The sequence below is a fragment of the Semicossyphus pulcher genome, unplaced genomic scaffold (assembly GCF_022749685.1).
Source record: "Semicossyphus pulcher isolate SPU_LCO1_2020_fin unplaced genomic scaffold, fSemPul1.0.p SCAF_3, whole genome shotgun sequence".
NCBI classification, from domain to species: Eukaryota; Metazoa; Chordata; class Actinopteri; order Labriformes; family Labridae; genus Semicossyphus; species Semicossyphus pulcher.
In genome coordinates this window covers 9,455,687-10,032,402 of record NW_027211704.1, presented here as the reverse complement: position 1 = coordinate 10,032,402, position 576,716 = coordinate 9,455,687, and the positions used below count along the sequence as shown (strand labels likewise).

The window sequence follows — 576,716 nt, the reverse complement described above, 5'->3', positions numbered from 1 at the left end:
GATGGCGTAATTTCCCCCCTTTTTTTACCCTATACTGCTCATTTTCAGAGCCACAAAGGAGCTTAGTCTAAGCAGTTGAAGAGCCGCCCTAAGCCGTAAAGTGTGCCTGCAGCGTCCATTATACGAAGCCGTTAAAGGGATGCTGTGTCAGTGAAGCGTCTGTCCGCCACGCGAGGGGACAGCTGACCCAAAAACACTCCTATTGTGTTAAGCTGTGTTTAACCTCATCCTCTGTGAGTGTGTGTGTGTGCCTATCAAAGTTTTTGTGTGCTTAGGAGTCTGCTGTTGTCTTTAAGCTATTCTTAAGGGCTCAGACTCTGTATGTGCGTGTTCAAGCTCTTTAAACCCCTCCTAACAATGGCTTTTACTTTTTTGTGTGAGCGGGGGACGGGAGGGGGGCTTTATGCGTTCATGTTTGTGTTCTTGCTAAACAGCTTGCAAATTAGTTGCATGTTTTTATGGGGCACTTTAAGGACGTCACGATTACGATTCTACATCACAAATTTAGGATGATCTTTGATTGATGAAATCAAAAGCAGGATCGACAGTTCACTCAATTTTTTCTCACGTACCTGCTCGCGTCCTAATAAAAAAATAAACTGTAATAATACTTTAAAGAAGACGCAGCATAGCTTAGCATTAGCCTGCAGCTGCACTTGTGGAGACACCAGGGGGTATATGAAGCAGGATCAGGTGTTATCAAGGTAACTTCAGGGTCAACTCCAAGTTTTCAGTTCTACGAAGCTGGTTCACTTCTTACCGGTGTAGATCACCATGGTAACTAATGCTGAACACCTAACCAGCTCCAGAGCAGGTTATGTTCGAGATAAGAGATCAAGCTGAACTAATCACCACCCACTGACCAATCAGGGCTCTTGATTCAGAAGCTCTGTGAGCAGATCTTGAGAGGGAGAGAGAGACTGGTAAAACACTTCCTCTTTACCGTTAGATTTTCTGAAAGATATTCATCGAGCTTCAGTGTACATCTACAACAGAGACTGATAAAAATAATGAATATATGACAGTAAGCCTTCATACTGCTCTAATTTATGGTTTTATATTTATTTTTATTTGCTTCGTAGTTTGATATTGCTGGGCTGAAATAATAAGACTAAATCTGTCATTAATGCAACAAAAATACATCTGTGCAACTTATTAATCTCAAGTAACAAATGAGTGTTATAATAAATATATCATGCTCTAATGATGGAGCAGTGATATTATAATATTTGTACATTTATACAGTTTGTGTTTTTTCTGTTATTTGTCCTTCCTGCATTCAGCAGCTGCAGCTGAGTGGACTTTAGTCTGGGTTATGTGTAACTTCTTCACATGTTTCTAAAATCATAGTTTGCTCTGAGTTTGTAAAATGTGCCGATCAGCTGACGACAGACTTGCCCGTGTTTAGATTGGTCGTTTGCTCCAAACAACGCCCCTTTAATGTGAACGCGCTCGTAGAAACCCTGGGCTGATTTATGGAGTTCGTCGTGTGACTGCTCAGCGCGATCTCCTTTGTCAGGTTAAGTGAAGCCAGATCAGGAAAAGAGCCCCTGGGTGTGTTGAACTCGCTTCATAGTGTAGGCCCCAGGGTCACTGGTGGAGTCCCAGATGACAGAGAAACAACAGAAACCAGTAAAGGAAAAGTCTGCTTTCCACAACATTTTAACAACTGTGGACACTAAATATGATTTTAACCCACTTTCTGAAAAGACAATATTCCTGCTAATCTTGTTAGAGGCCAATATTTGCATGTAGTGGTACATATTGATTCTAACCCCAGGCCTATAAACTGCCGTCTGTTTCATTTATTTACAACACAGAGAACTGCTGTAAACAGGCGAGAGGCCTCGTGTCACTAACTGCCTTAATAATCCTAAAATAGGCCTACACACATGCACCAACAGGACCCTATGGACATGCATTAGTGGAGAGATGTCAGAGTGAGGGGGGCTGCATGTGGGGGATTCGGTGCCTTGCTCGAGGACACCTCTACGGGGCACAGGATGATATAACCAGCCACCCTGCGGTTCCCAAGCCAAGTCCCTACAGACTGAGCTACCGTCTACTACAAATAAACTACAGCCTTTCACCTGAATGTCCTTTTTACATGTCCAAGGACTGCTCCCAACACCTGAATAATATCTGCACATCTCACATTGTTTGATCAGAAAAAGCTACAGTCATAAGGCCTCAATTGGAATATCCACACAGAGCATGTAAATGTATTTAGTGACATGATCGTCTGTGCTAGAATAAGGAATTTGGAGAAACATCTCTAGTCTACTTTGATTTAACCGGTCCATGCTTTAATTAACAAACATGTGCCATGTGTTTGAGATGTTTTTTCCTGCACGCCGCAGCCTGTTTAGTATTTCCATGCTTGTTATGACTGTGACTGTGCATCCAAGCCTGCTCCCTCACTGAAAAACTGCCCTTAAGAGTTGAGAGTGGCACATTTGACACCTTGCCCAGCGTGTGAGCAGCAGATTGGCGCTGAAATCACCTCTTTGTCTGGCAGATAGCTCCGTCTGTCTGGGGCACTGCTGTTGCTTCAGCAGGCTGTTTGTTAGATAAGTGGCATTATCACAAGAGTGACAACAGGACAATAAAGAGGAGCTTTACAAGTGAAATAACTGAGTTTTTGGACTCAAGATGTGGATGTTTAAGTTGATATGAAAACTTCTTTGCAAACGGATGCTGATTCACACGTCCTGCAATAGTTGATGAATTTAAATGTAATATTTGCACTCTTTTAGCTCAGTTTTCTGGTCCATCCATAGCGTTTTCACAGGCAGAATTAACAAATGCCAGGTTAACACTACAACATAATCAAGCTGATTCCCCCCTTCTGATTAAAGTCAGCAAAGTCCTGATGTTTTGATGCTTCTAACGATGATCTCTCCAGATGTTCCTGTCGTGTGAGGGATGTTAAGTGTGATTTTACTTCCCCAGACCTGCTCGGAAGAAAGTTGGGACTGCACCAATTTCAGATATTAAACATATTCAATATTTATGATCTGATATCCTGTTGTGTTGGGGGAACCCCGCGGACAGCCGGGCACGCTCTCTGTGGATCGTCACGTGGACACAAACGATAGCCAATCGGAAAGCGAGCTGACTGAAGGAGGAAGCACAACAACCGCAGCCGTGGCGACAAAAGCAAACATGAAGCAACATGTACAGCCCATGTTCACGCCGTCTCCACCACTTCATCCACAGTTTATTCTTTTTTATATCATCACCAATTCCTCCTGCCCGTCGTCTGCCATGTTTTTTTACTCTAAAGTCTCGTTTGACCGCGTGTGATTTAGTGAGATTTCCAGCTGTGAGAGTCGGACTCTGGTTGTTGGTGAATGAATCTGTTAGTGTGGGCCAAGCTGAATGTAGCATGAGACAGAGGCCTTACCTTTCCACTGCAAAGAATGGATGCTGTGTTTTCACGTGGTTAAAAACACCAGTGTTATCTGATGAATGTCAAAACAACTGTAACAGAGAGAGAAACACAATCTAATGGAGACCTGAGCACAGTCAGACTTCACTTTAATCGACCCCTTTTAAAACATATTAGCCAAACAGAAGCTAATGGAGAGAGGCGATATAATTCACTCTCATGCACTTTCAGTTAGCGAGCAGCGAGGTCAGCATTCAACTGTAAACTGTGAGTACAATTGTTGAGTGTTCCACGATGTTCCTTACATGTATTGACAATGTGTTTTTCTTTCATGCATTTCTTTATGAAGCTCTTACAGAGTCCTTATGTTCTGTAAAGCCTCCGTCTGCTGCAGATGTACTTACTGTTGCTGCTTTAGATGATTCTGCTCTAAAGACCTTTAACCTTACTTTTCATAATGTTTATAATATATCAGACATAATTTAATCATATCAGTGAAGCTTCTGAACATTTATTTTGACGGCTAAAAGTTCCAGGATGTGTTTAGCGTCATATCAATCAAGCTGAGTGTGGAGCGACCCTGGAACACCTCTGCTAATGGACTCATTTATACATTTTTAAAACAATGAGTTGATTAAATGTTGTGTTCTCGCTCATCAATATCACTCATTGTGACGAACCTTTTTGCCCGTGACAGGGCAAAAACTCCAGCTTTTAAAAGCACACAAAACAAACAGGTCTTATGTATCGGGCAAAGTGGGACATTAGCAAACACTTGCGCTCGGTTGTAATTGAGCTCCATACATCACGCTCAGAGAGGAATGGATGGCTCGTGGAGGAAAACACACCTATCTCACCCCTTCAGGAGACCTTCAGTAATGAGTCTGCTTTGATTTTATTATACCATTGCTCTTTCTCTTCACCTCTGTCCTGCTCATTTTATCCTGCACAGACAGAGGGGACGCCAGGGAGGGAGAAACAGGTGAGGGGAGGGGGGTGCGATAAAGAGGCGTAGAGGAGGCCGGTAAAAAGGAAGCCAAGGAGAGTAAAGGTGCATCTCAGGCTGAATCCAAACCGTAGACGGAGGAGAGAGTTAGTTTGTGAAGTAAAGTTTTAAGCTTTAAGTTTGGCATTCTTGTTTTTTTGGAGCCATAATGGACCATATTTGGAGGAAAGTGTTTCTAACGTGGTGAAAAGGTCGCTGTATTAGCAACTTGTCAATCACAGCATCCCCTGTGTTGTGGTCTCTGTGACTCTAAATGGCAGCATCACTGACTAAATGAACATCATGCTGTGTTGAAGAAGACTTGAAACTAGAGACTGAGACCATCAGCTCATTAGGAAAATGTTTACTGAGGGAATAAATCAAGAGAAAAGGAGGAGCATTTTCTCATAGACACAAAAAGACGGCGGGTTTAAGGCACTTCTACATGGTTTTACTTCCACGACCTACAATATATAGTCTTTGAATCACACTATTATGTACTTGTCTTAAGACATGTAACTTTTTGTACTTTAACACCACACATCCATACCACTACAGATTTTAGAGCCCTTTAAATGTTGACTTTTGGATGCTCTGCTAACTCCAGTCTAGTTAGAAAATTCCCAGTTTTATTTACGCCCCCACGTGACCCTCATCCAGACATACAACAAACACCCAGCAGCATTTTAACTCAACATGAATAACTAACTTCAGGCTCTGCTGACCTTGTTGTCAATGATAGCTGCTGTCAACACGCTTTGGCGGGATGTTATTATTTGCGTGTCCAACAGCGTTCTCAGCCCTAAACGGAGCGTGATCTTTTTGGCTTGAAGAACGAGTGCCTGGCTGCACGGTGGTGCCGTGGTTAGCTCTGTCGCCTCACAGCTAGAAGGTTCCTAGTTCTGTAGTGGGCCTTTCTGTGTGGAGTTTGCATGTTCTCCCCGTGCATGTGTTGGTTCCCTCTGGGTACTCCGGTTTCCTCCCACAGTCCAAAGATATGCTCGTTAGGTGCGCTGGTGACTTTAAAATTGTCTGTAGGTCCGAATGTGAACGTTAAAGGCTGTCTGTATCTATGAGTCAGCCATGTGATTGATGGGCGAGCAATCCAGGTGTAACCCCGCCTCTCGCACCAGTGACAGCTGGGATAGGCTCCAACCCCCGACGACCCTGAATAGGATAAGCGGTATAGAAAATGAATGGATGGATGGATGGATGGAACTAGTGCCTGATTCTGTCTGACCCTATTGAAACCAGCATTTCAGGCATGTCGTAGTGTGCAGAGATGAGCTCTGAAATGAGGCAAAATGCTTGCTTTAGTTTTAAAATATGTTAACGTTAAATGTATTGTACTTCCCTGAGTTGGGTGTGAGCTGTACACGGGCTTTACTGAGTCTAACGATACTGAAACATATTCACTTCAAGCCCTTTAATTATATCAAAGACCACATTTAAAACCAATATTAGCATGCATCTGTGTTTGGAGGAATTCTCTGGATAAAGACATCTCAACACATTCCTTACATCCACTGCACACCTGGTTTTTATACCCATCCCCCTTATCTGCCTGCACTGTACCTGGATCTCAGTGAGGAAGTGTAAAGATAAGAAGAGCTGCTGCATGTTTCTTAAAACATGGCACTTCCCAGGTCAGAGCAGTTGATCTTACAGGTTTAACTCAGGACAAAATAATATGTGTTGCATTAAGCTGCTCCCCCCCTTTTTACAGATACAGATCGTGTGATACCAGGTGTAAATGGGAGGAAACTATGAGCAAGAAGAATGTAATAAAGAGGGAAACAGATTAGTGAGGGAATAAAACATCTTCAGAGTGAAAGATTGTTTTCCCCTCAGGTTAAAAGGACCGTAGAGGAAAACGTTGAATATTTTTATCAATGTTCAGACAAAAACCAGAGCAAAGCTGGGTTTAAATAAACCACAATACAAACAGAAACTACAGCTGATAGCGCAAACACAGAGGAAGGAAACATTGTACATTTTCTCTCATGAAACAATATGACTGAATACAACAAAGAGACGTTTGTTTCTCACCCTTTGCACAATCTGAGGATGGATCCACGAGGAAGCCATCGAGCACTTCCCTTTTCATTTTTAATGCTTCAATCAGATGTGATGCAACGCACATGTAACGCAGCCATGGAGGAGCAGCTTTCATTGATTTCTAAGAGAGTATTCCCTCAATGACTGATGGCCTTACCTCATGACCAAAGGCTGCAGTATAAAGATATACATTAAGATTGCACACACGTGAAGTTTGGCTAAGTCATATAAGAGATCAAGACAGATACTATAGATATTCAGCTTATTCTGTTGATATCTGCAGGAAATGCACGGCGTAAACTGCCAAATTTCAAGGAACAAAATCTTTTCAAACTGGATATAATGCTTTGGAACGGTGTCCTTAATTCTTCAAACTAAAAATAAGGAGGGGAGAGGATTTGGGTTCTCGGGGTGAGGATGCAGGAAGAGAGAGAGACGTGAGAGAAGGGATGGCAAACGCTCGCTATGATATTTGAAGTTCAGTTCATTACCAAGAAAAAAAAGAGGCAGGTTTAAAGAATAAAGCATGTTACCAGAGCACATTCCTCTTTGTTATGCCAATGACACAGACCTAGATTACACCCGGGCGTTTGAAGACGTGCCAAGGAAGTGCGAAGGTACAAAGAAGCCAGATTTTCATTCACACACATTTGCACACGCTCACACAGAAATTGTTGGCAGTCACTCATTCTGGCTTGGATCCTCTTAGAGGGGAGAAAATAAGCCAAACCTTTCATCTCAGTAAACATTTGCTATTTTAGAAGTCAGCGTCTTGCATACTGTGTGTGTGTGTGTGTGTGTGTACGCTGTGTGTGTACGCTGTGTGTGTACGCTGTGTGTGTGTGTGTGTGTGTGTGTGTGTGTGTTGGAGAGCATATTGTGTCAGGAGGTTTAAAGAGAATGATATTCAGGGTGGAAAAGTTAATCCCAACCTCAACTGTATTAGTCACACTTCTTGCTTTTCATCCACAGACGCACACAAACACGCACACACACACAGGGTGCAGTGCACAGGTGACTCTTGGTTGCCCCCTCCTGATCATCTCCGTGGCACTTTCACAATGTCTGTCAGGAACAAGCGTAGCGTCTTTTGTCTCTCTGTGTGATGACATTTTCATTATTCATGCTGCAGTCAGGAAAAAGCAGGCTGTCATTAAGACTGAAATTAAGACACTGCACTTTGCTCATCTATTAATTAGACTGCTGCCTTAACTGGAGAGTAACAATGTTAGTTCTGATATGCACACTGACTGTCTCACATAAAAGTTAGGCGACAGAAATGATGATCTGCAGCTGGGTTTAAAAATCGGACAAATTAGAAACATGGAAAAAAAATACATTATTTAACCCACCGGGCAGCGCCCGCCATTTTATATCCTTGTTAGGGCTCTTTCACACCTAAAGTCTGTTTGTTTGGTCCGAATCAAAGACCAAAATGTTACAAAGTTGCATTTTAGCTTGAGTTTGGTTTGTGTTCACACCAAAGGACCAGAGGACCAAAGGTTTGGTCAGAATTACTACATGGCAAAACTCCCTGAAGTAAACAAAGAGAGAGAGAGCGCACAGTGATCAATCACACTCGACACGATCGCAGACTTTAATGTTTTGTTGTCTGAGGTTTTTTTTTCTTTTAACCGACATTGTTCCACAGCTCAACAGTTTCAACAAGCATTTGTGAAATAGTTTGGTCAGCCCATATTTCTATTTCCTCGTCACTCCCCCACGTCTGTCCTCTACTCATCTCGCTGCCTGGCTCTGCCAGTGTCGCTGCCAGTGTCAGCACCCGTTACCAACCCACTATGCGCAGTTACTTTGGTTTGCCTCCTGTATTTGGTCCTACTTTAAGTCTGTTTTACATTCTCACCTGAATTAAACCGGACCGTGGTTCGTGTGGAAACGGACCAAGACCGTCTTTTATAGTGGACCATGTTCTGGTTGTTTGGTCCGCACCAGAGTTCGATTCCGGCGTTCACACCAACCTAAACGAACCGCACAGAGGGGACCAACGCTCCAGGGTTCGGTTCAGTCGGACCAAACAAGGCTGGTGTGAACCCGCCCATAGTGTATCAAAGCACAGAAAATAGTCCAAGCTTTGCGTTACACAACTTGAAGGTGTTTTCAATAACCAGAACACGAATAGACATTGTAAGTCTTTGTTTCTTTTTGCTGGTTTCCTTTGCAAATGGGGGGCAGGCTAAGGCATCGTGGCACACTTTACTTGCTCAAAATCACATCACATGACTATCCAGCTGTTGCTGTGAGAGACGGACGCTGTTGTCCTGGAGCAGTGTGATCAAGAGTCTTTATAGCAAGAAATTGTTTGTTCTTACAACTTAGCTTTAAAGGGATGAAGTTTGGGACATTTCTCTTTTATTTTGAAAGGCCAGTGTTAACCACAGAAGGATCTGTTTTGCTGTCAGACTCGGGAAGTAAAGATGAAAAAATGTGATGGATCAAAGACAGTATTTGTTTTAAAATTTCAAAACATTTTGGCAGCGTTACATCAGTTTGGACTCTGACTCAGTGTAAAAAGCTGCAAACGATGCATCAAATAAAAGATTAAGAAACTCTCGTCCATTTCTTCCTGTTTTTGAGATTGAACTTTTGGATGCATGAGTTCTCTTCTGGCTGTAATGAAAGATATTGTTGACGCCACATGATGTAGAGGAACACTGTACTTCCTGTAAGTGATTGGTGTCTCGGCCTTGTACCTGACACATCTCCTCCTTCCAGCTGCTGTCTGTTCAGAGTGATTGATGGAGCCACACATTAAACTCTGCTTTGGGGAGCCTTGTGCAGCAAGGATCTTTGAAAACAGGCAAGTGGGCAGCTGTTCAGACCTATTACCCAGCCTGTTCTCATACCCAACTTGGCAAATGCGACCACCATGGTCAGGAGCCCAACGCCTGAAAATATGACCTTGTAGTTACCCCTCTTGGAGGCGGGATGGAACAGAAGTAACACAGGTAAATTTATTTCAACCCACCCTTTGTACATTAGCCTTTATGTATCTCTATGCTTGCCTCGATCATTTAGCTGCTGTATTACCCTGCATTTACTTGGTGGGGAATATTTAAACAAGACTAGATCAAAACCTAGTATGTGCTGCGGACGTAGGTGAGGACAGCGGACGAGCAGCCCTGCCTACTCCCCGAACAAAGTATCCAGAGCCGTATAGACAGAGAGTCGCGTCAGTGGAGGTCCAATATGCTCCATAATCCGCCATTGCGATGTCGCAACTCTCTCTCTCTACGGCTCTTAAAGTACCGTCACTCACTCACTCACTCACTCAGTCACATACAGACCCGTGTGTAGGGCTGACCCCGGCGCTCAGCCAAAAAGAAAGTTCCTGATCAGCATAAAGTTTCTACACTTTGAGCATCAAAGCACAACACATCTTCTTTGCAGCGTCCATATCGTTTCCAAATTACAACTTAAAGCTCATGGACACGCCAACGTTGGCAAAACAACCTTCTAGCTCAGGGAATCGGACTATGCGGCATTAATCAGTTTTACTGCTGTTGTATCTCTGGAACAATGAAGAACAACATTAAATTTTAACACTCACACAGTCGTAAAAATGGTAAACACATTGTAGACATTGCTGATCCTGCACATGGTTCAACAGGAAGTCGTTGTCCGTGACAGTGCCAGCAGCATTACAGTGATGTAAGGTTATTTGGGCGCTCTGGCGGTGTATTGTGTTATGGTGGACGCGCAGAAATGTTTCACACCTGCCTGTATGTACGATATATACTTTGTAGCACAGCCAGGAAGCGTCGGGGTTCACTACCAAACGCTGCTCTTCAGGACACAAGGTGATCTTTCTCTGTGCAGTCTTTCCCTGTCCAAGGCCAGCTCTGTCTACCTCCCCGGATTATTCGCAGTGTTTGTTGTCAGAGTCTTTTAAAGCATCTGGTGAAATGCCAAAGTTGCATTCTCAAGCTGCTCGGCTGAAAGACTGAAAAGAAGGAGACAAACAAAAAGGCACACAAAGGCAGAATGACGGGGATGATGTGACTGTGGTCGCTATTTTCAAGGAAAGAGAGACGCTTTCTTGCAGATGACTCGGGGCTCGTGTGACATTTTTCTGTCTGTGAATAAAAGCATCAATCCAACATGTTTACTGGATCAATCTGAATATGTGCTTTCAAAGCTCACTCACATTCCTAAACACTGATACAAAAACATGGATTACATTAAATGATGTCTTTACAAAACAAAGGTTTCCAAACAAAGGCCTTTCCAAAGACAGTTAAGTGAAATTAAACCTCAAGTTAAGTCAGGAAAGACTTAGACAAAAGAGCTCACGGACATAGACCACCTTAGTGTTCCAGAGCCTCAGAGCCATTACTTCAAATGCTGTCTCCATCCATTGATCTGGCGCAGCCGGAGGGAGGAGGGTTTCCAGCTGTGGGACCTCAGAATTTCATCTTTGCTGTTTGCAGTGTTGCTGTTAGCTTCATCAATGGCCAAAATGAGTTTCCACTGCAGGGCGTCAGGGCTCAGCCTTAGAGGTAGGGTAAGGAGCTCAGACATCCGGAGGGAGGTTGGAGTAGAGCTGCTACTCCTTCACATTGACAGAATCCAGTTGAGGTGGTTCGGGGCATCTGAGTAGGATGCCTCCTGAGACCCCGGAGCAGACCCAGAGCTCGCTGGAGGGATTATATATCCAAGCTGGCCTGGGAATGCCTCGAAAACCCCAGGAGGAGCTGGAAAACGTAGCTGAGGAGAGGTACATTTGGGTCACCTTGCTCAGCCTGCTGCCACCGCGAACTGAGCGGAAGAAAATGGATGGATGGACGGATATAAATATCAAACAATGATAGCCAGTTTCACTGTGGTAGATTCACCTTCAATAAAAATCATGATGTGGCATAAGAAAGTTTCTATCCCTTGCACATTGATATTCAAACAGCTTTGGAACTGGCCTCCAGCTGCAGGGCAGGAGAACACATCATGAATCTGAAGAGCTGCGATTCGCTCGGGTTAACAGCAGCAGCCATGCAGCTTAAGGTATGTATGTTAAATGGGGATTAAACATTGATGTGTTCTTTTTTTGATATTTACATTGAATTGAACTACTAACCTTTGATTCCATCCAGAAACAAAAACAAAACAAACAGCGTTACAATCAATCTGTCAGCTGTTCCTCACTGCTGTGAGAGACCAAATGATCTAAAGATCGCCTCAGGCTTTTCTCTCTCTCTCTCTCTCTCTCTCTGTCTCTCTCTCTCTCTCTCTCTCACACACACACACACACACACACACACACACACACAGGGAGAGTCATCAGTAGAAAACAGCAAAAAAAACTGAGTTATGACCCCATTAATGGGCCACACAGGCCAATGCACACACAGACACACACACGCAAACAAACAACGCTGGGTGGAAATAATTCTTCTGTTTGTTTAATTATCACACCATCAAATTGCCACTACAGGGGCCATTCATCTGTCACTGGCATTAACTTATGAGTGTGTGTTTGTGCTTAGTAATGTCTGTCTTTGTGAGTTGGTGTGTGTGTGTGTGTGTGTGTGTGTGTGTGTGTGTGAGGTATCAGCTGGCCCAGTCAGCTGGTTGCTGCTGCAGGCTGACAGATAAGAAAGCAGTCCTCCAGCTAAATCCACTGCGCCCAGTCTGCGTTTATAGAAATGATTTTTGTGGCCTGTTTGACAAAGTAACTTAGTGAGTGTGTTTGCTAACACACTAACAACAGATGTTCTTAAACAGGTCGACCTATCACTGCTGTGTTCTCAAACAGTGCCTGCTCGATATGTCCCTTCGTTAACATGAACACGGGCACTGTAGTTTAGTGTGAGTCACTCCTAAATGTGCCATCGTGCACTACATACTGTATTTTCACTTATTAATCCACCACAAAAAGTAGTTCCCAAAAAAATGCATGATTTACTCCAGCTTGCTCATAACTACAGCGCCCTGCTGTGGCAGGAAATTGCTTTGAGATGTATAGAAGTATAGATAACTGCATGTTTCGGACCCAAAGCCTCAGTATGGATGTTTGATATATCTGCAGCTGCTGCTGACACGAGTGATGTGGTGGTTTTATAAAAAGATTTACAGACAGGGGTGTGTCTTCCTGGATTTTAATTGTCATTCTTACAAGCACGCTTATACCCACCTTCGTATTATATACGTGCAAGATTAGTCAGATCTATTGGTCAGAAAGAGTTCATCCCTGAAGCAGAGCATGCTGAGCATGGTGAGCAGCTGCAGCATATGAACAGGTTCACTTTAATCCTATGAAAACAGACCTCTGGCTCGCAGCTGCAGATCACTGTTCTTGTCATGGTTTTAGTTATACACCTGCAATATTCATTCTGCTTGCCTGCAATATTCTGTTTTCTAATTCTCCTGTCATTTCAGACCCGGTCATCCTCATCTCTCAGCTCCCCTCAACCATAGTTCACTCACCCCGCCTCCTCTCCAGCTCCACCTCCTACAACTCCTACCTCATCTAGACAAGTCCCTGCACCTGTAGTCTCACCTCACCTGCTCCTCATTCCCTAATCACTCCCCACACTATTTAACATGTGCTTCCCCACTCACCCTCTGCCAGATTGTCATAGTGTCTCGTACCTATACCTTCCAGCGTTTTGTATCCTGCCTGATTATCTGTTTTTGATCCTGTTTTCGACCCTGCCTGTTTCCCGACTCTGCCTCAGCCTGATCCCTCATACTTGGTTTGCCTGCCTGGATATTTCTCCTTGTAAACTGTTTACTGTTTCATTAAAGAAACTATTTTTTGTGAACTCTGGTCTCTGAGTCGTGCATTTGGGTTTATTTTTGGTTCTGACTTGTGACAGTTCTGTATAATCCTATATAAATTGATCTAAAATAAAAACTAATGGCCGAAGCCTTCATTCTTTCTGCGCCTCAAAGCTTAAACTTCTGTTTTTAGTGTCCTCAGTTTGTACCTTCCATGATGATTTCTGCACATTCCTTTACTTGCAGTTTCAGCATGGTGAAAACGCGCGGGGGCGAGTGGGGGCGGCAGTGATCTGGCGGCGGGAGATTGTTGTTTGCATAATCCAGTTTTATTTGATCTAAAATAAATGTATTTTAGATATGCAGGAACTTACATAACCTTTAGCTTGAGCTTTTGGGGATCTGAAGCATTTGAAGAAACTCCAAAACATGGGATTAAAATTAGAAAATACATACCGATGTAGGCACTGTACTTCTATTTCAGATGAATCAAAACATCTTCTGCTCACTGCTCATGAAAATGAGAATCTCTCAAAGGTCAAATTACTTAGTGTGAGGAGTGTTTAGAAAAATGTTTCTTAACTCACATTTGCTTTGGATGAACGTGTTCTGTGCAACTATTTAGCTAAATATGAGAAGGAATCACAGTTATCTTTAAAATTAAAAAACAATTTCAATATTTGCAATAAATTTTAATTAACTTTTATAACCTTTTAGTCATTTCTTCAAAATATCCCAAGAACAGCCACCAGAAAAAGCCAGAACACTATATAAGCACTGGAGGACCATTTCTACTGCAGAGTTCAAAGGGTTAAGGAGACTCATACGTCTGTCAATTTCTATCACAAAGTAGGTCAAAGGTTAAGTTCCCTTTTTAAAGTTACTTGCAGTATATGGACACATGGACCAATGAAAGCAGGCACACCTTTCTAAACTCACTATAGAAAGAGAACAAGAGGTCAAAGGGCGAGATTGGACATGTCCTTCGCAAGTGCCTTCCTCATTTCCGTCACTAGAAACGTAGAAGGGTGTGAAGAAGCATTAGATAGTATTTATATTAATATATATATTGCACATGTGCACTAAAGAAAGCAGACGTGCCGCTTGTTACGCCAACAAATTCTCAGTCCTCTCCTGTATATGAGGTTCGTCATTTAGAGACCTCAAAAAGAAGCCTATAGCTCCCACTTCTTTTTCCCCACATCCCTTCCCCTTTACATACTCCCAGTCGGCAATCATCTGCTTCCTCCCAGGCCCACAATAAGCAGGCGGCGACATCAATTAGCCCCCTTTTAGCACAGGGGCCGTCGGGGACGCTTAACAATGGCCAGTGCAGAGAGATTAGTGCTTTTTCTGGCTTAGCTTTCTCAGTCGATCCTACTGGGGAGATTCTAACCGGACGCTAAAAGGCAGCTAGCCCCAGATGGCTGATCGTACGAGGGTGATGCAAGCCCCATTACAGTAATCCAAATGCTGAGTCTATTGTGGTCAGACTGCAAAAGGCAGGCCATTAGAGAGAGAGAGAGAGAGAGGGAAATGCAAAGAGAGAAAAGTTGAGAGAGAAAGGGATGGAGAGGAAGTGAAGAATACGTTACAAGAGAAAGAATGCAGGTTAAAGGGGGATAAAAAAGAATTGGCAATGAAGAAAGTCAAATAAAAAGGTTAAAATGAGAGGATGGAATAAAGAAGATAAAGATATAAAGAGGGAGGTACTGGGAAGAGGATGGGACAAGGCTCATTGGGTAAAGACAGAGACGAAGCACGGAGGACATATCGAAAAAGGTGCTGATATAAAATAGAAAAGGAGCGATGATAGAAACGGGAAATAAAAAAGAAGGATAACAGCTAAAAGAGGGCAGGAAAACATACAAGAGAAAGAAGAATGCAGAACAAGTGAACAATAACAGAAAGAGAGAAAGGTGTGAGGTTATTTGTGGGAGGTAAAGGGAGAGAGATCAAACATAAAGCAGGAACATGATGTTAAATTATCAACAATTATTCTTTCGGCACATTTTGTTCTTCATATTCTCAGCTGTAATAACACCGCACTTTGCCTTATGTAATATACGTAGGCCTATATAAGATATTTTAATTCCAAGCAGCACCTTTAAATCCTCCCTACGGAGCCCGGGAGGGGACATTGGGGGAAATAATTTAAGGCATTACAGCCCGTTTCACAGCTGCCGTCTGATCAATCAGTCAATCAAATTGTATTTGTATGGTGCCAAATCATAACCAAAGTTATCTCGAGACACTTTACAAAAAGAGCAGGTGACCGTCCTCTGTTATGTTAGTTAGAGAGAGACCCAACATGAATCCACCATGAGTAGCACTTAGCAACATTCGGCAGCAGTGGCAGAAAACGTCCTTTAACAGGCAGAAACCTCGAGCAGAACCAGGCTCGGCTGGATGGGCCGACTCAGTAGTTTAAATACAACACGATATTTGTGTAACATGCAAACTAAGCTGTGGAGGTAGCAGTAGACCAGTGGCTCCCTTTGAGGCCTCCCAAAATAGGCCCAGTTTCAGAAATACCAGAATTCCTCTCACTGAGCAGGTAAACATGGCTGAACACTGACACAGGGAGAGGAAGATGGAGCGATACAGTCAGAGGGTTTAGAAATAAAGATGTAACATCAGATGATAAGACAATAAGATCTAGTAAAGACATGGATTCAATCCAGAGATGAAACAGTCTCACTAAGATTGGGCTTTGTGAAAGGATGTTCGAAGATTATCAGCCGACTACAACGTGAAATGTATCTTCTGTCCGCATGTTTAGGAGTTGTATTTATCTCTGACGGTGTGTGTTTCACAAAATGGCTTTTCCCTCCATTCTGGGCAAACAAAGCGGCTCAACACAGTGTGACTAACGCTGAATGGAGGGATGGAGGGAGAGAAAGAGAAAACGAGGCACTTTTCTTGTCGGGATGAAAATGTACGTTCCAGCGATTAGACGTAGACAGATGTGAACAATCAGTGAGACGAATCGGGGGAAAATCTGCCCCCGGAGCCATCTTTCTCCTACCACACACACACACACACATGCAGACATACAAATACACTTTTATCTCTTTCACATGTTCACTTATCCAAATCCCACACAAAGGCGACACACTGAAACAAACAAACAATCTTTGTTTCTCTCGAGCTGCGGTTTTCACTGACAGAAGTGCGCAGAGGAGCAGAGGAGGGGCTCGGCAGCTCGGACACGTTAAGACGCTGGTTTGTTGAAACTTTCTACAATCCCACATAAAGAAAAGACTCCTAAAATATTACAAAAAAAACCCTTTTCGTTTATCTTGTGAGAAATAGCTCATCAATTAAAAGGCTCCAATATTATCGAAACATCTTTTGCGCATTCTGTTCCCATCTGTCTCCAGGATAAACACAAACAGACAAATGAGAAACAAACCATCCATATGTTCTGCCTCATTCTAATCAAAACCCCAGTTTTGCTTCGCTTCACTTAAAAAGAAGTTAAAAAACTTTCCTTTCAAAGACAAAGTCAGACAAAACAATCCAATTATAAATGGATCTGGTGTAAAACGGCGAACACGATACTGTGAGCGTCTTCTTCTGAAATACAGGAGAGACATCAAAAGCGAGGATGTGATCACATTAAAGTGAAACCAAGGTACTGTGATGATAGCAGAGAAGGCCTGTGCTTGTATGAAACCTGTGTAATCATCCAAGAGTCGCTCTATGAAGCAGGAAAAGTCATTTTTCTGAAATAACAGCTTATTGGTCGAACAAAAAGCATCAATTTGACTCAGTTTAACTTAGTTTCCCTCTTTTCTCCGTCTCCTGAATGTCTCCCTCTGGGTGCCTGGCATTCCCTCTCTGGCCTCCCAATCTGCACCCTAAAACACAAACATTAACCATCCATCCATCATCTATATCCTACAGGGTCGCAGGGGGCCTGGAGCCTATCCCAACTGTCATTGAGCGAGAGGCGGGGTTACACCTGGACTGATCGCCGGTCAATCTCACATGTGGCTGCATTCATACTGCAGCTAAAAGTGTCCCAATTCTCCCCCCCACATGTGACGGATCAGATTTTTTCAAATCAGAGTGAACAGCAAAAAGTTGCGTGATGTCACATTTCTTAAAAACTGGGCAACTTGAATATGCGGGACTTAATCGGAATCCAAAACATGCGACCTGAATGCAACTTGTATTTGAACACGTTGCCTTGGTAATATGCACATTTCCAGGAGTGATTCTAAAGAAGAACATGAAGAAGACTTTTTCTGCTTGACTTGAGTCTGTGGTGGCGAGTGCTATCCTGTGTGCTGTTGTATGCAGGCTGAGGGTAGCTGACCGCCAACACACTGAACAAACTGATCATCAAGGCCAGTGACGTTGTGGGGGTGGAGCTGGACTCTCTGACGGGGGTGTCAGACAGGAGGATGCTGTCCAAAGTACCGGATATCAGTGTCTCCCACCCACTCCATGATGTGCTGGTTAAGCACAGAAGCATGTTCAGTCAAAGAGTCATTCCCCTGAGATGCACCACAGAACGCCACAGGAAGTCATTCCTGCCTGTGGCCATCAGATTCTACAACTCCTCCCTCTGAGTGTCTGACACACAGGCACCTGTTTTAAACTGTGCACTGAACTCTTACTGTACATATAAGCTGGATGATGTGAAATAATTCAACTCTGCAATATGTTGATCTTGTCCGTTCTGCCCGTCTCTGATGGAGATGTCGCTTACTTGCACAAAAGTTTTTGCACATCCAAAGTCCCAACGCCCGAGAGCCATCCATGTTTTACAGAAAACGAATGTTACGGTCACATTCTTTTTTTTTTTTTTTAAGATTATTTTTTTTGCATTTTGCCTTTATTATACAGGAAAGCTGAAGAGAGACAGGAAATGGGGGGAGTAGAGAGCGGGGGAAAACATGCACCAAATGGATCAGCAGACCGGGAGGACTGCAGCCTCTAGATACGGGGCGCCTGCTCTCCCAACTGAGCTAAACCAGCACCCTGTCACATGCTAACATAGATATAAAAAGTGACCCCAAAAAAAATCAAATATGAGCCCCAAATCGGAAATGAGCATGAAGGCCTTTTTGAGACAGACAACCTTTCACGCTCACATTAACACCTACAGGCAAATTTAGAGCCACCGATGAACCTAACGAGCATGTCTTTGGACTGTGGGAGGAAGCCGGAGTACCCGGAGGGGACCCACGCGTGCATGTGGAGAACACGCAAACTCCACACAGAAAGGCCCACCATGTCTGAACAGGGACTCAAACTAGAAACCACAGTGCAGTCCCAAACGTTACCCATCACAGATTGAGCTGATATCAGGCGTGCAGTACATGAGTGTGAGTTAATGAGGACTCTGGAATATTTAAACGAGGAATGGGACGCACTTTAAGAGATCACCAGTTTTTGTGTTCTACATTATGGCAGGTCGCTGCTGTTTTTAACAGATCATTAAATTGATGAAGGACTTTAGTCGGTTTGTGTGCTAAAGTTAGAGGTACCCAGGCTCTCACCTTGGCTTTTGGCTTGAATGACGAAGCAACATTCTGAAGGTGATTTGAAAGAGATTTTTAAGTAACACACTGACAGGGAGAGACAGTTATTTGCCCCAACGTCGTACATGATTAAAATCTCTATTAGCCAGTTCTCCGTGCATTTGACATGAAATCAGAGAGAATCAGAAGCCTGGACGAGAGGACAGAAGATGGGAATCAAGGGCAGAGTGGAAAAACCACAGTGGGGATGAGATGGGAAAAAGAAGGCTAATTTTTGTGCTGAAACAAAATATCAGAATTAAAATAAGTGGCCTCTAAAAAGAGAAATGTTTAAAGTTGGTGCCAAAAGATTGAAAATATGAACTACATTTTGAGGAGGCAGAGAGACAGGGAGACGGGGAGCAGAATTGCGTCGGACACTTTATTTCATCCGGCATTAAAGTGAGGGTGTTAGCTAGTTTGGGACCTTGATCCGTGTGTAACGTTTTCAAAGGCCTGAGTGTGAGACGAGTTTGACTGACAGACAGAATCATTGACGAGACGACTGAGCCGTGTTCGTCTCCTCTTTTATCCTCCTTTCTTCTTTTATGACTGAGCTATTCTCTGTTATGTCTTTCTTCCCCCCGCTGCTTTCTCACCTCTTTTTAAACTCGTCTTATCTCGCCCATCCTGTCCCACCCTCTTTTAAGACTCTGAGTCTCTGTGTTATTCTTTCATAACCACGGCCATTCTCTTTTTTTTATTATTATTCTTTTCTGTAATTTTAGGACTATTTCTCTTCCAAGGCTATTGTAACATACGCACAGGTTTCAGCCCAAATGAGCACACGCTGCACTTTTTATACAAATTTTTCATTTGTGCAACTATTTTTCTTCTTATGAATAAAGATAATGAATTATTTTTTTGTCTGTTTCAATTGTCTCTACATAAAAATATTGGATTCATCCTCAAAAACAATTGTTTTGAGCTTGCTTTTAAATTTACACACTTCTTTCAGTCGCACAAACCAACAACCTCCTGCTCTACCATTGGTCAGAACACATGGGGCTTTTTGAGCTACAAGCCAAGCTGTCGCTAACTTTACCCAATTTACAGTCGCAGGCGAGGGAAAAACGCTGCAAATCCAGTCAAAACAACGGAAGTGCTCCGGGCCTGTAGGCGGCGCTCAGTGTAACAGGTTTATTATTGACATGAGAGAGAGAGAGAGGCGAGACAGTGTTTGTTGAGAAACAGATCCTGATTGACAGATAGCTTTGCTAAAGTAACCACTGCTGAGTTTACAACTCTGCCCGGTGTTGGGCTCTGAGCACAGTGAAGTGTTGGTGTTAACTCCTCTAACTATAGCTCAGGGGCTGTGGGAGTTTGGAGTTAGAGCTTCACTGTAAATATCCTGGCTTCTGTAATGTTAACGTTACTCCCTGTCGTCAAACTCTACCATCGTTCCCCTCTGACTCTCTAGCACTGGACCCCCTGCACCGGACCTGACACCTCCGAACTCCCAGCGGTCTGAAACTCCTGTGCTAGTTTGAGGCGTGAACACTAACACACCCCTGTGCTCAGCACCGGTCAGGGTCAGCTGATAGTACCGCTAGCTGCACGGCTAACATAGATCCATAGCTAACAGAAGCTACACTTAGCTCTTGCTCTTAGCTGTTACACAGGGCGCCCGCTACAGGCCTGGAGCTCTTCCGTTGTGATTCTTTTCTTTTGCATCTGTTTCCTGGGTTTGTGTTTCTGACTTTGCATCGTTTCTGTATTTGCAGCATCTTTGATGTTAATGCATGTTTTTTTTCCATTATTGCATTTGTTTTTCAATTTGCTTCTGATTTTCCAGCCTGTTTCTTCTGATTGAAAACGTTGCAGCGCGACTGCCCTCGTCAGCCCCCTTACTCATTAGCTGACTAAAATCCTTCATCCAGTTGAATGATTTAAGTGACAGTGATGTGATTTGAAAAGGTAAGAAAGTCGTAGGCTAGAAATGTATTCATGCCCTGCTGACAGTGCTAATGGAGGTTCTGATAAACGTGAGTCTTAGAGGTAAAAAATGACTCGCTTGTAGGCTGATGAAGGAGCTGTGTGTGGCACTGAACCAAGGCAAAAATGGAGGAATAGTCCAAGCTTCAAGTTGGAAAGCCAAATCTTATTTGACTGCCAACATTCTTAGTCTTTTACAGCCCTACTGAGCACACTGATAGATACCAGAGGTTGTTAGAGTACTTTAGGAACTTGAAATTTTCAAATGCGTGTTATAAAACAAGACAATAAGTGCCAGAACATTTTTACTTCTGCAATCACAAACTTTTTTACAGCCGTCTTTACTGTCAGAGAGAACAACGGTACGACTCCACGGTGGCATTCATTTCTAGAATGAGTAAAACTTGTATTTGTGACAGCTGTATGTTTAATCTGCAGGTTGATTTCCTGCTTTTTGCAGAGCGAGAGAAGTCGGGAGCGATTAGAAAGCGTGTGTAGTTTTCTACCTCACTGCTTCCTCATTAAGAACACATTCTACACTACAAAAAGGCCTCAGGGTACACACACACTAAAAGTGACCCAGACACACACACAAGAACTATCTCAGATCTTGTGTCGTTTTCTATATTCTGCGTTAATAAAAGATTGGCGGGCTAATAGTCAGAGAGCCAGCGGAGGAGAAGAGGATGAGAGAGAGAAAGAAACTGAGAAAGAAAACGAGAGAGAGAGAGAGAGAGAGATCTATTCCTGTGTCGTCTCGGCGGGAGCCCCCCAAAGTAGAAACTCATTAACTACTGCTTCTCCGAGAGCGATATTACAATTGGCGTGACTAAAAAGGCAAACAATTTAAATTGTTAATGCCCAGCAATCAGCCGGAGGGGGGAGACGGGCGGGAGGGAGGGTGAACGCACAGTAAGAGAGGAGGAGGGAGGGCAGGGGGAGACACATGTGGTTGGTATAAGACTGTTCAGAGGGGAAACAAGGGATCGGGAGCAAAGAACGCTGACATTGTGGCAGTATTTACTGCTTTGCTTTACTATTAAGGTGAAGATTTTAAAGCAGTATGAAAGGATGTTTCCAGCATTTCTTTTAACATGGGCCTATTTTCTTTCTTACACATTTTGAGGTCTAAAGAACGAACTGGGTACAAAAAGGCTGTAATGTCTGCAGCGTAATCCAAGAGTGCAAAAGGGCCTGATCAAAGTACATCCTCCTTAAAGTTCTTGTTTTTTCCACTCACATGCTCAGATTGTTATTCTAGGTGTCTGACAACATTACAGAAAGGATCCCTAGAGAGATACACGTTTTTGTTACAGAGGAAGGTGATTTATTTTTAACCGGAAACGGATGTTAAATCACTCTCTTCAAACACACCAGACTCCACTGAGAAAAACATTTTACCTGGCAGAGCACAGGAGTTGCCGGTCTACCGCTGCCTCGATCGGTTTGCTCATGCTATTGTGCATTATGCAACTTTTGTGTTAGATCAGAATTAAACTTTTACATCACCTAGCGCCGGTTTAGCTCAGCGGTTAAATCGGCGACCACATACAGAGGCTACAGTCCTCAATGCGGCGGGCCCGAATTCAAATCCCACCCTCGGCCCTTTGCCGTGTCATCCCCCACTCTCTCTTCCCCTGTTTCTGACACTATCCACTGTCCTCTCTGTCATAAAAGGCCCAAAAAATAATCTTAAAAAAAACAACAACTTTTAAATCACCAACAGTTACACAACAACACAAAAAACCCAACTGATCGAGGCAGCGGCAGACCGGCACCTTCTGTATTCTGCTCAGAAAAAATGGTGTTTTGGACAATGGAGTCTGGTGGCTTCAAGGGGAGTGATGTAACAGCTGTTTAATGTTTGTCTACTTGACACACTGACTCTGTGAACCCTCAGCAGAGATCAAAATAACAATCTCTGATACACAAATACGCTAAAAGAGCACCACCAGTGTTCTCGAATGCTGCTCGAGTTCTATGACACAGCAGTCCAAGCCAACGTATCATTATTATATAGCCTAAGGTGTGAGCTTATCGTCTGATGGAGATCCTGCTTCTGTGTCCAAACACTGCCACTGCTCGCTTTGCAGGTCTAATTCCATCTGAGGCACGTTTCTCTGATGCAGCAGCACAGTCAGCATCAGTAATATCTTATTGATTTACTCGCTCTGCAGACCTCTTTCAAAATAAAATGTTATTTCTTGTCTTCCTCAGCTGCTAAACACTTATTGCTGTTTACATTTTTGTACTGAGATCTGTTACAGTATTCTCTTTTATGAAGCACTTGGTATATGCCATTTATCCTTCACCTCTTAGAAGATTTTTTTTTCCAGTACAAACCTGAATCACTGCTTAACAACTCTTACACCAGATTTAGGCCGAATTCAAAATAACTTTGGGAACACTTGTTTACCAGTCGGGACGTCACAGTAAAGACATTTTTACACTGGTTAATGAACTTCTATTACAGATTACACCTTACATTTAAAAAGACTGTTCATGACACTTAATATCCGTAAAGGCCTGCATTCACACGCAACATTTGGTGAGGCCAAAGATACTGGAGGAGGAGCGATCTGAGGAAGAAGAAGCTAATGATTCCACCTTCCTGCCATTCTTTCAGACTGTGCTTTATTTTCCCCTTGTCCTTAGAGGGTGTTGTTTGTCTACTGACTGCTTGAATCCGTGTGAATGCACTGACGCCGTTTCGCCTCTGTTACTACCTCCGATTAGCGATGGGGACGAATACTCGAGTACTCATTGTTGACGTCATTATTCGAGTAACGTTAGACTACTAGCGCACCTGCGCATGCGTTGTTTTCGGCTAAAGTAGTTCAACTTGGTTACGTGCACATGTCAGCCGTGACCAGGAAAAGTGATATCTGGAAGTACCTTGACAAGAAAGCCGGCGATAACGTAACCACATGCGCTTAAAGCACAAGGAGAAGCCAGCGGAGACAGACAACAGGCAGTCTCGCATCACATTATTTGCTAGCCCTGTTAGCTAACGTTGTTGTGATGAAACCAGAGTGGAGAACATTTGCCTGCTAAAAACAAACATGGTGACTGGAGATATTTGCTCCCATTAAGTGCTGTGAAAGGAGAAGGCTTCCGTGAGGTGATGGCGTTTGTTTAGCCGGAGTACAAGCCACCATCACGCCGGACAACAGCTACGAGAGCGGAAACAATGTATGAGGAACACGTCAGTTTGATCAGTAAGCCTGTTTTTATTATTATCATCATTGTTAAGTTGAACGTATTATTCACGGCTCATTGCGTGATGTTATTTGTTTTATTTTTCAAGGGAAACTGCAGCTAAAACTGCCATAAATTAAGATAACTTAATATTGATTTAAACTTGGAGTGTTTGACTCGGCTGTTAAAAAATATTTATAATTTGCGAGTACTCGAATATTGTGATTACTAGAAATGCCCATCCCTACCTCCGATGTCGGCTCAGATGCGGAACGATATCGCCCTATCATTCCGCCTGCGTGCACGTCATATAAAGGTATAAAGGTGTAACAGAGGCTGAATAATCCCACCTTGAACTGGCAGTGTACAAAGGGGTTACAGCTTAAAGTCAAAGGCCAAACTATGAGCATGGGTTGTCAATTTCACACAAACACGTTGATAAATTTGCACTTCCAGTTTATGTTACAGGAAACGAAACTTGTCTGTGGCACATGGCCTTTTGCTCTGTGTGTCGGCTCATATTTGAGGGTCATTTGAGCCAACAAAGAAAAACGATCACAGCATCTTTACTTTTATACTGAAGAAAAATTTCAAGCAAGCATACGTAATAGAAAATGTTCAGAATCTATCACAATACAATACCTGGGCTTACAGCTCAAACCTCATTACACGCCTTCTTTCTGAAGGACAAACTCCCCCGGAGAACACAGAAAAAGAGCACAGTTGTGGTTTATTATGAAAGTCCTCACAGGGATCCTTCAATTACACTGCAGTACCTGACTCGCTCCCAGCTCTCTCCTCCTATGGAGCAATTGATATAGCCATGAAATACTTACTTTACAGGCATTATTCCAGAGCTTTGTATTAAAACCGCCCTCAAAGGCCGACAAGCGGCACATTAAAGCTCGCAGAGAAATCAGAGCGAAAGAAGGTCACGTCAGCGGGAGGAAAGAAAATCCTCTCGTCTTTCACACTGGAGAGGAAGGAAGGAAATAGCCAGTTTGTCTTCCTCTATGGAATAGAAATCTGAAGCTGAAGTGGCTGGAAGTGGTTTTTTAGCAGTGATTGTCAACCTTTGAGGAAGAATCTACCTTTAGTTCAATGTGATGGAAGTAAACATCGGAATTGTGTTTGTTTTGTTGTGACCCAACTCCTCTTATCTTTCACAACCGTCAAAAAAATGCCAGTCATGACAGATATTGTCAGCAGATTGACTTCATACCTCTTTTTCCGAGTCACAGGAGAAGAGAGTTTCTGTACTCATTAAAATTTCTACAAGATTCTCTCATCTCGGCTCTAAAATCACGGCCCTCTCACACACCCAAAGGCCCCGACTTTGCCGTTAGTGTGAAGGAGCCAAAAACAGATTGAGATGAAGAGATGTAGAGACAGATAGATGTTACTGAGACTCTATTTGATCTGAGACATTCAAAGAGAAGTCTTGGAGGACAGCGCTGAGAAGTGAGAGAGCGAGGCTGCGAAAAGGCAAATGGTGAGACAGAGAGCGCAAGCGTGTGCGTCAGGATGTGTGTGTGTTTGTGTGCTTCTTTGGCATGAGATTGACTGTCAGAAACAAACAGACACGGAGGGTGTTTGTGTGCTTGGCTGGATACATCTGAAGATGAAATTGAGAAACTTGGGGAAAGAGATTGAGGACAACAAGAAGCAACATAAAAAGAAGACTTAAACCTTTCAGGCAACGATCTAAGAATAAAAAGACTAACCTGGTGAATATGCATGTGATGGGGCTGCAGCTGCACAGCTGTAATAACAACATTAAACACTAGCTAAGTGGAATGGTTTGCACAGATATACATCGACCAGCCATAACTTTACGACCACTGACAGGTCAAGTGAATAACACTGATTATCTCGTTCCAATGGCACCTGTCAGTGGGTGGATATGTTCGGCAGCAAGTGAACATTTTGTCCTTGAAGTTGGAAGCAGGAACAATGGGCACATGTAAGGATATGAGCAACTTTGATGGCTAGACGATGTGATGGTCAGAGCATCTCCAAACCTGCAGCTCTTGTGGAGTGTTCCCTGGCTGTAGTGGTCAGCACCCACCAAACGGTGGGGAAGCGGCTCTAGAGTAAATAAAACATGAGCTCCTTGAGCCGCAGAATCACTTTCTTTAAGTTTGCAGACTTGCAAGAAGGGAGATTTCAAAAGGAATGGCAGGGAACTGATGAAGCAGAGGCCGAGATTCCATTTAGTCGTTTAGTGCGCAGTATGAAACTCACAAAAAACTAGATCCTACATTCGACGTAATGCAACACAATGGCATTCCTTATCAGACTTTCCACAAGAGGTGTATTCTCACGTTTTTAAATTGACATCAACCAGTTTGCACTGCAGTCTTTTCATTTATTTAAAATCTCCAAATCCAAGCTAACCCTTTTTAGCTTTGATTCAAATGCTTAAAAAATGCTCTCTTGTACAAGAAAAATGTACTGGGATATGAACATAAGAGGTTTGCGTTACAATGAATACAAGTTTTCATTCACAGATACACACAGAGCAGATTTTTCAGACGACAGATGTAATAAAAAATAAACCCCTAAATGCAGAAGCAATGACTTGACAAACGACATAGACTGAATGTTTAAACGCATCACCAAGAGCATGATGGGACATTTAGGAGAGGACAGGGTGGGGAGGGGAGGGGTCCGGGATCCAATCATTGCTGGATTGATTTTCCACGAAACCAAGAGAAACAATTACAGGCCTGAGCGCAGCGTGGGGAGTTAAGAGACGTTACAAGAAGCAGGGATGCGCTATCGACCCGGGCTCATTCCCACACATTGATAAACACTTTGCATTAAAAGGTGCTAAATTGCTCTTGTCTGCGGCGGAGTGATGCCTTGTGGGTAAGTAATAATAAACACGACAATGTTGAGAGAGTGACTGGTGGAACACTGCGCTGATAGGGACAATCACAAGTCTAAACGGGAGGCTTCGGTAACAAGCAGAGGGAGGGAATGAAAAATGGATGAAGGGATCAATAGGAAGAGGGAACAGAATTAAAAACAAAATAGGCCCGGCGTGGAAAGCAGCATTTAAAGGCAAAGTGCTTCGCCTCCGCCGACTTTGTCTGGGTGACAGGACTGCAGATGGTTGGTGGAAAGTGTCCAAGGACATATAAAACTTGATTTTCAAATCAGCAGTTATTTTGAGCCTAAATTTGAATGGTGGTGATGTTGCATTAAATTAGAGTTTCCTGGAAAACACTGTTATTCTGAACAAGAATGGTATCATGCGATAAGATGGCTCTTCAAACCACTCATTAAAGAGTAAACTTTTTCTGCATTGGTTTGAGCGTTGGAATGTGAATCATGATGGGTGAATTAATAAAACATTAAGTCCTCGGGATACTGGGCTTTAAAAATAAATAGATTTTAATACAATAAGATGACTCACAGCTCTTGGGGCATCCTAAAAACTACTCTAAAACATCTTCTCGTTTGATATGTACTCATAGTTGTCAATTAAGAATCCTTCAAACCAACCAGGGTTGTCTAAACTATTAAAACTTTTGTCATACTTATTCCATTTTACATTGGATAGTGTTGTAAAGTGCCAAAGCTACTACAAACAGATCTATAATCTGATTTTCAACCAAAGGCTGCAAAGTAAGCTAGCAAGAGCAGCTGTTGTTGAACCACCTCGACAGGGAGTGCCAGTGATTAATTTTAAACCCTACAAGCCACATGTTTGTGTCTGTGCTGAGGTTTCTAACATCTCATGCTCCCCAGAGGAAACATCCTTTGTTCAAGGTTCAAGATTCAAGATGTTTATTGTCACTCCGGTTATACGAGTACAATGAAATTCTCATGCTAGGAGGCTCCAATTAAAAGGGTTAATATTAGATAGGAGATGTGGATATCTTTTGTTTCAATTCATGAAACCAAAATCTAAAAAAAAACATTGATTGCAGACAGCGTTCCTGCTTGAATAGGCTAAGATTTAGGTTTAGATTTATTCTGACACCAAAGCACAACAGCTCTGACAGGATGCTTTAAGCCAGTGGTTCTCAACTGGTGGGTCGAAGGTTTCTTTTGACGTGCGTGCAATAGTAGTTTATTCACACCCCATGTATCCACTAATTGGGTAATCCCAGCTACAGTTATATTCTTGAAACTTGATGAGCCCGACAGTAGTTGCATTTATCTGGCCGTTTTTAGCATATTTCTCTGTATGAGTTAACCTACAAGGTAAATGACTAATGAGCAGGTAATTTGGATTACAATATGACATACGCATTAGTAAAGGCACCGTCTTTGTCTGCACAACACAATAATATTGACATATAGAATTACATTTAGAATACACTTATACATGCACATTACTATTAACCTTACTATCACTTGCATTAGCATGCGGCTAGCGGACTTTATGCTAATACAGCCTGTATAGTACAACTGAACACGTTACCACGGCAATATAAACTTAAGGCACCAAAATATATCAGCAGTCCGCTCACATGTTTCTGAACGCACACGTGGCAACTGTTTACAATATAGCTCGACACATGTGGACAGAACAACAACTTAGGTGCTGATTGGCTAATACCTGCCACCTGGGACAGATGACTAAATTACAATAACACAGAAGTCCTTCATAACAATTGTACTTCTGATTAACCTTTAGCCCCATTGGGAGGCGAGTGCAACCCTGACGTAGCTTTAGCTTTGCAGAGTATTTGTAAAATACTGATCAAAGCCTTTGAGTTATTGACAATCTTTGACACTCTTTTCTCTTCCTGCCCTTACTCTTGATCGTCATTGAAATCTATTGTAGCAGCTGTGAATTCAAGTGGTCAACATTTTCAGATATTGTACCAGTGGAGTGCACCATTTATGTAGCTGTATCGATCTGCCTTTGCATTTCTCTCAGTCAGTGTAAATTATTTTAATAAATGTGTTTGTGCTTGTGCCTAACATGACCACATTTCAGGATACGAGCATAAAAGTGTCCAAACAATCTGCTTCCAGTTGCAGCTCTTTATCCGTCTATTTCTGTTTATTTCCTACTTTTATCCCTCTCATCTTCCTGCCCGTCATTCTATTCCCCCACTCGTACTATCACCTTCATTTGTCTTCTGGTCTGTACTTGTTGTTGCTCTCTCAGTGTGTGGGGAAATGTGTGTGTGTGTGTTTGTAACCCTGTCAGTCTGCCCACTTCAAGTCTCCAGTGACAGTCTGTATTAGCGAGGCTCGCCTTCATTAAAGAGAGATAGAATGAGACAGAGAGATGCCGAAACAGAACGACGAGACAAACATGAAACGGGAGACGCGGAGGGAGGAAACGGGAGGCATGAATACAGATAGAGAGAAAGAGATGGAGCAGAGAAAAGAGGGAAAGAAGCAGGAAACAGAGGTGGTTTACAAGGTCCAAGTCACCTCTATCCTCGCATTTGCTCCTCTCCCATTCTTTCATTTCCTGTCCTCCCTCCTACATGAATCTTTGAATCTTCTGCATGGCGGTGTTCCCATCACCCTTTCTATTTCTGTTTATTTTTGCCCCCTTATTCCCACCTCTTCCAAAAAGCAGTGCAGAGCTGCAAGGCAATTTTGGAGTAGAGTTGGAATTGGGAGTCATGTGAGGGCTACATTCTACAAATGTAATCTTTACAAGCAAAACATAAAAGAAACTGTGTATTGCCACATTTAATTCACCCCACAGACCCAGTGAAAGAATCTTATGTGCTCGTTTTACTGGCTCAAAAACACGGATTCTTGAGTGTGTCGGCTTTAAATGGAGAGGATGAGGTCTTGGAACATGGCAACCTGTGCTTTTTATGCATCTATAATACCATTATATTATGACCACCGACAGGTTAAGTGAATAACATTGATTATCTCGTTACCTTGAAGTTGATGTGTTGGAAGCAGGAAAAAATGGGCAAGCGTAAGGATGCGAGCAACTTTGACAAGGACCAAACTGTGATGGATAGATCACTGGGTCAGAGCTGGGGGTCAAAACTGCAGCTTTTGTGGGGTGTTCCCGGTGTGGTCCGATCCAACAGAAGAGCTACTGAAGCTCAAACTGCTGGAAAAGTGAATGCTGGTTCTTATAGAAAGGTGTCAGAACACACAGAGCATTACAGTTTGTTGCGTATGGGGCTGCGTAGCTCAGGGTGCCCATGCTGACCCCTGTCCACCGCCGAAAGTGCCTACAATGGGCACGTGAGCATCAGAACTGGACCAAGAGCGATGGAAGAAGGTGTCCGGGTCTGATTAACATCATGTGGATGGCCGGGTGCGTGTGCGTCTCTTACCTGGAGAAGACATGGCACCAGGATGCACTATGGGAAGAAGGCGAGCCGGTGGAGGCAGTGTGATGCTTTGGGCAATGTTCTGCTGGGAAACCTCGGGTCCTGCCATTCATGTGGATGTTTGACACATACCACCTACCTAAACATATTCCCCAATGGCAGTGGCCTCCTTCAGCAGGATAATGCGCCCTGCCACACTGCAACAATGGTTCAGGAATGCTTTGAGGTGTTGACTCGACCTCCAAATTCCCCAGATCTCAATCCAATCGAGCGTCTGTGGGATGTGCTGGACAAACAAGTCCGATCCATGGAGGTCCCACCTCGCTGGAGTAACATATTCACAACCCCCCCCCCCCCCCCCCCCGTCTGCCCCTGCACACAGTCATTATATCAGTTTTAGATACTTATATTACTTCAGGAATTGATTTGACTAGAGGTGAACTGAACTCTGTTGCTATTATCCGTTCTGTGTGCCCCTTTAAAGCCGACGTTTTATCCTTGGAACATTATTCAGACAAAGAACCCTCACTCTGTAACCGCTCTGATGTTTGCCGTCTAACCAGACCAGCAGGATCTCGTCGAGTTAGTTCCAACAGTTAAGCTTTCCTGATATGAAATCAATGTTTCAAACTCATCAGCTTCAAAGCTCTAAATGAGGACCTCGGGTATTTGGAGAAAGGAGCTCATGAAAAATGAGTAAAAGTACGTGTGTCTGATTCAAATTTAATGTATCAGCAGTTCGTCTCATTCTCAGGTTGTAGCAACAAGTTGTCTTTTTCACAACCTTTTCAACCTTATCCCTTTTACCCCCTTCCTTCTTCCTGCTCTCATATCTCCTGGCACCTCCACCACCCCCCTCCGTTACCATCCGAACCAATCTCACACAGGGAAATTGTGTAGCAGTCCCGGCTCAGCCAATGATGGTAGGCATTAGATTTGGAAGAGAATTTGACCTCCCCAGGGCCGCTTGTGACAACAGGTGGGTTCAAGGTTATGGGAGTTATCAGACACACACACATAAACACATAGAGACGCACACAGACTGAAGCAGGAGGTGCAGGATGCCCTGGCTTCCTGCCCGAAAATCAAAGACCAAATTAGATTTAAAGGAGGAGAAGAGGGACAATGGGAGGGTATCCTGTGGAGGACGGTGGCTCTGTGTGATACACAAATCTTCCTCTAAACCAGATCATCAATATCTTCTAATTGAGTATCATCAGGGTCATGACAGACATGCTCCCCTCACAATCGTTGTGTTGATTCACAGGACCAAACTTACTTCTTTAATACTCGACTCCATATTAACTGGAGGGACTAAAACACATCTTTAAAGCGCCTTCATCTCTTTGCCGTAAAAAGAGACTGGCCTTTGATACATGACTGTGGTTCTTTGCTTTATACGTCTGATTCGATTTGTGTGAGTAAAACCTGTGTATGACCTCTGAACTGTTCAACAAGAACACATTCACCACTCAGGGACCGAACATGTTTGAATGTTTTAAGACGTTTTTGTGTATTTCTGGTTTGACCTTCGTCTCTCTCGCTGCACCTCAACGTCCCTGCCTAAAAACTGATGAATCTGTCTCTTTAGTCTGACGTTCTTGTTGGCTTCACCCTCAGCAAGAGCCTTTTCATGTGTCACTGACAGATTTTTAAATACCTGAACAAAGAAATAACTCAATAACTGTCATTTCATTTGATGTATTTATTGCGATAAAATGTTTAGCTCTTAATGACTCAAAAGTTTTCAAAAAACCTAATTAACTCCCGCTCACATTTTCCTCGTCAACTTTTCCATTAAAACTCTCCTGACATGACTGTGAATGGAGAAAGCATTAAAACGATAATTTATTCCAAGTCTCTATTTAAGTTGAATGTGTGCCTGCTGATCCAGAAGCTTTCTCTTTCATTTAAAACACATTATGCAAATAACACGACCTGATCAATGAGTGTTTTAGTCGTGGAAGATTGACTGACCATCTGTGGCTCAGGATGGGTGTGTGTGCGTGTTCTTTAGCTATGAATGATGTGTACATTTCAATGTTTGCTTTGAAATTGTGTCACAGAAGTATAACAGAGAGGAAAAGTGATTGCAGGCATTATAAAAATGTTTTCTTCTGTATTCAGACTTATCAGTCTCATTAGAGTGAACGTGCTAGCTGCTTTAGCACAGCGCTGCCCTGAGCTGACAGCAGCATGGTGACAGACCAACAGTTTATTGTTGAGTTGGTACTGTTTTGCAACAACAGTGGACGACGGCACTTCTCTGTAAAGCAAGTCACAACTACAGAGCCAGGGGGATGAAAGATGGAGAGACACGGTGATCGTCCGGAACAAAGTGGCTCAAAAGTCTGCCAAGTTAAACAACAACTGAGGCGGAGCAATGATGCTGATTTTAAGATCATGGTTATCAATGAACAGAGTCATTAAACAGCTGTCAGGCAGCCAAGAAATATGGTGTCACAGAGGATGATGTACGAAGACAGTGAGCCCAAAAAGATGGTGTTAAAAATGTTAACAGTCTTAGCTAACTGATGCTGACAGAGAAAATGGTACCGTGGTCCTCAAAGCGGCCGCTTTCAAGACACTGACAGGAGAGAGAGAGTGTGTTACTGAAAAACAGAACGAAAGTCGGCCGTTACCCGAGCTGTGATGCAGCTGTTTCAGGACTGCTCTATAAACAGGCCTCACTTTGATGGTTAATGACTTGATGAAGTTTTACAAGGCATTTTATTTCATTTAAATGTCAAACGTTTTTGTAAAAGATGTTGAAAACATGATTATATTTAAAAGGTGAAACAATTATTTTTTAATATTTGATAATCTGGGTGTGCAATGCAAGATCAGTGATGCTGGGGGAAAAGTCAGGGGATCTTTAAGGTCATTGACCTTCATCCTCTGGGGAACATTGTTGTTCAGATATTTCACTCTAAAACGTCTCCAGATGGTGCAGAATACAAAAGACCCCTCCTCGCAGGCGTTTGTGAAATCATCATTTATTATAATAATAAAATAACTTGCCTTTCTTTGTTTCTGCCTGCACAAAATGCAAAGAAATGTACTTTAAATTGGTGAAGAACTCATGCCTTTTACATGATAGCCTTTGTATAGGCAGCTGAGTATAAAGAGGCAGAATGTACACTGGGTTGGCAGTTGGGGACGATGGATCAAATGAAGACTGGACTTTCACCCAGGAGAGATGAGCTAATTGGGAGACCAGAAGTCGTAAGTTACATAACAGAGGATATGTATTTCACTGCTTGCTTTTAAGTTTCCTTTATGCATCGTAACCAAACAGGATCTTTTTTCTTAACAAGACCGAGTCCAAACATAACCCGAGACTTCCAAACTAAAGGAAGGTTAAGGACAGAAATATTGCTTTGGCTAGAATAAAACCTCAATGTTAATTTCTTGATTTAAAGTAACATCGGTTTGACTGGCAGACAAAGGAGAAGGAAAGTGTAACACTCACCAACACAGAGGCTACACTGTCTTATAGCACAGTTTAAAGGGAGTAGAGACAGGACACACACACAAACACACACACACATCCAAACTATAGGTATCATGTGCACAATAACTTTCACCCTCTCACACAAACACAGCTCACCCGTTAGCAGCTTTGACTCTCAGCTGTAATAACTCCCCCCTCACACATCAAAGACTGACATCACCTCAGGATGGAGGAGCACAAGGTTGTGTTTTTCTTTGTGTGTGTGTGTGTGTGTGTGTGTGCGTGTGCGTTAAGAGGCCTTAACAGCCACAGAATGTGTGTGTTTTCCACTCATGGCTGCTTGCCTGCAGATAAATGCGAGACGTATCCCTGAGGATGAAGCTGTGTGCGATCGTGTGTGTCTGTGTTTGTGTGTTTGAGAGAAAAGAAGAAATACTTTGTTCTGTAATAACTTTGACTCCAAACCTTTCTCTGTCTCACTTTCAAAGGATCAAAGGATGTGTGCTGTGCCCTCCTGCCTGAGCTCTCACTGATTCAGACAGCAGCTTATAGATCACTGTACACAGACACACACACACGCACAAATCCTTGTGCGTAATGCACAGAGAGTTATTACAAATAGTTCCTTGAAAGTCCTGAAAGATGGTTTGAAAGCAATGAAACATATTTCGGATAGGAGTTTTTGTTACTGAAAGTTTAACAGAAAATGCAAAATAATAGAAACGAGATTTTCTTGCAAAATTGTAAGCACTAGAAGTCTGATATCTTTGCTTCAAAACACATTTAAAAAGATGTTTTGACGTTGCATGTCAAAAACAGGAGTTATGGTTTACAACAGTGCATGATATATTAAAGATTCTTGCATTTCTTTGGGGATACAAAGTCAAAGAAGCGCATCAGTGAGATGATTACTAGCTATTTATCTCGCATAGCTATAAATTACAAAGAGGAAAGTCTAGAGCTGTTAGAAGCTGGAGATATACTGGATTTTAACTACGCGTTCCTTTGCCACATGTTCCCTGCGTCTGTTTGGACCGTCGTCTGTGCACAACCTCAAAAAAATTAACGCTACACTGACAGAAGATGCAGTTTGCCCATGAACAGTAGAGGCAGAGGGGATGTGACAGGGTCAACAATAGCAGGGACAACAATAGCAGAAAGTTCTGAAGACAAGCTGATAGACCAAGTCCACGATTATCCACATCTGTTTGATGTGTCATTTCCAGTGCACAGAGACAAACACGCCTGTCAACAGCTGGAGATGGATAAGCTCCATTTTAGAAGTCGACATGGAAACCTGCAAAACTAAATGGAAACAAGTCCGGGACCGTTACGTCCGTGCATGGAGGAACATGTTAACATAACAGTAACCTCCTTGAGTGCCACCAGGTCTGCTGTTTACAACATCTACACCACCGGTAGATGCATAGGACCTGAGCTCTCTGGTGTGCCCTCTAGAGGTATCCTCCAGTAACACGCATAGTGCATAGACAAGTGTGTGAACAATTCATGTTCATGATGTAGAAGGTTAGGGCTGGGTTTAAAAAAAAAATATCTTTAAAAATATGATCGCTCACGTTTCCGAGCGCTCCTGAACGCAGCATGACTCAGCGCATGTCCCCGAAACACGGCAGCGAGGGAGACATGCCCGGACTTGTTTACTGCACCTACTGCGTAGACATCAGTGATGGTGTGGTTTTGTTCTTCGTGCTATGAGATCTTGTTGCCAAATCTTGCGCAAGTTGAAGCCCAGTTAGTTTGGGAAAACTCGGGACCTTGTGAATCGGAATGGAATCTGATTGAAAAATCCTTATCGATACCCAGCCCTACAGACAGTTGTGTCTGCGAACACAACGTTAAAAAGCGAGTATATCTCTGGCCTTATAAAGTTTAGATGGAAGCTGTGTTGTTACGGATGATGTACAGTGTAATGATGTTGTAACAGAATGGACCCTGGCAGGACCTGTCTCACCCCTTACAGTGAGACAAGTCCCCTTTACATTATCTTACACCTCTGCTTCTCATTTGCCAAGAGAATTACCCATCACTGTCCTCATGTCTCACCTGTAATTACCTGATAGAGTCTTTGAACAGATGTGATGTCTCAATTAGCATGGACGGTTTGTACTTCTGTGTTTCAAGGCCAATTTGTTACTCTGGCTGATAGAATGCGAGTAAAAAGGGGTTTTGGAGAGCAGCTTTTAAGTGGACTTGGCTGCAGCCGTGCACATCTGTTTGTATGGCAGCAGGTCTGTTTCATACACACTTCAAATATCAATCAGTTTCCATTACTGCAGCCAGCCTCCCATATTTACAGAGTGCTCTGCAGTTATTCAAACTGACACAGTCCATACGAGTGACTGATTGAGGGTGTCCTTCATATTTTTTACCTTGTCGCTTTGTGATGGGAAAAAAAACCTGTAAACTCTGCTGTCTCATTACTGGAGACTGTAATCAATCTGAGAGGAGAGAACAGAATGAGCCGTCGGAGGAGAAAATATCAAGGAATCAATAAGAAGGAAACGAGTTTTGAATCCTTATTTTTTTTTTTTTAAAGGTAGTTTTTCATCCAGGGAAAGTTAACTCAATACAGGTGCACTCGATCAGAGAGGTCGACTTACGTATTATAGATCAACATCAGTTAGGGGAAGGTGGGGGTCACCACTGGGGGGATTACATTACCTTAAATCTTCTGTGATAATCTGTTACAGGTTTAAAATAATAAGCTTCATTGAGCTGGTTATTACAGACACAGAACATAAATATAAAAATTGCCAGCCTCGATTAAAGGCGTTCTGTTTCAGCTGTTGAGCACCTGTCCATCTGTCTACAGTGAGTGGCAGTTTCAAATAGGGGCGGTTGTGGTAGAGTCGGTTGTCTCTCGATCAGAAGGTTGGTGGTTCGATCCCTGACTGCTACAGTGATATGTTGAAGTGTCCTTGGGCAAGACGCTGAACCCCAAATTGCTCTGATTGGAGATTGGAACTTAGAGGTGGGAAGACTAGAAAAGCGCTATATAAGTACAGTCCATTTTACATTTACATGGGCTGAAATCTGTCTTACTACAGCACAATGACCCAAAATGAAGAGATGTTACTGAGATTTAATGACAAACAGGCTGAAAGGATGCTGAAATAACTACATCATGATGCAGGTTTGTAAAAAGTCTGAATTTTGTCAAGTCTTCCCGCATGACGAAAAGAGAGCTACTTTAAAAAGCTCGTTTTTTGAATGGAGTTTGCTTCTACCATTTCTGAGGAAGTGTCAGGACGTCAGGAGAATCTCGATGCTGAAAGGCTTTTGCGACACAGCTTCACACAAGTTGAAAATGAAATCAGCTCTTTTGAATTTTGCAAATGACACAAATTTGGGTGATTCATGTCAGTTGCAGGAAATTTGCATTTTTTTACAACATTTTTCGAGAGAAAACTTGTAAATGAAGCCCGTTCAACCCAAATGGATGTTTGCATGTTTGCATTTTCTTTTCCCTTGTTTTTTTTTTATGTGGTTGAAATTTGAGTTTGGATTAAAATGTAACTTTTTTATTATCCTCTGAACAATGGAAGAAAGGAATATGAAGTGAACTCTTCATTTGTAGATGACTGATTTAGCTGGGTGAACCCAAAATCTAATGAGATTTAATGACAATAAACAGGTTGAAAGGACGCTGAAGTAACTACATCATGATGCAGGTTCGTAAAAAGGAAAATGTCTTGCTTTGTCGTGTCAGTCTTCTTAACGAGACAACAACTTTTAAAATGCTTCTTTCTGAATGGAGTTTGGGCTGCAGAATCTCAAATTTGGCGCTCAAGTTGAAAAATCTCACATAAATTCACGTTAAATACAAATCTTGGTACAGACAGGCTCCAGTACGTCCAAAACTCATCAGTGGAGGTGGACATCAGCCTCATCCACCTCCACTGGCTCCCTGTCAAGTCACCTAATCCTCATCCTCACCTACAAGTCTCTCCATGCCCTCGCCCCCCAGTAACCTAAAGGACCTCCTCCATTACCTACACCTCATCCCGGAGTCTGCGGTCCTCAGATACAGGCCTGCTCTCCATCCCTCCGAGCTGTTGGGGACCGAGCCTTCAGTGTTGCGGCCCCCACCCTCTGGAGCTCTCTGCCTTTTGCCTATGATTCACCACCTTCCCCTGATACAGTGCTAGTTTTATTTATCTCTTTCTGCCTTATTTGTTTGCTTATTTTGTTTTGTTGTCTGTTCTTATTTACTCTGTAAAGCGGCCTTGGGTCCCATGAAAGGCGCTATAAGTCTAAGTTATTATTGTTATTATTAGACTTTTATGTGATCGTATCACAAATTTACCATCATATGATACTTTATCTACTTCTCAAACCAACAAACTGCTTTTACAGATGAAAATAAAAGAAGTAGATTATGTGGCACAAGATGTTTTCTACTTTTCAACCTATAAAACGTCATGTTCAGGGGCAGGTGTGGATACGTTAAAGCTCATGAGAGATACTTCACGAGGCATCAGATTTTTAAGCTGTTGATAGCTCTCTATAATATTCTTTATTACTGTGTTGGAAGTTCAGCCAGAGCGATAAAAGACAACACACTTTTCCTTCTCCTCAGTGCAGCTGAGACACTGCAGTGAGTTTGCGAGTCTCCTTGGAGTGAAGCTTTTCTGGGTTACACAGACATTGAGGGATTACGTTTCCCTCGTGCCAAGACTTTAAAATCCCAGTTGTTATTAATAAACCCCTGGAACCCACGGGACAACCCCCACCCCCCCCTAAACCGCCTGCTCTCCTATAATTGACTCATTAATTGACTCATTTAAATCTGTCTAATTATTTAATCAATTAAATTCAATTTAGCTGATTGCACACTTCCCATTTAGATTCAAGAGCGCGGTCTTTAGAGGCGGTGGAGGTGAAGAAAGAGAGCAGAGAACTGACGAATAAATGTGTTTCGTGGTAATAACCAGTAATGTGCGGGCTAATTACTGGAGTAAATTGATCATTTTGTCTTAATTGATTTAAGCTTGTTAAAAGGGCACGACGCCAGCTTCGTTAGAGCGCCGTGAGCACTTTATCTGGATGACGGTAATTGGAGGTGAATGTTCTCGTTTCTTGTCTTTCTCTGCCCGAACTAAGCGTGCAACACATCAATCATAACTAATGGACAAGTACGATAAACCTGTAATAGAGAAATCTAGAAAGAGGTGGTTCTGTCTGAGCTGAGACAACTCATTTAAACTCTCACAAGACATTTTCACCTTGAAAAACATCCATTCTCTCACCGTAACCCGATGTTATTTCACACATGTATTGCTTGATATGCAGTTTTTGACAGTCAGAAACCATCCGATGTCTGCTTTTGTTCTCTACTCTCGTTTACGCTGCAGCTTGTTCTGTTCTAACGAAGGGTAACACCATGTGTAGATCATTGTGAGAGCGCAGGCCACGCTGATTTTCACACTGCATGTACACAGAGAAGGAGGAACGCATTCGAGGAAAGAGACAACCCAATGCAAAAGTCTGTGTGCGTACCGAGATGACAACTCAGCAGCAGCGTAAAGAGCAGCTATAACAAGGCATCAAGTCAAGCTCCTTTTGGCTCTGCTCAGGTGTAATCCAAACTCTGAAATCCAATTTATAAAATCTAATAAGAATTTGCTTAAACAGTTTCCTTGCCAGGAGGGAGAAACGATATTTAACCAAACACACCGTACAAACAAGCAGCACATTTCAGCACCATGGACAGAGACCGGGGTTTAATTATCATTCGTTAACATCTAAGAAATGACATTTTCCCTTAAACATACATCCATTCTCTCGGCATAACTTGACGTAATGTTGCACACAGGTGGTGCTTGATATATGATATTAAAGATTGTTTAAAACCAGCCTTTCACTGTGTTTCCTTCAGGACAGGTAAGCTGCCTAACTCTCTCCACTCTGTGATTTTGCCTTTTTTATTTTGTTCAAAAAATAAAACTCCCTATGCATTTGATCATGCAGCCCTACTACTTATAATGAACCTGTAACATGATTTTGAAAATAGCTGAGGTACCTTAAGAAGTCCAGCTAGATGCTTTGATAGTACATGTAACATCTCTACGAACCAAAAGTGTCTTGTCTCCCACTGAAACAGGGGTTTATGTTTGAAAGCATTCAACTTTATCTGATCCCAGCCTTAATTTCAACTATTAAAGCAGCAGTCTGTTAGATCTGAAGACAGATATCAGCTCTTTTCATACATACAGTTTATCACTGAATAAAACAACGGAGGCATATCGCCTCCATATGTAACACAACAGCATCAACGTCCAGCATGACATATAACAAACAAGTCACATCGATCCTCACTGGAGGGGAGAAGAACAAATGAGCGATTGAACATCAGATAGTTTCAGTTTTTCTCTTTGAGGATGTCCTAACCTGCTCTGAAAGAAAGTTCTAAGACTTCCCTCAGAGTGAGGTCAGAGAGTTATTCAATGAAGAATTCAGGACATGAATCTGGAGTAACGTGTGGCGGGCGAGTTTGAAATAGAATTTTTCATTGCTTTCACCATCAAAAACAAAGTTTGATCCGACCCGGAGAAGCGGCAGAAAACTTTGTGGACGACTACTGGTGTAAAATGGGCCTTCTTTTAATTAAAGGTATAATAAGTAGGATTTTCCTAGAAAAATTAAATATAGACTTTTTAAAAATTTAATATAATATAAATCATCACTATTGGGCCTCTATACATGTGTGTTGGCAAATGTGTGTGCAGACCCTTATGAGAGCCTTCCCTCTGCATCTATTCTGTTGTTTTGCTTTGCATGGGACGTTTTCAGGAGGGGCGCTGTTGTGGTTCCCTGAGCCAATCAGAGCATCTAAGTGAGTGTGGGGGTGGTTCTAATTAGCAACTGGGCCCCATTCAGACCGGCGAACATGGCGAAAGAGCGATGCAGAGTTGGCCTTCTTTCTGTTGGGCAGGTAGGTCCCTCAAACTGGGTAGGACAAGCTAACCGGCCGTTAGCATGCTAGCGCAAAGGTTACCGTGATGCTGTCGGTGTTAGCTCGGCGGCGTGGGCGTGTTCTCGCACGGGAGTCAGCTTGAATGTGTTGTTGACAAAATGCAAGGAAAAATCCGACTTACTATACCTCTAACAGTTGAGTTTGCTGACCCTTTAAGATAAATTTATTGCTTAGTAGAGGGAGGTATTTTACTAAACCGAAACCCAAAAGCAGTTATTAGAATCTAAACTTAGCAGAAACATCTCCCTTCACTCGAAACAGTTCATATAACAACATTAGTGAAGAGTTAGCTCTCAGTGTGTGCACACAGTAATACAGCTAGTAAAATACACCAAGTGACAAATACCAGCACAGTTAAAAAGAGTCATTCTGAGGTGAAACTCAATGAACGAGTATTAACTCATCCTCCAGTGAGAACCTGGCTGAGCCCTGCAGGGGAACACTGAGGTTTTGTTCCACATCCTCTCTGAAATTCAAGGCAGCCTGTCCTGCAGAAAAGCTATTTTAGAGAGCACTTAGGATTAGATTGGCCGATGGTGGCAGTCAACCTATTTCCTCACAAAGGAGACGGGAGAGGAAAGTAGTGTTTTCAAAAGTTTCAGGGAACCTTTTCCTGCCACTGCAGCATCGGGTCCAGATTTGTGTCAGATTGCCATCCTTCCATTTAGCTTCACCATTTATGTCCAGAAATGGATCTTTGGGGGAGAGGAGTGTGTGATATAGAGAAAAAGGGGAGAGAGAAAGAGGGGAGAATTGCAGGGTTTCAGAGTGAAGATGATGACACTGCGAAAGACCTAAGACAACCGTGTGTGTGTGTGTGTGTGTGTGAGAGTGTGTGCGCTGTCTTCCTGCCCATCCAGCCATGGAATGTCAGATATAGAAGAAGATATGGCTCTGCAGGGGATGGCTGCTACCTTGTGTGTGTGTGTGTGTGTGTGTGTGTGTGTGTGTGTGGTTTAGGATATTACACTGCAGGGGACAATCCTAAACTTCAGTATCTATCATTAAATCCTCCTTGAGTCTCTACACACACACACACACACAGACTTACACACACCCCTCTTTTCAAACTTTCATAGTCTATGCTGAAGGGTGCAAACTTTTGCCCTGAACTAAAAAAAAAAACTGCAGAAGAAGAAAGTTCTCTGAATGCAGAATATTGCTCTGAGGTTTCTGCAGAGCTCGACCATTAGTCAGTTTCAGATAATTACACAAGAAGAATATTACATATTCATGGAGCTTCCTCATCATGCAGCAGTGCATTCACATTTAATAAAAGGAGAAATGATAATGTACATTTTGTAGCTTCTTGATTTTCCTATCGCGTGCTCATGAACGCTGTCTTCTCACAATTCAGAGCACGAAGGAAATGGAGCTGTAGTCTGGTTGTAGAAAACAATAAAAGGGACAGTAAAGTCCTCTGCTTAACGGAAACAGTTTTGTTTCTGTGCTTGGAATTTATGAAACCCACACGAAAGTCTGTGTGGCAACTTAGCAGGTATAAAGTCCAGCTTCTTTTTGCACTGCTTAGGTCGAGTCCAAACTCTTTAATCCAATAAAACTAATCCAATTAAAAGTTGCAGAAACTGTTTCCTTGAGGAGGGAGAAACAATATTTAACCCAAAACAAAAGAAACACAAAGAGAGAGAGCAATTAAAATAAATGCCTTACATCTAGTTTGTTGCACATTTCAGCACCATGGACAGCGACCAGGAGTTTAATTCTTAGTTACATATAAGAAACAACATTTTCACTTAAAAATACATCCATTCACTCAGCATAACCTGATGCTTGATATTTTGTTTTGACACAAACAAAGCCTCCACTCAGCGAACAAACTGCTGTCGTAAATGTGATGAAAAAGTTATATTAGTTTTATTAAATTGGTTGTTTTCAAGGTATCATCTTTTTGCATCTTTAAGATGTAGCAGGTCACAGTGTTGTGTTATTTATATATGTAAATACAGAGACGCGCTCCTGCATGTGCAACCCATTGTTTCCTCTAAATTCTCTGCAGGTCTCAAAGGGTTAGCTCGTTTATTAAATATTAATCGAGGTAAGGAGATTCACTCATTTGAATATTGACTGCTTGTTTATCATTTGCGCACTGGAAAAACAATAATCCGGTTAAATCAACATCAGCTGTTTTATAGAAAATGTAATTTTCTTAGCTTCCTTCACAAACACACAAACACACGTACCTGCACCTATGGAGACAAACACATACACAAACACCTGGAGTCTCTTGGGAGCAACTCAGCTCCAGCATAGGACTTCAATCATGCAACATGACGCGCTCCACAAGGAAACACACACTCCAAATCCCTGCAGGACCGAGCCTGCGGCGGTACAACCAGGAGGCTGCTGCTGATTTTGATTCAACTCCTCTTTATTTAAATCCTCAGAGACGCTCACCTGCATCTCTGCTGGCAACCGAGAGGCCTCGTCTGCACTACAAAAGACTTCTCAGCAAAGAGCTCGGGGAAGAACCGGGCTGAATAAACCAATATACAGCCTGCTGTGGATTTCATATTTATTTATCAACAGAGCGGCGTGAAGCCCGCAGAGATTCAACCTGCACACTGCAGCAGAGCGGCTCAGAGTCTTGCTCAAGGGCAGCTGCTGAAGGGAAGACAGAGGACATGAGAGGTCATGTGATCGCACCTTAAGTTTGAGTTTAAAGAAATACTTTGTTTACTTTAGACTGTAGCAGGTTTATTGTACAGTGTGGGTGCCAGGTGAGAGATTTTATGCAGCATCAGCAGATGTCTGTTTGTATCTTGTTACCTTATTTGTCCAACAATAACTGACCAAAAGATTTAATCACTTATATCTGATATTAAAGAGCATGCATACCCTTAAAGAAAAAAGGTCACAGTGTGTGGGCCCAGCAAATCTTCAGGAGTCTAATGCGACTGCAGTGCACTTTACATCCTCTCTAATAAAGAGTGTGTCCTTATTCAGATTCAGATTCAAACAGTAGAACATTCACGATGGTTTTTAGGGAGAAAATACATTATTTACTTTTTAATAAAATTAGAAAATGACAGAAGCATTTTCCTGAAATCAAACAGTTTGCGGCGCAGCGACAGTATAAACACAGACGCCGTACTCTGCGCAGACACTCAGAGATCCACCTGTCTATCACCCTCTACCCAGACTGATCAAAGAACAACGCACACATTCAATATTTATAACAATGCTGAAAAAGCAATGGCTTAGAGCCATGCTGGGAGAGAGAGAGAGAGATGGGGGAAGAATGGAGGAGAAAAATAACCTATTATCTAATTAAAAGAAGGACTGGAAAGAGAAAGGGGAAGAAAGCGATTCAGAGGATCAATAAGGAATGAAGGTACAGAGGGAAGGACGGGCTGCAAGAAGAGGAATAAAAAGTGAGGTGGCAGAAATAGTGAAAGAGAGAGAGGTTGAGCGAGGATGAGCTGGAGAGGAGAGAGAGAACGTGACATTGACATACTGAGAATTCTATACCTGCTGGAGAATACAGAATGCACCTAGGGGAATTCACACAGACATACTGTATATGAAATAAGAGACCCCCACAATGGGCATGTGTTTGTGTGAATGCTCTCTCTCAAACGCACACACACACACACACACACACACACACACAGAACCATCAAAGAAAAGCACTGCTCAATGAAAAATATGAGACTAGATGAAAAACATGCTGTAAACATTTTTCTATCAGTTTTGTCCTTCAAGCTACATTCAATTACACAATGTATTTCCCTTTGTGCGTCATGAAAGTTATGAAGATAACTTTGTGTCACAAACACACAACATGAAGACTTAATTGGGGCCGAAATGTAGCCCCCCTCCCCTGGCCTCTCCCCCCCGCAACCCAACCCCGCCCATGGAAGAGTTAACATCTAGTTCAGGTGATGTGAGTTTTGGTTAATTTAGAGCAATAATACCTTTGCTATGCATAAAGTATATCTGTCACACACACACACACACACACACACACACACACACACACACACTCACACAAATATGTGCATAATGACTCCATGCTCTGCTCTCATTGGTCGCAGGTGTTGCCTCTAAATGAGTGTAAATGAAAGCCATTAATCGTCGCTGCAGGCGAAGCTGAGAGAGAGTGATTAGCAACAACACAGAGAGACTCTGCGGCAGAGAAACGACTGCAGGTACGATGGAGGGATGGATGGAGGGAGGAAGGAAAGGTTGCTTACATGAATTTTAACCAATTAAAGAAGTTGGAGAGAAAATGCTGTTTTTACTGATGGATGTATTGAAGGCGGGGCACGACAAACAAGGTTAGCTTCAATGCTAATGGATGGACGTCTTACTTTGTTTTGCTGTAAGCACTGATGAAGAGACGTTAACCTTTTGAATAGCTGTAAAAATCCACAGAGGATCATTGCAATTTATTGCAAACCAGACTTATTGTCATGTTGGGTTGTGATAAAACTCTACATGACAACTTAATCTATGAGATCTGGGAACTCTTCATTGTTGTTGTTACTTTACTCGATTATTTTTGCTTCCATGCTGTCTCATAACCTGAAGCTTCTACGACAGTTTCCACTCTTGTGTGTATATGCATGTTACAAGTGAGCCGTGTCCTATAACGGGGGTAACGAAACAAGAGGTCGTTGGCTAATGTCGGATTAGTTCACTGCAAATCATGAAATTCCCTCAGGATGTTCCACAAACGATCAGAAATTTCAGGAAGTCAAATATAAGTCCCAAAATATAATCATAAATATAAATCTAATCGTATTCCCAAATGCATTTGAGACCTAGTAGGCTTTCCACCAACTCCAATTTAAACCCAACCACTGCGATATCAGACACTCAGAGGTGCTTTGAATGACAAAGAAGAAAGAAAGGTTCAGTGGACGGGTCAAACATTAAAGAGACCGGGATTCAAGTCCTGTGTGAAACAAAAAGTCAGCGTGATCTGTTTCCTTAAATAAACCAAGTTGTTTTCATGCCAAAGCCGAACCAGAGAGATTGTTTCACGTTCACCGTCTGCAGGGAGCTTATTCATCGTCACTTGGCTCTATTGAAAACACACTTAACAGTTGCAGCTACAGCAGCTGAAGCACACCGCTGAGCATCCGATTGACAGACTTAGCGCCAAAAATACAGTAGGACTCCTCCGAGTCATCTCAAAGGACAACATGCAGACGTGATTACAGCTTTTCAGAGAGATTCCTGACACTTTCGTCGGATATTATCCCCAATATCTGCAACAACTTAAAGCACCTGTGAGGAGTTTTTCACTGGTTATGAAAGAGGCTGAAATTAATTCTGATGACTCTATATGAGCTGCAAAAGCAAACCAGACCAGCAGCCACAAGACTGATCATGTCTATATAGTTATTTTTAATGCCTGAAACTGCTGTCTTACCCCTTCAGATATTGGCTTCTTGGTATGTTCAAATACTAATAATGAAAGACCCCTGTAATTGTTACATTAAACATAAAGACATGGATGGAATGATCCACCGAAGAGAAAGTTAGGACTCACTTAAGCAACAGGCCTGACCAGACCGCAGGAGTAATGGGAGGAAGGAGGGCTGTGGATGGATTATTTGGTCTGGGTCTCGGAGAGGACGATTAGCAACAACTCAAAGTAATGAGCAACTGACAAATTGCACGAGTCATACTGGTAAATACTGGAAGGGGGGAGGGCAGGTGGAAGGTTGCAGGTAGAGAGAGAGAAGGAGGAAATCATTACGAGGCTGGAGGTTAAGATGGATCGAGGAAAAGATGAATTAATGCAAAGACACATTGAGGGAGAGATAGATTAAGGCGGAGACAGATTGAGAGGGAGATAAATGAATGTACATATATTACATTCATTATGTAATAACATTCAATAATTGTCCACCGGCTCATCAGACAGGGCAGAAGATACATAGATACATATTGTTGGCATCAGAAGGTGAGAAGACGAGGACCCTGGCATCCCACGCTGCGATCCCTGCTGTGTCAGTATCACACGTCCACTCCACTTAACGGCCTCCTCCATCACAGACCAACCGTCATCAAGGTGACACCGCGAGGCTGCCAGTGCCATACCCTCGGAGACTTTACACGCTATGCCAACATGGCGAGGCGCAGGGACTCGATAAGCGCAGGGCAGACGCAGCAAAGTTTTGTTTTTTCAGTCGGATTAAAGGAAAGAAACGAACAAACACCTAATCATATTAAATGTTTGATTGAGCTAAAAAGAAAAGAAAAAAGTTACCACTGTCAGTCTTTAAATATTTACCTTTGATTGCCTGGCAGCGGTCGGACGGCTCGCTGGCTTCGGGGCCAAATTCTACAAAGTTGATGAGTTGCAGCGACTTTAACTCGGCTCGTGTCAACAGTAGATTCTCTGCAGGGCTTAAATCTTTGCTCTCTGCGTGTGTGTATGAGTGTGTTTGAGAGAGTGTGACTGACTGAGTAATAGAGGAGACGAGAGGTATTTGCCAGTCCATCAGCCAACAGTAACAGACTTGATATTGGCTACACAGTGATGTCAGTGCTGCTGACTTTACTGAAATCAAGCAGAATCCAACAGAATTGTCCAACAGGCTCAACGTTAAGTTTAAAAAGTAACATAAAAACCATCTCTGTGCTGATTGGCTGATTGCATGGACCAATAACAGCCCACATTATTATTCAGACTCCTTCTAACTAGAAAACTAACTGAGCCAGTTGAGGTGGTTCGGCGTCTCATTAGGATGCCTCCTGAGCGCCTCCCTGTGGAGGTTTTCTGGGCACATCCAACTGAGAGGAGACCCCGGGGGCAGACCCAGAGCTCCCTGGAGGGATTATATATAATCCCACCTGGCCTGGGGACACCTCAGGATCCCCCAGGAGGAGCTGGAAAATGTTAAAGAGAGGGACAGCTGGGCTAACTTGCTAAGCCTGCTGCCACCTCGACCCGACCCTGGATAAGTGAAAGAACATGGATGAATGGACGGACTTGCGAGCATTAATGTAGTAAAGATTATAGACAGCAGAAGTCATGGGCAAAACAGAAACACCCCAAAACTCAAGATAAAGACACTTAACACTTGATTATATCCTTAAAGTCCCCCAAATGTTGGAGTTAACCAGATATTCAAAGAAAGCCCTTAAAATCTTGACATGATTTTGTACACAAGCTAAACCATCTTGGATAATATTTTATTGAGCAAGTCAGGACATGAGGGAGCAAGAGATGAGCAATAAAGACTCGAATTGGGGATCTTGTGGTTCATGTTTTCGCTGGTTATGAAACAGACTGAAATTAATTCTGATGACCTGCAAAAGCAAATCAGACTATCAGCGACAAGATTGATTATTTCTATATAGTTATTTTTAATGCTTGAAACTGCTGGTGGGGGGGTTAGGGTTAGCGATTAAATGCTTTTGTTTATTTTCCAGGACAGAAATTTAAAGTGAGTGATACATATGACTATTAAAGAAAGCAGGATGAGATTTATTGTTAAAAACCACTTCAGCTTTTACAGGGCAAAATCAGCAAAGGGATAAGAGGTACGGCTTTGTCCACAGGGGGCGCCAACATTCCTCACAGGAGCTTTAAAGTTCTAACCTCTAAAACACTGAACAAGAATAAAAATGACATATTCTTAAAACACTGAACAAGGGGGGAGTGAGGTTTGAGGATGAGGAAATCAGAATGTCAAGATTTAAAAACTACCCCATCGTCTTATCCTCTTCTTACGATCAAACTTATACGTATTTTAACGTTGCACCACATGAAGAGACCATACAGCAACTCTCAGTGGTATAAATGTTAAGAAGGAATCAGAAACACGTCAGCATGATGCTACATAACACCAAAAATACATCCTTTAAAATGACTATAAACTTAACTTATTCTTCATGCTGGGAGGATTCATCACAGGACTTCTCAGCCAGACATTAAAGTTAACTTTAAGAAAGTGACAGGTTACTCTGCAGTCCTCCATTTGACTCCAGGGAGCAGAAAGCACTCAGTTTTGTACTCTTAAAAAGAAGAGGCCGAGCTAACCTCTGCCTGCAGGCGATACTCAAACTCTACAGTGTATTCTGCTTCCTTCAGGCCATGCCCCAACCCCTGTCTTACCTCGTGGTGACCTGTTCGCAGCTCCACTCCGCTCTCGGCTCCTCTCTGGTGTCCAGCAGTGGAAGAAAAGAGGTGTTTGTAGGATGTGTGAGCTGCCTGGATCCCTTGAAACTGAATGAACAGGCTGCATGGAGGTGGATCCACACACCTTCACCAACTCAACACCACTTCCTGTTTGATTTCCTGACATGTGATTGACCCTACCAATCAGAGCAAAGGGAGATAGCACTAAGGTAAACAAGTGCGTCTCTGTGGTTCTGTTTCAATATGTTTTTAATCTCTCTCTCTTGTGAAACTTCCTCTTTCACAAAATCATGTTTATTTTACTGTTTAACCCTTAAAAATATAAATGATATGCTTGTGCTTACATGAGTGTTTTCACTTATTTTACTGTCATTTTTAAAGTGTTTAATGCCTCACAATCTGCACAAGTGAAGCTAAAAGATTCTGTCAGTCAATGACCATAAAATAATGCAAGTATAAAAGTGTCATAAATTAAAAAATGAAGACAAAACACATTGATCCAAACCAAATATAATCACAGAAACATTAACTAATTATTGAGATACTATTTAAGTTATTTAAACATTTTTTAAGCTCTTTACATGTTGTCACATTTACGAGCAGAGTGATCACTGTCACAGTTTCAATAGTTTGATCTGCAATTTAAAAACGTTGCCTACATTAAGCGAGTGACGCATGCTTTTATCTCAACGCGTTTGGACTTCTGTAATGCTCTTTATGTTGGCTTTAACCAGACCTCCCTTGCACACTTACAGTTAGTCTAAAATGCTGCTGCTCTTCTCTTAAAGGGATAGTTCCGATTTTTGGACACCAAGTTGTATGAAATACTTGCCAGTAGTGTCGTAGATTCAAAGCTATTGGCTCACTCACCGAGTCCCGTGGTCAGACTTCTCGCTAGTTCTGAACGTAGAAGAAGTAGTTCCGGCGAGATGCCAGGGTCATGAAAGTTTTACTCGACAAAAACAACACGCAGGTCAATGGTGATCCATTGTAAACACAGAATCATCGTCCTAGAATTTCATATACTGCGCCCTTTTTATGGCACTATTTTCTCTCTTTAACAATCCAGTATCACTACGCCTGCTGCAGGCCAGTTTCTCAGGTAAGCCGACCTAGAAGCTGTTTCACGTCGATTCCGACTGATTCGTGTCATCGTTGAAGTAAACATGTTGGACTATGAAAGTGATGAGGAAGATTTACCTTTAACAACGGCTCCAACGGGATATCTGAATGAACCTGACTGATGCTGAACTTCGTCACATGGATATAGAACAGGCAGAGAGAGAAAGGAGAGAAGCTGTGAAGCAGAAGATGCCTCCCCACCCCACAGACTCACAGTATTAGTATCACCTCTCTCTTACCTGGGGTGCGGTTTTTCTTCTGTCCTGGACGTGTAGAGACGTAATCTTCTGCTATCTAAGTTTTTTTTACCCTAATCGCCTTGGCACCTTTGTTCAAACTGCAACAAGCCAAAGTTCTCTTAGGGCACGATCCGTTTGTATTACTCCAGCCAGGAAAATTCTCACCATTTAGACATGTATTTTCCTCTGTGACAACAAACGTTGTTCTCTTAGAAACAGCTAATGGATCACCTCACCTGAGAAACCGGCCTGCAGCAGGTGTAGTGATACTGGATTTGTCAGGAGAGTAGTAGGCGCAGTATATGAAAGCCTTGGATGATGATTTAGTGTTGAAAATGGATCACCATTGCCTCGGTGTTGTTTTTGTAGGGTAAAACTTTTTGGTTTCATGACCCTGGCATCTCACCGGAACTACTTCTTCTACGTTCGGAACCGGACAGAACTCCGACCACGGGTCTCGGTTAGTAAGCTAATAGCTTTGCATCCACGACACTATATCCACCCATCCTGGCCTCCCTCCACTGGCTCTCTGTTCAGATTTTATTGTTCCTTTCTAAATCTTTAAATGGGCTGGCACCTCGACACATCTCTGACCTCCTGCAAGTTTATACCCCCTCGAGGTGTTTGAGGTCCACCGATCAGCTGCTTCTTGTCGTTCTGAAGAACACACTGAAAACCAGGGGTGACCACGCCTTTTCTGCAGTGGCCCCTAAATTGTGGAATGAGCTACCCCCCATTTAAGGATGGCCAACTGTGTGAGTCTTTAAATGCTGGTGAAAGAGTTTAAAGTAATTCAGAGTCACTATCTGCACTGTCTGATTAACAGTGTACTGTGTGCTTCTGTCTTCCCTCTGGCTGCATTAAGCATGCTGGTCAGCCAGTCAATCACCCTCCTGCCAGCACTCCAGTCACGTTCAAAAGACCAAACTGCAGAATAAAGATGCTTTCATTCAAAGTGTATAGACAGCTGCACTTAGAAAGACAGATGGACTTGACTCATGGATAAAAGTTTGGGTTATTTCTTCTCTCTTTTTTTGCCCGGTCGGTAAATAGGCCGAGAAAAAACAATGTTTGATGTTTGCCCTGTCAATATGGCTGCTGCTTGATAACCACACAGGCGAGGCAGGAGGCACTCGGCTGTGATCCTCCAACGGGATCGGGGGGGGGGAAACAAAGTGGACCAGGAAGAGCTCACGCTGTGACGGTGATGAGAGGTAAACATGAGAGGATGGAGGCAGCTTTTATTAGAGCAGAGCAGGTCAGAAAAGCACTTCTGAGGCATGCAAACAAAACGCACATGATGTCAAGTGACGCACGTCTTTTAGTAGTACAAATATAAACTGGTTACACACTCACAAAAACATCCTTGCTGAGGTAAGCATGCCTGGGGGATCTGCAGAAAGAAAACTGTCAATGTATTCAATCCTTACAGGAGGATCATGTTAGCACTGGTGTTTGTGAGTTTGTTTTTCCATGAGGCTCATCTGCATAGCAAGGAGCCAATTTTGCATAATAGCTGATTTCAAATACATGCAAACAGTATTTAGCTATTTGCTTTGCAGCGCAGTTTGGGATGCATCTCACTCTTAGCGATTTCCTTGACAAATAAATGGTTTATTCTGTCTCATTTGTGCAGATTTAGCAGCTGAAAAAGCTGCCTAACGCTTTGACAACTCAGCCCTGAATGTCTGTGCTGGTGCATAGATCCATATCAACCTTCATATCGCCTCGGTGCATGACTCTTCAGAGTGATGCAAAGGTTGTGGCCCCCCAAAAAGTCGGCATCAACTTAAGTCCAGAAAATGTTTTATTTAAAATTGGATTTGATGATATTTGAAGGTCAGATAATGTCTAGACATCATAATTAAAACTGGGTTGAAGTTGGTTGAAAATAAAGCAATGGACCATCAGAGGGAGCACGCAGCATAAGACAAGGCTAACATAAAGGTGAGTATGGATTGATGTAACTTAACTTATTTTCAGTCCATTCCAGATGCCCGTTTTCGAAAGGCGTGAATGCAGAAACACAAAGAAAGGACAGAAACAGACGAATAAATAAATCTTTCAGTCTGAAAACACTGAGACCTCATCAGCATGCAAATTCTTCCAAATAGCCTGACATATTGATAAACACTCAAAAGGCTGTGAAAAAGGGGCTTATCAGGACCTTGGTCTGCAGCGCTGAGACCAGTTTAAAGAGTACAAAGCCTCTCAAAGGTTAATGAGATTCCTCAATCCACAAAAACGCCTTTAAAGAAAGCCAAAGTGAAGTGGTGACGATGACTGAGCCGAGAGTTTGCAGGAGACGAAAGACAGTACATGCTGGAGTTAAAATATCTGTCAATTAATTATTGTTTTATTATTTTGCAAGCTAAATATTCTGAAGGGAAAATACATTACACTACACTTTGAAGAGAATTATATGAAGATTTTGAGACATCAAGATATACTAACCTGTTCTGGTTTAACACAATGAGTCTGGTGTTTCTTCTGTCTTCGCAATCATTTCATCAACCCTCTAGACCCCATAGCGCCCCGCAGCGGCCGTCATTTTAAAGTTATTTTTTAATGTATCAAGAATGGAAAATAAAGTCATGAGCTTTGCATTGTAGATACGTTAAATTGTCACAGATCAACCGGAACCGAAATACACATTGTTACGTTGAAGTCTGTTTGTTTTTTTGCAGGTTTCCATCCGTTTTTTTTACAGATCTAAAAATGGCTCTGCTGACTAAGCGTCCCCGTATTTACAATCTTATGGAAGCCGTAAGATCATTTTGTGAGTCACATCCTGAACCATCGTGCACAATGGAAAGAGATGAAGATGTGAGTTTTTTGCTCCAAATCACATAAGTCACTTAACAGCGGGATCTACCCGGTTTTCCGGTGGGCTGTGCGCCCCCGTCGGTAGGGAGGACCGACCGGGCCGCAGCGACTTTTCCTCGTATATAAATTTGGTGATTTGTTTCTGAGACAAGTTGCCAAAGACACTACACATTGCTATTGTCTGTTTAACATTGTTTTTGAGATAGAGCTGTTTGTTTGGATTAAGAAGGAAAACATTCTAGTTAACATTATATTTAGGATCTAAATAAAACGTTTTCTTGACTTGAAACGACACAAGTGAAAAGTTTAAAGTGTTTCATATTAAGAGGGACAGCTGTAAAAACTCAGCAGGTCATTAACATCAGATTGTGGATCATCATAATGTGGACTGATTTTAATGGCTTGGTGCTGTATTGAATCCCTTCACCTTGACAAAGGGTGCTCCAATCAGCTGTGAGTGTGACGTCAAACAAAGTTCGCTCCACAAGTGAGTGAGGAGGGTCCAGTTTAAGAAGGGCCTTCTTTTTCTTCTTTGAGTTTTAATGGATGTTTGCAAACGGTGGGGGCATGAACTGAAGGAATCGTGCATTGTTGTAAGCACTTTCTTGATTTAAAGTGACACAATAACAGCAACAGCACTGAGCAGATATCCATCGTAATGCCGACGATAGCGCTTCTGTAACTGCTTTTGCAACCGCCTTGCAGATATTTTGTGGTCACATGAGGCTTTGGCGCTGCAGGAATCCCATCGTTCCTTTAATGTTGAAACACAATAGCACACGTGTGTGAAAGCATGACGATCAAATTCAGATCTGCAGATTGAAAGCGTGTGTCTGTATCTTCAGGCTAAGTCCCGCCCTGGTTAAAGTGATCAGCGCTGCCTGTATGAGACGACACAGCTGGACTCTATAATACCCTGAAAGTATTTTAATTTGTCTCGTGTACCTGCTCGATGAAATCTAATTGTGCAGTCCCTGCTGGTCAGTGCAGCCTGACCCCCCTCTGCTCGTCCCGCTGTGACCATAATCACAGATCTCTTACATCTCCATATCATCCAGTTATGTCCAGTGGCGTCGTTCTTCACACAACACTCGCACGGATTTAATTGAAGTCTTTCAAGTGGAGAAAACACAATCATTAACCCGGCTGACCTTCAAGTTTCTCTTTCATCTCATCTCATTTTCTTTCATCGTTTCTGAGCTGTTCGTTTCGTTGTTCTAGCATCTTTTCCTTCGTACTTCAGTCACTTCTCTTCTCGTTATTCTCCACACAGATGAAGAAAAAACGCAGAAACACAAATACTCCACATTCCTCCCTGCAGACGTTATCGTTTTGCCACCTTAAAGCCTGTAATTTGTGAGGAAATATTCCGTTTTGTCCTTTAAGTGGCACGTTGCATCTCTCCCGGGCCTCGGATGTGATAAGCGCTGCCTCTTAATAACAATCGCTTTCCTCTTTAGCTGGGTTTATTTTGACAAACAGCGCGTCTCAAACTTGCAAACAGATGTGACCTTAACCAAGCGCTGGGCGGATTCGTGTATTCGATTAGGTTTAAATGAAAAAGTCATTCATGCTGGTTTTGAAAGGAGAGAGAGAGAAAGAGTGAAAGGCAGCTAGTCTTATTTCATGAGTGCAAATTCAATGAATTTGTTTCTCTTTTCTCTTCATGTGTCATTATTTTTGTTTACCTTTAAAAATTCTTCATACATTTGAATATTTATAAGGTTATACAAACTGACATCCTAAAGATGCACTTGTAGGTTGGATGGTGATAAACATGCAGATAGCAATAGGCTGTCAAATAGACCTTGGTATTTGCAGTTGAAAGACACGCGGTGCCTTTGTCAGCATGTGCAGGTCGAGCGATGACCTTTGGGCAAGGATAAACACTTCACACCTCATTCATATACAGCTGCAGAGCAAGATTTACCTACAGTATCATCCCATGACACACAGTATAACCTGATTCAGCTCTGAGAGTCACTAGCACAATTTATATCAGTAAATAATACAACTTTACAAGCTCTTTAACATGGATGTTTATTCTGACGTATTTCATTTGTAGTGTGTGAATTTTATCTGTTTCATCTTTGCTGTGTTTATTATATTTAAATTAGGAATGTGTACTTTAACCGGTTAACCGTTAACTGACCGTTTTTGAAGGGTTAATACTACCAGTTAAATGATTAGATCCATACATACATATATATTTGGGAAACACATGTTTTGTTGTCGTCAGCTGAGCTGAGCCTGAGAGGAGAGCAAAATGAAACGAGCAGAAAAAAGCAGCTTGTGGGACTATTTCACTGACAACAATGTTGTAAATTATGCAATGCAGTATAAATACAATGCAATGCAATACCACATGCGAAGCGAACATCCACCAGCATCCCGACCAGCAGGTCCGGCGCAAGTTTCTCAACCAACTCTGCACTCCATGCCAGCAGGCAGGAAACGCGATGCGTGGCTGTCTGAGGGGATAAATCAGCAGTCCTCCTAACACAGAATATGGCAGCCAGACGCACAGCCTTGCGACTGCACGAATTGCTGCGATGGAGACCTGGGGAGTCGCTGGGAAAGTGTCTGCCTGGGTCTCAGACTTTTATCCAATCCTAAAAGTACATTTTAATCTTGTGTGTTAACCGGTTATTAACCGTTAAGATTGTCAGTTAACTGGTAAAAAAAGTGTCTTTTTCACAGCGCTCCACCAGGAGCAACTTATTTTGGCCGTTTCTGTCTACCGGAGCTGTACGATAAGACGAACAAACAGGAGGCTAACGCAATACCAACCGAAAAGCCTGTTTGTGGGAGCAGATCGGCCGGACACTAAATGTTGCTGCTAACTGTTGTACTTTTATCGCCTTATGCGTTGTAAGCTTGTTGTTAGCTCTGTAGTAAGTTAAACTTATTGTTGTCATAGAAACAAATACTGCGTGCATCATCCCAGCTGTCTCCAGCGCCCTGCCAGTGCATTTCTGACAGAAAAAGGTCCTTTAGAGGCAACAGTCTCTCTAGCACACTATTTTTACCGTACGCCTGAAACAAACTTTCAACATGCACAAACAGAACAGTAAAAACAATAAGAATGTGGCTGAAAATATGAATACTTTAACGACTTCACAGTGTTAGTTAGAAAACACACACAGACACACTAAAGCTGTGAGCTGCAGCTCTGTGTGCTACAGAGAGGTGACCGCTTCCCTTCCCGCTGTGAGGCCTCGAGAAGAGACCAATGAATATTTAAACATCTAATATATCTCTCACACACACACACACACACACGCGCACACACAGACACAGACACATACACACACACAAACACATTATAAATTAATGGGTAGATTCTTGTTAGTGTAGTGACCCAAGTCAGTATCGATGGACTGTATCATCTGTGCGTTCGTGTGTGTGTGTGTGTGTGTGTGTGTGAGATACAGGTGACAGCTAAGGTCACTGATTTGATAAACGCAGTCTGCTGCAAAATGACAACAGTAATTGTATGGATGCGCGCCATCACACACACACACACAAACATGCACACACACATGTTGATATATTAAATGTGTATATGTATTCATATAGGGATGTGTATAAACTGATGACAACCACAACAACATTTATGGCACATAAATGGCTCAGAATAATGTTTACTGGAAGACCGTATATAAAGCCTGTCAGTGTACTTTTGATCATAAAATAGGATCAATAATTAGTTTTAGGATTGACTAAGGTACTTTTTGTGTACACCTAGTGTCGAGTGTGAAGTATAAACAAAACGGAAGATGACCCAGATGCAGAATATGCAGATTTAGTCCATCAAAAAAGTCAAAATCCAAAAGGCAAAACAAAAGACTAACTCTGTCCAAGGGGTGCAAACAATATCCAACGGGAAAACACGGTACAACAAAACACGTGACGAGGTTGAGGAGCAGGGTTGTGAGAAAGACAAAAGGAACAAAGAAACAAGGAAAACAGAGATTACATACACGTGAAGGGTTGTGCGAACAATCTCTTATAGTGTGTTGAAGGTCTTTGTGAATTTTATCTGATGTTTTATCTTTGTTGTGTTTATTATATTTAAATCGATATCTTATATTCAGCTGTAAAGCACTTTGTGACCGGTCTGTAAAAGGTTCTGCATTGATGAACTTTGCTTGCATCACCGGCTTACTTTGATTTTCTTTCATTTAATGCAATAACATTTTTTTTTTCTTTTCCCATGAAAGTAACCTGGCTTGACACAAAAACTACTTGTCTAAGGCGAGGAAACACATCATCCATTGTTCCCCACCGCCACCCCGAGAGGACTATATTAGGCCACGTGTCCACATAGCGCCTTTTTCTGAGCACCAGCGTCTTTTTTCACAGCACTCAAGCTTTTTTTTCCGACAATTGAAGCTGTAATTAGATTCTGTATTACTTTATATGTTTCATTCACAAATATGATTTAATGTACTCCTTAACAGCAGTCCCTCAAAGCAATATATCAACAAAATCAGGCACGAATCCTAAGCGGTTTAAAGTAAAACAAGAAATTGAACAAATGTTGAAGATGAGGAACGTATAAAGTTTTACTATCCAGTAACTGGCAGAGAACCCTATTTTTTTTAAAGAAACTCACACACACACACACACACACACACACACACACACTGACACCCTTGCTAATGAGAGCCAGAGGGTGAGCTATCTCTCCCTCGTCCTCCATGCTCAGCTGCAAACAGGATAAACATGGACTTACCCACAATCCTCGGAGGAACCAGACGACCTTTCCTAACTTTACTGCTGAGCGGCTGGCTTTGTGTCTGTGTGTGTGTGTGTGTGTGTGTGTGTGTGTGTGTGTGTGTGTGTTTGTACGGTATGCGCCAGTTCAAGTTCATGACATTATTAACTGTAATGGGCTAATTGTCCTGGACCAGGATATCCGACACACTCCTCACAACATTATGAGCATAAAAACAACAAAGACAACACAGAGTATATTCAATAAAACTACAGGAAGTAAACAAAGCTGTATGTATGTTTTTTTTTAGGGATTTCATCATTTCTAGTTGTTATTTTGTCCTTGCAATATTTGTAATGATCTGCCTTAAATGTTTCAATGCTAAGTTTGAAAATGCAGCGGCCTGGTCAAAAATAGAGACGTTGTTTGTGACTGTTTGCCAGGTTAAGGATGTGATCAGGTCTTGTTGGACAGGACAATCACGGGAGAGTAATGATTCATTCTGACCTGGTGTGTGTGTGTATATGTTTATGTATGTGTATGTGTGTCCGTCCTGCCAACCTTGAGCTGAGGAATGACTCTATAATCGTTGCTCTGCTCTGCACCCATCTACCCTGCTAGCATTAGTTATTACACACACACACGCAGCACACCATCATTCAGGAATACACATGAGTAATTACACACACGCACACATGCATGCATGCGCAGCTATCCATATTACCCAGGATTAGACTGACAAACACGTCTCCATTTTGCCTGTATCTCATGATCATAATTCACAGCATGATGGATAGAAAGGCACACGCACGCGCACACACACACACACACACACACACACACACACACACACAGGCGTTCAGTATTTTAATATTGTTATGGGCTCAGCAGCAACCTGTCACTGGTCGTGAGTGTTGTGCAACATCAAAAGATCACTGTCACTGGTCTCTCTCCTCACAGACGTGTAGCAGGTTAGGTCTGTAATAATAAAAGGTCAGTTATATATACTTTTAAAAATCATATGGTCCAGTTTGATTTTGGAACATATTTTGTATTTAACATTTTGGACCTGGAAAAGCTTCACACAATCTAAAACATAAAGATAATACAAAAGGGTTCGGAGGCTGAGATGTCAGACTGCTTAAAGTGCTGAAAAGCCGAAACCAATGACTGTATATATAGATGGACGACGTGTCTCCATCTGATCTTATTGTACGGAATTGATGCCAAAATAGCCCCTGTGATAGGTGCTGCGATGGTGATGTCATTTGGAGCCAGAGTCTGCGCAGTAGTGATCGGCGTAGCCACTTCCGCTAACCAAAACACACACTTAACCCACTGAAAAAACAGCAAGGATCCCGCACGCCGGCGTGTTTAACAGCAGAACAGCTTCTTTGTGTTGGTCTGAGGTTAAAGTTCTCAAATATGTAAGCTTCAATGACTGTAGTGATTGTTTTAGTTATATTTCCTCTCTCCGTTCCTCCTCTACTCTGCTAATCCAGAACAGATCGGCTGCAGGAGCTGGATTTGTCAACAGAGCTGTCAATCATCATTTTTACAGCATCAAGTAACTAATATGAAATATACTTGTCAGAAAAATCACTTGGAAGTAAATCAGCATGATATGAACTAACTCTAATGACAGAAACCATGTTTAAGAAAAACATATTTGGCGTGTATTTTATAGTTTGACTCATGTCCCATCTGTTAACATGGAGGAGGCGGACTGTCATGTCGTCCATCTTTTTATACAGTATATGGCCGAAACCCACAAATCCATCCAGTAAGACAACTACTGGTTGACCCTCAAAGGTTCTTGCAGCAACAGAGCACACACTCCCCCTGTGTGTGTGGGCGGCGGTGGGTGTATCTGACCCTGCCATGTCGCAGTGTTAAATGTTAAAGTGATGAGGCAGTGATTGATCCGGCCTCTCCTGATCAATCGACATGTAGTGATAAATGAGTCGACGTCCTGGCGCCTCACTGATCTGACCTGCTGGGTGTCACTGTAAACTGTCCTGGTTTCATTCTCTTTATTTTACAAGACTGTGTGCTTAGTATGTAGACTTCATATATCCTTTTTCATGTAGGCCTACACTGTCCTACGTCAGCAGTATGTTAAGCAGATTGGGATTGAGGTGATTGAAGGACACCCCCCCTCTGGACAGGAAGGACTGTCTAATGAGGTCATCACGGCCTGTCAGCGAATCACAGCCCTGTGTGACAGCCAATCGTTCAATCAGATACATTTATGACGGCTTAATCAGACCAAGCTCACACTCTTGGCCTGTGTGTGTGTGTGTGTATAGTCTGTGCTGCTGTACACTATCAACGTAGCTTGTTGTTTTATTATTTTTAGAAGCATTTAGACCAAAAGTGAAGCAGATTTTCGCTTCACGGTCATTTGGGTTTGTCAGTACCCGATCCATTCTGCACATGCGCAAAGTTAGTGCATGCGTTGAATTGAACCTCTTTTACGACACTGCCCGATCTGTTCCACGCATGTGTCGCTGTGGGAGTCTCGAGCAGGGTTGCTAGGTCCACAGTTTGTTTCCGCGGGATACGGTATGATAAGGAGGAGAGAGAACAGATTTATTGTATTGTAGTGCTAATATTGTGTTGTTAATAAAGTAAAAAAGTAAAAAAATAAATAAATAATTAAAACGTCAAATGTCTGGCAGGAATAAATATGCGCATGTGCAGGACGGATCAAGCAGCCAGGACAGATCGGGTACAGACAGGGTTCATGGTTTAACACACCCTGGGAATGTTGACCCCTTCACATATGTCAAAAGCTTTGAAACTGGCAAAATGGGCAAAAATACTTCAATCTTGCTGCAGATTTATACAAATTAAAAATTCCTGCTTTTTGGCATTTTATGAAAGCATGCTGAACAGATTAAGTGACACTTGGGGGGATGGAGTGTCTCCCTGGGACAGGTTCTGGAGTCACATAAAGGTGGACAATTTATCTGGTTAGGATGCCAATTTTTTTTTTTTTTTGAGGGACCCTGGTAACATTGTGATATGCTATCATTACTGCTGTTTATTCACTCATATCTGCTGCCCTGTTTGTGTTCCCTTGAACCTTGAATATGCATCCGTGCACCCATGACAGTATAACTGTATGTCTGTGCCAAGACTGTAAAAATCAATAAGAAAATTTTAATTCCAAAAAAAAAAAAAAATTCATGCTTTTTTTTTGGTTGTTTCCTGAAGACAAGACAAAGAAGAAAAACTGGTTTAATGGAGTTCCACATTCAACTTGACACACGCACACGTGATTCACATCAAGTCATTTGCAGTGAACACTTCAGAGTTTAAGACTGACATTGCTTGTGGATGTGGATGTGTTAACTGTTGTAAATTGATTTTGAAGTGTGAGAAGTGGAAGGACTTATTTGTTTGCTGATAAGTTCTTTAATATAACTTTTGCTTATGTATTTGTATTTGGTGAGTAATGGACGTGTTTTCTTCAGCTGACTTCTTCCTTTATTTTTGTATTTATTTATTTTTTCTTATTTCCTTGTTTTTATTTCCTCCTCCTCACTGCTACCTCAACATTCCTCTTCCTCTCTCTACACCTCTCCCTCTCCCTCTCCTACTCTCACCATGTCTTGCAGGCTTGTCATGAGTCTGTCGATCTGTCAAACAGTCACACTTTTGGTGGCGACAAATCGTCCAATCAGACTGCTCGGTGACAGCTCCCTGCACAGTGCAGCGCCCTACCAGACGGGCCGACTGTTAGGTGTGTGTTTGTGTGTGTGCAAATGTGTGTGTGAGAGTGAGCGTGAGAGTTAGTGTGAAAAAGTGTTTTGTGTTACTTTGTGTGTGTGTGTGTTTACAGTATGAGTGAGGAAAAATGTGCTGTTTAGTTCTCTATATGTGTGTGTGCCTGTTTCCCACATGTCCACAGGTAACAGTTGAGATAAAGTGGGTCACAGTCTGGGTTTATTTCAGGTATTATCTCATACGACAGCAGTGCTGCCATGTTTTAATGAGCCCGGCCCCACAGAGAGACTAAATCTGGAACCTGCACTGGAAACCTTTTTTTTTAAGGGGGTGAGGAGGTGTTGGAGGTGTGTTGGTTTGCGTTTGCTGCTGAGTGCTTGTTACCGTTTGCTGTGGTTTTCCTGCACTACATTTACCAGAGATCACCTGTCAATCAAACGGTGGCAGCAGTACACAGGTACACTTTTCTCCCTGGACTGTTTGTCACTGTAGCTGAGTTATTGTTTCTCTTCACTTGTTTATTCATTCACTGCAGAGAAACCAGAAGCTTAAAATATTCTGGTGCGCTGTGACGCAAATTTGCTATTTTTATTTCCTTTGGAGATCTAAAAAAGGTGCCATGGGATATAAAGTCGATATCTTATTGACATAATATATTATCATATAAAAGCTGGTGTTCAATAACAGCTAGGGGAAAGTGCAAACACAGGCAGGTAACTCATACGCTTCAGGAAAAAGAAAACTTTGAGAGGGGCTAAAATTACTAATAGCCAACAATATGAGCTCTTCAAAATCCGCACATTTCCTCATTACTTCCTACAGAAGAGGATTTTTGGCATTATTATGCCACAGAACGAGATTTTCTTTGTGAGGTTACCAGAGTTGTAAAAAAACCTGAGAGAACTGGAGAAGAAAATGAGAAACTCATCACTTTCTCGCACACCTCTAGAGCGGAAGAGTGAGCAGAGGGGAACAACACAAACCGGGGTTACTTAAAAGATGTGGTCTTCACATCAGTAAAGCCCACTGTCTTCGATGCAGGAAAAGCCAACAACAGTCTTCACGCCCATGCACGGGCCGCCACAAGTAAATAAATGCATGACAAACACTGAGCGAGCTAACAAGCCAGGTATTGATAGCACGGACACAGATAGATGCTAATTAGAGCTAACAGTGTGAAGTGTAAAAACTGTGTGTCAGACTTGTTAATACAATAAAGCGCACAGCAAGAGATTATTCGTCTGATATTTACATGAACAAATCTACAAAAGGCTCAAACACGGCCCAGAGGTTACGTTCAGTGACTGAATTAGCGGAGGTGACACCTAGCAGACAGCTAGTAGCTCCCAGCTGTCACTCAAAGAGGCCACGCCCCTAATCATGCATCACTTTAAGCCTTAATATAATGTAAACACGTGCGTTATATAAATATTCTCCCCGCACAGTTGTCATGAAGAGAGAAATGAGCTATAGAGACCCAAACTGTTTTTCGTACCAGGCTGTAAACATGTTTATTTCTGCTGTAAAGTTTTAACATGGGTCTCTATGGGGACTGACTCAGTGCTGGAGGCAGCCTCAAGTGGACAAGAGAGGAACTGCAGCTTTTGGAACTTCTGCCTTAACTTCTACCAACATTTACATCTTCTAACCTTGAGGACAAAAATAGTTTGTGGAAGCCAAACAAACGTCAGCTATACAGCAGCAGGGACAAATATAAACATATGCGCGATGATATGCATTTTAAAGGCAAATGACCTGTTTTGATGTTTAAGTTGAAAGGCTGGTTGTTGACGCTTTACTATTTTTCACTGCAGCACGGCTGGTTGACAAAGATCAAACACCGGCACTCATGTTTGCACTGCATACATTTTCAATGCAGCACAAATAAAAGGCAGAGTAACAGGATAAAACAACACCCAGAAGAGTTTATGCATGCATTATCATTGTGTAAGTGGAGTAAATCTAAATGCATCACACCCTGATACAACAGCAACAACATCACACAGCGGAAATACAGTTTGTAATGAATGAACCGCGGTGGGATTAAAGGCTGAACACATGCAGAATGTTAAGCGTGATCGAGGTGTGAGATGATATGCAAACAACTGAAGTTATTTCCCAAAAGTGTTTAATACATTCACCTGTATATTTACTTCAAACTCGCAGAGAATCAGCTCTATAAAAGGTGTCATTTTATCCCAGACAGAAAGGCACATTAGTGATTATGATTTGCATAAAAGCATAAATACATGAATAGTTTATGTGTTTTGTTTTGTGACATTTTCAGATAAAGAGCTTTGAATATTTTTCTTTATTTTTAAACAAATAAGGTTTGTGCCATAGCGTGCAAGCAGCAGGGTGCGTTCAGGTAACGTGCTAGCTTTGTAAAAGTGCAATTTAAAGAAAATGAAGCTGAGACAAAAGTAAGAGGAGAAACAATAATGCACATCCATCCCTGAGCGGTTTTGCAGGATGGGAGCGATGTGAATAATACATAGTGGCCTTTAGAAACACGAGGTCTCACTCAGTTTAACAGCTGATCTCACCCTCTGAGAGACGTGTCAGATGGTGCAACATCACAACACCAGATGAGGAAATTTAAATATAGTGTTACTCTGCTGAACTTGCACATGCACATCTGTCACTTTAAGTTTTGCATAAGCTATTGTATTGCTCTATCATTGTACCTTTGTATAGTGACAATAAAGTTCACTGTGATGACGAATGTGTTCATCTCTCCAGTAGAGTCCAAAAAGGTTCCAGTGGGAAACGATGCCCACGTGGACTGACACAGTTCTGGAGGCTCATGATGGCCTCATACCTCATAAGGCTGTGTTCAGATTCATCTCTATTTAAAGATTCTACATAAAAATGTAGACTGTAGGCGCCCGACGGGATTTTAGTACAGGAAGTGTTCTGGTTACCGCCTGTCATCCGAATCCCGTATCAGCAGGCTGTGGCAGGAAAAAGAGTCCGTATGAAGAGCAAAAACAGGCAGAAGGTAATCCGTCAAGTTCAGCTAACAATCTGCTCAAAAACAACTATTTAAACTTGATGAAATCAGCGTTTAGATGTCCTGACTTCCTCGAATGCATCAGAGATGATCGCTCTGACCTCCGTTCAACAAACTTCTCATTTTAAAGTCGTTTTCTTCTCCTCTTGAGGACCTGACAAAGCTTCATTTTGACTTGTTACTAATCTGCATCATGATGTTGCTATTCCAGCAAACTTAAGAGCCGTTAATTAAAGTCAATCACAAAAAAATCTGTGTAACTCACTATTTACAGTGAAACTGAGACTCAGCACAAACAGATGAACGGGCGCTCCTCCGGGGGATGGAATGAACCGACAGTGTTTATTTTGCAGCCATATCTGGAGGGGAGAATTTCACTCCCACAGGATATATCATTTTCAAAAGATAGCCGATGTGTTCCGAGATTGTGTTCAGATAGTCAACAGCAGGGGGCGCTCAGTGGTTCACCTGGAAGAGCATACACCATTTATGATTGAGGTCTAAGTGCAGCAGCCTGTTTAATCACACACAGGCGCTTTGCTGCGTGCAAACTCAAGGCATGTTCCTTGAATTTGGACACATGCCTCGCTCTCTCTCCTCTGCATAGCCTTTGTATCTACAGCTGTTTGAATGTAAAGGCAACAAATGTCCTAAAAAAAACCCTGCATGGAAAAACACAGCACCCTTGTTCATCTTGATGAAGAGGAGTTGCCATTGCAGAGAGCTCTGGTCATTCGCCACAAAAAGTGCCTCAAATTTTGGCTCACAGAATTAACTCCCACCACTCTCTCCTCCCTCTCCTCGTCATCTGTCGTCTGTTATTGGTGTTTTGACACAGTTGGAAAAACCTCTGCCACCAGGCTGACATCCGTCTGGTTTCCCTCCAGGATAACAGCTTTACTGATCGCTGCCCGATGGAGGGATGGAGAGAGGGAAACAGGGAAAGAAGGACAGAAAGTGGGCAAGACTTGAGTCATGCAAAGGCAGGAAATGATGGATAACATGAGGAGAGGCGGAAGGGGAAAAAAGGGAGAGTACAGGATTTTGGAAGTTGGATGAGAGACAAACACAAGGAGAGGGGAAGAGGAAAAAAGATGGACAGATGTCCGGGTGATTGCAAGCAGAAGCAGAGATGGCAACTTAGAGGAAAAGGCAGACGGAGGAAGGTTAAGAGAATGAAAAAGAGGATAAAAGAAATGTTGATAAAAAAAAGAAAGTGTGAAGATATACTGTACGTAAGAAGATAAATATGTGGGAAGATGCAACAGAGGGAGGTGAAAAGAGAGCTGAGAAAGATACAGTGATTTAAATACACAGGAAAAGAAGAAGTGATGGAGAGATTGAGGAAAAAGACAGGAAACAGTGGCAGTTAAAAAGAGAACCACTGGATGGAAAAAAAAGGCTGATGAGGGGAAGGATAGAGACTTGAAGGGGAAGGAATTTTTCAAAAAGGAACATGAGGGAAAAGCTTTCGCTCCTCCTCCATCCCGATGAAGGGAGCGCGGCGGGCTGTCCGCTGTAAGCAGTTAGGAAGCTGATAACTTGCTGTAATCTGTCACAACACTCATTACTGTCTACCTCCAACACCCTGAGACAGAGAGAGGGATGGAGGGAGGAGGAGGGAGGAGGGAGGGAAGGAGAGGAGGAAATGAAAGGGAAGAGGGAAGAAAAGAAGGAAGTGGGGATGAGAACAAGGGAATGATGATGGAGGATGGAGTTCAGGAGTGTGTGTGTGTGTGTGTTTATTCTGACTGGACTGGACTCTGTGTGTATTCCCCTGATCAGCCTGAGCTGCAGCTGACTGCGAGCCACGCAGCCGCTCTGTGCTGGATTTCAACACTCAGCAGATGCCAGCGCAGGAACGCCACGGCTTAGTGTAACAATGCCGCCCCCTATTGGTCACTGTGAGTACAACAACATGTTTGTGCAGAGGATAAGATGAGGAAGAAATCAGCTTGGCATGAAGCGTCAGTGATGTTTCAATAAGTTGATGAGGGAGGCTGTAGAAGGATTTTTTTTAACTCTTTTTCTTTTATGTTTTAAAACCAGAATCCACATTAACATGACAGGTGTATAATGTTAAATATCATATAATGTTGATATTTTTTTTGCACATAGGTTATGTGAATATTTTTTAAATTACAGGAAAAAACTAAACTTTATTATGTAATTTTTTTTGCGTCTTTTTTAGTCATAATATTGGCCATCTTTCGGGTAATAAACATGCATCAGCTATCAGACTTAACTTATTTGCCACTGATGAGTAAATGAGTGATTTATATAACTTTTAAAGCTGGCTGCTTGTGTCTCCTGTCTTGCCTGACTCGCCTCTAAAAAATGCAAAAATAAGGCATGGGTTGCAAAAACACTTCAATATCCTGTCCTTGAAGCTGCTGCACTGACAGTAATTTGGTCCCAATATACATGTAAAGAGTATATTATGCAAACAAAACGTATCCCCTCCATTAAAAAAATACAAGGCAAAAAAAAGAAGAGATTTATCCACATTTCCTTCCTCAATTCTGTCTTTTTCTCCCACCTTTCACTCACCTCCTCCTCCCCTCAGCTCCTTTCCTTCCCCTTCCTTCCTTCATTCCCTCATTCAACCTTTATTTAAATCTCGAGGGCATGCCCTCATTATCGTTTTCAATGATGTTGAGAGTACAACAAAACAGAATACACATGCACAAACAGAACAACAACACAATTAACAACAGTTACATACAGAGGCAGAGGAGTTTCAACAAGAGCTTCGAGTCTTTTTAAACAAACAACAACCACAGAAAGACAGTGTGAGTCAGTACAGTGAGCTTATTTACCTCTGGCGGTAGTTAATTAAAAATCACAAACAATGGCGCCTGGTTATTTATTTATTTATATAAAGTTATTAAGCAACTTCTTATCAGACCTAACCTTGCAAACCAAACCTAAACAAACTGGAAGTGTGCCAGCTTGAAGTTGTTGTTGTTGTTGCAGGTGCATGCTCTTTCCACTAAGCAGAAATGGGCGTTGCTTTCGTGATGCTGTAGTTTCTCAAATGCATCTTTTTATATGTTTTTACGCTGACATCAGTGTTCTGCAAAATCCTCACTTCAGAAGTCGACTCTAAACTCACACTGTTCTCATGTGTTTGAGAGGAGAAGAGGCCAAAACATAGGAGGATAAAACATGTGTGGACAAGGCCACCCCGTATGACATCATTGCAACATAACGTAACTATCTATCCATTATCTGTACTGCTCGTCCTGTTCAGGGTACATGCATTTATCTCCTTGGAAAATACCTAAGACCCGAAGTGTTCATATGATCTCTGTTGAGGTATCCTTCTCCTCTGTTCATCCCTGCGAGGGAGGTCAAAGGCCAGCTCAGAGCAGAAGCGCATCAGCTGGTAGGGACTCTCTTCCTCTTCAAAGAAACTTCAGGAGAATAAAAGGAGGGTTTAAAGGACACTTCACTGTCCTTTACCACCGGAAAACACGATAAATATACACTTGTATTTCTATTTTTATACATGTAATGGCCCACCTTTTGAAACCGCAGTGACATTTCACAGACTAAATACCACAACAGCCAGGTCTATTAATGCAAACACTCACTGCACATCCTTCTCTAAATAGTATATTTAAAGTTCTGAACTGGATGGTGATAACGCGAGTTAGACTTAATGTAATTTATATCACATGGACAGTTTTCTTAATGCTGTGGACGCCTCGTTAACGGAGATAAAAGAAGCAAAAATGTTATAGAATATTAAAATTGTTGAAATCAATCAATCAAACACCACAAATGGAGACAAAACACAAAGACAATCACAGCAGAGAGAGGATTAATATGAGCCTCACTTCTACAACACTTTCTTCTTCACTTCTCTCGGCTTTTATCTTCATGGAAACAGCTTCACAAACAACACAGACACAACAGAAAGCAGACAGCATCCCGCCGCAGGTGATGCTTTATGGTGAAGAAGAGAAAAGAAGACCCAGAATTAAAGATCAAAATCGAGAACTGGAGATCGCAACATTTGTCCTTTGATTACTTTGGCGCCCCCCACCCACCTTCACACCCGCGCTCCCTGCTTTGATACTCAGAGCTCCTCCACTTCCAGCTCCACCTCCTCCTCTCACTTTGGTTTGCATTGCTGTGAAGGCCTTACACATCACTTCCAACTGGGTCAGATATGAGACGGGGGAGGGAGGAGGGGGGAGAAGAGGGGGAGGAAGTAGTGTCTCTCTTTCAGCAACTCTTGTTGCCTTCATGTCGTATCAACTTGTTCATGTCAGCTGTCATCTCTCTCATCTCTCACTACTGCTGCATGTATGGTATTACCACACATAAACAGAGCTAAAGAAGGAGAAGACGTGTGTGTGTGTGTGTGTGTGTGTGTGTGTGTGTGTGTGTACACAATGGTGGCTTTCTTCTTCAAAAATAGAGTCAGGATGGTAAATGCAGTAGAAAGTATCTCACTCAGGACTTTAGTTCGGTTGAAACGAACCCTGGAGCGTTTACCCCCTTGGTGCGGTTCGTGTAGGCAGGTAGGAACAACGCAATCCCACTAGGTTGCGCACTAAAACAACCGACATTGTGATATACATTTAATCCGTTACACTTAATGCAAAGTGGGACGGATGTAGTTTTGTTTACAATACAAATGTGATCACCAAGATCGTGATGTTCACGTTTTTAAGTGTGCGCACAGTTAACAGGCTGTTTGCACTGCTTGTTGCGGCTGCACTTCTTCTCATTAATTTTATCCCTGACGTGGTGATGGAGAAGAAATGGGCCTGTCATTTGGTTTTATTGTGTTGTTGTTGCTGGGCGCTGTCCGGTGCTGCCCGGTGCTGAAGCCTCTCACCTTGACACGTGAAACTTTTTTATCCTAGCCTTTAGTCTGCTGTTTTAAGCTTCTAGCGACAGCTCCCACTTGGCTTTTGTTGAGATATTTTGGTTCGCTTTAAATTTTGCCTTGTGAAACCGAAGCGAACCGAAGTGAAAATGAACCACACTAACCAAAACAAACAGACTATAGGTTTGAAAAGGCCCCGAGTGTGCTGAAGGGTTCTCACTCAGTTTGGGCATTTTTGTTACCAGATGAACCAAATGATGGTTCAAACCAATGACTGTATATACAGATGGACAACGCGTCTCCATCTGCTCCCATTGTACGAAATTGATGCCAAAATAGCCCCTGTGATTGGCGCTGCCATCTTGCGATGGCGACGTCATATGGAGCCAGAGTCTGCGCAGTAGAGATCGGCGAGTGAAGCGGCCGTAGCCACTTCCGCTAACCCAAACACACACTTAACTTACCGCAAAAACAGCAAGGATCCCGCACGGCGGCGTGTTTAACAGCAGAACAGCTTCTCTGTGTTGGTCTGAGGTTAACGTTCACAGGTGTGGAAACTTCAATGACTGTAGTGATTGTTTTAGTTACGTTTCCACTCGCAGATCGTCCTCCGCTCTGCTCACCCGGAACTGATCGGCTGCAGGAGCCGAATTTGTGAACAGAGCTGTCAATCATCATTTTGACAGCATCAAATAACTAATTAAAAATAAACTTGTCAGAAAAATGAACACTTGGACGTAAATCAGCATGATAAGAACTAACTATAATGACAGACACCATGTTTGAGAAAAATGTATCGGACGTGTATTTTGATTTTATAGTTTGACTCATGTCCCATCTGTTAACATGGAGGAGGCGGGCTTTATGACCTATACTGCAGCCAGTCAGCAGGTGGCGCCCGTAATGTTTTGGCTTCACTTTTAGGGAGCTGTCATGTCGTCCATCTTTTTATACGGTCTTTGGTTCAAACATTAGCAGCTGTAAGAGTCAGTGCCAAGAACATCCACTGCTTTCATCTCCTTTGAAACCATCACAACTCACAGTTTTGGGGTGCCAATTAAAAGTTTAAAATGCAAACTCACACTCTGGTCCAGATGGTTAGAAGTAACAATTCTCTGCCCTCATAGTGCAGAAAGCTCTCAGCGGGTTCCCCTGGGGAATCATTTAGCTGCTGTGCTCCAGTTATTGTTTTGATGGGCTGTTGAGGTCCAGTGGTATGAAAGGTGTCCAGCTGGAGATCAGGATGATGGAGGCGAAAAACAAAGTGGACTGGTCTTTCTGTAAGTTAAATCAACTCTATAGAACGTTACTTGTGCAATACAGGTCTGTTAATTTACTAATATACATTCATTAGAACTAATTTACAGCCAAATCGTAACATTTTCCTGATTAAGTAGTTCCGGGGCCTAAACATTACTGTAATGTCAATCACCTTTTAATTATTGGACTGGTATTTTGTGTGTTACATGACGGCCTCCACTGAGGCTCCTGTAGGCTTACTTGAATGTGACATGTAGTGTAAAAGCAGCGTTGAGTGGTCGCAAGAGCGTTACATAGTACAGTCCATTAACATTTACCATTTTATTGTTTCCTGCTTAATACCTCTCTTTAAATTCAAACATTTAAAATTAACATTCTGGTGACATAATAATAATAATAATCTTTTTTTATATAGCACTTTTCAAAACAAGCACTTCCAAAGTGCTTCACAGTTAATAACAGAAATGCTTAATAGCAGCATGAAGACCAAAAGTTGAATACAATTAAAATGCAATTTATAATGATGGATGAAGATACTCCACACCAATAAAAATAATAATAATAAAATAATTAAAAGGCAAATGATATGCATTAAAAATCCTGCTGAGCCCCTCTGGAAGCATAATGATGTTACCACTGCAGGTCTAATGGGAGTAACAATACAAATCAAGCACAAAAAGGTAGACTCTCCGGACATGCTGGTGGCTCTGTGAGGCTTCACTTAGTTAGCTATTTGCTAATTAATTTTAGCATGCTAATATGCATAAGTAGTAATTGTAATGTGCTGATGTTCAGCAGGTAATGTTTACCAGGCTCACCATCGTAGTTACAAGTGTTAGCATGCTAACATTTCCTAGCACTTTAGTGTAGTACAGCTAAAGGACGTTTCATTAATTTGTTAGCTGTTACCCAAATTGCTTGATGATGGTGCAAGATGAAAATGGGATTAGCCGATAAATCTGTTATCAACACCTCTCTCCGAATAAGAAAGGTGAACCTCACGGTGCTGCTAAAGTAAAAGCTGGGGGATCCCCGAAGTCGCCTGGGAGCTGTTACCATCTGTAAAAAAGGATTGTGTCGATCCATCGTGTAAATGTTCAGATATTTCACAGGAGAATCGAACACCTTGACCTGTCGGCAGCCCTCTAGATGAAGAGTGAGCAGATCACTGAAGTCATTAGGATTCATCCTCGGGGAAACATGAGTGCCAGTAAGAAATTGAATGACAATCCATCCTAAAGTTAGACTAGGCTGTGTCCAATGGTTTACCCACTGACCAAAAGACACATAAGCATACAGAGCCATCTCGCCTTAAATGTGAACTGTGGGGGAAAACCATCTAATTTTCTCTCCACATTTCTTTCCTCAATCCTGTTTCTCCTCCCCCTTATACTAATCTCTTCCTCCGCTCAGCTCCTCTTCTCCCTCCACCTTTCTAGTCGCATCCTTTTTTTTCCTTTGCTCATCTCCTCTGCTTCCTTCCTTCCCACCTGTCCTCTCGTTTCCTCTCATCCCACTCCATCCCTTTTCCTCCCATGAGAATTTCTCCCTCAGGAGGCGGCTGGAGATAATCCCAAATATCTTTTTTTTGAAGTGGGGAAGAGAAGCAGCGGCCCTCGCCTTCAAAACAAACCCTCTCTTCCTCTCTTCTTCCTCATTTCCTTCGCTCCTGTTTGTTGGCAGACTTCCCCCTCACACCTCCATAAACACGCTATGGCTTTGTATTTATCATCATCACCCTCTCCACTGACCAGTAGAGCAGAGTCATTGCAGAGCTGTGCGTGTGTGTGTGTGTGTGTGTGTGTGTGTGTGTGTTTGCTGGGGCGGCACTTTGGGGATCACTGCTTTGAGAAGCTGGACGTTTAGCACCGAGTGGGCAGAGGAAGCTGTAATGAGGCCTCGTAATAAAACAGATAACACTGTTTGATTCTGCACCGCTCCTCCATCTCCACTAGCTAATGCTCCTTTTAAAATTTTAATTGCACCATCCCGCTCGGCGAAACTACCCATTTTCTTTACAAAAAGAGACAACAAAAATCTCCCACAGCGGCAGAGAACAAAGCACAAACAGGCTTCCCGCTTTGCTCCCGTTTCATGTTTTAATAAACTCATAAAAAGAAATATTTAGCGTCCAACAACAGGGAGACGCACTGCCTCCCAGAGCAGGAGAATCTCCTCGGCATGAAATTGTTAAATGTGCTCTAAATAAGACGGCAATGAAACGGAAAATGACTGGCTGGTATCTGTGGTGGGTGGGAAAAGAGACGGAGGGTACGGCTCAGGCGGATTCTGGAGGAGGTGATAAGGAGAATTGGGTGGAGAGGGAAGAAGAGGAGATGAGAGAGTGATGTGGAAGGAGAAGAAGGCAGAAGGAGGGATAATGCAAAAGTGTAGGGAGAGAAAAGAGGAGGAAGCGCAGGAAGAAGATTGGACAGAGGAAGGTAAAAGATTGAGGATACTGAGGGAGATGAGAAGAAAAGAAGGTAAGCGACGAGGAAAGGATAAGACAAAACTGAGTTAGCACATTTGAGGGAAAAAAGAGAATTACAGAGAAGAAGAGAAAAGAGGAAACAAAAAAGCAGGAGGGGAAAAGGATGAGAGAAGAACATCGAAGCTTAGAGGAAGATGTGATCAGGTAAGAGAGGAAGAATGGGCGAGAACATGAGGACAAACAGGATTAGACGGCAGATGAAAGAAAATATGCAGACGAGATCTGGGGAGGAGGGAAGTAGAGTAAAACGGAGGAAAAGTGGAAGAGTTGTAAGGCAGGAGAAGGTAAGGAGGAGAGGAAGTATAGCAGGATTGGAAGAGAGGATATAGCAAACACAATGGATTTGCATGGCAGAGTTAGAGACCTCCAAATCCCCTGAAGAAAACAACACAGTGAGGCGGAGAGAGGCGCAGCCCTGCATGAGGGGAGATAGAGGTAAACCGCGCTGGATTCTCACTCTCAGCCAGAACCAGCCTACATCCTCTGCACTCTCCCTGGCCCCCGAACCAACACTGTTACCCTGCTCCGCTTCCAAAAGCACACACCATGCAGCAGCGGCGGCGTAATCCAAATTCCAAAAGCATATAATTAGAAGAGTTAAATTGGGAACGGGAACTGTTGAGCGCGGAGCTGGGCGGCTGCTGTTTTTTTTTTTAGGAAATGCCAAATCGCCTCATGTTGTGAAGTTTAGGAAACCAGATTTTGTGGAGTTTCCTTTACTGCTCGCACTGTGAAATCCTGGAAGAAAAACAAGTTAAATATATTTCTTTGACGAGGAAGTTTGTAGATTTATGCTGTAAAATTAATCTGTGGAATCCAACAGTTAAATCTGCTCGTATGATGGAAATAACACTTGGACTGAAAATGTACCTCAGCGAGGAGCCAAATTATTCCAGGAAGGCTGCTGGAGTGATAATCATCACCTGCAGACTACAAGAGTTGTGATGTGGGATTTGTTATTTTGGGCTCTGCTTTCCCTGTTGCTTCAGCTGAGCATCCCACACAGCCAGAGCTGCCTATAGGCCGTGTAGGCCCCCTGAGCTTTGGTTCTATATTTCACATACTTTATTTTTTTATTTCAGACACATGGGTCCACGTCAGCATAAAAAAAGACACAATACAGATAATAAAAGACAAAGACAACAAAAGAAATAAAACACAGCACATCAGGGTCCCATTTTTGTGTCACAGGCACTTTCAATTGTGGTCAAAAGCTGGATTCATTGTTTGGATTTAGAAGAAAATGATCATTTATGTGAAGGTTCTCAGTGAACTTCAGTGCCGTTGTAGAATTATTCTTGGGTCTAGAAGGTTAATATTCTTTCTCTAACAGAGAATGAGCTAGAATAAATTGAAGAGGTTGATTTTTACTGCACAGAGGTGGATTATCTTGGCATCCCTGGAACAAATCTTTACACACAATGAAACAAGAATACATTTTTATAATGTTGTGACACTTTTGAGAAGACAGAATCAACTTCCATCAACCCAAAACAGCACACGTCACTCCACTGCTCATATCCCTCCACTCGCATCAAATTCTAAACCCTGTTGCTCGCTTACAAAACAGCAACAAAAACGGCTCCTGCCTACCTGAACGCCCTCATCCAGGTCTGCGCTCCGTCACGCCCACTACGCTCTGCCAATGAAAGGCGCCTGGTACTCCCATCACAACAGGGCTCTAACGCCTGGATCCCACAGGATCCGTCTCCGGCGCATCCCCAGAAGCGTCTCTCCGCTCTGCTCCGCTAAAAATACGCGCCGATGACGGACTGCGGCGCGTGCTGTGGAATCATGAGCATTGACTTGAAAGGCCACGATCGACCTGGAGGTCGTGGCATTCACGGATCCTGTGGAATTTGAGGGCAAGTCCCTAACTAGACTCTTCTCTCTTCTTCTCTCATCAAACTTTGAAGGGATAGTTCAGGTTTTTTGAAGTGGGATTGTATGAGGTGCTTATCAGTACACATTTAGTCATTTCCATAATATTCAATTTTCTTTTATTTCTTGTCTCTTCTACAAACCGCTGACCCAAACAGCTGTGGTGATACCGTGCGCTGCATGCGTAGGTATACAGGGCCGTTGTGCAGAGTGAGACTGGCTGTCTGACGTCAATGAGAAGTGTTGAGAAAGAACTAAAGTACAGCGTGCACTTCAACTGAAATATTTGTTTGTATGTAGGACTCTTTTAAGTGGCAAAAGTACGTGGTACTCTTGACCCCGTCTGCTTAGCTTAGCTTCCGGCCAGCTTCTCCTAACAGGAGCCGTGCTGACTGTTATCTACTGTAAGTAGTACACAATGTTACAATTTCATTTAGCAGACGCTTTTATCCAAAGCAACGTTCATCTGAGAGTTAATACAACACAAGCAACGATCAAGACAGGAGGGAACGAAGTCAGTAAGTGCCAACAAACAGCTTCAAGTGTGATCGGACGCAGGTGTGCAAGAATTTTAACTTTTAGCTGCTTAGTACTCCTCACACCGATGTCAAAACACTCACTGCCCAAAATGTATCCTCTTAATTTACTAATAACTATGCACACTGAAGCTGCTAATCTTGTTTAGTTTGTTTAAACCAACCCTCATATTTCAATGACTCACTCACACAAAGTTACAGATTTGATCCGGGCCTGTTCTCCTGTTTCAGCAGAGGATGTTTTACTTCTTTCACATGATGATAAATCACAGGAAACCTCTTAGATTACTTACTGCACGGCAGCTAAAGTGGGAAGAAAACTGTTACTGTTACTTATGAAGAAAAATATATAGAGAGGTATTCGCTTTAAAAACAACACAATAAAATCAGTCACAGGGATGCATTATGCATGAGGCTCCATTAAGAAAGTATGTGGATAAATGTGAGAGGAGGTGAACCTAACAGTTGCAGCTAAGTTTCACATCACTTTACATTTTAAATAAATACATAATGCATGAGCGAGCGTGACTTCCTGTTTGTTTGTTTCCTTATGGATGGTTTATATTTAAACAGATTTAGATGTCGCATATAGGTCTTTCTACATTGTGTTTTGTAGACGTTCAAGTGAGTACGAAAGTAAAGTGTATGAGCTACGTCACCAATTTAACTTCCACGCAGAGCAAACCTGTAAGCAACACAACAGGCCTCGATGAAGAGCTACGCAACATGTCTGCCACTAATATGACTCCTCTTCGACTCTTCAAGCTTCTAATTGGCTCAGATTCTGCTTTATGAACACACAAACAGACACACACACAGCTCCAGAGGGAGACACACAAACACACCTGTATACTCGAGTAAATCATGCAAGGCAAGGATGCAGTTCAAGCATGCATTTTCACTTACACACATGTGGTCTCTAGATAAAAAAATCCAGATACGGCAACTCAAATGTTCAAACACCAAGGGCTAATTTCACTAAAGGTTTGCGCAGCTTTTGCGTCGCTAAACCTGCAAATGACACAAAAAGACTCCGCCTAATTGTCGAAGCACCTCAAAGTGCGCTGCAGAGCAAACAGCGCCTCTGTGCTCCGGTGCCGTTTGCACGTATTTAAATGAGTCACTATGCAGACATTCGGGGAAAATTTGCCCCCCTTCAATGCAAATAGAACTCGTGGCAAAAAGCGTCTAATTCACAAACAGCAGCGCTAACAGCACCGCGCAGTTACAGTGGAAATATTACCGTCTGCAGAGAGCTGGTGGTAACTGCAGCGTTGTCACGCTCCTCAGAGTTTAAAGGGATCATGACGACAACTCCACCGTTTGTGTGAACAAAAAATGTGTTTTTCTGTTAATTAATTCTGTTAAAAATATTTTGTCACTATTATTTATGATCAGCTGACAATCAACTCCAGCACACGTGCACACTTTGTCCACATTTGTAGAGACAGTCTGGAGCTGTTTATAGAGGTTATCTGGACGAGCTGCTGTTGCGCGCTCGTTTCAAAAATGCAGCGAGAGTGAAACTAGTAAACACCTGTCGAGTCGGGGCTTCACAATAAACTGTAAAAGAGCTGCCCCCTCCTCTCCCTGCTCATCAGCAATCTGTGCGTGGAGTTGAGACTCGTCAGTGTGGAGCTCAGTTAATGCCTGAGAGCGCAGCACCGCGCAGCAGAGACGGGAGATGCAGACAGCTTCTCTCTACAATCAGACACAAAACAAGAGCAAACTGAACGGATGTGCAAAACTTCATGGACGTGTTTGTGCTTGAATATCATCAATGTAATTTGCTTTGTGAATCTGACCTTGAGATGGAGCAGATAGCGAGGGCAAATGATGGAGCTATCAGCGGCCGCAATTCTTTCTTAGTGAATTACTCCCCAAATGTTTCTTAAAGGGATTTTACACAGGGGCTTACTCGTTGTCATTACGCGTCAAAATGTAGTTACTTAGTTACTTAAGCTTGAGAAGGTTAGTACATTTTTTAAAACACACCATGATGTTTTTTCTCAACCTCACCAAGAACTTTTGGTACCTAAATATGACCAAACTGCAACAGTTCTGCAACTTTAGACCTGTGTTGATGTCTAAAAGTGATAAAAAATAGGACGTGTTTATCAGCCAGCTTTATTTAAAAAATGCGACTTGATTTTTTCCAATTTATTATAACTTAATTGATTTCCAGAGAGTCAAAATGGACACTGAAGAATAGATCAGGAAAAAGAGATTTTAATCTCAAAAGACTTCCTGGTTAAGTAAGGGTTAAATTGGAATGAATAAATGGGTTAATATTATAATATTATACATTTTTTAAGCTTACTTCCACAGACCAACCTGCTGTATTTGATGACTTTAGACTGTGAGACAGACACACACATGCTTGCACGCTCACCAACACACACTTGGCTTACAGCAAACCTCATGCATATGAAGGCGTGTTGGCATGAGCAGCCTGAAGGGGAACGTTAGCTCCTTATGCCCATGTCTCGTTCCGATCCCCCAGGGAGCAAAAAGACTCACCGACGCCCAACACACCCACACACATAGGCAGGCATACACACACACATGCAGGCAGACATACAGAGGGTGGGGGTGGGGGTGGGGATGCTGTGTATAGAGAGAAAGAGGAACACACAATCTTGATGCCAAATGTGTTGATGGATTTATCTAGAAGCCAGGTACACACACGCATGTACACACAAACGCACAATATGAGGGCAGCACGGCAGAGCCTGTGGCACAGAAGCCCTGGCACCATTACCCAGAAGTCTTGGCGTGCCAGTACCCATCATCCTTTGCTCAAATCTTGAGCCCAGAAGGTAAAAGAAAAAAGATGGTGGAACGAGAGGAGAAAAAAGACAGAATGATAAATGAAGAGGTGGATGGAGAAGGGAAAATTGAGCTTAAAATTAATTGATGGAAAATGAAAAGAAAAAAAATGACGCATGAGAAGGAAATGTGCACAATGCCTGTAGTTTAGACAAATACATACTAGAAGCACACTATAATATGTCACAACTGCAAAACAGTTGGTCCATACTGTAGCTTATTTTCCAACTCAAGCAGGTAAGGCAAGTTTATTCCTACACTGTAACATCGCTCAACGACGACGTCAATCATAGTGCTTTACATAAGACATGAAAGGCCTTGGGAAAATGAAACATACAGCAAGATATCAAGAAAATCAAAGACTCATTTATGTAAAAATCACAGCACATGCATTTAAAGGGAGGAGAGACTTTCCCAGTTTGAGTGGGTTAACAGGTTTGTCACAGTGGTTTGGTGTTTGTTACTAACCTCATTGTGTTCTCTCTTTGTTTCTCCACATGCTGCTGAGTCACCTGCTCAAAAGGCTGCTTCTTCTTCTTCTTCTTGTTTAATGGCAGGTTGCAACCAGCATTTAAGGTGCATTACCGCCACCTACTGTGCTGGAGGAAGGGCCAGGGTTACCTATTTCTCAATGGGTGAGGGGGGAGTCTTCTTCTTCTTTGGTGCTTCACGGCAGCCGACATCCATAAAGTTTTTCCTCATTTTCCAGTTATTTTAAATCCGTTTACTAAGTGCAGTCGCCAAAATCCACTTTCTAAAACATTTATTCTCTACTCACCCCATCGTCCGTAAGCTTCTCATCATTTCCTGTCTCTGGTGTGTGTATGGTATTCTGCGCATGTTACCATTATATACTCCACTGTCTCTATGTTATTGCAATGACTACAAAACTCTGTGGGATGTTTTCCTATGTTATTTGAAGTGTGCTACAAGTTGCTGTGCCCTATCTTCAGTTTGCCAATAGGGTGAGAGGGAGTTGAGGTGAAGCAGGCTTTTATTTTGAAACAGGAAATGGAAGAAGCCAACTACCTGTGCTGGGAAAGGGGAACTCTGAGTCACAAAAGACTCTTAAAAACTGTCAAATTGTGAATTTTATCAGCTTCTGGTGATATTTATCTTCTCAGGATGTTCATTAGTTTAACTTCTACTTTGTTATTATTTATTGTTGGATTCATTTTGGGTCTTTTAAAGTGTATAAAGTTTTGTTCCCCCTCCCCTTTGTGTTCGTGTAGGTCAGCCTGTAGGTATATATTCCCTCTCTTTTTGGTTCACTTTTTTGGTTAAGTTTGTTCCGTTCAAGTTGTGATTTAAGACTTGTTTAAAAACATTTACGACTTGGTTTCATCAACTTGAATATGTGGTTTGGCTAAAGGAAGCCTTCTCCTGTCGTCTGCTTCTACACGGACAGGAAAAAGACTCACAGTGACAGTGTAAGGTAAGAAATAAACACACAAAATGTATCAGAAGAGCAGTTTTGTTGCATTCACACACTGTTAGGTCAAAGATCTGATCCACATCCTGCACAGCAAACATCCTATGTCACTGCCTTGTCTACAAAGTGTTGCTGTGAAACTGTCTCAGGCCTTTGCTGCTGTTGGCTCAGTTTTTAATCTCAGCGAGCAGACGAGCCAGACAGAGCCGTCCAATTCAAGGCCTCGGCCACTGACTCATCTGCTGCCTCGCAGCAAAACTGCCGTCTGCTGTGATTGCTGTCTTTTCTCCTCCTCATCATCGTCTCTTTGTTCATGTTTTCTTTTACCTGTTTTCTTACTGACTGCACATCAGACGTCTCGTGTCGAGGAGAGCTCATCAGAGGTGTTTTCATATTTAGTTTGCCCCATCACGGTGTCTTGTCTTGCTGTGCTAGTTCACTTTTAGTTTTACTTGTTGAAATGATGTCAACGTAGACCTTAATGGAGACTCGAATGCGTCATAGATCAGAGACTGATTCAAGTTTAATTTGTGAATAAGGTTTTTTCTCACCACAGTCTCAGGTTGTTGATTTTTCTGCTTTGGTATCAAAAAGTTTGACTGTTTGAAACTTGCAGTTAAAGATGTGTTTAAGGGCCAACAGTCAATTTCTAGTAAAGGTTAAATTAAAATCAGTAAAAAAGTTGACTTTTGACTAATTGTCTAATTGTCAAAAGCATATCAGCACAGCAATATTTGCATTTGCTTTATCTCCTATTAAAATATAGCTTAATAGAGATATGGCTCTTTATTTAATCAAGCAGCAACCTCCAGGAAGTGCCAAAAACGTTTCGGCAAAAACTAAGTAAAAAGTTTATTTTTAATTTGATGCTGTCAAAAGGTTGATTGACAGCTCTGTTGACAAATCGGGCTCCTGCAGCTGATCTGTTCCAGATTAGCAGAGCAGAGGAGGAACGGCGAGAGGACACGTAACTAAAACAATCACTACAATCATTGAAGTTTACATATCTGTGAACGTTAACCTCAGACCGACACAAAGAAGCTGTTCTGCTGTTAAACACGCCGGCGTGCGGGATCCTTGCTGTTTTTTTGATAAGTTAAGTGTGTGTTTTGGTTAGTGGAAGTGGCTACGGTGGCGCCACCCACCATTCTCTACTGCGCAGACTCAGGCTCCAAATGATGTCACCATTGTAAGATGGTTAGTGCCCGTTACAGGGGCTATTTTGGCATCATTTCCATACAATGAGAGCAGATGGAGACGCTTCGTCCATCTTTATATACAGTCATTGGTCAGTCCCCATAGAGCCACATGTTAAAATGTCTATAGCTCATTTCTCTCTTCATGACAACCGTACAGGAAGAATCTTCTGCACCTGTTTACATTATATTAAGGCTTAAAGTGATGCAGCATTAGGGGCGTGGCCTCTTTGAGTGACAGGTGGGAGCTGCTAGGTGTCACCTCAGCTAATTCAGTCACTGAACTTAACCTTTTGGGCCGTGTTTGTGCTGTTGGAGCCTTTTGGAGATTTGTTCATGTCAGACAAATCATCTGTCGTTGTGCGCTTTATTGGACTAACAGACCGCCCAAGATACACACACCGACTCTCACAAAGAGGGCGAACCTGATCTCAAGTATCCTTATCCAGCCAATAACTTCTTATAGATGTGTGTTTTGGATAAAGTTACAACCTTCATTGGGAATTGCATGTGACTATGAGCAACACAACACAGCCTGCACACAACACATCAAAGCTGTTTGTTGGGTCAAAGCTGTGCACGAGTATAATGCAATAACACAATGATTTCAGCCTTCAATACCACACAAGGGCTCCATTATCATCAGACAGACTTTCTATGTATCCTGTGATAATACTGCTGCCATTAACTATTTGCCAAACACCATTTAAATCTACATGCGCACGGATCACAAAGCAGTTAAAGTAATGAGGCCGACTACACCTGCAAGCACTCACACAAAGGTAGAAAAGTGATGAGCATGTCTACCTACGCAAACATACACACACATCCAGTGTCACCCTGCCCTTGTGCACCGATGCGTGCACAGACTCGGGCGGTTAGCTTTCATTAAAAACAGATTTAATTACCCGGTATCTTAATTGAAATGACACACGGCAACCCAGAGAAAGAAACACAGGCTGCAGAAAGAGAAGTGAAAGTGACAAGACAAAAGCAGGAGAGAGCAACAGGGGAAGAAAGATTTAGAAAAAGACGCCTGCTGTTTTAATTTGAAAGTAATATCTGTCTCATTAAAAGCCCTCCTGATATATCTGCTTGGGCTCTTTTCAAGACCTTGGTGAAGCTGCCTGGGATCATTACGGTGACAGCAGGCAGACACCGTGCACTGATTATGAGCGTGTTCTCCTGAATCATGAGCACTTACAGTTTCTCAGGTCATCGTTTAAAGGAGTCTGCTGACACTGTGCTCAGACAGGTGGAGACGCAGAGAGATTTTACCTCCTGAGGAGAGTCAGAAAAGCTTTCCTCTGTTCATTATTAAGAACTTAATCAGGTCTTTCTTTCCCGCACAGCATCACTTTATTGTCGAATATGGAGCTCTATTTCTTTCTTTGTCTGGCAGTTCTCTACTCTGTCATGACAACAAAATAAGTATATTGTTTTCTCTTTGGTTTTTGACCGTAATCTTGAAATACTTTATATATTTACAAATGTGTGTTTCTGTTACTTTAAAGCTCCTGTGAAGAACTTTGTGTCGATGTCGGCAACTCCTGTTGACAAAGCGGGAACTCTTACCTCTTTGCGGATCTTGTCCTGCGCATGTGTAAGTCGTGTTTTCTAGCTCTGCTTCCGCAGAGTGCTGTTAATCTCCTCGTCTGACACCGACCCAGCAGTGACAGGCATTAAAGTTTACTATAAAGAAATATTCAATCATCTCGCTGATGGTCTCGTTGCCTTTTTGTGGGTCATAGAGACATCAGGATTAATTTCAGTCTGTAAAAACTGTCCTATTTCAACTGTTTTTCATCCAACTTCCCTTTAACTAGCATGAATTATAAGCTATCAAACTAAGCATCTGAACCCTCCAAAATAAAAGGAGAAAAAAAAGCTGTCTGGCCATTGAGTGAAATCCAGCTACAAACCTTTGCGTTGAATCAATTTCAAGTCAGTAAGCTGTACATTCAAAGACGGAACATGACAGCACTCTCGACTTCCTGTAAGAACTATATACTACATGCTACATATTGCATACTGCGTTCGGCGGTAGTATGGAGGAGCTTTTTAAATTAATTTTGCAGTATGCTACGCCAGGCAGAAGTAAACAATAACCGCCGTTTCTTTAGCTAAAGCGCCCCTTCTGCTGAAATGCTGCTGCTGTCCGTCATTTCAGCTGCCGCTGTGACGTTCCAGCGCTTTGCATTGTGGGATACAGTAGGCGAGGTAGTCTGGTTCGATGCATACCAGAGATTTTTTCTGAATCAGTACGACATCCAGGTATTTTTGGCACACTGCACATTTTGCTTCTCTTTGCATACTACATTTTGGCCAAATCAGTACGTACTGCTAGTATAGTATGGCATTTCCAACACAGCATTTCTCTCTTTAGGAGAGAATCAGGAAGTGCAATCACTCACTCATTACCACCTGTGTCTGCTGCTCCTCAGCTATATGCGCAGCTGGATTAAGGCAGTGGCTGCTTCTCAAGTGTCTTAAACTGCATCCATGCATCCCAGTCTTTTCTTTGCATCTTAGTCCCCTTAGTCTTGTGTCTTAAAAGGCATGAGACGTTCTTTCCTCTGAAGCGTCGCGCGAAACAACGTCCGTTTGTGATGATGGCCTCAGCCAATCACGGCTGTATCAGCTGCCAGTCGGCTTGTAGCTGTTTGTGTGTTTTTAGGTGAGCATCTTCCTCTCACCGGTATGAAACTCCGGTGATGTTGTGAAGTTTCACATCAGTCCGATCAGCTGCAGCGTCCAATCAATAACTGATATCCTATAAGGGGGTGTGTCAGCCAGTAAAAGAGTTCAGTGGAGGCTGCTCTCCTCCTGAGCTGGCCCAACAGTTGTGTTGTGCAGGGCCCCGTAAAAAAAACCAGCTTTGAGACGGCACTAAATATATCGCGTATTTATGAGAGATGTAATTTTTCACCATCAACAGTTGACAATTTAAATATGTCAAAACAAAAAATAGAAGATTGAAATCAGATTTATCTGCTCATTTTGCTTAAAACCAAGTAGCACAAGTTAGCATGTGTAAATGCTAACAGTGACCGTGATCAACGTTACACCTGTCAAACATCGGCTTGTTCATGACAGTAAAACCTTTAATTTATGACTCAACCTCCCTCGCTTAACCATTAATCTCACTTCTTAATACACCCCTCTGACATCTGTTTGGTTTTAGAGTTTTAAACCCTGTGGTGTGGTTTTATTTTCTCTACATCTAAATATTTGTTGAGACGGAGCAGCTATAGCTGCAGAATTGAGATTATTGTGAGATTGTTTTTCAGAAGTCTGTATTGTCATCACAGTGTGCCTCCTGGGGATTAGGAGGAACTGTCAGGCTAATTTAAATCCAAAATACTTAAACAAATGCCCTTCAGTTAGCGATCCTAAAAGACAGCACGAGAGGAGAAGAAAATAAAGAAGCAGATTAGCATTTAAATGAGCAGGTGAGTCCACATCGCACGCCCCATCTCATTCTGTTCTCCAGCAGGTGGATGGAGTGTTTTCATAGGGATCCATTTCTTCAAAAGGAAGCAGGAAGCTGAACAAAACAAGCGCTCCTCCTGCCAAAGAGGACTCTGCCGCCAGACAGCACAAACTCCTCTTGGCTGCAGCTCAACATTCCTGAAGCAGTTTATTAAAAGATGGAAATATAAAACTCGAATTAAGCCAAATCATTGTTGTGTGACTGCGTGTGTGCGTGCGCGTGTGCATGTGTGGAAAGATAATAAAATAGCATTTTCATTGTTTTACCTTCAGAATAGTTAAAGAGGTTTGTGTAACTTAAACAATAACAGTGTTTTTGGATCTCGGATGTTTGCAGATGTCCTCATTTATTCTCCAAAGCTGAATCTCCTATTAGAGCTACAACGGGTGTTTTTATAATGCAGTTTAGTGTTACCAGGGGATGAATAAACATTTGCTCGAAATAGTAGAGGCTGATGGACATTAAGTGCTCTCACAGGTAATCAGCGTAGAATACAAAAATCCTGCAGACAGAAATGAGCTGTTAGTGATCGAGGTTAGGAGGCCTCTAGGTTTGACGGTCTTTTCTTTAATTCATGAATGAAGACCTGAAGAAGCCTCACGAGGTCAGGCTTCCAGAGTAAATGTGCCCTGAAGCAACTAGTGTATCAATCAGGTTGATGATATTAACATCTGTTATCTCACACAGGCCGCCAGTGTTCCCACCATTCCCCATTACCTGACCTTCCCTGCCCACCTGCACACCTGTAGAAATTTAATGTGGAAATTTACAAGAAAAACAAACAATGGAGCAGGAAAGACGCAGCTTTTGGCCACAGCTGCCTTGTGCGTGCAGTGGTTTGTGTTCTCAATCTGTGGCGATTGAGGCCCTAACATTAGCTTGGTTAGCATTACATGCTAGCTGGAGGCATTTCCTTTCCCCAATCTCTCATCAGTTGGCTAAGCACTTACTGCCACCATGCTAACAGTTTGTCCTGGAAGCCAGCGTCAAATGAATGCGTCACGTTGAGTAGAACACAATGACAGCAGCCTTCTTCATTATTACTTTAAACTCAGTTTGCATGAGGAGGTTTAAATAGTTAAACTTCAGTAGTTGGTGCATAAACATAACCAAACTGTGACATTGCTCATGCATTAGTTAAGTGCTCCTGCCTGTGTAGCTGCTGTGGCAACAAAAAGTAGCGTGTATTGATCAAGTTTGCGGCCTGTGAATTGGTATTAATAACTATTACAAATAAAAGATCCCGACCAGTATTTAGTTACTTACTCGCAGCACCTCTGACTGATTTCCAGTGTCCCTCGTGACCACATTAGAAACCAGTGTTTAGGACCTCAAGACAATCACTTAAAATATAACATGCAGCTGAAGCCACTTTGTTCAAGAAGCGAACAGACACAATGTGTTCACACCCTCCAGAGCTCAGAGCGATGATGTCCCAGAGCTGTTGTGCACAAAGCACAGATTAATTACAACCTCTCTGTTACATTTAGCTAGCTTCATAGCAGATACTGTGATGAATAAGTTTTCCCTGTGTGAGGGCAGCTTCAATGAAACTGTGTGAAGATGCCTCATGCAGCTTTTAAGCCAACAGATAATAGAATTCACAGTTCTGCTTGTTTGTAGTTACATCATGTTAACCACTGATTAAGTTGTTTGTGTTTGACCTCTGATAGTTGGGGACTACTCAACCTCTAAATATTTCAGTCCTGTAGATTTTGTACGTGTAAGCATCGGCATCGGCGTCATGTAAAGTTTTGGAAAAGGTGAAGGGTCCTGACCTTTGCTCTCTCTCCTGTCTTTCATGGACTCTGCATGTAACAATCATCCATGCAAGAGAGCTCTTCCTCTGCCCTTGGAAGCGTCGTCAGTGGAGGAAAGTTTTTCATTGTTACTGGTTTGCAGACACAACGAGTCCCCAGATCACACACACACACACACACACACACACGCTCGCACGCATGCAAAAACACACTACTTCTCTCTGTATGTCTGGGGGTCAGAGCAGCTGTGTACTTAGGTACGGTGACCTCTGACCTCTCTGTCTCTGTATATCTCATCAGCTTCCTAAATCATTGTACTGTGGGAACACACACACACACACACTCACACGAGTGTAGCCTCTGACACCTCTTGTCTCCAACTCCTTACTGTATTGGCTGACCTGATTCATTATATAGTGACCCTCACAAATTATACATTTCTCACACACACACACACACATGCACACGCACACATACAATTTATTTTCCTCCTCTTTTTAAATGAGATCTTTTTTAAACTTTAACTGATACTGTTGCACCTTTGTTTGATTTATTATTTACAATCAACAAAGCGTCCTGTCAAACTTCTGTAAAATTTACAACGCTCCTAAATAATGCAAATGGAATGAATATATGTTCTCCGTTAGCATCATTGCATTGTCCATTCATAGTTTAGATTCATAGTTTTGCTCCTAGTCAGTTTCACTGAGCCTTCTACCTGCAGGATCTCTTTTTCTGAGCCTCTAACACATCATTGTAGTCATGCATCTCATCAGGCACCATAAGGACCTTTTAGCTATTCAGGTTGAATTCAAATGTTCGCCCTCCAGACGTCAGTGGTATGCACTGTGACACATCCACAGCTATAATGTCATGTCTCTAAGGGCATAAGACCACAGGGGAATGTTGTAACCCATGCCATGGCTAAGACCAGAGTATATCACGGCCGAGACTGAGACAATATTTTAGAGATTGAGATCAATTCGAGATTAAGACCAAGGCAGGTCCAAACCAGTGGAAATGACCAGTGCTAGTCCCACAATGCATGCCTCACTTACTCTGTGAAACATGCAAACCATAGGTGCTCAAATTGAAACAAAAGTCCCAAACAAAAGAGTAAAAAAGTTTGAAAAGTAATTATGATTACTTTTGTGTTAGCCCATAACGGATTTTCAGGTCTTAGGGATGATGATGTTGAATGTTATTATTTTAGTCATCTCTGTTTACAGATTCTACAGAGGATCAAGTGCTCTGTTTTCCATTTGTACGCTTGTAGTCCGAGTTATATTGACCAGTCACATATCAGCAGGCTGCGGGGTATGCAGGAAAAACAGTCTGTGAGGAGAGCAAAAGCAGGCAGAACGTAATGTGCCGTAATGACATCCTGGCTCCCATCAGCGTCATCTGATGATGATTTAGCTTCCAATTAATCTCTATAAACATACATCTGCGTGCTAACAGCTAACAATCTGTTCTAGATCTAAAATTCAACTTGAGATTAATTCCCTTGACGCGGTCTGGGAAGCCGTTCAGCATTCAGATTTCCCGCATCTCAAAATGAGCGTCTCAAACCAATACTCTGAATGCAAAGAACAGCCTTCAACCTTCTGATTTTCCTTCACTAGCTTGCTCATGGATAATCAAACAAGGTCACAGCTCAAGTATTTCATGTCAAAAATCCACTGCACATAAAAAAGTGATGAGATTAAGATTTCAGCAGGTCGGGCCTGTTAATTCTGAACGAGGTGTTTATATCAAACTTTTATCTGAACGCTAGACTCGATGTCATCATAGCAACATGGAATAAGGGAGAGGCAGAGGGTACAGCTGAGAGCATTTATGTTGATGCTCTCTATTCTCCACTTGGCCATGTCCTTTTGGTCACTGCTCATGCCTTGAAGCACTGAACAATTCTAAGCCCTTTCAGGCAGATGTTCTGATGAAATAAAGTTCATTCTTGCCGATGCCTTCCTGAGCAATCTGTGTTTCATGGTAAGAGATACCAAGGACAAGGACCGTCTGCAAGAAGAGCCTTGGTCCTCCAGAACAATAAGGGGGTGTTACACTGAGAGACCATGATTATGCAAGTGTGTAAACTGAGTGATCAGTTTTTTTCAGTGCACTTTATTTCCTCCCTTTCTGTGCTTATTTTGAAGGGAAACAAAATGGAGCTTTGTGTTAATGACGGAAAGATAAATGAGCTTCTCTTTTATACAAAACAAGCGAAGCAACAATCGACAATCTAAGCCAAGGACAGAAAAAAAAAACTTCAAAGTTTAAGAAAAAACAAGAAGATAAATGTTTTTTTCCCATCATTTTGCAAAACAAGGGACTTAATGTCTTTTTTTGTTGTATCCATTGTTCCTTATTTTTTTTTATGGGAAGCTCGGCTGGATTAGGTAGCGTCAAATAGTGATACCAATGGCTCAAAAGTGTGATATGCAGAACTTTCCCATGGGCTCTTGGTCTTTCCAGGGTTTCCCCCCTGTATCGGGTTTTGACACATAAATCCACAGGGACGACAAAAGCAGCAACTCTGATTCTCCTCTTCCTTGTACTTAAAAGATGAGCCTAAACATCCTGCAAAGGCCCCTTATTTCAGACAATTCAACTTTTATCTGAAGCATCATAGTAAGCTTCAAACTCAAAGACAAAGTCACTGAACCTGCCATCTTTTATCACGTTTCGGGGTGATGTGATTGAGTCTGTATCGTCTTATAAAGACCCAGGATTCTAAATTGATGATTCACCATCTTTTAAGCTTCATATTCAGCAACTCGTAAAGAAGTTGAAGCTGCATCGGGGCTTTTATTTCAGAAATAAGTTGTGTTTTTCTTTGCTGCTACTTTCATGACCCCGATTGACTCAGAGATGTTTTATATATGCATGCTTCTCAATGCCTTCACTCTCTGGATACAGTACTGACATGTCCTTGTTCAATTCTTAACTCGCTTCCCTCTTTTTTATGTAATTCTATTCATCTGAAAAATGCTGGAAGCTACAGTCTCTGCTCTGTGACCCATTCACCATTTGCGATCTGTCCCCAAACTGCGTCTTGAAATGGGGCAAAGGTTCTTTCAGGTCTGCTGCTCCTGCCGCTTGGAGTCTGCTGCAGGAGGATTTGGGTCTGAGGTTGCTGATGTCTTTTTAAAAGTAGATAGAAGGCGTTGGAGCAGATGCATCAGGTTGCAGATGCTTTGACTAAAGACTTTCTGCTATGTGACCCAGGACATGTTGACTTGTGTTTGTAATTGTTGTAGCTTTGTTAAAATGTGCTGCTGCCCGTCTTGGCCATGGACACTCGTACAACGCCTACATCTGCTTCAATCCAGCTGATGATATAACAGCAAACCCTCATTCACGACCCTTATTCTGAGATACTTGAACTTTTGGTAGCAGCTTGCTCCTAACCCGAGGTTGGCAGTTTGTTTTAAAGCAGACTTCGATGGCCTCAGGCAGCAAAGCCCTGAGCACACCCAGGAGGCTGAGCAGAGAAACACAACAGGAGTGAACACAAAGAAAGAAAACCATGAGCTTTATTGATCCCCAGGAGAGACTAAGAACACAGATATGTTGACAATTAGGCGGATAGCAAATAAATCAAAGTTAGAAAGCCATGTGATGGATCCAATGCTCTTGTACGTCTCTACCATGTCTGCTATCTTTCTCTGAATAATTGTTAGCGGTGCATCATGTTTCAGAGCTTTCTGTCAAACCTTACAACAAACAAACACTGGCTGAGTCATCAGAGAACTCTTGGAGGTGACAAGTTCCCTGAAGTTAGAGAAGAAAGTGTGAATAGAAAGTGTGCCAGCCAATTCGTAGCCACGCAGTGGTTTTATTCTTCACATTTCCAGCTGGTGCTTACATATTTACTTTCTCCTCTTCATCCTCTGTGGCAGTGGTTCCCAACTTTTTTTCCTTGGAGCGCCCCCTGCTTGAAGAAAGGCTGAACCCCCCCAGCCTGCACACACATGCACCAAAACAATAAAGTGATTCATTCCAAATCTTTATAGGCAAAAATTTACACCAGTCAGCCTATAGTTCACAGAGGTGTGGCCTACAAAGTAGCTACTATGTTTGAATGAGGACCAAAAATACATATATTTTAATAGTTAAACAGACTTTTCATTATAAAGTAAGCGCTTTTTTTAAGGATTTTATTAAACGTGCAAATCTAATATTGACAATCTCAGTGCAGACTAAGCCTTGCGCACCCCCATCTTTGGCGCCCCCCTGAGGGGAGCCCGGACCCCAGGTTGGGAACCACTACCCTGCGTGACATAAGGCTTCAATGAGCTCTCTCCATTGCACTTTGCCCTTGGCAGCATGTTAGGCCACTCCCCATGACCATTTATTTACTTTGTCCATGGAAACGGCAATAAAAGCAGCCATAAAAGCGGGAATTCCTTATGCCTTTTCTGACAACTACATCAATGCATACCTTTAGAAATGCTCATGGCAGCCAGTATATTATTATTCCTGCTGTTATGTTTAAGGTACTTGGGCTTGAACAGCAAGCCATACTTCTTGCTGTGGTTGACTTCAAGCTTGTTCGGCCCAAACTGTGGTTAACATTTTGGCTCATAGGTGCCCATAGGTGTGGGTGTGAGACACCAATGAACCTAACCAGCATGTCTTTGGACTGTGGGAGGATGACTGATTATCCCAAACTGGAAATTACTCAAATCAATCTTCATACTTTTACATTCTGTGCAGGAACCCTGTGTTTGAGACGGTACCATTCGACTGGGCATTCTGCTGCCCGCCAGTAAGGGAGTCTGTCATTCAAAATGTTGAGAATGAATCATAATAAATCAAACATCAACAGCTCATCCCTGTCACTCTGTCACACTAATAATTATCTCTCACCCCACTCTGTCCTTTCCATCTCTCCTTTCTTTCATTTGAAAGCACTCTCTTCCTCCTGCTTTGTGTTCTCCTCACATCCCTCCCTCTAAACTCTTCCCTCTCTCGTCCTTCCCTTCCCTCCCCCGGCTGGATCAGCAGCAACTCTCAACTTCCCTCTGCTTTTTCCCCTCCAAAGCCAATCTCTCTGTTCACTGTTCTAATTAGAGCGTTCACTCCCAGTGACTCTGCCCCAAACCTCGACTCTGCTCGATGGGAGTTCTCCGTGTTCAATAATGGATGAGAGCCGGTGAAGGACCTTTGTGTTTGGGAGTGCACGAGTGTGTGTGTGTGTGTGTGTGTGTGTGTGTCTGTGTGTGTGTGTGTGTGTGTGTGTGTGTGTGTGTGTGTGTGGGTTTGTGTGTGAGAGTGAGAGCGATCCAGTGTGTGTAAACAAGCAAGAGAGACACAGAAGGAATGGCTTTTTTTTATATGTGTGTATCTGTTTCTATGTGTGTGCGTGTGTGTGCTCTTTGCCGTGGTACTTGATCTTTGTCATCCAGCCGACCGCCTGGAGGACCCCTTCATCTGAGCCAGTAACCCATCATTCTAGCCAGGCATCTCAACGGGCACCATGGGGCCCTCTAGTCATTTAGCCTGGAGCAATGGGCCACAAGCAGGCAGCAACCTCCAGGGCTGAGAATTGAAGCCATGCGCAAGTACCAAAAAGCTGCAGTTCCTCTCTTGTCCACTAGAGGCTGTCTCCAGCAGTGAGTCATTCCCCATAGAGCCCCATGTTAAACTTTACAGCAGAAATAAACATGTTTACAGCCTGACACTCTTTATATAACTCACCTGTTTACATTATATTAAGGCTTAAAGTGATGCATCACTAGGGGCGTGGCCTTTTTGAGTGACAGGTGGGAGCTGCTAGCTGTCTGCTAGGTGTCACCTCAGCTGATTCAGTCACTGAACGTAACCTCTGGGCCGTGTTTGTGCTGTTGGAGCCTTTTGGAGATTTGTTCATTTAGATATCAGACAAATCATCTCTCTTGCTGTGCGCTTTATTGGACTGACAGACCGTCCAACAAGTCTGACACGCAGTTTTTACACTCATTATTTTATTTATATGTTAGCACTAATTAGCAGCTATCTGTAGCCCCTTATACACTGCCAGTTCAAGGCTCCGTCTTCTATGTAAAACGCACAGAGGCTGAATGGTGGGACTAAGTCGTTCCACCTCTGCATCAGAGGTAGTAACAGGGGCAAAACGGTGTCTGTGTAAACAAGAACAGCGCCATGTGTGTGGGTTTGTTTACACCTCGTTCACATTTTGCTTGTGTGCGGAGCGCTTTGTAAAAACACACACTGGGGCGGCTTTACACCGGCGTTGCTAAGTCCAATGTAAAATTGCAAAGCCCGCATGACGATGGCGCTTCGAACGGCACTGAGGCGGAACCGCAGTGTAAAAAGGGCTTGTGTCTGTGCTTACCAGACCTGGCTTGTTAACTCGTCACCCAATGTGTTAAGAAATTAAATGTTCAATGAAAAAAATAAACAACTTTGGTCAGCTACCACCACAACTAAAATGTTATTATTGTTGGCTTTCCCTGTAGAGAAGACGGGATGCCTGAAAAGGTAACCAGTTGTAAGTTTATCCGCCATTCTCTCTACTACCAGAGTTGTGGGCGAGCAGCGAATTCACTACGTTCTACAAACTCTCTCAGCTTCTCTAGTCTGATGCAAAAAAACGACGGTCAGCAACCATCACAAATAGAATAGCAATCTATGTGAAATACTGATTATAACAAGCCAATTGGGCTAAGCTATTTTAGCTTCTCTCTAGCTCCACCCTCTCATCCAAATATGGTCACGTCCGGCTCCAAAATTACAAGCCTATATGCAAACCCAAGGCTTCAAAAACACAGTCGACAAACCATTGCATGAGTCAAACCAGCTGACGCACAACTTCCACCTGATGTTTTTCTCTAATGTGAGGCCCCTGCAGTCTCTGACCCAGAGAGCTGATGTGTTTTTGTTCGACAAAGTGTCTGCGCTCTGGAGGCAGGAGATGGAAACGGAGAGCAGGCAACACGAGGTGAAAGCTTCATTAGGATGATCATTAAATATAGATCAGCTCATTCCACAGATCAAAATAGAGACAGAGCAGGCGAGGCCGTAAACTGCGCTGGAGACGAGAGGGAGGGGAGGTGGGGATGGGGGCTGTATTTTTCACAGCGAATCACATGGTGGGAAACAGTCTCACAGGAAATTTCCCTACGTCCTCATCTGTCTAGATTTAAAGATTTGTGCGAGTCAATATTTGAGGGGATGCCGCAGCAGCTGCAAACTGGTTTATAATATTTGCTTTCATTTCCTTTTGTCTTGATTATGTTTTGTAGTTTGACGCTGAAAGCAGCTTCTTGGATCCCCTCCCGCAACAACAGCTTGTGTGTCAGAGTATTTTTTTGTACACGAGGATCTTCACATAAACACACACAGGGCTGTCTGAGAGCTGTTTGTCATGAGGAGGTGACTTTGGTCAGACTGTGTCCTGTCTGGATCTGGAAGGACACACTGTTATTCCCAATGACACACATGCACATGCACACACACACACACACACACACACACACACACACACACCTCTCTTTGTCTCTTAGTGTGTCTGGGCCAGCAGGACGGAGTCACCCTTGAATGGCAATGACAGAAATGTGTCCTTCTGTCCACCTCTTTGTTTACGTCCTCTCCTTTCACTTGTTATTAAGTATATCATGATTGAGTTACAGAAAATGTTCCATGACCGGAATCAGACGATTAGATTATCACCAGCAAGGGGGGAAATAAAGTTAAGGACTTCGGGTCGCATACGAATAAAGGACAATGTTAAGATTTTATCCTCAGCAGAGTGCCTTTGTCACGTTTGGTGGTACAAGCAGGAGGGAGGACACAAACGCAGATGGTTACGGGCTGACTGGAGCTACAATTATGGATTACTGTGTATAAGATGGGGAGGTATAGGCGGGTAGAAAAACTGGTAGGCAGGCCGGTCCAGGAGCGGGTATGAAAATTCCAGCAACAAAAGACAGCAACAATGCTTAGCAATGAGCCAGTGCAACGTGCAACTTTTCTGGACACTTTCCTCAATATTGTTTTAATGTACCGCTGACGCCAGGTGAAGTAGTACAAAGCATGCAAATGTTCATACGGTTGTGGACATTTGGGTCAAACAAAAACGGGACTTTCATTGGAGGTAAGAGCCCTGTGTGAACCCAATATCATCTTTCATAAAGTCAAGTAAGTAAGTAATGTACGTTAGATATGTGAGGTAGGTACCGTAAAACAACTAATAGCCTGGGCTTTTATTTGCTTCAGGCTATGAACTCACCCTGTCTTTATTTGGGACAGGCGTCTATACGAGACAGGCCTTTAATTATTTTCCTACAAAACTCTTGCACAGACAATTGTAACAATTATAAAATTGTTGATTTAAACCAGTAAGAATTTACCTTAATACACAATTAGGCTTTTGAATAACTTGAGACGCGTCTAACCCCAAGCTGACACACAGCTGAACTGAACGGGAGACGAGAGAGACCCCTGTTAAAATACTGACCTACGAGTGCTGCCTAATATTAGTGCATGTTCTGTTTGTTATTTAATGCATACAATAAACTGTAAAAACAGGCCTAAATCTAAAATAGCTGATCACACCTTGATGTGTTTCTTAAACTTAACCAAGTAGTGTTTGTGTCTACATCTAGTCAGAAAGACTGTTTCATGTCAGCAATGTATGAGGAAGAAAGAAATCAGACCTTAGGACAGATACCAAATGGTCGGGAACCTGGAAACAGGTGTCACCTTGTCTACGTGAGAAGCTAATGGGTCACAGAGACAAAGCGTCCTTATTTGATGACCACGGATGGAAACACGTTGGACTTTTGTAGCATAATGCACTAAAAAGTCTTGTGACCCAAGACATAGACAGGTGGGGTTTAATCAATTCAGCTTGTGTTTTCTTCAGGAATCAGTTTCGTCATGTCACTTGTTCTTTAAATAAAGCTGACTACATCTGCAGCTCTTTGTCCTCTGTCCGTCTCCCTCTTATTCTTTATCCTTCCATCCCAAGACACTAAAAGGATTTCTCCTTCCCTGCACCCCCCTCCTCTCAAACCACCTTCTCGTCTTTCACCTCTTACCCCCTCTCCTTCCACGCGGACCTCCTCGGTTTTCTCCTTCCCCTTCTTATGTTTAACCGGTCCCACCTTCTCTTCTTCCCTCGATCCCATTAACATCCCTCCTTCCCTCCCATATTCTCTTGTTTTTATATCATCCCTCACAGTTTTCCATCCATGCTCGTCTCCTTTCCTAACGTGCATCTTCTTCATATTCTTCCTCATTTCCTCCCGTACCTCCTCCTCCCTCATCATCGTCCTGTTTCTCCGCTCGAGTGTCTGTTTCAGGTGTTTGCCGACCACCTCGTGTCCTTCTTTAAGTGCTCTATAAATAAACTTGACTCCTTGTGTCTTTTCTTTCCTTCTCCTCCCTGCATCATCCCTCCATCATCTCCCCTCCTCCGCCTCCTCCTCTCTGACCTCTTGTCAGTCAGCTCTGTCCTCAGCCAGCTGGCTCGTCAGCACTAATGAAAATCCTTTACACTTTATTAACCAGGACTAATGAAGCACCCCACCAGTCACAGTGTGTGTCTATGTGTGTGTGTGGACATGTAACAGGGTCTAAATCTCAGGTGAATGTGTGAGTATGTGGATATTTGTATTTTGTGCTTGTGTGCGAGATCGAAGGTGTGATGTTTATGTGTGTTTTTGTGTCCATTTTTTCTGACATTACCCGCTACGATCACGTGCCACCTTTTCGCACTTAGCGAGACATTTCAAATTTGGCTTTTTAAGAGGTTAATGAGAATAAATAACGACGTAGATAGATCAGACCCTGTACTTCTAAATAACAGAGCAGAGAAAACTAAACAACAAGCAATCAATAATGAACACACAAAACTATAAATGCACACTGCACACAGGCCACACACATCCATTCATCTTTCTAAAACACACACACACACACGCACACACACAACGGTTCAGAGGATCCTTACGGGACGGTGAGGATTTGGCAGCTTCTAAAAGGTTATGTCAAAAAACATGATCTCATTGAGGCCACATGTGCGTGTGCGTGTTGTTCAGATTGATGTGTGATGTCAGGTCTTGGTCAGAGGTCTCTCTCTCTCTCTCTGGCATGGACACACACACACACACACACACACACACACACACACCCACACACACACACAGAGGATCTGACAGGATCTTGGCTGGCATTAAACTGTCACCAGGCGCTGAGCCAGGTGGACGCAGCCTCTGCAGCCGCCCCGCTGCCTGGATGATGTCTGAACGATGGAAAAACAAGAGAGATGGAGGAGTGGGAGAAAAAGATGATGGACATGTTCATGTGGACAGATTTGAACACCTAGATAACGTGATGAGATCGGGTGTTTGTGGAATGGTAGATGTCAGACTTGAGACTTTCATACAGCCCGGGGCTAATCATCATACTTTTAGTATCATTAGAATAGAACACAATATATTGTCTACTTTTTGCATGCACGTGTGCAGATATATGCCACATAAAACACAGGGTAACACATTTACACAACGTTAAAACGCTTAAAACAACATATAAAACCGTAATAAAAAACAGATACAATAGAGCTACATTAAAGGAGGGCAGCAGGTTCTTAATGGTGGATATTAAAGGGATGTTCAATAATAATATGAAGTGCCGTGTGCAGTACGGGGTGGCAGGCTGACTTTAAAGAGTCAGACATTGGACAGGCTTTCTATGATGATGGGAGATATGGGTTTGTCTGCAGCCTGTAATAATCATACCATACATATATATATATATCCATTTTATGCAACTTCAAACTGCTTTTTCAGTCAAATTTAAAAAAAATACTGTTTCTTTTATGTCAGAACATTAACTTGAGAGGATCGGTCGCTCATTACTTTACAGATTTATTCAAAAATATTACCAAAATAATAAGTCTGTCTCATAAATAAATGCACCAAAGATGTCCTGGGAGACTGCTGAGATAACAGGTTTTGTGTGTGACCTTAAATTCCATTAAACTGCTCTAACGCCTGGATCCCACAGGATCTGTGCCCGACGCGTTCTGTCTGCACCGCGATTCTGGTCCTTCAGACAGCGCAAGCCCTCGTCCACAGGAAGCGTGTCTAATCCGCAGCGCAGCGGCTCTGGCCTAAGCAGCTGGATTCGGGAGATCACAAGATAACATCAATGTTAGCAGAGCAACACACAAACAACAGTTTGCATTCCGAGGTTGATTATCTGCTCATTCTGTGATTTTTGTGCTTTTACCATGGCTGAGTATACAACTAAAAGTGTTCTTTTTTCCAAGATTTCAGTGTGTACGGGAGACTGTACCGGTCTGTACATGGTGTTTTGTGTTGATGGATGCTCCATGCTGTTTTCATGTGTGACTTCCTGTTCGGAACGAGCTGCTCTGTTCAGCTTGACGCGTGCTTGAAGCGGCCTCCGTCAAAAATAGTGCGTATCTTTAGCGGAGCAGAGCGGAGAGATGCTTCTGGGACGTGCCGGAGACGGACTGCAGCGCGTGCTGTGGAATCACTTGCATTGACTTGAATGGGCGCGATCGATTCCGGAGGTCGCAGCACACGGAACGCGCCGGAGACGGATCCTGTGGAATTTGAGGGTAAAACTGGTGTGAAAACATTTGTAAAGTCAGAGCGTTTTACAGAGAAAAAATGGGAAGCATTTCAGGTATTACAAAGTATTAAGATGTTGTGTAGTTTAGTTTTTCTTTAGTCGTGTAGTTTTAAAATTCACACAAAAAGTTTTGCTCAGAGCTCCGAGTAATGTTTGGTCGTTCAAGAACAGTGGAGACTCAGAAAGTGGAAGGTCAGAAGACAGTTGAAACAAAGTTTAGGGCTGCACACGCTTACAGAAACATCAAAGCCACTTTCTGTAAAACCTTCTTCTGGACATTAAAATGCATGCTGGGAGTTGAGGTTTCTTGCTGTTAAACTTAATGACAGCAGGTGGATGAGTACAGGATGTTTTTTCTAATCATAGAGCTCAATAGTCCATCTATAGGATGGAAACACATTATTATGTATGGAACCATGGAGGCGTCTGTGTTTGTGTGCTTGCGCATCATCCGTGCAGGTAAGGCCTGGAGGGCAGCAGACATTATGGAGGGTTAACAGAGTCCATTAAGCCTTCTGTCACACAGGGAGGAACACACACTGCTGTTATACGGCTGTTTATTTGATTAACATGGAAAGACTCCCCTCCCACACACACACAAACACGCACACACACGCAGAGGCACACTGAGAGCATTATCTCTGTCATTATCTTTCTGCTGTGCATAAAGAGCTCAAGTGGAACTGTACACTCCGGAGGTAATAGCTTTCAAATGATGTAATGTCATTTAATATTTCTGTTTATCATCCTTTCATATATAAGCCCTGGTGTGTCGCTTGTTGAAAGTGTTGACACAAAATGGTGTATGGAGAGAAATTAAAGCAGAATTACACGGATGGATTAAAGGAGGAACTTTTTTAACATCTACACAGGATAACACACACACCAGGAGATTAAATACACACCGTGACGTCACCTGAGGACTAGCGTAGCCACTTTTTTAGGTTAAGCTTTCCGACCAAGCTACAATAACTGAGGCAGTGCTCCGACTCTGACTACAGGAGGATCGGGCCGAGGTTTATCCTGTCTTGACAATCAGGAAAGAATCTGGTTGGAGGTGTGCTGGTTTAGCTCAGTTGATAGAGCAGGAGCCCATCAGTGTACAGAGGCTGTAGTCCTTGACCAGCCACAGGCTCGACTCCCGCCCTCGGCCCTTTGCTGCATATCACCCCCCTCTATCTTCTCCCAATACTTCCTGTCTCCGATGTTCATCTGAGATTATCTGTGCTGGGTTAGACATCCAATCATAAACCTCCTGAATGTATTTCAGACACCTCAGAACTGTCCAGATAACATCAAACATGTTAGATATTTAGGATTTGAAATATGGATGCCAATGATTCGAAGCAATGGAAAACATGCTAGCACTGAGGCTAACGTTAGCTAGCATGCTGCAGGTACAATCTTACCTCCAGGTCTTGCTGAATAAATAACCTATGGTGACCTGGTGTCCGCAAACACTCCTCACCTGGAATTGACAAAAACAGTGATGCTTAACAGGACTTTTTACATGTTTACACATATATGTACACTTACTCGTCTACTACATTGAGGAACAAAGGCGTCGGGATAGATATTTTTCAGACTTTTGACTGACCACGATTCTTCTTCTTCTTCTTTGCGTGACCAGGTTATATCGCCGCCTGTTGGTGTGGCATTCTTATGACAGCGTAACTGCGTTTTTGTTTGGTTATAAAAAATCCATGTCCATTCTTATGTGGACGGGGTTTTCTTTGGGAATGAAGGAGGCAAAAATGAGGTGTACGTGTAGACATGGCCTAAAAGAGACAATAAATAAGCTTGAAGATAAAACCTAAAAGCTCTTGTGACAGATTGTAGTCGGTCTGTTGTTTACATTTGCTTCCCTGTGAGATCACGTGAGATCATACGAGATCACGTGAGGTGCTCTGTCTTAATGTCGTGTTGTGTGTGATATGCTTTATTTGTAATTTCGCCATGTGTTAAATTAAATTAGCAGAATATCTGTGAAGCTTTATCCTGTGAGTGATGCTGCAAGATTTTTAATTGGTTACAATTTAAAACTCTTTTAGTTTGTGCTCGGCCTGAGGGGGCAGAATAAAGAGGGTAAAATAAATGGATACTGTAACAGCCGGGGCTGATGGGTAAAGTGTGTAATTTGGCGCAAACCGACAGTTAATTGAAAACTTAGTATTTTTTTTCTTTAATTAGTCTGAAATTGAAATCCAGATACCATTAAGAAAACTTAAATATGGAAAATATGAAGATACAATCAATCCTCTCCGCAGACAGTACCTCTCAAAGCACACACACACACACACACACACACACACACACACACAACCTGTTTCTCAGATCTCTCCGGGCCCTTATCTCCCTCCCTCTTTCAGCCTTTTATAGACTGATTTAAATTAACATCTGCTGCTACACCGGGAAAAAAAACTGAGCCTGGAGGATTCATTTCAATTAGAAAAGAAAAAAAAGGATGGCTTAATTCATTTAGAGAGAGGTGAACTCTGAAAACTGGGTCGCCCTGACCACCTGTGAGGAAGTGAAGACAGAAAAACAAGTCTATTTAATGACAAAAAACATTTATCCAGGTATTAAGCCTCATAATGCTTCTTACACAGCATGTAGCAGGGGATTGATTTACTCATTTCTGGAGCTGCCGTTTTTTGTAATCAATTGATACCTGGAGAAAGATTTGATTCATGATGGGAATACGCTGAAAGTCTCCAGTTAAGACAGTTACTCTGCTCACAGACATTTTGTTTCTAATAAAAAAGGATGATACTTGATGCAGACTGTTAATGATGTTAAATTGTTGGATTAAATGACAAAAACAAGACAATTTTCACTGTAAGATTTTCAAACTCCCGGCCTAAGGGGGTTGAAACAGGAAGGGTTAAAGGGAAAGTGCCTACAAGGCAAAGGGGGACATTTAAATGACACCACTCTTATAGCTGTTTCAGTCACAGCAGACAGTTAGAAAGCTGTGTAAAACCCACTGTGCACATCCTGTGCAGCACCGAGACACTGTATAAAAAGATGGACGACCTCCTCTCATTGTACTGAAGCCAAAATATCCCCGAGGCGGGCGCTGCCATCGTGCGCAGGTGGCATGGTTTGGAGCCAGACTGCGCACTAGAGATTGGTGGGTGAGCTGCTGTAACCATGTCCCGCCCCTTCCCCAAACCAAAACACACATGTAACAAAAAAACAGAAAAAATCGGGCACGTTTAACGGCGTGTTTAACAGCAGATATTCACGCTTATGGAAAGTTCACTGACTGTAGTGTAAGTGTAAGTTACGTCTCCTCTCGCCGTTCCTCCTCTACTCTGCTGCTCGGGAACAGAACGCTGCAGGAGCCCAATTTGTCAACAGAGCTGTCAATCATGAGGTCACGCCCCCTTTTTAAAGGATCAAATAACTCATTAAAAGTAAAGTTGTCATAAAAATAAATACATGGACGTAAATCAGCATGATAAGAAGTAATTATAACGACAGAAACCATGTTTGGGAAAAATGTATTTGACGTGTATTTTGATTTTATAGTTTGACTCATGTCCCATCTGTTAACATGGAGGAGGCGGGCTTTATGACCTATACCGCAGCCGGTCAGCAGGGGGCGATAGAGAGAGTTTGTCTTCACTTTTAGTGAGCTGTTATGTCATCCATCTTTTTATACAGACTATGGCGGCGCCAAACAGCTGTGAGAGACGAGCGAGTGAACATCTAGGCCCTCTTCCAAGTAAAGCACCAATGGCTGTGTGAGATTATATTGCCTGGATCCCTTATTATACATATTTTTATGTTCAATAATGTAATTATAAACACAGATGCATTAATGAGACCATGACTGTACATCCCCTCTCCTCTAATCTGCATAGGTGGGCGTCTAGAGTTCAAACTGTACATATGGAAGCATAATGTGGACCCTTCGTGTGTTTCCTCCTCTGCCTCGGCCATCCCACCCCCACAACCCCCCCCCCCCGAACAATCAGCCTCCCACTCAGAGCCTTCCTCACTTATACGTTCCTCATCTCACTTGTGTGTGTGTTGACACATTTGGTGTAACATTAATCCTTCTGGCACACCTACGCCGCTCTTTGGCTGATTATTAAAGTGTCACATCACATTTGGCTCCGGCGTCCGGGGGTGACGAGGCTTTGAAGGATTACAAACAGGAGCTTAAATACAAACACAAGCAAACACGGCGTGATGTACGTACACGTACAAAGTAGTGACACATTTTTCTTTTTGTTTGTTACCTTCTGCAGAATTGTGGATGGTCATATCTCCTTTCAGACTGACTCACAGTTTTCCTGCTGAATGTATGAGGAATCTGTTTGTTCCATTCTTTTCTTCTCTGTACATAGACACGGCGGCAATCAGTCCAATGCAGGCAAACAAATCAGGAGGAAGATAAAATAGTCCAGCACAAGGCAAGGTTGAGTAGAGCCCAAAGTCCCCAAATTAGTTGGGATAAACAATGGAAAATTCTGGAACGCCATGCACAAAGCTACACTGGGGAGTTGAAGCTAATTGGGCACCGGTGAGGACAAGCAGGGCACAAGTGAAAAACCAACATGGCAGGAAAATAGAACCTGGAATAACCATAATAACCATGTTTCAGGTGTGGAAGCAGAAGTAAATCACTTTAAAATGACCGTCCATGTAGCCTGTGTGTTCGATAATAGGTCAGGTCAAAATAAGAAATAGACAGGTCCACATTCTACTTGAAGATATTTGCAGGTAAGAGGTCGCTTCCTGTACTTGATGTGCAGGACTTGGATATTATATCAGGCCTTAAAACCTCACAGTTACGTAGTGTAAAATCACAATGAAACAAACATGTTGAACATTTCCATAAGGGTCAGAAAAAGAGGACACATTTCAAATCGCACACGCACAAATAAGAGCGCAGATGCTTTTGCGACCTGAAGCTTCGCAGAGGAATAAAGGTTCTTCTGTGTAAGCCTGTGGAATCTGTCACTTTCTTTCTCTTTGTCTTTTACACTTCCTACACACACAGGGAAGAACTAGATTTCATCTGAAACCCATTTCACACATATAACACACACGTGTGCCACACAAACACGCAGACAAAGGCAGCAGATGCCTGGAAACCTTACATGGCCTTGAATTATGTGAGCAGGTTTCAGGGTGTTTGTGTGAAAGCTGTTACGATGTGTCCTTCTCACCCAACGCCTGTGGCAGGAACACCTGCTACACTTTGTTCAGGTCCATCTGGAGGCCACACACACACACACACACACACACACACACACAGACAGACAGACATTTTCATAGAGACACACAGAATTCTTTTCAGATTCGGTCACAATAGTGATGTCTCTCTGAATTACTTCTTTACCTTGAGGAGTTTTAGCTGCCGTGCGGTCTTCACGGCAGCGGCAGGTAGTGGGAAGGAGTTCAGTCTGTGGCAGGAAAATGAACATTACCATGATCTTTATTACACACGTTAAGTAACAGTGTCTCCATCTGTTTCAGGTAAAAATGTTATTTAAGGTGTATCAAGTATCTATTACTAAGGTAGCTTACGCTGGTCTTACACCACACGACTTTTAAAGGAGAGGAGGCGCGCTCCCTTCATCACCATAGTTTGATTTAGATCAAAAACTGTCGTAGCTGTCTTAGGTAGTCCAATCAAACAATCAATACCATCGATATTTTCAAGGCTTTTTTTGTCTTGGCAAGTGCAAATAGTAACATTCATTGATATGGACATTGTAACCAACCAATAGGGGTGCTCTCTCCGGCACCAGACAGGAAGCAGCAAACCAGGTAGATAAACATGGAGGGGACTTCTGGGAAGAGCGCTGTCACCATGTCCTCACTGAATGTTAGGCAACAGTTGGATGCTCGCTTGCTGTTAGGACACTGTGTTAGAGCCAGGGCCATTAGCTCCTCTAAACCAGGGGTTCCCGACCCCCCGGTCCGCGGACTGGTACCGGGCCGTAGGTTGTTTAGTACCGAGTCAGAACCGTCACATGGGCTGTGTGAAGTGTGCGACCGCACAGGGCCTCGCGCCTCTAAAGACACTTCAAAAGTCGCCAAATTCAGCTGGAAAAAGCGCAGACCTGGCAACCCTGGCTTCGCATCCCATAAAACTTTGATCATGAAGCCTGATGCCCCTCTAAAGCTCTGTGTTTGAAATTTATGAACTACACAGCATATGAGCATATAACAGCCTGTGGAGACAAAGTTTATACTTTAAGTGTGCGCAGAAATACGGACGGATCGCAACGTTATTGATTCAGGTATGAGCATCAAATCACACACAAATCTGCATCATATCTGCTCCTCTCCTAACTTCTGTCTCCTCCCCACGCAGCATGATAACTCCCCTCTGGCTCATCTCAATCACAACATGTGAAGACGTATTTTATGCTTTATAAAGGGGTTTCACGGAAATATGGGGCCGATCGCGACCCAGTAAGTCAGGGGCAGAGCCTGAAAAACACACACAGATCGATGTCATCACTGCGCTGCATGGTTATAAACTCCTCACTGCTGGATCACATTATAAATTCGGATAAACTGCTAGGATCACACTATGGATCATCTGTCTCTGACCCATGCCGTCCCTCTCGTCGGCTTGTCCCGTATTAAAAACTTAGACACAGTCTCCTCACTGAATAAATACAGACACGATCATTCTGTATTTCTGTGCGTGTGACCGTTATTTATGCGCATGCATGTCAATGAGCAGAGCTGATTCCCAAGGACAGGTAAGAATACCTTACCCCCTCCCCCAAATCAAAAAGGTTGCTCTAAACCAATGAAAGTTGGAAGCAGAAAATTCCACTATAGCAGCGCTCTAGCTTGTAATGCTAACCCAGCTAATCAATGCAGATAGCACGAACCACTACACACAGCTGTGGACACAAGCTGCTTCTGTTTCTGCTCGATTGTTTGTTTTTCTTCTTGTAAATTCCCACCAGGTGCATGATGGGAAATGATTTCAACAGGAATCTATAGTTTAGACTGAATGAAATTGTCCAGTGCAGCTTTCATTTTGTTATAAAACTAGTAACAGGCCATTTATTAATATCACATTTCATTTAATATGATATGGTATGGTGCGTTTTCCACTATATTACTATACTTCCAGGAATATATGGTCACATTTTGTATAGAGAAGGGGCCATGTTGACTTTTCTCTGACTGATTTGCACAAAGGCTCTTGACAAAATGATCACAGTTGAAATAATTTATTAATTTTTTCAAGTCACTAAGCTTAATCAGATGTGTAAATGAACTGCAAACTCACACATACACTCAGCTTCAAGTTACAATAAAAAGATCAGTTGTATATTAAAAAGAAAACTGTGAAGCTTTGTGTTTTCCAGAATGACAGAATGAGACCCAAACACATCATTCTATTATATGAAAATACAGCTTAACCCAGCTCGTGTCTGGACTAATTGCAGAGTAATAAGTGTCGACAAATATGAAAAATGTTCCCTCTGCTGTGTGCGTGTGTGTTCATTAGATTTGAGCCGCGGCGCAGCAGCGATCTGCGGTTCAGAGAGGAAAAGGAACAAATACGAGCAACAGCAGGAGGCCTGTCGGTAATTGTGTGTTTATGTTTTATACAAAAGCACAGCGTGATGACAATGTGTGGGAACGTGTCTGTGTGTGTGTGTGTGTGTGTGTGTGTGTGTGTAAAGACGTATTCTGCAGCAGCCCCACATGAAGCCAGCGTGTGTTCCCTCCCATGTGTCAAAAGGTTTCATACAGCAATAATGGACGCTGTTTGCCTTGTATTATCACAACTAGCCTTAAGGCCTGAACACACACACAGACACACACACACACAGACTGAAAGACAGCCTGGGTGAACATAGTAATATCTTGCCACCCTGCAGGTAGACCGGTTTCCTACATGGTGTTTTCATCTTAGAACAAAGAGTCAGAGAGGAGGCCGGGAGGGGACCGTTAGGGAGGAGGAGGGAGACGAGTGACAACAGAGACGGATGGGAAGGAGAGGAGATAAGGGAAGGGAACAGGAACATATGAGGTTTTCATAGGGGGGTACAAAAGGGAACAGAAGAGGAAATCGTAAATAAACACTGAAAAGAAACTTGTATTCCAATTTATGCAAATAATAGCCCAACAAATTAAGTCCCTAATCACATTTAAGGGGGTTGTTAGGGGGGTTAAGGGGGGTTGCATTGTTATTCATATGCAACCCACGTAATGATGACCCAATTGGGTCCCAACCCTTGCAGTATTAAACCCTGAAACCTACTGCTCCAGCTGTCAAGCAAGTGGGAATTGAGCACTCGGGCTGGCTGTCGTGGGCGATGGATGGGTCAAGAAACGCTGGACTTTGGTGCCCAAAAAAAGAACAAAATAGACAGTTTCACATTAGAGGTCTTTATGGGTCCACCTAAACCCTAGGACACGGGATCCAAACTGGGAACCGGACGGGTTCGGGTTCGGGACTTGTTCTAATAACCCCAATGACCTGGCCGAGCGAGTGCTCCAGCTGCTTTTGATCAGGAGGTGAAGGGTCAGATCGCAGGTCAGACTCAGACAACACGGATGATAACAAAATAGAAATGCTAACGTTAGCAGCCGTGGCGAAGAGTAATCGTTAAGTTCTAAACGAGCTGCACGTTTGGCATCCATCTGCATGACAGCAAGTGGGTTTTTAAGCTGGAATAACTAGTGGATTAGCATGGGTGTTTTTATCAACACGACATGGACAGCAGGAAACCTGAATGCGTTTCATGAACTTTCTTGGTGAGGATGGATTATATGCGCAACCAGGCACAGGGGAGAGACTATGTCCATTAGGTAGGACTAGGTAGGTTGTTTTGACAGCTTACTAATGGTAACTTGCTAATAGCAGCTGTGAAGTCGTGCTGACCGGGTCTGTTTCACCTGTCTGGGTTGGGTTTGACAAATTTCTCGTTTTTGCACAGGTCTGTGTCCCAGCTTTCAAATAATACACCAATCCCGTTTGGTTCCGGGTCCTACATTTCCAGGTCGCTTTGGGTTCAGGCACCACATTTTGGACCAGTGAAGACCTCTACTTCACACAAACCACAGTTCAGTCAGACAACTCACACTTGCGATTGTTTGAAACATTTATTGCGGCAGCAGAACATAGCTTGCGCTTGACGTCTCGTCTCCAACCTCATCACTCTTGCAGATTTATTTGACATGCAGAAATTTGAGGAGTGATGAGATGACATCTTAAAGCCCTCTAACCAGAGCCTGCAGGTGGATGCTGGAGTGGTGGTGGGGCTGAAAGTATGAGCTCTGTGCTGGTGCAGGCCAGCGGTGGCAATGATAGAGCAGAGGGAGAGACCGGAAATCCTGCAGCTTAAATAGACCGCCACATTGGGAGGAAGTGTTTGTCAGGTGATTGTCAGCTCCTGCCTAAACTAACTCACAGGCATTGTTTTATTTTTCTAAAAGACCTAGAAAGAGACGCTAAAAAGAAGCTGCTTATGCGCTAAGATTTGCAGCTGCTGCGTGGTTTCAAAGTCGCTCCATGTCAGGACATCTTTCACTGTCATATAAACTTTTGGTAAGTCTTTGAGTTGGCACAACAAAAAAAGTCTGGGTATCTTTGAGCAACCACACCGCAATATGGGGAAAAGTTGAATAAAATTTTAATGTAGAATTTATTTAACTGAATGAGGAGACAAGAGAAGACGATGGGGGAGAGAGTGGAGGGAATAGGCAGGAGGAGATAAAGTTCTTATCTTCTTTCACAGTCACAAGTTCCAGTTGTTATCGACTCCTTGTCATCACTGTTGGTACAAACAGATTTATTACCATACCAAGCAGAACTCAAAGTTTAAGATGAAAGTTTTGAAAGTGAAGCCCATTTCACAGCCTGATAGCACGCAAACGTGTGTCTTCAGATACACACCTGCCATTTCTCAGGTGTACTGCTGAGACTACCTGAATGCAGAATGCTCATTGTTGTGTGAAACCCTGCAGCACAGCTTGTATAGATATGTCGTTTGTCTGAGTACATCGCTAGTCAGAGCTGTTTGGATATCAGGGTCAAGATGACACTTTGACTCGCAGATAAAGACACCATTCACAGAGGCAGACGTGCTTTATCACAGGAGCATGTGGCGTGTGTGGGCTGCTTTATAGCACACTTTTACACGTTGAAATGAAATGTGAACCACTTGAGGAAAATTCTCAAGTATATACAGATACATAACCTTATCTATTGCAAATACCCAACATTGCATTTTTCTTACAAGAGACCTTTTGGTGTTGTGTTGTTAAAAAAACCCTCAGGGAGGAGCGTGGGGTGGGTGCAGAAGAGTTTCTCAGTATAATAGCAGAATCTATCGCTGTATCTGTTTGGTGAGTGAGGGTTACAAACATTCGTCAACTTATTGTTTCATACAGGGGTCAAGACTCGGTGTCCCGGGTGAAGGTCATTCTTCATTCATCACCAGCTGCCATAAGACCTGAACTATAGCTCGTTCTGCTATGTCACCTGAACTCCACGAGCTAGGTGGGGGGCGCCTCTGTTGATGGGGCAGCAGAGGGGATGAAGCTGTTCCTGTGTCGGGAAGTTTTAGTTCTGATTAATCTTTACAGAGTCTGTAGAAATGTAGAACGTGGATTTTCGGCAAGTGTTCTGTTTGAACTATGCTTGTATCTAAGTCATATTGATCAATCATGTATCAGCAGGCTGTGGCGTATATGTGGCGTATTAATCTCTATAAACAGACATCTGCATGTAAGTTTGGCTTACAATCTGTCCTAGATCTAAAATTTAACTTGAGATGAGTTCCCTTGTTGCTGTGTCGTGAAAGCCGTTCAGATTTCCTGACTTCCTCGAATGCATCACATCGATCTGAGCTCTGTTCAACAAACGAGCATTTTAAAAGTAGTTTTCTTCTCCTCTTGAGGACAGACCTGACAAAGCTTGAAGTTTTAATTCTTACAAATCTGCATCATGATGTTGGAATTTCGGCAAAGGTAAGAGCCGTTAATAACAAGTAAATCACGAGAAAAAGGTTTCTCTTTCTGTAACAATGCAGCACGCGGAAAGGAAGTATTGACGGGAAGTCGTTTATCGCTTACCGCCCGGCATGTTCATGTGTCCCCAGAGGCTATATCGTCTCAGACTATAGCCGATGGGATCCGAGATTGGGTTCTGACCGCAGAGGGGAGGGTCTCAAAGAGACTGTGAGAGGGGTCGGCCACAGTCTCACCTGAACGCCTCAGGGTCCTGGAGGTGTACAGGAAAGATGGCAGATTGCAGCCAGAGCAGATGATAAGCTGCAGCCTGCCCTTGTCCTTGGCAGTGGCAGCAGCACACCAGACAGTGATGGAGCAGATAATGATGGCGGTGTACAAGTGCACCATCATTGTCTTTGGCAGGTTGAACTGCTTCAGCTGCCGCAGGAAGTACATCCTCTGCTGTCCCTTTTTGATGAGGGAGCCGATGTTCAGCCTTCACTTGAGGTCCTGGCTGATGATAGTCCCCAGGAAGTGGGAAGACTCCATGCTTGAAACAGTGGAGTCACTGATGGTGATGGGGGCAGGTGTGGCTGCTTTCTTCCTAAAAACCACAACCATCGCCACCGTCTTCAGAGCATTAAGCTCCAGGTTGTTGTCACCACACCAGTTTCACCAGATGGTCAACCTGTAGGCGGACTCGTCCCCACCAGAGATGAGTCCAATGAGGGTCGTCTGTGAACTTCAGGAGCTTGATGCACTGATGACTCACACGATACACATTTAGCTTCTGCTTGAGACCCACCAGACACACACACACACACACACACACACACAAAGATAAAGGATTATACCCTCTGTTTCAGAGACAGTTTGTTTTGGAGGAGGAGGCGTGTTCACTGGCGTGTGTTTATGTTTGTCTTCCCTCATCCTTCCACCTATCCATCTATCTGTCTGTCTGTGCGTTCATCCACCCTTCCCCTTAATGATCTGTGAAGAAGAGGAGTGTCGGGAGGAAGGGAAAATGAAGGAAGACAAGGGGGATGTGTTATAAAATAAGGCCCCAGAGGTTAACAAGCAAAATCTCAAAACGACATTGTGTGTCGATTAAAAAAAACATCACTGCTTCCATTTTGTTCACTTAGAAATATAGATGTGCGGTTAGTCTAAAAAAGCAAAAGCTTTATTTAAAATTGTTGAGAACAGACACAGAAAGAAGAATGAAGCTCAGACGCTCTCGGGTCATTAACAGACAGGCACCGGTCATTACCTGCAGAGCCGCAGAGCCGCCGACTGGCTCAGTGAAAAGGTTGATGGATGACATTAACGCAGCAAAGATCTCACATCAGGCGTTTGTAAATGCAACTGTTTGTCTTCATGTGATCCCTGGTGTGGCAAGACATCAATAAAACATCTCTAGTGGGGTTTTCACACGTTACATTTGACACTTTAAGGTTCCTCTCTGCCATTACAGGAGAAACAAAACGGCTTCCGCTTTAAATAGCTTCAGTTATTGTGACTTTAATAATCATAAACTTACTGTAATTAATTGTTGTTTCATATTTTATTGAGAGAACATCTCACGTGACTCGTAGGCGATGCTAACTTGAGCTTTATTTAGCATGAAGCTGGCGCAGGTCCTTTTCAAGTTTCCCTCGTTAATCTGCAAATGTGTGCAACAATGTGCTGCACATCCAAACACAGATATCAGGAGCTGTTGTGGTAAAAGTATGTATTTTTCGGCAATCTTTTATTCTGATGCTGCAGTGTCGAAAAGATGCATGCACAGGCCAGAACATGTTCAAATATGAAGGATGACAAGATTAGGTCAAAGTGGCTGACCGCATCAGGTCAGTGTGCGCTTTGGTTGGCAATGTGTTACAAGGACTGTCCTTATGAGGCCGATGACAACGTGTTTGAAAGAAGGTGCGTGCTGCGGACGTAGGTGAGGACAGCAGACGAGCAGTGGAGGAGCAGCTCCACCTACTCCCTAAACAAAGTATCCAGAGCCATATAGACAGAGAGTCGCGTCAGTGGAGGTCCAATATGCTCCATGATCGGCCATTGCGATGTTGCGACTCTCTCTCTGTACGGCTCTGAAAGTACCGTCACAGTCAGTCAGCCGAAAACACACAAATAAGAGAACAGCGCTCTCTGAAACATTTTGGTGAAAGTTTGGTTTCTTTGCTGAATAAATGTGCAGCAAAAAAAACGTTAAAGGTCCCTTCCTCTAAATATCGCTGTAACAAAAACCCGGTAAGTGGTTCATCTTAACTTCACTCCAAAATCTTTCTTACTTGACAAACCGCACTTGTTGTAACCCACACTTCTCTTTAGTTAACTCAAATCATGGAGGTCTATATGAGTCATTATCCGTGTGTCTAACGAGCCGACAGCCTGTCTGAATGAGCTCTCTGTATAATTTGCAGTTCTGTCCGTCTCTATTTCCTGCCAGCGGTGGTCGAGTGTCACGGCTGTTAAACAGCAGACAAATAACGGAGCTGAGGGAGCGGGTCAGACGGGAGGAGAAGGAGCTCAAAGGAAGTGATTAAAGCTGACTTTCAAAGAAGGTGGACGAGATGAATCGTTTTATTTTCTTTACCTGTCATTATATTAAGAAACTTTCTCAATATTTCTACTTAGTGTCTCAATATTTTAAGGCGACAGCGGCGTGCAGCCAAGACCCTATTTGCACAGAATTTCCTCTGACATGTGAGAGAGTTTGACTCATGTTAAACCGTTTATTTTCGTGTTGCATTTCCACGGTTTCATGTGTTTTTAATTCTTCATCAGCGAGACTTCATGGCCATCACCCTCACCAGGACCATGATTTGCAAAATACACTGTAATCAAAGGGAGAATCTGCTGGAGCCAACAAAACACTGTTTGTCTTCTCAAGCAAGAGGACGAGAAGAAAGATACCAAGACGGAGGGAGAAAAATTGTGAACATTCCTCTGCTGCATTTTTCTTTTTCCAGCCCACAGTGAAAACAAATGGGGAGAGAAGGAGAGAGAAATCACTCTCTCGATGTGAAACCTTTAGCAGAGCGTACAGAGAGAGAGGGGGAGCAGCAGTGAGGACGACTCGGAGAGAGAGAACATCCTTCACCGCGTTTCTGCCGTACGAACCCACAGAGAGAGGAAATGAAAAGCAGGAGGAGGCAGCCATCGTACCAACATCTCATTCCTCCTCCTCTCATCATCTTGGCGGGGCTGTTTGAAGGACCGTCCTTGCAGCTGAAAGGTCAAAGGTTAAATGTGAAGTGTGTGCGTGAAGACGCTTGTCCTTTTAAAAGCGTCCAAATCAAGGGCAAACACGCTATGACCCACATGACTTTACAACCACAACATTAGCTGAAAAAACATCAACAACGAACGAGCTGCAAATAATAATTCCTTCTTTCTTGGTGTTTCAGGACTTCTGCTGAACAGTCTGATGTTTTTAAGAGATCTTATCGAGCAAAGAACATGATTCATTTAAATGTCTTCACTTTAAATTTATAATAACTGTTGTTTTTTCGGGGCGCCGGTTTAGCTCAGCGGTTTAATCGTTCGCCTGATGTACAGAGGCTACAGTCCTTGATGTGGGGTTTGACTCCCTTTTGCCGCATATCATCCCCACTCTCTCTCTTCTGACAGTATCCACTGTCCTCACTGTATCAATAAAGAAACTGTTGTTTTCTAAAGTGTTAGGATGAAATTCATTAGCTTAAGATTGACACTATAACATTGGAAAGTGCTATAGTACGAAAGCCTTAGCGGACATGCATCCATACATTTAATTTACTCCATTTTCCTGTGATAACGAGTCATTTCCGGTGAGATCTCGACTTACTTTTCTCGTTATCTTGAGATAACAGCGCTGCAGCGCCGTAACGTCAGGTGATCATAACTCCTCAGAGCTGCAAGAGCACAAAACAATCATAGAAACAGGCTTTACTTACCTCATTAGTGCGGGCGAGGGCAGCATGGCACCTGGTCTGTAATAGCACAGTGACCAGCCTGTTGCTCTGTTTTCTACATCGACAAAAAAAAAGCATTCTGTTATCATGAGAAAACCAGTTTTGTTATGTCGAGATAACGAGATAAATAAGTCGAGATCTGGAGAAAACAACTGAAAGTAAATGTGAATGAAACGTATGGATGCATGTCCGCTTAGGGCTTCTGTACAACCAGCATAAATCTGAAAACTTCACATCCACACAGTGATTTTTTTATCTCCACCTCTTGACGTGTGTTGCACTTAGCTTTCCCACTCCTCTGTAACTTCCCTGCCTCTGAACAAAACATTTATGCCAAAAGTAACACATTTATTTTCTCTCCGTTCAGAGAAAACTGTAGGAAGAAAGCAGGATGTATCCTTTATTAAATATTCAGAAGCTCGGCGGCCCCGTGTTTAAGTGCACAGCTTTTTAGGCCGAATTTGCATCCGGCAAAGAGAAAATTGAGAGGGATTGAAGAGTGAGGGGAGGAAGAAGAAGAAGAAGAGAGAGAATACAATACAAAGGAAGAGAAGAAGAAGAAAGGAAGATTAGTTATTCATGGGAAGAAATGGGAAGACTTTAAATGAGTGTGAGAAATAGAGAGAATGTGGCAGGAGAGTGAAGAAAAACTACATGAAAACTTAGAAAGTAAAGAGGAAAAAACACTTTTTAGTAAAGTTTTCTCCTATTAAATTGAAATAAATAATGAAATATAGGGCGAGGAAAGGGACTAGAGTGACTAGAAAGAGGGTGAAGAGTGGGTCAGAGAAGTAAGGAGAGAAAAAAGAGGGATAAATAGCCAGAGAGCGAGCAGCTTGTGTCTAAGCTCTGCATTGATTTGACAGTTCTATTATGAAGAAGGATGAGAGGTAGAAAAGTGGAATTTGAGCAGATCACTCTTTTCTCTCTCCCCCCCGCTCGCCCTCTCTCGCACTCCTTCCCCTTCGTTCTCCCTCTCTATTTCCCGGGTATTTTCCTCTCCTCTCTTTATTCTCCCTCTCCGTCGCTCCCGCGTGCCTGCCACCCTATAAATGAAAAAGGAGAGCTCTAATCTTTCGCCCCCTTCTGGATGATTACCATTTTATCTTTCAATTACCAATAATCCCTCTCATACCTCACCTCCCTCTCTATCTCCGTCTCACCCCCGAGTTTCTCTCTCCATTTTCCCTCCCGACTTTCTTCACCGTTCTCAGTTTTGGTCCTTTCTCCATTTTTAAAGAGGAAATAAAAACTCTTTGAGTTCTTCGTTTGAACCCTTCTACTTCGTATTTTCAGGTGAAGTAAAAACGCTAAGTACAATGTGCATCATTGATTTAAATTTGAGATAAAACTTCCTTTAGAGTAACAAGGTGGAAAATGTTCAAAAGGTTTAGTTTCGCCATAAATTAGCTTGAAGAATGAGGTTATTTTAGATGTCTAAAGCGACTATATCACTGATATTTTATCAGCATTTAACTGACAATAACTCAGTGTGCACAGAAGCTATTTTGGCTGCGTTTGAAATATAAGACAGATTGAACAGTTTTGTTCCTATAGTGTGTGGAGAGCAACGATATGTGCCAAACAGCACACCACACACTAACAGATTCATTCACCAACAACCAGAGTCAGACTCTCACAGCTGGAAATCTCACTAAATCTCTCGCGCTCAAACGAGACTTTAGAGTAAACAAACATGGCCGACGACGGGCAGGAAGAATTGGTGATGATAGAAAAAAGAACAAACTGTGGATGAAGTGGTGGAGACGGCGTGAACATGGGCTGTACATGTTACTTTATGCTGCACGTTTGCTTTAGTCGCCATGGCCGTGGTTGTTGTGCTTCCTCCTTCAGTCAGCTCGCTTCCTGATTGGCTATCGTTTGGTTCCATGTGACGATCCACAGAGAGCGTGCTCGGCCGTCCTCGGGGTTCCCCCCACACAACGGGATATCAGATCGTAAATACTGGACATGTTTCATATTTGAAATCGGTGTGGCCATGACGGCCTTCCGAGCAGATCGGGGGAAGTAAAATCTCTCTGAACATCGCTCAGGAACATCTGGAGAGATCATCTTTAGAACCTTTGGAACATCTAGTGGAGGGAATCAGTAGTTTTTCAGTAACCACCTTTTTTTTTTTTTTAGCAGTTTTCATAGTTTATTAAAACTTACAAAAGACTTTTTAATGTATGAATAATTAACGTATAAACTCTAACTCTTAGAATGACACTGTTACATTGCTTAAAGGTCCGGGCCTGATCTTAATCATCGATCAGGTAAATATTCAGCCATGGCTTTTCAAATCTATTCTTGCTGGCAGTCCTCTACGTAAACAAATCCTCTCTCTAAGTAAAACTCACGAGATTTCAGAGCGAGATCTTACTCTTTAAAAAAATTACGATCACTGTAGGGATAATTTCCGTCATGTTGTCGGACACCTGGAGTAACAATCTGAGCCTGTCTGCGGCCAAAAACAAGCACTTTTAGTGGACGCACTTTGATCTGGGGCGCAGTTGCCCCAGGGGATTATGTTGTATCGCGGCTACGGCGTTGACTATCAACTGGACTGATTCCAAAAGTTTTTGTTCCTATGAGTCATTTCGACACACACATTTGTATAAATAGGGCCCACGTTTTAAAAATACCAAACATCTCCTTTAACTGCCTCCTAACAAAACAGCTGTGTAAAACTCCTGCTTCACACCGGGAGCGGCTCCGTTTATGGGTCAACCTTTTCTTCCCAGACGCCCTGAATGCAAAGCAGTCTGCAGCTTTAACGTTATAAACCTGTGAATGTCGTATTTTTCCACTGTTTTGGTGATTTGTCTGCAAAGAAAAAGAAGCAAAAACTCAACAACAGTACCTTCAGACTGCCCCACTTCCACCTGTGATGCTTCAAGATGTTCTCCGAGCATCATTTCGGAGGTGTTAATCCTGCAGCTTTTCAAATTACACTCGGATAACCACAATGCATTGAATGGGTGTAGTCAAAGGAGAGTCGCACAGGTGCGGCACTTTTTTACTTCAGACGATTCATGCTGAGCTACTTTAGAGTTACATGAACAGTGACATCACGTCTGTCCGTCCTGCTTTTCTCTTTCCTTTTCCTTTGTTGTTTCCTCCTCCTGTTAATTCCACCTTCTCTCTTTCCCTTTTCCTCTTCCCTCCCTCCGTCTCTCTCTGAAGGCCTCAGGTGACCCCATGTGATGCATTTTCCCTCCAGGTGTCTGGTTCATAGATTAAACCGACTTACAGTTTCCCTCGCTGACTTCCCCACCACACACACATGCACACACACACACACACACACACACACCCACTCTCCTCCATGTTTCCAACTTGGACCGACCTATGCTTCACCTCACTTCAAAGGCGAGAGGAGCTGCAATTACCGACCAAAGTATCTCGTCTCATCCAGACTTAAAGCCCAGCTGAACGGGATCCCCGGCGTGTTTGAGTGTGTTCGAGTTTGTGTGTGACGGTGCAGTAAGTCTGTGTGTGTGTATGTTGTGTTCATGTACAGCTATACTTCTAAGGACCAAAAACACTCAAGGAACAGACACCTGAAGGAAGTTTAAATCTGAAATGCGACCTTCCACGTGTTGTTCTCCTCCCATAAGTAACAGATGAATGAAGATAAAAGCCACTCAGTTGAACCTGACTGCCTTAAACTTCTGCAAATAAAAACTACATTTAAGAAGAGGACTGAAAGCATGCCGACGTGTCGGTTCGGTTAGTTCATCCTTTTTAATGGAAAACAGCGAGGGGGAGCAGCAAACATCAGGCTGAGATACTCCGGCTTTAAGCAGGGTGACATGCACTGTGCGTCACTTTTAGGGGGGAAGTAAAAGTTTGTCTGCGAATTCGGCAGATTTCTGACACAGGAAGGGGTAATAGTCATAATCATAAAAGACAGAATCTGCACAAATCTTTCTTGTGAATATAAAACACTCACCGTTCTTAACAGATGGCTGTAAAAAGGAAAAAGGGTCTGCGTCTTCCATTTCTGCAGCACAGTGCACCCCTCCTCTGTTTATTAGTAGGCTCTAAAAGATTATAACTTAAGACAGCAGATGGAAAACCAGTTAGATCCTGGCCTGTATTTGATATTTTGACCCTTTTTTATAGTTTATTATTTGTCCTTTGGAGTCTTTCTGCACATCTGTAACCGTTTATGGGCACAGGGAAACTCCCCCTAAATGTGCTGTGCATGATATAGCTCCAAATAACTATCTGATATTTGGGTATATAAAGGCCTTCTCTCGTCAAGTTTTGACAAGCAAACAAAACTGTAAAATGTTGTTTATAAACCTAATAAGCCAAAGGAGTCTAAAGGCGACCTCACTTCTGATTGTAACTTTACACAGAGATGATTCTGTTTGTAACTTTACGGCTTGCACGGCTGCAACCGCGACGAGATTGGGGGGTAGTAGGCTTAGAGATTATTATAATACCCCAAAGCATCATGTTTTCATAAATCTAACCGAGTAGTTTGGTGCCTAAATTTAACCAAACAGCGACTGTACAGTTTTGTTCTGAAAGACAGTCACAGATTACACGTGTAAAGCACTGTTTGGACCCAAATGCAGCACTCTAGAGAGCAGGGGTCGTTGGTAATAATCGTCACTTGGGGCTAAAGCAGGTACTGGAACAAACATAGCACATATAAAGCCTTAGAACCGGAAGAGTCCTTGGTGGCGATGGTACCATGAAGGAGCAGGCAGGAGACGTGGTCAGGGAAGCAGTGGGTCCAGAACCAGTTAAGCACTCAATAGAAGCCAACGAACCAGCAGGGAGCAGGCGGACTATAAATCGTGGGGCCAGGCGGAGATTCATGGGTAATCCCATGACAGACAGCCAAAAGAAGGCGGACAACAGGGAATAAGTCCGGGAATGAGTGCGTAAGAGGCTCGCATGATTGCCCGAAGAACAAATCTGGCAATGAGCGCGAGAGCAGGAGGGGCTTATATATCTGATTGATTACCGATCAGACGCAGCTGCTTGCACAGGTGAACTGAGTGAGCTGAGGAGGTGGGCGTGGCAGGCAGATTAGGGCTGGTGAGCGGTGAAGCAGAACTGAGACAATATGTGTGATCAGAATGACCTTGGGCAAACCCTGGTGTGCCTGAGTAGAGCTGATTCATTCACCTGAGGACTCTGCAGAAAGACAAGTCATGATCACATAAACATTTCCTGTATGAAACACATCAGCTACTTTTCCTGCCTTACAAACGTGTTCTTTAAAAACCTGTTCTTCTCCCTCCTGTTATAAAACTTTTTTCTCTGGGGTTTGGTTTGTGGACGTGTTGGCACCAGTTCTGAAAGCACCATCACTACAGATGCCCTTCAGCTCCAGCCTATCACTATCATTTCAGATCACAGACACCGTGATGTAGAACCATGCGGATGGAGTATAATGCGGGCTAACTTGCAGTGATTATATGCTACATGGATAATGACGGGGTGGGAATGCAAATGACGGATCAACACTGCTCTGTACGCTGCAGGTGCCTCTGTGCGGGAGGCGGAGTGTGTGCGTGATTGTCTGCTTGGGAATTTAAGTGTGTGTGTGTTTCTGCAACAAGTGATTATGCGCATCACATGTGTGTGTATATTGTGCGTGCATGTTTAAACGCATGCATGTGTGCGTTCAGATGATCCTGACACCCTTGTCTCTCGGTTAAATGAGGTGTGAAGATGAATGTTGCTGCTGCTCAAATGCTGCCATGAAGATGACGATCATGATGATACTGATGTTGATGATAGGGATCACTCAGTCTGCGTGCGAGAGTGTGTGTGTATGCGTGACTGTAGCTGATGGGAGATAGCGTATATATATGTGTGGATCGAGGAGGCGACGCCGGGGCCGAGTGAGGCTCCATGGTAACTCATAAAGCATGTCTGATGGAGAGTGCCCCGCTTCTAGAAGCATCACAACCCAGCACACTCAATCATTGAATAAACTGCAGATGCTCTCGATTGGACGCCGTGTGCCCTTGTGCTTCAATAATGCAGAGGAAATTGAGTTATTTCATGAACTGATGAGAGTAAAGCTCGGTGTAATTAAAGGTTCTCGGGGAACAAATACGAGCCTGGTTGCAGTCTTTATTTGATCCACTATTTAATTAAAAACACGGAGAATCATTCATCAGTACCACTCGTGTGTGGAAAGCATGTTTAATAGGTACAATAGCAACGAGAAGAGGGGGCAGAGCACTCAGACTCCAATGGAAATAATAGTTACCAGGCAGCAGGCATTGAGTCCTTTTATATTGTCTATTTCTGTTTAGTTCACATTGTTATAACCCCGTCATGATGTGCAGCTGACTGTCAGATAAGTACGCAGTGCAGTTATATCTGAAGGAAATTAAATGATTTAATGGCGGATGAAGAACTGTCCTGTGAGGCCTTGGGCAGAGAGGTACAGTCTGACATTACATCAAGATGGGTGCAGTGGTCTCCTTGGCGCAGCAGGTTTAAACACAGAAGAGGACTTTCCAGACAGGGCAGGAAGGTAACGGTGAAGTGGTCTATCAGGCATGTATTGAGCAATAGAAGTTTAGATCAAAACAAACCAAAGACTGCACGCTCCAGCTGTGTCTGCAGCTTGGCAGAGTTGAGCTCATTCCCCTCTTGCCGGACATCGTGCAGCCCAGTTGGAGTCGTTCCTCTTCCTCTAAAGCCAGTTGCTGCTTCGCTCAGCAGCCTCTGATACAACCTTTACGGCTCGTCCTTGAACCCCCGTCCTCTTCAGGAGCCTGGTTGTTGACGTGGCGACAAACGCTCTACACCAGGGATCTCCAACCCTGCTCCTGGAGAGCTACCTTCCTGCATGTTTTAGGTTTCTCCGTACTCTAACACACCTGGTTTGAATGATCTGCTCGTTATCAACCAACTGAAGCGTCTCAGGGGATTGGTAACGAGCAAATCATTGGAATCAGGTGTGTAGCTCTCCAGGAGCAGGGTTGGAGACCTGTGCTCTACACCCAATGTCTAGACGCCAGCTGCGTTGTTTTGCCTCGGCTGCTGTGACTGTGTGCTTCAGGCTTTTGCGTTCACACACTTCACCAACAGAAAATGGTTATCGATGAACTGTCACTGTTGTACTCTGCACAGAGAAACAAAAAGAAGACCGGAGGGGTATGGATTCCTGACATTCTCCAAAGAGTTTTGAAAATAAATTTGCAACTAATTCTCACTCCGAACATGTCAAATTCGGCAGCTTTGTCTGTAACTCTAAGCTTGAAAATGTGACTGTCTAGGTTCCCTTTGCATCAGTTTTGCACATGCAGGGTTCCTCGACCAAGTTGCAAAGAAACGTTACCGTTTTATCACTTTTGGACGTGCAACAATCGTTAAAACATGTTGAACGTTGTGGCACGGTTGCAGTTCGGTTATGTTTAGGTGTATTTCACAAAGCAGTATAGTTCTTGACTACCTTAAGCAGGACTATGGTGCAATGAATTCTGGGTAAATTAAGACTTTTTTCTAAACAAAAAAAAGGTGAAACAATGAAAAAAAAAAACTGATATTGAAAAAAATTTCAGCAACAGTAAACAGTGTTAATCCGACCGTTGAAAGGATCACCAAAGACATTCAAAATTTGGTGCTATTGGTCAGCAGGTGTCACTGATTGTTTCCATGGTAACATGGGTCTTAGAGCTGACTTAGCCTGGGGGTAAGGTGTCTAATTTTTTTCATCTTTGTGAAACCGGCCCCAGACTTCCTCATTCCTTTTGTTCTTTCTGGCCAGACCTCCAGACTGCCACAGTTTTGTTAATTATCATGGCATCATTTTTGTTAATATAAGTTCTTTATCTTTTTTTAAACTTGTACTCAGGTATGACGTCCTTCTTCATGTTACTGGTCACATGGTAGCCAGACATTTCCTCTGTTGTGGCTGTAACAGGTTGTGACAAAAACCTTTTGTTGAGGCCTGTTTTTAGTCTTTTTTTTCATAATTTTTGTTATTCTAGGTTTCATAAATATATCAATGTCAATATTTAACACAGATTTTAGGTAAAACTTTTAAAAACGTATCCTTCAGATGTCCAATGAGGCACCTCGTTTTGACCCACATGCAGCTGGCTGTCCTACAATCAATTAGCCCACATACTGTAAGTGAACGCAATCAGGGGCCCGTGTGCAGCAGCAGGATCATTGCTCACACAGGCCCCTCTTGTAACTCAGCTTGGCCCCATTAACCCCCACACATGCACGCACACACATGCACGCACACAGACACACATACACACACACACACACATCAGGCCTGTGTGGAGCCAGTGGACAAACACATCCCATCAGACTGGTGTGTGTCCCACATCAACACGCTGGCTGGATGCCTGGTTCCCTTTCCCCTCATTCACTCTCTCTCCCATCCTTCCTCTCTCACTTCTCTTTGTCCTGGCAGCTACTTCCACTCCTCCTCCTGCTCCTCTTCTTTCTCTCTCTTCCTTTCTCCCCTGCTTCATCTTCTCCTTCTTTCACTTTCTTTCCTCTCTAACTCCTCTTTCCTCCTCCTCTTTCTACCCTCTCGTCTCTTGTAAAGAAGCTGCTTATATTTTCTGAAAGTCCTTGAGACTCTGATATATCAGATAAAAGAAAATGATCCCACGACAGCCCAACAAAGCCGTGAAACACAAGCTGAAGTGTGTACGTGTGTGTGTGTGTGTGTGTGTGTGTGTGTGTAAAATCTACCTCTCTTTCAAGAGACGCCCACTGCGAGCATAAAAGTGATCTGTTGTCTAGACAAGTCCTTATATCAGACGTTACAGACTTTCTGAATAGCAAGTACACACACACACACACACACACACACACACACACACACACACACACACACACACACTGTATTTAAAGATATATGGCCATGGCTGCTATAAATTAAAGAACTTTACCTGAATAAATAAAGTAAATAAAAGTTTAATCCCAGCAGAATAGAAAAGTCACTGAAGTGATGCATTCACTGTTATTTAAAAGTGTAGGAAACGGCAGAACTGTCAACACATCAGCATGATATTAAACCAGCACAGATTGTTTCATTGTCGGATTATAATTTGTGGACATGAACTGACATTCGAGCTGAACCTCCATGACTGTCTGTGCGCTCTAAAAGGTCAAAATGTATTTAAAGGAAATTAAAGTAATGATAACTTATTCACCAAAATAGCTATAATATACTCCACTAAGTATTTTTTCTATAGCTTTCATGCTTATCACACAGTCCTCCTCAGCAGATGGGGCTTTTATAGAAAGAAGCATTGTACTGGCTTGTGAAGCAGGAGGATAATTAATAATACAAAAGGAGAATTTAGACCTAAACTTGAAACTCACAGGAGCACAGCAGGTGCCACTGAAGTCATGCAGGTGTTATAGCTTACATGCTGGTCATTGTGTCAGAAGCTACCTCCAGTATATTCTTGAATACCTCTCTTAGTAAGATATAACGTTTTTCTGTTAAAGAAGTCTGCAGCCGTATACTCTCCACTATGAGTGCTTATGATACATGCATACATTTAGTGGTATCATGGCGCCATCTAGAGGAAGCTTTTATGTGTGTTTTTCTTTTTTTGGAACAAACTCTTTGCATTGTGCGCCAAATTAACACACAAGTGAGATTCATGACGTTTTAATACAGCCAATAAAAAACACTAGTCATATAAAAGCACCCAAAACCATCTTTAAACCTCATTATAACTATGAACAATAACAGCGTTTAAACTGTGTGTTATTTAAATGAAAAGATGTTCTGTATTTTGTTTATGAAGCTCTCTGACTATTTTAAATGACTGGTAAAATCCTCATTTTGGGGGGATTTCTTCAGAGCATACAAAGCAAGCAGAACGGGATATCTATGAAGATTGCTAAACATGAAGAGTGGGTGTCAACTCCTAATAAATCATACTTAAATATTATTCTTTCTTTTGCAAACCTAAAATATTATTTATTAAAAAATAAAATATTGAGTCCATCCAGTATCTATTACGCTTATCCTGTTCAGAGTCGCGTAGGGCTGAAGCCTATCCCAGCTGTCACTGGGCGAGAGGCGGGGTTACACCTGGACACTTCACTTGGACACTTCACCTGTCAATCACAGGTCTGACATCGTGACAGACAACCGTTCACCCTAACATTCATACAGGCAATTTAGAGTCACCAATGAACCTAACGAGCACGTCTTTGGACTGTGGGAGGAAGCCGTAGTGCCCGGAGGAAGCCCACGCATGCACCCTAAGTCTGTTCCGGGATTCGAACCAGGAACCTTCCAGCTGTGAGGCGACAGCACTAACCACTGACTTCTATTAAAACACATCTCTGTGCTTTGCACTTGTCTCGCTGCTACCATGATATCACGCCAGAGAGTATAATCATGACTGACGTTACACCTGCTGAGCATCAGCATGATAGCTTCATCATTCTGAGCTTGCTAGAATACTGATGTTAGCGTTTACCTTTAAGTACCGCTGAGTCAAAGTACGGCCCCAGAGAGCAGCTAGCATTTGGAATCTTTATTACAGGTTTATTAAAACAACATAATGTTAATCATGATTATAATTTACAGTGTGTCATAAAAAATATTAATTTTCAAGAAATCAAGATACTGTTGGAGGCTCAGCATTCAGGAGAAGTGTTGTGTCGTACCCTTAGTGAATCCTGTCACCTGTCTGTCCGCGGGACAGATGTTGGGACAAACAGTAACAGTAGGAAACTGTGCTTTAAGAGGAAATAAAGGATGGATGCATTGAGGTTTCATTGACTTCCTTTATTGTCTGAGCAGACGGCACATGGTCAAACAAACAAGCAAAACTTGCATGATCCGAAACCACTGGGCTGAACTGCTGAACTCAATATATCATCTTAAAAAGTAGGATTAGGAAAAGTTGTTCGTTCAGGCTCAGATTTGTTAATTTGTTTATGAAATCAGGTTTTTTGTCTGAAAATGAGTGTTTGGTAGTTGATGAAGAAAATATAGTCAACACAGTGTCACTGCCATGCCACACCAACATTCATCATTCACTCATTAGCTTCTAAATCACGATATATCTAGAGCTGCATGCATTCTCTGACAACTTGTTCTACAAAATGTTCTTTTTCATGTTGAGGAATAAAAATGTTTAAATGGCCACAGAGACGCAGAAGAATACAATCATGTGACGACAAACTCGCTCTCCAAACTCATTTGTTTACAGTTTTCTAACACATAATGTTACAAAATTATGACACAACTTTTAAAGTAAAATCTTTGAAAAATATATATTTTCAGTTCTCACTGACCGGCATACAAGCTGAAAGAATCTGTAGGACACACATTCATTATTCCCCACTGATGCCGATGATTGAACACAAGATGAGTCGGTGTTTACTGGTTAGGCTACCCACGTTTAGGCCTTGGTTTACGGGGGGTTCCAGAAGCTTCTGGTTTCTAAAATTGTGGTTTGACCGACCAACTACTGCCGTTCTGTTTCAGCTGTGGAGCGCCTCTCCATCTGTCTCCGTAATCTGGCAAGTCACACGTGAGATTTAATGACAATAAACAGGCTGAAAGGACGCTGACATAACAACATCATGATGGTCACGTAAAATGTAAGAATGTATGTTTGATTTGACACTGATGCAACATAGGGACTTCACTTGGTCTGTAATAGCACCGTGCGAAACATTTGCTTCTCTTGCGTCCTGAACACTCCTAAATACTTCTGGATCTTTCCAACTTTTTGGACTTGTGGGAGCTGAAAGAGGCGAACAATCCAATCAGGCAATTGGCAGTTCTTAGCCGATATAAAGTTATTTTTGGATTGTATTTTAGCATATTTAGAGGCTCAAACTAAACTTACCTCTATGCATTGGCACCATTCAATTTAATACTTTCTAAATTCATTTTCATTCGTTTGCTCTGCTTTCCTTGCCTATCATTTATGACTTTGTTGTCTACATTTCATACAACTGTGCAAATTGTCTAACTGCTAATTACTGACTTGATATTGGAGACTACTATCGGTGACAAAACCACCAAGTTTGTGCGAGACTGTTCATCAATTGAAGTAATAGTTCTGCACGAACACAGCGTGGATCCCTCTGTAGACTGGAGAGAAGTTATAGATCAGAGCTCGCTCCTCCTCAGCAGAACTGGAGAATTGATGCTTGCTCTTCATGGCTGAAGGAGACAAGAGACAGGAAGGGGGAAAAAAAACAGTTGCACACGTCAAGGGTTTCATGAACAGCTGCTATTTTGCATCAGTAGGAATGAGGGTTAAATGTCATGACTTCAGTGACAAAGCATTTTGCAGATAACGTGCTAGGAAGAATACTGTGACATCACACATTGCATGATCTTTGGTTTGCGAGGCCAATGCCTTACCACGTGGCCACCACGCCTGTAAATTAATGACAATCAGCATCCCTCCATTGAAGTCTGCTCTGTTAATCGCCTGACATACAGTACAGGGTCCTGTGGGAATCCCTTAGATGTTCACTTACTCTGTAGATCACACATGCCGTCAGTTTCGTTTCAAGTAAGTATGCAAGCATGGCGGCCACACTCATCAGATCTTTGTTGACTAAGGACACAAGTTTCTATCACATTTCAGCGGAATAAGGGACCTTGGATTTTGCAGATATTCTCCAAAGAAACATGCAAACAGTTAGTGCTTTTAGCATCCTCACATGGAAACAGATGAATATTCATCACAGAAGTCACTTTGAGCCTATGATCACTGATACTTTAGAGCAACGTCTTGCAGGTTAGCCACTTTAGAAACTTCCCTTATTATGCCTGAATACAGTAAATAAGCGTTTTGGTTGGGAGATTAATGCCTGTCACACAGCTGGAGGTACTGAGGGAATGTATGACTTATTAAATGGATATATTAAGGCATGGATGGGGATCGAACCCATGATCTTTGGTTTACGAGACCAACGCCTTACCACTTGGCCACCACGCCTGGGAGGCAACTGTCTCAAGTGTGTTCTGTTGTACTGAGGACAGCAGTGCTTGAGGACCTTTACTCTTTAAACTCACACTGAACATACATGTCTCATAACTTTTTGGATAATGATGGTAACCTGACATACAGTTGAGGTTTGAAAAATGTGAGATGCCTCACATTTTTCAAACTCCACATGCCATCACATACCATTTCATCTTTGTGTGCAAGCATAGGTTTCACAGGTTCAAAGATGAAATCTGTTCTGAGGCATGGATGGGGGTCGAACCCATGATCTTTGGTTTACGAGACCAACGCCTTACCACTTGGCCACCACGCCCTTTTTTTCACCCTAAGGGCATCTTAACACTGTTCTTCCGCTTATCTGTTCTGTTTAAAAGGTAAAGCACTTTGGTAGTAACAGAAGAAATTCAACATCTGTGTAAATGGGGGAGTCGACAGGACGGGGCAGGGCTCTGTATGCTGTTTACACATCACGCCCCTTCTGCTCCCCGACCCTGGTTCACTGTATTCCTAGTTTCAATGTACAGACAAAAAAAACAGCAGAATGTAGTGATTTCTTTGGACCCTTATTGCAGAATACAGGCTAACACCTTCTTTAATTCTGCTCAGAAATATGAAAATTAAAAAGCAGTTGGAAAACAAACAGTTACCTTCAGAGACGAAGAAGCTGGCGGTGTAGAAGCTGGCTCTGACAGCAGACGTGGTGTGAATCATCCCCGGCTTATCGATCCACTCGAAGGGGCTTTTCTCTGGATGCCACTGCACGGCGTAAAACGGGTAGTGTTTGGCTGAGGGAAACCAAAAACACTGTCAGAACACAAACATCTACAAAATAAACTTCTATAAATCTTAAGTACGAACATTACAACTATCAAGATTATACCTAATATCTTGATGTCTTCTGAATCTGAATTATCATCACACACATTTTGATTATCACATAGCTCAGCTCTGTTAGTGGGCGACGGTGCCACCTGGTGGATAGTTGTGAACTTACAGTAGTTTGTAGTGTGTTTTTGCCCTTATGTTTTCGTGTTTATGGCAGTTGCATAGTGACCAACACAATATCATGATGCTCAGACTGCAGAGTAATGAGTGCTGCCTGTTACCTTCCATGGTAGAGATGAACTCTCTCTTCCCATCAGTGTTGGTGGACAGAATCCTGTAGAACTTCCTCAGCTTGTAGTTTTGGCTGTAGTTCTGTTGGTTGAAAAGGCAGGACATCCATGTTAATATTGTTAATAATAGGGTTGTATTATGCTATGGGGTAAGTAGAAACATGACGAGATGGCCGACTCTCAAGGTTGAATGTTGAATATCTAGCGTTACAGATGTTTAAAAAAGACGAAAGGGGAAACAAATTATCTTTAAGCTTAATACAAGTAATCATCACGCATTATGAGTAATCGTCACGTGATGCTAGTTATGATTGCTAGCCCGCTAGCTACCTGTTGCTAGGCGACGGGAGCTCAATTGGTGACGCAAGGCTAAGGGCCTAACCCTACACAGGTTACAGATGACTCTTCCTTCGTAGACCACGTCCTTTCAAGGATGCAGAATGAACTGAGACGCAATGAACTATAGCTTGCTGTTAAAGGACACTCCTTCCTGATACAGGGTCACTGGAAATCCTTATTTCACCAGCAAAGGGATGTTATGGTGCGTTCCATTTACCTCGGAAATCGGAACACGGAATGGCGTCACACCCGAGTTGCGCTCTAGCTCCAGCCATTATTAGCAATACCAGTTGATAACAACGCATTATGCGGTATTTTGCGCATACAAACACCATAACAACATGTCCACAGATAGAAGTTGGACATGTGAGTACGGCTGATTTAATTGAGACACAAATAAGACAGAAGTGATAATAAAACAGCTTTCATTTACTGTTGATGCACAGAGATTTGAGGTCAGGGTTGGTAAGGTTCCTACGACTTTCAGAGTCAGAAATCCTGCACTTGAAATTTCAGACTGGGAATTCAGAAATTCCAACTTCTGAGTTCAAATGGAATGCACCATTAGGTGCCTTACCACTTGGCCACCACGCCATCTGATATCTATTGGCCAACATCAGAATCAGGATCTGCTCATCCTTCTTAGATGTGACCTCTTCAACACCATACATCTGGACAGTGTACAAACATGTTTCTGCTACGAATATTTGAGATAACAATAATGGAGAGCAATGCCTGACATACTTTGGAGCGTGCTGTGGAAAATGTCATTGAAATTCAGTCATTCCCTCGATTAAACATGTTATCTCTTATTGTAAAGATACACCTTTTTAGCCTTCTAAACCAGAAACTGCTGTTAGCTATGTCACTCTTTGTCTTAGTTTGTTTGTGTTATAGTTTATGTCTAATCCTTCATAACACCAAAGACCAACAGCAGTTGCGTTCTGCAAGAAAAATAATACTGTTCTTGTGCTTTGAAGAGAACGATGTAATGACTCTTCCCGCTAGTTATTTAGACTCCAATGTATGTAAACTTAGGAAACTGAACTGGAACAGGACAAACAGGATAAAACATTAATAACACAAACAGCCTGCAGGAGGTGGCAGAAAAAAAGAGGGGAAAAAAGAAAGGGAGCAGAAGATACCTTCATAGACAGACTCCAGCTGTGGAAGTTGGAGGTGATGTTCTCATTGCACAGAGACTGCATCAGGTCTTTGGGAAAACTCTGGAACAGACGGCTGGAGTTGGCCGCTGGAGGAAAGACAGAATTGAGGTTCAGACTAGAAGATCACACAACAAAGCTGATAGGAAGTTACATTTAATTTTCAATGTTAATTAGAAAAGGCTTTATTATTGGAATCAGGTTTAGGTGTATTTGTAAGATGTTGATCAGTGCTTTCTGTGTTGGCTCCACCCATTTGTCTGTTTTGACACCACGACTGATGGAGGTGGGAGTGATGTAGGGATCACTGTTTGATGGGACATATCAGTAGGAATAATTGCTCTTTTGTAATTTTCTAGAAGGATTCCTATAATGGGAATCCCCACCTCGTTGTGAAAAGTAAAACATTTCTTGATCCCACTTTGTTGTAGATAATCTGTAAGAAGTCAAAGGGAGTTGATGTGTGAACACAGCAGGTAATAGTCAGGAACATTCACCGTGAGCAGAGTGATGGCATTTATATCACGTGACCGGTGTGAAACCAGAAGAGCGGCACGTAACAGGATGATTTAAAACAACTGAGGTTCAAGACAACAAAGACGTCTGCAGACTGGCAGCAGAGGCATTTTATGGTGGAACAGGATCAGTCACTTTGTAACAGAATGAGGCCATATGAGAGAGCTCAACTGTCACATGATCCTGCTGTAAGGAATGTGGACATGTTGTTTAAAAGGGGAGGATACCTGATGTGAAATCGAGAGGTAGAGCCACAGACTTGGTGTCAGTGAGGGTGAGCAGGTTCTTTTTGGCTGTGAGGACGGTCAGCTGCTGGAAGCCCTGACACGTGCCCCAGATGGGGAAGAAGTCCCCGGCATCGTTGGCCTGCAGGAGAGAAGAGGGGCAGGAATGAGACGGGAACAGTGAGGAAGGTTAAAGTGACTGTGAATCTTGCAGGTATTGGCTGGTCGCAGAAATAAAAAACATCTACTTGATTTGATTGACAGGCTATTTTTCCTCTCCATCCCTTGTAGGATGGTTGAGAGCAACATCTTACATAAAGGTGTGTGACTACTTTAGTTTAAAAAAGAAAAAAGGGGAATCTATCCTTAATTAAGAGGAAAATTAAATCATGTCTTACCTTCAAAGCCAAGTCATAGAAGATCCTGGCAGCTTGAGTGAACTGTGACCTCTCAATATCTACATCTCCTCCCGGCAGCAACAACCTGAGGAAACACTTCAACGTGAGACATTCGGACTACGTACATAGTGTACAGGAACAGATCATATCTGTGCCTCACGAAAATGTTTCTTTTTCTATTTATATGGAGCTACAAGACAAACTGAAAGGAGGAAAGGAGAGAGGGCTGACACTCACCCGTTTATTGAGCTGAATATCTTGGTGTACTCTTCTTCTGTGCGATTGATTCTGAAACACAAAAAAAGGACAGAAAGAAACAAAAGATGAAGCTACATCTGTTAACTTTCCAAGACAGGAGAATGTTCAATCACAATGTGATGCAAATGAAGGTGAAACGAAAAAGTTACCAATGGAAAAGGCTGTCGTTATAGAACTCGACATACTGCCCTCATCCACAGGCTCCACCCACATGAAACCACCTCCAGCACCATGAGTGAAAGTGCTGGCAGTCAGATGGGGTTTGAGATTTTAACAGAGGAAATACCAGGAATATTTTGCTCTTTAGTTAATTTTCTAGCAGGCTTTCTATAAAGGAACACCCACATCAACTGTCTAAAAAAATATATATAAGTGTTGTGGCTAATGTAGACTTACTCACCTTGATAAGTATAATTACGGTCTGAGATTATGCTATGCACAATGCTCTTAAGGGAAAAGTACAGTAGGCTTCACATGTAAATGATGTATGCTCACCACTGACGCAGATTACTTTACGGTCAGTAGAATCTCTAGGTGGGAAGGAAAGCTACTTTTACACTAGAAACAAACTCTTCTGCGTTCACCTGATTCAGCAACTCATTCGCTTAGGCTCCGCCCATATGATGCCACATTCACCACCATGACTACTGGGGTCAGACAGGGTGTCTGGTTAAACCAAAAGCACTAGTGAGTACAATTGAGAACTCTGTAATACATCTAGTGTGAGTTCCATGATGGATTTTATATAGAAACTTCAATAATTTAAGTTCGGGCCTCAAAGCTTGGTCTCATGGTTACATAGCAAAGACCTAATGTATATGAAGGTGCACAACACTATTTTGAAGCAGTGTAACTTCATAGGCAGACACATTATGCACAGAGTAGGATCATAGGCTTTACTTAGAAACCAACTTTTTAGTGAAACAATACCTGATGTGATTAAGTGACTCATTTGCACAGGCTCCGCCCACATGAAATGACATTGGCACTATGACTGAAAGTGCTGGGAGTCTGATGAGGCTCATAATATGAAACTACTTGTAAGAAATGCTACATTGCATGTAGGGTTCAAACTTGCTGTTAAGCAAGTTGAAAACATTTAATTTGAGAAAAAGTCTAAAGATAAATAACTGGGATAAAGGAGACAAAAGTTACCAATTGAAAAGGCTGTCGTTATAGAACTCGACATACTGACCTCATCCACAGGCTCCGCCCCCCTTGAAACCACCTCCAGCCCCATGAGTGAAAGTGCTGGCAGTCAGATGGGGTTCGAGATTTTAACAGAGGAAATACCAGGAATAATTTGCTCTTTAGTTAATTTTCTAGCAGGCTTTCTTTAAAGGAAAGCCCACATCAACTGTCAAAAAAAATAAGTGCAGTAGCTAATATAGATCATAGTTGCAATGATAAGTATAACTATGGTCTGAGATTATGCTATGCACTATGCTCTTGAGGGAAAAGTACAGTAGGCTTCACATGTAAATGATGTATGCTCTAGAGATGTCAACTCTCGTTCACTTCAGTGACCCGGATCTTCGGATCTCGTTCAGCTGAACGATTCGTTCATTACATTCGTTCACCAGGTCGTTCAGTGACATTTCCAGTTTACCCGTAACTCACTCACTCGTTCATGAACCACACGGCTCCCATTGCATTACTGGTCTTCTTGTTCAATCATCACAATATAACAGTTACTTGGCCCAACTATATTAAAAAGAAAATATTATAATATTTATATAAAAATAAACATTCATGTGTTATCTCATCTTGCTGTTGTGTCAGTTTATTTTTGAGCTGTTGTAATACTGTTTCTAGTATTGTACTTTACTTTATTTCAGACACATAAGTCCCTATCTGTACAAAACACAATACATAAAATAAAAGACGAAGACTACAACTTCATTGTGCTTTACACAAAGTTACCAATGGAAAAGGCTGTCGTTATAGAACTCGACATACTGACCTCATCCACAGGCTCCGCCCACATGAAACCACCTCCAGCCCCATGAGTGAAAGTGCTGGCAGTCAGATGGGGTTCGAGATTTTAACAGAGGAAATACCAGGAATAATTTGCTCTTTAGTTAATTTTCTAGTAGGCTTTCTATAAAGGAAAGCCCACATCAACTGTCCAAAAAAATAAAATGTTGAAGTAGCTAATATAGACCATAGTCGCAATGATAAGTATAACTATGGTCTGAGATTATGCTATGCACAATGCTCTTGAGGGAAAAGTACAGTAGGCTTCACATGTAAATGATGTATGCTCCCCACTGAAGCAGATTACTTTACGGTCAGTAGAATCTCTAGGTCGGTGCAAGGAAAGCTACTTTACACTAGAAACAAACTCTTCTGCCAATTCAATTTATGATACAACTCTGTATGACTACAGAGATGTCAACAAAAGAGCAACAAACTTGGCGGAGGGTTATAACGTTGCTCACCGTCAGCACTATGTTGGTGACATGATTCTGCTGCACGTGACTTAGCATAGCGGAGTTGCAGTTGAAAAAGCTACCTGTGGTAGTTTGGCATAAAGGGGAGTGGATCTAGGGCAGGTAGAGAAAGTTGGGCACAACTACGACGCCTACGACTCGGTTCCCTTCGTTCCCTTCAAAGAGCTGTTCAAAAGAATCGAATGAAATACAGATACTTTATTCTAGGTCAGATACTGACCTAGACAGATACTGGATAGTTTTTTCTGCTTAGATCTCTGTATTACTGCCAGGATATTAAGGATATCTTAGCTAACAAGAACAAATAAATGTCCAACACTGGCTTTGTGTTTGTGTTTCACGGGATTCATTCTGATCCGGAAAGCTTTATAAGATTTCATTCACTTGGTAATCTGAACCCTTCTATTGTTGCTGGGTTTTATTGTTGTGGGTCACATGTTTTATCAAAGCACACAGAGCATTTCAAAGGAGGAAATGCTCCTTTGATACCAGCCAGAAAAAGTAGTTTCTCTGCGTTCATCAGACACAACTTCACTTCATTAGCGTCAGAATCAGCCGGACAACACTGTAAAATACCTCTGAAGATCTCTGGAAACGAGGCAGTACTGTGGGGCTAATGGGGTCAACAACAAAGGGACCCTTGGCCCCTCTAAAAGAGCTCAATCTGACCTCAGTCCTACATCTAACAGGTGTAGTCTGACTTTTTTTCACTGCGGTTCTGCCTCAGCGCCGTACCGAAGCTCAGCCGTCATGCAGCCTTTGCCATTTTACACTGGACCAAGCAATGCTGGCGTAAAGCCACCCAAGTGTTTGTTTTTACACAGCGTTCTAGCGCTGTGGAAACAAAACATGCATGGGGTGTAAACAGAAAGTGCGTGCTTCAAATACACATACACAGTGCTGTTCCGCCCTGCCGGCTCTGCTGTTTACACAGACGCTGTTACGCCTGTGTTACCACCTCAGATGCCAGCTCAGAGGTGGAACGACTTCGCCCTGTCATTACGCCTCTGTATGTTTTACATAGAAGACGAAACAAAACAGGTGCAATAATCCCGCCTTGAACTGGTAATGTAAAAGGGGCTTTATTTTACCTGATGGGTACGACCCTGGCCCCCGCTCCCTCCAGGTATTTTACATAACAGGCAGCGATGTAAGAGGGGGCAGGAGCAAACTGGTCTCCTGGGAGATTCTCCTGAGCCAGCACACCTGGGGGGCACAGACGACAGAAAGCACAGCACAGAGAGGATTAAGAAGAGGAGGGGGCTGAAAATCTACACACACTCACCTCTGAAGAGATCTAATCCCCTAACATGTTCTCACTCGCCCTTTCCACTGACACGAGCGTCTCTCTAATACTGTTTCTAGAAAGGTCTGGAACATTGCATCAAGACTCACATGTTGCACAAATCAGCATTAACCCCACCTGAAAAAGATGCAACTGTATTTATTATTGATAGCCTTTTTATGTTTTTATTTTGTCCTAACTCCCAGGACAGAACTTTTCCCACACAGAATATATCCAACTATATAATGCAGGTAGTATTTAATTAAACATAACATTGAGAAGACACAAACACAGCTGCTTTAAAAAAGGCCAACACCTGAGTGATGCAACACTTTGGTAACAACCTAACTGCTTGGTATGACAGCGCACTTGTTAACTTAAACATGGTGTAAGATCTGACCTCAATGATGCAGCACGTTTGCTCAACACATCATAATGTGTCAATGTTCTCTTATTCTTATCAGTAAAATCCTCTTGGTTGAAAAAAAGGAAGTGTAATACAGAACTCTTGTTCACATCAACGCTAATATTAGTTATGGTGGATGATTAAAGGTAATTTACTGTGACTAGTCATTGTGTTGTTTTAAAGTAAAGTGTAACAGTGGAAGCGGATACACTGTAGTTTGCACATGTCAGGCTGTAACTAACGCACATTGAAACCTCTTTAGCTCGTTGTGTTGTATATTTATTTGTGTGTCATGTTTCCTTGTATCTATTGTGTTTTATATTACATTTTTATAATGTGTATTATATTGATGTGGTACACGTCATTAAGGTCATTTTAATCTATCCTCATTACTTATTGTTATTATTTGATGTTTGTCTCTTCCTTGTTACTGTATATTTACTGTGTATTTGTTATTCCTGTGCTCACCTGCTGCTGTAACACATTCATTCTCCACTTCCTCCTTCTTGTTCAAATCTTCATTATGAGCCCAAGATAATTTAAATGGCCAAAAATACTTTTACTAGGTGTAATTTTTGTTATGTTCACAGTATCCTGAAATAATTGTACAGAATATTTCGGGGAGTGAATTGGTCTGGCTGATCAGTTTTCAATGAAGAACAGAAGCCTACAGAAACATGCTCCATATATTAGTATGAAACATGCACTGCGTTTAAATATTTCAGTCATGTCATAAGAGCACGCGCACACAACAGGGACACGTACACATACACCTTTTCTCGAACATTCTCAATGAGAATTACATAATAGATGTCATAATCGGACGAATAGCATTAAAGCCGGTCTCTCTACAAAGAAAAGACGGGCTAAAATATCTCTTCATGCGGGTCAATCTTACCGATGATCGGTCGGTAGTTGAGCTGCTGGTTTCTCCCCGCAACGCACGCGAGAAAGGCGGTCAGCACCGCGAACACAGCCGGCCGACACATCCAAACCCCCGCGCAGGATTCTACACAGAGGACCGGTGCAGGTTGAGGATGAACAGAATTTAAAAAAAAGAAACAGAGCTGCTGATAAAATAAAAGAGACAGAATAAAGAGGGATGGTGAGAGAGAGGCTCAGGTTTACTGAGTAACGATCCGAGCGCAGATGCAGCCTCCTGCCTGGTGATGCTGTGATCAGATGGTGATCCTCCTCTCCTGCTGTCCTCCTTTGATCTCTCTCTTCACCTCCGCGCGGCTAACAGGAGATTCAAGTCAGTCACGTGTGGAACTCCCCCATAGACCTACGTCAGCTAGAGAGGCCTCCTCTTTTTCGCACCTCCTCTATAGAGATGCACCAGACAGATCAGACTCCCTACCTGTCTATACAAAGACTCGTCCACAGCTCAGGTTAAATACCCCAGTTTCACATACGTACAGATCTAGAGTGGGCGTGTCTTGCTCCATAGATCTGTAAGGTGTCTTCTTACCAATAATTATCAATGAAAACATTTAATGGCTGTTCTGCAGCAGACAAACAGTGTTCAGTTGTCGCTGCATGGAGGAATCTGTGTAGCTATCTCCTAGCATCTAATTGATGGGTTTAAAGGGACACCTCCTTCTTACATAGAAAAACATCAACTAGAGACGCTTTTCCTTACGTAGCCCAGCAGAGGAATTATTTTCATTATTTAATGTTAACAGAAGATCTGCTGTTGTTTCTGCAATGATTTACAGACCTTTTTGGCACTTTAAGCTCATTGTTTGGACTATATTTGGAGTGAGATGTTTAATCTCAAGTTGCTTTGCAAAAAAACAACAACATTACAAATAAATGTAATATTACTCTCTCATTGTGAAGTCAAGAAATATAGATATATAGATATAACTTCTAACAAGAATGTGAATGTTTGAGGTCAAAGGTCACCTTGTAACAAGATGATTAATTGTACCACTGGAGTGAGGGGTCATGGATTAAAAAGCAGCCTTTGTGAGAGAAGCTTAAACTCTTCTGCTTTAATATTATTCTGTCCCAGCTTATCACAGCGCTGCAGCTGCTGGGAGAAGAAACAACTCCAAGCTTTTTATTTATTTACTTATTTTTGCAACATGGCATCTTTGTAAAAGAAAAATCGGTGCTATTACTTCTTTGTGCGTTTTTGCAGATGCTGCATCTCTGCTGGAGCTCTTTAAACTTCACAGGTTCTGCTGACGAAACATTTCTCATCGGAAACATGTTTGTTGTAACGTGTCAGTGTGTCAGCAGGTCCTGTCACTGTAGAAGCAAGACACGTCGTGTTGTCTGAAATGTTCTTTTCTTATCAGATTACATTTCTTATCACTATTAAATGTGTGCTTTTAGTGTGTGTGTGTGTGTGTGTGTGTGTGTGTGTGTAATAAGGCAGTACAGTAGCATGCACCATCAAAGTTATTCTCCAGCTTGTCCTTTGAGTAACGGTCATTATGAAGAGAGAGAGAGACTGCATGAGAGAGAATGTGTGTGCATGGGATCATTTAAAGTTCTGAGTGAGCACTGCAGTAAGTTGAAGGTGTTTCACAGCGTGTGTGTATATGTTTGTGTGTTAAGTAGATGATGTCAGCAGATTGTGATGCAGGTACCTCATGGATCAGTGACTTGAGCTACAGCACATTGCAGAGGGACATACTGCGCTGCACCTCTACTGAGGAACCACAAGAGGGCACACTCCTCCCAGTCTTAGTGTCTGTGGGACGTGAGATGTACAAGTGTGTATACAGTATGTGTGTGCCCTGAAAACAGATATTAAATAAATGCACAATCATCAGGGAAGTGAGAAGATTGTTGGTGTCAGAGGTGTTCTGATTTCCAGTTTTGGTTTGAGTATTATAGAAAGTCTGAGCAGGCTTTGATTAAATGAAGGAAAAACAGTTCACATGTAGAGCAAAAGAGGCGGACTGCATCGGCAGCTTGTTGTTTAAGACGTTCCTGATGAGGTATCAAAATACAGCCGAGCTTCCGACACTCACCCCAGTTCAAAACGTTGTGCATGTGTGCAAGAGAAAAAGAGGGACTCATACATTCAAGGACAACATGTGGGTTTGTGATTGCGTGTGTGTTTACGCGTGTCTCTTCTGCCATCTTGTATGAATGAAGTCCAGCCCACAGCTGAAACGTGCTCCTGCTGCGCCTCTGGGCAGTTCAATTTGTACCGGAGAAAAAAAAAATCTCTCTTCAATTTGTAATCACCAAATCATAAAGAGCCCATTCTTCCCCCTCAGCTGTGATGTCACACTGACACACGGAAGCTCCTGAGACTCGATTTGTGTCCTCCTTAAAATATGTGCACATTGTTCTGCTTTAGAATACTAAAGAGGAAAGAAATAGGAAACATATTTTTTGTGTTATTAAAGATCCAAAATGACAGCGTAAAGGAACACTCGCAGGTATGAAAACACCTGACACATCAGCAATCCTGCAGCTCTGCAGGTCACTAGCTGGAGAGGACTGCAGAATATGAAAGCAGCAACAGAGCAACATATGTTAATCTGAAGTAGGTAGAAACCGAACCAGAGCTACAAAGAGAACGGGTATTGGACAGAAACATGACCTCGGATTAATGCTGCTGTTGCCTTGTGTCTGTTAGACGTGTCACCAATGATGATTCAGGCTCTGTAGTTAGCAGCTTGTTTTGACCTCTTCTCATGGTGTCGGAATAACTGGTCAGAATTGCACATCCACATTTAGTTGTTAATTGGTATTAGGATAAAAATTGGTTGCTGTCCAGGTAGAGTGATCTGGATAAGTTCTGAGCAATAAAATAAAACACACATTATTTGTATCATCTGTGTTGTTTTCATATTGTGACCTTAAGCTCATGAACACAACGAAGTCAGAAAAAAGGCTTTCAAACCCGGAAATAAGACCATCAGAGGAGAATATAAGTGCAACACTAAACTACCATTGCTTGGGTAAAAAGAAAAAAATGCCACAATCAAAGAAAAGGCGGAAAATCTAGAGTCACAGAGATGAGGCAGACACAATGAAGTGTAAAAAAAAAAGGGACTAATTGTGCACACTTTTGGAGCATCTCTTTTCAAAGACCTTTGTGGTTTTGCACCAGGTTGATCATGCGAAAAGTGACTGGAGGTTGTTGTGAGAGAGTCCGAGAGTGAAGCTCAAATCCAGCATATTTTGCTCCCTCTGCGCACCTGGCCAATCGTTGTGTGCAGCCGTGGCTTTGCTTCTCAGATTGATGGTTTGAAAAGAAAAAACAGAAGTCAAACACCCAATTCTTATAGTGGAAACGTGAGGGGGGTTTAAGACACTGTTCAACCCTCTGACGCCAAATGAAGTAGAACTTATGAGCAACGCGTCTATAGGAGACATTGTTTTATTGTTCTCTGATTTATGTAAACAGGTATGTGTAAATATTTGCTGACATATTCACGTTGACCACTAGATGGTGGTATGTACCAACTCTGTGGGGTGACTGGTCAGGTGATGTTAGTCAGGTGTTTGAGGTCAAAGGTGAGCAGGAAGTTTTAATTGAGCCCACATTTTGCAGCACATGGTTCTTACTGTAAGCATCGATAACTTATCAGGACTATAATCAGACAGAAATGATCCGGATCAATCACCTGTTGCATCTTATCATCATCACCACGGTAATACTTGTTGTCTATATCAGTCACCATGCTTGTACAATCAGGAACATAAGCCAAAGATCTCTCTCTGTTTTGGGTGAGTCCAGGACATTTATTTCACCTGTGCAGGTGACTTAGTTGACTGATAGTTACAACCATGCAATCACAATCACTTTTCTAACATGATACATTTCATCATCTGTGGTACATGTAGTTTTCGAGCAGTTTAAAGGGCAGAAAGTCGGATTTGCTGATATGTTCTTTCCTCCAACATATTCGCAGGTATTTAAAAGTTTATAGCAAAGCAAAAACAAACCCAGTTGCCTTCAGAAGTTCTTCCTGACCTTCTCTTTGAGGTTCATTCACATTCATGTCACATCATGTTTTTTTTTAGCTTCAGGATTAGTCATTTCATTGAGAAGAAATAAATCCTTGAACATTGAAATGCATGACCAGATAACCCACTCTGAATGGATGAACAAAGACATTTTAGCGTCCTCATCTTGCAATCTGCTCTCCGGAGTTTTAATCAGTGTGATTTATTCTTAGAAGACAGCGCTGGGGGTTTGTCTCGGTGACGCTTCTGCAGGAACAAGATCATCACCTCTCCATCAGTGTTAGCATGGGGTGAAGGTGAGGTGAACACACGACCAGCCTGATGGATGGAAGGTGTGATAATCAGCGCAGTGGTGATAGGTAGTAATCAGAGCGACAGGAGAGAGGAGCGCCACACCCACATGACACATACAGGCAGGCCCTGCATTTCAAATCACATGCTTCTTCTTTTTTCTGCTATACATACTGCAACCTCTCTTAGGAAGTATATTTTAAATGATTAATTCATGCTTGAACTTTGATTCTCTTGCTTATACATCCTTCACAGTCCACAGCGCATCTCTCTCTGCTTTCTGCATCTCAGTCGATGTGACAAATCTCCGCTGTGCAGTGCATTGTGGGTTAGTATCGCAGAAAAAGCAGCTGCCTTTCATATGGTGAAGTGCGACTGGATGCGGTAGGACATTCTGGTAGTTTTGAGTGCATATATTAGGACCACAGTGACAGGGACCTATTAGTTTCTGAAGTACTGTTCTGAAGACTGGAATTTAGCATTTTGGCCGCCTTGTTTTTTGGGGTTTGAAGTGACTATATTTGGACGACTGGTTGGTTATCATTGACTCTAAGTGGGAGTAACATCGACTAAATGAACATCATGCTGTGTTGAAGAAGACTTGATTAAACTGATTAGGAAAATGTTTACTGAGGGAATAAATCAAGAGAGAAGTAGGACCATTTTCCCATCACAATTAAGCCGTTTTCCCGCTGGCCAAAAAACCAGCTAACACCCGGCTTTTTTGCTAAATTCAGACCCGGGTTAAATGACTCTACAGTAGACCCGGGTAATTATTGCCTCCGCTCCGACCTGTGTCGACTCGCTAAACTCCTCCCCCTTTCCGGCGTGATGCTATGCTCCGTCGGTAACTTCTGCGACTCCTCGTCATCTCAGCTACAAATTCCGCCCATCTCCGTCCGAGCAGCGCTCGAACATCGTTCAAAATTTGTTGGCGCTGAGTTTGATACACATACTGAATTAATAATAGATACAATAAAGACCTAACCACTGTAACATCTCACTGTTTACTATGTCTCCAGCGCATCAGACGTAGACGCAGCAGAAAAGAGACTGACAGGAGTATACTTCACTGGCAATGGGAACAGAGACAATCTGCATTTATAAGTGGTTCTTCCCATGTCTGAAAAACCTGCGTCAACGCGCTAAATGTAGGTGGGAAAGGGGTATTAGATTTCTTTTCGCAACCAGAGTATTCGCCCCCTACATGCCAGTAGAAGAACTGCAGGTGTAAGGCACATCCGCATTGGCTTTGCTTTTGAAACTTAGAGGCTGCGTCCAATTCTTACATACAGTCTTTGATCTAGACATTCAATATATTTTATTTCAAGCTTAAATACTGTGAATGGAAGTGAAAATGCAGGAAGCACAAAAGTAAAGAGAACGGTGGCCATGAGAGCACAACACAAGGTCAACAGGCTGAAGCTTTCATCACACGGGACCGGGAAGGACATTCAGTGCTGTGTGAACTGTAATCATCACCTTGTGGTTCTACACTCCACCTGTCAGTCACTGTATTAAGATAAAGGTGGCAGTAAAACAACAAACCAAGACATGCACGTTTAAATCTGCTGTGTGTAGAGTGTCACGCGTCTAAGTACCAAAACATCAGAGATAAGCAGACACTCTCCTGCTCTGATAAACTGCTTTCATTCAACTATTTATCTCAGGCACTTTATGTAAGCTTCATAACTTTTCTCCATGTTACTTATCTAATATTTCATTGCTCTTTTTTTATATATTGCTTCTCTGAGGTGCTTGTGCATCTCAGCAAATCTTATTATATTCATGTTTCTACTGAACGGGGGAGTATCATGAAGGACATTATTGCCTTTTATAAGCAGGGCGCTGAAAACTGCAGATTCAGCTTTGATAAACGAGCGGAGTAATGGAACAAACATATATTGTTCATATTAGTGTGCTTTCTTTGTTGGAGCGCTGATTCATCAGGGGATTGCAGGTCAAAATGAAACTAATGAAATTTGGAAGTGTTTGGAAGAGTATCTTTTTAAAATTCATGACTTTTCATCCTGTCTAAACAAGTTAAAAATATATTGGAAAAATATATTGGAAAGGAGACACAGGGAGGGAGGGGGAGTTAAATACAGTTTATCTTCGGCCATGTCCGCACGTACAAGGGTACTTTTCAAAACGTAGCTTTTTCTCTGCATTTTGGTCATTCGTCCACACACAAAAAACGTTGTTTAAGGTCACTGATCTGTTGTAAAACTCCGGCCAGGATGAAGACATGTAGATGGGGTAGACCGTGTTTTTGGCTCATGTCAGGCTGTGCACCATTATCTCCTTTGTGAGGTGTCACAAATGAGGCGACATTCCTTGCAAAATGACGGACGTGACAAAAACAGTGATGCTTCAAACCGTGCTAACAGGACTTTTTACATATTTACTTATATATGTACAGTTAATCGTCCACTATATTGAGGAACAAAGGCATCCGGATATATATTTTTTCATTTGAGTGACAGCGATTATTCTTCTTCTTCTTCTTCTTTGCATGACTGGGTTATATCGCCACCTGTTGGTGTGGCATTCTCATGACAGCATTTCTGTTGTGTTTTCTTGTTTTTCGTTTGGACCGCTGACTGTATGGTTTGGATGGGGAGGTTTTTATAACCATGCTTGTCTGGTTGGGTTTTTTTTGGAAAGGAAGGAGGCAAAAACTCTGTTTTCAATAATACCCTTGTACGTGTAGACATGGCCTTAATAACTATTCCTGTATGCATAGATTAAATCTTAATAAAAGAGTATTTGAAAAAGGAAATACGGCTCCATCTGAGGTCAAATGCCATCAATATGAAGAGTTGACAGATTATTAGATCATCACTTTAATTTGTATAGGAAACTAAAACCAACCACCGTTGGCCTCACACCAAAGGACGTTTCTAGTGATTACACTGTTGCAGACAGTTTTGCTGTCAGATAGAATCATAAGAGTTTAGAACTGAGGCTCACTCCGATCATCTGTTAAAACTCATAAAACTGAGTCTGAGCTGTCATATGTCTGTTTTTCTATAAGTCTATAAATATTACCAGAAGTTTAATGTATCTGCCCATGCAAGTATTGGAGTTTTCACTAACCAATAGGAATGCTCTCTCCAACACCAGACAGGAAGCAGCAGACCGTGTAGATAGTAAACATGGAGGGAGCTCCGGGGAGGGCTGCTGTTGCTGTGTCCTCACTGAATGTGATGAGAAAGTTCTCACACGAGTGACCTGCCAGCTCTTTATGCTTACCCAGTTAAAGGAGCAATCCCCCCCGGAAAAAGCCACTGTCAGTCAAAGCTGGTGTTCTCTGTAATCAATAGAAGCAATAATATTTGAAATTGGTGCCATAGCTGTGGAGAAAGTTGTACAAACAGCTCGTGGTTTCGCCCATTCTACATTCCTACAACACCCAGCGTGCATTGCACCTCTCCCTCTGAAAGGAATGACCCAGCGAGAGACGCTGGAGTGAAGAGCGGTACAGAATCAGAAATATGACGAGAATATACCGGTGGATCATCTAAAGAATCTTCAGGTCTGCAGTCTACATTTCAAACCTGACAATTTTTGAGACATGACATCAGAGGCGGGTGTCAAATCTTCCTCAAGTCTGTGACAAAGCTGTCTTTAGGTGTGAGAGGGTGTCAGACTTCAATCTTAAAAAAGAAAAAAGTTGTTCAGACTCTTTTCAAAGTCTTCTAGTGAATGGTAGACATCAGTACACACAGCCGTGGTCCACTCACACAGGTGGTTTCACTCACTGCTCTTTGCCTTCTCAGGACGGATTGACTGACATCACCGGCTGTGTCCAAAATGGTGCACTCATTCATTACTTCATCTATTTTTCTGTCAGTGCAATAAGCAATGGTAAAGTGGTGCTAGGTTATTGAACATCAGTTGTACACTACTTTTACAATATATCATTGAGTACAATAGGGTGTAATATGTCTCACTAAACATTCAGACAGCACTAGAACATGGTGAACTCTTTATAGCAAATGATTTCAACTTGCTCTTGTTGCTGTTTGATCATACACTTTCTCATGGCAGACATTTTAACGGTTGTAGCAAGAACAGCAGGGGTGAAACAAACTGTTATGGCTCTGATGCATCTCAGACACCTGTTGCAGGTGATCAGCGTGTTGCATTTTAACAATGAGTTGTCCCGTGTCGTGTCCCCATCAGTGGCCTTAAGGTTCCTAAAATCATTTTGTGTACAAAACATTTTGTATAACTTGGTTCCAACTTTTGATTTGTCATGTTTAGACTGAGGTGAATGTCCACTTTTTATAAGTGGATCTTCTGGATCTTCACTACAACCTGCTGCATGCTCAGCTACGTGAGCTTAGATAGTGTACGCTTAATGTTATTCAGCCTCCAAACGAACCTAAATATGTCTCTAAATTTACGTAGAAATCAAATGTTTAGTCTTGATAAGCACATTTAAAAAAAAAAAAAAAGACTGAACTGAAAATGAACCCAGAGAAGGAGAGATGATTTGACACAAAGAGGAAAACATAGTGAGGGACATGGAGAGAGAGAGAGAGAGAGAGAGAGAGAGAGAAGTAAAGAAAATAAAGTAGAGGCAGCCAGGGAGAGAGATGGAGAGAGAGCTGGAGTGACACAAGAGGCAAATATAGAGAGACAGGAGGAAAAGAATGAAAGAGAGAGAGAGAGAGAGAGGGTTGACTGGACTCTGTTAGCACAGAGTGAGGGAGTAACAGAGAAACACAGGGAGAGAGAGAGCGACCATTGGTGCCGCAGCGGGACCGACTGTCACACGGACTGTCAGCGGGGTCGTTAGAGAGCAGCCGCTGCTCGCCGTTAACCTACACACACGCACCACACACACATACACACACATACACACAACAGGAGGGAACCAAAGAGGAGGAAGAACATAAGGAGAAGAAGAAGAAACAGGGGGATCGTTATATTTTCCGTGGCTGCTGCCCGTCTGTCGCCTGCGTGTCACCACCTCCTCCGGACAGGATCTACTGCCCTCTCCATCATTACTCCTCTTCATCACCCCTCACCATCATCACCCTCATCCTCCTCCTCATCACCCAGACCTCTCCTCCACTTCCTCCTCTCCTTCATCACCATGCCGGGTTGGCGCAGGAACCTCACTTTCTGTCTGCAGCGGATGCACGAGGAAGGTAGGAAAGCAAAACTAATTCATGTGCAATTGTGTTTTACGCTTGCACGTGCGTGTGCGAGTGTGTGTTTGCACGCGGTGTTGGGCTCTCTCGCTGTGCTGAAATGTGAGCAGTTTGTTTGTGCAGACACTCTGAATCTTTGCAGTTTCTGCTTCATGCGTTTGGAGTTTTCTGGATCACTGGGAGTGCGCGCGCGCGTTGTTTGCGCACGTGTTCTATGTGCTGATTGAGAAGCACCTGCAGCTGTGGTAATTGCGTGTGTGTTTGTGTGTGTGTGTGTGTGTGTGTGTGTGTGTGTGTGTGTTTGTGGTCTGTGTGTGTGCGTGGACACGCTTGATCTGCTGGAGCCGCGCGCTGTGCGCACACGTGTCACCACTGGTTTGTTCCGCCGTTTCAGCAGAGATTGCGCGAGGCTACTGATGCTGGCAGGTCAGGGTGCGCGCGTGTGTGTGTGTTTGTGTGCGATGTAGTGTGTGAGAGTGAAAGAGAGAGAGAGAGAGAGAGAGAAACGGAGAGAGATGCTGCGTGTTGGTCCTGCAGCATGAGCGCGGGAGGAGGCAGACAGTGATGATGTTGGTCAGCATCAGTGTGCGCGTGCGTGCGTGATTGTGCGCATATGTGAGTGTGTACAGACGAGAAAGTGTCGCATGTGAAACGGAGACAGAGCGGTGTTGACAATGGTATGGGTGAGAGAGATTTCTACATTGATAACATCCTGCTGTGTTGCTCTGTGGCTGCACGAGGTCCTGTTCAAATTAAACTGCTGAGCGAGAGAGCCACAGAGTATAATTTGGTCTCATTTATTGTTCTCTGTTTTGTGAAGAAAAAATCCACTAAAGTTGAGCAACTGTTGTCAATTTTTGTGAGCAAATGGGTAAACAAAATCTTCATTGTATCATAGTATTTCGCTTTAAACAGCTACTTTAAATTTTAGCTCAAATATCTACTCTTAATGAAAGAAAAGAAACGATCTGCTCTTTGGTGTCTGATTTCAGTTAATGGACAAAGAGCATCTTTAAAGATCACTTTTGTTTGTCACTTCTGGAGTAAGTCATTGTAGAAAATAAAAGACAAATGTATGTCTTGATAGTTAATGCACACATTCTCGGACTTTTATTTTTAAAGCTGATTATTTACGCTAGTTTGACCCAGTTGTCTTGGTTTGAAACCACCTGTGACTTCCCCCATGTCTCTGAGTAGCTCAGCATGATCTCGATGTGCTGTGTGAATTACAGACACATGACTTAAAGGCTTAATGATAATGTTTATCTAAAGGGTGTGACTCACCGCTGCACTGAAACTATAATGTTCCCTAGTTTCTCTTTACTTTTATAACCTTGAGTTTAGGTATACCTGAGCAGTGCTAACATCTGCAGACTGCAGTGATTAATGTCTTCTTACTGCAGGCAGAACTTTAGTGTGTGGTGCTGACTTACAATCCAAGGGAAAACTAAACGACCCTTCAAAACAAAAGCAGAACACTGTTACCAACTAAAAGTGTATACAAAATAACCGGACGCTCTGTGTAGCATTTGACGTCTTTCTAGACACTTCTGTACACATTGTGTGCACAATGAATCTTAATGCTACAACTCTGTGTGAGCAGTTTGTTTCCTTTTCTTCACACACTCACAGCATGATGATTTTATGAGTCTATATAGCCCGAGCTCCAACACCATCCCCGTCTTTAGGATCAATGTAGAAGCATCATGAGACACGTATCAGTTACAGATAGATGTAATATTCAGGTATGCACTTGTGTGTGACCCGGCAGGATCTGTGAAAACCAGAAGTTGCAGCTTTCAACAGACCAGTTTAGGTGATTTATTCCTGAACAAGCTTCTACCAGGATTTCCTCACCACATCTGCTGTTTCCATAATGTAACAACAGCTATGAACGATTGATGCAAGCTCTTTTCAAGCTCTTTACCCCATCATGTCTGTTGTTGCTGTTAGCGCACAGTGTTGGCATTGTAGCAGTTATCTCTGGTGAAAAGGGGAAAGTTTGAAGTAGGTTAAAAGGAAATGCCTTGCTAGTGGCCTGCACAAACCTCTACACAAGGACATACGTGGCCAAAAGCTGCTTCTGTTTCTGCTCCATTGTTAGTATTGCCACCAAGAGCATGATGGGACATAACCTAAACCGAGTAAATTTTTAAGCTTACACGTGCTCTGCACTTATGAATGTTTCCAGACATTGTCCGGCTGGGCTGCATGTGTGAACCAATGACTGTATAGATGGACGACACGTCTCCATCTGCTCTCATTGTACGAAAGTGATGCCAAAATAGCTCCCGTGATAGGCGCTGCCATCTTGCGATGGTGACGTCATTTGGAGCCACAGACTGCGCAGCAGAGATCAGTGGTTGGCGCCGCTGTAGCTGAAAGAGGTTGAAGAAGAAGGATCATTCATGAGGGCCGATGCCGAAATTGCTTGCTAACCCTAATCCCGTCCGAGTGGGGCAATCTCCCGCTGTAAGGGACATGTGTGAAAGGGCAACTCTGGCAAATTTCAAGGGCAGACTATCTTGAAATTTTCTGGAAATTATCAGGAGTGCATGTGTGAAAGGGGCTCTGGTTAAAAACCCAGTCTATGCAAAAGCTCAAAGATGTAGGAGAGAGTCAGAATTTAGTCTTTTAAAAGTTATTGTTTTTGTTACCCCCAAAGAATGTCTATATATATATATATATAGCCGCTTTCCCACTGCTCAAAAAACCTGCTAACACCCGCTAGCACCCGGCTTTCTTGCTTAATGGGAAAGGTTACAATCGGCATTCAGACTCGGGTCAAATGACTCTGCAGTAGACCCGGGTAATTATCGCCTCGGCTCCGATCGGGAACACAAAACCCGTGTCAACACACTAATCTCCGCCCCCTCTCTGGCATGATGCTATGCTCCGTCAGCAACCTCTGCGACTCCTCGTCATCTCAGCTACAAATTCCGCCCGTCTTCGTCAGAGCAGCGCTCGAACATCGTTCTAAATTTGTCGGTGTCGAGTTTGATAAACAGACTGAATACTCATAGATACAATAAAGACCTAACCAGCGTAACATCTTCACTGCTTACTATCACTATCTCCGGCGCATTTGTGACGTCAGACGGTGACGCAGCAGTAAAGAGACCGACAGGAGTATACTCCACTGGCAATGGGAAAAGAGACAATCGGCCCTTATTAGTGGGTCTTCCCGGGTCTGAAAAATCTGCGTCAACGCGTTAATTTTGAACAATCTTTCCTCTCCAGCCTCTTTGTCTTTTAGCTTTAAACTTTTTAATTCACAAATGTACCCACTTTATCAGACTCTTCTTCCTCATGCCTCACTGTTGTTCTGCTGTAAAAGATGGATCTGCTTTGTAAATACATTTATGTGTTTTGTTGTGTAGTGTTCACTGCTGCAGTATGCATTATAAAAAGACAAGTGATAAAGTCCATCATTATACTTGCAGACCATGCACCCATCACCCTGTGAGGATGTTTATCTGCTTATTGAAAATCCTCTGCATGTTTACCTCATCTGGTGTGTGTGTGTGTGTGTGTGTGTGTGTGACAGAGAGAGAGAGAGAGAGAGAGAGAGAGAGGTGGTGCATGGCTAAGTGAGAATAGATGTCGAGGTTTAGTGTTTGCGTGTGTTCAATGTTAAGGCTATATTTATGTGTAGAGGTGTTTGCTTATGCTGAGTGTGTGTGCGCGTGTGTGTGTGTGTGTGTGTGTGAGACGGAGAGAGAGAGAAAGAGAGGGGGGCAACACTGAGGGAGAATGATGTTTGTTTGTGTGAGTGTGTGAGAGAGAGCCAGAGGTGTGAGACACAGAGAGAGACAGTGTGAGATAGCGTGTGTGTGCGTGTGTGTGTAACATAGAGAGAGATTTTTAATCAGTATGCTGGATACACAGTGACCCTGCTGTCCACTGATAACGGCCTTATGGACACATGAATGGCAGTTTGACACTCCTAATTGTACCAGTCCTTCATTTTTAATGGGGACACTTCCCAGAATGCACTTTGTCAAAATCTGTGTAATAAAGGTTAGTACATCCTCTTCTTCATTAAGCGCCACATGGATGCTGCTGAGCAAGGCACTGAAGCCCCGGCTGCTGTGCAGGAGGAGTGCATCATAACTCCAAGGCCAGGAGTGAACAGAAAGTGACGTTAAGACGGCGACGTAACGATCAGTGCTCCTGCCCTCCTTCAATAAATGAAATTAATTGGATCAACCTTGTTCCTCCTGATTCAACAATAAAACAGACATCTAAAATGAAATAAAAGACACAGAAGGACAGAGTCGAGGGAGATGACCTTCAATCCAACTGTTTGTCTGGTTTTGACGAACATCTGTCCTTCGAAGAAGAAAAACATGTCTGGTAGGCTGGAAGACCAGAAAGTTTGATTGCTGGTGTTTAACATGTTTTAGTTTCAACTTAACTGCACAACACATTTTATGTCACCAGAAGAAGCAGAAAGCAATTCACTTGCTTTCATGCATTTGAGGCTAAATAATTCACTTATTACAACTAAAACAGAAAGTAATTAGGGGCATTTTAATACATATTACAGATTTTGGGATAGATAGATTACAGGAAATAACGGGAGGGTAATAACATGCAACAAAGATCCTCAGCAGGACTCAAACTAGTGATATTGTTGTTCATGTTAGCACCTGTAGAATGGAACATTACACTTTAGATCAGCTTACAGAGAGAGTGATAACACATATGATAAAAAAAGGTCACGTTTTCCATATCGCAATATTTTGTGTGGTGATATTGGATTGATATCAGGAGGCCAAGTATTGATCTTTTATTATACAACTTATTTTGATAGTATTATATATCCAAATTAAGATTCTTAGGTCTAAAATAAGGGGGAAATGCTTTTCCGGTCCAACAGATGATGTCTGTCTATTGTTGGATCAGCAGAGGTGGGAAATAGATTAAAAGAAACATGGAGGGATCATTGGGCCTCATGCAGCAACAGTCTCTTAAATTTTGTCTTGATTTTCTGTTAAGAGAAAAAATAAGAGAAGTCAGCCGCGGGACGCACGGTTACTGAAATAAAATAAAAGAGTGGTTTGATATGAAGATGGAATCTGAAACAGCTCGGCAGCCATTCATCCATCTCATATTAGATCTGAGCGATCTCTCAAAGTGCGCTCGCTGCGTAAGGCTGGATGGCCAAATCATCTAACAGCAGTATGTAAGCCATTCAGGAGCAGATAAGCATCCAAAATTGGGATCAATGGACCGATAGTACCTCTTCAGCCCAAAATAAATAATCCAATCAATCCCTTAAAAACATATAATAATCTAAATTTGATTATATGATGCATTTTTCATGTTTCTCAGTTGTAAAACGTATATTTCCGTGTATTGGACAAACAATTTGTGGACTTTGAAAACTGGAGGTTTTTATTCTTATCTTGGTAAGAGGGCTCGCCACCAATCGTAAAAATGTTCTCTTACCAAAGAGAAGAGCAAAGATAAGAAAACATTGGTGAATCCTGGAAACCAATGGGTACGAACAAAATAAGAAAAAATCGTGGATAAGATCAAAAATAAGAGAACATTTGTTTGTATATGGCTTCTTGCATGAGGCCCAGTGTTTGATTTATATTTAAGTCATTTCCATCCAGTTTCCGAAGAGGCTGCATCACTTTTGTGCAACTTGCATTCTTTAAAACACCTGTAATAGTTTTGTCTGAGCTCCACTTTAACTGAGAACTTCATCTTTTTATATAAAAAAGGAGATTATAATTTTTCCTTCGATAGTTGAACAATGTCACAAAACATGTGATCCCTCTCAGCTTATGGCACATTGTTTTAAATACAGTGATATATCATAGTGACCTATTGTGATAATATGGAATCATAGATAGATCGAGTACTTAGATTGCTGCAGCAGCAACATAAGAAAGACCTCCTGTATCTTTCTGTGGAACAGCAGGGGTGAAGAAGTCTGCTGCTGAAGTCGCTCTTCAGATTCTCCAGCATGTTGTGAAGAGGGTGGGAGTCATTTTCCATAATAGTCAACAGCTTCTCCAGTATTCTGGCCTCGACCGCCTCGACCGCCTCTTCCAGTCTGACGAGCTGCAGGCCCACAACAGACTCTGCCTTCTTAATGAGTTTGTTCGGTCTGTCGGCGTCCTTTGCTGTGATGCATCCCAGCACACGATGGAACAGACTGGTAAAACATGCGGAGCGTTTTGCTGCCGACGTTAGAGGGCCTGAGCCTCCTCAGGAAGTGTTTGTGTGTTGAGTGAAAAGGAACATTTCTAAGAAACTTTGCCGCTGCTGATCAAAACATCTCATTCCCCTGGTGAAGGACGGTTATGGATAAGCAACCCTGTGTGCGTGTGTGCGTCACTCATCCATCAAGCAGACGATGTTGAGAAATCAAAGGGTAAAAAATAATAATGGCCTCCGTGATCTGCATGTGAAACTGCAGGAGAACGAGGAGGAAAAGAGAGCGAGAGAGGACAAAAAAAAGGGGAATGAAATCAGACCCCGGGTGAGAGAGACCTGAGAGGGGGAGTCATGAGAGACCCAGATAAAAACAGAGGAGAGTGTGAAGGAGAAAGATAGAAGGCCCGTTCTCTCGTCCTTATCAGCCGAAGGAGAAGATCCCATTAATCAGGAGACGAGGAGATCAAATAATGTGCCGGTTAGCGCAGAGCGGGCCTGCCATTGTATGTGTGGGTGTGTAATAAACTGCGAGTCTGATTTAGCTCCAACCCCGAACCCCTTTTAATAAGGCTTAGTTGTGTTATCGCTGATGGACGGGGGAGAGGAGTGAGAGGAGGAGGTCAGAGGAGGAGACGAGGGAGGATAAAAGAGGAGGAGGAGAGGAAACGGGAGTCAGAGTGCAGAACATTTAACATCAGGGCACCATTACTGTGTTTATTTACAGACATTAGTTTAATGACCAAATGAGGCTGTTAGAAGGAAAATAAGCAGCACTGATCTACTGGCATCTACAGTCTAGGAAGGAAGAATAGAGATGTTGAGAAGTTTTAGAAGCACGTACAAGTTTATTCTAACGTTTAATTTATCATATTATATCATATATAATATCTGTCGATATCTGACACTCGGGTAGAGCAAGTTGTCTCCTCAGTGCACGGTTGATACTTTGATCCCAGAGCTGTTGCGACGCTTTATTTGGCTAAAATACTGAACCACAGCACCTTGCATGTTGTCCCGCTGCCATTGGTGTCGATGTGGGGAGTGAGTCTCTGCCTATCTCGGTGTCTTGTTCATGAGTGAGGGCAACATAGACCATGAGATTGACAAGTCGGATAGGTGCAGCTTCAGCAGTAATGCGGACGCTGTACCGGACCGTCGTGGCTCTCGAGCTCTCGATTTACCAGTCGATCTACGTTCCAACCCTCACCTGCGGTCACAAGTTTTGGGTAGTGACCGAAAGAATGAGACCGCGGTTACAAGTGGCCGGAATGAGTTTCCTCCGGAGGGTGTCTGGGCTCAGGCTTAGAGAGAGGGTAAGGAGCTCGGACATCCGGGGGGAGCTCGGAGTAGAGCCGCTTCTCCTTCGCATCAAAAGGAGCCAGTTGAGGTGGTTCGGGCGTCTGATTAGGATGCCTCCTGGGCGCCTCCCTGTGGAGGTTTTCTGGGCAAGTCCACCTGGGAGGAGACCCTGAGGCAGACCCAGACCCACTTTGTTTTCATTCACTTTTTTCATTCAGTGTTTAGATTTTTTGAAATGTAAATACAGTGGAAACCTTTCATAATGATCACATCGGTCCAGGTCAGATTTATCAGAAGTGAATTATTATCATCACCATTTTTTTCTTTAATTAACCTTAATGTATCACATTAATAAAGAAATTAAAGAAATGAAAAGCTTCTTTATTCACTGCATTTTGCTGACAGATTCAGAACAGCGTTTTCAAACATATGTCAAGGTCGCGTTACGTGAGCGGGCTTTATCTATCCACTCGACGAGAGCGACTTCAACCACAGGTGCTTTTCATGTTTGTTTGCTGTCTCCATCACGAGCAGCCGGGAACATTTCTTTTTCAGTGGGAATGGTTAAATGGACTGCACTTGTAAAGCGCTTTTCTGGTCTTCCTACCACTCAAAGTGCTTTTACACTACATGTCACATTCACACACTGATGGCTTCAGTGCCAATCTCCAATCAGGATGTATGCACATTCATACTCGATGGCTACGCCTACAGGAGCAATTAAGGGTTCTGTGTCTTGCCCAAGGACACTTTGACATGTGACTGTAGCAGTCAGGGATCGAACCCCCAACTAAGGGCGTAGAATTGGGTAGGGATGGTAGAGACACGTACCCAATAATATCCAAATTACACTTGTTGCATTTACAACCAGCAAAGGAGTCGTTTAGGCTATATGAGACAGCTGCCACTCTCTGTCACTGTAAACAAGGACTCCAGTCTACAGTTCATACACTTCACTCAACTGGAAATAGTCAAGCTGAACATTGTTAGGCTACAAATAAGAAAAGCCACCAAGGATGAAGTTTATTTTCCTCATAATGTGGAGTGATGTTAATGACTCTGCCTCACTGGTATTTATGTAGCTTTTGTTATTTGTGTGACCTGAAACCATGGTTACGCACATTTCCTGCCTCCGGCCGGAGTGAGGGAGGTTTGTCTCAAAGCTCTGCGCTACATTTAATCCCTTCACCTAAACGAAGGGCGCTCCGCTCGGCTGTGAGTGTGACGCTAAACGGAGTTCACTCCGCGATGGAGTGGGAGTGGGGAGGGTCCGGTTTGGGAAAGGCCCACCTCTCTCACTCTCTCTCTCTCTCGCTCCCTGGGTGACTGCAGTTTGTCTAAGTATTATAAATAATAATATTAATTAATATCACTGCTCTAACGTCTTTAGGTACAGTGCAATCTCGGATCCCATCGGCTATAGAGACGATATAGCCTCTGGGGACACCGGTGAACGTGCTGGGCGGGAAGCGATAATCGACCCGCGTGCTGCATCGTTACAGAAAGAGAAACGTTTTCTTGTAATTTATTTGTTATTAACGGATCTCGAAATTTCAACATGATGCAGATTTATGAGAAGTAAAAATTCAAGCAGCAGTTGTCGTCCCCTCCACTGTTACAATGAAAACTACGCCCTTGCCCCCAACCTTCCGATTGAGAGACGACCAACTCTACCGCTGAGCCACGTTGTTGATTGAGTCAACTACACAAGCAGGTTTCTCTGCTTCTTCACGTTGGCTAATTTTGGCAGTTTGTCCTTAGTTTCAAGAAGACAATGTTTTAAATCATGACAGAAAAAATGTGCACGGAGCACCAGATTTGTATATGAATGATTCTGAATGATTCTGTCCCAAACAGATTCCCTCTTCAAGATGTTTTACTGTATTTGTGTTTTGTTCTGCTGGTCGGACAAAAGCCATCTGAGATCCATTTTTTTGGCCCTGAGAACTCGTGTTTGTGCCTTTTTTCACTTCAGCCTGACAGTTTTTAGTCTGATCAATATCTGTAGTGTGAAAATAAAATGACAGCACGAATCAATGATGAAAATAATTGTTGGTTGCAGCCGTACAGCGCTTGACACCACGGTGCCTCTGAGCCTCGGCGGCTGTTGACAATAGCAGAGATGCTTTTGACTTTTCATCAATGATCCAGACGTTTGTGTGAAAGTGATTCAACAACAAGAGTCTTATTTTAACCTGTTGATGCAGAGCACGGCTGAACACAGACAGCTGACATGTCCTGTGTCAGGACTCTTTGATCGTTTAATCAAACTTTAGTGGTTCACAAACTTTTTCTACAGGGCCACATATGTCATCGACACATAAACATACATCCATTTACACTAACACGCGCTGTCAGACACGTGCTGCTCCTCCGTATCTTTTGACATGTCATACATGCACAATCGTATTGTTGACAAAAGGGACAGCCTTGAGTTTGCTGGCTGTTGCTTCATCAATCATGTGAAACCACTGAGGGTCGTATTAATTCCTCAGCTGTTGTGTGCAGCTTTTCACATGAAGCAGCTCTGTGAGCTACTTTATAAGAGGCGAGTTGAGCATTTGATGGCAGCAATGTAACTTTATTGAAGCCACTCTGTTTGGTACGACAGATGACAATAGGGCTGAACCATAAACTGTTTAACAATCGCCGCAGCGATGCGCGCATGTGCAACTGTTGCAGCGCAGGATGTGCGACAGTAAGACAAATCGACTGAACATGTAAAGCTGCTACTTTGCTGCTTGTTGCAAAAGGAAGACTCGCCATTTTCTGTTTTCTTACAGCTTGTTTACAGAAAAAGTCTGTCTGATATATTAGTGCAGCTCTTCAGCAGAGCACAAAGTGACCTGACCGCTGTGCAGCAGTCTGTGTGTCACCTGCCCTTAAACTGTACACAAGCACCCGACACTGCTGCTACTGTCACACGCAATGTCGGCTGGATGATCGAGGCGTTCAGTTACGCGAGGCGGTGTAGTGTATTCCCATTATGGGTGGCACCTCAGCGCGTTGCTCGTTAATACTGCGGCCACATAAACGGAACGTTCACGGAGCAAACATGCCACAGAGTGTTAATTCAGCGCACACCGCGTAACACGGGGGGGCTATAAAAAGGTACTTTGAGCTACTGTTGTGACCAAGTCATCTTTGCTCAAGTCCCAAGTCAGTCTCAAGTAATTTGGTCCAAGTCTCAAGCAAGTCTTGAGTCATTTTTTCTTGGGCAAGTTAAGTCAAGTCGAGTCCTTAGTTAAGGCGAGTCAAGTCCCAATCAAGTCACTTTTTTCCCACCCAAGCTCCAGCACTCTTACCTGCAGTAACCGGTCTTTATAAAGAGAAAAGTCAAGGTGATAGTAGCTCGTCTAATAATGATATTATTGGCCAATTTATATAACCTGTTCAAAAAGTGTGACAATGAATTGTATCTGTATTATCTTGGCACAGACGCAGCCATGATGATGGTCTGGTCTAAGACTGTATTGAGTGGTAACGAGTACGACTGATGAGGCTTCTATTTGGGGAAAAAACATCAGGTAGCAGGGTTCTCTGATGTTGCATGTTGCCATAGCGAGGAGTTTGAGTGACAGCCAGTCATCCAATCATGACAATCACATACCGGGGAGCTTTTTGAGTCGTCCAATCATGATTCCCAGTTTGTGCTGCAAACATACTTGATAGTTAGACAGAAACTTGACAACATTGAATTTTATCATTTTATATTTAACAGCTAACATTCACACTCAAGTCACCTGAGTCATCATGCCTCAAGTCCAAGTCAAGTCTCAAGTCCTTAACTTGTAAGTCCAAGTTAAGTCGCAAGTCATCAAAACAGTGACTTGAGTCGACTTGTGTCCAAGTCACCAAGTCTCAAGTCCACATCTCTGCTTTGAGTCACACGTGACTGTGGCCTCTTGATTACTCACTGTTGTACAGGTGAAGCCGAGGGAGAAATCTCGTAGATGTGATGTATAGATTCATCGTCAGCCTTATGTTTACCTGGCAGCCCTTTCACATAACTAATCGTGTTTTGCTAACAGCTCAGGACTGCGTGCATAGTTTTTATTGAGCCTTGCCGCGCCCCTCTTGTCAGTACTCTGGGCCCTCCCAGTATGGGAATCACTGCCTTAGCAGATGACTGTTGATTTTCCCGTTTTGTATGAACGTCTGAAAATGCCAAATGCAGCACATTTTGCTTTGCGTGTTGCATCAGCTACATGCAGGAACAGAAAGCAATCTGGTTATTTTGTACTTCGAATAAATAGATGCAACTTTTGCAAAAAGAAAAAATGCAATCAGCAAAGTTGTTTGAGCAGCTCAGAGCGGCTTCAGATAATGTGGGTTTGTTTGAGCTTGTTCTAACAAATCAGGGTCAAAACGTCTGCTGCAAAACAAACACTCGCTGTCAGATCAGCGAAGGATCTTGTTGTGGGGCAGCTCCAAGTTGTACAAAGTGATACTCGGAAAGAAAGTGACTGTTGTAGACATCCAATTGTCTTCAGTTCACTTCTGCAAAAACAGATTCAGACACATTTTTCTCCAAATCCAAAGTGCAGAAAATATATCTTTATAGAAAGAGGAGTGTGTGCACAATTTAACATCCATGTGTGAGTCCCTCGACGTAAAACAGGGATACAGTAAGTTGTTTAGCTACTTTTCTTCAGCAGAATGCATCACTCCCCGTGCATGAGTTATACATGACTCTCTGCCCTGAAACCAGCAGAGTGCAGCTCAGACCGCCCGTCATGTAGCCTCAGGCGCAAGGTTTCATCCTGTTCGTCCCTGTAGTGTCTCCTCAGTGAGGCGGCAGCTGAAAAACACAATGTCCATGAATATCTGGGATGTTTGTGTCGAGCCTTACACCTGAAGGGATGTTTTAACATGAGTCTGTGAAAGCTGCAGCAGTGAGAGGAAAAATGACATGTTTGTCTTATAAAATGAGTCAAGGACAAAGTTGTTATTTCACTTTTACTTTGAAGTGAAAGTGCACAGTAGACAGTTTTAATTGACGTCTTCTTACTGCGTTTGAGTGAGAGTCAGCCCTGTAACCACAGCAGTGTTACTTCCCAAGTTTATGTATATAATGTACCTGCTTTCCAATGTTCTGATCTGCTTTTTCTGTGTTTGAGCTCCAGGTTAGTGTTGGCAAACGGTTTGTGAAGGTGAGCGAGCGACTCTTCCTTTTATCCAGGAAAGCAAGAGTAGACTGGAGGATCTGCTGTGAAATTCATGTCAGTTTCTTGCTCAAACCTCCTCCCCTACAGGGTTTTTGTGACCGTGTAAAAGTGTCATAATACTGCGAGAGGCCAGTTGTTTTTTAACCGTCACATGGGGAAGTCCTCTGGTGAATGTAAACGGGTTGTTTTTCCATTAAGTTGGTGCACTTGCAAGAGAAAGATTACAAAAAGAATTGTTTGAATCGATGCAGCTTGATACCATCTTTCATTAGGCCCTTGCTACCTGGTAAACACACACACGCACCAACACACTCCCAGTTTATAACTTCAGCTTTCCATTAAGAACTTGGTGAGCCTAAGATAAGGAAACCCTGATGTAATCAAATCTATTTTGGGAGACTTTCAAGACTTTAACTGTTTGAAGAGCTGAAAAACAGTGTTGTTTTGCTGAAGATGAAGGATTATATGTCCATCCTAGGGGTGGGCGGTATACCGTCACCGGTGTCACGTTCTGCCAAGACATTTTGCAATACCGTCAATACCGTGCTAAACACAAACGTTTTAGTTACGCGAGTCGGCTTTTCAGTGAATGTGTCCCCGTTATTAGCCGAACCTCGCCCCGGTGCTGTTTAACGCTGTGGCCACATGAACGGACCGTTCACGGAGCAGAGGTGCTGCGCACACACACGGCACAAGGTTGTGCGTTTGGGGACAGGTGGTAGGATGCGCGAGTTCCGTTTCCAAAAGACACAGACATGAAAAAAAAAAAAGCCATGATATACCGTGAAACCGCCAGAATATAAAAAAATACCGCGATCCAGCACAAGTCCATCTCTGAACCAGTGACCGGGCTTTCAGAGAACACTGGAAACAGGTTTTAGTTGCAGCACAATTAAACCTGTAGATGGACTACCATGGGCGGCTGTTGGAGACATATTTATATATTCCTGTTCAAATGAATTTCAAAATAACATTATAATAGCTGCAGCCTTTTCTTTTTAATGTCTTTTATGTACATTTGTACATTCATTGATAAAGTTACCGGGTGAAAGATAGCACACAACGTCCAAAACTTAGCTTTAAATTTTAGGTTTGATAGTTTTTCAAGATAATCCAAGAAATGACATCACAATAAGAAATACTCCAATGTAAACACCGTGTTTCTGTTGCATCTTAACTCTTGAGAATCCATCAACAACCAATTCAAATAACTTCTGTAGTGTTATAAAATGTTTTGTTCATGTTTCTACATTCAGAATATTTTTTTTATCGGTACGTTTTGTGTTTTATTTAGAAAAATGTGATGTAAAAACAAGTTAGATTTATGTATTCTTTTTTATTTGACACAATTTTCTACTTTACTCAATTATTATTGGGTTTTTTAACTTCCATAACCTTTTATCTTCTATCTAGATTTCAGGGATATGAAGCATTTAAAGAAATGACATCACAATATGTAAAAATACCACTGTAAGCACTGTTTGGCAAATTCTATTGCAGAGTTTGAAGGGCCTCAAGGCGTGTGATAAGACGATGTCTAAATTTGGTGCCTCCTAGTGGGCATAAATGTCACTACACGAAGCAGGATACTAAGTTTAGTTATTTTAATCACATTTGATGCCATTTGGTGCTAACGTCACAGTGCTCCTGCGTCCTTCAGTAGCTCAATGTCACAGTGAGGGTTACAGCGTTTATCGACTGTGAGGTTGAGAGGTAAGGAGGCAAATGTAAGTGACAGGAAATATTTGAGTGTCAAATGTAAAATAATTCTCTGTATTATGAGCCCTAATCTCTTTTGTAGTCGGTGTGTCTGTAAAGTGTAATCGCGTTAATGTGGACCCTGAAGAAAAGCCGTTACCTTGGCATTTTCTGATGAGAAAACATGTCCTGACAAAAATAGCTGTGTGTGTGTGTGTGTGTGTGTGTGTGTGTGTGTGTGTGTGTGTGTGTGTGTGTGTGTGTGTGTAGCAGGCATGTAGCCGTAGGTTAGCAGTGGGCGAGCGCGGTAACGCTGCTTCAGTCATAATAGGATCTGACGATGAGTCATGCACAGCAGAAACAACAAACGCTCGTCTCCTCCTCCTCCTCTCATCTCCTCGTCCTCTTCATCGTTTCATCTCAGGCTTCATTTTCTTTATTTCTTTTCCCCGTCTCCTTTGATTTCCTCTTTTCTTTTTCTGTCTCTCTTTTATTGTCTCTCCGCCTCCTCATCTCTCTTTTCACGTCTCATCACGCATCATTTCCTCTTGCATCTTAAATGTTTGCTGTGCTTCCTGTCTTCTTCCTGCCTCCTCTCTTCTTCTTGCGGCTTTTCCTCCTCTGGCGGCTCATTTTCCTTTTCTTAAACTTTATTTCTTTTTTTTTTATTGCTTCTCCTTTAATCCCTGTCACTTTGATAATTTTCTATTTGTCTTTCATCCCCTTTCTCCTTTTGTTTTTTCTTGCCTCTCCCCTTTAAATATCTCCACTCTTTTTCCTCCTTTTCAGTCGTCTCAAGGATAATATTGTGGTTATTTTCCAAAATCTGCTTGCCGGTTTGTGTATTTTCTTTGCAGCCGAATACATTTTTCACTCGGGGGGCCATAGATTACCCATCATCGAATTCATCACGATATATTAGCGGCCCTAAGTTTGATTAATTGTCTGATGTAGGCACCAATTTATCAACTTTAGGTCCTCAGATATTTAAAGATAAATCCAGTCAACGGTAAATGATGGTCCTGAGAGTCCTCTTGTGGAATAAAATATATATCTGTAGATAAAACTTTCTAACCTTAACAAAAAAAAGAACTGTATGCCACTCACTGAATTATGCAAACAGTTTTTTCCACAAGTTTTGCAGGAAACTTTGCAGGAGAAACAGACGTGTGTACACTCACACACGATAACGTCTCCTCTCTGCAGCGTACAAGCATGCACATCTGATCCGTTCTCACTCTGCATGTTGGTTTTAATTAAAGAAAACAAGTAGGTTGTTGCATTGCTTACATCACAATTTATCTAACACAGACACAAGCACCGTCTGACACAATCACGTCTCCTTCCCTCAGCGTCACAAGAGACAATTATGTAAAGATGAGGCAATTATCTCCTGTTATACACACGCCTGCATCTTAATGTGGAGAACAACGCGCTGACAGCGAGCTGCTCGCTGGTGTCGTCCCCCGTGGTCGGTCAGATTCGTATATATTCAACACAAACGCACTGCAGATCGTTTCTCATTATGCAGACCCACACACATGCCTGGTTGATGTGAAGGTACAGCTGACCCCGTGTTTGTCTCTCTGCCATTTCTCGATTAAACTCTTTTGTTCTCGCCATCGGCAGATCGCTTTCCGAGGGTCTCCGGCGTGCGAACGAGCCGCGCACCTCCGAGCCTCTTGCAAAAAAGAGCGACTGCAATTTCGCTTCATGATCCTTCGGCCTCCTCGAAACCTACTCGAGTCATATCGTCGAATCTCACAAGCGCATTGGTGTCGGCAGGTTTGCTTTTATTTCACCCTGTGCTTTCTGCGGAGGTATGTGGTTTCATTCACCAAACCGAGATTAGCCCTCGCGCCGCCGACGAGAGATTTATGAGCCTCAGAATGAAATTTCTGTCAGCGCGAGAGCCAGACGGCAGTTTTTTTTTTAAAAGCATTGTTCCATGCCGAAAGTCTGCTTTAACCGTCTCTCTCCATTAGTTTCACACACATTCGAAGATGTGCGGGGTGCACACTGGAGCCTGTAGAAGTCTCTCATTTGCTGCATCATCAAGGTCATCAACTTAATGTGACTGCCTCCTCTCTCCCTCTTCTGCTTTTGTGTCTGCTGCATCCTTCTTTTCCACCACGCTGTGCCTTAATTTAGCTCCATTTCTTCACATTTTTCAGGAAGTTATGCAGCAAATTGTGTCGGAGACAACTGTCATGGGACGAGGGTTAAACCAGATTTGGGGTTACATGGCTACATGGCACTGCTCGGCCACCAGAGTATCTCTATTAATCAAACTCTGTTATCTTTTCACCCTGTGCCACTGCTGCTCCACCTCTCTATCTCCGCATCTGCCTCTTTTTTTTATTTTTATTGGTGCTTTCTCTCACACACGCACTCTACAGCCATTCCTTTCTCCCCTTCCTCATTTCTGCTGCATAACAAACACCCCCGTGCTCTCCGTCCTCTGAACCTCTTCCACACAAACGCGCACATCCAATCTCCAGCACACCATATATTGTTGTGCTTCTCAGTCTATCTGCATCTCTGCTGTCATTATCTGCTTGCAGAGGCAATCATTTGTCTTGAGCGCCGCGCTTCATCTGGGATCCTGTGCATTCATCCTCGCTGCATCCTAAATTTAAATCCCTGCAAGCCCTGCTGCACCGCCAAACCGCTGCCCTGCTGCACCCTCCTGTACCCTTTCTGTTTAACTGCAATATCCTACACTTTACAGTGCTTTCCTGCAGTGCCCTCCATAGCAGCTCCCTGATCTAACGGCCCCAGCTCTGATCCTCTAACTGCTCTTTCATGTTATGTTTCCACACCCTGTTATCTGATTAACCTTCTATTCTCGTATGAAATCGTTCCGCTCTAATCTGCTGTTTCCGCTCCTCTGCTCTGTCGTACCCTGATGTATCAACCACTGCTCCACGTGCGAGCAGATTCAGCGGTTACAAAGTGTGGATGCTTAGGATACAGTATGTAATGCATTCTGTTGTGAGAGATGGTGATGGTGATGGCGAAGACGGATTGATATCATGCATACTTATCTCCACTCTGTCCCAGGTGCTTGGCTTATATTATGTACACACCCACTTGGCATTTGGCAACCAATCAATGACAAATGACAGCCTGCGACCATCATCACATTCATTAACTCTGGGTCTCACACCGGATGCAGGCTGCGATCATAGGTGTCAAAGGTAGATGCTTTATATGCTAATCCTCCAGCTCAACCTCTGCCCCCCTGCTTTCAGCCCGCCTTCATCCGGAGAATGTTGGTGTCGGATGTAACGCACATTTCCAGGGAGAGTGGGCTGTCTGCCCTGAAACACCAGGCCGCACATACAGTATATCTACTGTGGTAACCACCTCTCTCTTGAGATCAGATATGTAAACTGTTTATTCACCACTTGAGGAACATGAGGAAATGTTTTGAACGTGTCTGCAAAGTTGCGAAAGGCTCGTACCGAATAAGTTGCAAAACTAAAAATGATATGTATTTCATTATCTTTCTACAGTAAACTGGTTATACCAACTAAATAAAGTTCCTTAACTTTAATGAAGTACAAGAAAGAACAACTTCCTTGACTGGAAATATAACTCCAGTACCCAAGCAGAACTTTATTTTTCTATACCACGTATATGGCGCATGGTAAAAGGACTGTACTTATATGGTGCCTTTCTAGTCTTGTGGCCATGTCACTTTCACCCATTCACACACTGTTGGCAGAGGCTGCTACCTAAAGTGTCCAACTGTCAGTCAGTCATCACATTCATATCCATTGGCGAAGTCACCGGGAGCACTTTGGGGTTCAGTGTCTTGCCCAAGGACACGTTGACATGTAGACTGAGGGAGCTGGGGATCAAACCTCCTACCTTCAGATTGAAAGAAGACCGCTGAGCCACAGCTGCCAAACAAATTAGTATATAAAAATGACATTTAGCTGACGGCCTTTTATATCCCTCTACCTTCAATTCCCAGCAATTAAGTCAAGTTTGGACATTCACATTCACACATTTGGTGAAAGATAAAACGGATGCTGCTCTCACACCTTCAGTCCGTTTGTTTGGTCCAAATCAAAGACCAAATTGTTACAATGTGACATTTTGCCTTGAGTTTGGTTTGTGTTCACACGGCAGCTTTTACCAGCGAACCAAAAGTTATGATGCGCTTCAGAATTTCCATGTGAGAAAGCTCCCTGAAGTAAACAGAGAAGGAGAGAACAAGAAGCGAGAGAATTACAGACTTTGTTTTGTTGTCAGAGTTTTAACTGACATTGTTCCACAGCTCGGTTCAGTTCCGCTCTCCTTTAGTTTTTCAATGAACAGTTTGAACACCTCCGTGTTCTTCAACGAGCATTTGTGAAATTGTTTGGTCAGCCCTCACCTCTTCGTTCCCCCACGTCTGTCCTCTACGCATCCTGCTACCATGCTGCGTGGCTGTCTCTGTAAGTGTCAGCACCGATTAACAACCCATGATGCACTGTGTTTTGGTTTGCTTCCTGCATTAGGTCCTACTTTAAGTCGGATTATGTCCTCACTTGAATCGAACCGGACTGTGGTTCGTTTAGAAACGGACAGAGTGCTGTCTTTTCTGGCGAACCATGGTCCGGTTGTTTGGTTGGCGCACCAGAGTTCGAATGTGTGTTCTCAACTGTGCAAACGAACCGGACTTTGGGAATAAAGTTTGAATGCACGCTAGGAGTTCACTATCAAGCAGAAAACTTTGTCCCTACACAACAGTTCATATGCTATCCTACAAAGACCCTACAACTGTCCGCTGCTTTCACATTCCCAGTTGACACATACGGATGCTCTGTGATAGCACCCTTTTATCTGTGTAGCTTCTGTTTCAAGAAACTCTCTAGCATCTACTTTAAGGTCTGTTTTCTACCTTCCTCCAAAGTGAAACATTTAGTATGTTTAGGCCCCGGTCTCCTGGGTGCAGGTCCCGCATTGTTTGAATTATCCATCGCCCTTCACTTCTTCTTCTTCCCACATGCTGGGCAGCCGGAGCAGTTGCTCTGAGAAGTAATATTGCTGTAAATGGGTCCAAATTGGCTCGCGATTACCTGGTTATAGTGCATTACCTTTTGTAGGTATGAGTATGAAGGGTGAATGAGAACAGCCTGTTGGACTCGAGGGTTGATCACATGTCCAAAAACCGATCCATGAAGAAAATTAGTAACAGGTTGTAAAATGAATATTTGGTGCATTAGGATTTCTGAAGACCGTTTTATGGCTACATATCCCCACCACTTTTCTGCTATCCCCTCTCCATTACACTCCGAAATCCTGCTGCAAGTTCCACTACATAAGCCAGAGCTCAGCAATATCACAGAGGATAAGAGAATTGAGTTTTCGTGGTGGGGGTGGAGGGGTGAATGTGGGGGTGAGGAGAATGCCAGAGAGAGAGAGAGAGAGAGAGAGAGCCAGGGAGAAATGGGAAAAGGAATGAGCTTAAGAAAGAGAGAGAGAGAGAGAGAGTGGTGAGGGAGAGTGTGATGGGGTAAAAGAAAAAAAGAGATAATTGAATTTTAAAATGCCCTTTTATCGATCCACCAGCCGAGCGATACAGCTGCATTCCAAATGCGTCAAATCTCAGCATTACCTCAGCCTCGGTCTCCCCTGGTAAAGACAAAACAACATCAAAACTATGAAGTCATAAAAAAGCAGAGCAACAACAGAGGGAGAGAGAGAGAGATCAGAAGCGGGCAGCATTTCAAGAGATGGAGTGAATGGATGCTCACTTCCCCTCAGCAGCTATAAGCAAGGTGCCTACACGCAGGGCACTTAGACCTACATCTCCAAGAGTGCAACAAGAAGCAGTGAAAGAGATTTCAACGGGCAGCTTCCTGTTGTGGTCACTTGATTTGACTTGTGTAGGTTTGCTCCAAACAAGGTTCAAACACGTTCACACAAAACTTTCTAGTAAGCTAACTGAGGGAACATTCATGTCTGCTTCACACAGATTGATTGTGCAGGATTAAACCTTCACTTCTGCGCTGTTGCCTACTCTGTCGTCTGTTGTGCACCTTCCCAGAATTATAACTACAAGTCGCAGTGACTTTGACTACAAGGGTTGTGATTGAAACTAGCGGGGAAACCATAGTTTGGTGTGACAACAAGCGTTTTGGTATGCAATTGCGCGGTGTCGTAGACAAACTGGTGCAAAAGTATCACTGCTTGGAAAGGTTTTTATTTTTTTTTAATAACGGATATCAGAACTCTTTCCTCATGTGCAGTTGCGGAAACACAGGAGCTGCGAAACCCGCAAAAATGAAATCCCCCTTTCAGCACCATGGAAAGCGTCACTTGGTCAGGCGTGACAAAACACTTCTTTACAAACGTCAATATTGAATATAATTAAGTCAAACTCAAATAGGCTAGCACAACATGCTGTCAGGCTAGACTTATCGGGCTAACAAAACAGTCTGCTCTGATGACGAACTGTGACTGTGATTGCGTGTCTCCGGGCAGGGAGGGAGGAAACCCCCGGTCCATTTGCTGACATGAACTGCAGGCTATTTAACGTGGAATCCTCTTTCACACTTTTCGCTCCCGTGACACTTGAGTTTGTGGAATTCCTTGAGGATTATGGGACTGGTTGCGGCCTCATTAGCGAGAGTCATGAGTACAGTGAGAAGTTTGTCGTCTCCATATGGAATGTGCTCGTCTTCATCAGCTGGCCAGTGGGACGGATTTAGAGCAGCTGCAGAAAAAATAACACCGTTGTCATCCAGCCTGCGCTCAATGTCGTCGGCCCGTTGCAGCTCTTTCTTTTGATTTATGTTTAAAATGTTTTTCTTAAGTTATTTTATGGCCAATTGGAGAAGTAGCATTTATCACTAAGAGAGGGGCATATCTTTTTGTCCCCAATGGGGATGACAATAATTCAGCGGAAGCAGGGATATAATGACCAGAGGGGGGAAATCCCCCCCAACCACCTTACAACAGTGTTGGTCACTTTACAGGCTTAGTCTCAAGTATAAACCACAATTAACTAAGAGTTTTGTCTTCCATTCTTTTCACAACTATCTCTGCCACTTTCATTTGGTTAATGAAGTGCAACACCATGAATGCCTCTCAAGGCGGTCTGCAGCTGTACCCACTCTTAAACGGTTATTGCATGTCTCTTTATGACTGCAGGATTTTCACCTCCATGAATGTTTCTACTTTGCAGATCTATCAATTATTCTGTTCTCCATCATCCTTTTAAAACACAGCATATAAAATATTTAATTACAGGCATACCCCGGCAAGTTAAATCACTCCAAACAGCAAATGTTACAACTTTACAGCTGTACAACTTAGTTCCTGCCCTCCAGGGGGATAATAATCGAACTTCACTTTAGCCAACTCTATAATTGGCGTGTTCCGTATGAACACAACTTTACTGAATGCCCCCATTTTCGTGTTGAATAGACGTCATCATTTACTCTTATTTTAAGGGTAAATTTGGTTTGCTCAAGCCGGTGGCAATGAGATGGGCTTTAATATCTGCAACATATTCTTTTAGGACTAACGCAAAGCTTGTTTTTGGATTGACAGGTTCAGATTGTAAGCAACAAAAAGGTCTCTCTCTGTAGAGATCAGTTTGAGTAATCGTCTTAGAACATTTCTCTGTTTAAAAGCCACCAGACTCCACACACAAAAATGATAATCTTTCCTTGCAGAACACAGAGGGTTGCTGGTCGAGGTCGGCTGAAATCTGCAACTGTTATTAAAACTGTAATTGTCACTATTCTAACAGGACAGGTAACCACAGTATCCTGGCTGTTCAATACAGAACGAAGCGAGCCTGTGAAGCAGCGCTCGGTAAACCCCGTCTGCATCAGAAAAGCTCTAAAGAAGAATTACATCAGCCTGTTTCCACCAGATAAAGACGAGAAAAACAGCCGAGGAACTCCTCAAGGAAAGACGTCTCGAAGGAGACAAAGAAAAACAGGAATACATGAAGGAGAGGATATTTACGGTTTCTATCCAACTGTCAAACAAACTTCCAAAATACACCAAATTGAAATGTGGCTTTGCTGAGGTTTAGGAGGATAAATCAGCTTCTGACATGCAGCCACGAGACAAATGGGAAGCCTGTGAGCGATTTATTACTACAGGGAAAGATGAATTAGCATTCAGATAATGTTAGTCATAATTCATACTCTCATCTGAAATGAAAACACATTTACTGGTTATGTTTCTAATGTCTCAACTAATGGCCGCTTAACCACGAGGGAGACTGATGCCTCACAGATAATCTTTGAGCGAGGCCAGCGGCTCTTCTGAATCCTCACCAGCTAAATTGAACAATTCATCAAACGCACATTAATCACATACATTCTTTATTTCAGGCACGCTTGTTTATTTGATTTCACTAAAGAAAGTTGTATTGATTTTCCTTTCCCCCCATTGAAATTCAGCTCTCGGGTAGAGTACATTGTGTTGGGTGTGAGTGTGTGTGTGTGTGTGTGGTTTGTTTTGTGTGTGTGTGTGTTGATTGTGTTCGGTCTGAAGAGCACACAGTCTGCAGCCAGCCTGCGTGGATCAGCTTTTTATATCCTTAAATGTCCTGAAACTGCATCCAAACTTTGTTTATCTCTGCGGCCGCAAAGTAGCACTCTTGCTATCTGTGCGAGTGTGTGTGTGTGTGTGCGCGAACATGTGTGCGGCTGTTGCTCTTTTTGGACGAGATAGTGCGAGATGAGAGTGAATGTGTGATTATCTGTGTGTATTTGTGGCCCCTTCTGCTCTGCAGTTTTAGCTGGCTGACCTACAGACAGACAGGGCAGCTCTGCAGAGAGTCATGCCTTATGGCCTTTTATTCAACACTGTGTGCGTGCGTGTGTGTGTGTGTGTGTGTACATAATTTAGTGTTGTGCATGTGTCGTGTATGTGTGTGTGTGTGTGTGTGTTAGAACCTGGGTGTGTTTAGTCATACCGGAGTGGATGTGTGTCTTTTGATGAATGTGCAGTTCATGCATGTGACTTTGTTGAGTGTGATGTCCTCATGTCTGTCTTTGTGTGTGCGTGTGTGTGTGTCTGTCTGCGTGTGTATGAATGTTCACGATGTATTTCTGTATCACAAACCGACCCTTTCAAGTCTTTTTAAGCAGTAGGTTTGCATCTGTAGCCGCACATGGTTCAGTCACGTGTTCAAGAAAACCCCGTCTCGAATGAAAACGTTCCCTCTTCCGACTCGACCCTTTGCTAAATAAAAGCGTGCTTTATTCTGAGACACAATATTTTCTGCCGAACATTTGGCATCACCATCTGCTTGTCTAAATAGAAATCAAACCACGCACAGTTAGTTTCCTCATTTGGCTTCCCCCCTTTGCACAAATGCCCATCGACAGTATCAGTATTGGAGCCACTTGTGCTGATGCTATCTGCTCTGCGAGTAGTGAGTGGCCTGGTGGATGCAGATAAGTGCCGTCTCATCCCACAGTCTCCGGTTAATTCCCCGCATCGGATCACATAGATGTTACTCTGGTTTAACCCTCACAGGAAAGAGAAACAAATGTAAAGGTATGACGGAGTATTAGGGCCACGTTAAAGAAAAAGAAGAGAGAGATTACGAGAAAAAACATTATTATTGTTAGCCTAAATATTATAAATATCAGTAGAGCAGCCAGCTGCTTTCACTAAAATGAGGAATGTGTGAAGCAACACTTCACAGTGAACAACTTGTGAAATTCTGCTTGTAAATGATTGCACCAGAGGCTTAACACAACTTGAGCCGGAGCTATATTTATTGAACACACCCATGTAGCATGGAAGCATAGCACACATGTGCCTCGCGAGAACATGCGAGATCTCCTGCCTAGTCATGCTCTCCTGCCTAGTCATGCTCTCCTGCCTAGTACTGCTCAAGCACACTAAACAGGTTAATTTAGTGGTTTTACTGGTTTTACACACAGGGTGCTTATACTTTGGAGAGGAACAGACCCACGGATGAGTCAGCTCCCGGTTACAACCACATGATCAATAAACACTGAAGGAATCCAACCCGAAAAACAAGCTGAGGAAAAGTTAAGCTAAGGCTAGCAGCCGTGTGGCTCAGAGCCCCTCCCCTCCTGATTTTAGAAGACAAACTTATAACTGTTTAAAAAAGAAAACTTGTTAACTTTATTTTAAAGTTTCACTAATTAACCGCCTGGTCACCATCATTACCGAAAATTACAGCATTATCTTTTTATATATCATGATAAATATCCCTATTTTGATAGTGTTTGCCATATTGCCCAGCCCTAACTGAGAACCATATTCCTCCCATCTGGTGCACTGGAAAAAAGAATAATTTTAAATATGCCTTTAATTTCCATTTCCAGGACCACATTTTTATTTCTTCTTCTTACTTTACTTCTGTAAAAGTTCCACCACGTGTTGCCCACCCCCCACAGCAAACTGGAAGCCCTGCCTGCAGCGATGGAAGCCGCCTGTGTTTCTGCAGATGCTGCCTGCAGCTTGATGTCATTGCCAGCACACTGTTCTGCGGCTCTGGATCCACTGATGTCGGGCTCATAGTCCCGCTTCCAGTTTGATTCTGCCTCAGCTGGTGGGGTTTTGCCGTTGCGCATCAGAGAGTTTTATCAGAAAGTTTTGTGTCTTCCTTTGAGACTCTTTGCCTTCTTTTGTTTGTGTTTTTGGTCTTGTACTTCTCTGCCTTGTTCTTTCTCTTTTTGGTTTGTTGTCATTTCATAAATATTACCTCTACAGGGGGGTTGGTTCTCTTTTGGGATATTTTAGTAAGTCTTTTAAAAAGTTGAATGAATCGACAAGAATACACTGATCCAATTCAGTCAAGGTGCTCCTCAAGTACAGCACTTCCTCTTGTAATCCATGTGCTTCCTGCTGATACTTCCTGTTAACTTGTGATTCGTTAACCATTTATGTTTAAATTCTGACAATGAATGCAAGAATGGAAATAAGCCAAGGACTCTCACATGCACCAGAACTGTGCTGGTTTAATGAACAGAATGTAAGATATATACTATGGCTGTCAAAGTTAACGCAATTATAACAAGTTAACGCACAATCCTTTTAATGCCACTATTTATTTTGGGAAATCAGGAAGAGGTGCAGCAGTGATGTAGCAAGCAGAAACAAACCTCCGTGAGCAGAAATGGTTAAAGAAAAGGGTCTTTTAAATGGCAAGTTCAGCCTCAAAGCCCTGCTAGATGGTTCTCTGGACAAGACAACAGTTATTTGTATTTACTGTCGATGTGAGCGGAGTTACCACCGGAGCACGTCGAGTCTTAAATACCACTTGCTGGCCAAGAACACAGCTGATGCAGAGCCACAGGTTGTGACAAATGTCTTTAAGTGATTAAACTTAATAGAATGATTGTTTTATCTCCTCCTGCAGACTCAATGACTTGCCCGTCTGTTGTTGCTTGTTGGGCTTCAGTTTGCCATGTTCTGCTTTCAGCATATTGTTTGAGCGTGCAGTACCTTTGAGGTTATTCTGTAGAATATTCTGGACAGTATTTGTCATTGTTTTGGAATGTTGCAGTAATAATAAACATACATTTGCATAAAGGAAGCATATTTGTCCATGTTGATAAGACTATTATAAACTTGAAAAAATATCTCTTTAAGGTACATTTACAACAGGTAAAAAATGTGCCATTAATTTGTGATTAAATATTTTAACCAATTGACAGCTCTAAAATATACACAATAAGGAAAAGAAAAACATGTTACAGACTCTGGGTTTAACCTCTAGCTTAACGGTTCTTCCACATCAGGCTGATCAAAGAGCCTTTTTATTTGAATGTCGGTGTATTCGTTAAATCAAAGTCTATAAAAAGGAAGCCTCCTTTGTTGATGCTGGCTCTTGTTGCGTTGGTTTAACTGCTTATGCAGATTTCAGGCACTTTCTTAATTAGGTTTCAGTTAATTGCACGCCCACACGCAGCTTATAAGTCAATTATTGGCTAAACTGATGGTGGGCTGTGAAAAGGAGAAACACATCACACTTTAGTACGCACACACACACACACACCACCAAACCCCCATAAAGCCTCCCTGCCTGCTTCTCCTCGACTCTCGCACATGCTGCCAAAAACGTAATTTCCATGGTGCTGAATGTGAAATTGGCTCGTCTGTGTTGTTATTGTGCTTATTTAAGTCTTTATTTTTAGTGAAGTGATTTCTATTTTATTTAATGTCCAATCTACAACTCAGCATTCGCAAAACACAATTTGTAGTTTTTTACAGGATGATAGATTTGTGGCATCTTGAGAGTCCTCTGAAGATGCATTTAATTACGAAGCAACCAGCCGAAAACTCGGTGTGAGAATACACCACTGTGCAGTCGGTTAAATACTTCAAGTTGTGTTTGCCAAGTAAAGAGTGATGGTTTGGTTGTGAAGACTGCAGCTGAGTCTTAAAAAACAAGCTGCATTGTTAGTCAGTGTTTGACTAAATTAGGGTGACACTTAAAGGCTTTCTGCTGAGGATTAAAACAGTGATTTTTACATCTGCTTTTATTCCTTCCACCATCTGTTTCTAAAGTCTGCCAGCTTTAGCTCATTTTTCCCTGGGAGAACAACAGTCTTTTCCTCCTCTGTGCCATAAAGCATTACACTGACGACGTTACATTTCTGGCGTTTCCACTCAGGCTTTTTGTATGTGCAAGTTGGAAATGTGTCTGTCCGCATACGTATCATACTACGTTCTGTGCCTGCAACATAAAAGCCAAACAAACGATAAAAAACATAAAATATTGGAGTCACACGTTTGACAGGTTGTAAAAAGAATAAACTCTTTTTATTTAAAGGGACAGGCACCTATTTAATGTGTCCGCACGAGCTGCAGCTAAGCTTGCACTGAACTTCACACCACCTCCTGATCCCTTTACCGTCTGATAGCGCATCGAACCGAGCATGAAGAGGTGAAAGCGCAGATATTATGTGGGTGTGTTTTTTTGGCCTATGGCCTGATGTTATCTCACAGCTGTGGTTGTTGCTCTGCATGGGTTGGTTTTTACTTTACAAGGAGAGAAAGAAGGAAAATGTGTTTTTCTTCACCGCCCCTACAGGCACGAGTCTCGTCTGATGGGAGAGATTTGGATCAACAACTGCAGCTCAAATGTGCGGGGAGAAAAAGGCAAATTCCCAGATTTGTTTTTTATCTGCAGGTGATGGACCTGTTTACATGTCAGGCTGGTGATGTTAGATAGGAGGAAAGGGAATCAGATAACAGAGAAAAGATAAAGCACAAAGGGGGATCCATCTGGATCAGTCTGCCAGGAGGAAATGTAAACTCTGACCACCAAGTTTGATTTCTTATCCATGACGAAGTCCTGACCCAGAGTGTAAAGGTTTAAACCAAACCCTAATCCTTATTGAGAACTGAACCATTGGTCGACCAGTGTTTGAGTCACGAGTCACGTTTGACTTTACATCATCACTCTGTGAGATTCAAGTGTAAAAGCATACGTGCAGGTTTATCAGAATCACTTTATAGCAGTAAGAATTTCGAGGGACTAAGAAATATTATGAGAACAGAAATTGCTGAGCCTTTTCACAATTTTTCCATACAATTTTACACTTATTAAAGTGATAATCTTGAGGATCTCAGTTTTGTTCTCTTTGGCGCCACCTATGGCGATAAACGGTAATTGCGGGAGCACACTTCCCAGATATCCAGACAGTGCTGCATGTGTGACGCCCACGGTTGGCTCCGGTTGTAACTCTCGATTTTCCTCGCTGACGGTCTCTTTCCTTTTTAGACTGTTTGCCTTCATCTGAGCGTCCAATTTGTTTCTTTTTCTTTGGATTTTCACTTATTTTTGAAGTTGTATCTGTAGTCATCGATCTTTTCTTTGTTTGTTCAGCCATAGTAGATTACTGTTTACTCGCAACACTTGCAGAGACCGGAAAAGCAGCCGCTTAGCTCCGCCTACCCTCTCTGGCAGACCAACCACTGCTGGGTGATGGAAAACGCGTCACTAACTGGGATCCATTTGTTTAATTCAATAAACACTTGGGATACCCATTATCACACGCCTCCCACACACTCATTTTCACACTTACAAGTGATATTCTGACACTCCCGGCTGTGTCTACAATATGGAATAGAATCAGGGAAACCAAAAGGTAACTGACCAATGATCACGCCTGATGGGCTGTGTTGGACTCTCTATGTGTTTATTTATGTGTGTGTTTATTTGTGCGTAGTTGTGTGTGTTTAGCTGCCAGGTCCAGCCTGTCGTCACCCTGTCAGCTCCGCTCTCCACACCTCACATCTTCCTCTGAAAGATCATTTCTCTGTCACATCCACTGGCTTCAGCTCACAGAGGACAGAACATCCCAAAACCTCAGCTGAACCTCTTCATAATAAATCTATAAAGGAGCGCTCAAGTGGATTTCTAAACCACAGAGAAAACTCTTTTATACATTTAAGCACATCTTTTAAAAAATGTTTTCTAGGCATTCTGTTGACGCATTGGTTCACAAACGGTGTGAGAGGGTTCAAGAGTGTTGCTGAAGGACGCTAACAGAACAATTGAGCAGTTGTGGACTTGCTCAAGAAATTCAACTAACACTTAAAGTTAAGGTTTTGTGTTTTTCACTACAAATAAACATTTAAAATAGTTTTGAATGACAAAAAAATGTACATTTTAAAATATTGGGCATTGAACAATGATCAGCAGCTGATATAAAACCAAAGACATCAAGCCTACTGGGGGACTACTCCAAAGCGCTGTGTAAAGTCTGGCCCACACTTAAAGATGTTTAAAATCTATGTGTAAAATGTAAGAGATCCCTCACATGATGACTAATAATAAAAGGTTGAACAGTTTTGTTCCTATAGTGTGTAACGAGCAAAGATATGAGCCAAACAGCACTCCACACACTAACAGATTAATTCCTCAACAGCTAGAGTCCGACTCTCACAGCTGGAAATCTCACTAAATCTCTCGCGGTCAAACGAGACTTCAGAGTAAACAGACATGGCCGACGACGGCCAGGAAGAAATGGCGATGATAGAACAAAGAACAAACTGTGGATGAAGTGGTGAAGACGGCGTGAACATGGGCTGTATATGTTACTTTATGCTCCCTGTTGCTTTTGCTGCCATGGCTGCGGTTGTTGCTTCCTTCCATCGACTGCTCGCTTCCTGATTGGCTATCGTTCGGTTCCACGTGATAATCCACAGAGAGCGTCTTCGGCTGTCCTCGGGGTTCCTCCCACACAACAGGATATCAGATCATAAATACTGAACATGATTTGAAACCGTTACGGCCACAACGTTCTTCCGAGCAGATCGGGGGAAGTAAAACGACTTTTAACATCCCTCACACCACAGGAACATCTGGAGAGACCATCTTTAGAAGCATCAAGAAATCAGGACTTTTCTTATATTTGTCTGAAGGGGGGAATGGGGCCCAAAATCAGCTTGATTATCTTGTAGTGTATACCCCGTCTAAGAGATGCCTTCTACCCTTGATGACGATGCTCTCGAATTTGTCTCAAGGACTCTGCTAGCATGTGTTGTCCAAAAAAGGGCGTCCCTGAACAGTTAGATGACCTGAAACAATATATTTGAATGTAAACAGTTTGTAATCTCCAAAACTGTTCACGTTGCATGCAATTATTGACTGCCCAACACTGTCTAAAAAGCTTTTTATCTCCCCCAAAAACCACAAAGCTTCTGTCCACACACCATCACTCTGATAAACACGGTGTCAATAACAAACTCGACGCCATCGACTATCTCAGCCCCTCTTCCAGTACAGAATACTAACAAGGGCACAGCATCGCTCGCCTTCCTCGCCGACAAGGACTCTGTCGCAACGCACCAACAATCAGCTGTGTACTCCTCCTCTTCAACTTCACCGAGCTGAAGGAGCTCACCTTCGAGACCAGCGATAAGCTCACCTCCCCTTCATAGCTCCGCTTCCATCAACATCAACTCAGCGAGGATGGTGGAGAGCTTCAAGTGCCTCCACATCATCCCGGACGATAAACTGAGCTTTGATCATAACCTCACGGACATCAAAAAACACTCCAACACAGACTCTGCTTTGTGAGAACTTTGAGCTCTCTCAGCCACAGACTTATCTCCTGAAATAGTTGGTTTCTCCTCTTCCAGCCTCCCTTGGCATTCCCACCAACCAGAGAGCAACGACCACAGCGAACAAACCCTGCCACCCTGAGAACCCAAGCCCCCTCAATGTTCAGCATTGCGCTTTTAACAGGACAAAAGAGTCCACCAAAGATTTGACCTCAAAGGCGTTTTCTCTTTTTGTCTCTGTTGTACTTTTGGCATCGTTCAGCACAAAGCCCTGCAGTGCAGCGAGCCACTGCAGCTGATGTGCAGACGTTTCATGATGGAGCTTTGAATATGACAATCACTGTGACTTCATTTACCAAAACAGTAATTTGTTGGTAAGGCATACTGACAGCTCCACACAGGACTCTGACACACGGAGCTGTGAGAGTGTCACGCAGCGTTCTGAATCATAATACATTCTGATTTTATAATTGAACACACGTCCGACAGATTAATACCCGCTGAGAGGGGTTTCTCCTGGCCTGTTGGATCGCTCCGGTTTCACCAACAATGAGACGCCAGACTGCTGTCAGGGCATGTATTAGGAGTGAGTGTGTGTGTGTGTTTGTTAGATAAATTTAGAGAGAGACAGTAAAGTGGAACACGGTGTCTGTGTCTGTTTGTAACTGACAGTATTTGCCTCTTCATGTGAGAGAGACTGTGTTCATTTGCGCCAGTAGGCAGGGTTTGTGTGTGTGTGTGTGTGTGTGTGTGTGGTGTATCAGTTCCAGTTCACCTCTCTGTCTGCAGTCACAGCTCACCTGTTTTTGAAGCATCGACTCGAACAGAAACAGTTTTTTTTTACTGTTTATGTGTAATGATTTCAATTATTTTTTGGACACTTGGAGGACACTTCTCAAATAACAGTTATGTGATGAAGCCTTTAAAACTGAACCGTGAAGAGGATGGATGGGAATGACAAACGGTGGGAGAGAGGTGGAATTGGTACTACTGGTAGACCGACAAGAAAGACAAAGGGGCATGAAAGCAGACGGGAGTTACAGGAGGAAACGGACAAAACTGAAAACTCTTCACTGGATGGCGATCAATTTTTTTTTTGCCATTTCCTTTTCAGTGACTTATCTTGTTTGCCATGTTTGCTTGTGTCTGATTTGTCAATCGCTGGATGCAAACATTGAGCCTGGTTCAAATTCTCTCGTTCTCGTTTTTTGTTCATTTGAATTATTATTGTGCAAACCTTTTAGCGTGACATTCTGCCATTTGGATAAACTTTATTTTTTAATAAGAAGGCTGCATCTTTTTTTTGCAACAGAGCAGTAATTGCTTTTAATAACAGTTCTATAATCATATATCCACAGACTGTATAAGAAGTTGTTATAAACACATGGTTTATGGACTGCTGGTGTGGAGCCGTGAGTTTGTCATAATGATTTGTCGCCATGTTGGTTATTTACAGCCAGAAGTGATTATAAATTATAATTTAGACATATGTAAAAATCAGTCTCTGTTCAGTAGTAATTAATGTGGAAATGACCCAAACAGACCCAAACTGTTTTTTGTACCAGGCTGTAATGTTGGACATTTTAACATGGGGCTCTATGGGGACTCACTCACTGCTGGAGACAGCCTCAAGTGGACAAGAGAGGAACTGCAGTTTTTGTCCCTCATGGTCACTTCTGGCTCAAAGAAACAAAATTGCAATGACTAAAATGCCAAACTCATGGCTTCAAAACAATTGGATGTTCAAAAACCAAATGGTGACCATCAAAACTCAACTAGTTGGTAGGCAAAGGTGGATGACACCGCTTTCCCACTGGTCAAAAAACCCGGCTTTTTTGCTTAACGGGAAAGGCTACGATCGGCATTCAGACTATCGGTCTACTGCAGAGTCACTTGACCCGGGTAATTATTACCTCGGCTCCGATCGGCATTGATGGGAACACAAAATCCGTGTCGACATGCTAATCTCCACCCCCTTTCCAGCGCGATGCTATGCTCCGTCTGTAACTTCTGCGACTCCTTGTAATTGTCCCGTCCCGTCCGTCTCCGTCCGAGCAGCGCTCGAACATCGTTCCAAATTTGTCGGCGCTGAGTTTGATAAACAGACTGAATGAGTAATAGATACAATAAAGACCTAACCGCCGTAACATCTTCACTGTTTGCTAACCCTGTTTTTGGTGCATTTGTGATGTCAGACGGTGACGCAGCAGAAAAGATCAACAGGAGTATACTTCAGTGGGAATGGGAAAAAGAGACGATCAACATCTATAAGCAGGTCATCCCAGATCTAAAAAACCTGCGTCAATATGCTAATTTTAGGTGCGAAACGGGTATGCGTTAAATGGACAGGCATTTGTGTCAAGTTTGGACAGAAACATTATTTAGCAGATGGGCCCGACTTGGATCTGAATTAATTCAGCTTCAAGAGAGAAGGAATGACGGAGACGAGTCACAGGGGTGATCGAAGCAGCAAAATGAGACGTTTCAAGTAGCAGGGAGTAGAAAGGCATTAGAGGGAGGGAAAGAAGCAAGAAGAAGGTGGAGAAGAGAAGGAAGAGAGAATAACAGGAGCCAATCCCATGTCATCAGTACTTCAAAGTAGCCACAGCAGCAGGGAAACGGACTTCAGCTGAAAGGACGGTCACCTCCATCTGAACCTGTCTCTGTCGGCTACTCTCTAACATTAGAGTCATTTTAGCTTCAGCTGTTATCCACAGTTACTCACCAGCAGTCTCCACCACAGCTATCATCCACGGCAGGAAGTGTTTCCTGTGAAATCAATCAGAGCTGCTCGGCTGTGACCAGCGGAAGCTTTATCAAATAATTACACAGCTTTGGTTCTCACTGGGCCATACCTTCCTCGTGTAGTACGTTCAGATCAAGAGAAATGTGGTGGGTGAAATCCCTAAATTACATTTATGCAGTATCACTGAATTTAACTTGAGGAAGCAATTTGGAAGTCTGGTCTTTTTGGTGGCACCTGTGTGAAAAGCCGTATTTGAAGGTGCGTTTTTGGACCCGAAGATCTAAACAGCTTCCTCGCATGCTTTCGTCTTTTGAACATCAATTTTATTCCTTAGTGTAGCAGTTTGTTTTAGTGAAATTAATTTCAGTTTGCATTATATTTCTTTTTTGGGGTTTTCCTTTATCTTCCTACCTGCGTAATTTAGAGTCAGTGTGTGCGTGGGCGTAATGACGTAGGCATGTGCGTGTGACGTGCGCCCTCTGGTCGAATAAAATTTCAACAAGGCCGAAGTTAACCGTTAAGTCACACTCTGCAGTATCATGTTCTTTTGTGATTTGGGTGCGACCAAACTAATGTGTTATGTTCTTTGTTAAATGGACTCGTCCTGTGTCAGTCCTGCAGAGATTGAGGTAGCTAATTTAAGTTTTTAATGAGTTTTGTCCTGAAAATTAAAGGCTAATGCTAGCATACTAAGTTAGCGTTGTTGCTAGGCAAAAAGCTCCGTCATCCTTCGTTGATGGTGCACGTTTGCTCTTTTATCAGGGGAAGATGATCGTCGCAGACCCACAACACACACAGCTCACTGATATCTGTACTTCTGTCTGTCACCACAGCGGCTGAAATGTGCCACATGTGCCACACCTGGGCTCCACACCACAGACACACAAACAATGGTTTCAAATGTTCTAACTCGAACATCCTTTGGAAAAGGCCAACAGTAACAGGATACAGCACAGCTTTCCAGACAGACCCAGGCTATAAAGTTTCTTATTAAAATCTGGTCAAATGTAAAAGAGCTCACAGGATGTGGTATCATTTGTGTAATTTGTAGATCATGACCTACAACCAGCAGTAAAGCACATCTACATATGGAAACCTTTTACGCTTTAATTGGGGAAAAAATGGAATAAAAATGTGATGCAGTGTTACCGTTTCATCCCACCAGCACATGTCACCGCTAACTCTTATTGGTGACGCACCTTCCAACCAGATCAGTATCATATTTGTACCTTCCTTTAAGAGAATCACCACGTCGGTGAGATCTAAAACCCAAGAAAAACAAAGGATGTTACAGGACTATGTTCTTGTCGTCCTCACCGGAGTGTTCTGTGATGTGAAGCGGGGACTCTCAAACAGCGTGTCACTCTCTTTTCATCATTTGATTTCATGCTTTCTCTTTTGAGGTGAGAAATTTAATAAGGCCCTCAGAGTGTGTTTGCTGCAGCTGCACAGTTTGCATTTATTTTCCTCTCTTCTTTTCTCCTCTGCCTCCTTCCCGTGTGGAAACACAATCAAACAAAACCCCAAACACTTGCCAGGAACGTAATTTATTTTTCAAGGGTGGCGAAAAAATCACCTCTCTATATTCTTTTACATTTCAGTCTGTGTTTGCGTTTTTATTTGAAGAGTCGCCTCCTTCTCATCCCGTTTAATTGCTGATTTGGAGTCTTTAGAGTTTGTATCTCCGGGGGTTTTCTTCAGTTCCTTATTCATTTGCTGTAAATTGGGAAACTTTGACTACAAATTAAACAATCTATCACACAGAACAATGTTTGTTTCAGTGTTTGAGGATGAAGTCAGAAGCTTTCAGAAATAACTCGTCTTGGGAAAACGATAATCTCTATAAACATTAATCTGCATATGAAGGCAAAAACTAAAGGTGTCAGAAACCTGAAATCTTAGCTACCAAATTTTGTCAGTTTGTAATTCATTTGTAGTCTGAGTAGTGTCATTTATTAGTATAAAACTGCTTGGGGCATTATATCTGCTTGAAGGATCATTTATTTACTTTGTTTAAGTTCGTGCCCTGGGATTGACTGGTGACCTGTCCAGGTGTAACCCCACCCTCTCTCCCCGTCGCAACCCTGAACAGGATAAGTGGTAAAGATAATGAATGGAAGGATGGATTGATGTTTAAGTTAGTGACTTTTTGGTTTTAGACCTTCTAATTAGAGTGCCTCGTTATTAACATGGAGTCAAAACTGACAAGTTGCATAGCATCCTGCTGAACATGAAGCAGGGTTGATTTGAAATTATTTCAGTGTTTATTTGTTGATAATTCAGCGGTTGAAATTTTGTTTAACTGATTGATTTTATTATTATTGTGTCATTCATAAACAGTATGCCCAGCCCAAAGAGGGCTTACGAGACAATAAGAAAGAGACCAGAAACCGAAAATAAAAACAAAGATAACAGAATTAATATTAAAGCAATAAACCACCCTGACGTTACTTCTAAGCTCTAGAAACAAAAGTGGCCAACTGAAAGACATTAAAATTAAAGCTCCTGTGAGGATTTTTTCACTGGTTATGAAACGTAATGAAATTAATTCTGACACATTTATAAGACCTACAAAAGCAAACCAGACCATCAGGGACAAGACTGATTATTTCTATATAGTTATTTTTAATGCCTGAAACTGCTGGCGGGGGGGTAGGTGTCAGACGAAGCGATTAACTGCACGCTGCCTTTGTTTACATTTTCCAGGGCAGAAATTTAAAGTGAGTGGTACATATGTTAAAGAAAGCAGGATGAGATTTCTGTTGAAAACCACCACTGAAGCATGTAAAGGACTAAATAAGCAAAGATATAAGCGGTGAGGCTTCGTCCACAGGGGGCGCCAAAATCAACACAGACCAGAAGTTCCACACAGGAGCTTTAAACAAACAATCCGCCCTGTCATCGTCAGTGCACCTAAACATTTGAGGATTTTGAACATTCAGTTCATTCATCAAAGATGCTCTTAACTTGTCATAAAAAGGACATTACAAAAAGAAAATGTGATTCATTCTCAACTGAACTATTATTGATTTTATGCCCATCTTGATCTATTTTTCATCACTGACATAACATTATTCCAGACTGTAAACCTAATTAAAAATACACATCGATTCAATGATAGTTTCTCTGAAGCTCGATGTTGATTCAGTGTCGACTCTCTGGGCTACAAGTTTCAGCTGGATGTCCGTGTGGAGAGCAAAGGAGGTGGAACACCTTGCCCAAAATACCGAACCCATCGTTTAGCTTTATTAATCCCTATAGCAGCTAACTGAATAAGTTAAGTTGGGTGTATCATTTGTCTGTGAAATCAAACTCCATTCTTAAGTCTCAAATTGCATGTCAGACTGTAAACAATGACCAGCAGACTCTAAGGAGGAAGTCGTGGGCCTGATAGCTGTTCTCTGGATGATTGCTGGCTACAACAGAAGTATTGGAAGATGAAAATCTGTGTCAGATGAAAGCTGATGGGCTCTGAGATTTGGAAAGTGGCAAATATTTCTGCTTTCTGTGATGTTTTGCTTTTAAAAATTAAAGATTTTATCAGCTAACTTCAGTCCAGCCAGTCGAGGTATCAGGCTTCAAAAGACTCATATCAGGAAAGCGTTACTTTCAGACCGGTCCAACCTTCAAACATCCTGCATCATCTGCCATTACTCAAACCATTACTCTTTCAGATTTTACAGCACTCTTTCTATCCTGTGCATGTGGATGTTGTTAATCTCTGAAAAAATACGCTTTTTTTCTGTGTCTAGCTGCCTCTATCTCCTTATTCAAGCAGCCTTATCTGAATCACGAGCCCGTCCCAGGGTGAGAGAGCTGTAAACATAAGGAACAGGAGGTGCGTGTTTTATAGTCCTGCCGCTGTGTGAGGAGCTCATTCTGATGTGATCATCCATCCTGTTTGGAGGAAAGCTTTAAAAAAAGACAGAGATATGTGATTAAGTCATATTTCTCCGTCCCAGGACACGACTGCTTCGACTCGGGAGCGTTTTGATGATCTGAACCAGACAACGAAGAGCCAATCGTCAACAGCCATGCTAGCAGCTCTGTGAGGCTGTTCCTCTGTACAGTGCTGCTTTGAACTCAATGCTAATGTCAGTCATCACGTTGATATTAACCTTGGCTCTGGTCTGTTGTTGTGGATCTAATGAAACATTTAAAATCCTGCAGTAACGGCAACGTGGATACTTTGCCTGTGGTATTGTGCGAGAAGCTGGCAAGGAAATGACACAGTGCTCATGGTACTCATGGTGTAATTGTTGTGGACCTTTGTTGATATGGCAGTATATACATAGCTACTTTAACTCCATCCACTGGTTTGTCGACTGCCTTTTTGAGGCCTTGAGTTTTTGTTCATTGCAATGTTGCTTCCCTGGAGCCAGATGTACACATATTTGGACGAGGGGCTGATGCTTCAGAGGAGAGCTAAACAGTCTATGCTAATTAATTTGCTGGCAAATGAACTAGCTAACCTTCCTGTTTCCCACCAAATTAGATTCCATCTGTGGCTGTAGCTTGCTGGAGTTATTCAGTTATTATACTGAAGATGCTAAGAGAGCTTGTGGAGGGTAGCTGACTTGCCGCTCTACCAATTCTCCTGTGAGAGAGCAACACTAACCAGGTAGAAGAGCCGGAAAAAAGACAACAACAATCCTGACTCCCAACCACGGGCAGCCACAAATAATTCAATGTATTACAAAATAGTGCTCAAACGAGTTAACAAGCCAGGTATGGTGAGCACAGACACAGACAGCTGCTAATTAGTGCTAACATATAAAAAAAATAATGAGTGTAAAAACTGTGTGTCAGACATGTTGGACGGTCTGTTAGTCCAATAAAGCGCACAGCAAGACAGATTATTTGTAAACACAAACACGGCCCAGAGGTTACATTCAGTGACTGAATTAGCTGAGGTGACACCTAGCAGACAGCTAGCAGCTCCCACCTGTCACTCAAAGAGGCCACGCCCCTAATGATGCATCACTTTAAGCCCTTATATAATGTAAACAGGGGAGTTATATTGTTAAAAAGGTCAGATTAAAGCCAGGACCCCCTCCTCAAAAATATAGTAAAAGTCTTCAAAAAAGGCTCAGCAGACGAGCAGGCAATGGAGACTGGCAGAATCTGATGCAAAGATTGTTTATTCCTGTACAGACATTCTATACAAGCAAATATCTTGACTCAGTCCTCCATCCCTTTTAGAAATCTAATCAATCCTAAATCTGGAATCATTGAAATTTCAAGTACTTCTTCATTTGCATAATGCTGACTCAGCAGGATGACCTCAGTTCCTAGGGGCTTTCCAAGGCCGCCTTATCGTCTCGAGGCCCTATAAGGTGCTACACGTGATGTCAGGCACAGCTACAAGGCTGCCTTATCTTGCAGGTGCAACACTTGTTGTCAGAAAACATATCATCAGATTCCGTAGGCTGTTAACTTTTTAAAATTAAAGCATTTGATCCTGAACACATTTTTACCAGAATACACGTATTTTCACACATAATATGATTTACTTCACACTCAAGTTGACCATGAAGTTTCAAAATTTTTCCAACAATATGAAGATTCTCCCCGTACGGTTGTCATGAAGAGAGAAATGAGCTATAGAGACCGAAACAGTTTTTTGTACCAGGCTGTAAACATGTTTATTTCTGCTGTAAAGTTTTAACATGGGGCTCTATGGGGACTGACTCACAGCTGGAGACAGCCTCAAGTGGACAAGAGAGGAACTACAGCAGCTTCAGGCACTTTTGCATTGGCTTCTTTTTCAGCCCTGCAGGTCATTTAATTCTCTGCTCTCAACAGTTTCAACACCTCAGACTCTTCCTCTCATGTGTCTTTCTTTTGAAAATGTTTTCAAAAGCTTCCCATAAATGTTTTTTCTCACTGTTATTCGTTGGTTACTTAAAAAAAATAGTAATAAAAAGAAGTGAAGAGAAAAGAACGATAGAACTTTGTTACTGAAATTGCAGAGCAGCATGGATGCTTTGTTGAGACCGCTCGATAAAGTCTTGCAAAGAAAACTGTGTGTGTGTGTGTGTGTGCGCGCGGTACCAGGCCACAGTGATTCGAGGAGTCGTGGTGTGATTTCCGATGAAACGACCTCAATTATCATTAAATTCCCCTGCTGCCATTTATCAGACAATAGGTGAGGGAGAGCGTGCGGGAGCGTGTGTGCGTACGTTTGTGTGCCTCTTAGTCTATAAAAAGATTCTTTACCCCCAACCTGCCCGTCATCTTTTCAGTCCTTTGTCATTCATGTCCCCCTCTGTTCCAACCTGTCAATACACTCCGTCACTCCAATAAACGTCCATCTTTACCGCTTCCTTTCTTATTATCCAAACTGTCACAAATTTTAACTCTGCTCCAATCTTCTGAGATTTTCACTGCTCTTTAATCTTTGAAACATGAACCAATCCCCCCCTTCTTCCTTTACTCCCCCCTCTCTCTGTCCTTCCATGAACTCATTTCAACTATAAAAACATCAACGAAAAATTGCATAATAAATAATTACTTGGAAAGTACTAATACATTTTGAACCATTTGAACTCTGCAATAGAAATGAGCCCTACAGTGCATATTGTTATTTCTGCTCGTGATGCAACTGAAACGCTTCTTTGTCCATCAACTGATGAAAGAGCAGAGTGTAAAGGAGTTTTAACAACTGAATACAGTAGAATCTTCCTTAACCTGCTACCATTAAAAAATGTACAGCCTTAATGTTATCTAAGTTTTCTTAGTTATGCTTTTGATATCACGGTTTTAACTTCAGATTATTTTAAACAGGATTATGCAAACAACGATCTCCCGCAGCCAGATTGCGACGGCGGCGGCTGAGTGTTTTCAAGGCTTTCTCTATTATCCCTGTGGGAGACAAATTGTTTTTGCAATCAGCAGTGAAACGTAACATCCATCAGGCCGACAATAAATGCAACATAAGAATAAGTAAAAGTATAATGGATAATGAGTGTACAAAAATGGCATAAACACATACCGCATTGGTCCGAATAGAAGAAGATCTTTTGGACCCCCCCCTTTCTCTGTTAGCATCTTTTAGCTAAGACTGTTAGCATTTTTAAGACAGTCCTTTTGGGCTCACCGTCTACAGACAATACCCTCTGTGACACCGTATTTCTTGGCTGCCTGACAGTTGTTTAATGACTCTGCTGCATTGATAACCATTATCTAAAAATCAGCATTATAGCTCCGCCTGAGTTGTTCGTTAACTTGGCTTTTGAGCCACTTTGTTTCGGACGATCCCTGTGTCTCTCCATCTTTCATCCCCCTAGCTCTGTAGCTGTGAGTGATGGCTGGCCTCAGTCATGAGGGGTACACTCGCTTGACAGAGAAGGAGCGCCGTCTGCTGTTGTGATCGTTTATTGGCCTTTAAAAGTCTCGACCCGTATATAAGAAGATCCTACTTTTTCAGATGTGTTTCAAGAAAAAAACGGTATATTCAGACCATTAAGTTAATTGGTCATTAAAAAAGTTGAAACTCCATGAACAAAGGATGACTGCGGTCAGCCAGGATTGAGCGGGTCTTCTTTAAAGTCCCTTTTATGTACATGCGTGTAGGTCATTTTCACCACTTTTTAAACCGAACATAACTATGTAATTAACAAACGTACAACACAATGGCGTGAGAGATAGAAGTCTTAGGTCCTGATCAGACAGAGCACGTTCAAGTAGTTGGGGGCTGCTTTTGTGTTGCTGAGCGCCTCGTGTTTTTCTGCTCTGTGCGCCTCACGCTTTTGGGGAAACGCTCTGAGCGCCTCGAGTTGAAAAAACTTTCACTCAAAGCAGAAAAGCATCCACACGTCATTGCAGTTTTTTTTCATTGTCCAGTTGGACGAATGGAGAGGCGGGCCTTCTGTGGGGGTGACTGTCAGTTTACAAGATAACGGTTAGGTCAATGACCGCTAATAATTCGGTGGTTGCCTTAACGACAGTAAGCTGCTCTTTTTTTAACTGTAGGCTTCATCAGAAAAGGCAGTGCGGCACACCTCGCATTTTACAGCCTGCAAAAGTGCTCTGTCTGATCGGGACCTGAGCCCTCTGTTTCCAAAAGAATGAAGGCTCTAGCTTTTACAGTTTCCAAAAAAAAGAACCAGTCCGTTTTATAAAGTTAAAAATGTGGGTTTTTTTGTAAATCCCGAGACAGACTTCATCTCCTGCGTCTTGAATTCATTATATCTCGTCCTCACTCAGGCATACATTAAATGTTGCAGCACTGCAGTGCAGCTGGATGTACTGATGTGGTGTTGCAGTAAGTGATTAATGTGCTATTATGGAGCTACGGAACACACAGTCCCAGTGTCACCTTATTCTCAGGTTGCTTTATTCAGTTAATGAGGTTCATATTGATGAAACAAGTTTCCCTGTTACTGCAGTAAAGGAGTGTGGGGCTAATGGGAATCTATGAGGACACAACAAACAAAGTGTACAGACACAAGCACCTGTTACATAAATAAACACACACCACACAAAAACAACATTATTTTCACTTTATTGTTCTCACCTCACACACGCATGAGGACACACACAAACATTACACATGATGCTGTCGTCAGGATGCTGTGCTCTTTGTCATGATGCCACGTTGTATCATCTGTTGTCAGGGTGAAAAAGGCAAGTGGGCTGCGGTTTGTGTGTGTGTGTGTGCTGGGATAAGCCCATGTTTCCCTTTAGGCCCCACAAGTTAAACTTATCCTCAGAAGAGCATATTGTGTTCAATGAGAGACTCATGGATTTTAGCTTAAAGGACAATTACAGTAATTGTCTCCAGAAACATGACATCATTGGTCAGTTATTGAAAAAAATAAATGTGTGTTTCTGCTTTAAATGTAGTATAAAAGGCAGTGTGTAGTTGTACGTATGTTGTCACTGCACACACGTTTGTGTCAATGCACCAGTAGAGGTATGCAGTCTGGCTTTTCTACCTTGTGTCATATATGTGGTATTGAAAAATGTTAAAGCAATCACACAGAAAATATGAAGAAGACGACCTTGGTGTCCTCAGTGACTGTGACAGTGTTATAGAAAAGATTGGAGCAGACTGTTGAGCATAGAGAGACTTTAAAGGCTGGAGGTCGTATCGAACACGATATCGCAGAAACGCCTTGAGGGAATTTCTTCAAATATGGCACAATTGTTCACTTGGACTCAAGGATGAAGCGATTATATTTTGCTGGTCAAAGGTCACTGTGATCTCATTTCCATCCCATTCTTGTGAACACGATATCTCAGGAATGCCTTGAAGGAATTTCTTTGAATGTGGCACAAACGTCTACTTGGACTCAAGGATGAACCGAGTATATTTTGGTCAAAGGTCAAAGGTCAAGATCACTTTGACCTCACAAAACACATTTGTGGCCATAACTCAAGAATTAATACGCTAATTATGGCAAAATTTCACACACATTTCTAATAGGTTATAAATGATGAACTGATGACATTTTATACCCAAAAGATGAAGGGTCGACTCCACTGTGACAGCATAATGCTTCACACACGGGCTTATCCCAGTAATACTAGTTATAGCAGACTAGCGAGGGTTCTGACAGATACAAAGACCTCGGCTCATAATGCTGAGGATCACTACATTGCAGCTTCAGAAGTGAGGGAATAAATTGGATTTTGCTGAAAGTCTTATTGAAGTTTCTCATCACAAAGCAGCAAAAACAATCCTGCTCAGGTTTGATCACGTCATAACAAGTATTTTCTTTTTGTTTTTGTCGAGAATCACAAGAAATTTACTTCTTTTAATTTACTTTACTTGCTCGATACAAACGCTGCCCTGAAAGTTGAAAAGTATCGATAGCAGTTTCAGAATAAAAGTTTAAACTGGAGATTCTGCTTTGGGAAAAAAGCCAAAAAAGTAGGATCAAGATTGTTTGTGTATTAATTTGTATGTTTGTCCTGAATAGCAGTGGACAGCAACTTCATATGGCAGCAGCAGGCAGATTCCAGTGTCAGCCATGCATGAGCACACAGCTGCAGGGAGGACACGCACAAACATAAACATACACACACACACACACACACACAGATACACAAACACAAACAGATGCAGACACACTGAGTGATGCATACAGATGACTTGCATTTGTAAAAACACGGACACACACACACACACTGCGGCCCACACACTCATGGTTGCCTCGATATTCTAATCTGTGATGACGTTAGCAAACAAACGGCGTGACAGAGACTGAAAAGGTAAAGAGAGAGAGAGAGGATGGGAAGCACAGGATAACATGATACTGTGAAAAGAGAGATCTGTCCCACATACTATACCGCTGACGAACAGAGGAACAGAAAAAGACCAGAGGAGAGATGTGATACAGGGAGGAAGGAGAGGAAATGGGATGCAGTCCTTACGAGGCCTGCACGACATGAGGGAAATCTGTGCGATGGCGAGATGACGGGCCGTAAAGAAACACTGAATTGTGCATATCAGCTGTGACTTAAAGTTCATATGTCTGTCTACTTTAAAACGCATATCTACCCTTTAAGCCTGAGCAGTAAACCCTCACGCCATCAAATATGAAGAAAGAAAGCAACACCTCCGCTAGGCCTATGTGTGCAAAATCCTCTCAGGATATGTGACTGAAAATACAAGCAACTCTACAAACAAATAAGCACACGACAGTGATGTTTTCCTTGTCACAGTCATGCTCAGTTTGACATTTAGTAGTTGGCTGGACAAACACACTTTCCACGTCACTGATTTTGCTGTGAACTCTGGGCAGACATGCCGACTCACGCGCAATTTGGCCTTCAAACGTCCGCATCAGAGCCTTCATGCACGGGATGATTTGACATTGGGACAGCCCTACGCACTCGCACTAATGTTTAAATAATGTTTATAGGAGTGTTTTGTATATTTTTGGTCTGTAATGCAGGTTTGTTTCCTTTCAGTATCCGTCATGAGGTCGTAGGGTAACTTTCATGTGTGATGGTAACCCCTGGGGCAAATGGGGAGCATAGAAACTTGTTCTTTTTGCAGTAGAGGGTCGCTCAGTCTTTCTCCTCCATGAAGTCTGCTTCTTGTGTGCAGAGAAAATAGGCTAATTATGCGCCGAGCTCTGTGCCATACACGCCTTTTTTGTTCTGGCATACGACTTTCATCTTGGAACTTTCAAGCTTTTTCTCGGAATATTATTCTTCTCCTCCGGCTGGGGTAAGGAGCTCAGACATCCGGAAGGAGCTTGGAGTAGAGCCGCTACTCCTTCGCCTTGAAACAAGCCAGTTGAGGTGGTTCGGTTATCTTATTAGGATGCCTCCTGGGCGCCTCCCTGTGGAGGTTTTCCGGGCTGTTCCAACTGGGAGGAGACTCCGGGGTAGACCCAGAGCTTATTGGAGGGATTACATATCCCACCTGGCCTGGGAACGCCTCGGAATCCAGGGGGAGCTGGAAAATGTAACTCGGGAGAGGGATGTCTTGGCTAACTTGCTTAGCCTGCTGGCTCTGCGACCCGACCCTGGATAAACGGAAGAGGATGGATGGATGGATCCTCCTGTACCGAATACACCATTGTAAAAATAAGTCCTTCAATAAGTGCTTTTCTTTTTTACCACAAGATCTTTGTCAACTTCCCCCGCTCTTCTCTCCTTCCTCAGCCTTCGTGTTAGCTAACCTGACTTTTAATCTTCTTTTTGTGACAGTGTCAAGAGGCCCTTGTTTTACCTAAAGGATTAGACATGGTCCTCCAGAGTCAGATTTTATTCTTAGCTATAGGATCTATTAATCTATCTGAGTCTGCAGATCTGAGCTTCATAAGATGAGTCTTTAAATCTAAAAACCTATCGCAGAAGATTAACCCTGTCCTATGAGACTTCCTTTTGTCCAGCCGGGTGACTTCCTGCCATCTCAGTGAGATGAAGAGCATATGCTCATGCTCCACGGGCCCAAGGGTGACATGGAAATAGAAAGAAATGGGCGCCATATTGAAACACAGAAACCAACGCTCTTAATCCCTCCATGTAATAAACCCTTTTGATTTATGGAACAACACGACTGTTCGTCTGTTGCCAACCTCAGGCTGAAGTTGTAAGGATTCAGCTATGTCATCTTCTGGTGTTTAATAAGCCTCATGGGGGCTGTTTATTATACTTACATGCATATTGTTTATTACACTCTTATTACGTGAATGATGTGACTGTTCTGGCCAGCTCCAGTATCAAACAGAAGATTTTACATTATGTGACACTTGTGATGATGAAGGACGAGAGAGACTTGTACTCGGAGGGAAACAAAGACAACAAGACACAGAGGAGGATCCTAAAGCTCTTATCTTGTTATTTCTGATGTGCTTGTACTTTGTTGCTTTTATCTTTTGCTTTTCTTTTTTTTATCCGTTTGTTGTTCTCTTGATCTCAGTAAAGCGCGTTCTGATAACCTGTTTGATAAAAGCACTTAAGGAATGATTCAGGCTTGGCTTGTAGACGAGAACAAGGGAAGAGGAGAGACGTAAGGACAGATAGAAGGGGAGAGTCACAAAGGTAACATCAGATAAGGATTGAAGTAGGAGGGTTTCAGGATGGATGGTTCACAATTCAGCACAATAGACAGCTGTTTTACGTTTTCAGGTAAAAAAAACAGACATCAAAGAGCTTATTAATCATCCAGAAACAAGACTCAAATGAATGCTAAAGTTGCTTGTATCTGTAGGAGGTTTAACTGGGTTAATAATTGTTATCTCTCTAACTTATTCCACTAAAATCTGCAAACTGTAAACTACCCTAACTACCTCGGGTACTCCGGCTTCCTCTCGCAGTCCAAAGACATACTCGTTAGGTTCATTGGTGACTCTAAAATTGCCTGTAGGTGTTAATGTGAGCGTGGAAGGTGTCTATGTGTCAGCCCTGTGATTGACAGGTGACCTGTCCAGGTGCAACCCCGCCTCTCGCCCAATGACAGCTGGGATAGGCTCCAGCCCCCCTGCAACCCTGAACAGGATAAATGGATGAATGAAGGGAATGAAGTACTTGAATGCCCTCATTTGTGCCCAGAGTTCACCGCCTGCCCTAAAGACAGTTCCTTTCTTCCACTACAGTCCAGTTGGTGACGGTTATGCAGGTCTAAGCAGGTTTGCAACCACCAATAAACAACAGTAGAAGAAGAATAAACAATCTAAACTTGAAAACAGGAGTAAAAAAGATGAGCGAAAAGATCTGGCCCCCTTCAAAGAGCCACTTTCCATCACTGGTAGCAAATGAGCTTTACTCTTTTTTTGGGTGGCATAATTCAACCTGCTCGATTCAAATACCCTAATGAAGGAGAGCCAACAGTAAACTATTTTTACAGTGTTTTTGGTTAAACTTGTGACAAGTCAAATGTCCGGTAGTAGCAAAACAGCTTCCCTTTATATAGCTTTTTACTTGGGTTCAGTCTGACGATACACAATGCACTGCCTGTGAAAGACGTGCTAAGTTAATTTGGAATACTTTACTAGACTCGCTTGATGCTTGTTCTCAGACCTTCTAACCTGTCATAACAGAACAAGCTGAAGTGAAACTGTTGATTGAACAATGCTGAGACTTAACAAGTCCCTATAAGCCCTATTAGTGAGCTGGCAGACCAGTGGCTATCTAAAGGGAACGCTGCCATTGTTTGTGTTTAGACACCTGGTCGTAAAAAGTAAAGAATGTCCTCTGTGAGAAAGGTCCATTCATAACCTGACGAGTCATTCTTCTCAGCTGTTGCTCCACAGGCTGTTATTGTATTTATAAAAGCATTAATCCAAAGTGGCCTTTGCAGCAGGGTGTCACATCTATCTACAGATATGGCTCCCCCTGGTCTGGGGTCTTACATAAAAAATAATAGGTAGCTTAAATGGCACTCTTGTGTTTTGAATTTGGAAAATCCTCAATACTTCGGCTTAAACTTAAAATCCCAAACTTATAGAGTCTGCCCTGAAGTTCTGCCCCTGAGAGAACATTTGTTGAACTGAGACTCACATCTGCGCCGCTTAATGTAACAGTCCAACTGCTCCAGTGGAGCCGATCAGTGTCTGACAGTCTGAGACTGCGGCAGGACCAGTCCCAGGTGTCAGCGCTGAGTGAATGGGAAACCAGATGGTGCAAAAAAAAAAAAGAAATAAAAAAGAAAGCATCCGCAGCCAGTTTCCCCCTGATATCGTTTCTTAAAAAAAAGAGAGAAAAGTGTAGAAAATAAGAGGAAAAACTTCATTAAGGATCCTCTGAGAGGCTGACTTTGATGTTAGAAATCGTTTTGTCAGAGACTGAGCGGCTGTGTTCGGCTGGATATCTCTGTTTGGGAGGCAACGCTTTAAACACAGACAAGACACAAGTGATGCAACTCTTTGTGCGTGTGTGTGCGTGTGTGTCCACACAAATACAAGCTTGGTTAGTTTACAAAAATGTGAGCCGCATACATTCAGGCTGATCTCATCGGCTCATAATCCTTTGAGAATTAATGCACTATAAATTGTAAGTAACACATTTAATTACAAGCTTATTTGGACCCATCTGCAGCAATATTAGATGCTCAGAGCAACTGCTCCAGCTGTGGGAAGTCAGGTGATGTAGTATCAGGAGATCAATATATAGACAACTTAGGGGGGGCAGAACGGGGCAATGCAGGGCTCGACATTAGCGCTGGACGGTGTGTTTGTAACCTCCCCGGGCCAGTAGATGAAGCATTTAACTGGCCTGGTGTGCCAGAAGAATCCACAAGCCCACATTGTACACAATATAGTAGCCCTCTCGAGATTCACAGTCCCGGGGGATGGGACTAATAACTTTTTACGCAGAATCAGACAGTAATCTCCATCCGATGTCAGCATCACTGCAGGCACTTTGGCTCTTGCTGTCAACAACACGTTACACGCTAGTCGCTGCACTCGCAACAGAGCAACAGAACATGCTAATTGATCTTAGCAAGCTACCGCGGACTAGTAAAATGTTTGTATAACCACCTACTCCTGGTCAAATGCCAGGAAAAAGGGCAACAGTTGGAAAAAAAAGTAGAGTGCACTGGTCACATTCTGCCGCACAAAGTACAAGCACAGTTTTCGTACACACGAGGGAGATTTACTTCTGTGTGTCACCTGCAGGGAAACTGGTGTGCGCGACGCTCCTGCCGTCACAGATGTGCCTGAGGCAAACAGGCAGTTATGTGAGGTGGCTGTAAGTGTGTGTATTCCCGTTTTCAGCGGCACCTCGTCCTGGTGCAAGTTAACGCTTTGTCTCCATAAATGGACCATTCACGGAGTGGACGTGCCGCGGACTGTTTACTTTTAACGGCTACACCTGCAGCGCACACACAGCATGAGGTTGTGTGTGTGCCGACAAAGTAGGAGACTTGAAAAAATGTGTTATTAATAAACAGACGACCCCTTGAACGGCCGTTTGAGACACCAAATAAAGCAACATATTTCTAGACCAGGGGTGAAAACGGGTTGGACATTTGTAGGATTACATCGTCATAACTGTGCGTAGCTTTTCGTAAGAGATTATACAAACTGTTGCATGAGGATCCTCTATACAGTATCTCAGTTTGTGTTTGTAAAAGACTGAACACAGCTGCACCAGCAGTGTGTTTCTGCAAGTGTGAGTGTGTGAAATAGAAATAAAAGAAGTGACACGATTGACCCCTCGTAAAAGTTATAGCCAGGGGAGAGGCAACCTTCATGCTCCGTCCCTTTTACTGTCACTGTCTTCAATCTCACACACACACACACACACACACACCCACACAGAAACACAAAGACAGACACGCTTGGTGTCACACAGCTAATTAAGAACCAGTGATCGGCCAGTTTTGTTCTTGCTAATGTGCATTTTTATTGCCGTCCTCTTCTAAATCACATGCCTGGGCAGTTTAGTGGCAGTATAACTTCAAGCACGCAGCCCATATGTTGTGATTAAAGTCCCCTTCAAATAAACACATCCAGAGATCAGACCAATACACTAATGAATTACACATTAAGACAGTGACTCAAAGGCAGGCAGCATCTTTCTTCTTTTCATCATAGGTGAATAATTCCCCAGCAGAGGACGATTAAATAAGATGGAATAATGCTTTATCGCATGATGTGAATTATTAAGGACATCCTGAAAACGATGACACACTCGTATGTACACATTTTGTTGTGTTGTTTTTTATCCATTGTATATTCAGTACCTGGTTTTAAAAGTGATAAAAAAGAAACATTTTTCATATCTTCATTTTATGATTGTGAGCACAACTTTTTTTATCATTTAAAAAAAGATGCAGATTTTTTAAAATTTTGTCTAAAAGTGTGCAGCTAAACAATCATTTAACCAAAATGAAATGTTGTTAAAAAATTGCAGAAATGTGACTGATATCTGGAACTATTTTGTAAAAGAATAAGTTGACAAGACTACGGAAATCCTATATGGACATGCATCCATACATTCGCTCTGTTTTCCTGTGATAACAGGTTATTTCCTGTTGTTTTCTCAAGATCTCAACTATCTATCTCGTTATCTCGAGTTTGCAACACTGCTGCACCACCGTAATGTCAGATGATCATAACTCGTATCTCTAGAGCTGCAAAAGCATAAAACAAGCATAGAAAGAGGCTTAACTTCCTTCATTACCGTGGGCAAAGGCAGCATGGCATGTCCTGCTCTGTAATATCACAGTGACCAGCCTGTTGTTATGCCTCCGCGCCGGAGAAAAGCATTATGTTTTCGAGGCGTCCGTACGTCTGTCCCATTCTTGTGAACACGATTTCTCAGAAACACCTTGAAGGAATTTCTTAAAATTTTGCACAACTGTTCACTTTGAGTCAAGGATGAGCTGATTAGATTTTGGTGGTCAAAGGTCAAGGTCACTGTGACCTCTCAAAACACGTTTCTGCTTATAATGCAATAATTCCAATGCTAATTATAATAGAAGTTGGCACAAATGTCCTCTTGGTCTCATGAATGATGCGATTTGATTTTGGTGGTCAAAGGTCAAGGTCTCTGTGACCTTATGTGGATTCTATTCTTGTGAACGCGATATCTTCGGAACACCTGGAGGAAATTTCTTCAAATTTAGCAAAACTGTTCACTTTGAGTCAAGGATGAGCTGATTAGATTTTGGTGGTCAAAGGTCAAGGTCACCGTGATCTCCTGTGAAAATGATCCCGTTATCACGTGAAAACCAGCTTTGTTATCTCGAGATAACGAGACATATGAGTCGAAATCTCGAGAAAACAACTAAATAACACATCCCATATACAGAGGCTACAGTCCTGCGATGCGACGGCCCCAGGTTCAACTCCCATCCACGGCCCTTTGCTGAGTGTCATAGAAAGAAAAAAATGTTATCACGGGAAAACCAGCATCGTTATCTCGAGACAACGAGATAAATAAGTTGAAGTCTTGAGAAAACAATCGAAAATGACTTATCACAGAGACAAAATCAAATGTATGGATGCTTGACCACTTAGGGCTTCAGTACAAGACAAGACATTTGATTCTTGTTTTTGGTCCTTTTAAGCTGATATGGAAAAATGTATGAAACAGCTCAAATTGAGATCCCATGTTTCCTCTCTTATTTCATACAGTGTATTGTTCTATTGAAGATATGTACAAATGAGACAGTACATCTTCTATTTTCAGATAAATGGGACCTTAATTTACTGAATACATATGCTGTATTTAAAAAGACCGTCTTGGATGACTATAAACCACTCACCATTCAGCTGAAGAGGTGAGTTCATTACCAAGTGTTAGTTCTTTGTAAAGCGCCTCACTTTAAGCCTGCAATCATGTTATAATAGAAGCTGTCAGTTTGTTCTCGCTGTTGTTGATGTTGGTTATCTCATAAGCTCTTTCTGTCAGTGCGGACAGTTTAGTCGATAAAAAGCTTGGACAGTTTGTCACTATCTGCCAAAAGTGTCATCAGTAAACAAGTTTGTGTTCTCTCACGGGGGAAGCCGGCCGCTTCATCTGTGGAACGTGAGGTCACGGTTTGTTCTGGAGTTTGTGATGTTCTTGACTGTTCCTGCTCGCGGTTTATCACTTGATACCATCTGTTCTGGAAGTCTCTGTTCTTAATAAGACTTGAACCTAATTATTAAAAGAGATTTAAAATTAAATTGGCTGCCATCTCAGGAAAGAGGCAGGAGGAAGAGGAGGATCAAGAGACACGGAACAGGATGTTAAGTGAAGATGACGACACTTTCAAATCATCTCATATAAAGTGTTTATTTTGTGACAACTTTAAAACTTCATCTGAAGATTTTTAAGTTTTCTCGCTCCTTTCTTTCAACATCTTCGTCTCTGGCTTTAAGATCTCTTTAAAGAGACTCACATTAAGTTTTCTTCGCATACCAGAATTAAAGATTCAACATTATATTTGATGTGTGGAGAGAAATTTGCTCAAAGCTTTACAGGGAGTTAAAACGTTCCACCACTCAGAGCTTCGGCTTTATAGGACGAGCCTTAAGGCATGTTAACACGACTGATTAATCTGGAGGATTAGGTGGCAGCCCCTTTTCCAGGAAACTGTTTATATATGCAGATTGTGTTTTAAAGTGAATTGTCCCTTCTGGGCCTCTGTCTCAGGCCCATATGTTTCATCATCTGCTCCACCGTTGGTGTCAGATGAAGCTATAGAATCATTAGCATCGGGCGCTCTGGTCTTAAAGTGATCGTTTGGTTTTGAAGGATATAAACACTTAACTTTCATTTCTTTTTATTTCATCACTTCTGGTAATAAAGATGGTGGCTCCATAAGTAATGGCGCACTATAAAGATGAGAAGAGCAGTTCTTAAGCCGATTAGCCATAACATTATGACCACCTGCCTAATGTTGTGTAGGTTCCCATTTTGCCGCCAAAACAGCCCTGACCCATCGGGGCATGGACTCCACTACACCTCTGAAGGTGTGCTGAGGAATCTGGCACCAAGTCGTGAGCAACAGATCCTTTAAGTCCTGTAAGCTGCGAGGTGGGGCCTCCATGGATCGACTTGCTTGTCCAGCACATCCCACAAATGCTCGATTGGATTGAGATCTGGGGAATTTGGAGGCCAAATCAACACCTTGAACTCGTTGTCGTGTTCCTCAAACATTTCCTGAACCATCTCTGCAATGTGGCAGGGCGCATTATCCTGCTGAAAGAGGCCAATGCCATTAGGGAATATCGTTTCCATGAGGGGGTGTACTTGGTCTGCAACAATGTTTAGGTAGGTGGTACGTGTCAAAGTAACATCCACATGAACGGCAGGACCCAAGGTTTCCCAGCAGAACATTGCCCAAAGCATCACACCGCCCCCGCTGGCTTGCCTTCTTCCCACAGTGCATCCTGGTGCCATGTCTTCCCCAGGTAAGCGACACACACGCACCCGGCCATCCACAAATATGGCTTTCTGCTGGCTCTAAAAGGCAGGATGGCGATGCCCATGGAATCAAGGCTTCAAAAAGCTACATTCATTATCTACATTCATTTATCTGGCTAATGTTTGTCCTGTTAGAGGTCACACAGCCTCCACATTTTAAACAAGATAAAACATCCCACTTCAACCACATGCTCATACTGAGAGAGATGTATGAGGCCTGCTAAAGAGGCTTGGAAATCTTGATTGGGATATTAATGAGTGACGCCTTGAGCTAAGAGTTAATTTGACTCCAGTGGACTGCTATTAAAATAAGTGTAGGAAGTTAAAGCTGCTTTAATTCTGTGTTTAGATTAGAAAAAGACATTGATGTAAGACTGTGACCGAGTACTTAATCTGAAAAATTTCCATAACCATTGATGCCAAAAAAAGATCAGAATTAACTTCTAAAAGTACACGCGAGTCTGTGATGTTGCTGTGGGTGTTTCAAACTCCTAATCTCTCTCTGTACAGCATGTTAATGTCGTAGCACAAAATGCTAATATGCTACATGTTTGAAAAGTTGCTCACATAGCACAAGCACTCCTTATCAGTCTGGTTTTGTTCCCCTCTGGAGCTGGTGGGGGCCGGCGGGTTGAGGTCGGACGGAGGTTCGAACATCTCTTCACATCCGCCAGCGTCTCCTCCGAGCGGAGTCTAGTTTTTAAAGAGCGTCTTTGTAAAGAACGGACACACTTTGTCCCCCGAAGACGTCTGCTGGACTTGGAACAGCCGTGCATGGACTTTATTCTGATAACGATACACACGTCTTCCACTGTGTTCGAGTCAGTTTGCACCCTGCATTGTGTAGCCAGAGCTTGCTGTCACTCAAAATGATCCCTGTCAGACTGTTGGTCTAATTGTTTTGGTCTGGATCCAAGTGGCGGCCGCTTGCTGCTGTCATGAGCCTAAATGAACTGAGCTGAAGGTGAAATCCACTGCAGGCTTTGAAACAAAGTATGAACACAGAAACATGGGACGTTTCATGGATGTTGTGTATTTAGTATTATGTTTTAATTATTATTATCTGTTTAATTTGTATTCTTATCTGCATCATATCATTCAGCAAAAGGTGTCATCATTGTTGATTGATGGGGACCTTGTCGGAGAAATTTGTCTCTGTTTTTACAGTCGTTCAACACGATGCTTACTGCTGCCATATGCAGTTAGGCGAACCAGGAAATTGCCCAGGCCCATGGGTCTCACATGACCTCAAAAATACAATAACGTGGATTAAAAGAAATTAAAACAGTGTCCTGTACTAGTGTGATATCTGTCTGATCAGGCAAAGAGTTGAAGAGCAGAAACAACTGGACTTATAGATGATCTATTGGAGCGACGTTTGCGAGCTGGTTAAAGCAGGCAACTCGTGTTGCACTGATTTCACACTTGACAGGCGTCATTCTCCATCACCTGACACCTCCCAATTTGGCGCTCTATTTAAGCTGCAAGATTTCCGGTCCAGCACCAATACTTTGTCATACTTTCAGCCCCACCATTACCCCAGCATCCACCTGCAGGCTTGGGCTCGGGGGTTTAAGACATTATCTCATCACTCCTCACATTTCTGCATGTAAAATAAATCTGCGAGGAGTGATGAGGTCGGAGTTGTCTGACTGAAAAGTTAAACAACTGTTATTTCTTTTCTTTAGCCCTCCTCGGTTAGAGGAGTGTAAACCGACTTCAGTGTGTCCGTCTGCTTCACTGACAATCACTTTACGAAAGCAGAGAAAGCACTCTGGGCCATCCAAAGCCAGACGGCATCAATGTTCCTTCACTGCTGAATCCTCTGTTGCTGTCAGAGCTCATCGACGTGAGCGCTCGCATCGATACTGAGCTCTCACACATGACACACAGCCAGGAAGCACACTGACAGGCAAGAAATGTGCATTTAAACAGCCTTTACTGAAGTGTCCTGCAAACGTACACAACATGCATCCAACCTGTAGTAAACAAATAACACACACACATTATGGGCTGCTATAAACAGTGGAGAATTGTACATTAATTCATTACCACAGCAGTGCAGTTATAGGTATAGCTCCAAACACACATTAATAATGCATACACACACATTGTGCACAAATAAGCCACAAACATACATAAAATATAAATGAATGCAGCCCCGGTCACTCTACAGTCTTACACATGCGCGCGCACACACACACACACACACACACACACACACACACACATACACACACACTGTTTGTTGATTGGCATTGGCTGCTGCGCCGCTGACAACCACGGACATCCATTTGCATACAGCACAGGGGCGATGCACCTTTCCCTCGCTCTGCTCCGCGGTGGGATGATTGGCAGCGGCTCGAGCGCTGCCAGACGCTGAAATGCGACTCTGCTTTAACTGAATTCAAAGGAACCGCCGGCCCCGACGCCTCTGAGGGCTCCAAAGCTCCACTCAATTTCACCTTTTGCTTAGATCCTATTTTTCTGACTGACATTTCTCAATGTGACCCGTACCTGATGCCAGTTTGATTGATGCTTCCTAAATTGACTGACACGGAGAAAAAAACACATTTGGACCTTTGTTAGGGAAACAAATAAATGTGCAGCACAAGTGCTTATGTCGAGGCAGCACAATTTCCTTTAGGCTGTTTGAACGTCGATCAAACGTTCCTGCTGACAACTTTCGCACTGTTACAGGCCGTGTCACTTTTTTAGATCTTGGTGGCTTTCAACCCGGAAACAAACTGGTGAAACCATTATTGCATCAGATTTCTGAAGAAACAAGAGGATGTTTGTTTTGAGAGGGGGAGTTCTCTACCGATAATTCGGCTCAGTGTTAAGGGGCCAGTTTGCCGATTTTCAACCTCTGAGCCATTGCCTGCAGCAAAAACGGTAGTATTTCACTCCTCTCGCTGGGCCATTCCTTTCAGAGGGAGGGTCGCAATGCACGCTGGGTGTTGTAGGAATGTAGAATGGGCGAAACTACAAGCTGTTTGTACAACTTTCACCACAGCTATGGCGGCAATTTCAAATATTATTGCTTCTATCGATTACAGAGAACACCAGCTTTGACTGACTGTGGCTTTTTCCGGGGGTGGAATTGCTCCTTTAAAGCCTTGAGAAGAGTAACATATGAGGAAAACCTAACCTTAAGATATATTAGCACCTCAAACAAAGCTAAGCTAAGTTAGTGGCCACTGAAATCGCTGCCTAAGGATGTGCTTAGCTTACCTAATGAACACTCTCGAGGCTATAGAGGCGGGGTTGTACCTGGACAGATCACCTGTCAGTCACAGGGCTGACACACAGAGAAAGACAACCTTTCACGTTCACATTCACACCTACGGGCAATTTAGAGTCACCAATGAACCTAACGAGCATGTCTGTGGACTGTGGAAGGAAGCCGGAGTACCCTGAGGGAACCCACGCATGCATCGCGAACCGGGGTTCGAACCAGGAACCTTCTAAATGTGAGGCGACAACTGAGGAGTATTTCTGAACTTAAGTATTTCTGAAAATATTTTTCAGTTCCTCAGTGATTACAAAAGTCTGTTAGTCATCTTGTTTGGCGAAAAATTAGATCTTGATGATTTGTTTCTGGTGGTTGATAATTAAGAAATAACACAAAAGGTACAATTAGTGACGCACAGGGGAGCTTTTCAATCAGTCGTAGATTGTTGTAATGCAGGACAGATGTGCAAAGATGTGTGTTACAGCGCAGATATTAAAATGTTAAAAACCGCACAGATTAATAAAACACAATTTCTCAGTGCCACAAAAACATTCTTCCCTCTTCAGTCGTGAGCTGAACTCCCTCCTCGCCGCACATTTCATCTCCTCCCCGTCTCCGCTTCCCGCTGTCAGAGTAATAAGGAGAAAAAAAGAAACAATAATCCAATCAACTAAAAAAAAAACACGACTAATACACTGAAAATGGACTGAAACAGTGTGAGAGTGCGTTTATATATTTATTTCTGAGCGTTACATCACTCCTCCGAGCCCCCGCGGGCGGCTCAATTAGCATAATAATTAAGCTGGAGCTGTAATGCACGGTTTGTTCCTATACTGCTGCACACTGCAGTTGGTTTTGAAGTTTCAACCTCCACACACACTCCCCCCCTCCCTCCCCTGTATGAGAAATTACCATGCATTTAGACAATGGGAATGAATTAACAGAGAGCTAATTTCTCCCAGACTCCTGCATGTGTGACTGGTTATCAGGAGTGTGTGAGTACACCTCTGAGACTGTGTGTGTGTGTGCGTGCACTCCTCACTTTCTCATTACAAGCAGTGATTGACTCAGACGGAAAGAGAGAGAGAGAGAGGGGGTAGTGCGAGACTAAGTAGAAGTTGAGAGAAAGAGAGGGGGAGGATGTGGAGGGGGAGACTGGTGAGGGGGGGGGTAGATTAGGAAAACTTTCATTATGAAATTGAGAAAGAGGATTCAATCAGAACTCATTTAAAAACTAATGTTACTCTTCTCCTCCGTCACCCGCCCCCTCATCTCTCTCCCTATCAGGGATGTTTGCGCGGATTGACATGATTTATAGTGAACAGCAATCACTGCATAATGATGTTCGCAGTAATGAATTGATTAGCATTTAAATAGCCAAGAGAGCGCGGTGCAGTGAGGACTCAGACTATTAGGGGTTAAAGTTCAGACTGAGTTTGATGTGATTGTCATAAAGGAGGAGGAGAGCCGTGAAGTCCTCTAGTCCTGACAGTTTTGGGCTCTCATCTGAGTCACTGACTTCTTATTACTCCTCGTAATGTTGCAGTGTGTTCGGCAGCTTTGGTCTGCGGCCCAAATCTTCAAAATACGATGCTGTAGGTCCCCCTCCAGGACCATTTCTGGATGCTTTCATGGAGCTTATTGTATTTATGTGGCGCAGAAATCAGGTGACACGGTATGAGGAGTGTGAAAGTCCACTTGGAGTGGCGGCCAGAGATGATGGATCGGTCAAGCAAACATTAGAGTTTCAGCCAGAGATTTGGTGTTTGATTTCTGCAAGAAAGCAATTGCCAGTGTTGACTTCTGTTTTGAGTTCTGTTTGGCTGACCGCCGGGGTCAGCCTTACACATGGGTCTGTATGTGACGGTACTTTCAGAGCCAAATAAAGTTAAAAAAAACAACAACAGCCCAGGAAACACTTCAAAATAAAGGCATTGTGTACAAACGAGGGGAGTCAGAATTCCAGATCGGGCTTTTACTTTGAAAAAGCGTACTGGAGGTGTTGCCCTACTTTACTCTCCATGCCTGCAACTTTTACTACAGGAAGAGATGTTAATGTTGCTGTCAGAGATCAATAGGACTCACCTGATACAGTCAGCCACACACTAGGTTTTGACTTAGTCTTGTTCAATAAAAAGTTATGTCACTTCTTTACGCATGTTGAAACTTATTTAAACCCAAACCATGAAAGACCTTATTTTTGTGCTTAAAACTGTGACAGTTTTTGACCGTTAGCAACAAAATTGTGATTGTTGGACGTCCAAAAGTCATAAAATATGACAAAGCTTTATTTTGAAAATCTAACCATAAGATGCTTATATATTATTGCCAGCTTCACTGCTTTACTTTGAAAGTCCAACCAGACTTCACATATTAATCATTGCCTACTTGACAGTGATCCAGACCATTTTTTCCTCTTCCCATGATCGATACCGAGTACTCCTCTGATACCAAAATACAGCTCTGGAAAAAATTAAGAGTCCTCTCCAAATGTTCCTCAAATCAGCATCTCTCTCTTCATGTCATGGCGAACCCAATGTGGATGTGAACCCCATCGAAAACCTCCTGAATGTGATCAAGAGGAAGATGGACCGTCACAAGCCATCGAACAAAGCAGAGCTGCTCCAAGAGCGGCCTAACGTCACCCGACAGCACCGTAATAATAAACTAAAAAAAGTAGTGTAGTCTAGTCTCATGAAGTTTCATGAATGTAAATGTGACTGTAGCTGAGATTACCCAATCAGTGCATACATGGGGTGTGAAAAACTACTGCTGCACGCCTGTCATAGTAAACCCATGTCCTTCAAAATAAAAGCGCAGCAAAGACTTTTTGCCACAACTTTTTTTTAAAGCACCCACTGTAAACAGCTCTGCGACCCACTTTTGGGTCCCGACCCACCAGTTGAGAACCATGGCTCTATACCACATGTTAGACAGTATCCGAGGACGATACAACTCCTCACTCTAACATGCAAACACGATGCTGGACTGATCCCTACATCGTCGTATTTTGAAGCTTAGACGCCTCTGACCAAGCTGCTGTATTTAAGTGAGAAACCACTCTGCTGACATTTCAGGACGACCTGACTTTCATCCAGAGCAGTTTGAAAATGATTAAGACTGTATGAAAGTGATATTTGCTTTTTACTGAATATTAATTAAATGGAAATAAAACTGACTTTGAATGTCATCTCACTGGGATGTTTAAATGTTTCCTCTGAAGTTTGAATGAATCAGAACTTCATTAAAGTGACTCACGTTACTAATGGCTGATTAAATTCAGGAGTTATAATTAGGTCTGATTAATCTGTCGGCCTGATTTATTGGACGAACCAAACCATGAACTGTTTGTTCTACAGGTTACAAAGTGAGTTTACACATCTTAATTCAGGACGCACAAAATAATTAACTCAACTTATATTAAAGTTGGCAGTGAAATATTGGTAGAGGCTTCATTTAAAACGTTAAAATCCTCTGATGGGACATTCTGCAAAGCAAATCATTTTGTTTTTGACACTTTTTTCTTTGACTTAGGTTATAAAAAAGAAAGTAAAAGAGGTAATAAGTAAGTTCTTCTTGAGGAGGAAAGAGACTCAGGTGTTAAATGGAGCTAAAGGTTCATTGAAGCGAACGCAGACTGCTACAAAATAAGAAGCGTCCTCACCTGATTGAGAAAACTCTGCTCTGAATATAAAGAAGCAGTGACACACTTCCCGCTGACCTTAAAGCTGTTTTCTTGTCTGAGGTTGTAATTTGAATGTTTGAGTGCTTGTGCATGCTCGTGTGTTCCTTGAAGCAGAGCAAAGGCCGCTTAGCTTGTAATTCTCCTTTAATAACAGTAATCTTGCCACAGCTCTGCTCTGCATCAATAGTCATTGCGCCATTATTCTGACAAAGTCGGGCAGGAAAAGGACGATGTGACAGGAAAGAGCGAATGCTCTGCAGTTTGCAGACAAAATGAGCCGTCATTTCGCTGACTCGATATCCTCCAGTTCGTCTGCCGTATCGATGCGGCCATGAGGGGATGTCATTGATTGTCGATTTCACTCCCTCACACACTCTCACATTCTTGCGCCTCTGTAACACAAACCCTGTCGATCTATTTCACGTGCATGCTGACAAGCTCACACTTTCTCTGATCCTTTTAGGTTTAGTCCCCATCAAAATCTCTCTTGAATTATTCCACCCAGTTTCTTTGTCTCTTTCTTCCTATCTCTAACCACCGAGGCTGACAAAATCTCTTCATGCCCGACCTAATACAACCAACGTATAGCAGTACGTCTTTAGTGGATGGACAATGTGGGCATTTCCAATCGAATCCACTGTTTTTGTTCATGTAAATGCATCACTGTGTTATGTTCAGAGGCTGGGTTAAGGTGAATGTAGGTAACACCTGGCCCACGCTTAACAGATGTTGAAAATATGAGAGACCCCACACATAACGATACACAGTATAATCATTGTAAAACAGTTTTGTTCATTCACCAACAACCAGAGTCTGACTGTCAAAACTGGAAATCTCACTGAATCTCTCGCGGTCAAACGAGACTAAACAAACATGGTGGACGACGGGCAGGAAGAATTGGCGATGATAGTTTTTGGGCTTTTTACTGAAAATTCAGGAAGAAAAACAGAACAAACTGTGGATGAAGTAGTGGAGACGGCGTGCACACGGGCTGTACATGTTACTTCATGCTTCACGTTTGCGGCCTTCCGAGCAGATCGGGGTACGTAAAATCACTCTTAACATCCCTCACACCACAGGAACATCTGGAGAGATCATCTATAGAAACATCAAACAATCGGGACTTTGCTTACTATTGTCTGAAGGGGGGAATCAGGCCCAAAATCGGCCTGATTATCTTGTCGTGTGTACCCAGCTTAAGAGGATGTGGTGATTCATAAATGTCAACCAGACGAGAAATCACTCATCAATCATTGCTCTCTTTACAAAACATTTCTGTAACTGTAAAAAAGACCTGAGGGTGCTAAAAAAAAGAAGCAGAAAAATGTCTGATGAATTTTGATGGTCAAGAAGAACCTCCTCGTCCTCCTTACAGTGCCTCTATGATTTAGCAACTGAAAAAAATAGCTTTCATTGAAACCGACCTTAAGTAAGAGACAGGAAATGACCTGCAATCTTCAGTAACAGTGTCAGAAGCTTTCGGTCGCCTAATCTTCCACTCCAATCAACCTTTGCCTTGGTGAGAATCTGCCTTTAACAACCTGCTTGTGTCCCTGGGAGACGAGCACTTTCATTGAAGTTGGAGAAATGGTGACAGACAGATTTGGGTTGTTTAAAACCTGCTAAAAAGTTTGTGTTATGAGGAAGAAATTATTTAATCACAGTCGTTGCAGTTTTCTAAAAGTGTATTTTATAGAAAAAGAGGATCCTGTCACTGAATCAGACGGACTGTAATGAGGATTTCTCTCCTCTTCTTTCTCGTATGTTCTGTCCGTCCCCGTCCTCGCCTCCTCCTCCACATTGTCATTGATATCTTCTCTTCACACGACCACTCGCTCTCTTCTGATAAAACCGTTAATTCCGGAGAGTCAGCAAAGATTTCCCCTTTTTTTTCTGTCAATGGACATTTTCTTCTTGCTGATGTGAGCACTCTGCCCTGTGTGTGTGTGTGAGAGAGGGAGAGAGAACTGATGTGATCGTCTGGAATTCAGTGAAATGTGTGTGTGAGTGTCAATCTGTAACGCACACATGAGCGTGTGTGTCTGTTTGTGTGATAGCCAAGCAGCTGAGGGAGATGGCAGCCTGCCTGTCTCTGTTAGCATCTTTACTTTGCCAAGGCCGCTCTGGCTCACAGCCTACAGCACACAGGCACACACACACACATACTGACACTCTGACACACATCAGTACACACGCACACATTCAGAGATGTCTATGCAAAACTTCACTCTGACATGAGCACACATCAACATTCACTAGCAATAACAGACTGTGACATAAACATGCACACACCTGTCATCGGCATACACACACACACACATGCAACCTTACACATTATGTAACGACAAGAAACTGTCAATTTTACTTGTCACGTCAGGTAAATTAGTGCAAGAATGTAACTTAACTTGTTAGAACTGGAGATGCTTTTGATTTGAATCATTGACCCCGGCCTCGAATCACCAGTTCCTCTGGATCAGGTACAAACACCTGTGAATGGGACAACAAAGAAGTTTGTTTCAAGCATACCCTGGTGTTTAAATCTCCTGTAAGGAATTTTTGGTGGTTATGACACAGAATGAAATTCATTCTGACACATCTATATGACCTACAAAAGCCCAACAGTGACAAGATGCATTATTTCTATATAGATATCTTTAATGCCTGCAACTGCTGCCGCAGGGTTGGTGTCAGACGAGGAGAATAACAGGACGTGGGCAAAACAGCCTGTGTTTACATTTTCCATGGCAAAGAGATATGTTTAATGCAAACCTTTTGTCATATTTGCTCAAACTGTCACTTTAAACATGCAGTAGTACATGAGAGAGATAATCTGTAAAAAAAACAATCACGTTCCCCTGGCTCCTCCTACTGCTCCTAATGGAAACACAACAACCAATCAGAGCTGAGCAGTCTCTCAGGCTGCTGTCAATCACATGCTGCGCAGCAGCACTCCTCCGCGCATGCTCACACGGTCAAGCTCAATTTCTTCAGTGTGCGCAGCGTCAGCCGGTTTGTGTCTACAAAGGCACAAACAAACAACCAAAAACAAACAAACAACCACCAGGAATGAAAAAACTGCCCATACCTCCATTGCCAACTAGGCTTACACTACAAAGACCGTTAAACCGATGAAGAGAAATGAGGAAAAGCAAGCTAAAAAGAAAGAGTTGGACCGAGACAGAAATGAAACAAGAGTAAACATTGGAGCCCCAGGTGGAGAGAGCTACGGGACCTGAAAGGATGCAAAAGCGAAGCTGAGTTAGACAGTTCTGCTCGACAGGTAATTACCCCAGCTTCATTTCTGCTGTATTTGTTTCACATTGCTAAGATGTCTGCGGTTACTGTGACGTTGTGTTACGTTGGTGTTGCAGTGGGGCTAATGTTAGCTTGTTCTCAATGTGGCTGCTGTTCAGCGTTGTTTCATGGCGGTGTAGCTGAAAATATGTGTATACATGTTTGTGAAGTGCCCAGGCAGTGTTACCGTTTCAGACTTCCTCCTGATAGTTCTGTATGCCTATGCTCTCATGGCTAAATGTTCACATCAGTGAGTTACTGCTTAGTTGGCTCTGTTTTTTCCACACTCTCTGTTAGCAAACTAAGTGCTGGTGGTTTTGCCTCTGGTTTGATATCTGCTTCGATAGTTTTGTTGGTGTAATACAACGGCTTCGGTTGTTGTCATTTAACATTTTTATTGTATATCTAGCTCCTTCAGTTGCTGTGGTTACTAGCCTGCGTGTGCATTATAGCCTCCTCTGCGAGGAGGGCTTTGGAGGCAGGACTGAGCGCCTCGGCGAGAGAGGGGGAGGGACCTGGAGGTTGTAATCTTTCCAATTTTGAAGCAAAGTCAGCTCTCTTCTCCATCTTGCCTACTGCAGCTTTACGTGTTCAAAGAAAGCAAAAGGAGAATTTTTACCAGAAACCACAACTAATACATGTACAGGACAGGATCAGCAGAGAGATAAGAGGTACGTCTTTGTGGACAAGGGGCGCCAAAATTAAACTGTAGTGCAGCAGACCCAGCTAGAAATGTTTTGTTCTAAAAACGTTCTGAGAATGTTAAACGCAATTTTCTGGTAATGTTTTGAGCAGGAAGTTTTTATTTGGTTCCCAGAATGTTCCTTTTAATAGCAGGAGAACGTTTTCTGAAAATATGTTCAGAAAGTTGCAGTGAGAATGTTTAAATCACATTTCAGGAACGTTTTATAAATCATGTTCTGACAGTTCAGGCCGTACTAACATCCTAAAAAGATCCTCAGAATGTTGCAGTAAGCATGTGCTACCTTTGTTTTCATGTAACATTGAGCAAATGTTTTATAAATGGCACTCTGACATCCCAGGCCTCAATAACATCCTGAAAATATCTTCAGAATGCAGTTAAAGCGGTTTGTCTCAGTTTAAGTTTTAACGTTACAAGAACATTATTTGAAATGATAAACGTTCTTTGAATATTAGATTAAAACGTTTTTCTTTCAAATGTAATTAGAACTTGTAGGTAATGTTAGCCAATGTTATGGGAACGTTCCCTGCTAGCTGGGGAGGTTAAGTTTGTAAATATAGCCTTTTCTTTTCTCAGTGTAGACCCTGGCAGCCATTTTTGAGTTCTAAGGGTTAAAGAAATGATCAAATGATTATTGCGGTTAAACTACCACTTGCTCTCGTACCAACAGCCTGTAACTACTGACACACTTTTATCAAAGTTTTTCAAAAGGCAGTTTTGGCTGCTCTGCCTGCGAATGAAAACACACTTAGCGAGATTAAATGGAACACGGTATATTGAATTTCAGAGGCTTTTGATATTCTCTGTGAATACGCTTTCACACCCCACATTCAGTTTCACTGTCGGCTCCACAGGATGTAATCATGCAGTCTGGAATAGCTTTAAAAACAGGGATTAGCTCCAGCAAAGCCTCAGTCTGGCTCCGACAATTGACTGCAGCAGCATTCAGAGAAGAGCAGCTGAAAACAGGCGGCAACATCAAACAGTCCACCGTGACCTGAACTGGATCCCAGTCCTCCCACACAGGTCCACTGAACTGGATCAAAAGTGGAACATTGGGTTTAGTTCAGCCACACAGATGAGAAAAGTAGTCGCATACAGAACATAACTCTGTATGGAAAATAGTGCTCATGGTTGGTGTTTAAGTTTATCTATTATGAAAGTATGCTGTGTTAAATACCTGACCCCCACCAGAGGGAACAGATGATTCTCTTATTCTCCCTCTGTTTTCTTTTGTTGTGGTTTGTTCCACAACTCCTCACAATGACATGCTAAGTGGTTGGCTTGGTTAAAATCCTATAACATGTCAACTATAAGTTAGTTTAACCCTCTTCTAAATCAGTCTGTATGACTGTTTGCAGATGATGTTGTCCTGTTGGCTTCATCAAACTGGGGCCTCCAGCAGGCATCAGGGCGGTTTGCAGCTGAGTGTGAAGTGGTTGGGATGAGAGTCAGCACCTCCAAGTCTGACGCCATGGTTCTCTGCCGTAAAATGGTGGATTGCCCCCTCTGGGTGGGGAGTGAGTCTCTGCCTCATGCGAAGGAGTTTTAGTATCTCGGGGACTTGTTCACGAGTGAGGGTAAAACGGATGGTGAGATTGACAGGCGGATCGGTGCTCCTTCGCATCAAAAGGATTCAGTTGAGGTGGTTTGGGTAACTGGTTAGGATGCCTCCTGGCGTCTCACTTTGGAGGTTTTCTCGTCCAACTGGGAGGAGACCCAGAGCATGCTGGAGGGATTATATATCCCGTCTGGCCTGGGAACACCTCAAAATGGAGCTGGAAAAAGTTGCTGGGGAGAGGGTCACCTTGCTAAGCCTGCTGCCACCGGGACCCGGCCCCGGATAAGTGGAAGAAAATGAATGGATGGATGGGTGACTTGTGTACCTCTTAAGTTTGCATTATGCAACATTTACAACATTCATGTAGAATGACAGGAAGAGACAAAAGCCGGATGAATGATTCTACTGAGAAAAACATTGCATCACATTGCCATTTTATTACAACTTATAATGTTTCCAGAGCTTCAACTGAATTCAGTTTTTTATTTTATTTGATAGGACGGTAATAGAGTCAGAAATATGGAAAGAGAAAGTGGGGATGACGTGCAGCAAAGGGCCGAGGATCGGAGTCGAACCCGGGGCCACTGCGCCAGGGACTGAGCCTCTGAACATGGGACGCGTGATTTAACCGCTGAGGTCAAACGGTGCCCCAGCATCTGCTGTTCTTAAAAATGATCACATGGTCGTTCGCGTTTCCAGATAACTAGAAACTGTGTGTCAAACTTGATCAGCGTCGTTGTCCAACGTTTGTCACGTAGGCATGTGTGTGCGTGTGAGAGAGAGAGAGAGAGCATGAGTCTGACGGGGATTTGGCGTTGAGGCGTGCTCGGCTGCTGCCATCATCCTGTCGGCTGTTGGAGGGTGAAATAGCAGAATCACCTTCAGGTAATCATAACGTTGCTTCCTACACTGCACCCAGCGCTGCAGTGGTCCTGCCAGGCTGTGTGTGTGTGTGTGTGTGTGTGCACTCATGTGTTGGACTTGCACCCTGGTACTGCGGTATTCGTTCCTGCCAAGCCACAGCTTTCTGTGTGTGTGTGTGTGTGTGTGTGTGTGTGTGTGTGTGTGTGTGTGTGTGTGAGAGAGAGAGAGAGAGAGAGAGGCAGAGAGTGAGCGATATAAAGGAAATAGGAAGAGGGGGAGACAAAGCACCATGGAGGAAGAGAAAGAGGGAACGGTGCAGAGAAGTAATTAGTGAAAAGAAAGATGAGGATAGACTGTTTTGTTTGAGTGTGTGAGAAAAAGAAAGAGAGACAGAGAGAGAGAGAGAGAGAGAGACATGTAGGTTGTGTAAAATGCAGAAGGAAGAGAGAAAGTGTCAAAGTGTATAAGACAAAGCAAGAGAACAATCTACTGTGTGTGTGTGTGTGTGTGTGTGTGTGTGTACCCTCTGCAGTACAGGGATAACCTCCTCCTGTACTCCTCTGAATGGGATTCAGTAAACCAGGTCTTATCACACACAAACATACAAACACACACATTCTGACACTGACAAAAGCATGCGTGTTAACCCGAGTCCTGACTGCTTTCCCTGCAGACCCCACAGGTCTACTCACCGTCCGGCCGGTCGTCAAATACAGCAGCTCGGTCGGCGGCCACACTCGTCAAAATCTGACTGTTCTCGTGTCATTTCTCTACGCTGGCTTATTTTTTAATGCAGTTTAAAAGTCGCTTGATAAAAGTTGACTTATTTTTAAGATGAGTTATATACAGAGATTATGTAACTATGCAACATTAGTACTTAGAACCAAAGTGATCTTTTTCCTGAAACTAACCAAGCAGTTTGGGGTCCTTAAAATGATCAAACTGCAACCGTTTGGCTACTTCTATATGATTGTTGCACGTCCAAAAGTCATAAAATGTTTAATGTTTTATATTTATTAGGGGTGCAACGATTAGTCGACAAAAATCGATGACAAAATTAGTTGCCAACTAATTTAATTGTCGATAATTAGTTCATCATCGTGCGTGTTTTCCATGCTGTGCTCAGACGTAACATTGAGTTTGCTGAGGGGTGAGCCGTCTCGCATCCTTACTATCTCTGCTGAGAGCTGTAAAGCAACCGGGAAGCGACAGGTAAACAAAACATGGTAAAATGTGGGCGGCCGATGAGACACCATCTCGTCCTAAAACTTGTAAAGTCTGGGAGCATTTCACCCTCAACGCCAGTGTTGCCAGATCTGATTGACAGTTTGGAGACCAATTCCAACTCAAAACCAGCCCAAATCAGAAACCTGTGTAAAAAGGTAAAATCATTACATACGCAATAGAAAACAGATCACGAGCATATAAAGCTTCATGTCTGTGTCAAATATCCAAAGATAAAATGTTGGAGAAAAGAGTGCAGATAGACAATCAATTACACAAATTGGCGTTGTGGCGAAACCACAATAAAGTGATCAAATACTGCCATGAAATGTGACACCAGAATCCAAACTGAAACTGCCAAAATCAAATATAAATAAATAAAAAAGAATAAATAAATGAATGTGCCATTAAATGCACCAAAAATATTTAAAAATCAGTTATTATTTAGGTATTAATGAATGATCAAATGTGACTTACATTGGTATGTCACATTGTCGATGATAATGAAATCAAAGTAAATAGGTCCTCCTTTATTCACAGGATTGAATACAACTCATGTCAATCAAATGGGTAAACAAAGAGTGAGTGGAAACAACCAAATCTTTGTTTGTTCAAAATCCCACCAAATGTTGACAGAAGCGTCCCACAATGCATCTACCAGCTTAACACTATCTTCCCCAGCCCAATCTGGCAACACTGCTCAACGCTGCAAAGAAAAGGATCGCCTGCAGGATTTGTAAACCTTGTTTATCACGAGAGCACGTCGGTAAGGTTTATTTTACAGAAATATTTTTGAATGAAGTACTCATGTTTATTGTCTTTATTGTTAGTTAGCACACGCATAAAAGAACCACCAACTCCAACTAAATAAGAGCTGTTAAGTCACCGTGCGACTCGTTATCTGATTAATCGATTAATGGTTTCAATAATCGATGACTAGCCGACTGTTAAAACAGTCTTTAGTTGCCGACCTAGTGTTTACTAATGCTAACTTGTGACCTGCAAAGTGACCTTATAATGGGACCTAGATAGTCACATTTTGATGCTTCTGGCCGCAGAGTAATGTTTTGTCGTGTCTCTCAGGTGCTTTATTCTATCATCCCAGTTTTTCATGAGTTTGTCAATACTGTATAATTACACCCCCCCCCCCATCACTCTTGTTCTCTATTTCCTACACACATGCACACCGACACACTGACTCACAGTCGGAGTCTGCAGCAGTAAAGAGAAGTCTCTGCCTTCAGGATTAGTTGTGGTAATATCTCCACAAAGGCTGAGAAATGGAAAGCTCTTCTGAGGGAAAGTTACCGTGAACACTCCCCCCCCAAACCCAAATCACTCATTCCTGAGTGTAAGGAAAATGTAGAGAGAGGGAGGAGACGGAAAGAGAGAGAGAGAGAGACCTGGCTTTTTTTTCTATACATAGAAAACAGCACCTGCAGTACCCTTCAGCACACAGAAATATAGGATGTCAGCTAATAAGTGAGTGAAGGAGTGATGAAGAAGGAGCGGTACACCGCTGAAGGAGAAATATTGCAGGGGCAGCTCACTGACTGAGCAGTCACACTGTCAAAGTAAGGACTCTCCCACATGGCTCCACACATGAGCCTCATGAAAGTATTAGCCCCTGAATAAAAGGCTTCACCAATTGGCACATTATCTTGTGTCCGTGTAGCGGAGGAAAGAGAATGTGACAAATGCGTCCCTGGGAAGTAAGCCTTTGATCACCGCACCCAGAGACAGAGAGTGAGAGAAGCAGGAGAAAGAAGGTTAGCCTGTTTGAAATGCAAACCACCAAACACACTGTAAGCTCAATAAGGCTGCAGAATTAAAGGCTGTGATGAGAGAGTGAACACACGGAGAGGAGAAATAGACTGAAATAAAGAAGGAATACCGTTTCCCTTTGGAGCTTGTCCTGCATCCCCATGTAGAAAGAAAGATGGAGGGAGGGAGGAGGAAATGAAAGGAAGAGCCGAGGGGTGAGCATAAATACAAAACCATGAAAGTCACAATAAGCCGGTGCAGAATTTAAGACACAATAAATGGATGGAGGAATGAAGTAATGATTTTTTTTGGGAGCTGGATGGAAAAACAGCCAAACAATTAAATGCAAAAACAAGGAAAATAAAATACGAATCTGAATAATTGAAGATCGTTTAGAAAAGAAGGACAAAGAGAGTCACAGACGGGATGGTCAGAGGCTGACTCCCACAGCCTCCATGGCCAATAATCCTCTCAACACTGAAAGTATTAAATGAGAGAAAGAAGCCAGGAGCATAAAACCTCATTGAAATGCAAAACCGTAAAAACATAAACCTCGCTAATGAAAGTGAATTCAACACAGCGGTAATTCTGCTCTGAGTACAGCTTCGGCGCTTCGTGCTAATTGGTTGGTAAATAATTTGGAATTTATGATCCTCAAAAACGTCCCAGTTTTGTCTCAACTGTGAGATGAAAATTCTTTGATATTGTTTAATTAGAATTATGACGGCACAACGAGGCAGAGAAGTAATTAAAAACACCTCTGCCTGTCATCCTCTCACAGCCGTGTTATAGTAACAACAAGTGACACTGAAATGTGTTAAATGTTCTGTTAGGGAAGCTCTTTTAAAATTGGTCATTAAGGGCAGTTATTGAGATGAATGCTTTGAAAGTGTGCGGCTGTGCTGCAAAAAGTTCTCCTATTGTTCAGCACACTTTTTGTTCAGTGTTTACCATAGACTGTATAAAAAGATGGACGACATGACAGCTCCCTAAAAGTGAAGCCAAACCCTCTCTATCGCCCCCTGCTGACTGACTGCAGTATAGGCCATAAAGCCCACCTCCTCCATGTTAACAGATGGGACATGAGTCAAACTATAAAATCAAATAAATTTTTCTCGAACATGGTTTCTGTCATTATAGTTAGTTCTTATCATGCTGATTTACATCCAAGTGTTCATTTTTCTAAAAGTTTATTTTTAATTAGTTATTTGATGCTGTCAAAATGATGATTGACAGCTCTGTTGACCAATACGGCTCGTGCAGCCGATCAGTTCCTGATTAGCAGAGTAGAGAAGTATAGACGAGAGGAGACAAACAATCACAAAAGCCATTGACATTCTCATACCTGTGAACGTTAACCTCAGACCAACACAAAGAAGCTATTCTGCTGTTAAACACTCCGGCGTGCGGGATCCTTGCTGCTTTTTCGGTAAGTTAAGTGTGTGTTCTGGTTAGCTGAAGTGGCTACAGCCGCTTCACCCGCCGATCTCTACTGCGCAGACTCTGTATGACTTCTCCATCGCAAGATGGCAGCGCCTATCACGGGGGCTATTTTGGCATCCCTTTCGTACAATGGGAGCAGATGGAGACGCGTCGTCCTTTATGACCTATACTGCAGCCAGTCAGCAGGGGGCGATAGAAACGGTTTGGCTTCACTTTTAAGGGGGCTGTCATGTCATCTATCTTTTTATACAGTCTGTGGTTGAACCTCCTGCTGTTGCATTACCTCTCTGCACACTTCACTGGTTAAAAATGTTTCACATGAGCGTGGAGAGCAACAACAGAGAGGGAGGGGGAGTGAATGAGAGGGATGTGGGTTATTAACCTGCACAGAGTCACTGTATAAAGCCAAAAGAAGACCGGCCAGTGCTCCAAAATCTGAATCAAATCCATCAGCATAAATATTTCAGCAGCCGCCTGATCACTCTCTGCTCTATTTGTAATATTTATCTACAAAGCCTCTCAGCTGGGGTGGAAACCTGTGGGATTATAAAGCAGAACACCTCTACTGATAAGATGAAGAATTAAGTTAACATTTATTTTACACTCAACCTCAGAAAATGAGAATTAATTCCCCAGTTAAATATCATAAGCTATACGTTATCAGGTAATACCCAGAAACTATGATACACCGAGACCTAATGATTTAAAGGAAAAGACACTGAATAATGTTAGAGTGGCATTTCTGGAAAACTTCAGGATGGGCCGTCCATCTGTTGGCCGGCAAGGACACCACCAGCAGTGTGAGAGAAAAATACGCGGACACAATTAACCTGCCGGCCTCAGCTCACTTCATGTTGGAACAGCCCAACTGATAAGAGGTTACAAGGTCCCAAATTGGGCAGCATGCTACCTAAACTGTAAGTGGTGCCACTTCAACACCTCCCCAGCCCATACGGGTGGATTTGTCCTTGTGATTTCAGTGGTCAAGTGGGAATTAATCAAATCAAGGCAGAAAAGGGGGAGTCGAATGAAATAAAATGGATAATAAAAGAGCAGGAAAGTGAAAAGATGGAGCAGAAAAAGAGTGATGCTTGAAGGTCAAACATTTCCGATTCAAAAAACGTTGTTACCATGGATGACCTCGGTGCCTCTCTAATAGCTGCAGCAGAGATAATATCAACTTTAACCCTTAATGAAGAGAAGAGCGTGGACAGCTGAGCAGCAGCAGGCGGATTGGAGTAAGAGGGGAGTTAGATGGGCCAGTCCATTACTGTTGCAGTGGGTTTAACAAAGTAAACAAAAGTTTGGGTCACATGGAGAAAAAAACCAAAACCCAAATACATAAAAATGAGACTTTTGTTTTAAAAGTTTGCCGCGTTGTTTTGATAACTTAATCTAAGGAACATACTGTTTTGGAAACCAGTCATCCTTGGTTACCGCTACATTAAATGTTAGTGTCCCATTGTTCATGGGAGAGAATGATGCGGCGATGAGCAGTGATGGAGACGTACAGATTGTTCTATTAATTATGGATACACTGAGCGATGAGCCGTGCGCTCTGTCGCCTCCGTGATGCCGATGTTTGGAAGACAGAAGGTGTTACCGTTTGTGTTGGATCTCATCAGGCAATCTGCACGCTGATGTAGAGTCAATGAATAATTAACGGCAGATGTTCGCGTCGGTCCCAGCTGTGGTTTTCCTGACTTCCACGGAGGTTCAGGCGGAACCGGAGCTGGAAGTTTGCTCCTACTTTCCTTTGTGTTTTTGGCAGAAAAACAACAGATGGCAAATACATCTAAAGTTTCTGGGAAAATTGGGACTTAGTGAGAGTACGCTCGATTTAAAATGTTTAATGGGCTGTGCTTATCTGGTGCATGTTTATTCTTCTGACCACTCAAGTGCTTCACACACATTCACCCATCCACACAAACACACTGACGGCACTGCCTTTGGGAGACATTTGGGTTAAATGACTTGCCAAAAGACACTGGAGGATCTTGCCAATCTTCCAATGAGTGGACGACCTGATCGACCTACTGAGCTAACGATGCCCCTATTTAGAAAAAATCGAATTAAGGAAACTTAAAGAGATTCAGTATCAAGGAGAAACAATGGAGGTGCTAACATTATTGAAGGGATAGTTTGGATTTTTGGACACCAAGTTGTACAAAATACTTGCTAGTAGTGTGTTGGGTGCAAAGCTATTAGCTTACTCACCGAGTCACTGTAGTGATACTGGATTTGTCGAGAGAGAAAATAGTGCCAAAAGAACGGGGCAGTATATGAAATCCTAGGACGATGAAATGTGTTAGCATGGATCACCATTGCCTGCGTGTTGTTTTTGTAGGGTAAAACATTTTGGTTTCACGACCCTGGCATCTCACCGGGACTACTTCTTCTATGTTCAGAACCGGCCAGAACTCTGGCGAGTAAGCTAACAGCTTTGCATCTGCTTGGTGTCCAAAAATCCGAACTATCACTTTAAGGTACCCTTGTTCATCCCATTCTCATTGTCAAGTGTCAAATACCAAAGCTTTGTCACAGCCCTCGGGGTCTCATAAAGACGCACAATACCCTCTAGGACGTTTCCATCTTTGCATTTGTTTTGGACTTGTGCATGTGTTTCTGAATTTGCAGCCTGTTTCTGCTAACTGGTGTTGTATGGGCCGTTGCAGCGCGATTGTCTTTGTCTGCCAACGTACTATAGAGTCAGAATTGTACGCATTAGGCTTTCACCTAACTGTAACATAAACACTTCCGCAGTGCAGTATTAGAACCAGCTGTTAGTGACGTGATAGAAAGATGAAGAAGAACGTTGCATTATTGTTTAACACCTGTTTTTTAACACTTTTTTTTTGGCTTTAACCTAACAAAACAGACGCTTGATGTTTACCAGGTGTAAACAAACCCCACCGTGTGCTTCTGTATGACACATAACGGTATTCGTATGAGACGCTAAAAGGTGTTTGTATTTGATAACCTGGGATGAAAACTTTGCCCATGCAGGAAAGGACATGCTACTTCTGTTACTTTGTGCGTCCTGTTATTTCTGTTGCTTTTAACCAAAACATGTTGCATGAAATAAGTGTTACAGAATAGTTTTATAGCATCAACTAGACGTTGACTGTTAGACCGTTATCGGTGTCTGCTCACCCTGGGACAGCTCCAGCATCAGCAGAGTGGTCTCATGAAGACGTGTAGGCAGCCAGTCAGTATAATGGAGGCAGAGGCTGTCTCTTTATTTTAATGTAATTCATGGTATATAAATGCAAATGGCTCTAAAGTTTAAGGTCAGCACAGCATCTGAGCTACATAACATATGACACACTCCGTCAGCCTGTAAGCCTGTTGCAGTGTGTGTGTTGTATTATTAAAGCGCTTTTTGCAGCCTGTTACTATCACTGATACAGACAGCCCCGGGGCTGCAGTGTGTTTTGGAGCAGATGGAGAGGGGATGGAAGGGTGGAAGGAGGGGAAAGGTGGAAAAATGGAAAGAAAAATGCAGATATTTCCAAATACCTCCAGGGCAGGGGGTCTACTAAAAGAGAACATAGCAAGGTACAAAGAAAGGTAAGGTTAAAGATAGCTTGAGGCTGTGCTGCTTCTAGGAGGGATGGAGGGATGAAGAAAAGAAATATGGAACATACAGAACAGAGATATTACGGGTAAAATGAAGGTTAAGAATAAGTCAGAGGATGAAAAACAGAATGTAAGAACAGATTAAGGGAGAATAGAAGGGGCGGAAGCAGTGCAGGTTGAGAGAGAGCGAAGAGGGAGGGATGGAAAAGAGAGAGGTGGACAGAAATTAATATTTAAAGAGAGAAGAAGGGAGAGGAAATGTAAACAGAAGGGAGGATAAAGAACAAATACAGGGCGGAAAGGAAGGGCAAGAGAGAAGAGAGGAAGGAAATGAAAATAGCCTCAGCTTGTGTGTCCCGGAGAGATGAAGGGAAACATGTTTGTAATTGTTGCAGGTTCAGCAGAAGAAGGAGAGAAAAAGGGATGAATGGAAAGAAACACGTCAGAAAGAAGGAGGGCTGGAGGCAAAGCGTGTCTGTCGTGTTTAACGTGGCCTGGCTCATTCTTCAATAAAGCAGTTTGTGTATCTGTCAGAGCCGAGGGCTATGCTGTACATCACAGAGGGAAGAGAGATACAGTGTGAGCAGACAGACAGTGTGAGCAGACAGACACAGAGCAGCAGCAGCAGCAGCAGCTCGTGGAGCTGAATGAAGCAGGAAGGTGCGAGCGTTTGTCTGTTTGTCTCTGGGGAATCTTTAAGTGCTCACATTCAATCTGCTTCAACCCGAGCTACTGGGAATACACAACACACACTCTTTAAAATGCATAAGTAGTGTCCACGGGGCTGTGATGAAATCATTGTCAGATTACCTCATGTAACAGGATTTACTGTTCAGAATATTTTACACTGCGTTTATGTGGGTTTTTGAAGTGTTGGATAAACACTGCAAACCATTTAATAACATCACCATTATAAAATCGCTAATGATCAGTTTATCCGAAAATAATTGACACATTAGCTGCAGTGGGTAGGTTCTGACACATAGAGGAAGTAAAGCCAACAGAAGTGCAGTTTGTAAAATAAAAGACTTGCTATACTTCCCAATGTAACCACTGCCATTTTCCTTTTGGTGAGGGCATTTAAACCTTAACATTAAACCCATTATACTTCATATTTAGGCATGTCACCTTTAGGAAACTTTAGGAACACAGAAAACTTGGTAAAATTGCCTCCTTCAAAATAAAAGACTTTAAAAACCATATATCTTATAAAAGATAGGATATACACCCACCGGCCGCTTCATTAGGTACAAAAAATCAGCCATAAGATTTACTTTCATGTATCCTTTAATGTACAGGCTTTTTTCTAAGCTGTAGTAGAGGTGTTAATTCAATGATATTTCAGCGTCAAGGTCATTCCTGGTGCTGGGGCCGTACTGAGCTGCATTATATTCAGAGGTGTTTCTAATACTCTGGCCTCTCAATATGATTTAGTTCACACTAGAGATAGACCGATATGGTTTTTTCAGGGCCGATACCGATTATTAGTAGTCAAGGAGGCCGATAACCATTATTTGGAGCCGATATTCATTTGCAGTAAAAGTGAAAATATTGGCGTCAAAACTTTGAATTAATACAAACTCCAACACTTAACTTTGTTTAAATGCCTTTAAGCATGTGTTTATTAAACAAACAAACAAAAAGCACAGGGAGTTCCCAGGGTCAGCAGCATCTCTTATAAAGTTAACTGAAAATTTAAATAAATAAATAAATAACTTCCTGAAGTTTTATAAAGTAAATAAAACAAAGTTAAATAAAATTTGCAAAGAAATTAACTCTTATCGGCTGTCGGATTAAAAAAAAAAAAAAGGCCGATGCCGATATGCGTCAAAATGCCGAATATCGGCGCCGATAATCGGCCCGGCCAATAATCGGTCTATCCCTAGTTCACACCACCTTTAACAATGGCCTCAGTAATAAACATCATTGAATTTACACACTTCCAACTCTCAACAAAACAAAAGTCAACAAAAACTAAACCTAATGAAAGCAGAATCCATGGCAGTGCTGTTGTATTGAACTGCATTAGATTGTAAAGGTGTACCTAATGACGTGGCCGGTGAGTGTATATCTCGAATGAAAGGCGCAAAGGTGAAAAAGGAGCAGTTCTAATGGCAGAGATAACATCTCATGAAAGCTCATTTAATGATCTAATTACATGCAAAGTGGGTGGATAGAGAATGTAACAATGACATTTAATTACATGGGAGTTCAGCTGTTCATTGAATTGTAGGTTTTTAAATGAGATGTTTCTGACCTTGAGAAACGGATGAAGATCATCTGATCTGTACTAAAGCTGCAGAAAAACACTAAATGGTTTTATTGTGAGGTTAGTTTTGTCTTGAATCTTAATTGAAATAATTTTGGGGCTGCAGTGGTTAGCGCTGCTGCCTCACAGCTAGAAAGTTCCTGGTTTGAATCCCAGTTCAGAAGTTGGGGCCTTTCTGTGTGGAGTTTGCATGTCCTCTTTGTGCATGCGTGGATTCCCTCCGGGTATTCCGGCTTCCTCTCACAGTCCAAAGACATGCTCGTTATAGGTTCAGTGGTTACTCTAAATTCCCCGTAGGTGTGAATGAGCGTGGAAGGTCGTCTGTCTCTATGTGTCAACCCTGTGATTGACAGGTGTCCAGGTGTAACCCCGCCTCTCACCCAATGACAGCTGGGATAGGCTCCAGCCCCCCTGCGACCCTGAACAGGATAAGCGGTACAGCTAATGGATGGAGTTACTCTCCCTTAGTTCCTCATTTGCTTCTGAGCTTTATCCCTTACACACACACACACACACACACGAGCACACACAAATCCTGTCTTGCACCATATACCCAGTACCTTAATAAGTACTAACACACATTATGAGCTCTGGTCCCTGGTGCTCTGTTCTGTCGGTGGGTTTGGTAAATGGTTCAGTGACTGAGAACTTCTTCACACAGCAGGATGTAATTACAATTCCCCTGTGTGTGTGTGTGTGTGTGTGTGTGTGTGCGTGTGCGTGTGCGTGCGTGTGTATGTGTGTCTGAAACATTGATTAAGACTGCAGCAGAAATAGAGCTTCTTATATGAATTGATTTGTACGCTTCACTCTGCTCTTTCTCTCGCTCTCTGACTCCTACTCTTTCTTTATCTCTCTCCTCCCCTAAGCCCCCCTTTCTTCCTCTTCTACTACTCCCCCAGATCTGCCTGTATCTTTAGCTCCATCTCTCTTCTTCTTCACTTTTATTCAGTCAGCAGGAATGTAGAGAGTAAAGTGGTCTTTTTAAGTTTAAACCAGGCGGATGTTTGTTAACTTGCACTGTCATGTAATCCCACTCATCTTTGCACTTTGGGTTACAAACCTTGCGCGCTTCCAGGTAGCGCTGAATATTTGTGGCACCAAGTTATCTGAGACCTGTGTGTAACGCCTAATTGACAGCTTCTTGTGGATGAAGCATCACCTCAGTGCTCACCTAACAAATCTTTTAGAGTTTGTTATGCAACAGGTTTTTAGTGGGACACATTAAAAACATGTTCTCACTCCAAACGTGTCATAACAGCTTGGTCAGTACCTGGCCTTACGCTTCAAATTCGGATGTCGTTATACTCTTTCAGCATGAACCAGCGATGCAGAATCATGTGATGCAGAGTTTTCTAAAATTACATTCAATTTTAGTTGTTCGTTGTGTTGTTGCTGTTGATCCCCTCACATTGCTTTAATTTCAAGCTTTAGTTCCACCTTGTTTCTGGATTTTTGCTGACTCTGTCTTTGTGCGCGGTGAGCCGTAATGAAGTCAGCAGAGCAGAACATGTTTTTATAAATGCAGCTTATGTCTGATGAGCTGCTGTCACTGAGCTGGAGTGATGTTTCCTCATTTGTTTATCTGATGAGCTCTATGAGGTTTGTGGTGCCGTCTTGCTCCTGTAAAGCGGTGCCATTTTGTAATTTGCTCTCCTCTTTTCTCATGACCTTCAAACATTTCTGAGTGGAACTATTTGTCCAAATTAGAGAAAACAGAAGGTCAGGAGACATTCTATAGGGAGGAGGTCATGGTTTATGGATGTGTCCGACACAGGACTTTCACCCAGAAGCTCTTTGTATTCTGTTCGACACCAGACCAGATGTAGAGTTCTAATATGCTTGTCTTTTTATCAGGATGCCACACTATGACATATTGCAAGGGTTAGCATTTGCTATTGTATGCTAACACTTAGCTCGTGCTCTTAGCTGTTACACCGAGCGCCCCCCTACAGGTCAGGAGCTCTTCCGTTGTGTTGACTTGATTTGCAGCGTTTCTGTGCGCGTTTTTTTGACTTTGCCTCGTTTCTGTATTTGCAGCGCGTTTGATGTGAATGTATTTGTTCGCACAGTTTGTTAATTTGCAGCGCGTCTCCGTCGTTGCATACGTGCTATTGTACGGCTAACTTAGATCCGTAGGCGAGGGAAGCAACACTTAGCTGTAACACCGAGCGCCCCCTACAGGTCTGGAGCACTTCTGTTGAGTTGACTGGATTTGCAGCGCTTTTTCTTTTGCAGGTGTTTTCTAGGTTTGCATCATTTCTGTATTTGCAGCGCGTTTCCGTTGTGACATTCGTTTCGGACTTTGCATGTGTTTCTGAATTTGCAACCTGTTTCTACTAATGAAAACTGTTTGGGTCGACGTACTGTTGCCACGCCTTGATATTTCCTCATCTTTAAGACAGTCAAAAGAAAAGAAATGACAGGAAGTTTAAGAGGCTTATTTTGTAAATCAATGTCTATTAAATGCATGTTGGAGTTTTACTGCACATCCGAAAGAAAGTTATATAAAACCTCATGTTGTATGTTATCAGACACATTTGAATTCCAGTTGCCAAATAGCTTCATATCATATTTGTAGATATATCGGAAATCTGTTGCTCTGTAATTGAGTGAGTGGAGAGTAGCTTCACTTGGTGATTCATATTCACATTTCTCCAGAGAGGTTGATTGATGGCGGCTGTCTCTGCTTCATCAGGTATGAAACAAAGTGTGGAGAGCGGGCGGGCCGGGGCCACGCCGCTCTGTCAATCAGTCGAGTAACGAGGAGGCAACGGTGCTGATGGAGCTCGCGGCCTGGGGGTTAAGTTTAGAATTCAGGGGTTAAAGGTCGACATTATCACTCCTGTAAGAAAATTCAGTCGGTAAGAAAAACAGGAAACATAAAAGAGAGTTTGCAGGGATTTCACTCCCTTATGAATCGCAAGGGCACAAGTTAATAAATGTAATTTAATGTGACTAATTTGACAACTTAATTTCATCAACTTTACACCATTAGCCAGGTCAGAGGTCACTTCTTTTGCCGCTGGATCTCATTTTTCATGACTCAGAAATCGGCTGCAGACTCGGCTCGCTTCAGTTATGTTACTGTGAATATAAATGAGCGTTGGTTTGCTGTTTGTCTGCTCATTCGTACGGTCCAGCTCACCGTCTGATGAGCGAGTCTGCAGAAAGTTTTCTCCCCGCATTTGTCACGCTCTTGAACATGAACTCTCTCATCGACGCTCACTCCTTTCTACAAATTACTTTCCTCCATCAGAGACACTTTACTTTCATCTAATTTTCCTTTCAATTTCAGTGCACAGATATTCATATTTGACTGCTTCTCTGGGTATTAATAACAGTACTTGTATCATATTTTCAGACTCTTTCATCTCTGCTCTTTTGTTTTGTGTGTTCGTCCGCTATCTGTGCCTCTTGTTTGTTCTGTGCTTAGTTTGTAAAATACCCAACATGGTTTTATTGTCTCTCTTGCAAAAGTTAGTCCTTTTTTTTCTCCATCTCTTTCCAGCAGGGAAAATTAATATTAACATTTTCTCTATTCATCCATTACTAAGCACCAGATGTGATTACTGTACAGACGGTGAAACGAGGAGACTTATTTTAATTAGACTCATTTTAAGCAGCGCACTGAAATAGAATTGTTCTTGTTTACTGGTTGGATGTTTATGTGCAGTTAGGCTGGATGCTGACCATCTTCACTTTAAAGGCTGAAGGAGAGCGTGCCAAACAACAGGCTGTTTAGGGTTTGGAACAACATATATTGAGGATGCTGGAGGGGATGGAGAGACTGACACTGACTTGTCGACCTGACCGCACGTGTTAGCAACTGTTAGGAAGTGGTTATGGATACCTGTAGTTTAGAATGCCTTGACAAATAATTTAGTACAGTGTACACTATAATTATAGCTGTATAATAACTATGTAATAATTACAATGTGAGAGGGGGACTCCCTCCCCGGGGTCTGGTTGACTGGGTCATGCATTTGTCAGCAAGGCTTGGCGTGGTAGTCGGTGTTACACGGTGTTCCGGCACCCACCAATTGCATATAGCCATGGTTCTCTGGTTGGTTGTGGAGTAGTTTTCAGTGGGCTTGAAAAAAAAAATAGTTGCAGCAAAAAGTCTAAGCTGCGCTTATATTTTGAAAGACATGTGTTTGTAATGACATGCGTGCAGCAGAAGTATCTTTTATTCACACTCCGTGTATCGACACAGTTACATGTGCAGTACGTTTCTGAAACTTAATGCGCCCTTTTTAGTTTATTTCTGTTTAAAAAGGCGGCTAATTGAATGAATCGAGAGTGAATATTTTCCTCTTACGCTCCCACTTATCATTTTGGTTGACTATTATACTGTTGGGTTTTGTGATGTTGACATACCGTGATGTTTCGTTCCATCTCAAGTCCAAACTGCACCATTTTTCATTAAAGACATTTCTGTGGTAAAATTATTGGCTCACGATTTGTCATTAGGGAGGTGGCGGTGGGTCCTGATACTAGACCAGCTGAGAACCACTGGTTTAGAGCGTAACCGCTGCGCAACAATCAGAAAATAAAGCTTAAAGCTTTGGTACCTTTCATAACTGTCAAACCTTAAACCAACTGAGAGCATGGGATCTCGTCTGCGCAGTTTAGATGCGCAGAGGGTTAAAATAGCGTTGATCTGATAGCAAGGTTTCTTTTGCTGATTACCGTGATTTTAACAGATCGTAGAGGGTCGTTTAACGGATCGTAGTTTGTAGATCACAGTGTGTCGTTCTGTGTGGAGAAGATGAGGTGTGTCGCTGGGACTTTAATGCCTCAGAAACACAGGAAGCGTACCTACTGTCATCAATGACTTTTTTTTATGTCCGGTGTTCGGTATTAACCGGTGGGAAAATGTCCCCACCGTGGCATCCCTAGCAGCAACACCTCCTGACAGTTCGGGTGCTGACGTAGTTGGGCCCAGTAAGAAAGATGTAGCTCTGGTAAACACTCCCAACTGCCCCACCCTGCAACCCCAGTACAAATCACCTTCCTCACAACAACATGGACAAACACCCACTCATGGCTAGGTGTGCATTCACACATAAACCCTCTCATTTCACTCTCTACTCTCTCAAGGCCGTTGAACAGAACGTTTATTTTCTTCTTCCTTTTTTATCCCTCTTTCCATTTATTTGTTCTTTGTCGTCTCTGTTGTTTGTTTTTGTTTCCTTGATTTCTGCTTTGGTAACATCTTTTCACTTTGTTATTCTTTATTGTCCTCATGCACCATGTTTTTATGTGTTGTACTGTGCTACACTTTTATTGCCTTCACATTTTCTTAACCAGAAGAGTCCCGTGTTCCTTTTGCAGTACCTTCATGACTTAATTCAAAACATGCAGTGTGGTTTGAAAAAAAGACCAAAGTCATTTTGAAATGTGCTCTGTAATATTCTCTACTTGTATTTTTTGGGGGGAAACTGGAGGAAATTGCTTTCCTTGGTAGGAATTGTTTTTACTGTTTCTGTCCCTGAGGTCCAAACCGAATCAGGCCGAGGAGCTTTCACGGCTCTGCTCCGTCTCCGGTGAACTTATTGGAAAGAGATCGAAATTTAAAAAGCTGCACTTTGTCGCTCTCTCTCTATCCATCATTTCTTCTTTTCTATTTCATCGTTTGAAGGCAGCTTTTAAATCATTATATTATCCTATTTAAAGGACTTGTGTCTGTCTGTATTCTGCTCTCTTGCTCCAAAATATATTAAAACACGCTTATTGTGGAGCAAGTTAAATATTAGACAATTGAAGTTTATATAGCTACAATCTGAAAAGCAATGAGAGGCAGTGGTTAAAGACAAACTAACCTTAAAATGCATGCTTCAGATTTAGTCTAAAAGGATATAAACTGCTTATTGTTTAATCATCTGTGCATAAACACGGCGGTTTGGTTTGTTTACCGCCGCTGAGCGTCCAAACATGATGGTGACTTTGTGCCGGCTGCTTCAGTCTGCTGCTTCTGCTCCATCACTGACAGTGACTGAGTGCCTCGACTCCGGCCTCTGATGAAGCACGCCGACTACTTTTGTGAATGAAACCTGTTCCTGTGTGTGTGTGTGTGGAGGCACCAGAGGCAATATACAGAGAGGCGAGGTGTGAGGAAATGGAGAGAGAAGAAGAATGGAGAGAGAGTGAGAGAAAATAACTTATTGGTGTTGCTGGTCGTTTTCAACAAAATTGAAAATCGTGATAACTGCAGTGTGTGAGACATGGTTCCATGTTGTATTTATGTGTGTGTGTGTGTGTGTGTGTGTGTGTGTGTGTGTGTGTGTGTGTGAGGGAAAGAAATGGGCAGACACACGGAAAAAACAGAAGACTATAAAGACGGAGAGATAGAGAGGAGGAAACTAAAAGTGAGAGATTTTTCACATCACCTGCTGTCACGTCACATCTCCTGTGCCACCACAAAGAATAACATTTTAGTATAAAGTAAGTGATATGTTTTGTCCTGTCATTATAACTGACCATTAGATGTCTGAACCTCTTATTTATAACGTAGTGATGGTCACTTCTACTGGAGCTTTTCTATGTTTTCTGTTTTCATATCCCTCCACCGGCTCCCTTATTGCTCCCTGTTGCTCGCTTACAAAACAGCAACAAAAACAGCTCCTGCTTACCTGAACGCCCTCATCCAGGTCTACACTCCCTCCCGCCCACTATGCTCCACCAATGAAAGGTTCCTGGTACTCCCATCACAACAGGGCCCTAAGTCTCTAACTAGACTCTTCTCCTCTGTAGTCCCCCGGTGGTGGAATGAGTCACCAAACTCCATTCGGTCCGCAGAGTCCCTTTGACCTTTAGGAAGAAGCTAAAGACCCTATTGATGATGATAATGATGACGTTGTTTATGATGATGATGCTTCTATACACCCTGTGCATTGCCTTTCCAGTGTCCGATCACACTTGAAGCTGGTTGTTGGCACTTACAGACTTTGTTCCCTCCTGTCTCGATCGTTGCTTGTGTTGTATTAACTCTCAGATGTACGTCGCTTTGGACAAAAGCGTCTGCTCAATGAAATTGTCACATTGTAATTTAACTTTTACAAATAGTCATTTTAACCCAAACAATGATGTTTCATGAGTTATTTGCCTAAACAACCAACACATGTAAAGCTTTGTCAGGTTAGAAAATGCTTTATTTATTTTATTTATTTATTTTGAAATATTACTAATAATGATGTTGTTGTTGTCCTGATAGGGACAACACTTCTGCAAATATTTAGAATGTAAACACTTTGTTGCACTAATTCACAAGTGTGAATTATTTTAATTTTAACCTAAGGCTCTTACACTCTGTCTTTTATACTCTTTATCATTTGCCTAGCTTAAGAATTGTAAGTAACTCTTTGTGTAATAAGGGTTGAAGCATTTGAGTGACTAAAGCCGTTTTCTCACTTTCACACCCGCTAACACCCAGCCTTTTTGCTTAATGGGAAAGGTTACAATCGGCATTCAGACCCGGGTCAAATGACTCTGCAGTAGACCCGGGTAATTATCGCCTCGGCTCCGATCGGCATTGATGGTAACACAAAACCTGTGTCGACACGCTAATCTCCGTAACTTCTGCGACTCCTTGTCATCTCAGCTACAAATTCCGACCGTCTCCGTCTGGGCAGCGCTCGAACATCGTTCCAGATTTGTCGATGCCGAGTTTGATAAACAGACTGAATGAGTAATAGATACAATAAAGACCTAACCACTGTAACATCTTCACTGTTTACTAACCCTGTTTCGGGTGCGTTTGTGACGTCAGACGGTGACGCAGCAGAAAAGAGACCGACAGAAGTATACTTCACTGGCAATGGGAACAGAGACAATCAGCCTTTACAAGTGGGTCTTCTCGTGTCTGGAAAACCCGCGTTCAACACGCTAAAATTTAGATGGGTGTATGAGTGCTCTCTTTTTGGACAGTTGTAGGTTTAAAGGTTTGAAATTCCCTCCCTATGTTTCCTTTCCGCACAGAACCGAGACTGCTGATCAATTAGTTTCGGTACAAAAGCCCCGAAACAAACTTCCTCTCGGACAATAAATGTTCCCCGTACAGAAAATGAACCATAGTGGAGGCAGAACTGACAGCAGGAAGATTTGTGTGCAAACTTCCTGTTCACATTAACATTTAGACTTTTCTCTGCTATTAATGTCCCTGATTTAATGTCCATACCTGTTTTTGCTCCCTGAGAGAAGCACATACGTATCCCCGTCTACAGCACAAGTACCTGCAATAATGATACTGGCTAATGGAGTGGAAAGCTTCCTGTGCACTAAGAGCTTCTCTCCAGGTTAATGAGCTGTGCGTGTGTGTGTGTGTGTGTGATTGAGAGAGGACCGGTTAAACTCCATCCTCTGGGTATAATAGGAATAAATTAAGATAAGAACAGCCCATTGTTTCAGCAGGATGCATTATGGTTTATGTATATGACTGCTGATTTAGCTACTGCAGCACGGGGAGCGAAGGGAGAGGAGAGGAGGAGGAGGGCAGGGGATGACCAAGGGGAGTTGAGATCGGAAGTGTGTATCTCCAATTAATTTGAGAGCGGGGCTGAGTTTGTGCCAGACTGGTCGCTGTTTGACTTGGACGTTTAGGGGCCTTATTAAATGTCTGTACAATTAAGAATCTGGCTCGCGGACAATCTGTTGGATTTGTGTCATGTCAGAAATCTTGGTCGGCTCTCGTGTCGTTTGAGCAGCTCCGCAATCTGTTTCCCACATCGCCCCTGCCAACAGATCCGTTTTAAACAGTAGTAAGCTTGTTGTAATATTATTGGAGTACAAGAGACCGTGCTGTGATATAACACTTAAGTCCTCTGCAGATCAGAGCGACCATATTGTCTGCATCTTTCAGCCATCTGTGGCTCCATATTTTCAGTCTCTCCTCCCTTTTTTTTGTTTGTAGTAGGATTACACAAAACTTTGCTTCCTTTCGCTCTGTCCTCTAACATTATTAAGGATGAGATTGTCTACAATAAACTTTACTTATGTAATTGTCAAGGGACAGAACCAACTAGGGGTTTTATGCTAATATACCCTATGATCAATTTAACCGTTACAGTGTGAGCATAAAAACTGAAAGATCTGAGAGTGCACAAAAGCTTTCGCCCAATTTTACTCTGCAAAACTGCAACTGGACTTGGTTGAAGTTCTTGAAGATGTTTCCTCTCATCTAAAAGGCTTCTTCAGTTCACGGATGCCCTGCAAAAAAAAACTGTTAAGCCCCAGTATACTGCCCGACAACTCTTAGCCAACCAAGGGCCTAATTCACGGAAGGATTGCATGGCTTTTGCGCCCGCGAAATCTGTGCAAATGACACTCTGCCTAATTCTCCAAGCGCACGCAAAGGGTTAAATGCAACCCAAAGTGCGCTGCAGAGCAAACGGCGTCTCTGTGCTCCGGTGCTGTTTGTGGGTATTTAAATGAGTCATTATGCAGATGTTCAGGGCAAATTTGGCCTCTTTCTATGCAAATGAGCCTCGTGGCTAAATCGAGCTGCTAACTGTGGGATCGCTCAAGAGATGAAGCTGTGTTACAGACGGTGAAACTAGTCAAACACCAGTTGAGTCTGAGCTTTGCAATAAACTGTTAAAGAGCTGTCCCCTCCTCTCCCCGCTCATCATCGATATGTGCGTGGAGTTGAGCTCCATCAGTGTGGAGCTCAGCTTGCCTGAGGGGGCTTTCAGATTAGGGACCCGGGCACAGATGCGAGTACACTTGACCCCAAAGTCCAGTTTGTTTGATAAGTGTGGACACTGTGTATCGTACTCGGGTACGGTTCGTTGAGCCGTGCCCATGTCCACTTGAAAAGGTGGTCTCGAGTGCGGTTCATGTGCACTCGGGTACAGTACGCATCAGGTGTGAAAGCTAACCGTACCAAACCACAGAAGTGGACTGCTTTTTAGAATGTCTCCTCCGCGTATGCGCGCCACCGCCGATCTCATCCTCTGAACTGCACGGCCATGGCTGATCCCGTAGGAATGTAGGTGAGAGGGACGTTCTTGAGAATTTCTCCAGAATATGAATAATAGAAGGCACAGTGAGAGGGTCTGCTCCACTGTATGGCCTTGGGATCATGCGATTCACACGCTTTCCGACACTGGAACGACAACATAAACAATGTTACGTATTTGATGATACTCTTCTTCTTCTCCTTGTTTTTGAGGTGCAATACCGCCACCCTTTGCTTTGGAGTCCTACCACAAGTGTACTCGGGTACGGAACAAAATTATTAATGTACGAGCTGACCAGCAGGGAAGAGGGGTGTGGCAACCGTACGAAGCAATTGCACCTGATGTGAAAACGCCCTGAGAGCGCAGCCCCACGCAGCAGAGAGTGGAGGTGCAGACAGCTCCTCTTCACTATCAGACGCAAAACAAGAGCAAACTGCACGGATCTTCAAAACTTTATGGGCGTGTTTGCGCTTGAATATCATCAGGGTAATTTGTGAATCAGTCCTTCATGGTGCTATCAGCGGCTGCAATTCATTCTTAGTGAATTCCCTACAAGTGATGCCAAATTGGTTATAAGTAATATTGTACAAAATGTATTCATGAGCAAATTTTTAAGTCAAAAACCCTAAGGGCTTCTTTGACCTTTGACCCCAAAACTGACATTAGACAGTTTGTTACATCATTGGCATTTTAATGTCATTAAACACGCAGGGATAAAGTCGGCCACTTCATAAAGTGTGAAAACCGCTGGCAGGTTCCCAACATAGACCACAGTGTCTTGTGTGTTCTGCCATGTTTCTGAGTCTGATTTGTAGTTACTGTTTATAAAGTTTTTTTCCCTCTAAAGCAAGAGTAAAATTAGACTATGAAACTTTAACACAAGATCAAATAGAAGCCAACACATTCACTATTCATAACTTACAAAATGTACACAGTACTGCATTTAGACTTTGGACGCAAAATAGGCTAAATGACTACTTCAGCCGAGGTCAGCCCTCTCAGACATGCCATGACTTCACCCTCCACATCCTCCTCTGATTCGCTCCGGTGTTTTGCTCTGGTGATGTTAGAAATGAAGTAAGTCATTTGAAACAGCTCTGGACGACTGTGTCAGCAGAGTAAGAGGACTTACTAGAGGAATTACTGAAATCAAAATTAGATTACGTGAGGATTCAATGCCTGGAATGGTTGAAGAAAACATGTTTGCCTGATCTCATGTCTGTCTGTGTTCGCTTCATACAAGTGAAATAAAAGCAAAACATGCAATCATGTCAGACAATGCTGCTGTTGTTAACGTCTCTGCATTGCTCGCAATTTTGTGTCTGTACTCATGGCAACTGTGTGTGTGTGTGTGTGTGTTTATCTGTGTAAGTAGCTCTGGTCCATTAGTGACGGCTGCTGTAAACAGCTGTGTGTTTTGGTCTCAGGTGGAGGCTGAAGTGGTTGCCAGGCTCTACGTCGAACCCCAGGGAGCTCAGGGTTTCTGTACGGAGCGTTTGTGCATGTGGTCCTGTTTGTGCATGCGCTCTTGTCTTCTTCGAACGGTTCTCATGTCCCCTAGCACATAATACAATCTTAAATGGGACTCCGGTTTTTTGTTGCTTTTGATTGGACAGTTTGAAGTGATAAAGGCATGCTGCTGGGACTTTGAGCAGTTCCACACTGTAGTTTGTATGAATTATATTCTTCTGAAAGAAATAGTGCTCCTCCTTCCGAAGAGAGAGTGAGCTGAGTCACTGCTACAGACTCTGAATTGAGCGTGGTTTTGTGTTGTTGTTGCTGCGCTTGTTTCCCACTTGATTGTCAGTTTCTCCTCCTGCGTCTCGACCACCACTTCCTGTTTTCGCAGGGACACGCAGATGTTTGTTGTGTGAGGCTGGAGTTTCAGCTGGAGACTCTCAGTGTATTCCTTATGATAACATTAAAAGCCTTGATCCTACTTTTTATCCCTTATCAGGCACATACTGACTGGAGTGAAGGAGCTGTAGAGAGATAAAACCAGCGACTGCAACGTTCAGAGAAGAATTGTGAATGTCTAATTCTTTTCTATCTTTATCCTCCTTTTAAAGAACATTAAATGAAAAAAATGTGACAGGTTATTTTCTACCACTTTGAAGCAGAATGAAGCTGCCTCACTGCACGATGCAAATCTTTATCAAAGCTTTCCACTGTTACAGTAGCAGTAGCTGTTTCCAGTCCGGTCTCCCAGTCCTGCTGTGTTTTTCAGAGTGGTAAAAATATCCAGGAGCAGGCGGGGGATTCTGGGTAATGGTCTCACTTGTAGTCCTGTCCATCTGTATCCCAAAGGCAGCTGGGAAACAGTCTCATGGACTTCTCTCTAAAAGGAACAGCTGTGTTTTTATCTATCTGTGAGGAGAGCGAGAGTGACATGACGTGTGTGTCTGCTGAGGCTTTCCTTGGTTATTCTCTCTGTTTATTCTGGGACCCCCTCTGGGATGTGGGTCACATGAACACGAGGCCCCCCTGGGGAGAAGAAAAGAGGGAAACAGACAGGTCTGAGTCCTGCTGCTGTTATTCATGTTAATGCTGTAGTTATATCAGTATAAATAGGTGAATATCAGCCTGTTGAGAGGAGCAAATGTACATCACCACAAGAGGGCACCACCGTCACGCCATATGTGAGAAAGCAGTGGAGCTGTTGAGGGGAATAGGAGCGACACAGGAGGGAGGCGAGAGGAAGAGGAGAAGGGAGAAAAGACAAAAGGAGAGGTGCAAAAATTTGAGAGAGACACGAAAGAGGGAGGATAGACGTAGGAGACAAAAAGATGAGGAGAGAGAAAGAAGGAGGGAGGAAGGTAAGAGTAGGAGAGGAAAAGGGGAGAAGAGATGAAGGTAAAGAGAAAGAAAGATTTGCCCTACTTATTGTGAATAATTTCCAGTTAATCTGAATATTACTCATATTTATTCTGACTGCTGTGAATATAGTTCACTTTGATGTCCAGACTCAGCACAGGAGGAATGTGGCATCAACACAAACACAACTGACATCATGCTTTCTCTCCACTGCACATCTTATTCTAACCCAAATCCTGTGAGCAAGTCATAAACCTCAGAAAGCCATATGTATTGAGTGTATAGAAGTGTGCAAATGCTGTGATATAGTCCTATACTCTGTGTTAGGTTGGCATTATTACTGCCTTGTAGTCTGTAGTTGGCTTACTTTAGTTTCTGTATGTGTAAGTGACCATTAAGAGTACACACACACACAAACACACACACACACACACACACACACAGAAGAAACAGACAGACCTCTTTCCCTGTGTCTGCTTTTCCTGCCAAAACCATTTGTCATATTTTCATTACAGCCTCCTCCACACGTCTCCACCTTCTCCGCCCTGTCTCCTTATTATTTACATTATATTTCACCACTTTTATATTATTTCTGTCTTTTCTCTTTGTAGACAGAACACATACACTGGCTGTTCTGTGTGTCGATACAAAGACGCCGTCTTCCGTTCACCAGTCAGCTGTCACCTTTAGCTTGGTGCTATTTTTGTTCCAATGCTTGAGATGTTCTTCTCTCCTTTTATTGATTCTCAAACCCTTTGACCCTTATCAAGTGGTCAGAACACTAAGTTTAAAAAAGGGAATGTATCTGAATTATTGCTATACCGCTTATTAAACCATTACCATTTTCTCTTTTCCTCTCATGTTAACCAAACTCCCACTCTTCTTCATCAACAGTCAGACCATGCATTAAATATCAAAGTTATTATAGTATTGTTTAATGCACTCCACTGTGAGCTGCAGTCGTTGGTAACAGGAATAGCTTTACATTGCTGGAGATGTGCTAGTTTGCTTTCTTTCCAAGAGTGTCATGTCTGTGTGTTAAACTAGAAGCTGGACCCAGAAGGTGATTGGCTTAGCTCTGCACAAAGACAGGAAGTGTAGGTTGTAGGTAAGTGTAGTTTGGCTGCAGAGTTAGAAACAAGCATCAGGTCAATGTGTGCATTTGTGGGCAATGTGTTACAAAAACTGTCCTCATGACACTGATGACAACGTGTTTAAAAGCAGGTGCGTGCTGCAGATTTAGGCGAGGACAGCAGACAAGCAGCGCGGAGGAGCAGCCCCGCCTACTCCCCGAACAAAAGTATCCAGAGCCGCATAGACAGAGAGTCGCGTCAGTGGAGGTTCAATATGCTCCATTATCCGCCTTTGTGATGTCGCAACTCTCTCTCTGTACGGCTCTGAAAGTACTGTCACTCATTCACTCACTCACTCACTCACTCACTCACTCACTCTCTCAGTCAGTTACTCAGTCAGTCGCATACAGACCCATTTGTCGGGCTGACCCTGGCGGTCAGCCAAAAACACACACCTCTCTCAGCTCTGTTCTAACTCTCACTCTACTGCAAAGGTCAACAGTTTTTGTGTTCAATGTACCAAGGTTAATATACAAAGCTTTAGGTTTCACAGTTGTGTAGGTGGTTTAACAATTTATTTGTCTTTGCAAACAACACTTTGCTTTCATGATCCATAATTAATGCACAGCCATGAGAGTGCTATCGACCCCCTTATCTCTCTGATCTCTTACTCAGCTGGTTTCCCAGAATGTAAAACTTTCTTTATTACATTTCTTTATCATTCTTTACATTTCCTGCAGCTGAAACACAACTGTTCACAGGCTACATGCTTTTATTGTGAAATAACCACAGCTTCCTGTTAGTCAGCATAATGTCAGCAGCTGCTAGCTCCTCACATATAGAAACGTTTATTAACTGTTGGCCCTTTCTTGGCTGTAGTTCAGTGTTTAACAGTGCAGGAAGGTTTGATATTGGAACAAATGAAGAGGTCTATAGACTCAGCAGACATCAGACAACCTGTGTGATTTCAGCACCTGCCCTTCTCTTTGACACCTCTCACACTGATTGAAGCAACAAAAATAACACAAAAATGTAAAAGAATATATCACTGAACTGTAGTTACCTTCATAACCACTAGGGTGTGCTGTCTTATTAGCAAGGAAAAATCAATACCTACAGTCTCACTACTAGAGTTCAAGTAGCCCTGCTGTTTAATTGCAGTTAACTCCTTAGACTTAATGAGAATATTTAAAGGCACAAGATGTAACAGATTTAAGTAGACGTCATTCTGCAACTGCCAAAGCAACCACCACATTAAAAATAGTCAGAGATTAAGGTTATATGATGCATTGCATCTTATATAAAATAAGTCTGTCAGGTCAAGTGACTCAGTGTTTGCAGTTCTGAAGTATTTTATTTAGATTGTAGTTTTGGAAGATAAGAAATATAAATGTTCGGCGACCTGACACAATGCCAGGCGAGAAAAAAAATCTACTTTCAGACTCTAATTGACGAAATATAAAAGACACACATTTCTAAACTTATATATAAATGTGTCACTTCCCATTTCTTTTCAAATAGAGACAAATGTAACACTTTTTTTACCACCTAAATATGTCTAAGAGCTGATTAACACTTTAAACAGGTGGCTGATTACCTTCCACCTACCTCGTAAAGCAGAGTTAGCAACGTCTCAGTTCTAGAAATAGACACATTGTTTGGCGTCATTCAATGTCAAACTCTGCACGAACTTCTCGCTCTTACAGATAAATCAGGGAGAATGCAATAAACAGAAAACAAGAGGGAAAAAAGCTTCCAGATTTCAGTGTGAACCATGTTTTATTCATATCGTAACACAAACAGGAATTTGTCACCAGTGTTTGGCAGGTGCCTGGCGTCAGTTTGCAGCCCGGCTTTAGGCTGCGTCTGAGCTCAGGGTGATGAATCGTTCAGCAGGGCATCATAACCTCCTTTAGTGTAATGAAGGTGAGTATTTCACATTATATTCACATTACGCTCAGACATAAATTCAGACGACAACATTAGAATACGGATGTTAGGCCTCAGGTTAATCTGCTGCAGGAGCACACGCTCAGTGATGACTGGTAAGAGGTGTTATGGAGGTGCACAGACATTGATAGGACATAAAAAATATGGAAGTATTAATGACATCATCATCAGGCTTTTTATGTTTGAGACTTCAGATGTTTACAGAAAGCTTTTGTTTTAATGTGAGGTTAGGGGATGTGAGAGATGTGGCCGTTATCCAGGCGGCAGGGAGGAACTAATGGAAAATGCAATTGAGTTGCATTGTGGGAATTTGCTTTGGGAGTTTGACACATATTGGGGACTATGGCCGGAAATATACTTGCTTTTTATCTTTGTATTCGTGTACACACCCATCTGCGTCAAATACTTGTCTTTGCACTACGCATGTTACTGGAGGATAGCTCTAGAGGGCAGACCAGAGAGCTCGGGCTGTTTGCAACTACCGAACGTGCTGGATGTAAACACACATGGCGACCCTCGAGGAGGTTACTGTTTTGTTAAATCTGAGATTATGGTAGAAAAAGCGACAGCTTTTGCATGTTTGGTGGACAGAACACACTGTCTGCACCGTCCCCACTCTCCAACATGTTCCTCTGTGCACAGACTTAACAGCCCCAGACTTGTTTCCATTTAGTTTTGCAGGTTCCATGGGAATGGAACTTATCTGTCTCCAGCTGTTTTGACAGCCATGCTCGTCGCTGTGCAGAGGCAATGACACATCGTACAGATGTGGATAATCGTGGACTTGGTCTATCAGCTTGTCTTCAGAACTTCCTGCCAACGTTGTCCCTGCTGCTGTGTTGACCCTGTCACATCCCCTCTGCCTCTACACCGCCCCTACTCTTCATGTACATACTTCATCTCGCGTGTGCGTAGTGTTACTTTTTGAGGACGTGCACAGGTGACGCTTCAAGCAAACGCAGAGAACGTGTGGCAGCCATCATGCACACGTGAACATGTAGTCAAAAGCACTTAAATCTCCGGCTTAAGAGTCAGGGTATGCTGCATCAGTTTCAACCATTGTTTTTCTGTCTCTAGCAAGTTTCATAACCGTACAGTTTAAAGAACAATAGACATTACAGCATCATACGAACACGCCCCCCTCCTCGCATATCAAACAGTAATGTTAGCTAGAAATGAGGACCACATGTCAGGTTCCCTACGCCTTGTATCCTTTAACAGTGCAGCATAATCCTCTGGGTTAAAGCATTTGAGCTTTCACCCTGTGTTTGACAGCACAGGACACTTGCCGCCGCGTGGATATGATAAGCATATGAACAAATAAACCATAGTTCATGCTCAGTCTCAAATGGCTATTCCCTGCAGGCTGTAAAATACCTCAAATCTCTGCAGGAAAAAACATGTCTCAGCTTCCCCACTGTGGGTCTGATGTGACAGCCCCACCAGGACTTTTGGGTATCTGGAGCTTCATTGACCCAAAAATGTTTCGGCTGTCGAGTTTGTTAATGTTTTTCAGCTCAGGAGAGCTCTACGGGGTAAACAGTCTCAATCTGCTGCAGTCTGACTTGGAAAACTTTAAACTGTTTCAACCAGATATATTGCATATGCTTGCTAAATGATGTAGTTGGTCATAGAATTGAAGTCTCTGAATTTCACCTTTAAATTGGATGATTGCTCAAAAATTCCTGGACCAGCAGGAATCCTGGATTCACTCCCCCGTGGCCTGAAGTAATCACCACACAGCAGGAGGCGAGTCTGGGCCAAGTGAAGAAATAGCTCTGTATTTAAGCTTAATCATCCCAGAACAGACTGACAAGACGAGACCAGAGTGGTGATGGCGTACAGAGGAGTGCCGGAGTGGGCATTTGTATTTGTGTATGTGTGTTTCTGAGTGTGTGTGTGTGCGCATAGTAGTGTGGGAGCTCCCAAGGGAGTTGAGGCGAGCCAAGACCCGGTGTGTGATCATCATCGCCGCGGGACAGTGAGAGGAGCGCACGGCTTATTAAGGGGATCGCCACAGGAGGGCGAGTCAATCACAGAGCCAGCTGGAGATTCCTCAAAGCAGTGAGGAGCAGAGAGAGAGAGAGAATGAGGGAGGACGACTGACACGGAAGCTGAGAGAGTTTGACAAACTGCAGACAATGATCATAGAGAGGAGGACAGAGGAGGCAGACAGCAGGATAAAAATATGATGATGGCATCAGATGGTTAAATAAATATCAAATCAGGAACTACATAATGGGATCAGACTGTTTGAAATCTAAAAATGGCCGCTCATTCTAGACACAAAGGGGGATTAAAAATAGCTTTGGAGATGCACCTTGTAATGTTTCTCCCTGAACACAAACATGTCTGGATCTCGGCCTTCATGAGAGACAGAACCAGCGTGTCTGTCTGGATCTCGATGCCTTCGCTTGTGTGGTTTGATGACATGAAAGCCATGCACAATGATGCTTAATAGATCATAGGAATCGACATTTCGGGAATGGCGTTTCTATTTTAGCATCTTTCTTTGGTTTCTACAGGTGACAAAGCATCCGTACATGTCCAGCGGAAAGCTGAAGTTGCTATTTTAATCAAACAAGCCTTTGAGCGAGCACCGACAAACAGCCGACAGACAAAGTTAAGACTAGCTGGTGAGAGAAGTTTAACATTTTGAATGCAAGACAGCGGGTACGAGATAACCAGAGCTAAAAGCTTTAACTATAGACTGAAAGGAGCAAAACATTAAATAATCATTCCCTCTAAATCCAGAAGGGGGCGACTCCACTGGTTGCAAGTCTGATTGTATAGAAGTCTATAAATCAGTCGTGAAAATGGTCCTACCTCTCTCCTGATTTATTCCCTCAGTAAACATTTTCCTAATAAGTTAATGGCCTCAGTCTCTAATTTCAAGTCTTCTTCAATACAGCATGATGTTCATTAGTGAATGATGAGTCAAATCAGAGCAGGGTATGAAAAGCAGGAGGTGCTTTAGGGCGTGGATTACTTGGGATTTACAAGACAATACAGCAATGACCTGAATAATGTGTTCTGCATTCGGTTGTACTAAAATACAATCTGAAGAGTGTATTTTGTTTCCCAAGCCTGTTTTTTGCTACCCAATTAATATCACTGTTTACATTAACTAGATGAGAGCAACCCATCCGGGAACTTTGCCCAAAAGTCGCGGCAAGAAAAGTTATATTATGACTGGTGACAGGCAGACTACAGCTCCTGCAGTTATAAACACAGCGATCGCTGCAGGGATACCAGTAGGGAACAAAACACCAGGACCCATGGTATACCACTTTAATGCTCTCTGCAGGCAGCCTGAAGCCTGAAGCTCTTCTTTTACCCTCTTTGCCCTTTGTGGAAGTCAAGAAACTCTTTTAGGTTTTTTTTTTTAACAAAAAAATCGACGCAGAAGCTTAAAGACGTGGTACTGCAAGTGATTTTCTAATCTGCCACCAGAACTTTAACAGCGCTTGCTTTGACCCAAAAGGGGGGCATGGTTGTTCTGGCGAATGGGAAATGACGTTTGGCTGCTCTCATCTAATCAGATACACCTTGGTAACCAAGCTAGCGTGAGTATAAGCTGATAACTTAGCATTAGCTAACTCTGCTGTCTGCTTAAGCGCCACGAAACCAGGATGGCGACGGCCAACTTGGTGAACTCGAGGTCCACAAAGAAGTGAGTGATTTCCTGGTGGCTACCTACACTTTTGGCTGACCGCCGGGGTCAGCCCTACACATGGGTCTGTATGTGACTGACTGACTGAGTAGGCCTAACTGACTGAGTGGTGGATCATGGAGCATATTGGACCTCCACTGACGTGACTCTCTGTCTGTACGGCTCTGGATACTTTGTTCGGAGAGTGGCGGGGCTGCTCGTCCGCTGCTTGTCCGCTGTCCTCACCTACGTCCGCAGCGCACACCTGCTTTCAAACACGTTGATCGGCCTCATAAGGACAGTCCTTGCAACACATTGCCCACAAAAGCGCACATTGACCTGATGCGGTCAGCCACATACTAGGTTTTGACCTAGTCTTGTTATATGACTCTAACAAAAGCAATAACATCTTAATGAGTAAATTATAAGTAAGAGCTGCATGTTTTTAGTGATTTAAGACGAATCGAGTCCCTGAGGGGCCTCAATAAATACAACAATACAATACAATACATGTATAACAAACATATAATCATTATTAAAACAGTCAGTCTACAATCAAAGGAACATGCAGAACTATCTGTTACCAGGACACAGTGTCTTTGAGCGTCACTGCAGATCTGGGGAGTTCAAGTGTATCTCCCTGCTGCTCAATGCGAGTCACTCCCGTTAGAGACGTGACCAAAATACATAAACTTGAAAGAAAGAATATGAACTGGAAAAACTCAGACTGATTGTACATGAAATCAAAGATGGAACAAGCTCTTGACTAAAATCAAATTCGCCCCCTTCTGAGCTACGAAGAGAATTAAAATTCAACAAAAGTCCCCGAGCCCAGAACAGCGGCTTTCTTACACTTCTGAATGTGTTCAACTCCACACACCAGAGTTTGTGCAGACTTGTGTGTTTCCTTCTTTTTAATTCAGGGAGGAAAAATGATTGTATGCGTATGTGTGTGTGTGTGTGTGTGTGTGTGTGTGTGTGTGTGTGTGGTGCAGGTGGCTCAGCAGACAGAAGAGGAAATGGAAAAAAGCACCAGAACTGCTCAGGGAGAAACAGTCTCATTTTTTCTCTACCACAATTTATTTTTGGCAGAAGTAAAATTGATTTAGCGAAAGAGTTGGAAGAAACCAATTAAAAAAGAGCAAAAGTTCTTAAAAATATATATTTTTTCTGTAATTAAATATACAAAATGACAGCAACAGTGAATGTAGAATAAAACCATGAGACAAAACAACTTCCTTTCAACCCAACAAGTTATTCCACTTGTCTTTTTCCAGAGTAGCATTCAAACACACACAACGCAAAGATTCATGTCCACCAGTAACTCAGAGGCCGTGTCAGAGACCACCTGTGTGTGTGTTGTGTTTGTGTGTGTCTGTGTGTGCCGTGATAGCAGCTTAGTGCAGCCTGGGGAAACGGCGATATCTGGAGGACTTGCAGGAGGTGACAGGCTTTCTAATTAACTTCATGCTGGGTTGTTGTACAGGCTAATTAATTAACACAATGACCTGAAGACTTCGGGTGTGTGTTTGTGTGGGCGTGTAAGAAGAAAACATGTATTAACCGTTGACTGTGTGTGTTTCTGCTTTTGTTGTGTGTTCTGAGGCAGACGAACAGCTGCGTATCAGAAGCTTTAGGATTAATGTTTGCACAGAGGCAATGCACAGGGTGTAGAGAAGCATCATCATCCTCCCTCACCTTCTCAGCCGCTGAAACACTCATTCACGCCTTCGTCACCTCACAACTGGACTATTGCGATAGCATCCTTGATGGCGCATCCTCCAAAATCCTCAACAAACTGCACTACACCCAGAACTCTGCCGCCCGTCTGCTCACCCACTCTCGCACCAGAGACCACATCACCCGTCTCCTTCAACACCCATCCAATTCAAAATCCTACTAATCACCTACAAGGCATTTCACAACCTTGCCTCCTCCGACCTCACTGACCTCTTTCACCAATACTCTCCCACACGCAACCTGAGATCTACTGATGCCAACCTCCTCACCCGAACCAAACACCGGACCTGGGGCGGACAGAGCCTTTTCCATTGCTGCTCCCTCCCTCTGGAACTCTCTCCACCAACACCTCAGAAACTTTCCCTCACTCCCGTCCCTCAAAACTGCACTCAAACCCACCTATCATCGTCAATATCAACGTCACCATTAAGGTCAGAGGTGTTCATGAACGAGCTGGGTCTTTAGCGTCTTCTTACTCGATATGGAGTTTGGTAGGTCGTTCCACCACAGGGTGACTACAGAGGAGAAGAGTCTAGTTAGCGACTTAGGGCCCTGTTGTGATGGGAGTACCAGGCGCCTTTCATTGGCAGAGCGTAGTGGGCGGGAGGGAGTGTAGACCCGGATGAGGGCTGTCTTGTGAGCGAGCAACAGGGAGCAATAAGGGAGCCAGTGGAGTGACACGTGCTGTTTTGGGTTGGTTGAGGACAAGTCGTAGCGCCTTAAACCAACATAAATCAGTAGATATTTGTTCTAGAAATTTCCAGTGCAAAAATCTGCCCACACAGTGAAAGACAGGAGGCATCCGATCCCTTTTTTAACGATCCTTTTTATCATGTTTGAACCCAGAAACTGTCTTTCCTTATTCGTTGGTAAAAACACTCATAATGCATAAGATGTTTTATTACTCTCCACAATATTCTGGATTTTAAAGAAGAAGGTTTCTTGTAAAATTCAACTAGAAACTTTGAGAATGATTTCTTAGGAGAACTTTTTGGAGTCGGAGAACATGTTATAATTTTTGCAATAAGAAAGACATCAACGTGACTGACAGCACGCGCTGGTGATTACATTTTCTTGTATCTTTTAGTTTTATTTCCAGGTCTTTTTCCACAGCTGTTATTGCATTTTAATACTTCATGTCTTCCTATTCTTTCAAAAATGAGTGATAGCAAGATATATTGTGCTTTTATAAAGGCGGATAAAGTGACTAGTTATGCTTTATTTTTATAAATGTGGCTTTATGAGATATCACCAAATGTGTTTATACTCTGACAGAGAGACACGGGGTGGAGAAGTGAAGGAGAGACCGAACATTAAAGCTGACGGAGGAAAATGTGAGAGGAGGAAAACCTCAGCTGTAAAAAAAAGTGTGACAAAAGGAGAACACAGAGGGAAGAGGGAGAGTTGGCATGAAAGCCACGTGTTAATCCTGCAAATATTGTAGAATCGTGTCTCGCCCGAAGCTGATGAATTTTGGATTAAGAAGCCACGGAGCTGAAAGCGACGCAGCTCCTGTTGTATCTTCTGTGTGTTTCTATCAGTGTGGAAACAAACTCGCCTCCAGTCACACACCAACAGTTAAAACATACACATAAATTAAGCTGCATGTGTGTGTATGGTAATTTGTAGCTGCTTAGTGTGTATCAATTGGGTCTTTAGCTGTATCTTATGAGGGGAACACACTACCTGATTCCCCCCTTTAGACAAAAATAAGACAAGTCCTGATGTTAAGAGTGATTTTACTTCCCCAGATCTGCTCGGAAGAACGCTGTGGCTGCACCGATTTCACATCTTAAATATTAAACATGTTCAATATTCACTCTGTGGATCGTCACGTGGAACCAAACGACAGCCAATCAGGAAGCGAGCTGACTGAAGAAAGAAGCACAACAACTGCAGCCATGGCGACAAAAGCAAACGTGCAGCATAAAGTAACATGTACAGCCCATGTTCACGCCGTCTCCACCGCTTCATCCACAGTTTGTTCTTTGTTCTATCATCGCCAATTCTTCCTGCCCGTCATCCGCCATGTTTGTTGACTCTAAAGTCTCGTTTGAGCGCGAGAGATTCAGTGAGATTTCCAGCTGTGAGAGTCGGACTCTGGTGTGCTGTTTGGCTCATAGCGTTGCTCTCCTCCTCTTGATGTGCACGAATTATCCACCGCAGCAAATAATTAATCCGTCAAACAAACAGAAGAAGCAGGACAAATGTGATGTTTTGAAATGCACAGGTACATGTTTCATGTACGTTTACAGGTTGTATTAAACACACACACACACACACACACACACACACACACACACACACACACACATATTTACACACAAACAATCTGTCTCTCTCTCTCTTTAACACACACACAAACATCACTCTGTGCTGATTCATGGCTTATTGCTTTTTGACACTTAGCTTTTACATTAGTTAGACTTAATCCATCCATTTGCATCACTGGCCTCGATGACTCACTCTTTGGGTATCCTCATTGTGTGTGTGTGTGTGTGTGTGTGTGTGTGTGTGTGTGTGTGTGTGTGTGTGTGTGTGTGTGTGTGACAGACAGCCTGACATTATCTCTGCTGCACACACCACCCTGCTCCACTCGTGACCCATTTAATTTCCTCTGCACACCTCCGCTGACACATTCCCTTCACCCGTGGCAACGCGCGACTCCAGTGTGTTACATGTGTGTTACAGAGTTTGTGTGTGTAGTTGTGTTAGAGCGGGGAATGTGCTCTGACAGATATCTGCATATTTAAGACGTAAAGTTTAACATGTCGCTGAAGCTTGACTGTTGACGTGGATGTACCTGACTGAGAGGCTGCGTGTGTGTGTGTCTCTTTATGCTTGTGTGTAGTCATGAGGAGGAATTAGCATCAGTTTGGCAGAGGTTTACTCTGTGCACGCCTGAGCCAAAGACTCCCTGTAACATCAAATACACATTTTAAAACGTGCTCTTGCAGATGGAGCCGAGTTGCAGAGACCGTTCAACAAACATGCTGTGATAGAACGGCTGAATCAGCCGCTTTCTTACCAGCTAATGTGAACTATTGGTTTTATCGCACCCTGCAGTCATTAATTATCACCCATATGACCCAAAAAACGCTTTTGATCCTACTTCAGAAGTAGTTTTACTCTTTTTCTGTCGGTGTCTGCTTGTTTCGCACATGGTTTCAATACAGTACCAATGGGTGTCTCCTGCTGATTGTATCCCACACCTGCTGGAAAACATAATGCATTTCCCATCCTCCTCGTCAGCTACCAACATCCCTCGGTCCTCTCTTCACTATCTCCTTTTTTTTCTCAGCGTGCCACATTTTTTATATCAGATCCAAACGGAGAGAAAAACCGACTGATATTTCTGGAACACGGCCTGTTTTTTACGTCCTCCTTTGATAACCCTCAGCGTGTGTATGCGCTCGTTCCTCTGTAATGTACTCATACGTCACTCAGGGAGAAGGAGCGAGAAATCTCCAGCATTCTCCGGGAATCTGTGCTGTACGTGTGTGTGCGTTTGTTGGTTTATGCAACCCAGAAGAATTAAGAGAGACCGGCGGAGAGAAAGTGTTTGCTCTGCAGTTCGCAGGTTTAATTCGTCCTCCTCCTCCTGTTTTTTTCCCCGTCCCTCGTTCTACTTCTCTTCTTCCTTACATTCCCCTCCGATCTCATTTCTTATTCCCACTGTCTCTCTTACTGCTCCGTTCCTCTCTTTGAAAAATGTACCTGTACTAGAGTTTGTGCGTGTGTGTGTCTGTGACTAATCGTCTCATTTTTTCCGCGATGCAGTGCAGAGGTAAACCTTTGTACAAGTCACCCCAGCTTTGGCTTGACTCATCAACACTACAAATGTTCTATTACCGCCGGTGCTACATGCATTCATCAAGAGCCTCTCCTCCAGTGGCTCTGCAGAAAGCGTTTCACTGGAGAACTCTTATAAAACAAATGGACGACGTGTTTGTTTAGTTACAGGAGAGGCCCGAATGTTCCTCACAGGGACAGGCCATAAGTAAGTCTGCAATATACCTGGGACACTTTGATTACTCGTCCAGAAAGTCATCAGCATCAGAGGAGCCGGTCTGCAGCTTTTGGTTCATTGAGAGTGTAGAACCTGCCTCAGCACCAGTCGGTGATAGAAATCACATCAGTGCAGGAGCAGAGAAATGGAAGCCAGGAAAGCATCAGGACAAGCCATTTCATCTGCCACGAGCAAAATAAGACGGGCTGAAAACATCACAACCTTTTGCAGCATGTTCTCCATTAAAGTAGCCATGAGATTAAATGATCTGAGTGGTGTGAAGACGACAAACCACAATGGCTTGTATATCCACAGTACTTGCTCTTCAGGTTTCCCATTCTGAATGATGAATAGAGACTTCTGCTTGTATGGAGACATATTTTCTCTCATGCAGTTGCAGAAAGCACGTGCTACTTGGCCGTCTGCTGTGGTTTCTATGTTGTGTTCAAGTGCATTCTTTACACAGATACAGGCAACGTGACAAAGCGCAGCAGTCAGCTGTGTCTGGGGCTTAAGGCTGTCAAACTCAAAGGTACAATCTCGAAGTTTTTCTTGTAAATAAATGTCTGTTAAGTCACTATGAGGTAACACAATGGTGATTGAGCCTGTGGCCCACTGATGAAAGCCTTTACGTTTGCAGTATAGTACTATTATGGACTGGGTGTCTGTGGCGTCATTCAAGGAAAAAAATCACAAGCGGCGCCCAGTTAGTGTCGTGTTTTCCATCACCCAGCAGTGGTTGGTCTGCCAGAGAGGGTAGGCGGAGCTAAGCGGCTGCATTTCCGGTCTCAGTAAACAGTAATCTACTATGGCTGAACAAACAAAGAAAAGATCGATGACTACAGATACAACTTCAAAAATAGTCTTAAAAGGAAAGTGACCGTCAGTGAGGAAAATCAAGAGTTACAACCGGAGCCAACCGTGGATGTATGGTTAAATTGCAAAGTGTCCCCCCGCAATTACCAATTATCGCCAAAGGTGCCGCCGAAGAGTACGCAACTGAAATCTTCGAGAATAGACCTGGAGGTATACTTAATTTTAACTATGCATTCGCGTGCGCATGATTGCTGCTAGGCTTTACCTGCGTCTGTTTGTACGTGAATGCAACATTAAAAAGCAAGTATATCTCTGGTCTTACAGTTAGAAAGTGTCTTTGAGTAATTTACAACAGCTCCAGAAGAGCCATTGGCTTCTCATTTAAAGTGTTAATCTCAAAGCTTTGTTCTATTTGGCGGCACCTTTTGGTGATAAAAGGCAATTAAGTGAGCAAACGTCCAAGATACCCACACGTCTACAGTTTGCTCCCTTTGACATGGTTGTAACTCTTGATTTTCCTCGCTGACGGTCGCTTTCCTTTTTAGTTTGCCTTCATCTGAGCGTCAAATTTGTTTCTTTTTCTTTGGATTTTCACTTATTGTTGAAATTGTATCTGTAGTCATCGCTCTTTTCTTTGTTCGATCAGCCATAGTAGATTACTGTTTACTCGCAACACTTGCAGAGACCGGAAGAGCAGCCGCTTAGCTCCGCCCACCCTCTCTGGCAGTACAACAAATACCTTGAATTGACTTATCACATAAAGGTTCAAAGAGTCTGAATCATCCATAAAGTCAACAGGCACATTCACAAAGCCGCTTTCAACACTTCCAGTGAAAGAAAGTTTGACGTTAATTAGTTCATGCCTGAATCTACCCCAGGAACCTCATGCAAATGTGCCCAAGGTGACTAGAAACACAGCAGCCTGTCACTCCATCACGTCCCTGTAGTTTGCATACATTATAATTAAGTACTTAGAGCACAATCCTGCCCGTTAAACTGACACCATTGCTTGACAGGACTGCTGAGGCTGAGCCAGGACAACAAAAGCTGAGGAGAGGAGTGGGAGAGATGATGGACAAGGGATGGAAGAGAATATTTTGTGAACAATAAAGCCTTGTAAGAATAATTTGGGCCTTTTGTTGGTTATGTAATGATATTTTTTTCAGGGTTTGGATGCCAACCGAGCAAGTTACACTTAAAATTACTTTGACACTTTTTCTTTATCAGAGTAACAATGCCAGCGAGTTTTCTTAAGTCTGAAGGACCTTTTCAGGAAACGTAACCCTTGCTCATTGAAACTGTGATGACTTTGGGATAAAATGGATTACACACTTAGCATTCATGTCTGTTCAGAGAAAGATCATGGACCCACGTACAATACACAGACACATGCCTGACATGTTGAGCAAAGGGAGATTTATTGTGGGCAAACTGGGGACATAAAAGGACAGCAGGTAAACAAGCATTAAGCCGTCAACCAGAGGCTGAGAGATGGGCCAGAAGTGCAGGGGACACGCAGTGAAAGCCCAGCTAAGAATCAATCACCGAGATGTCTGAAGCAACAATCTTATCTGGATCGGAGTGACCAGGATGTAGATATCCCATCATTCCCTCTGTAGGATCAGCTAATCCATCTTACTATTGTGCGTTTTTTCAAGCAACCTTGGAGTGGATCATCCTGCAGATACAGGCTCTTTAAGATGACTAAATCTGGGTTACTAGTGCTCTAAATGGCACTACATAGCATAATGTAGGCTAGCTGTACTTATATTTACTGGCTAAATATAGAACATGTGGTAGAACAGCCAGCATGTGATCCATCAGCGTGTATTAATCTCTACTGATTTAATACAAACAAACATAAGTAATGACATAAGAAAACAGACTCGGGACCGGTCGTTATAGATGAGGTTATCAACCTGAGTGACTAAAATTAAACATTTCCTGTTGAGTCTAGGTCCTATGATCTAGACAACATGAACTCTCATCTGCAATAATGAATGTGATTGTTTGTAACTACTTTTGACTGTGTTGTAATAAGAAAAGATAATAGGAAAATTTTGTATAAAATAAATTTTGTCGCCAAACAGCTAGAAGGTTCCTGGTTCGAATCCCGGTTCAGACGTAGTGGGTCTTTCTGTGTGGAGTTTGCATGTTCTCCCCATGTGTGTGTGGGTTCCCTCCGGGTACTCCAGTTTCCTCCCACAGTCCAAAGACATGCTCGTTAGGTTCATTGGTGACTCTAAAATTGCCTGTAGGTGTGACTGTGAGAGTGAAAGGTTGTCTGTCTCTGTGTGTCAGCCCTGTGATTGACAGGTGATCTGTCCAGGTGTAACTCTGATTGATGGATGGATTGACAGCTCATTTTATGGGGCCTTTTTGTCGTACAGATTATCTCTAATCTGATATCTGCAGATGAGTGTAGAATCTGTTGAGAGGGACAAGGAACAATCTGGTTTCCTGTTTGTCATGTGACACTAGGGAACATGTTAGAGAGACAGACTCACAAGCAACTGTTTGAGTCTAGGGCACAATTTGAACAATTGTTCTCACCTGGCCAAACCACCTGTCATTGTATGGGATGGTTCGGTCAGTCAACCCACCGTCCAGTTTGAGTGACTCTGTGGAAAAGTGGAACCTTGAAATGGGTCGTGAGTTTGTTTCTCGTGATTTGCCAACATGACATGAGGCAGTTCTGATGAGCCTGGCTCCTCTTCGCACCAGAAAGCAAAGTGAATTTACAATCAGGAAAATCAGATTCAAAGTTAACCAAGAAGTGCCTCGCTGACGTCTGCTGAGAGCCTCAGAAATCAACGTGCCTGTGAACGCTTTTTGCTTTTCATCTTGTGAAAGGAATCATAGATGATACCAACACTTAGAACTCTGTCTGCTGTGTTTAAAAATACCTTTTATTGTCTTAAATTTAGGTCCTGTCTTTCATCAGGCTGAGTCACAAGTCTGTTTAAAGACGTCGCCTCTGGAGTTTTGTGTTGCTTTTGATTATCCTTTGACTGACTTTGTTGTATCTCTGTAGTTTAATCTGTGCACAAATTGCTGTTTCATACAACTCTGCATTATTGCACGTCTCCACAGCTGTGCAGAAGTGTTTCTCTTTATGTGTTTGTGTGTGTGGGAGGCATGAATTGGGAGCATTAATAGTCTAATTGCGCCATAAGGAGGAGGGAATGATGGAAATATCTGGCATTAATGACAGGTACGTGTCCCATAAACAGTTATGCTTTTATAGAGACTGACTCCTTCAGGCTGTGCACTTTATGCAACCAGTGCACCGACTCATCGCTACACGTGTTCTTCATATTGTGACCCCATGAGAGAAACATGTCTGTTAAGAAAATGCTGTTTTCTTTTAGTAATTATCTTCGTCTTTGTTTTTGTTATCACAGGTAGAGAATGTGACATTTAAAGGGCAAGGAAAACCAACATCCTAATGAGGATGTTCTTCTTGTTTTTTCTTGTCATGATTTCAAATCAGCCTTTGAGCTTTAATACATTTAACTGTTTTTCTACCCCGTCACTTATGCCAAAATTCTTCTATTTATACATTCATAGAGTTTGTACAAAACATCAGATCTGTCTAAATAACTCTCAGACGAAGCAAACAAGTCAGTGGATTTGGATGAGGAGAAATAATGTAAATTTTTGTGGCTCTGGGCTGTCAGAGCTAACTGTTGAGCTGCCCCGAGGGGCCTGTGGGGGCCATTAGGAGCCGTGTGGTAGAGTAGGTAGTATCAGCAATGTCAATACCTGTTGCTCGCATTAACAGAGCCTGGTTCTGTTGAAGGTGGCGATGCTGCTTGGGTTGTGGTGACCGCTAAGGGTCCTGTGGAAGGTTGATTATAAGTATCAGTTTTAGTTTCTTCACTGAGTGCTTATATTTATCATTCGGGCAAAAGTGTCTTGTGTTAATTAAAACCCAGCTCTGTACTGTAAGCATAAATGTGGTTACAGCAGTCTGGTTATGAGATACTCACTCTAAAGATTAAATATGGTTGGTAGAAGTTTGTAGTCTGGTCCCCAAGTTTAAGTTTTCATGGTATGATAATTAATAAATAAAAGATGAGGCATTTTGTCACTCAAATCCGATGTGGTCGTGTAGTATGAAACTTTTCAGTGCCGTCCCAAACACTTACAGTATATCAGTCTACATCAGCCTCGTGTCTTACAAGCTATACGTATGCCGGGCCAAATAGTCAGATATTACAACATTCTTAGTGCAACATCCTTGGTGTTTCAAGTCATTTCACTGATGTTTTAAATTCTATCATATAACTTTCGGTTATTGGTATCTGCAGATAATGGCTTGAAAATGACATATCGGCATCGGCAGATACGCACTGCCTGTACAAAGTTATCAACTATATACAAATGAAGACTAAAAAGTCACAGAAACTTGAGCCAATGAATGGAAGTTAAACAACTTTCACAACTCTCAACTAGCTAACCGTTAGCTCACATTCTCGTCATTTTACCGGACTTAACAACATCGAACACGTTGAAAATACACTCGCGGCCAGAACCGAGGCTAACAGAGTTCAACATAAATATCAGTGCAAAACTGACTTACATATTCATGGACGCACACACGATAAAAAGAGTCGGTCTGCGATCACTGATGTGTCCGTAGTAGGTGCAGTAAACAAGTCCGGGCATGTCTCCCTCACTGCCGTGTTTCGGGGGGAAGCTGCATTCAGGTGCGCTCAGAAATGTGATTGATCAGACACGTGAACTTTTGTACACTGCCTCTTCCGTCAAGCGTGAAGAAGGGTACAAGATGTCTGCGATATGGCAGTTTTTGGCCACTAAAACAAGAGTAAGCATGATATCAATTCCACTACAGGGGAGACTTGATGTTCTCTGCAATGAGGTGGAAAAAATCATGTGACTAATATATCTGTATCGAAATCGGCAATCTGCAAATAGGGTTGGAAAATATAGGCATTACGGCAAAAAATCCAATATCATGCATCACTAAACTGGATGATGAGAGATGATTACTGTCTGCTGGTGAGCTAAAGTGAGTGTCACTTGGGCTCAATAATTTATCTCTTGGCTAGAACTTCGTGGACAATTAGCGCTGAAGGGTGAGACTGGGTTTGTAAAGTTTACATCCTGCCATGCTGTTGCTGTTCCTACGTTGCTTTGTGTATGATGACGCAGCTTCAAAACAAAAGTGCAGAGATTCAACAGACAAAAGGCAAGACGACTCTGGGTCTCCTTGGCTGATCAAACTGTCGCTTTAAGTGAGTAACCAAAAAGGAGGACTCATTCTAATGTAAAGAACTGTTAGATTTACCCGATAGCAGTCAGCCTCCTTTATATGACTAATCTAAGCACCCACAGCCCATTAAGCTGGCTGCCTGCCGGCTCTTTTTGAACTGAGCTGGACTCAGCTCTAGAACTACACCTACATCTGTATCAAAGGAATAACCACCTTCTTCGTCACCCTTTGCCATCTCATTATGAGATCTTTTTTTACAGTCCTAAAAATTCTCAGGTGGGAGCTTCAAAGTGAAACCAGTCCCTTTGTTACTGGGAAGCTAACGTCTCCATTGGATCAGCTCGATCTTAAATGTGTCGCTTAAATATAGAACAGTATTTGCCTTTTTAATGTCTTTCACACTGGGGTTAATATCGAATAGAAATATTCTTATTATGAAGCTTTAATCAGGTATAAATGAATCACTCAGATTAAGCCTTAATGTGTCCATGCATATGTTCAAAGTTTAAGTCATTAAGCTGAACTGCTGTGATTAATTCACACGCCCACTCGGTGAGACTGTTTCATAACCAGTTCATGTAGAGTACCAGTGACGCGATCTCACACACACACACACACACACACACACACACACACTTTATATATCTTGCGGTGAAACTTTGAACATCCTCCTGGCATCAGAAAATTATCCCTTTAAACCCCTTTAAGTGAATTAATGAAACAACGCCAAGTTAGTGGAGTCTGCGTGTGTGTGAATGTGTGTGTGTGTGTGTGTGTGTGTGAGCAGAGGGTGGGCGGGTGCTTTTTTTGTTTCCCTCATTATGAGGATCCACCAAAATAGATTAATGAGGAGGAAGTGTATAAAGCCTGTGAGTAACTTCCTAATTTAAGGTTCAAGGTCAACGACAGTTTACGCCTGTAAACTTAAGAGTAACCACTCACAGATGGTCGTCTAAAAACAGCCACAACTCCAAAAGTCCCAATATGAAACGCGAGTATATTATGATTATTACAGAGATGTTTGCTGCCCATGTTGAAACCGGGACATTTTAAAGATATCTGTCGGGACAACCCAGGATAAAACAGGACGTCTGGTCGCCGATGTCAATACTGAACCAAGGCAAGGACCTAAATCCAAGACTCAGAAACAGGATGCAAAGTTAGTCAGTTTAATCAAAGCAGAGTTCATTTCACAGGATGTTAAACAGGCAAAGGAATCCAAAACGACAGGCCAAATTCAAAGTCCAAAAAAAACAAGTCTTAACGAACACAAGGGAACAAAACGAACTGGCACAGAAGGAGGGGGACACAGAGACTATTCACTCGAGATGAGTGGAGACAATTAGACGCAGGTGAAACACATCAGAGGGGGGCAGGTAATCACACAGGCGGGAAACACAGGAGGGCAGGAAGCGGAGCTGTGTCTCAGTTTAGAGGCTGCATCCTTCGAAAGACGCAGGCTACGGAGGATGCATCTTTCGTAGCCTGCCGAACTGAAATGAGACTGTCTGGTCTGCAGAGGATTTCCTGTTTGCCAGCTGTTCCCGCCCTTTCCCTTGCGTCACTAAACGCTGCTCCTGTCGCCTAGCAACAGGTAGCTAGCTGGCTAACTAGCTATCATAACTAACTTCACATCCCGTTAAAGATCATTTGTTTCAAGGCCCCTTTATATATATTTTTAACATTTGTATCTCTTACTATTTGACTGAGTTGAAACCAAAAACGTTTACATTTGAAGTGTACTCCTCAGCTGCTTCAGAGTCCGCCATCTCGTTTGAATTGGCGCGCAATGACTCTCAGGATATGCTGGGCCGTGAAGGATGCACCCGAAAGATCCTTCGTGGCCCCGGGGAAAGGAGGACGATATTGTCGGGCGTATCTGAAGGACAGCCTTCGACGTGCCGCTGTGACACAATCGGCCTTCTAAGGATGCAGCCCCTGAATAGGGACGCGGCAAACGTGAGTTCCAAAATAAAACAGGAAACACAAGACATGAGACATGAGGGTAACAAAGGGAACTGAAGACTGGCTGTTAATCCCTATGATTAATATGTGAAGACCGAGATTTTAAAACCAGTTTGGGTATGATGTGTTTGGTGCGGGGCTGAGGAACAGAAAGAAATGTTGAGAGTACTTTACTGTTATCAGTGATCGGAGGAGACTGACATCTTTTTACGTGTAAAGTTGGCTCATTTACAAAGTAACTTGCCTACTCAGTAGCCACACATTTAGTGGTGAAAGAATGTCATCTTCAGATTATTAATCCTTTCAAGATGCTCTTTGAGTGTAAGATGTCATTAGGAAGGAATTAAGACAAAATTAAGCCCCCAAAGCAGACTCAAACTGCTTTGTGGGCAGGCAGGATGCTCCTGCCGTGGTACACTTTAATTTCCGCTTACCACACTGCAGCAGTCAGGAAGAAACAACTGGTTTTAGGTCTATGAATCCGCTGACGGAGCCGAATGCTGAATTGAGTCTATTTCTGTCTTTCTGACTCCTGCAGAGTCTATAAGACTTTGAAAGTTGCTCTACAGTGAGCTGAGGACGGTCGTCTCACAGCTCGGGGTGTCTGACTGTCTGCTGCTGACCTCGTTTTCAGACAGTGTACAGTTTCACTCAAATTCTACATGTTGAGGTTGGTTTGATAAAGATAAATATTACAGTCACACGATTTTCTGTTCATATGTATCTCGTTCTAGTTTTTTGCAGGCACAGTCATTTCACGGAGGTGTGTTTAAGGGACATCAAACCCATATAGGTTATAAGGTGGGAAACCCCACACACGATAACTTCCTCCTTTTAGAAGCAGCTAACTTAAGAAACTCGGACCTTTTAATAATGTTCAGGGGGGGACTTTTGATTTCCTGCTAGCAATCAATTTCTTCAGCTTTTCAGAGGGAGAAAACTTCCCTGCAGGATCGTACCGCCTGTATGGATCGTTTCAGGTCAGTAATTATAGCTATAGACCTGTGGTGCACACTCTCAGCCCTGCAGAATGTGTGTGTGTGTGTGTGTGTGTGGGCAAGGGCAAAAGGCTGAGTTGGTAGAATATAGTGTGCACTTTTTTGTCATTTTGTGTGTGTGAGAGAGCTAAGCAGATGTGTCCACAGTGTGTGTTGTCCTACCTACCTTGTTAAACAGTGTGTGTGTGTGTGTGTGTGTGTGTGTGTGTGTGTGTGTGTGTGTGTGTGTGAGAGAGACCTCTCCTCTACAGGAGATGATGAGCTTATTATGGAGAGACACGAAACAGAGATTAAAGAGCAGATGAGAAAAGGCGGAGGGATGGAAAGAGGTGAGGAGGACGGAGAGAGAAAAGTAGAGGGATGTTGAAACGCAGACTAAGAGGGGCAGATATGATGGAGGGGTGAGGAGAGATGGGGAGGGAGGATTGTGTAAGGGTCAAGGTAATGGGTCGAGTGGGAGGGATGGGAGGAAAGACAATGAAAGAAAGAGGGATAAATGAAAGAAGGACAGAAGAAAGGTAAGGAAAGGCATGGAAGACAAAAGTTATGTTCTTTTCCAAAACAATACAGCCTTCTGAATCTGGGGGCAGCTGTGGCTCAGTGGTTGAGTTGGTCGTCCCTCAATTGGAAGGTCGGGGGTTTGATCCCTGACTGCGACAGTCACATGTCAAATACCCCTTTCCTACCTAAATTTAGTTGACGCAGGTTTTAGACCTGGGAAGACCTGCTTATAGATGCCGATTGTCTCTGTTCCCATTGCCAGTGAAGTATACTCCTGTCGGTCTCTTTTCTGCTGCGTCACCGTCTGACGTCACAAACCGACAGAAACAGGGTTAGTAAACAGTGAAGATGTTACGGTGGTTAGGTCTTTATTGTATCTATGAGTATTCAGTCTGTTTATCAAACTCGGCAGCGACAAATTTGGAACGATGTTCGAGCGCTGCTCGGACGGAGACGGGCGGATTTTGTGGCTGAGATGACAAGGAGTCGCAGGAGTTACCGACGGGCAAGGCATCACACCGGAAAGGGGGCGGAGATTAGCGTGTCAACACGGGTTTTGTGTTCCCAAGTACAGAGGTGATAATTACCTGGGTTTACTGCAGACTCATTTGACCCGGGTCTGAATGCTGATTGTAGCCTTTCCCATGTAGCGAAAAAAAATGCGTGTTAGCGGGTTTTTTTGACCAGTGGGAAAGCGGCTAAAGTGTCCTTGGTTCAAGACACTGAACCCCAAATTGCTCCCGGAGTCATAACCTTTAGGTAGTGGATGATCCCTGATTAGAGACGGGCATAGTCGCCTTTGCCATCAGTGTGTGAGTGTGAAAGGGTGAATGTGAAATTTAGTGTAAAAGTGCTTTGAGTGGTCGTGTGCAAAGTGCATTATAAGTACAGTCCGTTTACCATTTTAGCATATTCTAATGAAGCGATAAAAGACTGATGTAACTATGGATCCAAATCTCAAATTAAAGGAACAAGTCAACTAAAAAGAGAGACCTCATTGAAACTCAGTGAACTTTCTATGGATGCAGGCACGACATTATAAGTATGCTCCATCCTTTCTGTCTTGTTGTATTGCGGGGAAACAATCTTAAAGAGTCTGGATTAAATTGTATTCAATACGGTCATTGTAGGATACTGTAGAAACATCGTCTTGAACAAGATTGTAACCTGCTATAAAATCCACAAGAATGTCTTTTTTATGAGATTGTACCCTTTTGATGCTTTACCTTTGGGTGGTCACTTTCTCTGTGAAAGCCACAGCTTAGTGGAACGCCGAATCAGATGACAAAAAGAGTTGCAGCTGGGTGGCTTTAAAGTCAAACTGAAAAGTCTGATAAAAGCTATTCAACTCTTTAACCATGTAGGGTTTATTACTAACCATTGCTTGATGGCAAATGGCACAAATATGATGTAGGTGGCTCTCTGTGGCCACAACGTTCTATCCCCACTCTGTGAGCCTTTGCTCACTGTTGCGACCAGTGTTGGGTAACGTTACTTTTAAAAGGAACTCGTTACGTTGCTGCGTTACCTCCTGAGAAAAGCAACACGTTAGATTACGTTTGCGTTACCAATATTTAAAAGTTACCCCTTTGCGACTCTAACGTCATTGCATAGCCTCGTTTATGGCCCATAATCTGTAACTCTGCAGCCTAATAATGGGAATGATAGACACAATGCAGCTGGGCAGAGGCATACAGTATAAGGCGCAGCTGTTTCCATGACAACAACACAACCCGGGCTCTTGATGCGGAGCTGCAGATAGTATCTGCAGATGCTACTTCAGAAGTCAGGCTCTTCACGGCTGACGAGCACTTATCCTCCCGGCACAACTTACATTTCACCGTCATGTTGTTCTCGTCCCTTTTAGCAGAACATTCAAAATAGTGTGAATATTTCAACAAAGTAAAGTCCTCTCTGCCATCTCGCTAGCTGAATTAGCTAGCTACGCATGCGCACTGACACAGCGGTGTTTACCTTCTGCTGGTACGCAGCTACCTGCCAAGAAGGAGGAGAGAAACAGAAACAGTGCTTCAGAGATTTTCTGTTTTTGTGGCGACAAATGGAAATACAGCTTTTTTTTCTGAGTAACGGACTGCGTTTGATGGAAAAGTAACTAAAAAACAGATAACTTGAGTTGCAAAATTAACGCGTTATGTTGCTCATTACAACAAAAAAGTGATCTGAGTACTCCACATCCAGATTCCTTCACTCTATTTGCCCGGCAAAGACATTCGACTCCACCAGCTCAATTTAAACTAACGATGGAACTGGAGTGTAATGTGAGTTGACAAATGTGGCTGATATCACGTCAACATGCCGGGGTCAGCGGTGGCTGCTGCTGCTGCTGCTTTTAACAGCACCAGCTGCAAAGGAGATTCAGCGGGGCACACTCATACACCAACCAGACACCCAGTCCTCATGATTTGTTGCTATTCATGTTATTTTGGGGCTTTTAGAAGTGAAAAAAATCTGCGTTCACAGAGGACTTGAGTTTAACTCTAGTCTCCAAATTTCGGGGCTTTTTTGAAGCCACTGACTTTGCATTTCCTTCTTTATCCTTGCTTTTAATTACTACATATGTGTGTGTGTGTGTGTGTGTGTGTGTGTGTGTGTTTTGATGTTCTGTTCTGCAGCTTTGTTTTATGTCCTTTGTGTTGTGTAGTTTGTTCAGTGCTGTTGTATCACTGCGTGTTTTGCCAGGGGACTGCAGATGAAAATGAGCTTTTAGCTTATTCTGGCACATCAGACTGTAACATATTAGTTTTACATTGCACACGGTCCCTTTTGAATAAAATGAATAGAATAAAAACATAAGTTAAAGAACAGATGGAGGGATAAACAAAGGAAGAAATGTAAGGAAGAGATAAGACGGAACAAAGAGGGCACCTGGAGGGAGGGAGACGTGGATTGATGAAGGAGTTAGCCGCGGTTGCTGTTGTGGAAAGAGACAAAGTGTGTTTGTGTGTGTGTGTGTGTGCGTGACTGAATGAAAAAGAATGTGTGCGTGTTTGTGTGAGAGAAAGAGAAATAATGAAGCATAAACTGCAGAGAGAGGGAAAAACAGCACCACGCTGTGTCTTTTAAAAAATAAAGAATATGTTGCTTCTTTTTTTCTCTGGAAGTAGCAGCGGAGAGTTTTGGAGGTTTGATGTAGGAGGTGGCGAGGTGGGGGTGCACAGAGAGACAGTCACAGAGAGAGAGAGTGAGAGAGAGAGAGAGAGCGGGGTGGGGGGGGTGTCAATGTGCTGCCTCTCCCTTTCTCCCTCTCCTCCCTTCTCCCTCAGTGTCTCACTTCTCTCTTCGCTTCGTTCATCTGATTTTTCGATGCGCTGGAAGGAAAGGAAAGAGGGAAGGAAAGGAAAAAGAAGGGAAGGAGCAGAATATGATGAGCAATTAGCTGCTGCATTGTAAAGCGAGAGAAACATTGGAGGTGAAGAAGAAGAAGAGCAGGCTGAGGAGAGGAAGCAGAGAGAAAGGGGTGTGGAAGGGGAGGGAATTTGGAAAGAGCCACTCTCCTGGAAGGACGCGAGAAGAGAGGGAGACGAGGAACAAGTGAGGCAGACTGCAAAAGTTGTCAAGATTCCCGAAAAGAGAAAGAACGCAGAGTTAGACGAGAAGAGGAAGAGAGAGGGACGGGAAACGAGACAAAGGAGGGAGAGAAAGAAAGAAGGAGATAAAAGAGCAGACAGAGCTGCAGCTGACTCGTGAGGCTCGGTCGCCCGTCCGTCACCCAGTATGGACAAAGTGGAGCGAGTGATGAAGATGGTGAAGAGGATGTCCCCGAGGAAGAAGAGGAGAGAAGGAGGAGGGGGGAGAGGGGGAGGACCGGGAGAGCTGGAGAGCCCGGACACTCTGTGTGACGAACTCTGCCGCTTCAGCCTCTGCATCAGCGGTGAGAGCTCGCACTGCCACGTGTGTGTGTGTGTGTGTGTGTGTGTGTTTGAAGTTGTATGTGTATTCATGGATGATGCCATAGCAGTTGATGGGTGTGTGTTCACGATTCATACAGAGTAAATAGTGTGTTTGTGTAGATGGTGTTTATTGGACTTCCATTGCCTGCATTCCATGTGAGCAGAAGGCTCTATAGTTAACATATTCTTTATGCACTCTTTAAAAGGGAGGCATATGCTTTTGTGCACTGCTGAGAGTCTGGATCTTTATGTGTTCTTGATCTTGAAGTCTCGATCCGCTTTAATAATCATTTGAGCAGAAGACATCAAACGATCCATACGTTGTCCTCCTAACCGACCTCTCTAATGTAAAACAAGCCCACAGGAAGTGCCCTTAAGTTACAAAAGTCAAAACTTCTAGTGAGAAGCAACAGGAGTTCGGAGACAGGAAACACTGCGTGCTTGCTCTCTGGGTCCTGAGATGTTGAAGCTACAAAGTCAATCTGAGCTTTGTCAAACGTTTCTGGCTTCATGCACCGACGAGCAGCTTTCATAGGAATGAACGAGGCCCGGAGTCCAACCCTGTATCCAGTGAGCCCTAAAGCACACTCTATTGTCCATTTGACTCTAAATGGGACCATTATTGACTAAATGAACATCATGCTGTTTTGAAGAAGATTTGAAACTACAGATTGAGACCATAAACTCATGAGGAAAATGTTTACTAAGGGAACAAATCAAGAGAGAAGTAGGCTAGCATCCATACAATCATGACTTCTTTTTGCAGCCAGCTGGCCATTAGAAAGAGTGCATGTTTAAGGGCCTGATCAGACAGAGTGGGCCCTTTTACAGCCTGCAAAACGCGAGGCGCACAGCATCGCCTTTTTTGTTGAAGCCTACAGTTAAAAAAAGAGCAGCTCGCTGCGCCCTTTTTTTTCTACTGTTGTTAAGGCAACCACCGAATCATAGCTGTCATTAACCTAACCGTTATATCGTCTACTGACAGAAGGCCTCTCCTTTCATCCGATTGGACAATCTGAAAAAACGCCCATGACGTCGGGCGCTTTCTGCTTTGAGTTGAAGTTTTTTCAACTTGAGGCGCTCAGAGCGTTTTCTCAAAAGTGCGAGGCACACAGAGCGGACAAATGCGAGGCGCTCGGCAATGCAAAGCAGCGCGCAAAAAGCGTCCTCATTGAAAACAATGACAAAAAAGCCCCCCCCCCCAGCTGCTAGAATGCATTCTGTCTGATCAGGCCCTAAGGCACCTTCTGTTGCTTCACTTTTCAAACCAAGACGCTACGTCCACCTCTTATTCAGGCTATGATTCAGACGCGACTGCATCAGCCTGTTCAAGACGTGCCCACAGAGGTGTTTCACAGTGTCCAACCACGACAAATTAAATGAGTAATTTTCACCTCCAAATAAGTATTTTTAGAATAATGCCTTCACTGGGGCTCCGTGTATGATTTGCACCATCTGTGTTCCTGCCCCTGGTGATGTTACTGCAGCTTCTCTTTATGTGATGAAATCCTGAGTGAATTCTCACCACATCTGATGTTAAAATTGGTGAGGGATAAGAAATATTCCAACACTAATTGGGCTCTTTTTGAAGGCAAACAATCCACCACCTTGACCAGTGCGCCACAAACGGACCTGTTCCTTTATCAACTTTGTTTATTGTGAATGTAACTCAGGAGTCTCATTGCTACGATGTCCAAGAAGCTTCCTCCTGCGACGATGTTTAGTTGTTTGTTTGCCATGTTCAGCTGCATTAATGACTTAGTGCTAGCACTTAATTAGCTCTGAGCTGGCTAGTGTTGATGCTACACTTTGTGAGGTACCTCATGTTCTTCAAAGACTTTGGAAAGTGCTTCACAGAGAGTTCAGATTTTTTAGGTTTATTTTTTAACATGCTTTGATCGCACACAAACAGCTCAGTGAGGAGAGCGAGAGGGCCGGGGAGAGAGTGGGGGGGGGGTACACAGTAGTAAACGTACATGTGAGAGAGACAGAGAGAGAGAGAGAGAGAGAGAGAGAGAGAGGGAGTGTGCCTCACTCCCCCTCCCATATATCCTTTCATCAAACAATCTTTCTAATCACTCAGCAGAAACTGCAGCAGCCAGACTTCAAACGGCATCAAACAGCCATCAGAGAATCAAACATTCGACTGCAGGCGGGGAAAGGTCACTTTGAAAACAAGAGCCACACGAGCATATCAAAATCCCAGTGCCCCCCCCTTTGTTCCAGCACGACTGATGATGCTTTTTCTTCATACATGACATGTGCCCTCTGTTCAATGCTTTCATGTAACCAAGCTTACAACAACAGAAGCATTAAGCGTTTAGTATGTCTGGTACGAATCCAGCTATGTTAACTCAATGGCGTCGCGTCTGCACCAAGGCTTTGCTGCGTCCTCCACGTTACTTCAAAACAGAGATCCTTTCAGAAGTGGAGAGTCTTCTCTTCCGGATAACCTTCCTCAAATCATGTTGATTTAGGCTTTTCCTGTGAGCTTTGTGCTTTTACTACAGGCTACGTTGTTTAATGAGATGTAGCTGTTTTAAAAACCAGATACAGTATAGCGCTCTTATTTCTGACTTCCTGTCTGGTTCATCGGTTCTTCTTCTTTGCTTTTTCCATTCTACCATAGTTTTGCGGTTAGTCCACATTCAGATGTATTTATCTACCTGTTTTTACAGAGGTTGCCAGATAATGTACTTCAGAGCCACTTAAAACTTGCTGAGAAAATAGGTAACTGGGAATGTTGAGTCAAAAGGTGTTTCACAATCCAGCGGCCGAATTCGAAGGCTCCTTCAGATGCGACTGACAAATGCATCCTCCGTTTCCCCGGCCCACCGTATTCGTGATGCATTGTGCGCTAATTCAAATGAAATGGCGTCTTTTAAACCACCAAGGAATACAGTTTAAAATGTAAAAGTTTTTGGTTTCAACTCAATCGAATAGCAAGTGTTACACATGCAACACCCGTTTGGTGTTGCAAGGGTAGACCAGACCGTCTCATTTCAGTTTCAGTCGTCCTCTGTGGACCTCCTCCTTCGAAGGCTGCAGCCCGTGGATTGAGACGCAGCTAAAGTCCTGCTGGTAGGAGTTAAAAAGCACAGAAATCAAAGAAAAAACAGTTAAAGTCCAGAACTTCTCTACCTCAGCTCCTGTTGTCAAAATAACATTATGGTTCTGGGAGTAAACAATAAAAGTTTTACCCTTCTCGCACATGAGAGGGATGTTTTATCTCACCGTTTTTTCCAAATGAATAATGCAGCTGAAACGTTCGGGCTCCTGTGAGAGTACAGACTGAGTTGTAACAGCACTCAAACTGTACTGGAGCTTGTATCTCAGACCGTTGTTATGACCAGCTCGTTTCGGCCATAACAAGAAAGGGAGGTCCACATGGTAAGCTTGCTTTAAAGAATAATGTATTTAAAAACAAAAATCAATTCATTACCCAAAAAAAGATATCAGGAGTTTGGCTGTCCAGGGAGGGAGAGCGACAGAAGCCCACGGAAACCTGGCTTTTATGCACTTCCACCCAGGTGCAGCCGGGCAGCTATTCCATGTGGGCGTCGTCTCCAAGATGCCAAACCTCTGCAACACGAGAAAAACAGCAACAGGCAGGGAAACAAACAAGGCCGGGCCCATCACACCATCCTGTACAGGTGGTCTGGAGGACGGTTACTTGGTTACCTTCCTGGATGGAAATATTTGCAGACCCATCAGTTGGTTTTGCGTGGACATTAGTGTCATCTGAAGACGGGCTTCTGTTGTCATGGCTTTCTATTTCTGATAAACACGCCTGCATGAAAACACATGTGTTTTATAATTAAGTGTTGGCACAATGCATTGGTCAATCTGCGGTGTGAAAATATTAATTAACCTATGACAGTGCCACTCAGTCTCTGTTGTTAACTACAGATTAAATGGGACTCTTCATTCCAAACTAGCTGTTAAACACATACTGTATGCTTAAAGACACTTGAGTAATCTGAAGGGAGAAAATTATGCAGGAGCTTTAACCCCTAAAAAACCCGATGTGCATGTGTACGAGTGTGTCTATGTGTCTTAGGTAAACACTAAATTTGGGGATTACTGGCTATGTGTAAAACATGTGAAAATGAAGGAATCCTGTTTAATATGAACCCTGCTTTGATCCCAGGCTGGACTGTTATATCTGTCTAAAAGAATGCTTTTCTCTTGACAAAATGGCGCAGGGTGCCAAAAATGAACCTCAATAAAACTACCAACCATCATCCTGTGCGAAATTTGAATGAGCACCGAGGATGTGCCCTGCAGCAAAAATTCAAATCTACCTCAGGCGACTTGCTTGAAAGCAGCACAGGTAGAAAAAAAAAGCAGCACATGCAATCGGAGGGAAACACACAGTGTCAGTCAGTGAGCTGAGATATAAATAGAAAACAATGTGCTCAAGTGCAGGGGCATGATGTTAACAAGCAGCAAACAAATTAATCACTTTAGTGTTAGCACTTCAAATGTAAGGTTAATTTAGAAAAAGATTGTAGATCGTACTCTTTGTAACGTTTAAAGTGGACTTGCATATATCAGAGAGATGAAAGAAAAGTTATGAAAAAGTGGAAAAAAAACTATTATGAGTATTATGAATTTGTAAGAAAAACAAGAGATCTAATTCCTTTAAGATATGTCCTGGAAAAGACATTGTTTCCTAATGTAGCTTGTGTTAAGATCTAATCATGAAAGGTCAGTTCTCACTCTGAACTCTTTAAATGCAGAAGCTTGGTAATTTGCCCAATGCTTCAAAAGACGACCACCTAGTTACCCTTCTATTATCACTGATGCTGCTCTTGAGCATATTATTTTAATGTGCTAACAATCTCAGGTGACGCAATATGAGGAGCAGAAGTGTCCACATGGGGGGCGCTGGTTTGGCTCAGTTGGTGGAGCAGGAGCCCCATGTGCAGAGGCCGCAGTCCTCGTCGCACTGGACTGCCGATGATTTGGTGCATGTCATCCCCCCTGTTCTCTCCTATCCACGTTTCCTGTCTATCTCCGGCTGTCCTGTCGAATAAAGGCAAGAAGCCAAAAAGATAATCTTTAAAAAAAAAAAAAGTCAGGGTCAAAAAGAGGAAGGACTTTCAACCAGGAGACTTTGGAAAGGCACTTTGGTTAGCACTGTCTCCTCATAGCAAGAAAGGTTTCAAATCCCATCTCAGCCGACAGGGGCCTTTCTGTATGCATGCGTGAGTTCCCTTCAGGTGCTCCGGCTTCCTCCTATAGTCCAAAGACATGCTGGTTAGGCTCATCGGTGGCTCTAAAATTACCCGTAGGCTTCAAACCCAACAAGACCCTTAACAGGATAAGCGGTTGGGACAGTGGTTGGAAGGACTGGGGTTGGATTTACTGTATGAAACTAGTCAATGTTGACTTATTTTTTTAAGTTATGTTACTCACATACAATAGTACTTATTTAAACCCAAATCATGATCTTTTCCCTAAACCTAGCCAAGTAGTTTTTGTACCTACACTGAAACAAACTGTTTTAATTATTGTTGCAAGCAAACAAAATTCTTACTTGACGATGCTTGACTATTACCACAATCTTGACTCAGTTATTTTGAAGTCTAAATGGAACTATAAGTATTTATGTTTCATTGCATGTTAAGTGTACAGTATACCTGGGTTGTAGTGTCAAAAGTGCTACAGATAATATAGCAGGTGTGTGTGTGAGAGATGGTTGGAGTATAAACCAATCTCCGAGCCACTGATATTTCCAAACTCTATTCTAACCTACATTTACCCCAGAGCTGCTGAGCCTCTGCATTATTTCCATGAGAGCCAATTTCCATCTCGAATCTGCTTCTTGTAATTGTGCCTCACCCCTCTGAAATTATCAGCTCCACGCTGAATCTCCAGCTGAAATTCTGCAGCATCCGGCTGATGATGCAAACGAGATGTGTGATCGGGAAGGGAAATTACCCACAGCCGGCAGCGCAATCCTGCTCAGCAGTCAAACCTTCACCTTCACTGCAGCTGGAGACAAACAAAGCGCTCGGTATATTTCAGAGTTTAGGCATGTTCAGGGTGATACACAGAGGCATTTAACTGACACGCTGTGACCTTTTGGTTAACCTCTCTGATACTCTTCAGCATATCAAAACGACACACAGAGTAAACACGTTAATATGGAAGCTTTTATTGGCTTAAACACAGACTGCAGCTGAGACAACATAGACTGACCATTACTCATCCAGGTGACAGCTTGATGTTAGACATGGAATCCCTGCAGGAAGTGACCAATGACACCAACTACTTGATGGAAAAACTACCTTCTTGATAAAAGCTTTTTGAGAATGTAGATAAACTCTTGCTGGTTGAAACCTTGTTCAAGTAAAGGACGTTTATCTTAGTGAGATCCAGGAGCCTTTGGCTGTCAGACTAACTGGTCTGTCCGCGATGGAACCAAATGGCAGCCATCTTGCCGAGGTCCAGTTTTAAACTGGTTTTGGTGAAAGAGGCTTGTGTTATATTTTTAATCCTTGTATTGTTACATAAATGACTTTGATTTATTCAAGTGAGTATGGGACAAGTGTGCCTGTGTATAATAAACAAAAAAATGATTATTATATATCCAAGATAACATACTATGTTTTTCATCATGAAGATAAAGTGCAGACAATAACTCCGTGAAGCTTTTTTATGTTGCGTTTGTTCTCTTTGCATCGTTTTTGTTTCCTGCAGTGCGTTAATGTAGTTTGTGCTCCCGGAAGCTTTTTGTTGTGACCTAGAAATATTTGTTCTTATTTAAGCGGATGAAAGCTTTTGACAGGAAATTCTACGATTATTTCAGCTGTTTTTTAAATGATCCCTTGTGAGTAATCCTGTCATTTCATTTGTACTGTGCTTGTACAGACAACAGAGCATTATTTGCTTTAATTATTTTAAGCAACATACGACGTCATCAGCCTGCGTGCGGAGGTGACGCAGTCAGTCGTGGTCTTTGTTGTTATGGAGTCTGCCGAATGCAAGGGGCCGGATGCTGTGTTGAAAAAGGAAACAAAAAAAGCCCCATGTGCTGCAGCAGTACAAAGACAGAATAGCAAGTAAGATAATACAATTAATAAACTGAAAGATAACAATGATTGTCTGTTCATGGGTGCTGAATTTCCATTGCTGTATTCTTTTTTAGCATTTTAGTTTATTTTTTTTTAGCATTTTAGCATTTAGTTTAGTATCCTTGTCTCATTTGTGTCAGTGTAAAGGTTCTGGTGTATTTTCCAGCTGCACGGTGGTACAGTGGTTAGCGCTGTCGCCTCAGAACTAGAAGGTTCCTGGTTCGAGTCCCAAATCGAAGCGGGCCTCTCTGTGTGGAGTTTGCAAGTCCTCCCCGTGCTTGCGTGGGCTCCCTCTGAGTACTCCGGCTTCCTCCCGCAGTCCAAAGACATGCTCGGAGGTTCATTGGTGGCTCTAAAATTGCCCGTAGGTGTGTATGTGAGCATGAATGGTTGTCTGTCAGCCCTGTGATTGACACGTAACAACTCCCCTCTCGCCCAACGACAGCTGGGATAGGCTCCAGCCCTCTGCGACCCTGAACAGGATAAGCGGTATAGATAATGGATTGTGTATTTCCCTTATAAAACAAATATGCTGGCATCAAACTGCCGTCATGAAGGAGAACATTTCCATTCTAACCGTGCCATCGTCTGTAAAAACAAAAGAATAATAGACCATGCAGGTGAGTTTGGAGATGAATTTGCTTTTGCTGTGGTGTGAAATTAGTTCGCTGGCTTGTTTATCGCAGCTGAAGTGGGTAAAGACCTGTTGGCAGGAAAAATGAGTGGATGCACATCAAAAGAAATGCAGATGGAGGAAAAATGTCATCTGTCTGTTAAAAGCCTCTCACAAAGGCTGAAGAGGCATAAGAGGTAGCTAAAAGGCTACATCAGCATTAAACGCGCAGCAGAGAGGGCAGATAACTGAATATGCGGAGAAGAAAAAAACTGATGACAGAAAGGGAAGGGGCAGGCAGTGAAATGTGACATTAGAAACCTGCAACAAATGGGTAAATAACATCGTCTGCAGTCCCCAGCCAGAGGTCAGTACATACATTCAACCTTCCATCTTTCATGGTCTGTATTCTATGATTTAATATTTCGATAAATATAGTCAGTAAAGTGAATATAATAAAAAAGTATTTATAGATTAAGAAAAAGCCTGAACCAATTAAGAACCCATCAATTATTTAAAGACCAGTGGAAATCTAGGACTTTTCCAACCATGTCTGCTAAAGTCAGTTAAAGGTTCAAAGGCTGCTGAGGGGAAACAACATTTAACAGAATCCCAGGACAACAGCAGTACGAGTTATGAGGTCAACATGTGGTTCTAGAGATACTTTACTCTTCACCAAGAAAAACAAATTCTCTTCTGGTCCATTTCCTGTTCATGTAACTCATGGATTGGATACGATCTTGACTTCTGTTTTAACAGATATCACCATTAGCAGATTGCTCTAGTAGTTGTTTAGCTTTAAAAATTATTATAAAATAGTCAAATATCTGCCGTGATACAATCCTGTGGTCCACTTGGAACAACATTTTCATGGAGTTCTTGGTTTGGTTTGCCCTAAACCTACCGAGCCGTAGAGATGGGGGAGGACAGCACACATTAGATCAGCTAGTTTCCCCTCAGGTTTCTAGAAAAGAAACTATCATATTAAAAGCAGTTAGAAGTGGGTTAAATTCAAATTCAGATCATAGACTGTATAAAAAGATGTACAACGCTTCTCCACCTCCTCTCGTTGTACTCATTTGAAGCCAAAATACCACCGAGGCAGGTGCTGCCATCTTGCACCGGTGACGTTATTTGGAGCCAGAATGTGTGCGGTAGAGATTGGCGGGTGGAGCCACAGTAACGATGTCCTACCCCTTCCTCTACCCAAAACACACACTGACCTTGTGGCCTTGACATGTTGGAGCCCTCAGGTGGGCTCAGTCTGCAGCAGAGCAGCTTCTTGTGAGAAGAGCTGTCAATCATGAAGCCACACCCCCTTTTTACAGCATCAAATAACTAATTAAAAATAAACTTGTCAGAAAAATGGACATAAATCAGCATGATAAGAATTAACTATAATGACAGAAACCACGTTTGAAAAAAATGTATTTGAGGTGTATTTTGATTTTATAGTTTGACTCATGTCCCATCTGTTAACATGGAGGAGGCGGGCTTTATGACCTATACTGCAGCCGGTCAGCAGGGGGCGATAGAGAGGGTTTGGCTTCACTTTTAGGGAGCTGTCATGTCGGCCATCTTTTGATACATGATATGGTTCAGAAGTTTAGAATGTTGATTGGAGTTTAAATTTCTGCCCCAACAAAGCTCTTATTTAGTAAAGACTTTATTTCCACTTTTGGAAGAACGAGACACCTGACTGTTGTTGTTGCTCATTTAGCAAAGATGCATGAAATCATATGTTTATCTTTCAAGCCATCGAAATATAATATTTATACAGTTCCTCTTAATTGCACCTTGAGTTTGTTGTTGTAATTAAGGCCAGGGATAGTGTGCAGCACGTATTAAAATCTACTTAACGAGAGAGCTGCATTACTGTGGGCAGGATGCTGCATCTTTACTGTTTAGCATATTTTAGTGTATTTTTAGGGGCAACTTTCTGCAGCTGGAGTGACCCAGTTTTGCCTCAGGGATCAACACAGCTCATCATATCTTCTTACTTATCTTATTGGCTGCATCTGTAAATACACTGATAGCAGCGTTATCATGTTATCTTTACAGTTAGAGAATAGCACAGTTCATACAGCATTAGACGGCTTACAGTGTGGAACAGCAGTTATGGAGATACAATCTGATAACTTGTGTGTGTAAATTAAGCTCTCATCTGATCTGTTTGTTAGAGGTGGCCAAAACATTTTGGATTGTTCGGACATGAAACGTCACTCAACCCTTCAAATGCAAACATTACTGAGCAGAGACCGACAGCTCCTGATTTGTGCTCTTATTTTGTTCGATCCCGCTCATTTGATGGAAGATTTCTTTAGGTACCCATGTTGGCTAATCTGCTCCTACAGGTTTAAATTCATTTTGTAAGTAATGATGCCAAACACACTTGTTGAAAGAACCCATTATAACCTATTGCACTGAAGTTATCCACTTTAATCTCACCTAATTTAAACTAATTACCCAAACCTAATTTCACAGAGCTGTAACCAAAACTAACCGTGTTTAAGTCTAACCTGGACACCAACACAATGCAGACAAAATGCACATACTGTTCTAACTTGAGCGTCTTTTAGTAAAAAAAAAAAATAATAATAATAAGTGAAAAATTTGTTTCAGGCCACAACACGTTCTAACATTGCTCTGCACGGCCTGATATGCATGAACCCAATTTCAGCTGCCACACTCCACTGCTCTAAGTGGTAATTTCATTGCTTCGAATTAACACAAAGTCGTGTGAGCATAAAACATTAGGTTTTCCTCCTCAGAAAATAAACACTGTTACCGAGTTAGCTCTAGTTTCTAAACAAACTACAGCCAAGGGGAGGAATTGATTCAACTTTTGGAAAACTAGGAGCTTGCAACTAAATTCATGTTGGTTTCTTGGTTGTCAAAACAAAAGGAAGTAAACAATTACTATCTGCTCGCAGTTCTTTTAGGCAGATTTACTCCCTCCTGATCATTCAAGGAGACATCTTGTCTGGGACCCTGACTGTTAACGCAGTGCGGACGAGATTATCAGATCCAGTCTTAAAGGGATAGTTCTGATTTTTGGACACCAAATTGTATAATACTTGCTAGAAGTGTACTGGATGCAAAGCTATTAGCTTACTCACCGAGTCCCGTGGTTGGAGTTCTGGCCTGCTGTTATCGTTAGTGTTGGTGTTATGAATCTTATTTTATTACCTTTTCTACTATTTCTCCTCTATTCTGTGTTTGTTTCCTTCTTTGCGGTTGTTTTCCTCTGTGTGTATGCTATAAAAAACTTTGGAACAACTGTGTAAAGTGCTATATGAATAAAGTAGATTTGATAAAACCGACACACCAGCCAGTTATAAATGCGGCTCCACCTCTCTGTGGAGAATAGAGTTTACCATGCTGACTGCGTCTCCCAAAATATTTCCTCATCCAGACGTGTTGAGTCGTCTGCTTTTGTGTTTTCTTACTGTCATAACCCGACACACAGGCCGCGACAGAGACGGTAAAATAAGCAAGTTATTTATTACAATCTTGAGATAAGATGAGATAAGATACTACTTCATTCAACCCCAGAGGGGAAACTCAGGTGTTGCAGCAGTACAAAGATAGAATAGTAAGTAAGATAGTAAAAAACATAAACTAAAAGATAACAATGATTGTGAAATGTGTGAATTATCAGTAGAGTACATGTGGGTCCATTTTCTTCCGCCTATCCGGGGTTGGGTCACAGTGGCAGCGGGCTATGAAAGGTGACCCAGGCGTCCCTCACCGCCAACCTCCGAAGGTAACTCATTTCAGCCGCTTGGATCCGCGATCCCATTCTTTTGTTCACTACCCAAAGCTCGTGACCACAGGCGAACACTGTTTTCCAGCAGAGAGCCATGTCCTCAGACTTGGAGGTGCTGCGGGTATGTGAGTATAACGTAGTGGATGGTGTTGGAGAGTGCACTGACACAACAGACTAAATCAAAGAGAACAGGTGCAGACGCCGGACAGATAGAGAGAGAGAGAGTCAAGCAGGAAGCTGGGCTTTTGTATCCCGTGGAGCGATGGGCCCAGCTGCTCCAGATCTTGGAGGATACGTCAATCAGTTCCTCTGGCACCTCAAAGAAAACATGCACATTATTATCTATATCTGACACAAGCGTAGTGTAGCAGGGGCTGTCACATGACTGCAAAGCACTCCCACATTTTGTTTATATTTGCTTCCTGAGATCTTGCGAGGTGGTACATTGCTCCCGCTGGCACACATGATAATCTTAATAATCATCACTTATAGTCCTCGCTGAATGTCTCCTGTCTCTTCTCGTCTTACTGTCTGGAATCACTTTTATATCCACATCAGGTTTGTACAGTCTCGACAGTCTAACCAAACTGACAGCAGCGATACATCACGTCTCGTGGATGTGGTGATATCCGTCTCTGTGGTTATAACACAGGAACGTCCTCCTGGTATTCAGGCCTGAATATCAGATGTTTGCTGGCTGCTGTGTCTGTCTGCGTGTGCGCTCATGAGACACATTTAGCAGCTAAAATTAGGTGTTAAATCCTCCTTTTCTTTCACTCTCTCATCTTCCACCCCCGGTCCTCTTTCCAGCTCCATCCTTTGCTCTCTCTCTCTCCCTCTCCTGTCGCTCTGCCTCTCCTTTTCGCTCTCTCTGTCGCCCTCTCTCCCTCAAACACTTTGCCCTCAATCTTTCCCTCTCCCTCTCTCTCTCTGGATGATACTACAGTTGTGTGGGTGGATGTTTCATTCCTTTTCCTCTCTTCCTCCAGCACGAGAACCCTCTAACCTGCTAACTGCAGCTCCTGATGCTGCTGCTGTTTTTGAGTCTCAACCAGCATTTGGATGCGTGTAAAGCAACATCACAACATGTTTCATTTAAAAGTAATAATATACAATTATAAATTATTAATCACACCCCGTGTTTTAATGTATTTGTAATTTAATCTCATATTTATTCTGCCACCACCAGCAGGGTTTGATAGATGTTTTGTTACTAATAGTATCCCCCACTGACACATTTCCATACCGTTTGCATATTAACTGACATCGTTACATGTCAGATTTGTGACCTTGTAAACATGCACAGGCATTTCTAATGCATTGATTTATTTAAGAATGATCCCCATCAGTTATTACGCAAGTATTCTTCCCAGGGTCCGTTAGAAAACAAGACAAAACATTTAAGAACACATAGCAGACAACCTTCAACACAGAGAATCGAATGTTATCTTTTTAGAACAAAATTCTCTACATGTAGATAAAAAAATGTTTCTGTGGTCAGCTAACTGCTGAGTAAGCTTGCTATTACACTTGCTATCGATCTGAAGCTAGTGCGTCCCCTAATAGAAAGATTCTGGATGTTAATGTTCAAGATGCTAGCGTTAGATTGCTGAGTTACTGTGGTGCATGTTCAAAGACACTAGTACTACTAATGCTAATACTAAAACTAATATAACATAGTAATAGAAGAGGGCCAACACGATTGTTGGTGCAAGTTTAATGTTTTTTGTGTCCCCTCACTAGTAGGCCTGGGATGACTTCTACAGCTCCATAAAAATGTAATGGTGCGTTCCATTTACCTCGGAAGTCGGAACTGGGAATGATGATCAAACCCGAGTTGACCGCGTTCCAGTACAACAAATCGGAAAACCAAGTTGGGCGCCTCCAATAAAACAGTTGTTGTGCTTGCTCTCTTGGAATACAGACAACGACAGAACAAACATGAGGTCCACAACATGTCCACAGATAGAAATTGGACAGTACTGTGTGTAACACAAATAAGGCAGAAAGGCTAATTAACAGGAGCTATATGTGCGGATAGCTCTAGCCTGGTTAGCCATTACAATACCAGTGGATAGGTACGCATTATGCAATATTTTGCGCATACAAACACCATAACAACATGTGCACAGATAGAAGTTGGACAGTACGGCTGATTAAATGAGACACACATAAGACAGAAGTGATAATAAACAGTTAATACTACTGCTTTCATTTACTGTTGATGCATGTAGATTGAGGATGGGGTTGGTGAGGTTCCTCCGACTTTCCGAGTCAGGAAACCGACCTCAGGGTGGCGTTTCGGTTGAAATTTCCGACTGGGAACTCAGCATCTCTCTAGGAGAAATGTTCTTTACAATGAAACAAAAATTGTACACAAACACAAAACTGTGCCAATGTGGTCTATTAGACTGAATCACCTCAACATCATGCATTCACTTCCTGGTTGACTATCAGCAGAGTTTAGACAGAGACAACACAGTCTCTTGGGTTCAGCTGTAACTGTAAGATTTAAGGATAAACAGAGAAACACGGTCGTCTGACCTTTCTGACACTTCGGCTGTATCACTTTGTTAACCTCCTTGATAAACCAAATCTACCCATCAGCGACATCCCAACACAATCATCAGTCTGAAGCATGACGGACATCAGCTAGACTTCCTGACACTTTGAAACCACAGACGTATTATAAAACCAAAGCGTCTCTGTTTGACTAACGTTCATTTTAAGTGAGTGTAAGCTGGCCAGCCTCAGTGCTCTACAGAAAGTAACATTAGCATTTCTAATGCCTCTCTTATTAGACTAAATCCAGAGGACTCGCAGTGGAAATATGCAAATCCTGACCCGTCTCCACTTTTTTTTGTTTTGTTGTTGTTGTTGCCCTGCATTCTGTACCCAAAGCATTAGTTTAGTTCCCTGATGAGATTTCTCTCCACCATTAAATTGATTGAATCTGCAAATCCCCAGTGGTTTTCGACCAGGAAGTTATTGTGAAAAAAAGTTGTGATTTGTTCCGTAGTGTGATTTTCTCATTATCATAGCAAGCCTTTAGTGGCGAGGGTTAGGCAAACAATATTGCGACTTTGGAGACCAGAGTTTGCATTGCAATAACCACGAGTAAGCTCTTTTCCTTTTCCATCCAAGATCTATTTGTCTTTTGACTAAATGTTGGAAAATTGTGGATAAAAGAATGCGTACATTGTGTTAGAAGACAATGAAGCAGCTGGATTTGTTAGATCACACGATAATTGGGAAATCACGCAATAACATCAATGTTAAACAGAGCAACAAACAAACAACAGTTCAGTTTGCACCTCCGAGGTCGATTATCTGCTCATTTGGAGATCATTCCATGATTTTTGTGCTTCTACCACGGCTGAGTACACTACTTAATTAAAGTGTTCTTTTTTTCAAGTTTTCAGTGTGTTGTTATGAAAACGGAAAAAACGGGAGTCTGTACCGGTCTGTTCATGGTGTTTTATTTTGAAATGACCGGATGCTGTATGCTGTTTTCGTGTGTGACTTCCTTGTTTGGAACGAGCTGCTCTGTTCAGCTTGACGCGTGCTTGAAGCGGCCTCCGTCAAAAACAGACCTGGCGTGTATCTTTAGCGGGGCAGAGCAGAGAGACGCTTCTGGCACGCGCTGGAGACAGACCGTGCCGGAAACGGATCCTGTGGAATATGAGGGTTACGTGTTAGTGTAATGTTCGTGCACGGACTTGTTTTCCATTGCTGACCTAATCCCACAGAGATTTAACACGTAAACGCAAACACGTTTAAAGAAATCCACGAGTCGAGAAGTCCAAATGTTCTCATAAGCAGAGCTTCACACTCCATTTGAGAGATCTGTCTTCTTTCTCCACTTTGCGGTTATCTATCCTCCTAAAATCTGTGCACAGCAGCATATAACTCCCCATTTTCTGCCAGAGGTTGAAAACTCATCTAAGCAAGACGAACCTCTCATCTCCCTCTCCCCACTGACTCCCATATCCCCGTCTCCTCCACTCAGCGTAATTGATCTCAAGAAATCCCATCTACCTTTCTACTTCTTCTCTGTGCGTTTTGCACTGCGACTCATTTCGGTGAATGTAGGAAGTGAAACTCATTTCCGATTTGTAAGAAACCGTCCTCTCGGAGCATTAACAAGTCTGAGATGTTATTATTTATGGCTGTTTTCAGAGTGAAATCTTCTCTGTAAACAGTTTGGTCTAGTTTACTGACCTGTTTGGAGACTTTAAGATTGTTAAAACTCTACTTTGTCTCATATTAGTTTTTTAGCTCAGCATAAATAAACATTATTACCAGCTGAACGTTTGGCCTGGCAGCAACTCTTCGCACACTGAAGTGTGGATTATACACCTCTGCAAAGCTTCATTTGATCGAGCTAGATTCACGTTGCTCTAGATTAACGGTGCTGATTCCAGACACACAGTATTTGGATCAGTTAGGCAACACTTGGAGAATAGTCCTCAGGAATCTAAATCAACTGTAGTCAGCCAAACTTCATTACAACTGCAGAGACAAATGCTTCGCTACAGCTACTCTCACCATAAGTACTTCCTGAAAGGACACTCTGAGACACTTTGAGGTGAAATAGCTCCTAAGTATCGGGGCTGAGGAATGAGTCTACTCTGAACACCAGAGGAGGGAAATTGCAGCAGAGTGCATCCATCAGAGAGTCCATCCATCAGAGAGTCCATCATACTTAACCTGAGTTACTCACTGATGTGTTTGTGTCACGCATTTCTGATAATCTCATCAGAGAGCAGGTTGCAAAAAACACTTTTGAGTCTGTGTGACTTTAGTTTGGAAAGTAGGGATAGTTTGAATTTGTTAGAGACGGGAGGTTCGACTCCAGTTTGTATCTTTGAGTAACTCAAGTCAGTTACTCAGAGCTTGAATCCCACACCGGCCCAAGCGCCCGTGGAGCAAGCGCACTAGAGACTTCCCTCGACCGATCGGGCTAACTTCCGGTTTAGCACTCCGCTAACATTAATGGAGATTAAATTTAATCGTGCAGCTCTTCTAGACCTTCTGATGTGACTGAATTGATCTATTTCTGATAGTAAAGTGAGTCATTTCGCAAAGTTTATGGCACTCGTTCTCCCAATGTGTGCGGAAATTGTGCTTTTTGTGCTGCCGAGCAGGTGCTGAGTGAGTGAACTCAAGTCAGACCTTCAACTGAGGGCAGGGAGCGAGCTCCGGGCACCGGACTGCGGGAGCGAGTACTGAGTTGAAACAAAGTGGTTGTGTTTCCCACAGGGCGAGGCTTATACAGTGATCTCGCCTCTAATTCACAGTTTGCAGTGGCTAGTAGCGGGTAGGAGGGGTGAGTCAGTGAACGACTTAGTGGAGATGAGGACTTGTGACATACTTCATTAATCCCCGAGGGGAAATTCGATGTTTTCACTCTGTTAGTACAAGCATGCTATACACAAAGAGACCTGAAATACACACACGCACAAACAGGACTCTATGGATATAGACACCTCGACATTGCCCAGGAAAGGAACTTGCACCGCTCCAGCTACCAGCCCTAATTTCACAGGACTGGAACCGGACACCCTCCGGTTCCCAGGCCAAGTCCCTGCAGACCGAGCTACCGTCTACCCCAAAGTAAAAAGAGTCCTTTGACAATTAACTCATGACTCACACATCACTAGAGTTTGTGATGCAGGGTTTATCTGCGTTCGCTGGGGAAGCTGGTGTTATTGTAGCAAAGTACACTTTCTAGAGGACATTTTTACACTCAAAGACTTTTATCAGCAGAGGCTTACTTTTGTTTTTGCACTGGCCCCCTTGAAACCACTGAGGCTCTATAATTTGGTGGCCAAAGTACATTTGTTTGGTGAAAATGTATGTAAAGAAGAGAGAGAAAAGGCAATTTTAACGCTAACTATTCTCCCCAAATGCTGAACAATTTTCTACTTACAGCAACCATGAAAACACAATGTGGCAGCGCTGACATTAGCGGCACTATCAGATTCAAAACAGCAGTAAGGGTGCACTTGTATTGCTCTTTATATCAGAGAACAACCAACGCCACACAGAACATTGGTTTAGTATCATTCTGCAAATCAGGAGTTGTTTTCAACGGCAAAACTTGCTGACCAAACTTGCAAACACTTGCAGTCTGTAGCTCTCATGAAAGCTCTGTACAGGTCGAGCAATGGATAAGTGGAGGCACGGAGAGAATACAGATTATTTGATTATTGTGATTCAGCTAAATCAGAACTACTGTCTTCCCAAACTCTCTGAAGCTGCACTGGAAATGCCTCAACGCTATATTATATAATCAGCACCAGCAGTTCCTCTCTTTAGCTCAGTTGGATGTTGTTCGGCTGTTTTTCTCCTTTGATTAAGCCCTTGCCAGGAACTCTCAGCTGTCGGAGGGAATGGCCACTTGTCTGGATGGGTACTTGACGGGGCCGATGCTGTGGAGGTTGAGCGGTGATTGCTGGCAGCTCGCGGGGAGAAAAGAGAGCAGCTATCTGCTTATAACAAGTCCGGCCAAGTCAGCGGGCTCTGACAACAAAATTGGCAATTTGCTTCCACTCTGAAGCGTCTGGGTCAAGAGGTCGATTGCCTTGCAGACGCTCCTGATAGACTCAAGATAACCAAGCCATTCGCCACTGTCCGGTGACTCCTGCAGGCGTGAGCATTAAAAACCAGGCCATACACGATCAATATCTGGGAAGTGATATCTCTGAAAACATTTAGGGACATGCTCTGATGCCTGTAATTAAATCCACAAAACCTTTTGGGTGCTTTGAGAGCATGTTTCACCGGAGAACGCATTAATTGTTGTGCAGAGTTCGCTGGATTTGAGATCCTCCATCTGCTTTCTTTATTAGAGTCTGACCGTTCTCATTTGATCAATCAGCAAAATTGGCAATTTTCCTTCCTTTCAGCTGGAGAGGTTGATTCATTTCACCTCCCGTGCTGGAGCTGATGGAGTTGACCCATGCGCGACCAGCTACAGTGACTGAGAGGTGGAGTGCTGCCGTACATTAGACGTGTTGATGGTTACTCAATTTGATGCCTGATGCAAAAGCACCGGACCCTTACGTAAGGTTTTAATTGAAGTGTCTCAGTTTATGGTTAAAATAACACCAAAGAATTGTAACTTTTCCAACCTCATAAAGATCCTCAAATCAATTTCATCAAAATTTTTTAGAAAGCCTGCAACTCTGTCACGGTGTGCACCTCTCCACCTGGAGTTGTCTTCCTAGTTACCATATCGCATCTTGCTTCGTCTGTCTCTCTCTCCACCACCTGTCAGTCTTCTTGACAAGCCATCCATCCTGAGTTTGAGCTACCTCACACCGTGAGAGATTGACAAGTCAGACTGTTGGGTGGCATCGTCATGATTATTTAGGGTAAGGGACTAATGATGTACGGAATCCTAAGCAGTTTCTATCATTTGGAAACTTGCCTGTTGCAATTTTACAAGTGTTATTTTGCGTCTTTTACACACTTTGAAGCATTTACCACACAATCAAAGTCAGCCAGAATAACTCGGTCAAACACAATAATTAGTAATTGTCCTAAACAGAACTGGAGAGAAAGATCATAAGATAGCGATGGAGAGGACAAAAGAGCGAGTTTGAAAGGAATGTGCAGAGTCAGAGTTTCCTTCTATGCTGCTTAATCATCCCGTTCACTCGCTATCTACCTCGTATGCTGTGTTCAGACCAAAAGCAAAGCACATTTTTGCCTTGTGCCAGGTTGATGCTGGAATGATTCATGTTTATTCGACTGGTTAAACTCAATCCGTGAACATGCTCCTTTTAATATTTGCCTTAATACCAAAGGCTGTCGTATCCGGGCTCATAACATCAACCATAGGTGCACACAGCTCGGATAGTCTCACAACCTCTTCCAGGAAGTGGTCTGGATTAAGGCTGCTTTCACACCTAAAGTCCGTTTGTTTGGTCCGAATCAAAGACCAAATTGTTACAATGTTGCATTTTGCCTAAAGTTTGGTTTGTGTTCAGCTTTTACCAGAGGACCAAAAGATATGATGCGTGAGGAAACTGCTCTCTGATTGGTCAGAATTTCCACGTGGGAAAACTCCCTGAAGTAAACAAAGAGAGAGAGCGCACACTGATCAATCACACTCAACACAATTGCCGATTTTAATGTTTTGTTGTCAGAGTTTTTTTTACTTTTAACCGACATTGTCCCACAGTTCGATCAGTTCCTTTCTCCTTCAGCTTTTCACTGAACAGTTTGAATACCTCCGTGTTCTTCGACAAGCATTTGTGAAGCCCATATTTCTATTTCCTCGTCGCTCCCCTACGTCTGTCCTCTACTCATCTCGCTGCCTGGCTACATGACTGTCTCTGCAAGTGTCAACATCCGTTAACAACCCACAATGCACTGTGTTTTGGTATGCTTCCTGTATTAGGTCCTACTTTAACTCTGTTTATGTTCTCACCTGAATCGAACCGGAACGTGGTTTATTTGGAAACGGGCCGAGTCCCGTCTTTTCTAGCGGACCATGGTTCGGTTGTTAGTTAGAATGCGCGTTCACACCTGTCTAAACGAACCGGACTTTTTAGGGTAAAGTCCGAAAGTCGGGATCAAAGCTGTCAGGTGTGAAAGCACCCTAACTTCACTCCATAGTTTGATGATCTGTTAGCTTGGTCAGGCTCAGTTTAGCTCGGTACAATTTCTAGGATAGATGACCGTTAAACTACTGCTTTGTTTCAGCTGTGGAGCCTCCTCCAATTTGTCTTCAGTGATAGAAGTCTGACTGTATCTAGCAAGTCAAACGTCGGCTGTAGGTTTACTACAGAGCTATGAACCCAAAATAAAGAGATTCTGATGATTTTTAATTAGAATAGGCAGGTCAAACGTATTTTAAAATAAAACCACTGTACATCATGATGCAGATTTGTAAAGTCTGAGAATATGAATTCCCTGGTGCTGATCCGTGTCTGCGTCTTTGCACTGACACAACAAGGTCAGAGATCAGAAGCCTGCATAAAAACACACACACAATAGCACTTACACACATTTTCCCACACATACTGACACACAGGAAGCCTCGTCATGGCCTAACGTTTAAACAGAGAGTGTTTAAAGGCAGATATGTGCAGCATGGCAGAGGGAGGAGGCAGGCGCTCGATTCAGAAGCTGTTTAAACCTTGATCTACTGGGGGGAGAGGAATGTTCTGCCATCGGTGGAGAGGCCTCTCTTCCTGTCTCTCCCTCCGTGTGTCTCTTTCTCCTTGATGCTATTTGGAGCATGAGGAACATCATGTGTTCTGTTAGAGCCTTTACATCAGCCCGTGCTGTCATTGGCAGGAAAACTTGTGCCTCCCGCACCGCTCTGTTTTTATTTCATTATTAAATCTTCTTAGGTTGGCTACATCATTATTTCTTTATTTAAAAAGTTGCACTCTTACTGTACATGTTTAACAGAGTGTGTGTGACTTTTGTTGAAGTTGGTGAGCCGGAAACAAAGCAAGGACATTTCTGTGTTTATCCACTGAGAAATGGAGGAAGTTATTCTTCAGTGGGAGTGTAAGAACAAGATATAAAACCCAAGGTCACCTGCACGCACTTCTATATGACTGCAGTAGATGTAAGACTTATAAAGGAAGCTGCAATGACAGAAGTGTTCCCTCACAAATATGGGATTAGTTCACATTTTTCCGAGCAGGTTGCCAGATTTTTTTAAACATATAAAAGTTATTTTTGAGATGTGGATGTAAATTTTGTATGAGCTGGAAAAATCAATGCGTGAGCTTCTGAGGGTTGTGGAATGATGTGACTTTGTTGAGGACATGCAGAGCTCAGAAGAGTCTCACTGTTGTCTTTGTTTCAATCTGGAATAAGACAAAGAAAACACATGTAACAGCCGAGATTTTGCACGATTATTCCAGCATCAGTGTTGCCAGATTGGGCTTCTTTTGATTACCTTGGGCTGGGGAAAATAGCGTTGGGCTGGTAGATGAATTTTGGTATCATATGTATCTAACATTTTATCTTCGGTTACTTGACGCAGATATGAAGCTTTGAGTGCTTATGGCCTGTTTTCTATGCATATGTAATGTTTTAGGGTTCCTGGCAAGGTTATGATTTGGGCTGCTTTTTATTGAATTGGGCTGGAAACTGTCAACCTGATCTGGCAACACTGTCCAGTATCTGACTGGTCAGATCAGACTTGACCTCTAATAGAATGTGACGGTGAAATATTTTAAACGTTTTCAAGTTGTTATTGAAATGACTGCCGGTCATGTGATCAAAGTGAGGCAATACAAACAGGAACTGCAGCATGAATCTGCAATGAGCTGACTTTAAGTTCGAGAACCACAATAAATAAACCATAAAACTTAAGTAGAATGTGTTTAGTACAAAGTGCAGTATGAGAAAATAAATATTTAAATATTCTTGTATTAGCTCTGAATGATGAGTTTTGAATTCAGTGTCAGTTTTGGCAGCTATTTTAAATTTAGTCTTAGTCTTCTGACAAACCTGCTTTTTAGTTGTACTCACATTTTTGTCATCCTTTATAGTTTTAGTCATAAAAAGTCACAATTGAGTCAAAACTCTTTAATGTAATTCAATCAGCCTAATACAGGTTTAATCTGCTGTAAAGTTCTGCACGGTTCATATAGATCCCCAGCTGAGGTGATATGTATGTGCAGTTACAGTAGCACATGCTGCACATTCCTCTCTCGCCTTATTTGCAGCAGCAGTGTTTGTTTTTACTGTAATAACTTTTATGTATTCATCATCGCCTCTCAGTCTCACTGAAGCAGGCAGCCGGTAATCGCTTTGATATGTGCGGAAGAGGCGTCAAATGAGGCGTAACATGTCCCCTTTTTCTGTGAGCGCGCTCAGAGCCTGAAGCAGAAAGCCGGCGTTAACAGAGAAGGTTCATAACCACCTTCGTGATACCTGTTATCTCTAACTGCTGCTTGAGGCTTTGTTGAGCCAGCCTGGGTATGTTGAACTTGCGTCGCAGTTGCTCTGTTTTTGCGTAGATGCCGTCATGTTGTCCTCAAGCTGCCGCTTTCATCGCCTGCTCGTCAATGTCTCGTCTCCATCATGGAAAAAGTTCTCGTCATGTATTTAGAGACTTTCCAACTGCTTTGCTACTAAGTATCACACAAGTATTTCACTCAAGTTCAGACTATTCTGTCAAAATGTTCAAGGACAAAATTGAGTCATCTCCAGGCAGAGAAATGAAGCGAATCACCAGTGATCATCTTTGAAAAGTGTTATCATTCCCCAAATGACTTAAATTACACACCGCTCTTAAACAGAACCATCACACGGTTAAATCTACTACTTCATCGTTCCGTGGGAACAGGAACATTTTACCCTGAGCACTGACACGACGTACTGTAACATTAACAAAAGGTTGGATTTAGTGAGAGGGAGGAGAGAGGAGCAAAAAAGTAGAGACGATTATTTCTGGATGGGAGGAGCGTGGGAGGGAAGAGGCAGAAAAGATGATCTCTGTCCTTCTCTCGCTTCGTCTCGTTTCCCCCCTTGAAGAAGAGGACGTGAATGGAGAGCGGGTGGCACAAATAGCGCAGATTGTCGCGTGGATTTCGTCCTCCATACAAATTATCAAACTTAAGAGAGAGATGATGTGTTGTATGGCTCACATTGTGCGCTGTCAAATTTAGGGAAATTGCCCTCCAGCAGTTCCTCTCATGTGGAGGCCTGCTGCGACAGGCTGCGTGTCCGCTGGGAGCCTCGCTTCATTTCTTTATCTGGTTATTCTTTCTAATGGAAAGACACACATACTTACACTGAGCTCTGAACACGACTGTAGAAGTTGGCTTTTATTGCAGCTTATGGTAAAACAGTCAAACTTTGGAAATATGCTTTTTAACAGCAGTGAAGTGGCTGCAGAGCCTCAACTGTTACTAACTGCGAGTTGTTCTTTAAGCTTAAACGTGTAGAAGTCCTGTGTAAATAAAAGAGCAACAAATGGAAGTTAAAGTAGAGAAAGTTTATACATTGCCTGAACATATCCAGCAGCTCCATCTGCCGTCATTGTGTAATAAAGCATCTTCTTTTATTTGATTTAAGTCAAAGGTGTGCCAAGGCTAGTTGTGGTAGTTTTAACCTGCTGTCACTTAAAGGTATAATCTCGAAGATTCTAATCTAAATAAACGTCAATGGTGATTGAGCATGTGGCCCACTGATGAAAGCCTTTGCATTCGCAGTATTATTATTATATAGACTGTGTGTCTTCGGCGACTTTCGTGGAAAAAAATCACGAGCAGCGCCCAGTTAGTGATACGTTTTCCATCAAGCAGCAGTGGTTGGTCTGCCAGAGAGGGTAGGCAGAGCTAAGTGGCTGCTTTTCCGGTCTCTGCAAGTGTTGCGAGTAAACAGTAATCTACTATGGCTGAACAAACAAAGAAAAGAGATCGATGACTACAGATACAACTTGATGATACAACTTCAAAAATAAGTGAAAATCCAAAGAAAGAGAAACAAATTGGACGCTCAGATGAAGGCAAACAGTCTAAAAATGAAAGCGACCGTCAGCGAGGAAAATCAAGAGTTACAACCGTGATTAAGGGTGTCCTCGCTAAAGGTGTCGCCAAAGAGAACACAACTGAAATCTTCGAGATTAGACTTTAAGTTAGCTCTGAAAGCTAACTTAGTAAAGAGCCATGCATTAGTTAATGAGCAACTAAAAATTGTTGTGCTGATTATCTTAAAAATGATGGAACAGTCCAAGCTGTACAATATGTATGTGACATAGTACGAGTGACGTAGTGATGCAAAGGCAAAGTCCTTATGGGGTGGCTTTATGTGGGTCAAACAATGACTTAAGCTCTTTTTACATTGTGATTCCGCCACGGCGTCGAATCTCCACTGTTAGCCGCAGTGTTTTTTACACTCAGTTACAGCGCAAATGGTGCGTGACGTGTAAACAAACAATGCAGGCTTCATATACACACAAGGCGCTGTTCCGCCCTGTCAGCTCGACCTTTGACACTCATGCTGTTGAAAGCCTGCTGCGTCCTATGCAAGCGCTGTAGGGTTTTGTGTGTCCATATCTGAAAACCTTGGATGGGGATGCTTTGCATGGATCCACCAGCTTTCTGAACTTCATCTGAACATCATCTATGTTCAAATGCAGTCTCCAAAGTTCTTCTGAATGGTATATGTGTACCGACGCCAAATTTAATATATCAAGTTGAATGCTATTAAAAAAGGACAATTGAAGTTCAGCTGTAGGGTAACTATTGTGTCTTTGTAGTTATATAATTAAATGTGGCCCATGAGATAAAATCATATGTGTATCATAACTGACGCACACGGCTGATACTACAAATCCCAGAATGCACTGCAAAAGGGGGCGCGCCAATCACGACCTGCGAGCACCGGCTGTGTGAGTTGGCGTTTCTGCGCGACATAACAAAGCATCTCACTCCGCTAAACCTCCGGCTTCGGGAACAGGACCGTCACAGACTTGTACGATGCAGTGAGAGCTGCCGAGCGGCGCCTGTGGGAGACTCAGATGCAGCAAGGAAACTTTTCATGCCACCAGACAGTGACAAACCTGGTGTCAACCGCTGTGTTCCCAACCGCGCATTTTGCTGATACATTGTTTTAATTTGAACTGCTCAGTAATCTGTTTGTAGTTGACGTGGAAAGAGCACCTGTAAACAGAGTGCAGAGTGTCCACAGCTCAGAACCTGACCCCAAACATGAATGAACCTGCGGCCAAGACAAGATGCCTGTAACCTCGAGGTAGACTGCTTATGGTTGATGTATTTTCACAATTTCACCAGATTGATCGCATTTTAAATATTCTCATTTTCTTGATGGTCTTATGCATAAAAAAAACCCAGAATATTTCAGATTTTCCTGAGAAAAAATAGTTTTCTGGCTGTTTTTGATGCAAAACTTTTTTGGAAATGACTCAGTGAAAAACTGCTGATAGAGAAATTAATGATGCTGATGTGTCCCTCATTTTTTGATACACTTGGTTTGTTCTGAATTCTATAAGATGTCTTTGAGGTGGTTAAGTTCATATTTCTTTATGACTAATTACTCAAAATACCTCTGATAAAAAACTTAAGTCTGTTGTCCAAAAAATGAATACCCTGTTCGGCCCTCGTCTTAGGCCCAGTTTCTAATTTCAGCCCCCTCGTCTGATTAAGTTTGAGACCCCTGAATTAGACACTGTGTTTTCTGCATACTCCATATTATTCCCTGTGCTCCGACTGAATATTCTCCATAACAACGATGATCCACTAAAAGATACTCCAACATTAAGAAATAGACCCTGTCTCCTAAGTGGATGCGATCACTTTCCCCACCTACAAAAACAGCTACTGAATCATTATAGTATCACTAAGCAGAGAAGTTTTCTTTCAGCTAAAACTTACTCTCTTCCATCTCAGCATCAAAGTACATTTTCTCCTGATTTGTCTGCCTTTTAAATGTGAACTGTCCTTTCTTTGTATGTATTTACTGTTATTTTTCTGTGCCTTTATTGCAAACCCCGTCTGCATGTCAAATATCAGTTGTGGGACACAAATTGGGGCCATCGTGGGGACGTCTGCAGTCCCTCAGCTCTGCTTATGCTCAGATGTGTTTGGAGGAAAACAGTCTGAGACTCAGAAGGGAAGTTAAAACAGAAACGATGCTGGTGTCACCGTTCACTGCTCGCTGTGGGATCAACACAGCAGCTGCTGTATCTTTCTGTAGCACCACGGGCCCGGGGAGAGTGCTGGTCTGCTGTTGCATTGTGGGACTGCAGCAGCAGTGGGTGCTGTTGCTTTTGGTTGCATCAGATGTTTAAACGGCAACGAAATGTTTAGAGAAGAGGGGAGACGTTTGGAGGGTGGGTGGGAAAGAGGGAATAAGAGAAAAGGAAGAGGATGGGGAAAGAAGGGGGTGGACGATGGCAGGGGAGAGAAAAGGGAATACAAAAGTTGAGATGGAGGACGAATTTAAGAAACAGGGGATGATGAGAGGAAGGAAGGACAAACGAACATGCAGGGGAGCCGAAGAAGAGGAAGGTGGATGTAAGTTAACAAAGGAAGGAGGGAGAATAAGATTAAGGAGGACAGGAAGCAGAAGAGGGAAAGTAAATAAGGAGGTAATGATTATAATAAAGAAGAAGTATTAATCATTTCGATGATTGACAACAGAGGTAAAGAAGAGATTGAATTAGAGGGAGAAAAATCAATTCGCTCCCAAGACGCAGCTTTGCCATGCTTGTATTAATATTCATATTTCTGTAATATTTGCTCTCCTGCACATCTGTCTCCGGCTCACGTCGTCTACATGTTTGTGTAACTCGTGTTTGTTCTCGGCTGTTTGCTGTGCTTCCTTCTGCCTCTGAGATGTTTTGATCCCGCTGTGTTGTTGTACAAAGTGAAGGTGAAATAACTGTTTGAATGTGTAGAATTGCTGCATCCATCAATGTGTTATAATTTGTAACTGACATAATATGAAAGCTTGCTGCAGCGTCTTCTGTCACTGAGCCACAAAAAACTTGCAAAGGTTTTTAAATTAAACTCTTAAACCCTGAAACATTTACTAAATAATGATCCTTGGATATGTATTTGTGAAAGGCCTTTGTGTCCTTTGTCCAAAATGTCAGTGCAGCTAAACACTTTTTCACTTTTCAGACGAAAACAAACAAAATATTTTACAATTTGCACATCAAAAACAGCAGCTAACCGAAGCTATACAAAGGTTGTTCAATCATTTCTGAAAAGACAAACAAAGCACTAGTTTTTGATGACCAGGTGAGAAAGTGTGCACAGATGTTACAGTAAAGTTTTGTTTGTCTGAGGGCGTTTTCCCATTAGGATTGCTGCGTACCGTAGCCGAGTACACTTGCGGTAGGACAAAAACAAGGAGAAGAAGAAGAGTATCATCAACTACGTAACATTGTTTATGTTGCGTTCCAGTGTAGAAAAGCACACAAATCACATGATCCCAAGCCCATACAATGGAGCCGACCTTCTCACTGTGCCAACTATTACTCATATTTTGAAAAAAATCTCAAGAACGACCCTCTCACCTACATTCCTATGGTATCAGCCATGGCCGTGCAGTTCAGAGGATGAGCTTTAAGTGTGTTTAACTTTCAGGCAAACTGAATGTAAGGAATCTGTCCTCTTGCGACCGAGCTTGTGAGGGGAAAGAGAAGCACCATTAAAACCAGTTGTTTTTGGGTAAAGCAAAAGTTATTTATGAACAAAGAAGTAAAAATGGTAACAATAACAAAAAGTGAGGCAATATGTAACTGACAGGGCCTGTGGATGCTGCTCAAATCAATAAACCAGCAGAACAAAAGGAGGACTCTTAACTCCTCGAGTTGAAAACGCTAGCTTGCTAGAGTGAAACAGAAAAGGGAAATAAAACCTAAGGCGGGGTACACACTACAAGATGTTGATATTGGGCCTGATCCCCCCCCCTTCAGACAAAAGTCAGCAAATTCCTGATTTTCTGATCGTTCTAAAGATGATCTCTCCAGATGTTCCTGTGGTGTGAGGGATGTTAAGAGCCTGGCTGCACCAATTTCAAATATTAATCATGTTCAATATTAACGATCTGATATCCTGTTGTGTGGGGGGGACCCCGAGGACAGCCGAGCACGCTCTCTGTGGATCGTCACGTGGAACCAAACGATAGCCAATCAGGAAGGGAGCTGCCTGAAGGAGGAAGCACAACGGCTGCAGCCATGGCTACAAAAGCAAACGTGCAGCATAAAGTAACATTTACAGCCCATGTTCACGCCGTCTCCACCGCTTCATCCGCAGTTTGTTCTTTTTTCTATCATCACCAACTCTTCCTGCCCGTCTTCCGCCATGTTTGTTTACTCTAAAGTCTCATTTGAGCGCGAGAGATTTAGTGAGATTTCCCGCTGTGAGAGTCGGACTCTGGTTGGAATTAATCTGTTGGTGTGTGATGATATCGTTGCTCTCCACACACTACAGAAGCAAAACTGTTAGTGTGGGCCAGCTTTAACTACATTAACCAACCAAAGCAAACAAAAGTGGAACAGCAGCCCTAAACCTAGTGTATCTAATAAGTTAATTATCCCGCGTGAGCGTGTGTGACCCTAAAATAAACTAATACCTGGCCCAGTCTGGCCTTGGCAACCGCCTATATCGCCTCTGCCTTGAGCCGGCCCTGCTGTACACCAATCAAGCTGCTCCAGCCGGCAGCACAATTGGATAAAAATACCCGGCCTTGAGGACACACCCCGCAGCCACACACTTCCACAGAACACTTCGAAAGGAGGGTAGTCACACACAGGGATGGGGCTATGCGGCGTCAGCTGTAACAGTCCTTTGATGATAAATATGTCAATCAGTAGGTTGGTCAAATATCTAAATAACATAAAGCTTACCTGACATTGACCTCTAGTGCGTGTGTCAATTATGACTCCTGCATGACAGAACGTTTCCTTTAACAGCAACTTTCCATCACCTATTACAAACTAGTTTTTTTGCCTTCTTCTTAACCGTAATCACAGCACACTGAGAGACCAGGTAATGCTCATGACAGTAGCACAAATAACAGACACTCTGTTAGTGGCAGTTTTGGAATGTAGTGGCAGCTGATGCAAAACTTTGTGATGTCACAAAACCCCTCAACGTATCCTGTTAAAAGGAAGGACAAAGAACATATTTGTAGTCGAGTTTTGAATATTTGTTTGGGGTGTCACATCTGTGTTTTTATTGATACTACCACTGGAGGGTGCAAGAGAGAGCGTGAGGGAGAGGAAATCTACACACTCTCTCTTTCTCTCTCCCTCTCTCCTTCTGTCAAGAAATGAAGAGTGCCAAGCAGCTTTGGGATTCCCTCTCCTCATTATCAACCTACACACACGCACACACACATTTACTCTGTCACACACACGCATACATGCTCTCAGATTCCCCAACTTCCTTTTCACTCTCCTCTCTTCCTGCCCATTATCACTCTCCGCGCTCCCCACGTCTAAATAATAAAACACGGCTGTGACTTCTCGTCTTAATGGTTCACTTAAGACCTTTTAAACTCTGAACTTCCTGCTCAGCGACTCTCTGCGGAGTGCAGGGCGAGTTAGACTTAAAATAATTTAATTTGCCACGTACGATAAATGAGCATCAGTTTTATCTTGTTGGCTTGTAACAGAGTTCCAGCTCATGCTTGTGTCTGTATCTTTCATATTAGAATATTTAATATGCAAACCTTCTGCTTCAGCTTAGAAACAAATCCTTAATAAGTAGACCGGGGAGAGTCAGTGGGCAGAGCATGAGGCAGCACCAATATACCAGTAACTCCTCAGCAGGGTGAACAGAATGAATGCAATATTTTAGAAAACTTTTATGACTTTATAGACCTCTGTTGGCCAGCAATAACAATTGCAACAGTATTGTTATGCTTTCTGAAATGCAGGGCAGCAAAAATCTTTCCAGTAGGTGGAAATTTTGTATTCATATTTCATATGTAGAAGCTGGAAGAGTAAATATTAAATCACTGACACAGCCGAGCAAACCTGCAGATACTTTTTCATTTTGTGCAACGAGGAAAATCTAATCTGTTTTGACTGAATTATTTGTGCTATAATGTTGTTTGTTTTTTTGCTGACCGCTGAGGTCAGCCCTATACATGGGTCTGTATGTGACTGAGTGACTGAGTGAGTGAGTGACAGTACTTTCAGAGCCATAGAGAGAGAGAGTTGCGACATCGCAATGGTGCATCGTGGAGCATATTGGACCGCCACTGACGCAACTCTCTGTCTACATGGCTCTAGATATTTTGTTCGGGGAGTAGGCGGGGCTGGTCCTCTGGTGCTCGTCCGCAGCGCGCAGCTGATTTCAAACACGTCGTCATCAGCCTCAATAAGGACAGTCCTTGTAACACAGAGATGAAAGATGAACAGATATTAACACCTGAACGGCAAGTGAGAGGGAGGAGAAGTCTGACTATAAACTGTTTTCTGTCCTGTCTTTATCTGTGTTTGTCTTGTGACTTATGAACAGGTGAGAAAAAAGTAAATTTTCTTTTCACAAAAACAGGTAAAAACAACATTTACTTTAGTTCTTTGTTTTTCAGAGTCAATAGGAAAAAAATCTGTTCTTGTAATTCTCATTTTGGCCACAGAGGGCTTCTTATTCTGATGACGATACGGCCTCTGGGTAGCAAGCGGTTTGCATAAACGACTTCCTTTCCTGTTTACAGAAAAAGAAACACATTTTCTTGTGACTGACTTTAATTAATGGCTCTTAAATTTGCCAAAATAACAACATCATGATGCAGATTATTATGAAGTCAAAATGAAGCTTTGTCAGGTCTGTCCTCAAGAGGAGAAGAAAACTACTTAAAAATGAGAAGTTTGTTAAACGGAGGTCAGAGCGATCTGATGCATTCGAGGAAGTCAGGGAAATCTAAACGCTGAACAGTTTTCAAGACACGGAGTCAAGCAGATTTGTCTCAAGTTGAATTTTAGATCTAGAACAGATTGTTAGCTGAACTTACATGCAGATGTCTGTTTATAGAGATCAATAAGAAGCTAAATCGCCGTCAGAGCACACTGATGGGAGCCGGGTTGTCATTACAGCGCATTACGTTCTGCCTGCTTTTGCTCTCCTCACAGCCTGTCGTCCCTAAAATCCACATCCCTGTCTAATTAGAGATTACCCATCCTCTGAATGGTACTGAAAACACAGAAATTGGTGCATACACACCAAGGCTGAACTAAATTATACACGAGTTGTTCTGTGCTGTTTCCTTGCCGGACCAAGTTCATTAATAACTTAGATGATCTTCTTTTAGGCAGCTTCACAGAGACACTTAAAAACTTTTATTTTCTACCTGCTAAAATTTTTCCCTGTTTTCACCGATGCAAAAATCGATCCAAGAAAACTTTTAAAATATGTTTTTCCCACCCCACCTGTTTCACAGATTAAGGAAAACATGCTGAAAAAAAAACTCTTTTTGAGTTATATTTAGAGGACAGAAAACTATTTTTATTAGAAAAAGAATCACCAGATGTTTTTACTCTCTCACCTGTCTGTCAGGGCTTCTGTCAGATAAAATTAAACTTTTGGACCGCCGGGGTCAGCCCTACACACTGACTGATTGACTGATTGACTGAGTGACGGTACTTTCAGAGCCATAGAGAGAGAGCTGCTACATCGCAATGGCGGATCATGGAGCATATTGTACCTCCACTGACGCGACTCTCTATCTACATGGCTCTGGATACTTAGTTCGGGGATTAGGCGGAGCTGCTCTTCCGCTGCTCGTCCGCTGTCCTCACCTATGTCCACAGCGCGCAGCTGCTTTCAAACACATCGGCCTCATAAGGACAGTCCTTGTATCACATTGCCCACAGAAGCGCACATTGACCTGATGCGGTCAGCCACATACTAGTCTTGTTTTAACCAGAAACATGAGGTATACAAAAATATAAGAAACCATTCATGTATTTATAAACAAAAACAAAATAAACAATAGAAACTCAGTTCTTCTGTCCAACGTCCCATGACTCACAGATCAATATTCTCCATGTGCTTCAGATCCAGTCTCAGTGCAGCCTCCGTATTTGACTGACACGATGATGTCACAGAACTGGGTGGGGCTAAATCCATCATCGCTGCTTCCTATTGGCTGTTGAACTGGTTCTTGATTCCAAATATATAATATAAGTGATGCTTTTTATGTGTCAAGATCTGAAGATGTGGCCTAGATTCAAGACACACACACACACACACACACGAACAAACACATGCGCACACAGATACACACAACAAATCTAGACCACACTTACATGCACATTCACACAATTCACTACTCGACATCCCAGATGCACACATACACACTAAAGGCATGCACATACACACATTCACACACACAGCACATTGGCAGTAAACAGATGCACCCTCATGCATGTATGCAGATGCTTACATGCATGAGGGTGCATGTGCATACACTCGAATACATGCGTGTATGTGGGTGTCTGCACACTCTAAGCCTCTTTCTCTGAGATTAGCTCTAATTTCCATTCCTGCCAGAACCGAAGAGGCAGAGCGGCAAAAGAAGAAAGGGAACGATGAAAGGGGGATGACCCCAAAACAGTTATTTTATAAAAAGAGACGGAAAGAGTCGAGGGAAAGGCGGCAAACACAGATGGGATGTTAGAAATGTTTAAAGGGGAGAAGAAAGTAAAGGAATGAAAAGACAAATAATGTTCTACATTTAGTCGTTCCCAGATGTGAGGTCAACAGTTCAAAATCTGTCACGAAAATGTTTAGAACACCTAGACACTTTTTAAATCTATTCATTTGCTTATTTACAATAAAGGTTTTTCTGTAGAAAGAAGTCTTCCTACATCCTGGGTGGTGTGTGTTTGTGTGTGTGTGTTTCACACAGAAGATTAAGCTAATGAGAGCAGAGCAGAGTTAATCCAGCAACAACACTCGTTCCCTGACGCCTTATACGGACCTCACACTAGCTTGTGTGTGTGTGTGCGCGCACTGAGTTTGTAATGCTATAGTGTTAGTACCAGTCGCCTGAGCGTCTATTTCTTTCTTTCTCTCTCGTAGGATATGTGTGTGAGTCCTCATTGAGCTTCTAGGGAGCAAACAGCTTTGTAATTACAATCTGCAAATGATTGGACAGCACGGAGAACCTAATTACTGCAAGATAATCAATAAGATAAACACAGCATGCAAACTAGGACCCCACGCTCGAACAGTTACGGGATTTTGTTCCAATAGTTTGGTTGTTTTTTTTTGGTCCACTGGATCTAAAATAAAACTATAATAGCTCGAGCCTCCGTTTTTTTTAAGCCAGGAGTTCAGTCTTTCAGACATATGCTGTACTTTTGTAGATGAAGTCATTGTGATCTGTTACATGAGGTGTAAAACGTGGTTGAAATCAGAGGGTGAGCAGGGCCACGATCGGGCTGCTGTTTTCGCCATCCCAATGGTCTCCATAATTAATTTGGATTTGTGCGTTTATTTCTCAAGATCCGCTGAGAATACAAGTCCAACTTTTCTATTTTTTTATGACACAGTCAATACTTTTATCAATTATAATGGTTTTTGACCTTCATGCACTTTTAGCTTAGGTTGTACAGATTATAGGGATATGACGCATTTGAAGATACTCCAAGAATTGACATCACAATAAGCATAACTACCAAAGTATGCACTGGCGAACTCTTATTCACAGTCCTAAGGGAAGGGCTGGGTTTAAAATTCTCATTTGAATGACCCAATATCGATTCATAAAACACGAGATCTTTAAAAATATGTGTAGAAACGTGTCTGATCACTCACATTTCTGAGCGCAGCACGACTCAGCACATCCCCATCGAAACACGGCAGCGAGGGAGACATGCCCGGACTTGTTTACTGCACCTACAACGGAAACATCAGTGATCCCAGACAGACTGCGTCCATGAATATACAAGTTATTTTTGCACTGATGTTTATGTTACTATCTGTTAGCGTCAGCTTTGGCCGCGAGTGTAGTTTGGGCACGTTGTTATACAGTATGCCTTTACGCATAACTCTTGTGTGGTTTTGCCCTTCGCGCTATGAGATCTCGTGGCCAAGTCTGGCATGAGTTTAACCCCAGTCTGTTTAATCAAAACCATGAGCCAGATGTACAGATTAAAAATAAAAAAAATGGAAAAAAGTTCATAAGCTCATAAGCTATATTTGCCAAATAGCCAGAATAAATAACCTTAAAGTAAATGTATTAGCTAAAAGTCACCAGACAGAATGAATCCATGCTGGTGGTAATCTGTGTAACCCTGCAGACGTACCTCACACTTTATTGCATTATGTGTGGTACTCAGTATTCATATTGGCTTCTTCTTTACCCTGTGGACGACGCTGCTGTGATGATTTATTAAACACGCTCTGCTCTGTTAGTCGCTCTTCTCTTCAGCTGCATTGTGTGTCAAACTGTTACTGCTTATGTGAGAGCTGCTGCGCTGTGATTCAGTTGCAGCATTTCAACTTCAAGAGATATTTCACATTTGCTTTATGCTGTACATTTAGAGAGAGCTAGAGACGGTTACTCTTCAAATACAAAGCCATCAACATTTGACTGTTGAATTGTGCTTTAACTCGCCTGTATTTAACACTCTGAAAACAGAGCTTTGGAGTCCAGCTCGCACCAGCGTGGTGAAAGACATCTCTGGTTTTGCTGCTTGTGTACTTTGCTGTGTGGACCAATTAATTGAACAAGCTTGGTATTACAGTGGCTCGGTGCTCCGCACATCTGCACTCTGTGTGTGTTGAAGGGTGATAAAGTGTACTAGCTACGCAGCAGTGGTGTGATTAATAACTCTGCTGAACACACACACATGCATGCACGCACGCACACTCACACACACACACACACACACACACACGAGACTCTAATAAGAAGCAGAAAATGATGCCGTTGCATTCTGCAAAGCCTGTGTGTGTTTTTAAACCTCTTTCATCCACTTCTTCTTCCTCTGTCTGTTTGAAGTTGCCTAGTTCAGTTTCAATCCAACAGCCCAGAACATTTTTACCAAAGCTTTGAAAAAGGAAGTAGCATGGTGTTGTTATAGCCTCCCAGCACTTCTTAAGTTAGGCCTCTTTAGGTCTGACTATGGACTGCATATAAGAAGTGAAAAGTAGCCACCATGACTTCACACTGAAGCCTTAAAGTTTGCAGAATTTACTTTATTTAGACAGAAGGATGGAGCTGGAGATGGGGGAGGGGTTAGTGAATAAGTATATCAAAGTTATACTGTCAATGGTAGTTACTTATCTGGTTATTTGTTGGACTTTTAGTAATAATATTCAAGAATTTCATTATAATACATGTCACTGCTGGGTGTCTTGTTGGACTTTTGCAGAAAAAATCACAAGCGGTGACCAGTTGGTTGGTCTGCCAGAGAGGGTAGGCGGAGCTAAGCGGCTGCTTTTCCGGTCTCCGGATAAGTAAACAGTAATCTACTATGGCTGAACAAACACAGACAAGATCGATGACCACAGATACAACTTCAAAAATAAGTGAAAATCCAAAGAAAAAGAAACTAATTCGACGCCCAGATGAAGGCAAACTGTCTAAAAAGGAAAGTGACCATCAGCGGGGAAAATCAAGAGTTACAATCGGAGCCAACCGTAGATGTCACACATGCGACCTTGTCTGGATATCTGGGAAGTTTTCTCCCGCAATTACCCTTTATCACCTCTAGGTGACGCCAAAGAGAACAGTATCATGACGCTAAGAGAGCTTATATAATGTAGCGTACTCACCCAAGCATGCACAAAGTGGGAGAGTGGGAGAGAGACTGGCAGGTGTACGAAACAAACTGGGTAACTTAACACTAATCGCAGGTGGACTCCCGGTCTGCCAATAATTTAGTGCATGTCATCCCTCTGTGTCTGCTCCCAACATTTCCTGTCCCTCTTCAGCTGTCCTATAAATAAAGGTAAAAGCCCAAAAAATAATTTCATCTTCCCTGCTGGGAAAAGCCAACAACAGTCCTGACACCAACGCACGGGCCACCACAAATATGTCGTTGTATGACAAACATTGAACGAGCTCACTAAAAACCTTGAGTACAATGAAGCACACAAGTCATATAATTCACCTAATATTTGACCAGTTCAGTGACTGAATTAGCTGAGGTGACACCTAGCAGGCAGCTAGCAGCTCCCACCTGTCACTCAAAGAGGTTTGTATCAGGCTGTAAACATGTTTATTTCTGCTGTAAAGTTTTAACATGGGGCTCTATGGGGACTGACTCACTGCTGGAGACAGCCTCAAGTGGCCACACGAGGAACTGCAGCTTTCAGTCCTGGAGATTGCCACTTCGGTTTGACCAGGATCTTCCCCGCTCATCAAATCCAAATTTGAAATTTCCTAAACATAACCAAACATCAACACAGCAGACAGAATGCAAGAACAATCTCTGACTTCTTCTGCTGCTTCACCAGTTAACTCAGTTTTTTCAATTTCTGGACTTTTCAATTCTGTATTTTTGTTCTCTCCCTCTGTGTTGTCCCTCTCTCCCCCTCAGCCAGTAAAACATTTAGTGTTTGCGTGTTGTTGTGTAGGCAGCTGTTTGTGTGTGGATGTTTTTCCATCAGTGCGCTCTGCTCATTTTAATGTGTCTGTATTTCTGTGTTTGTGTGTCTGTCGGTGTGTGTGTGTGCGCGCGTGTGCGTGGGTGTCATATTTGCCTGCAGTTTTTGGAGGATGTGTGTATGAATGTGCTTATGTGACGCACAATCTGTGTGTGCGTGTGTGTTACCGATAAGAAGTCAAAGACAACAGTTTATGACTTGATACTGTGAGTCCCTTTTGTTTTGATATATATATATATGATTATTGATTTGTTGTATGTATGTGTGTTTGTGCAGGTATGCATTTGTGTGTGTGTGTGAGTCATGCACAGTGTGTGTGCATGTGTAAAATGAAGTGGCGGAGGTGCCAGGGAATGAAAAAGACAGAATCATAAATATTGATCCGTTTCTCTGCTGATGGATTGAAATGCCAAAAAAAAAACTTGTATCTCCCTCCAGATCCTGCAGAAAGCTTCTATCTCCTCTGGGTCAGTGTTTTCTCTTCTGTCTGTTTGGACTCTGTTGTGCTCATTTAGGTCAGTGGTTTTATAGACGAGCAGCCAGATGAGTGTTAAGCGGATGCAGAAGAGGCATCAGGTGCAGTGCAGCTGACGGCTACCAGATGGCTCCAAAAATGTGAAACCCATTATAAAAAGGTCAAACTCTCTTCAAAATGCATTTATTTATTTCTTACTCATCATGGCCTCAATTAGCGGCTTCACTTCTCTCAGTAACTGTGCAGAAAAGTTATTGCCTTAATTACAAAGTTATCTAATTTGTTCCGGGTTACGTCCTCTGGCCGTTCGGTCTTGATTGACAGGTTGTTTTTCTTGCTCACTGATTTGCACAGATCTTGCTCTCCTCTCTTTCAATAATAGACCGTTAATTTGTATTTGGAAGCAGTTTGTGGTGAAGCAGCTTCATTGATAAGCTTTAAGTGATCCTGTGTGACATGTGTGAGAGAAGCTGTGTGACGTGGGTGTTGGTTTATTTATAAAGGAAGTGGAAGTGTTTGATGACATTTTAAGTGACATTTAAAAGAAACATGGGCCATCACATGCATAATGCACTCCAACCTGACTGCTTGATGTGTCTAAACCCGTGTTGTTAGTCATACTGCTGTCCTCCTCAGACAAATCATGTTATTATTTTAAAGTAACTCAGTAAATTGTGATATCAAAAGACTACTACTCAGTTTTATTGTATTTACTCTGTCCTGCACGTACAGTTAGCCATGTCCCAGTTAAAGGCCTGAATGCTTTGAAGGAAGTGAGCAAATGCTGCCTGTATTTTATTGACAACAATCATCCTCAGGAGGAAGCACGTAAATACCATCCCTCTGATATGACTCTAAGCATGTCATTATACTGAAAGACTGTAAATTAACCCATTTATTTCAGCATCTTGCACTCCTCACCATTACACTATTGTCTCACGTAGATTTGTACATATTAGTTTAATATGACCTCAACAACTACCGGCCGATCTCCAACCTTCCTTTCCTGAGCAAAATCCTCATCCACCTCCACTGGCTCCCTGTCGAGTCACCTATAAAATCCCCCTCCTCACCTACAAGTCTCTCCATTCCCCCGCCCCCCAGTACCTAAAGGACCTCCTCCATCCCTACACCCCATCATCTCTGGCCTTTAATTCACCACCTTCCCCTGTTTACAGTGCTAGTTTTATTTATCTCTTTCTGCCTTATTTGTTTGCTTGTTTTGTACAGTTGTTCGTGTTTACTCTGTGGCCTTGGCTCCCATGAAAGGCGCTATATAAGTCTAAGTTATTATTATTATCCAATGTTTAAATGCTTGTACAGAGCAAAGTCAACCAGTGCTTATCTTCGCTTGTATGTATCTCTATGTAGGCAGGGCTAGGATGGCTTTATGGAGCAGGATTTTAGGGGGGTTAGCGAGGTAAGTTCAGGGTTCATATGCACCACCTATTCACCAATAAACTGTCTTGGAAAAAGGCATCCCCATTGGAAGACCCTTCTTACTTTTTACCATATAGTTTGCTCTTCATATATAAAACATGCTGCTCTTGACTCGATGTGCACAGTTTGTCAGAAGCTGCAAACTACCCATTATGTGAACACGCTCATGAGTTGACTTGATGTGTTCAAAACCACTTTTGCGACCGCTTAGCATGAATACTTCATTAGGTTTTGTCAACCCAGATAGCAAAAAGATATCCAGGGTATGTTGTTCCTGCTTTGCAGTACAAGCTGGTCTCTGAAGACCTGGACACTGTATGGCCGTTATAACCCTCCTACTACCCTGCGAAGGTGTAGGTCAATGTAGTGCTGCAGCTGCACAACAAAGGGAGACCTCTGACCTCTGAAAACAGATTGAATAGAGAAGCTAAGCTTGGACGGACAGAGCAAATATTTATATAAAATATGAAAGCTGAAAAATAGACATGATGCACCTAAAATAGGTTGTTGCTATGTGGGTGTAGGTCACAGCCTCACCACTGCACTGACTCCCCTCAGCATCTTCTTCTCAAACAGCTGCGTCCTCACCAGACGCTGGACAATCAGCAGCATGTCGTGTTTCACGCTGAAAAAACAGAATGAAAACATGTTCTAGGAAAAAGTCGAGCATAGTGTATAAACACATAAACACACCCTCTCCCCGTCTCTTCCTTCATCTTCCTTCCCGCTCCCTGCTCTGCACTCTTTCTTTAGCCGTTACCTGTCATCGCTCCTTTCCTTCCTCTCTCCGTGACACCTCTCATCTGTTCCTCCTTTCATCCTCCTCTCCTCTCTTCTGTGGGCTGTAATCTCCGTCTCCCCTCTCATCACACCGAAACTAAACAGCTTTATTCTGCGCTTCACTTTTCCCCTCTCCTTTTTCCATTTTTTTTCCTCTCTGTGTGCTCCTCTCCTCTTGTTCCTCTTCTCCACCTCCTGCCTCTTCTCGATGTTCACTTCACTTCCTCTTTTTTTCTCCATTCTTCCCTGTTCCTCCTCCCTTCCTCCCTACGCTTCCTTTTTCAACGCTCCTCCACCTCCACAGCCGTTGACTCCTCATCTGTCTATTCTTCTCTTCCTCTGCTGAGCCCAGCCATTTGCTGCTTTGATCTCTCTGTTATTTAGCTTTAGCGTACCCTTTACCCCCCCCCCAACCCCCCTCCACCCCCTCAACACTGTTACCATGACACTGAAAGAGAGAGAGGGATTTATTTATCGAGCGCAAGAAGAATTTGGAGCCCTGCAAGAGATGATTTGGAGTGAGGGAGGTTAAATTGAGCGAAAAAGGAGCGCAAAGAGATTATTGTTGGGGGGCGAGAGACAGAGATGGCAGCATAGAGAGAGAGAAAGATTGCAAGCAGCAAACCTGAGCAGGAAAAAAGTTGTATTATATATTATATATATATATTGTTTTTTTCTACATAAAAAAGTTAAGTATAGTACATTGGAATGAGCTGTTAATCACTGAAGAAAGTGAGAACATTATATTGTAGGTGGAAAATAAAGAAGACAAAGGGAGAGTAGTTTTTGCGGATTGAGTCCAAGGTCTGAACGTGTCTGTAGAAAACACAGCCTTTACACTCGTTTGAACGGAGCACACCCGTCAGTGCTGACAGGTCTTTCAGCAAAAAGTTGTTTTGTTCCAACATACTGTAACGACATCCTTCAAGGCACTTCAGTGGCGATCTGCGTACATGCAAGAGCACACAATCCAGGTAGAGTCCTTGGCATTCTGAATGCTGTATGTACATCACCGTCGTCAGCACAAACGACACAATGACTTCTTTGAGATCATTTTCCTGAGAAGTCATTAAGTAGAAGCTTGGTAAGAGGCCCCATTCTTCACATTATGAACGTCTAGTGTCATTTTTGCTTGTGCAGGGCTCCATGGTTGAGTTAGCAATAATACATTTGCAATTGTTTGGCTGGACTTTCAAAAGTAAGCTGTGAAGTTATCAATGATGAATAAACTCTTACTGGTTAGACTTTCACAATAAAGCTTGTTAAGAAAAACGCTGACGTCTTTGACGAACGAATGGTTAACGTTATAAGATGGCCCCAGTTTAGTTACGTTTAGTGTTACGCTTAGGCAGCCCTATGGGGCTAACAGCTATTCCCAAGCTGACCCAGAAACAACCATGTAAAACACCTTGAAACACTAAAATACATGGGGTTTATTAAAGGATAATCAAACAACCAAATCATTACCAGAGGCCAACAAAATCAACAGAACACAACAACACAAAATCCCTGCTGAGAGGCAGAACTCCAGAAGCCTCTCCTGTCAGTGTCTTAAAGACCCCCTCTGGTGAAAATCCAGTGTTTAACCTTGTAAACATCTCCGTGTGATGTTTTTCATGTGCTACCAGACATATCAGGGACAGTATAGGCAGTGGCTGAACAACACATTTTCAGATTGGCAGGTTTGAGACGGCACTAAGGAGCCAATCCCGTTAACAGACGGGGTGACGCTATGCATATCGTTATGTGCAACCTATGGCAGCCACTTTGGCGATGCGTGAGCCAGCTGTAACCGTCATCGTAATTATTGCAAACTCACTACTGACCACTAACGTTACTACTACTAATTACTACATTTCAAGCTAGCTAAGGTTCAACAAGTTGCCGCTAAACGATGACAGAGAAGTGTTTTGTTGGTGGAGGGGGTGGTTTAAAATGTACATAGTGGGCGGGGTCTATGCATTTTTAATAAGGGAGAAGGAGGAGATGCCTTGGGAGAATTTTTACAAGGTAATTAAACATATTTTACAGAAAAAACACATTTCAAGCAGAACATTTTATATGTCTTAAAACATGACTGGAGCCACTCTTTAAAGCTGATGTGAGGACACTTTGGCTGATCATGAAAAAGACCTTTAAAAGCAAACAGACCTTCAGCCTTTGTTTACATTTTCCACTGCCAAGTTTCACTGTGAGTGACTGTTAAAAGTAAGGAGGAGATTTTTTTCATCAGAAAACACGACTTAGACATGTACAGGACAAAAGATCAGCACGGTGATAAGATGTAGGCCTACTGCTTGTCCACGGGGGGCGCCAAGATCGACACAGAATTACCAAAACAGGAGCTTTAAAGCTCCTGTGAGGAGTTTTTCCACTGGTTATGAAACAGACTAAAATTTATTCTGGTTACTCTAAATGAGCTACAAAAGCAAACAAGACCATCAGAGACAAGATTGATTATTTCTATATGGTTATTTTTAATGCCTGAAACTGGTGGCGGGGGGGAGGTGTCAGACGAAGCGATTAACTGCACGCTGACTTTTACATTTTCCATGGCAAAAAGTTAAAGTGAGTCATACATATGACTGTTAAAGAAAGCAGGAGGAGATTTTTTGTTAAAAACCACCACTTAAGCATGTACAGGACAATATCAGCAAAGAGATAAGAGGTACGGCTTTGTCCACAGGGGGCGCCAAAGTCAACGCAAACTGAAAGTTCCTCACAGGAGCTTTAATCGAACTCATGTCTCCTGGATAAAAAACCTTGTGTCAGTCATCCATCGCCCAAGACGACCACCTCGAGCAGACTATTGTATCTTCACAAGTCACATGACTTTAACAGGACATCAAATCCATAAGCTAGAGTAGAGTGTACAGAACATACGCTACACAGTGTGCATCATATTTGCATTTTGCAACCCATCCAAGATGTTTAAGTCCAATTGACTGACCAACCAACCAACATTATCTGTTCTTGTGACTTACAGAAGCATGAAACAAGCAGCTTATCCTCTAAAGGGAAAGACAGACATAAAAGATGAAGAGAAAAATAAAGTGTGAAATAATTCCTCAAAGGGAGAATAAACATGAAAAGAGTGTGACAGAGAAGAAAAAGACACCACAGTGAAAGAAAGCATCAAGAAGACAAGTGGAAGAAGGAGAGGCAGCAAACAGGAACACACACAGCGAGAGTACGAGTGAATGAGAGAGAGGAAGATAGGGAGAGAGTGAAGCAGCTCAATTTTATACGACTTCCCACACAGAAAGAGAGAGAACAACAAGAGTGAGAGACAGAGGTGAAGGAGAGAGAGGCAGAGGGGTACTGTGTAACCACTTCTCCCGCTCTCTCTCTCTCTCTCTTTCCTGTCTTCACCATGTGACCGGCCAACGCTCCAATACCGCTCTTTTCCACTCTCTCTCTCTCTCTGCCATCCTTCACTCGGCTCACACCATGTCTGACTGAGGAGGAAGGAGAGGAGGAGAGGGAAAAGCAGGAAGAAAGACACAGAGAAAGAGAAGAGAGTGAGAGGATGTTCTCCGTTTCGCTCAAGTGCCGCTTAGGGGTCATCAGGCGCCGAATCAAGGGTACAGTGTGTGTGTGTGTCTTAGAGAGAGTGTTGCCAACTCTGCTGTCCGCTGCTGTGTGTGTGATCATTCATTCATTTTCATGAGTGTGTAAGTAGGTGCAGAGCTTTTATCTGTATATATTATTAAGTGCCTGTGTCTTATGAGTGTATTTTTATGTGCAACAGATTTAAATGTGTCTGTGTGAGTCCCTGCAAGTGTAAATTCATGCATGTGTGTGCCACGAGGAAAGTATGACGTCCGCCTCCCGCTGATGTTACTATTTTATTCTCATCTGTCCTCCTTTCCTCCCTCTTCTTCTTCTTCTTCTACTTTTATCTTTTCCAGTGTTTGTTTCAGAGGCTGAATGTCCACAGGAAGCCTCATAAACTCTGAATGATGTTTTGTTTCAGACTGAAGTGAGAAATCTTATTCTCCCCTCAGTGAGTCGATTTGATTTCTTGATGTGAGTAAACAGGGCGGCTCGGCTGGCGTCGGGAGGTATAAACCACTTTGAGTTCTCTTTCTGCACAGCGAGCCATGTGATCAGCTCCACAACAGGTGGGCTTCCTGCCTGTGTGTGAAGCGATATCGAATGCCTCTTCATGTGCATGTCTGTAATATGGAAACGTCTTTTTAGATCCTGTTAAGGCAAGCGGATTTTATCGTGCTCGTTTTGGTGAATGAAGTTCAGCCGCAGCTTGTTTGATGTTCCATTTTTAACAGCTGCACATTTGTTGCTCTAAAAACAAAGTGACTGGAGAGAAGTTAAAATGAAACAACAGACACATTTCGATGCAGGGTTAATGTGTGACTCAGTCCAAAATTATTTTTGTCTTAGCCTGAAGCTCAGTGACATAACTCGGTCTTCATGCGTGCTACCAGAAAAGAGACAACTTATTTTCTTGTTTTGGGCACAGTAACTAATGATTTCAAATGGTCTCAGTGGTTATTTAGAGGGAAACACTTTCATCTTAGACCTGCTAAGTAGGTATATGTGTAACAAGGGAGCAAAGCCTTTCATCAATGCGGACGTGCCTTTAACCTGCATTCTATCTAATAGCCAGCAGGTCAGTCTCCACTGGTCACAGAAACATTTTCCTAATGAGCTTATTGTCTCAGTCTCTATTCAAGTCTTCAACACAGCATGATCATTTAGTCAATGATGCTCCCATTGAGAGTCGCATAGACCATAAAGCAGGGGATACTTAAAGGCAGGGCTAGCTGTGATTGACGCTACCATGGCGACCTGTCACCCAGGATAGAAACACAACAATCTCGGAGCTATAGTCTGACGACGAGGTCGCCTCTGGGGACAACGGTGAACATGGCGATAAACGACTTCCAGTCAAGATTTTTTTCACGTGTTGCATTGTTTACAGAAAAAGAACCAGATTTTCTTGTGATTGACTTTAATTAACGGCTCTTAAGTTTGCTTAAGTTGATGCTTGTTGATTTGTAACAAGTCAACATGAAGCTTTGTCAGGTCTGAGGGGAAGAAAACTACTTTAAAATGCTCGTTTGTTGTTTGATTGAGGTCAGAGCGATCATGTCTGATGCATTCGAGGAAGTTGGGAAATCTAAACGCTGAGCGGCTTTTGTTACACAAGGTCAAGGAATTTATTTTAAGTTGAATGTTTGATCTAGAACGCTTTGTTAGCTGAACTTGCTGCAGATGTCTGTTTATAGAGATTAATAAGAAGCTAAATCTTTGACGTTGATGCTGATGGGAGCCGGATGATTTACGGTCCGCCTGCTTTTGCTCTCCTCACGGATTGTGTTTTCCTGCATACGCCGCAGCCGGCTGATACGTGATTGGCCAATATTACTCACTAGGAGCGCACTACAAACGGAAACCAGAACACTTGCCGTCCCTAAAATCCACGTCCCTGATTATGTCTTTACAGATTAGAGACGTAGTCCTGCTTATCAACCCAAATATGGTCACTTCTGGTGCAAAAACTGCAAAAATGCTGAGCTTGATGCTTCAAAAGGTTACCAAACCAGCGGGTGGCTGTTTCCACTTCTTTCATCACTGTATATTTTATATATTGTGTTGGAAATAACTGTGCCAGCCCGTGTGTGTGTGTAAGAGAGACAGAGAGAGTCGGCCTTTAAGTGAGCTCGCTTGATAAGTTTCAGCTCATAAACTTTTATGAGAGAGAATATATGAAGCCCATCACTCCTGTTTTATTAAACAAATGCACTCAGTTCTGTGAAATGAAGCAAAGGAGGATGTTTAGTATTTATCAGAGGAGAACTCGTTTCCACTTCAGTGTCAACATTGAATTTGTGATTTGCAAACCTCCACCCTTAAAAAAACAACTACTTGATTGTGTTCCAGGGGAAATTTAGTGAAACTTTCTAAAAGTGGTGACAAAATTTAACAACCTTTCAGACACAAGAAGACAACACGACATCAAGTAAACATTAATATTATAATTAGTATCGTGAAGCTGCACCACACATCGGTGCTTTGAGCCCTGATTTAAATGAGCTGACACTTTCGGTAGAGGTTTTCAGGAAGCTTCTTCCACAGGAGCTAAGGGCTGCTTCACCTTGATCCTGATGAGTGAATGTGTCTCTAACAACCTGAAGGGTCTGGATGCTTCATAGCATAAATCAGTTTTTAATCCGTTAGCCAATTTAATGCTTTATAGTGCCGCAGACGTCTGACTTCTCTGTCACCGCTTAAAAATGAAATAAGTCTTGTTGAAGGGTCACAGAAGAAAACTTAGATCCAAATAAATGACTCCAAGAAAATGGCCCCTACTTGAGTTATTTCAACAAGACTGAACACCTTAAACAACATTTTTTCATATAAAGAATGCATTCAAAGCAACTTCACTGCTGACCCAAAGCTAGTATTGGTTTAAAGGAGCAATCCACCCCTGGAAAAAGTCACTGTCAGTCAAAGCATTTGAAATTGAGGCCATAGCTGTGGAGAAAGTTGTACAAACAGCTTGTGGTTTCGCCCATTCTACATTCCTACAACACCCAGCGTGCATTGCTGGAGTGAAATACTACCGTTTCCGCTGCAGGCAATGGCTCAAAGTGGTACAGAATCCGAAACACAACGGATCTACCCATGGATCGTCTAAAAAATCTTCAGGTCTGCGGTCTACATTTCAAACCTGACGTTTTTTGAACAAGACATGACATCAGAGGCGGGCGTCCTAGATTGCGGCTGTGGCTCAGTGGTAGAGTCGGTCCCCCTCAATCTGAAGGTTGGGGGTTCGATACCTGACTGCTTCAGACTGTTACATATTGAAGTGTCCTTGGGCAAGACACTGGACCCCAAATTGCATTGTATGAATGGACATAGATCTGATTGGAGATTGGCACTTAAGCCTTAGCCAGTGTGCAAATGGATGAATGTGGCATGTATTGTAAAAGCAGCTTTGAGTGGCGATATGTAAGTACAGTCCATTTACCATGTAGTTTAGCGAGCTCCCTGGCCTCCGCCAGATGACGCGTTTTACGTAGTCTGGCGAAGGTTTCCCATCGGCCCATTGGAGAAGGATAGCGTACTCTAAAGGAACTTTTTTTTCCTACCATAATGGCATTAGCTCCCTATAGTAGCATGATAGGACTGAGGTTGAAAATCGGCGAACTGGCCCTTTAATATTTAATGTCTTGAGCTATGAAGAGTTTGCTGTAAAGCATCGTGAACAAGCAACCTTCCAGTCACACTGCAGGGTCGGTTAGAAGAGACCCATTAGCAATGTTGTTCCTGTTATTTTCATCAGGTTTGAGATGATGTTCAACTCACACTGATGAGGTGCTCTTATCTGTGTCTCTCTGTGTGAAGTTTGCAGCCCTGGTTACTCATATCTACAATCAATATATCATCCAAATCTTTTTTTTTAAAACTTAACTTCACTGTTTTCAGCACAAAAGCATTCCAGTAACCCCCCATCTTATAGGACTCTTGTTTTTAGCTGTTTTATCACAGACAGTGAATAAAACTCATGTCATGCAATCGTATATTCTGCCATTGTGTTCTTATGGAAAGGTTATAGTGGAAATATACAACTGTGGACCCTGTGGGAGGCTCTCAAGGACCCCTTAAGGTCCCCATAACACCACTTTGAGAACCACTGTCCTGTTGTTGAGTCCTCTGTGTGTGTACAGTGGTTCAACATGTTCTTCTTTTAGTCTCTTAAGTGTTTACATACGAGCTGTCAGTCTTTAGTGTAGGTGAGCGTTGACCACAGTGTTTGCGGAGCAGCAGGTACAGCAGCACTCTACCTGCTGCTCATTAGCACAGCACGGTGCTGCTGTATGTGGGTTAGTGTGTGCCGTGTGTAATGTTTCATGTATGACAGAAGAGAGTGAATTATACGAGTGTGTGTGTGTGTGTGTGTGTGTGTGTGTGTGTGAGAGAGAGGGAGCCAGATGTATGGCTGGTTGGGGAGCTTGAGGCCAGTTTTTCGTGTGCGTCTGCGTTTGTTGTCGTTGTGTGTGTGTGTGTGTGTTTGTATGTGTGTGTTGACTGATCTCGGAATCTCTGCAAGCTGCTGGGACCATTAAATCTCTCTCTCTCTCTCTCTCTCTCTCTCTCTCTCTCTCTCTCTCTCTCTCTCTCTCTCTCCATGCTTACTGACTTTCATTATAAATGAGGCCACAGCTCACAGTATGTGGCATATTTGTGTGTATGTGTGTGTGTTAGTATAGTGGGTTTAAATGGCTGAACGAGCAGGTGACACAAGCGTGTGCGTCCATACGGTCTGCGTGTAAAGTGAGTGAAGAACATGTTTGTGTGTGAGTCTGTGTTTGGGCATGTTTTGCCATATGACTGAGATATGTGTCATTAAACACTCCACAGTTTGACAGACTGTGTTTGTGTGTGTGTGCGTACAGATGAATGGTGTTGGGTCTCGAATGAGAGGTAAGTGTGTAACCGAGGAAGCTGCCGCTGATCATTAGTTGTTGCATTTTTAGTTTTTCAGCGTTTTTCTGAAGTTTCATCAGTAGCAGCCGCGTCACAGACACAAATCACTGCTTTGCATTTTCCGCGGCTCTAAAGATACACACAGATTACATAACCCGAGTGACAGACACATCAGGGTTTTCTCTTCTGATGCTTGTGTGGTTGAAGGTGCGACATTTTGCGAACTGATGCTTCCTGTCTGTGCAGCAGCTGTTTACAGCCCGTATTCGTGTTAATATTTCAGCTGTGACTTTTCGTGTCCATAGTTAATATGTTTGGAGGAAAGGTAAAGGTCAGGTGATGTAGTGTCGTGAGCTATGAAGTCAATCAAACAGACGCTTACCCAGGAGACTGAGGTTCCTTGTGCTGTTTGAAACCAAAAGTCAATTTGACTACTTTTAGGTTGTAACATTGCACATTAACCGAATCCATCTAACCCAATTAGTACACCCGTTTCAACCCCGAACACTATCTTTGTTTCTATATCTAGACCTCTCAGATCCTCAGACTAAGCCCTGTTTACCATCTGATGATCAAAGCGAAAGCTTCTCTGTAGCTGCACCAAGGCTCTGCAATAATCTACCTCAAAATATAAGAACAGCCAAATCTCTTCTCTCCTTTAAGAGATATCTTAGATATCTAAAGATTTGCACTTTCTGTTGCATAAATGTCTAAGAGGTTTTGTTTTGCAGACTTTGGACAGAGGTACACAAGCCCTTTTTCCCTCTTTCTAAACTTTATGCTAAGCTAAGTTTGTTAGCTGCCAGTAGCTTGCTCTTAAACTTACAGACAGTAAAGGGCCAGTTCACCGATTTTCAACCTCAGTCCTCTCATGCTATTATGGGGAGCTAATGCCATTATGGTCTGAAAAAAATGCAGTTTGGCTCTGTGCCTTTAGAAGACGCTATCTGCTTCTCCAATGTACGTAAAACGAGTCATCTGGCGGAGGCCAAGGAGCTGGCTAAACTACACTTCCTCAATCTAGGACGCCCGCCTCCGATGTCATGTCTCGTCTAAAATGTCAGGTTTGAAATGTAGACTGCAGACCCTAAGATTGTTTAGACGATCCGTCGGTATATTCTTGGCGTATTTCTGATTCTGTATCACTCTGAGTCGTTGCCTGCAGCGTAAACGGTAGTATTTCACTCCAGCGCCTCTCGCTGGGCTGTTCCTTTCAGAGGGAGGGGTAGAATGCACGCTGGGTGTTGTAGGAATGTAGAATGGGCAAAACCACGAGCAAGTCTCTCCACAGCTATGGCGCCAATTTTAAATATTATTACTTCTATCGATTACAGAGAACACCAGCTTTGACTGACAGTGGCTTTTTCCAGGGGTGGATTGCTCCTTTAAGGAGGAATCAATCCTTCCACTAAACACTCTCAACTCTGAAGATGACTGTCATTACTTGCACAAGGGTGCTCGTAACCAAAAGCATTTTAGGTACAAGACTTGTACTCATATCTCCCTGCAACCCAGCAACATTCAGCATGTTTAAAGAATCATATTTATTTTGTTATCATGATGTAAAGTCTTATTTTTATCGCTAATGTTTTGTCTTTAAAAACGTATCTTCATTGGCAGCGCAACACCGCATATAGCATGCTGCCCTTATTAACCTGGGCTGCCGGTAAGCTGGTGTAATTGGAAACTGGATTCCACTGAGTGTGTGTGTGTGTGTGTGCTTGTGATTGTAAAGGAGATGAGATATGAGAAAGATGTGCTCAGCAAACTGTCCCTGGGTGAAATACCTTACTAAATGAGGTAGAGGTTGCTTGTGCGGAGAATTCCCGTGTGCAGGATTCCTCACTGAGTAGTAGGTGCAGAAATCAATAGAACAGGGGTATTGCTGTGTGCATTAGATAAGAGGTGAACACGGTTCACAGAGCTAAACGGCTGAGGTGTACCACTTTAAAGTCTATCTGAATGAGTGTCTTCTCAGCTTCTCCGTCTGTGTGATCTTTCCAGGGTCATGGGAATCCTTCATTACATGTTCCCTGGGTTTAAGTGGTGGTGGCTGTTACAGTGAAAACTTAAGCTTTATCTGCGTAGTGGGAAGAGCTGCTTGTGGGTGTTTCTGTATTAACAGTACAGTACAGACTGCACATCTCCAAATCCATTTTGGAACACTGTGCTTCATATTTGGAAAGAAAAAACAAACAGCACTTCTGCATGTTGGCGGAGAGCGATGTTACTCACAATAGAGAAACTGCAGAGATATTTCCAGAAAGTGTTTCATGCATGACCTAAGGATCCTTCTGAGTTCTGGCCAGCAGTGGGTGGAGTGCAGATGGAGATCTCCGCTCAGACATGTTGCTCACTTGCTTCTTGTTTGGATAAAGAGTTTCATTGAATTCCTCGGTGATTCATCGCTCTCTGTAGGAGGAGACTTCCCTGCAGTGATTACAACAGAACATTTTATTTATTCAATCTGCTGAAGTTCAGCCCGAGCCCGTGGTGAGCTCCAACCTAAACTTTCTTCATCAAACTTTTAAACTTGTTGCGAACAGTCTGACTCCACCCAGAGATCTGGGGCCGTGTGTCTTTTCCTTTGAACCCGACAGGAGATGTTGAGTAATAATGTAAAAGGCTTTTATTTGACACCTCTGTTCTCGCCTCATACTGTTTAGTCTCACCGCAATTGCGTGATTCGCTTTTAAGCTCCACAGTGTTCGCACACGGTGACCAGACATGCCTTTAAAGTGTTGTTAGCACTGCAGACTCAGAGGAGGGATCCCGGAGGTTGCCGATTGCAGCAGCAGGCCGCAGCAATGAGCAGACCCATCTAATGCAACAGTTACATCATTTCAGTGCCAACTGCTGTGAGACAAAACACACCTCTGTAGCCTGTTTCAGATGATAGGAAAGGGATTTAAATTGATGAGAAAAGGGAAAATGTAATTGGAACATCAGCGCAAGATTGGAACTTAAAGCTTCCCCGAGCCAACCCTGGATTTGATTTAATATGGCACCCAGGTGTAAGAGACTGACATTTAATATGATTTAATATAATATAATATCACAAAAAGAGAGACTTGCTACATTGTACTGTCAGCCCGCTCTCCCCATCCCAGCTACCAGCTACATCCCAGTACTTCGGTTCCCCTCTAACATCGTTTCTGGGCGCTGTCCGTCCTCCAGCTCATTGTTTTCCCTGTAGCAATATAGAGAATTCAGGTCACCACACACTTTATATAGAGTCCTTCAGTCCTTTATATATTCCAAAGGGAGATGCTGTTATAGCAGCCAAAAAAGGGAGGAGGAAAGTACACTCAAGGAGGGAAGAAATACAACACGGACTCCAATGAAAAACTAGTTAAAACAAAAATAAATCAAGGGATGTGACTTAAATTCGTATGACATTTGGACCACTATATAATGCAAATATATTTAAGTATCTAGATGTCATGTATTCCAACAGTAAACTGCACTGGGATAGTTATTTAATGTTGTCAGTATGAACTCAGAAACCTCTACACTTCAGTTTTTTAAGAAGAAATGTCGGCTGAAATTTCACGCAGCTTCGTTCATTTATCAGCAGGTCAGGGTCTCAGGATCTGATTGTGCTTCTATCATCCTTGGGGGAACAGAACACCCACTGGTGAACCCAGGACTGCCCTGCTTTATTGGGTTGGTCACACTGCTTTAGCTCCTCTGCAGGAACTGTCTGCTGTTTGACTGTATTTCTTCCTCCAAGCAGAGGCTTCGGCTGGAAGCGTGACTGGATAAAAAGGCTCTGCTGCTGTTAACAGAGCGGTCAGCTGTGTCTCCAGGTCCATGATCTGCTAGAATTGAGCACACGGACCAAAAAAAAAAAAAGATCCTCTTCCACACATAATTCAGTTTTCTGCCTGTGGCGCTGTCCCTGGTGCTGATCTCTGGCCTTCAGACGCTCTCTGTGGTACTGAACTTGTTGTAAAGTACACACACAGAATTTCCTGCTCTACAATCATCTGAAAGTTTAAATTTTTCAGCACGTTATTTGCATAAAGTCACCCCTCACATTGCTCTCTCCACACTTCTTGCTGTGGGCATTTTTCTACATTGTATTTTCATCCACAATATATGCACAAAAGACCAAAATGTAATTCTTCATGAGTCTAGAGGAAGTCAGTGTTTTATTCCATTTAATTCTCTGAGAGACGAGAGTGGCTGGCTGCAGATAGATCACAGGGTGGCCTAACCGCTCCTGATAAAATGAAAAGGTTTCCGTTTCAAATAAAATCCCCTCCAGTGTCTTCCGCCTTCCCGCTATGAACTCCTTTCCGCTATCTGGTAAACCAGGGATCAGCAATCATCGCTCCATAGCACTTGTTGCTAGGTAACTTGTAATCTTTAGCCAGCTATTTTAACTTTCAAAGAGGCAGCAAAAACAAACAGACCAAAAAAACAAAATGTCAGGGTTGTTCTTTCTTTCTGGGCGAGCCTGGCTGAAAGCATGTTCGTAACATATTATAATATTAATATGATATGCTGTTTATCCCTGCAGGTTAATTCTGTTTTTATCTGCTCCCCTCGAGGGACGCTGTGGCGCAAGACTTGATACAGAACCTCTCATTAGCACCTCTGCAGCTCGTAGGGATTGAGCGTCCTGTAACTCAGCTGCAGTCTGATGGCTGTGACAGGTTTAAACAGAATTATATAAGAACACTTCACTTACTAGTCACAGAAGCCACTTGGAAATAAAATATTTCCTCATGCTGAGTTAAATATCATCACAAGGCCCGAGCTTTTTGATCTTCAGAGTGTTTTACAAACCCCCAGGTCTATGTCATTCAACATTAACAACACGCCTGCTATATTTGGAATGAAATGTCCCATAGTCTTGTTAACTCATTACACCATTTGTATGAGAGGATGTTGTGTGTATAAACAGAAGTGGCAACAGATTGGCCTCTCAGTTAAACTGACCCAAACAACAGCTGACAAAATGTCCTCCGGCATGACAGCGAATCCTCTGCCAGCTCACTCCTCCTAGTGTCCTTCTGTGTGAGAGCCCTGGAAAATATACCAGAGGGAGCATCAAAGGTTTCACAGGATTTTCTTTGAAGATTTATAGTCGCAAATACAATACATGTAATCTGCCACTGTCTATCCCCGGCTGAATCTGAGGGTTTAGCTGTTGGTATAAGAGGAGACAGCAGGAGCAGCATCAAAGCCCCGAGAACCCGATACAGAACCAAGCGGGACGCCTCGCTCCCTCGAGAGGGGCCTCCACAGATGTCTCTCTCTCTGTCTCTTTCTCTCTGTCTAACACATTCACACTCTCTTTTTGTCTCTCTCTCTTTCTCAAAGTCAAACACATATGAAGACACGAAGGCATATTTTTGAGGAAATGGCACTGTTGAAGAAAAAGCAGATCTAATTCACTCTGCAGTGGAGCGGCCCTGTCTCCTGAAATTACATGAATTTAAAACTGCTTCACAAAGACATTTGCTTTCAACATAATGAAGAAATGTTTAACGTACCTTGCATGTCAAAAAAAGTGTTCCCTGACGTCCTAACATAGATTGGCATCTTGTAGATTTGGCGCTTAATAAAAAGCGTCTCCTTGAAATCAAAACACTTTAACATTTTAGAAAATTGATTTTAAACCTTCCAAATCCTTTTTGTTCTTTGTTTGAAATAACCATATAATTTAATATAGTTGCCATCTGTTTGTTTTTATTTTATTTATTTATTTTTAAATCTCCCTGTTAATTTTTTAATGGCCTCTTATTTAGCTGATCTCGACTTTTTATACCTCTTTGTTGTTTAACATGTATTTGCTTTTATAATTGCCTTTACGTCATTGTAAATAAGTGCCCCTAAATAACCTCTCATGTATATGTATATAGGTAGGTTGATTGATTGATATAATTTGTTTTCCAGCAAAATAAGCAATCTTGTAATACACTACACTCGACTGGGTACCTCAAGACTATTCAGCATTAATTGACTTGACACATTACATGTTTTTATTAACTTCTAACCAACCAACGAAAGTGCTATTTGTGCCTGTACCACAGCCTGGAGGTTTCATCTTCCCCAGTCACTTCCTTCCTAATCCAGCTGGCATCATAACTGTTTCATTTACTCTCAGAAACATTGGAAACTTAAACATAATCCAGGCTCTATTTACACTGTCTCAACAGCATAATAAGAAAGCAGTTAGTGACACAAGCATCATTTCAGCACACAGAATTGAGTGGAGACAAAAATTCAGAACGAGGCCGTAGATCTCTCTCCGACTTGAGTGAGATTCTGGCCAGGATGATACTCAGCCTGTATGAGAGGCGAAGATTAAACAGACCCCAAACTGTTGAAGGAAACAAAGGAAAATGCCCTCTGATACACAGGCTGGTTCTGAATTTACAAATGAAACTCATTAACAGTTTGATGAATGGAGACTTAGGCTGTAATTCTGTATCCAACACATGAACATCTTCACACAGATGCACAAAGTAGCCAGAGCCCAAATGAGCTGAAAGAGGTTTGAAATTGCAGGAAATAAAGAGGAGAAATGTGTTCTGTTTCTCACATATTCAGGACAATTAGCACTAAAACCCATCTGAGCAGTGTTTTAAGATGTAATTGAACCTGCAATTTAACCCACTTTAAAGCCTTTCATGCTATAAGCGGAGTAGAGTTACGCTTCCTTTTGTCTGTGAAAACGAGGAAGATGATCACCAGCTAAGTGCTGCCACGTCTCTGAGGGCCGATTTGGAAAATAACTAACAGTCACTCAAAGTTATTCTATAAATCTAGCAGGCTGGAAAAGTTGTCCATTGTCCGGAGTTTTATCCCGTCTATGTCCCTAAAATAAGGAACTAATTGGACGCTGGTTTAGCGCCGTTGGTAGAGCGGGCGCCCCATTTACAGAGGCTACAGTCCTCGACGCAGTTCAACCCCTGCCCTCAGCTCTTTGCTGGATATCATTCCCCACTCTCTCCTCCCAATATTCCCTGTCTATCTTCAGCTGTCCTGTCAATTAAGGCTAAATGGCCAATTATTATCTGTGATGTTATTTTGTTTATTTTAATGCGTTTGATTGGTTGTGTGTCTTGTCTCTGCTCTTATTTCTTCAGCTGGAATGAGCTCTGTCTTGCAAAAAAGTAATTCATATTCATACATTCCTGATATGTGTTAAATGTTCCACTGTTCAATTTTAAATTCACTAAGGTCCAGTGTTGCCAGATGTACGATAACTATCGTATTTGTTCGATCATTTTGCCCTCTTTATGATGTACAATCAATAATGCCAAATAGACGATAATTTTGCCCTTTATAAAGAAACCTGCAATAACAGTTCAGCGATGCTTCCGTCAGTCTTTGCATCTCGGCGCGAGCGCGGCTTGCTAGCAGTTTCCCCGAATGTGCTAAGAGTGTGCGAGAATTTATGCGGGGATGTCTATGGCTATTTCAAAAATAGCACCGGGCGTGTGGCACAGCTAAGAGTTTCAAGAATTCTGTCATGTTGAGCCATCACAGACCTGCTGGCTCTCTCTGCACCAAGTTGTCAAGCGAATGTGCACGCAGTGGGACGATCTGAGTCTTTTGATCTGAGTCTTTTCCTCGCTAACCAGTGTAGATATGGTGCTTTTATTTTGAAGGGTAATAACGGAAGGAATGATTGTGTAATGGGCTGCAATTGACTCTGTTGTGTGAAGCATACAGTTGCCGTCTTGTACAAAGGAGGGGACCTCCATGTTGTTACATTAATATGGTCCGCAGAGCATAATTTGGCAATTCAGTGTGGTATTTTGACACTTTATTGTTTTTGTTTTTTTCATATGTACGATAGTTTTTGGTGAAATACAATAATTTTAAAGCTGCAGTACTTAGTACTGTATATTTAGTCAGGCAACACTGCTAAGGTCCAATTCCAAGAACTGTTCGTCAACACTGCTGACTAAAATCCAAGAGAGCTTGCTTGACCTTTGTCCATGTTTCAGATTCAGATGTTTTGGATAACCGTAAACGATCTCAGTAATGTGTTTCTTGAAACAGTCTCTAACATATAAATTAAAAGTTGGCCCGAATGCGTTAGTTTAGGTTGCTTTAATGAATCTGAACAACTGGCTTTGCTGGAGCTTGATATGTCATCATAAATAGTTTGACGGGAACCTGCTGAGTGGAGCCTTTCTGCTCCAAAAGCCTCAACTGGCCTGGTTGGACCCATTTCAGTCATTCTTTGTATTAATGAACCCCAGGAACAGCTGTGCTGGAGTCAGTCCATCTGGAGTGAGACTGAAAGTGCCGGAAAAAGAGGGTGTTTCATAACTGCTAGAACTTTCTTAAAAAATATATATGTTTATTAAAATTTGGTTTTATGATGATCATAAAACTATACATCCCATAGGCACTGCCATACTACTCTGTGTTCACTGTTAAATTGAGCTTTGGGAGGATGGATAAAAGATCATCATGGGGTGCACATGTGAGAAGGAGAAGTGTTTGGAACACCAATACTTTATATCTGTACAGGGATTTACCTTGTATCATTTGTGTGACATATTTGTGTTTATCCCCTGAAAGCAGACCTCATCATCTCATCATCCTTACTTCTACAACTGATACTCACACAGAGATTAGTCACATGAAGCAAGTTACAGTGAGTATGACCTGTGTTGGGATGTGTAGAGATGAAGAGTATTTTCAACTCTGTTGTTCAGTCAACTGCTCTTTCGGCAGCTTGGCTTTTTGTTTTGTGTACTTGGAAAAGGCCAACAATGGTGTCCCCTACAGAGTCCTGTTAGTGGTACTGTGGGGAGATGGGATAGAGTTGTGTCTGTATCCTCAGCACAAAGTCAAACACATCCCCTGTGGTTGTTGGCCTTGACCAGGGCTGTCCCTGTCACCAGGGACCTCAAAACTGCATGTTTTTGCAGAAGGGTCTCTGTGGCTTCATCAAGCTGTGACCTTTAGCAGGCACTGGGGCGGTTTTCAGCCAACTTTTGCTTAGTGGGAAAGGTTACAATCAGCATTCAGATCCAGGTCGAATGACTCTGAAGTAGACCCAGGTAATTATCGCCTCGCCTCCAATCGGCATTGATGGGAACACAAAACCTGTATCGACACGCTAATCTCCGCCCCCTTTCCAGCGCGATGCTATGCTCCTTCGGTAACTTCGGCGACTCCTAGTCATCTCAGCTACAAATTCCGCCCGTCTTCGTCCGACTGTTTTGGGTAGTGACCAGAGGAATGAGATACAAGCAGCAGAAATGAGTTCCCTCCTCGGGGGGTCTGAGCCGCTGCTCCTTTGCATTGAAAGGAGCAGACGGAGGTGGGTCATGCTTCTGATCAGGATGTCTCCTAGTCGCCTTCTGGAGGTTCTCCAGGCCACTGGATAGACACAAAGCCTGCTGGAGGGATTGTATATCGCATCTGACCTAGGAGTGTCTCAGGATCCCCCAAGAGGACATACAAAGGTTGCTTGGAAGAAGGACGTCTGGGCTGACTTGCTGAGCCTGCTGCCTTATCCAAGCGGGTCCCAGATAAGCGGAGGAAAATGGATGGCTGGACGGTTGGAGTAAATTGCAGGTTTGTTTACACTTGCTTCAGTTTAGCAGCTTAACGGCAATTATCAGGACTGACGGACCCCGGGGGAGAGCTCTTGTCAATGAAAAACTTGAGTTTACTAAACTCACATTAAAGAAAGAGTGGCCATGCAGAAATCAGAATAACTCGCTGTATGTTTGAATGATTATCTGAGCAGAAATACCCAGACAATCTGTTCTCTAAAACTCTCAGTATTCAGTGGTGCCCTTGACAACAGAACACTTCAGATCTTACATGTCATACATACCAATGATCCCCACTTTTGAATAATACCTCTGACAATTCCTGTGATCTGCAACACTCATGTTCTTAACTTCAATCACATCCCAGGGACACAGGGACACAGAGACAGTGAGACGGGTAAAGTATCTTAGACGGAGACTTTGAAACATGACACACTAGCTAGGAAAGGACGTTTGAGTTTCTGTCTCTGCGTGCTTTTCTTCTTACTTTGTGTCTAGAAAGAATGAGGGCATGAAAGAGTCGGTGTGTTTCTGTGTCTAATACGCCCCACTTATATTGGAAGTTTTCAGGAGGTAACATCCCGGGTTTGGTGGGTGAATAGAATGAAATGAACAGCACAACGACAGCTTTATGGAAAGATAGTTAAAGCAATGAGCAAACATTGACAGCTATCACTACTTTTGCAATGATTGTTCTTTAAGTGCTGCGCTCATTGTGACTTTAAAACCCAAGCAAACATGATGCAAAATCCTGATCATCATTATCTAAATGTTCTGATCCCTCAGCAAGCCCCAGAGAGCTCAGAGCAGACACTTAACGGAGTGAAGTCATTAGACTCTGACACACCCCGGTCTCCTGTTTAAGCCGACTGTACAAGTGACACGCCGATGCACTGCCACCGCCTGCTCCCGGTGGAACACATTAACACGTAAGTTAAATGAGGAGAGCATGAACGAGATGCCGGGGTGTGATGCTTACCAAATGTACAATGTGGTGGTGATTTGCCCGAGGGCGCTTGTACTCGTTCGCCGTCTGTAACCTCCTGAAATAAAACCCTGAAATAAATATAAATCCAGAGAGGCGTGTAGAAAAACTTCCCATGCGCACGGCTTTCCCTGCAGATCTTTTTTTTGGATCAGATACACATCTCTGAGTTTCACCAGAAAGAAATCATCCATCCTAAATCTTTAACGAGTTGCTGGTTCTTAAAAGCTAAAGGCCTCAAGGGTGCAAAAGACTTATTTTTTACCCTCCACTTTCAATTAGTCAACGTGTTGCCTCCGAAGTTGTCACTCAATGTAATGAACTGTCATCTAACCTGAGGCTGTGGCAATCAGCTGGTGCTGAAGTGACTGAAACTGAATCTATAATTTCACAACACTTCCCATTGCTGTCGTTCTGATTTTCCTTTAGTGACACGTTTCACCCTGATGGCCCCAGTTTCACACGGTGAGGGGGGTTGTCTGGATCAAGCACTGGATTGATTGAAAAGTTGGTGATTGGCTCCCATGTAGGTAAGAAAGTAAAGGCGGCTTTATTGAGGTTTCTTGGCCTTCCTTAAGGTGCAATGTCCTCGTATTCCGCCAGAAAATGAAAAGTGAAACGATGGCCCTGACATATTGTCGGTAATCGGGATGTATTGACCGAGGCCATGCGGTTGTTTCTGGTCAGTTAGCGTATAGCATTTTGATGATACAAGCCTTGAACCAATTAGCTGTCAATCTCAGGGCTATTGCGTCTATTGTGCGCATTGATTAAGCCTCTCGTGGTGCCAATATTGTAGAGCTTCCTGTATAGCCAGCGGATAACCAATATTGAATATATGTGCCAAGACCTCCGAAACCAGGCGCTGGTTATTGATTACTGTCAGACTTGAGATGCAAGCTATTTCCCTGCATAAGCACACAGATTGCAATTGGTCAAAACTACTCGACTGCACATTAAAACTCTCGTCCTTGCCTACAGCGTCTGCATTCATAATTAGATTCCTGTTCATGAAGATCATGTACTCCCTAAAACACACAAGGGTAAACAAGGGTGTGTTTTCTGGAGGGTAGATTGGTGAATTTGGAGAGGTTAGCGTGGGGGGGGTTAGGGTTAGGGTTAGGGTGGCACAGCATCAGCATGAATAGACACACAGGTAGAACCAAAGAGGAGGTGGAGTGCTTGGACGAGGGCTCTCCTTACTTCAATATTTATTCATTTATTCATGATGCTGCCTGCAGATATCCATAGACGCTCAAGAGAGGACTAGCTATTTGGGGGGACGGCAATCTTGAAAACCCCTCAGACACTTATGACAGGGGTATTCATGGTGGGTACATAGTTTAATCAGCGAGAATTCACTTTGCCTTTGCCTTTTATATCTGTCTATGCATTTATTTAAGTGTAGTCGCAGCTTCAGCTGCAGGGGAAGATAGAAAGAGTGAGGATAAGGCAGAAGAAAGAGAGAGAGAAAAGAGGAAGGGCCAGGTGTTTGTGATCTGCATGAAGACAGCATTGTGTCTGTTGATTTACTGTGTGAAATTTAAGGGTTTAACAGTGGCGATGTCGAATGAGCTCTAACGGCACCCAATAGGAAGCTTGGTGAGTAGTTACGTTGATCTAGATCTCTAGATGGATTTGAAACAGATAACATGAAAGATTTAAGAAGGTCTGAACTTTTCCCCGGTACACCTTTTGCTAAGCTCTATTTGCAGAAAAATGTTGGATTTAGTAATGAAAGACAGACGCAGCTTGACTCTGTATCGCATTTGTTGATGCAAGAACATGAAAGGCTTAGCCTAAAGTAATTTGCCTGTGTTTACCTTGGCTATCTCTGGAGTTGAACCCTAACCCCGTCACTGTCAGTGCTTTGTACTACCCTTTGAGATGCAAAGGAATCGCATAGTCACGCTCTGTGAAGCGGAGCCCAGAGGGTATCTTGTGTAGTTGCTCGGCTGGATTAAAGTTATGAGTCTAGTAAAGCGGGCCGAGCATTACATTTTCTGTCTGCTTGCTCTCGGATTCAAGAGGATTTCATCGGTAAGCTGCGACTCATCTGTGAATCTTTGCAGTGTCTCTGCAGCACTTTAGAGCATTCACTTCTTTTACAACTCTCATGTTTGTAAAGCAAATGGGCGTATTATGGGGGACGTAGAGGTTTGGAGAATAAAAGCAGGCTCATCATCACATTGTAGATGGTTAAATAGTCATTAAGCAGTTCATATGACTGTGACATAGTGAGACTTTAAGGAATGAAAAACAGCACGATCACTGCGATATAAGCTTCTGTTTAAGATTTTCTTTCCTCCGTCCACAGCACAAGTCCTTCTAGGTTTATGATTATTGCTCAATAAGAGGAAAATGAACATCTGCCACTGAGGTAGAAAACGTCAGCATTTCAGCCATAAGAGCTTCATACAGCTTCCAACATGTTTTTCCATGAGTTAAGACAAAAGCAGATCTTTAACAGGCTTAGATCTGCCTCAGCTTTCATACAGCTTTCAAGCTGTGTTAGAGCTATGTCGCCAAACTGCTGTGGCAATGTTCTCATTAGCCACTTTAATGGAGGTCACAGGTCTCAGGATCTCTGCTCAATTAAATCAAGGTCAGGATTGAAAAGGTAGGCGTCTTTGGAACATTTTTTACTGCTAACATTCGGCAGTTAGTTTTGACACAAGCTGCCTTTCTTTTTCCCTCAACTCATCAAATATTGAATCTTAGTCAATGGTTCCAATCTAGGTTCCCCCTTCGGCACCATTTCTGGACATTGTCCTTCTTCCTGAATTGGATCTTCCTTTCGCAACTAATTGTCCTTACGATTAAAGTTGGGGGTTGCTGAATTGATCAAACCGTAGACTGTATAACAGAAGTAGACGTAGCCTTTGTGACAGCCCCCATATGGTGCAGAAACATAACTAAAAGTGCGACCATTTTCCATTCTTACCGGACATTTCTGTTTTTGCATGTCTTTGTATTTTATATTTTTTACAGTATCAACAAGTGTCACACATCCACAGAATCAGCACAACCTCAGCTAACTGTATATGTCAGTCTTTAGAGAGTTCATTACACTATAATAGAGGATATCAGCCTATAATAAACAAATAACCAAAAAACGAACTTACATCTGTGCCTATTTTATTGAAAACCACACTGCAGACCATATGATCGAAAAAAAAACTTGACGCTGAAAATTGCACACGTGTGTTAGGATTGTTCTAGAAGTGATTTGAAGCTTCTAGCTCCTACTGTTCATGAGTTATGCCCATTCTTTTGGGCAGAGTCTTCAGGCGTTTTTAGCATCTTGTTTTTTCCCTGCCAGAGCATTTCCTTATCGGGCGCAGAGTCGTCTGATTTTTCGTCCACATCTCAAAAATCAACTGCTTGGGCTTGTTGGAAAGCTCATTTTCTCCAGTTAACGTGCAAAAAGCAGAAGTCTCTCTGTCAAACTATTGAAAAGTCACGACGCTCTAAATACGACATGACATTTGGACCCGCACACGGGCCCGTGGGTCTCTTAACCACACAACTATTGTTCCACCTCTCAGACTATAATGTGAACTGTTTCTCAGCCGTGTTTGATGAGTTGGGAGTGAGAAAATGTTGACACTAGAAGCTTCCCTCTTGAATAACTGAACAGACGCATGTATGTTTGTTGACGACCACAGTGTCTTCAGCATTCATACTGGCATTTTTCTTTGATCAAAGCTGAATTCATATGTAAATTCCTTCACTTCTTTATGCAGCTCGTCTTCCTTCATAATGGAGGGTTTGATGCCCCTGTGTTTGCCTGAAGGAAACACCACTGCCTTCCTGTTCCAGGCTCATTTCATTTGTCACAGCTTGGATTAATTCCATCCTCGGGCCTCTTCAGATGACTTGTTTTCTGTTACAGCGCGGAGACTCTGGAAGATTCACTTAAAAGCTTCCGTTTCAGCAATTACTGTATTAGTGCGGATAACAAGGGTAGGATTGCAGTTAATGTCCAGAGTGCTGAGTTTATGTGCTTTCTGTTTAGTGTGATTGTTTCACAGAGAGGAATCGAGACACATCATGACTTATGGAGTATTTTTAGATGCCTCACATACGCATTTTTAAGGGATGCATGTAATCCTGGATTGTCAGGAAATGTTCTACAGACCTTCATGATTCCTGATTGTGCGTCCTGTAGCCCTGTAGTGAGCCACCTTTTTTACTGGTGGTGATGGAAATGTCTCAAAAAGTCTTGGCTGGAAAGCTGCAACATTTGGTAATCACTTGAATTTCCATCTAGTGGTCGCATTAGATCAGATCAAATTTATCACTGTTTACGAAACAGACTGAAGTGAATGACGATGCCTCTATATTTCCATATAGTTATTATTTTAGAGTTGCATGTTTTACTTTTAAAAGAAAGAAAGCACGATCAGATTTTTCATCAGAAAACACGACTTACACAATGTACAGGACATAATCAGCAAAGAGCTAACATGCACCGCTTTGTCCACAGGGGGCGCCAACGTCAACACCAAATGAAAGTTCCTCACAGTAGCTTTAAATTTTCCACTGCTTTAGCTAATGACTCTCAGCTGTGTTTAGAGCTAATTAGAAACTGTTAGAATGCTGACTTTATGAGGTAGAACGGGAGAACATTTCACCTGATATTAACCTGCATTTTCTTTGTAGGCGTTTTTTCATGCTGACATCAGTTAGTTCAAACCACTGTTCTCCCAAAGCCATCAGCATGGCTGCAGACTCATCATCTTGCTCACCTCTCAAGACTATAGAAGACTTTCTCTACACATCTACTGGTCAAATACAGTTAATTATAAGGATTATAATGCAAAAAGACATTAACAAATATTACCCATAAAAGTTGTTGTGGAATTTTGCAACTCAGGTGAACTCATGATTGGAAGGATTGAAGCCCAGGAGAGGTTGATGTCTTAAGCTGAAGTATTCTCTGCTTTAAGTCACCTCAACTCCTCTCGCGCTCAGTTATTTAACTCACAGTTTTCTGTCTATGCAAAAGTTACCTTAAGATAGTACGTGTAGCTGTACAAGCAGTGACTACAGCACCTCTATGTCTGGGACTTCCTTGAAACAGAGCTTCACTTATACCCAAAAGATACAAGTTAGTGTAGTTTAGACAAAACACCACATAATGGATCCAACATGAGGCAGGAATTGTGGAGCTAGGGTCACAGATGTGTAGTCCTTTATGCAATCCCTCTACAATACTGATAACAATAATGCAACATTGGAAATAACTGCATAAATGTTCCATTTGAGTAATAAGCTCTGATTTACAGATACAAAGTAAATTTAGCTTCATTCAGCTGCCTGATTGGACCACACTGCGACTCTCTGCGATACATGGATTTTTCTATTTGGTTTCATGTTGAGCTCATTTGATTCAGACATTTTCACATTGTGTGACTCCGCTCTCAACACTTTCCCTCTGCTCTCAGAATGTACTCATTTAGTCTCACGTGGAGATCCAGTCCAACTTAAATGTGTTACAAAACGTGTCATGTAGGTTGGACTGCAGGAGTTAAAGAATCAAGGACGGCAACTATTTATATTTGATTAAAGTGTAACTGCACCCACAGGTCTGACCATAACTCCACCCACTGCACAATTTTGAAAAATGCTCAAAGTGGGCTGAGAGGGGGGTGGAAGGGCGTGGGTGAATCCGGCAGCTATATGACATCCCCTCCCTTTTTTTTTAAAGATTATTTTTTTGGCCTTTGGCTTTATTTATAGAACAACTTGAAGATAGGAAAATGTTGGGAGTAGAGAGTGGGGGATGACATGCACCAAATGATCGGCAGACCGGGAGTCAAACCTGCAATCAGTGCGACGAGGACTGTAGCCTCTGTACATGGGGCGCCTGCTATACCAACTGAGCTAAAGAGCGCCCCAAATAGTACTGCATTTCTAATCATGAAGTTCCTGAAAAAAGTTTCTTTTCTAACTTCAACTAGGTAGCTTCTCTTTCTATTTATAAATGTATTTATCTCCATCTTATTCACAGCCTCTGTCGTCATCATGCAGCACACTTGGATAAACAAGAAAGGTATTAGTCACAGTGACACCTTGAGCACCCTCTCAAACACACATTATATAAGGCTTTTTGTTTATTTGTCTTACAGTGTTTAGGAGGAAAGTTAGAGGAGCTGATTTCAGGTGGAAAGCAGAGCGTGATGTGGACAAAAACAGAACGTTGGAGGCTCAGCGGCCCTGAGTGTATTCAGGTTATGTTCTCTCTCACCCACCTGAAACTTGGAAAGGTTTCGCTGGCTCCAGGTGAAGTTTGTCCACACTGACCGAGAACAAACACGCCTGCCTGGAGCTCTTCTCTCACCTTTCACACACACACACACACACTAACACACCTGACACAGAGGGAAGCTCCTACAGCCCCGCTCAGCTGACGCTGTCATAATTTTGATATTAACTTGAGCAGGAAAAAAAATGGCAGCAGATTTTAATTTGCCCAACACCCACCTCAGGGTCCTGACTCTGCATGTACGCTGTTATATTCACAGGAAGCATTTCTTTGTGCAGCCATATGTCGGATCAAGCTCCTTCATTAAACTTAGACTGAACGTTTCACTCTTTGTCAGTTTAAACACGACACTGACTGGCATTAGGAGCCTTCAGTGTGCAGTGTATTATGGGGGATGTGTTTCCAGAACCTGATTGTGCTTTTGTGTTTAAAATGGAGGCCCACACAGTGTCAGCAGAGCTTAGCCTCCTTAAACTGCTGCTGCTGCTGCTGCTCAGTAAGACCCGAGCAGCAGGAGCACTCTGCTGTGGCTTGGTACATTATACATAGTGTCAAAACACACACACACACACACACACACAGACACTGAGCATTTGACGAGATATATTATTGATAGTGTCAGCGCAGTGTGAAACTCACTATTTTATTCATTGTATGCGACATATGACACACACTGGCACTGAATGTTATTCATAATACCATGATAAATACAGTGTATCAGCACACACACACACACACACACACAGAGAGAGAGAGAGAGAGAGAGAGAGAGAGAGTATAAGAGCGCGTGATTAGAGCAGATCTGGTTGAATGGTGATTATGTGTCTGTGTTGAAGCTTTTTATTCATCTCATATTGTAAAGAGCCGTTTGCAGCAGCAGCAGCAGCTCTGATTTCAGGCTCCTGTGTGTGATATGCACCATATTTAAATCTGCAATTATGCAAAAATGAATTCAACAACAGTTCTTTACAAAATAGCAAAAGATACAGAGGTATAAGCAGGGAAGACATCTAGAAACAGTCGCTCAAATATTCTGACAGTACCGTGGATGTCCATAATCTCAATCAATATGATTGCCACTAGACAGCAGCAGAGATCACATGTTAATGACCACAAGGTTTCATCATTTAAAATTGAATATAGCCAGATTAAGATTGCCTTCATCAGACCAAAGTTAAATTATTCATGGATTCCAAAGAACACAATCCTGAATGGGTGGTGGTAATCTTTGCAGAGGAGGCAAAGAAAGAAAGGTCTGCAGAACAACATACAGTACACGCACCATACGACCACATATTGGCTTCTACCCTCTTATACGAACCCACAGGAGCGTTTTTCTAAATTAAGGCCCCGTCCATGGCGGGAAGCACGCCTCATCACTTAAGTTACCATAAAATACAAGGAACAGGAGATTAATGTTGTTAAACTGCTGCGGTTTGCTAAGATTTAGACCCTAAAACTACTTTGTGTTTCGGGCTAAATGCAACACTTCTCACGTGAGTTATATTACATACTTGGATTTCATAACCTACATGATAAAATATGACACCCCCCACTAAACTTTGAGGAGATCTTCTGTCAGACTTGCAGATTCCATATGCACAGCGTTACGGCATCTGAAATCTTGACAGGCCTCCCGTGCATAGTTACGGTTGCTAACGTAGGATCGGACATTGGCCGTTCAAGGGAGGAGCTTAGCGAAGGGTCAATTAGACTAAAATGTGACTTTTCATTGACTAAAGCTGCTAAAATGTTTTCGTCGACTAAATTTATAAAGTGCAAGAACGACTAAAATGTTCCTGAAACTAATAAACATTTTCATATACAGACTTTCATATACAGAAATAGCTGCCAAAATGAGAACTGCTCCTGGATGAGAATCCTGTTTGTTTCACCCACCCGCCCACACTTGAACCCAAGCCGTATAGGATTCCTCTTTATACTACATCATCTGACTTCAGCCTTTTCTCCCGTAATCAAAATAAGGCACATTTTCTTTGCACAGAACTGTAAAATAAAAATACTACATTGCTGTACAGTAGTTTAACGTTCCAACAGGACAGGACAAACACTATTAGCTTCTACTGCTCGCTGCTGTTGTTGTAATATCCACACAGTGTTAAGTTGTGACTGGAAGACAGGCAGCGACACAATGAGCAAACTTAATCATCACATTTGTATAATTTTACATATTCAATTATTTGCATGCTCAGGGTCAGTCATAGTTCATCCTAATTATGTGCCCTGATTTGAGTCAGAGACAGATGGTGAAACAAAGAACTTAAAGTTGTGTCTGTGTACGTTTGCATAATCACCATTTATAATTCGGGTACACATGTTTACTTGTTTGCTCGAGGTAAGAGAGAGCGAGTCTCACACCACTGAGAGTTGAGGAGGAGAGAGGGAGAGCACAGAAGGGAGGAGCAACGAGCCAAGTTTACTTCCTGTTTTTTCTTTGTGGGTTTGTTTTGGGTTTTTTTGCATAAAAACACAATTAAAATGTTTGTTTTATAAGGTCAGATTTCTTTGATGGTTCCCTGTATCCTGTGAACTCAATATCTAAGGGAGGCCTTGAGGAATTATGACACACTTTCACACAAATGTCTAATTAGATAAAATGATTACCCTTTTTTTTGCAAATAGGTTAAAGGTCAACTTCACTATGACATCATAATCTACTGAAAAAAACATGTTTCAGGACATTATTCCTGTCTTATCCCTGTGAACGCGATATCTCCGAAATATGACAGCATATTAGGGTCATTGTAATAAATAAAAAAGATAAAATAATAATAAAAAAAAAAATTTTTTTTAAAACTGAGCCGGAGGAGAAGAGTAATAAACTCAAAAATATCCCAAACCAAAGTTGTAAAATTGCCAGAAAAAAATTGGAAGATTTGCAAGAATAAACTAGCAAATTTCTGAAATTATAAATTCATGAATTCAAGAATCCTCTCTGGACACCCACCCAAGTGAGTAACACACTTAATATAGTTGCCAGCCACAACCTCCGGGTGGTTGTTTGTAGTACAAGCCTCCATCCACACAACAAAACAACTGAAACCACTGATTTAAAGTAGCTTTGTATATTTTTGGTCCGTAATGGGGCAGCTGTGGCAGAGTCGTTCGTCTCTCAATTGGAAGGTTGGGGGTTCGATCCCTGCTACAGTCACATGTTGAAGTGTCCTTGGGCAAGACACTGAACCCCAAATTGCTCCTTGTGGCATAGCCATCGGGTATGACTGCATAGACCCTGATTGGAAATTGGCGCTTAGGTCATTGCTATCAGTTAGGAATGTGTGTGTGAATGTGACATGTAGGCTAGTATAAAAGCGCTTTGAGTGGTCGGAAGAGAAAAGCACTATATAAGTACAGTACCATTTACCATTTACCAATGCAGGTTTGTTTGCTTTTAGTAGGCGTCATGAGGTCATGGGGTAACTTCCATGTGTGATGGTAACCCCTGGGGCAAACGGGGAGCATAGAAACGTGTGTTTTTGCAGCAGAGGGTCGCTCAGTCTTTCTCCTCTATGAAGTCTGCTTCTTGTGTGCAGAGAGGCTAAATGTGCTCTGAGCTCCGTGTCATGCACGCCTGTGTGAGCAGCAGAGCCAGCAGGGCAGAGAAGAGAAACAGGTGAATGGAGAGAGAGGGGGCCGTGAACCACAACTTTCTTGGGTGACTTACAAATTGCCTATAAACAATATTTTTTGTTTTTATCAAATGTATGACTTTATTTTCTCACAATTACCTTTGTTTTTCTTACAATGGCCCTTACCGAAACACCTCGAGGGAATATTTTCAAGTTTTGCACGACTTAAGACTGAAGTAGTTTTTATTTTCAGAGGTCAAAGGTCAAGGTCAATGGGGCATCATTTCTGTCCAAATCCTGTGAACTAGTATCTTAGCAAAATCTGGAGGGAATTTTATTCCATGTGGTTTATTTTAGTCTTTTTATCTGTCTGACAGAAGGACGCCATTAACAATCATTTAGTGGACAATCTCGACTCGCACTACAGAGAGAATACCTGTTTGTTCTGCTGTTGTGAGAAGAGTCTACTGACAATCACATCCCTGCGTTCTTTCATTCTGTGTCACTCTGTGGGAAACCCCGCCCTGGTTGTAAACTTCAACTTCACTGGTCGGCGGAGGCACAAAGCCCCAAGATGGTAATTGAATGAAAGTTTGATGAAATGTCACCAAGTAGGGATGGATTGCAACTGAACTTTGTACCGACATGGCACACAGTAAGAACATCCTGGGGACTATGTGCAACATTTTGGATCATAAGAACCGGTAGAGATTAGAGAGAGAGGATGGTGATGGTTTATCAATTGGTATAGATCTCCTCTCATCATATCTTCATCTCTCCTTTCCTTTCCTTTTCTCTTTTTCTCCGTCTCTTACTCTCCTGTCCTTCTCAGCACATTTCTCCTTTCATCCTTCCTTTTAAAATATCCTTCTCCTATTCAACATAATGCATTAAACCTTTCATCCTTTCTTCTGTGCTCATTTTTTTTCTCCATGCATTTATCTCTTTTCCTCTCCTTTTATTCTTGAATCATCTTTGCTCTCCATGACACTCTCGCTTTCTTCCCTGTATTCCCTTTCATTTCTTCTTCCACTCTCTGTGCCATCAGTGCCCTCTGCTGATTGATGGCAGCCTCGCATTCAATTGTGGAGGCTGAGCAGTTATTCATTTTACAATTTTTTTGTCCAACCTGTTCTGCGCTTTTAGCAAGGCTTCAGTAGGTGTCGATCAGCGTCAGACTATAGTTCCAGCCCTTCTTTTCCCTGCAGCTATTCCATCAAAACTCTGAGGAGTAAAACTTATTTTCCTTGTGAATCTCTTTGTGTTAAAGTGCTCGTTCTATTTACTTAAGAAAGCCCACAGAGCAGAGGTGGGATAAGGGCTGAAGATATTGCACATGGCACAAATTATCTCAATCCATGTACACAAAACAGATTGTACCTTATAGATGAACGTATTTTTAAAACCTCTTCCCTGAAACCAGATTGACCTGATTAAGTGAATGTTGGTCAGACAAGTTTTACATCGATTGAAAAGCCCTTTAATCATTATGCTGCCCTCCTCGGCATCAATATTACGACAGCTGACATATTGACACTTCCATGCATCCCTAAAAATGTCAATACATCGTCTCACATTAGCACCTAACATCAATCAAACTAATGTCAATCTTTGTTTGCACTGATTACATTCACTGACGCTCAATGGGTGAATTCTGCAGAAATGAAAGATTTATTCATGAGCAGAAATAAAACAGAAGCAAACAGGTATCAGGCGGTGACTGAATATAAAGATGGACGACACGTCTCCAACTCCTCTCATTGTACAAAAGTGAAGCCTAACTCCCCCCGGAGCGGGCGCTGCCATCTTGCTCACTTGTGTCCAGAGTGTGTGCAGCAGAGATCGGCGACGTCCCGCCCCTTCCTCTAGCCAAAACACACATTGACCTGGTGGCCTTGACGTGTTGGAGCCCTCAGGTGGGCTCAGTCTGCAGCAGAACAGCTTCTTGTGTCGGTCTGAAGCAGATATTCACGCTTATGGAAAGTTCACTGACTGTAGTGTTAGTGTTGGTTACGTCTCCTCTCGCCGTTCCTCCTCTACTCTGCTGCTCGTGAACAGAACGCTGAAGGAGCCAGAGCTGTCAATCATGAGGTCACATCCCCTTTTTATAGCATCAAATAACTAATTAAAAGTTGGAGGTCACTTTTAGGCCACTTAAACCCCGAGAGCAGAAGGAAGCAGCCCGTCCCTCTCAAAGCAATACATCATATCTCTGTCTGCTTTAGTTGAGTGTCCACAGCTGATCTCATAGCGCTGATCTGGCCCTGGTTCTCAGGGGACCAGGGTCAGCTACAGGTGTGCTGAACCTCACTGCAGACTCTGCACCAATCACTGTCTCCTCTCAGACATGAACTTGTGTGACCTGAAGACATACAGCACGACTTCTGGTGACTTATGTGAAGCTTAGTTCATTGTTTTCACTGCGACACAGAGGAGGAAACTCTGCTCTGCTGTGAAAACGCTCCACTCTTGAACTGCCTGTCATTCCTCCGTCAGTTCGCAGGGGCTCCACTCTCCTTAGCCCCTGTCACGTACATGATCTTTCTGATTTAGGAAACAAATGTTCTCATTTGCATCTAGTGTCGCCATTACAGTTGTCTTTAATTCCCCGTGGAAGCCTTAACACCTCCCTCAGGGGGACGCAATATGTTATTTTAAACACACCATTACCTGCGGATACAGACAGACAAAAGGAAAGGGAAGAAGAAGACGGGGAGGGCTGCCGTGTTGGTTCTGATCAGATGATCAAACTCTCCTCAGAAGCCTCAGAGGCGAGGAGATGTTCAGCCTGCTGCGCGCGTGTGTGTGTGTGCCTGTGTATGTGATGAATGTTTGATTGTGTCAGGGGAGATTTCTGACATATCTGGAGCGTAGTCAGACGACATCCTGCTCATTAGAGGAAAAGGAAGGTGAGAGATGGATGAGGAAGAAAGCGAGGGGGAGGACAGACAAACAGATGGATGGATAGACAGATAGCCTTTAAAAGAAGTAATTACCAAAATATGATAAAAGTGGGGTGAGGTGTTTGAACGTAAGGAGATGATCATTAATGAAAAAGAGGGATGATGAAGGAAACGTGGATTTAAAAGTCTCTGTCAGGCCTTGAATGAAGCGCGTACACAATCCTTCTGTTCAGTCTAATAATAATCACAATAATTCTATAATTGCAGTGATTGCAATTTAGTATAATTATGATAATTCTGCAATGATGGCAGTGCAGCTTTCAGAGGAACCGGGGGAAGCCGAGTCAGAGGAAACAGCAGAGCGCAGTCATGAATCACAGAGTGTTTCATCGCTCCCTCCTTAAAGATTCATGGTGTATTTTTGGAGAGGCAGATATGAGTCACAAGTTGTTCATTTGCGAGCGAGCTGTGAAAAAAAGGCGCTCCTGAATGGAGCTGAGCCAACAGTAAGCCTGCGTCTTTGTATCGGGAGAGGAGGCTCGCAGAGGCCGCGCCGTGACTTTACGACTTCAAACAAACTCCAGCAGATCTCATTTCTCCGCGCGGACACTTTTCTTATTCAGCACTAAGACGCTCTGAAAGGCCCGTTTGATATTTCAGGAGTTTAATTTGCTTTCCAAAGCTGCTTTACATCTTTACTGAGAAGATGCTCCTTTTCTGAACCTCGCCAGCCGACTGTGAGATCGACCTCATAGAGCCAGGCGTTCTGCGTTATTCTTCAGTGATAGTGGCTTTACATCTTTGCTCACAACAATTTCACTCTGAACAAACACAACCTGCTCTCTTTTTGTCCTCATTTAGCACCACAGGTAACTAACAGACATGCTTAAGAATACGTTTTGATTTACATATTTAAACAATGCTCAGTAGAAGTGCAAGTAGAAGAACTAACCGAGGCCTCATCCTGACCTGACTCTGTGCTGAAGATGACTCATCCTAATTTACCCACGCAGTTTTTCCAAGAACACTTATTAAAAATACATTATAACTAAAAGTGACGGAGAACACATTTATTATTTAATCAAGGTTATTAATTCAGAACTTAACCTGTATTTAGTAAAGTCACTTGGTGATGACACCTCGGTTCAGACATAGTGGGCCTTTTTGTGTGGAGTTTACATGTTCTCCCCCGTGCATGCGTGGGTTCCCTCCGGGTACTCCGGCTTCCTCCCACAGTCCAGAGACATGCTTGTTAGGTTCACTGGTGACTCTTAAATTGCCCGTAGGTGTGAATGTGAGCGTGAAAGGTCGTCTATGTGTCAGCCCTGTGATTGACAGGCGACTGGTCCAGGTGTAACCCCGCCACTGACCACCAGGGTCAGCCCTATGTAGGTCTGTATGTGACTGAGTGAGTTAGTGAGTGAGTGACGGTACTTTCAGAGCTGTACAGAGAGAGAGTTGCGACATCGCAATGGAAGATAATGGAGCATATTGGACCTTCACTGACGCAACTCTTTGTCTATACGGCTCTGGATACTTTTTCAGGGAGTTGGCGGAGCTGCTCGTCCGCCGCTGCTCGTCCGCCGCTGCTCGTCCGCCGCTCGTCCGCCGCTCGTCCGCCGCTCGTCCGCTGTCCTTACCTTTGCCACATCCTCATCAACCTCATAAGGACAGTCCTTGTAACACATTGCCCACTTTTTGAAAATCTCCAGTTGCTTGATTGTTATCACTAACTTCACAGCTTTATTTTGAAAGTTTAACTCAAAATTGCAGATTTATTATTGCCTTCTTAACCGTGGAGCCCTGCACGTGCCAAACTGGTGCTAGAGTGGTATCTATGTTGTCATATTTTGAAGCTCAGGGCATCAAACCAAGCTGCAGTATTTGATGAGTCAGGATTGAGAGCATGTTCCTAGGTAGTCCTAGATCCATGTGAATATGGCTTTATGAAACCAGGAGCAATGTTTCTTCTCCTGGACCAGGTAAAGTGACAAAGAACACCTAACAAAGTTTGTAAAGCAGAGACAGCAACCCCAACATCACCCTCACAGCTGCTTTCACTTCCTCTGCCGTCAGCCTCCATCACCCAACCAGCAGCGACTGCACCGTGTCATGACGGAGAGATGAAGGCGAGCCCGGCCCCCGAGGACACAAACTGCTTTAACTTCACTTCATTACAGACTCACAGAGGTGAATGCTCTCACACCGCATTAGCTTAATAAACGGATGCTGGCCCTGTCTGAGGTCAGCCGTGCATACACGTCATGGCTTATTATGGATGAGGCTGTAAACCGTGTGGGAAAGCTCTGTTTGTTTCAGGCCACAGAGTCTGTCCAGCTGATTCTCGCTGTTGCTCAAACAGAAGGATCGGTTAATGGCTGGAGTGTAAAGTTCATAGGGTCGGAGAGGAGTAGGTCGTCAGGGTTAGAACGACTCGAATCCAAAATGTTCTGACTAAACTTTTTTAACCGCCTTAAACATTCGAGTTTCATCTCTTTTCTCGAGCTTCCACTGCGACAGTTTGCCTTGTTTTGACTGTACGTCCTTTATATTTTAGCTCCATTTGTTCTGTATTTCCAGCATTTTATTTGCAGTATTTCATGCTGTATTTTGCACCACATGTTGGAAGACATTCCCCCCATCTAGAGGTATTTTATAACATGTTATTCTCTATGAAATCAGCAGCAATAATTTGGCAAAACAAAAAGAAGAGTAAAAGTTTCTGCAGCGATTTTCAAACTTTCCAGGTTTAACATGAGATGTTCTGTTAGTCTGAACTCATCACATCTGTACGGTCATCCAGCTGGAACTAATTGAATTCCTGGATGATAAATAACATTATTCAGCAAGTTGGCTGCTCTCCTGAGGAAGCTGTCACTATTATTTTGCATTATATTAAAGAAAATCAAGGTTTTAGTCGTTTCCAGGAGCCAGCTGCAGACTATTATTTTTATATTTCCTGACGCTGGCACCAGGAAATAACCTCCTTACCTTTAACGGTTTGCTCAACGGCACACTCGGCGTCGTGGTCCCGTTTTCAGCACACATTTCTTTCCCGGTTAAGACCCATTATAACAACTTTCCACGTCTTTGTCGCCCAGCTCTATTTACTAAACTGTCAATTTCTGGTTGAGTTCTTTTGTACGGCCCACCAGAGACAGCCAGTGATCAAATAAATCTCAAAAAACATAACAACAAACCTCCATCAGTCTTTGTTTCCTCTCTTGCTCTGGTTCATTATTTGGTCCCTCTGCTCGGCTCCCATTCATCAGGTTCTGATTAACAGGATGTATCCACAGTTTCAGTACAACACAATGTACAGTACAAGAAACCTTTCCTTGTACATGGGGCTGCAAGGTCGGGCAGTTTTCTCCATGTGCATGCGTGGGTTCCCTCCGGGTGCTCTCCCACAGTCCAAAGACATGCTCGTTAAGTTCATTTGTGGCTCTAAATTGCCCGTAGGTGTGAATGTGAGCGTGAAAAGTTAGGCTCCTTCAAGATTAGAATCGATCTCGTTGCCAAGCACATCGCATGATGGTTGGATTGTTGTCTGTCTTGCTCTGAAAACCCGACTGCGCCAGGCTTTGAAGTCTCGTGGGAGCGAGGTGGTCGCAGTTTTCAGGTGTAGGCGCCGCAGTTGCTCTCCAGCGACTGCACAACTCCGTGCATGATGGGAAACGTTTTGTTCTGGTTTGAGTGAAGCGCCTATTGGCGGAAAAAAGCTTTGACACCCCCCACAAGGAAGTGATGAGACTTCTGTCTTATTCATTGTGTCAGTGTCAGACAGACACCAAACGCCTCATGAATGCTGTCTTACTGAACTTATCTGCAATGGCCTTTATATCGAAATAACTATCAAAACCCCTGAATAAAATATAATGAGAACATTATATTAAGTCCAATAAAAATAATAATAATAACAACAACAACAGCAGCAAGTGAAGACTTTATTAACCTCAATTTACAGTGAGGTGTTGGTATTATAGACGCTTGACGAGGCGAGCAACAAACAACAAAGAAGTGGCCGACTTTATGACTCTTCCGCCGACTGCAATCGGTTACTCTCGCTTGCTGTCGAGGCGAGCCGGCAGTCATCTCGAATGAGCCTGCTGTCTCTCTCCATAAGTGTTACCTGCGACCTGTCCAGGTGTAACCCCGCCTCTCGCCCAGTGACAGCTGGGATAGGCTCCAGCTCCCCCGCAAACCCTGAACAGGATAAGCGGTACAGATGATGGAGGGAATCAAGTACATAAATCCTGCTTTCAGGTTTAATTCCACTAAAGTGTGTCGACCAGTTTGGGTGTAGTTCCACAAACAACCCTCATAATTAGCTTTGCACTAACTTACTGTTATTATTTCACTGATATTTTTGTTTTTAACCGTTATTTACCAAAGAGATACTTCAATAGCGAGTGATCGTGTGTGATCCGACTCTCGTTGCTGGAGTTACAGGTTCCTTTGTAGTTTTTTACTAGTCGAAAGCAAAAATGAAAGCGCTCCAGAAGAAGTTGCGCATCAGACGGTCTCTGGAACTCGCTTCAAATGTTGTTTTCATTATCAGATCATCATCTAAAAATGTAGGATATTGATATATATATATATATATATATTCCTTATTTTTATTCCTTTTTTTATGTAAAAGCTGAAAATAATGAGCCCCATGTATCTTACCCAGCATGCTTCATTAGCTGCAGCATAACTCTCGTGTGTCCGTGATCCTAATTAAGACTAGCAGAGCTCACAAGGAATTCTTTATTTCTGTGTGTGTGTGTGTGTGTGTGTGTGCCTTCTCATCTATGGGATCCTTATTAACCGTGGCACGACATCTGCAGCCAGCATGCACGTATTTTGTGTGTCTGTTGTGTATGCGGACACTCAGGGCCGCACTTCTGTGTACATGTTCTCCCCCGTGCATGCGTGGGTTCCCTCCAGCTTCCTCCCACAGTCCAGAGACATGCTCGTTAGGTTCATCAGTGACTCTAAAATTGCTCGTGGGTGTGAGTGTGAGCGTGAAAGGTTGTCGCTCTTTGTGCGTGTCAGCCCTGTGATTGACTGGTGACCTGTCCAGGTGTAACCCCGCCTCTCGCCCAATGACAGCTGGGATAGGCTCCAGCCTCACTGCGACCCTGAGCGGGATAGGCGGTGTAGATAATGGATGGATGGAAACATGGATACAAAAATGTGCAAATGAAAGATACTCATATATCAAACATTTGGTGCAGCTGAATGCTGAATGCATTTTGGTTGTTGTATTATATTCATATTTTTACGATGAAGCAAAAGAAACCTGATTGCTGACAATGCATCGTGTCATCTCTGACTGAAACAGGAAGTAAGAGTTGTAGAAGATTAAAGTGAAATTATTCAGATTATTCATGTGTCCTTGTCGTGGCCTGATAGAAGATTTGCTTCACTTCAGCGTAGCTGCAGTCGAACACCTTCAAGTCAGCAGATCTGTAATCCATTATTCACGGTGTAGTCGGAGGGAATCTCAAATCAAGACAAACTGGAGCTCATTTCAGACTCGAACATTTTAGACTCATGTTACCGCGGTGACCATTATCCCTGCTGCAGGGAAATTACTCTCATTCCTCTGAAATATAGATGGCCCAGTTACACTTACCTATTCATTCATGTCCAGCTCACAACCAGCATCACGGTTTAGAAAGAAGATAGACAGATCAGAGATGAGGAAGGATAAAGAAGTATGATGAGGGCGAGAATGACTTAAGCCTTTAATCGCAGGCTCTGCTTGTTAAACGATGAGCAGCTTTTGAAGGTAGACGCAGACTTGCGGAGCTGAATAAATCTTGTGATGTGTCTTTGCTGCGGGCCTCGGTCTTTCAGATGTTACTGTTGCTGCTCGATAACTCAGCATGTGGTCTTTAGAGCCTTCAGGGGATGCTGTGGAGAGGCACGGGAAGCTTGTATTACTCAGCCTGTCCGTCAGTGTCCATGTGATTTTCAATAAGGCTTTCAGCCTGCACAAGTTCTCTCACCGGGAGACAAAACAAGTTTATCTGAATTAAGTCAGAGTCAGAGGAGGAAAATACCTGTGTCTGTTTCCCTATATAACATAGCATAGACTGTCGTTCATGAAGCACAAAACTGGATCACAGGTGGTTGGGCTGCAGATACGATATCTTGAACCCACCGACTTTTCTCACAGGGTTTCAACACAATTGATGTCAGAATGCAGCGAATAAGAAGAATTTGTTTCCAAAAATGCTCCTCTTTGTCTGGAAGTTGGTCCGTTTTGCATCGTTGAGCTTTTGGCAAACTGTTTGTTGGACATAGCACGTAACGGCAAGTTATCAAAGCTCGTAACTCAGCTAGTTTAACTTCATGTTTCCCACAGAGGAGCTTCTGTTTGTGGTGGTGACTGACTGCGGTGTTTATCACACAAAGGAAGTAGCGGACTTGCCGCTCACTCGCGAGTTGCTGACACGTACCGGGTACCTTCTCATCACTACCGTCTGCTGTAATCTCTCAGGGGAAAAGCCAACAACTTCGGACTCCTGTTTACTGACCGATGATTAAATAAATGTTTGATAAACACTGAACAGGCTAACAAGTCAGCTATAGCGAGCATGGTTTATCTGCTACTTAGTGCTAAAAATATATCAATACAATAACGCTAGCATTCAACTCAGAGAAAAGCTCCCTAAAAGGCTCCAACAAGACAAACAGGTGAAGTTAACAGCCAGCAGGATCCACCTGTCAATCAAGTGACCACGCCCCTGTAATTTAAGGCTTAATATAATTAAAACGAGTGTGTTATAAAAAAAATTCACCCCCCGTACAGTTATCTTGAACAGTTTAGTTAGCTAGTTTTTTGTACCAGGCTGTAAACATTATTTCTGCTGTAAAAATTTCCCATCTGCCGTGATGTTATTTTCTTCTGGAGCCTCAAGTGGACACTTAAGGAACTGCAGTTTTTTTGCACTTCCGCATTGGCTTCGTTTTCCAACACCGGTCATTGCGGCTTGGTTGGAATCGACCAGACTTCTCCTCTGTTTGTCAGGAGGGGTGAAGAGGTTATAAATAATCTCAGAGTTCCAGTCGTCCCAGCCCTGCCTGAGAAACACTTTCATTTGCTACACCTGTGTTTGTTAACAAGTGTCTGGCCGATTGATCGTATCTCAGGCTCCACTTGTTGATTAGCTTACACCAGGGGTTCTTGATTGTCCCAGGAAATAAATCACACAGACTGACTGAGAGGCTGTGCAGGAAGTTGTTGGAGCTGGGACCTGTCAGTTGAAATTAGTTGTGTTTTTCCGTGTGTGTGTGTGTGCGTGCGTGTGTTAGTGTGTATGATGAACATTTTGCTCCTGTCAGCTGATGTCCCCAGCAGAGGTTGCAGTTTCGATTTGCAGTAATCAACCTGACACACCAGGTGGGACGGAGTTAATCACCCTGACAGAGACAAAAAAAACACACACAGGGGCATTCGATCCGAGTTTGTCCTGCTGAACAAGGTGCTGGTGGAGGAAGAGTTATGAGAGAGGGACAGATAGACAGAGAGAGAGAGAGAGAGGAATGATATCAAGGGCATCGGGAATAAACAGCAGACCGTATTGTGCAGGATAAACATGAACAGAAAGCTGTTCTGGGTTGACTGTGCAAGTGAAAAAAAAAATAAAAATCCTGCCTCCACATCATCTGCTCGCTTCTCTCCAATCATGCAATGACTCATTCAGTGGCCCCGTGCAGCTCGATGGGAACAGAAAGGCACTGACAGCAATAGCTCAGCACTTGTTCACCATCAGAAGGTAAAAGGACTCAGCACAAAGGCCACTGGCTCCAGAGACGCACTCATGCATCACCGTACAGGCTGAAAACCATCAGCTGAAGGGAATGAATGGAAACATCACTACAATGTCACTGCAAGATGTGTGGACCTGACGCAGACACACAATGGGTGAGATAGCAGCTGTTTGTGTGCAGCTCTGCCTCCTCGGGATGAGGGGTAATACGCGACAAGGTGTCCATTGTTAGGAATTCATGGATGACGTGTCGTTCAACTTGGATGTTGAGTCAGTAAATGCCTGATTATGGAGGCTTTAAAGAGCATTTTCCCTTACATGCCATGGTCACTTTCTAAAGAAAAAAACCACAATCATTCGCCATCGAAGCTGAATCTCTTTCCCAGGTTTTCACCCGACAGTTTGACTGATACCTGAACACATCATTCCCATCCCATAATGTTCTGATTCAATGGAAACGCTGTTCACTGCTCCAGTAAACAGAACGGGTCTCAGCTACGACTTGGCAACGGGAGATATTACTCATCCTCTCAGCTTGTAACACTTCTGCTCAACTATTAGCCAGAGAGCTAATGGTATGCTAGCAAGATTCAAAGTCTTCTGACAAATTCAAAATACTGTAAAACGGGGCCACGTCATTCTCCCCCAATCAACATCAAGATTTTCACCAACAAAAGGTCGGCCATGTTTACTGTCAGCTGCGGCTGTGACTGATTGTATCAGTAAGTTCAGCGGGGAAGTGTACTTCCTGCAGCTTGTGTGTTACAGCCGTCATCCTGTGGCGTTCAGAGGTACTGAAGGACGACACACGGTGTCTAAGATGACAAAAGTTTCTCCCTAGTCGGAGACATAAAACTGTCGTGAGTTCCTCGTAGCTGTAGTTAGGGGTTGGCTTGTTAACAAGGTGCATAAATAGTAAACAGAGGCGTCCCTAGTGCAAAGGTTTCTCAATTTAAAATTACAGGCTGATACTTTGCCAGTGCATATATTCGGTGAACTACAGTTTAACTGGAACCACTTACAAGCTGAATTGACACCCAAAAACTTGTGTAATTCTCATAATTCCAGAGCAAACAAGTGTTTTGTCCAGCACTTATGCTGATGCAGGAGGTATTATATCGTTTATGTGAAAGTAAAGGGTGTGAGAGCAGGAGTGATGGATAAGAAGATACCGGAACAACCTCACCTTGCAGTTTATCTTCGGGTGAGCTGAGCATGCGTTCTGTGTTTCTGCACTCTGTGCAAACCTGTGCATTTACATACGGCTCATTCACAGCGCTGGGGTGTGAAATACCTCGGGGGAACACAGGCATGTTGGACTCATGAAATAAACATGAGAGGTGCTTTAAAAAAAAAAAAAAAATCATCTTGCATCTGTCACGTCAGCCTTATTGAACTGAGATCGAGCCATGACTCAAAGAGCGGGTCACCAGCAGGACAGCCCAGAGAGATTCCTCCGTAGAAGAGAAGACGGCATCAGAGAAACGGGAAGATGGAAGCTGTGTTTAAAGTCAGCTTGTAATCACTGTGACTGTGACGGTGGTGATGACTTTGATGGTGAAATAATAGTGAACGCCTCGGGGACATGCTTCTGACTAATGTTTGCTTTTTTAATTTCATCATGAGTGTTGATGAGGGTCATGATTGTGATCATGAGCATGAAGATGACGGAATGATAATGATTCTGACGCGAGCGCTCTGGCAGCTGAACAGTTTAGCTTGCCTGTTATGTATGCTAAAGTCTGCTGCCAGTGTGAATGCTGCTGATGAAGGCTGACGCTAATGAGGCGGAACAGGAGACGTGTGTTTGCTTCAGCTGTCCGAGGATGAGAGGCATGAATATTACAGATAAAATGAAGATGCTCCTGAACCAGTTTAAGCCTCTTAACCAGATGCTGAGTGGAGCTTAAGTGCACTTTCAAACAGAAGCACGGTGTTATGTTCCTTATGGTTGCTGTTTGTTTGTCATGGCCCAGTGGCAACAGGAAGTAAGGAGCTCAAGGAACCAAATGTAGGTCCTTTCAGGCATTCTTGTTTACTATTTCAACCACATGTGAGCAAAGATTTTGTAACTTACGCCTCGATCCCACAGGATCCGTGTCTTGGGCGTTCCGTCTGTGCCGCGGTTCTGGTCCGTCAGACGGCGCGAGCCCTCGGCCACAGGAACCGTGTCTGATCCGCAGCGCAGAGGAGCGCTGGCCCAAGCAGCTGGATTCACGAGATGACAAGATGGCGGGAGAACTACATTATAGCGCGAGAAATGCAAAATCACACGATAACATCAATGTTAAACAGAGCAACACACAAACAACAGTTTAGTTTGCACCTCCAAGGTTGATTGTCTGCTCCATGGGAGATCATTCTGTGATTTTTGTGCTTCTACCATGGCTGAGTACACTACTTAATTAAAGTGTTCTTTTTTCAAGATTTCACTGTGTTGTTGTGAAAAAACGGGAGTCTGTACCGGTCTGTACATGGTGTTTTATTTTGAAATGACCGGACACTGTATGCTGTTGTTGTATGTGACTTCCTGTTTGGAACGAGCTGCTCTGTTCAGCTTGACGCGTGTTTGAAGCGTCAAAAATAGACCCGGCGCGTATCTTTGGAGGAGCAGAGCGGAGAGACGCTTCTGGGACGCGCTGGAGACCGATCGCGGCGCGCGCTGTGGGATCACAAGCATTGACTTGAATGGGCGCAATCGACTCCGGAAGTCGCGGCGCACACGTAACGCGCTGGAGACGGATCCTGTGGAATTTGAGGGTTAGAGAGATTAAAGTTTAAAAGAGTGCACGCTTTGTTCAATACAGTCATCAAGTTTTTCATTGTGATTAAGTGCTTTACATCCATCCGTTCCTTGTTTTTCCTTTCCTGCACCACAGTGAATATGACTGCAGACTGTTGGTTAATATAACAGTTGGGATGATCCCTCTTTCACACATTCCCTGTCATGTTTAGTGAACCATGTGCACAGGAGCCATGCGAGATTGTAAGCGTGCAGTTTGAGGTCACGCTCTGAGAGATGATAAAAACCAGCAGGAGTCCGAGCTAGCAGACTTCCTCATCCTTTCTCTCAGAGGAGAGTTCACTTCTGATGCCTCAGTGTTGACGCAGGGGAAGATGAAAAGACCTTTTTCCCTCAGATGGTGAAACTTGTTCCGACTCTGCTCTTGGTGACCGGCTGCACGTTAATATTTCCAGTCGAAGCCTGTTGGCGTTTAATGAAAAGAACTGAGGAACTTTGAAGCAGAATTAAAACAACACGTGGCACAATGTAGACTAAATGTACTGATTGCATCATGGAGGATGAATAATGGATGAACGCTCATATTCCGTCTGTCAGTCAAAAAAATGCTCCTGAGTGTGGACACAACAATGTGAACACATGTGCAGTCTAATGTAACATAATGCAATATCCCTGCAACAAACAGTCACTCTGTGAGGCTTATAAGACTGAGTCAGAGAGCTGTTGATTCATCTCGGCAGGATATCTTAAGCAATTATGCTGCCAGTCGTTTTGTGTTCAATCATGATGAAAGGAAAGGAGCTGGAAATCTGTGCTATAGCAAAAACACAATAAGGCCGTGATGTTAATTAGGCAAACTGGTGAGTGAAATAAGTAAAAAATATCTCAGAATACCTTTGCCGTACGTTTCCATTTTTCAAACTGCATCTCAAATCCTTTTGCTTAATTGACCTGAGTTATTACGTGATGTAAGCGTGACTCTTTGGTCACATGACGACAAACAGTTGGGTTGAGGAAATTCATGAAGCTCGACAACCCAAAAGAGGAAGCTGACTCAGGAGACTCAGATGCCTTAAGTTGAAGTAATTATATGTCTTGATTAAGGAGAAGTGACAGATCAATACAATCGGAGCTGTAGTGTAACGTCAAGTCTAACAGACCATTCCTCACGCTCAGTATTTATCCTTTCAGATGTGGTTGTGTCTATGTACTCTACTCCATATAAGAATATCCCTAACGCTAATTGGTTCAAACTAAGGATAGCAATGTAAGCAGTCTTACCTATATGGACAGGCACATGTTGAGGCGGGGAGTGAGTGAGTGAGTCTTTCACTCGGAAGGTCGGAGGTTCGATCCCCAGCTCCCTCAGGCTACATGTCGAAGTGTCCTTTGCTCCCTGTGGCATGATAACTGATTGACAGTTGGGCACTTTACGTAGCAGCCTCTGCCATCAATGTATGAATGTGTGAATGTGACATGTAGTGTAAAAGCAGCTTTGAGTGGTCGCTAGACTAGACTAGAAAAAAATTGTACTATGTGTGTCTTGAACTGATGTCAACAACAACAACAGCATTCAACAATGAATTTATGAGTGTTAGGAGGTTATTCTGTCCCTGGAGAGATCTCTGACCCTAAGCTTAACCTCTGAGTCCATTTGGGCCTCAGTGGATGTTTCACAAGGAACCCTGAAGCACGTGGACGGCCAGAGAAAAGGTCAACGATGGGCTGCAAAATAAACTGTGATTTTACTTTATTTGCAATATAAACATGCCCGAAAAACACATCGCAAAACACTGCCAGAAACGCAACAAATAAGAATAAACATTTTATGCAGATTCTTTGGATTTATTGGTGTCAATTTGGAGACGACTGCAAGGTTAGCTGGAATGATGAAGAGTGTGGAAACAGTGAGTGGAGAAGAACAGCACTTCTGTTTTTTTAAGTTCTTATTAGTACTTTGGTACATTTGCAACAAACATATTTTACATCACGAAAATAATTAGCAATAATTAGCTTTCGTGGTGTAAAGACGCAACTCTCCCTTCTTCACAACTCAAGCAGCCCTGAGGGGAAACACATCCTACCTAATTTTCATCCATAATTTAGGACCAGTGATGCAAGTGGATGTGAACATTAAGTGGTACACATAGTGCTAATAAACCTGAATATTACCCCAGGTACATTGTTAAGTGTCTCTAAACTAATCTGCTACCAGCCAAAGATACACACACCTTTAACACGTCTTACTTTTGTTCTATATTGCATAATCCATCATTTGGATTGGTTGTCACTGGTGTGCCGTGGTGGATATCTAATCAAAACAATCTGCGGTAGCTTCTGTGTTTTGTCTTCTGCTCACCTCAGATATTTCACCGCTGACACATGAAGACTTGATAGGATTTCTTCCCCCAGAGAAAAACTTGTGAAACTTTCTCAGTGACAGTTTCTGTAGCCGAGCGCGGCAGTGCCTCAGCATGTGAAAGACAGACGCCTGGTGACTATAGTTTTTTTTTATAACCTTTATGTTACCCGGGCGGTGTTGATGGAAAACACTCGCTTGTTTACAGCGATGCCCTGCTTTATAACTTCACGGTGGAGCTGCCTGGTGCGACTGCAGCCCTGCACTGTTTGACAGCTCGGAGGATGAAAAAGCCTGTTCATTCCAATCTGCCAGCAATGTACAGGTCTGTGGAAGCAGCCATATATTCTCCCTCTGCTGCAAAGGAAAGGCCGTACAAAGAGCCTGAGAGTTCGGCTTCAGGCACATTTTGACCTCCAGAATCACCCACTATAGTGACGGGTATGTTGTTGGGATTCTAAAGGGGAGAAATGCTTTGGAGAGATTAAATAAGCAATTCTATTTTATATCACATTATGCATTTGGTGCAGTGAAGCTACCGTCTTAAACACAACATGATTGGATTTCCCTTTTTTATATAGTTGTCTGCAAATTCAAACTTTGCAACAAAACACATGAGCAGGAATAAATATTTTAAGCTGCACAAACCTGTTCTTAAATTTTGATATTAATGCATATTCATATAAAAGAGTACAGGCTTGCAGACTCTGTAAAAAATTGAAGTTCACATCAGAGCCTTTAAGCACTTGCTGATGGTGCAGTGACACCGTTCTAAGCTCCTGTGCGCTCAGCAGGACTTCTTGAGTCAGTAGATCGGGGTTTAGCCCGTCTGTAACCGTGTGAAGGTACTGACAACCTGTCCAGGCTGGGATGTTTAAGTTTCAGCCTCCTGTGACCCTGTGAGGCAGATAAGGGAGAAAAGAAGAGAAGGAAATGAATGGGAGGCTCTGACTGGTGGCAGACAACACAGGGGTAAGTGTAGTCGCTGTCCGTGGTGCTGAAGTTCTGTATTTAGCCTGATGGGTCTAATAGCTGTTATCTATCTATCTTTGTTTCCTTCTTTATTAGATTTTCTTTTTGGCAAAGAGCCTGATGTCAATCTCCCCTTAAAGACATAATAAGTAGGATTTTCCTGGAAAAATAAAATATAGACTTTTACAAATATAATATAATATAATATAAATCATCACTTAAGGGCCTCTATACATGTGTGTTGGTGAGTGTGTGTGCAGACCCTTGTGAGACCCTTCCCTCTGCATCTATTCTGTTGTTTTGCTTTGCACGGGACATTTTCAGGAGGGGCGCTGTTGTGGTTCCCTGAGCCAATCACAGCGTATAGGTGAGTGTGGGAGTGGTTCATATTAGCAACTGGGTCCCATTCAGAACGGCGAACATGGCGAGAGAGCGATCCAGAGTTGGCCTTCTTTCTGTTAGACAGGTAGGTGTCTTAAACCGGGTAGGACAAGCTAACCGTGATGCTGTCAGTTTTAGCTCGGCAGGGTGGGCGTGTTCTCGCACGAGAGAGTTAGAGTGAGCTTCTGGTGATGAAGAGCCCAGGAGGAGGCGCCCAGTTTGAATGTGTTGTTGACGAAATGCAAGAAAAAATCCTACTTATTACACCTTTAACTTTAAATGCAGTTAAGTTGTGCTGGGGATCAGGAATCTCCCCATGTTTGTTTGGTTTGTTCCGCAATCATACAAACATAACCTGATATGAAAAATACTTGAAGCCTGATGTAGCTTAATCTGTGGATTTGGGTGGATATTGAATGCAACTCTGTGTGAATGTCTTGCATTAGCATGTACTTACGCTCTGGCAAAAGTTCTGTCCTGAAGTCCATACTTTTGCATGCTCGGCTTTCTTTGCAGATTCATCAGCCCGTTATTTCATCAGTCTCAGCAGAAGTCATCCGTCACCACATATGTCTGGACTCTGATTTCTCCTGCTGCTGCTCAGGGCAGAAGCCCTTCCATTACAAAAACCTCTCAGTAGAGTAATAGCCAAAGATTTTCTGACAAGATGTATTATCATATTATCTGATCACAATGACTTATTATCCTAAAATCATTGCTTTACTCTCCTGATAGATGAAATGTTCACAGTCCAAACTTGACTTGATATGATACAGAATGTCTTTAAAGCTACTCAGGTGTAACATTTTCACTACATTCATTTGTTCATTCTCATTTCGGCTCACCTACAGCCTTCAAGGATCCTGGATGAAGCTCTCATTAGCAGGTGGAATTGCTGACTCTCTGCTTTAAGGTTGTTTGGGGGTGTGTTAACATAGTAGGCCTTGTGGTTCACTTAATAAGGCTGATAGAGAATTCAGATTAAAGCTGCAGCTCTTCACTTTTACTTTATTGTCAAATCGGTGTGAATACCTTTGAGCTGCACTGCGCTATTTGCACTTCTATGGAAGTTTCTTGCACAGAGATGACTTTTTACAGTGGCGCTACATTTGGTCATGTTCAGCTTGACAGGCCCTGCACAATTTGGTAGTTAAATGCATCATTGGTACATTTTTTTTGTCGCTGCAAACTCGCCTAGTCCCAAACTTCTGCTTGAGAGAGAGCATGCAGAATTTGTGCAAAGTGTAGGATATCTTTGGCTTCAGCTATACGGACTCATGCAGGATGTTTCGCTGCATTTCCGTCAATGTATGCTGGGATATGCTCAAGCCCCAACTCACTTCCCAATCCTAAGCGGCTCTGAAGAGGAAGTCTTGGGTGTGTAGGATGGACGGATGATGGGACGAATTTGTGCATTGAGGGAGAGAGTGTTTCATGTCACTTCAAGCGACATCGGTCACCTTATGATCACCAGCCGACAGGGGAGCCGAGAAATAAGTCACGATCTGGTGGGTTTCAGCGCTGCGAGCTTTCATCTTTTGGCTACACTTGGCCTTCACGCACACACACACATTCCGGTTTCACACACACATATACAAGCCCACAAGATACAGACTCTGAAGAGAAAAAAGAACTAGGGCATCAAAAGTCCCGAAGGCTTTGAGCTACAATTTTTTGCATAATCAGGAGAGGAGCTGAGAGGAGGGGGGGGATGCTGTAATTAAATTAGTGCATAAAGAAAATGAGGAGGAGAACATGTGAGAACGCGGATATGAGCTCTGTCAGAACAGAACCAGACTGAGAACAGAACTGATTAAAGTCGATTAAAGAGACAGGTTCTTATTCCGGTTTTCTTCTGAGTAGTGTTAAAAACACACACACACACACACACACACTCTGCAACACAGGCAGCCTACAGTTCAGCTGGTGTCAACAGGGAGGGGGTTCCTCTGAGAGAGATAGAGGAGGAGGAGAGAGAGAGAGAGAGAGAGGGCGAAAGAGAGAGAGAGAGAGGTGCACGCAGACAGAAGTTCTTCCTCCTCCGCTCTTCCATGAGGAGACACTTATCCGTCCAGTCTGGAGCCGCTTTGGGGGAAAATGCTTTTTCTTCAGACTATATTGAAGAGAAGGCTGCTGCTCAAAGGTAAACAGAAAGAAATCTGTATTTATGTTCGTTATTGAACTTATTCTGCGCTCATTAACGCAACTTGGAGCTCACAAACCGCTCCAGGCTACTTTCCCTCCTCTGCTCGGCTGCTGACATCGATCACCGTCTGATTGATCTCTCTCGTGCTTGACGCTTCCGTTTTTGCGGGCTGAAGACGGATCCATATCCCCCGGATCAGAGCTGCATGCTGTGTCAGTCAGACAGCTCAGGCAGGAGACATACCGTTACACAGCGGCGTGTCTGTATGTGAGAGGGCGATCTTTGACGCGCGTGGGTTACAGGTTAGGCTAGTGTCATCACCTCCGAAAACACTTCAAGTAGCAGACACCTCCACCTCAGTGCGCACAAACAAGTCTTCGCAAGCTTTGCATTTGTTGCTAATGCGCTTTAAAGTATTGTTAGCATGCTGAATTGTGGTTTAAGTTTGCTTTGTTCTTTCTCGGATTATCTTTGTGGATGATGATGACGTTGAAATGTTTGTCTTGCTTTACGTGCTTTTATTTTGCTGAATCTTATTAGTCTAATGTTCTAATCAGACTCCAATAAGTGTCTTAGTGCTAAACAGAGATATAGATTACACTGATTGTTCTTTTTCAATGTTTTGCAAAGATTTTGGGCTGTTCATATTGCTCATATTTTGATGTATGACAGCGTTTTGTTGCCTCCTCATTGTTGATTGATAGATTAATAACTGCAGTTGCTGCAGCATTATGCAATTTGTTCTAATTTTTGCTTCACTCAATTAAGAACCTGATGATGAAACATGTTTGACCATGGTTACAGACCTCAGACAATATTGAAAGTTTTTTTAAATCCTACTTTAAATGATCTCTTTCTTCTACACACATGTGGTGTTCACACCTGAGCTAGACTGTTAATTGATAGCGGCCTCAAAGGAGTTTCGATAGTGTGTCATTATTAATTTACACCATCTATTCTTCTTATGATTCCTGCAGCTGATCTTGCAGTCTGTATGTAGCGTCGCTCCAGTCGCCTCTGCCTGTGTTTGGATGAGAGAAATGTGCAGTTTTCCCTTTTTCCTCCTCCTGCTGATTTATTTATGAAGTTGGGGATCTACTGCTTTGAAGTGCAGCCTGGAGACGCAGTGGAGAGGGAGGCAAATGGGGACAAAACGCCGCCTATCGGCCTGTCAGGATCCGCACTGCAGCCGCCCTGGGATTCCTATCACAATAACAACAACCTGAATACTCAGAGGAAGGGCCACTTAAAGTTCCTTATATTACCACGCAGTGACGGAGATGAATCACTGTCATATTTGTTGCATCTGTTTGGCGTTAAGAGATGAAAGTGTCCCACTTCCAGCAGATCAGTGTGTTTCAAAAGCTTCCAAGTGTCCAAGTGACTTCTGACAGCTGAAGGGAACTAATCTGACATGTCACTGCAGCCGGGCGCTCAGCATGCAGGAAACACACACTGAATCTGCAGCTTCATCACTGCGAAACATGTAACACCCGCTGGTGTGGCCTACATGTAGCCAATGGGCTCCTGGATTGTGTTGTTAAGACGCCATGACACAGCGATCTGTATTTTTCCGGGGGACAGAGCCGTCATTTCTATCCTCCTGCGTCTCCAGCTCCTACATGAATACATTACATATAGCCTAAAAGGCTCCTCGAGCTCAATGTTTGTTTCCACTGACATCTAAAGACCTGAGAACAGGAAACAAGGTAAATGTGTCTGCTAACAGGTCACACTTGTGTTTCACAGATTTACAGACTTTACACCCGTACCATTTTATTATCTGCCGAACTATTTTAACCTGGTAACACATCACCTGTAAGTCAGCTTTAAGACCTTTCCATTCTTTTAGTCCTTTTTTAATCCTAAGCCTTTTGGTGTTTAAAGGGAAAGTTGACAGCCTCTACTTTCTCAGGCCGTTGTAAATATTGCACAGACGAACATCCGAACCACTTGCTGCTCAGCGAGAAATGTTAACGCTGCAAGGCCCGACCCCCAAAGTTCCTATACTTTTTTTTAAAAGTACTACCCCTGGAGCAGGAACCTTTTGAAGGTAAAATAAAGACCCCAGAACTTAATTTAGAACCAGGTCCCTCGTGTGGGAACACGATGTGTAACTCCAAAAGTACCTAGTCCCAGGGGAAATCTCCTGCAGGGGAAACACAGCTTTAGTTTGCTGCGACTCTAGCAGCACTCACTCTTAAAAACATTGAAGTGCAAGTTTGTTGAAATCGTTATATTGACACATTGGAACACACAAACATTGCAAAAAAAAAGAGAAATGGATTCAGATAAAACATTTAAGTGATATATATATAAGTATCTCTCCCACGGGGGAATCGTACAAAAGGGGAGAGGGCAAAGGAAGGAACCACAGACTGAAACTTTAAGTGGGAGGAGCTATGATCTTTAACATACATTCTGGAGTCTAGAAGTCCTATTAGTCAAATATAACCACATAGATTTCTGTAATAAAAACAACAACACAGCAAGAGGAGGCCTGACCCCATACCATTTATACACTAATATCAGAGCTGCACACACACAGGACGTGTGTGTGACAAGCAGGACTCACTGTAGTGACTTTTAAGACTCTGCAGGCTGACACATTTGCTTCAGTAAAGTTCAGTGACATTAAAGTGAAAAGGTCGACGGTCAGAGCGACAGCCGAGACTGTACGCAGAGTTAAAAACCATCTCCGCACAGCTTTAGACACGTCTACGCAAACAGAAGTGCAACATTTTCCCCCACATCACCGTGTGAACAAAGCATAGCGCTGTACAAAACTCCGAGACAAACAGTAAGAGTGCAAGTGCATCAATCTCATCCTGATCGAAACACATCTACAGCATGCTGTTGCACCTGTTGGTGTTTGAAACCACCTGCTGTTTACTGAACATATGTAATGTCATATTTACATCCCTCTATAAAAAGGAAGGTCAAAGGTCAAGATTAGGATCAGAAGGTTAGTTTTTTGTTGTTTTCCTCCTGCCAACATGAAGAACTTGAACCCAGCTTGACCTCGTGTCACCGCGCCGCTCCGAGTCAGAGCTGTTCCTTTGTTCAGACTCAAAAACACGCCAAGTCCCCGTAGTCATCGTGCAGAAGCTGGGCTCAGTCCGAGCTGCGGCTCTGCTTTGTACTGCTGCAGGGGCTACAGGTTGCCTGTGATTTTTCTCTACAGAGGCAAAGTCTCTCTGAAGCTGAATAATTCCAGAGCCTGCAGGTTTGCCTGTGAAGTGACATCAAACCCATTACACAGTGAACCTCGGGGGATGACTAACCAATGGTGGCTTTGAAAACGCCGTCTCTTCTCTCCAGGCAGCTGATGGTTGTTCTGCAGATTAGCTGCCCGTCCACCGGGAGCCTCTCGCTGCTCGCCCCGCCTGCTCGGTCTTCAGTTTCACAGCAGGCTCCGGAGGGACAGAACTCTGACTCTCAGACTTAATAAGAGCTGGTTAACACTTTCCTAAAAACGTGCAAAAAATCCTGAAAACCAAATGGTTTGAGGACAGCTTAATGGGTTAATTACATTTGTGAAGCCTTTTTAAAATTCTGGGGGGTTTAGGCAAGAAATTTGTATGAAAAAAATGACTTTAATAACTGAACATTTTCAGCAAAGACAGCATGGAATAATAAGACATAAGATAGATATTAGAAAAGGAAATAAAAGAAGTAGCTACATTTTTTTGTACTCACATTTTTATTCAAACACTTTGGACCACATGAGAGCAGCACTGGGTCGCATGAGCTATACATAAATTCAAACGTAGCCAAGTTTGAAAGTTATGACTCACATTGTCTGAGTTTGCGTGCAACTACATTTTAGGCTTTGCACCTGCTGAAATAGTTCCAGCTATGAGTTTACTGTTTAAAGTTTACACCTCGCCCTTAACAGGTGTAATGTCTTCAAAATAGCGCCCCATGTGGCGGTTAACTAGAAGTGCCTTTTTTGTCACTCTTGAGGAAACATCATGGACTGGATTAATGTAATAACTTCTGTTGGATTTTCGTTTCACATGAGACTTAAAGTTTAATGTTGAAGATCTCTTTGGCGGCACCTATGGCGATACACTGTAATTGCGGGAGCACACTTCCCAGATATGCAGACAGTGTCACGTGTGTGACGTCCACAGTTGGCTCCGGTTGTAACTCTTGATTTTCCTTGCTGACGGTCGCTTTGCTTTTCAGACTGTTTGCTTCATCTGAGTGTCGAATTTGTTTCTTTTTCTTTGGATTTTGACTTATTTTTGGCTGACAGCCAGGTTCAGCCCTACACACGGGTCTGTATGTGACTGAATGACTGTGACGGTACTTTCAGAGCCGTAGAGAGAGAGAGTTGCGACATCGCAATGGTGGATCATGGAGCATATTGGACCTCCACTGACGCGACTCTCTGTTTCACACGCCTCTGGATACTTTGTTCGGGGAGTAGACAGGCTGCTCGTCCGCTGCTCATCCGTTGTCCTCACCTACATCCGCAGAGTGCAGCTGCTTTCTAACACGTTGTCATAGGCCTCATAAGGACAGTCCTTGTGACACATTGCCCACAAAAGCGCACATTGAACTGATGCGGTCTGCCACATACTAGGTTTTGACCTAGTCTAGTTGAAGTTGTATCTTCATCGATCTTTTCTTTGTTTGTTCAGCCATAGCCATACTGTTTACTCGCAACAGTTGCAGAGACCGGAAAAGCAGCCGCTTAGCAATCACCATCGTGTTATCTAACTCGGCGATAGATGGTGACTTTTTAAAAAATATCTTTTAACCTTTTTCGCCTAAATGAAATGTGAGAGTGGGGACTATATCGCTCTCTCTATCACCTGACTTGCACATGCTGGATGGTCGGAGCAGTTTCTCTGAGAGTCGAATATTGCAGCAGATTGTCTTACGATAAAGAGGCTTGCACGTTAATTAGAATGCATTACTTTCAGTAGGTATAATAAGTGTATGAGAGCATTGTGATGCAGCATGTCGGCTAGTTATGAGACATTTACTTGGCTCTAAAGTTGTTCTACGGTAAAGCATCAAGCATGCGTGAAAGAGGGACCTCCAGTCAGATATAAGAATGACAGCAGAATGACAGCGGTTGTACTTGTGGTTGAGCTGTAGACTTGAAGCGAGCCGCTTGAATAATTCAGCAGCAGAAATGGGCTGATTGACGACGGAGCCGAGTGTCCGGCCGTCTGAATCTAAGTGGAAGCTGAGCTGAGATGACTAACGCGCCTCAGAATTACGCTCCTCGTTTAATTTTTTTTTTTGGTGCATAAATCCTCTTGAAGAGTTTGAAACTTCTCCCTCACTCCCTTCACATCGTTCAACGACTGTAATAACCATTACAGCCTCCTCTCTCCATCCTTCTCCTTCTCTTTGTCTCCTTCCACAAAGTAATGGCTTCCCCATTTCTCCCCTCGCACTCGTTCTGTTCCCCTCCATCACGTAACCCATTTCTGTCCGTCATTTCCAACTGTATCATCATTTATTCTCTCTTTCCGTCCTGCTGACTCCGATATATACTATTCAGTTACATTACACATTACACTCAGTAATGGCCTCTTGTGGAAAACAGAACTGATGATGCCATTCGAATGTTTAAATCATAACTTCTCGATATAAAACCTTGTGGAAGCATTTTCCCAAACTCTGTTCCCGTTTTCTTTTCTCTCTTCATCCACCTCTCCGCATTTTTCTCTTCCTCCGTTCCCCCTCTCTTCCTGTCTACCCCTCTTCCTCTCTCTCCCTCTGTTGCTCCTCTCAGCAATGCAGATGTGCTTTCTTTGATTTTGTCACCAGAGATTAATTAGTACTTTATTAGGAGTCCTATTTATACCTCCAGCCGAGAGAGAGAGAGAGAGAGAGAGAGACCACGAGAGAGAGAGCGAGACGAGGAGGGGAGGGGAGGGTGTGTGGGAGTGATAGACCGAGGCAGAAATGGAAGGGAACGTGATGAAAGATGGAAAAAAGAGAAAGTGAAAGAGGGAAGAGGAGGGAAGAGGCGCATGCAGTGCAGAAAGGGAGAGGCAGCGAGAGGAAAAAACAAGAACAGGAATGAAAAGAGTCAACAGACACTGAGGGGAGACAGACAGAGACGGTGTAACAATAGAGAGGGGGAAAAAATGACAAAAGGAATAGAGAAAAAAAAAACATCCGGAAAGAGGAAGATAGACAGGAAGTGGGGATGAAAGGCGGTGAGAACAACAAGTCCTCCAAAACTAAACAACGAAACAGGTCATTAGTCTCACGTAGGAATCAGGATGTGAAGCTCAGCCTTGCGTGTCCCAGAACATCTTACAGCGGAAATGTGTCGACTGAATATATATTTCAGGCAGGAGGAATGTTTCCTCACACGATGTAATCAGGAAGAAGAAGAAGCACTGCTGCAAGAGTCATTTTCCCTGTGAGGGCAGTCTGGGAAAGATGGACTGCAGAAAGGTGTAAAGGTGAGGAGAGAGAGGAAGGGATCAAGGGATCTGGGTGGAATATAGTGAGAGAGACAAAGAAATGAATGAAAGGGAAGAGGTGTGAGACGAGTGAAGGTGGAAGACGGAGGTGCAGGACGAAGAGCCGTGAAGAAAGGAATGCTGTGAGGGAAAGACGAGAGTGACAGAAAGAGGAAGAGACGGATAAAGAGACGTGGTGATGAGTGCAGATAAATATAGTATGATGCAAGGTGATAGTACGTTAAAAATAAGAACAATACCTGCAGGATTACAAACTAGAACTTTTATCAGATATCTCCGTAAACGGAAAACATTGGATCCTGAATCCCAAATCAATATGAATAGCGCAAATAATATCCCAAAACTGTATCAAATGAAGATTATTTCCCCACATTTTGAGTCCAACTTTGGCTTGGAGGATGTCTGGAAGGTCTATAATACAGGAGCCTTTAACCTTGCATTATTGCATTTGCAGCAGATTGAGCTATAAACATTCTATATAACTTAAGTACGCTACTAAATATCACGTTAATATCTGTGTCATACCCTAGATCTATTCAGAGAAGGTCCTGCAGAGTCAGTATTGCACATCAGCAGAGATGTGGACTTGAGTCGTGGTGTCTTGGACTCGAGTCGACTCAAGTCACTGTTTTGATGACTTGTGACTTGACTTGAGGCATGATGACTCGGATGACTTGCGTGTGTTCATAAGTTTGAATGTTAGCTGATAAATAAATATATTAAATATAAAATGATATAATTCAATGTTGTCAAGTTTCTGTCTAACTATCAAGTATGTTTGCAGCACAAACTGGGAATCATGATTGGACGACTCAAAGAGCTCCCTGGTATGTGATTGTCATGATTGGATGACTGGCTGTCAGTCAAACTCCTCGCTATTGCAACACGCAACATGAAAGCCCCCAAAGAGAAGCCTCATCAGTCGTACTCGTTACCACTCAATACGGTCTCAGACCAGACCATCATCATGCGTCTGTGCCAAGATAATACAGATACAATTCATTGTCATACTTTTTGAACAGGTTATATAAATTGGCCAATAATATCATTATTAGACGAGCTACTAATACCTTGACTTTTCTCTTTATAAAGGCTGGATAGTACAGGTAAGAGTGCTGGATCTTGGGTGGACAAAAAGTTGACTTGCCTTAACTAAGGACTCGACTTGACTTGACTTGCCCAAGAAAAAATGACTTGCTTGAGACTTGGACCAAATGACTTGAGACTGACTTGGGTTTGAGCAAAGATGACTTGGTCACAACACTGCAGATCAGTGAAATGATCTTCTCTCTTCGCCAGATCTACAATCATGATTGTTCTAATGGATGTGTTACAGGAATCATATGTGGATCACTTCAGCACCTATGATGGGTCAGATCTCCCTGTAAACATCACGGACATGTGATGAATCAATAAACCTGTATACCATTAGATAATTCGGTGCTTTTGTCTGGTGCTTGTTGATGAGGAGAGAAAGAAAGGGAGTGATGACGGGTGTTAGATTGTAGAGTGTAAAAGACATTCAACTATGTGACCAAACCCTCCAAAAATCCAACAATCTGGCGAACAATCTGGATTATTGAACAGCGAAAACAGAGAATGAGCCCGTTCCCTCACATTCAAACTCCCTCTGGCACTTTAAACTCGTTCTGCCTCCGAATCCCTGCAGAGCTTCAGGCTTTGAGACAAAACTGACAAACATGTGAAGAAGAAGTTTGTGTTATTGATTTGTTGTTGAATAAAATCCAAATGAAGCTGCACAATCTGTGCCAGCCAGGAGGCAGAGAGGGAGCACTTCTAACTCCTCAGGGTTTCTCTAAACTAGCTGAGAGCAGACGTCATCTTCTGCTACTCGTCACTCCAGTGTTTCTTATTGGTTTACAACAGCTGCAGTGCTTTCTGCACTACAGCCTATGCAACCTATCCTTATGGTAATTAATGAAAAGGTCACAAAATGATTACAACAATATTATGGTCAGTCACCACAAATTGCAAAGTCAGAAGGTCTAGAATTCGAGTCCCATGCAACGTCACCGTTACATCCTTGATGCACCATATTCTAACTGAAACCACAACAACCAAACCTTTTGTAGATTAAGGCACCCAAACTAATTGTTAAAGTTTGTGGTTTAGGCTAAAGTTATACGTACGTGTTGACGTTTGGCGTAACACGTGACACGATCCTAGTCTCCTAATTTGCACCACCTACAACGCAATGTGGTCGCGCTGACTAGCACCAACAGGCCTTGGTGGTGCAGGTATGAAACATTCTTCTAAAGTGAAGCACTTGCACACCATTATATTTCATATTCCTGGGAAGACCTGCTGTGAGAGTGGATTGGTCCATTGAATGTCTGTTATCAGGTAGTAGAGGTAGAGAGGTTTTGGTTTTCTCCATCTGAAGCCTTCTAATGTCAGCGATAACAATATTCTGATAATAACTGAAACAGGTGTTTCAGAACAGTATTGTCATCTTCTTTGTCGTACAACAACTAAAGAAACATCTTTCTTATCATTTCTTTTATTTGAACATTCATCGAATGTGTCGTCTTTGTTGTTTGATGTCTTTTGAAGTTGTTGTCAGACTCTGTTTCATATCGACTACAATGTTGTAATCATCTTTGAGCGCTCGCCTGCTGTGCGATGGGTTACTTACAGCTATAGCTGCAAATGCAAGTGAATGGAGCTGAAACCCCCGTCCAGGTGTAGCAGAAGGAAAGTCATTATGAATCAGAGGTAGAGCTGAAGTAGTTTTCCCAGTGGTTCTCTGTACTGTCAAACACTCATTTAGAAGGTGCCTGTTAAAAGGTTGAATTTAGGTTGAGCTCAGCGGCCGTGGCCAAGTTAACTCAATGAAAATGGACTGAAGTGATTTGTCCGCCATCTGTTTCCCCAACAGGCACACGGTTAGCACGCTGTTCACCTTGCTTACACCATGTCCGAACAGCAAACAGGCTTTGCTCTATTACTTTTCTTGTTGATGGTTGTTTCTGCGCGGCTGGAGAAACAATGGAAGAATCAGTTGTGTCGATGGGAGGAAAAATGGTAACATTACTGTCCTACATAGTTAGCCTGCTACCTCGATACATCTGTGAAATATAGGAAGAGAAAAATGGGCAAAACACGTATCGCAAAAAGTTTACCGTAGAGGATTAAGTGAGGGTTAAACTTTACAGTGTCTTTTTCTTACCTGAGCTCACGTACCTGTGTCTTTCTGTGTTTCTCTCTGGCTGCAAGACAAATTCCCCGTTGGGGAGAATCGAGTTAAAGTTACATTCAAGATTAGATATTTAATAATGAAAACTACAGAAGAGAGACAACAACGTCGTCCACAACAAACAATTGCCATGATGCTTTTTTGGCTGACATTTCACCTCTGTGCCATCATCATATTGATGAATGACTTTTGATTGAGGGAGCCGACTGCAGGCTGTTGAGACGTGCCAACACTAAAATGTTCACCATCTGTCAGGAACAAGCTGCAGCAGGACATTTAGTTCCACAGGTTTGGCAGAGTGGAGGAGGACTGGCTGCAGGTCGCACTTTAGGAACAAACAACAGAAGCGACATTTATTTCTTATGTATATCAGCAGAACTGCCTGTTCGGTGCTGCTGTGTACTCTCATTGATGCCTGCTGCAAGTACTGAGAGAGGATGAGCTAGAGAGTGATGGTTGAGTTCAAGTACAGACAATAAAAGCTGCGAGGGAATACAAGGAGAGAAGACAAAGCACAAAGAAAAGAAAGCGCAAAACAATGTTGTAGGAGTAGGGCAACCAAATGTTAGGTGATGAAGAGAGTGTCAGTCTACCAAGTTTTCATTGGTCGGGTTGTGAAAAACATAAACTCCACGAAGGAGGTGCACATTGTCTGTTGTCTGAGCGCCTGTTAGATCTATCTGTAGTGTTACCGGCTGAGTCTTCCCCTTTTCAGGAACCTTGCGTCTTGTGCTCAGTGGCGTAACGTGCCCACTCCGGGCCCCAATGCGAGGCTAAAAGCTGCCCTGCCACTGCATCATAATGTTCTGCCTGCTCGTCAGTTTGCGATGTGCCTCCCCCGGGTCTTTTCCCCACCCTTAGGAACAGATTGCTGTTATAATAATAGCCTCATTCTCACATTAGATTTAGTTTGAATACATTTGGAAGAATGTTATAAACATACATCATGAATGTAAGTGACTGTCTCATATACCTGTTTCTGCACATTTACAACTTCAGCACCTCGGACAGCGCCTGAAAGCTCAGCAGGTGCTGTCCTCTAGTGTTTTTTTCCTCATGGCAAGTGAATACAGCATGATTAATGCAAAGATTAGCCATCAGTGACCCTGTGCGCTGCTCAATCTAATCATAGGTTTTTATAGGCAGTTAGTATTTCCTGTTTAAGTAGGAGGATATACTGTGGACACATCTCGTGTTATGTGCTGTTAAGTCAGTCAGCAGAAAGGGTTAACAAAAGCTCACTTTCAAGCGGATTTTTTCAGAAGGCGGTGTTACGTGTTACAACTATTCTCTAGTTATAAATCCAGTTAGTTGCTAAGAGCTAGGCTTAAGCTAACAGAATCAGCCTATAAACCAGCATTCTACCAACCACAGTTTTGAGGACTGTTTGGTTTTTCCTACACATTTATCATCATTACTGCTTCTGCCGTTTGCATTGACGTTGGAAAAAATATATATCCTAAATGTTATATATATATATATATATATATATACTTATATATTATTATGTTTTAAATATTCTTGTAGCACAGTGACCTTGAAATTAAGCCATTTTTTAAAGAGTAACTGCACGCTTAAACATGTTTTTTGAGTTGTAATCTAAATGATATTGCTGTACTGTGATGAAACGCATCAATGCTGGTGTTAATATTGACAGTTCTTACCAAATTTATAAAACTCTGTATCTCATGGGTTGGAAATGGCTCAAACACGCCAACTACTGTTTTACAGCAGCCCTGAACCTTGCCAGCCTATAGTGACATAGAGTCGACTGTTTGAGACAAAGTTACATCATGAAACTTATAAATAAAAAAAGAATGTTAATGCCTGTCAATCAGAGGTGGGCCCCCCCCCCCCCGAACCCGTCTTACAGGGGGAGCCTGTGAAACATTTTCAAATACATTCTGATCGAGACCCATCGTTCAGTAGAGTTTAAATTATTTTTGCTTGCACATTGTACATTAGCCTTCTAGCTAACGTTACGTTACCACTCAGAGACTGGGCCCATTCTCTCTGCAGAAATCAGAAATAACTGTAACAGGCTGCACACGTAGTCAGCACATGCGCACTTGCATTGCCTCGTCTCCGAAAGCTCTGGCTTCAGCCATTAGTGGGACTGGAGCCAACGGCTCGAACCGATAGGGCTCGTGACCATCACGGTCCTCCACCACACTAATGTGCTCTTAAGGGGACTCTGGAGGGGAGGAGTCCTCCACCTCAAAAGAGCCCTCTGTGGTTTATGTGCCTTGTGACTCTGTGTCGCTCTCCATTTTTCTCTGGCCAGGGGAGGGGACGTCACTGAGCTGCCGGACACACCCACCCCCCTCCAACCTTCCTCTCAGCCCCTTGCCCACTTTGAGCATTTTTCAAAATTGTGCAGTGGGTGGAGTTATGGTCAGACCTGTGGGTGCAGTTACACTTTAAATTCCATCCATCCATTATCTATACTGCTTATTCTGTTCAGGGTTGCTGGAGCCGATCTCAGCTGTCATTGGACGTGAGGCACGGTTACAGCCTGGACTGATCACCAGTCAATCACAGGGACAACCTTTCACGCTCACATTCACACCTCCGGGCAATTCTCCACAGTCAACATTGGCTTTAAGACTACTTGTCGACTAGGAAAATCTTTAGTCAGGGGCAGCGATTCATACTGCTGCTGTCTTGGCCAAAACTCACTCGTAAAAGAGAATTTGTATCTCAGTGGGAATATTCCTGGTAAAATGTAGGTTAAACGGATAAAAAAAAGGTTAGAGGAGATAAAGAAAACAAGCCAGGTAGACATGAGAGAGAAAGAGAAGTATAAATGAAGGGTTAAAAGAAAAATAAATGGAGTGAAACACTCTCTGCTTCTGTCAGCATGCAGAGTGACAGAGAGGGGGAAGGACGAGAATAACTGACAGAGGTTAAAAGAAGAAAAACAGCCCCCAGGACATGAGAAGGAGAGAGAGAGAAAAACAGCAAGCAAGAGGGAGGAGAAACAGAATACGAATTGAATGAAAGAGAGAGAAAGAGAGAGAGAGAGAGAGAGAAATCAGGGGAATGATGACAGGTAGTGTTGCATTTTAAGGCAAAGACCGAACACAGTGACAAGTGCCAGTTTTTGTTTGGTGCTACAAGGCAGATAAAGGCCGGGCTGACACTTCCAAGAAGCCCTTTCAGGAACCTTTCAAAAAACATTGTTTGGCCTTTCTCAGCTCCCGTAGTTGGCTGCCAGTGACAACAATGAGTCCACGGGAAAAATATGAAAGCTAACAAATAAAAGTCAAAGGACAAAGAGAGCAAAAGAGCGAGGGACAAAAAGAAGGAGAGACACAGGCTTCACACTCTCGGTACGCTGGCCTCATTATGTCAAGGCAGGGTTAAAAGGGAGCAAAAGAGGGAAGACGAAGGGAGAAGAATATTTAGGGAGGATACAGGACCTAAGAAATCTATGAACTGATACTTCTGTACCATATGTGTAAGAATAATGAGTGTTGTCTCTGAGATGTTAAGGCACATGTAGCCAAACATTATCTTTATCATGCTGTTGTCATGCCTTCATGCAGAGGCACTATGCAGTCCCTCCAGGTTTCAGCAGTATGTTCTGTTTTGTAACACATCACACATCCACTGTGAGCGGCTGGAACCATCGCTGCAATGAAACCATCCATAGGCTGAGCGAGGTGTTGGTCTTCTGACTTCCCATTCTGTCAATGTCTGTGTCAAGATACCAAATGTACCAAAGAAAATGTGTAAAAACTAAATGACACTAAAGTCAATGAAATGCTCATTTCTCACTGCACGTGCATAATTCACTGCCGTCAACATGTGCAAAGGAGAATCTGCACATTATTCATTACATTTACGCCATTCTACTTGCTATATCTGCTGCTGCGGCGGTATAAACCCATTGATAAGAGACAGGCGATAATATCTCACTGTGCAGTGAAAGATGCCCTTAGATATTTATACAACATTGAAGACCTCAGGGAAAAGTGGCAGGTCAAGGAAAAGGGACTGGTTATGTCTTTGCGTCGTCTTTCAATCCCTCCAAATCTTTTGATTGTCTCATACGAGGAAGTCCTCGAGAGACTATCTTCACATTTTGAAATATCCAGTTTGGTTCAGTGATGTTGGTCAAGATTTTTCCTTTAACCTGTGAAAACTAGTCGACATAGCAGAGTATGCTTTAGGTGTTGGCTACCTTGTGATTAAGAAGTTGCTACCATGGCTGTTTGTCTTTTGGTTAGCCAGCTTTACACGTGTTAAAAGCTACAAAACTTAAATGAAAGCGGCCTTGAAACAAATTATCTTTAAAATAATAGGTTACGTGACGTAAGTTATGCTTGCTAGTTAGCCCGCTAGCTACCTGTTGCTATGCGACAGGAGCAGTGTTTGGTGGAGCAAGGGTAAGAGGGGGAATAACTGGTGACGCAAACAGGAAATCCTCTGTAGACCACAGTCTCATTTCAGATCGGCTTTAGCGTCTACACAGGCTATGAATGACTCATCCTTGGTAGAGGGCCTCCTTTGAAGGATGCAGCCCTGAATTGAGACACAGCTGTTTAATCACCAGGCTAGCCCTAGCGTTTGCTGGTTCAAAAACCAAGACAGTGACTGTCTAAATGCAAAACTTGAGGCTTCTAAACAGTACTCAGCTTCCTATATACAGTCTATGGTATAAGGTTTTCAGCCAGTGAGACTCTGGTCTTTACAAAAGTTGTTACATCCTTGATTTTATCTTTAATTACAATGATGGTCATAAACAGAAGACGCGTGCTGCTCTCAGTCGCTGCCGTGGAAAGCTGCCTTAAATAAAAGTATGTTTTATGCATTTAACACTCAGTCTGTGCGTCTTAAACACACTTGCTCTGGTAGTAAAGGTGCTGCACAAAAGTATAAATTACCAGCTCCTTCTCTTCATTAAAGCTCTCTGTGTAAAACATCCACCTTAACAAGACACAATGAAAAAAAACGGCTCTGTGTGTAATTCAAATTTGGCAGCCTGAATCCAGCAGGAGGAAAGAGAGAGAAAAGGCAGTAAAAAGGAAGAAGAGCAGAGGGAGATATGAGAGAGTGAATTATGAGAGGGCTGACAGGTAGGGGGGCTGGCACGGCAGAAAGCTGTGATTCCACCGAGGAAGAGCGGGAAGCAGATTTGGGGTTAATTTGCATTTCAAACTCGCCCGACATCCAGCCGGCGATGCCAGAGACCTCCTGATTTGCACACTCCTCCTCTACTCTGTCTCTTCTTTTTTTATCTCTCTATCTCATCCATCTCCATCTCCTTTCCCTCCGATTTCCTGTGTTTTTATCTGTCTATTTTCTACCTTTCTTGCAGATTGGATTAGTTTTTTTGGCGTTTCATTCTTTATATCTATATGTGTCATCCCTCCCCTTACTTCTAACTTTCTTTATCTCTTTCATTTATTCCAATTGCCTACATTTCCTTTTTTTAGTGTCTCCAGCCCTCTTTTATAGAAATCAGTGAAAGATATTTAAATCTTCTGCTGCTTGCTGTTGTGCTCGGACAGCAGGCATGATCAGACACACCACGCTACAGGTAGCAATCAGCCAAACTAGTTTTTCTTGTGTGTCCCGCACCGTTGGCACTAGTCGGCCATCGTCTGCAGCTTTTTAAGCAATTGAGCTTGTTGAAACACCGGCCCAGTCCGGCGGTGAAAGAAACACTCTAATTGGCTGGTAAGTGAATCAGTGCATTAGAAGGGAAACGGAGAAAGCAAGCAGACGACTAGCTCTTCCTTCTTCTCCTAGCAAAACACCAAGGGCTGAAACACCAGTGCCATTTCCTCCCTTTTGTCTCAAATTTTTAAATAAGAAGTGATTTAGGGCGTGTCTGACGCACTTTTGCTAGTTAGACGGCGCACGATCTGGGCACAAACCTTTGTGTCGGTCTCGGTAGATTTTGGCCCGTGCGTGGCTCGAGCAGGAATCTCCCTGAGGTGAGGCAGATGTGCGTGGAAGCAGCGATGAGCTTGTCCACGTCTTCCTGCACTTCTCAGCAGATCGGTAACAAACCGAACCAGAATCATGATTTAAAGAGACGAGGGAATCAAAGCTTGCAGTCTGACCCTTAAACAACGTATTTTCACTGTATACAGATACACTGCTTTTTCCTTATGAGTAGAAACGCTGCTGTGCGTCCCTGTGTGAGTGACAAGCAGACTCGTGTTGTGAACTTTCCAATGTATGTCCATAATGCAGCCTTCAAATAGCAAACACAGACTGGGCCATAGACTTTAGACTTTAGAACAGGTTTTTGTTGGTCTAAGGCGCAGTCGCTTTGTGCGTCCCCAAGATAGCAACGCGCCACCTGTTTGCCTGACCACACCTCATTTCAAAACCAACACGCCCACAGGCGCTAATGGTGGCTCAAGATCACTTGCTATTTACACAACGTGGGCTCCGGGCCTAAAAGTGATGCTGTCTCATTTCCTTTATCTTGACCTTCTTCTCTCATGTTTCTCTTTGTTTTCTTTCCTTGACCTCACTCCCCCTCCTCCTTACTTTCTCCCTGTCCTCCTTTAACTCAGTCGTCCTTTTCCTTCCGTTGGATTGTTGTCAGACAGTTTCATAGTCTCCATCTGTCCTCATTTGTGTCCTGCAGTGCAGAGAGCTATTAGAGTGATAGAGTGAAGGCGCACAGCAGGGGGAGATATAGACTCAGGGAGGAGGGAAGGAATTAGGGAATTAGAGGGAGTGAAAAGCAGGAAGAGCTACAGTAAAGTTAAAAAGAGACAGAGAGGCAGAGATAGGTACAACTGAGTGTGACATATCTGGTGACGCCCTGTTCCATTACAGAGTTTTTAGATGGCTTGTAATTCTGTATTTTGTCTCTTTTTTGATTTAATTTTGTTTTTTTTATCCTTTTAAAACTTAATTTCTGGACAAGTCATTTTTCAGTTTATCTAAATGGTGTATTCAAACGATGCCATGTGCTGCAAGTGCATGTGTGCAGATCAGAGAGCTGATTTTGATATGTGTGTGTGTCTGCACGTGTGTACATACATGGTCTCTGCATGTCTAGACACACTGACACGTGTGTGCATAACTTTTCTTAATCAGCTGCCTTCTTCGTGTGTCTGCTTGGCGTGTGTGAAGGAGTTGTTCCATGTGCAAAAGTGCATGTGTGTGTGCGCACATGCCTGAATGTGTGTGTCTGTGTGTGTTTTCTGCACTGAGCCACAGGAGGCCAGCGTTTGCCACTTCAAAGTACTTACCCATAATCCTCGGAGTGTGGATTCATTTGCACTTGAAACCAACAGATTGGGAGAGAGAGAGGAGGGAAAGAAGAGCGAGAGAGGAGAGCAAACGAGCATGGAGGCAAGATGAGAAACACTCTGACCGTGTGCAACATTGAATGTGATCTCAAGTGTCTTGAGACTGTGTGTGTGTGTTTGTTTGCGTGTGTGTGTCTGGAGGAGCAAGCTGACATGAGTCATTTTCTTGACTGCTTATTTCGCCTCCTTCCACCTCTGCCTCTCTCTCTCTCTCGCTCTCTCGCTCCATCTTTTTTTTTCTTTTCAGAGCCTTGAGGAAAGCTCTCACAGGGAGGCCATAACACACACTCACTAATGCGGCACACACACACTCTTTTGACCGACCCACTTATACACACACAAATATGCACACTCACACATCACACTTAATCAGTCACAGACAGAGGCAGACAAATATGTAGCTGCATGCGTGCAACATGCACAAAACACATTTCTTGAGACAGGAGCAGAGATGTACAAACATAAGACACACATGAACATACATTCAGAAGCAAATCTCTCTCAGCATTCAGGTTTTCTAGGTACCCCTCTAGCTTCTGTCCTCTAGCTTATCATTCTGGTGTGGTGCTGAAGTCAGGTGACGTTGTATGAAGAGCATGAACGTCCTCTTGCATGGCAGTCGGGGGTGAAACAAACGTGATTTTCACCAAGGAAGCCAGGGTTTGATTCTTGCGTGAAAGCAATCGTCAATGCTGACTACTACTAACATAACCTAACAAATGTATGTATGTAATGTAACATGCATGAGTTATTTAACCAGTAGCTTGAGGCTGGTGCGAAAGCATGGACAAAACTTCAGTGTGCATTGTTCTTTTGAATGCAAAAAAAAAAGAAAATCGCAGTTGGTTCGCGGTGGCAGCAGGCTAAGGAAGTTAGCTCAGACGTCCCTCTCCCTAGCAACATTTTCCTGCTCCTCCTGGTAGATCCCGTGCCGTTCCCAGGCCAGGTGGGATATGTAATCCCTCCAGCGAGCTCTGGGTCTACCCCTGGGGTCTCCTCGCAGTTGGACGTGCCTAAACCACCTCAACCGGCTCCTTTCGCTGTGAAGGAGTAGCAGCTCTACTCCGAGCTCCCTCCGGATGTCCGAGCTCCTTACCCTATCTCTAACTCTGAGTCCAGACACCCTGCGGAAGAAAATCGTTCCGGCCGCTTCTATCCTCATTCTTTCGGTCATTATCCAAAGCTCATGACCACAGGTGAGGGTTGCATTGAGATCGACGGATAAATTGAGAGCTTTGCCTCATGGGACAGCTGCTTCTTCACCAAGATGGTCCGCTACAACCCGTCTGTCAATCTCACAATCCATTTTCAACTCCTTCGTTTGGGGCAGTAGCTCTCTCCCCAACCTAAGAGAGCAATCCACTGTTTTCCAGCAGAGAACCACGGCCTCAGGCTTGGAGGTGCTGACTCTCATCCCAAAAGTTTCCCACTTGGCTGCAAACCGCAAGAATAAAAGCAAGCAAAATAATCGTTTGGTTGCCTTTTGATTAAAGTTGACTTCTTTGCAGATGATACCACAGTTTACCTCTTGGTAGACTACCCAGTAAAAGTCCTGCAAGAGTTTTACACTCTTAACATTTATTATTTAGAGTGGAGCTGAGATCTTGTGTGTGCTCAGACACACTTAATCTGAGTTTAGTTTTTGGACTGATACAAGCAAACAAGCCTGGCTGCAGTATTTTTTCAGGCAAAATGAAGATTTAATAACACGTGCATCTGTTGGTTGCTTAGTTTTTGGGCCTCAGACACAACAGAATAATTAGTGTCTCCAAAGAGTTTGTGTAAATGTCACAAGAGATTCATCACAGACTTGTTTTGACTTGAATGACAGGAAGCATATCGTCATGTTTGTGATGTTATTTAGGATTAGACGCTCTAAATTCGGCGGATGAAACCGATGATGCATTTTCTAAATGCTCATTAGTTCAACACCCCAGACAGAAGAGGCAAGGACATCCTGCCGTCTCAGGCACACTGAGTTAATTTTGTGACTGATTGTGTTAAAAAAAAAAAACATACATTTGCTTTTTATCACCTCAAAAACATCCGTGTTCCTGTGGTGGCATGTTCGTTTAGATATGAAGCATGGACCGCAACAGAACTGAAGTAAGTCCTGCAGGTATTTTTAGTTATCAGCCTCCCTCACTGGGTTTTATCTGTGAGCAGCTGTTACGAGAAGCAGCTCGGATAACTAGTTTCAGATTCGCATCTGTCAGCACCAGTAGGAGGAGTTTGTAATGACAAAAAATTATGCAAAACTAGAGATGACATCACTCTTTGGTTGGTCATTGCTCGGTTAGAAGCCTGGACACTCTTGTAAGTAAAGCTAAGAAGGGCTTTGCTCACGTAACAGGTGTGGAGCTCTAAATAGCGTTTTTGTAGAAAAATCTGAGCATTTGTACGTATCAATCAATCAATTAAATTTTATTTTATAGTTCAAAATCACAACAAAAGTCATCTCAGGACTCTTTACACTTAGAGCAAGTGTCTGTGTTACATTATTTACAGAGACTCAACGTGATTCCACCAAGTTACAGCAAATGAATCCATTATGTTTTAGCTTACAACTAAGATCGACACAGAAGCTGTTTGAAAAGGGAAGTTATGCAATCACTGTATATAGTGCGACCCAGTCTCACAGCACTTTGTGAAATAGGCAAGAAAATGTAATACACTGATTCTTGTAGGACAAGTATTCTGCCTTTTTCAATATCAGAATATGATGCTGATTCAATAGGACATATATTGTGTGACTGCAACATAAAATTCTGTTTTTCTATTGTAACAGTCAGTATGACTTTATAACATACTTGCATGGTAGCTATCAAGGCTTTCTGGTGAAAAGCTTTTTCTCTTTCAACAAGGAGACCTCTGCTTGTGTCCCGTTTCTTAGCCCAAACCATCATCTTCTGCTGAATCCAACTGTAACAAAAACATCAAGCTTTGGTGCCTGAATCTAACAAAATAAAGAGTTGCAATTTCACTATGTTAAGGCACCAAAACTACCGAAACGTCCTTACCAAGAAACAATGCAACAAGAAATCTAGTTAAACCGCGTTACATGCCCTACTGGTCCAATTGTAAGACCAGAAATACATCTGAAAAAGTGGGATCCACTGATATTCGGCGTCTAGACTTTTAAAGGCCAGTACGTTGACATCAGCAGACGCTGCCACTTATCTGTGAAGCGAGGCCAGCCGTCACTCACAACTGCAGAGCCAGGGGAATGAAAGATGGAGAGACACGGTGATCGTCCGGAACAAGTAAACCTACTTGGCAATAGACTTGATTTTGATTTAAGATCATGGTCATCAATGCAGCAGAATCACTAAACAGCTGTCAAGCCGCCAAGAAATACGGTGTCACAGAGGGTGATGTCTGAAGACAACGAGGCCTAAAAGATGGTCTTAAAAATGCTAACAGGCTTAGCTAACAGATGCTAACAGAGAAAATCGTACCATGGTCCTAGTAGTGTCATTAGTTGGTACTTTGCGCTGACCTGGGGGAATTCTTGATGTACCTGGTTCTATGAATGAACATTTCTTGCCTATTTCACAAACTGCGACTGAGTTACTGTACGAGTGAATGTGCAGCAGTCGTCTCCCTGTAGTCAGGTTGCTCTTATATTCAGCATGTGTCGGATAATGTGTTGAGGAGGCAGCAGGACCTTGAGATATACTCAACCTGACTCAGAAGCATACTTTACTTCACACATTAAAGAAATCAAGCTGCGCTTTAAGTCCTTCAGAATGCACAGATTCCATTTGCACAGTGGCGTGCGTTGGTGGCCTCGACTGTTCGCTGATTTGTGGCCAGACGAGACTGAGCGCGGTGACTCAGAGCCGCTGCTGATGTAAAAGATGTGATGTTGAGCTGTTTGGGATGAATCTGGGTCAGGCAGCGCGGGGCGAGAGACCCTCACGATGAACTGACCATGAGGGGAGAGAGAGAGAGAGAGTAATAAGTAGGGTTATTAGCGTCTCAGCCCCCCCTCAGCTAGACAGATTAGTCAGTGTGTGCGTGTGCGTGCAAGCATGTCAGATATGCTTGTATTTACTGTTTGTGTGTGTGTGCCTTTGTGTTTTGCTTTGATGATTTTAGACAGTGGGAGAGGAAAAGAAACTAAAGCAGCTACCTAAATGAGCAGAGAGAGAGAGAGATGGGAAAGAAAGGACGAGAGTGGTGCAGGAATAAAAGGAGAGGGAGAGAGGATTTTGGTTTGAAGGAGAGCAGCGTTGTTTATGTTAATGGTGCAGGCAGAAAGAATAGCTCCTGTGTAAAGTGAACTCTGATGTACGTATGCATACATCCATTAAATAGTGTTCCATTAATGTTGTGTCTCTTATTGAGGAATTGTCTGTTTCTAATGAGTTCTTTGCAACCATTTCTCCTAACACTGGTTTTAATTTACATTACTTATATACTCTGTAGGAAACATTTCAGCCCGAGGAAATGTTTATATTGAACGAATGTGCAAACTGTGTCTGCAAAAGTATTTCATTTGTATGTCTTCTTGTGGCAACTTAGACGTTATTATAGTTCCGTTATAGTTATTCATCGTAAATGACGTTTGCCATGTGCTGAAGCTGCTGTGGATCAAATTGTCAGAAAGATGTGAATGAAACTCTGGAGAGAAGCTGGAGGAGGAGGGGTGGGACGTCTAGAACTAGTCAAGCCTCTTCCTGCTGGTCTCTCCATCTCTCTACACTTTATGCACCTTTACACACACTTTGGGGGAACCCAGGACTCTTAAAGGGATAGTTTGGTTTGTTTGAAGTGGGGTTGTATGAGATACTTATCAATAGTAAGTGTACATACAGTGGATGCGGGTCAGCACGGCCCCCGTGTTTAGAAACCGGCGGGGAAGCTAGGCTATATGCAGCTGCAGATATGGTCAATTTTCACACATCGGCGCAGGTGTGTAGCTGTCTCAGTGTTGCGCCTGGAGTGTTGATGTCTAGTCGACCGCTATCTAACACCATTGTAGCTCACAGTATATAACACTTCACGACATGAAGGAAAACAATGTCCTCTGGTCCCCACCGTGAACGGCACTTTGTCGTTTCCGTAATATTGTATTTTCTTTTGTTTGTTGTCTTTTCTACAAACAGCTGATCCGACACCGCACGCTGCAGGCGTAGTAACACGTATGTGTTGCGGTCCGCACAAAATAGTGCCGAATAAAGAGGCGCATGTGCAGTAGTCGAATTATAGTCTGTAACGTTTGCTTGGTACACCGTCGAACACAGTGAGAACAGCATGCACAAAACTTTACAGACACTCTGCTGTCCTCCATGTTGCCATGTTTTACTCACTGAATGGCTTTGAACCTTGGGCTTATCAACATAACCGTACTGAACAATGAAGAGATGTGCAGTGTTATTAAGTGCCATCTGGAGATATTTAGTCTCTGGCGGCAGTACTAGCTGAACTGCACAAACTCAGACATTCAAGACAACATGTTGGATGAACAGAGCAGCTTGCTCAGCTCTGCTCGATGCTTTGTTGAGATTTTGGAGCAGTGTTAAAATGAGCATGGCTGAACCGGCAAAACCTCTCTCTCTTTGCCTTTTCTCTTAAATATGGAATAAACACTCCCGTTCTCTCTCTTTCGTCTCTCTCATCCTTCTCCCGCTCTCTGATTCTCACTTTCCAAAAACTCTCAGCATCTCTCCATTTATTTCTCATATTTTCTATCGCTCCCCTCAAACACTCGCACACACTTTCTCTCCCCTAAGCTCATCCTATCCTTCCTCTCTCTCTCCCTCTCTCTCTCTCTCTCGGGGGGGCTGAGCGGTCGTAACGTAAGCGCCCGTCATCTCTTATCATCGCCACTGTGTTCCCAGAGAGCTCGGCAGTCCACATCTCTCCCTCTGTCTCTTTCTCTCTCTGTCTTCTTCTTGTTCTCCTTTAGTGGCTGTCTGTCTCTCTTTCCTCTCCTCTGTGGATGTAACTCCAGTTCAGAAAAGTCCATGTCTGCTGTCATGTTTTGTGGTCTGAAGAGGGACGTCGGGGCAAACAGTGTTGGTGAGTGATGAACCCATGAGGGGGATTCTTTCAGTGATCCGATTGCAGTCTGTTGCTTTTAGGTAATCATCTGTATATTGCTGTTATGCTGCGTTTGTTCTGGACTACACTTCCCAGGAATCACCTGTCAATCAAATATTGGCATGGAGGTCCTGTGGCGTCTTACTGCTCGGATGTTCTGCTGATGAAATGTAGGTGGTGATCTGTGTTTTTATTATGTTGTGTCTTTTTCTTTTTGTATTTTTTCCTCAAACCAACGAAGCTTTCAGAAATGCAAGACGTGTGTTGGTCAAGTCCCAAAGAGAGTTCCCTTGTTGGGAAAAGATTTAAGACTCACTGTGCATGAAAAGGCTGCTAACGCACGCTTGCTAATAGCAGAAGTTCTTGCACAACATTCTGTGAAAAGATGGTAAAATATGTCTCGCTGAAAAAGAGAAAATGTCTTTATTTCACATGCAGGGTTTTGTTTCCATCATCATGCAAGCATCAGGAGACCAAAAGCAGCTTCAATCCAATCCAAGCAAACAGCCTTGTTACGTGTTGCACAACAATGACCAAAACCATAATGATGCACATGTAAGCTAGACGTCAGGTGTCACAGATTGAATGCAGGTTAAAACACGAGTTATGCAAAGAGAGAAGCGAAACACTTCGAGCTGAAAGCATTTAAAAATAAGTCGGTTTCGATTCTACAATCAGGAAACAGCCGTGCAAACCTCCCTGTGCATTTCCGCTTACATATTTCTACCCGAAGCCATCTGAACTCAGGATGCCTTCTTGTTGTTTGATGTCTTACCTTCAGGTCTGTGAGGTTGAAGAGTTCAAATGCAAAGGAAATGTGTTGCATTCATCACGACTTCGTGTCTGTTTATCCGCTTGGATTGCTGCGGATAGAGATGCTTTGGTCCCTGTTAAACTTCCTAAATGCCTCCAGTGGTAAAGAGCAGCTGTTACTGCTGCTACCAACAATATATTTGTCTGCTTATGCATTTAAAGAACCAAAGAAAAGCTTTGTTCAGCTTCCTGCTTTGGAGTTATGATCAACTTTGATCCCCCACTGAGAGAAATCCACGTCATTCACTACAGCAGCTTTAGAGTTTAGTAGCATATTGATATTTATTCAAGTGAGCTTGGGGACTAAGATTAGCATAGCCTGCTGTGTTTATTAGCTATAGTAATGGTTTGCTAGCTGTACAGATTACCATCTATTGTGCCTTTAGTTTAAAATATTCCTGTTTTAATTCACACTGACTTTCCAAAACTTAAATACATGATGTATTATGCAGCGCAAACACATTGACGTATTTTACACACCTAGTCAGGCTGCAAACGAGCAAATACGACAGCAGCACAGACCTGATTATATTATGTTCCTTGATAATACACTGCACTGTAATAGGGTCGGAGAGATGCATCAGGGGTATTAATAAGGTGAGCTGCATTCTATTTCACGCACCAACGAGCCTAGTGGGAGCTTTATTGTCTGCGATGGCCTCAGAGACTAACTAAGCTGATAGCAGAGCAGGGGATGTGCAGAAGCGCCGCTCTTATTTCTTTTAGGTTTATGTCGACGAAGACACTTTAGGGGTCTCGCTTTTCACCGCATGCTTTGTTAAACTACTTCTGCTCTTTGGCTTCGTCCTCAGGAGGGACTGATTGGAAGTCGAGCAGCTCGCAGAGAGGAGAACAGCAGGTTAAGACGTGTTTAAGATGATTTGAGTTTGAATGTCAGATTTCTTCCATGCTTTTTTTTTTCTGGGTACGTCTCTTAAAAGAATCTGCATTTCTCGTGTTGTCTGTGATTGATTTAATCTTTGGGAGCAGAAATGAAGAATAAATGAATAATGAGGGTTTTATCACCGCCTCGGCTCTCTGCCCGCTGCGTTGATCCACTTCATTTTCTGGGCATTACCGAGCTGACCGCAGTGAGAATTTAATAGGGGGCTGCTGCGAGGAAGCGAGTGTGTTGGATGTTATCATCAGCTGTGCATGACGCGTGCAGTTTCCTCTGCTGTTCCCCACAAACTGCGTTTGGCTCAGCATGTTGTAACCATAATCCTGCAGGAGGGCGTCTGTTCTGTGGGTACGAGCGTGACGGGGCTGCAGGGAAACAGCGCGGGCAGACGAGAACTCTTTCAACTTAGTCTCACTATAGATAACACGTGATTGGTTGCACTTGAATGCATCATCTAAAGAAGTGTAGGATGTTTTCAAGGCAGCAGAAATACACATTTCTCCCAATGCATTCATCTCATCTGTGTCATTTTACGTTTGAACTCTGCAAAAGAAATGAGTCCACCAGCGCCGATGTTTTTTATACTGTGATATAATTTCTTTAAGTATCTTCAGATGCTTCATATCTATAAAAACTGAACGACCTAAAGGTTATGCAAGTTTTGTAATGTGTGCTGTAGCTGTAATAGTTTTAAATCGGTTGAACAGGATTATGCAAAATGTTCTCCCACAGCCAGACTGCTGTTGCCCCCTACTGCACATGCATTTCACCATGTTTTACACGGTATATAACTACATATAATGATGTTATCAGCAAAGGTACAACATGATGATGCAAAAAAACATCTTACTAGCTGTGCACAAGTGCATCACGGCAGAAGATATGGCATCTGCTTCAACCCACACCATGTGGCTTATTCATGAAGAGACTGTCTTTCACTAAAAGACCCACTTACGTCTCATTCTCATCCTTCTCTCCGTCTCCCTTCGCCGGTCCTCCGCTGAACCTCGTCGGCAGAGTAACCTGAGCATCCTGTCAGATCCGTTGCGTAGAACTGTTCGCGGAAGGAAACTAAATGTAACTTCAAAGGAGTTTTTGAAGTTTTTTTTTCCCCGCTGCCCTACACCTGCCAAGATGTTTTCTCCTCACGCTGCTCCTCTTCAGGTGTGATCCACATCTCCTTTTCAGAACTTTCTTTTGTTTGTCAAGTTTTCAGGAAGATTTGCCTCCAATTACAGAGGCTTTGGTGACATTTGATGTGTTGGAAGGAGGAAGTTGGAAGTAAAACTGATGCACAAAACTAAAAAGTCAGCCTTTTTTTGGATTGTTATTTTTGGTTCGGTTCTTTCACAGCAAACATGGTCCACGTTTGCATACCTCCTGGTGACTGCGATTAACAGAACTTGGACTGAACAATTGAATATGTAAAGTGACGGTGCCTACAGGATGTTCTGCCCAGTAGCAATCACAATTACTTCCTGCGTCTAACTGCTTAAAGTTTAGTCTGAAAGTCTGAGTGCTGTGGGCTGTTCAAACCCCATGTTTATACCAAAATGTGTAGCAGTATCGACTTTACAGGTTTGCAAAGTGATGTTTTATTGTAGTCTGTAAGTCTGCAGGTCAGTTGCTTCAGTATAACTTGCACAGACTATCAGAGTTAAAGTGATGTTTGTGAGCAAGTCACACTAGGTACAAATGCGGTGTTCAGTCTACAAGTCAAGAGGGTGGACATTTGAAATCCAGCAAAGAGTGTGGTGCACCAGACATTTAGGGTGCCTTCACACCTGACAGCTTTGGTCCGTCCAGGTCATTTTGACAGGTGAGAAACCGCATTCAAACTCCAAACGGACCAAACCAGTGGACCACGGTCTGCCAGAAAACGGTCTGGTACGATTCAGGTGAGAGCATAATCAGACTTAAAGTAGGACCATATACAGGAAGCAAACCAAAACAAAGTTGTTGACTCAAGCAGAGACAGCGACGCAGCCAGGCAGCAGGATGAGTGGAGGACAGACGTGGGGGAGCGACGAGGTGAGGGCTCTGATAGAAATATGGGCTGACCAACAGGTAGTCAAACTGTTCAGTGATAAACTAAAGGCGAGTGGAACTGATCGATCAGTGGAACAATGTTGGTTAAAAGTAAAAAAAAATAACCAACCAATAACCAAGTCTGTGATTCTCTCTCTTCTTGTTCTCTCTCTTTCCCACGTGTAAATTCTGACCAATCAGAGAGCAGTTTCCGCGTGCATCTAAAACTTTTGGTCCGTTGGTAAAAGCTGCCAAGTGAACAAAAACCAAACTCGAAGCAAAATGCAACTTTGTAACAATTTGTTCTTTGATTCGGATCAAGCAGACGGACTTTAGGTGTGAAAGCATTCTTAATGTAAGAGACCAGAGGTCATGTCCTTCTACAGGTCTGTTAACAATGCCCATCCAAGACAAACTACAGCATCAGCCTTTTCAGCAAGTGCACAAAACAGCTATAACCCGTCAAACATGACTTAAGTCTGTTATAGGAGAACGTTAGTTGATGTTAGAGTGCAGTCCTCGTTGGGAGAAACAAAATGTATTATATAATCTGCAAATCGTATGCATGTGTGATAATTACATATAAAGTAAAGCACAAATCTAAAACAAATTCAACATGAAGCTTGTTTCAAGTATTCGACTTGTTTCACGCCACAATGGAGTCTTAAGAATACACTCATGTTCCCATTTTCCGGCTGATCCTCCTCCAGCGAGGGAGCACTTTGTGTCATCGGCTTTGTGAAAGTTTTCCCAAAGTAAAGTTCAGAGCTTTGAGAGAGGAGGTAAAGAGGGGGAAAAAGAGAGGAGAGAAAACAAGAGATCATTAGAGCCAAAGCGGTGGTGACACCCCTCTTCGACCCCCTGCCCACCCCTCAACCAGATCCATACAGGCTGCAATTAACCACAACAGAGAAAGCATTTAGCGTGCTAATTACTGCTTGTTTCCTCCATCGATGCTCTATATGTGTGGGTGGGAGATGGATGTTTGTGTGTGTGTGTGTGTGTGTGTGGATAAATGGGGTGTGAAAAAAAATGATGCAAGGGGTGACAGAGTTTGTTAGTGTGTGTGCAAAATAAAATATAGTTTACATGTTTTATTTGTGCAATCCTGTATTTGGTTTTTTTCTGTTTATTTATCCTGCATGCTGTACTCAGCTTGGGGTATACAGGGTTCAAGTTTGTGTGTGTGTGTGTGTGTGTGTGTGTGTGTGTGTGTGTGTGTGTGTGTGTTTGCATTCTGTATGAGCATGTGTGTTAGCTACAGTCACTCTGTCTGCCAGCCTTGTCTCGGACAATAACTAATTACACATCTCCACCGCCTTCAGCATCATAATGACCGCAATCAGATGCTCTGGCATTCAGTAATTCAGAGGCTGTGTGTGTGGGTGTGTGGGTGTGTGTGTGTCATAAACACACAGACAAACAGACTTCTTTAACACTGATGTGCATTTTGGAAAATATGTTATGGTCCCATTTAAAGTAAAGCAAATGTGAATGCAGGCTAACTGTAATTGTCATTCAGGATTGAGGTCATGCATTTTCACCCCTTTATCCAAATATGGTCACATCCAGGGGCGTGACATGGGGTGGCAATCATGAAATCTGATTGGCTACCCCATATGCCAACCAAAATCCTGAACTATGATTCGCTCTTTGCCCTGTCAGATGCGGGGCTTATGTTCAAACCAACTTTTTGGCTGGCTAGTAGCTTTTGTGGCATTTTAATGAAGTACTTTTTTTTGTTGGTTCTTTAAAATGACTTTGGAAAGACATCATCAAGAATGGAGGATTTCTAAAGTTAAACTCTGCTTGTGTTAATTTCTAAATTCAAAACCTATTCAAACAAATATAAGATTTATACCTCAATGTTAGTAGTTATATGATTAGTGGAGACAGAAATTGTAAATAAATGCCATCGGGGCATGTGTGTGCGCACCTGTACTTTATGCCCACCTGCATAAGTCAGTGCCACAAATGGGCCACCCCAGTCAAAAAAAGTCTAGACACGCCCCTGGTCACATCTGGCTTCAAAAAAACAAAATGGTGACAGCCAAAACGCTGAAGTTTTGAATTAGCCAGCTAGCGACTTAGCCATGGTCATAGACTGTATGACTTTGATAACTTAGCGTTTGCTAACCCTTCACTCCTTCGAGCCGGAACCACTGTTCCGAATATGGTCACTTGTTGTCCGAAAAACACAAGATGGTGACGGACGAGGTGTTAAACTTTAGCTTCACGTCCACAAACCACTGGTTGAAACCAAAGTGGCTAGTCCGCTAGTGATGTGCGAGTCATGAGTCAGTCATTTGAAACGAGCGACTCTTTTTACTCTTTTTACTCTTTCATCGCCACTAACTCGTTCACTGACTCAACCCTCCTAGCCACTGCAAACTGAATTTGAGGGGAGACCACCGTATAAGTCTCGCTCATGCTTGTTTCAACTCAGTACTCGCTCCCTGCCCTGAGCTGAAGGTCTGACTCCAGTTACACGAATCACTCACTCAGTCTCCCAACCCGGCAGGGCACAAAAAGCTTTTTTTCCCCACACAAAATCATGGGAAAACGAGCGTCACAAACCTGCGAAACGACTCGCTTAATAAGGACCAACAACAACAAGGGTCTAGGAGAGCTGCACGATTAAATTTAATCTCCATTAATGTTAGCGGAGTGCTAAACCAGAAGCTAGCTTAATCTGTCAAGGGAAGTCTCTAGTTCGTATGCTCTATGGGCGCTTGGTCTGGTGTGGGATTGAAGCTCTTGGTAACTGACTCGAGTGACTTGAAGACCCAACACTCTTTAGTGAGTGACTCATACAAACTTAAGTTAGAAAAAAGAGTCGAACTTCCCATCTCTAATGTCCGCCCTTCATATGCTCTGCATGTATCTAAGATGCTGTCGAAATTGAAGTTGAGCAAGAAAAGTTTATGTAAGAAGAAACTTTGGACTAAGTAATTATTGATTAGACGTGTTGTGACACCTTTTTCTGAGAAATACTGTTTGTTTTTAGAATCAGAGGATTCTTCATGCAGGTGTTTCTGCCAATCTCTCTGTATTGTACCTTTAAACGAACAGGTGCGTCTGTTTTTATCTGAAGTCTTCAGCAGCTCGCTCGCTCTCTTCTATTGTGACGCCTACCTGCTGGTTCTCTGAATAGCCGTTGATTATAATGGTGTGTCGGCTTAAATACCTTATTCAACAAAATGAAGCGGGCTGAGTGCGTTACTCCTTTCAATTCAGCGCCTTTAAATGGCATCTTGTGTTTTCTTTCTTGTGCTCAGATAAGCCTCGCTGAGCATCGCTGCTCTTTTTTTTCCAGCCGCGGCGTGCTTCACTTTTAATACAGACGTTAGCACCTGGCAACTGCCCAACACAAACACAGCTCGCTCCTGAAGTCTCAGCACATTCAACTGTATTATGCTTATTAACACAGACAACACAATAAGAAAAGGGAGCATTATTATGTTAATTCCCACCATTGTGCACAGTGCGAGCAGCTAATAGACGTTCATTCAGACTAATGATTGTTTGGAGATTTTTATTAAGTGTTTTCTGTTTTCACATTATGAAGATTTTTTTCTGTCTTCCAAGTCCTGATTTGTGCTCAGATGAAAACACACTTACAAGCAGTCAGAGAGAGGAGGGAACGAGTGCTGCTGCTGTAATAAAAATGCATCAATGTTTTTGTTGTTACGGGAGAAACCCAGGCGAGCTGACAAGGTTCACAAAGTATAAAAGTGCAGCTTTAAATCCTTTTAGTTTGTTGCTTCGCAGTTATAAAAGCAAGGTGTTGCTCACTCTTTCTCCCGAGGCATTCACATTGTCTGCACCTTTGGGTTCTTGAACTCAGAAATTGATCTAAAAGGAGCAACAAACAAAGATGACACTCCTGAATTTTAAGGTCAAGGTCCGTAGTCGGCTATTTGCAGCCACTTTGTTATTTTAACACAACAGAATAAATATGTGGAAAACTATCACAGTTCAAGTTTAAAGCAGATTCCTTTATTCTTTTTTTTTTTTTTTTTTAAGATTTTTTTTTGGCCTTTGGCTTTATTTATATAACAGCTGAAGATAGACAGGAAGTGTTGGGAGTAGAGAGTGGGGGAGTGACATGCACCAAATGATCGGCAGACCGGGAGTCGAACCTGCGATCAGTGCGACGAGGACTGTAGCCTCTGTACATGGGGCGCCTGCTCTACCAACTGAGCCAAACAGCACCCAAGACGCCTTTATTCTTAAAGGTATAATAAGTAGGATTTTTCCTTGCATTTTGTCAACAACACATTCAAACTGGGCCCCTCCTCCTGGGCTCTTCGTCACCAGAAACTCACTCTCACTCTCTCGTGCGAGAACACGCCCACCCCGCCCGAGCTAACACCGACAGCATCACGGTTACCGTTGCGCTAGAATACTAACTGCCAGTTACCTTTGCCTACCCGGTTTGAGGCACCTACCTGTCCAACAGAAAGAAGGCCAACTCTGCATCGCTCTTTCGCCATGTTCGCCGGTCTGAATGGGGCCCAGTAGCTTATTTTAACCACTCCCACACTCACCTATACGCTGTGATTGGCTCGGGGAACCACAACAGCGCCCCTCCTGAAAATGTCCCGTGCAAAGCAAGTCAACAGAATAGATGCAGAGGGAAGGGTCTCACAAGGGTCTGCACACACACTCACCAACACACATGTATAGAGGCCCATAAGTGATGATTTATATTATATTATATTTGTAAAAGTCTGTATTTTATTTGTCTAGGAAAATCCTACTTATTATACCTTTAAACCCAGGCCCTATTTTTACATAACCTGTAAAAAGTTTTGGAAAGCTCCAGTAGATCGCTCCAGCCAGCAGCTAGGAACCAGGCTGTAGTGACAGCAACGTAATCTTTCAGGTCAAATATAAACATACTAACAAAACGATCAAGGCTGCTGTCTGTCTGCTGCAAGGTATTACAATTACTGCCTTTGTCAATGTAGCAGCTGCTTCTTGTTTAGAAGAATGGATCCTACCTTTACAAGAAGTCTAGTTCTGTAACGATCCGATGTTAAACACTTCTCAGCCAGTTGGTGGCATAATATATTGAATTTAACAGCTCGACCCTGCTGGGCCTTAATAACAGTTGGCTCATACTCCATCAACTGACTGTGCAGAACATTGTGTAATGTGTCATACACGTTAAGTATGCTTCCAGCTCTTTAAAACCTAGCTAATTCTTCTGCATGTTGCACAGCAGGAAAAGAAGAATTTAACTGGATAAATGGACACTTCATCATCCAACCAAAACTGCATTTTGTGTAACGTATCAATAACACAAACTCATGAAATTAAATACGCTTATTTAGCGTACCTTTCAAGCTACTACTTGTTGATTAGAATTAGCTAGCTCACTGAGACAGCACACTACTGCAAAACCATTAACTTACCTTTAATATCAGTAAGTTATTCCCCTGTCCAGTCGCTCGATCCTTTTAACTTAAATTGTTGGCAACAGTTCGAGGTCTGTTTTCCGAGCCACCATAAATGTTACTTCCCATACTTTTGGTGTCTATTTTTCCTTTTTATGTTCCCATAATCACAAACATAACACGACAACAACACACACACTTATCTAGAGTGGCACTGTCTCATCTGCACAACAGTCCTGCTGTCTTTGTGTGTGTGTGTGCGTGTGCACGTGTGCGTCACATCCAACATAATGAGATGAATCTGAGATAACAACACAGGTCCGCCCACACACACACACACATCCCTGCCTCATACTGAGAGAATGCATGTGTGTTCATGTGTGTACGCCTGTGGGTGTGTCTTTTTTGCTGCAATGCTGTAAATATAGAATACTTTCTGAACAGTGTGGCCGTGCATGGAGGCAACATGTGCGAATGCCTTGCCAGTGTTTGGCCCTACAGTTGCATTAACATGCACACTTTTTGTGCATATTGGCAATGAGTCTGTATGCTTTTGTTCCTAAAATAAGCATGCAGTAAAGGCTGTGTGTCCTGTGCGTGCGTCACTGTATCCAGAAGAGTCCTCAGTCCTGATGGTTAGTGTAAGGTCAGCGCGGCTGCAGCGAGCACAGCAGCGCCCTCTGGCAGAGTGTGTGTTTGTGAATCAAAGAGACAGATAAATAGAGAACAGCCATTGTGTGTTTGAATGTGTTTGTGTAATTATGTGATATTGTCCTCAGTATCAGTCAGACCACACTCGTGTCTTTCCTCTTTCGTTTGTGTGAAACTGTGTGTGTGTGTGTGTGTGTGTGTGTGTGTGGCCTTGAGCTCTGTCTCTCTCTGTCTGTCTGGCCCGCTGTTTGTCTAGTTGGTTTTTTTCGTGACCTAAAGGGAAAATGTGGAATAACTTGATGTGTATGCATGTCAGTGTTTCCGCTGTGCGTGTGTGCGTGTGTGCGTGTGTTTTCAGACTCACTGGTAATTTGAGAGGACGGTTTTCCTGGTGCAAAGGTACGGTGGCCCTTAAGGACAAAACAGATGGTGAAGGCATGAATATTAAAGGAACACTCCAACTCTTTTTGACAGGAGTAAGCTGGATAGATTAACATTAATATCATCTGCTTATAATAGAGAGGTAATTTCAGATTCAGATTTAGCTCTTAAGGACAAGGGAATCCACCTTTAGGCACTTCCAAATTGCCTTGTACATGATAATCTTCTAGACATGAGTACATTATTCAATAACCAGTGTTTTTCAGAGGTATGAAAGTGTGCACCATGAGGACAGTGTGACTAGAAGAACAGGGGAAAGGACACAGAGGGAGCTGACTGTTTAATCCTGCTTTTATTTGTTGCGCTAGGCTAAGCTAAAGCTCAGGGAGGTTAAAGCATTTTAATGCAATTTATTCAACTACCATTTGATGTTATATTTGTTGAAATTATCTTTATAGCCTGACGGCAATCAGAGAGTCAAAGGCACAGGCCTTGAATAAGTCTATCCAATCGTTTCCTGGGCTGACCTACCCACCTGCAGGCCCTCATGCCTGTGCACTCGATGAATAAAAGGCGAGTCTTTCACAAGCTGAAGTTGTGAGTTAGTAGCATAAGAGTAGCAGAGGAAGGTTTTTGGATACTGTAAGAGATGACAATGATTTTCTGCAATTCTCTTTCCAAAGCTGTCATATGCTCATCCTCAGTCCAGTCATGAGGAGTTATAGCCATTCATCTGTAACTGTGGAATGACTTTAGGATTGTATTTCCATTGCATACTTTCAAACTCTCGTTAACGCTTGCTGGTTTCTCCAAGTTTGCCTTCTCCGACTTAGATTTATCTGCCTTGTGATCTTTTTCATGATAGGAAAACATTTCCCTTGCTACTGTAATCCGTGTACCCCCATATATAAAAGCACAAACATCAGGACTAATCCCCGGGCTTTTCAGCTCAGTCTGCAGGCTGCTGTGAACGACTCAGCAGGCTTCTGAGAGTTGACCAATCAGAAGAAAGCTTGCTTGTAGGGGCGGGGTTTCTTAACGGGACAGAGCTGACTGAGTTGATTCAGGTAGAGGCTGCATGAGGGCCTGCACAGAGCAACAGCGTGAAAAAAAATGATGAGTTTTTTAAGACTGAAAATTATGTAAAGCTACTCCACAGGTATCACAGCGTGAAATATAAAGCTTGAAATAAGCATAATACCCTCCCTTTAAGGTGATGTCCTGCACCACCTTACTGGACAGATGATTCCAGCAGTGTTTACTCTATATGCTGTACTTTAAGCAGCGGAAAGAGGGTGTTGAAATGTTCAGTGATTCACAACTTCTATTAACAGCTTATTCTTGTTTAAGCCGCTGTGAGGAGTTTTTTGATGACACTGAAATTTATTCTGATGACTATTTGACCTGCAAAAGCAAACAAGACCATCAGCGGCAAGATTGATTATTTCTATCTAGTTATTTGTAATGCCTGAAACTCTGGCAGGGGGTAAGTGTCAGACAAAGCGATAAACTGCACGCTGCCTTTGTTTACATTTTCCAGGGCAAAGGTTTAAAGTGAGTGATGACTGTTAAAGGGGGGGTATTATGCCAATTTCACGCTTCATATTTCACTCTGTGATACCTGTGGAGTAGCTTACAGTTATAAAAACTCAGCATTTTTCTCACACTGGTGCTCTGTGCAGGCCCTCATACAGCCTCTGCCTGAAATGACTCAGTCAGCTCTGTCCCTTTAAGAAACCCACCCCGACAAGTTTGCTTTCTTCTGAATGGCCAGCTCTCTAAAGCCTACCCAGGGACAGAAGTCAGTGTTTGAGGCACGCCTCCTACCCTGTGGCCATGTTACAGAGTTTTCAGTTAAAGAGTAAATGTCGCTATTTCGATTTGAACTGAATGTCTGGTGCTCGCTGATGTCTCTCCTTCACAGCTGAAAGAAACACTTTCTCCAACACATGCTTAACCAACATGACGAGCAGAGCCGTTGAGCAGAGTGGCAAAAAAAAGTCAGAGGCAAACTGAGCTGCCGGGTGGGCGTGTCCTTGAACTGTGCCAGGAGCAGGAAGTTCTGCTGTGTCTCGGACAGATGCCCATAGAGTTCCTCTTCTTTGTGACATCACAAAGTGAAGCGTCCGGAGAAGTCTGTCTGAAACCGAGCATTCACAGCAGCCTGCAGACTGAGACTTTTTTAGCAGGGGATTACTACAACATACATCTACCTACAGATTTGAAACTTTACCCTCGTTTAGTTTGAACCTCCAACATTGTAACATTATATATATGTCTTAAATGTGAAACAGCATCGTACCCCCTTTTTAAAAAAAGCAGGATGAGATTTCTGTCAAAAACCACCACTTAAGCATGCACAGGACAAAATCAACAAAGAGATTAGTGGTGTGGCTTTGTCCACAGGGGGCGCCAAAATCAACACAAACTGAAAGTTCCTCACAGCAGCTTTAACAGATAAACACTGCGTCACACAAGTCTTGACCTACTTTGTTTGCTCCTCTGTTTGGTGCCATGCATTTGAAGAGGGGTTTCTTCTTAGCTATGATCTCAGTTAAGCTAGCATTGCGTCAGTACATTACCATGTGTGAAACATACCAACATGTTGCTTTGGTAGTTTTCTATTACATCGTCCGATCCACAAAATGTCCCAGGTGATTTTGCTTTTAGAAGATATCCAGACATTTAGCAACATTTCAGTGATGGTCTGATGGCATTTTTCAGTCCATAGATTCTTTCTGACCTCTCTTTGTACCTGTATGAGGGGAATCTACAGGAGCATCGTGTTGTGCAGTTTGGTGAAGAGAACCCGAATCTGCTGCAGGATTATAAATAAGGAGGCAGAGAGGAAGTTTACAGCAGTCACGTCTCTTTCAATTTCAGGTGTAGGCAGCCGGCACGGAGGGCAAGGAGATTGTGTGTGCGTGCGTGCGTGCATGTGTGTGTGAGTGAGTGATTAAACTATACACGTATGTGCGTGTTTGTGCAAAGGTTTGCTGAAAGCTTGAGGGGATCCTGCGAGTTCTTACAGAGCGGTGTCTGTTAGTATTCCCTTCATGCATGCGTGCACACACGTAGACAAAAATGCACACACGCACACACACACACACACACACAGGCCTAGCAGGTGTTTCTGTATAAAGCTTTTAATCTGACTGGTGAAATTTTTCACCCACATCCCCGTAAAACAAGCAGAAGACGCTGCACCTGTAGTTGGTTCTGCAGCTTCCACAGGTATGTGTGTGTTTGTCAGGAGATTAATTATTGCTCTGTAAGAAGTGTGTCAGGTAAAGAAATCCAATTTTTAAGGTGTGCCTGCTGAAGTGCTGCTGCTCATTTTTCATAGAAGGAAAATGATTGGGTCATCTCCCAGGTGTGGTTAGGGATGCTACAGTGAAGTAAATACAGTCATGGCAGCAGGTGTTCCTGATAACACTGTAGCAGAGCATCACAGCTGAGCAGATGATGGTCCGGTGATAATAATGTATCATATTCTTTGATTCTCTGATTAAAAGATGCATTCTTTGAGTCTATTTTCATCCCGGCTGAAAAGTGACTGTATCGGTATCAATCAGTGTCCGACAAAGCATGATTTAGCTCTTACTTACTGAGGTACCACCAACAGCGTTTTTACTGTTACTGCGTGGTGAGCCTGCACTTTGAAAATGTACAAAGAGTAGTTGGATCTGTATGATGACATCCTTCCTGTCAGCCCGCCTCGCCTGTGAAGTCATTACTGTCTCTGCTTGAAAAGATGCTGTCCCTGTAAGCATTATGCCCGAGCTGCTGCTGCTGCAGGTGGAAAATCTGGCCTGATGCCGCGTCTATAACTCAACCTGTTCAGTAAGCCGACAGCGCCAGCAGTCATTAGCCTAATCACATTCAAATTATTCACCAGCACGCGCTAATTTATCAGGCAGAGCCGGAGAACGGAGAGAAAAGGCAGCTGAAAAGAGACCTGAAAAAGGAAAATGTGTCAGACTCGAGCTGGTGTGTATCCATTCAGAAAAAAATATTAGTATTAACAGATCATGCAGTCTGCTTCCAAAAGCCTGTTGTGACAAACATGTTTGCAGTGTGCTGATATCTCAACCACCAAAAAACTCTGGCACGAGAGATTTGTGTGTTTGGAGGATTCAATCCGCCGGGAGGAAAATAATGTGACTAAAGCAGTTTGTCTTACATCCAGCCACAGAGACGGAGACGGCCAAGCTGCCCCGGGCCTTCTTTATGTCTCAATGTGTGTGTATGTGTGTGTGTGTAAGTCACTGTTTGTATAACAGTATATAGGACCTGTATTTGTACACACATTAGTCTATGCAGTGTGTTTCTGTGTGTGCACATGCAGGTGTACATTTTGGTGCCTAAATCCTGTTGGGTATGCATCACTCTGCTGTGCGTGTTAATGTGTGTGCATGCTTTTCTGTTTATGTGTGTTTGTGTCTGCGTGAGTGTTGACGAGCAGCCTCTGGGGTCCATTACGCCTGTGACAGCCCCCACAGCAGGAACGCTGCCAGCCAGATAACTAATGAACGCAGTTTAAAGAAAAAATTGAATCCACAACTTGTGAATTATTAAAGCTATTACACCTCTGTGAAGATCGCTAAACTCCGAAACACGACAACAACGACCTCCTTTCCTCCGTCACTGCCGCGGAGAGGCGTGATTTCTAAGCATTAGCTGAGGGAAGGCATGCATATTTCAGAGGGGAAAGAGTTGACAGGAAAATGTGTCACGTATGGAAACCGGTGGAAAACACTTTTCAATTTGAAGTTGTTGGTAGGTAGGAAAGTGCGTGTTGTTTGGCCGAATAGAGATGTGTTATGGCAAATATCTGGCAATATGATACTTGACCTGGCCTTCCAAAGGCTTTCCTGTTGCTCGCAAAAATATACTTGGAAGTGAGATACTAAAAGTTTACAATTCCTTTTTTTTTATTGGTGTAAAAAAAAAAGAAATAAACAAACAAAACCAACTGTAACAATTCTTAACGGCTATTTTACAACCTGCTGTGAAAGGATAAGGTTAGGACTCGTCACAGGGCAAATAAGTGAGTGAAAAATCTGCACGCTGACAGTTTGAATGAGTGAAAACACTAGTTACGCTTAATGATGTCCTGCATACAGCAGCTTGAGTCATAAAAAACGAACTATTGCAGCTTCTCGGCTTCTGTGAAACGGAGACTTGAAAGAGAGCTCGTGGAGCAGAGTATAATTTAAAGAAGAATTAAAGGCGCAGCGTAATGGACGGAGGATTTTACAGGACACTCTGCATTTTAACGCCCTTTCTAACTTCTCTCCTCTGTTGATAGTAAGCTGGTTTAAATGCTGCGCGAGGTGCTGAAAAGCATTAAAAAAATACACATTTATTCCTCAAACCAGGCAGAGACAGGAACGTTGAAGCCGTGGTGTAATCGTCCCTGATTATAATGCAACTTAATGACACTTCTGGAGTAGGGCATGAAAGTAGCTGAGAATCGGTTTATGAATTGTTAACGTCTCCCCACCCCTCTGATGGAGCAGAGGTTGTAAAGTAGGACACATCCTCTCCCCCCCCCAAAGGGCCCAAACAACAACAGGCTCAGCTCCACAGCTGCTGTCAAACTCAGTTAAAGAGTGCGGCTTTGCAAAATACTTAATATCCTGCATATAATATAAATGAGACTCTAAAATGTGTGCAACAGAATCTAATAGTGCTCAAGAATAAATGCTCCTGACTCCTTTACAGCTAAAATTATGAACTCTTAAACACATTGTGATAAAATGTTCGGAGAATAAAATAATTCATCACCTAAAATGTGTTCCAGAGAGGCTCAAGCTTGCACTGCTGAAGAAAAGGAAAGTAATAGCAGCATAAACTGAACTAGAGCCATAAACTGAACATGAGAAGAAGTATATAAGACTGTAAGTGGACAAAGCTGTTGGACTGCTGTGTTGATGCCTTGATTTGCATATTTTGTCCATCCCAGAAGTGACCGGATTTGGATGAGAGGGTGACGCAGGACAGGAGCCTGCTGGCCATCAGAAACAATGCAGAGTTAAGGTTGTTCCCCACTGGCTTCAATTTTCAGACTCTGCATCCACAGACCTACTGACAGGGATTTGAACAGTGCCTCCTACAGGCATCACTCCATATAAACACCTCAATCAGAATTAAAACGCCCAAACTGATTGAAATTTAAATCACTTGCAGAGGTTTTAAACCTTTTCATAAACCCATCAAATTAAAAATTGTTCCATGTAAACGATTTGACCCGATCACATCCTGACTGCGTTCTTCTGAGCATGCCCTCCGTCTTGACGCTAATGCGTGTTTCACAAGATAGCAGCATCCAAGTTAAACTGGACAACCTCAGAGAGCATAGTTTGGACGGCTGGATACGGCTGATACATTGACGGCTGATACGTTGCTGTCACGCTGTCGTTTGCTTAAAGGGGACATATTTTAGCTATGCAATCAATTCTCTATTATTCTAATGTGTTTTTGAATCTCGTTGGTAAAGTTTGTTTTCTTTTATAAATTGTCTACATATATTAAGCCTCTCCTTCCTCCTGAAACAAACAAGCTGTTTTGCCATTCAAAGGTTACACCTTAGCCACGATTAGCTGACAGTATTTGGAGTGACCGCGTAGCCCCTCCCCCACCTGTGCGATCCCATGTGGGGGAGCGGCCGGACTGCACTGTCACTCCAAAGTTGTAGAAAACATGGCTGCTCTAGGATTGGTTGTTCGGCCTTATATGTACGAGCCAGAATCGCCAGGAGGTATCGGAATTTTATGACGACTTGACTGGCGGGTGAATGACGATTGACCGATTTCAGCGAAAGCAAGGATCTACTTAGAAACCTGCAGCTGTTCTGAGCGGCCCATTTCAATGTTATTGTAAAAATAAAGAAGGAATTTTGGGAAAACACACAGAATTATGCAGTTTTCATTGTGAACAATAAACACCCAAAAATGTGAAACCCATGCAAAATATGAGAACATCCAATTAAAAGATATGGCCCCCTTTAATGGCAACACAACAACGGCAACTACTGCACTGAACAGACGATAGATCTCCATCTTGAGCTGATATAAAACGCGTCGAACCGAATGCATAATGTCACACAGTTGTTCCCCCATTCACCCCATGTAAACAGTTGACCCAAAATCTCTTCAATCGGAATGACAAAGAAATGTGCATGTTAACCCTGCTGCTGTTCGAGTGCAGCTCTGCTGTTTGCTTCTATGTTCTCTGCCTTGTTTCAGAAGATTCACATGCATGAGTGTTTCCAAAAAGCAATAATGACTTCTTGCAGCCTGTGCCGTTAATTCAGCACTTTTAAACAGACACATGTGGAGATCTGAAAAGAACTGAATTTATAACTTAATCAAATATTAAAATCCTCACCCGTCTCTGCCAGACACTATAAACCAGGACATCTGTTCCCCCCTGTGACACGTAACAATGACGGCCTCTGTTTCACCGTCCAAGCACTTCATCACTACTTCACAATTGGCCTCGCTGTGTCCTTACAAATGCGTCAGACTAAACAGACTGAGGAGGAGAATCTTTCCGAAACGTAATCGTCTTACAAGGCGTGTGTACAGGGTGCATTGCACTTGTGATAGAGCTAAGTAGATTATACTTGAGGGAGGTTTTTGGATGTATTTACATAGCATTTATGTACAATTCTTGCAGATTTTACACTTGTCAGGGTGGAAACACCCTAGAAACAGCTTTTACAGAGAGCTCTTAAGGCGAGGAGAGCCACTGTGGATGCACCTGTTCAGGAAACCTGGATCTGAAGTGTTTAAGAAAACATTAAGGATGAACAGGTGCGTCATTACAGGCACTTGGAGCAGCGTTAATCAGGCTCACTGCTGCACTTTGTTAGCCTCACGTGATGTGCTAACACTAAAGAGAAGACCTGTCACTGTAGGAAACTTCAAGGCGGCCATGTTTGACTGTTTGTTTAATGGCCAATTTCTGGCCTTATTCAGCCTGTTACAGGTTTAAAAAACAGCAGAAAGTGAGTTAGAGAACTATTATGTTCATCAGTAGCATCGTGTGGGGGGACCGTGGAGAATTGGATGAGGGGTGTGTAGAGGAGGAAGATGTGATTCATGAGGATAGAAGGAGGAGAAATGCACTCAGGAATCAGTGACTCTTGCCACACACACGATCCGTTCTTTTTGTTTGTTTCATGCTTTGGAGGGAGAACAAAGTCTGACACTTCAGATGGTGGGTGTTTATGGATGAAGGTGATGGAAGCCTGTAACACTCTCTGTACTCTCGCTAAGATCTCCAAGCAGCTTATGTCACAGGTGTCACTTGTCAGTGTTGTTGCGTATTTGGTGGAGAAAAACCATGATCCTATTATATTAATATTATAACAGAAAGTAAATGCAGTAGTTTGACCTCTGACCCTTCAATGTTCTCGATCATGCGTTGGTCTGAAGTTGCTCAACGTCCTCTTGGATCCATATTCTTTTTCAGCCTGTCTGTCTACAGTTTTGAGGAAATATTGTTGCTTTAACACTTTAGAAACCACAAAATAAACTAATCAGAAGTTTACTGATGTTTCCTAACCTTTTGTTGTGTCTCTCTTCTCTGCAGATGACGGGCCGTATGGGAAAACAAAGGATATCTCTGGTCCGGAGCACAACATGACCTCGAGAAGACACAGTATACCAGGTATACCAATATCTATCTAGCTATCCATCCATCCACGGTAATGAAATCTCATCTCAGATCTTTCTGACACTGATTCCTGAAGCAGAGTTCAGCAACCACAGCATATTCTCAACAGGGTCACAAAAAACATCAGGATCTGATGGCAGGGTGACCTAATGACTGTGTCCCTGAGTGAAAAGTGGTCTGACAAACATTTGATTGTAATGTTTTAAAATTGATTTAATTTATGTTGCCACTAATGTGCTGAAGTTTAGCCTCCGATGCTGTTTATCGTCGCCTTAAAATATGGATATATACCCGCAGGGGAAACTGCTTCAAATAAGTAATCCTGACTTAAAGCTCCTGTGAGGAACTTTCAGTTTGTTGACTTTGGCGCCCCCTGTGGACAAAGCCGTACCTCTTTGCTGATTTTTTTCCACACAGAACTCTGTGACGGCTGCAGAAGTACATTTTTCCGTGGTTCTGAATCTCACACCGCCACACCTGTTTTACCTGCACCCGGCACTAATGCTTTCTTCTTTTTTTGTAATTTAAGCTTTCAGATGAGCTGCAGCCACCGTCTGGCGGCAGTACCACATTAATAAAAGGCATTGGGAAAAACAATGGAAAAAATATATTCGAAGAGGAGATAGTAGTCGCATTAACTTTTTTGAACTTTAATGACTATTTGAATATTCAGAATTAATGACCCATCCCCAGCCTGCGCACCACCCTGCCCCCCCCCCCCCCCCGTGGTGTAACATTGACAATAAAACAGTGAATTACATCTGGTCAGTATCTGTCCTTAATATGCTGCCAGTAAGAATTTCATGTCCTCACAGTTTCAGAATGAAAACAGTGCCTTATTTTTTATCTCCGTGTCCCATAATGAAAATAATGCACTGTTTGAATTATGTTTTGGTTTCTAGGCTCTTTTCTTCTCAGCTTTTTATCTTTAACACATCAAATAACCCATTTCTGTTCATCTCCTGAAGCAGCTTCTGCTGCCTTCTTATCACCTCGTCCAAATCCTGCCATTGAGTTTCCCGCACTCTCTCTCTCTGACTCTATTTCCTTTTCTATCCCTGTTTCTTTTGTAGTTTTCCCTCTCCTCTTTATCAGTCTTCCCTGCACAGTTACGTAACTCCATGCTCAGCCCCAGTGTCACCTTCCTTCAAAGACATACAATCACACGTCTTTCACTTCTCGTAAACACTTTCCTGTTGCCTCTGATTCCTGTTTCTATTACGCGACTACAACTCCATAAGCATGTATTGTAACGTGTCTGTGTATGAGATGGATAATGTCTGCGCTCATTATCATAAAAAGGTATCAAACTTTCCTCAGCATAATAGAATTCATTTCAGTGTTTCCTCCTGTGAGGTGTAAAACTCTGCTCCCCGAGCATCAGGATGAAGTGGTAGATTAAACTTTATGGGTCCCAGCGCGCTCCGCTCTGCATGTCTGAGGGAAAACTCATTTTGTGATGGATTCAGCTCAGAAAATATTCACGCCATCAAACTACAAGTGTTAAAGTGTTGGTGCTTTTATGCAAATATGTTTAGTACAAGGACTAATGAATGAATGAGTGCCTTTCTGCAGATAATGTGTGTGTGTGTGTTCCTGTTTGAATATGTGTGTGTTGTAATACCCACCAGAGATAACTGTGGTGTGCAGCACCTCACGGATCCGCTGTGTCGCCTCAGGGATTTACCTAATCTAGCCATCTATCACACCCAGGCCTCCTCTCACCTGTGTGTGTGCGTGTGTGTATGTGTGTGTGTGTGTGTGTGTGTGTGTGTGTGTGTGTGTGACTGAAGACACAGAGACAGAATGAGATACAGCTATTTATCTGCAACACTCATGCAGCAATGCTTCCTGTTCGTGCGCGTGTGTGTGCATTTGTAAATGAGACAGATACGTGTTATCGATCGGCACATCTTAAATGTTTTATTTAACGACATGTGACCCACTCGTTTACCAACCAAGGCTCTTCCGCTTCTTTGAAGCGAATGTCTCAAACGTGATGTGAACTCTCATGTCGTTACACGATCGTACCTGCAAACACCTCTCGCTTTGCTGCTACATTTCATTACTCATCTTATAGCATATTGCACTTTTGAAACAAACATCATCAACATGATTCGTTCCCTAACAGCTGCTGTAAGCGTTATCTTTAAAGTGGCTGCCACAGATGTGTTACAAAAACAAAGTGTCAATGAAATGAGAAATGTATCATCGTAATCTGCAGCCACTCACAGTGTTATACAGGGCATTATAGAGAGGTTTGGCTCATTGTCACTGTACGCAACCTCAGCAACAGACTACAGACAGAGACAGGTTTGTCCCAGACCGCTTTGTCACATAACTCTAGACCAAGACTAGCAGCAACGCAAAGTTTCAAAAGTAAACGGCAGTAAGAGACAGGTGGTTGAACATTTAGCAGGCAAAGAGCCACACATTTCCCTTAACAGTGCAGGGACGACTGCAGAGACCAAATAGACAGCTACTAATTATAACTTGACTGTTACCGCTTCTACTTTACAAAGGTTAGCACACATGACTTTAGTCCTAAACTTCGATCTCTTATCTGTTAAATAGTCACCTTTATATCATCAAAGGTCGAGTTTTGGTCTCTGCTTTAATATGTTAAAAAATGAAAATAGATTTTCACTTTAAACTGGATGATTACACCAGGGCCTGTTTTGCGTACCTGAGCTCCCATAGATCAGAGTAGTGTTCCTGTCAGACACAGGTAAAATATCAACATGCCGGCCTGTGCTCGGGCTAATGAAAGAGTTTGTTCTTCAAAAAGTTTCTTCAATTGTCTGGAAGTCGTTCTGTTGTACAGCTTCTGACCCCGTGCAAACCACTGAAGTTTTTGGCAACTAAATCCAGCAGCACAAGTGATTTATACATGGATTGGAAACGCAAGTTGCACAAGGCAGCAGCAACATTGGTGGTGTCAGATTTATTTTAATCATAATTCAAAGAAAGTGTGAAAAACGTCCTTTCTTCTATTAGCATACATAGGCTAAAGTTTATATATTAGCCGTCCTGTGGTGTCCGTTTCTCCCCCCTTACTTCCACAGGTGGTACACAGTTGACTAAACTACTCAAAATTCAATGAAAGTGGTGATCAGCAATTGTCTATGTTCAAATGCCTCGTGTGGAGGATATCATAACACCTTGAAGCAATGAAATGTAAAACACAATATTTATGATTGATGAAAAAGTCAGATTTGACCCGAACACAGCAGGAGGGCTAGTATATACTATGAACACTAAACACGACTTGTTGTGCCATCACAGTCTTATCAGATGTCTTACATTGTCTGTGTTTAATTCCTCCTTTAAATGCGGGTTGATAATTTGCACCCAGCCTGATTACATTAAATGTCAGGTAACTCTGCACACTGTGACAGAGAGACTAATCTTCTTTGTGAACTTTTGTCACGAACTCTAAACTACACAGCAGCAGGAGGATGAAGGTGAGCTGAACTCTGCAGCTCCCAAGTCAACCCATTAAGTTGTTTACCTCACAGAGACTCGACTGCGGCTGAGAGGAGCTGGGCCGCTGCAGTTAGATGTTAGAAAAGAGGTTGCAACTAATTTTTTCCGGATATTGTGCTGCCTTTGTTTAAACAGCAGTTTAATTAAGTGTTCAGGGAGTAGAGAACTGTGCAAGAGGTTTTTGTCCTCTTTTTGAAAGGAGTCAGATCGGTCCACCATTTTTTTTAAGCCTCTTAACACAGTCCACAGAGATTCCCCTTCAGAGAGTTCACTGGAAGGTTGTCGTTTTACATCAGTTACTGACTGTCAAAATTTAAATGTTAAATGTTAAATTAAAAGTGATAAAAAGGAACACGTTACATAATTTAAAAGGCCATTTTTAGATATTCTTTAGATACATTTTTAAAGAAAAAAGTAGAGTGAGTGTGATACTCACATTTTGTTTAGGATTACACTTTGTTGCATCTGTTTTCAGGTATTCCTGACATTTGTTTGATGCTACTTTTTAGTAGCATTGAGGTCCCTTAGGCCGGAGATATACTTGCTTTTTAACCTTGTCTTCACGTACGCTAATGTAATTGTGCACATACTTGTCTATGCACTCCACGTGTTACTGGAGGATACCTCTAGAGGGCTGTACCTACCGTATGTGTGGGATGTAAACAACAGACATGGAGACACTCGAGGAGGTTACGATGTTCATTCTGAGATCACGGCAGAAACTGCGACAGCTTTCGTGTGTTTGGTAGACAGAACACACCGTCTGCACCGTCCCCACTCCAACATGTTCCTCCCTCCGTGCACGGACGTAACAGTCCAGGACTCAGTCTCCAGCTGTTTTGACAGGCATGTTTGTCTCTGTGCAGTGGCAGTGACACATCGTACAGATGTGGATAACTGAGGACTTGGTCTATCAGCTTGTCTTTCTGACATTGTTGTCCCTGCTGCTGTGTTGACCCTGTCACATCCCCTCTGCCTCTACCCTACTGTTCATGTGTATTCTGCATCTTGCGGCCACATAGCATTCATTTTTGAGGACCTGCACAGCAGACGCTCCAAACAGATGCAGGGCACATGGGGCAGCCATCATGCGTAGTTAAAAGCGAGTATATCTCCGGCTTTATAGTTTCTGTTTGTGCCAATAAAAAAAAAGCCCCCTTGTGACCCCGCACAGGATAAGCAGTATAGATAATGGATGAAGAAAGAACAGCCTGCGATAGATGATTTATATGATATACTCTGAAGCGTGGTGTGACATGTTGCTGTTACTGATGATGATTAAAGCCTTTCTGTTTCTCCTGTCAGGAACTTTTCAAGTGGAATGATTGTAGATGAGGCTTTATAAATGTTCTTATCTAAAGTTTGTCTTGTCTGATGTTCACATTTACTCTTTAGAAATGTCAGCTTACTGTCTTATAACGAGTGGACGGAGGATCTGTGTCTTATTCAAGGACACACAGCAGCAAACGTCTTGAGATTTCTCTTCCTTGTATCTCGGCCTGCCGGATATGGACGGTCAGATATCAGCCACTAACCTCTTATCTCTCTGCTGTGTTTCGTGTGTTTGAGTGTGTGTGTGTATACGTCTTTGTACACATGTCTTTGCATGGCCACGTCCACCTCCTGTGTTCTGTGTGTGTATTCGTCTTTATGTGTGTTTTTGGTTAGAAGCTCTGCGGGGGGTAACCATGGTGGAGCTGGTGAAGAAAGAAGGCAGCACACTGGGCCTCACTATCTCAGGGGGAACAGACAAGGACGGGAAGCCGCGGGTGTCGAACCTACGGCCCGGAGGACTGGCGGCCAGGTGCGTGCAACACCAACAAAGAAGTCTAGGGATAAATACACTCCGACTTTCTTGATATTCTGTAATTATACATCCCATTTCTGTGCAGGAGTGACCAGCTAAATGTTGGTGACTACATCAAGTCAGTGAACGGCATCAATCTGACCAAACTGCGGCACGAAGAGATAATCAGCTTACTGAAGAACGTAGGAGAGAGAGTCCTGCTGGAGGTGGAGTATGAACTGCCCCCTACAGGTACAGAGTAGTTCACCTCCATATTACACTGTTACTGTATGTTCTCTAAGGACAGGCGTGCATTTCAAAGTAAACTATTTCTGGTGGTGTAATTATATAGAACAATATGTTGTTCCTACAGTTTTCATTTGTCTTCATGAAATCATTATTCTCCATTAGCCAAATGAAGTGATCAAAACCTTAACTGATGTGATTATAGAGCAACAGAAGTACATTAATCGAGGAAATGCACTTTAATTGCCTCATTTTCTCTCCTTCTCTTTATTCCACCAGCACCAGACAGCAGCTCAGGGGTTATATCAAAGACAATCGACATCTGTTTGCACAAAGAGGGGAGCAGCTTTGGCTTCGTCATGAGAGGTAACCACCAGGAAAATGAGACAATTACTGCATGTTTGGAGAACTGTGGGAATAGTGAAGACAGACGAGACAGCAACCTGGAGTGATGTTGCTGAATGCAGAGACTGCTGTAGACATTACCTTGTTTATTTGTGCAGTCGAAAGATAGACTGTATAAAAAGATGTCCGACATGACAGCTCAAACTCTCTCTATCGCCCCCTGCTGACCGGCTGCAGTATAGGTCATAAAGCCCGCCTCCTCCATGTTAACAGATGGGAAATGAGTCAAACTATAAAATCAAAATACACATCAATTTTTCTCAAACATGGTTTCTGTCATTATAGTAAGTTCTTATCATGCTGGTTTATGTCCAAGTGTTATTTGAAGCTACAAAAAGGGGGTGTGACCTCATGATTGACAGCTCAAATCGTGCTCCTGCAGCGTTCTGTTCCCGTGTAGGGGAGGAACGGCGAGAGGAGTCGTAACTAACACTAACACTACAGTCATTGAGCTTTCCATGAGCATGAATATCTGCTTCAGACCAACACAAGAAGCGGTTGTGCTGCAGACTGAGCCCACCTGAGGGCTCCAACACGTCCAGGCCACAAGGTCAATGTGTGTTTTGGGTACAATGATAGGAGGTGGAGATGTGTCGTCCATCTTTATATATAGTTACTGAGTGTAAAAGGAAAGAAAAGTAAGAAAAATGTCACTTATCTTACATCGAACACTTATGACTAATGATTAACAGAAAGGCAATGCATCCTGGTATGAGTCTGGTGTTTATTGTCATCAACTCTAATATGTAACTCATACTCTAACTCTGATAATCTCTACACTCTCTGTAGGTGGTACACACGAGGACTGGCACAAGTCTCGCCCCCTGGTGGTCACTTACGTCAGGCCAGGAGGTCCTGCAGACAGGTGACACTGACTGCACGCTCATGCAACCATAAATCAATGTACATGTGCATAAAGGTTCAAACTCACACAAAGCCACATGCAAACTCACAGAAACAAACATATTCACACACATGTATTCATAATGAAACACAGCAAAGAAACAAACACGGAGAGAAGGAACATATAGGTCTCGTGTGGGGGTTAAAAGGTCAAAGGTGCCATAAAAAAAGGGTCTGGAAAATGTTTAAAATCCCACGAAGCCGTGAAATAATCAGCAGCACAGCTCGGCCAGTTCCAGTCAGAGTCTGGGACATTTTTTCGGTTCCTTCATGTGAATAAACCCCGAGGATAACAGTGTCATTTCTTGTGACTGTCACTGGTGTGCTGACAGTTATGTGTTACTCACGGCTGCAGCAGCATGAATCACCTCATATCCCTTTAATGTTGTCATCCCGTGTCTGTCTCAGTCCTCATGTTTTAGAAATAATCCACGACGCGCTCGTGTAAATGTCAGCTTTGTGACTGTTTAACTGATCAGCAGGGATTCAGCCTCCTGAAGATCTGATGAGAGAAGTCTTTCACATTCTTACTGTGAAGATACTCCTCTGCAAAGGAAACGATGCCGCTAACATTTCTATTTTATATGAGCGGAATTACGAAAGCAGTTTCTACATGATATGAATTTATAGGGTGAAATCTACAGAAGCAGGGCCTACAATCTATACATTGATACATTTCTGATTTGGTCAAATAACTGTTAAACTTCCTGACTCGACTTTGGCCTGATTGGACGGTAGAACTTCTGGTTATAATTGGTTGTTTGGCTATTTTCAGTTGTGAGTATGATGTAAAATTGGGGCCAGCAGCATGGCTTCTTCTCTCTGCAGGAGGGAAATATTCTGATTAATTTTGTCCCAATGAAGGAAATGCACATTCATTTTACTTGATTCATTTCTGCTCTGCTACATGAGTATTTATCAACCATGAAAAGCAGACCAACTGCAGAGTAAGAGTCTGTATCTGTGGCTCTCTCTCATTCCCAGCTTGTAAAATACAGCGGCATGTTCAGTGACCCAACACTGTCCCCTCTGTCATTTACTCTGGACGCTTATTGAAGTCAGGTGTCTTAGTATGCAAAGTGCAAAAGCCCACTTTGAGTGTTGGTCTTATTATATGGATGGGTCAAACAAACAGGAGACTGAGGCTCGATCCCGTGTGACACCAACCGTCAATGTTAAATTATTCTGATGCACATTAGCATTGGAGGACACAGTACAAAACTTCATTAACTTGAGTCAAAGTACAGATACTCCTGCTCAAATATTCCTCCAAAACAAGTGAACGTTGCTTTTTTGTAGGCCATGATGAAGTTTGCGAATCATTCTTCATTTCAAAAACCTCAAACATGAGCTTAAGATACGGCCATGGGTGCCCAGGTGGAGAATCGTCATCCTTCTCAGCCGTAGCCGTCATTGAGGACTTTAAGCAGTGACGGCTGAGGGACGGCTACAGTGCCCGTGAAACCTTCCAACGGGTTGCTGTAGTGGTAGAAATCTAATGTCACTGAGCAACGATTTGATCTGGCAACGCATGACAGAAAAAACTGTCAAATATACTAATAATCCATGCAACAACTAAGGTACATAAACGAAATGACAGTGTCAAATAATTACTGCTTACTCTGTGATGTTGTAATGACTACGGCAAACCAGTCTTTCTCCCGTAGTAGACAGCTGGGCTACAATGACAGGAAGTGCACAACGTTGAACTTAATTTTTTCCGAATGCCGTAGCCGTCCCTTCAACCGTCACTGCTTAAAGTCCCTATTAGCACAATTAAATGAACTGCCTGATCTGACTGATGTTTGCTCTGCAAACACAGAACACTACACGAACACAGTTTGTTGTCTTTTGGATTTAGAAAAGAAAAGAAAATTCATCAGCGCAACTTCAGAGCAAAAGTAACAAGAACATTCATAGAAATGAGTCAAAAGTACAATATTCGCCTTTCAGATGTAGTGGAGTAAAAGTCATGAGTTTCCCCAAACAATAATACTCAAGTAAAGTACAAATACTCAAAAAATTTACTTAAGTACAGTACTCAAGTACATTTACTTCCTTACTGTCCACCCATGCACATTAGTAATGTAAGTTACACAAGTTAAGTTAACATATTACCTAACAATCTGGGACCCTATCAGCTAGTCTGATGACAATATATCCTTTGGGAGCAACGGTGAACATGTCGGGTGTTCTGGTTTAGCCAGCGGTACCGATAAATGACTTCCAGCCAAGACCTCCTTTTCCGTGCGCTGCATTGTTCACAGTCCAGTTAGCATCTTGAGAAGCATTGTGTGTTCAGATCAAAAGTGAGGTGAATTTGGCCCCCCCAGCAAAATAAACGGTTCACTACATGTTACTTTAATTAACTGGTCTTAAGTTTGTTGAAATAACAACATCATGATGCAGATTAGTAACAAGTAAACATGAAGCTTTGTCAGGTCCTCAAGAGGAGACGAAAACGACTTTAAAATGACAAGTTTGTTGAACGGAGGTCAGATCCATCCTTTCTGATGCATTTGAGAAGGTCGGGAAATCTGAATGCTGACCAGCTTTTGTGACACGGCGTCAAGCAGATTTGTCTCAAGTTGAATTTTAGATCGTTAGCTGAACCTGCTGCAGATGTCTGTTTATAGAGATTAATAAGAAGCTAAATCGTTGTCATATGACGCTGATGAAGGATTACGTTCTGCCTGCTTTTGCTCTCCACATGGACTGTTTTTCCTGTATACACCGCAGCCTGCTGATACGTGATTGGTCATGACTACTCGGACAACAAACGTGCCACAAACGGACACCAAAACACTTCCTGTGCTATAATCTGGTCTTGCGCCTACAATTACAATAAACATAATAATAAAATAGAAATTATAGAAAGCAAATAAACACCAGTTGCCCAACTGTGAAGAAATGTAAGTGCAGGGGTCCGTTTCACAAAGAAGGTTCAACAAACTCAGAGTCTAACCCTGGACTCTGAGTTGATCTACTCTGAGATAGGAAACTCTGAGTTTTCGGTTCCAGAACAGCTGATCAGAGTTAGTTCAATCAACTCTGAGTAGGTTCACCCAGAGTTAAGTGCGTGCACGCTGACTGTAAAAAGCCAGCATTAATGGAGCCCCGACACCACGATTCACCATGGCAACGGTACACAAAAAGAGGTCCTCCTACGTCACACCAGCGGAGCTCGAAATCCTCATGCGGACGTTCAGCGAAAACGAGCATGTTTTTAGAAAAATAAAGTAACACGGCTGCAGCTGCAAAAGAGAGAGAAGCGGCGTGGGAAGAAACTGCTGCTCGAGTAAATTTGCAAGTTTGAACTGGTCTATTTATTTAATACTTAATCACGACCGGAAGCTAAAATTTATATTAATTTAGGAGCAATCCAGCGGGAGAAAAACGTAAATGGAAGCACTTCAATCATATTTTCAATATTAAACAGATTAAATATCATTCAGTGGCTGTTTTAATGTGCATTAGCTTTATCCCTAACATGATGCTGACTTCACATACATTATAATTCATGTTGATTAAACTGAATGTGTTAGTTTAAAAAAAAAAAAATCCAATAACTAACGGCGTCTTATCTGAGCGCTCTCGGCAGTGGTGGTGGAAAATCTTAAAATGATGACTTTGACACAGATTTGTCTTTTGATTTTTTTTATCATAAATATAAAAGACTTTTGCAAAGCGGTCAGAGCAGCACAGAGACGCAACGTTTCTTCTTTTAATTCGATAACCGCTCAAACACACGCGTGAGACGGGCTGAATGAATGAGGAAGTCGAATGAGGGTTTTATATTCTAGAGGGAGGAGACAGAGCGAAACTCTGAGTTTCCTGAAGAAAACCTGCTCACAAGCAGGTTAGGTTCATAGAGTCTGTCACTACAGTAACTGACCGAGAGCTTAAGTTACCTCTCTCTGTGAAACAGGCTAGAGTTACCCCTCTTTCTCTGGTTTGAGTTACCTCCCTTTGTGAAACGGAAAACTCAGAGTTTCCCTCATTTCAGGGTTAACAGACTCAGAGTTTTCAATAAACCTGCTTTGTGAAACGGACCCCAGGTGAGTATGAAATAGCTGTACTTGGATAATCAACTCTTACAATTTATTAAGAAACGTTATGTTGCATTACTTCTTTAATTTGTTACCAATCCACAAATCTCACCATTACTAAAGTCCCATTTTGAACAGCACGTTGTTCTCTGCTGTTACTCCAGACATGATAGGAAAAGCTAAAAAAGATAACATATAACCCGCCTCTTTGATCACAATGCAGCTTCAGACAGTTCAAGCTTTAGAACTGGGAAATGCTATTTTTACTCCAGACGCAACTCTGTGTGAGAGAATCGCATGCAGCAGAAAATGAGGGCACATGCAGAACAACAGGAAGGAAGTACGCAGTTATAATTTCCTCACGTTAGAAATGATACGAATGCTTGCTGGAGATTTTTGACACCACTTAAGGGCTGGGGAAAGAGTTGTGTTATTGTGTATTTGTATAAAAATCTACTGCCGAAAACCATCGTTTTTAAATTATCCATGGCCTCCTTCGAGCATCTCCTCCATCGGTGCACACACAGGTCCACAGACTGCAACAAGACTGAGATTAAATTCTTACTATTCAGTTATTTTGCCCAGAAGCTCATCTAACGCCATTCTAAAGGAAATCATCTTGAAAATGTGGGTCAGTGCAGAGAAACGAATGAGATATTCTGCTGCTTTATATCCCATTTATATGCCAATTGGAGAAAACTTAATCCACAGCAGCACACAGTCCCAGGAGTGCCTGCGATTTTAGCTTCACCCGCTGGGAATTAAAGCAACAACTCTGAAAGTGCTAGAGAGTCGTGATGTTTTATGCAGGACCACAAAGGAAGTGCTTTCACTGCATCATCATATGAGCAGAAGAAAGACACAGAGAGCCTGCAGGACTCTGAGAAGGTGCAATGCCAGAGAAGTCCGCGAGATTTAGTTCCAATAAAGCTTGATGGTGCACCTCGGGTGTCTTTTTCTTTCTTGTGTGAAAAACTGGTCAAATTTAGTTGTTTGTCCCTCAGAAGTCGAATGTAACAACATATCACAATATTTTTCTATGTTCATCAATATTGATATTTATGACACTATATAATATAATAATGAGGCCGCCAATTTGAAGAGTAAACTGCGAAAGACATAAGCCTGAAGAAACTATTGATTTAACACAACACACAAAACATTAAATAAACCAGCTTACAGTTAAAAACCTTCGTCCGATGCTTTTAAACTGACACTGATCATAAAAATAAACTTTATTCATATAGATCCTTTCAAAACAAAAATCTAAAGTGCTTTACAATAAAAAACAGCTTTACTTAGAACAGGGGTGGGCAACCCTGCTCCTGGAGAGCTACCTTCCTGCATGTTTTAGGTTTCTCCGTACTCTAACACACCTGATTTGAATGATCTGCTCGTTATCAACCAACTGAAGCGTCTCAGGGGATTGGTAACGAGCGAAACATTAGAATCAGGTGTGTTAGATTGCGGAGAAACCTAAAACATGCAGGAAGATGGCCCTCCAGGAGCAGGGTTGCCCACCCCTGACATAGAAACACAGAGCGCCCCCTACAGGCCTGTACCACTTTTGCAGCGTTTTTCTTTTGCACATGTTTTCTGGGTTTGTGTGTTTTTGACTTTGCATCGTTTCGGTATTTGCAGCACGTTTGATGTTAATGCCTTTGTTTCAGCCTTTTGCAATGTCCAAAGTTTATCATGTGAATTTTATCCTGATCTTAAGTCACAATAGGGCCATATGAGCATATTGACTTTTGAGTAACAAGAGCAACTTTTTCTTAGTGAAAAAAAACATTACTTTTCTGTCTATGGCCACACGTACACGGGTACTTTTCAAAATGTAGCTTTTTCTCTGCGTTTTTGGTCATTTGACCACACACAAACGCCGTTTTAGGTCACTGAAAACAGAACTTTTGTAAAACTCTGAACAGGGTGAAGACTTTTAGAAACTTCGTTTCCGCGGAGACGTGTAGAGGTCGTAAACAGCATTTTTGGCTCGTGACACCAGGCTGTGCGCCGCTATCTCCTTTGTGAGGCATCACACATGAGGCGACAATCCTTGCAAAATGACGACCGTGACAAAAACTGATGCGTAACAGGACTTTTTACATGTTAACACATATATGTACACTTACTCATCTACTACATTGAGGAATAAAGCCGTCGGGATCGATTTTCAGACTTTTGACTGGCCGCGATTCCTCTTTTTCTTTGCATGACCGGGTTAAATCCCCGATGAACATCCAAGAGCACGCCAAGTTATCACTTTTTCCTGAAAGACTTTGATTTGACTCCACACGTTGTTTTTTAAACTTGTGAAGCATTTCTAACATATTTCCCTCTTCTAACCTAATTCCAGCCAAAATAAAGCCTGTCAGTGTCTGCTTAGCTTGCATCATGTTGTTGAGAAGGCTTCAGGGCTATCATTGCATACTTTACTTCTTCTGGCTGGTTTAATGACAGCTCTTTATAACTCACACTCTGGCATCGTGCATAAAGTATCTATCAGAGCCTGCACACAGCCCTGTGCATGAAAATTTAAAAAGGTGCAGATCTATTTGGAGAACTAAATAATTGCCTGAAATGTGCCATTGAGGGCTTTTGGAATATTGAGCGTCTAATATGTAAAGGTGCTTCTGAAATTCAGGGACTTTTTGAAAATTACCCTGACTTAAATAGAACAAGATCACATGACGTGATGTTTAATCTGAAGATGCTGATTACTGTGCAGCACAGCAGTATCGTCTGTCATCTTGGTGCTGTTTCTGTGTCTGTCCTCCATCTGAACTCGATGAGAAGAGATACTGCAAAAATCTGAGACAGATGAGAGGAGAGAAAGAAGAGGAGGATAAGATCAGAAAGATGGAGAAGAAAAGAAGTCTGGAACAAGTAGGACAGCATGGAAATTAGTCAGAAGAAGAAAAGAAGATGTTTAGAAATAAGGCTTTATAGAAGGAATAAGTAAGGAGAGGATGGAGACGCTTCCACATGGAGAGTAAGAGGGAAGGAGGGAAGAGATAAATAAGATGTTAGAGGAGGTTCAGACGATAAGACGGGTCGACAGCTGCGGCTGGAGGCATATTACTTTTTCTCTGGTGTCTGTCCGTCCGTCTCGTTAATGTTAACGCAATATCTCAGAAACGCTCAGAGGGAATCTCTTCACATTTGACATTAAAGCTCCACTTAGACTGAAGGATGAACTGATCAGATTTTTGGGGTCAAAGGTCACTGTGACCTCACGTCCATCCCATTTTTTGTAAACCCGATATTTTATCCCGATAGCAACTCCTGGATAGAATTTATTTCTCTCTGGTTCATTATGATATTGTAGTTTTCTCTTCTAAGAGAACAATGCCGTCCACAATCAAGTCGTGGACAATCCCCACTCGCTCTACCTTTGGTATACCTGTTGGTTCTGCTGTCCTGTGAGGGGTGCACAGAGAATGGCATGCTGAGTGAGTGAAAGAGTGTTTAATGTTGTAACCTCGAAGATCTCAATTTCGTTCTCTTTGGCGTCACCTATGGAGACAAAACGGTAATTGCGGGAGCACACTTCCCAGATATCCAGACAGTGTTGCTTGTGTGACTTCCACGGTTGGCTCTGGTTGTAACTCTTGATTTTCCTCGCTGACGTTCGCTTTCCTTTTCAGACTGTTTGCTTCATCTGAGCGTCCAATTTGTTTCTTTTTCTTTGGATTTTCACTTATTGTTGAAGTTGTATCTGTAGTCATCGATCTTTTCTTTGTTTGTTCAGCCATAGTAGATTACTGTTTACTAGCAACACTTGCAGAGATCAGAAAAGCAGCCGCTTAGCTCCGCCTACCCTCTCTGGCAGACCGACCACTGCTGGGTGATGGAAAACGTGTCAATAACTGGGCGAATGTCCCTACACACACCCAGTCTGTTATATTGCAAATGCAAATGCTTTCATCAGTGGGCCATAGGCTCAATCACCATTGTGTTACCTCATTTGGCGATAGATAGTGACTTAACGAGATTATACCTTTAAAGAGTGACATCAGGAAGGATAATAATTCTGCAATCGGATCACAGGAAAAGTCACAGGCCGGCTTTGTTTGTCTCTGTTTATATCCAAGGTTAGCATCGTCTGTGGGCCGAGTGTGACTCCTGCCGGCCCTGTGTATTCAGTGTGCACCCTTGTTGTCTATTTTTGACTGGCAGTTTTGTTCAGGCCATTGATGATCTGTTTTTCGGTGGCTGTGGTTGAGCATTATATAATAGGTAAGCATTAGGTAACGCTTCAGGGCTGTCATTTAGCATTGCATTCATAGCTCTGTAATAAATAGGCACCTCTCAGTTAACGCTGCATGTGTATGCTAACTGCTTGATGTAGATAGCAAAGCCTCCTTTAACTCACCTTTTTGTGACCCTGTTGAAAGTATTTATTTTCAGATGGCTTCTGCTTCCTCATCTGACTCAGACAACTCAAACATGTAGCTGCACTACACTGATTGATGTGCAATCGTTGTGTGTGGAGCCAGGAACATATCAATGAAAATGTGATCGGACACGCGCACACACTCTTAAGAAACTAGATTTTGTAATAGTTATGGAGGTTTACAGTATATTCACACTGATGTTTGTGGATGCTTGAGTATTTCAAATCAAATTTCAAGAGCTTACACGGCTGATGTTGTCATTTTGTCTGTCTATGTGTGTGTATGTTCAGAGAGGGCACGTTGCGTCCTGGTGATCGTCTCCTCAGTGTGGACGGCGTTCCGCTGCACAACGCCAACCACAGCGACGCCCTCAGCGTGTTGGCTCAGTGCGGACAGGAAGCTCTGTTCCAGATAGAGTATGATGTCACTATCATGGGTGAGTGACCGCACACCCACACACACACACACATACACACACACACACACACATATTGAGATACCAGAGTAAGACATGGATTAAAGCTTGAGGCGAAAGTTTCTTGAATTTACTAAAATGCCAGAGAAATTAAGAATCAGATGCGTGTGTTGATGTTTTGGCATGCGCCGCCTCAGGCTCAGCTCTGCCTCCTTTCTGTTAAAAACTGCTCAATTTGACTTACCCATAATGCATTGCAATGATCCCCTGGTCTTAATATCTCACGGTTGTTGCTTTCAAATGTCTTTTTGCCTGAAGCTCCTTACTCTTATGTTGGTGATACAGATATTGAAAGGCACTGTTGTGTTACAGTTAAAGCACAGAAGCATCAGATCACAGAAAAGAGCAAAATCATTCAAATGTATTATTTGTTCCCCAAACAGACACAGTAACGAACGCATCCGGTCCACTATTAGTGGAAATCGCCAAGTCTCCAGGAGCAACGCTGGGTATCACGCTGACGTCAGCCAACCATCGAAACAAGCCGGTCATCGTCATTGACCGGATTAAACCTGGCAGCGTGGTGGACAGGTACACACGGCACACAACTTTTATTTTAAACAATGAGGGTGTTGTTAATAGAGATTGAGAGATTGCCATTCTAGCACATGGTCTGTCTGATCTAAAATGAGGTGGAGGATTTTAAGAGTACCAACGTTTGGCTCGTCCTCCTCTTGTTTTGGCCATAAAATATGACCCCCGTTTCAAAACAATCACTGAATGTAGTTAGAAAGTTTTGTTTTTGAATGACCGCAAGGGTCAGCGCTACACATGGGTCTGTATGTGACTGACTGAGTCACTGAGTAACGGTACTTTCATAGCTGTAGAGAAAGAGAGTTGCGACATCGCAATGGTGGATCATGGAGCATATTAGACCTCCACTGACACAACTCTCTCTGTCTATACGGCTCTGGATACTTTGTTCGGGAGTAGGCAGGGCTGCTCGTCCGCTGTCCTCACCTACGTCGCACCTGCTTTCAAACACGTTGACATCGGCCTCATAAGGAGAGTCCTTGTAACACTTGATGCAGTCAGCCACCTACTAGGTTTTGACCTAGTCTTGATGTTAGGAATCAGTGAGGTCCGACTTGTTAAAAAAAAACCGCTGGAGCATCACATACGTCATAATTCCATTCAGAAACTTTGAGCACTGAATGAGGTCATTGGTCAAAAAATGTTTGGGAAACACTGCAGCTGATCAACATGGTCAGGGAATGACTCACAAAAATATAAAATATGATGAAATTGCAAAAATACTCTGAAGTGGGGGGTTCCATGTTGCTTTCAGTGATGACTAAGCTGTCAGCGTGGGTTAAAGCATCAGCAAGTGGACTCTCTGGGTGCTGTTGCCCTGGGTTTAAACTCTCAGGCAGGCTCTCAGTTTGGTGGAGATTGTTCACTTTTACAGCTTCTCTCACTAAATACAAAATAAACCAAAGGCTCACAGTGAGGACGGCAACATACTGAAGAAGGACGCCACACAAAGACAAACTTTTCATTCGCAAAAAGGTTCAAATGATCATCACTGAAGTAAGGGAAAAGGAAAGGAGCTGGAGACCCCGGCCAAAATGAACAAAAGAGGGTAGATGCTGGGCCAGCCACGCAATGCACCATCGTTCCCAGCACCTCCCCCTAAACTAACTATAAACAGGAGAAACTATCATAAAACTTAAACAACAAACTAAAACAACAAAAACCCAGCAATCTAAAACATGCGGGGGGGAAGACCTGTGTGGAAGAAGAAAGAAAGTTAGGAGGAAACAAAAGAAAACCCTCCTCACCACGAGGTTGCTGTCTGCGTGTGTGCCTGCCTTCCCCCCCACTCTGCTCTCCCTGCACCTCTATATCTCCTCCCCCTCCCTGAGCTCTCACTGCACTCAGGTGCACAGCAGGCAGAAGGAGAGACAGGGAGGGAGAGAGAGAGAGAGAGAGAGAGAGAGAGAGAGAGAGAGAAAACAAAAATGAAACTGGCCACAGGAAACATATGCAACCTGAGAGAAATACCTGCAGGCACTACTCAGGGCTGAAACAACACAGAACTCTGGAGAGAAAATGAGCTCTCAAACTGATAAACTCAGATTCACAGGTGATTGCATTTAACGAGGCTTATGATAAGGAAATGTTTGGTTAGTGCATCTATAGAACAGCTATTTGCCCAGTAAGTATATGTTCATTATGGAAAGCGCAACTGAGTTATCCGCCTGATTGCTCTAAACGTCTACGAATGCAGGAAGTAGAAGTTAAATCAGTTTCTCGGTTGAAGAAGCTCTGACTTCATTATGTCCCCTCCCACTCCTCAAACTGAACATATGCAGTTCGGTTACAGCTATGTAACGATTGCATATGTATGCAGAATATGTTCTCTCTCTCTCTCTCTCTCTCTCTCTCTCTCTCTCTCTCTCTAAGACATGCAGACACACACACATAAACTGTGTCCGGCCCCATCGCTAACACAGACAGTAGGAGACGGGATATTGCCCTCGAGCTTCAGTCTGGCTCTAAAATATACATGAAGCACTTGAACTTTGTGTCAGCGCTGAAACGAGCTCTAAAATAACCTCAGTCTGCTGGACCGGCTCACTGAGCGGGCCTGAGCACTGTCACTATTCATTCCCACAAGGGTACAAATTCATGTTTAATATTTAAACCGCAGTATGAAATGCAGACTCACCTGGTTCACTGCCTCTGCAGCATCTGACCACGTGCAGCCTGCAGATGATTTTCAAACAGCAGAGCAACTATGATGATGTCATTATGTATTTCTCCTGCGTTTTGTTGTCTCTCTGTGTCTGACCAGATGTGGAGCGTTGCATGCTGGGGATCACCTGCTGTCCATAGACGGGACGTCGACAGAGCACTGCACAGTCCTCGAGGCAACGCAGCTACTAGCGAGCACAACGGAACTGGTGAAATTAGAAATGCTCCCCTCCCATCAAACACGGCTAACTGGGAAACAGCACGACACAGGTGGGTGAACCAGATGTGTGTCTTTCAAAATAAGAGTCCGACAAGTCTGCAAATCAAAAGCTGCCCTCTGTTGTCTTCTCGATTTTGACAAAGTAAGAGACAAAATTGTAAATGTCTACATTCATATCCTGCAAGTGGTTTGACAAGTATACACAGCATGTTGATCTGGATGTCACTTAGTTCATGTAAAGGTGCCATTTAGATCACTAAAGGCCTATTTGTATTAGACTATTATAGTCCAACAATGTCTTTACTAATGCCAGGCTTACAGCAAGCAACGTTTTAAGCAGTGTTGCTGTTCAGAACATATCTTTATGTTGGATTAAGTCCAACCTGGCTGTGACGGCCTACAGTCTTTTTCTTGTCTTGAAGTTCTGATAAAATCCGACATATTTAAAATGTTACTTTTTGCACATGAAAATAGCACGTATTAGATACAAAGCCCTCACATTTAGTATCAGTGGATATATAACCAATGAGTGGGTATGTAGGCAATCTCGGATCCCATCGGCTATAGTCTGAGGCTATAGTTCCTTTTCCGCGTGCTGCATTGTTACAGAAAGAGAAAACGTTTTCTTGTGATTTACTTTAACAAGTATTACCTTTGCCGAAATTTCAACATCATGATGCAGATTTGTAAGAAATAAAAATTCAGGCGTTGTCAGGTCTGTCATCAAGAGGAGAAGAAAACTTTTAAAATGCTCGTTTGTTGAACGGAGGTCGGATCGATGTGATGCATTCAAGGAAGTCGGGAAATCTGAAAGCGGAATTCATCTCAAGTTAAATTTTAGATCTAGAACCGATTGTTAGCTGAACTTACATGCAGATGTCTGTTTATAGAGATTAATAAGAAGCTAAATCGTCGTCAGATGACGCTGATGGGAGCCGGGATATCATTAGGGCGGATTACGTTCCACCTGCTTTTGCTCTCCTCACGGGCTGTTTTTCCTGCATACGCCGCAGCCTGCTGATACGTGATTGGTCAATATTACTCGGACTACAAGCGTAATTCGAACAGAACACAGGAAATCCACGTCCCTGCCTACAGATTCAACATGTAAATAGAGATTAGCATGTAGTTAGAGGCTCTTTCCACGATACCCCACGGGCTCTAATAACGGACCTGCACAGGGAAATTATAAAGCTGAAACAAAAACACAGAAAAATACATAAAACATAAAAAGCACACAAGAGGACTGTAAAATACATTTTAAGGCATAAAAAAAAATACAATAATAAGACAATAAAAGAACACAGAAAGACAGGGACCAAACAACATGCTGGGTTAAAAGTCAAAGAATAAGATGAACTTTTAAGACGTGCTCTAAAAGCTGGTACGGTGGGGGCTATTCTAACGTGGGGGGTAGCGGTGATGATGGGGAATAATCCCAACAAGAATCTAGTAGTCGACTTGTAATTAGTTGCCCTGCAGAATACCAAGTCTTTGCAGAATCTTATAGACTTTAATTAAAAAGTTCTCAGATGTGAGAGTCAGACTTTAGTGTTCAAACTCTCTAAGCTACCTTTGACCCCACTCACTGACTCTGCAACTGTCTGCCGGCTTCTGTTCCTCTGCGCCTACATCAAAACCCTTCATTCTAAACAAGTGGTTTGAATGGATGTAACAGCTGTTTTAATTGCAACTATTTTTGCTGAGAATTTCTGCCGTGCGACTGGTTAAACCACTTTTGCACTAAAGAATACGGCCTTTTGGAGTTAAAGCCAGCTTCAGCTTGGACCACAACCAGCAGAGCAGAAGCCTATGTTGCAGATCGGACATGGATAGGCGCATCCAAATGAAACAAGAACACAAAGTGTCATCATGACATAATAAAAGAGCACAATAATTATCCTCCAATCACTCACACATTATTTTGGGGGGAAATTGTTTACCATCTGCACTGCTGTCAACCAGATGGTGTGTTTAGTTTCTGTGGCCAAATTCAGATTCATGTTTTCTTTGACACCTTGTGATGTCCTCCACAGCAGCTGCTCACTGTTTGATCAGACTGTCAGATATGTGACGACACAGCTCTGCAGTGAGGAGATTTACACTCCTCTGCTGCTGATTAAGCGGCTGTGTGTGTGTGTGTGTGTGTGTGTGTGTGAGAGAGAGAGAGAGGGAGAGATAGAGAGAGCATATGACCTCATTTGAGTAGATGTATTTGTCATTTGTCAGTTTCATATCTGCGTTTGTGTGTGTGTGTGTGTGTGTGTGTGTGTGTGTGTGTGTGTGTGTGTGTGTGTTTGTGTGTGTCTGATCTTAAAGTTAATGACTGTGATAATCTGTTGATGAGATTGGAGCTTTTGGCTGTCAGTCTGTTTCTCACAGCCAGCTCATCAGGCTCAGTGCGCGTGCATGTGTGTGTCTGTGTGTGCATATGTGTGTGTGGTTGGGGTCGGTAGGGGGGGGTCTTAATAATCTCTTTTTAACCAAAACTTCTGAGCCAACTTCCTGCTAACCTGCAAATATTTAATCTCTAAAATCTGATTTTTAAACTTTCATCTTCATTGGTGTCGTTCTGTTAAAAACAGGTGATTGTGTTGGACAGAAGAAGTGTTAATGTGAGATGCAGCAGCTGAACCAACTTGAAACTAAGTATAGAAACTGGTTGCTACAGGACAAACGATGTGTATGTATTACATTTTGCAAGATCATACTCTGTGTCGTACGACTGCGTATTAGGGCCAAAAGAAACAGAGCCAGATGAGAAGAGTAATATTCAGAGAAGAAACTCAAAAGTTCAGAGATTAAAGTTGTAAATTTGCCAAAAAACATGGGAGAAACAAAAACTTGTAAAATCATGTTTATAGAAACCTTTTTGAGCCGCGACCCCCCCAAAAAAAGCGAGCCCCCTCTCTCTCCATTCACCTGTTTCTCCTCTCTGCACTGTTGGCTCTGCTGCTCACACAGGCATGCATGACTCGGAGCTCGGCGCATATTTAGCACACACAAGAAGCAGGCTTCATCGAGGGGAAAGACTGAGCGACCCTCTGCTGCCAAAACACACGTTTCCATGCTCCCCGTTTGCCCCAGGGGTCACCATCACACATGGAAGTTACCCTACGACCTCATGACGCCTACTGAGAGGAAACAAACCTGCATTACAGACAAAAATAAACAAAACTAACGTTTGTTGTTTGGATGGAGGCTTAGACAACAAACAACCACCCCAAGGTCGTGGCTGACGGCTATATTAAGGATGTTAAGCGCTCAGGTGTCCAGAGCAAATTTAACACTTCTTTCTGGCAAATTTACAACTTTAATCTCTTCTTCACCTGCTCCGTTTTTTTTAAAACAATGGCCCCTTATACATCATAGTAGTGTCGTGCTCCTGGCATGCCAATTTAGTTTGGGTTTTTTTTGCATTTTCAATGTCTTTCTTGGGATTCTAGGGATATTAAACATTTGAAAATACTCCCACAAATGAAAAAACCCTTAAAAAGACACTGGTGGACAATTTCTATTGCAGAAATCAAAGGATTACATTTCTGAGCTTCATGTCATCACACCTTCTTCGGCAGTTAAATGAGAGACCCAGAATTAGGTCACAGTAAAAACCCCGACAAGGATTTCTCGACGTTAAGTTGCGCATTTAGCAGACCGAAGAAGACAAAGATTTCACTCATCCCGGGGTCGCTCTTAATGCTGCTCTTTCTCCTGCGACACAGATTGATGTGGGGTTTTTTTTTTTGCTTCGGCAGCAACTCTGCTCTTAATTAGCTGAAGGAGTGTTTCTTCACCCGCAGCCGAGTGACGGCTTCTCATCTGCAGAATTAGTGCCAGTGGATTTACAGGAGAAACGTTGATTCCTGCAGCTGCTTTATTATCCAGGTTAATGCCCACAGCTGAGGGGTTAAGTATGACGAGTGTACATTCACATATACGCAGAGTCACACGCATGTAGAAGCTGTGATAAAGCCGCGGGTATTGTACGTCAGACAAGCACGAGCACTTTTGTTGTCTGGTTGGCGGGAAAAATCTGTTTGTGTGTTTCTTAATGCTGCATTTTTCTTTGACCTGAGACTTCAGAGGGAGGGTGGGGAAGTCAGGATTATACAAAGAGGATGACAGACACAAAATAGAGGCAAATTGAAGACGGAAATAGACTCAGCCTCACTTCTACTTTCTACTGAATTTGTGGGGCGGGAGCTTCATCGCAGCGTGATAACGACAGGAAGAGAGTTGAAAAGAGAAGCGGCAGATCAATGAAAGCTGAGTGACAGCGAGTGTGAAAGCAGGATGGTATTTAATTAAAGTCATTACACCTCTCCTGCTTGCTGTCAGACGCTGCTTACAGGCTGACACCTCCTCCTCTCCTCTCCTCATCTCCTCTCCTCCTCCACTCGCAACTCGTTTCATCTCCATCACCTCTTTTCTACTCTGCTCTTTTCATGTTTCCTTGCCCTCCTTTCTCATCTCCTCTCCTCCCCTCTTATTTGATCTCGTCCCCATTTATCTACTTTTGTCTTATCATTTCTTTTTGTTCCTTTTTTCTCCTTTTGTTCTCTCTCCTACTCAAATTTTTTGTTCTCACTTCCACTTCGTCAATGGCCCCACTCTTCTGACCATCAAGGTACCACTGTAGTCAGATTTGCACATGCAGGGCTTCACTGCAAGTACCAAAGATAAATGTGAAACATCTTGTTAGATTTTCTAAATAAAGTTAGCTATAATAACTAATAGAGACAGACCAATTTGGGAATACTGATAGCAATTTTAGAGAGGAAAATTTTACTGATAACCCATGTGGTCCATCTGCTATCGCCTGCGCACAACAAAACCTCTGTGGGAAGTTACCAATTTGATCAGGGCTTGCAGGATGTAAGGCAGATACAAGTAAGGAGGCAGGATATCTGGCCAAAGTTGGTGAAATGAGTATACTTTTCACAACACTTAACACTTCACAAGGTTTATTCACTAAATAGTATATCACCGTTTTCATTGAATGCATGATTATGACATAATGAGGAAGAAAAGCTGCTATAAAAGTGGCGCCGCTTGCCTGGTGCACGTCGCAAGGTATCCCAGCATGCAGCGAATCAGCTGCTTGCATACACAATGAATGGGGACGAATTTCCGGCTGTATGCGTTTGCGTTCAGTGGGTACACACCATCAGTCAGACCGTTTAAATGAGAAGCGATGATGAAAAGTAACCTTCAGATGCTGTGTCCTCATCGTTCTTTTACTGTTTGGATGATCTGCTGAAATTGAAAGTGTTAATTTTACCTGAAGCAAACAGGTGAAAAGAGGGGTCATATATTCTCAAGGGAGAGAAAACGGTTTTACTAAAACGAGACTCAAATGTTTTGAGTTTTCGTCGACTGAAACTATAATGGGTAAAAATGACTAAAATGTGACTAAACTCGCCTTCACATTCTGAATTTATACGCAGATATTTGTTGCTGTGGATAAATTTAACTTCCGAGCTTGAATGAAATTTCTATTGTTGCTTTAATACGGATTTTGCATCATTACGACGTGTAAAAAGGTCTGCAGGAAGCTGCTTCCTTCAACTTGATGAAAGAATATGTACGCATTATTTTACATTGTCAACCAATTGTGCAAACCCTCATCCGTCCATCGCCCCTGCCTGCCATCCTAATCATACTTTCACATGAGTTATATTATGACAAATAGATTCAACGTCAAATTGACACAATAAGATACAGGACAGCGTTCAGAAATGACACTATAGGGTACCTATAGCTTCATATTCTGAAGGGTTAGGCCTCTGACCAATATGAGAGGAATAACGAGCAACAAAAATCAATGAAGTTCATTTTAAGAAAGTACACGAAGCTTCATGTTAGCTGACCGTGCACACACGCACACACACACTCGAAAGGTCGCCATCTCATCTCACGTCTCCCTCATTTATCACAATGAAGCAAATTCATTCTTCCCTTCGTCTAATCAGGATTGTGTGACCGTCTGCGTAGGTGTGTGTGTGTGTGTGTGTATGTGTGTGTGTGTGTGTGTGTGTGTGTGTGTGTTAGGACGTGAACACAGCTCATTAGGATCCCGATGCCATGCAGGAGACCTCGCGGTCATCCTTCAGCTGCTTTATTAATGGAAACTCTGATTAGAGGTTTTGCAGTTGTGTGTGTGCGACTTTGATTGTGTGCATTCATACGTCTTCTATTTATTATTTTAGGTATGTGCTGTCTTTGTGTGTGTGCATCTATCAGCGTGACTGCAGCCAGCAGATCTGCCTCTGCTGCGTATTTCTGCAGCCATAATGACTTTATTTTTACTCAGGGAGGATTAGAGGGGAGAATGTTTCCACATTTCTCAGATATCACCCCGAGGCTGCCCCAACACTTTTGCTCCTCAGACCCCCCGCCAACAGAGCGCTTCAGATAAGATGACTCACATGTCGAGGAAACAAAAGCTCTGCAGGATGGATGTGGCAGCACGGGGCAGCTTAGGATCGACTTCAGAGCTGAGATCAGTGTGTGTGGAGGAATTACACACGGAGCCGTGTAGGTTGTCACAATTTAACCTTGATTGTGCGATGATGCTCGCAGTGGGAGTTTCCCCAGAAGAGGTTTCCCCCCCGACATCTGAAGGTTACTCTTTAACAGATGGAGACTCATCAGTTGTGTTGTTGGATAATTGGAAGTGATTTGCTTATGATTTACAGAATCCTATTTAATTTTACTTTTCTAAATACTGGCAGGTGTTTGTTTTGTCTCTATCCAAGTTATTCCCAGCTCAGCGATACGGTCCATGGATAATGAGCGACTCCCGCTTATTTCATTCTTTGAATCAGCTCCTGCAAGACTTTGTGCTGTGCTACAGGTGTCTTACCTTTTTCAAGAGATCTTAGGGAAGTAAATGAAGTGAGAACACATTCTGTCACACCTTTAAAAGTGTTATCTGCCTTTGCTGCCGAGGGATCAGAGCATGGTCTGGAGAATTTGCCTTGTATAATGTGGGTTACAGAAGCATTCTGGGCTGGGTTATTTATTCCTTTTTTACCAAAGCTGGAGTGTTGAAAAACTCTGACACTGAACAATTATCCAACAGGAACAAGGTCAGGCAACTTTTATTGAACAACTATGAACAGAACTCTAGATATGGAGCTTTAAACTCTCAGATCGCCTGGCTAACGCTAAGCTAAGTTGGTTTGTCAGTGCTATCTCAGGTACTTCTTCTCGTAGCCCTCCAATCCTCTGTGGGAGAGGGCAGAAATCTGATCGTATTTTTCCATTTACAGTGAAGTTTGTCATCTTAGGAAATATGCATATTCACTTTGCTGATGAGAATTACATGAGGAAATTCACACACATTATCGAGGCTGCTGTTAAAACGTGCGCTCAGGTGTTTTTAGCGCTTATATAATTGCTAATATTGAGGGTTAGGCTAAACTTGGGATTTACGTGAGTCAAAAACTCACAGTAACAAAATCATTTATGCGTGTTCCAGTGAAGGTTCAGAAGTCGGACCACCCCCACTCCTGGGACCCCTGTGTCAACTACTGTCACACTGCAAACTCCACCCTCTGCAACACAAGCTCCACCCTCAACAAGTCGTGGACGGCCTCGAATAACAACACCATCAACAGCCTCGACTACTGCAAGTGTAAGAGCACGGACATAGGCTTTCTTTCTTTCCTTCTTCCTCTTCTGATATTGTAGTGATTAAACACTGACTGTCTTTTCTCTCTCTCTTTCTGCAGCTCTGGTATCTGCCAGTTTCTCTCCCGGCTCGACCACCACATCGGGCCCCAGCAGCCAGAGCTCCAGCACCCTGCCCCGGCCTACAGTTCCCATGAGTCCACGAAACTCGCTGCTCAAACGACGGCAGAGGAAGAAAGAGCACAAAAGCTCCTGTAAGCTGTTTCTGTCTGAACAATGATATATTTCTTTAGTAGGGAACAGGATGATAAATTCATGTGTGTGTATCTGTGTGCGTTCAGTGTCCCTGGCGTCCAGCTCGGTGGGTCCGGGTGGTCAGGTGGTCCATGTAGAGACCAGTGAGGTCGTCCTTACAGGCGACCCACTCAATGGCTTCGGTGTCCAGCTGCAGGGGGGGATATTCGCCACAGAAACACTGTCCGCTCCACCGCTTATCAGATTCATAGAGCCCGACAGCTCTGCAGAGAGGTGAGAACACACATTTACACATGAGTACACCACACATTATGTCTTTGTGTTCCAGCGTGTCTGTTCCTGTGATGTTTGGCCTTTTTGCACGAAAACCTTGGGCAGAGATGCAAAGCTTGTCTTTGGAATTAAACTGAGACTTTTATTTTGAAACTTCAACAACTGAACTCTACTCGACGCATGTCTTTTAGTGATGGGCAATTTGTAAGGGCGATCAGGAAAGAATACGCAGAACTCTATGATAAGGTTTGGACTTGTTTACTCCACATGGATAGATCTTACAGCCTATAGCACTCAGGGGAAATGAACGCAACAACAGCTGTCAGTCTGCGGTTTTTAGCTTGCAGGCCGGATATGAAAACATTTCAGATATCTTTCTTACTGTTGTCACAGCCTGGCTCATGGCTGGACAAAGAAGGGGAGACATGAGTTAAAGTAAAAATAGTTCTATTTGACATAACTAAAGGAAAAACTCAGCATTAAAGCAAACTTAAGACAAGCAAACCAAACATGGTGGAAGCCAGGGAGAAAGATTGACCACCAGCTAATATGGTAAGAAGCCAGGTCATGTGAGCCAACTAACCTGATGACCCGACTTTGGATGCGAGCTCCCAGAGGGTCGTCACACTGCGCAATACAACAACCTCTCACTGGAGGAGGTTGGTCATCTAACTACTAAAAGTTAAGAGAGAAACAAGTTGAGCTAAAGAAGAGTGTCAGCTCAGCTCGTAGCCCCCGAAGACCCACCAAAGAGCTGCAAAGAAACTGTTTTTGAATTGTGAATTTGTGTAGAAACAATGAACTCATCGTAAGGCACTCTGTTATTTTTTTAAAGGACAACTTTATGTTTGTGTTTTTGCTGTTATTTACTTTGAACAACAAAAGTTTAGAGGCATTATCCAATTATATATACCACATGAAATAATGATACTGATCAAGATAGAAGCAAATTTGCATGGTTATATACAGTATATTACCATTAGCCATATTGCCCTGCACCGTTGGCTGAGGTTGCTAATATTACATATTACCTAATATACCAGTTAAAAACACAGTGCCTGGAATTGCACGTATGTACAACATCCTGTTTGAATGTATGTACCTGAAGTAGCCTTAGAAGGTCCTGCAGTGTACTTCATACTTTGTACTTCAGTGTAGCATCATGTGCTGCAGGGGTGTTATTTAGAGGCTTTGACATGTGCTTACTTTAAAGCAGCCATACTCAGGCTTCCTGTGTGTGTCTGAGTGTTGGTGTTTGTGTGTGTGTGTGTGTGTGTGTGTGTGTGTGTGTGTGTGTGTGTGTGTGTGAACTGATGTTGGTAGTGTATTTGCAGCTCTGTGCGATGTGTGTGTGGGTGGGGGTATGGACATTTTTAAGCATTTACTGTATACGAGCGTAGGTGGCCTCTTAATATATACATGTGTGCATGTGTGCGTGTTCAGTCCTCTGTGTTTCCATTTTTTCATTCATGCATATGTCCGAACAGCTTCTCCGAGCCTCTCTGTATGAACTCTTGGTTGTTTGCATTGCATGTGCATATGTGTGTGTGCTGATTTATGTTGCTGTCATATTAACAGCCTCTCTAAGTGCTGGGTGTGTTTCTGCACCCCTAGGCCACACTCCCCTCTCCATTAGCGCCCACGCTAACAACACTAATTAGTTAGTTTCCCCGCGCCCACGCTGGAGGAATCGATAAGTACCTTCCTTCCTGTTTGAAAGGCAGAATCCAAATAAACCCTGTCACACCGCCCTCAATTACACTTAACCGCAACTTATAGCCTTTAAAACCATACGCATGTGCAGCTACGTCCTCTTTGACCTTCATCAGCGTGCATTAGTACTGCTAGAACTTTCTCTTTAAATCCTGTTTAGTATAATGTTGAATATATGTGTGTGCATGTATGTTGCTAAATCATTCAAACATCTTACTGCTTATGTTAAATAAATAATCTATAATTTAGAGGCACCCTGATTCTGAATTTACTGTGAAAACTGTTGCAACAAAAGGGAGAAAAAGTGCAACAGAGAAACCGAGGAAGAAAAATGTGAAACAGCAGGGACACTGAGAGAGGGACGATCGTGCTGGCAGGCCATTTAATCCTCAGTAGATCATAATGAAGACGCCTGACTGTATATTAATACAGGTCACCCACTCATGGCTTAATGGAGGATATATCAACTGTGTGTCTGTGTGTGCGTGTGTGTCACACGCAGACAAGTGGGAATCCTAACTGCCCCGCTATGAACTGCATTTATGTGAGGTCTAGTTAAAGTGAGACGGATCACTTCATCTTCATTTCCTCCTGTCAGAAGTCTCCTTGGTGCACAGAGGGATCACTACCATAATCATTTAGCAGCATGTAATAATGTGGCTCTCATATTAGTTCAGTGCAGTTGTTCTAAACTACAGTCATAACCCTTGACCCTTAAACCATCCAAAAAAGCTTTCACAGTCACATAAACCACTCTTTCCTAATGTAGCCGTTGAAGTGACTGCTCTGACTTTCCATCATGCTGTATTCCCTGCCATGATTGTGCTGGTCTGATGTAGAGACACTGGGCCTTTCCATCAAGGGTCACTTCCAGGTCATCCAAAACCAAGGTCAAAGGTTCAAAAGGTTCAGCTACTTTACTCTTTACAGTCGAGAGCACTGTCTCATATTAATGGTAACAGGATGTGGCTGCACGGTGGTGCAGCGGTTAGCGCTGTAGCCTCACAGCTAGAAGGTTTCTGGTTCGAATCCCGGTTCGGATGTAGGGGGCCTTTATTTGTGGAGTTTGCATGTTCTCCCCGTGCATGCATGGGTTCCCTCCGGGTTCTCCGGCTTCCTCCCACAGTCCAAAGACATGCTTGTTAGGTTCATTGGTGACTCTAAAATTGCCTAACTGTAGATGGTAAATGGTGACCACTCAGAGCTGCTTTTACACTACATATTCACACACACTGATGGTAAAGGCCTGAGCACTAATCTCCAATCAGATCTATGCCCATTCATACTCGATGGCAATGCCGCTATGCGATCTGGGTTCAGTGTCTTGCCCAAGGACACGTGACTGTTGCAGGGATCGAACCCCCAACCTTCCAATTGAGAGATGACCGACTGTACCACTGAGCTACAGCCGCCCCAATGTGAGCGTGAAAGGTTTGTCTCTATGTAGTGATCAGTCCAGGTGTAACCCCGCCTCTCACCCAATAAAAGCTGGCATTAGCTCCAGCCCCCCCCCCCACGACCCTGAACAGAATAAGCGTGCTGTATAGATGCTGGATGGATGTAGATATGCTGAAGGGTGACTATTTCTTCAAACTCCCAAATCCTGAAGTGTACCACACCTTCATGCAAGCTAATGCACACTCTTGCATGTACCACAGGCCCTTTCATCAGCATAGGGGAAATTATTTCAGCACCTAGCAGACCACTCATGTACATTTCAACACCAAGGACTAAATAAACATAGGATTTTCTCCAGCAGAGCTACTGATCAGTTCTCGCCCCTGTGCTTTAAGTGTCACAGTGTTAAACTTAGTTAACTGTTAGCTTGAAAAAGTGTGTTAGCTGGTGAAGATCCCTGCTTGGATTTTTTTTTCAAAAGAGTTTGGAATGATTTGTGCATTTGTTTGATTTTGATGTCAGAATCTTCTGCATTTGTTTCAGTTTTAAGGTTGTGAACTTTACTAAATGTTCAAGAAAAGTCAAACCTGTGTTTATTGGAGAACCTAAAACAGTCCGCCAACGTAGTAGCTTCACATGTCTTTATGAGTGTCTAAGATTGCTAACTCAGGTAAGTTAGCAGCAGAAGGATTGTGGATTTGTTAACAGTCGTGCTAAGTAGGCCTATAACTGAAGTGACTTGAAATGCAGTCACATTTATGAATAACACAAGAGGCTTCACCTCCGAAATTGCTCAAATGCACAGACCAATATCTCAAAAGACTGAATAACTCTTTCATAGTACCTCTGTTACGAAGGGAATGTATTTACATAATTTACGACTTTAATAATAAACTCTAATGTGCTCTACTTTCACTCCAGCACTAAATGTGGGGAGAGGATGTTTTGGAAAATAAGAATCTTCTAAATCTAAACAATAGAAGTGAGAAACACAGCGGCTAAAAATAATGTGATGTGTAACACAGCAGTGGGCTCTGTGTCAGCTCCTCGGTGACATCATGGTACACACTCAAAAAGCCACAGGTGGTGTTGTCTCCTTCTGCTGTAATAAACCCTTAAAAACCAAAGACCTGGCTCAGACTGATTTATACCTGATTCACCTCTCCAAACAACTGTAATGGGACTGCAAGGTTACATCACAGAATTTCAAAAGAGTGTTGATGGATATCATCATGGTTTCTCTTGTAGGTGTGGCCTGCTGCAGGTGGGAGACCGCCTCCTGTCAATCAATGGGATCCCAACAGAAGACGGAACACTAGAGGAGGCCAATCAGCTTCTCCGAGACGCAGCGCTGACCAATAAGGTCTCACTGGAGATTGAGTTCGATGTAGCAGGTTAGTGAAGTTGGAAGTCATGAATTATTACCATGTTTCTGCTATAAGGAGCTGCTTTACTACCCTCTGTTGTGACAGTGAAACTTTATTAACACTCATGATAAACTACAGTTGCAACACCTGTTGTTGTTACATCAACAGGTGTCAGACATCCATTGTGGTTGTGGCACCATTAAAGCAAATGGAGCAGCTGGCATTTAGCAGTTTTGTTAGAAATTGAATGACACAGCACAGACAGATAAACGGGTCATCTCTGCTGACAGTTTGTCTCCGTGCAGACAGGACAGAATAATACCAGCTCTTCACTGCAGGCCACAAACCCCATGTACATGCTTTTCATGAAGATGAAACAACCACAGTGACATCCAACAAGTTCAAAGCTGTGTGTTTATACAATTTAACCTCACAAACAGATGAAGCTTTAATCATTAATGTTTTTGAAAGGACGAATGTGATGATTTTAATTTTAAAGTAAATATGCTGATTTATTTCATGGTCGATCTGTAGGCAGAAGCAGTCTCCTAGTTTTCATTAAAACTGTAACTTTAAAGCTTTTGGACAATCATTCTAAAAATGAGTTCAAAGTTAGCCAAATATTTCACTAGGTTCAATCATTAGTTTTTAGAAAACAACATAGACACCATTAAATAAAACAATTTTTCACTAGAAGATAAGAACATTTTCATTCAGGGAAACGTCTCTCTTGGTAACCTCCACAAAAGCTTGCATTTTTAGCTTGGGGAGCTTTTAATATGTTTTTATCTATTCAATAAAAAGCTATTTCAGATATAAGTTTACTATAAGAACTTTGGTATTGTTTTACTAAAACACTGAACATAAACTTTTAATAATGAACGTCAATGAAATCAATGCATCAATAGGTAATGTACTCCTTTATTGTACCTTCTACAGTGTGAGACCAGTCTTTTACCTTTTCAGATCATGTTGAATTTGTTTACAAAAAGACTCTTCCTGCTGCGTAACTTAAGCAACTTTGAGGCTAGCAAATGCACTTTAAATAGAGTATCACTCCTTGAAAGTATACTCCCTTTTAACATCGCATTGTGGTATGAGCACCTGAGCGTCAAAAGAAAGGCAAAGCTTTCAGGTAGCAGAACAATAACAGGCTGCAAACAAACCAATCTGTCCCACCATCACGGGAAGGTCCAACGCCTGAGTGGGAAAATTCTTAAGGACCGCAGCCGTCCACTAAACCACCAGTTCCAGCTTCTGCCCTCAGGATAAAGATGCAGAGTAATCAGTGAGGACACTTTAAAGTCAGCCTGCTACCTCGTACTGCACATAGCACTTTATATTATTATTGAACACCCCTTTAATATCCATCTTTAACAACTATATATGTGTCTAAATGTGTTACCCTGTGTTTTGTGTGATATATATTTGCACACGTGCATGCAAAAAAAAGATAATAAAGTTTGTTCTATTCTTCTATTTTTTTTTACACTATTGAGAACAATATTTATTTTATTTCATAATAAGAGACACTTTGATTAGTTTTCACTTGATTTCAGGGCTGTAGCTCTCTGGAGGAACTAATTATGTGTTTTTACACTGTTGTAGTATTACATTACATTACATTGCATCATTTAATACGTTAATTTCTCCAGCAAATTATGAAATAAGCATTTAATCAGAGATAAATGATGGAGAGAAAATAGAGTTTCTTATCATTAACCCTGAAAGCAGATGCAGCAAAGTCCCACCCGTCAATTTCAGAACGTTCAAGTGTAGAAACTTTTTGAATTTGGTTATTTTTCACTTTTTGTGGCTTTCAGGCAACACTTGAAATTAATTCACTTTGATACACAAAGTTGTTGCAAAGAACAAAGAAGAAATTTTGACTGTGTGCAGTTCGATTTCGTCTTTTCTCGCTTTAAGAAATAAAAGTTTGATGTCACGTCTGCAGAGTCACTGAACGAAAAGAGCTTCTCTTTGTGTTTACAGGAGTCTGCAGTTTGGAGCTGATCTAAATAGGTCGTTAAAAAGTCCTAAGTATCTGCTCCGTTCACATCTTAAACTCTCCATGTTCCTGGATGACGGTTGTTTCTCTGCTGGAGTTCACATTATGAGTGTTATGACTCATGCAGACAAACAGTTTGGATTTTAAGCTGCTGTTTGCCCTGCAGAGGAGACATTCAGAGGAGATAAGAGCAAGAGCTAAATGTCTTGTAATTAAAAATGCTAAGCAGGATGAAAATAACTATCTGTTGCTGTTTTTAAATTAAAGGCTTCTCTGCATGTGTTACACTCACAGAGTCCGTGGTGCCTAGTAGTGGTACGTTCCACGTCAAGCTGCCAAAGAAGAGAGGAGTGGAGCTGGGGCTCACCATCAGCGGTACACACACACACACACACACACACACACCAAACAAAGTTCATGGGATCTATGTTTTTGTTTTGAAATGCTGCTGGCAGAGTGTTTAAATGTCATGAGAGCACCCAAACACACACACATATATATCTCTTAAGGTAACTGTAGCCTGCGGGAACACTCAGCTATAAACACAACAATGTTTATAAGACAGTTTAGATACCAGGGCACTTTTTCACAGTCTGTTTTCATTCCGATGACATCAGTATCAAGCCACTGACCTTATTCTATCAGCGAGAGACGTTCTTTGCACCTGATATACATCCACAGGGCTTTACAGGGACGTAGAAATACATTTAAAACAAGACCATAAGTAGATATTCAAACTGCATTCAACAGACACTAAAAACAACCAACAACAAGAAATTGCATTTAAAAGACAGTGAAAACAAAAGGTATCTGTAATTGATTTGTGTTTAATAATAAAACGTTTTGTCTAATTTATTGAGAATCTGTCAGACACAATAATTGATGATGTTTTTGGGTGAGTTTGACAGGCATGCTTATCTTTATCTTTTGGCCCGAGGCTGTTTTTCACGCTCTGGTCTCACCTGCATAGTTCTGATTAAAGAAAATCTTAATGCTACAAAACTTTTCTTCCCACCTTGTGGCAACACTCTCTGTTTGACCCCTTCCTGTTTTTAACATAGCAGTGCTGCCGTGCACAAAGCCAGGTCCGTATTTGAATGGTTTTCCCAGTTTGGAGTGGAAGAGCATGACTGGTCTGCACTGAAATCCTGACCTCAAATCCATCTTGAGCCAGACCTCATCGGACAAACAGGAGCAAATCCCTGCAGACAAGTTCCATCGTCTTGTGCAAAGACGTCCCAGTAGAGAGGAGGCTGTCACAGCAGCAGATTAATGCTCCTGCTTTCAGAATGAGTGGCTCAATTAGTCATTCAGATATCATGTTTGTGTGTCCACAAAGTGTTCTTATAGACTTCATTTGGATTGATAAAGTCTTAAATAGAATCCCTCACTGCAAAGTTTGAGTGTTTCTGTCCAAAGAAGGGTTAACACTTTCACTTCAGGCAGATTAACCCACATCCCATGTTAATTATTGTTAGTCTGGAGAGTGTGTACACTGTGTGTGCCAACATATACATGTATTACATCAAGCAGCATGAGCTGGGTGGCAGGTGGACTGTTGAACCTGGAACGCTTTTAAATATTTGGAGTAAAGAAATTTAAACACATCAGTAACTATTACAGATATAAATACATCAGTACTACGAAGACTGTGAAGCACTTTCTCACATCCTTTCAGCAGAAATGCTCACTAAAGAAGAAAAAGTTCATCCCTGATTAATACACATATGCCGTTTGTAAAACAAAACTCTTCTGTAGTTCTTGCACTCATAAAAATGCACACATCATTAGTGAATAAAGTTTAATCAGTGTCAAGACATCTGAGAGTTTTTAGTTTTACTCCATGACGCCACATTAATGCACATTCTCTCCTTTTTCCTAGTGTAAACTTTTGCACACTGCCTGAACAATATCTTGCACATTCCTGTGCAAACTGTACAGTTTTAGTACAGCTTAAAAATAGATGTATTGTACATATACTGGGCTGCACGGTGGTGCAGTGGTTAGTGCTGTTGCCTCACAGCTAGAAGGTTCAGGGGGGGGAATTTGCATGTTCTCCTCGTGCATGCGTGGGTTCCCTCCAGCTACTCCAGCTTCCTCCCACAGTCCAAATACTTCCTCATAAATTGCCCGTAGGTGTGAATTTGAGTGTGAAAGTGTTGTCTCTCTCTCTGTGTGTGTCAGCCCTGTGATTGACTGGGTTATCAGTCCAGGCGTAACCCCGCCTCTCGCCCAATGACGGCTGGGATAGGCTCCAGCCCCCCCCCCCCGACCCTAAACACTACTAGCTTGAGATTTCTTATTTTATTTGAGGTTTATTGTCATGCACCAAAATTCCTACTTGGCAACAAACATGATTCTGTTTGAAAAACAGGCTGTAAGAACTGTAACAGTCTCTGACACAGAAAACGGTGCAATGGGGACATCTTCTGGATAGAAGTATTCACAGCTCAAAGTCTCAAGGATCTCACAGGGCAAAAGAGATGAGCTGATTTAACCCACATTTACCAGCATGCAGGGACAGCTCTGCTCCTGATAATTGTATAACTCTTGAAATGTTATATGACGAATACATTACCCAAAATATTAAAGCTTCTTGTTTGGTAGTCCCTTCCTTTTTATTAACAGTTTCATATTTAGGGTGCTGGGATTATATTTGTTTGTATACTGTTATATATTTGGTTGTGTGAGATGATATACTTTGCGTTGCTGCTGCTCAGTGTGATGTCGTCTTCCTCCACAGCCAGTAAGAAGCAGGGAGAGCCCCTCATCATCTCTGACATCAAGAAGGGCAGCATGGCTCACAGGTACATGTTCAACTCTGGTCTATTCTACACTCTGTTGTCCACATATTACTAATTAGTTCTCAGTATTCCTGCTATAAAACAAGTGCCGCCTCATACTGTGCAATATCGTCATCATCTAGTTTGGCTTCCAGTCTGGTGGGCACAGCGTTTGTTGGAGCTGATCATATCGGGTTCCACCTTTGTTCCTCTCTTTGTCTCCTTCAGAACAGGAACTCTGGAGCCCGGTGATAAGCTGCTGGCCATCGACAACATCAGACTGGAGAACTGTTCCAGAGACGACGCAGAGCAGATCCTGCAGCAGTGCGAGGAGCTGGTCAAACTAAAGATACGGAAGGATGAAGACAACTCAGGTACACGTGTGCATTTTTTTATTTAAGTCTTAAAAGTCTTTCTGTTCAAAGCAGGTTGATATTTGTTTTAAATGTTTTTAAATAATGTCCAATAGTTCAGGAGGCATCACTTACAGGGGGTGCAGTAACATGGTTTAACCACAGGGTGGTGCTGTTGTCCAACACACATGAACTCCTGCAGCTGTTTTAAAATGGCCATCTCAAGTACATTAAGATACACCTTTATAAATTCTAAACAGAAACAATTTAAAAAGAAAAGAATAATTCATAAATACAATTAAAAAGGAAGAAATTAAGAAGTTTTTAGGAAATAGTAAAAAAAAAATTGCATCCTGCTGCTTGGTGATCTTAATACATGAACCACAAACATGTAGTAACCTCGAATTTAATCCAGCTAAAGACTCTTGTTACATTTTACCAATCATAAGCCGCCATCTTGGATTTGTGAGTTAAATGAAAATGCAAAAGTTGTTGCAAAGAGATGTCAGCCTGTTCCACTGCGCGTTTGATTTGATATGATTATGTAATCATGATAGATTATGACTCAGAGGGTATGTTCACATGCACGCACACACACACACACACACACACACACTTACCGACCTTACCAACAGTTCACTATCATTCAACGGTGACCAAGAGTGGACTTCTGTTTCTGATCATTTAAAAAGCAAAAATAGATTTTTTAAAGAGTATTACATCAAATGCACACACACACACACACACGCATACACACGCACGCACGCACACACACTCACACACACACACGGGGAGTAAAATGCAGAGATTATATTTTCATGCTACGTGATGACGAGGCTGACTTCTCCCTGGTTACCATGGAAACTGTGTCTTCCTCACCAGTGTTTTCTTGAGAAGAGTTTTGACCTACTTCTGTGGAAAAATGTGTGTGTGTGTGTGTGTGTGTGTGTGTGTGTGTGTGTGTGTGTGCGTATGCATTTCAAATGAGCACGTAAACAGATTATGCGGTATCATCTAGTAAGCTGAAGTTTTTGAGTGTTTGTGTATGTGATTAACAAGATGCATATCATTTAATCCTTGGAATTTAAACATTAGAATAACCTCAGTGTGTGTGCGTGTGTGTGTGTGTGTGTGTGTGTGTGTGTGTGTGTGTGTGTATGTGTGTCTCAGATGAGCAGGAGACGTCAGGCAGCATCATCTACACAGTGGAGCTGAAGCGGTACGGAGGCCCGCTGGGTATCACCATCTCAGGCACCGAGGAGCCTTTTGACCCTATCACTATATCGGGCCTAACCAAGAGAGGCCTGGCCGAGAGGTACAGCACTCTCACACACACACACACACACACACACATACTCACACACAAACACTCTTTTCTCTGTCACACACCATCTTTGCTTTAAAATCTGGGTTGCGTGTTTGCATTGGGTAAAGCACTACAGTTACAGCGGGGTAAACACTACAAGATAATCAAGCTGATTTTGGGCCTGATTCCCCCTTCAGACAAAAGTCAGCAAAGTCCTGATGTTTTGATGCTTCTAAAGATGATCTCTCCAGATGTTCCTGTGGTGTGAGGGATGTTAAGAGTGATTTTACTTCCCCCGATATGCTCGTCGTGGCCGCACCAATTTCAAATAATAAACATGTTCAATATTTACGATCTGATATCCTGTTGTGTGGGGGGAACCCCGAGGACAGCCGAGCACGCTCTCTGTGGATCTTCACATGGAACCAAACGATAGCCAATCAGGAAGTAAGCTGACGGAAGAAGGAAGCACAACAACCGCAGCCATGGCAGCAAAAGCAAACGTGAAGCATAAAGTAACATGTACAGCCCATGTTCACGCCGTCTCCAACACTTCATTCACAGTGTGTTCTTTTTTCTATCATCACCAATTCTTCCTGCCTGTCGTCCACCATGTTTGTTTACTCTAAAGTCTCGTTTGACTGTGAGAGATTTAGTGAGATTTCCAGCTGTGAGAGTCGGACTGTGTAGAGTGCTGTTTGGGTCATATTGTTGCTCTCCACACACTATAGGAACAAGACTGTTCAATCTATCATTATTTGTCATCATGTATGGGCTCTCTCTCATTTTACACATCTGTTAAGACTTTAAACCTCTTTTTAATGTGGGCCCGGCTTCAGTAAATAAGTAAAACTTTATTTATGTAGCGCTTATAAAACACCAGCTTACAAAGGTTACAAAAGCCACATTTTGTTTTTAAATTTGAATGTGGGTAGACAGAAGAGTCAGCCGAGATTAGATTAGATGATCAGAGTTGTTGTTAGATGATCAGGATGTAAAGTAGACTTTTCATCCACTCTGATCATCTAATCACGGAGTGGGAGGTTGGGATATAACCGCGGTGAGGTCATGCAGCGCTTTATGTGTAAGTAACAGCATCTTGTCGTATGTTCTGGATGTTACAGGAAGCCATTTGAGGGACACAAGAACAGGGGAGATATGGGACTGATGGCTGGTTGTAGTTAATAATCTGGCAGCTGTAAACGATTGACTGAGGCATGTGTAAAGGGAATTACAATAATCTAGTCAGGAGAAAATTAAAGTGTGAATGACTGGTCAAAGATGATTTGTAGCAGTAGATTTAGTATTTGGTTGAAACGGGTCTGTAAACAGTAGTGGTGATGAGCCAGCATGAGTCGTCATCTGCTTCCAGTCAGAGCCTGCAGAGCATCCCACACAGCATGAAGCATGTCACCCGCAGCTTTAAGGTGTTCATGTGGGTGTTCACTATGTTCTTTGTGGAGCAGGTGAGCTGAGTGAGCTCACACAAACAGGCTGCAACCCTTCAACCAACACCAATCCAATCACTTTGACCCAAAACACAAAGTTATTCTATGTAGATTTGTTAAACATTTTTTATGTTAGTGGTTCCTAAATTTACCTGAGCACATGTGATTTCCAATCTTCACCTTTATATCTGTACATGTATGTGCGCAGGAGTAAGTCACATAGTAGATGGTTAATCAGAAGAAACAGCCCTGACAGTGACAGTCCAATCTGCGGTCGAAATATCCTTTGGTGTCAAAGGTCATAACTGTAGATCAAAGGTCATGACATTTTGTCTATTTACTCCCTGGAGGGCAGAAGCGGCTTCAGAAACACAGTTGAAAGGTCAATCCTGTTTAAAACAAAGCTTTGTCACGAGAGAAGAAATGATTATCCTTCATGTTTAAAGCAAACAGACCATCAGGAAGAAGATTGATTATTTCTGTAACGGTTTTTTAATCGCTGTTACCATGGCCACCAGGTTGATGTCAGACCAGGAGATTTGCAGAACGCTGCCTGGAGGTGTCTTTGTTTACATTTTCTACTGTAAAGATTCTCAGTGTGTAATATGTTTGAGTGTTAAAAGTAAGCAGGATGAGAGTTTGTGTCAGAAAACATGAGGTAAGACGTATCACTTTGTCCACAGAGGAGCCAAGATCAACATGAAATGAAAGTTTCTTTTCTTAAAGATAAACAATATATCTCTTTTGTCAGGATTTTTTGTTATCATGGGAACAACATGCAGAAACTTAAACTGAGACAGAAGAAAGAACCGTCTTCGGCTGTCTAATTTAGTCCTCCCTGCCAGCGGGGTAAAAACCTTATTAGGAGAAATAATAGAGAAGAAGCCTGGGGCAATAAATAGAGGGATTCCCCAACGGCAGCCGAGTGAGCAGCAGGTGCTGTGTGACACGGACTGATGACAGATGAGATAATGAGGAACATGAAGTGGTGGAGGGATGGAATTGCAGCGAGAGTCCGCAGCAGAAGATGACATAACGGTTTTCCTGAGTCATAATCGTCCGCTGGTGAATTCAGCTTACATCCAGTCCACTACACAGCGATTACTTCAAAATAAAATGTCAGCTTTTATAACTGAAACACACCCAGGGAGGCAGCCCGCTGCTTACCCCGGCCGCACACACACGCTCTGTGGCCTCGTTTCTTAGAGTCTGTGATGTAATTGTTCTATTTCCTGTCCTAAACTGTTGTCGATAAAGCACTTTGCCTCGGACCTGTTGGCTAAAAGCACGCTATAAATAAACCGGGCTCAGCGTGACACAGAAGAAAGTGCAGGAATACAGATGATGTCAACATCGCTGCATCTGTGGGGCTTGTGGAGATGTTCACACCGTCCCACTTTTTCTTTTCTAACTGTTTGTGTGCCGTGATTTTGTTTTAAAACTAAGTCAGTCCTCAGGCTTTAGTCACGTGGCCATACACTTCCAGAGCGTGTAAATGACGTTTGGATCCATGAGCATTGGTGAAATAAGAACTTAAAATATTTGATGTCTCTTTAAAAGAAGGCCGAACGATAAAGGGACATTTTACCTTGATGCCAGGTTGAAGCCACTCTCTTAAAGAGATAGTTCGTTCTTTTTTTTGTAGTGGGGTTGTATGAGGTAGTTATCAAAAGTAACATACAGTAGATGGGCACGGCCCCTGCTCCAGCACAGAAGCTAAGTTAAACACAGCTGCAGACGAGGTCAGGAGTACCACGTACTTTCGCCACTTAAAAGAATCCTACATATAAACAAATATTTCAGTTTAAGTGCACGCTGTACTTTCATTCTTTGTCAACGCTTCTCATTGACGTCAGGCAGCCCTTTCCCTCGGCACTACGTCTCACTCTGCACATCGGCCCTGTATGACTACACACGCAGCGCACGTATCGGATCAGCTGTTTTGGGTCAGCAGTAGAAAAGAAGAGACAACAAATAAAAGAAAAAATACAATATTATGGAAACAATGAAGTGCCGTTCACAGTGGGGACTAGAGGATGTCTTTTTCCTCTTCATGCAGTGAAGTGTTTTATGCCGTATGTCGGCTGTTTGGGTCAGAAAGTGCCGCTAGCACTAACTGATGTCAAACTTCACTTCTCTGAAGATATCACAGTTGGTGCTTGCTTGTTTTTTTCCGGACTGTCACAGACTTTAACTAGATCTAAATACATGTTAATATTATTTTCCATCGTGACCTGGGAGAGTGAAAACCGTTTTTAGAGTTTTTAGCTCAAAGGATGCTGGGTAGTGTGGTCTTGTTTTAATGGTGTCAAAACATTTGGCAGAAAATCTGCCATTAAAATGTTGAGGATGACATGACACAATTCAGTCAAAGAAATAAGAATTTGTTTTATCCTTGGTCTCATAGTAGATTTTCCTTCGTGTGCATGATTCTGAATTGTATATTTTTTTAGTGAGCCTGTGTGTGTGAATATGTATGTTTCCTGTGTGTTCAGGACAGGAGCTATTCATGTAGGTGATCGGATCCTGGCTATCAACAGCGTCAGTTTAAAAGGCAAACCCCTGAGTGAAGCGATACACCTGCTGCAGATGGCCGGAGAGACGGTCACCCTCAAGATCAAAAAACAGCTCGACAGTAAGAATGAAAGCTTTGCAAGTCTTATGAATATGTTTTTGATGTTTTTTTCACGTCAGATAAAATGGCAGGTTCAAGGGAGTGTTGGAAATTTGAAACTCAAAGATTTGTTGATACAGTATTTTTTACTGTTTGTCTCTCGTAGTGACTTGATATCCAAGCTGGCAATCCAAAGAAACTCAATCTTGTCTGACCACAGGCTCATTGACTCCTGATTACTTTTCCATTTGATACTCATTTTATTAGACAAGCCTGATTGCCAACTTTTTCTGTCTTAGATTTAGAGGAGAGGAAGGCAGCAGAAGCAGAAGACACAACAGAGAATGAGATCAGTGACACTGAGGAGGACGATCTGACGGACAGCCAACAGACGAATAAGCTGTCAGAGCTTTACTCCACGACCATCCCCAGCGTGGACTCTGCCATGGAGTCATGGGACGGCTCAGGGATGGACGCCGGCTATGGCAGCCAGGGTGAGCTTTGGATTAACACTTGTAGCGAGGGAATGAGCAGCAAAACGCATTTAGATTAACTCTTATAAAAAATGGTTCTCCAGCTGCGATCCCCAAAGAGCACTTTTATCTCGTGTCTCGTCCTCCTGCAGGTACGTACAGTCACCAGGCAGCTGGGATCGCCCTCCACCCACATGAGTGGCGCAGTGCCAAACAGCAGCGCAGCACCACGCCTCCTCCTGGACGCAGGAAGAACTACCCCTTCAGTGACGGAGGCTTTAGTGAAGACGACTGGGACAAACCACCGGGGTAAGACAGAACTTGATTAACTTCACTGAATCTTTCTAAATCCAAATTTAGTTTTTAGAATATCTTCAAAGATATTTTTCAAGATGTGCTGTAAAACTTTGTGTGTTTGGTTTCCATTTATTTTGAAAATGTGCCACACCATTCCACTTTGGAATGAGGAATAGGATTTCTACCTTGGAATGTAAAACAAGAATTGGACAAAGCATCTCAGTTTTACAAATATGTAAGAAGAAAAATGGGGCATTTTGGAGCTGAGACGGAACAAAACCATATGTCAACATCAAAAAACACGACAGCATAATAGTCAAGCAAAATGACCAGCAGGAGCCAGTGCATACGAGGAAAATATTCCCTCACAGTTTCTTTACTTAACAGCCATTTTTCAAAAGAATAAACTCAAAGTGCAACATGAATGCAACTACATTAGGGCTCCAAGCAAACATCCACGACCCACAAAAAACAGCCTTGCTACCCACTTTTGGGTCCCAACCCACCAGTTGAGAACCTCTGATTTAGTCAATTACGCTCCCATTTAGAGTCACATAGACCATAAAGCGGGGGAGGATTTAGGGCGGGGCTACTTGTGATTGACAAGTAGCTGCCGTGCCGGCCTGCCGATCAGGACACAAGAGGCCATGCGTAAAGCGATTTTCTTGCACTTTAAATGACTGATTCTATGTCTTCATAATTGTGCTTTCTACCTTATATAAACAGGTGGATTACCTCTAAATCAGATGACTACATTTGGTGGTTCCTTGTGCCACAACAGTTTATGTTGAGGTGGAAATTTGAGTGTAGAGGTTGAGTCATGATGCCAGTGAGACTGACAGTGTATATGTGTGTGTGTGTGTGTCTGTGATGAGTCAGGAGGTTAAGCCTTGTGAGGATAGCAACACTCACTGGGGTTATATAACACTAATGGGGGCGGAGAGATAAAGAGGAAGGATGGTGAGAAAAAATGCAGCTGCACGGTGAAAGTGAATTAATCTTGTCAGTGAAGGACATCCAGTGTTAAAAGATTACTCATGTTGGATTTAAGCAAAACCAATAGGCTGGTCCTTTACTCACACTACTCAGGGCTTTCCTAGGCTTTGTTGATGATGCTGCCTCATTGCTCACACAGATAAAAGAGCACATTTACACCACAGCGACCATTGATTACTACTGTGCTGTTTTAGAGTAAAGAAAAGTTCGTGTTATGAAGGAAAAGTCCAGAATACATATATATATAAGTCATGACCAAGAGGCAGAGGCATGTCTTTTGTTGGTTTGTGTGTGTGTTTCACAGATTTATTGGCCAACAACCAGATGGGATTCTCTTGGATCCAGACGACAGCTTCTGGTGTCAGGCGCTTGAGGACCTGGAGACCTGCGGCCAATCAGAACTTCTCAGAGAGATAGAGGTCCGTTAGCATCTTAGCATCAACCTTGAACTTAAACTTAACTTTAACACCAAACAAATGAACTGTTGGTTATGGTGGCATGTTAGCATTAGTAGGTGCTGAAACCCCTTCCCCATCCAACACAGCTCCAACTGGGTTGGATTCCCTCATGGGGCACCTAGAACAAAAAGGCTGGAAGTTTAGGCATCCATTAAAGATAACAAATATGGGTACTAGATGGGTCTTAAGTGGGCAACCTTCATACATCATGCAGCCCATCAAGGCCATCCAATCTTGGCCTACCGATGTGGGGTCGCCATGAAGATTCAGAGCAAAATTGGCTGGGCCCAAACTGGGTTTCCAAGATGGGTCACGATCGGCCAGTGTGGACCCAGTTGGGCCCCACTTGGACCCATTGGCTTGGTTAAGGCACAGCTCTAAATCCAGCCTTATGTACCCTCATGAAACACCTGATTTAGGCTACATTGTCTTTTGAACCATCGGTAATCACAATTGGATGGTTTAACCACAAAACAACCCACACAGGCAGGAATAGGCACATATGCCCTATACTGATATATTTAGACAGATACATCGACTGTGATGTTCGCATTAGCTGAAGTATATTGGTCTGTTTTGGTTCGTGCAGGCATCCATCATGACGGGGACAGCCATCAGTCTGGGTGTAGACGGTGTCAACAAGCCTCCGCCTGAGCCAATCTTGAGCCACAGCAGGATGAGCCCGCTGCGGAGAAATTCTCTCCTGCACCAGGCCAGCCTGCTGCACCAGAATGCACACCTCCACCAGGGCGCCCACCTGCATGAGGAGGCCCACCTGCATGAAGAGGCCCAACTTCACCAAGGTACTTCTGAGGCATTACTGAAAGAACCACAGTGTCTCTTCAGGCACAGAATATAGGACTAAAAAAAATCTTAAATATAAAACAAAATCTTTCTAGTCAAGGGAAAATTAGCTAAAAAAAATCAACTACTGTATTAATGCAATTCTTAAACCACCCATTCCCCCAGACATCCACCTACACCAGGAGGCCCTTTTCAACCACGAGGCCCACCTGCACCAGGGGGCCCACATGCATCCAGATAACCAATCCCCTCTGATGCACCACGATCCCAAGCCCAAGGCCTCACTGAGAGTATCGGAGAGGACGTGGGAGTCTCGGCGGATCAAAGAGGAGATGCAGGGGATTCTGTCCCCGACGCCTTTGGAGCTGCACAAAGTGAGTTCAACCCAGTCTGAAGAATCTGTCACTGCTTTTGTTCTGGAGTATTTAGGATGCAAGGATTAAGGAAAGTGAGAGCACCATACAGTACACTTTTGTTTCTTAACAGTTTGAAAAGACATTGAGTTTTAACAGTGCTGTGTATTATGTAATAAAGTATAGACTGTACAGTATAATGGCCAATCCCCCCTTGGGCTACTGGTATGCTGGGGGCTACATGTCCTAACATCCCTTGTCGGTTTACAACACTGACGTCATACAAGGGTCTGCTTAAACGTGAACAGCCTAGGGCCGGGACAGAAAATACATTTTTTTAACCCACGGGAGAAAAACATTAAAGTCTGATTGGTTTATTGGCCATCATCCAAAATGTTACAGCCTCTAAATGGTGCCTCATTAAAGATCATACATTATTCATTTATAATGTAATACTGCCTGTTCAGGGTTTTTTGCCAAGCCACAGGTCGTAGTGAAACATCTGGGCTGCATTAACAAAAACAATGCTCATGTTGTATTTGTCCTGTAATGATACTCTGTTGAGCGCTGGTCATTTGAAGAAGTGTTCTCTCAAGTATTTGTCCTGTTTTCAATCAGTAGTATAAGTAAGTATGCAGCATGGGTAAAACCATCTTGTAACATAAAGCTTTAAGGATTTTGAATTTAGTTAATGCCATTCCCCTTCTCCCTCCTGATAGATGAAAAGGAAACTATACAGAAACCTCAGAAGCTCTTATTGCCGCAGAGTCCGTGTTTTAAAAAATGGATGAAAGTCTTGCTATGTTTCCAAAAAGTTTTAATGATGTTCAACCAAAGTTAAGATTCGTCATCGTGTCGTCTCCTGAAGGTAACCGTGATAAAGGACCCGGAGAACGACGACTTTGGCTTCAGCGTGTCGGACGGCTTCTTGGAGAAAGGAGTCTACGTCAACATGATCAGACCTGACGGGCCCGCTGACCGATCTGGGCTCAGACCCTACGACAGGATCCTGCAGGTAAGAGATCTATTCCTCTCTCGGGGTTTTTTGTTAGCGAGCTGATCAACCAAACAGCCGTGTCATTTAGCAGATCAGCTATTACCTGTGCTCTCTGTCTCTGTCCAGGTGAACCACGTGAGAACGAGGGACTTTGACTGCTGCCTGGCGGTTCCTCTGATCACAGAGGCAGGGGACAGACTGGAGCTGGTCATCAGCCGAAACCCAATGGCCAACGACGACGATGACTTAGAGGACAATAACAACACTTTGGACCACCTGTCAGATCTGTAACACACACACACACACACACACACACACTGAAGAACAGGCTGTTTGGTCTCTTGACATGGACATACATGCATTCAATCTGTCACACTCAGGCAGGAGACAAACTGGTGATGAAGCTACATTTACACTCATACACACGGTCGGCCTGCAATAATTCTACTTAAATACAGAGACTGCTACACAACACTTGCATGCTAATGAGGTCGCCCCCTCCCATTCACACTGGGTTGAACTTCTGCCATAGTGTTATTTCAGAAAACCCACCAGAGACCCTCTCCTGAAGCTGGCTCAGAGTCCTCACTGTGTTGTTCCAACATAAACAACCACTTACTTGGCACTTTAACCCTCCATTTCAACTAATTCTGACTCTTCAAATCTTATTTGTACTGAAAACAAATGGATGAAAACCTGCAATTTGAGGTGAGGTCATTTCAGCTGTATTTAATGCCAGGCCACAGGTTTATAGAGATTACTAGTGCTGATGTACCGGAGGGATCTGCCTTATTACATAATACTGTGAGTGGTTCTAGGAAGTCAAACTGTACTGAGAGGCTGCCTCGCTCATATTGCAGATTTAAATTTTAATAAGACTCAGTAGAAGCTTGAGCCAACAGTTTATAAAGTATCTGACTGTGGTTTATACTGAAGTAGCCATCATAGAAGTCCATACTGCTGCTACGAGTCGGCTCAGATCCTGCTGCTCCTGTGCAAGAGCTCTTTCCCATCTGTCGGGTCAAGGTTTCTACACTGGAAATCTCTGCACATCAAACGGTCAGCACTGTAACATTATACAAATCTAAATTAGTGCAATCATACCAAGATGAAGACAATGATGTCATCACAACTGCCAAATTGGTTTTGTTTACTTCAATCATAGAAGGGTAGAGAAAGAAGGGACGGAAGTTAATTGCTTTTGCCAACAGAAGAACATCGTCCTGTTCCATTTGTTTATTTCACTTTGGTTGTCTGTGAGTGCTGGATTCATCTCACCTCAGCTCATTGCTTGCTCATAAAGTCTCAACAATGCGATTTAAATATCGAGAGTCATGACTTGGCTTCAGCGTAATTGCAAATAATAACTATTTATGCCATTGGTGGTGCTGTGTGTACACGCGGAAATTCATTTCCACATTCAGCTTGAGACATTAGTTTAATTACCAAAAACAAACAAGACGCTTAACATGAATGAAGCAGTTTTCTTCGTGGACAAACAGAGCTAAAGCGGGCAGGTTTTAATGAAAATGATAGAAGAAAGGCTAATAGGAACATTATTTATCTGGCAAAGTTTATCCAACAACGTTTTTCTTTACAGTAAACAGACAAACGCGTTATAGAGGCACCATGAGTCATTTCCACTGGCGTGGTTTAAAATTCACCCGCGCAGGCTGTGTCGATAGTTAGGAGAAGTTTTGAATGAGCGCAACTCGAGCAAAAACAGCGTCTTAGAAGAAACGAGAGTTTACATTAACAAGTTGTGATTTACATTGTGTTGGTTTGATGCTTTACACTGCTTGTACTCGTTTAATTTGAGCCTACACCAACAATCTGCAGTTTAGTTGTTTTGACAACATAAGTTATGTGGTATAACTTCCTTCTATCCATGACACATCAACCTAAACCACAGGCTCTTTTCTATGGTCTGTTACCAACCTACTTACAGCTAAAGATCTGAGTTTGGCCTAAATTCTACGTCAATGTTGACTTCTGGTTTCACAAAGTACACAAGCTCCTGGTCCCACAGTCTCCTGGTTGAAAGAGACAGACAGCCTGGCACGTACTCAATTCCACCACGTAGTACAGTCGTAATGACTGACACAGAAAGGTTTATGTGTGGCCGGCACAAATTCTACTTAAACAGTTGAAATATTCAAGTTTCAGTTAGTTAGTGCTTACTTAAACAAAAAAGTTAAACTGATCCATGTACACTTAATAACTTTGTTGCTGTTCCACAAACTGCTGTGATATTGTGTTATCTAAAACTTTTGGTCCGCTGGTAAAAGCTGCCGTGTGAACACAAACCAAACTCGAGGCAAAATGCAACATTGTAACTATTTGGTCTTTGATTCGGATCAAACAAACAGACTTCAGATTCAAAAGCACCCAAAGTGAAACTGTGTCTGAGTCTTTTTTCCATCAGTGTGGCACTTTTAAAACTACAATACCCATGAGTGTTGGCTGCTTTTGTGTTGGAGTCAAAGCCAGTCACAGGCGCGAAGTTAGAGCTGGAGCGAACCAACCAAAATCAATTCAAAAGGGAATTAATTTAGGTTTCTCAACAGCATCATCTGATAGAAAATAACACTATTCCAATCTAATGCAACTTTTAAGATTATTCTCTCTTGTAATCCTTCTGTTAATCTTTGGCGCACATCCAAGCTGCAGATTCATCACTGTGCCTGAAATAGCTCCACCTATTTTGACACTTTTAGGTATTGTAACAAAACAGGTTTTAAGAAATCTGAAACTAACAATTCATGACTTTTCTTGTTCCTCCCACCTCCACTCATCTCCTTTTTGGGTTTGTTTGGTAACAGCAGAGATTCCTCCACTTCCTGTTTTCATGATTTTCTCCTACTCCTGCAAAAAACTCTTTGCCCAAATCATCTGTGGATTAACAGAAATGAGACTCACTATTGCACCCCTCCTCCTGTACTGGGCAGAGTGTGTGTGACAGAGAGTAAGCATGCATACGGGTTGGAAAGGCAAGCACAAGAAAGAGAGTTAAATAATGTTTTACGGTAAGAGCAGAAGCATAAAACGGAGAATGACAGAAAAATACATGTGAGTGCGATGCACGTGTGAAAAAGAGAGAACAGAGAATAGCCTTTGTCCGCTACAGGGTTGGGGAAAAAAATGAGTCAGGAACAATCACAACCTCTGTTCTCTCTCACTGTGTATGTCTCTCTTTCCTCACGTTGTTACATAACACACAGACAGAATCCAGCTGCCCCCTTTGAGACAGCCGTGTGTGTGAGAAAGAAGGAGCCTGTGTGTGTGTGTGCGATGTTTCTATGTATACTATACACGTGCGTTTACATGTATGTATCCCGGGATGTCCGTTTTTTTCCATGTCGAGCATGTATGAGCATGTGTTTGTGCGTGGATGTGGAACAGAGCGTGAGAGCCAGGTGGTGTACATTTCATTGTACAGTGGAGATTTTTTTAGTCGGGATGTGGTCAGTTCAAATTTCCCCTCCTGAGACTGAAAACAGTCCAAACTCTGGAGAAACGTTTTATAAATAACAAAAAAGGGACATTAACTTCTCTCCAAGCACTTACTACAAAAAAGAAGCACACTGTTGAATACCATGCACTGTAAGTATTTTCATGTACAATGGAACAAACATGTCTGAGTGTTTTTTTTACGCAATGTCAAGTGGCCAAAAAAAACAAAGTTTTGTAAAGCAACAAAAAAGATGAAAATGCTGAGAAAAGCCTTCTTAACTGTTCTGTTCATTTTTATGTATGTTTGTATGTGTGGTCATCCATACTCCCTATGCATTTTTGGGTCGAAGGTCAGTTTTAAGCCCAATCCGGAAACGTAAATAAAGTCTTGCTGATGAATTTCTTCCAGTTGTATAATGTTATACAGTTTATGTAACATATTACACGTCTTCAGTTCACCCAATTACTGTGCAAACGTAGGACTGATACAGCAGCATTTTCAAAGTTATGTTAGCAGGCAAAAATGGGATAAAACGGAAACGGTTGCATCCTGTCTTCTCTTTATGGCAGCTCTGGCAGCAGGTCATTACTGTGTGTAACTATAACCACTTCCTGTTGGTGATGGAGCACGTGTTGGTGTTTCTTTAAGTTTTCAATGACTGCCAATCATTCATTCATTATGTTGGAGGATACGTGGATAGCTCCTGCTAGCTAACCGTTGCTTCTGTGTTTGAATGGGTCTGATCATTTGATCAGATTTATTTAGAAAACTACATAGCTGTTCAACTGTTAACTTCCTGCCTGGGGAATACTATAGTTAACAACTGATTATGGTTAGCTAACTTTTAGCCTGTTGATTAGATAATGGTTAACTAGCTGACAAATCTTGTCAGTTAACTGCAGCACCTAGTCAGCTAACTCTTAGCCTCCTCTGTTTAGCTAACCAATAGCCTTCTGCCCAGGAAACTACTACAGTTAGCCAGAGTCTTATATTCTAGATTATAACATGGTTTTGGTGAATACTTGATTCTGATTGGCTGCAGGGTGTCCTTTAATTTCTGACACCTACTAAGAGGTTCCACTGCATAGTCAGTTCACAGTTCTGACTTTATGCATTGGCTACTATCAGTATCTGAAATGAGAAACCATGTCCAAACGTCATACACAGACCTTGGCAAACAATATTGGCCTTCATGCTGTGCATTCATTCCTGATAATGGACTCATTATTGGGCATTATCCCTTACATAGCAAGACCTTATCATAGTGAGCTAACAGAACAGCTAACCAATACTTTCTGCACAGAAAACTACAGTCAAGTGTTGAGTCAAAATACCTGATCAGTTAACCGTTTACTGCCAGAAAACTAGAGTGGACTTCTTATTTAAAATATCTAGTCAGCTAATCATTAGCTTACTGGTTACCTGTACATTTAAGTTGTTATTTGGTGTGCTAATCATTAGCATATATATAGGATAAATTCACTTGGTATTAGCTCACATATGCTTACGTTAACGAGCTAACTACATTGACCTTATGAGTCCCTTGCCATTATTGTTTACAAGAAATCAAGCTTCTTAACTGAACCTCCAGTAAAATGTGGCTGTGACTCAAAGGGAAAATATTTTCTTGTTGCATCATTTCAAAACATTTGTCTTATGATCTGTTGAGGTTTCCAGTCGTCTCATCACATTTCTGGTAAGTCACATGGAACCCTCTACATAAGGTTATTGGATTCATGCAGGCCTGTAACATTTAGAACCTTTTTATTTTTCCGATAAATAATTTCAAAAGATGAGTTTAAAAAATGGGCATCAAATATAGTTGCGATTCCGGATTGGGCCGTTAACGTATGCGTTGATATTGTGTAGTATTTTTTCTTTTTCCAAATTGTGTAAAGTTCTATTCTATGTAAAATAGTATTTTTCTATGACAATACGACTCTTCCGAAACGTGGGAGAAAATACAAAACAAAATGATGAAAGGGAAAATGAAATGTATAACTTTGTTGTTGTTGTCGTTTTGTTTTATTCATTTTCTATGAAATAAAGACTGTACTGCTATACTTCTCTTTTCGAGAAGGACATGAGAAAAGATCAAAAGAAAGAAAAATAAAACATCTAATTTTATGTTTTTTGACCTCTGTCATTATTTGGTGCATCTTTAAATGTGTCTCAATTCAGGGGCTGCATCCTTTGAAGGACACGGTCTACAGAGGATGAGTCATTCGTAGCATGCGTAGATGCTAAAGCCGAACTGAAATAAGACTGTTCTACGGAGGGTTTCCTGTTTGCGGCACCAGCTGTTCCCGCTATTACCCTTGCATCACAAAGCGCTGCTCCGGTCGCCTAGCAACAGGCTGGCTAACTAGCTAACATCACTAGCTTCACGGAACTTAACCTTAACATTTGTTTCGCTAGCTATTCGACTGAGTTGAAACCAAAGACATTTACATTTAAAACGTAGTCCTCAGCCTCTTGAGAGTCCGCCATCTTCTTTGAATTAGCGCGCAATGAATCTCGGGATACATTGGGCCACGAAGGATGCAACCAATGGACCCTTCGTGGCCCGGGAAAAGGAGGATGATTTGTCGGCTGCATCTAACGGAGCCTTTGAGATGGGACAGCCTTCTACGCGCTGCTGTGACGCAATTGGCCAGTAAGTTTGGTTCTTTGCCCATGATGATGGCACAAAGAGCCACTGGAGTACAAAATAAAGGGGCACAAACTATCAAGTTATAAATCTTATCACATGTTTCTACCACTTAATCCTATGCTGCATATAATGTCTGTAAACTTGCAAAAACAAACATGCTTAAGAAACTTTTGCTGAATTTCACAGGAAGATTACTTCTTGTTCCTGAGGGTTTTGGTGGAAACAGGCTGTGTGTGCCTGTATGCATGGAGATGTGTAAGTATGTATTTGCATGTACTGCACAGATGTTGGGGAAAAAAGTGCTCTGATTCTATTTTCTTGTCTTTGTGGGAAAATGTGTGTACACGTGATCTTTCTCTCTCCCAGTCTGCAGAATAACATGGTCCAGTTTGTGTGTACTGTCATGTACTGTACATTCTGCGTCTGCTGACTTAATTATCCCCAAGTGTTTACTGTTACATAACTGGTCCAAGACACACAGCACACATGAAATACACGCACACACAAGCACAGCAGTAACACGTGGAAAAGAAGTTAAGCGCCCGATGCACTTTTTATGCATATTCAGACCAGTGGCAGGATTATTGTGAAGAGGGGGGTCATTACATTTTAAGGGGCAGGCACAATAAATCTGTACTTTGAACTGCACCAGAATACAAAGCTGGGCCTACTGTGTGTCTCGCCTGTAGCCTGCAGCCTTACAGAGATATTAAAGTTATAGAAAGAAAAGAGGAATGACCCGGTAACATTTCTGCTATTTTCTGTATGTAACTGTAAAGGTAAGTAGGATTTTTCTTTGCATTTTGTCAACAACACATTCAAACTGGGCCCGTCCTCCCGGGCTCTTAGTCACCAGAAGCTCACTCTCACTCTCTCTAACACCGACAGCATCACGGTTACCTTTGTGCTACCATGATGACCACCGGTTAGCTTGTCCTACCCGGTTTGAGGCACCTACCTGTCCAACAGAAAGAAGGCCAACTCTGCATCGCTCTCTCGCCATGTTCGCCGGTCTGAATGGGGCCCAGCTGCTAATTTGAACCACTCCCACTCTCACCTATACGCTGTGATTGGCTCAGGGAACCACAACAGCGCCCCTCCTGAAAACGTCCCGTGCAAAGCAAAACAACAGAATAGATGCAGAGGGAAGGGTCTCACAAGGGTCTGCACACACACTCACCAACATAGAGGCCCATAAGTGATGATTTATATTATATTATATTTGTAAAAGTCTATATTTTATTTTTCTAGGAATATCCTTCTTATTATACGTTTAAGAAACACTTTGTAACCTGAAAGATTGTATAACGAGTGTTATGCAGCAATTTGCTCTAACAAACCAAAAAACACGCCTCTGTACGACCACTAATAACTGCAAACTGGGTTAATTATAGTCCAGGAAAAGATTCAGAAGGAGGGCACAGAGGTCATCAAGGGTGTGTGCACCCTTACACACACAAACTCACACACAAGTATGGGTCCCACTAACTAACATGCACAGAAACAAGCCAATACAGAAGCAACATATTCTGTCTCTGGACTGTATGAGTCATTTTGATCTTTACTTTAACCATAAAAGAAACCGAAAGAGGCGACCCTGAACAGGCCGTTAGACACAAATACAGCTGTGATCGTAGACTGTATTTTAAAAGTGGACATACCTTCTTTGTTTCAAAAGAGGAGGAAATGCAGAAGTGTCTCAAACCTGCATTCGTTCTTAAGGCCTGCAGGGGGCGACTCCACTGGTTGCAAGGAGAAGTCAGATTGCGTAGAAATCTGAGAAAAATGGTCCTCTTGATTTATTCTCTCAGTGAAAATTTTCCTAATGAGTTTATGGTCTCAATCTCTCGTTTCAAGTCTTCTTCAATTCAGCATGATGTTCATTTAAGTAATTATGCAGGGGAGGGTTCAGGGGGGTGATTGACAAGTCGCCACCATGGCCACCTGTCAACCAGGATAGAGATGTAGCTATATCCAAATACATTTCATCTTCTCATATATCTCATGGTGGCTACGTTCATTAATATACGTCCAAGAGTTGGTATTTGACGTCTTTAGATTAGAAGCGTTAGACATTTGTAGGTGGCTTGAGTAGCTGGTTCCGTTGGGGCTTGAAGATGAGGCACATGAGTTGAAGCCGACTGATGGCAGGTAAAAAAAGATGGCAAAATCTAGTGTCAAAGAGGCCGCACATGTCCGTACGTAGCCCTCTGTACAGTAGTTAGCACTAAGTGGGCTTCAGAGTGGGGGACTGGATGTGCTGAATGGGGGTAAACAGGGGAAAAATCGGCAAAACAAATGGAAAAAGTAGTCCCTCGGGCCCGTACCAAGAATCCACAACATCCTGGGATCAAAACATTTGATGTTCTCATCATCCCTCACTTTCTGCCCTTCTTTTATTTCCTGTTCAAGTCTATTTTTGACCGTAGAACAAAAGGCGAAAGTCCCATGAAACGCTAATCTTAAAAACACTTTTTGCTCTGTTTGAAGGCCAAAAAACTGTCATGAGGATAAAACAGAGGAAAACAGAATTCGCAGCAAGGAAGAGGCTATTCTTGGAGCTGTTGGGCTGAGAATGGAAATGTCAGCGTTGTGTTTCTTTCTCTGGAGTGCCAGTTATTTAAAGCTCAGACTGCGGCAGTGAAACAAGCTGCAAAATTAACAGTCATATTGTTAAATGAGCCACCAAGCTCCTGTGTTCCTGCTGGGTATCGTTCGTCACACAGAAGCAATAATCATGGTGGTATTTGTGGACTTATCATTGCAATGTTATTAATCAAGAGATAATAAGGAACAAAGACCTGCGATGGGTTTGCTTTGTGCATAAAAGAGCCTCCATCTTGATTACTGATTACTTAGTGTCATGCACAAACAAGCTATTTAAAAAAGTCAACACTTTCATGGAGTCAGTTCATCCAACGTCAAAAACAAGGCTCCTGTAACCACAGCTTTTACAGTGTGGGAAAATTAGCTGTGTTCAGTCCCCAGCTCCTAATAATCACCAGCATGTCTGAGCCTTTTATTTCCCTCTTGTGAATGTTTGGGTCAAAATATTCTATAAACTGGAGCAGCTTCCTGCAGCTTCACAGAGCCGCTTACTGCCATTATTTCAGAGCACGCAGACTACTTTGGAAGGATTTGTTTGTTTGTTTGTGCTGTTTTTCCTCCTGTTTTTAGAAGTTAAGCGCTTAGGTAAGTGACTGTGTTTATTTCTGTTTGGTTAGGTAAGCATAGGTTGGGTTGTTTCGGCTCTCTTTCCGTGGGTTGTGATGCCACCATGAAGCAAACACGAGCTCTCAACTTGGAGAAAAATAAGAACTTACTCACCCAAACAGCTGGCATGTTTTCATATCAGATTATTCCCAACAAACAAAAAAAGGTGATCAAGACAAAGGTGATGAAAAAGCAGAGCCAGCATGTCATGAAGGGGCCTAGCCAATCATAGCAGCTCATCTGCAGCTCCTCAGACAACCACTGCGCAACAGCAGATTTTACACAACAACAAGCTCGAGTTTTAGCTCTTATGAAAGTGTGTAAAACATTTATATTTAATAGATTCATGTTATAGCAACCGAGAAAAGTTTCTGATGCATAAAATGAAGTATGAAGTATTATCTCATTATTTTGATTGCTTTTTTTAATGATAAGCGTTTTATTGCTGTAAAACAAGTGAGAACTTAAACTCTGCTGATTGGCCAGCTCTTAAAAAAGAACCTTTGCTAACATTGTTGTGGTTCTTTAGTGCAAAGAAAGATAACAGTGAGCATTGATGGAAGAAACCATCAACTTTATTAACATTTTATATGAATGTCTAGTCAGGGTTGATGGTAAATGTGGTCAACTGAAGCAATAAATTCCTCAGTGCTGCTATAATGACTTAGAAAGCTGAGTGTTCCTGCTCTTAGAGCCGAGTCAAAGTATGGGGCATCAGTGGCAACCCGGCTAAGTAGCAGCGATTTAGTATTCACTAGCTGAAATGCTGTCTTCAGATTTTAATATTTACTTTAATGCTTACAGTCTGGATGCATGGTACCCACTGCAGTGCTGGCCTGTTACTGTGAGTCCCGTGGAGCCCTTCTTTTGATTACTTTCACATCTTTTAGGGAGCTGGCAGCTTTGAATGTGCAGGAATGCAGCCTCCTGTGTTGGCAGGGCTACCTTAAATCTTGTATTACAGGCTTTGTAGGATTAGACTTTATTATGTTGTCGAGGGGATTTAGGTACATAAGTCCCTCGAGTTGGGAAATTGAACTTGAATGGAAGGACCGGTGTGTGTGTGCACTTACATACATTTACTGCACGGTACCTCCAAAATGTTAACAATAATCCAGAACGCATTTTCTGAAGACAAATTTTTTATTAAGAAATAAAAAAAGTTTTACACCTTTGTAAAACCTGTTCAAACACATATTTTTTTCTCGTTTTTTCTAGCTTACAGGTTGGCAATAGAAATAAAAAATAAAAGCTTTCAAATTCTTTTTAAAAATGTTTTTTTCTTCACCAAGAATTAAAAACATTTTCCCATGTACATTCTCATAAAAGGAAGGGCTGGTATACAGTATAATGCAGGAAAGACAGAGGCATTGTCATTGGAGACCATGATCAGAATGAGTCTGACATGAGAGAGGAAGGAGAGGACGAGCAGGACTCCATTTCCCAGAGGCCTCAGCGCTGAGATCCTCGTCATTTAAGGAGGTTTATTTTAGACTCTTCAATTGTTGGAATATTGTTCTTAGGAGTCCAAATGGAAAATGGCAAAATTGTAGATAGGTTACTTTTATAACCCTGGTTCTCTGAGTGAGGACGACTTTTTTCTTCTGTCAAAAGAACGGAGGGATCTCTGCATTCAGGATTCTGCCAGGAAATGGAGCCCCGTTTATCTTCCTTGGCAGCCACACAGAGTCACAGAGTGACGTCAATGATGAAAAAGATTTTGTGTCACCTCTACACAACCCAAAGATCACGTCTGATTGGTCTAATGTCGCATCTATGTCACAGAAACAGACACACAGATTCTGAGTCCTGCAGATATGGTGCTGTTGTCATAACAGCAGTGAACACGATGTAGGCAACATGGAATCTGAAATCAGGCTATCTGTTCCTGTGCAGATGGAGTTTGGTGTCTCACTATCTTTGATAAAGCACTAAGGTTGAAGGGTTTGACTGAAATGAAATGTCTGAAAAAGCAGGATGTAGAAATTGCATACAAGGTTTCAAAGTAAAGCCCACTTTGATATGGTGTAATCTGGTTTTTATTGGATTTACTGCTCTTGTTGCTAAGGGGCCGGCTTCCCAAAAGCAGCCAAAATGACTCAAAGATATTTGATCCATCAGAGGAAAATGAGACTTTCAAGCCTTATAAGATTTTGCACACATCGCTGATGATGTGTTTTTGATTGAAATTGGTGAACTTTGGTGTTGGCGTGCCGTTGGAAAGCTGCCTGATTTTTTAGCAAAACAGCAGTAATGACATAAACATACGCAGGTAGAAAGATGGTGGGCTTAGTGGCAGTGTTACTGTGTTTCATCCCCCTCACAAAGTCACAACTTAGAGTCTGTCACAAAAATCAAAAACTGCATTTCGCAAAGAAATTTAGTTTAATGTGACAAAGTTTACAAATCATTTTATTCTCAGTGCATTTCAAACCACAAGATCTTCGATGGAATAGTGGTCTAGTTTGGTTTCGTCCCACACTGCGGAGCATTTTGTGGCAGCTTTTAATTTAACTGGACCCTGAAGATTAAACTTTTCTTCTTCAAGAATTCACAGGCTTCGTCTGACTTCAAAGGTTAGTACGACCTCTTTGAAAAAACAGCATGAAAAATAAAAGTATTCTACAAAGTATTGCACGTAACAAATTGTAGCTTTTTTTTTTTTGTTTGCTTTTTGATTGATAGTTGTACATGTTACTCCAATGACAGAGGTTCAAATACACTATATTTGGAATACAAAAGGCATTGTGACAGACAAACGATCAAAAACAAAATAAGACAAGAAACTACTGAATTCAATAAAACAAGATCAACGGAAATAAAAAGAAGTTAATCATCTTTTTTTTTCACCCTAAAAAATAAATCTTCAGAAACTTTTACATCCACCCGCAGGTGACTTTCACATTTCAACATTCGGCGGTAAAAACTTGTGCATCGCTAATGCATCGATTCTTTTGCAAATTCATTATCTTTGAGAAAAAAAAACGGGTTAGCTTAGCTTAACGGAAGGGTTACGTAGGCTAACTGACGGGGAGTGTAAGAAGGCAGAGGGACTGGTACATACTGGGAGTATACACAGAGAGGCAGAATAATCTGATAAATGACTGCATTAGTTTTTATTTCTGGTCCCTGTTTCCCCACAAAGGATCTTTGCACGTTTCAATATGCCTACGTTCATACTTTTAACTTTTTGCTGACAGATTTATAATTTCAAAGTTTGCTGTTAACAGATATTAGTTCCTAGAATAGTCACCCATAACCTTAACACTAATGCACTTTTTTTAAAGCTTGGTGCAAACATCCTTCCGGGGGAATCAAGAACCAGATCTGTACAAAAGTTAACGATTAAAATGAAGCGTTGTATTAAAATGGGAGGTCTGCAATGGGAGCTTAACTGTACAAAGACGACTTATATAGGAAAAGTTTGTTACTGTATGAAAATAGATGTCTGCTGTGGATTTGGTTTCACAAATCCCTTTTAATGATATGAACTACTTTATTCTATTCAAAGAAATAAACAGACAAAGAGCTTACACGAAACACACAATGAGGCCCTGGTCTCACAAGTACTTCTGATGTGATGTTGTTGGTCTAATTCCTGCGATGCATGTGTTGTGGTGTGTTATAGTATATATGATGTGGGTTCATGTTTATTGATGTTTTGATCCTTTTTAATATGTCTGATTTTGGGAGAACAGAAGCACCAAAAGCTCAAAACTTTAAATGTTTAAACAACATTCACATTTTTTTTTTTCACCAGGAGGCCAATGAGACCCTGAATAAAAAGATGGCAGTGTTTCTTTCTTTTCTTTTTTTGGCCTCATCATTTGATATGAAGTCCAAATTATACAAATAAGGTGCAATAAAAAATCACTTTGACTCACTCTCTCTGTGTTTTTGCGTCTGATTGTGGATAAATTAGGCAGTTAAGGTGTGTGATTTTCCATTCAGTGTGACAAAGAACCGATCTGTTGGCCTTCCAAGCTGCACAAAAACATCAATTTTGATTGCTACCGTTAAACTTTAGCTCTTTGTCACCCACAGTTATGAGTCTAATTTTTTGGACGCTGGGTTAATGCAGCTTTACAGTAGATAAAAGCACTACAGAGAAGGTCCTGAGTGGATGGTCGCTGGTGACACATACACATGGGAAACCCCGTTGTTACACAGACATGTTAAAGTGAAGGTAACAGTTGTCATACTTCTCAGATAGTCTGCTTTGCTCTGTTGTCGATGGTTCACATGGTCAGTATTATGGCCCTCTATCATCATGAAGAATGTGGTGTAGTATTACAAAAATCAGCCAGAGTTAAAGATACAGTTTGTTGATGTATCAAAGGGTTCATTTTCTCATTAGACCAATGATTGACAGAGTTTGGACAAAGCTGTTTTTAATGGGTCAACTGGTGTTTTATGGTCCGCTGCAACATTTATTTACAAAATGACAAAAAGCTGCACATTTTTGAGAAGCTGGAACCAGCTAAAGTTCGACATTTTAGCCTGCAAATACTATCAAAAGATTTGTGATGATTTTTCTTGCTATCGATTAATCGTTGCAGCTCTAATTTATAGATTAATTGAGGTCCCTTGTGTGAAACAAACCTCTTTAGCTCTCATTACAGTGGAGCTAAAGTAACATGGCGACCGTTAAAAAACACATGACCAAACTCTGTCATCCATCGGCTCTGATTGGTCTGCAGCCAGCTGCCGTGTTTCACAGTGGAAAGCAGTTTGACACTCGGACGAGCGGACAGTCTGACGCTGGCTGATTAGTTGGGATTGCCACCCAACCATTGGTTGCTCTGAGTCAATGAGGTGGTGACATGTTGTTTAACCATTGACAGTGCCCTGTCTGGCTGAATTTGTCCAAATTAAATACTGTCCCCTGGTATTTACAGAAGAAAAAAAAGCTATAAACCCCCAACGCCTACAAACCTACAGATGGAGCCATTGTAGAATTCCCATTTTTTTTTTGTACTGTACATTGAACTGCTCGTTGAATGTTTGGCCCACACCCCCACAAGAGAAAGTATTTGAGAAAAAACTGTTGCATTGTTTGTTTGTGTGACGCAAACACAAAGGTGTTGGCAGGACAAATGCATGATGAGGTCTATTACTACAATGGCTGCCACTGTAAATGTATGATTTGTATAATAGCTTAGTATTTTCACCAGATGAAAGAAGTGTTCCTTCTTCTATGTAAAACTACAGCAATTATCACCAATAGTGAATACCAATAACATTATAGTCTTAATAAAAAAATCTAAACATTGACAGAGGAAAATCTAGTAATAATGTAACTTCCTCTGTAGAAAATGAAACAAATCCAATCCAAAAATGTAAGCCGAGTGCCTAGTGCAGTCACTAATGTACTGTAAACTGGTCTAGGACAGAGAAAGATAGATAGAGAGATAGATATAGATAGACTGATTAGCTACTACTGTACAGTACGCCACAGACAACACACTCAAGGGTTCAACCTCCACAATTCAAATCCTTTCAGATACCTCTCTCTTTGTGCCCGACACAGTGCTCGTTCTCTCTTTGACCCATAGTTTACAGCTATGGAAGGTGGGGATACTCATGCTAAGGTGCGTTTAAGGTCCAGGATCCTGGTTTGTATAAGGGTCGTCGGCTATCATGGCTATGTCAGCAATACATTTGATTAGTCAAGTTTGGATGTTAGAGCAGTAGTTATCAATAGAAGTGTCTTTGATCTGAGACACCGTACCTGCAACAGCCACATTTTGAAACCGGGGTCCATAAGTTTGGTCAAGTTTGCTCGATAAAACATTTCCAAGTGCAGCTGAGGGTGTGTTCAGACCAAAGTTAAGCAAATTGTTTTGCATGACAAAGTTTATAGACGCGGTCAAGAGAGGAGATGCAAACGTCCTCATTCGCTTATTTGCGTTGGTTGATAAAAATTTTACTTGGGCAAGACATTTGCATGAGGCTGCGTGAGAACACGAGGACAATATCTGCTTTCCTTTTGGCCCGCACGCACCTTAACTGAGACATGGGTAAAAAAAAACTACTTTTACTTGTTTTTTAGTGGGCCTCTGCCAAGCACAGTGGAACAGGAGCAGGCACATGCCCAAAGGTTGGTTCATGGTCCAAACAGCTGGTACATTTTCCAAGAACGGCCCAAAAAAAGCTGCTTTTGGTGGTCTGTGATCAAAGAAGTAAATCTATTTTCATATTGTGGCTACAAAAAGGTCGTTTGATGTCAAGATTTAAAAACCACTTCCTTCTTTTTTCTAGAACAGCTGCTTTTATGTGATATCTATTGGACCAGAGGCAGGTGCGTATCTGCCTTCAAACAAGACAGGAAGTGTAGTCATGAGAATATTACAAATAGGGGGAAACAAAACAGCCAGTGAGTCATTCAGAAATAGATTTGAAATGTGATTGCTACCCTAATAAGAAAACCACCAAACTACTTCCAAAGTATTCCTAAAAGATTTGAACGGGAACATTTTTTTTTTCCTTAAAACCCTTATCAGTCCACCAGACAGACAGAGAGACAGAAAGCTAGCTAGCTTTAGAAGCATTTCGGAGGACAGGAGAGGAGAGGAGAGCGATCTCATGGAGAGCCTCCGCCTCACTCCTTTACATCATGGTTTCTACGATGGTGTGGGTGGGGGCCTTCATCAGTAGGCCCTTGTTCCCGTTGGGGTCCAGGGGGCAGGAGAGCTCCTTGAGGCCACGGTGGTCTGCGGGGCGAGAGCTGGCCCCGCCGCGAACCGGGGCTGCCACCGCCTTGATCCTCTGCAAGAAGGAAGAGGGATTGGATATGTGTGAGAGAATGAGGGAGAGAGTGAAGGTAAGAGAAAGTTAGGAATGGGAGGGATGGGTAGGGAAAGTGCAAAACAGAAATAAAAAAAGGTGAGAACAAGAAACAACTTATTTGCCTTTGAAATGATGATTTAAATGTCATTCCAGCCTAAATCCCAATTCATCAACGTTGACCAAGCTGCTGTATTTGACAAGCGAAATGAGCCTAAATTTAACGTCTGATCTGAACTTCCCTCAAAGACCCACAGAAGCGATTTGACATCTACACAGCTGGCTACCAGATGGTTCCTCCACTCACCTCAATGAGCGGCCCATCAGATCGGATGATCTTGATGACGACCACCATGGGGATGCAGATCATGGAGGCCAAGGCCAGAGTCCAACCTATTCCGACGGCCCAGTCAGGATACTCGTAGATCTTGTTGTACGTCAATGGCTTGTATTTAACCAAGGAGAAGATAAAGCAGCCCTGCAGAGGAAGAGGAGCACGTTTATTATCTGGTCATTATGGTTTGTGTCTGGTTATTTAGATTCATCAAATATGTTTTAACAAATATACTTTAAAACTGCTTTTTTCAACATATTGTAACTAGTAAAGAAGCAATGAATTTGTTGGACATAACATTTTTTTTATCCAGCCGTTGCAGAGCCGTAACGTTTATAATAAAGGTTTAAGGCAAATACTGCATAAAGAAATTGTTTTTAAGAAACATGAAGCACATGACCAACCATGATGACATTAGCAACATTTTCAGGAAGCAGAAGTATTGTTGTAGCACAGAGAGGAAGATAAACTGTTGAGGTCAGCTGGTGATTATGTCTCTTACCATGCACAGTAAAGGAGTGATAACAGTCCAGCTCCATTTCATCCAAGCATTTGGTCTGTAGCCCATCATGTCCTCAAGAGCATCATAGAAATTATCAACGCCTGTGAACACAGTCAAATACCTCCAGTTTAATTTTTGCAAGTAAGAAGTAACTGAATACACCCAGAAGACTTTCCACAGCGATAAAAAGGCAAGAAAATGTGTGCTGCATTCTTCAAACGAAGATGGCATTTAAAGTTATTTACATAAGGCATAGAAAAAGACACAAGTAGAAGGTTAGTGTTGTTAAAAATGTGGCAAAACAGGAGCAGACAGATCTATCGTGGCTATTTTTTCTAAGTAAATGCTGTTTAAATTAATGTAGAGACGTCTTAACGTCAAAGTCAGAGCATGGAGAGATTAAAGGGAATATATTACATGTATTAATTTCGCTTAAAGCTACAGTGAGGAACTTTTGGTTTGTGTTGATTTGGCGCCCCCTGTGGACAAAGCTGTACCGCTTATCTCTTTGCTAATTTTGTTCTGTTCATGCTTAAGTGGTGGTTTTCAAGAAAAAATCTCATCCTGCTTTCTTTAACAGTCATATGTATCACTCACTTAAAATTTTTGCCCTGGAAAATAAACAAAGGCGGCGTGCAGCTAACTGCTTCAATTGGCACCTACCCCCCGCTAGCGGTTTCAGGCATTAAAAATAACTATATAGAAATAATCAATCTTGTTGCTGATGGTCTGGTTTGCTTTTGTAGCTCATATAGAGTCATCAGAATTAATTTCAGTCTGTTTCATAACCAGCGAAAAACTCCTAACAGGAGCTTTAAGTTGGCTTGTACGTCAGTAATTACACATCCTACATATTTCTAATGTATTTAAAGGATAGTACTCACCATAAACCCAGGCAACAGCTATACATTCAAAGAATGCCACCCACAGAAGGCACACACCGCTAGCTGCATAGTAATCAAACAGCTGGAAAACATACATGCCACCCTGCAGAGACACAGACAGACAGGTTTTAAAATCAGCTTTCCATAAAATCACATTCATCTCAATTCAACATCATCAGAATCAACAACAGGAAAATGTATTAAACTGCTAAAGACAAAATAAGTGGACTAATGTTATTCAGACTAAAAATAACCAAACGTGAGCAGCTGACATGTCCACACGTGACACAGCTGCTGTGTCCGAGTGTGCGCGTGCTCACGTGTGTCCAGTGTAAAAAACGGTTTTAACAATCATGGGAATCCTAAACTCGAACCAGGCCACTGCAGCCATAAAAAGATGTTGCCATGGGAATGACAGAGGGTGAGGAAGCAGAAAATAGAAAGACAGTGAGAAGGTTGGAAGTTGTGTGAGAACAGGAAGAGGGCTGGGGGTGAGGGCGGGGGAGTTGTGAGTAAGGAGAGGGTGAGGATGGAGGACGGGAAAGAGGGATGATTGACGTGAAAGTATGATCATATTGGACACAGATATAAGAGAGGGCCTGTTGGATTAGGAGGACAAATTGGTCCCCCATGGGGGGATAAAACACTCAACAAGTGATTCAACTTACAGATATTTCCTGTTTAAAGTATGTTTTGGGAAAAAGACTGTAGCTAGATTAAGTCATTCCTGGAACTGTGCAGGACAAAGCAACGGCTGTAAGTTCGCTCAAATTAAGAGCAAAAATTCCACCGATCAGCAGACTTTGTTTATTTTTCAAGTCATGTCATCGTTGCTTTTAACGTCATTTAGCTGGGCAAAGGATTTTAGCCAGACAGTTTGCTCGAGTTAGCAGCAGCTGTGTTTGCATGCCCTGAATTTGTTTTGGAAAAAAACTCTTGAATGATGATCTCTGAAGGGTCATTTTGAATTCTGGTTTGTAAAGTTTACAGCCTTCTGTGCTGTTGCTCCTGCAAACAAGAGCGAGTCTCAACTGATGATTCCAATGGTCATCTTTTGGGAGGCAATCCTACTAAAAACACTCCACATATTGACCTTATTGATATCGTGAAAGAGTCAGGCGTTATTAATAAGATAAACTTCCATTTGGTTTAGGTGTCCTGCTAGGCCACAGCAGCAACACATGGCAATGTGTATGGCAGAGCATGAACACGGTAGAGGCAAGGAGGAAGACGGGATGAGAGAAAGATGATTAAAAAAAAGGAGGAGAGGAGTAAGGACTGATGAGAGACAAGGGACAGAAAACGAGACAGAAATAGGAGCGGAGGAGGAGGAAGAGGAAGATTTGGAAAAGCTAAGTCAGGTCTACTGTATCTATTTATACCAAAGGAGGGAGAGGAAGTTCTCATGACTTGACTGTATAAATAACCTCCCATCATCTCCCCGGGGACCGACACTAATAGCTGTGTGATACTGTTGTTCCTGCTGTATGGAGCTCAGGGCCACAGCCTGAAACGAGGTCTGCGTGTGTTGATTATCCGTTTCAATGTTCGTATTTCTGCGACATTTTCGTGGTGTTGTTACCTTGGTAACCATGGTGAGTCCAAGCAGGTAGCTGATGCAGCAGATGATAGCGATGAAGACCTCTCTGCGGTAACCCTTCCTTAGGAAGGACGGATACAGATCCACCAGTGATGTGATCTGCCCTTCCACCTCCACAAACTGCAGACACACACACACGCATACGGGGGTTACCAAAAATGTTCATACATTTAACTTTGCATCTTTTGGTTCTTACAGTTCTCTAGGTCTAACTTTTCTTCCTGTTGTTGGGCAGACTGAGTGAGCACGTTTGTTTTCAGTATGTGTGCGTTTTTGCTTCACACAGAGGGGCACGTGAGGGTCAGTGCTCATGCTAATGACTGCACGTGTAGACTGTAGCAGCGGATTATGCGTAGACTTGACGAGGTGAGAAACAGTTTTCCCCGTTTACTTGCTTGTGCGACACAAAGTAGAAAGCCCCTAAAGTATCTCACACTTTCCGACACCGTGACTGAATGCATGCAATGTTTGACTGTATATCATCTCAGTGGTACATTTTATCAGTGTGTAGTCCATTAACAAGCGCATTCTGTCAACCTTTTCCCGTTTCCTTTCAAAGGTTTCCAGGTTGTGTTGCAGGAGACAACCTGGAACTTTGTGCACAGGCTTCTACAGCCAATGAGCATGTGAGTGGTTTGCTCATGGCACCTCAATAACTGCCGTTTGACAGTTGTCAGCGTTCTCACCACATCCTCAACATCTTACGACTTTACATGTGTGAAAAACGATGTGCTAACCTGACTGTCGAGGCCAAGCAGCAGCAGCATAATGAAGAAGAGAATTGCCCAGACTGTAGGAAAAGGCATCATGGTTACAGCCTTGGGGTAGGCAATGAACGCCAAGCCTGGACCTGCAGAGGAGGAGGGGCAGGGGGTGAGGGCAGACAGAAGGGGGGTGGGGGAAGGCATCATTAGTATCATGATAAGCCCCATCTGATCTGCATCCCTGTGGGAGGAAACGGCCCCAAACAGTGGGGACACAGAGCCAGATGTGCATGTGTGATAAAACGTGTGCTGAAAATAGCTGCTTGTGTTTCTGTGTATGTACGTGTCTACTATACATCTTTACTTACCTGTTTTTTTTACACATTACAAACTGTATGCATTTGATATATAATTGTATGTGGTGTAAAATGTTTCATGTGTTAGTGTTCCATGTGTAATGTGTAACTACAGCTCTGCAGAAGAAATCTTGAGAGAAATTGTTAAGCAGACTATAAATGGATGCATTTAAAGTCTGTTAGCCAAAAAAAATCTACATCAAAGTCAACATTTAAGCAATTATCTGAAATATTTTCACTGCTTAAGCAGAAGTTGAATTTCCAAAGAGCTAAAAGCTAAAAATAATTTCAACAGCTACATCACTCCAGCAATTTTGCATCCCTGAATTTAGCGTAATCCTTTCAATGAGGATGCAAAATGGCGGTTACAAAACAGCAGCAGATGCAATCTGGGATGTCAAATAAAAAGCAATGGCTTTTTTTTCAAGGTCTAATTTGATATTGATGCTTCATTGGGAGCTGTAAAAAAGAGGTCAAGAAACAAGGAAGCAGCCGTAACAGATAAACAGCATCACAGCTGACAGCGAGATATGTAAATATGCTCAGTTTTTTTTGAGAATTATGACAAGGCATCCAACCAAACACCGCGTTGACTCGAAAAACTTCCATTTCCTGAGGAGAAATGCTAGCAGGATACTAAAAATGTAAATTGAGTCATGAAGACCCCAAGATATATAAAAGTAAGGTCCAGGTTTAAAAATGTTAAAATCCCTTTGACTCAAATCTTGAGTATAAAATTAATTAAATAGGATCCACATTAAATAGCGTGAGCGTCTTTACTCAACTACAGAAAACATGAAGAACTGCATTTTGCTTTGATACTGTAAAGTACCTTTTAGCACATTTGTGCGTCAGCAGAAGCCATTTGCGTTTCTTGCACTGTGTGAACCACACTACATGTTTTCAGTCAGCATATTCTAAAAATACAGATAACTTGTACATCAGATTTAAGCAGTCGCAGTTAAGGCTGACTTACTTAAGATGTTTTAAAGCTTTTAATAACTTCCTTAGCTAGCAAACAGCCTGGCCTGAGTTTAAACACTTTTATGCTATGCTAATGGACTCCATCTTCAAGCTCACAGCACGCTAACACATTTTACAATGTAGTCATGTGCCATGGGCGGTCCAGTTTGCCATGCTCTGTCTTGTTCATCTATATACACATCAATTCTAAAAAACCAAACGCAACTCTGATATTACACAGTTCTGGAAAACATGTTTTAAGTTTGGAGTAAACTGAAGTCTTCTGGGTTGGCAACATAGACAGTGCTTGAAGTCAGCGGACAATGCAAAGATAGATTAGCTTTTGTCACACTGTAGGATTTATAGGCAATACATGAAAGTCTCACAAAAGTGCTCGATGCTAAAAATATCTTTTATCTGATATAATAAAAAATGTCATGTTTCAGGTGCGTGTCTCAGTGGATGACAAATGGAAGCAAGTAAAGTCAAGAAAAGAGGAGATTCAAACTTTCCAAACAAGCACCAAAAAGCTTCCAGTTCTTTGCTGGCTCATTCATTACAAGAAAGGTGTTAAGACACCAAAAGTCAGTTTTTATCTACTTTGGGAACTGAAAAAAACAAGCATGAAGGAATACTGTAACATATATATACTGTAAATCCAAGGACAAGCGATTGTCTAAAACGACCTCCGTTTTAGACAACTAATTAAACTAATAATCCCATATGCCAATGTGTCATCCAAACAGGTAGGAACCACAACGATGGTGAATTCAGTTTGTCACATGTAGGGAGGAAAAAGGAGCCTCTCAGAAAAAGAACTCTCGTAGCATGTTTAAGCTAGACCACTGGCACAAGATGCACTGTATACCATCGTACAGCTTTGACTTTTAATGTCTCCAACTCTTGCCTATACTTTTCCAACATCTCTTTCTCAGCGCCAATCCATCACACTTTACCAAACCAGCTTTACTCAGATGATGCACTAACAAACTGTTCATATTTTCTCACATTCTGCTTTTGTCAAGGTGTGTTTGATTGCGGAAACTTCCATATTCCGATGCCGTCATGTGTAAGTTGTCAAGGAATCCATTTCATGAAATTCAATTTGAAAATAAATAAATTGACTAATTGTCTTTTCGGTTTCGTTGCTGTTTTTCTTTGTAATTACTGTTGTTTAAGTTGTTAACCAGGAAGCAGCGCCCACCATCACTGCCGCCCTTACAGGACCCTCGTACCTGACTCTGCCACATCAGCAATGTCCACCCCTTGCTCTTGTGCCATGAAGCCCAGGACGGAAAATATTGCGAAGCCAGACACAAAACTGGTACCACTGTTGAGGGCTCCCAGCAGCAAACAGTCCCTATGTCACACATATGTCATGAGGAGGATTTGTTAATGAACACACAAGGATCCCTTCACTACAGCTAACCCCCTCATCGAAAACTGACGACTCACCTGTAGCAGTTGTATTTGTACTTGTTGTAGCTCCCCAAGGACGTCATGGCGCCCAAACAAATGGCGTAGGAGAAGAAGATCTGGGTGCCGGCATCAATCCAGACCTGTCGAGTAGGGGGAGAAAGTGGGGACAGAAAGGCTGAGGCCTGCTGATGAGGGGGACTACAGGGGAATAAGCAATGTGCAGACGGGCTTAAAGGCATGGGTAACCCTTATATAGACTCAGGGAGTCAGGGCCTGCATAAGTCCACTAGAATCTAGCAGTGATACTTTGATAAAAGTTGGGTTTGCTTGTTCAGATTAAACAGAAATTGACACAACTGGTTGTATTCTATTAAGTTAGCGATAATGCCCAACAAGGTGTCAATTATAAGGAATTAATAGACAACTTGTTGGACTTTACCAATTGATGCCACAGTTTGTATATTCGGGCCGTCTATGAGCAGCCCAATTTAACTTGTTTTACAGGAAGAAGCATGCAAACATGTTTGGCTTGACACAGCCACCCTAACAGGACCCCAACAATGGGCTGTGACCTAAGACAGTCCAGGGGTACCTACCTCTGGGTCCCTCAGACGAGCGAGATCAGGGTACAGGTAGAACTTGATGCCCTCGGAAGCACCTGGCAGTGTGACGCCACGAATCAACAGCACGATGAGCATGATGAATGGGAACGTGGCGGTGATGTAGACCACCTGAGGGAGATCACAGAGAGAACAGCACCAGTTTGTATTATTCCACAGGGGAAGTCTATTAGTTTACAACAACTTGAGTTAAAATAATGATCTGCCGCGGCAATGACAAATAAGTTATATGAGCTACTAGCTAATATCTTTGGTGTCATAACAGGAAACTATGTTTGACAAATGGAACTCTGGGAGTTATTTTCTGATTATGACACGAGCAGACCACAGTCTGTCCCTTAAATCAATAGCAGTGTATCAGTCTGTGTTATTTGGAGAGCAGTGACCACACTTGGCCTTGTAGGAGTGACTTTATTACAAGAGTTACAGCTTGGAGCTACCAGAGAGCATAAATCAGGCCAGACCAATCGATAACAAGTGTTGAGGCTATAAAAAGAGCTGTCTTAGATTGATTGAGCTGCCTGTGGTCTTGGGGTGAGTTGTTGTTGTTGTTGTTGTCGCAGTAGCAATTGAATATTCTCTTTATATACAATCATCAAAGGCAACATCCATCACGCCATACTGCACAAAAGGTAGCAGTGCAGATCCCTGAATGTAAAGCTGATAAAGAGAGACACACTGTATGTGCCCATTCATCCAATAACGTTCATTTTTATTTGTAGTGCAGGTATGTTTGGGATTTTAGAGACAGCATGGCCATTACATAGCATATTGATATGGGCATCAAAATGCGGTCAGACTCTTCAATAGACAGTATAAAAGATGTGGACGTGTCCTTTTGGTTTATAAAGGGAAACAAAACCTGCATTCTTTCTAATGGCCAACAGGGGGTGAGTCCACTGGTTGCAAACAACTCGTGTTGTATTTATGTTTACCAAACAATATCTACTACTGATTTACGTTCTCTTTCAAGTCATATTTAATACAGCATGTTATGGTCCCATTAAGGGTAAAGTAAACAAATAAAGAAGGGTACGCTTTGGGGGTCGGCCACCACGGCTTATCCACCCTCTTGTCCAAATATGGTCCCTTCTGGCTCCAAAACAAACAAGAATGGCAAAAATGTCAAACATGAGGCTTCCAAATGGCAGTTGAAAAACCAATGGGCTTCGTCAGCTTTTTATACAGCCTATGTGTTTTACCTAATCGCACACTTGCAAATAACATCCTTTTTATTTAGCTTGTTGGTTAGCCTAGCTTTGTTTCCAATGCCAAATGGGGACGACGTTAGGTAAGGCATCTGCCTCAGAAAACTAATAATGTGCTAGCTCGTTGGACGGCTGATATTGGCAAGAGTGCCAAGACATTCATAGCCTTAGAAAGTGACAGCACTAAACAATCTATGTGATATGGTGAAGAAGGTATATTTTCCATCAAACAAATAGCTCCAAGTTTATACATAAGGTTAAATACTTATTTTTTCTTCATGGACAGACTATATTCTTAAGCTATGTTAAAGCCCTGCTCACTGTGTAGAAGTCCTAAACCCATCTTGAATGACAGGCCTGTGTACAGTATCTTTGGGAGGAAGTACAGCAGCAAAGTGGAACCAGATGGATCCCTGACAGTACAGTAATGTCCCCTGCCACAAAAGCATTTGTAAAAACATAACCCACAAAGACTAGACCACTTCAGACACATGAGTTGCTACACATTATGAACAATTGTCAGACAGGCTTAGTTTGGCCTGTTTTTCAATTATTTATTGTATCGGCTGGAAACTGTTAATTCTGTTTCAGTTTTTTTAGACAAAAAAAACAAGGATTTAGACCCATAACATTGCGAGCACATGTACTTGCTACTTCCCCTCGCCCACCCAGTTTGAACATAGCTGCTATTGTTCTCTTGGTCAGACCGCAGAGAAAACATCATATGACCATCAGCCCGTCATGGTCTCTGGCAGTCATTGCGACACAACAATGATAAAATGATAAACAGATAAAAGCAAGTTCAACAAGTACAGGAGGAACAAAAAAATCAATAGAATCAACCTTGCAAAACACAGACAGGAAAACCAGCAGTAAATTAAGGACAGTACAGGCAAACAGAAAGAGATATTTACCTTGCCAGTGGACTTGACTCCCTTCCAGATGCAGAAGAAGCAGATGACCCAAACAAGCAGTAAACACAGAGCCAGGTCCCATTTAACAGGACCGATGTCCTCTATACCATTGGTGATACCCAGCACATTATGTCTGCAACACAAGAGGAAAGTGCTGTCAGCAAATCTTTGCAACTCAGTCGCAGCACTTCACAACATAAGCATTTTATTAACTTCTTCATAATAACTGTTCTGTGTAATGGTGTTTATGCGTACAGTTACTGATATGTGAAACTCTTCCCGGGCAACAACCCCCATGCCTGCTAAGTATTTGAGAATATAAAACCGTATAATCCTGCGGTCTCTGGTATGTGCTTATTTTCAAAATGTGCCCAGGTCCCTTTACAGTCTCTCTTACTGCCAGCCAATCAAATCAAAGCCTCTGTATTAGGTTTGTTAACGTTTGATTTGCCAAAGCTAAGAGTTGGATTACCATTTCTATTACAGATCATTTATCAAAGCGGTCCCACCTGAACCAAACTTTCCACATGAAAAAAAATGTGCGTGGTTATACAAGTGTGCATGTATGTGAGCTCTTATGTAACTCACTCCCAAAACTCGGTGACGGGGGAGGTGAAGTTGGAGGCGTTGGCAGCCAGCCAAAGGGATTTGTTCTTGCGGTAGGTGTCCTCGATGCAGCGATTGGTGTTCCAGGGCTGATTGCACTTGGCCCAGGGCAGCTCTGGCTGAAAACACTGGAACGCATAAAAAGATGGAGTTAAAATAAAAAAAACAACTTAGCTTTGGAACATGTTCCCTTCTGATTGGTTGGCTGATGTCATGATTGTAATGTTAGGGTTAGGGTTAGGGACAGTTTAACAACAGTTTAACAACTTCCCAAAATCATTTACTGAGAAAATAGTTTAATGTACTTTAAATGGGTACAATTGTTTGTCTAGGTGGTCGTGGGCTAAGTCCCACATAAAACGTCTAGATTACTGAAGAGCTGTTTTTACTTGTCTTCTAAAACAATCCACTGATAAACTACAACTAATGCAGAACTCTGCTGACAGGCTTTTGCCAACAACAAGAAAGACAGATCATATCAGCCCACTTTTAGCAAACCTGCATTGAATAAAGTTCTTTTACTTGTTAATAAGGCTCTTAATGGTCTAGCCCTAACCCGGCCTACATTACTGATTTGTCATTTTATAATCCTTCAAAGCCTCTGAGATCTTCTGCAGCCGATTTTCCAGACACAAACTATCACTCAAATAAGGAAAAACAGTCCAGCCTTTATTAACCCTGCACCAAAACACAACTATAGAAGTGCTATTTAAATAGCATCACTTATTTATTCATCATTAATATATTAAGTGTGATAATTCCTTTCGAGGTATCCTGACAAAGCAAGAAACCTCAAACTCTGAACCAGCAAAGAATACATTCTATTATTTTGGCACCAAGCTGAGCAGCTAACTCTCTGTTGTCATCTGTCAAGTCTTACAATGCACTTGCTTTGGGTTAAAAGGTGCTATGAAATGGCTTTGTAGTTTATTACATCAGTCTTAAACCAGTTTTCAAAGTTTGAATTATCTACTTTACATGTATTTATTTGGCTTACGCTGACACTGTGAACGCTTTATGGGGCGACCTTGAGTGACTACTGACAGCATAAAAAATCCTGAAGTATCACCAATGTAAGTCATCCATCACTGAAGTGAGACAGAAGGAAAGGAAACATTTCCATCAGTTTCCTTTAAGCAAACCTACCTGGAACAGATAGTAGAGGCCCCAGGCCAGGATGACGATGTAGTAGATATTCAGCAGGGACACGATCACAATGGAGGCATAACCGATACCTGCAGGAGGAGAGGGAGGAGGTCAAGGTGATGATACAAGAAGATATCTACAGGCAAGTCACAATGTCATCAAACCTTCTGCTGAACTGAACCCTCTTTAAAATGTTTTATCATCCTGCCAGGGACCAGTTACAGGGGAGAGCATTTTCCAAGGACCCCCTCATAATCGTAACACCAATTCAGCATATGCTTACTACCATTTGCACTCTTAGACGCCATTGGAACTGTTTGTATTGTAAACCTTATCAACATAAATACTTCAAACCTGTTTCATAGTGATAAACAAAAACATTTAATTAGAATCATGTTAACACCACTTATATACTTCATTCTATTCAAACTGCTTGTGGACTCAACTTGACAGCATTTACACTTTTCAGGTGATCGATCTTAAAAGCTTTCAGGAAATTAACAATAAGACAGCCGCAGGAACGGTTCAGTGCGACCTGAGTGAGTTGAGTGATTCGAGACAGATTGACATGATCTGTCACAATCATATCTGATGATATGTTTCTGTTGGTCCAAAGCTAACGTGCGTGGGAGTAATGGACACAATATGCTTGTTTCATTGGCGCAATTGTTCCTCATCTGTAGACATGCAGTTTTTAATGATACAGCACAATTTTATAATTTATTATAAATGTATTATAATTATTTCGAGGACTCCCAGGCTACTGCTTTAAAAGACCCACATTTTTCACCATATCCGTCCTTGTTTTGTCTGCACAGTTTGTGCAAGAGAAAGGTTTGCGGTGCTGGATTTTGACTGGCCGAAAAACAGGATGTAAAAACTGGTGATGAAATAAGTGTTGATGAAATAGGAAAAGAAATAGATGTTGTTTGGTGGATAAACGTTATGTCATGATTGCGCAATAATTAATACACCATTTTTATTAAGATGTTAATACTATTTCCTTGAAAAAATAATCAGTAAAAGCTTGAAGGTACGCTTTTATCTCAGACTTTTGATCCTCTTCTTTAATGCGACATTTGTTTAAAAACACCTTAGGAAGAAAAACAGTAAAGAGAGAGAAGTTGTATTCATTTCCTGATATTATTTACCTTCTTTTTGATTTCTCCTTGTAAAAGTTGTAATTCAGTAGAACTAATTGTGATCCATGCATTTTGTTGTCTTTCACGCTCTCAAGGTCTGCAGCAATCAGCTTTAAGCTTCTGTAACCTTCATGGAGTTACCCTGCACTTGTATTTCATTCGACATGTTTAGAGACTGATGAGCTGATCTTTACTGCATCAATTCCGGCCTTGAGACGGAGCTGCTGGTAAACACTGGATCAAGACTGTGTGTGTGTAAGTGTGTGTGTGAGAGGTGTGTTTCTCCTACACAAGCAAAGACAAGAGAAGTAAATCCCACAGAATAAGGGGCGGGTGAAGGACTCTGGATTTGGGTCGAGATGTGAATGTGGATTAGGTTTTAGGGTAGAGGTGTGATGATGATTGAGATTGTACTACTTGTGAGTATGTGTGTGTGTACTGCCAGTGAATACACACAGCTGAAAGAGGACACTCATCCAAATTAATGCCCTTCAACGTCATTGGCCATCTGTATCTCTGTGTGTGTGTGTGTGTGTGTGTGTGTGTCTTGTGATCTATCTGCATGAATTTGAGACAGTGTGTCTTTGCATTTGTCTCCTTGTCCTAATAAGCAGCTGCCGAGCATCTCCTTGTCTTTAACACACACACACATGAACACACACTGCCTTGCTCGGATCACATGGAACAGTGCTGATCAAACAAACAGATGCGACCTCCTCCATGATGTCATTTCTTGTGCTCATCTGCTGACCTCAGCTGACCTCGCTCGCTCTGTTTACATTTACAATCGATCATTTCACATGAGCACTGCGGAAATGTGTTTTTCACACGTGCACATGTGATGATTCCCAGCGAGAGGATAAAGTCTGTTTGTGACATAACGCGTCTGTCTGAGAGAATAGAAAACACTCTGAAAACCACAAATGAATGCTAAACTGCAAAGTCATTTGGGGGACAGAGCGGCAATTATTCTATAATCCCCTTCATCAGGTTTTAAACTGAGCCACAGCTCAGCATCCAAGCAGTTCGCCTCTTACTTTGCTTTCCATTTGGACTGCAGCGTTAAGAGGCAGGACAAATTGTTTTTGATGAATGTCCGTTTGTGTTTTGGTACAAAAACGCATGGAGAGTGTGACTTTGGAAGTTAACTCTAAAGCCGTGTTCAGACCAAAAGCAAAGTGAATTCTCGCCTTGTGTTACTCTCCTGCCTTTGACCGGAGATCTTTTGTCGTTATTCTCATTTGTTAAACACAAAATATTCGGCCTTCAGCTCTCAGAACGGCCCGAGAGTAGCAGTTTTTTTTTCAAAGATGATTTTTTTTGGCTTTTGCTTCTAGGACAGCTGAAGAGCAGCAGGAAATGTGGGGGATGACATGCACCAAATGATCGGCAGACCGGGAGTCCAACCTGCGATCAGTGCGTCGAGGACTGTAGCCTCTGTACATGGGACGCCTGCTCTACCAACTGAGCTACACCAGCGCCCATGAGTTGCAGTTTTACTTTATGTAACTGTAGGAAGGCAAACACCTGCTGCAGTCTTACAACACAGCTGCATGATGCAGAAATAAGCAGAATTTGCAGGTTAAAAAGATGCAGAGTTGTAAATTCATGCTCTGAAATATGATGGTGAGAATAAGAGGACAGAGAAGATCGTGGATGAGCAGAAGGTTTTCACAGTGTGTAAGTGCTTGTTTTTGAATGTCGTTTGGTTTCACCGTTTCTAATGCAAGCTATGACGTCGGGAGAATCTCAGCACTGATGGCCTTTGCTGATTTGCGTCATGTGAAAATCATGCTTGAGTTGAAAATAATCAACTCGAACGAAAAGTCAAAACACGCGTCAATGGATTTCCATCATTACCAGCTCGAAGGTTATCAGTTGTTGCTCTAATACAATATATGCTGCTGTGTTGGTTCCTAGACCGTCGGATAAATGTGTGTTGGTTGAAACAGTGTTTGCTTTCAAAATCTTTAAGTCTGATCCCAGCTTTACGAGATCAGGCTAATCACACGTGGCCTGATTACGTGCTTGAATTGTGTTTTCTCGCCATTATTCAGTCGGTTATGGTGTTCATGTTGTGTTGCGTTCTGTTGGTTTAATCAGTATTTACAGATCTACCATGGAAGTCATCATCAGGAGCAGTTAGTGGTAGCAGCTTCTCTGAGCAGTGGACTCTTCACCTAAATAAGTGAAGAGATTTAATAATGATTATTTCTATATGTCCACTAAAAATGAAAGTTTAAATCCATGTTGCTATAGACGTCAAAACTACACATTCATATTTCCAAACTACCCAACAGTGCAAAGAACTCCCCCTATTATCTATTATTTCCATAATTCCTTTATTTGTCATTCTCTCCTCCTTGTTTCCTCCTTTCTCTCTCCTTTTTAGTCCTTTCCTATTGTCTTATTTTCTTCCTCCCTCCCTGTCCGTCCCCTCTGTGTTGTCATCCCTTCCATTTATTTCCTCCATTTCTTTGTTTCCTTTCCTTTCTTCTCCCCCTCACTCCATCCACCCCTCCCTCTCTTTCTGCCTTTATTTACCCCCGTTTCTCTCATTTTAATCAGTCCATCTCTCGGTGCCACTGATCTCTCTGCCTCTTTTCTCTCTCTCTCTCGCTCTCTCTCTCTCTCCATCTCTCTGATGTGTTGCCGCGCTGTCGCGTAGCAACGTGTGATTTGGGACACTCTGTACACCGTCTTGGTTGTGCGTGTTTGTGTGCGTGAGCGTGAGCGAGACGGGAGAAAGGGGGGTGTGTCTGAAAGGAAGAAAGAACGTGTGTACAGCAGCTGAAATAAATAATTTAATGAAGATCATTTAAAACATGACGTACAAACCTTACTGTAACTGTGTAATTAAAGATGGGATGTATGTTTGTTTGCTACAGACGAATCATCATTGTGAATATTACAGAAAACAGAGGAAGCACACAGAATAGACGGAGATGAATTCATTAACCTTATTCAGGTGGAAGCAAACAGGAGGAGAGGGGGAGGTGTGATGGAGGAGGAGAAGTGGAGGAGCTTAGGAGGGAAGAAAGGGAAGAAAAGAAAGGAAATATGATGTGAGGAGGACAAAGAAGAGCAAAATAAAAACAAGCATGTCTCTGTTTATCATCAGAATCAGTGAAGATGCCTACGAGCTTTAAATGTGCTGTCTTGGTCGAGGGAAGGTTTCCACAGGAGACAAGATGTGAGCGCGAGACGGTTTAAGCAGAATAGAGGCCTCAGTGTGTTGGTGTACCAGAGCAGGCCCGGTTGCCTGGTAACGGTTGCAGGGTAAAGTGTGATTGGAGGAGAGTCTGGTGTGACTCAGCCTTATGTTGCACAGCCATTCCTCTGTGAAAAACAACAGAGGTCTGGAAAAATTTAAACCTGGTAGCTGGGCAGGAAAAGGCGTCTGGCTCTGTTGCTGCGCGCTCATCAGTCCAATGAAACCAGCGAGATGTCGCAAGGTTTGGTGGGGCTGACGAGGTTGGTTGTAGTGTGCATTGTAAACAATACACCGTCATTTTCATATCTATATATGTAACATAAAGAGCATCATGTGACCAGGACTTAACAAAGGCTTTAGGTGTATTAACTATGGTGGGATCATCCACGAAGAATATATGTCTTTATGTCTACCTCAGAGAATAAAAAGCTTAATATTATTGAATCAAACCTTTTTTATTATTTTCATAACAAAAACAAATCTATAAGCAGATTTTGGGGGTTCATTTGGGGGCTGCAGAAACAAGTTAAGACGGATGGATGGATGGATTCAGAATAGAAGGCCCCATCTTTTAGTTTATACAACTACTTTAGAAAACAGATGCTTATTTACACACCCAGCATTTACTGTACAACATCATTATTGAATTGAGTCTGCTGTTATTGGTCTCTCAAACTCCTGGTGGAAATATCTGGCTCTTTAGCTGCTAACTGCTGCACTATGTTCACTGGCTAGCTGCTAAATATGGGGAAGTCTGTGGCCTCTGTCTCCATAGTGCCAAGTGAGGTGTTTCCAGGAGCGGAGCCTCAAAACCCCCATGAGACAAGGCACGCCTGAGAAACTGGTGATGAGGGTGGAACGTCTTCTAACAACCATCCAAACCTCCACAGCCATTCTTTGTATACAATCAAAACAACCTTATGTTTGCCCAGAATCTAAAGCTGCTGAATACACTCATTCATTCAAAACAAAGTGTTTGGTGAGGAGCTACATACCAGTAAAGATGGGGCAGAGCTTCTCCCAGCAGGTGATGCCACCCTCAGAGGTGAACTGACCAAGGGAGACCTCCAGGAAGAAGACTGGCAGACCTCCGCCAAACAGGAAAATGAAGTAGGGGATGAGAAATGCACCTGGGTGGAGGAAGGGAAGGATGGAGTAACATCAGGAAAGATGAACAGATCGACAGAGAGAAAAGTCGACATTGAGAAACGTTTGAAGAAAGGACGGAGCATGAAGAGGGACAGAAGGAGAACAGGCGGAGTGAACACATAATCAGCTTAAACCCAAAGAGAACTACTGAAAAAACAACATGTCTGAAAGGCAAGTCTTTCCATATGTACAGTAAGTAAATAGATGTGAGATATTAATGCCTTACCTCCACCGTTCTTGTAGCAGAGGTACGGGAAACGCCAGACGTTCCCTAAACCTACAAAGCCGCCAGCAACGGACAGAACAAAGTCCAGCTTGCTGGCCCACTTCTCCCGCTGGGGGTGTTTGCCCTCTGCCTCGTCTTCAGGCCTGGTTCCAGGGCTCTTGCCGGGAGATGGTTTCAGAGTGTCCTTATGGAAGTCCTTCAGGCACTGAAGTTTCTCTTTTTGAGCCATTCTGTAGAAAAAGCAGAGAAAGCACTTTTTAGACATCATCAACCACTGAGCCCTCCAACATCGTTTATCGTGAGTTAAACCCTCCATCACAACCGCCCCACAACCGCAACCAACTCTTGCTTCACTGACCTCCAAGAACATATAAAAAAATGTGTTCCTTATCACATTTCAAGCAATGAACATGTTTAAAATGATTATTAATACCTCTACATGTCCTTTAATCTTCTGTCAGAAGCCTGATTTATGATCCATGGGGAACTTTAGTCCCTGAAAAACCATTGAACTTCAGTTTAACAGCGTGGATCTGTAGTGGATCAAAGATATCTTCCATTAACAGTTTGTTGTTTAATTATGTTGACACATTTTATCCCTCTGTCATCTTTGCAAACCATTAACTACAAAGTAGTCTGGAGCGGTCTGGGTGGAAGCCGAGCCTTGGCTACAGATTTATACCTGCGAGGTTTGACTGAGCAAGTTGGAACACAGGTCAGATGTTTAGGCAGTGCTATCAGAGCCACAATGACACAACCAAAGCTGTAATTTTCCACCTAACAATGGCCATGAGAGCGAGAGAGAGAGAGAGAGAGGGAGAGAGAGAGATACTTAGTAGTCAGCAGATGTCTGTCACGGTGGAAAATGTCATGTCGTTATCTCTTTCCATCTGCCAGGCTGCTGTGCCTTCAACTCCGCTCTTTGTCTGTCTCACTCATTCAGTCACTCTCTATCTGACTTCCTGCAAGGCATGAAGCGGTGGCACCGGGGACGAGACTACATTTACAATCCCCTGTGTCCATCTCTCCAACAGATGAACCTATTCTGTTGTCCCATGCACTGTTTCCAAAACAAGACGGTTAATAATTTAGATTTTTCTCGCACGAAACTGACAAAATAAGCTCTTTAACTGTGTCCAACAGTCCTCTCTGTTTGCGTGTATGTGAGGGCATTTGTTCGGTATATCTCATATTGATCTAGTGTTTCTAAAGATCCATTGAACAAGTTAATCATTTCATAAACACACACACATTTTTCTTCAGAGCCAACTTCCTCTACAGTTAATTAATAATATTGGTGTGTGTGTGTGGGTGTGGGTGAAAGTATTTCCTGCTTGCAGAGACCTGTCTGCCTTATGTCTGTGACAAACTGTTAACAGAAGCAGATAGTAATGGCCATAAGTGATAGTTATATTACTTCCAGTGTAAGAGGAGGTTGACATATTAATGTTCCAAAACCAGCGACAAAATATGAGATCAGAGGAAATCCTGCAGCACTGGCCGACGCTCTTTGACCACTTAAAGGATGGAGTAATTGAGAGAACACTTCAATGAATGGAAGGCAGAAAATAACAGTTTGATGCCATAACATGATGTTTGAAGGAAGTGTTTAAAGTTCAGGCCCATGTTCCCCTCATTTTAAAAAAGGTCATCTAACTTTAATCCGGCTACATTTATAGTACTATATAAGGAGGCACAGCAGCATTAACAATCCAACTGCAACTTATAAGAACCAAACAGGATGGACACCACTAGACGGTTAGGTGTCATCTGCATATAAATGGAAGTCAAAACAAACTAATAAATACAACGAAACAGTGAAAAAAATATCATAATTCTTGCCTCTAATCCAGAATATCTGAGGATGACAATAAAATGAAGCCAAGAACATTAAACAAACATTAATGTTTTCTGAGGCTGATGTCTAAGCCGCATTTGAACTCTGAGCTCCCCTTTTACATTACTGGGCAATAGCCATCTACAACACAGCACAATTTATTCGTTACTGAACAAGAGGAGATACAGAGAAGGAGAATAATGAGACATAATGAGATCCACAATCAATAAGCTTCTGATGCACATTAATATTAATTATTGAAGAAGTAATCTGAGTGTAAATATAAGTTTGTTTTTCTACCTCCTGTTTCCACGGAAGCTTTCATAATTGCTCAACACATTTCCCCTGTGGTAGGCCATTACAACATCAAAATCCTTCGCTCTAAAGGAAGTGATTTGTATTACCAATTGTTTTGCAAAATGCTTGTGTAGTTCTTCTAACTCTGTTATGAATATAGTCTGCACAGCAAACACTGTCAGCCTGGGTTAATAAAGTCATCAGGCGCACACAGCTCGGAATTTCACCGCAGTCACCTGGGACTGGATTTATCCCACTGATGCTTGGTCAGACTTGTGCGGAAGGACGAGGTTCGGGGCGATATAAAACAGATTTTGCTGAGATATACGTCCAATAAACAGGTCGAAAGGTGGAAAAGATGGCCAAATACCTACATCATAATGCAGGTTTGTAAAAAGTCTGAATTCATGCTTTGTCAGGTCTGTCTGCAAGACAAAAACAACTTTTAGAAAGCAGTTCTCACTCTCAGGATGTCAGAAGAAACTCAGTGCTGAATGCTTTGCAAGACAGTTTCACAAAAATGTCTCGCACAAGTTGAAAGCATCGGATTTGGATTCCTCCTGGAGGCCTGGATGGAGACACCCAAGTCACAGTGGAGTGAGAACATATCTAATCAGGCCCAGGAACACCTTAGGTTCCCCCAGGAACGGCTGGAGGACTTGCTGGAGAGAAGGACGTATGGGCTACCTCGCTAACTTCGCTGCCGCCACGACCCGGAGCCAGAAAAAGCAGCAGACAACGATGAAAAGTGAACGGTGAGCTTGGGCAAAAGAAACCAAAATTTAGAAAGAAAACAGTCCTCAAAGTTGCTGTTATAAGATGACAGCGGTGATATATTAGCACGAAATGTTGTTGCTGCACACAAAGCGACCTCTGGAGAGCGAGAACGGCCGTGGGAACCTCGGTGGTCTGTGGGACGATTAAAAGCGCGGGCCAAAAGCTCGATGTCAAACATAGAGACTCATTGTCTAATGTTGGGTGTGTGTGTTTGCTGGGCCAAGACTCATGTAGTGACTTCAGAACCTAGCCACCATTCACACACACACACACACACACATTCACTAACCACTTACATAACACACTCGCCTATTTTAAGACCATGTACATTTCCACTGGGCTGACCGCCTATTAAATCTACTCCTCTGCTCCCTCCTCCTCCTCCGCTGCTCCATATTTCTTTCACCCCTGCTCCTCTTTTTCCATCCTCCTCCTGTATCTTTGCTTTTTGCCCTTTCCATCTCCCCTGATATTCCCATGCCCTCACACACCTCTCCATTTTCACCTGAACCGTCTAATTTCTCCACATGTATCTCCCGTTCTGTCCATCCCTCTATATGTTTCTAACCTTGTTTTTCCTCCTACACCTCCTTCTCTGCATCCACCTTTCAGTCCTCTTTGTGCTTCTTCGACTCCTCTTTCTTGGCTTCAGTGTCCCTTATTTTTTAATCAGCTTCATTGTCGCCTATCTCCTCTTTCAACCTCTCGTCATCTCGATTACTCCCCCTCCTCCACTTTCTCGTTTCTCGCTCCACGCTATACGTTGTACTCCTCCCTCTTTCCTCTCCCCTCTTTGCACTCCTCTTGACCTTCATCCTCTCTTCATAAATTTAATTCCTTCAGCTCTCTCCTCCTTCCATTTCCTCTGACCCGTTTCCTCACCCTCATCTCGCACACTCTGCGTCATTCCACTTGTGCCCCTTGTGCCTTTCACTTTCATTTTAGAGGAGTGGAAAGATACAGAAGTTATAGGGGCATGTAATTGTGCGGGAGAAAAGATGTCGAGGGCGGAGCTTAGGAGGTAAAAAAAGAAGCAGAAGAGGAAGTAACGATTGTAGAAGGGGACAGAGTATAAGAAGGGGGAGATAGGTGAGAAAGACGATGATTCATTTAGCAGAAAGTCATAATGTGTGACAAAGAAAAAACATGCAGATAAAGACAACGATAGATGTGAGGTAAAGTGAAACAAGACGAGAGAGAGAGCACTCAGAAAGATAGTGCAACAAAGAGTATCGCAACAGGAATGAGTGTGAATGTGACAGAGATACCACAATGTGTCTCCAGTTAAAGGAAAACGCACGGCGCGCATGTTTCACTCGTATCTAACTAAAGTCAACCATCCACTGTTGATTCTTGGTCAGCCTTTGTTTTTCTGCATTCTAGCCCTTCAGGTCAAAGCGGGTCGATGGGTTCAGCGTTCCTCACACACACTGCAAACATCCATTTTATTAATCACACACTCCAAAGACTTAAACCAACATTTGTGGCTATAGAACATGTCTGAATACGACTGGGCGCCGTTTCCATTACATTATCGGTAACAACTGGATCACTAGATGTTCCAGACTGTCAGCTCCAGACTCAGAAAATCTAGCGTTTTATTGGCTGTTCAGAGGAGGTTTGCACAGACAGAGGCCCCTGCTCTTATCCTGAGTGAGTCAGTTTAGCACTAAGCTGCGGCTTATCATGAATTACGTGCTCGCTGCAGGAATACGCCAGCTTTTATCATGTGTAACCCTGCATTCATGTCATATCAGATACGTTGGAAGTACACGAACACTGCAGAGCCAAATCACAAAATACTACTGCTGCCGATAAGAGTTATGAGAGTTACACTTATTTTGCCATCCACACGAGTTTGTTGGAGGAAATAATCAAAGAGTATAATGGCCGACATCAATTGGGACTCACATATTCTTTAAACTTGCATTTGATCTTCTCTGCTGCTGGAGGGCGCCTGGAGATTAAATCTTTCCATGGTAGGACAAAAAGAGTTATCAGACCATCGGAGCCATGACGCAGTCACATGGTCCAGCTTGGTACCCCACTATGCAGCATCACGATGGAGGTTCATGATGTTCTGCATGAAGCAAACATTTTTATCGAACATAATGAACCACGACTGGACTCTTGTTTAAAAAGCCTGCAGTCAACTGGAAGAGGCTGTAAACATTATTGAGCTGTCACAGCGAACTTGTTAAAAGTTGCCGCTTGTTTTTGTGTCCGACTGATGCAAGTAAGTACAACTATAACTCTTATATATCATTTTGGCCTCCCATTACTTCCTTAGAAATATTCTATAGCAGCTACATGCTAACTCGTTTAACCAGCTAGTGGGCGACTTTCTCCCTTTGCCATTTGGTGCTTGGCAGGTGGTGCTCTTTCACTCAACATGGTTCTACTAGCTCCAAGATTACATCGGCTTAAGGTTGATGGTTATATATCTGTCTTATGCTTTTCTGGAGTTTTTTTATCGACTGATTTGCCAAGGTGCAGATTTCCAAACGTTCCAAGATTCAGAGCCCCTCTCGGACAAAACGATCCCAACTTAAGGTCCCACCCTCTCGCTCGTTGTTGCGCTTTTTGGCCCCTATCACAGCAGGTTGTCTTCATCAGCAGATTGAGTTTGTCCAGCTGTCAACTTTCCGTGAAACCTTGGTTTGAAATTTGCCACTTCCGCCTTCTAGTCGTTGTGGTGATCCAGGTGAAATCCAACATCGTCGATAGCAGGTCCAACGGCCACACCTCAGACAAAGAAACTCACTCCCTCTTCAGCAGTAGTAGTTACTCTTCAGGGAACTTTTCATGATTTATTTTTAATTAAAAGTGTTTGCTCTTTGGTTCTTTTAATTCGTTTAACTTCCAGTTGTTCTGCTGTCCATTTCTGATACTGAACTCGATGAAGGTTATCCAACATATCCATCATCCGTGGGTAAATAGTGCAGCGGCCACAAGGGGATGCTGCTCCTTTACAGGCTGTCATTCCCCTTCCATCGGAGTGATTGGATCCATCATCCTGACAGTGCATGACACTGTGCACTTGTAATAAATTGCACTGTACCCAATGGCATGAAGCCCGACCCTGAGGTGAGAGCCGGCCATTAATCAGCGTTTTAACTGCTTTCACCTTCAGCTGGCAACGCAACCCCAATCTTTCAAAGCCGCTGACCACAATTATTAGCTGTTCAAGATGTTTGTTGTGTACCAGCCTGAGTGTATGTGGGTCAGTGGCTCACGCTGGTTAATATTTAAAGTAACAGTAAGGTCCAATCAGAGCCGAAGTCAAGGACACACAGTCATAAAAGTTGAACAGCAGCCCCGTCGGTGTAACTGGGTGATGTTTCTATCCACTGTGTCACTGAAGGCTCTATCAGCTTTCATTTGTAGAAACTACTCCGGGAAGGCTGCCGTGCCTGTGGCTGAGATTTCACCAACACACACAGACACACACACACGCACACACATTCCAATAACCTCAGGTTACTCACTAAATGATTTACCAGCAAACAAGCCGGCCGTTAATACAGCGGCCTTCAGTGCTGCTCAGTCAAACTGACAGGAAGACCAACAGCCATAACTCAAAGACGACTCAACTCACTGAGATATAGTCAAATGTAAAATGTGCTACTGTAAACATGTGACTGGATACTCGCTGGCGATGTGACAATGTGGTAAACAGGAAGTGCGCCAATTAATTTGTTCATGTTGCGCCTTTCTCATAATCTTAACTTTGTACTTGGCATGAGCGATCTGGAACTATGCAAGCTTAACGGCGTGGTATGCGATTTTGAAATTCAATACACGATATCTGGTGTGGGAAACCACTCCAGCTCCTGTGTGCCAAAGCAAAGTAGCAACAGGAAGCGTCTGTGCTCTGAACACTCCCCTCCTCCACATCCTCGTCTACAAAGAACGTAGCTACAACATGACAGCGATTAAAAATTGCATCTCCTATTGAGCAAACTTCACCTCTGGCAGCAGCAGAGCCTCAGAATGAGGCCATTTTGCTTCTTATTTATAGAGGTCCATCGATATATGCGTTGTTTGATATTAGCAGATGATATATCGGTAACAGTGTGTTTTTTGATGCGGCAACTTTGTTTACAGAACATATAACGCAGAAAACAATGCTCTGAGCATTCAAACTTGGCCCCTCCTCCTGGGCTCTTCATCACCAGAAGCTCACTCTCACTCTCTCGTGCGAGAACATGCCCACCCCGCCGAGCTAACACCGACAGCATCCCGGTTACCTTTGCGCTAGCATGCTAACCGCCGGTTAGCCTGTCCTACCCGGTTTGAGGCACCTACCTGAAAGGTAGAAAGAAGGCCAACTCTGCATCGCTCTCTCGCCATGTTCGCCAGTCTGAACGGGGCCCAGTTGCTAATCTGAACCACTCCCACACTCACCTACACGCTGTGATTGGCTCAGGGAACCACGACAGCGCCCCTCCTGAAAACGTCCCGTGCAAAGCAAAACAACAGAATAGATGCAGAGGGAAGGGTCTCACAAGGGTCTGCACACACACTCACCAACACACATGTAGTGAGGCCCATAAGTGCTGATTTATATTATATTTCATTTGTCTAGGAAAATCCTACTTATTATACCTTTAAGCTCAAGCTTAAGTGCAGATAAGCAGAAACTTAACCAGATAGGATGCTGACTCACCAACAGACACTAGCACAGGAGAGCATTACTGTCAGTGAGGTGCGTCTGTGGTTGCAACGGTTCTGATGCTCACAGCGGACGATTCAAAAGAGTGTCACACAACAGACAAGATTAGATAAGAGTCAGGGCTAGCGCACACACACACACCTTTGGATCTATGTAGTATTAAACAAACAAGTTAGGACCTGTATAAAGCAGTTTATCAGCCAATCATTGTCATCCAGCTTTGAAACAGATTCCATCCCAAAATTCAGCTACAAGGAAATTTACTCTCAACTCATGAAATACAGAACATGAAGATCCAAGTACCACTTTAGAACAGTTTTTGGCACACGCACGGCTCCTCGGTCGAGTAAGCCATCATAAGAATGCAATGTCCAGTCCAGGAAAGATTTTCAAAATCAAACTTGCCGACAAACGTTTCACATGTTAAGACTTTGGGACGTGTAATGATCATAAACAGGTGCTTAATGTTAGGAAATGGCTTCGAGTACGAGTTATGTAACTTGCATATATTACTGAACTAACGCCCTGTATGTGATGCAATTAATGTACATTGCATATCCTAAATAGAAGTCAATGTTTACTATTCCTCGGTACAATCTTATAGATGAAAGTCCTCTGTTTTTTTCCCTATCCATTGCCCCTGACTTCATTGATCTTGACATTACATGATATAGATGACTTCAACACCAAATCCAAACGATCACCCTAGAAGGGAACCTACAGAGTCATATTTTGAAGCTCTGGGCCACTAGTCAAGCTGCCGTACTTGATGACTTGGGAGTGAGAACAGGCTGTTCTTTAAATGCCGAGTGTGTTTGATCACCAAACTTCTCTACTCTCACCCTTCAGCCTGTTTGAAGCCTGTATCAGCGTAACCTTGCAGCGTGAACCGCAACACCAAACATGGTCAACCTTAAAACTACAGGGCGGACGTTTGATAGACCAGTGTGGACTCCAAAAACTATTCTGCTAACCGCATCTATGAAGGCTTTTCTTTATCCTACTTGACCTTAAAGAACTGAAGTCAAGTGTTGAAGTAATGATTACAAATCCATTAGAGGTTCTGCTCCGAACGATAACAGGGGTAATTTTCCAGTGTTGACATTGATCCAAATTGGACTAGCTGGCTGCAAGCATCACAACCCAACCCTTCCAAAGAACCTCTTATTTTTTCTCAGCCATTACAAGACGAATCGCAACTGCAGGTAGAGATGTGTCTCACAGAATGATGCACTTCTACATGCATTTAACAATTCCAGTGTACTTCTAACACAGCATCAAAAACGATCCAAAACGTAGGCTATAGTGCAATTGTGTGCGTGTTGAAACAAAGCTCTGAACATCGTCACTGTAAGAGTTTCATCATCAATGCTGTTCACCAGAGACTGAACGTGAGAGAGAGGGAATGGCAAGCGAGACAAAAGGTAAAGAGAGCGAGAGAGAGAGAGAGAGAGCAGAAGCAGAGAGAGGAAGAGGGCGCGCGCGAGGGAGAGGAGAGGAGGCTCGTGGTTAGAGGAAGCAGCGCACGATGTGCAACGTGCGACTGACGAGCATCTCCGCCTTCTCACTGCTCTGAGCGCTTCACTTCCCCTTTTCTGGTAGAGTTCAATAACGGAATGAAACAAGAAAGTCAGGAAATGTAGCGGAAAATAGAAAACGTTAACATTGCCTGCCTTATGAAAAGACTACGAATTTGTACACCTGCATATATCATATATGTAAAAAATAATAATAATAATAATAAAAGAGCGCTTCTATAAAAGAAAACAACGATTTAAGACTCGAAAGTCTTCAAACGGACAGCTCGACATCTTAAAAAAGACTTGAAATCTACAAAAAAATGAAGAAACGTAAAAAAATAAATAAAACACCTCTAGGCTACAGTAACTGACGCACGCATTTTAAAATAACCTGCACCTTACACGTGAAAAGACGTAAAAATACATTAAAACACCTTTCACATTTAAAGCTATTAAGAAATTGCAAATCCACCAATGATCTCCCCTGAGCGCACGTTTCAACGCACGGAGAAAGAACAGCCTTTATCCTGATGCACATCGCAGCTTCCACCGTGTTCACCAGGACACACATCCCTGCATCCACACCTCCACCAGCACCAGCAGCGAGAAATACAACTTAACACTGATAATTGGTTTGTTCCACCCTCAAATGTACATAAAGTTATCTCAATAGCAGCTCTCTGTTTTGCAAAAAAATAAAATAATAATTTAAATAAACTCCTGTCATTCATACAGAATAAAGACACAAATGGAAACAATAAAATTATCATTTAAATAAAAAATAATAAGAAAACGCTTCACAGCAGCTCAGCCATCCCTCCCAGCCATGCTTTAAAGGTGTGCGCGAAGATATCGATTTGTTTCCCGTTACCTGTTCTGTTGATGTGATTTTGTATTTTATTTTGTCCTTTTAATGTCCTTAGCGCGCGGTCCCTTGTCCGTTCCGTCTTGTCCGTGTCCTCCTGTGTCCGTGAGAGCGACTGAGGGCTGGACGCGTCGGTAGCCTATATTTTAGCCTGCTTATAAGCTTCTCTTTCTGACCTTTGTCTCTTAAAACGGGGGGACCAGAGACATCAGCGGCAGTGGAAAATCACCGGCCTGCCTCCTCTCAGAGCAACAGGAGAGCTGTGTGTCCGACGCATTCAGGGTCCGCAGACAAGCTCGGATTTTTTGTAAAGTGCGCCGTTACACGAGTTGTAAATAGGAAGGGATGCAAATTGTGCAATCAGAGCATCTTTACAAATCAATATATGAATTCCAACATGCTGTGGTTGTGCAGAATATGTTTGGTTCTAGTTCCAGAGGGATTTAGATATGAAAGGTATTATTCTTGCTTTCTTCCTGCTTCCTTTAAACAGCAGATATCTCGTGTAGGAAGTGCTGTTCTGGCAAATGTTACAAGCTGACATTTGTCTTCAAATCTCTGTGACAAAAACTCACCAGCTGCATAACTCTTGCTCCAAAGATATACATCATTCAAATTTCAAGAATCAACCTTCCAGGAAACTGAAAACATCAACATGCCTTATCTGAACTTTTTCTTCTCTCTACCGCAACAAAGTACTACTCTTCCGGGGTCCATATTAACATCAACTGCCATCCATGTGCACTCAAAGACTGTTTAGTAAAATATTTTCTGTTTTCAGACGAGGAATGGGGGTTTACGAGCAGCTCTTGAATGCAGCATTAAGGAACATTAAAGTGGCAGTTCCCCCCACCCATTTCACGAGTTGGTTGGTTGGTATCTTAACCGATTCTCACGGGCACACGCTCAGATTCTCGGGCGCGCTCCCTGCTACCAAAAAACCCCCGCCACTCATACCAACCCCCCCTTATGCGCGTGCCCATGAGCAGGCGCTGAAGTGCACGTGGCTGTGGAAATAAAGGAACACAGTGTGAGGTGTCTGTGCAGCTGACTCTGCACGCTAGCAGCAGCAGCATCTCTGGTTCTCACCAACAAATTTATGTTTGTTTCAGGCTTGTTATTAAACACAAGTACCCTGTTATAATTATTATTTTACTCTTTGAATTATTATTTGAAATGTCATACAATCTTCTGCTGAGGATTTATGGTCAATTGGCTACCAAATTGTAAAGGCTAAAGAGTCTCTAGCAACTTAAATACCACCTTAACCAATAAAGTGTAAGGCTGACTAAACAGGAGCAGTTTAGAGTATAATGAACAAAACACCACAAACTCTGCTCTGGTTTAAAACTCAATGCCTGTCTGTGACAGTCTTGGCAATGCTTATTTCTGAATGCCTGACTGTACTCTGTGACAGTATAGTTCAACTTTCAGCGTCTTGATATGTTTTCCTCTACAGACTCTGTCCATGGTGCTTAATGAGTCTATTGGTTTTTAATGCTGACTTTAGTATTGGTATAATATTTCTATGTGTCTCTGTTTTACTCTGTTTTACAGATTTTATCCCACTGTGTGTGTACAATATTTTACCTATATTTTACCTGAAATATTCCCAATGGGATACTAAATCCCAATGGCCAAGACAGCAGCATTAAAGAAAAACTAAGGGAAATTACATCAAACAAACAGTTAGCAGTGTGCAGAAACAGGACACGTTCATTCAGTGGCCACATAATCCTTAATCCTGTTTTGTATAATCTTCCATGTTTATAAAGTAATGTAGTTTTAGGTAATCCTGAAGCTCAACAAAGATGAGGGATGGCATAAATGAGTTGTCAGCACGACGAAGGTTGTAGCTACTGAAAGTTTGAGTTAATACAGATCATAAATAAGAGTTTCATATGGTATGGTCTGTACCGATATTCCACTATAGGTTGTTTAAGAAAGATGTACCGACTTTTTATATAAGCTGAAATGATTTATACAGAAACCCAAACCAGGAACAAATAGCAACACAGCATGGTCCCAACATTTTCAGATGTGTAAATTACAGATTAAAAAGTTGATTGATTTAGTTGTTAGTTGCACTAAAAATACAAAAAACGTTTCTATTGAGGAAACCCAACTTCGCCCTTTGTTTTAATTCTGAAAACTTGGTATGATGTTTAAAAGACAGACCGTCTTCTAGGAAAACAGAGCTGGTATTGATACATTAAGGTGTCTGCAGTCAACTTATTGCTAAGTCAAAAAATGTACACCATCAGCTGTCCTGAGATAAGATATACATAACGGTATCATCTGCAAAAAAATAAACTTTTGTATCAGTAACAGAATAGAAATAGAAATAGAATAGGACCCAGTATAGACCCTTGAGGTACACCATTATGAATATTTAAAAGATAAAGAGAAGATAAACCACCAACTTTGCATTAAGTAGTTTTGAAACCAGGGGCAGATCCAGACTTTTTTCACTGGGGTGGCCTAACTGGGGCACTGACTTATGCGGGGCTGGCTTTTATTAACCCTTTCTATCTCCACTAATCCTATCTATATTGACTACTAACTTTAAAGTATGTTAAAGATGTTATATTCCTGTGTAAATGTTTTAACTACAACATATACATCTTCTAAGCTTAATTCTTGAAGGACTCAAAATGATGGATGTCCAGAGTAAAAATGTAAAATACTGACAAAAGAAAATATGCCACATTGAAATGCAAAGAAAGCTACTAGTGGCCTGTTGAAACAAAAATTGTTGATATTAACATATTAGTCCCGCCTCTGACAAGGTAAAAAGCCAATCATAGTTTAGGATTTTGGGTGGCACCTGGGGAGGCCAATGAGACTTCAAGAGGGGCCCAGGCCACCCCTCTGGATCCGCCCCTGTTTCAAACCATATAACAGTTTTCTACCTCAGCCTGGTTTAATGCCTTCACACTACCTTATAAACACAAAGTAGGAATTTCATAAATGAATAAGATCCTCAGACGAATAATCCTAATGTTTTGGAGATCATCCTGACTTTTCTCTAGCACCACATCTACAATTTCAATTTGTTTTCTATGGTGAAGCATTGTCAGCATTAACAAGGATATAACTTTGGGGGAAAAACCAGATGGATGATTTAAATACTTAGACGGATATGATAATGTTTGGGCCTGAGAAAAAAATAAGTCTGATGAGGAAAAAGAATGGGCACAAAACCTGTTTACATATCTGATAGGACATTCAAATAACAAGGAAGGTGAGTAAAACTTTATTACCCAAACATTGAGTTGCAGATGTGGGACCTTCGTGAGCTGACCTACTTTTTGTCACGTGTTGCTTTTACTAAATGTATTTGTTTATTCAATTTAAGGCAGTTTTAAGAAACATTTATCCAAAGGCCATGATGGACAATTTCACTTCACCAGTTCATTCCATTTATATCTCTGGGGAAATGTGGTGACAGCTAGCGTTAACCTTTCTCCTAAATAATCTTATATCTGAGTCTTATCTGGAGCCCTTGACTGGGTATGAATGTCACCTCTCCACTGTTTTTCAAACACTATCTAACTACTGTGTAGACTGCCTTTGTTTGATGAACTGCAGTACCCTTCTAGCTTTAAGAGGCAATGGTGAAAAAGAGGTCAATGCACCCGACTGAGTCAGAATAACAGATTGAGAGGGACACAGAGATTTACCTTAACAGTAACATAAGAGAGTAAGCAGACGTGGAGTCTATCCTCTAAGACAAAGAATTTCAACAGAACTCAAACAACAAAAAGAAAATGTGTAGCTCTCTGTCAGTTACGGATGATGTAATGATGAACAGTGAAAAATGGCCACTGAAGTCAACATTATGACGTCACAATGAAGTTGACCTTTGGCCCTTTTAAGTAAATAAAAAATGTTGTCACTTCCTACTAGGTGTGTGGAGAATAGTGGGACATGTTATAATTAGTATTCTTGAATTAGTAGTTAACAAGGATGGGATTGATTGATGGATGTTTAGATGTTTATGTGAAAGAATATAAGCTATAATCATTAACAAAAAGGAAACAGAAACATGGATGAACATGCAGTGAACAAGTCATAACTGCTTAGGCTTTTATATTACATAATACAAAAGTAAACAAAGAAAGAAAATAATGTGCGACATACAGAAATAAATGAAAATATAAATGTGACAATAGGTGCTAATTATCTGTCATGAATGAACGGAAGATGTAGAAAGGAAAAAGATAATAAAATCAGATTTCTGTCGGTTCAGTGGAGCTCTATTATCATCAAACAGAATCATCCTTGTGGGCAGAGGAATAAAAGCAGACTCATGACGAACATCCTTTTCATTTACACAGACGGACTATTGTTCAGACAGTCTGATAAAGAAGCAACAAACAGCCACTCAGGAGTCTGCTGTCTGATTCTAAGCTTCAGTGCCGACAGAAAAATAAAATGTTTTTTATGCTCTCCAGTATTTTGTCTCCATTTTGTCTTTGGCAGGCAAATTTGTGTCTGCATGTTTAAAAAAAATCAAATTATACATTAATATTTGTTTCTCTTTACTTACTTATATGAAGTTTGTATCTGCTACAAGTTGCTGAGCACCATTTGTAAGTGTGCTAGGACAACCTAATGTACCCACAATGAAGCTTTATCTATTCAGAGCAAATGGGCAGCATGCATGTGCTGCCAGAGTTAACCTAGAAACTGTCACAGCGACAGACTAAAGCAGCGGAGTGCGGATAAGGATGGTTTATGTTTTAAGACATTCTGTGCCAAAATAACAACATCTCATGAAATGTAGAAATGGAAGAGGTTTGATGCTGGGGTTTTTTTTGTGTTGTTGGCTGAAGTCAGGAGGCGAATCATGGACATATTGCAACTTCCAGCCCTGAGCTCTGTGATTGGACGACTTTTGAGAGAGGAGGGGGACAGTTATCTTCCACTACGTTATTATGAACTCACTGACCTCACACTTTCTATGAAACATTTTTAAAAACAGCTCATGTATTTGATATGTTGGGTTTTTATTATCTTTCAGAGCATTAAAGTTTAAATGGAATCACTGATTTGCACATTTACACATTTATTGGTCAGAAAATCATTAGAAATGTTCTTCTATTAACTGTTCAACTATGACTCTTACAGCTGCTTTGCATATAGTCTTAAAACTTGGTTAAATAGTGACCATCATATCTATTCACTGCATGCATGCTCCGCCTGTCCTAATCGTCTGTTAGATTGTGTTCCTCTTGGCGTTTGTACTTAACTGTTTGCTTCATGGAAAACTTTGTCCATAGCTTATGTGAATGTCCAGACCATTACATCCCTACCAGCGGTGTCTCTGACTCTCTAATATTGCTGCAGATGAGTTTACATTAGATTTAGTGGAAAGGTGCATCTCATGATTGTTTTGTTTGACTGTTGTCTGATTAAAAGGGAGGGCAGGTGAACATTAGCCTTGGGCTCACACTGGCACATTGACAGCATATTGATCTGTGTGCCTGTTTAATAAATGATAAGCTGGTAAATAAATAAAACAAAATACCTTAAAGGTAGGATTTTTCCACATCAAACTGGGCCCCTCCTCCCGGGCTCTTCGTGACCAGAAGCTCACTCTCACTCTCTCGTGTGAGAACACACCCGCCCTGCCGAGCTAACACCGACAGCATCACGTTTACCTTTGCGCTAGCACGCTAACCGCCGGTTAGCATTGCGCTAGCAAGCAAACCGCTATTTAGCAATTGTCCTACCCGGTTTGAGGCACCTGCCTGTCCAACAGAAAGAAGGCCAACTCTGCATCGCTCTGTCGCCATGTTTGCCGGTCTGAATGGGGCCCAGTTGCTAATTTGAACCACTCCCCGCTCACCTACACTCTGTGATTGGCTCAGGGAACCACAACAGCGCCACTCCTGAAAACGTCCCAGGCAAAGAAAAATAACAGAATAGATGCAGAGGGAAGGGTCTCACAAGGGTCTGCACACACACTTACCAATGTATAGAGGCCCATAAGTGATGATTTACATTATATATTTGTAAAAGTCTATATTTTTTTTATTTTTAGGGAAATCCTAATTATCTTACCTTTAATGTTACCTACACCCAGGTACAGGTGCACAACTCCAGGAGACGAAGGTGACATCATTTTTGTTCAGTGTATTTCCTCTGTGATCAGGCTGCTGTGTTCCTTTAAAAAGGAAATATTTTTTTCACCAACATGCTTCACAATAGGGCCAATTAATCATTGTTTTATCGAAATCGATCTATTTGTTAAAAGTAAAATGTGTGTCAAAATCCAAACCAGGATCTTTTGATTACCCAAGTTTTCTATGGGTCATATCAAACCCTAATAGTAGTTTCAGTAAGAACATATTGCACATATTGTAATGTAATTAATATGGTTGGCTGTGCTGTAAACCAAGTATTAAAACACTTTCTACAGTCACAGGTGTCAATAATGTAAATGCCACAGTGTCTCTTTGTTTATACATAAAAAGTGTCCAGGTTGTACGGTCTCTTCGAGTTATGTTGAAACAAAAAAATAATTGTATGATGTTTTAACAAGAAAATAAGAAGACTTCTTTGTCTTAACTGCTACAGAATCCATTCAGTTGTTAAAGAACGTAGGACGACTGGCAGGTGGAGATAGAGTGCATCATTTTTCATGCTTTAGCATTGTTATATAAGCACCAAGGACCAGATTTGCTTAGATCAAGATAAACACAAACACACAAATAAACATGCACACTTGCAAACCCTCAGACAATTCCACACAGCCTTTAACACACTGGAAAAAAATGCTCCACTTAAATAAATGACACGAACATACACACACTCGTTCCTGAGGGTAACTTTGCATCATCCAAATGACTCAGAGCAGCCGCTGAAATCTGCAGCGAGGAACCAAACATCCTGCTCACTTTCCTATCAAATGAAGTGGTCTGCTATGGAAAAGCAAGTAGCACTGAGGAATTTGATTGCAGTGATGCAGAGGACCTTTTCTTGAATGCTGAAAATGAGACCTCCTGAACAAGTTTCATTTTGTGTATCTGTACATTGACGAGAGAGGGGAAGGCAACTCTTGGCAACTTCTCTGCCCCTTTGTGATAAGCAGGGCGATAGATGTGCCGAGGCAAGTCAAGACAACTAGTATAGCATGTTCTACACTAAGGTTTACCAAGATTTTTGACCATCCGTGACGATCTCATCCGTGTTACCACAATGTGAAAGGTCCTCTTTAAGATAACAGAGTTTACTTTGACAATGTGTGGCAGGTGTTTGTTTTGCAGTAAAGACTGTAGAGCTTGTTGTAAAGCGCCTTTGCCTTGTATCGTGTTGTGCCGACAACTTTTTATGAACAGTAGCACTGTTATCAAAGCTTCTGTGACAAATCTCATTGCATTTTGTTTCACTGCTTTGCAATAAAATAAAAACTTTTTACTGTTAGAAACATTTGATTTTGAAGCAACTGTACCAGAATATGTTCAGTTTGAGTTAGCATCAACCTCACAGCGGAACTAAAGCTCCAATGTGACTGTAAATGTGATCAGAAAACTGTGATGTGATAAAAAAAAGTTAAATAAAACATCGATCCACAAAGATCTAAATCCAACTAATACCACTCAGAAACAATCAAGGAATGCATTGTTTATTTTAGATTTTGATGCATTACTGAAATAAAAGTAGTTTTACAAATGTTACACCCCACCCTAAGGTGGCCCTTTAGGGCTAACAACTATCAACCATCTGACCCAAAAATAACCATGTGATATAACCATGTGATTGCATACAGAACGGTAAAGTGAGATCCGATCACAAGTGGTCACTGAACAAGCACTCGAAGGGGCTCGCTAATGCTAGGTCTGAACTGCAGGCTTAGAGCTGTCCACTTGTGATCAGATCACCCAGGACAGATGCGTAATACTAAATGCAAACAATGTCACCAAAGGTGTGCCACAGGGTTCAGTTTTAAGACCCAACCTTTTCACTCTTTAAAGATGTGGGTCATAAAATCAATACTGTACATCTTTATGCAGACGACACCTATGTGTATTACTATGAAGGAACCATTGCCCTGGCCTCTATTTGCAACACTACCTATCCTTACCAAACTTGGGAACTAATCTAACTAGTTTAGCACAAGACACAGCTTGTCATGATGGAAGGCAAAAGAGGAAAAAAATCCCTTGATGCAAGGAATATTTTGGTAGACCCATTAGGCTTTTTATTTGCTGAATAAAAGTTTTTAACCATGTCAGATTACTAAATAACTTTCTTTTGAAGGTGTTCATCACTGGAAATCTCCGCTACAAGCTCTTATCTGGTTTAACTCTAATCCTCATACCATAAACATCACTGTGAACCTTTTAATTGGCTCATTTGACGACAGGGCAAACCCACATATAGAAAGTACAATCAGATCCTTTTGTTTCAAAACTTTATAACAAGAACACAGTCATGATCACCTTGTACTGGTTGCCGCACCTGCAGCACGTGGTTGATAGAATTGCGAAAAAGTTTGACTCACCTGTACAGTCTTCAAACCTACAAAAATAACAAACAGTTCAGTGTGTGCAGGCTCAGACTGTATAAATGTAACTTTGTTATTATCCCATATTCATCTGATGCCTTTAATTCTTATTTTTATTCTTTGAATGTTTTAACATATCTGACAAATTAAGCCGACTCAGATTTTGAAATTTTTTTCTGATATTGCATTGTCTCTATAACATTTGCCTCTTGTCCTTGATAAAGCATTATTTCTCCTAAAGGTAACTAATATGTTGTTCATACTGGCATCACTCACAGATGCCATGCCAGTCAGTGTTTTTCCAGACATGTGCTTTCATGCAAATTACAGTGGTTGATATCGTCCAATCGCGAGCTGGGATGCAAACATATTTGGTGCAGTGGAGGGTGTGCCCCGTTGACTCTCATGCAAATCCAGATACAATCAGATCCAGAGGAGACACTTAAAAACACCTGGATGCTTGTGATACCGTAGTCAACATTCAACTTGATGAGAGATTGAGTCAACCATGTAGATCTGCAGTTTTATGCATGTGCTTTGAACAATACATTTAAGGTTTAATTTATTAGAAAATGCATATATTACAGATTTTATTGCTGCTTTACGGCATTCGGCATGATTGTCAACAAAGGACTAGAGTTTGTTATGTCAGGAGTTTTCATAATCGTGGCTGGGACAGTCAGTTCTATCAGTTACTGCTGGGACCTTGGACCATGGCCCCCGGGCTGAAAGTAGGTCATACAGAGAGGGAACGATCTGACAGACAGTTGTAAACAAAGGAGCAAAAGGTGAAATTCCAACTGCATTGTAAACGTCTGTAAAAATTTACATTTGTCATATTTGCGTGCCTTCATAGTTTTCCTGGGAAACGAGGGATTATTCGTGACAATACAGGTGGCATCAGTTTTGATTTAACGCCTTGGTAAAGTTATCAAGATCAACTGGCTGCTTTGTTGGCTTTTATATAACCTGACTTTCTTTGTTGCCATAGACTGTGCGTAAGAAGTGGACGGAGCCCCTCCAATGTCACCCACTGGTTCGTGGCTTTTTTGAAGCCTTGAGTTTGGCATTTTGGCCGTCGCCATCTTTGTTCTTTGGAACCAGAAGTGACCATATTTGGATAAGAGGGTGGATTATGCATTGTACGCCTCTATCCTGGATGATTGGGGGATGGAGATGGATAATAGCGGGGGATAGCAACTGCTTAATTAGAAAGGAGGTGTATTAATATGGCACCAAACTAGATGTTAATTTCTAGGCTAATGAAAACAGGTTTTAACTTGAATGTACTACACTCAAACAAACCCTGCTTCATTGTCTATTTTACTCTAAATCGGGCTTCACTTTGATACCATGAGGTTCTGTTCACTTCTTATACAGAGTCTGTTTGTTGGGGCCTCATTCGGATGTTATCAGCTCACATTAACATGGACTAAAAAGACAAATATGTCAGTGTCAGCTGGAGAGAGAAGGAAGGTGTTTTCATTATTATGTATGCAGGACATTGATATGGACATCAAACTGTCATCCACCTCTGCATGAACGTGTGAATCTCATCAGTGGCTGGTTGGGAAATGTGTGAAATTGAAGTTTGAAGTGCTTCAAATTATATCAATGTAATTAAGCATTCTTTATTCTAATTACATAAAGGATTCACAGAATAACTGTGAAACGATGCTTGTATTTTCTACATTTAATCACATATTTTGTACCGGAAGCATTTGCCCTCTGAAAGCTCGAATACTACACTGTCTACTGTACTTAAGACCTTATTTATTGTCTCCTGAGATTCATTACAGAGTCAGTGTTATCTTTACCCTCACAGAAAATTATACCCCTTTACCACCTAAATTTAGCGTGCTGAGGCTGGTTTTTCAGACCCAGAAGTACCGCTAATAAATGCTGATTGTCTCTGTTCCCATTGCCAGTGAAGTATACTCCTGTCGGTCTCTTTTCTGCTGCGTCACCGTCCGACGTCACAAACACGCCTGAAACAGGGTTAGTAAACAGTGAAGATGTTACGGTGGTTAGGTCTTTAATGTATCTATTACTCATTCAGCCTGTTTATCAAACTCAGCGCCGACAAATTTGGAACGATGGTCGAGCGCTGCTCGGACGGAGACGGGCGGGATTTGTAGCTGAGATGACAAGGAGTCGCAGAAGTTAGCGACGGAGCATAGCATTGCGCCGGAGAGGGGGCGGAGATTAGCGTGTCGACACAGGTTTTGTGTTCCCATCAATGCTGATCGGAGACCGGGTCTGAATACAGATTGTAACCTTTCCCATTAAGCAATAAAGCTGGGTGTTAGTGGGGGGTTTTTTACCAGTGGGAAAACGGCTTTAAAGTGCCGTTTTTTAATGCTTCACATTTTTAGCCATGATTAACCGAATTCTATCCTTGTTGTGATGTCAAAAAACATTTTACTTTTACTTATTTCAACCTTAGAGGCCAACAGGAACGACAGGAAGTAAAAGTGAATCTAGCTTTCACTTTTACTTCCTGTCGTTCCTCCAAGGTGTAGATTTGGAGGCATGCTTCTGTTTAAGAGAGCACGTTAGGTTTGACTGACTCATTTGATACATTTTGTTACAAGCATGAAGAGAGGCAGGTGAGTCAACAGGTGGGAATATATCACTTAAATGATTGTATAAAATCCATTGTCAGAAATTTAAGCTGATTACAGAAAACTACAAACATTTTTAAAGACACATTGTTCATGTAAACATGGTGAATGTTTAATCGCGACCTCAACAAAATATGTTTTTCTCTTTCTGTCTCTTTATTCGTCTAAAAACACCACATGCATGTCTCTCTGCAGGCGGTTCTATCTTGAAGGATGTTGTGTTTGCACGGCTGCAGTGGGTGTCGTTGGAGCGGAGGTCATGTGACAGGAAAAGTGACAAACATCTAGCTGATAAACTTCCTGAAAGAGGCCAATAGAGGAAGAATAAAAGCACGGCTATGTTTCATGTCAAACAATCTCATCTGTATTTGATTCCTGTCATTTTGTTTTGCTCTTATTTTGATTCAGAATGAAAAAAAAAACTCATTTATTTGCTTCGTCTACACATGCAATGGTGCAGTCATTTCTGATGACAGTCAAAATAAAGCAGAAACTGAGCTACGAAAGAAGTAACTGAATAACAGCGAGGGAGAGCGAGAGTGAAGAAGAAGAGACAAGTGTGTTTGTCCCCAGAGAAAAGAGAGAGGCCGATTATGACAGACTGAAGATAGAGAGAGCGACAGGGTGAGAAAGAGGAAGACGGGCGGGGAGATTCAACTCCTGATGAAAGTACATTTCAAGAACGTACTGTTTCCTTAATGTCAACTACTTGTCAAAATAGAGAGTCAGAGGGAGGCAGGACGGGGGCAGGGTTCTGTTAAAGGGAGGAATGGTGGGAGGGTTTGCAGTGGATGAAGTTTGATGAGCAGTGGTAAACAGTGGAATAAAAATAATTTCTCAACAGGAAATGAATGCACACTTCTGCATTACTCAGTTCCTCAAATGCTGAAATGTCTTATCTCATGCAATAAACTAAACCAAGACTTTGAACAAGAGTCTGCAGTTGGGTGCTGGGTGCTTTTACAGTGTCTCCAATCCTCCTCATGAGTTTTGACTTCAGTGTAAGAATCGTATCATTATATTAGAGCACAACAAGAAGTTATTCCTGCCTGTGGCCATCAGACACTGGAGTCAATTAATTGACGTATTTCACCCTAATATTTAATCTGTTCAATTCTCCCCTTTGTGTCGGATACCTGCAGCACACTGTCGAGGTTTCAGTCCACAAGAATCACCTCATGGCTGTACGTTATCTCTTTCACTTTTACGAACACAAACAATGCACAAAGTGACTGAACTCAACACCGATTGGTCCATTTATATCAATCCATCACTTTGTTGTTGTGAAGGCTATTTGAGTCATTTCAGTCTGTCTGTTCAGTTAGCTTTCATGCAGAAAGAGATATATCTCTTGTCTACAACACTTCAGGAGGCTTACTCCTTCCCTCCCGGAGCACCTGCTGTTTTTGTCAGAGTGATCCCCAATTAGATGTTAGCCCATTTTACACTGCCAGTTCAAGGTGGGATTTTTACACCTCTGGAGGCAGAATGGTGGGGCGAAGTTGTTCCTCCTGCTTCTGAGAAAGCTTGGAGGTAGTAACAGAGGTGACAAGGCGTCAGTGTAAACAGTGGAGCTGTTTGTGTGTATGTGAAGCAAATGGTGCGCGCCTTTTGCTTCCTTAACGCTGTAAAAACACACACTGTCCTCATGAGGCTGATGACAACGTGTTTGAAAGCAGGTGCGAGCTGAGGACGTATGTGAGGACAGCGGACGAGTAAACCGAACAAAGTATCCAGAGCTATATAGACAGAGAGTCCCAACAAAAACACCAGCGGTGTGTGAAAAAGCGCATACATGTTCCTCATAAAATCAGCATCTATTTATGACAAAACAGGTTACTTATAAATCTGAGTTTGGGTGCTTCAAACATGAAAGAAGAATCATTCACATTGGCTGCGGAGAAAGAGAGAGAATAAAAGATGGGGTGACGCAGCGCATCGTCCTGCTCCAGGTCACCGGGGTCATCATCTGCACTCACCCCACTTGTTAGCTTGAGAGCCTGCTACGTGATGGAGGCGTGCTAGGTTTTAATCCCATATTAGTAAGCAGGCAGTCAGTCAGGCAAGCAGTCCGGAGATTAGCGCCTGTCATCTGACCGCCCGGCCAGCCAGGGAGGGGGATTAAACTGAAATAAATGCACTGCTTCCCAGTAAACAGCAGCATTATATGCAGGGGGGTGGGTTCGTTCCTGAGTGGGAAAAATGCTTTATAATTAGATGAGTGGTGTGTTTAGATGCCTTTTTCTATATATTCAAACAGGTAGAGATACTAAAGCTAAACAAAGGTATCATAGTAATTGTTAGGTATTGATCTAGACAAGTCCTCTAAATAGACAGAAAGATAACGTTATGGATATGTAGCAGAAATAGCTGTCCGATCACTTCCTGGAACAAAGAGTGGTCGTTGACAGAGGTCTCGTGCTCTTTAACACAAACAGTAGCTGGACTTGTCTCAGTAGAAACTTCTCACATTGTTTAAAGGTTGGGGCTTTTATCCCCCATGCAGCTAAACCCATCTCTCGCCCCACAACTTAGCACACAATCTCATTAGTCAGCCCGTTTCTCCGTCTCCATTCATGCATGGTTTCAGCTCTGAGCAGTCAGACAGCTTCCTCTGGTCATGACGTCCGGATTATTTAAAGGACCATATGGCTGCTGTGTGCAGGTTTTAGCTCTTCAGCTAAAAGCAGCTATGATTTATAAATATACCAAGCTTTTGTTGACGCACACAAAACAGCTGTGATACTAGAGGGGGTAGTCCTGCTACTGACTGGTCATCCATCGCTCCATCCATCACTTCTCTTATTAACAGTATTTACTGAAACCTAGCCTAAATTTGAGCTGCCTTTAGATGCAATAAATGTGCATATTTACATGTTCAATTGTAGATCTTTGTTTTCTTATCCTGCAACATAATCTCTATAAACACATATCTGCATATCAAACCTGAATCTGCAGTCAAGGGATGTCATGTAAGGAACTTTGGTCTCCACCAACCCTTTAGACAAAATATATTTCTTATTTTCTTCACCAGCCACGTGTTTACGTGCTACATTCAGTGCAGCAAGTTGTGCTTCCTCAGACCCCCTGTCAGTGGGTGGGATATGTTAGGTAGCACGTGAACATTTTGTCCTCAAAGCAGGAAAAACGCGCAAGCGTAAGGATGAGAGCGACTGTGACAAGGGCCACATTGTGATGGCTAAACGACTGATGAGTTCAAAGTGTTGACTCAGCCTCCAGATTCCCCAGATCTCAATCTAATCCAGCATCTGTGGGATGTGCTGGACAAACAAGTTTGATCCATGGAGGCCCCACCTCGCAACTTACAGGATCTGCTGCTAACGTCTTGGTGTCAGATACCTAAGCACACCTTCAGAGGTCTAGTTGAGTCCATGCCTCGAAGGGAGCTGTTTTAGTGGCAAATTATGTACTTCTGTTGTCTTTTTCAGCTGTCACTGTAACATTAAAAGATATACATTTAAACACAGTGCTCAATGGTCTGACCTTTAACCCCTTTCCCACCCCGAGAAGACCTGCTTATAGATGCCAATTGCCTCTGTTCCCATTGACAGTGAAGTATACTCCTTTGGGTCTTTTTTTCTTCTGCGCAACAGGGTTAGTAAGATGTGACGGTGGTTAGGTCTTTATTGTATCTAGTATTCATTCAGTCTATTTATCAAACTCTATCAAACTGAGAGGACAAGGAGTCGCAGAAGTTGCCGACGGAGCATAGCATTGGAAAGGGGGTGGAGATTAGCGTGTCGACATGGGTTTTGTGTTCCCATCAATGGTGATTGGAGCCGAGGCGATAATTAACCAGGTCTGCTGTAGAGTCATTTGACCCGGGTCTGAATGCCGATTGTAACCTTTCCCATTAAGCAACAAAGCCGGGTGTTAGTGGGTGTTACTGTTTTTTTTGACCGGTGGGAAAACTGCTTTTGTGACGTTTCTGCTCTGCTTATTTTATGCACTGTGTTGCTTCGCTAGCGTCTTTGATAAACCGAATCTACCTAACAGCGTCATCTCATTAATAGTGCTACTAATTTAAACATGAACATAGCTGAGCATTACCAACATAGACTTAACTCTAAACTACTAAACTTACTGATGTACTGCTGTTATACTTTTGAACCTCACACACTGATTTAAAAACACTAAAAACAGAGCGTTTGTCAAGAGCCAACAGTAACGTCAGCCTAACGTTAGCTTACTCCTCCTTTTTTAGACACTAAACCGAGAGCTGTCTTTGAGTTTGTTTGCTTTTTGCACATAAAAAAATGTTTTCTTTGTAGAACCTTGAAACCCTATAAAATACAAAACAGAACGATTTCTTTGTTTCTTGCTGTAGAGGAAAATAAAGGATTTTCTACACTGAAGATTTTGTAAACAAACATTGCTATTCATTCTAACCAGACCTGCGATCGAGGATCAAGCAGAGACATTGAACCTGCATCGAGGACACTGAACTGTTGGAAAGTAAAGTGAAAGCAGGGAGTGAAGTGCAGTTGGCATCAGCGCCTGAAACAGTTTTATGGTTGATCAAACAAAGCGGGGCAGGATGTCCTCTCATGATATCGCTGCTGATCGCTGCTGTGCTGTGTTTTATGATCTAAATACAACACTGCAGCGTTGAGTCTAACATGCAGCGAATGTATGTCTAACGTTGTCATATTAACTTTATTAGAGATAAGATGAACAGCAACGTAAAGAGAAAATGCAGCCTCATTACAGCCCTGATATGATGCTCTCTGCTTCTCCTGTTTCTTTGCTGCTGCTTACATTCACATGCAAACAAATGAAACAAGCTTTTATGTTACATAAGTGATAAACAGGCTTTTGACCCAACAATAAAGAAGCAATAAGAGACAGAAGAGAAGAGAGACACGTGATGTTAAAGCGTGGCATTATCGTTCTCTATGCACGGAAATAAAAGTGTTGTGAGGAGGACAGGGAAGGCATTATGATTGTTGCCATGCAACTTTTGATAATGCTGCCATGGAAATAATCATCGCCGCAGAGTGTATGACAGAAAGTCGACCTGTTGCCATGGCAGAGGCTGTTTTGCAGAGCATTCTGGGAGAGAGTTGTTTTCTCCAGAGTCTGCTAATCTGTCCATGCATGACACTCATTACTCCGACTTGTACCGAGGATCTCTTTCACAAAAACGTGAGCTGTCTGACATGTTGCATTTAATACAAATTACCTCTCATTTCTTTTACTGTGAGGAAGTCTAGGGTAAGACCTGCAAAGCAAACAGGGAATCACAAGCAAATGCTCAAAGTAGGGAAACAATCTTTGGTGCATAAAGAGGCTGCTAAGTCCTGCAAATGTCAGAACGTAATTGCATAACAGGCTGACATATAGAGCTCCCGCATGGAGGATAATACCGGTAGATATCATCTTTGTTTACATGCAGCCTTTGGAGTTAGTGGAGCTAGCGGTGGCGTGCAGCATAGCAGTGGTTTTTAAATAAATATTCAAATAGTGTCATTTATCTAATGATCTGCTTCCTGAAAAAGCACAGTGCTGTCATGCACATTGTATGTGGCTTTCTGATATGATTCTATTTTTGTTTTGTCAGGAGGTCAAAGGCATGAGAGTTCTGTGATTGCAGCAAAAATATTTAGATTTAGTGCATAACCATGTGCAATACTTGTGCTCATTTATTAGAACCATGCGCAAAATTACTTTTACTTTTAGTATCAGGAGAACTTTTTCTTTACTCATCTTTAGGCACCGTCTCTTTTGCATTAACCCACACACTTTATATGTTCACTTACATTTGAGTAGTTTTTTGTATTGCTCTGACTTCGTGCTGTATTTTTGGAGCAATAAGGCACTATAATTTCCTTACAGATTGTCATGCCTGCCTGTTAGGTTAAGTTTTCTTTTACTTTTTCCTCATGTGTCTTGTCTGGTACTTCCTGTTTTATTTTGAAATTACTCACCCCTGTCACTTGTTTCAGGTTTGTGTCCTGCCCCTCCTCCGTCGTGTGCTCACCTGCTCCTGATTGTGCTCTCCCCAGCTGTGTCTCATCACCCTCACTACCTCATGTATTTTACCCCCTGTCTTCCCCTGTCTCGTTGCCGGTTCGTTTGTACCCTTGCTTCGCGTTCCAGCATTTTGTTCCTAGCTCTCGTGTATGACCTCTGATTCTGACCCTGTTTGCCTTTTTACCTTGCCTTTTGCCTCAGGTCTTCTGGATACCTTAGCTCGATTTTTGACTGTCTATTTTGTGTACCGAACCTTGCCCGGCATTAAAACTCTGAAATCTGTCTACTGGTCTGAGTTTGCATTTGAGTCTTTCATTCTTGGTCCCCGGATCATGACACAGATGAATAAAGTTCGATCTTATCTTTTCTGTTCTTAAAAGGTTAATTAAAAAAACAACATTTTAATAAATACAATCATTGATTCATCTCTTTCTTTCTTGTTGTCTCTTCTGTTCGTCAGTCTTTCTGCCTTATATATCTTTGTTATTTGTCCTCGTTAACTTGTCCTCACAATTGTTTGTATGTTTGAGTGTTTAAAACTAGTTTCAGTCCTCCTCTTACGCCTTTCAGGTGCATTCACTCTGAGCACAACGTTTGATTGTAAAATTACTATTATGTATTAATACTGTATATGTTTGACTTTGGATAGAGCCTGGAAAGCTGTGAACTTCCTGCGTTTATTTTTTATCTTTTAGATTTCCTGATAAATTCCGGAGCTATCCAATCACAACACAGCATTTTGTTACTGTGCAAAGCATCCCTGATAGGCTTTCACACTTCGCTCCAAATGAACTAAAGTTATTCATAAAAAGTTCCACTCACAAACACTGAAAATCTGTTTATAATTTCTGTCCTATTTGCAGAAGTGTCCACTCATTGTGTCTCGTGTTTGTATGATTCCTCTCTTCACAAAAGGCCTCATTATTGTTGAGCGTCTGCGGGGGGATTTATCCTGCAGGCCAATCAGCGTCTCCTTAACAAAGCATTATCCGGCCGGCTGAGCTGCCGTGCTGCTGTTCGCTCATTAAACGCTCTAAGTCACTTATTTCTTTCTCCTTACAAAGCCGACGTCAAATCTGCTCTTTGCTTGATTTAAGGGACAAACACATTCTCAAACTTATTTTTCACTCTGAGACACACACGCATAACTTCACACCACACAACAAACAAATGCAACCATAGTTGCATCTCTCTCTCTCTTTCTGTCTCATTCACACTGATCCTCTCTCAGTCAGAGCTTTAAAGCTAAATCTTGGGTTTCGTTACCTCTCTTTCCAGTAAAAACACTTGTTGTCCTCCATGCTGTTTTGTTTCTACCTCAATTTTCTCTCAACCCCCCTCCTCGCTTTACCTCTCTTCCTGTCTCTCAGAGATAAGCACATGCCCTCTGGAATGTGTCTGTCCCTGATCACAGCTCTTTGGTTCTCTTCACTTGACTCCTTCTCCTAATTCTCCTCACTCCTTCCTTTCCCTGACAAAAACGTTCAAACTGACATTACGTATAGAAATGCAGCCTTCTCAATCTGTTGCCTGACTCTACTTATTCCGTAAGGAAATGCAACAGCCAGGCTGCACACAAAGCTGGCTAGTAAAATGTATTCAGGTCAGTGTTCCTGATTTATTACCTTTTATTGAAACCTGCATATTGACCACTGTCATTGAGGGGTACATAGATGGTCATATTTCAAAGTGTAAGTCTGACGATATACTTTCTTTTAACTACGCATTCCTTGCGTATGTTTGGAGCATCGGCTGTGCACGTCGTCCAAAAAACGCTACATGGACACAAGCTGCAGGCTGCACATGAACACGTCTCCACTCTCTAACTTCTCCCATGTAATTCTCTTCAGAAGTTACGGATAAAACAAAACAAAAGTAAAGAAAAATAGTGAAAGAAGTATGCAGGAGTAGGTGTATGCAGAACATAAAACTGTTCTCAAATTAAAAGTGAACAACACACACAACAAATTATCGACAAGTAAATTGATCACCACTGCAATCAATGGTGTTAATCATGCATGACGTACATTTATCATGCCCCCCGCGGTGTTTTGGAAGGCCCCGTTGGCATAAAATCTGAGCTCAATCAGCGCCTGCAGGGCGGGGACAGCGCTGCATTTCTTTTCGACAAAAGCTGCAGCTGAGGGGAGAGCTCTTCAATTAATTCAAACAGGACTTGTCTGTCAAAGCGAAACCATTCGATCAGCTAACTTTCTGAGTAGTTTTCCACTGGGTTATTCCGATCGCGGATGACTCTCTCTCGTTTTATTAATCTTCCTGTAAAAAAGACGCGCTCCCATTGTGTTTTCTTCTAAGGTTCGTGACCATTACTTTTACCGTCTGGATTACTTGGATTAAAGACTGACGTTCTTAACTTACTCCTGCTCCCTCCTAGGCATAAACAGTTCACCTGGGTTCAACACAAACAGGGCTTCAGTCTAACTGGTGCACAAGGCACAAGTGTGTCGTAACTTTCAGCTCTCGGTCGGACGTAACGTTACGCCAGCTGGAGAACTAGACTCCTGGAGATTTTAGATGTCGCTGTGGAAACCTGCAAAACTAAATGGAAACAAGTCTGGGACTGTTATGTCTGCGCACGGAGGAACATGCTGGAGAAACAGAGCGGGGACGGTGCACTGTGTTCTGTCCATCGAACACACAAAAGCTGTCACTTTTTCTGCTCAGAATGTACACAACAGTAACCTCCTCGAGTGTCACCATTGCTGTTCTAATCCTTGGGCTGCTTCGAAGGAAGTGGTCCATGGAGGATGCTCCATTCACAGCCTGTGTAGACCGTTAAAGCCGAAATGAAATGAGACGGTCTGGTCTACCCTTGCGACATCAGATGCCGCTCCTGTCGCCTAGCAATAGCTAGTGGGCTAACTAGCTAGCATAACTACCGTCGCATAAGTTAACCTATTATTTTAAATTTGTTTCAAAGGCCCTTTTATTTTCATTAACATGTGTAACACTGGCTATTCGATTGAGTTGAAACCCAAAACTTTTACATTTTAAAGTGTATTCCTTGGCCGTTTAAAAGTCCGACATTTTGTTTGAATTGGCGCACGGTGGGCCAAATGCGTCCTCCATTTCCCCGGCCGCGAAGGATCCATCGGGTGCATTGGCCTCATCCAGAGGAGCATTCGAATTGGGACAGCCTTTTGACGCGCTTCAGTGATGCAATCAGCCTTCAAATACGGCCTTGGAAGGCTGCGGCCCCTGGATTGGGACACAGCTTATGTCTGTTGTTTACATCCCGCACACACGGCAGTGGCAAAAGTTCTCTGGTGTGCCTTCCAGTAACACGCGTAGTGCATAGACAAGTTTGTGAACAATAATGCTCATGATGCAGACGGTTGTGTACGTGAAGGCCCAGGCCATCTCCCTTCCTTTCGAGTTATACCTTCCATCTCTGCTTCTCGTCCTCTTAACATCTTCACTACAATTCATGCTACTTTAATTTCAACTTTTTTACCAAGCAAAAAAGCAAAGCAGGCGGCTGCTTCCAGGATCTAAATGTCCCGGGGATAAAAAGGCTAGGTGCTTTTAGGTACAAATCAACTGCACTATGATGTAGACATGTCGCCCATTGTTTATCAGCTTAGCAAAAATTACCTGACATACAGAAAACCACGTTGACCTTGATGGACAGTAAACAGGATTAACACAGTGAGAGTGATATGTTGGCGCGCACACACACACACACACACACACAGAGCAGGCTTCCTGTTGTTGCTGTATTGAACCAGAGAGAGACGTCATCCCCAGACTGGTATTGATGGACAGTTAACTGGTAATGTTGTCTAATGTTTTCTCTGTCAGTGTTACTGGAAGCTTTTCCTCACTCTCTTACAGAAGCATTTATATCTCTCTAAAGCAGTGTGATGGATGCTTTTATGGACAGCGTGAATGAGCCTTTGGTAAGAGCAGACTTTGTGAGAAGGTTGCGATGATTCATCAATAATCTGGGAAAGTTTCAGTTGAATAAATATTAAGTCACTTGACATGGTGGTGATGGAGTAGTAGCACTAGTATTGGGTAATAATTATTAAGCGTTGATTTTGCAATCCCGGGATCAATCATCAAGTGTTGTCCTTTGCCCGACATTGACTTGACTGGCAAAGAGAGTAGCTGGAAGGGCTCCTCTTTTTTTCGCTCTCTGCTGAGTTAAGATGAAACAGTCGCAAGTCCGAACAAAACCATCGAAAAGATCAACGACTACAGAGGACAGACAGATGAAGACAAAGAGTGTTTGGACCTCTGTAAGAGTCACATCGAAAACCGTAGCTGCAGTAACCGCTAAGGAACAAAGGTGCGGCCGAAGAGAACGAAACTGGGATGCTGTATCAGCAATGTACAATAAAAACAACTAACAAAGAGGACGAAACTGAGATCCTGTATCAGTCATGTACAATAAAAACAACCTGACATTAACAAAACTGGTATTAATCCATGTTTATACCTGTTCATGGTCGTAGGGCGGCTGGAGCCTATCCCAGCTGTTGTGCGAGATGCGGAATTATGCCAGGACTGACCGCCAGTCAATCACAGGGCTGACGCATAGAGACAGACAACCTTTCACGCTCACATTCACACGGGCAATTTTAGAGTCACCAATGAACGAGCATGTCTTTGGACTGTGGGAGGAAGCCGGTGTACCCGGAGGCAACCGACGCATGCACAGAGGAGAACATGCAAACTCCACACAGAACGGCCCACCATGTCCGAACCAAGATTAGAACCAGGAACCTTCTAGCTGTAAGACGACAGCACTAATCACTGCATCACCGTGTGTTTATTATCAAAGTCCTCATTCATTCCATTTGCAACCCAAACTGCGTTAAAGGTTAAAACCTAATCATGGCTTGGTTTTAACTGAGCTAGTTGAACGTTTTGATATAATATTTGTGTGATTTAGTCATAAATAATCAGTTTAGATCTCAGAGAATCTTTGTCTTTGGACAATGAACATCTTTGGTTGTGAGCTTGGCTTCAGTTTCAGTTCTTCATCTCTGTGTTTGTCAGCTGTTTCCTCAGTTTGATGGCTGAGCTGTGCTCGGGTGTCTCATTTTTTAACACGTTTCCATTGGGCTCCTGTCATTTTATTGTCTTGTGATTGCCTAAAGATATCCCCTTCATGCATTACCATGTACTCAATGTGTAGAAATTGCAATAGTGTAATAGATTAACAGATTAATCAATAGATTAAGAATCCAGCTCATGTTTCATAAGCATCTGTTAACCATCATCTGCAGTAGACAATGCATTCCTGCAGAGGAAGCTTGTATCTCACAGGAAGACTGGGCTGCCCAAGCAGAGTGCCAGTTTTTTGTAACAAACGGAGCTGAGCAGCCTGATTTACATTATGAATTGAAGGTTTGGTTTGTGGCTTGTCCAAATTGAGACGACTTCCTTTTTGAGCGGGGAAGCAGCTGTTACGTTCAATAACACAACCGACGCCAAGACGCGGACCGAATTTAGCTCCACAGAAGTAACGTCACACAAACACGTCCTGGCAGGCCTGGAGAGCGACGTCTCCATTAGATCAGATGTGATTTTCCAGTGAGTGTGAGGGCTGAAGGATTTGAGTTAACAGATGGTTGGCATGGAAACAAGGCATCTTCAGAGACCAGGGAGACTGTGCATCCTGACAGACGAGCCTCTGGGCCCACAGCCTGGATAATGCTGACACACAGATGGATGAGAGGCAGATAATAATGTTGATGTAGGTTGATCATCCTGCTGTCGTTAAACGCTTTGCTTTGTGTCTGGGACCGTCTGTGTGAAAGAGATCCTTCCAAAATGTGTAGTCAGTCTAAAATAATTACTGAAGCATAAATCTGTCCTGAACTCACTCCAAAGTGATTCTGACTAATTCAAACAATCACAGGTCCCCTCACAGACATCAGAATGCACTCAGAAAAAGTGTCACATTTCATACACAGAATAAAGATAGGAGAAGATAAAAAACCTTCAGTGATTCTTGTGTGGACCTTAAGGCTGGTACTAAATCATCATAACCCACTTAAACCATCAACAGTAAAAGCCAATGTCACCTTCAGTCTGTGATGATCTATTTCTGGTCCCTGAACACAGTTATTCCCTCATGTCTGAAATGATGCTTTGCATACCTGTATCTATAAACACAGTCTCCGTACCATGCACAGTGTCTCGTAGAGCCGCCGGATGGGGTCCAAACTTTAGTCTCGGTCTGCTGGAAAGTATCCTACTTGCAATTACGGAAGCAGCATGTTTTTTAGCCACCTTGGGCAAGGTTCTGAAGTTCTGAGTCTCTGTCTTTCATGGGGATGTTCGGCTAATGGCTGACCCACACTAAAAGATTTTTCTAATCTGAACAGTAGGTGAAAATGTGAGAGACCCCACACATGACAGTTTTGCTCCTATAGTGTGTGGATAGCAACGATTACACCAAAACAGCACAGCACACGCCAACAGACCCACCAACAACCAGAGTCCGACTCTCACAGCTGGAAATCTCACTAAATCTCCCGCGGTCAAACGAGACTTTAGAGTAAATAAACATGGCCGACAACGGGCAGGAAGAATTGGCGATGATAGTTTTTGGACTTTTTACTGAAAATTCAGGAAGAAAAAAGAGCAAACTGTGGATGAAGTGGTGGAGATGGCATGAACATGGGCTGTACATGTTACTTTATGTTCCCTGTTTGCTTTGGCGCCATGGCTGCAGTTGTTGCTTCTTTCTTGCTTCCTTCTTCAGTCAGCTCGCTTCCTGATTGGCTATCATTTGGTTCCACGTGACGATCCACAGAGATCGGCTCTGCTGTCCGCCAGGTTTCCCCCACACAACAGGATAACTGATCGTAAATACTGAACATGTTTAATATTAGCCAAATAGCCAAAAAGTTAATTCAACAACAAAAGTGTCGTTGGTTGGGGACGTTGTTGAGGAAGCAGCAAGTTCAGAAACAGGTTAGTAGTCGGTACAAATAAACAATCCAATTAGGGGGAGGCAGAAGGCAGGTTGGAACCAGGCCAAGGGTCGGTAAGCCAGCAGGAAGTGATATACTTGTGGTTGGGGACAGAATGCTGAGACGTTTTCTGGGATAGCAGTGAGGTTGAGGAGTGCTGGAAAGTTTTGCATGAGTGGCGAAGGACAATCTGGCAATGAGTGTGGGAACAGGAGAAGCTTATAACTGGCTTGATTACTGATCAGAAGCAGCTGCATGCATGCGCAGGTGAACCGAGTGAGCTGACGAGGTCGGCGTGGCAGGCAGGCCGAGGGGAGAAGAGGAGGGGTGAGTGGAAAATGACTGGGAGAGAGCAGGTGAGCGGTGAAGCAGAACTGTGACAGAGCGCTTGTATTGGGTGCAACGTGATCTTTTAGGGCCAATTAGTCTGATCCAAGTACGTCCACTGGCAGGCTCAGACTGTATGTTAAAACTGTCGGAAACAAAAACAAAGTGGGCTTTCACATTAGATGTTCCGAGTACACTTGACCCCAAAGTCCAGTTTGTTTGATTAGTGTGAACACTGTGTACCGTACTCGAGCGCGGTTCATTGATCCGTGCCCGGGTCCAAATGAAAACGTGGTACGGTTCATGTGTACTCGGATACAGTACGCATCAGGTGTGAAAAGCTACCATACCAAACCACGGAAGTGGACTGCTTTTTATAATGACTCCTCCGAAATCCGCGCAGCACCGCCGATCTCATCCTCTGAACTGCACGGCCATGGCTGATACCGTAGGAATGTAGGTGAGAGGGTCGTTCCATTGTATGGGCTTGGGGTCATGTGAGTCACACGCTTTTTGACACTGGAGCGACAACATAAACAATGTTACGTAGTTGATGATACTCTTCTTCTTCTCCTTGTTAATGAGGTGCATTACCGCCACCTTCTGCTTCGGAGTTCTACCACAAGTGTACTCCGGTACGGAACGAAATTATTAATGTGAAAGCTGAGCGGTGGGAGAGAGGAGAGGGGGGGGGGCAATCTTACTCGGGTACGAAGCAATTGTACCTAATGTGAAAACGCCCTTACATTGATTGGTTAGTGAAAACTGATGAGACAGCCTGTTTCCCAGCTGTTTGCTGAAACGAGATACATTTCCAAAACTTAGTCATCAGTCGTTAAGATAAAAATATAGTCAGGTTTGAAATATCTGAGTCCCCTTTGGACTCTTCTTCCCGGGATACTCATGAGTCACAATGATTGGCACTGAGTCATACAGTGGATACTATCACATACTGTATCATATATTTACAGGCAGCAGTGACTCCTTAAACTCAAGACAAGTTTAATCAGAGAGATCCAAGAGAGGGACCCAATTACAGCTGATGTTGCCGTCTATCAGTCTTTCTGCTAGCTTGAGTTTACTTTGATTCGTCAGTGAGTGTGTGAGAAAGTCTCCCTGCCCCAGTGGACGGCAGCCAGCGTGACCAGTATATCTCACTGTAACTGTAACATCTCAAGTCATGCAGCTCAGCTCTCCGTCCCACTGTCCCATTAATAGCAGCTGAGTCACAGCCTGGAGCGTCGCCATCGGCTATACATAGATAAGGAACGGGCCGAGAGGGGCAGCTGCACACAAGAGCTCTTACTGTACGAAGAGGGAGACACTGGGTGCGTGTGTGTGTGTGTATGTGTGACTCTAGCTGGGCAGTAAGGACAGTAGGGCAGAGGAGGCTGCAGGGGAAACCTCATAAATAGTTTACACTTCAGCCGTCTAACAGGGTGATGTTTGGTGTTGTAACATAAATGATTAAACTGTGATGTATATTGCATAAAGGAGGATTTGTAATGGTATGTGAGGGGGCTTTCACACCTGTGTCTCAGTTTATTGGGTCCTAACCAAGGAGAAAGAAATACAAGATGGGGTCCAACTTGTGTTTGCAACTGTCATCCTGCATTATCGGCACTACACAGACCCCCGATGGGAAATTAAGTTCCTTTCAATGACAGTAACAGTTGTCTGCACTGACAACACTCTCCTGCAGCAGAGGGATCGTATAAGAGAAAACCCAACCATCCGAAACTGATCGATCACAATCTCCACAGCCCTGACATGTAGTTACCTGAGTCGGTAAACATTAGCTAAAGCACATTTATGCATGGGGTAAAAGACCTACACATCACTAGTCCTAAATATACAACTGTAAATCCCCATAGAGTACATTAAATGTGCTGTTTAATGTATAGTGTACAGTTTTCTCCCAGTTGTGTTGACCCCAACTTGAGCCACCAAAGTTTACCGTGTGTTCTCTTGTGGTCTGAAACTTAAAGATTCTCTAAAACTTTTGCAAAGCCATTGTTACTAATGTTTTGCAATTACTTATTCTCATGCACGAAAGATTAACCAAACTCAATGCATCTACATAGAAAATACGATCAATTATTTGATTACCAGTTTATATATACCCTGCAAAGCCAACTGCACTCACTTAGCAAACTCCATATGCATGCAGTCCCCACTGCCTGAGTCTGAGTAAAAGTTAGCTAGCAGCTAGCTCATGGTAATATTACCATATGAGTCAAAGTAACTTAAGAATCTCACTTCCTTTTTTGAGTGCATCCTGGACATCTATCCATCCATCAACTTCCGCTTATCCAAGGCCGGGTCACGGTGGCAGCAGGCTAAGGTGACCCAGGCGTCCCTCTCCCCAGCAACGTTTTCCAGTTCCTCCTAGGGGATTCCGAGGCGTTCCCAGGCCAGACGAGATAAATAATCCTTCCAGCGAGCTCTGGGTCTGCCCCATGGTCTCGTCCAAGTTGGTCTTGCCTGGAAAAAACCTCCAAAGAGAGGCGCCCAGGAGGCATCCTAATCAGATGCCCAAACCACCTCACCTGGCTCCTTTCAGTGCGAAGGAGTAGCGGCATGAACAAGACACCGAGACTCCTGGACAGATGTCTGTGCTTTCTTCGACAGTTAACTTTTTAGCCTGCAAGAGCACCTGGCATTCACCTGGATTTTAACGACTTGCTACCATGAGCACCTATAGTACCGCTCTTTTTCTAGATGTCTGTGAAAGCCTGAGGTTGTCCCCATCTTTTCCTCAATGGTTCTTTCACCAACATGTTGCTCTGCTCTTGCTGCATTGTCTGTGAAATCTTTGAAAGAAACCAAACACAGGATTCGTGATCAAGACGACTCGTGAACGTGCGTGCAGGTGAACAAACGAGCCAGCCCTCGCTCGAAACTAAATAAATGATCAGGGCCTTATACAGAAAAAACAACCGAGTCCTCCTCTCCATCTTTCGAGTCTGAATGCAGGCAAAGCTCGAATCCAAGCTGAGTCATAAGTCCTGATAATCGGGAATAAGAAGATATTCAGCGATATTTAACGTCTAGTCAGACATTCAAAATAGATTTTCTGTAAATGAATTCAGAATGTAATCCTTTATAAAGCCTGATAAATGTAAACAGGCAGAAATGGCCCTTGTAAGGATCTGTTGGTTTCGCATCGCTGCATTATTTTGGTTTTTATGCAACAACTGGAATAGTAAGACTTACTGTCTGTCTGAGAGAGAGTTTATTATTCTGCTTTATTATGATGATTTATGCAACTAGATTTGATTTGCAGTTCCTTTTGTACAGGCTTCCTTTCGCCGCACACACACACACACACACACACACACACACATTTCTGATAAGAGCAAAAATTAAAACACGTTCACACTCTGACTGAGAGGATATTTGCATACTGGCTTACTTACTGTCAAATGAGAAATAGAGACTTTAAAAAAAGGAGAAATTGCCAGAACATCAGCTGACACGATATCAAAGGGTTTTTTTTTTATTGCTCATCGTTTCAGGAGAATGGAATGAAGGAGTGAAAGACGGAGGAGAGGAGAGGCGAGAAGAAAGGGAGAGTCGGACACAAAGCACACAGAGAGTGTTTGACAGAGAGATTGGGAAAGAAAGTAGGGGAGCCAGATGAGAAGGGAGGAGACGGGAAGGGAAGGAAAGAAGGGAAATACTTAATGGTGTTATCTGGATATTTGGGTGGGGTCTGATGACAGTGTTGAAAGAAGGGAGTGAATATTACTGTACAGAAACCAGGAGGTAAGTTCTGGGAAAGGTTGCCGTCCTGGTCTTGTTGCTGAGTCTAGCAGTCACAATGAAACTGGTGAAGAGAAAACAAAAGCGCAGCTCGTGATGTTTTCACACTCGTGTCGAGGTCATGGCTCAGATCTGTTATTCAGGAAAGACGGAGAACAAGGCTGGAGTGGAAAAAACCCACAAGTCCCAAACAAAACAACGCTTTCTTATCCACTTGTTTCTGTTTGTGATCTGAAAACAGTGTTTAAGACTTATTTTAGAAACAGGTGAATATATGAGACACTGTAGTAAGGAGTCTTTTTACTATTTACTGAGGTCCAACTGTGAAGACTTGAGAACAAATGCATAAATACATCACACAGACAGTTCAGCCATACAAACAAGTTGGATTTCAGAGACCTCAGAGGGATGACCTTCAGACTGTTTTACAGTTTATTCCAGAGGTGAGGTGCATATTTTTGCAGTATTCAATCCAGTCTTGATTGAAGAATCCCGAGGCGTTCCCAAGCTAGATAGGATATATGATAGCGAGCTCTGGGTCTACCCCGGGATCTCCTCCCAGTTGGATGGTCCCTGAAAAGCTCCAAAGGGAGGCATCCTAATCAGATGCCCGAACCACCTCAACTGGCTCCTTTGGATGCGAAGGAGTAGCGGCTCTACGCTGAGCTCCTTCCCGATGTCCAAGCTCCTTACCCTATCTCTAAGGCTGAGCCCAGACACCCTGCGAGGGAAAGTCGTTTCTGCCTCTTGTAACCGTGACCTCATTCTTTCAGTCACTGCCCAAAGCTCACGACTCTAGGTGAGGGTTGGAACGTAGATCGACTGGTAATCGAGACCTTTGCCTTCAGGCTCAGCTACCTCTTCACCACGGCAGTCCAGTACAACGCCTTTACCCTCACTGTGAACACGACCCCAAGATACTTGAATCTTCATTTGAGGTAGAGAGTCACTCCCCACCCAGAGGGAACAATCTACCAGAATCATGGCCGAAGACTTGGAGATGCTGACCCTCGTCCAATTATTGGTTCTTCAACCCAATATGAAATCAATAACTTGACTCCTTTTGTCACTTTTAATAACTGTAGTTTTAAACTTTAGTCAGTTTGGTTATCAACAAAACATCGACAAAATGTTAATCCTTGGCTTCATTTTTGCTTGTGATCATCAGTCCACATAAAGCTATATAGCTTAAGGGTGCACTCATACATGCACACACTCTCTGTGGGCCGTTGTATATGTCAATGAAAGAGGGGAAGGAAGAGGAATCTTCATTTGTCCTCTGTGCGTGAGACTATCTAAGGAGTGCTAATGTTTGCATGTTCCGCATTTTATCATAGGAGTGTCATCCAGGGTTGGACTGCACTGTTCTGGTCTGGTCTTGACTTGGTCTAGTTTAAGTTTGGTTTGGAAGCACAAACAAACATTTGTTTTGGTTAAATACAGAAATTCAAGGAATCTAAAAACAAAGAAAGAGAACCTGATGTTACAGAAGTTCAAATTACTCAACACTGACTTTTGGTCCGACGGAGGACACACACCCTGACCTGTGCCCTCTGACGTCCTGTGTTTGTTCGAACCAAATATCCATGGCTACCAACTCCTGACTCCCAGAATGTCTTCCTCTTTTGAATTAATCACTTGCATGACTTCCTCCTACGATCTGCTCTCGTCATAATAACAGCAGTTACCAGGCTTTCCCATAATATCAATATGGGTCATTCCAGCTTATCCAGTAGATGATAACGGCCTCAGCCAACTGGAACATTAAGGCCCAACGACGTCAGATCTGTGCCCCCGATTACAGCTGATAAGGACATTTTAATGTTCTGATAACACTTGAATGAGCTGGTTTGACCAACATCAGTGGACACACATCAGTTTTTAAATGACACGTATTAGATAAAAAAATATATCGCACTACTTTCAACAAAAAGTGGCACAGAAATAAAAGTGTGTTTTGGCAGAATATGCTGTGCTAGATGCTGTGGAGCAACTTCTGTTGCATAATATTGTTCTTGGGTTGAGCAGCTTTTCATTCAGTAAAAGTTTATGAAGAGGGGAGAAAAGCTAGCTAAAGTTGCTAGCTTGCTAACTGTTTGCTAACTTTGATTTCCCTGCTATATTGCACTTTAAGCGTTCACGTCATATAGGCAACACAACTGGTTATAAATGTGTTCAGGATATATTTGAATATGTAATGTTTGGGGTCAGAAGCCCAAATGATTCTGAACAATGGTGCTGTTTGTGTTTTAAGGTTGTTTTAAGCAGAAATCTAGAAAATAAGTTGTGATTGTTTCGGTATGAAACAAGTGTAACATCTCTATACTCTGATCCTCCTAGATTTGAAGTAATATCACTGAGACCTAATTGTTTCAAGAAAAGCAACACTATTTGGACAGAAAATGATCATTTGGCTTTTATTTATATTATATATATTTATAATGTTTTACCCTCCAGTGTTATTTATTTCTTGGCACATTCAGAGATAGGTTGCTTGTGTTGCTGGAGTGAGGAGGAGTGGGTGGTAAAGCTTGGCCCAGACCACGAATCTACCCCCCCTTCACCCCACCTGCCACTCCCCACTGTGTGTCACTGTGGGCTGGATGCTTGTCATGCTCTCTGCATGGTGCTGGAGACGAATCTAGCCGAGAATGCCGCCGTGTCTCGGATTCAATTCCAGCTCTGCATTATTTGCCTTCCGTGCATTCCTCTGAGCGATGTGAAGAAGTTTTCCCTCGCTGCTGCTGTCACTGAAACTGACATGCATGTGCACTGAGAGATAAAGTCATGACAATGGATGGGACTTTATTAGATTTTATTTATTTGCTCAACATGTCAGTTAAACAAGGGCGTTCACTTGTTACCTGGTATCACTTTAAGGGGAGTATCAGTTTGTTTAGAGATCTGCAAAATCAGCTACAACGGCTGCAAAACAATCCCTTTGGACAAATGTGCCCAACAAAAGTACGTTCACTATCACTGCTTGTTTTCACTAAGTGTCTGTAATGTTATGGAACGGATCCCCACAGAAGTTGACCTTTTGTCAAGAAGTTTGTTCCTTTTATTTAAAGCAGAAAGAGCAGATTAAGATAAGCTTTATTGATCCCCCAAAGGGGAAATGTACTCATTACAGCAGCTCACAAAACAGGCAAATTAAATAAAGTACTCAAGTAATAAAAAAGAGAAAAAGTAGGTGGCAATAAAAAAATAACATTAACAAAATTATTAAAAAACTATTCTCACTATGTACACATTTCCCTTGTTGAAAGATGTTCAGGGGTTATGTTTTAAAATCAAAACACACCTGGTGTGTAGCATCATTAAAGACCAGAATAAGAGACAAAAATGTTGCACAGTGTAGCAGAAAGTATTGCATAGCATGACGAACTATGTATGGAATGGAGAATCTGTATAATTGTAGTATGAATGTTGATAATAGTTGCAGTGCAGTTATGATGAGGTGTTATAAAGTCTGATAGCAGTGAAGGACCTGAAGGACCATCTTCAAAGCCACCAGACTCCATTAAATAAAATCATTTTTCCTTGCAGGACCCAGGAGCTGCTGCTCTTTAGCTGCCTTTGCAGCTAATTCATTCCTTTGTGTTATTGTGTGTAAAACAGCAAACTCACACCAGAACACAACTCCTATGGTTTGCAAGGTATTACATTTGTCTGTGGACACTGGTGGCGTTTAAGAGAAGAGAAACATAATCACAGTTTCTGGTTTCAAATACGGATCTTATCTAAACAAAAAGGCCTATCTCTGTCGGGATCCGTTCTGTCATGTTGTCAGACACTTAGAATAACAATCTGAGTCTGTCAGTGGAGAAAACAGCGATTATGTTGCAACCATTACAGCATGATTCATGGCTGCTGGATGAAGCAATGTGAAAGGTACATTATAACCCAAAATATGTAATAATATGGCAGAGATGTAAATACACCAGCATTCTCCTTTAATTTATTGAAGCGCAATTGGGTTAGAGATGTCTGCACCGCCTTGATCAGCAAAGATCTACCCAGCTGAAGCTGCTTAGGTTAAATCAGTGGTTCCCAACATTCTTCGCTTGCGACCTTTATTGGTCTTTGTGCGACCCCTTGACACAGTGCATGCAGCAGTTCATCTGAGGAGCTATGTCACAGTGTTTTGTTTGTTTTTAGAGCCTTTAAGAGATCTTTTTCAAGCCTTAAACAGTCAGACATGGTGGGGCCGACTGAACTTTGTGTGCACTATTGGAATACAACTAATCCTTTGATTATGTATATTGTTGGTCCTTCTTGCCGAAACACCAAAATACTTAAAAAAGGAAACATTTTGTCATGTTTAATAACTGTCCCTTTACATTTAAGCCCTGACCCTGCCCTGAGATCCTGTGTTTTAAACTCTTTCTATGAATGTTTAAAAGAAAAGAGATTCCTCTACTCAGCATGCAGTTTGAGCTCCGTGCCGCTCGGGTCACATGATTTTCCTCAAACATTTAATTGCCCTCCTCCGCGCGGAATGTTAATCCTGCCCCAGTGAATGTTAAGTCTGCAAATGCTGATGTTTGAAGCAATAATTGGAAACTAATTGGAATGCATGAAATATTAAAAGTCGCAGCGGAGGGGCCGGGGACGTGCTCAGACATTTTTTAAGGGTAATGGCTCAAACAAAAGAGAAGAGCAACTCACTTCACTCAAAGAGTCTCTTTTTCCAACCAAACTGCATCTTTCCTATGTTTCTTTATTGTAGCTATTAGCTGCTTTTGGCAGAAGCAATAGTGACACACACCAAGCTCTGTCTGGCACGGGTACATTCAGATTTGAGCACAAAAATTGCAAATCAATGGAAACTCCTTAAAGCTCGTCAAAAACAATTAAAGACTGCAAGAGTAGAGAGGTCTTTTGAGAATGTGTCTATTTTTTTGTTGATACTACAGTAGTGTATCTTAAACTCGTGATATTATTATTAATATTAGACATATTCAATTAACACCAGCCAAGAACCAAGTGGAAGGGAAGTGTAAAAATGCAGAATGCTCACATCTCTCACAATCTCACATCTCTGTTGTTGTCGTAGGTTTATAACCCGACCCTCCTCGTACAAAGAAACACGGCCCACACAGATAACATGTGACTGATAACACACAGAGGTGGGAGAGCTTTTGAAGTTCACAGCCTTTGTTTGCTGTCTAACATAAAAGGTACGAGATAAGACGTAATTGGGCTACAACATGGACAGAGACAGAAGACATCAGCACAAGACTATAACAATGTTTAGACTTAAACGGGAGAGAGAGAAAGTCTCTGAGTGGCAAATTTGAGGGCATCTTCAGCAACACTACAACTTTTAATCTGCAATAAAGGTTTCATATAGATAAATATTTATATTATATTCATAATGTTTGGAATTTAATTAATTAGTGCCATTTCATGAAGTTGAGAAATGAGGGAAGAGCCTTTGAGTGTAGACACATTTCTATTTGTCTTGGTGGCGATCAAACCAATAACTCTGCTGTGTTTTTACTGTATTTTGAGCATTTTTTTGTAATCTGCAGATCAGAAGCCATCATGCAGCTTATCTGATTCCTCCCTGTAATGTAAATAAAACGGTGAGACTGTACTATAGGCGTCTAGTCAGCTTATAATGTCCTCTGTCTCACAGGCAGACAGTACAGACAGGATTTAGAGACATCATGCAGAACTACATGTGTTACCTGCATCAGTACAGACAAGCATTTAAACAAAGCTGCCTGAGACCACTACGATAATACGCTCTGGCATGTTGCATCAGTCTGAAAATGATGTTACCAAAATGTTTCTCTTTGTGCAAGGGTGGTATTGTTCATCAAAAAATCGTAAATCATTTCTAGTCGTCTAGTCGAGTCGTCTAATAAAAAGAAGCCGTTTTCCCACTGGTTAAAATGTTTTGCTTAATGGGAAAGGCTACAATCAGCATTCAGACCTGGGTCAAATGACTCTGTAGTAGACCCGGGTAATCATCACCTCGGCTCCAATCGGCATTGATGGGAACACAAAACCCGTGTCGACATGCTAATGTCCGCCCCCTTTCCGGCGTGATGACATGCTCCATCGGTAACTTATGTGACTCCTTGTCATCTCAGCTACAAATCCAACCTCTCTCCGTCCGAGCAGCGCTCGAAAATCGCTCCAAATTTGCTGGCACCAGGTTGGAGACACAGACTGAATGAGTAATAGATACAATAAAGACCTAACCACTGTAACATCTTCACTGTTTACTAACCCTGTTTCGTGGGTGTTTGTGATGTCAGGTGGTGACGCTGCAGAAAGGAGACCGAAAGCAGTATACTCCACCTGCAATGGGAAAAGAGACAATCGGCATCTATACGCGGATCTTCCTGGGTCTGAAAACCCCCGTCAGCACGCTAATTTTGGTGGGAAAAGGTTGCAAGACAACATTTCATTAGCATTTTGACTGCTGCTCAAACACCTTTTTTTAAACACAATTTATGAAACAAGTCCTCGACATACCACAGCTTTGTCAAGGTTGTGTTAATGCATCGTTAAAGAGCGCAGTGTTCGTCCAGTGCGCGTTTCACAGCTGCTCAGAGACTCACAGAGACAGAGCCATAAACACAAAAGCTGCAAGAGACGAAAACAACGTGACCTCGACCTCACACACTTTCCACAGCGGCAGCACACACAACCACACAGTTACTAAGTTAAAGCTTCTTTCTCTATGACCATGTCGCTGGTTTCACACTGGAGACAGAGAGGCAGCAGTGAACAGAACTAGAAAACACAAGCAGCGACCTAAAATAAAAAAGGAACAAGAAGTCAAAACAGGAAATAAAACCGATCTGCTGATCAGAACTGTGGGAGTCTTGTTGTTTTGAATCACGTGGGGGAACAAATGATGGAATGTTTTCTGTGGATGTCAGGTGTAGGGACAGAGGAGTAGAGCACCATGAGCTGTCCACATGTGCCACACACACACATTCAAACGCATACAAATTACATAAGATACTGACCTTTCATGCTACAGCATAACTTGAATTAACATGCATGGAGGGCCAGAAGCTCTACGGCTTATTTACGGTGGAACGGCATGTTAAAAGGAAGTCAGTGCTCACTGAACCTGAGGCGACAGACACAGCAAACTGCAAATGACTCATTCAGACTTCCAGAAGGTCACAGCTGTGATGCACCTTCATATTTTGCACAAGTGTCTCTTTTCGGGTGTGTTTTGCTGCGTTACATGGCTCTTATGAAAGTTAGATGGATCCTAGCTGAGGGTTTGTCTCAGGTAGGGTCTCAGGGAGCTAATGCATGCACAAATGGACGTGGTGGACAAAATGCACAATCTTGCCAGTGGTTTCACAATTTTTCAGTTGGTGTAGGTGGAGGAAATAAATGCACTCATCATGTTTATTAGGCCTCATGGATGCACACAATGGGTTTTGTTTGAAAGAACATCACAGAGGGGGTATTCTGCTAATTTAAAGCTTCATATTTCACTCTGTGATACCTGTGGAGTAGCTTAGCATAATTTACAGATAAAAAAACTTCTAATTGTTCTCACACTGGTGCTCTGTGCAGGCCCTCATACAGCCTCTGCCTCAAAACGACTCAGTCAGCTCTGTCACGCTTTCTTCTGATTGGCCAGCTCTCTGAAACCAGCTGAAAAAACTTTGGCATTCACAGCAGGCAGCAGACTGAGCTGAAACTTCACTCACATTTAGTATGAACATCCAACATTGTAACTATATGTAATTATATATGTCTTAAAATGGCAATGTCATCTGGATTTGTGCACGGGCAGGCGAGAATGTACTGAGTTTTATTCTTATGTTCATTAAAGCGTGTGGTCTTTCAATTTGAGAACACAACTCATTGATTTAAAGTGCAAAATGTAAAAAATGCTTTCCCTTTAAAATCCTGCCCTTGCACTCAAATACCCATGCTTGTGTTAAGATTTGCTCTGCTTGTGCTCAGAGGCCATGCTCGTCTGAAATCTGTGCAAGCATCAATATACAGACAAACAAGCAGAGCAAATTTAAGCACAGACAGGGACTATTTCAGTGCAAGCATACAGGTTTAGCACAAGCAGACATATGAAAGTGCAAGCAGGGGCTTTTTTAGTGTGAGGGCAGGGTTTTGAGGAAAAGGTTTCCTAACTTGAAATCAGTCGTTCATGTTTTCAGATAGACAGGGCAAGCTCGACTATCTTGTTTCTTGAATATTAAATATGATCAAAATTTGAGAAAGACCTCAAGTTATTTCTGACTAAGCTCCACTATGAGGTTACCTGAGCTCCTCAACAAATTCGTCTTGCTGTAAAGTTTAAGAAACATGACACTAAAGGACCAATCATCTCCTGTTTACAGTCCTGATCTGGAACACCGAGCTGAGAGCTAAAGATTGTGCCAGTTGTTGGGAAGTCTTTGAATGTTCCTGGTGAAACTGTGTGATAACATTTGTTTGTGCTTTCATTCGTCTGAACCTTTGAAGGGTTAATATTTAATTCAGGTTCTTAGTGCTTGACTACAAGCAAGGCAGTACCTGTAAACCACCGTCACATGACGTCCTAAAATAGGTCTTGTTTTGTACTAAGTGTTCAGAAGCTCAAGTTTAACAGCATGCGATTGTAAAAGTGACCAAAGGGTTGTAAAAAGTTACAGGTTGGCAATAAAACCTTAAATCCCAGGGTGGGGTCTGTTTACAGCAGTATTTTTCCAAGATTTCTGATATCATCTCACCTACTGTGCGGATTTAAGCATCAACATTTCGTGCTGTGTTTTATTTCAATCACTCACCAGAAAACAAGCAAAAGTACTTCAGTCTTTTCTTGTTTTGTCCAATGAGATGCAAATTATTCTAGCTTCAGAAAAAGCCATTCAGACTTTCAAAAACGTACAATAAGTTGTCACCGTTTCTCCACAACTGAAGCTGCTGTGGCTGTCAGACCAGTTGTGCAGATGCTAACAGACTCCCTGGTAAGAAGAAAAACTACCAAAGTACCTGCAGACTGAGCACTCACAACATTCAGTTTAACATACTGTGATGTGTTTAAGGCATCACATGAAATCTGCAAAAAAAAGAAGAAGCTGCAGGTAGACAACTGAAAGGCTATGATGATAAAATGCCCTTTGATTACCTCTATAGCCTTTACTTCATTCAACCTTTACCCTTTTTATTTAGCAATTACACAAATTGCAAAGTCACGTCCCTCTTGGAATGAGTTTGTGTAATTCAATAACTGAAGTCTGTTTAAATCTGCACCCTAAGCAGGCTCTCTTAAAGCCTGCAGAAAGTCTGCATGAAGCCTCAAGGATTGAGTTATTGGAGCTTTGGATCGCCCTCGGCACTTTGACTTCCCAGCAATGCATCTGCAAAAGTCACTCTGCAAGACTGAAGTTCAGACATTTGAATTTCAGCTAAATTAAATAAACAATTGAGCAACAAAGACTTAAACAAAACTGATGTTTTATGTATTGTCTTTAGGACTTATAATGGATATAACTGGGCAAGTGCCCAGCTCTGTCACTGTCATGAGTTTCTAGTTTAGTTCCGGTTTTCTTGTATTTTGGTGTTCAGTTATTATTTCTTGTTTAACCATGTCACTTTGTCTACCTGTCTTGAGCTCTCATTGTTTAATTTTGTGTTTAATATATTGTGTTCTTGTCTTGATTTAGTCTTGTTTAGTTATGTAATTCATTTGTGTTTTATTGTCTAGAGATTTTCTGCATGAGTTCTACTATCACAGTCCTGAGTTTGGTTTTTAGTGTTTCCTGTTTTATTTTGTAGTTCTTGCCCTATGTATGTTTTGTCTTGTTCTACTTCCTGCCTTTGTGTGTTTTCCCGCCTGTTGGATTATGTGCCCTGCCCTTATTGTTTTCACCTGCTCCCTTGATTGTCTCACCTGTGTTTGATTAGCCTCACCTCCTAAGTTTATTTAGTCTTTGTGCTCCCTTGTCTCGTTGCCTGTTCATTGTGATCCATCGTACGTGAGTCTATGTCGTCCATCCTGTGTCGTCCTTTTCTGGAGTTTTGTCTATGTCCATGATGGATATTCTTCGTGCTTCCCCTAACCCCTCATGTCTCTTGGATTACCTGTTCCTGGTTTTGTTGTAAGATTTTTGCTCCGCCTTTTTGATTTTCCTTTTTGTCTTTTGTTGGAGTTAGATTTTGTTTTTGCATTTTTTGCCTTCTGTTTATTAAACCTATTTATCTCAGTCTGCATCTGGGTCCTCACCTTTTTGTTTAAATCATAACTGTGACAGTCACTCTTCAGAGTAACCAGGAAATCGCTAAGTGATTCTTAGCAGTCATGCTCCATGTTTTGCTTGCGTCTCCTCTACATCTCTGTGCGCCCATGTTTGTCTCTGTGACATCCGTGTGTATTTGGCGTGGGTGTGGCATTCATGGTTCGGTGCTCCCGTATTGCTGCTGATTACTCCGACCAACACAGCTGTCATCAATAAGCTCATCACATCTTGACATGTTCCTGTCATCTCCAGATCATTATCTCTTCCTGTCACGTTTACCTTTGTTCCCACTTGCCCCAACTCTGCCATCACCCTGTTCCTGTTTGCCTCCTCTCCACTTCAGCTGTATTCCCCAGCACCTTAACTAACCCCGGAGTTTGCGTCTGTCCTTTTTGCTGGGATGCACCTTAAGCTGGGTACACTCTACAAGATAATCGGGCCAATTTGGGGCCTGATTCCCCCTTCAGACAATCGTCAGTAAAGTCCCAATTCTTTGATGGTTCTTAAGATGATCTCTTCAGGTGTTCCTGTTGTGTGAGGTATGTTAAGAGTGGTTTAACTTAACCCGATCTGCTCCGAAGGCCATCGTGTTCGCACCGATTTCAAATTGTAAATAATAAACATGTTCAATATTAATTATTAAATGTTAATAGAGGCCCTGTCCGGTTGCACACTTCACACAGCCCATGCAACGGTTCTGACTCTGTGTAAGTTTGGAATGTCACAAACATCTGTGGGGTTTTGCGGCCCAGTACTAGGCGACCTACGGCCAGGTGCTGGTCCGCGGACCAGGGGTTGGGAACCCCTGCTATAAGAGGTCTGACACAAGCCACGAGCCGACCTCTTTTAAATGTCCTATAGCTGGGGAATTGTCAAACTCCTCCCGACCTTGTCATCCATTGATCACTGCAGACAGTGAGTGAGGTGGCTGACGTGGGTGGTGACTCACTGACAGAGAAAGAGAAAACCATGTGAAAGTTCTGGTGTGTGCAAGTTCTTACATCACCTTATTTAAGCTTCTTTCTCTACAGCTTTGAAAAACAAGTGTCACAATTTGAATTAAGACAGACAAACCTTTGTGCCTGGACGGCCCTGACTCTATCAAACCATCCTTCTGGGTTTTGCAAGAAAAGAAAAAACTGTAAAGTTCTCCTTTATCTAAAAAAATAAAATAAACAGCACCTCCCATGTTGACATAGTGCCCATACACTGTTCACGCAGGGATTATCAGTGTACCATACAGATGTGTGTGTGATGAAGAGGCACACTAAGCCTAAAGGGCTAAAATGGAGCATTACATAATCACACACACACACACACATATACAGTACATTTCCACACAGTTATCACAGATTATTCTCACGGGACGTCTCCTCATGTTGGCAGAGTCACGGCCTGCAGACTCACCAGTCCCACATCCATCTCCACTGTTTCATCAGGAAGCTCTAATTCTGCAGCCACGAGCACATGACTGCGAGGGAAGATGCAAGAAAACAAACACTGCGTGTGTAGCACAAACACAGACATACGCTTGTCTTCAAATTCATGGAGTCATCAATTTGTTCTGTTTTTAGTCAAAGTTCAAAGAGTTGCACATGCACGATTTGGATGCAACCAATCACTGTGGGCACATTGATTCTTCTGCCGGCTCCAGCAGCAGAGAAACCTCTCCATGAAACGAAGGGCAAAGAAGACATTTAAGAGGTTTGGTCACATTGGCGGAGCTCCAGCAGGGCCGTAGCAGCGGCCATTAAGCGTGACCATTACGCACAGCTGTGGCTATTTCTAGAGCCCATATCAATTACTCATCATATCTTCCTGCTACCCATCATCGGGGGTGATATGCTAACCTAAAGAAGCGATATTTTATCATAATGTCCGGTCTCTTATGCTGTATTTATTCTCCAGCTTATCACTTCACCTCGACTGTCTCTAGAAAAACACCTAAGCTCCAGTTTATCTTTGATTTATTGTTAAGGGATTTTGGGATCTCCCGTTTCAGTTTAGGAAATAAAACATGCAGAAGAAAGGACGTATTGTTGAAGTGCACACAGTCTCTTTTAATGACAGTTTACGGGGGGACTTTCCTGTGTACAGTACAACACTCATGGGATGATCAGCTCACTGCAGCATCACTGTTTCAATTGTCAGAGAGCTGAGAGCTGGGCAAACGTGTTGGTTTACAGAGACCACACCAAATATACAGCTTCCTCTCTTTAATAACTCATCTCAGCCACAATGATGTTCTACCTGAATCCTTTAAAGTTTCAGTTGCACTGATTTAACACGTGAGTTAAACAGTCTTGTGAGCCTGTAAAAAAAAACCTTGAACGTTGATTATTTGACCACGGTAGATACAGACTTATTTCCAGCCTTGGAGGAGCTCTGTCCAGTCTGAGAAAAATAACCTCTGATGATGTAATTAGGATTCTTTTTTTATTAAAAGTACCTAATAATCTTTAACCATTCTTTGGTAAAAGTTTATGTACAATACAAAATAAATTAACGCACTGGAGGAAATGTTACCATGCTTTTTTCCCCGTCGGAAGACGACCATGTGGTGTTTTCTCCACCGAAAGGCCACTATGGAGGCTACTTTATCTTTTTCTCTACTGACCAGGCCCCGTCTTAAGCATGTTACCCATTTTCTCCACCAAAATGGCAGTCTAAAGTGGACTTTTATCATGCTTTCATCTCTGGAGGCCACTTTATCAGGTTTTGTCCACTTGAAAGGCAACCTGGGCAGCACTTTTTTCATTGCAAAGGCTCCCTAGTTGCTCTCTAGAGGGCACTTCATCACACGTTCTCCACTGGATGAATACCCTTGTAGCGTGGCATCAGGATAGGCCTGATCCAGGCCCGACCTGGTCATTTGACCCCAGCAGGAAGAGAGCTAGGCCGCTAGCTCTGCTCTGGGGCACATTGAACACAAATGGTATCAAGGGGGGGGGGTTAACAACCCTCTCCCCCCATTTGTTTCAACATTCCACAGAGTCAGGCTGTAAACGTTGGGACAACCTCCAATAAACTGCAATGATTGTCGTTGTTTAAACGTTTGCATTTAGAATAGTATGGTGAGGATAAGTAAACAAATGCTTTGATCCATGGACTGTGGCGACAGGGACAAGTCACACCTCAGACCCCTGGGGATTGAAGGAGTTTGTGGGTCAGTTATCTGCTTTCCCCCCCTCCCCCTCACACAGAGAGGAGAAAGGAGGGGTGAAACAGAGCTAACTCAGGACAGAGACATTTTTGATTCCTCACTGTGGCTCTTTTATTTGGTTTAATAGTCTGTAAACACACACACATATATATATGCACACACATATCCACACATATAAATGTGTGTTCACCGTGATATGTTTATTGCTGAATTAACTATTACTTTAATGAACTGTTTATTTAATCTCATTCTGTGTATCATAACCCAGCGATGTTTGGAGGCCCAGAGCCTGCGTGCGCCTTGCCGCGTTGAAGACCTCGCGAGTAGACATTGCTCCAAGTAAACTTCAAGCTGTTCTGGCCCTGTGTTCCAAGAACTGAAGACAACAGCTCTCTTTTTGCTCCAATCCTTGCACTCTGACGTGCCTCAAACCTAGAGCCCAGAAGACGCACCAAGCCTCCATCCAGTACCAGTCACAACATGGAGCGACCTGCACATCGTCATCTAGAGAGACCAAACCGGCCGTGCAGTGCCGCTCCGAGGGATGTTACCCGGGTCTAAGCCCAGGGCACCTGAAGCTCCAGGCCACGCGACGGCCTCCACACGCCTAACCAACAGTGCGGTTGACCCTATCCTTCATCAGAGTAGGTCTAACTTTACTTTACTGTATATCGGAGTTGATGTGGTAGTATTAAGGGTATTAAGGGTTAGAGTAGAGCTTTAGCAAAGATACCTCCCAATATCTCAGCTGCTGCACCGTGCTCCCTTTACAGGTTTCATTTTCAATCCATCTTTCATCATATTCATCCTATTTTAATTGTTTCATGTTCATCACCATATTAATTTATCTCATGTATATTTAGTAGTTTAGTTAATAAATCCTTCTTTTATAAAGATCTGGTTTAAGTGTTTTGTATGTGTGAAGTACTAAGCCTCTGTACACCGCGAAACGAACTCAATTCTCGACTGTAGCAACCTTCAGATTATGAGACTGAATTAAAAGAATTAGGTAACTAATTATAAGTTTCCGTTTTCTCAAAATAGGGTGGTGCCCCGGTAAATAGCTATGATAGGCTAGTGTCCTCAGGTACTAGAACCTACTGACATTTTTAGCTTGTTGTTACTTTTATAGTTTGATCGTAATTATAAAATGTAATATGTTCAAACTTTGATGTAGTAAATGTATGAATCAAGCTAATTATTAATATTTTGAACAGTTAAGAACACAAGGCTTTTCCAGCATGACAATAAAATAACAGGGAGGTAAAAAACACTTGGTCAAAATGAAGTGAAAGTGTTATTAAACCCACAGCAGTCACAGTTGAACACAAAAGCTGTAAGAATCAGTTGTTTGTTTACACTCTGCTGGCTGAATCAAACAAATGCAAATGATAACTTAAATATTTTCCCAACATACCAACAGGAAGCAGCACAAAGGTCAAAGTTTCAAGTCAAACAGTTGATAACAAAGTCAGTCAACACAGTCATTATGGTCTTATCTGTCTATGACTCAATACAAGTGTCCAGATAAACAAATACCTCTGTGATGACCGACCTGCCTGCTTCTGTTTTATGGATCTCAGTGCAGATAGAACAAAAAAATCCCTAAAAATTCCAATGAGGAGACATTCTGTACAAACACACACACACAGCCTTCACACTGAGCTTGTGTCTGACTCCTTTCTTGGCACATTTACCAGGACACCACCTCACACACACAAACACACACTGCACTCTATGTTCTGCTTATCTGGAACATGACCTCTGCTAATGTATTTCTTAAGGCTCGATCGTAACGCACTCAGTAGGTTCATTACCAGCCTCGCTCACACACACACACCGAGCATCTCTCTCAGGGTCGCAGGGGGCCGGAGCCTATCCCAGCTGTCATTGGGCAAGAGGCGGGGTTACACCAGGGGTCTCCTTTATAAAAGAGTGTGTAGAATCCACACGGAGGAAATCCGGAAATGTCGTGCGGCAAAAATAAATCAAATTTATAAACCTGTGCGCATGCACGTCCTACACCTGTTTCACTTTATAAATCACAATCCACCTGGAACATGTACGCACGGGAATTAGCTTCTTATTCCGCCCTCCACACGCCCACATTACACCATTAATGGTCAATGCAAAGCACCTCGTGAATGAAAATTGCATACAAATAAGCCGCCTGATAACAGGTGGTTGTTTACGATGATTCACGGAAACAACCAAGAGGAAGTCGAAGGTGATGAACTTTTTGATGCCCGTGTCGGGGGTCACAAACAGAGGAAAAAACAGCGAGTGACAACAACTTGTTACAGCCTTCATGTAGTTCACCAGCGGTGCCATCCATCAGCAGCATTACGCAAGAGTTTCCCCGCTGTATAAATATGTTTACAGAAACCACAGTGATCACTTCACATGACTGAATGTTCTCCTCTGCCCTGGAATACTATCTAATCTAAGTTTGATCAGTGAAACGCGAGCTTTATAATTTATGTGGTTTAGTTATGATGAATTTGGTGTTTGGGACTGATTAAAGGGATATGTGATGATTGCAAGAGTGACAATTTCCCCTGTCTCCAAAATGTTCGTACGCATGGGTCAGAGCTGGCGTGGAGGAAAGTGGCGTACGCCTTCTTTTGTGCGAACGCTGCGTTTATTAATGAGGCCCCTGGACAGGTCACCAGTCAATCACATTCACACCTACGTGCAATTTACAGTCACCAATGAACCTAATGAGCATGTCTTTGGACTGTGGGAGGAAGCCGGAGTACCCGGAGGGAACCCACGCATGCACGGGGAGAACATGCAAACTCCACACAGAAAGGCCCACAGTGTTCAAACCGGGATTCGAAACAGGAACGTTCTAGCTGTGAGGAGACGGCGCTAACCACTGCATCACTGTGCAGCCCACATGCCAATGCAAATCAAATATGGCCACTTAGTTAGTGGCCCTATAAGCTCAAGCTATCCCCTCTAATGTCAGTTTTGCATGTGCAGCGCTCCATGGACAAGTTACCAGTAATAAATGTGCAACATCCACTTTAAAATGAAGTTTGCTGAGAAACATTTCACATTTTCAGAGTGTAAGGCATCAAAACTACTTGTTAGGATATAAAAGATCATTGTCTGGGCTACTAACGCCAAAGTTTTTGTTTCTAAAGTCTTTAATTTGATCCTTCCAACCTCCCTTACATCTTCACAGCACAAACTTTTCTTGCTCTTGGATCTAAAAAGCACATCAAATCCTAAATCTCTGAAAGCATCTTCTCCGTTTTATTTGAAATAACTGACTTCTTGTTTTGTCCAAGATAGAGTCAAAACACTTTTACAGAAACCAGGACAGCTTGCAGAAAGACACGGTGCAGCAGTGCAGCAGTGATGCGCCTCTCATGCTTCTTAAGGAATTCTTTGAAGCTCTGATTTGAGCCACTGTGGGCTCAGCGTGATCATTATTTTAATTCTCTTTAAGCCCTGCTGGAACAATGATTCTCAGATGACACATTCAAAGAAGTGAAACTGTCACTGAGAACCTGAGCGACGTGGAAAACTACCAGAGGTGCTAAGGTACATGTGTCACTCCCCCCCACACACACACATCAATCAGGTGCTGCTGACGTCAGAGGGGGTGTGTGTTTGTCCGTCCGAGCTGTCATCGCTGCGCTGGTAGGAGACACATTCCAACCATTGTGACTGCAGACTGCCGACCCTGCCGACCTTATAAGGTCATAAATCAGAACCCTTCGGCCAATCTGCACAGCAACACTCAGACCCCGACAACAACATGAGCAAGGTTAAGGCTTCTATTGGTTAAATGATCAGGAATGACTGGAGACATGTGGAAGGCTGGGGAACGTCCCCTTAGTGAGGTTCAGGGACACACACCGGTTTTGTAATGCTTGATGTCCGTGTGTGAGAGTTTCTGATGCCCAAGCTGGTCTGGTTTTTTGAGGGGGAGGATGTGTCGCAATGCACCCTCTTGAGTCTGGTGTCAAGCACCTGTAGATGTTCATCTCTACAGTTCTTTACTCCCCTTACCGCCACTGTAAACTCTGATAACATCTCATAAGTGCGTCTCAGGTGACATGAGCAGAGTCTCTGTACCGTGCCGGTTTCAGTCTGGCTTTTATTGTTGTTTTATAGCTGACTGCAAGTCTGTGAATCCTCCCTCATGGTATAGTTCAATCATAAAACAAAATAAAATAAACTATATAGTTGAAGTGAGCTGCTGGCGGTCCAAGCTCTCAGGGTGATGACTGTAATGTTGTTGATGTTGGCCTTTTCTTTTATAAGAGACCATAAAGCTGAAACAGGAACTTGTTGGAGAACTTTGTAAATGATCGTCTGAGCTTAACATCAGAGAGCTACAAACACTGACTGTTTGCCTGTTTGTTTCTTTGCATGGAAGTCTTCCCTATATTTTGGGGTCTAAATAAAAAAGGTAATGGCTGCAACGTAATCCTTAGAAGTAAATGCCCCGGATCAAATTAAAAGTGTTTGTTTTTACAGACAGAATCAGATTGTTATTCTAAGCGTCTGACAACTTTACAGAACGGACCTTTTTGTTACAGAGGAAGATGCAAGAGTTAATGATCTACCGCTGCGTCAAACAGTCCTTTTTATTGTTATATTGTGTGTTACACAATTATTGAGTCCAACAGGACCCATAGACTGTGTAAAAAGATGAACGAAAAGACAGCGGCCTAAAGGTGAAGCCAAACCCTCTCTATCGCCCCCTGCTGACTGGCTGCAGTATAGGTCGTAAAGCCCGCCTCCTCCATGTCAACAGATGGGACATGAGTCAAACTATAACATCCAAATACACGCCAAATACGTTTTTCTCCAACACGGTTTCTGTCATTATAGTTAGTTCTAATCATGCTGATTTACGTCCAAGTGTTCATGTTTTTGACAAGTTTACTTTTAATTAGTTATTTGATGCTATAAAAAGGGGGTGCGACCTCATGATTGACAGCTCTGTTGACAAATTGGGCTCCTGCAGCGTTCCCACGAGCAGCAGAGTAGAGGAGGACCGGCGAGAGGAGACGTAACACTAACACTACAGTCAGTGAACTTTCCATAAGCGTGAATATCTGCTTCAGACCAACATGAGAAGCTGCTCTGCTGCAGACTGAGCCCACCAGAGGGCTCCAACACGTCAAGGCCGCAAGGTCAATGTGTGTTTCAGGTAGAGGAAGGGGCGGGACGTTAATGCTGCGGCTCCACCAGCCGATCTCTACTGCACACACTCTGGATACAGATGAGCAAGATGGCAGCGCCCGCTCCGGAGAGGGGTTTAGGCTTCACTTTCGTACACTGAGAAGAGGTGGAGACGTCGTCCATCATTATATACGTCAATTATATCTTATAGTCAGTTCATAGACACACACAACTAATGTTTGGAGCTAGTCAAACAAGCAATTAGAGAGCTAAAAATCCTTAAATTAAGGTTCAGAAAAAATCAAACCTTGGAGGAGGAGGCAGAGTTGCTGCCCCACTGATGTCAGACATCACTGTCTTCTTTGGCCTGAGACATAAATAAGTCTGCTTGTCCTTGAAGTCATTACCACAACACGTGGTTTATTACTCATCAGAATAAGGGATTAAGTTTATTAGATTAGGGGGATGAGTGTATGATTAATGGTGTTCTCCAACATGATGAAATAACTGTTGAACAAGTTCGAACATCTGAGCTGCAGCTGAGAAAACAAAGTAAACCAACTTCTTGCGCTGCAGTATTAACATCTCTGTTGCATCACACCTACAATGTCTCCTACAGGTGGCGCTGGTGAGCAAAATCAGACCATGTTGACGGCAATTATAGCAAATATTTAATCTGCTATTTTCCTGTGTTTTGCTGATGACTATTCACTTGATGTAACACAAATGACATTTTCCCTCTATGTTTAACGAACCCAGCTCGTAGCTTCTTTTCTGTGTGTCTGCTGAACACATGCTGCCGTCTGTCATCGCGGCGTTCCACAGAAGATTTGCAGCAGCAGGAGGATCAGCAGACATTACGCCCACCACCGACATGCTTCTGATCTCCTGCAACCCAACTGCGTCCAGATACGACTCTGATTATGAACGCTGGAATCAAGTTTCTACAACCTGCAGACACCTGTGCACTCTAATAATACCTAAACTCCGACTGCCCAGCTGGTTTTTAACAGAAATTAGTTTAGGTATTTGCAGTTTTATCCTTCTTGTTTTTCATGTTAGTTTTATCTGTTGATTTTGCTCAAAGTGATAAGAAAGCTGGGATGAAAAATATGTCTGTGAACATAACTGCTGCACCGTGTTGGCCTGGGGGCTAAAAGGAAAACATTTTGGTAAATTTGCGGGGAATGAGGGCATGCATAATATCCCTATTTGATTAAAGCTGCAGCCATAAATACCTGCGGTCTTACCGATATTTATGATGTCATTCAGTGTTTAATAAAAGTGTAATAAATGATAAAATTAAGGCTATAAACAAGGTGACACAATATATTTGAGACTGCCAAAAGGTGAAGTCAGATATTAGTAATAATTAAGTTACTGGAAAGAAGGGCATATGAAATAAAAGCTGATTGTTTAGAGGTTGAATTCACATTTAGTTCTCTCAAACCAGACTAATTACTAAAGACCTGTAAGTGTGATGGTGTCACTGTTAACTGAAGCATGCGTGACACTCACTGTCTGTCTCACACACAGACACACACAGGTATTGTAGCCGACTTCATATATCAACTTGCAACTGCACGTTTGCATTTCAGTACAGCGCTAAACGTGTAATAAAATCAGTGTATAGTCGGCACACACACACATGCAAGGAGTTAAGAGTAAAACCAAGAAGAGCCCGACAATGAAAGCACATTATGTTAAAGCTTATCGGTTCTGACATCCTCATGCAATCAGCCCTGAGGAGAGACATACTTTATTTTAGTTGTCATGTGAAGCAGGACTGGATTATGTGATCATGTCAAGTGATTTAAAAGATGTTCCTCGATCTTTTTGTCTTTAAGTTTGGCAGGGTTAGTCTTACTCCTTCCTACATACTCTGTGAGTCCAGTATTGACTTTATTTGTGTAGCACAATTAAAAAGACGACTAAATGCTACAATAATGTAGAAAAAAATGAAGCTATAAAGCATGGAACTAAAAGGCTAGGTGTACTTTACAGAACTCTTGACTGTATTTTATGATATTTATTAGGGGTGTGAAGCTTTCAATATCTCACAAATATCTCTCAAATTCCGCAGGATCCGTCTCCGACGTGTTCCGTGTGCGACCTCCAGAGTCGATCACGCCCATTCAGGTCAATGATCGTGATTCCACAGCACGCGCCGCGGTCCGTCTCCAGCTCGTCTCCGCCGCGTCCCAGAAACGTCTCTCCGCTCTGCTCCTCCAAAGATATGTGCCGGGTCTATTTTTGACGCTTCAAACACGCGTCAAGCTGAACAGAGCAGATCGTTCCAAACAGGAAGTCAGACACGAAAACAGCATACAGCATCTGGTCATTTTAAAAATAAACACTAAGTACAGACCGGTACAGACTCCCATTTTTTCAGTTTTCATAACAACAACACACTGAAATCTTGAAAAAAGAACATTTTTAATTAAGTAGTGTACTTAACATTGATGTTGTTGCAGGATTTCGCAATTCACGCGTGATAATGTAGATCTTGCAAATCCAGCTGCCTGGACTAGCACTCCGCTCCGCTGCCGATTAGACACGCTCAGGCCATCAGACAGACCAGAACCGCGGCACAGACGGAACGTGCCGGACACAGATCCTGTGGGATCCAGACGTTAAGGTCACGATTCGATCCAAAATCGATTCTTGATTCAAACCAATTCCGAATTCACGATCAATTCCAGATATGTTACAAAGGGGTGCTTATGTCAGGATTGCATTTCTGACATGAATGAATTTTTTCCAACACCCCTGATATTTACAGCAGTTTATGAATTGTTTGCATTTAGAAAGTAGACATACTTTCCAGTCAACACCACAGTTTGCAAAGTCTAACCAATAAACATTAAATCCTCTCTGAACGTGTGCAATGTGCTGGTGTGTATTTGTATATATTGGCCTGATGCTGCTGGATAATACATTAATACTTGTATTTGCAAACAGAGCTGTAAAGAATCAGCTTACAGCTCTCACAGTTACATAAGCCTGTAAGACATGAGAACACATTCTGATGGGCAGAGTTCTTTACAGTAAAGCTCCCTGCAGAGGATTATGTTCTTTAAAGTGAATCAGCACAGTGATCGGCCGTGCTTTACTGTAAGTAACACGCTTTAATTAAAGTTCAAACGTGTGTCATGTTGTCACATGCAGCTGCAATGATAAAGCATTATCCTACGTGACCCCTGACTGACACTGTCCTCTCCTGCAAGGACAGGCCGTGAAGTCTGTCTGCAGTGAGCCGACAATAAACGCACAATCTGTACAATCTGTAATAAACATTTTAACTAAAAACACTTTATTTTCTATGCACTGGTTATGGTTTACAGTCCGACTAGCACCTCAAACGCTAGAATAGAGTTGGAGTTGAGAGACAATGTCTAAGAGTGAATTGCTAGCTGTACTTGCCTGCAGGTGTCTGGTCATAAAGATAAACTAAAGCTAAATCTTCTTTAGAGGAGAACGATGGGTTGGGATTGCATTACAGCCGATGCCGAGTGTTTTCCTGCACACAGCCAAGACGCGCTGAAACAGTAGTAGACAACACTACTCTAACCACAAACAGAAACAAGAACACATCTGACACCAAAAAATGTGTCACTTTCCAACAGATTGTGCATTCTTAAGAGCCTGTGTCCACTAACAGCGTTTTTTGCACTGGCAGCACCTACTTTCTGTACAAAACCAATGCAACTCAACGTTTTCAGGACAAAAACGCCCTCAGCGTCAGCTGTTTTTTGTTGCTGCGCTGTCAGTTAAAAATAGTTCAACTTTTGGAACACTGCTGTGCTCGTCAGTGTCACTTCTCCCTCACTGACCAATCAAAATTAACAAAGAAGCTAATCCTTTCGTTTTTTGTAGCTGCACTTTCCAAGTGTAGAGCTGCAGAGAGCTGCGGCTAACGTCAGGACACGATTCCTTTACATAGCTTCTGTTTTCTGAGTAAAATGTCCTCGAATAAAAGCAAATATCAGGCACACAGAGAGATTTAAAACAGACCTAATGGTCCTAAAGGTGGTGATACACGTATCAACGTTTACATCAACAGACACCGGTAAACATCAACAAGCAACATATTGAGACACAGGGCAACAGGTCTATGGGCAACAAGGCTCTCTGTGCTCCTCTGTTCCAGTCACAAGTACGGCGTTACCATAGCAACGCCTACTACGACCGCAATTTAAGCTAGCTCAAACGAACTAATTCAAATCTGCTCACTGACAAATTTCACGGCAATAAACTCAAGACTAACTAACTAACATTAACTAACAAAAACACACATTCAATTACCAGAGTAATGTTTTATCAGGATAAGTTCCTTCTCCTCGGTCCACTGCGCTGAAAAATGTTCAGGCCAGAGAGATCACATGACCCAAAATCTGGGCTGTGATTGGAGCATTTCTGATGAAATTCTGTATGTTGACGACAAGAGGTCGCTGCTGATCTGACATTTCCAGATCAGAGGAGGTTGACCTTTTTCAATGTAAAAGTGTACTGTCAACATTGAACGTTGACGTTGTCTGTTGATGTAAAAGCTGATACGTGTATCACCACCTCAACGGAAAGCGCAAGTGCTACCAGACAACTTTGGTGACCTAGCAACAGTAAGCGTCGGTGAGAAGCGCTCTGAAGGTCATGGGTGCTGCCAGAGCAAAAAATGGTAACTTTGATAACTAACGGTCCGCAAACTTCTGGATCATATCCAGCTCTAAACTCTCAAAAAATATGATAATACATTTTAGGCTTTAAAACCGTAGTACACAAAGCAGTGGTTTATGTCATGTGACTACTTACACTTATTATCAACAGTGCATGTTTTGTTTGATTTTTCTTGCTGTACAGCGTTTAGTAAAACCTTAAACATAATAATAAAAAATGTGTTTCATTAAATTATATAAAACTCTAATAAATGTTTAAAGTTTCTTATTATATTGTTAAATAATGTGGCAAAATTGAGTGTTAAATTTTATATGGCAGTGATTAAAGAACGATTTTTGTAGCTCAGAAAGACAAAATGACACAACAATAGTTTGAATGTAGAAGATAAACAGGAGCGTCGCCTCAGAGCAACAAAAGGAAGACTGACTGAACTATCCGACCAGCTGCTCAGAGGATCATATAACTCTTTACTGCTGCTGCGTGTGTGTGTGTGTGTGTGTGTGTGATATGACAGCCTCTGTATCGAATATGAGAAGGCCTTTATTTTGCTCCATCTCACTCTCACCTCTCTGTTCTCCTTTTCTAATCGCACTCTCTTCTGCTCTCCCTTCTCGCACTCTCAGTTTCTTTCTCACAATGTCACCCACACACACACACACACACACACACACACACACACAGAGAGAGTATAATTTAACACCCACTGAAGCCAGATCATGTTAGCAGCTTGCCAGGCCGTACAAACAGTACTGTGATTCCCCCTTGTGCTTCCACAGCCCTCAGCATCAGTCAGTGTTGGTAATGAAGACGGAAACCTTCTCACCGCTCTCGTCTGCAGCTCGTACAAGATGCTGCTTCTAGGAACAGGCACATAGGCCTCGCTGGGATGAAACAACAACATCTGATTCTGGCTTTCACAGATCTGCATTATTAACCAGCAGCGTAAAGTGAGCCTAAATCACGGGAGCTCGGTTTTCACTAAGAGATTTAACTCTGGAAAACAGCCTGCAAGTGGAAGGTTGACCAATCAGCAAGGTATTGGAGACAATTTAACGCTGTAATTTAACACCCGTCCTCAAACTTTGGTGTACTTTTCCTGTGAGGATGTTTTTTCATAGTTTTCCCCAGGCTCATTTCAATAAAGGAAACCCTTGTTGGTTATAGCTCTGGAACCAATTGGGGCATCTCAGCTAACGTTGCATCTGTATGCTAAATCCTAACAATACCAAAGCGTCTTGTAACTTATCATTCAGTGACCAGTTGAAATGAATATTTTCAGACAGCAGGGCTTCCGCTTCCTCCTGTTATTCGGACCCAGACGACCCACACATGGTTTGTTCGTGGAGCCAGTGCAGATGTTGTTCAACAGTTAGCGCCGACGCCACCACTGTCTTGAGTAATGTTCAAAACTGCAAAATTAGCTGTCTTTGAGCTAATAGCTATGAATGTTTTTTTACACTCAGATTTTGGTGGATAATTATTTAGACTCTTAACTTAAATATGGATTTTTAGCTATCTTGTCCAGAAGGTTTATAAATCACAGCATCCTTCTTCGACTACGTCTTATTTCATGCACTATATGCATGGAGACATGGCTTTTCTGTGCATATTGGATGAATCTGACATTTCAAGAAAGCTGCTGTATTTTTCCACTTCCAATAGCTGAAGGAAATGAGAACCGGTCTGGCTCTTGCAGAAGCAGAATAATTAGGGCAGACCCCTCAGAGAGGGACCATTAATCTAAAGCTTGGAGACCAACCACAGAGTAACCTTTCATCCAAAACCTGACAGGGTGTCCAACATAACGCCCTTAGGCTCTTGGTGCAACGCAAGTGGAATTAACAGCAGCTAACCTCTCAGGGCAGCTTTCTATGTTAAAATCTATTACAGTTGGGGTGCCGGTTTCGCTCAGTCGGTAGAGCAGGCGCCCCATATGTCCTCGCAGAATCGGCTGCTGGTGCGACTCCGACCTCGGGCCTTTGGTGCATGACACCCCACGTCTTTTTTCCCCAGATTTCCTGCCTCACCTTCATTGTCCTATCATTAATGGCAAAAAAGGCCCCAAAAAATAATATTCCTAAAAACATATTTCATGGACACGGCCCACAGTAGAGACTTAAATCTGCAGAATACAACAGGAAAAATCTCTTATACTATTAGGTCAGGTACCCTCTGCAAAACATTAATGATATAACTTGGCAAAACATTAATCTAATAGAGGCTAGGTGTCTTTCCCTTGATTTACAAGCTACTTTACAAGTGGACTATGTTATTCTTACAGGCAACATGGCAGGTTTCAAACCAAAGAAAAACACGTGATCTTGTCTTGTCTTCTAAAAGCTAAGATGCTAGTTGCTCCTGTTCAAATCTCTAAGCTACGATCATCTCCTTTTAACTCCAGTGTCAATCAGATGTTGCTACATTGCCTGTGTTTCTGCCACACTGCAAATAATCATTGGACACATAAGGGGCAAGTGAGACGCATTATAGCATTAATGTTTGTTTGTTTTCAATTTCAAATCCAAATGTTTCCAATGGTAACCTTCACTGAACTTCACATACCAATCTTCATTCTGAATTGACTGTTACGAGACCCTTACAATGTCCTCTTCACCACATTAGCGTGTCACTGTTTGGGTGATTCCCCAAAGATCATCTTCATTCCGTTGTTTAGAGATATAACAAAGCTGTTACTTAAAGATTCACTTATCAGACACCCAGCCAGAGGGAACAGTGAGTCTGCTGTGAAAGCCGAGCACAGAGCACCTCAAGCTGGAAACGTATCCCTCCCCAAACTATTGTTCTTGGAACTGAGGAGAAGTCCAAGTTGGATAGATGACAGTTTACACTGTTTTTTACACAGGCCTATCATTGTCTGCTCATCCTGAAGGCGAATACTAACACTGAAGTGTGTGAATTTGTTGTTCATTGGTTTCCAGTCTACAGTGCAGAACAGAGAGGAGCCTGTGGGCAAGTTTGAACCTCAATATGTGCAGCTAATGCATGAACTATAGGTGCCAAAGCTGTTGCTGATCAGCCATAACATGCCCCTTTTGCCTCAAAAAAAACCAGCCCTGGACCTCTGAAGGTGTGCTGAGGTATCTGCCACCAAGATGTTAGCAGCAGATCCTTTAAGTCCTGTCAGTTGCGAGGTGGGACCTCCTCGGATTGGACTTGTTTGTCCAGCACATCCCACAGACGCTCGATTGGATTGAAATCTGGGGAATTTGGAGGCCAAATCAACACTTTGAACTCGTCGTCGTGTTCCTCAAACCATTCCTGAACCATCATTGCAGTGTGGCAGGGAGCATGATCCTGCTTAAGAGGCCACTGCCATTAGGGAATACTGTTTCCACGAAGGGGTGTATGTGGTCTGCAACAATGTTTAGGTAGCTGGTACGTGTCAAAGTAACATCCACATGAATGGCAGGACCCAAGGTTTCCCAGCAGAACATTACACAGAGTATCACACTGCCTCCACCGGCTCGCCTTCTTCCCATAGTGAACCCTGGTGCCATGTCTTCCCCAGGTAAGCGACCGGCATGGGCACCCTGACCTGTCTGCGGCTATGCAACCCCATATGCAACAAACTGCGAGGCACTTTGTGATCTGACACCTTTATGTCAGAACCAGCATTAACCTTTACAGTAATTTAAGCTACAGTAGCTCCTTGTTGGATCGGACCACACGGGCCAGCCTTCACTCCCCACGTGCATCAACGAGCTTTGACCCTGTCGCCAGTTCACTGGTTTCCCTTCCTTGGACCAGTTTTGGTAGGTACTAACCACTGCAGACTGGGAACACCCCACACGAGCTGCAGTCATAAACAAGCTTTACATTCAAGAGGCTTCACCCTGAAGTGTGCTTTTGTGCCCACACTACCTATCAGTTGGCAGCCACAAAAAAACACTTCAAGTTGGACAATCGTACCGGTTAATTTGCCCAGGGAAATAATGCGGGGGCTTTTTATTTCACCGAGCAGCTTGTGCTAACATGCATATAAAGAGTCCTGTTATTAGATTGCATGTCTGACAATTGTCAGTAAGCTTTGATGCTACAGACGCTGCCTTTGGTTTTGATGATGATGATGAAGACAGGACTTGATTGTCAGACTAGACCCAAAATTATTCCGGCATCACAGCAGCTCCATTTGCAACATCAAAGGAAAGAGATAAAATTAAGGACAGGATATAAAGATGGCATGACCATCGCAATCAGTATTCAAGGCCGTTCAGCAGACTTTGATTTCAGTCTGAACATACCTGCTGGATAACAAAGGGAGCTTCATAAGAGCCAGACAGTGAGCCAAACCAGCTTCCTCTGATTCTTGGTATTAATCTTTAGAGCTTTAGCATCACTCAACAACTGTGCTCACGCCATTCTGATGCGTCCCATGGTTGTTTGAGTTAATTAACGAATATATCAGAGATGTACCTTCAGAGGACTTTAAAGTGAACTTTCTAAATCACATTTAAGCTTTGCTGTGCAGCTTGTTGGCATCACAGGTTGACAGTCAGTCAGTTATCCTCGTGTTTATTTCATTGCTTCTCTTCATGGCCTGTTTGCTGTTGATATCACTGTGCCTGCCGGCTGCTATAAGTTCTGCTCTCATTAGGCTGCGTTTACCTGCTGAGTGTGTGTCTGTGCGTATTTGAATTGCAAATTGATTCCTTCCAGTGGCTGAGCACATTTTACTTTGGGTTGTTCTTCTGCACAGACATCCCGATGCTGCAGTGATGCTGATTTCTGTTTGTATGTTCAGGCTGAAATGGTTTTGCATTACATATTTCCCCTGCTGTTGTCAGCCTTATTTAGGCGTGGTTTCCTATTGGATGAAACCTGTGTTCACTTGCAGAGGCCAATATTGGCTTTGGGGCTGTATAATAAACAATGGCCTTTCTATGCTTCACTTCATTTACATAACATTTATCAGGACAACAAAACTTTCATTTACTCTTTAATTTATTCTCTTTTTTGGTCAAATCGCAAATCAGACTGTCTTTTCTCGGGCCACATGCCATGAGATCCTTCCTCCAGTCAGCCGAATCAATCTCCAAACCCATCAGCTATCGACCAATGAGGATACACCCTCTGGGAGCGACTGCCAATTTTTTTTGGGAAACCTGTGTCGACACACTATGCCCGTCTCCATCCGAGCAGCGCTCGAACATCGTTCCAAATTTGTTGGCGCCGAAGTTTGATAAACAGACTGAATGAGTAATAGATACAATAAAGACCTAACCGCCGTAACATCTTCACCGTTTGCTAAGCCTGTCTCGGCACGTTTGTGACGTCAGACAGTGACGCAGCAGAAAAGAGACCGACAGCAGTGTACTTCGCTGACAACGGGAACAGACACAATCGGCATCCATAAGCAGGTCTTCCCGGGTCTAATAAACCTGCGTCAACACTCAGAATTTAGGTGGGATAGGGGTATTTGTGTCTTCCTATACAACCAAAGCACACTGCAAAGCGGTTGGATAATATTACTCAGACTACACACAGAAAACAAAACGATCTCTTTCCTCAAATACAGATTCTGCACTCATCAGCTGCTACAACAGCTTGCCATCTCGTGTATGACTTAAGTGTTGAAAGCGCCAGCGCCACTCTTATATGTCAGGGCACTCGATGGCTATTTCAGTACAGTAACACAGTTTTTCATCAGCCTAGAATCTGTCTGAAACCAGCTTAAAGACATCTGGACTGAGTTTAAATGTTGTATTGAGCGCTGTCCTGCTGTTCAGTTACAGATATTTCCCTGTAAGATCAGATTCAAACAATCACTAAATGACTATTGCACATTTGTACCAACAGTTTCTCCCCGTTATGGATACAGTCTGCTCCCCATTTATACATATAACTACTTCTGTTTTACTTTAAACAGCTAGTTCACTCATTAAACCCAGTCACACTCAATTGTAACAGTGTGAGCTGCAGCTAAAAAGAAAATCATCAAAGGAATCTTGTCAATGGTTCTTACATTATTTCATACCAAGAAAGGAAGGAAGGAAATGGATATGTAACCCTCAACGATATTTGATTGCATATAACTGAGTGTTGCCCAATCAGGCACAAGTCTAGAGCTTGACCTGTTTGTAAGCTGACCACCCTGCAGCAGACAGAAGTCATATAGAAACTAATTACATTTTCTCTTTTACTTTCTGTGTGACTCTTTAGAAGTTGATACACATCTGACATCTATACAGCTGGGAATTTATTCCTTTCCTTGTATGAATCATCTCTGCGGAGTCACACACGATCCACCAAGAGAAGAACAACTAGACTGACACAGACACAGGCACAGGCCCAGAAACAGATCACATGGACAAAAAGCAGATCCGTTTGAGGATATTCAAGTAAAAAATCCCATTTTGCGTAATTAATACACCATTACACCACCATTACTTCTTTCCTCCCGCTCAGCCCTTAGAGGTAGCCCGCTTTGGGAATCCCTGTATTAGAGGGTAGAACCAACAACCTATGTGTTCATATTAGTTGGAGGACGGTTCAACCCCATCTTACTTTCTCACCTCCGCCTCCTAGTAACAGAGTTACAGAAGTTATAGAGTGTATCTCCGGTCATTCCAGCATCAGTAAAGGTGCTGGAACTAAACGTACTATCAAGTTTCTCTCATTTGATTCCTGCCTTTTTCAGCTGCTCTCAATCTTATTCTTTCCTTGTGTCTCTCAGTGATTCGTGCCTTCACACTGTCTGAGGTACGCTCCGAGGACAATGAGAACAGGTGTAACGTGAACTCGATATGAACCGCTCTAGTTTCTGATTGCAAAGCTTTACTTTCACTAACCACCATGCCACCGCACACATGCACGAAAAGTTAATCCATCACAACACCAGACTTTCTGTGTTGTATTTCAACAGAGCACCTGTCAATCAAACGCTCAGTTCTCACTTGAAGCATGTCTCTCTTCTCTTTTGTTCAGCTGTGATTATTTTCTTCTCTTTTCTTCCCTTAAACTGCAACACGTTTCACAGTTGTGTTACATTATTCAGTTACACGTTTCAGGTTAATCATTGCCTTCTAATACAGATGTCAGAACTTTTTCTTTGCATGCTGAATGTAATCAGATCAACATTTTTCCTTGTGTTTGATGTCGGCTGATTAGTTTTTAAAGGATCTATTCCTACAGTTGACTCTTCCTTGTATCGGAAACAGAGAAATGCAGCACTAGTAGGAAAGCTCTTCAAACTGAAAGAGCCAAAGTAGGGAAAGGTGGTAAAATATTGGAGTATTGGTGAATCAGCCTGGGCCTCCTTACCAACGTGTGGCTGGCAGCTTCTCAGAGCACAAAACCCATTTAACGCTGTAAGGAAAGAACCTTATTTTTATGGCTCTAACCGACTCACAATTTGGTTATTGGAGTTGCATTTGGTGGTTAAATAAAAAGCTTTTGTTCTTCTTTTAGTTCAGCGCCACAACAAACTTTAATCAGCCTCATTGAGTCCCTCGTTTTACCCGCCTAAGACTCATGCTTATCAGAGTTTTCCATAAGAGCATTAAAATCATTTCCAACAGGCTTCTTCTTTACTGTTTGAAGTCTGTTGTTTTCAGCTACAAGGCTGAACTATTCAATCAAAGGATGGAATTTTTGGGGGGCCTTTTTGCTTTTGTTGGACAGGACAACATAGACAGGAAATGGGGAGAGAGAGATGGGATGACATGCATCAAGGGGCCACAGAGGCGGAGCCGATCCCGTGTGCCGCGGGCTAAACTGGCGCCCTAACCGAACGCAAGAGGAACTCAACTCTAAAATCAGACTTTTAAAAAAAGTTACCACAGATAATGAGCAGGATTTATGCTCTAGATTTCACTTTCAGGGAATAAACAGTAAAACAAAAGTAAGAACCTGTATAGCCCCTTTCACACAATTACTGCACTCCTGAAAATCTCCTGACATTATCCGGGTGGGCTGCATGTGTGAACGCAAACCGCCGAATTTTTCATCCCAACTTTTTCCTGCCAGCCTCAGAGTGAAATGTCTGCAAGAAGTCGGGGTGAGCCGATGTGTGAATGCAGCACGGAACAGTCAGGAGCATACACTGTGGGTGAGTGGGCGGGGTGATGACGTTTATATCATGTGACCAGTTTGAGAGTGACACAAAATAGGATGATTAAAAACATCTGTGGTTGAAGAAGAAGGAGCATTTACAAGACGACAGCAAAGATGTCTGCAAAGTGGAGAGACGAAGAGATTCGGGAGCTTCTGGGTGCCAGTTTCAGGGACCACAGCAGGGAAACGTGTGAAAGGCCAACTGTGGAAAATGTCATGGGCAGACTGTCTTGACATTTTTTGGAAGTTGTCAGGAGTGCACGTGTGAAAAGGCCTAAGACTTAAAAACAAAGAAGCTGTGTATGACACACATATGACCTCAAAGGCATCTTAATACATTCTATGCACAAAGCAGAACTCGACTAACGCTAATAGTGTACATGGGATCAGAACATACACGCACACACAAAGTATCAGATACTATTACTGACCATCACAAAGCAAAATAAGTGTTGCATCAACCCCCTGGTTTCCTGTAGTATCACACACACACAAATACACACAAAAAACACACACCTCATTCAGCGCCAGGTCATTTTGTTCCCGGTTGTTCTGTAATGTCCCGGAGCCCGCTAACATCATGTCTCTGTCACTTCATGTAACACCGCTTCTACTGAAGGTGATGTAATCCTTGAATAACAGAGTTAGACATTACAGATTTCCTCTAAAGAGACCGGACCTTAAATGCAACATCATGTAAAGAGAAAGGCAAACACAGCAACATATACAATGTGATATTTTTTATCCTGTATTGTTACATCTGTTTTATAGTTGTTAAGTCTGTTATGTCTCTTGTGTATTTGTTGTTGATTTCATGTATTTTAAAGGCTCATCTAGGGACGTGCATTGCAAATTAGCCAAAGCTATAATTGCTGTAGTGCGTGGCATCAGTTTACTTGCTTCATATTTGTGCCACTACAAATAAACATTAGATAAATAAGTAAATAAATATAGAAATGCCCAGAAACAATGCTAATGAAATCAGAGTCACAGAGGAGCAAAGTTTAGAGTCATTATTTAAAGAATGCAAAGAAAATAAGGACTTTTGCAAGACTGACCAACATTACAGGATGTTAGATGGCTCCTTCAGAGCTTTAAATTAGCTTCATAAATATAATATACAAAAACAACATAGCAGGACAGGAGAGAAAATGTTGTAAATCTTATCGATGTGTTCACCTCGTTTATGCACGATGCAGTCTGGTGGAATCAACCTGAGCTGCACATACAGGCCATGGAGCTTTTGTACTGCATGTAATGAGAACAAAAATGTGTTCCTACAGTTTGCACAGTAACAAACATGTTAACAACTCTTAGATGCAATCATACTGACACCTAAAATTTAAGTTAATATTTAGGTTTGCTGTGGTTAGTAAAAGTCTAAAATAAGCCACCACTATGTGTTTTGTATCTTGTCTACAGAGGAAGAGAAAATATTTGCATAGAACCAATCACTTAATTTTGGTCTCCACTCTGAACTTTAATAACCTGATGATAACATCAAAACCCAGACAGCAACTGAGAGCCAAAAATAATTTAAAATCCTTCTTTTCACATACAAAGCTCTTAATGGTCAGGTACCATAAAGAGCTCATAGTGCCATATTACCCCTCTAGAACATTGCGTTCCCATGATGCAGGCCTGCTTGTGGTACCTAAACTGGTGAAAAAACACACTAACACCCGTCTTTTTTGCTTAATGGGATAGGCTAAAATCCGCATTGAGACCCGGGATAAATGACTCTGCAGTAGACCCGGGTAATTAACGCCTCAGTTAATCTCCTGCCACTTTCCGGCACAGTGCTATGCTCCGTCTGTAACTTCAACCCGTCTCTGTCCGAGCAGCGCTCGAACATCGTTCCAAATTTGTCGCTGCCGAAGTTTGATAAACAGACAGAATGAGTGATAGATACAATAAAGACCTAACCACCGTAACATCTTCACTGTTTACTCACCCTGTTTCCGGCACATTTGCGATGTCAAACGGTGACACAGCAGAAAAGAGACCGACAGGAGTATACTTCACTGGCAATGGGAACAGAGACAATCGTCATCTACAGTATAAGCGGGTTCTGGGTCTGAAAAACCTGCGTTAACGCACTAAATTCAGTGGAAAAGGGGAATAAGAGTAGTATGGGAGGTAGAGCCTTCAATTATCAGGCCACCCCGGCTTTGGAATAATCTACCAGTCAGGGTCCGGGAGGCAGACATGCTCTCTACTTTTAAGAGTGGACTTTCCTCTTTGATAAAGCTTATAGTTTGGGCTGGCTCAGGCTTAGACTAGCCCATAGTTATGGACTTGTATGGACAAGACCTACGTCTTGTAGGTTGGTGTTTGACCAACGGACAGACAAAACCATCTCTAGCAAATGGGGCTTAATTACCTTTACACACCTGTATTGCCTCATTTGCACCCGCTATCTGCTTCGTCTCAAGGTCTGATTCACAAAGCAAACTGCACTGATGATACACAAGCGCAAACACGCAGCACAGTTGGGGTGCATTTAACCCTCTGCATGTGCTTTGTGAATTAGGCGGGGTCATTTTGTGTTATTTGCACAGGTTTAGCGGGCTCAAAAGGCCCACAGTCCTTTTGTGAATTAGGCCATGAGAATTTAAAGACTTTAGAAAAAGTAAGCCCCTGCACACTTTCATTGAAGAAAGTGTTTAGAGTTAGATCCAGGTCTAACCCAAATTCACCAGAATATTTGTGCCAAAGTTTAGTAATAACAGAAAAAAGAGGAGGGGTTGTTAACAATACCTAATTGTAAATAACATGGTACAATGGTGCCTTAAAGCCACCAATTCCTCAGCTGTACAATTGGTTTCAGTTTGAATACAGTAAGGGGCCCTGAAGCCGTGAAACAAAGCTTGGATGAATAGCAGCAGGCCACTAATACATGTGGGAAAGAGCATGCTCAGATGCTGCAGGGCTTCGTCTTAATAGTAGAAGAATCACAAAGTTATATAAACAGCTGAAGACATGAAGAGTTTCACTGCAACACGAAACCTCCTCAAACAGCCAGAGGAGAGAACGGCAGCACACCAGGTACGCTGTTTGAGAGCTATTCGGTTATTTGATACTGAAAGTCTGGAGGTTAATGGAATAAGATAACAAGCATGTGAAACAAAGAGACAGTTCCTATAAATTACTTAAATGTGATAGCAGACCTCTACATGAATCGCATAAGGTCAGATTATAAAAAGTCCACGGCAACAACGTGAGAAACGCCTAAAATAAAAAGAGATTTAAATGTTTGAGGACTTAATGAATAAAATCTAAGCCAAGAACTGTTGATTTTTCCTCCTTTAATTGTTTATAAGATAAATTGATAAAAAAAAAATGTTTTCACCATTTATACTTGTATGCACTTTTTGTTGTGTAACAACGTATGCCACTTTTGATGCATTATCCTTGTGCAATAGATGGGTATGTAGGGATGCTTTGCTGTCAAGTAAAGTGCTGATTTGTTTTTATGTGGAAGAAACACAAATAAAGTGCATATATTATTTATTTACTGCTGTGATTATCTCCTTGTATAAACTGCCCGGAAAATGCCCCTATACAAGCCCCAGGTGGGTTTTAAAGCAATTCTCCCTCGTATTCCCATGTTATTATATTCTTGTTCTTCGTAAATTATTTTTTATGTGTAAACTGAAATTCAGTGTACAAGACGCACTTTTAATAAATTTTTTCCATCTAAAATGTGGGCTGCGTCCTATATACCGGTGCCACCAATACACCAGTACAAAATGCAGAGAGAGGTATTTTAGGGCGTTTTCACATTAGGTACGTATGTACTCGAGTACGGTTGCCTGCCCTCTCCTCTCCCCTGCCGGTCACATTTCACATTAATAATTTTGTTCCGTACCCGAGTACACTTGCGGTAGGACTCCGAAGCAGAAGGTGGCGGTAACACACCTCAAAAAGAAGGAGCAGAAGAAGAGTATCATCAACCACATAACATTGTTTATGTTGTCGTTCCAGCGTAGAAAGGCGTGTGACTCACACGACCCCAAGCCCATACAATGGAGCCGACCTTCTCACTATGCCCACTATTATTCATAATTTGGAGAAAATCTCAAGAACGACCCTCTCACTTACATTCCTACGGTATCAGCCATGGCCTTGCAGTTCAGAGGATGAGATCGGCGGTGCTGTACCGTTTCAAGTGGAACCGTGCTCGAGTACGGTACACAGTGTTGACACTAATCAAACAAACTGGACTTTGGGGTCAAGTGTATTTGGATCCGGGCCCAGGGTCCCTAATGTGAAAGCCCCCTTATTGTGTTACGGTATTTTACTCAGACGAAGGCACTATCATCTAGCTAAAGCTACATCACAAACATCATGATTGCCAGTGCAGCCGCCATCCTCACAAGAATCAACGTTTCCGTAGGCTGAGCTCAATTACCACACCGTTAGCTCGCAGGATTGCAAACGCAACACGGTAAACAGATGGTAGGCTGTAATTTCTGTTTTGAATGTGTTTCAAATGAAAATACATTGAAATTGTGTTGAAATAACACTGAAGTAACTGCCTCCAAAAACAAGAAATAAAATTATGCCCTTCTCAAATTTGTGCCCGGCTCTCTCTTTAATATCAGCTCCCAAACAAAAACACAACCAATGTAACCAACAGGGAATAAAAAGGCCTTTGACTCGCCAACAGAACAACTTGACCTTAGAGGTGAAATTGCAGTTGCATCCAAACCTCCAGTTCCACATGTACCACCGTGAGCAGCTTTCCTTTAGCTTCCTTTATCCTGAAGTGAATATTTTTGGATGAATGATTCCTGGAGCTCAAAATATTCAGCGGACTTCAAGTTAACCACCCACACTTTCTGATACAGCTGCAAATTTGTGGGGGATGCTGGTACCAGATTTTTTTTCTCCATGCTGTATTTGCAAACTTTTCTTTTTACAATATCCTCAATAAATGTGTCATGCTTCTGCTTTTTAGCCACGAATATTAGACGCAATTTCTTGCAGACAGAGGTTTGCATAAGTTCAAAAGCTGCAAGACTGCAAGAAATCTTGAGAATTTCAGCGCTAATAAGCTTTCAAGATACCGTGTCACAAAAATGTCTCCCTCGAGTTGAATTTTCAACTTGCAGAAAGACGCAAATGAGGCAAGTTTGCATGATTCCTGACACATCATTCCTGCCCAATGCAAATCATAGTTAAAAAAAGAACATACAGGTAGCTCTGACAAGTTAAAGTGAGTGGGCAATATAATAAAACATAGCCGTAGCACAGCTGGAAGTTGGCATAACTGGTTCCTTAGATGTGTTATGTATGACACCATACATGTTATTGAGACTGTCTTTAGTACACTGCTGTTTCAAAGCTTAATAGCTGAGATATGACCGCGCATACCGTGTGAGGCCCGGGTTAGAGCAAAGGTAAGTGGAGATGTATCCTCACCAACATATTGTTCTTTATAACATCGACTCTAAAACAAGCTTGTCACAAACTCTGTGTTCATTTACGAGCAGTAATCCAAAGGTCACTATTCAGCATTATGTAGAGACAGAGGCTCCAGTCAGTAACGCCGCTGTCATTTGTCACCACTGTCTTCAGTTACCTGCTGTCCTTTACCAGGAGCTGACGGGGCGGGACGGGACAGGAGACGGGAGCGTGCTGGGGGAAAGTGATCCGCTGCCCCAGTGTAACTACATGAATAAGAGAAGAGAGGAAAGCAGCGAAAGCCATCAGTCAGCTGAGGGTAAAATTATCCCCGCAGGGCCGCTCCCCTGACGGCTGGAGTGAAAGGACACGTCGGGTAAACGTAGACGGCACAGACGCTCTCTGACACCAGAGCCCAAACATTCAATCACCTGAAGACCGTCTGCCTCGGTTTGTTTAGTGTTGCCACAACAAAACCGTTAACACAAACCTGTGTTCTTACTTATGGCCAGCAGGGGGCGACTCCACTGGTTACAAGAAGAAGTCCCTCTTTTCTCTTGATTATTATTTCAGTAAACATTTTCCTAATGAGTTTGTGGTCTCAATCTCTAGTTTCCAGTCTTCAAAACAGCATGATGTTCACTCAGTAAATTATGCTCCCATTTAGCGTTAAACAGAGCATTAAAAAAGGGATAATTTAAGGGTGTAACTACATTGTGATTAAAAAATGCTATCACAGTGACCTGGAAAATGCTCTTGTTCAGTGGGGAACACTCTTGCCGTTTTATTTTTTCATTAATTAACTTTTGGTGTAACCCTCCTTCTTCTAGCCCAACATCCAAATTAGTATCAGAGTTACAGAGAATCAGAGATTCCTAACCAAGCTAAGCTAGTTTTGAAAATGATTGTCCAATTAAGGGTCAAATAGACGATAAAGCAGGTGATGCTTTATGATGACCTGTCAATCAGGATTGAGGTGTAGCAATGTGTATCCCCTGTCCTCCAAGAACGGTCCCTTTGGCTTAGAAAAAAACTTGTTGGCAACGGTCAAAACGATGAACTTGAGGCTCTCAAACAGTCGTCCACAAGGAAAGTGTGTGACGTCACAGTGGCCATGTCCACTACTTTAATACAATCTACGGTTACAAGTAATTATAACCAAGTTTTGAGTTCTGCATAAGGAAACAGTTGTGTCGTCACGGAGGTAAATTAAAAGTTTATGTAACGACAATGTTGCATGGTAGAACAGCAAGGCCTCATTGTTTTCGTTACCTGAGTGTCATTTTGCGATGCAGTAACCAAGTAGAGACCTAATCAGTTGATATGACATTGCAGTATTTGTCACGCTAACTGCAATGTTGCCATGATTCGCTTGAGGGAACCATTTTTGTTGGTAAAACGTTCCGACAAAAACTGTTAAAGTCCAGACTAAATCTGTGTAAAACAAAACTACCTTCACAGCTAGATATCACTGGACGAGACTGAGGAGGTTTTTTTTTGTATCATGGGTGAACTAAACCTTTTAAAAGACTGTGTTGTGTTGGGTTTAGGGACCTGAACTGTACAAACTACAACATTAAATCATCTAAACCTCTAGGAACTAACAGAAACAAAGCACAGCTGCATTAATACATTTAAATATCTAAGGAAACATGTAGGGACAGCCTTAACAGGAAGATTGAAATGTTCTCCCAGGACACATAATCCCTGCTGTAAAATCTTCTGTATGTTTTATCCCCGAACCTCATTCCTCTGCCCTCCGCCTGCTGGGAGACACATATTGGATTATATTAAATTACTGGTTTAAATATTAGAGGAGACGGGATGAAGAGGTTAGATCCACACAGAGCTCTGCAGGGAAGTCACGTTTTACTGGCTGTGCGTGAGTGTGTGTGTGTGTGTCAGAAAAAATGAGGAGGAGAGACATCGAGGGGTGCTTTTCTTCTGTATGAAAACTATTGTTGTAAGCGCTATGACTCCATTATACACGAAACGCTTGGTTTGATTTTAGTCAAAGTTTTGTCAGTGGCAGACTGCAGCTGAAAGTGTTAATTGATTTAATTTTTTATTTAATTTTTTTTTGTATACACCGCGTATAAGTAGAGGAAGGCGACGAGACAACAATCACTTTTTTCTGAGCTTGAGTTTGACATTTTTGTTGTCGCCATCTTGGTTTTTCTGGAGCAAGAAGTTAGTAGCTACGGCTAGCAATAGCTTGGTTAGCAACGTGCATTATTAGTTCCAGCTTCAGAATCAGATTATCTTTATGGTCCCACAAGGGGACATTTGTTTTGCAGCGAGAGCACACGGATCATGCTTATGAAACAAAACAGGAGAGGCAGAGAAAGACATGAAAAGAGTGACTGTGTGGAAATCTGAGCCGAACACAAACACCCTGATTCTCAGAGGAGGGATGTAGGTCACCTGTAATCAGACCACACATCAGTCTGTGTGTGTGGGGGTAATACACCCTCACACTCACTCAGGGGGAGTACTCAGACATGATGAGTGTTCTGACCCTCTAACCTGTAGAGGGGAAGAGGATCAGCACACTGCAGGGGGTTGTGGGTAACAATAGACAAAAGGAAAGAGGAGAAAGATTGAATGTTTACTGGAGCATTAAGGTGTGCTGTCGTGTGTGATTCAGAGGAGGTGATGATCTGTTCAACAGAAAACCGACAAGGCTAAAGCCTCATCTCCTACACTCCATGTTTACTTAAGACCAATCCCATAATCTGTTACCTGAATTGATTAATCCCTCTATGTAGTAACCTCAAGGCAGAACCGTGTCAGTAGAGTGTTTATGATTCATTCTTGGATCACACAACAGTTTCTTACTTCTTACTTCCAATCACGCACTGATTTGAGTTAAAACTTTGTCATTTGGTTTTGCAACTTAATGAAATTTTATCTAAACAAATGACAAAATTAAAGTTACTTTATCAGCTAATGAAATAAGAGATTATTTTATTTATCACCCTCCTTCTGTGAACATATGTACTGAAGCCCTGAGTGGACATTCATACATGTTATTCACTCCGTTTTCCCATGATAACAAGTCATTTCCGGATATTTTCTACAGATCTCGACTTATTTATCTCATAATTTCAAGACGCTACACCACCGTAACGTGAGATTATCATAACTCGTATTTCTCAGACCTGCAAATGCATAAAACAACCGCCATGATTGCCAGTGCAGCCACCACCCTCACAACACTCAACGTTACCGTAGGCTTAGCTCAACTACCGCACCGGTAGCTCGCAGGACTGCAAACTCGACACGGTGAAAACAGATGGTAGGCTGTAATTTTTGTGTTTTGAATGTGTTTCAAATGAAAATACATTGAAATAGTTTTGAACCAACTTTACAGACTGCGTCTTATATTCCAGATTTTATGGTAACTTACCACATTAGTGTGGGCAGTGGCAGCATGGCATGTCCTGGTCTGTAACATCACAGTGAGCAGCAGTTTTGTTTTTTTAGATTGTCAGAAAATGATCCCGCTATCTCGAGATAACGAGATAAAGAAGTCGAGATCTCGAGAAAACAACCAAAATTGCTCGTTATCAGGGTATGTTCAGGGCTTCTGTACATACGGAATAAAATGATAATCATGGACAGTTTTTTTTTTTACTTTTTTGGGTTATATAAAATGTTCCAACTTGGCAGTTTATGTCACTTAAGCTAAAGATTTCACTTTTTTCAACACTGATTTTAGCTCTAATGTTGCTGCATGCAATGCTACAAAGGATGATTAGATGGTGTGTAGTGCACAAGGGATCACACCTTAATTGTCACCGCCTGACGTCACAAACGCGCCGTAGACCGGCTTAGCAAACAGTGAAGATGTTACGCTGGTTAGATCTTTATTGTATCTATTACTCATTCTGTTTGTTTATCAAACTCGGTGCAGACGAATTTAAAACGATGTTCGAGCGCTGCTCGGATGGAGACGGGTTGGATTTGTAGCTGAGATGACGAGGAGTCACAGAAGTTACCGACTGAGCTTTTGTGTTCCCATCAATGCCGATCGGAGTCGAGGCGATAATTACCCGGGTCTACTGCAGAGACATTTGTCCTGGGTCTGAATGAAGGTTGTAACCTTTCCCATTAAGCAAAAAAGCCGGGTGTTGGCGGGTGTTAGCGAGTTTTTTGACCAGTGGGAAAGCGGATTATGTGTCAGTCCTGTGATTCAGGGTGCTCTGCGACCCTGAACAGGATAAGCCGTAGAAATAAAGGATGGATGGATGAATGATCACCTTCGGTAGAAGGGAGTGGGCCAGAGATGTGAACAAGCATACAGGAACTCTGTGTAAATCATTACTATAGCATTTGACCTCATTAAAACCTGCAGCGTTGCCATGTTTTACTGTTGTTTGTCGGTTAAAAATGAAGATAAACCGGCTGAAATGGAGACAAAAGTATCTGCAACTCTCAGCTTGTTACTGTCTTTGTGTGTTATACGCATGTTAAGAAGCCTGGTTAAGGTGGTAGAGTTTTAAGGACGCTGGATAAACTGAAAGTGTATTTTATAACCTGAAGTTGTTGCAGTGGTGCACCTCACTATGGTCAACACAACAATCAGCCTGTGCTTGTTTTTCAAAAAGGTTTCAGTTATACTGCCTAGAAAGCATTCAGTACTGCGGTTAGAGTTTTATAATAGAGTGCAGTCTCGTGCATGAAGCTAATTACCGACCCTGACCCAGACACTTTGTCAGCACCATTTCACTGGAACCAACAACAGAAAATAAAAAATGTTCCCAGAGAAAAACCAAAACTACCACAAGCATGCAGAGCTGCTGACTGTGAGGACGGCTAAAGATAGACTACATACCTAAAGCAGACCCCAACCAGCCTCATAACTCAGCCCAGACCCAACCTCACATTAGAGCATCAAATTAAACCAAACTAGCTGCAGCAACACATCACTGATCATAAACATCTTTGGAGGAATTGCACGACAGAAGAACACCAAACAAGTGTAATTTCAGATGATTCCGACCACTCAGAATTCGATGCTATGCTGATGACACTCGCATTATTTGACACACCCTTTGTTTGTTTGCCAGCGCAGCATGAAAGCCAAACCATCCTTTAGTCGATAATTTGTTTTCTTTGGGGCTGTGGTCGTACTAATTGTACAAAAACATCAACAGCCTCCAAACCAAATCGCGCACATGTCAGGTTTCATCGCTGTCTGAAGATAAAAACATGTCTGATCTTTGGATTTCACTTTTACTCTGGATTTAATTGGTTTTCTATCATGTCATTGCCAGTAAAAATATGACTGTTCCAAACCAAAATCACCACTGCAATCCAAATTTCTATTTCACATGCAAGCTGCCGTTTGGTAACCGACTTTGTGGTTGGATGAATCCGGCTTTGGCACAAACTCGAAAATATAACTTAGCGAGTCACTCAAACCTCGACAAGATCTGACAAGGTGCCAAACCATGCACCTGTTTTTCCTCTCATGCTTCTCTAACCACACACCATTAAGATTTTGTCACACTCATATTGACATTTATTGACTTGCCAGATATTATTTTGTTCCTCAAAAACATATTGGTTTTCTAGCTCGGTTGTATAAACAGGATGTCTAGGAGACATTTTATTGGTGTAGTTTTTCTGACAATGTCTGCTCAGAGGATCTAAAGGATGATGATTATGGGCTCCTCGTACTGTTTAACTCAACCCAAAAGGGAAACTATATGGTTATAAATCAAACTGTTAAATTAGTTAATGTTCTTTTGCCATCAAAAACAGTGGATGCAACAGATTTGCTGCTGATAAGGAAATTCAAGACAAAGGATTAAACAGAGTACTAGTCAGAGAAACAAATCTCCCGTGTGGCATCCAAATGCAAACTGTAGAGCCAGCCTGTCACCAAAATGTTCAACCTTTAGCTAATGCGGGGTACACACTACAAGATAATCATGCAGATTTTGGGCCTGATTCCCTCCTTCGGACAAAAGTCAGCAAAGTCCTGATTGTTTGATGCTTCTAAAGATGATCTCTCCAGATGTTCCTGTGGTGTGAAGGATGTTAAGAGGGATTTTACTTCGCCTGATCTGCTCGGAAGAACGTTGTGGCCGCACAAATTTCAAATCATAGATATTAAACATGTTCAATATTTACGATCTGATATCCTGTTGTGTAGGGGGAACCCCGAGGACAGCCAAGCACGCACTCTTTGGATCGTCACGTTGAACCAAACAATAGCCAATCAGGAAGGGAGCTGACTGAATGAGAAAGCACAACAACGGCAGCCATGGCGACAAAAGCAAACATGCAGCATAAAGTAACATGTACAGCCCATGTTCACGTTGTCTCCACCACTTCATCCACAGTTTGTTCTGTTTTCTATCATCACCAATTCTTCCTGCTCGTCATCCACCATGTTTGTTTACTCTAAAGTTGACCGCGAGAGATTTAGTGAGATTACCAGCTGTGAGAGTCGGACTCTGGTCGTTGGGGATGTTAGTGTGTAGTGTGCTGTTTGGCTCATATCGTTGCTCTCCACAGACTATAGGAACAAAACTGTTTAATCTTTCGTTATCTGTCGTCATGTGTGGGCTCTCTCACATTTCACACACATTAAGCTGAAGGTCATTGTCCAGAAATGAATCTATTTTGAAGCTTTTAGCCACTGACCAGGCGGCCATATTGGACAAGTTGGGGTTGAAGCCTGGCTGGAATATAAAGTCTCATCAGATCGGATTTTAAAGGATGACACACACCATGGCCCCAGCCCACCATCAGTCTCTGCTTATCTTATTAAACTGTTGTTAGAAATCTTCTGCATGAAAATTTGACTCCTGCCAGAATTTCTAGTAAACAAATGCCTGAGGCGACAGCAGAGCTCATTATGGCTCCATTACATAAGAGAGAATTCCTCGGCTCATTAGCTTTCCCGGCATTTCTTCAAATATTTTGCGAGATGTTTGTTGTTTGCTTCTCACTCTTGTGTAAATGAGTTAGTAATGTCCAGTGTGAACTTCATAAGTGTTGGTTGGAGAGGAGGTGAAAGGCAGCGTGTTTACAGAGAACTGACTGTGAAAATCAGAATTTTATTCATGAAGAACAGGCGTTGATGGTCAGCTGGGAGTTGAGGTGATTTGTGCAACATAAGAATTTAACAAGGGTACATTTTTATGCATTTATTCTCTCCAGAATAAATTCATACTTGTCCTTCTTTTTACAGCACACTGCCGGCTTTTAGCTGTCAGGGTGTTCAGGGAGAGGAAAGGTTTATTTGCATATTAACAAGGCAATTCAAAGTGTTTACATCGGACATAAAAATGCACAATAAAAGGAACACAAGACAATATAACTAGGAAATTAGAAAAACTAAGGCCATTTGTAGAAGGAATCTTTCACAGAGCAAAGGATACAGCTATTTTCTCATATTAATAACGAAGAATACTTTATTCAGGTCCAGGTATTGTCCGTCCCTTTCACACGTGTGTCACACTGCTGGAGATCTTCCATGCCAGATGCTTTTTAAACTACTGCAATTACTTAGTTTGATTTAGGTGACACCTAAAGTGGCAGCTTGGGAGAGTGTGCAAGATAAGCAGGACTATTGACTCTTTGCTATCAGTGACATTTATTTGATGAACCATCCATCCATTTTCTTCCACTGATCCGTGGGCCGGGTCGCAGTGGCAGCAGGCTAAGCAAATTAACCCAGACGTCCCTCTCCTCAGCAATGTTTTCCAGCTCCTCCTGGGGGATCCCGAGGCGTTCCCAGGCCAGGTAGGACATGTAATCCCTCCAGCAAGCTCTGGGTCTGCCCCAGGGTCTCATCCCAGTTGGATGTGCCCGGAAAACGAGGGCACATCCAACTGGTCCAGGGAGGCGCCCAGGAGGCATCCTAATCAGATGTCCAAACCACCTAAACTTAAACCTAAACCTTTTGATGCAAAAGAGTAGTGAGGAGTCCGAGATCCCTTTGACTGTCTAAGCCCCTTACCCTATCTCTAAGGCTGAGCCCAGACACCCTGCGGAGGACACTCATCCTCATTCTTTCGGTCACTACCCAAAGCTCATGAGCACAGGTGAGGGTTGGAACGTAGATCGACCGGTAAATTCTTCTCTTTAACACAAAGGTCTGGCACAGTGTCCGCATTGCTGCTGAAACTGCACCAACCCGTTCCTTTGTTCCTTCGCGTCTTCCAAATTAATGATAGTGTTTTGGGGTTTTTTACAGGCAAGCAGAAAAAAATGAATGAATCAGCTACACACCCCATAAAGCCAACATGAAAACACTCCTGCACAGTTACCTGTTCTGTGCAAACATTAGCTCAAACAAACATCACACAGACTTCAAACTCGGGATGGACACACAGATTTCTATGATACTCTGACTTATGATGATGAGATTTGAGATCTAAGGTATATTGTTTGATTGTGCTTTCAGTCAAAATGGCAGCTCATAGCCACTCTGTCAAATAAATGATGCTTCTTGTTGCGCCTGAGAGTTTTGTTGCATCAAACTGTTCACTAAAATAAACCCAGGAGTCTGGAGATGCACAGACTTTGGTTTGCTGTGTGACTGTACCGTGTGCACAAGGTGAGTTTGTTTCATATTAAAAGGAAATGCAAATGAGACAAATGCAGAAAACTTTAAAAGACGGGGCTTTTCTAGTCAACTCAACCAAATCAGGTCACTGCAAATTTTGTCTTCCACTTGCTCAGGATGGTCAGGTGACTTTGCTTCAAGGTAAACAGCTGCACGAGTTCAGGATGTCACTCTGCAGAATGGTTCAGCGAGCTGAGTCCATCTGTCTGTCCACATATCCACCTCAGCGGCTCCAAGAACTTTTCTGTCAGGCAGACACAGAGTTTTTTGTGCTCTCTCCTTCCTCACCTTCCAGTCTCTCCTCCCCAATTATGATCTATCACCACTAAGGGAAAATATGTGCACAACATCCTGAGGATAATAAATTCATGTTATCATAAGTTATGTTGACATTAAAAGGGAGGAGCCAGGGTTGGTTTTGAGGCCATGGAGGAAAGGGAAAGACAGTGAATAGACATTTCTGGAGCTTTGTTTTTATCCACTCGCTTGTTTCTTTCTTCCCTCCCTCCTTACACTCTTTTCCCCTCCTTGTTTCCTCCTCTCCCCCTCCTCCTCTCGGTCCGTGTGGTGAGCCACTTGGTTAGCTGCGGTCCAAACCTCGACTGCTGTTTCTCATAGACCTCGAGGCGGCACAATGACACCATGGGCGGCCAGTTGCCACAAAACTCCGCAGTCAAAACAGTTCCATCAACCCGCTGAATACTCCGGGAGATTCTGTGACCACTTTGGGTTTCGGTTAATCAGACGATTTAAGAAGAAAATATACACAAACCAACACATAATTAATGAATAAAGTCCATCTAACCATCCTCTTATTTCCATGTATTATTCATGTAAAACTAACATGAAGAAAGAAGCAAAGTTTTTAAGAGTTTTAGGGCTCCGACTGCAAAGACTCAATCTCAAGCCACTGGTCTACAGACCTGAGAGACCTCGATGAAACTGGCTTTAAAAGGTCAGAGAGATTGAGATTCAGTTTGGGCTTAAGATTTTATTATTTAAATACAAATCATTGAATTTTTAATGTACAGGCGGCCATTGAAGGGAGGCTAGTACAGAGGAAACGTGTTGCGTTTTCCTGGTTAAAGGCGAGATGCAGCATTCAAGACCGACTGCAAGCGTGAGACAGAGGCGTGACTTACATCAACATAAAGGGCATTACGGACAAGCTTCAAGTGTTTTTAAGCATCTTTGAAGTCTTAAAGAGCTTCATGTAATCAGCAAAGATTTATAAAACTTTTAAGCTAAGTAACATACAGTACAATGTTAGAGGGTCTTATGTATCTGAAAGTTTAACCAAAACAACCACAGATATGACCGCCGTGGTCAGCCCTACACTTGGGTCTGTATGTGACTGACTGACTGACTGTGACGGTACTTTCAGAGCTGTAAAGAGAGAGAGTTGCGACATTGCAATGGCAGATCATGGAGCATATTGGACCTCCACTGACGCGACTCTCTGTCTATACGGCTCTGGATACTTTGTTCAGGGAGTAGGTGGGGCTGCTCCTCCGCTGCTCGTCTGCTGTCCTCATCTACGTCCGCAGCGCTCACCTGCTTTCAAACACGTTGTCATCAGCCTCATAGGACAGTCCTTGTAACACATTGTCCACAAAAGTGCACATTGACCTGATGCGATCAGCCACATACTGGGTTTTGACCTAGTCTTGTTTAAGTAGGCAAAACCAATGACAAAATGAGTTGCCAACAAAACTAATTGTTGATAATAAGTTGGTGACATCATCACGTTTTTCATGCTGTGCGCGGACACATCGTTTTCCTGAGCTGAGTTGCTGACCGGTGAGCGGTCTCACATCCTTACTATCGCTGCTGGGAGTTGCACAAGCAAAACAGCAACCAGAGCAACAAGTAAAAAAAACCAATGCAACACCATCGCATCCTTAAACTTGTAAAAGGATGCGATGCTTATGCTTATGACGGGAGAATGTCGGTAATGTGCGAGCATTTGAAGAGAAGGCATGATGGACTTTTTGATTTGATGCATTTTTTATATGAGCACTTTGTCTGTTGTTGGTTTTAAAAGGACATAAACCTTTAAATCAGCAGCAAAGTTTATTAAAAGACGTATTTTTGAACGAAGAACTCATATTTATTGTCTTTATTGTTAGTTAGCACTCGCTTAAAGGGGACATATTTTAGCAATGCAATCAATTATCTATTCTAATGTGTCTTTGAATCACGTTGGAAAAGTTCTGAAACGAACAAGCCGTTTTGCCATTCAAAGGTTAGACCTTAGGAGTGGCCGCGTAGCCACACGTGAGATCGCACATGTTGGGGGAGTGGCAGAAAACACGGCTACTCTAGGATCGGTTATTCGGCCTCACATTTACGAGTCGGAATCAGACCCTGAGTGGGAGGACGATTGGTCAATTTCAGCGAAAGCCAGGTTCTACGTAGAAACCTGCAGCTGCTCTGAACGGCCCGTTTCAGGGGGGACCTTTTTAAAAACATAACTCTGGAAAAACACAGAATTATGCAGTTTTCACGTTTTCACTGTGAACAATAAACACGCAAAAATGTGAAACCCAAAATATGAGAATATCCATTTAAAAGATATGACCCCTTTAAAAGAACCTCCAGCTACATTTAAAGTTGGTGGCTGAATGAGAGCCATTAAGTCTTGTGCAATTTATTATCTACTTAGTCGATTAAGCATTTCAATAATCAATGACTAGTCGACAATCAAAATAGGCGTTAGTTTGAGCTCTATTTTTAAGTAGGTCAAACATCCGTTTCTAAGAAGACAAAGGGGACCGGGAATCAGCCGGCCAACAGATAAACACGGATTGTTTCATAACCTATTTGGAAAATGTGTCTGGCTTTCTTTTTTCTAACTATTTTTAAACACAGTGACCGTGAGAGACCAAACGTTACGGTAAATCTCGTGAGCCGTCTGTGTTTTTGCCTTCTTTGTGTCCTAATTGACCAAAATCGAGTCAATTATGGTCAATTTAGAAAAAGTGTCCTGAAATTGTCTCTGTGGTGAAAGCTGGTGCATTAAAAAACGGTCAATGAGTCTAAGTTTTAACAAACAAACCTCCAACTGCAGATGTGAACACGTTTAGCTTGAGCTCTGTATAAACTAATAACTCCACTTGCTAATCCCTGAACACATGTGAACTGTGTCAGCTGCTGGATTTACGAGGCAAACAGAGGGAGTGACTTTATTGGTGATTTAGATGTTTTTGCGTGCTTCACTTTCTTTAGTGGTCACCTTGGTTCGCCTGTGTGCCCACATTGTGTGGTCCCTTACTGCTGGGAACTATTCACATACAATTACGCTCACACAAACATTTTAAACACTTTCAATTTCATTTTAACAACTTTGGGTTTTGAGGTAAAAATAAAATAATTTTCCAAACATGTAGAAAATGTGGAAAAACAGTGGAAAGTTGGCGACGATGGAGCTGCACAAATTGTTTTTATGTAATGATCATGATGTCTAAACCCGATGTTTCTCAGAGCTTAAGGCCAATTTTCTCCTTTCCTTTCCTCCTTCTAGAGACAGGCAGTTAGTTTACTTCATGACGATTGTTAAAGTAACCACAGGCTGGAGAATAACAAATGTCTCAGATTCATTTAAAATAAATGTTTACATTTTTCTCTGGTAAAAATATGTTGGGGCTTAGAAGAAGCTTCTACACTACACTGCTTTGTCTCTGCATGAAACCGTGTTTAATTACAGGCTGATTTATCAATACAGGCGGTCTCTTGTCTCTTCTAAGGTCCACTTTAGATTTGTAAAAGCATTATCATTGTTCGTGAGTTTGTTGAGGAACTTTGAGGTTTACATCTTAACAACAATGTACTGCGCTTATATAAGACCTCTACCACTCAATGCGCTTTACTCTGCATGCCATTCAAACACATATACATTCATGCGCTGATGGCGGAGCTGTCAACCTTGCTCTATTTCTCATTCACACACACACACACACACACACACACATGGATAACACGGCCTCCAGAGGCTCTTTTGATATATCACCCAAGGACACTGTGGTGAAATGCGGACTGGAAGGGCCGGGGACGAACCTGCTGATCTTTGGTCTACTTGATGACCTGCTCTCCCTCCCGAGCCAAAGCTGCACCTCAAACATCTGACCGTCTGACATCAGATAATTCTGTGTCTATCTGCATCTCCTGCCTGATATCTTCATCAGTATTTGACACCGGGAGTGGCCATCTTTAAAATACAGACAGGTGATTTTACATACGTGCAAGTGCAGATGGGACAGAACATCTGTCAGCAGGTGAGACGCACAGACTTTAATCTAAATGTTGAACACAGAATATGCATCGGCTCAGACAGGAAGTAAAGCATGTGTTTACGTCCTGCTGTCTCCTCCTCGGCTCATTAAAAGCTGTCAGTCGTCTCTCCCGAGGCGGAGCTGCTGTCCAAAGAGCCTCCACAGGTGTGAGAGGAGCAGATGGTGATCATGCAGCTGAACTCACACTGATGTTCACCGTGTTTCTCAACATTAAGCTTCACTCATTGTTTTTTTTATCCTGCTTGCCTCCACCAGAGAGTAATGCAACGGTAAATAAAGACGGAAGCAGCAATTATTTAAAGGTATAATTAGTAGGATTGTCCTAGAAAAAATTAAATATAGACTTTTACAAATATAATATAATATAAATGATCACTTTTGGGCCTCCATACATTTGTGTGCTTGGTGAGTATCTGGGATGGTGCCCAAAGAACGTGACAAAAGGAGAACCAAGGTTCAGATCCTGTCTCCTGCTTCAAGATGATGTTGTAGTATTTTATACAACAGTTAGTTCTGACCGAGTAATTTGATTGGATAAGAGGCATTCCATGAGTGGCAATATAGAGCACAACATCACTAAGACTGTTCACTCCTGTGTCAATCCGCCTCAGCCGGGTGTTCTGAATACTGTTCATTAACGTTACAGCAGACAGTCTACATTGTCTACATTGAGTTTGTCACACAGCAGACTCTTATTTCACTGGCTGTTTTATAAATTAAATCAAACAGATAAACACACAAAGTCGACACAGAGTGCAGGAGAATGTTTGGGTTGCTTGGCAACAACCATCAAGTTTCAGTTAAGTTGTGGAACTAGTTGAGTTAGTGGAGCAAAAAACAATCAGTTGTTGATTGTGTAACCGCTTGTATAACTGTAGAAAAGCCATATCACACTCAAGGTTGTGATGTTGTACTGAATGTCATCACGGCTGTGATTATCTGCGGCACTCTGCCTCGGGCCTACGACCGAATCACAGCCCTGACAATATTCAGTACAACGTCCCAACCTTGAGTGTTATATTGCTTAAATAGAGTATATTAATACAATTGAGTGAAATGTTATGAAATTGAACAAGACTAGGTCAAAACCTAGTATGTATGCGCTTTTGTTTGCAATGTGTTAAAACGTCTGTCCTTATGAGGCCAATGACAACGTGTTTGAAAGCAGGTGCGCGCTGTGGGCGTAGGTAAGGACAGCGGAGGAGCAGCCCCGCCTACGCCCCGAACAAAGTATCCAGAGCTGTATACACGAATGTCGCGTCAGTGGAGGTCCAATATGCTCTATGATCTGCCATTGCGATGTTGCAACTCTCTCTCTCTCTACGGCTCTGAAAGTACCGTCACTCACTCAGTCAGTCACATACAGACCCATGTGTAGGGCTGACCCCGGCGGTCAGCCACAAAGAAGCATCAGCATCAGAAAAGCTGCTAAACAACTTTTGTCATTTAAACTTGAGAACAGCTGCATATTGTTTCTGCACAGACAACAAGCTGTGTGCGTCCTATATTTTGAGATGCCCGTCCTCATGTGGGTGGTGTCAGGACGCACCAACCACCAGTGACCAGCCCTTAAAAACATGTTTTTTATTTTTCCACGCTGAAATAACTGCTGTCCACTCGTCCCTGATAATCACAGCATATGAGACATTATCCCGAGCATTGTGCTGTAACCGACTGTGACAAAAAGCCTTTACGAGTCAGACAAAGGATCCGGTGGGAAGCCAGCAGCGTGAAACTAACTCCTCCAGACACGTACAGTATTGTTGTGGTGGTCAAAACAAGTCAGCAGCTGTGTAAAGTAACAAGTTCAGACATGTTGCTGCTGCAGCGTCTTCCTGTTGCGTTGTCATGGAAAAAACCTCCAAGCAGCACGTGTGGTCATTGTAATGCTTCATCCAACGGTAAATGTCTAATTATTTTCTGCTTCATTTTTGACACATTTTTAGATTTTAATTGCACACTGTGTTATTGCCACATGCATTTTTAAAAGGATATATATGTTTGAAGAACTTTTTGTTATATTGCTTGAAATCTCTTCATATCTCAAAAGTAATCAAATAAAATTAAGGAAGAAGAAACAAGTCTGTCTGTGGCTTTGGCTGGACTGTAATACGTAAGATGGCCGACCTGCCTGTCCTACTGCCTGCATACAATCTGCACATCCACACATTATACATGAGTGGAGTCTTCCCTGAACAATAACCAGTGAGCTTGGTTGCACAAGAGTGTCAGAGAAAGGTAAAAGCCTATGGGCTTTTTCTCACAGCGGACATTTAGATTTCTAATAGGAGGAAAAGCACAGGTGTTAATAATAACTTAAACAATGGTTCTGTTCTATTCAGGTGTCTGAGAAAGCCATGTCAGGCAGTCAGCATGGACACAACCAGGGCCGTGGAACTGAAGCAGCTAAATGTAATACAGACATCATTAACGCTACTATAAACACCTGCGCTTTTCCTACTGTGATATGCTAAAAAGTCTTCTGTGAAATTGCCTATAATATAGTTAACGATGACAAAGTAGCCCTGCAATCCTCTCTCCAATGTTCTCTCATGCTGCTCCATAAGTGAGGGAAACAAAGTTTCTATCTTTGGCTTTGACATTTCTCTGGATGTACTTAATATCTTGCTAAGTCTTAAAGGTATACTAAGTAGGATTTTCCTAGAAAAATAAAATATAGACTTTTACTAATATAATATGATATAAATCATCACTTATGGGCCTCTATGTTGGTGAGTGTGTGTGCAGACCCTTGTGAGACCCTTCCCTCTGCATCTATTCTGTTGTTTTGCTTTGCACAGGACGTTTTCAAGAGGGACGCTGTCGTGGTTCCCTGAGCAGATCACAGCGTATAAGTGAGTGTGGGAGTGGTTCAAATTAGCAACTGGGCCCCATTCAGACCGGTGAACACAGCGAAAGAGCGATGCAGAGTTGGCCTTCTTTCTGTTGGACAGGTAGGTGCCTCAAACCGGGCAGGACAAACTAACCGGCGGTTAGCATGCTAGGGCAAAGGTAACCGTGATGCTGTCGGTGTTAGAGAGAGTGAGAGTGAGCTTCTGATGACAAAGAGCCCAGGAGGAGGGGCCCAGTTTTCCTAATTACAGTAACTCTAATTATGACGTCTTTGCAGCATTAAAGGTAAACAGTCGCGGCACGCCCGCTCTGTGAACGGTCTGTTTATGTAGCCACAGAGCGGGGAAGTAAATCTCCCTCACGTGTGTATGAAAACTAAAACGTGTGTGTTTATACTAGTCTGCGGTAGCTTGCTAACGTCAATTAGCATGTTCTAGAATGACATCTGCTCTGTCACGAGTAGCGTGTAACGTGTTGTTGTCAGCAGTAACCAAAGTACCTGCAGTGATGCTGACATTGGACTGAGATTACCGCGGGATTCTGCGTAGAAAGAAATTTGTCCTGTTCATCATAACTGTGAATCTCGGGAGGGCTACTATATTGTCTACATTGTGGGCTTGTGGATCCTACTGGCACACTGGGCCAGTTAAATAGTTAATCTACTGGCCTGGGGGGTTACAAACATACCGTCGGGCCTGTTGTCTATGCACTACGTGTGTTACTGGAGGATACCTCTAGAGGGCACGCCACAGAGCTCAGGCCGTGTGCAACTACCGTACGTGTGGGTTGTAAACAACAGACATGGCGACACTCAAGGAGGTTACTGTTATGTTCATTCTGAATCTTCAGTGGACGGTGACTGACAAGATTCTGTAGCCAGCTCAGGCGACTGAAGACCGGTGGACAGAACACACCTCTAGTGGACTCAACATTCAATGATGGAATACAATCACAGAACCACTAAAAACTTGACAGGATTTTGACTGAGAGACATGTGTACAAAAACCACCAGCAAGGGGGAAGATGAGCTGCAGACACACATGACCAAGCACTTGATAGCCTCTGTGCTGAGGTGTGGCAGAGACAATAAAATCAACACGTGACACTGTTTCCGCTACAAACATTTTTACATTACATTATTACATTATTTCATACGAGTTGCAATAAAACTCTGCAGAGATTTCCGCTCCAAATGAACAGTCGTTCGCCCTCTCACCTCGTTGAGGAAGAGGACTGAAACAGACCTCAATCACTCATGAAGGCAATCAAATAAACAACAGAGGGAGCGGTTTACTGCTAACGGAAAAACAGGTTCTGTTCTGCGTCACTGACAACGGACGCACCCTGTCCAAACAGAATGATATGCAGTTCTATCACGCAAAAAAATCCACGTGCTTATATCAGCTGTGTGCTCAATGTCAAACGTCCAGCTCCCTGTCGATGTCCCTCCAGTCGGGTATGCACTTCTTCCGGTCAGGCCGTACGTCCCTACTGTAAATGCATTGATTGTCGCTGTTCATAAAGCTCATAAAAAGTGCAGATGTCATTTGGTAACGATTAATCGATCGTTTTGATCGCTCGTCCCTTGTGCACACGTGACTCACGTGCTGTCAGAACTGAATTGCGTGAGAAAACATTGAATATTTTGTGACTTAATGAAACAGACTGCTGATGAAGACAGTCAACACAGAAAGAGGGGGGCGGGGCCAGCAGCTGTGCAGAGAGCTGAGGGGCAGGTGTGTTGGGGGGACTGAAGCAAAGCAAAGTGATCGGATTAAAGTAGATTGTGAATTAAAACTTAATAAGGTGAAGAAGAGAGTGCAATTAAAGTGTGGAAGTAAGAAATAACCATCTGGAAATACATGTGATGTGGTGCTTCTCAGAAATCATTGATATATGCGATTGATTAATTACAAAGCCTGTAATTAACGACATGAATTTCTTTTAATCACCTGACAATAGTTTTGACACGATGTGTGTTTTCAGCTACTCGTCGGCCCGGTTTGACATGTTTATTCGGATGGCCGTCCGATAGCAACACACAAACAAATCAGTGATGTAACAGTAAAGCATCCCCACCCCGCAGAGTCTGACTGTGTTCTCGCATCCATGTGCAGCCACGTGCGCTCGCTCTTCCTTCCATGTGACCTTCTGTCGTTTTCATTTCTCTGAGGCCTCACGCTCTGCCTGCTGCGACCGCTGCACCAGAGCTCTTGTGCATGGACGCAGGTGACTGAAAAAAAACACACACAGACACACACACACACACGGACGGAGGACCCAGGTGTGTCTGATGTAAGAGAGAGCATACATAAAGCAGCTTGACCATCAGCACATAAAACTCATGTAAGACATCTGTTCAACATGCAAATCCTCTAAAATGTTCCACTGCAAAAAGAAGCTGCAATAAACATACGCAGTAGGAATAAAAGTCTTGTAGTTAAGCCTCTGCAAAATTGGCTTGAAATAATACAAATGCATGAATGACATCAAAGCAGAAACAAAGTCAGAGAGAAAGTTAAAAAAATAAATGTTAATACAAGAAAACAGCTCATTCTGCAGTTTAGAACATGTGTCAAGCTTTTGTGTGGCAATCATGTTTTGATTGGCTTATACCTTGCTTGGTTTGGCAAAAAGACGACACAGACGCAACAGGCTTTGGACGTAGTTGGATAGAAATACAGCCAATCAGAGCAGTGAAATCTTGACGTAGCGACGGGCTGCTATGGCTAGGCAGCAACTTCCAACAATGCCAACTCAACTCAAGTTCAACATAATGGGCTTATTTCACAGCGGACATTTTTACATCCAGCAGGAGGAAGAGCACAGGTGTTAATAAGAACTTAAACAATGGTTCTGTTCTATTCAGGTGTCTGAGAAAGCCATGACAGGCAGTCAGCATGCACACAACCAGGACCATGAAATTGAAGCAGCTAAATGGAATACAGCCAACATTAATGCGTCCATAAACACCCGTGCTTTTCCTACTGTTGGATGTCAAAATGCGCGCTGTGAAAGAGGCATATACACAGTCATTTTCACTTAATCATGTCATTTTAAGTAACGTTATTTAAGTAAGGTATTACTGTCCGAAGCAAATAGCAGATTCCGAACATTCATTGGCAGCCGTCTTGGTTGTTTATGAAAATGCCTCAGTGGAAATCTGTCTGGACTGGAGGGGGACCACAATCATCTGCCAGAGCAAATACAACACGAGACTGTGGACTCGTCTGGTTCCCTGAGGAAAACAGATCTGGCTGCAGATGGCAGAACATGCCAACTCGACATATAAAGGCCCCGGCACCTTCTCGCTGTTACGGGGATGCACGATGGACCCAAACACAGGATGCAGAGATCGGAGACGAGACGAGTTTGAGGACAGATTATTACAGTTTTGCACAATTGCTGTGAAAGACGGTAGCTCGGGCTTGGGGACCAGAGGGTGGCCGGCTCAATTCCCGAGATGGACCAAGCATGGAAATTGGGGCTGGTAGCTGGAGAGGTGCTGTGTCATTTCCTGAGCACTGTCAAGTTGCCCTTGTGCAAGGCACCGAATCCCCCACAGCTCGGGGCGCATGTCCATTTGCAGCCCCCTCACTTTGACATCTCCATCTCCATTAATGCATGTATGCAACTGCTGTCGGGCTCGTCAAGTTTCAAGAATGTAAATGTAACTGTATGTGGGATTACCTAATCAGTCGATAAATGGAGTGTGAATAAACGACACTACTACTGCACGTGGGTCAGAGGAAACCCATGTCCAAGCACACATCAGCGACCCACTGAAAACAGCTCCACGAACCACTTTTGGGTCCCGACCCACCAGTTGAGAACCATGGCATTGGACACTACATCAAAAAAATTGAGAACACAGTGTCCAGTGCATGTAGGTACAGAGACAGTAAATGTAAATGCATTTTGCAAAAAAATAAAGTAATCACAATCATATTCAGCACTTGCATACAGTAAAAATACAGTACAGGAAACTCTAACTGAAAGCACATTTCAGAACACTCAAAAATGTTGTGCAACTCCAAAATCAAAGTCAGTGAGGGAATCATTCATCCTCAGCATCATGTCTTTTTGCTGCTTCCCTCATTGTCATCCCATGAACAAGAACATGGTCTATGATAGCTGCTTCGAATTGCATCTTAAATGACTGTTCTTCATCTAGTTCTTCCTCCTCCTCCTCCACCACCTCTTATACGTACTCTACCTCCTCTGCCTCTCAGATTGATTCCATCTATTGTTGGTATCAACCTTCAATGCACCCTGAACTGGCTTTTACAGTAAATATTCTGCTCAATTGGTTTGATCACGTCATCAGAAACAAGTGTGAACAGTTTTGAGTTGTGTGTAAATCATGACAGCTGTGTTGCAGTTGTGTTTACCTTTTGCCGCCCATGTTAACCATTTTGCAACACGTGCATCACAGTGCAGAATGTGTTTTAGTGAGTGAGAATGTGTTTAGAGTTCTGCAAAAAGAGTGGATGAGATTTGCAAACTGTGTCTAACGACCTGAGCTCTTGCCAAAAGAGTGTTTTGGTTCAGAGTCCGGTTTTGTTCAAGGCCAGCCGCCTTGACTCCTCTCTCCTTTAGTGTCTTACTTGCCTACTTCACTCACATCTTAAAGTGATAGTTCGGATATTTGGACACTAAGTTGGATGAAATACTTGCTAGAAGAGCAAAGCTATTAGCTTACTCACCGAGTTCCTTGGTCGGAGTTCTGTCCGGTTCTGAATGTAGAATAAGGAGTTCCGATGAGATGCCAGGGTCATGAAACCAAAAAGTTTACCCTCCAAAAACAACACGCAGGCAATGGTGATCCATTTCAACACAAAATCATCATCCAAAGCTTTCATATACTGCGCCGTTCTTTTGGTACTATTTTCTCTCTTGACAAATCCAGTATCACTACGCCTGCTGCAGGCCGGTTTCTCAGTTGATGTGATCCATCAGCTGTTTTTAAGAGAACAGGCTGGAATCGGTAACTTGTGAGACGATGTTTGTTGTCACAGAGGAAAATACATGTGTAAATGGTGCAAATTTGTGATTGTCCTGGTTGTACTAATAAAAAAATTCCACTACACATATTTCATCGTTTACCTGGCAGGGATCATTCCCTTAGTGGTCCAGTTGGATCCGTTGTTAAAGGTTAATCTGCCTCATCACTTTCATAGTCCAACATATTTGCTTCAACGATGACGCGAATCAGTCAGAATCAACGTGAAACAGCTACTAGGTCGGCTTACCTGAGAAACCTGCCTGCTGCAGGCGTAGTGATACTGGATTGTTCAAGAGGAAAATAGTGCCAAAATAACGGCGCAGTATATGAAATCCTAGGACGATGATTTAGTGTTGAAAATGGATCACCATTGCCTGCGTGTTGTTTTTGTAGGGTAAAACTTTTTGGTTTCATGACCCTGGCATCTCGCCGGACAGAACTCCGACCACGGGACTCGGTGAGTAAGCTAATAGCTTTGCATCCACACTACTAGCAAGTATTTCATACAACTTGGTGTCCAAAAATCCGAACTATCCCTTTAAGTGGTTCTGGATCACGGCTCTGGGAAAAGAGGCGAGAAAAGAAATCAAGGATGTACAAAATGAGAAATGAGAAGAGGCTGAAGATGCGACGGGAGACGGACAGGAGCACAGGAGATGGGGTGAACACAAGGCCGTAGACATGAGTAGTGACACATCTTCTTTGTTTACTTGCTAAATGAATAATGAACGATAAAACGGGCAGTATTTTGTTGACGCAAGCATCAAATCTTTCCTCCACAGGAAACAACTTAAAAACACAGTAACACCAGACTGAATGATGCAGCGCTAACAGGTCATTCCGTCTGAGTTTATGAGGGGAAACAAAAACAAAGGAGAAGTGAGTAAAAAAAGCAAACAGAGGGAAAAAATAAAATGATTGCTGCAATAAATCCTTCTTGCGGCTTCACACTGGTGAAAGCTGGACTTCTTATATGGAATATTCATGCATCATAACTCACACACGAGTTCAGGGCATGACTGAGGCATTTTTAGAACATTTGGTCTCCCATGAGTCACTGCTGCCCCTCAGCTGAATGAGAGGACATCTCACTGACTGCATGAACATAAACACTGTCACGTTATGCAGACACATGTAAAACAGGACGGCTGACTCATTTTCTCAGCTGCATAAAAAACCTGCAAACACACCAAAAAAAAAAAGTTTTCTGTGCGTGTTTGCAGGTTGCGTGTAGGGAACATGCATGAGTACAACTAAATAAACACAAGGCAGACAAAGAAAGAAAAATACTGCAGGGTTAATTAATGTAATTATCCAATATGTTTTACGATGTGGGGAGTAAATAGTACAAAGTTTAACATCTAAAAACAGCTTGAAGCTCCATTTAACTGCTGAAACCGAGGGGTAAACAATGTAAAAAACGAGGCTGCCGTGTGTGTACGTCCTGCTGACTGAGCCAGGAGTCAATTTCAGAGGAATTTTCACTCATTATCCTCTAAAGAAATCATTACTGCACAGTAACAGAGAGGAGAGACAGCTAGAGAGGTAAGCAAAGCTGGCGTGAGACAAACGGTTGTTGGTTTAAATTCTCAGCGAGAGACTGTTTGGGGAAAAAAACAAGTGCAATTTGAAGTGAAGACATTTAAGTGCTGGAGCTGCAGCAGCAGCAGACTGTGGTCACACTGGGCAGCTGTCAGGTATGACTGTCTGGAGTCACCACAAAGCCTCTCTTTAGTTCTGAATAAGGCTCATTAAATGTTGGTGAAAGTAAAAACCCGATTACATTTTTTATGAGGAGGATTTAATTTCTCATTTCATATTAAATAGTGCTGTTTATAATATCCTTCTTTTCTACTTCATGGGAAAATGTGACTAAAGCCCCGTTTGCACAGGACTACAATTACCTTAAGACCTCGTGTGTCATCTGTGTTTGACTCTTATTTACTGACTTTATTCCCTGGATTAGATGTCAAAGCTTTGTGCAGCTTTAGTTTCCTAACTTAACTAATAACAGGCAACCACATAATAACTGTTGAGCCTGTTGAAAGATGGTTAAACCTTCCTTACAGCATGCAGCCAATCATTTTGAAATTAGCTCTTTTGATGGATTCCAGGTAGCTCTTTCTGCATTTGGATGCAGATGAGCCTCCTGAATTAGCACCAAAGAAAAATGGCAAAACCTTTTTTTTTCTAGCTGGAAGCAAAGCTTTAATAATTCTCCAAAGAAAAAGACACAGGAAAAAAAAACAGGTAGAAAAATGAATAATCTCGCAGAAAAAAATGGACCCTAAAATCCTCCAAAGCATTCTTACTCCCAAGTCGTTTAATACTGTCACGGCCCTCAGGGTCTCATACAACAAACAAGGTAACCTTTAGCATCTGTATTAAATGCACCAGGCTTAAATGTAACTCTACACGCAGGGATGTAAGACATTTGAATGCATTGCAATCCCAGGTTGTCAAATACAGACGCTTTGTTACAGCATACCATACACATGCACAAGGTAGCGTGTGTTTCTATCTTTCTCAATCATTGTTCATATAAAAACTGTCTTTGGTTCAATTTCTTTAGGTTGGTTCACATTGGAGTTAGTTGAAAACCTGTTGTGTCACATGCAGATGCTAAAGGTTACCTGTGTGTCTGACGCAGAGGGCCTCTGACAAAGCATCTGTAAGTGATGACTTAAGAACGGGCTCGGACCTATGACCTAAAATATGGTTGGTAATTTGCCGATGATGCTACTTTACCAATTTAGGACAATGCAGATTGGCATGGGATAAAGAACACGCATGACCTGAAGAATCATCTGAAAACTCCATATTCCATCCATCCGGGGTCAGGTCGCGTTGGCAGCAGGCTAAGAAAGATAGCCCAGATGTCCCTCTCCCCAGCAACGTTTTAAAGCTCCTCCTGGGGGGTTCTGATGCGTCCCCAGGCCAGGTGGGATATATAATCCCTCCAGCATGCTCTGGGTCGGCCCTAGGGTCTCCTCACAGTTGGACGTGCCCGGAAAACCTCCACAGGGAGGCATCCTAATCAGATGCCCGAACCACCTCAACTGGCTGCTTTTGATGCGAAGGAGTAGCGGCTTTACTCCGAGCTCCCTCTGGATATCCGAGCGCCTTACACTATCTCTAACTCTGAGCACAGACTCCCTCTTCACCACGACAGTCTGGTATATTTTCCATATTTTCTAACGATAAGGTTAGCAGTTTGGTTCTGCAGTTATCCAAATGAGTCTGGCTATGTTTGACCCTGGATTGGGGTCGTGATTTTAAAGAAGGTATTGTGCAACCAGGGATGAGAAAAGTGTAGAAAGCAGAAGTGCATGCATGGAAAACCTTAATAAACATTCTAAATTACATAATGACCACAATACTCAGAACAAACATCACTTTATTTTGTGTTACTATGATCTTAACTTTAGGACAAAGTAGCACCTCATATTCACATTCATAAACACACACACACACACACACACACACAGCGGTGCCGGGGTCTCTGCTCTTTAGCTCCGCAGGCTGATCTGCGCTGGCATCATAAAACGGTTGTGGCATCTTGGTATTTTCTGGCCGTCTGTGCGGCTCTCTTGTATAACAGATCCCTCTGAAATGTTTTTTTACATTTCTACACTGGGTTAGCTCGTGAGAGGGGGAAAAGGACAGAGGGCATTCATTTGTTTTATCATAATAGTTTAGATTCTTGGTTTGCATCTCAGTCAAATTGCAAACAAATGATCTGCCAGTGTGGATGCTCCTGCCTCTGTGTTTATGCTGTACGTGCTGTGCAGTCATCACTAGAATAGTTGTGGCTCCCAGCAGGATATCACCACATAAACACTGGTAATGCAGGATCACAATGTCCAACATGTAAAGCATCTGTGTGTTTTTCTTCTCGTGTTAACCCTTTCGAGTAAAATAACATAAATCTATCAGCTCCAGACTGAAGGAGAGAACATGCAGAAGAAAGAAGAGAGACTTTCTCAGGCTCACTTTTATGTAAGAAGTGGACGTAGCCTCATGGTTTATAAAGTGAAGCCAATGCAAAAGTGCCTTAAACATGCATTCTTTCTAATGTCCAGCAGGGGGCGACTCTGGTTGCACAAAGAAATCTGATTGTTTAGAAGTCTATGAGAAAATGGCCCAACTTCTCTCCTGATTTATTCCCTCAGTAAACATTTCCCTGATATGTTTTTGGTCTCAATCTCTAGTTTCAAGTCTTCTTCAATACAGCATGATGTTCATTTAGTTGATGATGCTCCCATTTAGAGTCACATAGACCATAAAGCAGGGGAGGCTAGCGGTGATTGACAAGTCACTTAAATGGCAACCTGAAAAATGTCTTGTGTAGCATTCGGGTTAATAAAACACTCTGAGGAGTCTCTTTTTTTGGTAAGTATATTTTGTTGAAAGCCTGTTTATGCTAGCCAAAAGTAGCGTCCAGATTAATATCAATGTTACAGTAACATTTGTGCAAATATGGCCACTTCAGGCTCCAAAAGATGGTGACTGCCAAATTACCAAACTTAAGGCTTCAAAGTAGTAGTCCAAATATTATATATTCTTTTTATATTCTGTCAAGTGTGTAATTTCCCCATACCTTAGAAAAGCATGTAAAAGACAATCATCATGAGAATGTAATCTCTGTTTCCTGGATAAAAGTCCAATCTTCCTTTTACCCATCCATTGCCCAACCACCACTCCTAGCAGACCGTAGCACTCTTCACAAGTCACAATACTACAAGGGTACAGACAGCCTCTTTCACATTAGGGACCCGAGCCCGGATCCGAGTACACTTGACCCCAAAGTCCAGCTCGTTTGATTAGTGTGAACACTGTGCACTGTACTCGAGCACGGTTCATTAATCCATGCCCTGGTCCACTTGAAAAGGTGGTCTCGAGTACGGTTCATGTTTACTCGGTACGAAACGCATCAGGTGTGAAATCTGCTGAATGTCTCCTCGGAAATCTGCGTATGCGAGCAGTACCGCCGATCTCATCCTCTGAACTGCACGGCCATGGCTGATACCGAAAGGAATGTAGGTGAGAGAGTCGTTCTTGAGATTCTCTCCAGAATATGAATAATAGAAGGCACAGTGAGGAGGTCGGCTCCATTGTATGGGCTTGGGATCATGTGATTCATACGCTTTTCAACACTGGAACGCAACATAAACAATGTTAGGTAGTTGATGATACTCTTCTTCTCCTCCTTGTTTTTGCAGTGTGTTACCACCACCTTCTACTTTGGAGTCCTACCACAAGTGTACTCGGGTACGGAACGAAATGACCAATGTGAAAGCTGAGCGGCAGGGGAGAGGAGGGGGGGGGGGGGGCAATCGTACTTGAGTACGGTCCGAAGCAATCGTACCTGATGAGAAAACGCTCTTATTGTGAAGTTTAGGGCCACAGTCAAAGTTGCCTTACATGACGAGATGGGAGTGGTGAAGAGTGCTGGAGTCTCCAGTTTTCTGATTGAATCCTGTATTTGCTTCCGTATGGGATTTGGAAACATCCAGTTAAGATATATATCAATGTTGATTTTTTTTGTAACAGATAAAAAGATCTGTGTCTGTGTTTAAAAGTTGACTAAAGTCAGTGAAAGCTGTTGATAACAAACACTGTGCTGCAGTCTCTTTACATCTGGAGTGTTTAGAGGACCTCAGAGACAGAGATCCTGGCTGTGTCCGACTTCATTGGCCAATAAAGGCAAAAAAGGACACAACTGTTTGGAGTGTGGACGTTCAGTCCATTGTATAAACAGTTCAAATGGTTGTGTGATAAATTGATGGAGCAGATGGCTCCAGTAAAGTTAGAGCTACACACATTTTTTCATCATCAAAGTATGCTTACGACCGTTGATAAAGTAAACATTACCTGTGGCCACTACTACTTTACTTTAACTTCATTCCACACCTTTCACTTTAACGTCAATGCTTGACACTTGATATTTAACATAATCACACACTCTGTATGGATCCAAGACTGGCCAGCGCTACACACCAACTTACTTAAGTTTAGTTTTTATCTCCCTGACTGATCCGATCGAAAAACCGATATGCATTCAGAGTGTAGCTGTCTGCAAAGCAAACAATCAGGCGGCAATTCAACACTGTTTGTGCTTTCAGTTTAACTGACAACCTCCCTACAAACGAGATAACAGCAAATATGGTAACATCGTACAATCACTCAGTTTGTACTCAAATCAGTTTGTTTGTGACTCTGGCTGCTGTGTATAAATCTGTTTTCTTCTGCAGGCAAACTGTAACCTCCATGTTCTGCAAAATACAAAACATTGAGGAAAAACACGGATGTTTGGCCCTCAGCCTCGTATTCTTTGCATGATTGGGCCCTTTGGGAAACTACACCCTGATAAAGATAAACAACTCACAAAACAGCAAATAAACCTAACGATGTGAAAGTTCTGCTACTGTTGGAATCAAACCGCCAGGATAAGAAAGTACACATGAAACAGCAATAACTCTACATGCACATGACAGATTTTCAAATGTTTGTGCTAATGCAAGCACACATAACGGATTCATCACACACGCACGCACGCACACACACACACACAAAGTAGGCTACATGTGCGATGTACAGTATCCAGTCGAACAGAAAGAGGATAGCGGGGATTTAGCAATAAGATCACGTGTGTGTTCTGCCCAGCAGCCGTGACATGAAGTTATGTAACACATGAGACTCGCACACACACACACACACACACACACACACACACACACACACACACACACACACACACACACACACACACATACATAACTCAACTCTGTTAAACTGTCCAGCATGTAGACACACTCGGGGGAATGAGTGAGGAACACAATCTGATGAGGAGCCCCGCTCCTCCTCTCTGCATAGTAACCAGGAGGAAGGACACACAGAGCAGACTGAACTGTGTTTTTCCTCCAGCAGTCTGCAGGATAGCTCCGCTTAACCACACTGAATGTATTAATATGTATAAAAAAACTCCTTAAGAAAACACAGGACTGTTCCAGTAGCCGCTTCAACACTTAGTGAAAATATCTGTTGCTTCATGATCTGTTCCCGTTAACCGTCCTACAAGACACTACCTGTGGGACGCCTCGCTTCACTTGGCATAAACAACCCACATGGGGGTTATTTCAGTTTGGCTTCCCAAAGAGAGTTTTGATGTCACGTAATCTACATGTTGATTTTTACGCCCAAATGAAGAATTAAAGCATTAATAATCCGAGCATGGCCGTGGGATGACTGGCACTTTATGCATCGACTTTGGCAGTGCACAGACGTAAGAAGATTCGGGGCAAATGTGAGCGCAAAATATGCAACATTATGATCCCTCTAAGTCCCACAGTAGGTCTGCTAGGAAGAAAGGTACACAGGAAGGTTACCTGCAAATGATGACAGCGCTTGAGGCTTTCTTTCCACTGTGAGGAAATTGAGGTGTTTAAGTATTAAAGGCTAGTTTAAAGATTATTACTTTTGGTAAGTATGGAACTAGCTGCATTCATTTTTCAGAATCAGGTCCCTGGCCACATCCTGCCTCAGATAAAAGCAAATGTTTTAGCACAGATGGGAAGTTAAAGGGCCTTTAATAGACTCCATACGGGGCCAATATGGATAGAATGAACCCATTCACTTAATACACATGTTCTCTGCCTTATTGGTGTGCCAAATTCTTGCCCAAGTACAGCTTGGTCAGTGTGGCCCCTATGCTTCATTTGATGCTTTAGGTATATGATGGTTACCTGCCTGTATATCTCCCATGCATATTCTTATGGATCACCATGTAGGCCCCAACATTAACCACCTTAAAAGCAAACCCTCAGTCCCAATGGAAGTTCTAACCGAGTTGGTGCCCATGTAGAATCCACATGGTTGTGTGTGCTTGGTAAGAGCATGATGCAAGTTAAACAGGCTTATGATGGTGTATAGATATGAAGGTGTCACTCCCATTTGTCCAAGTACAGCTTGGTCAGAGGCCTTAAAACATTTGATTTGTGATGCTTTAGGTGCAGAACTAGTGTTATTTTTTTCTATGTGTTGCAGTGCGGTTGAGCTCAGGTGACAGGGTATGATGGGGGCAGCTGTGGCTCAGTGGTAGAGCGGTACAGAGGAAGGTTGGAGGTTTGATCCCCAGCTCCCTCAGGCTACATGTTGAAGTGTCCTTGGGCAAGACACTGAACCCCAAATTGCTCATGGTGGCATAGCCATTAATGTGATAACCGATTGACAGTTGGGCACTTTACGAAGCAGCCTCTGCCATCAGTGTATGAATGTGTGTATTAATGGGTGAATGTGACATGTAGTGTAAAAGCGCTACGTAAGTACAGTGATGTGGGAAGGATGGTTCAACCTAAAACAGGACTTATTTAATAACTTATTTAAACTCAAACCATTAGCTTTTTACTTAATCTTACAAAGCTGTTTGGTGCCTAAAGATAACCAAATTACAACTGTTAACAGTGATATACATGTGTCAAGTATTGTTGCACGTCCAAAATGAAGAAAAAAAACACGTTCATCTTAAAGTTCAACTGGAAGTTGAATATTTATGACTGCTTATTCGAGAGCAGAGCGCAAACCGGATTCTACAGACGGGTGTAGATTGTCATATTCTGAAACACCAAGCTGCCGTGTTTGACGCGCTGGGATTCAAGACAGCAGAGTAAATTGATTAATTCTATTGATTTTTTTTTTTTGCAGGATTTTGAACGCGTGGTTCAGAACATGAGCACACAGCAACATCTGGCTGCAGCCCCATAAACCCCATGACAGTGGAGTACAAAGTTAAACACTCAAACACAAGTTGTTACACTCATCAGTGTTAGATACAGAAATAGGCAGCAGACAGTAGGAGGTCGGTGATATTTCTGACGCCACCATGAGAGGAGTGTGTGTGTGTGCGTGTGTGTGTGTGTACTTTATTCATTCAAGGACACATTGCTGTGAAGGTTCCATGAGCCTTGATTTGGTTTATTTTTGTTTATATGGGTCACATGCCCAATCAATGACAGATGCAGTGTGTATGTGTGAGTATACTGTGTGTGTTTATGTGTGCTACGTGTCCTTCAGTGAGCACTTATTCCTGTTCACAATGATTCACAGAGTGACAAACTTTTATTGTGAGTCTATTTTCATTTTGTCTTTTCAACACCCGGAGTGACATGTCGCTGCGATCAGGCTACAGTTATTTTTATGCTGAACAAGAATCAAATGACTAGTTGTTATATGAAAGTTGGCGAGATGAATTGTTGATTATACCAACTCTGCAGCTCTACTGATTGTTTACGGGCTTTCAAAGCTTTTCGACCATCCAACAAAGCCTTCTGATGGAGTAAACCAGCTCCTGAACGTCTATGTTGTGAAGAAAGTGGAACACAAACATGACTCTTTTTCCACTGGATGTGCCAGCTAACATGTTAGCCAAACCATTTATACAGTGTTACATTATGTCAGATGTTGTGTATCTCAGCTTCTGAAGAGTTATTCTGCCCCCTAGAGGCTAAATTAAACCAATAAATGAACCTTTAACTGTATGAAAACGAAAGCCAGTGAGCTCTGATCCAAAATAAAAAACATTATAGCCAGAAACTTTTTTGCAACAGAACAAGACTAGGTCAAAACCTAGTATGTGGCTGGCTTTTGGGTGCAATGTGTTACAAGGACTGTCCCTATGACGCCGATGACAACGTGTTTGAAAGCAGGTGCGCCCTGCGGACGTAGGTGAGGACAGCAGACGAGTAGCGGAGGAGCAGCCCCGCCTACTCCCCAAACAAAGTATCCAGAGCCGTATAGACAGAGAGTCGCGTCAGTGGAGGTCCAATATGCTCCATGATCTGCCATTGCGATGTTGCAACTCTCCATGGCTGTGAAAGTACCGTCACTCACTCACTTACATACAGACCCATGTGCAGGGCTGACCCCGGCGGTCAGCCAAAAATGAGGCTGTTGTTTTGCGCGTCACGATGTTGTCGGATCGTCGATGAGCCTATTAGGTTATGTGACTTGCGATTTAAAACGTGGACACAACTCACAGGCAGCAGGGGGCCGCTGCAATCATTCAACAATAGACAGTTACTTGCGTAATCCTGCTTAAATTGATCTACCATAAAAGCCGTAACAGCCAGAGCATAACTAGCACAACCTACATAACGTTTAAATTGCACAGATTTAATGGCAAACATGATGTCACTCCAGCAGCAATCCCACTTCTCCAAATGTTGATGTGTTCTTTAGTAACTACTTCAGCCTGCACATTTGCTTGCCTGCATTGTTACTTGCACCTGTGTTTACCTTCACTTTTGTAATAGAGCACTGACCTGTCTGTTTGGATCCTTCCTCTGCTGCTTCGCCAACACCTGCCTGACACACAGCTAGTTGGTGCACCTTTCTTAATGGTAATTTTTATCGCGTTTATGCTAAATGTTTCCACACAATTACACAGATAAAGTTAGTTTCCTGTATTTCTATATTTCTGTATCCAATACTGTCATTACAGTGTAGGCAGAAGTAAAATTGGACGCTTTTAAAATTTATTTTTCATGTTACCTTTAAAAAAGACTTTCCAGGTCAATCAAAACGTTTTAAACCACTCCTGCAACGTCTCTGGAAGAGTGATAACTGTTTTTCAGGTCAGTTCGTTAAACAGCTAGAAGATATTTGCAGACATAAAATAAATTCTACCCCTCATTTTGCAGAAGATATGAGCATAACTTGATTTAAACAACCTTCCAGTCACAGGCTCACCTCTCTAATCTATAAATGAGTGGATCAGGGGAGTGTTATCGCTGGGAGCTGGAGGAGAATTGACAGAGGCAGATCGAAATAACTTCAGCCACATCAGAGACATTGTTCGCCTGAGTGTGAATACCGAGCGATGTGGCCTCATCACGTCTGAGCTCCAGTGATTAAAAGTCAGAAAATATCTGTGACACAAGCGTCAAGACATGCGAGGCATGAAGGCGTTATTTGTCGACCGCTTGGAGGAGCTGGATGACATCATGGACAGTCCGTCTGTCAGCGCTTCGGACTGCGGCTGGAATGTGCTGAAAATCACAAACTGGTGATATCTGAGAAGAATGACGCTGTCCTAGACTTACTCTCAATGTCAACATCATGAGCCTCCAGGGAGCCTCTAAAGTCGTTGTGAAACTCCTGAAATGTTCAAATTGGACTTTTATCACATAACATGGATTGAAACTCCAGGAACATGTTTTAGCATCTACACTTAGCAAAGAGAGCTAGCGCAGCTAATCAGAGGCGTGTCAGGAAAAGAACCTTTTATGGATTACCGTATTGGTCAGAATATAAAACGACGCAGATTATAAGACGATGCCCCCTTTTCAAGACTAAACGTTATTAGTCCACATCTCATAAGCATGTATGTTTAGGTCTTGTGCAATCTCCAAGGTCTTTAGCTTGGAGGTCATTCCGTTTTTCAGTAACACACTTACTCACTTTCCTGTCTCTTGGAAGCAGCCGCTTTGAGGACCACAGTACAAGTTTCTCTGTTACCTAAGACTGTAAGCACTGTTAAGACCATCTTTTTGGGCTCGTCGTCTTCAGTCATTACCCTCTCTGACAACGTATTTCTTGGCTGCTTGACAGTTGTTTAATGACTCTACTGCATTGATAACCATTATCTTAAAATCAGCATCATAACTCCGCCTCAGATGTTGGTTAACTTGGCTCGATATTTGAGCCACTTTGTTCCAGACGATGTCTATCCATCTTTCATCCCCCTGGCTCTGTAGCTGTGAGTGACGGCTGGCCTCAGTCATGAGGGATACATTCGCTTAACAGATAGGTGGCGGAGGGTTTAGGGGACGGCTACCTCTCAACCATATCCTGTATAAAAAGATGGCCGACATGAGAGCTCGGGCTCCTGCAGTGTTCTGTTCGCGAGTAGCAGAGTTGAGGAGGAGCGGCGAGAGGAGACGTAACCAACACCAACACTACAGTCATTGAACTTTCCATAACATTCATTCAAGCATATTTGTTTAATTAGTATTAATACAAACAATAAAAGCTCCCATATTAATAACTGATCCATGGTGAAGACAGTGTGGTGTAGTTTAAAGCTCCAGAAAGAGCCAGTAATTGAAAAGATTAAGATGAATTGTCCTCTTTAATTTGTAAATAAATCTACTTGCTCTACATAAAGTTGTTTAGTTATTATCCTGGCTGAGTTACATCTACAACGAGGCTCATTAGAAACATTTATAGGCAAGAAGCTTCTCATTAAAGTGCATTAAGGTCTTGTCCCTTTGATGTTACATCACACTAATAGTCCCTTGGAGGTAGCTGTGTACAGGGATAATGGGCACTGATGGGGATGCGGAGAGACGGGCCGTGCAGCTGAATAATGCTTGCAACAACAGAAAGAACCTCCTCGGGTTTAGAGCTGGTTTTATATAGAAACACTATCTGTCTAATAAATGTGATGTGCTTTTAGGTTGGTCTATCAGATGTGCAGTTAAAGAAGCTTCAGTTATAAACGTATGTATAACTAGGCTACAACAATCGTCTTTGATCTGTGGACTAAATAAGGAGATGTTGCTGTTGAGTTCTTAAAATATCACTTGTCACAGGTATGAGCTCCTGAATGTAAGCTTCTCTTCGCACTCTTTGTAGAACGTTGTGCTTATGACTGTGCGGTTGATGGCAGGTAACTGAAATAAGCAACAATAAAAATAGTCCACAGGCTGCACCGAGTTGATTCAAAGGTCAGAATGCTAAAATGCTCACGTTGACAATGCTAGCATGCTGTTTTTAGCAGGTAAAGTGTTCACCATTGTGAAGCCCGATTTATACTTCTGATTTGAATGTAACTACACGTCACGGAGACCTAGAGCACAACAGCTTGCTTGGTAGCTTCACAACGATAATATTGAGAACACTGTGCTCGACAGTGTTTTGTAGCTAGCAGGTAAAACAAACTGACAATCTCGAAGATTTCAGTTTCGTCCCCTTGGGCGCCCCCTAATGGCGATGTACGGTAATTGAGGTAGGACACTTCCCAATTTGACCAGACGTCTAAGGTTGGCTCCGGTTTTAACTCTTGATGACGGTCGCTTTCCTTTGTAGACTGTTTGCCTTCATCTGAGCGTCGAATTTGTTTCTTTTTCTTTGCATTTCCACTTATTTTTGAAGTTGTATCTGTAGTCATCAATCTTTTCTTTGTTTGTTCAGCCACAGTAGATTACTGACCGGAAAAGCAGCCGCTTAGCTCCGCCTACCCTCTCAGGCAGAGCAACCACTGCCAGGTGATGGAAGGCGCATCACTAACTGGGCGCTGCTTGTATTTTTTGTATCCGCGAATGTTGCCACAGACAACCAGTCCATAATTCTACTATATACTGCAAATGCAAAGGCTTTCATCAGTGGGCCATAGGCTCAATCACCATTGCGTTACCTCACTTGGCGATAGATAGCGACTTAACAGGCATTTATTTACATGAAAATCTTAGAGATTATCACTTTAAAGTGACGTTTTTCAACATGAATTAACTCCAATTACAACATGTTCTGCTGTGTTTCAGTCGTGACTGGAGTACTTGAAGGAGCCCAACAAAGCTCAGCACACGGAAAAAGAAACTCCACGGCCATTTAGCATTATGGACGAGTTATTGCTGTGCAGAAACATCAGACCATAAGTATGAAAGTTCACAATGGGATAGGCTTTACAGAGATTCAACACAGTAAAAACAGGCTTGAATATGCTCACAACTGCTAGTTAGCACTAAACACAAAGTACATCCGAGGCAGGTGGGGCTTTCACTGCTTTTGTAGATATTTGGTTAAATAAGTTAGGATAAATACAGGAAGATGAAATGCCTGGGAATCAAATAAATAAGCACCT

At 42.6% G+C, this 576,716-nt stretch overlaps 3 protein-coding genes and 5 non-coding genes across 8 annotated transcripts; 4 read left to right on the top strand and 4 right to left on the bottom strand.

The window, feature by feature from the left end:
* Positions 1–123,170: 123,170 nt before the first annotated feature.
* LOC138606428 (gamma-glutamyl hydrolase) lies at positions 123,171–134,897 on the bottom strand. The gene is made up of 10 exons (XM_069678896.1): positions 134,821–134,897; positions 134,591–134,701; positions 133,093–133,207; positions 129,528–129,578; positions 129,291–129,375; positions 128,896–129,034; positions 128,135–128,241; positions 126,642–126,732; positions 126,183–126,320; positions 123,171–124,739 (listed from the first exon to the last, which is right to left on the bottom strand). Exons 2-10 carry the CDS (start codon positions 134,679–134,681, stop codon positions 124,618–124,620), a joined length of 939 nt encoding a protein of 312 aa, XP_069534997.1. The 5' UTR covers positions 134,682–134,701; positions 134,821–134,897; the 3' UTR covers positions 123,171–124,617.
* On the bottom strand, positions 125,455–125,526 carry trnat-cgu (transfer RNA threonine (anticodon CGU)). Its single transcript has one exon. It is a non-coding gene; the product is annotated as a tRNA-Thr (tRNA).
* On the bottom strand, positions 125,777–125,848 carry trnat-cgu (transfer RNA threonine (anticodon CGU)). Its single transcript has one exon. It is a non-coding gene; the product is annotated as a tRNA-Thr (tRNA).
* On the top strand, positions 128,482–128,537 carry LOC138606643 (U7 small nuclear RNA). Its single transcript, XR_011309368.1, has one exon. It is a non-coding gene; the product is annotated as a U7 small nuclear RNA (small nuclear RNA).
* LOC138606644 (U7 small nuclear RNA) lies at positions 130,845–130,900 on the top strand. The gene has a single exon (XR_011309369.1). It is a non-coding gene; the product is annotated as a U7 small nuclear RNA (small nuclear RNA).
* LOC138606645 (U7 small nuclear RNA) lies at positions 131,612–131,667 on the top strand. The gene has a single exon (XR_011309370.1). It is a non-coding gene; the product is annotated as a U7 small nuclear RNA (small nuclear RNA).
* A 9,154-nt stretch (positions 134,898–144,051) lies between the features above and the next one.
* Positions 144,052–434,487, top strand: grip2b (glutamate receptor interacting protein 2b). The gene is made up of 25 exons (XM_069678196.1): positions 144,052–144,086; positions 387,908–387,985; positions 393,146–393,281; positions 393,370–393,522; positions 393,799–393,875; positions 394,704–394,779; positions 403,554–403,699; positions 404,122–404,269; positions 406,536–406,705; positions 414,392–414,544; positions 414,632–414,818; positions 419,178–419,323; positions 421,599–421,679; positions 424,048–424,111; positions 424,316–424,461; positions 425,611–425,755; positions 429,690–429,863; positions 430,005–430,028; positions 430,163–430,302; positions 430,434–430,590; positions 431,879–431,993; positions 432,622–432,835; positions 433,002–433,210; positions 434,058–434,204; positions 434,313–434,487. Exons 1-25 carry the CDS (start codon positions 144,074–144,076, stop codon positions 434,475–434,477), a joined length of 3,264 nt encoding a protein of 1,087 aa, XP_069534297.1. The 5' UTR covers positions 144,052–144,073; the 3' UTR covers positions 434,478–434,487.
* An 11,385-nt stretch (positions 434,488–445,872) lies between these two features.
* On the bottom strand, positions 445,873–477,495 carry LOC138605438 (sodium- and chloride-dependent taurine transporter-like). The gene is made up of 15 exons (XM_069677692.1): positions 477,257–477,495; positions 467,280–467,509; positions 466,900–467,034; positions 461,549–461,637; positions 460,385–460,530; positions 459,797–459,929; positions 457,651–457,785; positions 457,091–457,194; positions 456,871–456,995; positions 454,350–454,462; positions 453,595–453,732; positions 452,013–452,115; positions 451,129–451,229; positions 450,600–450,770; positions 445,873–450,274 (listed from the first exon to the last, which is right to left on the bottom strand). The coding sequence occupies exons 2-15, from the start codon at positions 467,506–467,508 to the stop codon at positions 450,116–450,118; spliced, it is 1,881 nt and encodes a 626-aa protein (XP_069533793.1). The 5' UTR covers position 467,509; positions 477,257–477,495; the 3' UTR covers positions 445,873–450,115.
* Positions 477,496–576,716: the final 99,221 nt, after the last annotated feature.

Bases quoted from the DNA above. Each gene is read 5' to 3' on its own strand.
- LOC138606428 (XM_069678896.1), bottom strand. From the start codon at position 134,681: ATGTGTCGGCCGGCTGTGTTCGCGGTGCTGACCGCCTTTCTCGCGTGC. The intron at 129,376-129,527 runs GTGAGTGTCAGC...GTGTTTCCTCAG, and splicing joins ATATTCAGCTCAATAAACGG to GTTGTTGCTGCCGGGAGGAG. The intron at 126,321-126,641 runs GTAACAGGCAGC...GGTTTCCCTCAG, and splicing joins GTTCATCTCTACCATGGAAG to CCAAACACTACCCGTTTTAC.
- LOC138605438 (XM_069677692.1), bottom strand. From the start codon at position 467,508: ATGGCTCAAAAAGAGAAACTTCAGTGCCTGAAGGACTTCCATAAGGAC. The intron at 453,733-454,349 runs GTTAGCACATCG...GTGTGTCTGCAG, and splicing joins TGCTTGGCCTCGACAGTCAG to TTTGTGGAGGTGGAAGGGCA. The intron at 450,771-451,128 runs GTAAGAGACATA...CTTCCTCTGCAG, and splicing joins TCACTCCTTTACTGTGCATG to GGCTGCTTTATCTTCTCCTT.
- grip2b (XM_069678196.1), top strand. The intron at 406,706-414,391 runs GTGGGTGAACCA...CTCTTTCTGCAG, and splicing joins TGGGAAACAGCACGACACAG to CTCTGGTATCTGCCAGTTTC. The intron at 430,029-430,162 runs GCTCATTGACTC...GAATGAGATCAG, and splicing joins TCAATCTTGTCTGACCACAG to TGACACTGAGGAGGACGATC.